This window comes from Anguilla rostrata, chromosome 1 (genome assembly GCF_018555375.3).
Source record: "Anguilla rostrata isolate EN2019 chromosome 1, ASM1855537v3, whole genome shotgun sequence".
Classification (NCBI taxonomy): Eukaryota; Metazoa; Chordata; class Actinopteri; order Anguilliformes; family Anguillidae; genus Anguilla; species Anguilla rostrata.
In genome coordinates, this window is record NC_057933.1 from 18,007,342 (window position 1) to 18,584,057 (window position 576,716).

Consider the following 576,716-nt stretch of genomic DNA (forward strand, 5'->3'; position numbering starts at 1 on the left):
GGACAGGCATTTCTGAGTGGAATTCCAGCCTCTAACTCTTGAGCCTCTTTGCAGAGATCTCCTGAGATCTGCTTGTTGGTACTGGTCACTGCTTCACTTTAGGTCAATTTATAGCCTTTTTAGTGAGGGTCACTCCAGTCCAACTTCTGACCCAGTTGTGTCATGTCAGTAATTGACTGGCCTGTTAAAATCCAGGCCAGTCAACATGTTTCCTTTTGTTTGGACCAGAGGTGTCCAGTCTTATCTGAAAAGGGCCAGCGTGAATGCAGGTTTTCGTTTTAGCTCAGGGCTAAGACACCTGATTGTATTTATCACTTCATTGTTGACCATGATTTGTTAATTAGCTGGATCAGGTCTCATAGTGCTGCACTAAAATAAAAGCCTGTCTCAGATTAACCCTTTTCAGGTAAGATTGGGCACCCCTGAGTTAGACATTTGAATACAAGACAAATGACCAATGCTGCGAGATAAATAATAAAACTGTTTTATTATTTTTTCCGATTTTATTGGTGTTTCACACAGACATGTTTTTGATTGCTCAAATGCCCAAAAACTTGAGTCAAGAATTAGAGATAATGAGAGAGGAAACGTTGTTAGGAACAAAATTTATAAAAAATAAATAAACAAACAGGCAAGGAAGTAAATATGCAATAGATAAATGAATACTTGGAGAATGTAATAATAAAGTTATTTTTAAAAGAAAGAGGAAGTCATTAGTTAATCTGCAGCATGTGTCACATGTCTACAGTCCCCCCCTCTCCAGCCCAAAGTGTAAACAGTGTTGCTGGGCTGTTTCTGCTTCTACTGCGTGGTACACATCATAAAATAGCATGTTCACCACATTCTCACTCAAGTCCCCTCCCGCTCGCCCACATTGGAAAGGAACGTCGGCACACTGTTCAGACACACCTTGTATCTGTTTCATGTACACCATCCCCAGTGAGTGTTCTTCCTTTACCTTTCACTCAAACAGTTTTCAAATGTGACAGCTTCCAACCGTCATATAAATTTAGTGTTGTGTACCTGGATTTTGCATGTTACCATATCTGCAGAATTTCTAGCATGTTGCAGTTATGGTGGTGGAAAGCAAAACAATTCACTCCACAATTGTATATATCAAGGATTAATTTGGGGATCAGTGTTATATTAAAAATCACAATATAACTGATTTTGGCATGGATAGTATATTTTATGAAGGAAAGGATCAGCTATTGCATTTCATCTTCATTGATGTTGTATGAATAACAAATTAAACACAAGGACTCTAGAACATCACAACAACATTGTTAATCTTCTACAAACTGGACTCTTAATTACCAGAGTCCAATTATTTAAAACTTCTTTTCTGCTCGGCTGCATTTTTCACAGTAGACTGAATTTCTTAGCTTGTCCCCCTGGAATATTTGCTAAATTTAGGCAAGGAAAAAATTGTTGTGGTCAGACTATCACTGGAAGCTTAGGGCATGAGTCATGTACATTTCATAACTTTCACTTGGTTATATACATTCTGAAAACACCTTACATTATATAAGAGAACATAAAAGATTTCATTATTTACTTATTTACCATAGTAAAATCTATTGTGAAAATGTGTATTCTTCGTAAAATTTCTCAGTTGGTAAATATTTCAGTAAGTGTGAATAAAAATCATTAATAGCCTATGGATCTTACATTATATGATAAGTCTCATTAATATAAACATGGAAATTAAATAGGACAATGTTTTTAATTCACAGAATACCTGTTAATATTAGAAATTATATGTCTATTTGGTATTTGTCTTTTTATATATTTTTTCCCACTCATTCTTTGACTTATCAATTTAGATTCACAATAACAGATGATGGATTATGTTAAAAATTCTGCAGAACTGGGCAAACAATTTTCTATGTGTCGGTTAAAAATAATTTCATATAAAATGCATACAAATAGTCTACTTTATAATAGGCTATTATATGAGGCTAGAGCTCAGTGTACAAGCGCAAAGTGTAGCCTAAAAGCTGGTCCATTCATGACGCACGTGAACAGATAACGGCTCCTAGTGATCAAACTGGGAATAACAATACATTCAATGCCCATGCTTTCAAATAAAGAAGTTCTCCCGAAGTGTGTATTCGAGCAATATGGTCACTAAATGTCGCATTACTTTTTAAATACTAACTTCCATGTATATGTATTGCGATAGTGGTCTAACAAACTTTGTTCATGACGGGCTTTTAAATTATAGACCTATTAGAAATCGTCTTTAAATAAACTTGTTGAGTAATAACTGAAGTTCATTGTAATAAGTTGCGAGAACGGACAAAAATGACAGTAAAAAAATATTTCAGGAAATTTCGGACAGATGATGTACTTTTAACAGGAAGTGGTGGTCTGGCACACGTACGTCTATGAAAATATTAATCTGGTTATGGAATTTCAAGTCTGGAATGCGCTTTTTTTTTCTTTGACTTTTTTTTTTCTTATGCGTAGCCTATGTCTCAGATATTTCTCTGCGCGTTGTGAGGTAAGTGGATAAGCTCGTCCCTTTTTCCTGCCCGTCTCTGATTGGGCGAGACAAGACTTAGGAATGTAATGAAACTATTTAAATAGCACTTTGTCCTGGGTGGTTATAGTTAAGTCTGAGCATCTCTGAAAGATAGGACAAAGAAGAAAAGTAATTAATTTATAGTAGACCATAAGAAAGACTGCACTGTTACTGGGAGTTTTCAAACGCACAGAAGAAAAGGAGCCAGTTACGAATCTTAAGGATTTTTCTTCTGATTTCTCTGTATTTTTGGATTTAGCACTTCTAATAACTTTTTGCGGCACAGGTAGGGAGATAATGACTGTAGTTTTATTTTATTTTTTTCTTTTCACCATTACAATATATTAGCGAGATTCATTTGATTAAAATGTAGGATATATGCTAAATTCTACTTGTTTTCTCATATTTGTTCTATTAATTTTAACTTACGAGGAATTTCTGAATGTAGTTGATTTCATTTACTAATTGTAGGATTATGATGTTTTATTTTTCAGAAGTTAAAAGAACGGAAGTATCGTAATGAAACTGCCGGGAGTATTATTGCTGCTGATGCTGTTGAACTGTGAGGGCAGCAGAGTTGCAGGTAAGAATATGCATGAAGAACTTGTTCGTAATTCTCTTACACTTAGGATGTAGGCTACTGCAACAATTCCAGAGCACATGTCTGTTTTTTTTTTTTTTTTAACTTGTTTTTATTACTTTGGACCGTGGCATTGAAGTAGCCTAAGCCTAAATTATTTCTGCTATGAATACACTGTCATCACTTTTTCCACAGAAAGCGGAGACGACAATAGTGTATATGACCTGTTTGAAATAGTGAAGGTCCCCAAGAGGAACCACGGGGTGAGTCTGGTTAAAGGCGCAGACCCCTACAGCCCCGCTTATAAAATTCTGAATCCGGACCTGATCCCCCCAGTTCCCGAGAACACCTTCAGGGACCTAATTGATTCCATCCATGCAGAGAAGGGATTTCTTCTCTTAGTGAACTTCAAGCAGTTCAAGCGAACCAGGGGCAGTATCTTGACCGTTGAGAAGAATGACGGCTCCGGACCCATATTTGAAATAGTTTCCAATGGCAAGGCTAAAACATTGGACGTGGTTTACTCCACTGAAAACAAGCAACAGTTGGGGTCCTTCGAAGAGGCGGATCTGGCGACGGGCCACTGGAAGAACATTACCCTTTTCGTACAAGAGGACCGCGCTCAGTTATTTGTTGGTTGCGAAGAGATCGATAACAGGGAAATGGACTTGCCCATCAACAAGATCTTGACCCAGGAGGTTCCGGACATTGCTCGTCTGAGAATTGGAAAGGGAGCTGTGAAAGACAGATTCATGGTAAGCTCATGATAATGAAACTGAATTATTATCTGTTCTGAACTGAAATTGATTAAATTATCTGTTATCAAAATGTTATATATGCGTGTAAATGCATTTAAGATTACGCATTCAAGTCTACGGATATTCAGTCATGAGTATAGTCTGCTGTCACATTTCTTATGTTCGTTTCTCGTTTGTGATTTGTAGCCAAGGCGAATTTGTATTTTGAGGTGTGTGTGTGTGTGTGTGTTACCGTATAAGAGGAGAGCATTATCCAGATTATGGCTAAATGTTGATTGACCTTTACAGGGGGTGCTCCAGAATGTGCGCTTTGTTTTTGGAACTACTTTGCAAGATATTATGCGAAACAAAGGATGTCAGAGTGGTAAGTGAAAATAAACTGATAAAACTGTTATTGACAATTTAGTTGCTAAACTATTTTATCATGCTAGTTCATCCAGGAATGGCAAGGGAACAATTAAGTGGCATTTGGCAGATAATCTTGACCACCCAAATCACCTTTAGATTCTTTGCACAAATATCGAAAGATATAATTGTGTACCAGCATCTTATTATAACACCATGCAATCAATCAGTCAAACCAAAGATGACTAAATAATCTTAATATTACTGTAAGTCTGAAACTAAGATGAAAAAAAATCTATTTTTCTAGGGTGTGTCATGCATGCTTAAAAATATTCTGGCAAAGTGCAAACTGTATGGTTCAGAATTTATTGGAGCCATTCAAATGAGTAATAAGGTAAATATACTGTGCTACTCAAGGGGGTGCCTTGTTCTCTTTTCTCCATGAATTATTAGTATAAATGGACATGTCACTTCTTATTGCCACAGCTGTGTTTTTTGAAGTGCATTTTAAAACATCTGTATGCTTTGTCCTCCCCAGCAATGTCGACTGATACCATTACCCTAGACAATCCAGTGAATGGGTCCAGCCCTGCAATCAGGACTAATTTTGTTGGCCACAAAACAAAAGGTAAGCATTTATACTCAGTTGAAATAATTCAGCTGCTTTTGCTAATATATTGCAGTGTTGTATAAATGTATATGTATTGAGCGTACAGCTGTTAAACTTGGAGTACTTTTTTCTCCACAGATCTGCAAGCCGTTTGTGGGTTTACTTGTGATGATTTAGCAGGAATGTTCAAAGAACTAAAGGGACTTGGTTCTGTTGTTACCAAGCTGTCACACGAACTCGAAAAAGTGGTAAGAACACAGCCCTGTTCTTGCTCTAATTGTTGTCTCTAATTGTCATCAGTAAAAAGGGAATATTGAAAACTCAGATTAAAATGTTACATCAATAAACAACTCTGATAAAGTACCATTAACTCTCATAGAGAACATTTGTTCTGAATTGAACTCATATAAACTTTGTTAGAGAATATATCTGAGCAGGCTACAGTTGTTTAAACACTGCCTCTCTGGAGTGATCCTGCCAGGCTACTGTAGCTCAGCTCTCTGAGATCTGACACATAACGGGATGTATATTCATTTATAAATCCAGTTTGGTGTAACTTTCTTTCAGATACTAGTTTCACTTTATTCAAACAACTACTCCTGTTACTTGGCAATTTCTATCAAAGACATCTGAATAGTTTTAAACTGGCTAAATGATACCTCTACAGTAGTTTCCTAAGATGTTCCTTGTTCTCTTCATCTTTAAGACTAAAGATAAAGATGTGCTCATGACCTACCTTGACTTGACCCGAGGAGTCTGTATCCACAATGGAATTAGACACGAGAATAATGATGAATGGACGGTGGATGGCTGCACTGAGTGCACTTGTCAGGTAAGGCCCCAATTGAATATACAGGCATGTACTCATCACACTTGAGGGGTGTGGGCTTTTTAATCTAGCAATTGCTATGGCAGACATATGGCAGTAATTTAACAATGCCTGAAATAATTAACCTTTATATGTAAATTTAAATGGTCTGTGACCGTGGATGAGTCGGTTCTGCAGCACATTACCAGAATATTTAATGAGGAATTCTCACAAAGGTCCACTAAATTAACCAAGTTAATTACTCATATACTCTGTATATGTAAGGGGATATGGAGGCTACCCAAATTGGTACAATGTCAAGAATTTTACCATTTAATTGGAAAGGGTTTTTGGAGCATTACCTGCCGCTTTTGTGCCCCCAAAAGGATAGAGCTGAACAATGCTGCTGGCAAATCTTGGTGTGGTTCATTGGGGCTTTCAGCCCAGTCATAGCCTCTTCCTGCTCACTCTGAGACTACTTGCTGTAACCTTTGAGCAGGTCCACAGAGCATGGCTGTTGCTCTGCAGGACACCCTTCCACTAGCCAAAGATCACTTCTTTGTTCCCAAACACAGCAGTCAGTTCTGGTGGAGCAGAGGCCTTTTTGCTCAGTAATAAGTTAACGATCCAGCTTTGCTGCATGCCTGCTATTGCCATCATATCTATACACTGGGGCCCTGCTAATCCCAGCATTCCTCTTCACAGAACTCTGCTACTGTGTGTCGCAAGAAATCATGCCCATTGATCCCCTGCACCAATGCCACTGTTCCAGATGGAGAATGCTGCCCACGGTGTGGAACCCGTAAGTACAGTTCTATGGCAAATGTAGCAAGAAATCACTGAAACTTCCGTAAAACAGAATGATCAAAAATAAATGTAACATCACAATTTGAAGATTTTTTAAAGATGATAAAATTGAGTAAACTAAAAAGAGTATTGCATTTGTAAATACAAAGGGCCCAACTTTGTCACATGTCGTTTGCTGTGCTGTGCATGAATTCATTTTCACATGACAATCCAAAGGGCATCCGTATGTGCCAAACCTATGCCACTTGACTTTCCATTTTCGACTCAGTACATCACATTCTGCCGTCCGTGGAGTGGCTTGTCTCAAGTTGCCCGGGCTAAAGGGAGCCCATTAGGGCTTTCCTTTAAAAGCTTTTCTTTTGGGCTCTGGAAAGGAGGAATAGCTCTCCCATTGTCTTCCCCCAGAGAGTGACTATGCTGATGACAGCTGGTCCCCCTGGTCTGAATGGACCCATTGTTCAGTGTCCTGTGGAAGAGGCATTCAGCAGCGCGGCCGCTCCTGCGATCGTATCAACAACAACTGTGAGGGCACCTCTGTGCAGACGCGGGACTGCTATCCTCAGGAATGCGACAAGCGATGTGAGTACTGTGCACTTGCCGGACCTCTTTTACCCCTCTCTTCCTGGATTAATTCTCTCTTATGTAAGTTCTGAAATGTGATATCTGGTCTTTTATCATCAGTCAAACAGGATGGTGGCTGGAGCCACTGGTCTCCCTGGTCCACCTGCTCGGTTACCTGCGGTGATGGCGTCATCACCCGTATTCGCCTCTGCAACTCGCCAACACCCCAGTTGGGTGGCAGGGACTGTCAGGGAGAAGGAAGACAGACTGAGCCGTGCCAGAAATCTCCATGTCCAAGTAAGTTAAATTTCAGTACAAAGCATGCAACAAACCCCTTATTGATATTATGTATGCACATGTGCTCATATCTTTTTCTTTCACTCCTTCAGTAAATGGAAAATGGGGACCCTGGTCCCTGTGGGATACTTGTACTGTCACCTGTGGTGGAGGCGTCCAGACTCGCAAACGTATCTGCAATGATCCGTCTCCCAAATATGGTGGAAAGGATTGTGTGGGTGACGAAAAGGCAACCCAGCTCTGCAACAAGCAGGACTGTCCCATTGGTAAGCATAAATTTCTATATTCTCCATTTACACCTTTCAGAATTCTTTTAGTGCCATGTGTGCAGTATCAGAGCAGTCCAGTCTTAATAATCTCTGTGCTCATCCACAGATGGGTGTCTCTCCAACCCTTGCTTTGCGGGATCTAAATGCACAAGCTTCCCAGATGGGTCCTGGAAATGCGGTGATTGCCCAGCAGGCTACTCTGGAGATGGAGTCACCTGCCAGGATATTGATGAGGTAGCAACCAAGGCGATATATATAGAGTGATCTATACTAAGTGCAAGGGATCTCCTACTAACAAGGGCTCTGAAATTAAAATACTCTCTTGCTCCTCATTAACAGTGTAAAGAAGTTCCAGATGCTTGCTTTGAGCTCAATGGAGTACACAGGTGTGAGAACACAGACCCCGGGTACAACTGCCTACCCTGTCCTCCTCGTTTCACTGGACCACAGCCTTTTGGCAGGGGTGTGGAAGAGGCCACTGCTAAGAAACAGGCAAGTAAAAACACCCTTCTGCACAGTGTCTAATACAATTCACAGTGTATGCAGCCCAGTCTTCTAATACGTGAAAACCAGTTAACAGTGAGTGTGTATCTCTCCTCCAGGTCTGCGAACCCCGTAACCCTTGTCTTGATGGGAGTCACGACTGCAACAAGAATGCCCGCTGCATCTACTTGGGCCACTTCTCAGAAATCATGTTCCGTTGTGAATGCAAACCTGGCTATGCTGGAAATGGACACATTTGTGGGGAGGACAGTGACTTGGACGGCTGGCCTAATGCTGACCTCATCTGCGTTGAGAATGCCACATACCACTGCAAGAAGGTAGCTATGCATTGCTGCAGATGAACACTATTAAACCATAATTTTGATTGTAGAATATGCACGGTCACTTCCTTAATGCTCACAGATCTGATGACTAACAAGGATTCTTCACTTTACAGGACAACTGTCCAAACCTTCCCAATTCTGGCCAGGAAGACTATGACAAGGATGGACTTGGTGACGCTTGTGATAATGATGATGACAATGATAGCATCCCTGATGATAGGGTAAGAAAGTGTGTTTGTGAACAAGGTCTGTGGGGCTTTGGATATGTGTATGGTTTTACATTTAAAATGAATTCTGAGGGAAAGGTTAGGTGGGGTGGGAGGAGGGGCTAAAGCAGCTAGCAAACAAAACTTCCTCAAAGAATTCCACAAATTCCACAATGGCAACAAAACTCTGAAGTACCACATTCTTAACTTGTTGAATAAACATTACATTTTGTAACTATTTGACCTAAAATAGTTACCTTTTCTCTATACCTCCCTGTAAATCGAAATGTACAGGACCTGAATGTTACATTCCTAAAATGTACGTTCCATGATTTTCAGAGAGTAGAATTTGCAGTAAATTTTTTGCAACCTAAAGGTGTTTTCTCTGAAACTAGGACAACTGCCAGTTCATCTACAACCCAACGCAATACGATTATGACCGTGATGATGTTGGAGATATCTGTGATAACTGCCCATATGACAGCAACACTGACCAGATTGACACAGACAACAATGGGGAGGGTGATGCTTGTGCTGTGGACATCGATGGAGATGGTAAGTTGCTGTTCTGTTTCCTAGCTACATACTACATAATGCTGAAAAACGTTCTTTCGCAATCCCTTTGGTATGTGGTGGGTAGACTGACTGAATCACGGTCATTTTACAGGTATTCTAAATGAGAAGGACAACTGCCCCTACGTCTACAATGTTGACCAGAGAGACACTGACCGAGATGGGGTTGGAGACCAGTGTGACAACTGCCCACTTGAACATAATCCTGACCAGGTGAGTGCCCTAAGAAATGATAACAGCAAAACACAGCATCTCAATAAAGAGAATTTCTCTTCATTGTCCTTCCTAGAATCCATTTAATTTATGGCTCAAAATGGCTTGACTCCTACCCTTGGAGAAATCAGAAACAGTAGTTGTGGGATTGGTCAGGTCATATAAAGGTAGTATGTTATCCTCACCCGTAGGGCAGATCTGTTCAATGAGTCATAAGGTCTGTCAGCAAGATATTGGAGCTTATGAAACTAATTAGAAAGGTATGGGCACACTTGCAGGGTCATGCCCGTCTGCCTGCATACGATCCCCACAGATTGCACCTGTGCCATGGTTTAATGGAGTCAAGGAATGTGGCTGTTCTGGACTACCCTGGAGAGGAAAATCAGCAAAACGTGCACCCCTCCCTCTGCTTTGTGCAGCTATAAATCAGTGTGTAGTCCCACCCTACTGTGATGGCACAGGTTTATTTGCTGTAGGGGCACTACTTCCACAACTGTTCAAAAGGGCTTAGTTGGTGACACTCAGACAAAAGGGTCACTAGATTGGATAAGATGAACTAGGCAGGGTAACAGAGGTAATAGTCATTTATGCATCTGTAATGTGAGTGATGAAAGAATCAGGAAGCAGGCAATGACAGAAATGCACTGTTTTACGATAGCAAATTCTTGGACTGAAAATAAATATCTTTGTCCTCCTACAGATTGATTCAGATTCAGACCGAGTTGGTGACAAATGTGACAGCAACCAAGACATTGATGAAGATGGTCATCAGAACAACTTGGACAACTGTCCATACATCCCCAATGCCAACCAAGCTGATCATGATAAAGATGGCAAGGGAGATGCCTGTGACCACGATGATGACAATGACGGCATTCCTGATGAAAAAGATAATTGCAGGCTGGCCTTTAACCCAGACCAGCTGGACTCTGATGGTGAGTAAAGTAGACAGCAGTTAAACATAGACATTTGAGGAACAATCTACCTTTATATACTGACCTTACAACAGCAAACATACCCTGTGTGTAAAACAGCAGATAAATGTAATCTTTGCCTTTTTTGAACACCAGGTGATGGTCGTGGTGACATCTGCAAAGATGACTTTGACCAGGACAACGTGCCTGACATCTACGATGTGTGTCCTGAGAATTTCGATATTAGTGAAACCGACTTCCGCAGATTCCAGATGGTGCCTCTAGACCCCAAGGGCACATCCCAGATTGATCCTAACTGGGTGGTACGTCACCAGGGCAAAGAGCTGGTGCAGACCGTCAACTGTGACCCTGGCATTGCTGTTGGTATGTACCTTGAATACAAAACCTTACAGAAATAAGAAACAAAGCTGCTTTTTGCAGCCGACCCCTGTTGCCCTAGGACAAATCATCACCTTTTTGTGTTTTCTTCAGGTTTTGATGAGTTCAATGCGGTGGACTTCAGCGGTACCTTCTTCATCAACACCGAAAGAGATGATGACTATGCTGGGTTCGTATTTGGCTACCAGTCTAGTGCCCGCTTCTATGTGGTGATGTGGAAACAGATAACGCAAACCTACTGGTCAAACATACCCACAAGAGCTCAGGGATATTCCGGGCTGTCCATTAAGGTTGTCAACTCTACCACTGGACCAGGAGAACATCTGAGGAATGCTCTGTGGCATACAGGAGACACTGCTGGACAGGTAAAAAAAATGATCTTGACTAAAATGGAGGATGTACTAATGTCAAATTCTGAAAGTAGATGAAAACACTGGAAACAATTTACTGATGTTGTGCAACATTTTCTTGATAGGTGCGCACTTTGTGGCATGACCCTAAGAACATTGGCTGGAAAGACTTTACTGCCTACAGATGGCACCTGACTCACAGGCCAAAGACAGGACATATCAGGTAAGCACTATTCAGCTGAGTCAGGCCCTCATTTCAGCTTAGTCTTTCATACTGAAAGACTGAAAAGTTCTCAAAATCTCATGATCTCATGTAATTTTCCTTATGATTTCAGAGTTGTTATGTATGAAGGCAAGAAAATCATGGCAGATTCTGGAAGCATCTATGACAAGACATATGCAGGTGGAAGATTAGGACTCTTTGTCTTCTCACAAGAGATGGTTTACTTCTCAGATCTCAAATATGAATGCAGAGGTAAGACCTTTTCTGTCTCGTTTTGCTTTTTGTTAACAACATAATACTGGACGGATCATCTAAAAAAATTCAACCACACTAATATCTACATTATCCCTTCTTTTTTTCTTTCAGATACATAATTGTACCAGGGAGAGGCTTTCTAAAGAATGTACCATTGAGTATAAATAGAAATATGTATTTTAAAGTCAAGTCATGGGATCTTATCTTCATCTTTCTTCTGCAACACGCACATTGGTGGAACAAGAGCAAGTGAATAACTTCAAGGTAAATTGACACTGGGACAGAAACCATCTTACTACCAGTTGAAGATTAGATCCCTCCACTAAAAGCAGGTTGAGCAGAAAATTTGCTTTGCTGAACTGGGAGACCATTCTCTCTCTTGAAGGTTCTGTCTCTTCTCTGCTTGGAAATGGCTTCCACCAATGCACTTCAGAATTTACCCTTTTTTCTGGATGGAGGTCCCATGGACAGACAGAGTATTTCCTTTTAAAAAACATAACCTCAGATCTGCTGTGGACTAAATTTGAAAATGGACAAACTTTTTTGAGGATGAAGAAAGCAATAAAAGACTTTTTATCTTATTTTTCTGAGGATGGGTCAGAGACCCTTTGGAAGTGATTGTTGAAGGACAACATGGAGTGACTGTTACTATGGAAAAGTATGAATGTTGTCTGCGTGCCTGTTTTATGTTTCTAAGAAGAGCCAGCTTACCCTATATAAAAATATATATATTATTCAATATAAAAATGTAGCTGAACGTGCTAGCTTTTCAAATATCTGTAATCTTTCACCTCCCCATTTTACCTTCAGAGCCCCAGCAGTCCTTGCAGAATCAAAGAAAACAAAGAGGAACTCTTTGAGCCAAATGAATTTTTTTTTAAATGGGCATTACAGAGCCTAGACCTAGATGTTTTTGGCCATCGCTGCTGTGGTAATGTGGCTGGCACTAGATAGAACAGGTTCAGTTTAGTGAACATAGTTTCCTCAGGGTCAGACTGAATTTCCGAAGTAGCTTCTTGAGACGGGGCACTAGATAAGAAAGGAAGGGTCCACGAACTAGGGCAAGGGTGGGCCATTAATAGCAGAGCATGTCTGTCCAGGTCCAGGTGTTGGTCTATGTCATCATTTAGTGCAGTTTTCAGGTTAGGTTTGATTAGCTTTTTTCTCCAGTAGAAAAAAAACAAGCACAGAAAACTTGGCATTATTATTCATTTGAATAAAGCAAAAAGCAAAAATCAGATTTGAAATGGAAAAAAGACAATCAAACTTAGTGAAGTACACTGGACCAGGAGCCATTTTGCCTACCTCTGCAAAAGTTCCTGTCATAAGAGTGTTGGAAAAAACAAAAACACTTGTGGGAAGTGTGTTTATAGATGCCAGATGCATCTAAAAATGAAAAGATTTAGATATTTATTGCTTGGTGAGGGTTAGAAAGAGGCTTGGAGTGGAGCACTTGGTTCAGACTATCAAAGCAGTTATCAAATTAGTCTAGAAAGTAATGCAGTTTATAATTTTGTAAATAACTCCTTATTTATTAAGTTAGTTCTCTATTGGTTGAAATGGCACAGAATTATGGCATTTCCAAGTTCTTTTTAGGCACAGAATTTTGGTGTTCCGAGTTGTCAGTTAGTGATAAAAACAAGTATTCCCCACCAGCCCAAGTGAAACTGGAAACAAGGACAAACTTTAGTCCTCTCTGCTGAAATTGCAGTGTTATGCCCTTTGCCTCCTCCATTCCAAAAATTCATATAGCTGTAAAACATATCTTGAAGCAGCATTCTTCCATGCAGTATGTATGACTTGTGTGCCTGTACATTTCTTTACATTTCTGAAAGGAAAATAACAGCAAAGGAAACTTTGATGTACAAATATTACCTCATTACTGTTGTATAATTGAAACCAACAAAACATAAGTACGTACATTTTAGCAGCAGAATACAAATTGGTTAACATTGTTTTTTTTTTTTGTTTTTTTTTTTAGAGTTACTGTAGTACAAATATTTTTTCATGCTGTACATATTATAAAATATTTTTTGTAGCAGAGAAATCCCCAGCAGTAAAGAAAATGAATGGGAGACAGTTTTTTATGAATATGTCATGCTTTATATATGTCCAGTGCTTTTTTAATGGATAAATTATTGTTAAGTTTCTATTTGCTATTTTAAGAGATAATTTCATGTGTGTAGATATATGCTATTTAAATAATTTATCAGGAAATGCAACCAGAGATGGGAGTGTTTCTGTCTGTATAAACTGTTTGCACACTGACGTGAGGATGTTTTGTTCTTTATTGTTTTGTTTTATTGTTCAAATTTTCTTTTCTTTTTTTTTCTTTTTTTTTTACAATTAGTGATGCTTGTCTGTAAACATTTCTACTAGTGTTGCCATACAGAAAATGCTGTTTTTATCCATACCAATTATTTTGTAACATACAACAAAACAATAAACAAGAATTGAAAAATGAAAAGCCTCTTAAAAGTATTTTCTTCTCAGCTACCATGTATTACCTGATCTTTTGCCAAATGAATTATACAATAAGTTGCAGCTTGAACATTATCACTGTATCCAGGAGCGCCATTTATAATAATGTTTTTGAATTTCAACTTAAGCATAATCTTAAAATCATTTCCCAAGCACTTACACTTGATTTATAAAATAATAATACCGAAAAGGTTTACATTTACAGCTTACATTGCTTTAAACCGAAATATGACTTATACACCAGTGATACAGTATATAAATTTCAAATGACTGTCAATTTGAACTCACATGAACATGCCCTACAATTACCGTCTTGTAAAAGCAGCCAATAACATTTCAATAATCCTTGAACTCTTTGTGCTATTTTTTAAAGTGTGAAAACAGCGTACCTTGGAGATTTGTGTGCAGCCATCAAACGTGCAGTAGCAGAATCTCCACAAAACCAGCAGGTATAACTGCAACTTAGTCATGGTTTTCTGTGTAAGGCACTATTTAAATTTGATCATAAGACCATTTTATAAATGAGACCCCAGATCCCTGTGTGGCATTCTTGAGCTTCTTCTTTATGATGGAGGTGATGCATAGAGTCAAATGCATGCAGCCCACATGTAAACCAATCTGGCTTTTATGGAATTTAATAGCATTACAGGGTGAAAATGTCTCTTCCCTCTACACAAACACAAATACTGACAAGCAGGGCTTGATATTAACATTTTGGCTCACCAGTCATGATGGCTTGTGGTTTTCCAAAGTCCCTAGCCACACAGCATTTTCACAAGCACTAACACACCGCATGCCACCGGTTAACCAAACATTGTGACAACCTACTTTTGTTTTTGTACAGTGCTTAATAATAATGATAATAATAATTGGGCAGCACGGTGGTGCAGTTGGTAGCACTGTCGCCTCACAGCAAGAAGGTCCTGGGCCTGGGCCTTTCTGTGTGGAGTTCTGTGTCAAGCCCTACTGACAAGTGGAAAAAAGAACATTTCCACCAGAGACTACAGCAGAACTGAATCCCCTGTCCTTTCTTAACATTACTGCATTGTCATTTGAGTCCAGATGATTAATCTACTTACATCCATGACCCAGATTTAAATGTGCAGAAACATACTGAAGCAATCCACGCATACATGAACACTTTAACAGCCACTGGACCCAGCATCTGCTGTAAGCTCGGTCATATGCTGACCACTTTGTGGTTTTCATGACTCAGCCATTAATCTGTCATTAACTGATAATGGATCCGTGTGCATCGCTTACTCTACCTGAAGGACAGCAGACAGGGATTGCTCTTTAAAATTATCCTTGGTTTCTGTAAATGCAAATATTCATCTTTTCTCTCACAAACACCGTATGTCCTCCGAAATACTTACAGTGTACAATAAAAAACACACAATACTAGACACCACAATTTATTGTTTGATTAAGTTACATCTTTCTACAAGAGAGCATAGTCCAAAAAATGTAACTGGTTTCACTCATATGTGTCTCTGGATTTTTCCCTGTTGGAAAAGTATTGCTGCTCATTCTTTTGTATCCATTTAATGTTATACTGAACTTGCAGTTATTATATGTAATGAAGTCTGTGAATTACACTTTGAAAATGTTATATGTTAACCATTATGAAAATCTTTGAATAAATGGACTGATTTTAATTAAAATAATTTATTATTTAAATGCAAGACAGAATGACAGGATGTTATAAATCCAACTAATGTCAATAAACAACAGACCATCATGCATCGCTTACAGAGAACGCAATGTGTTTAAATATCCAACAATCACCTGAACTTGGCTCTTCTCCTGGCAAACAAAAGGAAGTCAAACTATAATAGATTTTAGACTATAGACTGCCTTTCGTTCACATTTAACGAACTGTTGTAAACACCCTGTTGAGTATATGCGCAATTCAGCAACCATATTTCTTAAAATGTCTGGAGAATAAGCTGTCAAACAACTAACAAAGTGAAGTCCCACTTATCCGAGACATTCTTGTGATTGGCATCCTCTGCTCTTTGGCTTCCCATTACCAGTTCAGAGGCACGGTGCTCGTATACAGTCTGAGAATAGAACCGGGCTGTTGACTCAGTCACTTTACAGGCCCCGCTCAACCCATCAGAGGCTCGGCTAAAGCAGTCTGCGCAAACACGCTCGCACATTCGGGGCACCTTAAAAAACGTAACGCCTTTCTCTGTGACCGCCCAACAGCCCTGAGCTGCTGGAGGCTGTTTATCACGGCGCACGCGAACATTCAGTTCTAACATACGGTGGCCCCAGGTTTCACTCAGAGGCTTGCATGAGTAAACGCAACAAGATGTTACAAATCCAAGCCACCGGAGAGAAGGATGGAAGAGCAGACGTATTTGAAACGGCACCTCCAGGCAGTGGTTTCCTACAGGCTGTCAAAACAGCGCAATCATTTTTTTTTTAATTGAGGGTCAGAGCCCCCCCCATTAAATAATTACACTCCTCCAGCAGCGTGCACTGAAATGCAGCTCTGGGCACAGTGGGGGAAAGCTACGCCACATCCCGTGCATAACAAACATTGAGGTGGCTGAGGAGCGAGGGGCCGTGAGTTTATGGTGGGAATTAAGGAGAGTCTGCTTTCTCAGATCCTCACACACGTCTCTGGATGACAAGGCCAGTCCAGGGCCATAAAAAAGTCAGATCTGCTGTCTGCCAGTCATGTCTGAAATCTGAAAACTGACCTTGAGGAAAAATCAGTGCACTTATTAGTACACTTAAGTCCTTGACTTAAGAACCAGGATAGTATCAGTGCACCGTATGACATCAGAAAACATAACTGTGATCAGTCCTGTTTTTTTTTAGCCCCTTTCCCATCACAATCAGAAAATAACTTCATCCAGAGAATTTCTGGTTCTGTTTTCTGTTGGCTGGAACGTTCAGTAAAACCTGGTTTAGTGTTTGCTAAAAGGAGCCACTGTGATCCTCTGGCTTCCCTGAATGTGCAAGGTATTGCCCTCCGGGGGAACAGAAAAGCGAATCTTCATTCCAAGAAAACAAAACTTTCCCCTCAAGATGTCCAGGTGCACTTTCCTATTAAGGAATCCTTCCCAGATCGTTGCAGAAACGTAATGCCGTGCCTCTACTACCGTTACAGCCTGAAGATGCCTGATCACAACTGCAGACTCACAGTTTAATACTCAACATAAACAGCTAATTAATTATGACACAAAATGATGTACTGCCGGAACATGACTGTGGACCGTGACCCTTCTACGCTCACAAGCACTGAATTCGTTCTGCAAATTAGAGCATTACCAAATAAGGACAAATTAGAAAAAAAGAAAAGAAAATAGCCTGAAGTTAAATTAGCAGGATTGGTAGGATGGAACAAAAGCATTTCACCCTAGAGTTACCCCATTGAGGACTCCTCCGGGAGCGGCGGGCTCACCTGTGGAGGTTGGCATGCGTGGAATTTCTTCCCCACCGGAGCCAGCGCCATAATGGGACGGCCCGGCCGTTAGGAGTCCTGCACGGTCCCTTTGTCCCCCCGAAGCAGCTATGCATGACCCCTCATTAATACACAAGGTAACTTCCCCCACTGCATCCAATCTGATCCCTTCCTCTGACTACATCTCCAGGAAAAAATGTGCACATTGTGACCAAAGGGTACATAAAGTCCTGATCCAACTTAAGCTTCATTCAAACTAATAAAACATTGCATGATTAATTTCTAAATATCAAGAGTTAGTAATTCAGCATCTTAAAAAGACTGGTCTGGTCCGGTCATTTCCTCACTGATAGCTTTTCTGTCCCACAAACAGCAGATACTTGAAACGGCAGTGTGGAAAAACTAGCAAATGGTCCGCCAGTGGTCCCCCAACGCTGTAGGATCACATTTTCTAAGTACTAGCGCTTCTCCTACAAGTGGATTAGTTTTTAAAAATGCATATGCACTTGATGCAAAAATAAAAAGCACAAATTCAGAAAACAGTTTCATACAGTTTAATTTAAAAGTAATTAAACATGCATGTGTGTTTGCATTTGTGTGTCTGTTTGTCCGTGCATGCACTGCATGTGTGTGTACGTGCACACGCATCTGCATGTGTTTCCATGTATGTATATGTGTGTGTGTGTGAGAGAGACAGAGAAGTGTGCTTCGTTGGCTTGCAGGTCATGTGACCTGATCACCCACACGGCGTGCCGTCTCCCAGCAGCGGCGTCTCCAGACTGCGGGCGCTTCTCAGCAGCTCGGAGAGCACGGAGTCTGAGAGCCGAGGCATGCTGTCCAGGAGTGAGCAGGGGCTGCTGGGACAGTTCAGCGAAGCCCCAGGGGACCGGTCCCCAGATCCGGCCCCAGACGGGGTCAGCGAGGAAGGCAGCCTGCTCAAGGCCACCACACAGTCCTCCAACAGGCTGCTCAGCTGCACCTCCGACAGAACGGGTCTTCCACACTGCAAAGCATGAAACACAGCAATGTTGCTGTACCAGTGTAACAATGCATAGCTCACATCTTACCGCATGATACCGTTTTCTCTCTCCCTCATTTCCTGAGAGCCAGATAAAAAGTACAGTACCTATCCAGTAAACACAATTTTTAGACAACATCTGGCATGATCCAGATTCAAACCAGACCGCGTGGGCCCATCCAGGAAAACACTACAACACAGTAGAATCACTTTTTTTTGCTGGTGCTTAACTTTTTCATTCATATCATAACATTGTATCATTCATAACACCGTGACAGCACTGAATTAATTTAATTTTGTACAGAAAGGATCAGTTGCAGACTAATCATGCAGAAAATATGGCAACCCTGGATATGGTTACACTGTCAATGTGACTTCTATGCGACTTTTAACATCTGTTGATGTTAGGCTGCATTAAGTGGCCTGTGGTTCCACCAGTGCTGGCAACATTCACTGACTCATACCCGCCACTCCACCCTAACAGCTGAAGCATCCAGAAATGCAATATTTGCATTAATAGCACGCCTCCACTGCAGCCTCCTCATCAGTGCATGCCTTGTGCAGATCCTACCTCTACTACACAAGCTAAATTTAATGAAAAGAAGCACAACCTCACCGAAAGCCATTTTCCAGGAATGTGCTTTCCTGTTGCTTTATTTAATATTGAACTATTCTGCGGGATCGTGAAATCCGAACTGCGATCTGATCACAGAGCTTGCATTGAACTGTCAAATGTGGATGAAACTCAAATTTGGCCTGATGTGATTGGACGTTGGAATTCTGATTCCAGAAGCTGCATGAAGTGACTACAGTAACCGTGGCCCTTGAGCCCCATAAATCCATCCAATGGTCCAGAAAGGCTGAAATTCATAAGACACTTTCAAGCCGAAGCAAGTTTTCATCATGACTTCATCATTACAGCCAGGGTGCAGGAGAAAACAAAACAGCACTTGTTACTGGGCAGACATTTCTTTCATCTAATGAAGTCTAATGAAGTCTATATCACAGCCTAATTCACTTTTTCATTGCATTAATTCGATGTAAAGTTTTGGTTGTGATACTGTGATACTGCATTGTTACCGAACCATGCAATATTTTACTTCCAGTATACTTTTGATTACATGCCATGGTTCATCATAAAATATTAAACATATTTGATATTTTCCAAGATATTAATATTGAAAAAAATCAATATTGCTGGATCCTCGGGGACTATGTATAGAAAGGGCTGTAATTCCTACATAGATCACCCAGTAAGGACACTCAGTAAATAAATACACACACGAATGCTGACAGTCTGCATTTTAACCTCATATTACACATAACCTCAAATAACCTCATATTGTTTTATTTCAAATCCAATGTGCTAGAGTGCAGAGACAAAACAACATGAATGCAAATACTTTTGCATTTAACTGTATATACACATAACTACAGACTATTTCAAAGTCAATGGTTGTCAAAATCTAGTGTTCTTTAAACATCATTCCTTACATTGTCATTCAAATGTTTTCTATAGTCAGCCCTATTAAAGCATAACTTGGTAAATAACAGGCATATGAGTTTCTGCGGCAGCATGAAATGCTTTAGCAAACAGTGGGACACAGATGAATTCCTATGAATTTCTGGTAATCGTAACATTGACGTCACAATCAGAGAAGCACAGCACATCACTGGATATAAACCATCACATATTTTTGCATGAATTTCACAGAGAAGATTGGTGACACGGTTCTGTGGAACCTTGGCTATTAGGAGCATCGCAAAAACACAGAGCATCACGTTATTTCCCCGCCTGTTTACAACTGCAGTGACAGAACACGTCTTGGTATTTCAAAACAATAAATTATTCTGTCTGTTACAAAGTTCCCCCGCATTAGACTTGGCCGTTTCACATAACTGCTTGGACAAAGCTCACATGGCCTAAATACACTTCCAGTTGGAAGGAAGATTGTTTTTCCACAGATATGAAGGAGCCCCTTTGCTGGGTCATCTGGCATCTGGGATGGCGGGAAGTTCAACGAGGAAGAGTCAATCAATCAAGTGCTGAAAAGACGCCGGCAGACCCTGCTGATGACATGCATAGAAGATACGGTTGAATGCCTTTACCGATATTTGGCAAAAGCAGGGATTAATCTCAAAACCAGAATGATTTTTCCATCTTGAATCTCAAACAACTGGGCTCCTTCTCTTTGTTTTTGTGTTTTTTCCTCTTTTCCTTTACAGACAAGAAAATTAAATTAGAAACCGTTTTTGAATGGTGCTCATGAAATCCTCAGAAGTACATACACAAAGAAATATCAAAATAAAAACAAAAACAATAAGCAATGGTTTATTGTATTTTCATGGCAAGACACCCATGACAGAGAGTACGGAAAAACCTCTGTATTTTAATCAGTGTGTACTCCAATCAACATATTATGCATATTATAAAATATCATCACTCTCAGTGGGCTGCATTTAATGTTAGTCTTGTACACATAACAGTTTAGTTTTGCATATGCTAAAGGTCTTAGTAAGTCAGGCCCTAAATCCCCTGTATAATGCATAATAGCACTAACTGACATCACAATTTGCCCTTCAGGGAAGCAGTAGAAAACTGAACATTAACTCAATATTCAATGATGAGGTGCAACCTTTTAAAGTTTGAGAACATCTTCTGGCAACATCGTTTGGCACATCGAATACTTTTTTCTGACTCAAACCTTGTCATATTATATGAGGTGAACTACGAGCCGTGTCACCTTGGCTACAGAGTGCTTTATTTGGTCAAACAGGAGAATCTTTGTGAACAAAATAGTCATGCTTTAACTTTTTTTTTTTTTACTTTTTAACTGTCTGCTCTGGTCCCAGCAGATCTACCATTAACACTGGTCATTCCTGGTCACATAAGGTGATGCTCAACAGGAGTCTAAAGTAGTCTAGAGGAGTACCTTTAATTGCCCTCGGCTTCCTGCAGGGAAGCTTAAGAAACATCAGCGTTCCTCATTCTGGCCTTAAATACCCTTTCAGCTGGAGTTACAACATCAGGTCACATCCTGACCCTTCTGCAACCCTTCACTGTCTCTTGCTTTGTTGCAATTAGCTATGCTTAGCCAGACATAAACCATCCCTTGTCAGGTCAGTGCAATTTAATACGGCCGGTTGAATATCAATCATTCTTCAAACTACATTTCACCCACGGAATGAATATCTTGGTTAAATGGTCTCTCTACTTACTGATCTTATAGAGGCCTGTACAAGCTGGTGAAGGTGCATAAGAAACACACTCTTCCACCCAATACCCTATGGCAAAACTGAGTAACTGTTTCACAACTAAACATAGTGCAGCCTGAAGAAACAGTTCTTCAACCATATCCAGTTCCTTATACATGGCTCCCCTACTGCCTGTGCCCAAAATGATTTGAAAGGGATACAACTCATAATATGACCCATTCAGGTAACTGGGGTGAGTGGGGGAGTTGAAGTTTTTTACTCATTCACAGACTCTAAATTCACAATTGCCGGAAAGGGAGCTTGTCGTTCTCCAGCAGGAGATAAAGGTCCCATGGGGAGGCAGGATAAGCACCACTAACTTCTTCCAGGCCCCTACCAATTGACTTCAAGCACACCGCACTCCTTAGCTGTCCCAACCTTTGCCGATGGACTTGACTCCACCCCCAGGACCTCCAGACCCCATGTCACAAAGGCACAGTGACCAACCACTGTGTCTTTGGTTGTTTGCAGCGGAGCCAGGTGATTTAGGTTATTAGGTCCAGGATTTAAAGGTATTTTCGTTTATTCATATTGAATAGGCCCCTTGTATTAATTTGTCAATGTGGTTATATGTATTAAGAGGCCACTTTAAAGTGATTTAGATGTTCTGAAATCCATTAAAAAGCAATGTTTCCTTCTGGAACCGCTTCTGGATCCCGGCTCAAAGTACACAGCATTTCATTTAAGTAGCATCCCAAAACAAAAGTAGGCTATGTGACCAGAAGTCCACGTACTTATACGCTAACTACAAAACCAACAGTTTTTGTAAAGAAGATAACATTTCCTTATACTGTATCTCAACATAGTATTGCTCTAATTCAATAAATCTATCAGTGCTTAGAAAAAATGAGAACATAAAAATGATAACTTGCATAATCCCAAAGAAAGCAATAAAATATGCTTAATACATTGTACAAAGGGACTGGTTAAAGGGTGAACATAAATTAGTCTATCAGAGAAAAGGAAGAAAAGTACACATTCTTTGTTATTCACCCACTGGCACTTGGGAGAGGCAATTAAAAGTTGTATCTTTTCATTTCCTAAAGCAAGCATGCTGTGCATCTACTATACTAGTAATGTTGACTAAATCTGGCCAGTAATTGGCCCAACTCCAGCACTGTGCATTACAGTTCCACCATTTTATATGCTTTAAAGCAGCATTAAGTACCAAAACAGGAGGTAGTGAATCATTCTTAAATAATAAGAATACAGAGTGCAAATGTAGTACCATAGTGTAGCTGCAAAGCATCATTAAATACTGAAAAAAACTTCAAGCAACAAATAAATCTTACATTTAGAATGTGTCAATAGTGCTTTGTAAATTACCCCTCCAAAACCAATCATCTATCAAATAAAAAGGAAATTATTTAGTCTTTTTGGTTTGCAATTTATCTGTGCATATTTAACCAGAGTATAGTACACTGTAATTACTTATCCTTTCTTTCTTATCAACTGAAGATTACTTGTACAAGAGACTGACCAAATGGAAATCTGGAGTAGACAAAGATAAATAAAAGGGTAAGTAGTGTACAATATGATGATGTTCTTATGATTTTAAATTTACTTCAATGAAAAATACTGAAAGAGAAAATTATTAGGTATGAAATCACAGCATGAATGTGGAATTTCACAAACAAAACTATGAACTTATTTCTTTTGTAAAGTGTATATAAATTAAGATACAAAATTGATTCATCTGGACCCACGGTATCTTTTAGGATAAACTTCCTAAATTAACCTTTTTTCACTCTCTGTGAGAGATAAACTGAGATTTGGTAGTAAGAGCTCTAATGATAAAGAAATTATGATTTGCTGATGCTATCAAATTTCACAAATCAATGCCCAATGCCATAAATTACTCATTCAAAGGTCTCATGCACAAAGGTCATCAGGAATAAAGGGAAACTTTAGTGTGAAATTATCTGCAATAAACAAATTTTATCTCTAACAGTAGCTATACAAAGTGTCCCAACTGGACTAAAATGAACACTGTTACAATTCATACTGCAAATGTTTCTATAACTGAAAAGCATGAGTGGATGAGGCTTAGCAATGGATGCTTCGCACAGCCCTGTCAGTTAAATCTCAAATACACATCATACCCAACATCTACCACCACATCCCTAATCATCCAAGGTGAGGTCCCACGCAATTGGCCACAGTGCTAAAGACACCTTGGTTTAACTAGTGCAGAAAAACCATACATCTCAGGCTTGCCACAACCAATCACCATCCCCTCCACTACTAATATGGCTATTTGCAGCTGTGTCTTATCTTTTCAATTATGTCAACATCAGAAAATGTCACAGTAAAAAAGTTAACACTGACAAGTATGTGAGGCTGAGCACTGAAATTAAAGAAATTACAGCATTTGTCAACAGTGTATTTAGTAGGATTTGTTTTCACCCATCACAGCTGGTCAGGACAGGTTCAATTCTCGATCAGAGTTCTGCAGACCTGCCAAAGTAAACCTAATGAATATATGATCCTTTCCCAAAGAAAATGGCCGCCAGATTGCAATCACAAAGTGCACCAACGAGAGGGATCAAACCTTTTCCATAGTCTTGTTGCCAGGGTCAGCAGTGAAGTGAAATGCTCGCTAATGCTCGCCAGGCTGAACTCCTCTGTGCTCGATTTAGTGCTGTGCTACTTCGGGCTCTAGGAATCAGTCCAGCCACCAAGATACTGGATTTCAGCTAACGGCATAAAAACACTGTGTTAACAGAATACCTTTCCAAGGAAATTAAACTGATTTGTTTCAAAGAAGTGGTTTGTTTCACCCTGTAAGTAATTAACGCTGAGGGGAGATGAGGTGATCAAGCCCAGCTGGACACTATGAGTGCATATGCACGCCATTTTACAGTTGTTCTGTGAGAAAACAGATTGGTCAGAGAATGCATGCCTTTGTGAAAATATCCGTTTGAACACGTTGGCTGTGAAACATGCCTCTTTATGGCCTGCGCCAAGTCAAAGGAAGTCTGCAGCTGCAGGTCCACTGCGGTCCACTCTCTGACAAGCACGCAACGTCCTCGAGGACATGTGAAATATTAGGAGGCTGTGTGAAATCAACAGATCCCACCACGGACTGCAGTTTTGCCCATGGCATAATGAATGTTGGTTGCATGGATGACAGCAAAGTATCACCCGATGTTGTTGTTGCCTGTAAAAAAATGAGGCTAATTAGCCAGAGGCTAATCCAAAACCACTTATTTCCCTATTGCAGCCACAGAAATTACTTCACTTGGCATTATGACAAAATAATTATAACTGAAACGCACTGCATGGCTTCAATCCAGCAATGTAAACAGTCCATGCAAAATGCTGGCTGACATACGAAATAAAGGCTCTTAATTTGGAATGCGCATTTGAGCGAAAGACTGCCTTGTCTCTTGATCATGAGCTGGGAATTTTTATGGTCTGTGATAACAGGGCTGGGAAACTGTCTTTCTGGGCGAGAACACGTGGGCTACCCTTTTGTCCCAGCGCCACAGTCATGGAACACAAGCCCCAGTAGGTATGAGAGAGGAGACCCAGCAGGAGCCATCCATCACCGCCGATCCTTCAGAAGAACACAGCTTAACTGCTGGCATGCCCATGCCACTGAAGTAAGACAGTGGATCACTACCCGTCTAACTCATCTACTGCCGCAGAAGGGCACTACTGGAGCATGGAAGACATCTCTATCATCAGACAGGAAACCAGATTTTTAAGGCCTTGGGAGAGATTTTTCCCTCAGTTCGCATCATCACATGGACAGGAGTTCCTATGAGTACTGAGACAACGGGCCCAAGAGACGCAGGCTGCATTCAATCACAACTCTATTTCCGCACAGCATTCTGGGAGGTCACAGTGGGTGCACTGGGCTGGGAAGGGGTGCCTGAGGCCCGAGGTTCTCTGAGTCAGAGAAATATGTAGAAGCAAACATTTGTCTGGTTGACACTTCCCAAGGAGGCACGTCTGCAGTGCACAGAGTGCATGGTAATGAACCCAGTCCACAGCAGACATTTCTCATAACCTTCAACACTGCACCGCATGCCAAACTAGCCATGTCAGACTACGTCATCAAATCCTCTGAGTCATTTCTACTCCGTTTGTATATCCTGCAACATTGTTTAGAGCTTAGAAGTCTTAGACGATACGGAAAACAGACAAAATCCGTAAAACTCACAGACGATGACTACATTCATCAGAAATCTGTATTGAATTCTTGGGAAAAATACATTTTCCATTCTTTCAGCATTTTAAGATTCAAGGAAGGACCAAATGGGCCCCAGGCCTGCTTTCGCAGCCAGGATTCAGCAAGGGCTTCTAAGGGATGACATCACCTGCTCTCTGTCTGAGTTCTCTACCACCATTTGTCAAGCTGACTGCAAACCATTACAAAGTGCTACATAGCGAAACACCATTTGCCCAAGGGCTCATAGTGGTCAGATATCCATAGTCAAGAGATGAAGTCATTCACACAGCTAAAAATCATACCAATATACAGCACCACTTTTCTCCTCCATACTAATTACAGAACTGGCCAATTTTACCATGGCCAGGAAATAAAGTGTGAAAGTGTCTTGCTTTAACTAGTTTGCGTAAATGGATTTTATATGAGTTTGCCATGAAAAAGACTCCAATCATAAAAACACTGATAACTCTCAAACTACAAATCATGTTATGAAATGCCTAAATGGCAACAGAAATGCACTGCTATTTATCATGTTGAAAAATGGTTTAAGATCCCAACGTGAAATTTTTCCCTGGGTAGTAATACCAACAGTTGCAATGTGTATGCAGTGCCCTTTCAAGAAAATCTGAGAGGTTCATGTTAAAAAGGGAATTATTTCATATGCTACCCCCACCCCTCATTCCCACTGTTATACACACAAAGTAAAACTACAGTTCCCACACCCCCCACATTCCTCCCAATGTCCATTTTTGTACGTTTCTCACATTTCCTTTTCTGGCTGACACACGTACAATTTTCCGATAAGCTTCTTGTGCTTTTAGAGTTTGACGCCCCCATGCAGTGAGTCAATAAAACAGAAGCACTTGTGGGATTCTCGGCAGTAAGATAATCGCGGACCTCCCTTCACACAGGTTGGGGGTTTAGTCCATCGGCTCACTGCTCTGAGGGCTCACTGTTCCTCTCGCAAAGTTAAACAATTCAGGGCTACCGCAGCAGAAAGCACGCTGCTCATATTACGAGGTCTATGACTTCGGTCACATACTTTGCTTTTTTTCCCCTGCCCAAGTCACCTGGGGCGTAGCTCTCCTAATAAAGCCAGGAATTCTTCTCAACACTCTTCCATTCAGGTGTTTCTATCATGCCAAGGTCTCCACATTTAAAAGCTTCTGCTAATAAATCAAAAGAGCTAGCATTTAGTGATTCTTCTGAAAGTCTGAAAATTGACCTGTTTTTTGAGTGCCACAGTATACAGTATACCTGTTATTTATGTGTCATTAAAGATATGGTGAATATATGAATATACTGGAGCAAAAATATAAGTTTGTATTTGACAGAATAAAATAAAAATATTTATTAGTGCTAGATTATTCTGTTACTGCCTGCTGCCCCAACCAGCCGACAGATTAGTGCATTATCCAAAAGTCAAAGATAAATAGCATCCATTCATTCTTAAACTCAATGTGCTTCGTAGAAAACCTTACAAATAACAGTTTTACACTTTAATATGTGCTCACTAATACGACTAAGAACTAATGTCAGTCAAAAGGTTTGTCAGAACATGTAAAGCCATAAAACCACAAAGTGACAACGTTTCTTCACTCTGTCCACATTTGAATAGCATATCATGTAACGCAAGATTGTGAAAAACACAATCCCACAAAGGCATAGCCCAACACCACATCTATGAGGCAAAGCAATATCTTCTCCACCACAGATGGACTGTACTTCAACAGTGAAGCTGCCTGCAGCTCAGTGGCAGAAAAAATGAGTTATAGTTCACAGATTCACACAGAGCCCTCTTCTGGCCTATCCACACAGGACAAGCAGACAACGCACAGAAGGGATATTTTCTCTAATGACAGGGTGCTTCCCTAAGCAAGCAGTACAGCTGAGCTGCCTTACAGTGGCACGTTATTACTTAGAACTGCACTGTGGTGGAATTTCCCAGCAGAACAAATGGTTTACTGCTTTCATACTGCACCTGCTTCATATGATCCCCAACTCCTCTGTAGTCGCATGTGATTTTCAGGTGTTACCAGGCGAGAGGGATGCGCTTTTATGCTACTTCTTGCCGCAGACAACAACCAAGGAATAGCATTCAAAGAAAATAAGCTGGCTATTCTCACAATCTGGTACATGGAAAATAAAAGAAGCGCCTGTAGCTTGATTTGCGACCTATGTTCACAAGAAAACTAAGCAAAATTTCAACATTCAGAGGTTAATATGCTGAGGAGAATATACTGACAGGTTTACAGTCTATTTAGCTTAGTTAGTCTTGTCTCTTTAAGGTTCTCAATAAAGGCCTCATCTAAAAAAGCAATGCTCCTACACATTTTTATCATGAATCTTCAATGTGAGACGCTAGGAGTAGGATCACATAAAATTGAAAACTGCCAGAAATAATACTTTCCCTCTTGCCAGGAACAAGAAGGGAGAAGAGACACTGGCTCCTGTTGATAAACCCAAACCTAAACAGTTTCAATATATCATATTGGCTGGAATTTTATTTTGTTTTTAAGAGTTTTTTGCAGGTCTGGGCAAGATGCCATTCAGGAAAATTATTAATGGGAGATTCAACCCTCAACCCTGGCAGGATGGAAGCTTTTTTTAAAATGTTTTTTTCATGTGGTGTACATAAAAATCAGCAACAAGAACTGTCACAACGTAATTGCATTTTTGTGAGTGAAACAGCTCAACAAAATTCAGCTGTAATTACAAATAAAGTGATTCTTTTAAAGTTCAGACAGTATTAACTGCCATCCTAGGATGAATGAGAGCACTCAGAAGCACAGACAGGTTCAGATAAGCATACATTTTTCTGAGGATGAATACGTTCAAGAGTGTTTCAGCTAATGCAGGTTATGAACAGGTACTGATAAGACTCATGCATCACATGATCCACTGCCTAATTCCTTCTTCATTTCAGTGAAATTGATAGTGGTGAACCCTTGTGAAACGTGCAGATGTTCTCTTTACACATTTCAGAAAATGCCGCACATTGTCCAAAACTGGAAGGTAACCATGCTGGATGGGTTTCTAATAAACAAAAAGACAAAAAAGGCGATCTCTCCGGAAAAGTTAATAAGATGCGTAAGAACACATTTTATACAATTTAGAATTACATTTTTTGTGTCTTCAACTTCACAGACCTTGTACTTAATCTACACATGCCTTAATTTACATGAGAAGCCTGTTAATCTCTATCATGCAAAATAAATACATTTGGACAACCTGCATTTTGATTATTTCAAATCTGTTATAGTGCGACAAAGGTGGTCTTCCCTACTGTAAGATACAGTTGGCGACATGTGTATGGTATTATCCGCACCCAAGAGGAACAGCTGAAAGCACATGTCCTTCGCTGACTTTGTGATAACAGCCATACAATAAATAATCTGTAGTCACTCACTTGAGTTATATTACAAAAGGAAATATTTTATGGGGTCCCACATGTGTGTGCTTTGAATGTTGATATATTTACTGCCATTCTCTTCAACCCAAGCTGCTCGGCTGTCACTAAATTAGAAGCCCAACAGCAATATCTCTGTCTCAGCAGATGCTTAATAAGCACGCGGATATCAAGGAGCCAGAGAATTCGGTTAGGGGTAGAAAGAGTCTTTTAATTACCTTTACGTCTGTCTACCAGAAGCTATTAATTGAGGCCTAAGAGGATGGTATCATATTCGGGCATTCTTGCCTCTCTCAGGGGCAGTAGACACCTGGACGGCCCCCAAACGAAACCTAGCCAGGCCTGATCTTAATCAAAGGGATCCCCGTCCAGACCAAGCGCTTGCATAATCTCCCACCTTTATCAAACACATCTGCGCTGCCCCCCCCCATCACATTCCTCGACGAAGACTTGAAAGGGAGAGGTGCTAAAGTATTCGCTCTTTCTTTTATTATTTGGAAAACTTATGAAAATATGGAGTTGGCAGAACAAAGAGGCCCATATGTTACAGGACCCGAATGCTTAACATTACAGATTTTCTACATCAGACAAGATGCATGCGCTGCATTGGGAGCGAATGCCAGTCATGCCTCAGGACCAAATATAGCGCGCCTCTTGTGCGTCCGCCTGTTTTTTTTTTTTTTTGTCCAAACACATCTGCAGCGTAATGGGATGTCCATTGCTGCAGCCTGGGTGCAGAAGCGACTCCACGAAGACCCAGGATTTAATCCATGACGCCCGGCCTAATTCGACACCCGCTGGCTAATCCATGTTGAAATGACTCGACAGTATTGTGTGCCCACATGAGGATACCAGCTGGGTCCCTCAGGCCTTATGCTTCTTATGCATACTTCTTATGCATTTTATTCTAGTCTTTCACCTTGGGGGAGCTGAATTCTCACTCTCATTGGCCAGGTGTTCAACGTGATATTTTTTTCGATGTTTACTAATGTCTTCACTCCATCAGCGATCCCAATGAATGTCAGGTAACCTCTCTTAGTCGAGTCCAGGCACTTCGGTTATCAGTTACGCAATCAGGACCGATCTGGCTTCGCGCCACAGCTTGAGTTAATAAACCTTATGTCAACCTGAAAGCTCAATTAGTCAAACGTTGTTTTTATCAACAGATCCTTGCATAACGGCAGGACATGTGAACTGTCACATTTTGCTGTGGTGTGTCAGGGAGGTGTGCTTCCCTGTCCTGTTTGTTCAGTCTTGGTACCAGGGCAGGAGCTGGTGAAAGGGTCACAGTGTATCTGGCAGGATCTCACGACCCTTCAGTTGCAGAGTACAGCCATTATTCCCTTAAGGTTATTGTTTTTGCTATGGTACAGCAGAGGGAAGGAAAGGTTTTATGGCCATTCCTGTGTGCTTTTTCAACGATTTCCTAAAGCCTGTGATCAGAGAGCTAATTATTTACATTCCACAAAGATCTTAACAGCTATGGTTCAGGGGAAAAGAACGATCAACATAGTCTACCAACTTTATTCTACTGAAAGTGGTATTACTTGCATTTCATACAAGCGCTCATTTCTTGTTATTGGAAAACTGTTACTGAATCGTGCAGAATATAAAAAAACACGGATGCCAACAGAACACTGTATGTGTGCCTCTTATGGCAGAAAGAACAGTGGTACTTCAAATGAACTTTTGAAACCTCAGAAGTATTAATCAAAGTTAGCGAGACATATTAGCACACGGAAGGTGAAAAAATAAAGTGAGACTGACTCAAGGGCTTAGAAGACCACGTCAGGAATGTCAATTTGGAACGCCTTCAAACTATATGTGAAGTCTAAATATTTTTCTTAGTAGTAAATTGTACTGAAGGTGTAACAAACCAGATCAACTGACCAGGGTAAGGAAATGTACAGAAAGAGAGAACCGTTGATTTACAAGTTCAAGTAATAAGCTTTTTATAAATGTTTGAATAGTTCAATTGCCTTTACAACTAGAGATTAACTGCAATTTATGGATACTTCAAGGCACTAAGTTTAAATAAACTGAATATCAAGCGCCCGTGTTTGGATATTTAAGGTAAACAATGACATAAATCTATCATAAATGTGTGCAACAATTTGAACAATTTAAAAGTGTAACAAGAAACATCCCATATGCGTGCTTCTCGTTGGTAATATAAAGGACATTTTATACCATTTATAGATAAATAGTAGCACAGCAAATCATCACTATGTGGGGATTCTACTGTTTTTACAGCCTCCAAAATCCCACAAGCCCTGCCTTTCTTGTAAGACAAGCAAGAGTTTGAACCTAATTTACTCTGACTTCCTCAGATGTGGCACATTCACATAAATCCAGACTAGAAGGCACCGATAAAATGACCGGTGCCTAAAATATAAGTCCTCCTTGTGTTCTTTCCTCAGTCGCATGAACTCCATGATTACTCCTTTGACCCACATGCCTGTGTAGGGCTATGTGTGATGACACGTTCAGCTCACTGAGGGTAAAAACACTGCAAGCTCGCAGAATGTAGGTCAAAACACCTTGAGGGACTGATGTGATGTACAAACTTGGTTCTGCCCTGACACCAGTTAATGCACAGCATACCAAACTTACGTCATTACATTTAACAAGATGTTCTGAGTAGAAGGCAAGACAACATCTATAAATTAAAGGAATTTTCTGCTTGCCACCTTAACAGTGGGGTGTGGGACAGCAAATAAAACACTAAACATTTAAGGAAAAAATCATGATGGGCATCAACCCAGCCTGGCTGAAATGAAATAGTTTTATGCAACAGTTGATATCTTGATAACATCAAAAGTTTGTCAATGTCTTTGAACTTTATTAAGTGGGATTCCTTGCAAAGGTTTTGATACTACTCCAGTGGCTCTGACTAAACAAACCTTTCAGGCAAAAATTAGCTTATATTGATATTGATTATTGGTTTATTCACAGCTAACATAGAACAACAGATATAAACAAAATCATGCTTATTTTCAAGAGATGCAGGAGAAATGGAGGAGGGGCCAATGGCAATGGAGGAGACTGCATAGGGAACATGGGAATGAAAAGAGAGCCGTCTACAGCTCACCTGAGTGTGAGACTAATCCATCTTCACGAGTCACAGCTGGCAGCCCTGCCAGCAGCTGAAAGGGTACAATGTCCCTCCTCTCTTACCCCTCCCTCCCTCGCAGACACACACAGGAATGCTCCCCTTCACACCGCCACAGTCTTACCAACGCTGCAGCTGGCGATTAAGCATATAGCTTCAGGGAGGGGGATATGAATGATCCTTTTGGAGCACCGGGCTCAGTTAAGGCAAAGAAAAATATGCCAGTGTTTCACAAGAAGTGCTAAGAGCGTGCTCAGACTAATTTCCGTTCGATTCCATCACAGAGGTGGTATGTATTCGCCTGTGGTGGATTTCTGCCATTAGTGACTGTGCTAGGAAGATGGCCATTCTCAAATACAACATCTACAGGGACCCTCTTTCAGTAGAAGGTCTGATGACTGGCCAAGGCAGCAGTATGGGCAGACTTGGGGGTCTACAACACAGGGACACGTTCTCCCTCATACTCTCTCCCTCTTACACTATGGCCAGCTGTTGGCTTTGACAGAACACCAAGGTTGCTATGCATCATCACTCACCAAGATTTCCACAGTGTCTTGATAAGAGTAACTGCTTATGTTTCTGCTTAAAGATATTTTGAATCATTGAGTGGAAGTCATGTGAAACCCCACTGGATTTCTTTGAGCTAAATTAAAGGTCTTAAACAAGGTTTTCATAATAGGTTTTCTTCTCCTGCAGTCCACTCAGGTCCAGTGCTTTTTGCTGTGCTTTCCCCCTACAGTAGCCTGTACCCTTGCATCAATAAAGAAGCAAAAGTATGGGTTACTGTACTTCTGTAGGCTAATTGTGGCTCCAGAGATCAAACAATTTGTAATGAGAAAGTAGGGTGACTTTAGAAGATTACAGAGTCTGATGATGTAGTACTGATGTCTGATATAGTATGTTTCAAGTGCACCTTAAACTAATTGGAGGGAGGGACGTGCCTTTCATCTGCCTGTTGCTACAGTAAATGTGTATCTATTGCTAATAAAATGCTAATTTTAAGTTCCTGTCATCTGTTTTCACAGGCCTAGATAATACAGTTAAGACTTCGCTCGGTGGAGGGATCAATAATTGGGCAAATAAAGTCTTAAGTGAGCTGAAAATGAAAAGTTTTAAACTTCTCTCTCTTACCCTCTTCTCTCTCATTACCCCTCTTAATGCGATCATACGGTGCAACAGGTCTGAATGCTTCTCTTACTGGGAAATTAGTCTGAAGTGGAGCCATTATTCAATAATTATAACAGACTGCTGACTTCTGACAAACGTCAATAGTGAAAATTGGCCAAGATTTCCTCAATGACACCAAGCCAGCTGTCATACCTGATGGAAAATGCATGCCACTGAACATGGTCATTTCAATACCACGCAAGTACTCTGAACCCAGAAAATGTACATGTGTGCAAAATAAAAAGTGGATGTGCATTTGGCGACAGGAGGATGCCAAATATATATTATTTAAAAAAATATTATTGGATAATAGAGACAATTCTCGACCCAAACTTTCAACATAAAAAAAAATTATGTTCCAGGTGTCTTCGACTGACATCGATTAACAGGACTGACAGCAGCTAAAACAGGAGACAAGAGTTTATTTTGGATTTAGTCACAAGGAATAACAACTGAAGGAATGCTGTGAAAATTAGCCTACATTTCTGTTCTGAGATCCTGGCAAATAACATGCAAACATTTGAAAATGTTTCTATAATAAGCCTATCACTGTGGACTGACGATAGACTGATGACAGGCTGAAAGATCTGCACTGTTTTTGACCTCCGAGTACAAATATTTGGCATTATGCCATCTTGTCGTATCTTTGTTACTAAATCCAAAGTGCAAGAATTTCCGTTAATTTTACAAAACTGCTAAGTGGACATAAAAAAAAATATTATACAATTCAGCATACAAAAGGTTACTCTAATGATATAGCACTTCAGCACTTTGGAGATTTGGAAATCAAGAGTTTTTATAGTAAATCATAAATATTACATTCATTTATCTCAAATTTTCCACATCTACTTTTGATTTGTAACATCGAAGACATGTCATGACTAGACCAGAACATTGCAGGAACATTATATGCATACTTGTGAAATGGCATGAATGAAAACATTAAAGTATTTACTGCATGACATGTTGAAGCTGCGTATTTAACATTTCTATGTATTTATTTAATGACTGCATAAATTATAAAATAGAGCATGGGCAAAACTAGTACTTTGCGCCTGTAGGGTTGAGACTCATGGTTTTATGCGTATTGGTGAAGAGGCTTAAGATGAGGCCTATACAGACTAAGAGCTGATAAACAGACACAGCAGGTCCAGCTGCAGGAGCTATGCCGGGTCAACATGAAGAGGCGTATTGTGGCGGCGTACGGGACGCTGGCCCCAGCGAGCGCAGAAGCCGTGATCCAGGCGAGAACTGCTAAGAGGATTAGTAACATTTCCTAGGCGGGGTGCCCCGAGACCGACACCCGCCTGCCAGAGCTGCTGCTGGTGAATCAACAGCTCCTGAGACTGAGGTAATGCAAGATTGGATTTCAGGAGGTCCCCCTCACCGACGATATGAACAAACGTTTCACCGCAGCAGACCATCTTCTACTTATTAAAGCTCTAATCAACCCAGGGCAGTCGGGTTCAACGATGTGGCCCGCTGTGTGTTACAGCATATTAGTGACATCCACTTGTGTTTTTACAGTCCTAATTACGTTTCTTTCCCAGCGGGACTTCACTGGAAGAAAAAATATTCAGCATTGAAGATGAGCTGCAGACCAAGCGCTGTTCATTGGCTCTTGGGTCAGAAATGTTTCTGGAGGTGCCATATCATGATAGTGCTCCTCAGTCCTCCCCAGGCCAGGGTTTTATTGGTTTTCTTGTCATGGATGCAAAATCCAGGAGAATTTTTTCCTTTCTCCTTTTCTCTCTTACTTTGCAGGCTTTTGGTTTCCAGGCGGGCCGGGTAAATTGAGATAATCTTGACTAAATTAAATTTGAAAGTGAAGCCATGCCACCCCCAGGGCCCACGAGTGATATAGCAACAGCTTTTCTCCTGGGGTTTTTCAGGGAGGCGTTATGGACATTTGCCTCTGACCGGAGCAGTGTTCCGTCCAAGAATTTCGGAAGTTTAACAGCACAGTGGTCAGGCAGTTAATCTTAAATTAGATCAGCATTCCAGTTGATGTCTGGCTTAAAAGTTATAAAAAGCGTGGGGTACATTACACTTTTATAAATTAAAAAAAAAACTAAAAGTGAATTCAGGACAAACTTTTAGAAAAATGTTCACCATGTAACTCATCAACATCAACAATGACTTCTGTCACCATATAAATGCAACCAGAAGTCACGGCTGATGTACGACATGATGCCATTACTTTTACACTACAGCTTCAGGGTAGTACATTGCAAAGCACTTACTGGTGGCTGTTCTGTATTACGAAATAAAGTTATGGGTTTATTTGTAGATAGCTCTACTCAAGCCTAGAATGAAGAATAAAACTGGCATAAAGTACATAATATAATTCATCACTCCGCTGGTGGCTTGCCATGACTCAACATAAGTGTTTTATCAAGGTGAAGGCTATGCCAACAGCTAATGTCATTTGCTGTTGGAATCTGCATACAATCTACGCATCAAGAGTCCATCTATGAAAACATATGAGCATAAATATGATGGGTAAACTAAACCATATTTCAACTCTCAAATGGCGTCCAAGTCTGCAACGTCCAAAAATGTCTTGAATGTGTTCAGACTCAAAAAGTCAAACTCAAGACTGGCCAATTAACATAAGCATACAAGGACCCCTCACAGCAGCTCAATGAACTTTATAGCTGCCTTGGCTAGGGATGACCTGGCACAGCTGAACTCCAAAGTTTTCCCCTGTAATGTTAATAAGGTGGGGGCATTCAAACAGGCCAGACAAGGCTTTTAAGCTCCTTAGTAGTCATCACCATTCCCGACCAGCACCGTCCCAGAGGAAAGATGAACCTACTAGAGCAGAAAATCTAGAGCTGGAGAGCTACAGGGAACAGCCTATAAGATATTTTGAATCTTTATTGTGACTATTTTGCCAGACTTGTTTTGTTTATAATTGCTTTGCAAGCTCTCATTCTAATGGTGAATAGGTTAAGTAACCACTGTCAGCCTATGTGGGGGTTGTTACAACCCTTCCTTTCACTAGCAGAAATGTCACTTCACAGCTTTAGGGAAAAGAAAACAGAGGTGAAGCAATCCTCAAACTCAAGACTTCAGATCACAATCCCTGTCAGTGTCATCCTTACAGAGAGGCCTGCTGCTGGCAGCACTGGGCTATTATACCCTCAGCCGTGGCAATTAGCATGCAAATTTGACAGCGAGAGGAGCCAGGCTTAGCCTCGCACGGTGTTGCCGTAACCAGGCTGCAGGGAAATCGTTGTGAAGCAGGCACAAGTCAGGCCATAACTGGCTGTTTTCTCCAGCTTCTCCAACTGATTTAGCATCAAATGAAGCTGCTGTGTGAACCAGGGCTCGCTGTCCAGAGGCAAGGCATAATTACAAAGAGTGGCCAGACTAAATCATCATCGCCAGCTTTCCTGTCCCATTGCAAACGCGCACTTCAAACAATATTCCTGAGAGATGACTCAACTTTCTCAGCTGTCAATGTTCATCTGCTGTGTAGGTCATCATTATTGGGCTTTTGCACCAAAATGGATAAAAGTCTATTGTTTTGATCTATTTTTGAGACTTTCGAGCCAAAATGGCTGTCAGCCTGTAGTAATGGGATGAGTTCTTCTTTTTCCTTCTGTTTTCCTTTCACATGTACTGCTGTCATCATCACATGACTGCACTGATTTGACACAATTATTTATAGTATACGTGTATGGAATTTTGCTCGTGGTCCAAGGTCAAACCGTATTTTCTACAAACATCATAAGTCTTCTGACCACTCACCCACGCATCTCTTACACCCTTATTATTGATTAAACATGTTTATTAGGTAAAGTTTCTGCATAAATTGACATATTTATACCTTTATGAATTTTGTCACAGCTCTTGGTGACTGGTCACAGAAATGCTTAAAATACTTCTTTCTGCATAATATAACAGGCATGGGCATTTTATCGGCACTCAATTACTCAATAAATATTTGCCACACCCAACAAGAATTACCTCTGAATATACTTTTTTTATAATAGTCATCAAGTCAAAAAAAACTATCTCGCTATCTGGTTTTGTGATATGGCCACAGTTGACTAATAGGTGACACCAAAATTTAAAATTATTGTTATAAACATTGCAGCACTAAAGTAAAACGACAAATACACTAAGTATTTATATTTCAAAACAAAGGGACATTGAACGTACAGGTGCAGGCATTCAAAGCCTGTTAAGTATTTTACATCTGTATCAAACTTTTAACTGATGGCACAGAGGAATTCCTTAATTCCCACAAACCACTGAGACCTGTTACATAAGAACTTCTGCTTCTCTCCCATTCAGTAAAATCTCCATAATACTATAGACTGGAAGGGTATTCAACAGCGTGAAAAGACTGAGTAGGAGGAATTAGAGGACTCAATGCTGTCAATCTCTGCCTTAAACGATGCACATTAACATACCACAAAGTTGAGAACAGTAAAAAAAAAAAACTTGGCAACTGAAATCAAACCCTGTAAAGTGAAGTAAGGCAATCAAAGAATATATAATGCATATATTTGGGAAAGTAATGAAGCAAACATTTCCTTCTTCCATTTCCTACAAGCGAGTAGGAATGTGAAATACCGCGTGTAGAAGCACCCTAAATGCATTTTCTTATTCAGTGATGAGGTAAAATTGAGAGGCAGACATTCTGACTTAAATTTGTTTTTCCCTAGTCACAGCTTAGTTTCAAGTCTCTGTTCCTTTATTTAAAAGCATACTTAATTTACTAGTAGACATGGATCATTTCAAAGATGCTGAATTGATTTGACCCTGTAGTGGGTTCATACAACTCACTGGGACTGAAACCATAACAGAAGAATAGTGACATCAAAGCACAGTGCAGCTCTAAGACATCAGTGCATTATAGGTTCCTTTCCTAAACACACTGCCGGAACAGGCAGAAAAGGGTATTTTCGTGCTGAAGTTAAACATGCAGATCAAGTACTCCACATCAATGTTTTGGCTGCCGCACAGTAATTGTTACGTGTTTGTCACGCGGCCTCAAATTACCCTGCATGTTTAGAGTTGCGTTTGTCATCTGATTTTCACAACAAATAGCAAAAAGGTCAAAGGCACACTCGCGTGAGTTTAGTTTGGAGAGGGCTCTTTATTTTCCCAGTAGTTTAGTGAGACGGCCGTGAGAAGAATCCTAGCCCGGTGCTAAGCGGGTCTGCCTGTGGAAACCCCAGGGGCTTCAATAAAGCGCGGAGAGGCTGGAGGGCCCGGGTTCAAAGCCTCAGCACCCAAGCCTGATCCCGGGGGGGGGGGGTATACAAAGTGCCGCTGGTGTCGAAAGGCTGCCACCGCACCTCTGAAAAGCCCCCCCCGTAGACAGCAGCCAAAGCCATCAAAACTCACCGCTGAGGGCTTCACACGTTGGACCCTGAATGGGACACAATAACTTCGATACACGCGTCACAATGAGCCGCAGTAAGCTACGAAGAGGACAGCATGCGCTCGTACCGCACCAAAACCGCAGGGAATACCCAGATGCCAGCCGGGCACTCAAAGGACTTGTACTCATTAACATGTACACAATCACGAGACAATTCAAAATGACCCTGATACCTTATTTTTGTGAGTTTAAGATTCAGTCATTGTGAACCGCAATTCAGAGTTTCCATGGCCGCATGAGAGCACAGTTAATGGCAAAGCCGGGCCGGTGAGTGTCGTGGGACACGTGGGAGGTCAGGACCGCAGGCAGCTCCGCTGACAGCTGCGGTTAACAGACGCCCGGCTGACGGTGTGAAGGAATGCTCATCAGCGGCTCCTAACATCATCAGTGCTAGACTACATAAATAAGCCCTTTCAGCATGCTGTCCACTCCTCCTCTCCAATCATGCCCTGTCCCTCACTGACATGCTCCATCACTGTCCTGCCGACCAGCCACCCCCGCAAGGCAGAAAATAAAACTAAAGCCCACGATCTCCAGCTACCTCTTGACAGACATCTCAAAGGCTCCATACAGTCCCATGTGCTTTAAACCATTATTTAAGCAACTACTGGGATTTAAGGCACCCAGATGAAAAGTCTACCTCATGCTTGAAACACTTGATGAACAGGATGTTCAAGATGTACTCGAGGTTATGCTCGCATTTAGCTCCCTGTTCAGAAATTTCATGCTGTTCCCCAGCATTTGGAATGAGGCATAATGGGGATTTGGACAAAACAATCCCATCTACAAGGCAGTGGTCTGCATTCAATAAAAAAAAATACCTCTATAATGACGCATTGGCAAAAAGCAAACAGTACAAAGTTGTCAGCACCTAGAATTCAAAGTTGGTTTTTAAATGTCAGTGGGCTGATTTGCTTAACCTACATAGTACTTTTTATTGGAAAAGTGCTGCTTTCATTCATTCACATTATCCTTGGTATATGGTTCAATGTTAAGATTTGTTCACGCTTTCCCTGTGAGGTATCTAAGAAATCTACTTCTTCAAAATAAATTTATGCTTTTTAATGGGATAGAAATATATGGTAATTACAATCCTGACCTGTGACACATAGTCCATTAAATATTAAATGCCTGTAACAACATATAACATATTCAGTATCTGGTATCATCTCATATTGGGGAAAAAAATCTAAATAAAGCATTAGATGAACATTGACCTTAGATTAAGCATTAGATTTTGTAACTAAATCTAGCACAAGTAATAATTATTTATGCAAGATAGCTAGCCATGAAATAACCTGTGAAGTCAACATGGCTTCTTCATTGCACTTGCAGTCACTACATTCACTAAGGAAGGCAGAATATGTTTTATTTTATGTTTTATTCATACGTTACTTTATGCAATTCATTCAAAGGGAATGATGTGCATTGATCAAGATTTCAGCTTTAACATTTGAGACAATTCTCATCTGTAGTGCCGGGGCAGGTCAAAACAGAAAGTACGATCTAACATTACCATGTACCAACTAGCCAGATAATTAGCTAGATAAAAGACATTATTTTGCAACCACGCAGCCCACTAAAATTATGCTAACATTTGCTCAGTTAATGGAGAGCAAAAAAAATCAATAGCACTGCCTGTGCTGTATGTCAGTTAACTATCCTTTATTTAGTTCAGCCTCATCCTTAAAATGTGATGTTTGTCTCCAGTCAGTGTACATTACTGTCTGGAATGGTGTGCTTTCATGGCATGGTCAATAGTCTACTGTTGTAACATTCCGATTCTATGGCTGGTCAGTGGTTTCAGAATCCAACGTGACCCTGTGGCTTGTAATTGAAATGTAAAATAACTGCATTGTAAATTAGCTCCAAATCATCACTTGCCTAATTTGGCAAGTGGCCAAGCAGTTTAATTTGCCTGGTTTTATTTGCCCCAGGAAAGCAGGCAGGCATTATTGCTGAATTTTCCATGTGCGACATTTTGACAATGACCCAATTTAAACAAATGACAAATGTACAATAGACCTTTGACAACCCTGTCAAGCAATTACATTTTAGAACCAAACCCAAAACTGACTGTACTAACAAAAATCTACATTCATGATAGAATGAATGAAATGTAAATAAGGTACTGAACGGAGAACAGGACGCGTCTTCCCGCAGGAGCATTAGAGAACGGCATTTAGTAGGGAGTGGAGGAAAGGAGCTTTCGCCAAAACACTGTAGGCTCATCATGATGAGCCCATTTGTGGAACACTTGTTGTTTTCTTGCTTTTGTGCTGAACTTAATCGCTGCAATTCAAAGCAAATACGGGCCTTAGACACCACAGTAAATTTACAAGTGAGCACAAGACAAAGGCAATGGCAGCACCACAGCACAGCGGTCATCTTTAAACACAAATTGGAGGGTTGTTTACACAGATTCTGTTTAGTTAGAGGTGATTTGGACTGAATCACAAACACTGCTCTGTGCTTGGTATTAAAGAGAGGTTTCAGTCCAAATGTCAGCTCAATGCTGGTTAATTTACACAGCGTGCCAGGATGAATCAATTCCACGGAATTGTCTCCATCAGTATTATACAACATGCTATCAGGGAAAAAAACAATGAAAACTGCTTTCAGGCATTAAGGTCAAACAGATTGTATCCTGCTAATAAAGTATACAGTTGGGTGGTATTTTTGATTAAAATGAAATGTTATTTTAAAAAAGACTTGAACCAGTATACGGCTACAACAGAGGACCAAAACACACAAAAGTACTGGGAAAAATAGTCAGGCTATTGTGGTGAACTCCGGAGTGAGATTTCTCTTTCTAAAGGAGGTACCCATTGTGAAAACATGCATATAAGTAGGTGGTGATGAAGCAGGTATTTCTTTGGGTGCATTGTTCAGGATTTGTAAGGGAATGCCCTTTGAACAATGACACGGCGAAATTGAGGAATTCAATGCCACTGCTTTCTCGCCGCACACTAAATGAAAGTCACAAATGTCAGCGTACGCAGAAAACAAATCCATCACCCTTTGTCCGAAGAACATTCCTCCATCTGACGCTTAGCAACGGGGGCTTTGGGAAGCGCGGCAGTTGTGTGTCGGCAACGCCACGGAGGCTCTGCACAACGAGACAGCGCTGAATGGTTTCCAGGGAACCTGGAGGTGGAGGAATTTGAGAAGGTATCTCAGCAAGCTTTTAACTGCTGCTGAGGATCCCCACGCATGGGGTCAGCAATGGGATGAAACGGCATAGAAATGAGACCGTTAAGTCTGTTCGGGTGTGTAACTGCCCTCCAATTGAAGGCATTCTGGAGCCAAAAAAGGTCCACCAAAACAAAGGAGGGTATTGTTTTTTTTATTGTCTTAGGGCTTTTGTTATTTTACAGTGTGCCATTTTTAAACATAACACTGAAAAAATAAACAAAAACGCTTGACTGTAAATGACACAATGCATTACTAGTACATTATTAAAAATCCCCACAAATGTTACTTATGATTGCATCACAATCAATTAAAAAAATTATTCTTAACCATGTACAAGAAACGCCTGCAAATCTGACCTCGATGGGATGAGAGGAGAGATGGACAGCACAAGGTCGCTTATGCAAGCATGTACTATATTTCCAATTCAAAAATACAGTAAAATTGCACTAAAACTGCTGACTATGTTTCTTCTTTTGTACAAAGTTCTCTCCTCAAAGATACAGTTCAACTCTGACCAGACTTGCCATTCCACTGAGACAGGGAGGAAGATGATGAAAATGTTGGACAGGCCTTTGCATTTTAAAAGTACATTGCACGCAAATGACAAATGGACTGACTAAGCAGTGGCCGCAGCCAAGGGTTTATTTAACTGAAAATGCAGGTCACTCTAATGTTAGTGCAGCTGTTGAATTTGGTTGAACCTTCGGTCATTTCTCAAGGTCCAATATCATAAAATCAACACCGTACCTGAGAACTGACCTCAAATGATGGGCTTTTCTTTATCGGACACAGGGGACAAAAGTACAGTAACTGCACGCAGGAAACATGAGCATGAGCACACACATACATGCACATAGCCTTTGGAGTTGCATTTTAGCGAGATAATATTTATATACCATCTGCACATTAATGGCAGTGCTCTCTGTAGAAAAGAAAACAAAAATTAAAAAGTCAAAAGAAAGTTCACTGGAGGGAAACTGACAGTCCTATGCCCTGGCAACACACACACCAAGTGCTCATATGATAAGGACCACATGTTCCTTAAAGCTTTTGACCAGAACAGTGCACATGCAGTGGAAAGGCAGTGAATGTGGTTCATTGGAGGTGGGCCCTCGAGGCCCATGTGGCTGTTCGGAACTCACCGTGCCGACCTGGTCCTGCTCCAGCTGCTGCTCTATCTCCCTCAGCCGCGTCTCCTGCTCTCGAGTCACCCTCAGGTCCTGGAGAACCTTCTCTCCTGGCAGTCTGTCACCTTCGCTATCCCAGCCAGCCCTGGGGCCCTGACGCAGAACAGACACCGTCGTTTCTCACGTGTACCGGACCACTAATCAGACACGTGTGTGCAGGGATTTATTCATTAGAACAGGAAAAAGTTGACATTCAAAAGATATGAATCACTTGCACTCTGTGACTGGCTGAAGTGCTTAGATTTACCGATTCAATACATGAAATTTTGCCCAAATCCGTTCAAATGAAAAAAGGCAGATCTTCTCAGCAGTGTGTGCAGCGTATATGCCCAAGCGTTACGTCTGGTGGTGGCACATGTTCCCATGATGGTCCCTGGAAGGCCCTTCTACCAGGTACCAATTGGCTGCTGTAACATTCTCCATCAATCAAGGAGAACACAGATGAACACCTGCTCTTCTTGGAAAAGCGTGCTAGTAGCCACTGCTGAATAAAATGTTTAATAGGACTTTTGTAATACATGTTGAAAACACTGTTAATATGTGCCTATGCTAAATTTAAATCATTCTGAAAAGCTTGAAAAATGTGCACAGACATTGTCTCACCCGTATGGAAAAACAGTAAAATGAAAAACACCCAAGAACATTTGGCGAGTGAAATTGCACACTTTCTGGATGGCTCAACTTTACTCCTCAAGGGGCCTGGATATAAATCACACATATATGTCACGTGCATGTAAATGAAGGGCCCCCATTCTGCATCCAAACACAGTGGAGAAAATGGGTCAGAAGAAACCTGCGCAACACATCTCTGCAACTCCCCGGCGGTGAGAAACTAGAGGAAGCCTGAGCTATAAATTGTGGCACTGTGACCTGGAGCTCTGAAGAGTGGGGGAAAGGACAGGCACTCCTGTACAGGCATGAGCTCGGATTCCAGACAACGGCCTCTCCCTCCCAACCCAAACATGCCACTGCGACAGTGAAGGCTTCCATCACAAATTACTGCAGGTCACAGACTATCTTGCAAACAACCAATTAAATGTGCCAGGTCCCATCTGCAGCTGCAGTATGGGAAAAGTATTTCATTTATTTCCAGGAACCAAAACTTAAAAAAAAAAAACATACATTAGACACCAAGATCATTATCACATTCCACAAAAGACATACTTGTGACATTGAGTACTAATGAAATGTTAATGGTGGTGTCAGCCAAGAATTTTCTTTTTAAACGGATTGAGACTGAAATCGTTTTGCCTTTATTTACATCACAATCTAGGCCTACAAACATTTTAAAACTGTGTTGAACATTATTGAGCAAGATCTAGTATCATACTTGGCCAGCATCATTACTGTTTTTGAAAACAGGACCACTGAAAGGTTCACTCCTACACTGACTAATGATTCTCAGGTTCTCAGAAATAAAAGCGTACAACAAATTGTTTTGATGCATACCATAGTTTGTTTAGATCAAAGAAAAAGTGCTTGTGATACTGGTCCATTTGGAAGATCACTACGGTTATTAATCTATTTCTGATGAACTGTTGCAATCACTTCATAGCATCTGCTTGGACACCAAATATTCAGAGTAATTCTGAGACCAATTTCACAAAGAACATTGGTTGCAAATTTATGCAAACTAAATGAAGACAGAAGGGTAAAATGGGGATTGTTTTTATTTTTTCAAGTTGTGAAAAAATAAGCATGCTGAAAGAAAGGTGTGGAAAATTTTACAAAACAATTTTACATAATGTTACATTAATCCGGATCATATACAGCAATATAAATTTCAAAATTGATTTCGGTACACTCTTCAAATGCCACCACTTCCTTCTCTGTAAGGCAATGTTGGCAAGCTAAATTTGAAGCTTCGGAAAATGTTGCTGTTAGATTAGCTTTTCAAACTCACTCAGCATGATTTTTGTGAAGCACTGCAACCCAATGTACGGTTCTGCTGTACTGGTACGTTTAACAGGCTCAAATAATAGATCAGAAAAACCAGGAAGTCTACTTTTAAAACCTTCATCATGCCACTAAATACAGTCTAGAAGAGAGTGAAAAGAAATGAAATATTGGTTAATTTAATTTTTTATAATTAGCACTGCTGCCTACAGCTGTGGCAACTAATCCTGAAAAAGAGTAGCATCCATTTAGGTTAGATGCGATGTTGTCACTGCTTTATTTTTAATTTAATTGAAGATTTTGCATTTGCTGTTCAGGGATTTTCAGCTTTCATCCATGAATATTCAGGCTGGAGAGACCGACTATAGAACCCTTAACCTCAAAATAGCTGAGCCAAAGCAGGGGATATCCTGCTGTAACATTATTTCATATAATTTTGCAGATCACTATTCTTATCCACTGCTATGGAGTTTAGGTAAACAGTTCAGTTCTCAGTGCAAAGTACACACTTAAGTGACCACAATTACAGCTTGGGCCCAAGCATTTGAAATAAACATCTGACTATGGTAGGAGGCTCCAAGCTATCCGTTGGATTTTTCATGACCCTTCATGACTTACACTGATTTTCCCCTCTGTCTACTGCAGTTCTGCATGTTTCCTCACTGACATTTTACACAGTGACCCAACGCACGCACTTGATGCAAAAGGGTGTTTCCCATTTGTTCTATTAGTTATCCCTAGCCCCAGAAACCTTCAGATCACTTTTAAAAGCACTTTTGGCATTAGTACTCTCGATCAGCTCGGGGAGAGACAGTGTCACAGTTAATTTAGCACAACTGGAACGAAACATCTAATCATGAATTAGGCACAATGGTTTACATAAAGTTGTTAATCTACATAGGATCTGTAGATGCACCATGTCGTTGCACTGACATCCATCAACACCAATCAGCTATACATCTTTTGTTAATCTATTATTTGGAAGATTAAGAAATGCTGTTCACTGACCTTAATGGACTCCAAATTTTTTGTTATTCCAGCCCTCTGGCTGGACTCAATGCAATCTGATTCTCATTAACTTGGAATGTGAAATGTCTGAAACTTAATACATATTAAAATGAATTACTCACAATCACGTGGTGAGGCTCCTGTCAGGGTCATCACAAAATAAGCCACATCCTAATAATTCACCATTTCTCTGTGTAACAACTCAAAATCCTGTTAAATACTAAAATCCACTACTTCATATACATATCTGATATTGGTCTGTACATACATATGTATGTCAGCTATTTCAGGGGGTGGGGTACAACTTTGTCCAGTTTTCATAAATTTTACAGATTTATAGTTTAACTTTTTTTTTTAAATAGGGAGAACACAGAATAGGCTGGGACAAGTGGCTCATTCATAATACTCCAGCCATTAAAACCACAAACAATGCAGTCTGCTTTCTGTTACTGGCCACTGCACAAACTTTGACAATGCTAACCTTATACCAGCCATCTGCCTGCGTAATTACTATACTCCGCGCATCTGTGTGACCAGCATATCGGGGCAAATTGCACTGTACGGAAGTACAGGGTTTTCCGTCAAAGTAGTAGTGGTTTACTTTCGTGGTAGGTTTTAACAGCAGCTGATAAATCTCAAGACTTTTCTCCCTCGCTGAATATGGCCCTTCTGTTTGTATTATAAAGAACACTTTCTCTGTCAGATGCCAGCTGGTTTGCTTGTTTTTCAGTCAAGGCAGTCAAACAAGCATATAATTTTAGGCATTATTTTCATCTAAATGGTGCCTGTATAACTCCCCACACCAGTGGGATGATGGCTTGTTTAAAACACGGGTGTCACTAACCTTCACATATCCCGTTTTGGGACACCCTTGTCTGAAATATGATTTCTGCCCCAGTTATGACTAATTTTTTTCCCCCAAAGTGAGAAATCATATCTAAGACCAGGGTATCCCATGGATCATCACTTTCAGAAAACATTACCGATAACAGGAGCATGTGGATACATTAGCTAATATAATTTCCACCGTTAATAAGATTACATTACAATCCACAGTAAAAAAAATTGGCTGAGTGACACACCACAGGAAAGAGAACAACCACAGGAAGCTGGAGAGCTTGTTGCAACATTGTACACACAGACGAATGCTGGCCAGCCACACCACACAGCAGCTCCCCTGACAGCGCTGCATTTTTCTCTTACAATGTGGGGGCTCTCTGTCCACCCCCCCATCCCCCATCCCCCCTGCCAGAATCATCTGTGGCATTAGAGACACCGCTGCAAATATCATCCGCTGCAGAAACAACATCTAATTGGGTCATGTGTGCATTGACTATGTATCAGGGTGCACTGTCTATTGATCAGGGAGGACAGTCATGTGTATCCTTTATTTAACTAGTCAATATCATTTTCAAGCAGTGCAACTGCTGGCCTGAATTCAGATTGACTTCAGTCTCAGGGAGGTCTTGAGCGGTGGAGGGATTTAGATTTAGGCTGCAATAACAGTTTCCGCCAGACTTGGCAATCCAAGCAGAACCACTTTTGCCCACCACAACTTGATCCCCACCATATATCTTTAACTGTACTGGCATTGCATTCCCAAAACCCCGTTATAGTTTATGACGACAAACTCCCCTCTTGAATATTACAGACTAAAACTACAACAAATCCTTGTCCACGGCTTCGAGAACAGATGTGTGACACAGTAGCAGTGCACCAGGGAGAGAAGATTGATGGGAATGGTAGGAGGAATTAAGTTAATTTATTGCAAATGTAGTAAACATCTATGCTAGGTTACAATAATGATGAACAGATCGGCGCTAGTGGACCCCCCAGCCGGTAAGGCAGCAGTATTCTCCTGTGGCTTTATTGGCCAAGTGTACCCATAACCTAACGTGCTTCAAGGGCAATAAATAGCAGACAAATTGCACAGCAAACATAACACATAACACATAACAGCCCGTAATGGATGCAGACAAAAAATAGCAGAGTTTTGCATTATCTCAACCAGATACATAATTGTGCAATGTTCATGGTGTTAATATTATAATGTATAAACAGCAAAGAGCATACACAGGACCATACTTACAACCTCCTGCTATAAATGTTGGTGTTTAAAATAGGGGGGCAAGACATATATATGCATTGCCAATGTATTTAAGGTGTTCTTTGACCCAAATTATCTATTTGTTGCAACTGTATTATTTCATATTAAAAAATATAATGAAACAGCATAGATGCATAGCTGTATATATAACATTCGCTTCAAAATTAATGTCAGGTATCCAACCGGCAAGCAAACAATCAGACTAAATATTTAGTTAAACCTGCTTGTATGAGCATACATTAGCATGGATATTTACTCTCAATCCATCCAATGCTTGTACTGTGTGCATAATGCACAAATGTACTGTAAAGTACAGCTGATAAAAAACCAAATCATTTAGTCTATTCATTATTGAGACTTGTTAAACATGTGTACAGCTCTCCTCTCGTCACGATAACAAACTCCCGTGTATCATATCTTTTGGGGGATGACAGTTAGCTGGAAATTATTTATATCCTAAAAAGCAAAATACCAAAGCTATTTCTAATTGGATCCCTAGAAATGGATTTTAGTAAAGCTGATTGCAATATCTTGTATCAAGAGAGTCACTTTCCCTAAAACATGTTATATTACTGTGATGTGTAGAAGCACCCTGGCAGAGCATTTACAGCACTATCAATCAGGAAGGTTGGTGTGCAGCTCTGGTAGGGAGTTAATTATGAGTGTTAGCTTTTGTGGGAATTATGTGCACACTCAGGCTACATAGACTAGTAAACACCAGTTATCTGTGGGAATCATCTGCACAGTCATATAAGCTACATAGACTGGCTTGCACCAATCACCAAGCATGAGCACATTATTTTTTAAACTTACTTGACAATCTGGAGACATGTTATGTAGATATGCGGAGTAGTGATACCATCTGGTCTGTGCACTATGAAGAGCTACTGAACTGTTCTATTTTCTACCTGCAACTCTGGCTTTTTGCTTCTTGCTACAGTCACATGGTCACACCGCTGTCCTGAAGCAGACAGTGGCAGAACTCACTCTGGAGTTTAGGGAATGAATGCATGAATGGGGGAAAAGTGTGGGAGGGAGTTTAGGTTGTATGAGGATTTGTTGCTAAGCAACCTGCTAGGAGACCCAAAGGGTTTTAGGGCAGCGAAGCTGATGGTGCTATTTGCAGTTCAACGCAGCTGAGCAGGTGTTCGAGAATTCTATCAAAGGTGAATTCCATATATTTTCTGACAATGTGCTAATGCGCCAACAGAACGTTATTACTTCCTTTACCATTCCTGTTTTTGTTAAATTGGAAATTTACTTTGTTTTGACTTTCAGTTCAGTACTTCTGTTACTTGAACTACTTATCTTCCCTGGTGACAATACAGATAATTAACTCTCTACAGTGATCAAAGTTACACATTTCAAGTCAATATTCCAAGTTAAACAAGCAAAAAATGTAATATACAAGACAGACAAAATATAATATAGGAAGCTTAATTTAAAATGTAATCATTGTTTGCAACAACAAAAAAAGTTGAGCTTTCTTCATTGATTCAACAAATATTTTACTTGTTAAAATGTGTAAATAAAAAGGATGCTCAAAAAGTAATGAATGTAAAGTGCAGAATGTACTCCAAAGGAGACGACTATTTAAATTGTTTACTAAAAAGTGGTACTTTTTAATATCATACATTGTACATGGAAGCAGTTATCTATCCTCAGTTTGAGGTGATACCATATAAACAAACCAGCGAACAACATGACTGGGGTCATGACAACAATGCACACTTCTCTCTCTTTGCATCTCCAGCATTCAGAACCACTGCAGAAAGTACAGAAACCATTATATATAACTTACCCCAGAGCTTCACTAAATCAGGGTGTCTGAAGCCCTGAGAACAAAACATCAAGAGAGAACGTCTGGTATTTCCTCCGCTCAAAGTGCAGCACGGAAAAAAAAAAAACCTTTCATGTCTCCAACCAGATTTGCCAAGTGAGAGGAATGATAGCACGATAGTGAGACTTCAGCTTTTTAGCAGGGACAGAATGTGAAAATGAAAGCCATGTATGCACAGATAATGGCCTGTCCTACTGAGCGGCAAGGGTTCACTGGAGCTGAAAGAACATAAAAGTCTTGTCAAAAACAAATTAAGGGGACTTGGGAATAGGCGATAAGCCCGTTGAATTTGGACATAAGCGGACTATAATCGTTCCAAGATCAGAAGCATGCCAAAAACGCCCAATATTTAATGACCGAACAATCTATAATTTGGTGAGCCTTCCACACGCTCTCATGTCACGCAGCGTAGATTGCCACTGCTGTTTCCTGTGCTCCCTTTGAAAGCAGCCATGGCTTATGAGGGGAAACAATCACACGATAACATCTCAACCTAAAACAGTTCCTTGCTCTCTTTCATGCCAATGGCTTTCGCTGATATCCGCAGATAGGGTCGCAGACGGCTTTTGTGAAGAACTCCACGGAGCGGTGATGCACTTAACCTAGTGCTATTCTCAGCTGCACAGCTGGCAGCTGCAAAGGGCAGGCGGATGTGCGCCAGTGCTGGTCCTCCAGGGTCTGTAGGCTCTCTGGCTCTCCCGTCAGCTCACAGAGATCAGCGATACAGGCTGCGATCAAACTCATTCACACGTCTGCACATGTGAGACAGAATTAACCATGGCTCAGGCTAGGAGTCATACTTCCAGGACAGGAGTTCTGGAGAGCTGCTAACCAGGATGAAGTTCTGTAAGAATGAATTATGTATTGGAGGTGGTTCTGTTTGGACTGAATGAGTTGTGATCGTATTCCCTGGTACCAACTCAGGAATATGAATCCCCTTGATTCAATTTGAGATTACCTTCTCTAGGAAAATGATTTGCCATTCAGCTGAGACAGTTAAAACATAAATTTGCCCAATGATCAGTTTCAAATCTGAACCACACCAGTGCTGAATGTGGCTGGGAGTCCCACAAACTGACACACAAGTGATTATAGCATTATCTCCCAGAGAGTGACGGTTTTAAATGGTTCTAATGTTAAGAAATGTTTTAATAGTGACTACTGTAAATGAGATTACCTGAAAATGCATGTGTAAAGAATTTATAGCACTTGATCGGACAGAATTTTAACCGTGGGTGGCTTTAAGCATTTTCTCAGTCTGTGATATTGTACACTATAATGACTACATTCAAATACATGGTGTTCTTTATTTAATATAACCCAGAGTTCTCCAAAATTCTCAAATCCAACCTCTCAGGGCTGGATATGGTGCAAGGAAAACAGGAGCTGAGAGACTTGACTCACTCAACATTAGTCTTATAAAAAAGGGGGAAAAAAACAGTGTGGAACTCTGGCAAGCTGCAATATGGCGGTTCTTTTTGGATCGTGCCACGTCGACTGAGGCCACCGGCCAAGGAGAGGAGCCCATTTTGCGAGTTCGGCCGTGCGGTCCGCCCTGTGGTGATGCTCGGCCATTCTGACCACCGGACCACCACACAGCCATTGCAGGTCCCCTGAGACACCCGGACAACCTCCCAAAAGCCAGCCAGAGCTCACGCAGTCCATCTGCTGGGTGCTACAGAGCAAACTCATCAAAGAGATCCACCACAACATCGCCTCCTAGCAACAAAATGAACAAATAAACCGGCGAGTGTCCTCACTCTAATTGAGGACCATCGCACAAAACATTGCTGAACTGGCCTAATATGAACATGGTGGAAGACACTGAAAACGTGCTTAAATGGTCCCCATCAGGATGTTATTATCCCAGGGAGAAAATACAATGAATATGTTTTCTTTCTGAACTCTCCATCCACAAAGCTTTTGCATGCTCACAAATGACATCACACGTCCTGAAAATTCCTGAGGAATTAGAAGATAAACCTGTAGGTCATCTGGATTGTACTGCCCCACTATCAGCAGAGAGGGTGGTCTGGAGTTCAGTGTTCACTGAGATTAAAACATTCAGACTGAACTGTTTCCCAACAAACATTACAAAAGAACACAAAAATGCTCATATTCTTATTTATTCCATTAAAAAATATTTCCACAGCCATTGCATACCATGCCTTCATTAAAGACAGGACACAAAATACGACACGTGATGTTTTTATGTTCTGATTATAATTCAAAACAAGGATTTCAGCAAAACAGAGCAAAAACAAATTTCTGCACCACTCAAACTAATGTCTCCTAAGATGACCTAGGACAGGGGTGTCAAACTCCAGTCCTGGAGGGCCACAGTGTCTGCAGGTATTTGTGGTTTCCTTTTAATCCGCAGGTAATTAAGCCTTAGAGTACAAGGTGCGTGAACTTTTTAACCAATCAATGACTTGAATTACTGACTTGCGCTGAAACACACGAAAAACCAGCAGACACTGCGGCCCTCCATGACTGTTTGACACCCCTAACCTAGTATTTTATGGCCCATCATGGCAACTTGTTCTTCATGTAATATGAGAAAGTAAATGAAACTGGCAGCACTACATAATCACATTCCATAACAATGGACAAATAGTATTATGACATTTGCTTTTGAGGATTTCGCATCTCATAATCTCCTAAGAGATCCTAGAACTTGTTTTACTTCCAGGAATAGACAACTATCCTATAACAACAGACAGATCATATCATTCGTATTTTGCACCAAAAAAGAATGTCCTAATTTAACAATACAGCACAACACAGTATCAAATAATAAAAAGCATGTAAAAAAATGCTGAGAGTGGAATTTCCATATCTTGATCAATCTGGCTACTCACACTGAGAGTGCAACATTCTCCAATAAAGATTTCTTTCAGCTTTCCCTCTCTGGGACCCTAACCATTATTAAGTAGGCCTAGGCCGTGCCAAAAAGTGATGCATCACAGATAACTTGCGAGGGAACTGAATGTATACTGCTCTTTAATACGCTTCCAAAGCATCTGGGTCAAACTTGAAGCTAAACCCCCCATCTACATGAGTGACAAATTCTGTTAGAACACAATATTTGACCTACATTCTCAGCTGCTAACAATCAAATACAATGGCGTTGCTCTGCATTATTGATTAGATACAGCTTGCACAGCGGAAATGAAACCGGAGAAGAGTGATGGAAGTTTATGTAGTGTCAGCCAGGCCATACATCTAGCCATGCAAATAGACACAAGGGGATAAAATCACTTACATTCTAGCCATTAAAGTCAGGGTAATACTAATGAAAATTAAAGCACATTTAAGGAGAGCAGACCTTGGTGCTTTTATTCATACTTAACCCATAGAGGTATATGTTTAACATGAACATACGCACGCATGTACGCATGCACGAATGCGCACACACAGCCAAATGCAATATCCTTTCATCGGTAATAATAGGAACATTAGTGGGTCAGAAGCATCAAAAACAGAGAATCTGGTTTTTCTCTAAGCTAGTTTTGCTACATAAAATATATGTGGTGCACTTTAAGTGTCCTAAATCTCACTTGACCAAACCCTGATCAAAAAAATAACATCACTGTCTTGGAGGAAGTAACACATTTCCCAATGGAGCAATGTATTCTGATTCTAATTCCATGGGGTTAGCTTATATTCTCAGATTAGTGAAATACTTAGCTACTACAACAATATTAAGATTATCCTTTCGGGTAAGTTCCTCTTGGTTGTACACTCTAAAGAGTGCATGCTATGAAAAGGGCATGATTAGAACTACACAATAAAAATGAGTGTTGACTCCTGTCTCAATAAAGTCACGTACACTACTCCACCCACCTCCCAAGTAGCCAAAATTTCTACCTTGCAATGGAGTAGGACCTCACAGGAGGACCCCGTCCAGAATCAGCCCAATGGGGCTCGTACACAACACACTCCAGTAAAGATATCAAGCTGCTGAAGCATCAAAGGAGCCCTCTCAAAGGCATCGAGACGTCACTTAAAAATGCCAGGGTGATGCATTTTTTCTAGCCCAATACAAAATGTAACAGTACTGCTAACATTCCGTGAGACATAGCACAGTTATATCCTACTGATGCAGATGCTCAAGCAAAAGAAAGCAATGGACAGCTACAGACAGATTTGGACAAGCACACATACCAGGAAGAACAGGAAGTCACTTTTGGTTTTGTTATTTAAAAAAAACATCCTCTGACCTCAAAGTTCCTTAGACATGAGCTTTTAAAGCCAGAATAGCACTCTATGTTCAGTCTAGGCATATACGTTTCAGTAATGGAAGGAAGAACTTACTATTATTTTACAAATAGTTGCCATAAATCATATGTTTGGTGCAGAAATATCAAGGTATGTGAAGAGACTAGTCATTAGAGTGCGGCCACACTTTGGGTCATATTTTTAAACCCGGGATGCACAGTCTGTTTCAGCCAGATAATCTCAACTCTTACTAGAGCACAAATGATTGCTTACTCTAAATGTAGTAATGTGCATGCAGTTCCGCCAATATTTCTAGTGAAAACAGATTGCAGTAATTATCACATTAGCAAAATTACGCACCAGAGCTGAAAGAAGATAGGGCAAATACTTTTTCCCTGTGCGCATAATGTCTTTCACATGCAGCAGATCATTGTGGCTTACATCAAAGTTTGACTGCACCAGATCAGAGAATTGACATAGTACACGTAATTATGATCTTTTATGTTCTCATTTGCAAAGTTAAACTCAAATGAACAGATTAAAAAATACTAAAGACAGGTCCATCCATCCTCAATGCACACTTTTAAAATGGTGACCGAATAAGATCAGTTGTTTAAGCCCTGTCAGTAGATACCCCAGCAAGGTTTCACTATTTATCTGATATGTACATATAAAAAACAGGTTATAAAAATAACTGAGATAATATTCAATGCACCTGTGTACACTGCATTCGCCATCTATTTCTCTGCAACAGAGGTAAGCAGTCTGAAAAAATACTAAAGAGAATACACAACATATAGTCCTAAAAAGGGCCTCAGGGTCTGCCAAGCCACCACTGAAAATGGTGTAATCATTTTCGTTTTCAATCACCACTGAAAGCTATAATCCCTAAATTACAGTCTTACAAGGACAAAAAAGACTGTGGATATGTCAAGAAATGTCATATTAGCCAGCCAAAGACATTCATTATAAACTCATCAATGTCAGCACTTCCACAGTGTAAAATTAGGGCCTACTAACGAGCTTGTAAACATGCAATACTGCTCTGCTTCGCATTACCTCATACACCTATAGTTTATTCCACCAGCTGAAATGTTAAGGGAAATCTGTACCTAAATATTTCTGTAAAGTACCTGATACAGCTGAGGGTTAATTAGAATTTCCTTAATAAATATAATAAAAATAAAAACTATTCAGTTACACAGAACAAGCCCTCCTGGACATAAATAAGAAAAGAATGGAGGATTATGTGGGAGTCCAAGAAGATTGTAAAAAGCAGAAATCAAACTTTATGACAATGAACGATCACATTAAATTTGCTTCTATTAAACCAGAAATACATTTAGCATACAGAAGGAAGACCCTCCCATCTGCTTCACCAGGAAGTGAATCAATGTAGTGGAAAGTCACTGTCCTTCGCACAATCAGCAGACACACCTCTTAGCAATGCTATGTTCCTGTAAGTAAATCCACATGAAAAGAACCTTATTTGAGATTTCTAGCACAACTTTCCATCTGCTCGTCTTGTAGACCACATGTAGGTGCAGAGTGGAGAGCCAATAAAGACGCATTGCCCTCTACATCAAAGCAATTCTGCAGACAGGATCAGGGCAAAGTAAGCACCTTTGGGATCGGTGATTCACTTCAATTTCTCAGAAACTGTACTGGACATGTAAGTGGAGGGATGAGGAATGTTAAAATCACAGCATGAACTCAAACAATGAATGAGGACCAAGAGAGACATTCATTTGTCATGGTCGGGTGTTGGCCTCACTACCTTGCACATTGTGGAAAAGCCAATTTCTAAGCAAATTCATCCCAATATCTTTCAAGCTCATGCTGAAGACTGCCAATTTCACAGAGCAGGAGGTTTTCTTCATCCACAACATTTACAAAACAAATGCCTCTTTTCCTTTCTACCGAGTTGGCATAAATAATATAAATATAACAGTTTGTGGTGTAGTCTAATCAAAACATTAATGCAACAAGAAACATCTGCTAAACATGGTGGCTAAACTTCTGACTGATCCTGGATAAAAGTCATATTAAACACAAGGTCATAATTTATGGCTTTTCACAGTTCAACTTGTGCTTTGGTTTCTAATGATAAACAAAACCCATGATTGCCGTTCGGCTAAAGCTGGAGCCAGAGGCGGAACGGACCTGTGCTGTTGGCCAAAGCAAAGCAGAATCCATACCAGGAACAGGTCAGGCCTTCACCGCTTCCCTGCGAGGCAACCATCAATGTAAATCACCCTGCCAGCAGCTGTTTTTTCACATGATGGACAACAATACAGGCTTTTCATGACAGGTCACGTTTGCAGCAACCTGGTTATTAAGGACTTGGGAAGACCTGCATGTGACCTAAATTTACTGCTCCAGCGCAAGAGCGGCACGTGTTTCAGTGAAGATTTAGGGCAAGGTCCCAACCTCAATAAGGCGAAGATGCAGCTGCTAGCGCCTTTCATCCCACTGCAAGTAGCAAATCTGCCCCTAACCTTTCGCCCAGCCACTTAAGGGCAGTCACCGCGGGACAGGACGAACATCTATGATTACCAAATATGATCGGTTTTAAAAGAACATGTGCAACCTTAAATACAGTCCCGGAGACAAAGATAATTTACAGCACCGCAATTACACGGCATACTGCACATTTGCCAACAGCAGATGAGCTAAAATTATACTGTTTACACTAGGTAGTCAGAGTGACTGAAGAAGGATAAAAGTTATGGCTAAAATTTATAACCTACCAAAATGCGAATAATACACTACTCATTTCTACATTAAAAATATTCGATAATACTCTAAATTACGTGAACCTAAACACATTTGAAACAAAAATGAAAAACATAATGGCCTGGTAGTGGTGCCTCATTGGGTTAAATCCTTTATCATTCCCCAATTCACGAAAAAGACATAATGCGCCAGCAGTAATTAACATACCAGAAGCTTAGCAAATGAACTATTAGTTTTGTAAAACAGTATTTGTTGGGCCCAAGAGACTGTAAATTCCCAATACGCACAGCACAACAGTTGTATTGTGAAAATGTTCCTCTAGCCTACATGATATGGTTTCACACCTGTTAACTTATTCCTTAACTTTTCAAAGTGATGTTCCGTTTATTGATGAATAGAAAAGCAAGGCAATGCATGTTTGCGATGCACTAGGAACTGGAATATGCGTCAAACTCTGTCTGGCAGAGGTATTTTGGCAGTTGCCCTGATAGAAAATCTCTTAAAATTTTAAAGATGTGTATCATGCAATTTAAACTTTAAACTCCAAGCTTTCGTCCTAATTTTTCCATGAGAACAAATTTTCCTCAATATAGAGCCAATGTGCTTCAGATTTATCTTTCTGTTGGCAGAACATAAGGGACAGTGACATCACAGCAACTGTTAGAAATTAAAACAAACACATAGTCTTATCTATGACTCCTTTTTCAATCACAATTAAGCCAAGGAACAACATCTATGATGCTGGACAGGATCAAACCCAGGGGTCAAAATTAATTTCAGTGTTTATCAAAAGCAAAGAAATAAAATTTCAATTTTACCCACCATAAGAACAACATGAGCAAGAACAACATGAACAAGACTCCTACAATACAATAAGAAAACATTGGTCAAAGGTATTGACTTGTTGACACATAAATGGTACAGCAACACAGCAAGCAGTTAGTTCAATACGGAAGTAATCCTCAAACTAAAAATTGATTTTTTTGGTGGTAGAATATCTTTGATGCACAAGATTAGTGAAAGTGCTTCCACAAGCAAATCAGACAGCTTCTGCAGGTACTTCCTAAGGCTCTGACAGTCAGTGGTTGTTTCCCAGGTCTCCACACAGCAAAAGAACAGGATGGATTTTTACAAGCTCAGCACCAGACATAAGAGGAGCAAATTCTTTCTGGAGGAAACAAGTGTAGCACAGTGGGAGAGAGAAACATTTATAGAACTACTCCTCAATATAGAGAAAAGGCACTGCTATGGAGACGTTCATAGATTTCCTCCTACTGTAGATAGAAGATTTAAGATGGACGCAAAAAGCTTTGACATAGGAGCACTCTGAAGAGGTGAGTCATCACAAGACAAACGCACGGCCGTGCAGGTTTATTTCCAGCACATTTTAAACTGGAGCACGATACAAGCCAGGCTACTACAGGGCACAGAGTACAGCAACACGGAGCCATGTGGTGACCATATTGCGGGCCTAAGAAAGATGCCTGCTGTGCCCGGCTCTGACTCATCAGAGCTGGACCACTGTGCGTTGCCGTGTGGTGGGGCCCACAGCATTTTCACTGCGCCAGCACAGTGTGACCGAGCGACATCACAGCCTCGCTGCAAAAATAGCCAGCCAGGCTACCACCAACAATAATAAAAACAGCAATAAACAGGCAAAAGTGTACACAAGGACTGTGGGAGTGCTGTTTACATGTGGGGACTCAGGAGGTCAGTCAATATGATGGAACAGTTCACCAAAGTCATCTAAAATGGGAAGTGGCATTTTTGGGTCACAAAGCAACCAGAATTCTGTATACTGAGTTTGCAAAGTACTTTCAATTACTTGAAGTGGACAGTTCAAGGTATTAGACATGTTTAATTTTGTTGGTGTCAATTTGTAGTTATATGATATTAAATGCTAAACTGTGCTCATAAAACTTTCGCACACTTTAATTTTTTACAGTTAATACACCGTGGTATAGAAATAAGTGGCATAATGAAAGCTTAGCCAAAGTCATTTATGATGTAAATAAAAAAGAAAATCCACCTGTAAACTTCAAGGCTTATAATTACGTAATGAGTAAGAACGTCTTTTCCAAAGAAAGAAACCCCACTCATCCCTGCCTTGTTATAAATGGCTTTTCCCTGAGCCAGCAAACTTGCGGCTCTACCAACCGCACGCACTCACTCACGTGAGAAGGTCAACCCCGGGAGACTGCAGACGGTCATCGACAGGAAACTCCAGTGTGACTTAATGAATGGTATATCTGCCACTACAGAGCACTCCACCACAGAAGATATTTTTTCCCTGCCAGTGGCCCACGAGGTCGACCTCTGTAATTGCGTCTGTAAAGCAACGCGACCCAACACCAGACACCAGCGAGCACCCTCTGTATGACGCTACCTCCCCGCCCTTGGGTTTGACAGTCGGGCGGTACAGCTTTCCCACATGCGTGGTTTACCATCAGAGCAGAGGTCCGCTGTTTTTAGTTGGGAGGGAGAGGAGCTTGGTGCCAGCACATCTCCGTCCGCCAGGCCCATGAGCCCCTCTGGCTGCAGCGTTGGAAACATCAGCCTTTTCTCGCTCTTTTCTTTTTTTACTGAACCTCATCTCTGACATGTCTTGCGAAGTGTTTTTTTTTTTAACTGCTTTTATTTTTTTTGTGGGAGATTTGTTTTTACATTGTGCACTGGAATACACTATTTCATACCACAGAAGAGAGAAAGTGATGTCAACGGGGTATCGATGGACAAAACCAAAACTAAAAAGGCAGCAGATGTCGTTCCATATGATAGGGGTTTCAAACTGAGCGCTTACAAAGGCAGACACTGGAACCATATACAAAATATCACGTCACTACATTAAAATGTGATCACACAAAGAAAAGAAGGTTACTAGGCAACAGGAATTGAAAAGGTGATAGTAAACCTGTTCTTGAGGCCTACATCAAAGAGTCTGATCTTCTCAGTCATACTTTTTTTATGATACTGGGATGAGCAGCATGCACATAAATACTTCACATTTTTTATCAAAAACATGCTGGTGAGTGACTTCTCAATGTTGTTTTCGTAAAAAAAATACTTAACATTTTCTGCAGGTATTTCGATAAAAAAGACTGAACAGGAAAACATGTTTCTATGAAATAAATGAACAATAAATCAACAACAGGAATGTGAAGGCTTCAAAGAAAGATTAAATACAAACATTAAAAAACATCACCAATGGTACAAGTATAAAGCAGCTGACAAACAGCATATTGTATATGAGGGAACTGAGAGTGCAGTCCACAGGCACTTCCAAGCAGAAAACGGGCAATTAAATATCAAGCCAGCTTCACTTTCCTAAAGCCCTCCATCTACTAAACATCTTAACCCTGAAATGATGTGATTTTCTCCATATTGGTTAATACCTGGTCTGGAGGTTGATTGGGCTATTTCATAACATGAGCCTTTTAAGAATACATCAATCATTCATTTAATCAGTACAATATCCATTCAACTTCAGATATGTGTGGTTAATGTAGTAGTATATGTACTATGTTATTTGATGAGCATGTGAGGAACAAGGCTTTACGAGAGGCCTTCCTGTGGTTTACTCAAGAAACTGTCCGAGGAGACAGCAAGGAGTATTCAAGACCACCCCCAAAGAATCTTGAAGGCCTTACCGACTTGAAAAGAACAAGAACTTGGCTGGAGGTAGGTCTTGTAAAATGCAGGAAATGCTATCAAATTACTATTGAATCATCAAAAGAAAGTTCTCTCCGGGGGCCATGGATAAAAACATGAGACATCACAGCCATCGTAAAGAAAATGTGTTACTCTGGTGCATTAGAATCTCTCATTCATCCTTCTCCTCTGCCTCGAGTAAACATGTAAGGTGGCACGACATCTTTCTCCACAGATGTTTTTTATGCGCACTCATGGTCTGGTGATTGGATACATGTGAAAAGCCAAAGCTCATGTTGTTCGTCATATCTTTACAATGTACTGTGCGCGGCTCACCGCCTCCCAGGTAACAGGGGATCCATTAGCATTAGGCGCTCTCAAGAGCTACCGAGCACAGCAGTGAAAATGATATGGGGGACAGCAGACATCTGAAACAGATCACCGAGCGTCAACATAGCAGCCCTCGGCTCATCTGTTTCCTGTTCAGAGCGGATAAGGTCCACACTGGCCACCTAATCCCAGCCAGTGCATGGCTTTACATATTTTATTTTGATTTTTAGGCATTTTCCCTTGAAGTGGGAGCCTCTCTGAGCCCACTGATCCATGCTGGCTTGTCCGAAGGGAACCCCCACCTCCCCGAGCGCTGCCTGGGCCCTCGAAGCGACATGCGAAAGGCCCTGCCACTTCTGCGGCTGGCAGCCGTCCACCGGCGGCCTTGTAATTACGCCCGGGGTCTGACGGGGAGAAAAGACTTTCCGCGGCGGTGGCGCAGAGGGGCAGTACAAGCCTCCCAGAGAATGAATATAATAGACTGGAAAACCACCCTGCCAAATAACATCCTGCTGGGAATAGTGGGGAGGAATGTGTTGTTACCGCAGTTGGACGGAGAAGTTTCCTCTGCAAATTTCATTCGAGGTCTGGCCACACGTGCGGCTTAAAAAAAAAAAAAAAGTCAGTTGGACTCGAAGCCTCACGTTTACACCGCAGTCCCCTTTCTGCACTCGCTGGGGAAAAAAATTGCTATTTATGTTACATACTCTGTAACATAGAGGTTTCCATATTAAACATGACCGGTCAGAGAAAGCGACTGGCTGCGCCTGTTAGTATAGGCAATTCTCTGAATAAATAGTAAGCTAAAACCAGCTTTAAACATCTGCTGGATGCTTGCAGTGTGACATACAGAATGTCGGTATTCACTGATCCATGACCCGAGGCTCTGGCTGCCTGACGGGGTTTTAAAGAACACGTTCACGAGCTGCGCTTGGGCTGCGGCTACCGCTAACCCCACATCCCTGGAGTCGCGACACCTTCAGGTTCACCACAAGAGTGATGAAAAGAGGGCTGGGTTCGCACGTGAAGGACTTCCACGCTGTAAATCCGTCCTTGTCTGACTGAGACGTAGACCTTTTTTTGCTTTAAGCCAATGAGGGTGAGAGGTGAAGGGTGTAAGGTCAGCACATCCATGGCAATCAGAGCCTCCGGGCAGCTTTGAAATTTACTACTATCTCTGCTCGGTAGACGGAGATCAGAAGATCCTCGGTACAAATGAATGGCTTTAATTAAGTGTTTAACTGGCACAAGCTAGCGCGGAGAAGAAAGGCAACCAGGAAAACAAAGCATATTTACTTATATAGCCACTCATGAATTTGCCAGTGGTGAAGAGAAATGAATGGCGGGTTATGAAACGGACTTGCTAACAGAGCAGCCAAATGTTTAACGTGTTCGAAGTCGGTGCAAAATGTGTTTTTATTTAAGCTGGGAGGGCGGAGGGAAAAAAAAACAATTTATTACTGTCTGTGCGGCCCAGTATTGATAGCTATTTGGTGATCTGTCTGACCTTAGCTACAGGCCCTGCCTTGCCTCTTCCAGTGCTTCTGAACAGCCCTGCAGAACCCTCAAAGCCAAACATATCTGGATCATATCATACATTACTCACTCTAAACTTTAAAAGGAATGCTTGAAAGAATGAAAGACAGCTATAGGAATGACTGAGACAGAGATAAAGAGGCAGACAGAGAGAGAGAGACTGTTTATGGTCTACTTCTATATCACTCCCATGCACTGTACCCGTTTTATTTTTCAATAAAACTGCAATGTTGCTGGATCAATTTCAGGATAAGGCTATTTTCTTTGGGCCATTCCTGTTCCACATGAGCAAAAAGCATTCTGTTTTTATGGTCGCCAAGGTGCGCAAAGCACACAGTTCATCCATCAAACATTTGTAAAATATCCTCCTCATCAACGCAGTGACCACAAATGAAATTCCTGTGTGAGACAAAAGAAACCGAAAAAGATTTAAAGGGCTGGTTTACTTTCAGGAGTTTATTTTATATTATTTTAGTTTTAGTGTATGTTTTAGCCACTGTACAAGCTGCGTTGTTGAAACCTCACGGGTGTTTTCTTGCCATTTTAAACCATCAATCCGCTGATGCCCCCACACCAGCCATTGTGCAGCCAGCAGGTCATCAGAAACTTCATCACACACAATATCCTTCATCACACACAAAAACTAGGGCCAATTGAAAACATACAAAAACCAAAACTATGATTTAAAAATCCAGAAACTGAACTGCCCCCATAATTCAGGTCACTTGCATTAAATGGTTCCAGTATTTTATACCAGCTGTGGCCGTAGTTCACCATTGTTTTTGCTCAACTTTTCCAGTCATACATCATTTCCATTAATTGAAAATAGCCCTTTGCCCATTCACGAAAGAGCCATTTAAATGTGGGCAGAAGCTCATTTGGATGCCCCGGTGCCAAGGAGCTAATGCTCAGCAGCACCGGGGCACATATTTTTTTGACCAACAGCTCCGCCAAAATGATCACACATTTCAAAATTTACAGCTCTCCTGAGAGCAATATTCAGCCAGATACACAAAGTGAAAAAATTTGACTACCTTTGAAAACTGTTTATACTGGCATTAAAGCTTTACCTCCCTCCTTCCAAAGGCAGAGGTATTTTCCTAACTCCCTAAATAAACAGTAGTTTTTTTTTTTGCTCATTTGCCCCCCAAAACAAACAGCAGTCTGCAAGCTTTAAGTTCGCCCTCTCACGCGCACACGTGCACCTGAGCAGTTCTTGATTTTGATTTTCTTAAGCTGAATTGTAAAGTACATATTACACAGCTAAATGACTGAGCCAATCATATTTTACCAATTTTAGGTACTTATACAGGCGTAGTCTTTGAACAAAGTTGGATACATTAACTGACTGGAATGTCTACAAAATGTCTGCTGGCAAATAAATTGGATTTTGGAGGATTTCCTGGTGCTTTTGAAATTTTAAGGAGTGGAGATATGTTATTTATAAGGTCGATGAAATCTAGTCCTGGTCTATTCCAAAAATGAAGCTTCAGCTGTTTTATCACAGATGTTTAGTTTCACAATGATGCCCATGTATGGAGAAACAATGGCAGGTGATTATCGTCCTATAGGTCCGGTTGCACTTTGAAAAAGCTCCCTCAATATGCAACCATTTATTTTCAAGAAAAAGTGTGAAAAAATGTTTGGAAAAAAAATGAAAATTTCTTAAATTTCAGAGGCTACTAAAATAATGGTACACTTTAAAGTTATATTTTAATAAATAAAACTGTTTTTGCACAAAAATCATAAAGGATTCATTTATTATTATTATTATTATTATTATTATTATCATTATTATTATATCTTGCCAAAAATCTAAATGTAAAACTTTAAATTTTAACAACATCCCATCAAAATTTTTGTGAATATGAAATAATATTCTGTGGAAATGTTACAGAATAATGTTCGCCTAATTTGTTTCACTGCACAAATCAAGTAAAGATGTAGGCTTCCAAAATGGGTCGCTACAATAAAATGAACTGAGAGGAAACCGCCTTGGCAAGACGCTGGTGTTTCTCATGGGCTGGAAATCAGTCCTGACAGGGAGACGCGCATAGCGGTGGGCTTTAGCGTGCCGTCACTCTTTAAGCCCTTTCGTGATTGCAGCGTGTGCATTAAGGCAATTCAGATGCCATAAGCCATAACGAACCAGCGAAAATCTGAGGTGGAGGGTAAACACAAGCGCCATGGCAAACACATCTCATATCCAATCTGACGGAGAATAGCCAGGCTTGCACAGAGTTCACAGGCCGTCTACCCGAATGTTCCCCTCAGTCACGTCTTGGAAAGAAGAATTGAAAGATAAAGGAGAACTTTCGTTTGTAGCTGCACACAGGCTCCACAGAGGGTTTCAATGAGCAGATAAATGACCAGATGGCTAAAGAACAATCTGTTACAAAACAAAGCACATATAGCATTGTAAAAGTAATCGATGAAGCATGCAGCGATGTACAAGATGTCCTTGTTCTCCTTTAATTGTCTTATAATGCTGCATCTCTGACACCTTGTTCCAATGTATTCTGACATACAGTACTGGCATGGTGCAGTTTCCGTTTCTATTCTGATAATCCTGATACACTGCTTCACTGCACAGGTTCAGTTCCTCATTGATTTTCTTTTTTTCCTGAACTAATGTGACTGCACACAGCTTTACACCTACAAGGGAAGGTATATAATATGTTACTTAATGACATAATATATGAGATGCAGCCGGTTGACAGACATGGAAAAATCTGGATTGAATGTGATAGGGTACACATTCTAACACCAGAGCAGTGGGTGTAAGTGAAGATCTTTCCCAGAAGGAGCAGACAATGGCGTGAGGCTGAACAAATCACCCCAGCTGAGTGTTCCACTTCGCTCCTCCACCTGAGCCTCTAGGTCGGCAGGTTCATATGCACTGTGTCCTCCCGGCAGGACAGATGCACTTTCTGCCCCAGATCAACCAATGAGCACGGCCCCAGAAGTGTGTTTCTCCTGTGACACCAGTTAGCCAACAGCAGGTCCCCAGAACCTGCCATACTGGCTGAATGTTATATCTAATATGTGTAATGCTAACGTGAATAAAACAAGAACATTACGTCGAATGAAAGATGTCTCACAGTAAATATATGCTTTTACTTAGACCTTTACAGTATAAAATAACCTAAACAGAGCTGAGCGAAGCAGTGCCAGGTTCAGTCCTGAGCACCATCAGCACAGGAATGAAAACAGATCTTGTAAATTAACTGACCTCACCAAAAGTAGCAAAGGGCCCAGTACAGTTTCCTCTTCAGTTTCCTCCCAAGTTATCTAGACAGCAACTGCCAGCTTTCCAGGAACAACTCTGTAAATATTCAACTGCCTTACTGGGTGATAAACCTAAATTATGAAGAGGTAAGTTTGAGTAACAAAGTGTGCACATATTATCAAATCATGTTCAAGTTTAGAGTATCACAGAATCATGTTAGAGGATGGATTATGAATCCATTATCGACTGGATTTATGTAAATTATTCAAAAATAATAGATTCTTGAATAAGAAGTATAAACAGAGTACCATAATTGTACTAGCCCTTGAAAAATAATGACAACCATTATCATGTTCAGGTTTAGAGTACCTCAGAATCATGTTAGAGGATGGATTATGAATCCATTATTAGATAACGGATGCAGATTCTACAGACATTAATCCAGTATACCGACATACAGTCAGGACCTGAGGACACTACCAAGAACTGATTGTTGCATTTATCAAGGAATAATGCAATTATGATACTCCAATTATACTTCCTATTCAAGAATAAATTGTTGACAACAAAAGGAACTTATTAGGATGGCATTCCCTCCACAGTCACTGGACCTGCAACCAATAAAACATCTGTGGAAGCCATTGAAGAGGGAAAGGGCCAAACATCAAGTAACATCAACAGATCTTCTATGAGAAGTGTTGAGAAAGTGCTGGGATGAAATGGAAGATGAACTGTTGTAAAAACTGGTGGAATCAATACCACCAGTTAGAGTGAAGGCAGTAATCAAGGCGAATGGTGAATAAATCAAGTTTTAACAATGTTTGAACTTATATATATATATATATATATAACAAAAACCAAGCAGCAGAACAATCAGAATAACTAGCACCAACAACAGAACAGAGAGAAGCAAGACTGAGGAGGAAAACTGAGAAAGGTTTAGTCCAGTAAGCTACCATTTCAGATCGCAGACCACAGAAGGAAGAAGTAGAAATTTGTTCCATTTTCTCAGGTCACAGAGAAGACACAACCCCACCAGCAAATGGTAAACACGCAGTACAGCACCAGCCAAGTCTAGTATTAATAGACTAACATATAAAGGGAGACTGGATTTCACCCCAAGTTGCAATATTTCAAACAGGTGAATTGCCCATTCGTTATTCCATTCAGGTCAACAAATCAATGAATCAGTCAGTCTTTATTTTGTAAGCATCGCTCACAAACATGTTGTCACACACTTGCATAATGGAAAGTTTGGCTGGGAATTGAAAAATCATTACCTGACCCCTTAAAAGGCGATCAAGCTGTAATCCTGGAAAACGATGGGGTGAATATCAGTTTTTAGGAGAACTGGGAGATTTCAAGTATTGTTTTTTTTACTTTTTACTACTGTGGCGTAAAATTCCTGGGACACTCGGTTATTTTTAAAAAGGAGCTGAAATCCTCAAATGAACCTGAGATAGTAATTACGGCACAGCTGGATAGCTCGTCCTGCAGAAGCATTGGTTGGGATACCGCCGGTGAGTTGACCACAAGTCGAACTCCTCTGATACTATGACCGCACAGTGCAAAGTTTAACGGGGCAGTGGATGGCAGAAGACAATTTGGAGGAAAATGTGCTATTGACTGTCACACTCATAACTTACCATTAGTTCTGCTCATGGCCTAAATCTTATGTTCTTACATAAGTCACTCTGGATAAGAGTACCTACAATGTAATGTAATGTAATGTACTGTAATGTAATGCTTGTTTGAGCTCTCCCAAACTGATGGTGATGGAGGCCAGTGCAGTGATGACAGGCCCATGAGTACCTTTGCTCATTCTGTATCCAGAAAAACAAAAACTGCAGATGAAAGAAGAGCCAAAAAAGTCATATAACAATACTTGTCTGCGTGCAAATGTTTGCAGATGCTCTTGGTAGATAATTACAGGGGACATTTGGTAGAGGTATAGATGTAAACCCAGGAACGTCGATGTCACTAGACCTAAAAATAGAAGGAATTTCAGAATGTCCAAGAACAAATAGAACGCTATTTAATAAACAGCTAATCGCTAAACGGGAGGTGATTATGGCAAAGCACCCCTAATGCTTGAAGCAGTAAAGTGAAAGTGTGCAATTCAAGCGTCTGGGCACGTTTTACGAGCGGCTCATGTGGTGATGGCTACTGTGTGATTGGACAGCATGGGAGAACGCCTGTTTGGAAATTGTGACTCAACCCTTTAGTTACAATGAAGAGACAGGAACACCAAAACACCAACAGAGCAGGCCCTTTATGGCAAACAAAAATGTGAAGTCATTGAGAGGTTCTAGGCGGAAACCAGGAAGACTATTTATGACTCCTTAATGGGGACGGCCTACTGTTTTGTCCACTGGAATGAGGCATAATGACCTTGACTTGTTGTGGTAGTGTTCTGGATTTAATGGGACCTTTGTGAACCTAGCACTGCCAGTACCTGGACTGCAGAAAGGCACAATACACACCTCAGGCAAGCTGTGGCCGGGGTATTTGCTGCGCAGGGACAGGAAGTCCTCCACAGGAAGGAGAAGCTGCAGTCTGGAGTCAATATGACGGAGCTGGTCCAGTTCAGCGGGCTCAGGGGTGTAGCCCTCGCCTGTAGATGTCAGCACAGCCAACAGATTGGGGTCTGCCTAAAAAGAAACAATGGAAAGGCTAGTATATCACAATACTACCGTCTCCACCTTATCATGCTGCTTTCTTCTAGCAGTATACAAAGAAAATAACCACTACTGAATTTTTGCGTGTGCTTTTAAATATGTATTCCATTTTGAGTAACTTGCCAATGACCTTAAAACACACCATTTAAAAATCTTGACCCAATACAATTTCCAACACATTTGTGAGTAATTATGTACACAAGTCAAGAATGAATTTTCCTTTCTTTCCATAAAGGGCTTAACACCTGTTAGGATTCATGAAAATTTGGAGAGGGCAAGAGATTTGTACGAGAGCGTTGCCAAAGCTCTGAAAGGTTCACAGGACTGAAGTGTATCATTTCAGTACTTTTAAAATATTACTTTTAAATTAGCCATGGCCTAGTTTGTAAAATTCAACTCTGGGGTATTATTTGATAAATAATGGGATAAAACTACTGTTACACAATACACGCTCACTTTGTGAGGTATTCCAAGGCCATCTTTTTTTTCTTTCACCCGGTTTTTGTTCTTGGAAAGGGGACAGTGCCGTGCAGGTCTAGCCAAGGCTTCTCCAATATGTCAAAACATCTCGCAATGAAACAGTCCCAACAGAGATGCCTCTCTCCCCCCTTCAAGACAAATAAATATCTCATCAGCCTAACACAGTGTCTTATAAAGCAGCCGATGGCCGGTGACATCACTCCGTCTGAGCCCAACGGTGAGGTGAGCTTTGTCAGCCTGCCGGGCCGTAAAGATCAGCAGCTCTTATTGGGACTGCAGTGGCTGCTTGAAGCTCCAGGCTTCTTTTTTTTTTTGTTGCCGGTGACCTCAGCAGTGCACGAGTGCCAGTTCTAAACCGAAAAACAGAGCCCTGAATCACCCTCTCTCCGCCACACACCTCTGAAAGCCCTGGCGTCAGTCACGCGTTACTGAAAGAAATATCGCTCTTTCTGAATGAATGAATATAGCAGAGAAAGCACATAAAACCAAGCATGTAACGAGTAGCGAGTAGGATGTGCATGTAACTTGCTTTTTCTTTTTATCAGCCTGTTCATTCAAGTATGTCCATTATCACCCTTTCAATTCCAGTTCTACTGGGCTGGAAGGCATGTTGGCTTTGTTCTGAAGCTTCTTTTAATTTCAAGCTACACCAGAAATTATATGGACATGAAATCCATATAATTATTATATGGGTCGGATTACTACATAATCAAACAACAACAAAAAGAGAAGCACAGCTTGGACAGTTGACAGATGTTCGTTGGTAAAACAGGTAGACTAAAAAAGGACTAGACAAAAATACTTGGAGAAAAAACACCTCTGATATGTGGATAAACAATCAATAGGAAAAGAAAAAAGTCAAGGCACTCAGTCTCAGGGTGAAAAAATAGATGAAAAAGGACTAGTACAAGGCAAAAAATAGAAAAAACACATATTGACACTAGATCTCAATCAGCGTCACTATGCATTGCAGGCGTAAATGAGTTTCTGAAATGCAAAAATTAATAACAGGAATTACCTTCAACTCTGTTTGAATCGCTACCCTGTTCTTTAACCAGCAGATGGGGGTAGAGTCAAATTAAAAACCAATATAAAAGGAGATTTGAATATGATTTTATATGAATGAAACCAACCATTTGACAATGATTTCAAATGATAAATCCAAATAACTAAGTTTCACTATATATCCGAAATAACTTGGCATGTTACTAAAACTAATTTGCCATTATGGATGACAAATGACCCTGATGAAATATTCAGGATAAGAAAAATATTTTAAACTAGCTACTTTCCATGAAAATGCAAAATAACGAGCATATAGCCAGCTGGCATTTTACCAGGAACATTTTACTCAAATATTCATTCAGGAAAGCAGGTAAAATGATGCATAAGGCCATATTAGGCAGCACAAAAACAATCTCTCTGAAGTACATTAATAATATCATCCTAATTGTACTAATTAATGTGCTGGACAGCTGGCTCTATCACACGTGTAAAAGGAATTATTCTATAACAAAAATAATTGTCATTGTTAAAAATTATTGTTAAAAATAAGTCAGTTGCTGAGGACATACTCTTCCAAATCATTCAAAATAATGCTTTCAAACGGCATTCTACTAAGAAAGTAACATGTTGTGAAGCCTTCACTGATAATTCCTTTCCAAAACAGAAAGGCAAAAATAGCATCTCTCCAGGGCAATACCTTGCTGAACTCTGGGTCACTCGGATAAGCAGTCACCAGCATGCAGATTTATGCTTCCTTGTCTATACTGCGTCAGAACAGCAGTATATCCTGCTTTATTGGGCGAGACATAAACAGCTCAATGCTGCAGCACACAGCCCACAGTTTCTCAATAGCGGAAGGTTAAATCTGTCCTTGGCACGCATTGAGCCCCCTTTCACAAACTCAATGAGCCCTTTCAGCCTGTGCTTCTGTCTAGCTTTTCTTATACCACATCCATCTGTTCAGAGATCGCTGCTCGCGCGACAATGAGATGAGATCAACAATAAGATCGAAGAGATGAGAACTAGAGACACAGAGATCTCGGGATCTAAATGATCAATGCAGCCATTCCCTAGAAAAGCAAGAATGTAGCCATAAACAGTGTTCCTCATGGGAATGGAAAGGCACTTTCCATAGCAGTCCCAGCTCTGTATGTCTTTTAGTTGTGCTGCTAGCTAGCCACTGTAATAGTCAGGTACCCAGCTGTCTGAGCCTTGATTGTTGAGCTCAGTCACGCACACACACGCGCGCACACACACACGCAAACACACACACATACACACACATATATATATAATTTTTTAGAATGAAAGTAAACCATTGCCACTGTAACCTTGCAAATACCATTACTTAAAATGTATTCTCCAGTTAAAGGCTAATTACCGTATTTCTAGCACAGTGATCTATCCATGATTAAAATAATCTAATCATGATGGAATTGCATACAGACGTTAGGGAACAAGAACCAGGAGCCTTCATTCAGAGCCACGACTTTTCAGAAGCTACCAGTAATAAATCTAGCTACTCATCTATCAGTGTCAGACGATCAGACATGTTGTAACCGTTGATATATCCAATGCACTTTGTGATTATTGGTGCCGTGAATGAAAGGGGGGGGGTTGGCAATGTTACCATTATTTCTCCAAGATGGCTCATAAAAAATGTCCACTGAAGGGGACATTACGGCACAGAGAATAACCCTCTCAGCTGAGATGATGGACATTCTCCCTTTTCTCATACCCACAAATGTGTGGTTATGAACTGAATACATTGACAAACTGCTATTTCTGTGAGGCCTCAATGAGGATTTTTTTTTGTTTTATTGGTTAGTTAAGAACTATTTATTTGTACCCGAGTTATAAAAAAAAGTATACATTCCATACGCATATTCTATATCCACGTATATTCCAAGAATGACAGAAACGTAGTCACAATAAGTCTGCTGAAAGTGTTGAAGCGCAGTCTGTAGTTGATTATGGGTCGTGCAGAATGCTTCTAGCTTCTTTGCTTGGATGGACACTCGTGCAGACTCACTGTCATATCGCCTAAGTCGGTCCAAAAGACATCAAAGAGGAGCTCGCTGTCCAGCAGCCATTCATAACAGCAGACCTGACAATAACAGGAAGTCTTACCTAACCCTATAAAAGCCCTGACCATGTGCGCTCCACGCTCTAAGTCCTCCGCAGCACAATTACTGCAGAATTTCTCTCAAAGAAGGATACAAAATTAAAAATTAATTTCACTCGCAGACTTAAAAACTTCAGGAACACCTTCGAGAGAAGCAGCGTAGTGAAGCCAAATACTAGCTTATGAGAAAGGTAAGCACCATATCCTCGCGTTAACAGAGCAGAGTTCATCACATCTGCCCCACAAATGAGTTTCAGCTGCGACTGCAACATTAGGCCATTAGGAGTAAGTGTCATTGGGGAAACGAGGTCAAATAAACATCTCTATAGATCAACTGAGTGGCGCATTTCATGAAAGGCTAGCTAACGAGCCACTCGTTTGCCACATGGTAATGGGCACAGGATGACATCTGAACGCAGCACGGCTCCATTAAGCAATAGTTTTATCAAACCCTTTGCCACGTATTTTAATGGCCCTGCTAGATCAACTAGACAACTGCTCACTGAAACAGCATCCTTGCTGTAACTATCAAAACCTTCAAGATTACTGAAGTACATTGAACCTTTATTTCATTTTTGTATTTTTGGCAGGGAATCGAACCCGCAGCCATACAGGAGGATGCGCATATGGGTTGAGAGGTGGGCCGCCCCACAGGCTATGTCACACGGCCGCCAAAATTATTCCATTTACAAAAAAGAAAGAAAGAAAGAAAAAGTTGGAAGAAGTTCACATTTAAAACTACATTCACTTTGTACAAAGGGCCACTTATTCACATTTCTTTACAAAAGAAAAAACATAATGACCACAAAAGTATCCAGATTTCTATACTGAATATCTTTCTCTTGCACTACAGGTAATGACCAAGTATCCCTTCTCCCATATCCACCCTCCATGCACACTTCACTGCATGAACAAAAGAAACCACTTTGTTTGAAATCATTTTCATCTCAAAATGACCTCACCTGTCTTGAGTGCAACTGCAGGCTAAATCACAAAACATAACTCCTTTGAAGTCAATTTTAATGATTTTCGCCTGAAACTTTGTTCAATAACAAACATACATAACCGCGCAGAACTCCTGGAGGGAACACGTTTTTCTCATGACGGGATGTGAAAAAGCAATTACAGCTTTTACAGTACACATCAGTAACTTGGTGTAGTGTAACAGTAAGTGAAATGTGTGAGATTGAAAGTCAACTTAACAAGTGAAAAAACATTCCATTCCCTCAACACTCCAGACTATGAAGCAATGTTACCTTGAATTATGCTACGGAAACACTGTGTACTACCTAGGAAAGCAACTAGAGACGTCAGAAATCTATAAAGGTGCCAGGTGCTAGGGACAAATGTCCATAGTTTATTTCACTCGATGCATAGCAAGAGAGGGTCCAAAACAGAGCTCCCAACGGCTTTGACTGAGGAAAACAGGCCTACTGATTCCTGGCTCTTGCCAGATGTGTAAAATCACCAAGGGCATTACTCTTACATGTTGGGGCTTTAAGTAAATCCAGCCTTCAGGAAACAGGAGTAGATCTCATAAATCTACTTAAGGAATACCAAAGAGCTCCATCCAGGGGAACACAAAATTCCAAAAATGCAATATCTGACAAACACCCGCAACCCCGTTACAGGTACTCATAAAACAAGTGAACGGAAATACTGGAGTTTCCCTTTCCTGAGGAAGAGACCATTTAGTTTCTTTGCACCTTTTTATCCCCCATGTTGCTTTTCCATCACACTTTAAACTGTCAAATCATAATGTAGATGTTTTCTGTGCAGCTATAACCCAAAAATATTTAGAAGGAGCCTCATCAGTCAGGGGGATCACTACTGAGTGAGGAAGCAGAGAATTATGTGCCAAATAAAAACGCTCCCACCCTGGGCAATGTTACAAACAAGTGTGTGTCGACCCACAGCACATCTTGCGGCCATGTTCCAGCCAAAGCAAGACCGGCTGTGTTCCGCTTTACTGTACCAAGGATAAGTGCAGTATCTGAACAGGCACCACCATGAACACAGGCACTACCTATGGCCCACAATGCCCTGCCCAAAAATAGGAGGCATTTACATCAAGGGTAGACGACCTGAAAGATCTCCATTGAGGCTTTTAGATTTTTATTACAAGTGTTATGCTCATTCTGAAGATGTCACATTTGGCTTGGAGCATCTATACGGCTGTGTTCACATCAAAGTGCTACAAATACAATGTCCCGTCCACCATTTTGGAATCATCAGCTAGTGTCTGTTCTGCGCACTCCAAGCCACTTGTGGACAGACAGGTGGACCTCTTCGGAGAAATTGTGGCCAATGTAAGCCCAAAAGCAATGGGACGAAGCCAGCTGTTTACTCCAGCTGTGGACTGGTCAAAGCAGCTTCTGACATGTGGTAGCACAAACTCAAAACAACATTTTTTAGGCTATGGGGCTCAACCTGTACTCATGGTAAGCATAAATTCTAGGGAAAGAGCTAATTAGCTAAGGGAAGGGGTTTAATGCTTGACAGTGGGCCAGCCAGTCCCTCCCCCTTTTTAAGAGCTCCTCTGCTATTTGTATGGCATGTTTACTTTTTCTGTATGAGTCAATGACTTGTTAAAATCAACATGTCATTTTTCTGCATAGCAGATACTCTACATCTATTATTGTCATGCAAACAGGAAAGCACAATATAAATGTAAAATATAATCTATACTTTCTCTCAAATCCATCTGAAAATTTCTATTGAATTTTTTGCCTCATCATGCATCTTCTACAGTCATGCGGACATGTATGAAACATGTAACCATTATTAGCTGTATATAAATATACCTAGGGCACACAGTATGGTATTTTAAAATGCAGACTACAAGCACATAAATGCCCATCAGGTAGATCAAAGATTACAAGATTGCATATGCATTTGCCCAAGTAATAGCATATATCAATGAAAACAGATTTCATATTTGGCATCTTATATCTTCTGTATCCTGTTTGTTAATTAACTTTCACAAGCTTATGTACTTATTTGACCCAACCATAAAGTCTGACCTAATTTTCGAGCCAAGAAAAAGGAATGCGTGAGAAAAGGAGTAAAACTCCACTGGAGAGGATTCAACATATGGATGCCATGAAAAAAAAGGTTTGAAAATGAAATATCACATAGTCATTGTGATTGAAAGAGGGAGTAAATAATGTGCTTTCTGTTTAACCTGCTCACCTTAACCAGACACATTCTTTACACAGAATTTATGACAAACAATGCCACGCATTTCTGTCATATTCAAGAAACGTGCAGGAACCCCTGTGAACTGTAAATAGTGCCTGACGTCTGCTTAATAATAGCTTTAAAATGGCCGCCCTGAGGCTCACTCCCCTGCAAGGATGTGATCAGTCTGGTGAGGTGAAGACATGACCTAGATTAGCACGTCGGCTTGGCTGCTGTGTGGCTTCCTAGGCGTAATGTCCTGAGAGAGACATTGCGCTTTACTGCGGGCTGTACATTAAAATCACTGGCGACCATATCTGGATACATCACCACGGCAGCAGCTGGTGTAATCTGAGCGTTCGTGTGGAGTTCAAATGAACTGAACGCAAGACTATAAAACCTACAGAACACAGAGGATAATTCTGTGGAATCCATCTGTTTCACTTCAGCCATTTCCTCAGAGGCAAACCCACACGTTGACATCAATGAAGAAACCATATATATTACACCAAAACAAGGTCACTTCTTGATGACTGCAACTTCCTGTTCCTGCAGAGTGCACACTGCTGATCCTGATGCCTCAAGGAAGTAATACAGGGTTTAAGAAACAGGAAATCCAGATAATGAGGCCACAAAATTAAGAGAATCAAGATAACCAGATGACCAGATAACCTGTTGCTTACTGTGCTTTTACAGGGGCAGTAGGAAAAGAGTTATAGCAATTACCTTTCCTATATACTTGCCATTTACTACTGATTTTGTATGCTGTCCTGGACAGCAATTTTGATGCGTGAATTCAGTGTTCTATCGCAGATATAAAGATTACATATATCCTATACATTCATTACAGACCCTTGTGCTTTTACCTTTTTACCAATACATTCTATAATATATCAGTGAAGTATTCTCACCACTGGATAAATCATGTTTGTATGGATTAGAGCAGAGAGCTCTTTGACCCTCAGATGAACTCTCTTAGGTGGGGTGTCTGTAGGTCCTATAACAGCAACCATAGGACCCTGAATGTGACATGTTAATCCGACCCGCGTTCTACCAATCAGAATGTACCTGGTCCCCCTCGTCCCCACTGTCCAGATCCTGGAGGAGCTCCGCCAGCCGCGTCTTCTCCGCGTCCGTCATTAGCACCTGGCTCCCAGCATCCCTCGCCAGCTGCCATTTTCCATACAGTCACATCAGGCCGGTGCCACTGGCTAATCGTACCAATGTTCTGTTCAATCATGCTTTTTTGAACTGAAGACGTACTTTTAATTTCAACCCCAGGATGATTTATACAGTTGAAAATAAATTGACTATAGCTGTTAGACTTATAGATTTAAATCAGCTGCCATATTTCTGCGTAGAGTGCCTGGCGGTGCCCGGCATACCTCAATGTTTTTCTTCACAAAGTCTTGTTTCTTCTTGCCCCTGTCGACTCCGCACGGTCTGCCCTCTGACTGATCTGTCACACTCTCCTCGAGTGCCACTTTGGAGGAATCTGCCATTTTACTACGGTCCGTTTCACCTGAAAACCAGTCACGCGTATGTATGAGCATGAACACATTAGACTGCATGGAAGTTGGCCATTTGTAAAAGCCACGAATTACACACAATATATGATTTGTGCAGCTCTTGATTAACAACTTGTTTTTTGGTAAATGTTTGTAACCGCTTTGCATACATACATAATTTTGTGGATGCCAGACGTTTACAGATACATTCTAATGTGCATGCACTTTATTGTTTAATATGATGAATGTAGAACAATGACTATAACTAACCTGGCAATAGACAGATTCAAATACATAATAATAGCAGTTTGATTTAAATAAGTATACTGTCACATGCTAATACAGTTTGTGTCACTTTCTATTTAGAATAGAAAAATTACTGAACAGAAGGTATGGCCTCATATAAGATTACACTTTGCATCCAAAAGTATTGAGAACAGTAGTTTGAAAAACCTATGATTTTCAAGTGGCCTATGGTTTCCTATACGGATATCTGTCGCCATCTAGTGCAAGTGACTAAAAACAGCATGGTAATGGGTAAAGCACAAATCTGATCTGGATTTAGGTAACATGCTTACAAACCTATACCCTCTTGCTGCACCCCCTAAAAGCACTATTTGAAGCAATGACCTACTGAATCACCCTTGCTCTCAGCGCCCAACTGTTGCCTAGTTGAGTTATATTCAGTTATTTTCATCCCATATATTTAAGCCATTCAAGCATTTACCACAATGACCCAGTTAATGGTGTACGTAGTGGACATGTTGATTTTACAGGAGACGATTCACCCTTGAGCCATTGCATTGCTTACTTTCTCTCCTGTAACTGCCATCCCTGTCGCACTGATCGTCTGGAATCTGGGTCTCGAACACCGGGGGATAATCCACCTCATCACTGGAGCTAAAAGCTAACATGAACAGAACAAAGACACCTGACATTTCTGTCCCAATCCAGAGCAAATGGGGAAGGATCTGGAATCTTAATAAACACCATTAACTGAGCCTAGTTTTCAGTACTAAGAGACAGGCCCAGTTTACATCTAACTGCAATGAATTAGAAACCTATTAGGGGAAAAAAGAGGTATATTCACATGGCTTCAATCCGCCCCATACATTGTGAAGTCAGGGAATCAAACATGGACGTGAGGAAAGTGTAGCCCTAGGGAAAATAGTTGCTACCAGCCATGGCATTCATCTACAAATTGTACTAACCCTCATAAAACAAACATTGCTCCCATGCTCCCATGCAGTTTGGGCATTACAGACAGTAAGCATGGATTACGTGCACAAAAGAGGTTATACTGAAGTTGAGTTCTTCTGACACAAATACTGCACACTCTGGCAAATAGGCCTGTATTCTGACAAAGGCACTGAAGCACTTACTGCTGGAAGACAGAGCCAAAAACAGTCTTGTATTTTCAGCTTCGTCAGAACGTTCCGGTGCCTCCTTAGGCTTCAATTCCTGCGAGTGACAGTGCTCTTAAAATTGTCAATCCATACAGTACTCCATTCACATGAATCAATACATTCTGGAATTGTAATGAAAATGTTCTCACCTGTAATTCTTCCCATAGTTTTTGATGGAGTTCCTTCCCTTGCCTTTTGATGTCTATTTCCTTAGAGATCCTCAGAGCCAGGATTTTGTCCAACTTCCTCATTTTATGGATGGCTTTCTGAACCTCTGGATCTTTGTTTTCCTCATCAGATTCTTTTGCACAAGGGGATCCACATAAGTTTCAGTCAATTACAGAAATGTGACATGTATCATCAAAAATGCACTGTTGGATCCAGGTTCAAGATATTAAAAAATTAGCAAGGGTCAATGTTTAATTTGTGAATACAAAGCATAAGTAATATGTGACCTTATCTAAATCTGCTGGGCTTGCAGATGCTGCCTGCACTGATCAGGCAGGTGTAAAAGAAACTATTGTGAACTACCCACCAGTATCAGGGGAGGCATTGTCAGGCAGAGCTGACTCCACAATGTCCTCTGCTTGGGCAGTGGTTGCTTCAGTCAGTTCAACATCCAACAGCCCTTGGGGCAGGTCTTCAGAAGACTTTGAGGAACAGACATTTTCTGGCGTGCTCATTCGGTCCTACATGAAGTAAAATGCTATATTATTTTCTGATATAGGCCTACCTGGAGCATGAACAGCATTTTCTTCATGCAATGTTACATAAACGCGTTTAACGTAACTTACAAAACTAATCTAGATATCACACTCCATCAATCGAATATTGTCGCTAATTATTATCTCATTTGAATGGAAAGTTAATGAAACTAGATCATTAAATCCATAGAAAACACGTTACCTGCATTTCTGGGATATCTGGGCTTAGAACAACCAAGGACCCAGGGATGGCGTGGTTGACTCTTCTTTCTAGCAGCGATGCACTAGAAACTCGGCTACCAGGGCGAGAACGCTCGCTGGATGCAGGACGTGAGATACTATCGAGACTGCCCTTCGTGATGTCCATTGTAATCTAGTCTAAACCAAAAAAAAAAACATAGTGTCGTTAAGGAACATGCACTCTTTGTTGTGAGTTTATGTGTATAAACGTTGCGTTTATGTGACGGTCCTTAAACCGAGACAGGCTTTCATTGTCACAAGGAAGTCCGCTAACTTTACGTAGAGTTTACCAATCGTGGCTAGGCTAGTTAGTTCACAAGCAACATATTGTTGCTACATAATGTGGCTGGACATGGATGACATTTTCTTGGGTTCTTTGTTTTATCCCCATCGATTCTCTAGCTGACAGAACAAGTTTCGTTTTGACATGACACCAGCTTTCTCAGTTTAAACAGAGAAGAGAACGAATATTGGAACTGTAAACACGCTGGTCGCAAGTTTGTCAAAACATATTAAAACTATTGTGAAGACAAAGTAACGTTGGCTGGTCATAGTGTTTAAACGATACGCACCTTTTTAGTCAACTTGCTGCTTTGTTTAGTTTTAGCCGGTCCCGAAACACATTTTTCCCTGGATGTGTCAAACTGGTATCTAGGAACATGGAAATGCCCGGATTTGGTTGCTATACAAACACAACCCCAGCTTTATTGGTTACTGAAGCGTTCAACAGTCCATTCTGTATAGTTTCTGTATATCTCTGTATGAATGTGTGTGTTTATATATAGGCCTATTAATTAATACACAATCTATTGCCTATTAATTCAGGGGGATTAACTGCAAATAACTGCACTAAACTTCATACAACTTTGTTCCATGTAACTGAGTTAACTGTTCTCATGATTCTAGTCAACCTATCCATAGGCTCACAGACCCTATTGATCCCTTATTCTACAGGCAATAGCCAGTAGAACTCAGTTTCTCAGCTCTAACGTGAAGCATCTTCTGCTCCCCTGTTGTGAAGAGCAATCGTTAAGCAAAAAGAGAGAGAGAGAGAACACCTCAGAGTAGCCTACTTCTTCAAACCCTCTCTGTCTTCTTTTAACAGCACAGCGGGCCCATAGTAAAGTAATAATCAGAACACTTTTCTAGCCACAGAACAACTAGATCTGGACTGGGACCTTAATTTCATTTGAAGAAAAAAAAATTAATACACTGCACTGCTCCCTCCAAAATGGCTGGTACTGCATCCAGGAATTATTGCTGAATGAGCTGAAGGGTATGTGAATGTTGTTGCCATGGTGATTTTTTTCCATCGAACAGCTAAGGAGTACCCTCACTCCCCTCCTCCCCCCTTTTCCTGTCAGTCCTTCTCACATACTATATCTTTCATTTTTTTATTTTAAGTTTTCCATTAGAATTCTAAAGGGCTCTTGCTGCAATTGAAATATAGTTCACATTTTCAAAAAAGCCAGTTCTCACTGATAATTACCATAATTATTCAATTTTTCTTCTCAACGCCCCTGGACTTCACATTGATAATGTGGATTTCATTTCACAGGCTTGGAAATTTGGTTCTTTCACATCCTTCTGAAAGAGACTGATACTGTTCATTACCTTCTATATATGAATGCATGAAAACATAAGCAATATACTTTAGGCAATATAATTACATGTTTTGGTGAACATATTAAAACAATGAAATAGAATGTTATCATTGTAGCTTGTCATGTGAACTTTGACTTGATTGTGGTATTACCTCATGGTACCCTTTAGATGAATGATTAGTTTAATTTATCTTAACAAGGCATCCTGTCAATCCTTCAGGCTGGCACAGTATGCAATATCGTAATGCTTTTCAAATTTGTCTGCATTGTCCCACTAGACACAAGTTATTCCAAATGATTTAAAGGATATATACATATTAAGAACAGCCTGCACACATCAGTCTCATGGCTTAAATGCATACTTCACTAGATATCTCTGTGATCATCCGCATTTAAAAAAATATCTTATCCAAAATACACATTGATTTTTTACATTGAAATGTGTCATTATGCAAAAATACCATTTTTAATACCATATTTAATATGGTATTAAATACAGAAAATAGCTCAAATGATCAAAGGTGTGTACAAATTTCTTGTGAACTGTACTTAAAAATACATCCTTCCACACCTTTTCTTGAACTGTATGCAAACTCAAGAGGATCAAGGACAGAGAGATGGTTTATTGCAAATGAAGCAACAGCATTACAGCAACAGAGGAAGAACAATGCTTGGAATGGACAGCTATAGTTGCACGGCTTTTCTTGAGTGGTTGAAGCGAGAGGAAACAGTTAGCGATCGTGTAAAGGCTGCCATTTAACTGTGTGCCAAAATGGAATGTAATGAAACGTAAATATGGAGTCAAATTGTTTGTCCTTTTATAAGTAGGCAGCAGAGTCTGCTGGCTGACATGCATGTGTCAATGCTCAACTCTAATCATGGGTCTCTGCACTCCTGCTAATGCTGGGGTTATGAAGCACAGTGGTGGAGACACTGACGAGGCCACTTCTATGCTTTCAATTACACTTTGAATTTTTTTGCATCTCAATTTAGTGTAAGGGTAAAGCTGAGTGCCTTTCCTATCAGCTCTCTTGAGTGAGCATCTTTAAAAAAGTAGGCTCACTGGATTGGGCCAGCCGATTAGAGTTGGGCTGGCCTAGTTAATGGGCATATGCTGATCTCTTGGTGTAGTTTAACAGATTGAGTAGGTTCTCTATGGCACAGGTCATTAGATACGGGTTCAGTCTCAGGATGTCCAATGAACAAAATGTTTCTGGTTCACCAGTGGGTCTGTGAATTCTCTTGTTTTCTACAGGATGAAGTATCTGCTGCCTCATTAGTGTTGAATTTCAGCGAATTCTTGAACAAAACATAGTCACTGGGCGGTCTCATTATGACAAATTGGTATACTCAAAAAAAGTATGAAATATTTGGTTCAGTGTTTTGTTGATGTATGATGTATGGCTGCACGTATGCCCACACATGCATGTTAGCAGAAATCATTGCCACCTTATTTTACACACCTAGCAGCTGTCAATTGCTTAAAGAAAGAGGGGTACTTTGCAAACTTTACATGTATTTTGCAATGAAATACAAATAAAAAAAGCTGACATATTTGACTACATTTTCAATATTGTTTAAAATAATAACATTACATAATAAATCCATGTATTGCAGCTTGTATACAGTTGAAAAACTGGTTGGCCACAGGGTGGTTTTGAGCATACAAAATGAAGTGGGTAAAATAAAATTGTGTAGCAGGAACTAAGGCACACTGGATACCCTATTACCGCTCATGGATTCAACTATGAACCATCCTGACTGGAAACTGGGCTAAACTCCTTTTTCTCTGTTACCATATTTTGATTCAGTCAGAATTTATTCAATGCTGCATGACTGAACTGTTGCATCCTGGCGGGATTTCTCCTGTCAGGCCAGAGGCACAGATGCTTTGAGGAGTGGGCCATCGGGAGCACTGCAGTCACCACATGTCCACTCAGAGCTGCGAAATTTGATAAGCTCATTCCCTGACACTTACCCCCCTCTCTATAAAGGACCAAACAGATTGAACAGAAAGTCATCAATTAAATGGACCGTAATTCTTCCTGTTCATTGAGTGAGATCCGTACAGAGAGAATGAAAGAAAGTGGGTCACTTGGAGAGGCGGTACTCCTGTGGGAAAGTGTGGCTGTGAGAGTCCATCTGATGAGGCTGATACTCCCAGGCCAATGAGCTGTTTGCCCTGCACAGAGGGAGCTAGTCATATCTCACAGGATTCCATACTATACAAACCCCTTTCACAGGTCCAGCAGCACATCTGTAATGTCTGTGGCAGTGCTTGCATAACAGATGACATGATCCACATCACATTGTATCAAATTTTCACAGCTGTGGTGTGAGATAGTAGCAATGTGATAACCTCACTGTTATCATCACTGATATTTAGTGAGAAAGAGGGGTGTTAGCACCCCTAATTTTTCCAGATAGTAGTCTGATGACTAAAAAGGTGTCAGAGGTGGAAAGTCTGAAGCATCACAAGGAACTGCAAAAGTAACACTCAGAAGCACAAGACAAATAGTAATGCTATAAAAGCAGTCATGTTATCTCTAAGCACGGTCTGTTAATTGACAAATTCACTGGCTGTACAGGTGAAATGAGGCATGCAGGCCATCAGCTGACATCACACTTTTCTCTCATAAATGGCCCTGTGAAAATTACATATTTGCAATGCCGTCTACCATCAAACAGAGACCGACCAATAGGAACACAGGATTAATAATGCAACTGACTACCAAGTAAAGACCAAGGTTTGGAGAGGGCTGGATCCTGCGTTGCCGAGCAACCCACTAACCACAAGCGGTTTTGCAGGCGCTTGACAACATGAATAAAGAAAGGCAAATATACAATACGCCTATCTCAGAACATAGGAAATTTACCCTACAAGTTGAGTCTCTCTATTGCTTTCTAGGGGGGGTATTTTGGTTAAATATGGGAGAAAAAATCCATGGTAAAATAATTAAATTAAATGTAACATTTGGCCCTTCATACCATTGTTTCCATAGAATTGTTGAACATTTTAAATGTGCTTCTTAAAATAATAAGTAATATCTTTCTAATTATATAAGTGTAATAAAAGGACCAGAAATGAAATGTTCCTGTTGCTGGATGAAGGGACTGCTCCTGTTTATGAACACGACTGTTTGCTGACCAAAAAAAAGGCATGTGATTGGATAGAGAGAACCCTGAAAATTTCAGTGAAAAGAAAATTCTTGTACCCTCCTTTGTAGGCTAATCATAAGTCATTTGTCTTTTAGGGTAGGGAGAGACTGAAGATAAAACATGTCAGGACAGAAAGGAAAGGTCACTAAGACTGACAAAAAAAATAAAAACTTCAGCAAAGATGATGCGCAGCCTCAAGTGCAAGTAAAAAATATATAGTTTAATAAATGATGCATTCGATACTTCAAACTGCTTCTACTGCTGTGCTTATTTCTCACTGTATTTGATTAACTTTTTATGTATGTGGCAGTCACAGCAGAATCAAATATGTAGGATTACACTGGCCATGCATTGGAAATTCAGCTGATATCCATTATTTGATCATATTCCCTATCTCTAAAACAACTTGAGTGAACTCATTTTAATCCCATTGTAGTCTGAAAAGTGGTCATGTGACACATCTACCACAAACCTTTCAATGATTAAAGGCCATTGTGTCTGTTCCAGAAACACATAAGCCCTTTGGATAGAGGAAATATAAAATACCCTAAACCCTTCTAATAAGGAAGTGTGGGAAGAAATGAATTTCAATGAGCTTTTCAAGGAATGCAAATCCAGATTAAAAGCACTGTTTTTCAGGTCTTTCATGGTGTTCACGTCAGCTCTGTGTATCTCACTGCTTACAGTACATTGGAACAACATTGGTCTGCTAAGCCAAAAGCTACCAAAGCTCTTACCTTGTTGCCTCAGGCGTAATCTGCTCCAATTTACAGGTTCGGCCAACATACAAGAAACAACCACTGTATCCCACTCAAAGTTCTTGACTGACTGTTTTTCATGTAAGTGCTCACACCCCAGACTGATATTTTCAGTCCAGTGATTCAGAGCTGTGAGTCTGTTCTGCTTTGTATCTCTAACCCATGCACAGACATCATGTGCTACGGACTGAAGTTGCCCCTAGCTGATCATGTAATTTCCTCAGGCTTCCATGTGAAAATCACCACACCACTATTCCTCATGAAACATCTGCAAGTTCAGCAGTCTTCATCAGTGAAGCTCTTGACAAACATGCCCCAATAACCATACCTCTTTCAAAGTCACTGAGATCTCTTCTTATAACTATAGTGGGCCTAATTGGGCCTCTCCAGCATTTTTGCAAGCGTGATGAGATGTTAATTTGCTGAGGAACCACATCTGTGTGGAAGCATCTGCCTTCAATACACTTACTGTATTTATGTGTATGTGCATCCCTTATTTATGTACGTGTTTTCTTTATTTTGGTAGTTATCCATATATGTACACATTTCAAGTTATTCATTATTATACTTGTCAAAATATTTGTTTACAGTTATGTCTGAACATTAAAATGCATCTCACAGTGCATTGCATTACTTTTATGGTCATGTTATCAGCAATGTAAACCAATTATGACCCACCAATTATTCATAAACTCTCCATTTTCACCTAGCCACTTGAGTGAATAAGAAAAGAGCTGACAGAACATTAAACATTCATGTCATTTTAAACATTCATGATTACAGTGATTTAAAAAAACAAAGCCAAACTGAAACCTTCAGTGTGGCAGTAAAACCACACTACCAATGACAGCAATGATGGTAGCACTGTTAATGGGGGAGATGTCAAAGGATTTGATTGAGGAAGATAAAGAGAATGGTGATGATGAAAGGTGGAATCAATTTATGACAATGGCAATTTCATCTCACTTCTGTGACCACTGTAAGAACAGCGACTCTGTTCACAGAAACACCAGCACGTCATGTGCCACAGCTCAGGCTGAAACACACAATTGTGCTGTATTGCCAAAGACGATTACTACTAATTAATTCCCTTTCTCAAAGGGTTTAAAATAATCTAGGCCACATCATGATACGCACACTGATTATTAGTACAATAAAGGCATCTACTGTTAATGATAGGCCACATAAAGCTCTTCTGAAGAAGGTTGTCTGATTTAAAAATCATACTATCAGGAATATATGCACATAAAATGTAAATCATAAATATATGTTATTAAAGATGACATTGCTGTATTCCTTCCCATCAACTATCAGTCTATTGCATGCTGCAAATAACAGCAACTGTTCTCTCAATGTAGCACATAAACTACATAATCTACAGTGGCTGATCTCAACAAACACATGACACAGTCTTTTATCACGTTTACCCTGTGCATAAAATGTCAATAATATTCTGCAGTATAGTACATTTCAGACAAAAGGCCCACTGATGTGTTCAATGAAGTTGACAGTCTAGCACTTTTAAACACAGAACACAACTTGTACAGTCAACAAACTTCTGGAATGGACACCCAGATAAAATCTTGGGGGGGGGAAAACATGAAAATGAAATAGCAATAAAATGCCATTACTGCAGTAGCCCCTTTGGTCAGTCAATAAATGTGGGTCTACTGATGTGCTTCTTCCATCGCACGCCACAAATGTGAGTTGAGCATATGAACCCCATTGAAAGCAGGGTCTTTAATGCACCTTGGTTGTTCTTCAAAGATGAAGAAAAGAGAACTTAGCAGAAGGAAGAGAGTCCATTTTCAAACAGTCACAAATGTCAGTCATACCACTCTATACTGTCACAGCCCACATAATGTACCTTGAACCTCTCACAACCAGAGCGCAAGGTTACCATGGTCACCCTACCATGACCATCCTACAATTTCTTCTATTTATTTATTTATTTATTTTTGAAAGAGTTCAATAAACCTGTCACAGTTCTGGCAACCTAGGTGGAACAAGATCAGTTTATTTCCTCTTCTTCACGATAACCATGTGAAATGTCAAAACCAAGAAACACTGCACAATTGACTGGGCCGAGGGTACCATAGTGCCTCAGGAGTGGACTTAGGTGGCTGAAGATTCAACTTCATTCTCAGCAACACCTGGTAACATGATCATTCTGACTGAAAACCATTCCAAGAAGACAAGGCATTGTTTGCATGTTTGTCTTTGCCAGTGAACCAGGATACATGTGAGAAATTTTAATTTGCGACATAAAGCATTGCAGGCTTAACCATGCACGTAATTTTTACAGTAAATATTCCTGACTCATCTTTCCATTTTGCAGTCAGCACTGATAGGCATGTGAAAGCTGACATGCAGATCCTGGTGCAAGGAAAATTATGGTGTACTTTCGGCAAAGAAATTACACCAGGTAGGGCAACAGGACTCACTGAGGACTTGCCACTAGAGGATGCTTGAAATGTGTAAGTGTTAACTACTCTGAGCATGCTCTCTCCCTGTTAGTGGCTCTTGAGAGAACATACAAAGTTGCAATATGACGTCAAGTACTTTCTGAGAGAAATGTATAAGACTGGTATAAACTGTAATTATATGAAATCACAAAGCAACAAAGCTACATACAACAAATCACATTCATTATCAGAACATACCAGAATTATTGTAATTGCAGAAGGCCTTTCAAGCTTTCAGGTAAACTCAGTGCTAGTCTCTTGGTTGCTCTTGTGTTTACTGATAGTGAATTGCACCTTTCAGCTTCTGATAAGAGCTTCAGTCATTATTTACACTGGTTGTCCACACAAAAACTGGTACATTAAAGCATACAGTGGAAGATTTATTGATCCAGGTTTTGCTGTGGGTATATCACAGTGGCTTCGTCGGCAAATGGCTGTTTGGATATTGTACTTTGCATGAATAAGCATCTATGTTCATGTGTGAGTGTGTGGATGGGGGGGAGGGGGGGTGCAAGTTTCATTATACAGTTTAGTGGTGCCTATGGCCAGAAAAGGAAGCTAAATTATTCACAATTCATAAATTATATATGGACAAAAACCACATTAAAATTTCATGTCACCATTACAATAAATGTATCATTTTGCGGAGGATAAAATTAATTTATTGGGAACTAGAAAACTACATAATTTACTACATTCACTGCATTTACTGCTGTATTTCCTTTGTGGTGCATGACTAAGAACTTAAAAAGACAAAATTCTATTTTCAACCTAGACATGGTAATGAGCAAAGGCTCTATTTTAAGCCTATTTTATTTAGTAATCTTTCTCATTGGTGTTATTTGGTGTATTTGACCCCCTTGCTGTTCTTGTTGTTCTGGTCGTACACATAGTCTGTAACTTCGTAACAATTAATGTAAAATGTTCTTAAAATAAAAGAAACAATGTGATGGAAGATTTACTGCATATTAAGTCATCTTTGTTGCTGGCACTTCAGAAAGAACTAACAGTGGTTAAATTTAGCTCTGCAATACCAATGCAAATGGTCAATTCACAGCATTACTATGATGAAAAGATCAATCTTACTTTTCTTGCCTTTTCAAAATAGTACAGAAGAATATGCAACTAAATTTGAAAAATATTTAGTACCTCAATGAAAATGGGGTGCATTCAGAAAAGGCTGTTTTCACCACTGAGAGGTAAATCAGATTATGTTTAATAAGAGAATTTATGGGGTCTAAAATGCTATTTGGTTTCCCTTGTTTTGTCACAATTTGTTTCGTCACACATTTTAAAATCACAATAGCATTGAAAACATGACCTGGTGGTTGGTCAAAACCATAAACCACCCATTCTATGCTGTGAGTAGCAATGACAGAACACGCTATGAGCTTTGAAAATAACAGAACATAAACACATGTAAGCCTAGAAAACAGTATAATTCTGGGCAAGCTTGTGCTTTGCACATTGTTTTGTTCGTGTCCAATTCCAAGCACCTAATTTCTGTTGAACAATACGAAATATTGAAATCTAAATGAGAAAACTGTAACATAATTATTTGGTTCCCCGCTGCTCTTTATACATACATTTAATACATACATTTAACATTATGTCTTACAAGTATACTTATGACTGTTATGCATTTTCAGCAATGTTAGAAATAATTAAAAACCTCACTGAATTATTGAGGAGTTCATAGTGTCTAAAGAACAGTACCACGATAAAAAAAAACAGATTTGATCAGTGTGTTTCAAGGGTCAAATTTAATGACTTCTCCTGAATCAAAAAAAATATTGCCTTTTAAATGTTTTTTTTTAATGAAGTAGGTCTGTATCGTTAGAGAATTATTACACAGTGAATTAAATATATATTGCTACCAATGAAGTCATCAAAATTACAGCAATGTAATTACAGGAGTTGTGATTATGATTAAATTTTACAGAGCACTGTTCAACAAAGCCTTTAATATGTATTGCTTTGAAAGTACACAGCCAGAACAGAACCCAATTTTATCATTTAAATATTCTCTGAATAATACATTTTGGCAACTGTAAAATGAGTGTTGTAATTCTATACTTACTTGAATAAACTGCCTCATTTAGTGCCTGCCTGCTACAGAAAAACAGCTGAATGATCAAATTATTTTATTACAAACAATTATCTGACTCATGGAAAACACTCGCCACGTTTGCTGGAATAATGTTACATAAAGAAAAAAGGTTTGCCTTCTGATACATCATTAGCGAAAATGTTGTTTTTTTGTTTTTTTTAAAGAAAACATCCCAAATTGACTCATTAAAATGGGGAAATCATAAGGAAACTGCCAGCTCATGGTGGGTCACATGATCCTGCTTTGGGAGCCTGATTTGGAAAGAAGAGTATTTCCATTCACAATGATCACAGAGCTGAATCCAGTCCCATTAGTATGCAAGAGTGAAATGTTGTTTAAAAAAATATGAAAATTGGTTATATAACACTGTCGTTGTGGAAGCGTAAAATGAAAATATGCCGTACATTAAACTTTGATTATAAATTTGTAGAAGTCCTGCAATAATGCAATAATCTGTCCTAAATAAGATCTACTGTTCAAATATTCTCCTGCCAAAAAAAGAGCAGTCTGATGAAGCTGAAAAGGGAATATTGTGTGCTCCACAGCAGAAATGAAAGAGTGTGGGAAAAAGTTGCGTGTAAATCTCATGGGTCCACTATGGGGAATATACTGACTTTGTTGTTTCTGCTGATACGTCTCTCTGTGGTGCGGATCTTGGGCTGCTTGGTCTGGATGAGCTCCTCGGGAGTGTTCCCCAGCGGGGGAAGGAGCCTCTTCTTGCTGTTCCTGGTCTCTGAGAGCCACTGCGGGGGCAGCTCAAAGGGCCCGAAGCCCATCTGCGTGGTGTACTTGTCGCCGCCCTCTTCCCCTTCCAAGGGCATGGCTGGAGCCACCTGGGAGGAGGATTCTGCGCAGCCGTGCAGCGGGGAGCACTTGGGGACCGCGCCCCCGGCACCCGGCCCACCGGCGCCCGCCTGCGGCTGCGAAGACCTGAGCCCGAGGCCCGAGGGGGGAGGGGCTTGCTCCAGCTCACTGTGCTGAAAGTCCCCGGACGCCACGGAGCGCACCTCATTCTCCTCGTCCTCTTCGGTGGCCTGGAAGATCTGCTGCTGCCCGATGTTGAACATCTCCAGGAGCTGGCTGCCCGAGCGCACGCCCGGCTCGCCCACCACCTCCACCAGGCCGCCGGCCCTCACCGCGTTGCGCCGGCTGTAGCGCCGGTGCAGTTGGGCCAGGGTGCCCAGCAGGCACTTGCGCACCGACCTGTTGACGGTGAGGAAGAGCAGCGGGTTGGCAAGCAGAGAGACTTTGGGCAGCCAGACTGCAGTGAGCAAAAGGAACGTCGAGAGCTCGGGGGCGTCCATCGCCAATCGGTAGACCACCAGCGTGGCGTAGGGCACGCTGCAGACCAGGAAAGTCAGCACCATGGACAGCAGCATGGCATGCAGCTCCGCCTCGCGCTGAGAAACGTAGGGGATGGAGATGCTGTTCTGGGGCGTGCGCAGGGCGGCGATGATCACCTTCTTCTTCTGACTGGCGCTCAGGGCCCTGCGGATCAGCACCATGAGGACAAAGACCACACTCAGCGGCAGGACCACTGTGCTGGCGTTGTAGGCCACCACATAGACCAGGTGGCCCAGAGAAGGGCTCTGGGGCTCCGTACACAGGGCTGTGGCGTAGATGTCTGTCACGTTGGTCACGGCAAACACGGGCACACTGGCCACAACAGCATGGACCCAGATGTAGATGAGCAAGTCTCGGGATTTGGAGTCCGAGATTTTCCTCTCTAGTGGATACAAAACTGAGTAGTACCTGAAAATGAGATATTAAAAAGTCAAAACATATTGTTAAGGTTAACAGAAAAACCTCAAGAATAATAAAATAAAAAAGACACTGTTACTGTGGTAAGACTTAAGTATTAAATGCAAGTGTTTTTACCACATGATACAGACACAATGACCCAGAGCTTACAGATGATAAAATGATACTGTGTATCATGTAATGTTGGACATCACTGTAACACATGACCACACAAATATACTTCAAGGAGGTGGAGCTGATTCAAAAGCATGCATTGTTTTTCAGCAGGACTGCACTGTAGGTGCACTGAAGTTCTTTTCTTTTCATATTTTTTTCTGAATACAAAAATTATTTTTCTGCTGTATCTCCTAAAATGTACTTATCTCCATGGTAGCAGTTTGAAGGTGCAGTTAGGGAACTGACTTTTGACTGTACCTGCCCGATTGTGGTTTATATCAGGCACAGTATCCTTAAACAAACTGCTTAACCTAATCTGCTTCAGAACATAACTTGATGTGTAAACATACAATGTTTGGTGACAAAAACCAGCCTGCATAAGGGCACCAGCTAAGCAAATAGTAAATATGACTTAGACCAGCACCACATGGGGGAGTGGGAGGCTTGGTCTACTCTGAGATTCCCCTGAGGTTGGCCTGCTTGATTTGATGATTTGTAAGACGAAAATATTTATAAAATGAAGTTGCTTAAATTTATAGTCAAATAAATCTTACTTTAACTATAGAATGTGGACCTACAGCAGTGCCCGTGGCAGGCTGTTAGTGGGCCTTTCTGTTTGTTAGCTGGGGAGGACCTGTACGCCCACTCTGCCATACAATCACTGGTGAGACACAAAGCCCATACTGTTACTATGCAGCTTATGCTGCGGCTTAGTCACTCTCACTTTATTCACTGTTCAGGCATGGCCGTTTTAACTGAATGGATGAAGGGGACCTTTATACACTGCAAGGCCACCAGTATGCACGGGCCAGACTTACGCTTATCCCTCCTTGTCTCGTCCAAGGCTTCAAGTCTCCATAATTTATTGTGGCACACAAAAAATCATACGGTCTAAACAGGTAGAAGCACACAGGGCACGTGCCAAGTTTCCAAAAATAAAAAAATAAGTCAATCTCAACAAGTATTTTTCATTTTATTTTTAGACTTAAAAACTCTATTACTAAAATTATTATCACTTCATTTGATGAACAAGAGAAAAGTATTATCAATGAGGTAAAACAGTTTGACTCATTTCAAGATTTGCCAATGAGGTCAGAAAATTTAACTTGTCAGGCAATCAGTAACTTAAAACAGGCTAATATTTTCTACTTGAGAGAAAAAAATAAGATTTTAAGTCTCCTAGAAGACTGAAAGCCTTGTTACAACAGACGTTTTTGTGGTGAGGGAAGAGTGGGCCTCTTATCTCTTCCTTTGTGTGTGCTTGCATATACAGTGCTATCAAAAAGTATGGGAACATCAGAGCTGAAAATGGAGGGAATCATACACATAAACAACTGCTTCTGTAAAATAGTGAATCATACATGCATGTAAATATTATGAAATAGAAGCTAATTTTCTCTACTTTTGTCTCATATTCATCTTTTGATCTAAAATCCAAATGTATACAGCAATAATAACTCATTTCATTCTACAGTTCCCATGCTTTTGAAGGAGGAAGTGCCTTAGCTGAGCCTTGTACTCTTTCATGCAATAAAATTCTATTTTTGGAAATTTGTGGAAAAAAGTGGAATTTCCCAAGGATAGTGGTAGAAGAGGAATGAATCACAGACTAAGTCACAAAAGGACTGAACCATAAAAATACCCTTAGGGATCCTCCTATGGCCTGATATTGTGTATGACAAGTATAACACGGAGCCAAATATTTCAGAATTAACAGAAACCCTAGAAGCAAGATGCTGATGTCAAACAAATTCTGGAAATCCCTGAAGGAACTCCACAACACAGAAAAAGGAGGATCACTCATGAGGAAGCATCACTTAGCTGTTATATAAGACTATCACAATTTCAGTGCAATACTGAAACAAATATGACAAATATGCTACATCATCATGATAAAAATGATGAATGAACATGTTTCCACAGATGTGCTCATCTTTTTAGTAGCCTGCCTGGAGGCTTCTGGTAAACTGCGACCCATCTACAGTACCTGTCCAGGGCTATGGCCGTGAAGCTGAGGATGATGACGGAGCTGAACAGCTTATGGAGGAACTTGATGACCTTGCAGAAGAGCAAGGTGTAGGCCCACCAGCAGCAGTGTGGGCTGGCATTCAGCACAATGTCAAAGGGCACACACACCAGGCTGGCACAGATGCCAGAGCAAGCTAAGTTCCTGATGAAGCAGTTGGTCACAGACTTGAAGACAGAAGTGCGGCATGTGGACCACAGCACCATGGTGTTACCTACAAGAGTGGCACAGAAATAGCATACAAAGGTTGAGTCACATTGGGTAGAGTTGCCAGAAGAGGAACGTGCGTGTGTGTGCATGACTGTAAACTGTGCAGATTGTATTATGGTACATACAAAACTCCATACACATGATGAATTAATTATATTTGCTAGAAATTTTCGCTAATTAATGTCTCACAATTCAACTAAACTTGGCCCATTTGAAAAGGTTTAATGAGATTACTAGGGGGAAGTCTGTTAGCCATGAGTAAATCTATGCTTGATACAAGTGCTCATGAATGATACACCCTATTTCACCAACAAGAAAAAACATGAGTATATACTGTGAGCTTGAAGAACCTAAACTCAGAAGCTCATTTCCACTCCGTGAGCCTCTCTTGCAACTATAGTGCTATTTATAGCAGTACATCTGGTACCAAAGCAAATTATAAAGGGAGCTATATTTAGTCTTCCATAAAAACATATGCCTGATTAAACACAATTGCTGAATTCCCAATCATAAGTCTGTAGCTACTGAAGTAAAACAAATTCAGTTCCGAAATCTGAAATATGACCTGCAGACCTGGCTGCAAAAAGCATTTGGAGAGACTGAAACAGAAACAAGCCATTGCAGATATCAAATACACACTAAATATATACTTCAAAAGACTGAACAGAATGTTGGGTGAAAAGAAGCAACTACCACCATCACTTGAGATATTGTTGAACACAACCTAGGGTTGCAATGGCAGTCCATAGGGTTATCCAAATATCACTTCATCATCCTTCTACTCCCTCAATTATAAAGGGCCTCTTTATAATTTAGATGAAAATGGCAATGAACCAAGCTGACAAAACTGACTTAATAGGGTTAAACTACAAGAAAAGAGAGCATGGAAAATACAGCAAGGAAAGCCGTGCAATCTCCATCTTTTTCCTCACTGCCACCGTCTTTTCATTCTCCTGTCACAGTGACAATGGGCTCAACACAAGGAAATAAATGAGTGTTCCTGCAATTTGTTTCCTTGTGGTGCAGATCGACAGCAGCCAAATTGAATCTGAAAATGATCACGGTTTTTCCAGACCTCTTTTTTTGCAGTTAACCAGTTTGCCTCCATCTCTTAGCACTCACAGGCATTCATTGTGGCTCTGCTCTTTTGTCTGTTCTAAAACCTGGGATTCAGAGCATATAATAGATGAACAGGTTCCGTAAATTATCCAAATGTATAAGTGATCGGGGCATCTGCTGGGCAAAGAGGATAATAATGTAATCTTATGTAACAGGGCATCTGCTGTCCAAGAGACTCAATTCAAATGGATAACCTTTCATAGGGCTGGAGGTCAACTGAGCGGTGATTCCACAATTACAGGGACACCGTTGACTAGTTTCTTTCTGGCAATTTCCTTTCCCGATGGTTCATCTATTTGAGTTTAAATTCAAGTCTTCCACAGACACCAAATCCAGGTCCTCAGCTGGACAGCACCTAATCTAATCCTGGTAAATATGTATGGCATTTTCAGCATTAGCAGAGACAAATATCATTCATTTAAATGCAGGTTATTACAAATCATTAATTTTTGTCTAATATGGAAAGCACGCAGACTGGCATGGTAATTATTTGATGACTACTGTGTGAGATCTACTTAATCAGGAAAGAACATGATTACTTCAGCAGTTTATGCAGCGACCTTCATCAGCATCTGCTTCTGTGACATCACATTACTGTGATTTACATTATATCCCAATCAAACCTATTAAAGGGGACTGCTCAACACCGCTGACAGCCGTACTTCTCACAACAAAACAGGTCCAGAGTACAGTGACCAGCATCAAGTGTGTTTGGTCATTATTCAGTACAGCACATTTCACTGATGAACACACACGCACACACACACAAACACAAACTGCCAACTGCTGATGAGACCACCAGAACCAAATGTTTTCAGGTTGTCTTTGTACAAAATGTGTAAATTTGTACAAAACGAAGGATAACACAATGCAATGACATGAGACATTTGGTTTAAGCATTGTTAAGCAAATGAAGGAGACAATGGCTATTCACCTTCCTGTACACCTGTACATTCCGATGACTTGAGAAATGTTCCGTTTTGCATATCAGCTAGGCACATGTGCTTTTGTTGGATGTTCCAAGTTTGTTTCACAGATGTGATGTGCCAGCTGGGACAATTTACATTTTACAGGTTTGCCTGTGTTGCTTTCTTCAAAAGCTCCACATCCCAAAAGCAGATTTGATTTGGTATACGGTCCCATGTCATAAAGGTACTGTCAATAAAAACAATAAAAACACTTGTTCTATAAAGCCACAAGCCCAATACTAAAGCATGTCCTGAGGTGAGCCACCATATATTTGAATGGTCACTTTCTTAATCCCATTTGGAATATAATAAATCTTATGTTGTGAGATCCTATGGTATATTTTTGTCTGATAAAAACAGGGGCATGTTTGACATATATCAGGGCTGCACAAAGACATTGGGCAAGTCAAAGTGAAAGATTTTATTTATTTATTTTTTGATTTGAATGGTAAACAAAATGTGTATGTCAAGGATACTGTGTAATATAGTTGATTTTACAAATAAAATGACGCCTGAACCACTTTTAACTAATTAACCATTTATGATTTAAATATAGGGTTTTGTTGAGATGAAAGGGTCAGGAATGGTCCATCACAGTATGTAGGAACCTTCAGAAAAACATGAGAGTTGCCTCTGGTCACAACTGCTGTGCCCTGAAATGGATTTGAACCTGCAATCGTATTATTAGGAGGCCAGTTCTTAATTGCTATGACATAGGCTACTGTAATAAAAACAGTGATTCATGTGGTACACTTACCCAATAGAGAGCCGATAAAGATAAGCACCTGAATGGCGGTGGTGAAGTCCCTGTACGTTCTGTCCTGGCTGTAGAAGTGTCTCTCCAAAGGGAAGATCTCCTTTACACTTATGTTATCCCAGTGGGTCAAGGGAGTTGACATGTTTCGGAGCGCAAGGATATGGTTTTCTGGTGTGACTACTCCACTTGCATGAGCAGTGATGAAGGCCTCAGTTACAACATTATCTTCTTCCATTTTAATTGGATTTTAATTGGTCACAAGATTATATCACCACAATTAAGTCATCAAGGCACCTGGCGCCTCCATACCTCTCTAATATTCCACAGTAAGAAGTTTACAAAAACGTTACACCCGAATGGAATACCACTGCATTTAGCATTTGACGTAATCATCGTTAAGGCCTATTAAAAACATGATGTGAAAATAAAAAGATTGTTGTGCATGTAAGTGTCATTGCTTTAGAAGAAAGAATGCATATCGCTCTTATTTTGCCCAGAATTTGAGTCTTCTAATTCAATTCAATTCGAATTTATATGTACATAGCTTTTCACAGAGACACTGTCACAAAGACGCTTTACAGAGGAAACAGAAACAAAGTATTCGAGTTTGTGAAGACCAACGACAATTAATCTGAATGCATGCCATTCATACCGAAACTTAACAGTACAGACATAAAACTGCGAAAGTGACAAGACATCATGTCTTACAGTGGTGCACTGACTTGAACTTAATTCCAAATTTATTCCTTCCAGTCTTCTCTTTCCTTCACAATCCCTTTCCATCTCCTCATCTGTCTGTTGCCAGGAGATACTGAAATAAGGCACTTTAATGAAGAAAAAGGAACATATGCCAGGATCATCATTTCGATGTAGCGTCCCATATTTCTCAAAGCTTTCAAATACGGGATATTAAATGACCTGTAAATCAAGTGACTGAACGGAAGTAAGGCGTCTCATCTTTTCTTATTGACCAACTTGATTAGCTCGAAGTAGCATACAAGTTCAGTCCTGGCTGCGTCTACGTGGAATATTACGGAACGTCACAGAGTGTAGTACGTCGTAAAAAATTTTAAATTATAAAGGGCGGACAAATAATTAAGCCCCGCTTCAATTTGAAAAGCATTGGGTTAAGTAGTGTTCCGCACCAGAATGAAATATGCCGCGTATAATTCACAGAAGTAGCATTTATCTGACTGTCCCCCTGTAGGCATTATCACTGATCTTCGTGTTTAAAAACACGACGGTCTTGTTCAGGCTACATGTCAGAAATTGCCTTCTGTGCCGAGACGACCATGTACTCACCGCGAGCGCCCCTGAACTGTATACGCATTGCTGATTGTTTGCTGTCGTTCGTTTGAAATGGTAAATCGGGTGTAATTCCTTTTTAGTCATAGACTACGCTACAATTCGCATAAACAGGCGACTGTCTGTTTACTCGGGATGTCGGAATATGAATTTCCTTTTCCCGAAATCGGCGCTGGAACTGAGTGGAAGCGAGCCCCTCCTCTTAATCCCTTGGATCCAAGCAGGTGCGGGATTGGGTCTCGAACTGTCGTGTTTATGTATATTTTAACATAAAATTCAAAACGTGATTATAGTAACGTGTCTTACCACTACATGTGCTGCGCCAGACGGTTTATTCAGCAACAGCAATTGTATTGTACTAAATATTGTGAGTTAAATTGGTTATTTAAAATACCTGGATTCTGGCCATGTAAATCCATTCTAAAAAATTAATTTTCATCCCACTCACGGGTCGATTGGCTATGTCTTTTTTTTATCTAGCTTTTTACTTTGTCCAAAAAGTCAAATTAAATAATAAGGGCATAACTTGAATAACATATAAAATAGGCTATATAGTACCAGAAAGTTTGAAACCCATAAGGGATATGAATAACAGCATGACAGAAAGAAACGCTGGCAGCAAGACGTTGTTGAGAAAGAAAAAATGTACGATTTCAATTTTGTCTGTTCAGTTTATGCATATGTATGTATAACCAAAAGCATTTAATGGTGTACGAAAGCAAGAGATTGAAGAAAAAATTATAGTTGAAAAAACGTAAGGTTGTTAGACTATTTATGAGTTTATTATTTACACTTGTTCGTCATTTCATTTAATAATGGCCATAACATAATTTTCATAAGATTCTACAGTTTGTGGACACATTTTGAAAATAAAAAGCAAGGGGTGGGTTAAAAATCCAGTTCTATTCAAAGACCCCAGAGAGCTCAGAAATTCAGGAGTCAGGTGCAACCTGAAGCATTCTCTTTCACTTCACCAAGAAGGATTCCAGGCCCTTTTGTGGGAAAAGTTATGGATGCGCTATTCAGAATAGAGAAGCTGACAAACAAAGACTAATTGGGGGAAAACAGACTGATGATCAAATGGTAACAGAGTGAGAGCTGGTAGAGCTCATTGAATAAGCCAGCTAATTTGAATAAGCCAGCTAACTTTCTTAAAACCTTAATGCTAATTGTAAATGAAATATAGCAATACAGGTTCTGGTCATTTTGATAACTTCATTCTAAGATGATATCTTTGGATTATCATCAGATCCAAACACTGAGCTTAACATTAATAGTGCTTAAATTAATAGTTAAGTAACATGCATGTAAGAATTCTAGAGGTGACTCACAGTGTTGGGTAGAATAATTCACACATTACATTTCACAAAAAGCAAGTATCATCAAGAAGACAAGGACTGTTATTCCAAGGCCAAAGCCAGATTAGAAGCAGATGAAGAGGGAGGCAGGACAGAGAAGACAGAGACAAGAAGAAAACATAAAGAAGGCCTTGTATGTTCTAGCACACTTAACCAATTTTCCCATGCTGCACTTATTGGCGCTTTTTCAATCCTTAAATCCCTTCACGCACTGAAATAATCATATATTGTATAAAATAATACTAGCAGTGAATAGATTGCCAAATACTGTCATTTGCTCAGTAAAAAAAATAAAATATATAGCCACTGCCCATGTTTACTGAGCCTGAATTCCAAATAGAAATGGAAGGTCTGCACTCTTGTATGCACTATGGACCTCCATCACCTGTCTGAACAGCTGTTTTCATTTTTCCAGATGTTTTCTAACCGAAAACAAAAACAAAGAAAAATTGGAGAGAAAAAAATCCTGTTATTGGAAGACACATGGTCCACACAGTGTCAAGAACTGGGCATATGCAACACTGCCGTTCTTCATAAGTGGGTGGGATATTACTGAACACATTTGGGTTCCCACAGCTTAGTATGTAGCCTAGAGACATTGCCAAGATGATAGTGTTTGATCTAAAGATAGTCAGGTGAAATGTGGAAGAAGATCAAACTGCATCCACTGCTCATAGCAGGAGGTGTCAGGTGGAACACAGGTAACAGGAAAGGCCCTATTCATAACACCCCGTGGTAGGACCCTGTGGCAGCCCACAGTGTCTGAAAGCATATGGAATACAGTCACTCTTCTGACAGGAGAGATAACAAAAAAGCAATCCTTTGGCCAAGGTGCTTAACACTTGAGTCTGACAGAGACTCAAAGGGGAAGGCTACAAAATAAGCCCCAGTGTATTGAGTGAAAGTCAAGCGAATACAGTCAATAATTCATCCGTGCAGCTGTCAGTATTCTCCCAAAGGGGTGAAATAACAATCCATAGAAAGAGAGGTACTAGTGTTGCATTGGTGCATCTGTTTATGTCAGCACAGATTTCCTCCCATCTAGACATCTAGATTTGGGCTTGTGCTCACTGGGTCACATCTAATGATATTTGTCCACTTTTTTTCCTCCTCAATGGCTGTGTCTTTTTGCTCAGCAGGACATGAAACATCAGTGTTCTTGGCTTTATTTGTCCAGGCCACCACACCACAACTTTTTGCCATTTTTATAATCTTGTAAATCTTCTTACTGCTAATACTAACTCTATGGTGTGCAGCGGATTTTTCCCCCCATCGTGGAGGTATGGCCTATTCTTTCACTCTCTATGATCATAGCTGACCCCACCCCTTCCATGTTGACTGACAGGTGAACATTAAATAATTAATAGACGTTCATTTATTTCATTATCACTTTGTTTCATTTTTTCAATACTAGCCACTAGGTGGCGGCTATAATCCATAGTTTGCTGAGTGCATAGATTACAATAGTTTGAGAGCACATATGTGCATTGCATTGCTCGTTACGAGGCGAGTTCAAGTTCTTCTTTATTTTCATATTAATAATCCCAAGACATAAGAGTTAGGGTAAATAAATGATCCATGTCATAGTTATTTACAGATTAAAACTACATTTGTTTGGCAACTCGAGTCTGGATGTTATTTGAGAGACTGCAGCCAACAAGACCAACCATTGCTCATTTCGCTGAAAGTGGTGCAGTAAACCTAAAACTGTGGTTTTGTTGACTTAGAAAATCCATGTCATCAATGGCCATGCCACATACATACTGTCTCTCAATGTGCCAAGCATTGTCGACTGAACTGTCAAATAACCGATGACAGACCTGACATTGCTAATGCCCGTCCTGCGCCCACTTCACTCACGGGCCTGTGTTAGTTGTCATGGAGACAGAGCCAGAGCGAGGCAACCCGTAGAGTTGGACAAATGCGAGGGTGTTTATTTCCGCTATTGCCGTTTGCCTGTGAATCGAGGCAGCGACAGAACTCGTCACTCTTTGTTAACGGATAACAATCTCAAATACCGTCCTGGGTTATTATCTTGGGGTAGCTACATGTCGCGACAGTGAGTGACGAGCGGGGGGACCCCGAAGCAGGTCGTTGTGTTGGTAAGATTTTGCCTTTTCAGTTAGCTAGTGCTAACTATTCCTGTTTGTGTCGGTGTGTGTTTGTGTTCGCCAGTATCTCAGTCGGTCTTCTGTGTTTGCTGAATGTTTTGTTGGTACAGACCGTTCACATTTCGCGTGTTACACTCACTATTGTTCGGTAGCAAGCAAAGCAATCTAGAAATCCAAATTTAACCGACCATCTATCTAGTTAAAATGATATAATCCCGATTATTTCCTTGGCACGATCAAGATATCTGTAGCTACAATTATTGGTTTTTAGCGAGCTCCTTTGGTTTTCTTTGCTTTTAGCTAACGCTGCTAGTTGGCTAATTCCCGATAAACCTAATTTTTGTCCTGATGGCTTAGCTGCCTAACCTGTCAGCTAGCTAATTTACTCTTCTTTTGTTCGTTGTAGACTATAACTTTTCAAAATGGCCATAACGTGGCTAACTGGTAGCTAATTTAGCGTCGACTGTTTTAGTTAGCTATAAATTGTTAGCTATCTCCAAATAGCTGTGATGACAGTAGATAGCTAGCGTTTCATTTACAAACCACTGACATTATATTAATTAATGTTAACCAGCAAGTTATAGAGCGACACTCAACTGTGAGATATATCCAGCTGTCATTTGATATTTAAGTTGGTATAACATAGAACATGCTAAGGTTAGCAAGCTGTGTTTTCACAAGGTATTTGCTATTTGAGAGTAGCTAACAGTTTCGAGTTCGTTCAAAATCCTAGAAACAACGTACCACTGCCTACGCGTTATCTAGGTAACATATTAACAAGTTCAGACTGCCTGTTTTGGAACCTAAGGCTAGCATTTTTGAATGTCTGACAAAATGAATGTCTGCCTGTAGTGGGGTGCGTCGTGGCACGCAAGTTAAGACAGCAAAAATCTTAATTCAATACGTTAAAAAGAACTTGAATAAAAAATATCCGAAGAAAAGCCAGTGGGAGCTGAAAGCTTTCCAGATGAAGTTGGTTTCACGATAAGTCTAATTTCGTTCACATTGTGGTAGCACCTAAAAGTTCTAATTTTGGTAAATCGATGAGGTACACAGTGGGGGTCTAATGTACCTTAATGCAGTGCTACAAAGAACCTTTCTTCAGCCCTCTACCTCATGATACTTACGGGCAGAGCTAGCTCCACACGAACATAAAAGGCATTAGCTCGGGCCTATCAGATAGCAAACTGTCCCCTGCCAAAATCTAGTTGCCCAGAGCATAGGGTTCTTTTTCAGTTTGAGATCTGGGAATGCCGAAGCAGCTTGCTTTCTGATAATCAGGGACAAGCTTTTACTTTTTGGTTATCCTGGCGCCACGTTTTCAGAAAGCAAACCTCGTGAGTGTTTCTCGTCTCCAGACAAAGTTGTTGGAACACTGGTAGGCTTATGAGAAAATGTGATTGCATTTCGGGTTTGTATCGTTGTGTCGTTTACTCAGCTGGTCATATTTTGTCAAGTTGTCAGCGAATGGTTAATCGTCTTTGAAGTGTCATGTGGGCACATGGTGTTCTTTCCGAGAAGCAAAACAAGGAAGTGAGTTTGACTGTCTCTTGTGTCATTCCAATGTAGGGTGTGGAACAAATCTGCAGAGAATGATAGTGTGGAGTTCAACAATATATGTATACAGCAGTGACAATTGGAACAAAACTTATTATTGACATTATTTTTTGTTTGGTTTACACAGTGCAGTGTGTATAGGTGTTTTTCTGATCCACATGGGAAAATGAACATTTTTACCTAAAAATATTCTTAGGTGACTTCAAGATTTGGTATTTATGGTATGAAACTACACACTGTAGTTGTTTATGTTAATATCACCACATACTCTTTTGATGAGTTTGATGTGGAAAAAACGAATGTGGTCATATAAAGCCATTCCTGCATGTTTAAAGTGTGTAAATAATGCACTCAGGAAACGCACTGCATTTTTTCTTCCATATACTGAGTTAGCTTGTTCATTACTGGTCACATCTGACTTGCTACCTTTTGGCAACTTGTTTGTTAGCAGTAATATCCAATCAATATATCTGGATCTCTGTCCACTGCCTCCCACTGAACTGCCAGACTGCACTGTTCTGTTCAAATGTGAGTGCAGATGTGACCACTTAGCGCTGATTCAGGGAGCAGCCCTCACTGCCTTATTGTCCATGGCAGCAGCCACTTGGCAAAACTAAGGTTGCTCGACCCCAAAACCTCCCCTGGCACCCTTCCCACCCTTCATAGCTGGCTGAAGGTGAGCGAGGCGGCTCTCGCTCCAGCGGCCCCTGCTCCTCGTCCGGTCTCTCTGAAGGCAGCGTTCGCTTTGAAGCCGAAACCAGATTAATTTCCCGAAGCATCCTGTTATTTTCCGAGTTAATGGAACGGATTAGCGCCATTGGAGTGATTCAGAAGAATTTAAATCGCTTACTTTGTAGGCAAGCAACTGCACCTGGATCTCATTATCATGCAATTACCCGGCGCTGCGGTTTCTGATGCGAGATTGGCACAACGTGTGAGTCTGTGGAGAAAACGGGCAGACACAGACACGCATGCCCCTCCACGAATTATAAAGGGCTAAAAAGGAGCTGCAAGCGAAAGAATGTTTTAATGTCAGCTAATTCTGCCTTTTCTCACCATCTGGATGCGGTTTAAATTTATCATCAAATTTATCTTGTGACAGGAGCACAAAAGCTTTTCTGCTGGTGCAGTCTGATTACTTGTATGTGTGATTAGTCACTCCATTTAAGGGGTCATATAAAAATCATGTAGTCATATCCTGATGCCAAGTACAGTAAGCAGTCTTAATCAGAGGTGGAAAATCCAGGTTCAGAAACAAAAAGTCCTGCCATGCGTTTCTTCCACCCCACAAACTCTGCCAGCTGATTCTTTAATTAGTTTCACCCACTGACTGAAAAATTGTGCTAATTAGCAAACCCAGGTGTTTGGGACAAAAAGGGAGGACTTTTAATTTCTGAAACTGGATGTTCCTCCTCTGGTCTAAATTCGGCATTTAGAACAACAAAGAGAAGCGTATGCCGGGATGGTAATGATTGATTTTCGGGCGGGCTCTGGTGCAGGCAGTGGTGAATGTGAGAGACCGCGGGAGCCAGCGCGAGCGTCACACGCTCACTGACGTCCTCTTCCTCGCAGGTTCAGCCCCGGAGGACTCCCTCCCTGCAGCCGCAGTGAAAGATGTGCGATGGAATGGTAGCGGCCGAAACGAGAGCCTCGGTCCCCGCCTCTCCTGCCGACAGACTGCTTCTCTCCCTGCTCTTCTTCCTGGCCGTCGTCTCCCCAGGACAGGCGTCAGGTAAGAGAGCCGGCTTCCTCCCGGGGGGTGGCTTTTCACACAGCCCTACTTGGAGGCACACACAGCTCAGAGAACCACGTTTCGAATTTCGCTCTGGTGTACAGTTGGAGCTCGGGGAGCGGCACCTTAACGAGCGTCCTCAGCTTCTCATAACGCGCCTGCGAAATGCTATTCGTTCAGTCCTCTCAGTTGAAAATCCTTCCTGGCTGTTTTCTTGCGCGGGAAGGTTTTGATAACCCTCCAAAAACCAAGAAGCCGCCCCCCCTACGCGGCAGGCATATGGCTTGGTTTTGGGCCGAGATTCTCAGCGTCGAAGCTGGATCAGAATGGTGGGCGGGGGGGTAGCGTGGCTCAGCGTCTCCAGCTGCTCAAATTGGCCCCGCCCGGCCCCTCCCCAGCGTGCGTCCGGAGGCGGGGCCACGGCTCCCCCCTCGGACACCCACACTTTAACCGTCTGCCCCGGTGGCAGGGCAGTATCTCCAGCTTTTGCCGCCTGTGAAACTACGTGGCTGGAAATGGCTCTGGTTCTCTCCGTGCCGGAGTAAAGAACTGCAGTCGGTCCTTGCGGCTGGTGAGTTGCCACGGCTAATGCTAGCAGAGAGGCAGCAGGTCCCGGAGCTGTCGTTTTAGCCCCGCACGCAAGCGCGACTCCGCGGGTCTGACCGGAGCGCATACAGACGACGCAGGCAGAGAACAGGCATGAACACGCATTGTGCTGCAGCCCCGGCCGGCTGTCAGGCCTGCCGCAGCTTCCACTTAGCATCGCTGCAGTCTGCATTTGCATTTTCTGCACGAGTGTGAACCGACTTCCACCTGTGCCCGTTTTAATTGTTTGAGAGCTAAGCGTCTCATTTGCCGGCAATTTGATTGGCTCGAACTGACGGTCTGCTGTCTTAATATCTGCGTACACAGGAAGTGAATGAATAAAGATGGTGATGGTAACACGGCATGGGTTGTAGTCTCTGACGAGCCAGTGTAACACACCAGGGGCTTTACTCATGATGTCATCACCCCAATTTCAATGGCTGATTTTGGAGGTGATAATAACCCAGGGATATTCACAGTTAAGCTTATGCTGAGTTCTACAGTAAGGTCAAAATCATTTTCTTTTTTTTTCCTTTCATTCAGTTAAGATATTTTTAGAATTGCACATTTTGGCCTGGCTCCTTTTCTTATGTCTAATAATTAATAGAAATATAAATTGAAGATAAAAACAGTTTCAGATGCATGCATTAGGCTATGTGTTTGCATACATGCATTTTGCATGTCATATGGCCGTGTTTTGTTTCTTTTTGTTGTGTGGTAATACCATTGTGCCATTTGCAAAGGAACCGACGCCTCCATTTTTAAACTGGAGTTTACATGTAGGCTGCATTTCTTTGGGAGGTATCTTGTGTTTTGTGATGCATTTTAGCTTATTCTTGGCCATTCCGTTCAAAGGCAATACGGGCGCCTGGAAGTTTGATGGACTGGCTTCTGACTAAGTAGTCCAAAATGAATGACGACTTAAATACATGTTTTCCCTTAAGGATGTGGATTAATTGAATCTGCTGTGTCCAGATGGATGAATCGGTGCGTGTTTAGCATATGGACAGCTTGTGACTCATCAGTCCATTTCCTCATTGACGGCCGTTTGACCCATCGCCAACGGCTGCTCATCTTCAAAAACATCTGTCAGCTCGTGCTAGCATTTCCACCGGTCTGAGCCAACTCATAATACAGGCTTTTACTGCCTCCAGGACTTCTGAGACACACACTTAATTGCACTAAAATCTAACGGACATTAAAATTTTTGTGAGCGCCCGAAGGTAGGATTCTGCTTTGCAATTAATTTAATATTTTTTGGGGAAACTTTACTTTCAGTCCATTTGGCAGCTCATTTGTAGCCGCACAAGGGTCTCTTTTTCTTGTTTGTGCCTTCAGTGTCTTTGGTGAGGTATGATCCCTGTCGGCTGGCCCACAGTCGCCTCTTATTGGACGGCCACTAGTTCCCAGCTAACTCAAAACATACTCAGAATGTTGCTGCCATGTATTGGCAGTGTTATAACGTTGACAGAACATTCCAGTAACGTTGTGAGCACATTTTATGCTAGCTGGGTTAACACTGCCGCCTCTGGCTGAGATTTTGCCTTTCTAGCATTTAAAGAAGTTTAGATATTTGCATTTTGAAGAATGTGCCTTCTTTGAACAGTTTCACTATTGACATATCTACAGTATATCTGTAGGGTTTTGGTCTTCAAGCAAAAACAAACTGCGCTGTGCAATAACAGCAGCAGGAAGTGGTGTTTGTCGGCGTTTTATTTCCTGAGTGCATTTCTGAAACCGCAATATTTCTGTGTTTGGTTTGAGATTTCTAAATTATGCAGACGTGAGCTAGTTGTCTCTGCGTTCAGTCCCGCTGTATTGCCCAAAGCGTGTCAGTGCCGGTGAAAGTGTTATGTCATTTTTATGAGTTGTCAACATCTGTCACTGTGTTCGACTTGCAGGGGCATTTGTGCTGTGGGGTTTTTCTTCTTTAAAGGCAGTGGATCTCGTCTCCAGCCTATGTTCAATCAGCAGTTGTCCTTAACTTTCACTTGCAAGTAAACAGAAGAGCTATGTTTTGTTTCACACACCCTGTTTGGCGAGTTTTCTGAACTTGTTAAACGGCATTTGTAAAGGAAATGAACTCTCGCTGTTAGTCAAAATTTAGGACAGTTGTTGATTGAATCCCAGCTTCCATCTCTCAGGAAAATTCCAGAAATTGGTTTATGTAGTTCTGAAATAAACTCTTGGTTGTTTATGAAGCCTTTGTTGTGTGATTGTTTTGTTCCGTTGGGCGTTTATGTGCTGTTTTGTTGAGGTCTTGGTGTCTGCTTTGAAACTTGTTGACGCTTTTTTATTGAAGTACGCCGATTGAACTGGACTACTGTTTGTGGGTCATTCTCCTGAAACAAAGGACCTCAGCCCTAATGGGTTTTCAAGTTCTTTTCTGTGGTCTCTTTCACCAGCCCCAAAGCCCTCCAATCTAAAAGCGAAACTAAGAATAGGGCGGCCATGTGGTGCTTAACTAAGAATAGGCAAGCCGCATTGAGCTTGTGAGGTAAGTACTGTTTAACTCTGCACTGCTGCGTTCTGCGCCGTTCATTCCAGGCTTAAGCTAAAGTAGTCTTATTTCTGGACTGGGGGGGGTGTTGTCTCTTAGTGCCTGGAACTTGGGAAAGGTGTCTCTAACGGGCTCTAACTCTCTCTCTCCCTCCCCAGAATGCGTGAGGCCCCCCAGCGTTCAGCACAGCTGGGTGAACCTGACAGAGACCAACCGGGGCTCCTTCCCTCTGGGCACGCTGCTGCAGTACAGCTGTGACTCGGGCTACATGCTGGACGGGCCCAGCACCATCTCCTGCACCGCATCAGGCCGCTGGTCCGCCGACCCGCCCCACTGCGTACGCACCAACGGTGAGCCAATCAGCACGCTCGCGTCTGTGATTGACAGCGCTGCTGCTGTCTGTGGGAACCACAGTGTAGCCCTGGCATAGGGAACACTAAGTGTTTTATTAACCTTATAGATAAATTAGTTTTGCTATTCTCCATTGGTTTTGCTTGATTTATTTACGTTGACTTTTGGGGAAAAACTGAATTTCAGTTTTTATCTCACCTGTGTATGATATCCTCAGTCTTTTTGAGCTAAATGAAATTACTGCTAGATTTATCAGGTTATGTAATGTGATAGGTGTTGTTATTAGCTCAGCGAGCAGTGTGATAATGATGACACTGACAGTACAGCTGTAATTTGACAGCACTGCTGCCCAATCATAGGCCTCCAGAACTGTCGGTGCTGCCTGGGGGTAGACATCCCCTGGTCCTGGAGTGGCAAAAATCAAAAATATATTTCTCTAATACAATTAACAGCGATGCTTTGATATCACCATTGCATTATACGCTGACTGCTACATTTGTAAGGAATGCACATTATTTCCTCAATGTGAACAGCCTGGTGCTGTGGGAAATTTGCCTGCATGTGCATGCATATGAATGAAAGCAGGTTCACTGGCACCGTGCGCTCATCAAAGCGCTCGTATTTGACTGGCAGTCTGTCGGCCGCCCTTTGAGCCCGAGAACGGAGGGTACACCTGCCACCCGTCCCCCTGCCACCGGCTCACCCCGGGCACCGTGATCGAGTACTTCTGCGACGAGGGCTACGTGCTCAAGGGGGACTACAAGTACCTCACCTGTCAGAATGGGGAGTGGGACTCCCCCATGCAGATCAGCTGTGTCCTGGACACAGAGCGAGGTCAGTCACTCATGCAGATTGATCACATGACCAGTGTCATGATGTTGTGCATTTTCACATTTTTGTACAGGCTCCCTAGTGCTTAACTTCAACTTTACACCTTAATATGAATGCTAGTTTGCCAATAAAATGGCGGCACTGCACTAGTTAATTCTGCAATTCTGCAATTCTGACTTTTGCCATCTGAAAACCTAAATCCTCTTTTTCATTCATTCGTATATAATGCAAGGCTGTGATGCTAAATCTTAGGAATGATCTCATTTCTGAAAGCAAATACTGGCAAGGTCAAAGGAGGAAAATGCTGGATGGGGGTTTATCTTTTTGCCGCCCTCTCTGCCGGAATCATAACGCGCTCCGTTGCATAAAGCTGTGGCTTCCGGGACCCCAGTGTGCGCTCGCACGCAGACCCTCAGCAGACGGGCGAGGGGTGAATCACAGAGAGCGGCGCCGCGTCGGTCCGGTAACGATGGCCGCTCTACACGAGTGAGTCAGGGCTGCAGCTGCAGGCCGTGTGTCTGAGTTACGCAAGCGTCCCTATCGCTGCCGGCTGGTCTCGCCATTTGAGAAGGGTTTCTTGAGTTCTGAGAGGAAAAAGGAAACATGGCGCCCTCCCTTTAGAAAAGGCAGAGCATTCTTTGCGGTGCTGTAGGAAAAACGGGTGCAGCGTTCCAGAATGAGCTGCAACAGAATTCAGCCGGAAAATCGTTCACTTGCGAAATGAACTATTGAGACGCGTGGAAAATCTGAAGGATGCTTTGTTACTTCCCTTCGTACTGAGTTAATTTAAAGACCCCGTGTAATCAAAATAACTATTTTTTCAAATAGTTATATGTTAAGTACCACAGAAAATGATACTATGATATTAAGCAATAGTATTCTGACACTTGGAAAATGTTTTCCTTGAAAGCAAAGAAGTTCTTTCCGGAGGATTCGGTCTTCTGACATCATTCACAAGGAGATTTGCATAAAATGTACGTGTTTCACCAAACAGTACTGATTGTCACTTTACCAGTATGGCCTGTACCACAGGTACTGGACTGCACAGGCGTCATAACTTGTATAATCAGCTCTGTTGGCATGTCGGAATGTAAAAGTAAAATAAAACTGAGCAGGGAGGAACACTTGGCTGCTTCGGCAGAATAATTGGCTACGTTAGCTGGCTAATGCTAAGCTGTGTCTATTCACGGTGGGCAGTGAAAGAACGTCAGCAAGGTTCAAAAAGATGATGTGATATGGCTTCATTATCTGATAGGGGGAAATTAAATTAGCTCGCTAGCGAGTTATCCGACTTGGCTTTTGACATTAGAAGTCAGGTTGAAAGCTTGATGACAAATCGCGTTGCCAGATATCAACAGCTTTCTAGATGGCTAGCTACCCAGACAGCGAGCGTTAGTCACTGCTCTGATTCACCCGACCGATAGCTTCAGATCCCACTCTGAAGGAGGCGGCAGCAGCGTTCCTGTTACAGTCACTGGCTAGTATTGGCTTGTACATGTACACATGAATCTTGCCGCTGATATCTTTGGCTTTTGGTGTCATGAGAGTTAGAATTTCTTTCCATTTTGCATGTAATGCTAGCCTGCCAACGAAACACTAGTGTAAATGTATCTAGCGGTCTGTCTGTCAAAAATGAACTTGTGAGTATTTGTTACAGAAGGAACTCTAACCCTTAACCCTGAAGCTTTTTAGAAATGGTTTACGTCAGAAAGTAATGTAATTATTTTCCTGTTTATACATTTGATGTAGGTAAGTCTTTTGTATGGCTTAATGAACGTTTGCTTTGAAAGCAAAAATGTGATTGCAGGGGGTCTTCAATTACAGTAATTAATGGGAATGGATGTGTTTAATATAAGCAATGCACTAGTGCACTATCCCATACATACGCAGGTTTTCCGAGGCGGTGCAGAAGGCTTGATGTGCAGAAGCAGTGCATGCTCTGTCATTGCTGAAACAGTGAATCCATACCGCGCTCCGTGATTGATGGGCTGTGTTTTAATGAGCGTGTGTGCGTGCTCGGCGTGCGTTCGTCACTGAGAGAGACGGCGCTTCGCGGTCTTTCCGTGCCTCGGGGGGGCCGATAATGAACGAGCGGCGTTAAAACGGCGGTCCGGGGCCGCGTAGTTACCGCGCCGGGCTGTCAGGCTCCCTTCCCCCGAAAAACCCGCGCGGCAAACGCCGAGGGACCGCGCCGCGTCGATTCCCCGCTCGCAGGCGAGCGCGCGAACGCCCGCCTTTCCCCTCGTTAGGAATTCCGCTCCAGTTCAGCCTCGTGTCAGCGCAAATATTGAGCTGCAGCGGGAGCCCAGAGGAATGGTGGAGGGAATGGTGGAAGCACAGCGGTGGGCTTTTACAGAGAACCCTGTGCCTGTGTGTTACTGGCTTTTACACAGATCCCTGTGCCTGTGTGTTACTGGCTTTTACACAGATCCCTGTGCCTGTGTGTTACTGGCTTTTACACAGAACCCTGTGCCTGTGTGTTACTGGCTTTTGCACAGATCCCTGTGCCTGTGTGTTACTGGCTTTTACACAGATCCCTGTGCCTGTGTGTTACTGGCTTTTACACAGATCCCTGTGCCTGTGTGTTACTGGCTTTTACACAGATCCCTGTGCCTGTGTGTTACTGGCTTTTACACAGATCCCTGTGCCTGTGTGTTACTGGCTTTTACACAGATCCCTGTGCCTGTGTGTTACTGGCTTTTACACAGATCCCTGTGCCTGTGTGTTACTGGCTTTTACACAGATCCCTGTGCCTGTGTGTTACTGGCTTTACACAGATCCCTGTGCCGGTGTGTAGCTGGCTTTTACACAGATCCCTGTGCCTGTGTGTTACTGGCTTTTACACAGATCCCTGTGCCTGTGTGTTACTGGCTTTTACACAGATCCCTGTGCCTGTGTGTTACTGGCTTTCACACAGATCCCTGTGCCTGTCCATTATGAAACCCAGGCCGCTGTGAACGCATGAGGTGATGAATATGAAGAGGTAACATCAGAGAGATCAGACGGATCTGGCCCTGATGCAACTCTCCAGCAACGGCGCGCTAATTCGCACTTCAAAGCGAAAACCGCCGCGCGCCGCAGTCGCCACGCGTTTAAATATAGCGCCTCGGTGCCACAGGGGGCACTCGCAAAACCCGGCGAAGGCCGCCGTTCGTAGCGTGCCTGTCCGTCCGCCCGCCCTGTCGTCTTTGTTACCTTCCGTAAAGAATGCGCACCCCAGGGGGAGTTTCCCCACACCGCCATTCCGTGCCCAGCAGGACACACATGCTCTTTTTCCCTGCTGTATTTCCATCACAGGCATACATTTTGAGGCATTAATATCCTGCGGGTCACGGGTGCGCCAGCGTGCGTTTTGTTCAGGAGGCCAGGGGGACCGGGGCGGGCACTGGGGTGGGGGGTCTCATTACGCTCTGACCCTTTGTCCCGACCGAAGCTGAAAGAAAGGTATTTATGCATCACAGCTGTGTGAGGCGGAGGGGGGGAGGGGGTGCGCTGCCCGCGGTGCGAGTTTGGGAAGGGGGGGTGTTGGGATTTAGGAGGGAGCTCAGCACATGCCCATCTGCTCCTCTGAAAGAGGGGGGGGGGGGCGGGGGTGACAAAGGAGACACCTCGAGTGTTGCCCCACCCCACCCTGCTCTGCTTTCAGCCCCGCGGACGAGCCTCGGCTTTGAAAGCTGAGACGGACACCTGTTATTTACTGCTGGGGGGGGCGGGGGTGAAGTCGGCCCAAAGGATCCGCACACCAAAGGATCCGCACTCCGGCTCAGTTACGAGGCTTGGGTTATCATTTTGGGTGAAAGGGCCAGTGAGCTAAGGCTAGCTGATCCGTACTGGTAGGCCTGAGGAAACCGGTAGCGCTGTGTCCCCACTGTCAGGACCGTATCCCCAAACAGAGGACGAGGCGGTCTGTTTTGGCGGCTGGGAAGGGGCCCCGCAGCTGCAGGGAAACCCGAGCTGCCTAGTCCGTCCGAAAGCAGCGGTGTTCTGCCAGGACTCGTCCCGCTTCAGCAGGGAGGCTTTTAGTCCCGGCTCCTCACAGGGCCTGCTGCCTCACACGGCATTCCCCTGGTGAAGGGCTCACTAATACCTCTACCGCTCCCAAACTGTGTGAGTGTGTGTGTCTGTCTGTGTGTGTGTGTGTCTAAAGATGCACTTTTGACAAAGAGCAGGGCACAGATAAGCTGCTGGGCCATGCCTTGTGTGAAGAGTTAGTATGAACACTGATGGAGAATTGATGAGACTGCATTTTGCACTCAGGGTCATGCCAACAGGCCAGATCTGCAGCGGTATGTACTGAGAAGCACCCCGTGAGGTTTTATCCAGCTAGTCGGGTGCATCTGGGACCACGCTTTTCTTTCCCCAGAGATCGTTTGTAACCTGCCTGTGAACAGAGGGAAAGTGGCAGTCGGGGTTTTAGATTACAGGGTTGCTGAAAAATGCGGTGTGTGTTTCAGTTTTCTTGGCTGCTTCAAGAAGGGAGTTAAAACAGAAAAGCCCTAATACGCCTTTTTGAATGCGTGCATGTTGTGGCATCTCACTGGGGATAGAGACTTAACATACGCTGGATTACAGTGATTCTTTTCAGTGGGTGGTTTTGCTTTTTGCAACATCCATTACCCGAGCAATTACTTATTGCGAAGACACAGTGGCACTGCGAGCCATTGAAACTAGAAGGCTCTTTGGTTTTAAAGTCCAGACAGCAGTGTTGCATTGAATTTATTACACCGGTGTTTTTTTTTTTATCTCCTTAACTTCCCTGTTTAAGATTGCGATGGGTGTTGGATCAGTGCTTTTATCAGAGTGTGAACCGGCTGACTGGCAGACCCAAGTTCCCATGTTCTGCTTGCCGTGGGTTTGTTTGTGTTCTCCCAGCTGCCCTGTATTTAGGGCCTCCGGTCGTGCTCCCAGCTGTTTGTTCACAGAGGCCGTCTCGCATGGGAATGTTGACTTTCTCCTGTGGAAAACCCAGTCGCACAGTAACAGCCAGAATTTAAGGATTAGGGCGGGCTGAGACGACAATCTGCTATTACCAAAACTAATCTAAGTAATGGTGTGGTTTTTAAACCCCCAGATTCCATTCAACAGATACTGCATTGTTCGTGCCCTAAGGCAATGTATACACACACACACACACACACACACACACTACCCCTGGTCCTCGCCTACTTATAATCGTCACGTTGTTGTCCTCAATCTCCCAACAAAGTCAGATGACCTCATTTCCACGTACAGAATATTGGCTTCATGGAGAGCCCCTTTCAGACGCCCCCCCAGATCATAAAGCCTTGAACAGAAAGTGTGATTGTAGTTAAGATAATGGCCTTTATGGGTTTTCAGCAAGCAACTGTTGTTGAAACTGTGTGGTAGTGTACATTGAGATGTACATTGTATGTAAGTATTGTACATTGTCTTATGGGCACAGTCGCTGTATTATTTGTGTGGTTACAAGGTACTGTAATAGCTTGTGCGAGCGCTGTTAATGTCAGGTGTAGCGAGTGAATTGCAGGAGGTCCACTAATATCCAATAACAAACATTCATTCGCCGATATGATGTTTCAGATTTTTCCTGTAATTTATTTCCCCCACAAACAACCCGCAACATCAAAACAAGCAGCAGGAGATTTGGGAGGAAGAAAAACATGTCGGCAAAAAAAAAAAAAAAAAAAACCAACATTTGAAAGAACCAGAAGATAAAGAGCTTATTGACCCGTGGTGAGACCACGAGGGGTTATTTTATCCGCTGAGTTATTTATTTATTTATTTATTTATTTTATTTTCCGCGGCGCCGTATGGCTGGGAAACCGTAGCCATCGTGCGGCGGCGGCGGCGCGCGGTACGTCGGCCTCCGCTCCCAGCTCCGCGGAGAGGGCGCCGTAGCCAGCGCTCGCGGTGTGAAAAGCACACTCGCCGCACGTTGGCCCGCCGTTCCGTACGGCGTGTCCTAGGCTCAAGTCCCAGAGCCCCGGCCACCGGCCACACTCAGCGCCTTTCACCGTCAGAGCGACAGCTTGGCTCCCGAACCCCGCGGGTCAGGGAGGACGGGAGCCAAAAACACGGGGTGATCAACGACACAAGTGTAAAATAAAAAACAAGGAAGAAAAAACACCTTTCAAAGGGACGCGGTTATACCCTTACAGTTTCCCCCCTGTCCTAGTACGGTTGTGTAGCGATGAGAATAACTGATATCGACGCCATTTCTAGTGAATATGTGACCTGTGAAATATGAGGTTACCCACGCGTTATTGAACCATGCCACTTATGAATAATCCATCTTGGTCTGAACTTGGCTAAGCATGTTTTCTCAAATGTTATATTGACAAGAGTAACTAAATTCACTCATATTTATTATTTTATTTTTTCATGAAGCAGAACTTTATCATCTCATGCCGTTACTGGTATGGTATAAATCAGATTTTTTTTAGTTTTCTGGCAAACACACACGCACGCACGCACACACATACACAAACACATACATACACACAGACACACACACTGACGCACATACACGCGTACGCACAGGCAGGCACGCACACATACACACACACACACTCATGGTACTGTGCTTTGTCTTTTTTATTGTTTCTGTTGAGGAACTCTTCTTTCGAGTGGAAGATTATAAACCTCATTTCAGTTAGCCTTGGAGCGTTATTGGTTATTCTTTTGAAAAACATTAGTCCTCCATTACACTGCAGGTACACTCTGGGGGGGGGGGAGTTTTCTCAGTCAGCCAGAATATTAATATTAATGACTCACAGAATTGCACATCTCTGGAGATGCTATTCCTCATGCAGAATATGTCCAAATACCAGGTGGTAGGTGTACCAGTTCTGTAGTTAATAGCTGTTGAAATTGGTTCTCTTTTTATCCTCAAGGAGAAATACTGAAATATTTATCTTCCAGTCGAATTTTGTTAAAAGTCATTTTTTTCAAATGTTTGTCAGTCAGAATCCAAGTTGCTTTCTGTGAATATTGCTTAAAGGAAATGCCTTGTGATCTAAAGATATGTTTTCACTTACGGCTCCCAAGGCATCTTATACTGGCCGACTCCACCTCTTTGAGCAGAACCCACAGTGGGTTCAGAGTCCAGCTCCCCTGCATCACAGCACTGGCATCTATGTTCTTCGGTGACTTGGGTTCTGGTTGGTGTAGCTTGGTCATCCAGCAGTCTGCAGGGTTTTCCCTTTTCCCCTAAAAAAGCCCTCAGTCAGATTTTCGAAAGAGCCTCTAATTAAATTTAAAGGCCCGCTGTTTCCTCGAAACCACCACATCGTTTTGATGGCGTTCCATGGACTGAGCTCCGTAAATCCCCCCCTCCTCTTGTCTCCTTTATGCCTTCATTATCGGGGGCATTAAAACTCTGGCCTCTTGCTTGACCCCAGATGATGGCTGATTAGCACTGCCTGGCTGTAGCGTTCGGCTCTGGCCAGCAGCCAAGGCCTTTGAGACAGTTTACACCCCCCAGAAGTGTTCCAGCGAAGCACGCGCTTAATATCCTTTTTGTGATACAAAGCACTCGATCAGAGTCTAAGATTAGATCTGCAAAAGAGATTACTTGGTACAAAGGGCACATCCCTCAAAACATAGTCTGTTTTCCTGTTGACAATGAAGGCAGAAGCTGACTCTCGGCTACAAAGTTGTAAAGAACAGTAATTAATATAGAAATCTGAGAATAGCACCATATCATTTTGAGCTGTGAGCGTATATACTCCACTGCATTGTTGACATGACAAATGCAGCATTACTTAGTGATAAAAGTGTTGGGGCATAGACTAGAGCATAATAACAGTTCTCTTCCTGATACATTAGTTAACATAATATATGAACATATTGTAACAGGACTGAAAAACTGATACCTTGAGCTGTAGTTTGTGACCAATGGCTTACAGCTCTATGAATTTCCCAGGTAAGCACAGGTTTTAAGATGACTGCTGAAACCTTGGTTTACAGGGACACATGACATCTTTGAATGTCTTTTAATGTTTATTGAATGATTAAAACTGCTCACATCGCCGTCAGGGAAGCAGTGTAATAATATGTGTGTAAAATGAAGAATGAATAAAATATGAACCTATATTATTTTTCCCTGGACTATTATCTTCCATTTCACTATGTATTAATGCTGCTTCCACTTCAGCTGCAATACAGTTAATTTACTGATTTAGATTAATTTCCCCAGAGAACGGAACATTAGTTTGAGAGTATTGCAGCACGACAGAGAATTTCAGAGTATTCCCATTTGCTTTTCCTACCTCTAATGCATTGTTGTTCTGTTGGTGATATCCTCTTGGGAAAATGCATTGCTCCGTTTTGGGCTCTCTCATGCACTTTGCTGGGGGGCGACAGTGCCCCCTGCTGTGGGAACAGGCTTGACCGTGCCCCCCCCCCCACCCCCCTCTCTCCTTCCCCAGGATGCGCGAGGCCCCCCAGCGTTCAGCACAGCTGGGTGAACCTGACAGAGACCAACCGGGGCTCCTTCCCTCTGGGCACGCTTCTGCAGTACAGCTGTGACTCGGGCTACATGCTGGACGGGCCCAGCACCATCTCCTGCACCGCATCAGGCCGCTGGTCCGCCGACCCGCCCCACTGCGTACGCACCAACGGTGAGCCAATCAGCACGCTGGCGTCTGTGATTGACAGCACTGCTGCAGTCTGTGGGAACCACAGTGTAGCCCCGGTAGTTTGACCTTAGATGAATGTTTTAATAACCCTTCAAGATAAATTAGTTTTGTTATACTCTGTTGGTTTTTGCTTTATTTCAGTTTACTTTTGGGAAAAACTGAATTCTGATGGTTCTGATTATCTCACCAGTGTCTGATTTTCTCAGTCTTCTTGGGCTGAATGATACTTTGTCTGATAAATTTATCACATTACAGTCAGGCAATCTGCATGATTAACTGCTGATCCCCATTAACATCACCAACTAGCTAACATGATGGTTCACAATGGCTTTTCATTGTAGCCTTAACAAGGCTTGATTGACCGAGCAGCAGAGCCGCAGACAGTTGTAAGGTGCAGGTTCATACGTTCATACACTCACCGGAGCACTCGTGTGTAATTGGCAGTCTGTCGGCCGCCCTTTGAGCCCGAGAACGGAGGGTACACCTGCCACCCGTCCCCCTGCCACCGCCTCACCCAGGGCACCGTGATCGAGTACTTCTGCGACGAGGGCTACGCGCTCAAGGGGGACTACAAGTACCTCACCTGTCAGAATGGGGAGTGGGACTCCCCCATGCAGATCAGCTGCCACCCTGTCCAAGGTTTGTCACCTCCACCGGCACTGAACCTCTGACCTGTGTCACCGCCTGATGCTTAACAGTCAAGTGAGGCTTCACCAGATCATATAATACCGTAGCAGACTGCACGCTTAACGTTTTTACGGAGAGGCTGCACTGATTTCAAACGCAGATTATCAGAAGTGTACCCGCTGAATGGCAGCTGCACCGAAGAGGTAGTATCAGAGCAAATTTATGATTGACACTACTGTCCACCAATCCTTGCTTGGAAATGGTTGCTATGTATGACTTTCTCCGACATCTAGCTGTCCGACACATTGTAGCAGCGGAAAAAAGCTTTAGCGACAAGTTACAAAGCTTCTTCTGGAGTGGTTAAAAGTAAAAGGTGTTGTTGAGGAACTTGTAAAACAGACACGCGCTATCCTGAAGTCTTGAGTGGGAGGGTGTTATTTTTATTCCATTCTCCAAACCGAAGACAAACTTGGAAAAGTGTCTGTTGTGAATAAAACTTAACGACCACACTCACAGCTTAATGTCGATACCTTAGACAGACACATACATTTTCTCGAAGAAACAATAGACCAAAAAACCATTTCCCAATCTTTCTTGATCCAGTGTTTATGGTACTTGGCCCACTGGAGTCTATTCCTCTTGTTAGCAAGACATAGCAGGATCTTTTTTGCAGATGCACATCTTTTTAGACCAGCAGATCATGGTCACCATTCCACTGTAGTCAGGGAAACTGTTTCTCTGTAGTTGCATTGAGTTATTCCTGTAGTTACGTTGCAGTTTTACGATGGTTTCTTTTGCGAGACACCACAGGATATTTGTCTTCTGCTCTCCCCCTCTCAGAGCGGGACCTGCCCTCGCCTTTGGGAATGCCCACGCTGCCCATCGTGGCCTCCACTGCCAGCTCGGTGGCCCTCATCCTCCTCCTCGTAGTCCTCTTTGTGCTGCTGCAGCCCAAACTCAAGTCCTTCCAGACCAGCAGGTAAGACTCATTCTTTAAAGGCTCGCAGAGCTTCGGCCACGCCCACAAAGCAGAAGCCACACCCCCAGAGCTACATCATTGTCTGAAGTACACGAACACACTGCATTGTGTGTGAAAGGCCTCCTTTGTGTCCCGTTCAGTGTTAGAGGCTGACTGCTTTGTTCCTGTGTTGTGAGTGAGGATTATGAGCGATGAACTGAACTGTCTGGTGTGCCTCTAATGCGTTCTCTGACTGGTCTCCCCCCCCCCATGCAGACGGGAGCAGGGCGTGCCCGGCCAGCCCGTGTCCATCGTGGTGGAGGGCGTCCAGGTGTCCCTGCCCTCCTACGAGGAGGCGGTGTACGGCAGCGGGACCGCCGCCACCCCTGCCCCGCCCTCGGAGTCCCGCGTGCAGATCGTGCTGTCGGAGGGGGCGCAGGGGGAGGGGACTCAGGCCCAGGCCGAGAGCAGTCTCCCCTCCACCTCCTCCGGTCAGTCCGAAATGGTGCTGGTTCACCAGGTGCCCTCCTCTTCCTCCTGCTCCTCCTCCTCCTCCTCGTCCTGGGCCCCCGAGCAGGCTGGCGCCTCGGGCCCCCGCCCCCAAAGGCGGGATTCGTACAGCGGCGACGAGCACTGCCTCCTGTCCCTGGCCTCTGTGGAAGACCTGGCTGATGGTATGGCCCCTCCCCTCTCCCGCACCGCACCAGCGTGTGCTCGTGTCCGTGTCCGCATGTCTGTGTCTGTGTCTGTGTATGTGTGTCCATGTCCATGTGCGTGTGTCACGGTTCTGCCCACTTCTGCCACGTTTTAAATGTATATATGTATTTATTCCATATATTCAGTTAACCCTTTGAAGATGAGGTTTCTGGGAATTATTTTGCAGTGTGTTCTAGAACTCCATTGCTTTCAGTTTTCAGTAGTGATTGTTACGTCAGCATTATAATGTTCAGTTAAGAACACTCTAATCACATTTTTATAATTTGTGATCTTACATCTCAAAGGGTTAAATGCACTTGTAAAAAAAGTAACAAAGTTTGAATTATTCAGTGTGGATTGCTGGCATTTTATACACAGATGGGTGTATGCCTTTGAAATATAAATTGGATGTGCAGTTTGGCTTTAAATATAAATTGGACCTGTAGTTTTCATATGCCTTCCTTATGCCCGTCTGTGTGAAAGCGGTGAACATTCCATGTCCAATCTGTATCACACATGTTCACATACGTGCTCAGAGATTAATGTGCTGTTTCCTGTCCTCATTCCCTCTTGCAGATATTCCCTTATTAAAGGAAGCCTGAAGTCTTCTGCCGCCGCTGAATCGCACTGGACCCTCCCTGCTGCTGCCTCCTCTGTCTTTGTTCTGAAATATTGGAAGCTAAGCTCTTCTCTTAACCCCCCCCTCCCAAATCAAAGTAGCCACAAACACACAGATGTCCCCCTTCACAGTTTCTGCAGTTTCCCCCCCCCCTTTAGAGGCGTTACATGTGCAAGCAGCTCACTGAAGTACCAGACGTCGAGTGGCTTCACATCAGACGTGTATATACATGTATGCGCACACTTAATGATTTTCTATGTTTTCTTATAGTGCGTCTCACACCCAACGGTGTGGGCACTTTTAACCTGCATCATGAACAAGACAAGAGCCCTTTAGAAAACTCAGCTCGCGGAGGTTCGTCCGATACATTGGCCACGGAGTTTTCAGATCGTTATTCCGCGACCAATCAGAAATTTTCTGGGTTTTTTTTTTCGAGCCGAGGCCGTTTCGCCATCCGTGAAGTGATCGTTTGATTGATAATGCCTCGATTTGCCAGGCGCTATCCCCGGCGGCGCCATCCAGCCACCTCTTGCTGCATGTTCTGTGTATTTTCACAGTGGAGCGCTCTGAACTCGCAGAGCTGTACGCTATCAAAGATGCATGAAGGCCTGCAGCCCTCCATGCCTACTGGAGGCGCTAGTCATGCTAACGCGCCGCGGCGCACTGTCGCAGTGGGGAATTCAGTGATCAGTACGGAAGGCATTTCTGTGGTATTTGACTCAGCTTTTCCTAGGTTAGCGATTGTGTCGTGCTGCCCATTGTTCTGGTTGTTTTTCGGTGAATATAGTCTGCTCGTCTGTGTGTTTGTTAGTGGTGGCACCCCATGCCTTTTCTGCAACGAAGAGCACTGTGTACGGCGTGGGCTTCAGGCTTGTAAAATGCCCAAAACGGCTGAGAGCAGAATCATTTGGTGTGTTTAACTTGAACTGTATACGCACCATTAGTTTCATGTGTCACACTTTGTTTTGTTTTGGTTTTTTTAAATCGGTGATGCTTGTCACTGTGTCAGGCTGCTGTCTGTCTCGAGCCAGAGAGAAAGGCAGTGCCTTAAGAGAGGCTGAGGGAACTCTGTACCCCCTCATCTACAAAAAAAAAACATAAACTGTGGCCCAAGTATGGGGACTTTCTCAGTGGTGTTACTTCGTCATCTTAAATGGCTCATCTTACAAGCCTGTTCACTAAGCATGTCTAAGGTGTGTTCCTCCACTTAATTTCCAGTTCGATTATTTGAAAACTTAACTGTGAGCTTGATGTGCATTCGTTCTTAAGATAAAATGTAATTCGTCCTTGTTAAAAAATTGAAGGTGATTGAACGTCACCACGTCCTGAACAGGGCGATGTCGTCTTGCGGCACTGTAACCAAGAGCGTTTATACAGCCACTAATGGAAACTGGAGTTTGTTGCAAGAAAGATTATCGGTTTTTGTTTTCCATTTGCTGCACTTCTTGGAGGCAGATGTCAGAAAGAATGCACATGCCTAAAATAATCCATACTCTGCTTTCCCCCAGTAATTTGTCATTTTTGTCACACTTGTTTTTTTTAAAAAAGCTACTCCAGCTTCTTGGTTTCAAATTTGCCGAGAAGGTAAGGATGTCCAGGAGGGTATTTATTTGACCTCTTGCTGGCGCAGAACTCTGCTTCCTGTTGCATGCCTGCTCAGACGGGGGCAAAGCAAAGGGCGCTTTGGCCGGATGGTTCCATTTCCCATTAGTCATTAATCCTTTTATGAGGCAGGCTTAAGATATTGCCTTAAGGTTTGCTTTTGCTTTGTTTATTTTACGACAGTATGATGTGCACAAACACGTTTCTGATGTCTGTATTGTCTTACAGAGGACGAGAAGAGGATGTAATTCCACTGTCTCAGCATCGCCTTACATTTCTATGCACAAGCATGGTCTGTGGGATAAATATTTTTATTTTCAGTTTACCGTATTACATTACATTTTTTGTGACGTCGGTAACAAGTCTCTTCAGAGATTTTGATTAATCGCATAAAGACGTTTTTTTATTTTTTTGTTACGTTTTAAAATAATTAAATCTTAATTTACAGGAAAATCACAGAAAGAAAATCTGTTCGTTTTTCTGCTATTGTGTCGACTATTCTTGCGTCCAGAATGCTGTTGTACGGCAGTGCTTCCTGCAGTTCTTTAATAGGAGAGAACAGGGCTTTTTAAAACTGCTTTCTTTGAATTAAATTTTCTTTGCACCTTTGCGTGTCGAAAACATGGTACTTTGAACTGCTAAAATGGATTGAATGACAACAATGGAACCAAAAGAAATCGTGCAAGTCCTTAAAGATTGTTTATCATTTATTTTTCTGTTTTTGCTGTCCTTTGGAAATCTGTACATTGCAATGGGTGTGAAGATAGTATTTTAATATTTGTATAAAGTTTAATTTAATTGTACACTGTACATAACTATTTCTAATTAAAGTTTTCTTTGGAAGTGTGCAACGTCGTGTTTCATCTGTCATAGTTCATCTTTGTCAAGTTGTAAAATTTTTGTCTCTCTGCGGCAGCATCTAGGATTAAGTCCTGTGCAGCATCGATTGACAAAAGCGACCATTTTGCTTGTCTAATAAGGTTGAGGCATGAGGTTTCTAAGATTATTTTGGAAAGGCCACTTTTCAAGTGGGCTTTTTTCATTCATGTGTAGCTAAATAATTATTTGTTGCTGACCCTCCCAACAGCTCTTTTTGCTCCACAAGCCATGAAATATGCATCTGTGCTGTGTGTGCTCTATAATGTATGACTGACCTATATTGAGTTTGTTGCTCAGCAACTGACTGCCAATCAATACAGTATATTAAAGATATACATTTTAGTAAGCGTGATGAAAAGTTTATATTTTTATTAGCATTGTTGTATCTAGACAGTGATCAATAATGAGACAATGAGTATGGAGTCTTGTCTCAGATTCAGGTGTGGCCAAACGGGATATAAACATGGGGCTCAAGAAAGTGTCCGTCATTTTAAGTACATTGTGCAGAATTAATTTAAGTTTTACCTGGTTTGACTAATGGGCTTGTGGGAAAAGATTCTTGGTTTAGACAAAGTTTCTCAAGTCTTGAGTCTTTTTGCTTTGTTTTGTAAATTGCACATTTTGCGGGAGAGACGATTTATATACAAGTGTCTTCTTGTCACTCTCTGCCAATCTGACATACTGTAAGGATCACAGGCCAGAGTGATGAGGTGCCCAAGATTAAACAGGCTTTCTTTTCCTAAACTTTTGATGCTATACACTGCATACAGCAGGGATCATCAACTCTGGCCCTCGAATCCAAATCCAGCCCTGGTTTTCTTTTCTCCTGGGTAATTAGTGCTACTTATTGGCCAAACTGTCTTCACATCTGACTCCCAGGCAAAGGAAGGGTGGAAAACCAGCAGTTCTCGGCCCTTGAGGACCGTGAGTTGCTGATCCCTGGCATAGTGTTATAGATGCTGTTTTTGAGCGTCGTATGCACTGTTTTTGAGCGTCGTATGCACTGTGGTCTTTTTCAGAGAGTTGTACTGTCAGTGTTGTCAGTGATCACATTTGATTTTGGGGCAATTTATGTTATGGTGGAGCTCAAATTCTTGCCGTGGCACAGCACCAGAAACAATTATTACCAGCGGAAATCCTGAAGCCTATGTAATTATAGCCTAATAATAGCATATAATAAAAAGGACTAACTTGACTGACAAAACTCACCTGTTCATGAGAAACCCCACGCCCCGCAATACATTTGCCGATCGCCGATCCCTGAGGGTCCTTTTTGGCTGATATAAACATATAGATGATTGCCCACCTAGGCTTTGCAATTAACATGGAATGACACAGTGAGGAACCTGAAAAGGGTCATTTTGGCTGGATAGGTCAATTTTATATAATATTATGATGTTTAGCTTTTTCGACTACTGTAGTTTCATAAAGCATCCAAAACAATGATCAGAAACAGCCTTAAATAGTTAATTTAGGCATTAGATGCTTTAATACCTGCCGTGGCAAGTATAACCAAGCACGAAATTATCTGAATCTTGGCTGAATGGATTTATGCAACATCCAGATAATGTTAATGTGACAGATAAGAGTGACAACAAATTTTAGGTATTAATTTAAGATTTATTACAAGTAAATACAGTAAATAAACAATCTAGAAGCACAAATAGCACATAAATGATTCAATATGTTCTGCAAAACATTGGATTAATAAATGAGAAGTCTGAAAATGCAGATTGATCCATGGGGACAAAGTAGCTGCAGTCACCCTGGGACATCTTAGGTGTCTGATTCAGGAACACCTCGTCAAAATACCTGCAATCATTGCGATTCACCTGTGATTGGCAGAAAAGAAAAATCTGTCAGGAAATATAGTGAAAGTGATGCATAGTGGGAAAACAAGCTCAGGACACCCTGTCTGCAACAGTTTTATCCATTTCAGGTTTTATCAGATGGAAGAGCGGTAGGACACATGCACTGATATACATTTTCAATTTTCACTACTTGTACATTCACAGTTTAACACAGGAGTGTCTTTAAGAGCTCTCATCCAAATCCTAATTAAAATCCTGGACTGACTCAAAGACTAATTTTGCTGTACTGTGTGTTATATGAGTCGACATTCTATGAACTTAATATACTGTTTTGTAGTCTCTTCTGTACAAGTCTTAAAAGCACTGCTGCTTTTAAGCACAAGTAAAGTTGTTCTCACATAAGCTTCACTTTAAATGTACAAGGCATGTATATTGATATATATGATCAGCACATAAACCAATGACCAAGCAGACAGTACCAGTTTAGGCTTGAATGGGGGCTCCACCTCTCTCCTTTCAAGCCTAGGCCAATCGATGGACTCAAAGAAGGGGTGTTCCCTAATGTTCCCGAATGTGCCCAGCCTGCGGTTGGGGTCTTTCTCCAATAGCTGTGGGTGCAAAGCACATGGGAACATTCACATTAAGCCGTGCAGATTTGGAAGGTGATCAATGACACAATGTACACTTCAGGGTCCCTCTGTGAAGCTGATACAAACTAATTCACTTGTCCACCCAGTCAAATTCACTCTTTCACTAAGTGACTAACAGATTTATATACTCACTCACTCACTCATTGAAAGACTCAAACATAAATATTTGATTGATAGAGAGATGGTCAGAATGGTGCAGTAAAGTTGTAAAAGTACAGACAAAGACATATATGGATGGTAGATCGAGCCTCTACTGATTACTCTACTGCTCTCATTGGTTGATAGACCCCACGTTGACTTTGAAGGAAAGATGGGTTGACACACATACAGACCTTTTCCAGAATGTCCTTTGACTCCTGGTTGATCCAGCTGGGATACGGAGGAATATCCATGCAGACAGAAATGTGGACCTCAACTCTATCAGCTCCTTGAAAGGGACTCTCACCAGTCAACATTTCAAAGAGAAGGACTCCAAATGACCACCAGTCAGCAGGGGAAAAGTACTGTTGTTCCTGAAATATCTGCATGAGATGAATACATTTAGGGACTGTATCACTGACATCATCATAATGACATTCACTGCTGACAGTTATAATCGTAAACAGTACTGACACGTTCAGCTGAACATTTTTTATGGTTTGTCGAGTAGGATCCTATTGTAACGATCAGCCCAGAAGCCCAAAATATGATCAACAATCTCAAATAAACTTCTTCATGTCCTGTTGTATACTCCCTTGCAAATACACACATGCTCCAACACACTGCACTCATATAGTGCTATGTTATTGAAATGACATAGCTAATATCTTGTTCAGCCAAAGGTTTCATAATAAATCCTCAGAATTCAGTAACAAATTCAAAACCTCCGTAGTCTGAGAAATCAGCCCCCATTCTCCACCACCTGGTCCCATACCTCTGGTGCAATATAATTGTCTGTTCCACAGAAGCTTTTGGTACGCTCATCCCCAAACATGTTGTCTTTACAAAGCCCAAAGTCCACAATTTTGATGTGCCCATCTCTATCCAACATGACATTTTCCAGTTTCAGATCACTGAGAGGAGAGGATAATAAAGAGAAACGGAGGTAAGAATTTTGGGGGTCATTGACAATCATGGAATACATTCACGTTTACAACATCGATGACAGAAATGCTCATTATAAAGTTAGAAGTAAATTTTTCTGGCGATACATTTAAATGTAACAACATCACCAAAGCAACATGTTGCCGATGAAGGAACAATAGTGTTTTACCGATATATGATTCCATTTCTGTGGAGGAACTGAAGTCCACATGTCATCTCTGCAGCATAAAATCTAAGCGAGAGCAAGAAAAGGGATATGAGTAGTCAACCAAGGAAAAGAAAGTCAAGAGCATTTTTAAGCTTCTGCCTGCGTGATTTGGTCAGAGAGACCTGGACAACACTATCAGAATAACACTATCCATAAACCAACCTTATGTATGTAACCCCAAACCCTACTCTGCAACCATATGAACCACAGCACTGAATGACACTGAATGACCCTCCCTTCATCCTAAACAATCCCCTGGAATTGTGGCAAGGGCAAAACTGCTTGGTACTCACTGTGTGCTGACTAGGTCAAACTGTCCCTTCTCTAGTATGTGGAAGAACAGGTCTCCCCCATTTATATACTCCATCACAAAGAATAAGTTAGCCTAAGGACACAAATAGCACTTGTCACTCATGATAGGAAAAGACTTCCCTGCACTTGGGGCGGTACTGTGGTCTAGACAGAACAGACAGCATGTGAAGAGGAAGGATGTTATCTGTGTTCATAATGTGGAGTATAAATATGTGGATGGAGAGCTGCTCTGCTCTGGGAAACGGACATACAGGTGCATAAAAGGAATGGAGATTTTACTTAGTCTGGAAGGTGTGGCACATGCATGTGATTTTTATTGAGTGGTGGAGTACAACTCTTGTAGAGGGAGGTGGTATTACCTTTGTTTGGAATGTAAAATACAAATGGGCGAGGAAAGGGCAATCTGCGGTTAATTTCAGCACTCTCTTTTCAGCCATGAGGAAATGTATGTGACTATTAGCCAGGATGTTGTCCTTTTTCAGGGCTTTGATTGCAAAGTACTCTCCACTTCCTTTCAATTCTGCCAGCATGACCTGAACAAAGGGAGAACATCGAAAAGAAGAGAAGCCAAGAGATGAAAAAGGAGAAGAGGGAGGGAGAGATATATGCTTAATGAGTGCTGTAAGTATCATTCATTGTAACTTTTTGAGATTTCACATAGAGACACAGAACCATTAGATGATCAGGTCCCACCTTTCCAAATGAGCCCTTGCCCAACACTTTGTGTAACACGAAGTTCTCCAGGGACATCCCATTGTGGAATCTGATGTTTTCCAACAGCTCAAAGTGGGGTCTGGTGAGCTCCATTCCCAGTTCACTTTGGATCAGCGCTGCCTTTTCTTTCAACTCTAGTTGGTACTCTTCATCCAGGTTACATTTATTCTGTTCAGCCATTTTAAATTCCTGGTCCCTTTCGATCTGGATTAAAATTTCATCCAACTCAGGTTCAGATTGGTCAGCTGGTACATTCAGGTCATACAGAATATGAGCCACAGTTGTTTCTACTTCTGTCTGAATCCAGGTTGCTGTTCGAAGTTGTACCTGCTTATCCTTTTTTTCCAGCTTTGGTTTGATCTGCTCAGTCTTTTCTACCAGGCTAGAAGCAACCAAGTCCTGTAGGTCCCATTGGACCTGGATTGAAGTTTCTTCCAGGTCATGTTGAATCTTGTCAACTGGTACTTCCAGGTCATGCTGAATATGGGACTCCAGTTTTTCCAGGTCAAGTCGGATCCAGGCTGCTGTTTCGTTGAGGTCATGTCGAATCCAGGCCACCATTTCATCTAGGTCACGCTTAATCTTGGCAGCTGTTTCCTCAAGGTCACGCCGGATCCAGGTTGCTAGTTCATCAAGGTCACGTCGGGTGCAGGTTGCTAGTTTATCAAGGTCCCTTTGGATCTGTTCATCCTTTCCATCCAACATAGGTCGGATCTTTTCAGCTTTTCCTGCCAGGCTATGCTGCCTTTTGTCCTCCAGGTCCCTTTTGATCTTTGTGGAAATTTCTTCCAGGTCATGCTGAACCTCGTAGACTGGAATTTTAAAGTCATCCTGAATAATGGGCTCCATTTTTTTCAGGTCAATGACTGACCCCGTTTTTCCGAGTCGAACCTGCAGGTCAGAATGTTTCCTGTGTACTCTGCGCTGTTTCTTTTTTGACAGACAGGCTAGAGACTTAAGGAAGGAAAGCAAAAATAAAGCACTGGCACCAAACATCACCAAAAAGTTTGTACATAACACCACTGTGGGGAAAAAAAGTGTGTACTTTACACGCCAGTAAGCTTAGTCCCAGTCTAATTATTAAACAAGGTCAATGGCAATTTAAGAGATAAGACATTGATTCACACTTTGCACCATCAAAGACCAAAGAGTGTAAATTCTGATTGTCCAGGATTTTTAATAATCTGTGCCAGGAATATTGTTTTTTCTTTCATCAGTATGTTCAAAATACACAATTCCCCAAGATGAATCAATATTTGCATAAATAGTACTTTTATGACTTTCATATTAATATTTTATTGTTATCTAATATTTGATTGGTTAATAAGATTGGTTGGGTCCATATCCCAGTTTCAGTTCCAGTGACTCAACCAAATTTTAAACCATGTTCATGAAAGCTTACATTACATTTTCTAGTTTAGTTATTCCTGCCCCTGACTAAATACCATTTTGAGATACTGTTATTAATATATCTGCTTTAGATGCAATATTTCAGATTTATTATTACCAAATAGCCTAAATAAACCATACACTTCTTAACATATTCTTCAATTTAAATCATCTAACAATCATAAATAGAAATTCACTTACCAGAAATCGTCTGAAAAAATTCATCGTTATTATACTGAATTTAACTACTCAAAATGACACTGTGGAAAGTTTCAGGTGAAGCACTATGGAGTTCTGATACATAGCCTTGAGTTTTTATCTTTAAATATGTATGCAATGTTTGGTGATGTCACAAAAGCAGCACCATAATGTCAAAGTTCTGAACACGTGTGATGTCATAGTGTTTTGGGGCTTTATTACATTTTAATTGTTAATTCGTGAAACTGCAGTAATTCTCCGGGTCCATACTATTTTTCTCCAGAAAGTCATCGTGAGGTGTACTCTAGTGTCATGGAATTTTCATAGCAACAGTATGGTGAAGGGTAACCAGTTCCATTCACTTTATTGGGCAAAATCGAATTTTACCAAATAATCGAAATAGTTCTCCGTAAACGTTACATTTTGCCAGGATGTCACACGAGTATGTTGACAATCTATTGAGAGCTTAAAAAATAGTGGGGTTTCTAAATGACTTTATACCTACAGACCGTAGGCCTACACAGAAAGTGGATCGGCAATGGCTTCAATATCCACGTCGTTGAAGTTGGCTACCGAATTGCGCGCAGCTCCCAACATGAAATTTCAGTTCCACCTTAAATCAGTTGCGTTATTTTATACCTATGCTTTCGCTGCCTTCCTTGCGCGTTTGCAAGGGCTTTTATGTGGCTGAAGAACTGTGCTACTGCTCAAAAGGAGAAATAGAACAATGGTGGGGATATGACGATATATATATATATATATATATATATATATATATATATACGGTTCACTCCGCATGTACTATAGGCTTAGGCTATTTTATTTTAAAGGCTGTATGCTTCAATGGACACATTTTCCAAGCGTCATATACATCATTTTTTAAACCAAAAGTTCAATTTTCCATGTTGAACATTTTTTCAACTGCATGTGAGACACCAGGCAAGGGACAGTCGGTACAAATATAACGCATCAGAAGTGCAATGCGGTCAGTAGCTTATTGTACATTGCCGCTACAGTAGCCATTTCAGGATTGTACACGCGCAATTCAGTTCTCCCGTAGGGTGGCGTGCAATTGCCTACCTCATTGCCCAGGGTATGGGAGGGTTTCACATTTCATCTCTTTCCCAGTGGTCAATCAGGGTGACCGTAGACTGCATGCCAAGCTGCATATGTAGGTCTTCCTCTGACTTCACCCCCCGAAAGCTTAGCTGCAGTCTGTGTTGCTGTATGATTAAAAGAACACCAATCAGTAATGAGTGCACAGCCTAGCTAATTTAAGAAGTTTTGACCAATGGTATACATTATTGTATATTATGCCATTTTGATTGCTTCAGGCAGCTTTATTCTGTTCTCTGGTTCTGTATCCTCACTTTGTTTAAGATAAAATGCTTATTTTCTGATTTACATTGCAGCGGATATTATATTTAATTTCAATAATGGAATTCTGTACCTTTGCCCTTTCATCTCGGATCTCGGAGATAATTACCTTGATGTCCGACTTCTTCCATTTTCCTTCTCATCTCCTGGAGAAAGCAATGCTCCCTAGCATTTTATAGAAATGTATTTATTGGTCAGAACTATATGAAAAACTAGGACACCATCTAATGAATTACTTCAACTGGCCCTTCTGGTGAAGGAGAGAGGCACATGAGATTCTAACAAGCGACCGCTCTTTAATTGACATAAAACCACCCTAAATGTACATTGTAAACATGTCACAAATACCTTTTATGTGGTTTTATTTTTTCAAATGCAATAGGTAGCAAAGTATGTACAAGTATGTACCCTGAGTGGATCTATGCAATTTTAAGTGCCTCACATGGGAATGGTTTTTGCCCATCTTTCCCTTATGATCAAATATGGAATTCTATTCATAATTTTGTATTCATAATGTAAGTCAACATAAGTTGCACCACAGTGTTTAATGTCATGACCCAAGGCCTTTAGAAGTCCAGCACAGTATAATGGTGGGGGGTGTCAGAGAACCAGAAGCGACTAATACAGGGGAACAAAAAGCTAACGCTACAGGAAGTGTTAACCAAAGTCCCGAGGGACAAAAGAAAGGGAACACGAGAAACTAAAACACAAAAGATCCTTGGGAGAGCAACTCCCGCACACACAGGATCATAAACCAAAAAAGAACAGAGTAAAAAACAACTCCGAAGGACAACCTTGTCCAGCCGTAAAACTGGCTTGAGAAACCAAAAACTACCCGTACAAACCAGGGCGAAAAAGAAAGGGACCAGTGATACAGAGGCGAAGCTCTGGTACCAAACCCAAAACTGGTCTTTAAAAATAAAGAAAACTGAGTAGAAAAAATACTCAGCAAAAAGAAAAAACCTGAGACGCAGCCCAGAAAGAGACAAACAAAATACAATACCAGGGACAACGTCCCAGTACCCAACAGCTCACACGAGCTCAAAATAAAAGTATAAATACCCTAAGGCGTCAGAATGCGCTCACTGTGCTAAGAGACTGAACGCCTTTAACAGAGGACACAGTATCACCCACAAACACAATTCTGTATGGAGTCCACCGAGCACCTATACCTTACCGGCTTAGTGAAAAAGGGGTTTAACACAGAAGCGCTGATTGCTGTTCTGTCAGCGCTTATAAAGGCACATCCCCAGGTGAAAATAATAGGGAATCAAACACCTGAAACAAATTAAGAAATTCCCAGACGCCGGGTGCCTTCTAGTGGCAGCACAAGGCCACTGCACCCCAGACCCATGACACACAGGCCATTTCATGAAAGTACTGTCTAACTGAACATTGCCTAGGATTATGCTGCCCTCTCGTGACAAGATATTATTCTCAACTAATATGGGTAATCCGCAGCAGATACAGACGGGTTATGGGCTTGGTGGTGGGATTAACTATTTTAAGGGGAACATAACTATCTCCCCAAAGAGAAGTAACGAATTCCCTACCAAAATTTATGTGGGTCTTAACCTGAACATTGTGGACTCTCCTATTACTGTACACACCACGTACATGACAGGAGGAACTAGGGATGTGAACGACATGTTTTTGGAATGAGATGTTCAACAGGTACATATGGGTGTTATGTTCAGTTATCCACATACTTAAGGAAGTGAGGTGTAGGATACTGCTAATAAAAAACATGCTACTACTTGAATCAGTGCAGGCAATGGGATTAAAATAAGTTTTTAAAAAATTAAAAAATAAGCATTGCTATATTTTTTTAAAGAATGATTGTATGCTCCTTTGCTGACTGCACAGGTTAACACATGGATCAATCTTCAATGAAGTGTCAAGTTATAGTCATGTAAGATCCAGTAGGTAGTGCTGTATGTACATAGATGGTTATCACAACATTGTCAGACTTGGATAGAATGATACAGAGAGAGGCAGCTGTTTCACTACATTCAAGTCAAGCTGTGATGTATTTCGCACAACAGTACATCACAACAGTAGGCTACATTCAGGCTCAACAAACGCCCATGGGTCCAAAAAGCCTTTGCCCTCCTCCATGCTTATGGGGAGCATGTCTTCAATTAATATTTTAGTAATTAAATCTATTGTGGACTCAGCTGGACAGCTGTCACTGATGAGATCTCACTATGGACTTGGATGCTTGTTTGCTGTGATCCCTTGGCCTCAATGTTTGGGAAGCTTATATTTTTTTGAACAGTGTTTTCATTGAGCTTTTCAGAGTCATGGTCATGGCATTCATTTGCAAGCTGGCCATCTTTTCAACTGATGATAATGTGAATGACAAGCCCCACCTGCCAATTCTTTTCCTATTTAGAGCAGTTGCCTTGGTAACATTTAGTGATTTTTTTATTTTGAATAGTTTTAGAATTTAAAAAGCAACTAAAAAAATGATTTTCGATTATTTAATATTCGACATGCGTGCTCACGACTGACAATCAACGACTCAACAAATTGTTCACATCCAATGGGTCACTTTTAAAAGAAATTATAAGCAGGAGGACAAAAAAATCAGATGCAGGGGAAAAAAATTTGAACTGGGCATCAAGACCTGCGGTGTAAACGTAGCCTAATTGAAACTTATCTGAATAATCAGACTCGGTTTAAGAATGTTTTTACTGCAACGAAAGACTCCTTGAGAGTCATGTCAGAAAGGAATTTGTCACCCTAACACATAAAGTAAGGCCATGAGTTGAACCCTTGCACCAGAGAGAGGCATACAGAATTTGTTGAGGCATTTTGGTGAAACTGATGCATTGACCTGGATTCATGGTGTGTCATTCTGTTTCATCATGTGAGTTTCATCAGGTACTCCTGTTTCACTACACCTCCCACTGATTTACTATCCCCACTGTGAGAGGAAATGTATAAGTGTTTGTGCAGTACTAAGGGGCCAACCTCACTTAAGCAGTTAAGTTTTCGAGAAGGTTGTCTATGCAGTAATATGCCTCTTACTTCCTGTATTGGAAGTAAGAGGCATATTGCTCTTTTGTAAGAATTGATGATTTAGACTTGCAGAGGTTGCTGTTTATGAGGAAGAGTTTGAGAGGCAATACATGGTATTCTATGTACAGGAGGGTACAGCACTGTTGTCTGTACTTGAATTGTTACTTTACAATGGTCAGGTCGAGCAGACAGTCACAGAATGTCAGTGTCGTGGTTTGTTTTTGGTTTCAGAGTGATCACTGAGCTTGCCTATGAGTATTTGTGTGGGAGATGTGGGTAGGGGGTAAGAAGATGCTTTCCTGATTGCTATGCGTGGTGATCTGGGGAACGCAGTCCCAAAATCTGTCATCTCCTCCTAACAGTCATTTCGATATACTAGCACTTAGTATAAGCCCTGCTGTTAGCAGGCTACACAAGCTCCTCTCTTCTCTGTGCCATGCCTCTGGATAGTCTATTTGAGATTGCTCATGCCTCATTTCCATATTTTCTTGAAAAACCCCCAACCCATTTTTGTTGAAAACCCCCAACCCACGCCCCCTACTGATCCAAATTTCAGCCTTCAAGGCTGAATGCATGAACTCAGTGGTGTAGTGTGTTTCTCAGCTCCACAGAGACCCCTGCTGGCCATACAGGCCTATAGACAGAAAGGTGTGTGTTTTAAGTGGGACCCCTCAAAGAATCTCCCTTTTTGGACAGGAGTCCTCCACTCTGCACAGGGAACTGTCTCATTGTGGAAAACATATTCTCGCAGTTCACTTGGCAGATGAGCCCCCATCTCAACTCCATTATCAGGTAATTGACTGTGGCTTTCATGGCAGAGAACCAGTATTTCATAATAATTACTTAATTACTTATTAGTGATTAAGAACAATTTTTTTCAGTAAAAGGCTGCAGCATTTTAAATTTACTGTTGTTTAACCTGACTTTGTCTTACAAGTGTAATCCTGTTGAAAGTCAGATGTATAATAAGCATAATTTGTCCAGAAAACTTGACCTTGGTCCAAACATTATCCAAATGGCAAGCTGCAATGAAATTTCTATGAAAATATTAATAGTTCATTTTAACAGTCTAATTGATGCATGAGAAAACCAAAGCTATTTGCTTATTTGTTTTAACCAAGTTTTGACACCTTTATTTCCCAGACTTATAAAAGTGCTTTGAATTTCAGTACACGATAGTAGCTTCATATCCATCAATGAATTTAGCAAGAAAATATCTCAAGAAAGATAACCACTGTCCACACAATTTTCTCTAAGTTTAAGCTCTATGTAAAAGGGTTAGTGAAGTTTTCATTTACTGTAAGTGCTGGGTAAGTAGGTGCTTAGTCCAAGTGCTGTCTGAAGAGAAGAATCTTCAGTGTGTGGCAAGTCACTGTTCTGGCAGCAGTGTAGAGGTCATGATCTTGAATACCCACTAGATTCCCTCAGAGATTACCTGCATTGGCTGACTAGAGTGGCTGAGCCAGGGTGTAGGGCTTGATCATAGCCTGCATGTAGGAGGGAGACGATTAGTACTAGAGTCTTCAATCTAATGCAAGCTGCAGCAGGGAGCCAGTGGAGGATGCGGAGCAGAGGTATGGAAAGGTGGGGAGGTTGAACATCAGCCTGCATGAGATGCAGGGGTCTTTATGGCAGAGGCATAGTCGATGGTCTATTGACCAGTGTCTTAATCTGAGAATCTCCCCTCCCACTGCAAAAGAACTGCTTCCAGGTGCGCACAGGGAAAAAAAAGATAAGGTGCAGATTTTAATTTAGGATATGCTGTGCCCACATCCAAAGGGCATGCTGTTGGTTAACACTTCTTCAGCTCACTCCCACCATTGAAGGCAGATAGTGCATTTTATTAGCGGTGGAACAGAGGCCATTGGGCCCACAAAACATGCAGCATGTTCCTTAATCAACTTAGGGAAAGTTAATTAGGAAAATATTGCAGCACTTTAAAAACAGCAGTGGTTTTTGTCCAATACCATAACAATCAACTGCCTTTTCTCAGCTGAGAATCAATACTTACAATAGGGTGTCTTAAGAGCTACTATTATGTTGGTGTTGTTGTGTTCTATATTTACATTATATATATATATATTTATATATTTACATCCGACATTGTACCGGTTTGGCTGGCTGGCAGGCGGTCCAAACACACATTTCTATACACTGGTGTTTCTGAGAGCTTGTATATCCCTTACTGAAATCCTTTTAAGAATCATGACCAGTTGTTGTTTAATGTTAGATATTCAGTGTTAATGTATGCATGTACACCAACCTAACATATATTTTAAAGTTAAATAAGAGAATGACATAAAAATGTATATTAAGGGTAGGCTGGTCATTAAAATTCTATCCCAATATGAACACTACATTTGTATTGATTAGATATTCATGCAGCCAATGTTGAACCAAAATTAGATTTAATTGAAGATCAAAATGGAACTCAATTTGAGCCTGTCACTGAAATACATTACTTGAGCACAGGTTTCTCCTCCTCACCAATGCTGAAGTTGGCAAGACTTGGAATTTCATGTCTCCGGTATCCCAGTAATCTATTTATCAAGTGATTTATGGTTCTGAAGGCTGTCTCGTTTCCCTTGTAATATGGAGTTATCCACAGTCAACGTAGTAAATCACCTTCTACTTACAATTCTGGTTTTGAGTGATTGGGTGTGATTGCAATCAACTCCCAGTGGGTGTAAAATCAGATCCCTGCTCTCATAATCTCTCTCTCTGCTCCCACATGATTATTGAGTTTTCCTGGCACCGTGATTTGAGAAATTCTCTTGATAAGCCACCTGTGAAAGGAATCCGTGAGATGAAAATTAAACTTTCAGAAGCAGCGAAAAGAAGGTTAGTTGCTCAGTCTCACTGTCTGTCTTCATTTGTTTCAATCAATACTTTCCTTGAGATAACTATAACCTATTGTCAGAGAGGCCTGTTGAATAAAATCCCCATGGCTGTTGTTCTTGGCCTCGGATAATGACAGTGTTGTTTTGGAATGTGGGGGGTTTTATTCATGGCACTATTGCAGTAGACAGGAAACATTATTCAGTGCCCACAGTTGACTCTTCCCGTTACACCGAACATACATATTCTACATGTCAAGAGCAGTCTCATTCAGATAGCTCCTGTTTTTCCCACTCGTACTCCCAATCTGTTTCTGAGAGTCACTCAAGGTCCTGTCGCGACAAGTCTGTCAGTCACTCTCACTCAGCTGTAGCTCCTCAGCTGTGTCCAGGTGGTCCTCTCAGCCTCTCACCCCCAGAAACACTCCTCCTCAGAGAGTCATGACAGAACTTTTCACAATGATGGTGGTTTTTCAGAGCACGGAACTGCATTACCCAGCAGCTCTATCTACCCCCACATATGTAAAGTTATCCTGCCTCCTATTCATTTTTTAAATATTTTTCTTTTGTTATGTTGGTGCTACCCAGCTATTATTTCCTTCTGGTTATAGCAACCCGTATAACTATATATACTGTAGTTTTATGGATTAATGAACATTATATATAAATTAATAAACACCATATATAAAAGCCATAATTGTGTAGATTGCCACAAAGTTGAAATGTATACATGATAAATCATACTCATATACTTTTGTGTTCTCTTTTGCTTTCTAAAGTAAAAATATTATGTAGGGTTGTTGTTTTTTTTGCACAAATCTCTCAATAAAAGAGGCATACTACACAAGGTGCACTATCCAGCATTTAATATTTAATTATCTGTACATTAAAATCCATAAGCAAAATAACTCCCATTACCATCCTTTTATGCATTCAGCATATAAAAGAGAATGCTACAACCAATTTAGCTATCTTAAACATATGACTAAAATAAAGGGGTTGAAACAAGTGATGGCTATATAATCTGCATATTTAACTTCTAAAATGTACTAGTTTGACTCAAACAAATCAGCTCTAAGTCAAAATAAACTAAAATATATGGGTGCTAATACAATCGGGTGAAAGTCCTTGGACACCTGTTTTAATCAACATATACATAATCTTACATCCAAAAAACTTGTTACAAATACTTAGGTAGGATAACGGTTCAATATATAAAACAGCATTAATTTGTGCAATCAGCTAGCACCTACTGATTAAATATGGACTCACAAGCATATCATGTGTACCATTTACTGTTTATGAATATGAGCCTACACAGTAGCAGATAACCATCACTGGTGTGTGCTTCATGGCACAAGTGAATGTAATAAATTAAGGCATGTTGTCCTGCAACCATTGATCAAAAGAGTAACTAAGAAAAATATTAATTGTGAGAGATCTTTTCAGTTTCTTTAATGCATGTGGAAGAAATTGTTGACTGTTAAGCAACCACTGTGAATTACTGAAAGGCACATACAAAGGAAGCCCAATCTAAAAATGGAATGTAATAGTATTTTTATATTATGAGTCCAATAGCTGCTAGCCAGAGGGAAAGCCCAGGGAGAATGCTAAGTGAACTACACACATTGTTGCATGACTTTAATGCCGCATTTTAACAATTTGTCTGCCTAACAGATGCCAAAGAACTGTGTTTTTGCTTTCACAGTACATACATTATCTCTCACAGTATACGTAGTAGTTCATAAGTAAAAAATGCAATGGTTTTATTTTATCTCAAACCATTACATGTCAAAACACATTATAACAAGTTCAGAAAATAAATGGATTACAGGAACATTTGAATACTGAGTAATGGCGGTTTGAATGTTTGCTAATGGATTATGTTATGAAGATAGCAGTAAATCTTGAGTTCTCTCTCAGCAAATCTCATTGAGGTAGACATTTAATATTAGGTCCAGATGCACCTTTTGGGAAGAAAGCCCATCTTTGTCTTACCATCCACCATGCTGACCAATGCCTCAGAGTTATGTCCCAGGCTTGTTAATGGCAATATAAAGTGAAGCAATCTACAGTGGCATGTGACATAAAGTTGCATGTTACACACTGGAAATAGGACTGACACACTGTGCTCTTGTACCTAACAAAACTACCAAGCTGGACAAGCTGAGTGTCACAGACAACAAAAAAAATCTTTACGACAGTCCTCTGGTCTTCACACCTGGTGGAATATCGAGAGGGGCCAAATCAGAAGTCCTTATGGGCCTCAGCCACATCTATGGTGCCTTCACTTCTTGTACTTTACCTTCCACTACCAGATATGGAGGTTTCTCTGTAAGAGATTTAAAATAAGAAGATAAATAAGTCAAGTTTGCCTTCTGATGATGTATTTGGACATACATTTGGAACTCTTCTGAAAAGGTGGTCAAATCAGACAAATATTGATATATTTCGTCTACACCACCCATACTCCATGTAAGCATTCTTCAGCAGCACAAAGGAGTGTGTGGAGTACATACAGCACAACACAGAGTCTGAAGATACGAACCCTCAGCTGCTGGCTTGAACCTCTTGTAACACCTGAAGATAATGATTAAGAGCAGAGACTCGAGGCCCTGAAAAAAGATGTAGACAACTGGGAACAGGAACAGGGCTCCAATGCCCTCTGGTGGAAAGGTGACTTTCAAGATGGTGGAACACAGTTGGATGTTCTGACAGCCGGTCTCCACTGCAATGGTCCTCCTGCATCTGTGAAAGGAGATTGAATGTTTTGTACCTCACTGGACGTTACAGCGGTAGCCAGAATAAATCTGAGCACATTCTGGTCTCAGTCAATTCAAATATATGAATTTTGTATAAATTGTCAGTCATAACATAGTGACATGTGAAATATGTCAAAAGAATAGTATTTTCATTATGAATAGGCCTATAATAATAGGTGCTATTTTGTTGTCAAACATGACAATATTCACTATGAATTTAGTCACCGTTCATGCTAAATGTAATTAAGTTTTACACCTACAGTGACACTGTAAAAACTTACTATGATAGAACAAACCATCCCAAGACATGTTCAGTCTATTTAATACATGGGGCACTAATTATCTGCCTGTTTTACTCCAGAAATAGAGCCTGAATAGACAGCTTGACACGTGTTCACATATACAAGAATCATACCACTTATTTGCACTTATATGAACAGAATTTTTGGATAAAAAGGACCCTTGTGGGACTAACATACTTAAGTATGCGTTTGTAAACATGATCATTTATTAGGTTTATTTATCTGTAACATTATTTTTTGTTTGCAATTTAATTTGAATTAGATGTTTGTTGGACCACTGCATTTCCTTTTAAACAATTATGTGTTTTATTGTGGACATTCACAGTAGTATTTTATGAACATTTTTAAATATTAAAATATTCTGTTCACTTACCTCTCTTTGACCCTAAAGACACAAGACATGATATACCCAAGTAGAAAACCGATCAGTGGCATCAAGGATGCCATGGCAATCATCTTGGGTGATATGACCACCCAAATTGTATCCCCAACTATGATGCCTGCTATGATACCAATCACCACAGCTGCAATCAATAAGAGGCTGAGTCCAACCTGTGGAACATGTGTAAATACAAATATAATAATGAAAAAGTAAGCGCAACATTCTGAGGCCCTGTCCACACGTAGGCTATACGGATTTTTCTGAAAACGTAGTTTTTTCTCTCCGTTTTGGCCTCTCGTCCACACGAAAACGGCGTTTTAGGTCACTGAAAACGAAGCTTTTTGAAAACGCCTTCCAAGGTGGAGATTTTTCTAAACTCCGGTTTCTGCCTTCGTGTGGACAAGAAAAACGGAACTTAATGAAAACGCTGACGTCATGACGTCAACTCGCGCATGAGTTACCATGGCAATTGGTGTATTGCGCATGCGGCAATCGTTCCAGCGTTCTCCTGTTCGACTGAGATATTTTCAAAACGCCGGTCGTGTGGATAGGATTCTTTTTTAAGGGGGAAAAAACTACGTTTTCAGAAAAATCCGTATACGTGTGGACAGGGCCTTAGATTAATCAAAAATAAATATCACCTGATGATCATAATGCATTTGAAAACACAATTACACTGTTCTTTAAGCTGCTTACACTAAACTTTAGTTGTAACACCAAATCCAATGTATATTGCTTTTTGGTTCAATCTGTCAATAAACTGTGTAGCTCTGAAATTATTAAACTAAAGTATATTGGAACAAATGGCAGTCATATAACTTGTTACCCACAAAAAGAATACAAAAGAAAAATTTGCATTGCCTATTCACGTGAACAGTTGTTATTAAGCATTTGATAGCCAGCTAATGCAACTATCCTTCAACATCATGATCTGTATGGCTATGTAACAGAGAATGTCTTGAAGAAATTTCTTTTTTTTAAATACCCTTACAAGCTTCAAAAAACTTCTGTATAGTGATTAAATGGGAATTATATGGGACACATTAAAACACATATACTGCAATAGTACTGCATTACTAGGAATTATTAGTAGTAATTACTTGTCATTATTGGTGTGTTATGCTACTAGTAATTACTAATCCTACACTACATTCATTTGGCACCCTTTTATCCAGAGCCTACAAAGAAACTCTTAAGTGGCACATTACCTAACTTAACCACAAGCTCCTCACTTAAAGGGGAAAGAATAGGTGCACGTGGAACTGATTCTGTACCTTCTTAACAACTGGGGAGTAGCGTGGTACCCAGTGATTGATGGCGATACCAATGAGACAGGGCAATATGGACATGATCAGGGCAATTACAATGCCAAAATAAGGCACATTATACAGCATGTTGGGTATGCCCTTGCAGTACAAAAAAAGGAGAAGTGGCATAATTCCCAATGCCATTATAGTTGAGAATGTGGTCATCACAATGCTAAGAAAGAGAAAGAAAAACAGAGGTTAGCACCTATGAATATTATAGCTGTAAGCACACAAGGGCATCATATTTTTCAATTTCAAGCACAATTACATTGAGTTGGTTTGTTAGACTTCTACAGTCATCTGCATTGAATCCAGGATTTAAGTGATTTTTAATACCGTGCAACAAGGCTGTTTTAAAATCTTTAGGCCAGAATTGTCTAACTATATTCCCAAGCAGCCACAGTGTCTGCAGGTTTTTGTGGTTTTCTTTCTTAATGCCTATGGTTTTGGAATCATCAACTTAGGGACCTGTCTGATACAGCAATGAATTTCTGAATGTTTCTTCACATTTTCATCTTTATCATGCTGCCACTATGTGGTTGGATTGGCCTAAGCCTTCATCATTCAGCCATATTTTGACATAACCACTAGAAAAGCAATGCATGTATAAGGGTATGTGGGGTGAGGTAAATTACCAAAGTTTGTCCTAATTGGTCAATTTCAAAATTCTAAATGGCAGAAAATCTAATATGTTGATCTTATGGTTCTTTCAGGCAAATTAGTTCTTTGTGAGAAGGGACATCGACCTCCATTGTTTTCAAGTCTCCAGGTCAAACAGTGCAGGAGTAATGAATTCATAGTACCTGCAATTTCAACTGCCTATCGTAGCACTACCAAGGGCCTAATCGCCACCAAATCGCAAGGGAAACAAAGTTTGTGTGGAGCAAGACATTATTGGCTTTGTATAAGGATTAAATAACTTAATAATGGATGGATGGGTGGATTTGTTTGTGTTCTTAGTCATGGAATCAAAGGCAGATATTTTCATATGGATACCTATTACAGCAAAGAGAAGCAATATCCTAAATTTATGTTTGAAGTAAAGTTACCAGGTCACAGACTTTAAAATTGTGCATACCCTTTTATTGAATCGATAACTGACAGAACCACAAATAAAATTTCCATTCCAAAAATGCATTTTAAGAATACATATTAGGGCTGGCAATTGTATTTGTATTTGTTTAATAAAATGCTATGATACTATTTAATATAATACTATGAACACTATGTGGGAAGATTATCTCAAAATGTGCACTAGTGTTGTTTTTGGGCTGTTATATTGAAGTCCGATGAAGGCTTTCACAGAAGTGTTTAAGTAGTTTCAAACAAACAAGCTATTTCTCAAATAAAAAGTACTAAAAAAGAATAAAAAATTAAAAAGTACTAATATCAAATATGTTGGAGAGTGAGGGGAGGAGCTGCTGTTTTCTGGAAGAATGTAAGGGATTAATATGTCAGCATGCTTACCTAAGGTTCATATCACCCTCAAGAGCCAGAGCGACAAGATTGGACAGGTTACCTCCTGGACAACATCCACAGATGAGTATGGTTACTGCTTCCATAGGGCCCACCTGGAAGATTTTGGTTAAAGTGAAGGCAGTGAGGGGCATGATGCCAAACTGAGCTACCAGAGCTATGGCCACCCCTTTGGGCTTAACGACATAGGCCTTGATCTTTGCAACTTCCATGGTGCAGCCCAGGGAAACCATGGTTGTGCAGAGGATGATGATAGTGAGGCCACTGACAATCTTGTCTGTGACCGGATCAAAGACAAGGCTCATGTTGCCAGTGGGGTTGTGAGGTGTGACATTGTAGAGGTTGCCATTGTCCCAAAGGTCATTGCTTCCACTGTATTGCAACGCTGTCTGGTTCCTGGTGGCATCCATTCTAGAGTTGATCCTTTAACCTCTGTTTTTGCCCTGGGACTGGAGAAGGAAAATTAAGAAAATATCAAGAAAATGTATCAAGTTCAAGTTGACCTAATTGTCTGCAGCTGAAAGAATTATATGCCTAATGCTCAAAGTTCAGTTTCAGCTTGACTTGACCAAAGGGAATATGTGCTCCAGGCAACTTTGTATATTGATGCCTGATAAAAAAATTTTTAAAATCAAGCATTTTGTTTTTAATGGATTTTTTCTTTTTTTGCAGACGGATAATTGGGCCATGGGTCAGCCACAGTCAGCCATTGCCTCGGGTGTTTTTCATTAATGAGCCTGTTACGCAGCTGAAAGATATCTTCCTTGTGATTTTCAGCTGCTATAACTCTGTGGGGCCCTCAAGCCTTTCCACACAAAGCACATGCAATATGAATTCTAAGCAGGAATTAATATTATCTGAGCAGATATGGTATCTGTTTAGTTCTATGATTAGGATATTAATGTCTGTTAGTTCTATGATTATGATATTAATACTGTATGCAAGTTTGTTGTACTCCTGTTTCCACGTTACTGAAGCATGTCTGGCTCCTTTAAATTAATTCAGCAATGCTCCATCTCTTCCTCTACAATTTGGCGGTAGCAGGCCATCTACAAAGCTAACCACACACCATAGTAAAGAAATATAAAATAATTTTTAAAAAGCATTCATGTCATGTCAGAGCAGAAACACTGTCAATGGCTGAACAGAATTAAGAGGCCTAACATCACCCAATTAGTTAAAAGAAACTATCCATGGGCTTATTCATGGATTTGAAGGCTAAAATGTTAAACAACAAGGGGAAGCCAATATTAAAAGCAACACATCTGTGGATTACTAGAATCAAACAGAAAGGATGTGACATCATTTTGACTGCCACATTGTAGCTGAGCCTTTATGTCTCAAAGAGTGTTTCAGCTAGGTTACAGAAATTTTGTTGAAGTTTGTGTTAACATATCTCGTACCAGCCCGCACCGATCTGCCATTCTATAAATATACTATCATTTTACCCACACCAACAGAGAGGTAGATAAATAGATACCTAGCTACAAACAACAAACTCCATAATGTGTGGGACCATTTTTTTTCTTGATTAGGCTCTGCGCTCCACAATTTTAGATTAATAATCAAATCATTCACAAAGTGCACATTCTCTGCTTTTATTTAAGGGTATTTTTATACACTTTGGTTTCACCATGTAGAAATGACAGCACTTTTCAAACATAGCTGCCCATGTCAGGGCACCATAATGTTTGGGATATATTAATGTTATGTAAATGAAAATAGTCATTTTTAGTACTTCATCGCATATCCTTTGCATGCAATGACTGTTTGAATTGTACCACAGACAGTGACAGACTGGGATCAAAAAATGGCCCTAACATTTGCAAAGACTGTTGGAGGTGTAAAGCCTGCATCATTTCACTTCCGGTCTGGAACTGGTGTCACTTGGACATATTGACCCCTTATTGGAGACAATGTGTAACTATGTGGTTGTTCATGTAAGTTTTTTTAAGGAGATATCAATGAAATACAATGACATTTATTGAAAATGAAAACTTACTTGTTTACTTGCTAGCTAGTGCGACTAAACAAAAAGGACATATTGCTAAATTCAGCTGGTTATCACGAAATTAGCTACTTATATTAGCACGTTAACCAGATAACATTGGCTAGTTAACAACTCTGAAGAACCTATTGCTTGCTAGCGTTCAACAAGACACACTAACAGTTCCTGGCTAGCAGGGTTGTTGAACAGTCTACTTAGCTGTATCCAGGAATTAACGTTAAGCTATTGAAAATGCTCTTATTTTGCTCCATTATCCAAACGTTTGCTTAACTTTTTATTTATTATTCAGCTGGTGACATTAGTCATTTAGAATGCTGACTCGCTACCTATTTAAGAACACCTTTGATTAAGAACCTATTGCTTGCAAGCTAGCAGAGGTAATGCCATTAGCCTTCCCACTCGCAATTACACCACTACATTGGGTTTTAGTTGCTGTATTGTAAAATAATCATGGTGGATCTTCCAAAAAGACGACAGCATGCCCTCACATTCCCAAGCCCTGACCAATCAGAACAATATATGTTATTTGCACCAAGCCCTGACAAATTTTTATTACCTGCGACCGCAGCTATATAGCTCTGTCTGTCGATTGGCCGGTTGGTTGGTCGGTTGGTCCACAAAAGTGTCCCATCCCATAGCGGTCACAGTTTTCACCCCAAGAGGCTGAAATTTGGCATGGAAGTTGGTCATGACCGAAGGTAGAGCTGAGTAACTTTCAGGCCGATTGACCAAGGGGGGGGGGGGGGGCGCAGCTATTGCGGATTCGCGCTTGTTTTAAATAAAATCAGATGAAAACAAATAGGCCTACATTAGCTTGAGACAGACAGATCATGGAAGTCAAGACATTAAAATAGTTGCTATGTATGACTGGTGTAAAACCAGTGTTGCCAATTTAGCGACTTTGTCGCTAGATTTAGCGACTTTTTGACCTTCCCTAGTGACTAAAAATCTTATCTAGCAACTAGCGACAAATTTGGCGACTTCTGGCAACTTTGGCAACCTCCATTCTCGTTGTCGAGCAACAGAAAAAATCACGTTTCACCGATTTGTGAATTACATCACGTCTGCCTTTCCTAGTGCTCTAGCGTTGCCACAAAATGTTTGTATTGTGCAGAAAAGTTAGTTAGATAGCTACAATACAACTGCTATACTGTCTAGCTAGCTGGCTAGTTATAGCTAGCCAGTTTGACAGCTCAACTGCTAGCTAGCTTACCAGCTAGCTCTTAATTAGCCAACTGAAGGCTATGCTTCTATAAAATATTGACTGCTTATTTATGACTTTGAAACCACATCAGAAATGTCCTTGTCACAATGAGTCACTTGTTTTTTTCCCATAAAATCATGGAGCCTGCCAGCTACCAGATGTTTGTAAGACAACTTAAAAGCTTTCTTGTAGCGCGGCCTTGTCGGTTCATGTCATTTACATCTGCATTTACTGGTTTACCATGATCCTTCAAGTTTAGGTACCCATACCTGTATAAAACCCCTGCGAAGCCATTTGTCCCAAACTTTATGGAGCTCAATGTATTTCTGTTTATTCTGACTTATGTTGTTATTTACTATTTAGTTTATACTAGACATAGAAGAAAGTATAGCACCAAGATGGATGGCTAACTCAAGCACCCATTCCATTTAACTAGCTAGTTGGTTTACTACCTACCTATTTGCACAGTCTTTTTGCACATACAATTGTAAATACATCTGTAAATATTCTCAGACTGTACAAAGCCAGATGTACATTACAGTATGTGCTACAGCAATGCAAATGACTTTTCATGAAAAATTATATGCTACCTAAGAAATTTTGACATACACCAGCCTATCTAGCTGATATATGTTCATTAAAAAAAAAATCAAGAATATTTTAATATGTTTAATCATTTAGCTAATAATAAAAAAATACCCAGCTATCCCAATTTTTTTCCTTTTTTTTTGTACAACTGGTACAAACTTATCATTTGGGTGGGAATTGAACTGGTATAGATGGGAAGAAAAGACAAATACAACTTCTGGTTTGAGATGATACTCTCTTCAGAACTTCTGAAAATGAAGTGTCCACCCCAGGTCCCAATCACAAAACCTATGTCCTGGGCACTGTTGCTGTTACAGTTGTGAGTTTATCTGCTACTTTTTTCCAGTTTAAACATAGATTTTCAACGAAACTTGTAAACCCTATGCCAAATGCACCCCCATCTTCAGTTCACAAAGATATGTCCCAAGGTGTATTTTTTTATTTTAAAAATAAAACGAGTAGATTGAGCGGACTACCACACAAGGAGTGGCTGGAGACGAGTAGGTTCAAAAAGAAGTACAACTTCTGCACCGTTTCTCCATTATGAATTTCATATTCAATGTTTATTGAAAGCACAAGCACTTAAATAAAACTACAGAAGATAACATTTTTTGAACGGTTGATAAAACATTTATACATTCTTCAAAAAAATTCTACCTTACAGTTCTTCATTTTCCTAATCCTTTATCCTTGCTGGTAAAATGATGAGGACCCATTCAAGATTGTACTGGAGAAAGAATAGCTATTTCTTGCTTACCTTCATTGTGTGTGGCTTTGCAGGAATTGACACTGTGTTGCTGCTATGAATTCAGATTGAGGGCTAATTTCCCCATTCCACATTATTGGGTTTTACTCCACTCCTTACCTCCTAGCCAAGCTGCATCCCCTCCCTCCCAGCCTATCACATGGCATGACAGTCACATGGGAAGGGCATACAGTGGTCCTATCCGATAGGCTGCAATCTTGCTCTCTTCCAGAAAACAACCATGTACATTATTTTGGTTGAAAACCCCTAGTTCTTAAAAGCAAGAAACTGTCTTACATCTCAATGTATCGTAAATTATCTGTTGTGTATCACAGAACTTGCAAAATCTAACTATTGAATAACTGAATTGTTTATTGATTGCTGCTGAACAGTGTGGGTTTGGTGGAGTGAAGTTAATTAATGTTACTGGCATTCTGCAATTACTATTTCAGCCCTCCTCTTGGCATTACTGATCAGATATGGCATCTCTCTCCATGTTATATATTTGAAAGATAGGGTTTTTAAGTAAAACAGGTTTTGGTATTCTTACTCCAAAAACCTCTAACCAGATATAAGTTGTGTTTTCTATATGATGTGTTGACATCAGTAGCAAGTTGAGATCCACCAATGTCAATAGCATCTGGAATCAGGCAGGCAAAGGAAGCTATGTTACACTAAGAGTCTCCCTGTTTGCCTGTTTGTTGGGATGTTCTAACTGCACTGCTTAGTGTTGTCTATCTGTTTTTAGGAGCGTGGGAAAGCTTCCTTGGCATTAATCAGCTTGATTGTGAGGACAGAGTGCTATTGTTGCCATGGGGCTGCGGAGGGCTTTTCTACTTGCCATTCATGCACTGGCACTGGACGACCAATAACTGTTGTGCAATCAGCCTAGCTTTCAATAGCTCTGCCTGGCAGTCTGACCGTATCACTTTGTGGGGCACCTCTCTCGATTGTCCCTTTCACTTTTGAAACCCAGGGACATTGGCAGCCAGCTTCCAGTAGCTACTTGTAATTTATTCCCATCTTGACACAGTAAACCAAGAGCAAGATGTGTGAAATAAACACTGGCTGGATTGGGTGCCACAATACAAATTGGTGGTGAAGGTGCACTGGGAAAACTCAGTTAATTTTAAAAAGAATTACCAAGGCACTTTTCATATTTCATGAAATTATAAATGTTTTTTTAGCATTGCATATCCTCTGAAGAAATATTTTAAAAAGTCATGGTGACACATTTTGGCTTACTAGCATTCCAGCATGGGTGTGACATAACATGTGAGACCAGTTCTTATTCAAACTAGCCTAAAAGTATGACAATCAAAAGGTGTGAAGCAATTGGGATTTAACACAGGATGCTCCTGGCTTAAAAATTGGGGGTATCAGGGCATTTAGGGATTTGTGGTCTAAAGTAAGAAATTAAACTTAGAGTAACTCTAAAGCAGCTTGTACAGTAATATTTCCTGGGGGCACAGTAATGAACACGTCAATTTTATAACATTATTTCAGTTATATACACAAAGATCAGTTATTATATTGTGCCATACTTCTTTTCTTTCTTAATTCACAAGTGACACAAGCTTATTATTATTATCATTATTATTATTATTATTATTATTATTACAACCCTTTCTTCTCCAGTGTGTTGGCCAGACTGCTGCCTCAGAGCTACATTCCAGAATTAGTAATGGCCAGTAATCCCTCTCCCAGTAGCTGTTGTTGGAAGTCATCTCCTTCCAGCAAATTTGTAGGTTCACTCTGTGATGTGTGTCTCTGCTCTGCTCAGCCAGTCAGCTGATGGTCATAGGTTGGCTGCCCACGAGACATATCTGTAGGCCTCAAACATAACATGTGTGGTTTTAAGAGGCTTTGGATTGTTTAAACAATATATGAAATATGTGTAAATATTCCCAGAATATTTTATTCTTTCTTGAGCCCGAACTAAAGATTTATGCTTAACACATCATACTGTAGGAGCAATAATTGGTATATTGTCAAATATGTATTAGAGAGAAAAATCATATCTGAACATCTAATAATAATAAAAATAATATAGTAAAATAATTTACTATAAAACACTCATACTGAAATGTGTATATTTATGCATGATTTACTAAATTAAACATTCTACTGAACATTGTTTGATATGTCCTGCCTTAATATAGCAGAATTACATACAATTTTTTTTGTTTTTTACTATATTATACATTTTACAATATTATTAAAAATTATTTAAAAAAAACAAAAAAAAAACAAGGCAAGGCCAGCACCCCTGAAGAACTATTACAATTACAGCTGCAAGCAGCGATGTTGGGGGCCAAGCACCAAAGAGCATTTAGTGCAATTTGTATCTTTCTGAAATGTCTGCAAAAATATTAATTAAGTTGTGCAACAAGTTAGTTGCCTTCATACCACAGTTGTGTTGCTGGGGTGCACTGCATGCTTCAATGGGAGATGGAGACAAGCATTGTGAAAGGTTCAGTCCTTTCTTCTGACAGAGATAGAATGCAGTCTGTGTATTTGAACTAAGTTCTATCAGAAAAGCTGTTGTTGTTCAGCCAAAATTTATTGTAACTTATACTTGGATTGCATGTATTACAAACCTTATCCAGATATCACCCATACCAAATTTGTTGTTTATTGGATGTTAGGGCGTATCTGCAATGATTTGAATATAGCTATTTTGAGGTTCTGTAAGGCCACCTTGGTGGTATGGTTCACAAAATAAGATACACATGATCTACATGAGTCCCTTTTCAGTTTGTATTTCCAAAATTTGAACAGTGGCTGGATTTAAAGGAGGTGTGGTCAGATATCTTTTCCACAATTTTTACATATTCATATTTGGTTATCTTTAAGGAGAAGATGCACTTTTTAGGACTGTTAGAGGGAAGCTGTTTGAGGGTTCCTGTGGAATTTCATACGATTTGGCTTAATGGCGCTTATGCAAATTAGTATTTTGCAAAAAAAAAAAAAAAAAAAAGGCCTACAGGCCATTGTACCATAAAACTGCAAACCTGTGTATGCTCATCCACAATATGGCTGTATATCATCCACAGAAGTATCATCATATTCTGCAACTTGGTGTATGTAAACTTTTGACCCACTGAAAATCTGATATAGTACTTAAAAGCTGAAATAAATGTCTCTTAGCTATTATTTTGAAATGACCTCTTATGGAAATAAAGTAGATACCCTAATTGACTTAACACAGGAAATGTATGGTAACATGAAATGTGTGGAGTTGTGAAAAATTGAGTTTGAATGTCTTTAGCCTAGGTGTATGTAAACTTTTGGCCTCAACTGTATCTCTGGACTGAAGAAAGGGAATCGAAACTTGAAGGACTCCCTGGCTGTGGTTGTGGTCAGAGTTAGAGGCACACTTGTTTCGACCCAAATTGATGTTCTAGGGTGAGGTTAAAGCAGGTGAGTAGCTTTTGTTGAATATCCTCACATTAATTTTTGTGAACTAATGACTGTTCCAGTAAACCCAGAAGGGGTTTCCATTCACAGTCTCCAAAATGAACACGAAGTTTTTTTGGCTCAGGGAAGATCCTGTTGGGTCGCTCGCAATGTAGGCCTATTCTCTGTTATTGTCAGACCTGTCTTGTGTGTGGTCCTCAGAGGCTTGTTTGCCTGGTTGGAAACCTCCTCTTGACATTCTGTCTTTTTTCCCTATGATCACTTTACTAAAGTTTCTAATCAGTACTTATATCAAAACTACGGCTAAGTGCCACTGAATGGCGGTAGACGAATTAAGAGCTCTTTGGTCAAGCAGCCATCTTGTATCAGGCCCCTCTCATTGGTTTGCTTTTTTTATTCCATGAGAAGATTTTATGTAAAAATTTTGGCAACCAGAGGATATTTCATCGAAAATAATGTTGCAATAGACTGAATAAAGCGTGGCCATCATTTTTTAGATAAATAATTGAAATGGTACATTTAATTGCTGCCTTAAAAATGTCATTCATTATAAATTAATTGTAATTTATGGCAACACATAATTCATCCATGTGTTAACACACTATATTCTTAAAACAGATCATAAAACTCAAATTCCTAACCTAAAACACGCAAAAACAAAAGCACCCTCTAGTGCAGTGGTGTCAAACTCGTTGCCATGGAGGGCCGTGTGTATGCAGGTTTTCATTCCAGCCTCAGATCTTGATTATATAATTAGTTAAATTATTTGCTGAATTAGGGATGCAGGTATGTGCACAATGGTGACCCGACGTCTCTGGTGACCCGCATTGTCTAAATAAACATTTTCTTATATTCTGTGCTTCAATGCAGTTAAACGCATATGGCTGAATGAGTAATTGGACTCAATTAAGGCAGCATTAATTGGTTGAAATGAAAACCTGCATACACACGGCCTTCCATGGCAACGAGTTTGACACCACTGCTCTAGTGTATATTATCAGAGTCATTAAACTGCAAACAGGTCATCAGAGCAATGCAAGCCAATCAAGAGCATAGTGTTACTACCATATAGCATAACCACTGCATGTAACTCATCATGAGATATTAGCTCACATGTAATTCACACGCAAATAATCCAGACCATTTTAATCACAGAAGACTGCTTACATGTAATCTTTTTAGTTCTTGTGTTCAGTGCATTATTTGGTTAATGCTTTGCTTTCATTTAAGGAACATATCAAGAACCCCTTTCCCAGGTTTATTTTTATTTGTTAAATGTATTGAGGACCATGTTACTGGTGCATATTCATATTTTTCTGTCAAAACTTAAAACGCCAATGAAAAGTCAGTTATTCAGTTCCACAAAGTTGGAAATTGTTAATGACAGTGGTAAACATATATATATGTGTGTGTGTGTGTGTGTGTGTGTGTGACAAAAAAAAAATTGTATTAGTCCACCTGTATATTTGTATTAGTCCACCTGTGGTTTAAAAAAAACTTTAGGTAGAGAAGACGTTTATAGGCCTTTCAGTTTATAAGCCTATTTATTGAATAGTAAGCCTACGCACAAACATCTTTATTCAGTGTCTACCCACAATAACACAGATAGATGAATTTTACTTAAATAATAATCTTAGACACGTCTGTGGTAGGGTGGGCGTGGTTTTGCGTTGGCTGCAGAGAGAGAGTGGACGGGGCGGCTTTCGGAACTCTGCGCCACAGCTGTTGGGGATTACTAATCAGCACCGATGTTTAATTGTTTGATTGATTGACAATGTGCTGATTACCTCGACAGTGAGCCTGGGCGCTTAAAAGGCGGTCTACGGAGGCAGAAGGGAGACTGACTGGAGACGGAGGAAGTGCTGACCGAGAGTCAGCAGCAACCATTGTGTTTTGTACGAAACCGAAAGCCGCGCGGCGGCCGTTAAATAAAAAGACGCATTCTCGTCCTGAAACAACTCTCGTCTATTAACCGAGCGGTGGCACTCAGCTTGCTACAACGACTTTCCTCCAAATAGTCTCCTTTAGCTTTAAATCACTGCTCATTTTGTGAAGTGGGATGTAGAGGAATGGGAGGGAGGCAGAGGAGTATTTAAATTTATTGAAATGTATATATATATGTGTGTGTGTGTATATATATATATATATAAACACCCACAATTCCACAAGTACCATTGGCCTCTACTGAACAAGTCAATCAAGACAATGAAGAGGTTCAAAGAGACAAAACAGACATCCATTAAGGTCAATAGCAAGCCTGACCCTAAACTTGGCTCAGTATGGGGTCTGTGGCTGTTGGGGGGGAAATAGTAGGTTTTACAGGCCTTTCTAAAGGACCATGCAAGAGCTGGATTGTAGTGGGGGAGGGGACTGAATGTTGCGATGCCATCTGGCCTCATAATGACAGGCTGCAGAGTGACAGTGCTGATCATTACCATCCCCTCAACTCTTCATATCGGTCTATAATAAGCAATAGGTCTGGTCAAATTAGGAATACATTTTAGGAATGCTTGATTGAAGAAATATTGATGATAAATCATCCACTATTTGTAAGGTGTCAGGATTAACAAGGGTGGAGATTGGAGCTTTGAATTCATCTCAGTGCTTAAGTATGTCCATGCATGAGAACTGTACTGAATCTATATGGTGCATCGGCAGGGAAGGTAACATTGAACAAGCACAATCTCTGCAATTATGTATGGGAATGTTGTTGAGAAACAAGTCTATCCAAAAAAATATCATCAGATAAAAGCTTTGATTCGAATATGCTTTTTCTACCAAGGGTTAATTACTTATCTATTTCTTTTTTCCAGTCATACATCTTTCATATTCATTGTCACATCTGTTTCTGTAGGAAGAATATTAATTTAGTGTGTGTGTTTGTGTGTGTGTGTGGTAGGAGTACTTTACTTTGTAGGTTTGCACACACTGTCTGGTAAAAGCAACGTCCATCCTGAAGAGATGCAATTTTACGCTGGCCGGGTCCCAGATTTTCTTTTTGGCATATGAAGTGAGACTGAACATCCATGCAAAGGAAAATAAGCAGTGCACACACTAACACTGACTTCAATGAAATAAACTAGTGTACTCATTGCTGCATGATCCTGTTCAGTGCATATCCTGGATGATCTGAGGATGGATTAGCAAGGGGAAAGCTATGCTAGAAGAAATCTGGGATTGCTTGTCTCTGGGGGATCAACTGAGAAAAACAGAACAGGCCCTGCTACATCTTGTAGATTTTATCATCCCATAATTCCAAATCCCTCCAGTAAAAACACATGGAATCCATTGCATGAATACCTGGCGAGGTATTTGCCTTAATAGCCATTTTGGAGTATTGCGTTTCAATGTATTTATTTATTGGTTTATTCATTTATTAGAGTATTGAAGTTTTTTCTTCCAACTTTATTGAATTTTAACAAATTACATTTTCAACAAGTACAGCATATATTTCAAAACAGTAGCCTATGAAGTAGAGAAAGGAAACATCATCAGAAGTAAAAAAAAAAAAAAAAAAGAAAAAAAGAAAAAACAAAAGTAATTTTTTTTTAATGAAGTAAAAAGAAAAAAACATACTTTGTCTCAATTTCCATACATTTTTCATTCAAATGAAAGTTGGATGCTCAGGGCAGAAAGTTGGAATTTAGGCAACATTTTTCAGATGTTTTTCGTTTTGATAGCTTGTTGTTTTGGCTTTTTTCCAAGGTTATCCAAGTATAATTTAAACGTGGCTTTGAATTGAATGCGCAATTAGTAACTTTATCTGCAGTGCATTTGCGTCACTACCGGGTTACTGCAAACAGTAATGTAGACTGCGCACTAAAAATTTTAGTGCGGATATCTTGACCGATATTTTTGCAGATGGCGTGACCGCAGTGAAGTAGAGGTGCAAACTAAGGGCGCATAATCAATGAAAATCAGAAAGTCGCACACTCAGGTTCCTCCACATCTTTTCCCGAAATGTTGGTAATACAGCAAGAAACTTCCGGACTTGATTTTTCATAATGTACCAGCTCACAATAATAGCACAATCTATCGTTCATATTTTATGATGAAACTTGCAACAGAAGCGGAATGGAATAAGCAAATGTTTTAGCGCTCTGATCAAACTCATTTTCACGCAGGCAAATGATAAATTTAGGTAGCCTATTATTTCCTCATGCTGTGTAAGATACAGTGAGGATGAAACAATTTTTTTGGCAGGCCTAGTGAAAAAAACTTTTTACATGACAGTGCTTGGAGCAAAGTGGCAGTGTTGCCAGATCTGAAAACGATGAACCAGCCAATTTTTTTGTAAAATACAAAAAAGCATCACGTATATATTACATGAGAGCTGCGATTGAGATTGCCGACGGCGGGACGTGCTATTCACGTTGTTTCATTTGGAATGAGATTCGTCCGGATGTGCGTGAGCGCATGAAACAGCATGAAGCGTGCACTGCACCAACAGATATAAATGATTAGTGTGACGATATGGCAGTAAATAAATCAACAGCCCAAAGTATATGACAAACCGCCCAAAGCTTTTTCCCTATTGCTCATAAACATATCAGGTTTCCTATCTCCGCCCAATCTGGCAACACTGCAAGTAGTCATCATCTTAACTATTGCAACTCTACTAACTTATGGTGGTATAGAAAACACAATTATGTATGTAGGTTTTTCTTTTTAAAATCAATATTACAGGACCAGCGCACAACAAGGAGAGAACAGGCTTCACATAAACCCAAACCAACAATGCAACACCGCTTTCTCAGAAATAAAGATACACTGGAGGTATATTTTTGTTCTTTAAGGAACACATTTCCCAAATGCAGCCTGCCCTCAACTAAAGCAAAATGATGTTTGGGGGCTTATAAGTACCAGCAAAAAAGTACAGATTAATTATATACCGCTGGCTAAGGGTACAATTTTATGTACCTACATGGTACCACCCCAGTGACAAACGTTTGTACATTTTTAGGCACTTTTCCATATCTTTTTTTCCAGACTAGAATGTAAAGCGTGCGTTCGCTTATGACAGGCACAACTTATTAGCCATAATTAGGGATGAAATAACTGAATTAAAATCGGACGGCTGAGATGTAGCTACACAACAAAGTCGAGAGGAAAAACAAGACCCGCAAACTTAAAAACCCATAACATCCAGCATCCTACAATACACTGTACTCTCGCACAGAGAACCATCAGCTATACGACTTTAAAATTGCAACTATTTTTATTAACCTGATTTTTTCTTTTTTTTTTTACTTAGGACGCCCTCCAGTGACAGACATTAAAAACCTGCTAACGTACAAGACAGCGATCACATTATAGTAACATTTCCACGGCGGACATGGAAAATGTGGCTATATAAATCTATCTTACCACTGACGGCTTTCTGCAGAAAAAGTAGGTAACGTAGGGTGGATTCAGGTAATTTGGGACATCAGGACAACTAAGCTTTGGACTGATGAGCTGTGTGAAAAATCAACCGCCAATCACTGAAAAAGTTTTAGAATTGTTGCTACAACCAGAGGTGGGTAACCCGGCTTCAAAGAGTAAAAAGACTGCCCATGTATTTGCTCCACCACCATGCACTAAATCAGCTGACTCTAATTAGCATAACTCTTCAGCATGATAGGAGACCTAATTATTGTAATCAGCTGGTTTAATGCATGGTGGTGGAGCAAATACATGGTCAGTCTTTTTACTCTTTGAAGCCGGGTTACCCACCTCTGGCTACAACACCTTTTTTTATCATGAAACAATGGATTTGATTGGTCTGATATAATCAGACGGATCGTGGTCTAGCCTATCCTTACAGGAATCAGTGTAAGAATGATCAGTGTAAGAATGTGGTAAATTCACAAATGTTGCTTTAAATAAAGTTACAACCTGCACTACAAGATCATAATGAAGTGATTTAATCATAGGTTAAAACACATTAACAATATCTGTAAAATACTATTTTGTGTCTGTGAAATATTACCTGAGCATTTAAGATAAAATGGGACAGCACTGTTCAGGTAAAGTGAGACAGCATTAATGCTTTATTTAGCCTATAAAACTATAATATGGTCAACCTTTATGCATTTACATGTTAAGTTACAATGCTTTAAATTATTTGCAAATATGCACTTGGCATGCCTATTAACCCATGCCATGCCGTACCGTGTAACCAAGATCAGATTTGCGCAATGTAGGACGGAGTGTAGCACAGTGGGTAAGGAACTGGGCTTGTAACGGAAAGGTCGCAGGTTCGATTCCCAGGTAAAGACACTGCCGTTGTACCATTGAGCAAGGTACTTAACCTGCATTGCTTCAGTATATATCCAGCTGTAAAATGCTATGTAAAAACGTTTTGTAAGTCGCTCTGGATAAGAGTGTCTGCTAAATGCCTGTAATCACCAGATTAATCTGTTACCTATATAACCAGTAAGTCAATAAATAAGTAAGATTACAATTATTGACAGACAACTTCATAACAGGTGGTGGATTGCCAGGGTTTCTTTCTTGGGGTGGCAAGGGGGTCACAGACTCAGTAAGGGCGGACCACACTATCACCAACATATACATTAGCCAATGATAATGATCTTCGGGGAGAAGAATAAGTGTGGCACTTGAGATGGCCAATAAAATTCCAGAGATGGCCAGTGCCACACAGCCACCCAACTGGACATGCCCTTGCTTCATAAATACATTAAAGGCTGTGTACATTATGCTAAACAAAGATTTGCACAGTGTTTTAAACTTTGTGAAACTACTTAGCTTATTACAGACAATGGCTTTTTATAGTGAACATAAAATCATTCTGATAAAATTTTAACACGGCTGAAACAAAATATTGAAACAAAATATTAATTTATAATTACATCTGTTATTGCTGTGTAGTTATTATTACATTATTGTGTTATTATGTAGATTTTGGTCATAACCCAATCTGGACTTGGACCCAGATCGAATAGGAATTTGCAGTGGTAGCAGCACCCCTCTAAAACTAACGAAAAGATTTCAATTATTTCTCACACACATGTACGCATGCACATGCCAAACACACATCAAAAAAACTTGGATAAATTGCTATTGAAATTGATTGTTCATAGTTGTTGTTCAGTAAAAGGTCTGAATCCACTAAAAAAAGGTCTGTTTTTAATTCATCCCAACCAAAAAAAGAAAGAAGGAAAAACTGTCACACAATACCTGAACAAACCGCCTGACTGAGATAGGGGGTGATGTTATATTTGAAGGAGTGTAGCTTGAAAACAGTTATGTATTTCAATTTAATTTCAACATAAAAATGGTAATAAGGCTGTAAAATATTTATAGAATATCTATTGTGTGTTCCAGAGTGTTCATTGGATATAATACAAAGAGGAAGTTCACAGAAAACAAATCAAGTGCATTATCTTAAAAAAAGAAGCTTTCTAGATCCTATTTTTGACTAATATAATGTGATCACATATCTTGTATTTTTATACTGACTGCAGGAACACCTTTATCAAGAACAGGGATTCCAGTCATCTTTTTGGATTAATATTTAATTTGATAAACTATTGTTTTCATTTGGAAATGGACACACTTAAAAGTTCAGACAGAGGCAGGTTGTGAAACTAAATAAGTGACATTTTGAATTGATAAGTTTACATGAATACTCTGCTTTTCTTAATATTTTCTGTCCATACATAGGAGACGTTTGGATACTTTATGCTGTGGTAACTGCCCTGCTGTGATGTGGTCCTTCATGGAGTCATTTAGAGGTATAGCACGAAGGCTTAGAACCTACTTTGTACACATTTTTGTGTTTAAAATTTGGTGGTTTGTCGCCATACTAATATGCCTATAATGTACTAATATGGCATACAGCTGGATACAAAACATTTCCACTTAGAACAGTATATATGACGGAAATGGAAACAGCTAAACAGTTTGTGCCAACCGTTTTCTATAAATAATTATTTATACCCTAATGTATCTAGTTGGCTAATTGGCCAGTATTGACAACCATAGTCGCAGTTGGCTTCTTGGTACCACTGCCCAATCCACGTGTCCCTATCATGGCCCTGTTGATAAAATGCGTTGCTTTACTACATATCCTGATTTATTAATACAAGGCGGTACTTTTGCGTCGCCAGGATGCATCCACCAGATAGGATTTCTAGGAAACGTAGTCCGGTGAATTGTTAGTACATGAAGGATTTTTACAACTAGAAAACTACAATTCCCATATAAACGGTTAATTTCGCACAAGCGTGTCATGGTTAGAGAAACTCCCTGTAAATGATCACGTGTGAGCACGTTGATCTCGTTGCATCCCACAGCGAGAGGTAGCTTACTAGCTTATTTGTTCATTTCGTTTTGGTTTTTATTCCATTTTTGTTTTTAGCTGTTCTTTTACTCGATCAAATATTTCACCGAAGAATGAGCGATAACGATGACATCGAGGTTGATAGTGACGTAAGTACTGACTCGTTTTCCATTTTGGACTTTCTCTAGTACATACTAGCTAGGTAGCTAAATCTTGAGAATAAAAACGCCTTGTGTTGTGTGTTTTTGAGCCTTTACTACTGGGTGGTTGTTGGCTAGCTAACCATAGCTAGGTTAAGGAGATGAGCGATCCGCCGCACCATAGATTCTTAGCTAACCTGGGTTATGTAGTCAAATGTTGTGATTGGGACGTTCAGTGTGATTTGGAATAATAATATCTACTGCTAGTAACTGGCTAGCTAGACGATTTAATTAACGCATAGTATTGCTAGCTTGTAATTGGTTAGCTTTGCATACTTAATTACGCTGTCGACATCGATGTGCTTGCTATCTGTCTATTGCTAATATAACACATTGCTACGTAGCTAGATAGATAGCAAGGCAAAATGTATTTGCTAACTTGGTGGGTGATGAGCTACAGATTGATAAAATTTTAACGTAACTTAATTATTTTTATTTTACAGACACAATGACTAAGTAACGTCTTCACATGTAGCTATACAATTGTTTATCTTGACAACTACCCAGCACCATGTAAGGCCAGCTGTAAATTAGATCCCCACTGAAAATTATATTGGGTAGCCTCTTATCATAGTAAGCTAACACAGGGTAAAACTCCTGTGCATGTAGCTAAGGGGCGCCGCAGTGACAAGGGCAGAACAGCACGGATGAGCTAGCTCCTTAGCTAGCTTGTATTGTGATTGATAGCATGGCAGCTAATCGTAACGATACATTGGCATGTTGTTGAAGAATGTTGAAAAGCCAGATCTGTCACCTCATGCGCTTCAGTGTTTTTTTCTTTTTTTAATTCCAGCTAACGCTTATTCTAGGTATGGGCAGACTACCATTCATTGAGCTTGGAGTACTTGAAAGCGTAATCCAACCCACAAGTCTACGCGTGTCCTATATTTAGGAGAGAATACCATTTCCTGTAGCGGTTACGATTCCTACAGATTGTTCAATGACGTGTGTTGTTTGATTAAGTTTATGTTGTTGTGATAGCTAGTGGCGCAACTGTGTAACTCAACTGAAGAACCAGATCGTAACGAAGAGAATTTGCCAAGTGGAAGCGACAACATGAACCTAGCTAATGTTGACTGTAATACAATGTGTAACAAGCCAATGTTGATGAATTTCAGCAGCCTATATGGTTTCGTAATCAAAACAGTGGACTATATAGGTAATAACACCTCGATGGGTAGATGGGGAACTAGTTATTTCGCGGAGCATTTTCTGAACAATAACAACTCTATATTCTAAAATAACCTCGACATAGAAAGCGAACCAGATACCAACAGTGTTAAGAATAAGACTGATGCTTTTGGTGCAAGGGTTCCGACGATAGCTAACATTAGGTAACAAACGGCGTAAATAACGGTGCCTGTCAGTTTTCATTCATAAAGGATTGCACGCAATCATCGGACTGGCAGTTTTCATGCTCGTGAAATTAATTTGCACGACCAGTTAACCAAGTTACCTAACACTAACACATGATCAACTTGAACAAGCTAGCCCGTGTAGATTAGTTTTGTGCTGATGGAACATGGATTCATGACGTTAGCTGCCCAACGTTTTCTGGATGTCACGGTGGAAAATACGTTGGACGAGAGGACAGCGTGCACATAATCTGACAAAAAAAAAAAAAAAAACATCCAGACGTGTGCTCTAGTCTCATCGAGGCGTGTGAAAAAAATGTAAGCATTGTGTGATGTTGCGAGTTACTGACGTTAGGTGTGTGATTATCCTTGTCCGGCGATTGGCATGCCAATGCTGCATCCATCAGAACCGATATCAGGGGCACCTTCAATATGAAAACGGTGTGCACCGTTTTGCTACGGTTTCCGGGTTGAACGACATGTTTCCTCGAAACGGTGTGCAACAGGCTTTGAGGTATTTAAACTGATTTCATCAGGCTCCAAAAATTATTCGAAAAGAACGCAAAGAGTGGCCTTCTCAGCTGCCATAGTTGCATTGCTTGCGTAACACAACAGGGTGTTCAACGCACCACCGTTTCCGTTTAAATAAACGTTTTGCTACGTTTTGTCGGGGCTGAACGCCCCCCAGGCTACAAGGCAGCGCTGAAGCCGCTAAGCCGGCTGGGCCTTTGCCTTTAGGCCTCAAGCCAAATCGGCGGTCTTGAGTGTTTTCTTCCCAACATCTTTTCTTACTTTTTAGCTTTATAATGTTTTGTTTGTTAAAAAGAGACGAATTGTTTAACAACAAAGTGATCATGGTTTTAAAATGTTGGTTGTGGTTTAACATTTTTGAAAATATTGCCGAACAAGGGAAGGGTCATGATGACGTCCATACTCTTGTTTTTTTCGATGCGAAGGTCTTGAAAGTCGAAATTGCAATGGAGGAATCATTAAGGAAAATGCCATCAAAAACAAAGTGCGTTTAATTCACTATTAACTATCAAATTAACATAACCACTGTAGATTGAGCAAATATATTTAATTGTTTTGCTAAATTAACTTTTAAGTTTAAGAATACTATTAGAATGAAATATAGAAACCCAACAGCCCTGGTTACATAATGCAGCTCCTCAATGTGCAGGTGATGGCAAAATATTATCTGATTGTGCTGAAGAGTGCAGGGTTCTTGTGACCACCGTGGGACTGGCAAGCTGTACATTGTCCGAGGAATGTTTTCACATTACAATGATACGACTGTACATATCCATATCATAAACCACAATTTTAGACTATATGTCATGTTTATTGAACCAAAACTGAATATGTACCACCTAGTGTGAATTATGTGAAAAAATGCCTATATATAGCTAGCCTGTGCACGCCAATAGTAGTTTATACACACACACACACGTGTTTGTGATGGATATGACACACTTTATATTTCTTTTTTTTCCTAGCCTTTTGCAGAAAAATATACAGAAGTATATTCATATATCCAAATACGGTGTCTGATTAAGTGAGAAGAATATTGTTTTATGGGTAACCTATTATATGAACAACTGAATATGAGAGAAATCATTTTAGAAGGTTGTTTTTACCTCCGCAACTGTCACTGCATTTTGATGCTAGAATTTTAGATCGCCTCACAAAAACCTAATAGTACATTATACTTCAAGGATAATTAAACTTTTTTTTAGTCACCCCTAGCAATGTAACCAATTGTGTCCTTAGGATTTTATATGGTAGAAACTGAGCCTTGAAGTTTGGTTGTTTTGACTTTTTGCTATTGGTATTTGAGAGTCTGATAACTGTCCCTTTGAAAGAATTGTTTACATTCCCCGTTTATATCTTTAGTCTAGCAAATGTTAGGTTGGTTGGAAGACTTCAAGAAGCAAATTTATGCTCTGATTGGTACAGTCATGGGTCAGTGCCCTTTTCATCTTTGGAGTACAGCTAGTTCCGGCTCATTATATCCATGCTATGAAATTGTGACAAAGCATCTGCCTGCATTGAACATTGTTGGGCCACTATTGAGCATTCAAACTGGTGCAGTCTTTCTAATTCCATTCAAAGAAAGTGGCTCAAGTGTGTAGTTGTTGAAGATTGTATTGACCAAATGAGAGATCCTTCAATAAATCGTAGCTCACTTGTGCCCTAAAGCCACACATTACACAGAAGGAATTGCCTCTATTAAAATAAATGTGCTGTGGCTGTACAGCTTTTTGTGAGAAATGAAGTGGGGGTTTTTTTTTTGTGTCAGGGTTTTTTTATTTGTCTTTCATTTGCATTGTATTGACTGTTATCTTTTCCAATCTGTTAAGGTAATGTCACAGTGATTCCCTCTAGGGCTGATGTTTTTTGTGAGCGCAGTATTCTATTCTGGACAGACTGGCAGAGCCCTTGAAAGCATAATTTGACATTTCAAGATGTAATTAAAATTTTGAAGTTGCAACAGGCATGTCATATCACCGGAGTTGACCAGGCCGCAGAACTTTCCAGAATGTCTTTCAGGCATCCCCATAGTAATGGAACTATGCTCCTGTTTCTGATTGTGAATATAAATAGAGGCAGGTTTAGGGCTTCAGCTAGTACATTAATTCTTTTGCAGAAGACCTTATTGTGCTCAACTGACAAGCACTTGGTAATAGAGTTTTTAAAAGCACTTCTACCAAGATTTCCATATTGTGATTTTTGTACTGCTGTCCATTCACACACTCCCCATATTGTGATTTTTTTTTATCCTTTTAACTGTGGTGCTTCTCATGCTCTTGCCATTTTGCAAACAGACCCACTGACTGGTGCTTCAGCTGTATGCTCCACTTATAAATGAAAGCCGCTCTAGTTAACTGGTCTTGCATATTCCTTATTTTCAGTGTTATTTGACATAAAATAGAAATAGCCAATATAACCTTCACATGACAAATTTAAGAAAGCACAAATTTGTGAGTGCCCATTTCAGAAAGCTAGACATAAGAGGAATTTTGAAGCAAGCGAACCAAACGGAGCACTGTTCCTAGGTGCAGGGACCTAAGCCACATTTTTGTCTGCATTATTTATCTTATAATTTTGAACAAGTAGTACAGTAGAACCTCACACCCAAATCCCAGAGTTACAGACTGACCAGTCAAGGACTTACGAGACCGGAAATAGCATGCACAATTGTGCCTTATCCGTATCAAGTTTTGTATTCCATATCAGTAAGTCAGGTAGTCTAGATGGTGTCATTTGAGTGATCATACAGCATAGGCATGTTCATGATTCTGTATATTAGTAAAAATTTAGTGGCTTTGGGTTATTTGTACTGCATCTAATGTCACATTTAGAGATCTGGTGGTTTCATTCATACTGTGCACAAATAGTATCACTGGATTGGCTGATGGGCCCATCTGTTTAATATCTTTTATAGATGAGCATCCTAAGAAGTTATTCCAAGTTGCATGTAAAGTCAATCTGCTTATGAGATTGTATTATCAGAATGGTTTAATATTAGTGCGTAGAGATGGCCCACCAAAATTCATATCACAATTATTTCAGCTGTTTGGGACGGGTCATATGCTATGTTTCACCTGAAGCTCACAAGGATTTAGAATGTGATTTAGAATTTAATATTGCTGAAAATAGGCTCATTAAAAAAATTCTGATGAAAAAATAAGGTAAAATGAGTCCAGGCAATGCATTGCGGTTTTGTAAAATGATTTGTCTTGTATTCAGTTGTTCATATAATAGGTTACCCATAAAAGAGGGGAAATTGCTAATAATTTGCTCATCAAAATATTGTACTATAGTAACTTTGTCATTTAGCATAACATAGGCTGTTGAAAGATTAGGAAACATGTTTACACACAGGAGACTTATTACTGTCTCAGTATTGGAGGTAGTTCACATCATATGCAAACAAATACAAATGCAAATGATGCTTTGTCATAAAGTTATATGCAAAAAAAAAAAAAAAAAAGCCCATCCCGACTGTAGTTTAGAGTCACTTCATCAAGATGGCACTTTTCCATTATGGTGAGCCTGAGGATTGAAAGATGTCTGTTTACTTGTTAGCAAAGAAATAAAAAATAAAAAAAGACTGTGTTGATGGAAAGTGGGCATATTTATGGAAACATTTAGGAGCATTCTCCTTTAGCATTTGAAAGTGCACATCGACATTGTCTGCAGTGAATAGTGAATTAAATTGGAAAAACTAGCTAATGACTGTAGGGTAGTGGGCTTTCAAATCCGTAGGCCTATTTGGGTTCAGAAACAAATTACACTAATATAACGATAGACCTAAATAAGCTTCCCATTTTAAGCTGGTTGTAATAAATTTAACAATTGCAAGACAGTGCATTGAATGATGCAAGGTTCAATAATTTGTAAAAAATGGATTGACCAAAATATTTTTTTTAAATGGTGATATAAATCGGGAAGGGTGAAGAGTAATTATAATGGAAAATGCATGACCAAACTGATGATGTCATTGAATTATACAGCAGTTGCCATAAATTTGAATTTAAGCATCAAATAAAATGTGCACGGTCATATATTTTAAATTCCACCATTTTATATTGCAGTATGTTTTGCTGCAGGTTTGACATTAGCTGGTCTTAATATCTCACACGGTGATTTTTGAGAGTAAAAAAAAATAGACACAATATAGTCTGTAAGGGCAACAGTGAATTTGCTTTCAAAGGCTCTGTAGCGGGACAGTACATTGTGTGTTTTCACATATAATATTATTGGTGAGTGTTGATCTGACTGCACTCTCTCCTTTCAGGCAGACAAACGGGCACATCACAATGCGCTGGAGCGCAAACGTAGGGACCACATCAAAGACAGCTTCCACAGTTTACGGGATTCGGTGCCTGCGCTGCAAGGGGAAAAGGTCAGTGCTTACCCAGAACTAGCAATCTGGTGATTATAAGTCCCTCCCCTCCCTCTGTCATATAATCTGGGCTGTTGGGCTCTAGCGAGAGTGGGGCTTGAGTGTTATAGGTCTGCTCTTTGTAATAACGATATGGTATGTTGAATTTCATATATCTAGTTATCTAATGTGACACACAATTTGGCATTTCTCACAGTTGTGGTTTTCAAGCCATAAGCTGTGACACATTTACTGTAGGGCTGCCCAATCCTGTTCCTGGAGCTCTACCGTCCTGCAGGCTTTCACTCCAAACTTAACAAAGCACACCTCATTCAACAGCTAGTGATCTCATTGAGCTGCTAATTGCTAGTATATCAGGTGTGTCAAATCAGAGTTGAAATGAAAACCTACAGGGAGGTAGATCTTCAGGAAGAGGATCGGGCAGCTGGTTTGCTGCATGTGCTAAGCAAGGTGTTAAAAATGCATGTGCAACACTGGACAATTTTAAATATTTGTATGTTTAATTAATGTTTGTTTTTAAATGTGTATAGTAAAAATATTTCATCATGTAATATTCATTGCCATTGATGAGGCGGTGTCATGAATAAGTATGATACAACAATTTTGAGCCAATTTCTGGGTGGCTAATATTTATTTTAGCTGACTGAAGTGTGTTGCTGTGGTGAAAAAAATGTATCATTTTTGGTTAGAATAAGTAAGTCTGTATATTGGCTTCAGCTGGCAGAAACTATTACATGTGGATTTAGTGTTTTAGGCACGCACTGATAATTGAGGATGTGCCTAGAACCAAACAGGCCAACTGTTTCTCATAAGCAGATATAGGAAGCCCTCTTCTGACGTGTGGCTCAAGTATACATCAAAGCTCGTCTCTTGTAGTCCCTACCTGTACATTTATTCCCCATATACTTCAGCCCTCGACGTATGAGCTTTTATGTTTTAAATTGTTTGGTGGCGGTGTCCCTCTTTCCTCACTCCTCAGTGGAGAGACAGGGAGAAGTACCATCTGGACACGCGGCGCGCTTGAAGGGCTTATCACCATCTACCAGCAATGTGGGGGTGATGAGGATGGGTAGAGCATATGTGACCAGTCCCAAAATATGGCCGGAATCTCAGGGCAGAACCAGACCTGCCAACCTGCACGCATTTTGTGTACCAACCACGCAATTCTTGGTCAAATTATACAATTTTGCCTGATCACTTCAACAGTCAAAACTAGAATTATGAAGAAAGGCTTGTGTGTGCGTGTGTGCGTGCAAAGCGAAGTGGTGCGAAAGCATGCAAACTAAGCGTCACACTGACTATTGTGGTACTCAAAATATTTTCCTAAGGTTGGCAGGTCTGCAGAACTGATAGGGGGCGTGACAGAAAATGGCTTTTCAGTTATCGTGTTGGTTTCTTACTGCTTTTTTGTGTTTTCATCTTCTTTACACAATATTGCCACCCTGGCCCTCAAGCTCAGACATTGCAACCTCTTTCAACCCATAATGTCTCCCAGAAAAGTCAAGCAGATCTTCCACTATGACCTCAGTGGTCTGAGATGCATGTTTAGATGAACAAGTTCTCCCTAATGCCTATTCGTAACACGCGATCGCTGTTAGTTTATGCAGGAATAAGCAGTTTCTGCCAGTCGCAACTCAGGTCTGTTATTAGAATAAGCAAGTCAGGAATAGTGTATTTTAATGGTAAAATGAAATGTGCTTTTAGCTAATTTCAGTTTGTTTTACTTTTTCATCTTGCTAAAAATGCATGCAAAAGAAAAAGAAACAGTACACTTGCATTGCAGAATTTTTATATTTTCTCTCTCTGGGGGGGGGGGGAACTCTCAGAACACTGTAATGCTCAAAAGTATATGATGGGTCTAGGCATAACTGGATTGGACACTATAATGTATGGATGCTGTTGCAGGTTTTTTTGGGATTAAGTACTGGAGCACTGATGTTCCCTGAAAACTATATATTGAAGGCATATTGTGGCTGATACTGCCTTAAAATGTGATTTGTCCAATTGTTTTACTTTTTGCATGAATATGGAGATTCTCAGGATGTTGTAAAGCTCTTTTAACTGCAGTAACTCCCCTGACCACTCCGAAGATTCATTTTGTTGTATAGGTGTGTAGTATAGGCTATACATCTTACAGTTGATTACAGACTGTAGTGTAACTATGGAGTAGCATATACAATACAAAATACAATTTGATGTAAATTAAAGGAGCCTCTTCAGTTTGAATTAGGTTTTACATATATGTATGAACCTATATTTTGGTGCTTTTTAACTGGATTTTTGACTTTAATTAAAACGTTTAATTTGTTACAGCCAAAATGAAATGAGTCCCACATGCAGTTTGTACATAGCTAAAGATCATGGCTGTATTTGACTGTCATTCCACATCATGACCATTTTAAAATGGCAGAAGTCCATTTTCAGAGTACCATAAAGCATGCAGAGTGATATTGCTCTTGTTGGGGTCAGTGATGTAACAGCTGTGTAGTATGTTGTAAGGACAATGTAACATGTAACCATGCGTCATATTTTAGTTTATCATTTGTCGCTGACAGCAATCTATCAAACAGGCCTCCCGAGCTCAAATCCTAGACAAAGCCACAGAGTACATCCAATACATGCGGCGGAAAAACCACACGCACCAGCAGGACATCGACGACCTGAAAAGGCAGAACGCTCTGCTGGAGCAGCAAGGTCAGTGGGGTGGGCGTTTGATCACAGATGGCCTCATTAATGCACCAACTGCACCCTGAATCTTGTGTGCAAATGTTCAGGCAAAGCGCGGGATTCGTCACAGGTGAAATTTCCATTGGAGTGTTTGTAAATGAAGGCGTGCGTAAAAGCCTGCCAGCGGGCATTATTTTCCAATACGTGATTAACGGCGCTGCAGCCGGAGAGAAGAGTCGGCCTTGCTTCCTATAGCAAGCGTAGTGTCTGCACTGAATGAGTCATCACCTGGAACATGCACGTAAAACCATCCACATGGTGCATAATTTCTATCTGAAAGAAATGTCTCCCTATTAATGCACCAAAGTGACCAATTTGTAAATGTGTAAAAATTAGACATTTTCAGAAAAATTATATTAGAAAAATAACTGTTAGTTATTTAAAAAATAGAAACCAGAAAACTAGTTTCAAATGTGCGTCACCATCAAGATCATTGGTGGTACTCTTGAACTCTTAAAAATGTTTTATACTAAGTACTGGATGGAGATAGGCCTCTTTGTCAGCACATAGAGGGATAATATCTAGGGCATGGAAGAGAGATAATCCCCAGCAACACTCTACAAATTTATATATGACTGCCACATCAGACATCTGTTTAATGTTACTATGCAACAAAACTGTCAGTTAGACTTGAACAGAATGTGTCATAGGTTATTTGAGGTGATGTTTTCCAAATGTCATGAAAAATTCAAAGTATTGTGACGTGGAAGTTTCAATATCAGAGACCGGAGAGAGACTAATTGCTACCCCGCACCAAATATTATCTTGGAAGTATTTCAGATGGGTCCGCTTGGCATTGGAAACGCAGGCTCTTTTCCACAGACGGCTCTCTCTCTCTCTCGCTCTCTCTCTCTATCTATCTCTCTCTATCTCTCTCTCTCTCTCTCTCTCTCTCTCTCTCTCTTTCTCGCTTCTCCCTTTGCTTTCCCCGTCCCCCCCCTCCTCTTAGTCCGTGCACTGGAGAAGGCCAAGGGCCACACCCAGCTCCAGGCCAGCTACCCCTCGTCCGACAGCAGCTTGTACACCAACCCCAAGGGCAGCGCCGTGTCGGCCTTCGACGGGGGGTCGGACTCCAGCTCCGAGTCCGAGCCGGAGGAGCCGCCCAACAGAAAGAAGCTACGCCTGGAGGCCAGTTAGACCCGCCCCCGGGAACGCCCCTGCGCCGTCCCGGGGCATCCGGACCACAGACTCTCCCGTCCCTCCTGCTCTCCGCCTCTTCCCAGCCCTTTCACACCAGTCCAGGAGAGGGGGGGCAGACTGCAAGGAAGATTGTAAGGACGAGAAGAAATCTATCGCTTCCGCCTTTCTTTCACCTCTCCATCATCCCAGCGTTATTTTCTCAGCAACGGCAACAATCCAAGTCTGTGCAAGGCAGCTTTTTGCAGTTGAAGGACTCAATGCTTTTGTAACCTCAGAGCAATCCTTATTGTCAAATCTGGACAATAGAAAGTCATATAGCTAAAAGTAATGCAAAAAAAAAAAGAAAAAAGAAAAAACTTTTTTGGGGGAATCACTTGTATGAACCTGTTCAAAACATTTTGAAAATTTACACAAATCCTTAAAAGAATTGCCCTTAAGAGCAGTTGGCTTTTTAATGTTTGTACTTTTCCACAAAAGAATGTGAAGTTAAAAAATATGTATGTATAAGCAACCCACCTCAGGCCCTATAAATGGCTGAAGCTTTCCATTTTGAATATTTTTAATTCCCTATATTGAAAGTGATGTATTGAAAGAAATTGTATTGTACTTTGTCCTTTCGCTTGAAATAGTGAATGAAGTTAGTTGGCTGAATTTAGGCTTCAAAGTTTAAAAAATAAAATAAATGGGATAATTCTTTTTCAGGTTCATCAAGGTATGTTTAGTATTTTGCATTGTTCTCATGGAAATGAGAAAATGAACTGCTACATGTAGTTTTCCCAAGTTATAAAATAGATATTGAATGTTCTACCAATGCAGTTAAAGGTAGTTACCTTTATTTTTATTAAAGGAAAAAATGTCCATATCAGTGTGTTGTGCATTACACTGTAAACTCTTATAAATGTTGCTGATTTAAATTTTACAAAAATAACTTCCCTGGAGGCATTTGTCTGTCTAGGGTATGTGTGTATGTATGTCATTTTCCTTTTTTCATTATTAGGACATAATTAGTGTGTGCTATAGATCTTTGTTTGATTCCATTCCATGGAAATTACAGGTATGTTGTACATACTGCCAACAATTGTCTTGCAAGTTGAGGCCTACCTTTACTATGAGACTATAAATAAAGCTATTTTATCCTTTAGTGGCGTCCTCAATTTGTGGTCCTTCCTGTCAAGTTGGGTGTGATTGTTATTCTGAAAACAGATCTACAGTGGTAATTTTTTTCTTCTTTATATTGTTTTGTATATTGCAGTAACTGAGAAATAGATGCGTATAGTACAACAATATCTATTCAAATGGCATCCTTGATGTTTATGAACCACAGTATGAGCATCCACCTCCTGTTACACTGTGGCATTGCAGGCACAGAAGAAAATAAGCATATGAGGATTTATTGCCCAATAGACCAAAGAAATGGCAGCGTTGCACTGCAGTCTGTTGGTAATGCGCTTATCGTTATTTTGTTATATTGGCGTGTTGGCTGCAGATGTACAGGAAGGTATACCGATGCAGTTTTGAAATTGTGGTTTATTGTATCTAGCTGTCTGGCTGCCTTGCTTGATAACATGAGGAAATATCCCCGTGGTGGGAATTTGTGGTAAGAAGACACAACGGGAAGCTCTCGCCCCTCCCTCAGCCTAGTAAACTTGAGCGACCCATCCAATGAATTCAGTGAACCCGTCAACCGAGTTGCTCGCCATGTGAATGCAGGGTAACAGTTTGCAGATGCAGTGTATTTTTGTATATTTCCATTTTTGGCCACCATCTTTGTATTCAACAGTAGCAGCAGCACTTGGAAGGCTGACAGTGCCTGTGGTTACAACTGTGTAAAGTACTGCCATAATTTTAGTGTTATCAGTATGTAAGGGGCTGTGCAAAGCCCTACTTTTACAGTAGTGCAAATAGCACTGGAGCATCAGAACCATCTCTTGTACAGTATTAGTTGCAGTATGCAACTGACGTCAAGCCACTGTAGTTTACATTTTGGTTTTATCCAGCAGTGGCACATGGACTCTTCATTAGCAGTCGTACGCAGTGGAGTGAGAATAAGTTACATCAGCTTTGCACAGACACACACGATTAGTACACAACTGAAATTAAGTTCCACATCTCAAAAATTGTGAGGGATCGATTCAAAACACACTGACACAGGTGAACTGATTCAAAAAGTTTACTTGGTAAGATGTTACTCAAGCTGTTAATTGCATAATCTGTTTTGCCAAAGAAGGACTTCTTGTGCCAGTGAATCTAGAGTCTTTGAGTGCATCCGGAGTTGCATCCGAAATATTGGGACACACAGAGTTTGGAGAAAATGGAGAACAACGCCTTTCCTTCAAAATCTATGACACACTGGTGGCTACTTCGCTTTGCAGTGGGACTGGCAACTGATTGAAGTGTACAAGCGCTTGAGTTATTTTCTCCGGGCAGATGTTGTAGACTGGGTTTGTAGGTGCCTGATAACACAGAGAAAAAAAATATGTATTTGACATAAGAAATGTTTCAATGGTGAAACATGCAAGCCTGCTCTGCAATCAGCAGCAAAGCCACAACCATTAAGAGAATAATTTTCATGACTTAATACTATTCTCTGCCACTAGATGCCAGTGTTGAATATCAAGCGGTCTCTCCACAAGCACAGCAGGTCTGAAAATGGAACAGTATAGCCTTACACCCTTGCACATGTTGGCATATGAACACAGCTGCATTGCATTACTGGATTTCTGGTGCACTGGTCTCTTTCACACCACACCTTGTAAAGTGATGTATTATCTGGGTGCTTGTTTGTGTGTCATGGTCATTTGTCCTGTGACATACCAGTCTGTTCTCTTCTTTGCCAAGGATGAGTTCATGGTGGACATCCCCGTTTTTAAAGTGCTGCGCTATGGAAAGCCCGCTCAGGCAGTAACAGGTATGATAGAAGTCTCTCGATCTGAAATGGTAAGCCACAGACAGTGCGATGACTTGTATGCAGCTTAATCTTTACCAAAAACCAGTGCTATTCAAACCACCAGTTACACCTAAGATATCACACCATCCTTCACTCTCTCCAAAACACCTATCTGACAGTACAGTTCCAAGATGGCATCCTGACTCCCAACTGGGTGTTTAATGAAGTGCTGTCTTTCATTCAGGCCTGCCAAACAAATGTAATAAGACCAGGTTAAAACCTAGTATATGGCTGGACCTAACACACGCGATCTGGCCGACCAACGGTGTAACTTCATCACTCACTCACTCAGTCACAGACATTCGCGTTTGTAGGGCTAGCCCCGCTGTTGCGGTCCAGCCAAAAACAATAGAACCTGTGCTTTGTGCACTGGACTGTGACAACGTGAATACAGTTTGGCATCGTATGAGGATTGAAAATCAGTTGTGCGTATACATGTGTTTGTATGTAGATGGCTAACCCTTTAAGCAGTCACTTACTTGCCAGGTTTATCCAGTAGGCCCCCGTCGGGGTTCTGGCAGCACAGCAGTATGTATTCTTGCAGGGCCTGCTGCTCAAACATCCAGCTGCTTGTGCTAAGAGTGCGGTCCCCTGAAACGACAGTACCTCTGAGGGTCCAGATGGGTACTGTGACAGTTGGATGGGTCCTGTTCCTATGGCAACGCTTGTTTGCACTATTACAGGGCGGTCTTACAAGTTTACTGAAGGGAGCTCCCTGTGCGGTTTACATTTTAGAGGAAGTCACAGGAAAGTACATGTTTACAAGGGGATCTCACAGTGGAGTTTACATCAAGAAGGGGCTCTCACAGAGGAGGTCAGATCAAGAAGGGGTCTCACAGAGGAGGTTACATGTTTGTGGGAAGGGGCTCTCATAGGGGAGTGTATGTGTCTGTTGGCAGGTCATGTGACAGTAGCTGGCAGACTCAGGGAAACGGTTGTGTGCCAGACTAGTGAGGTAGTCTCTCAGGGAAGCAGCTGTGTGCCAGACTAGTGAGGTAGTCTCTCAGGGAAGCGGTTGTGTGCCAGACTAGTGAGGTAGTCTCTCAGGAAGCTCACCTTCTCTGAAGAGTGCGAGGTGCAGTAGTGGGAGCAGTCCAGCCTGCCAGAAGGAGTAGCACCCATCCACCAACTTATTGCAGCGCCCCTGGAACCCACCTTCAAACCTCATCTGCCTGTAGGCCACCCAGCGCTGAAGGACGAGAGCGGCCATGAGTTACTGAATGCAGGCAGGCAGAGCTGGACGAAACATTACCGTTTTAGTAACCACACGCATGGAAAAAGGCCTAACATTATGGGGCAAGATCTTGGTTTCAAAACCTTGAACTTGAATATATCTAAGCTGATGATTGTAGGGCAGCACACGGTGAAGGTCGTGGGTTCGAATCTCGGCTTGGGGCCTTTCTGTGTGGAGTTTGCATGTTCTCCCCGTGTCCGCGTGGGTTTCCTCCAGGTACATGCTGATAGGCTAATTGGAGACTCTAAATTGCCCATAGGTATGAGCGTGTGAGTTCCCTACGATAGATTGGCGGCCTGTCCAGGCTGGGATAGGCTCCAGCATCCCCCGTGACCCTGCTCAGGATAAGCGGGTATAGATAATGGATGGATGGATGGATAGTGGTGATTGTATATTTTGCATATGTGAACAGCCTGTGCTTTTGCGATTGGCCGGTTGACTTACTAACAAGGATTTGAGGTTCAGCATGTGCTCCTTCCTGAGGATGACCATGGCTGCCGTCCCACAGAAGGTGTATCCCCCGTGGGCCTCCAGCCCCGGCACTCCCCCCAGACCCCCCTCCCAGTTCTGACAGCTACGAGGAGAGAGGAGAGCGCCGTATGGATCACATGCTCGTGTACAAGGGAGTCTACAGGTGATTTAGACACAGTAACATGTGAGTGGGTAAAGGAACTGAGACAGGCACTGAAAAGTATACTGTTCAGCAGAAACCAGACCACACGCTTTGCAAATAAATACCCCGAGTCAAATATTAGACAGAATACCTGAATACTGCTGATTATTTTGTAGGTTGTCTTTTTGGATAGTTTTTTTCCTTTTTCCAGCACAACAAGAGATAAAACACTCGCTCTGCACAGTTATTTTTTACACTGTAAACACACTCCTGCATTAGCTTAGCATTTTTTACACAAAGTGAAGCACTTCCATTTCCACGTTTAGCGTAATTAGTTATGAAGAATGGAGGCTCAATACAGCACCCTCTTGTGTTTCTGCCTCCCTCACCTGACAATCCAGTTGGGGGTTCGATCGAACAGCTTGGGCGTGATGATGTTGGTCAGAGACGCCACAGACACAGCACAGTACGCACTCCTGCAAGACAGCAGAGAGACTTCGAACGGATACGAACAACAGCAGAACCACGCTGCGGGGAACGGCTCTTTAAGGCCATGCGCCCATTTTACTGATGCAAGACATTTATAGATGTTCAAAATGTTGAGGTATTTTTAGACAGAACAGCAGTGGTACATTAATACTGCCGATGGGTTGTTCATCGCTTTGGTGTCTAAGGACCTGTCATTTTTCTTTCTAAATATAGGAATATACCATGGCTATGAAATACAGATCAGTGGGGCATGGGCTGGGTGAGACTGTGAATGACTGTGTAAGTTGGAGAGGCCCAGACATTTTGGCATCTGCTTGAGATCAGATGACGGCCGGGGACAATGGCCGATTCTCCTGCTCCACTTCTGATGGAGGAGTCCCTCTGTGCCCAGTGCCGACCGGCGCCTGGTACACGTTGTCCTCAGGGACACCTTCTGGATTCAACCGGCAGGCCTCGAAAACTTTAAAGTACCACTGAGAGAGGTGACCGTTCTCTTGTCACGGTTTTGTCTGCCTGTCACTCAGTGTAAGGGCTATTGAGACTCCAAAATCAGATGATGAGACTTATCTGTGACTGACACACACCTGATGTCCACCTCCCCGCCTACGTGCATCACAAAGGAGCCGTCTGACTGCTTCACAGAGAACAGGAAGTCAAGAAGTTTCTCTCTGCGAGAGGACAAACAGACCCAGATTAGTATGAAGTTGAACTAAGAGCTGGTTCGTGTGAAATCTTGTAGACCAGGGGTGTCCAATCTTAACCAAAAAGGGCGGGTGTGGATACAGGTTTAGTTTTAATCCAGCACTACGGCACCTGATTCCACTAATTAAATAATATTCTTCAATCAACACCATGATAAGCAGAATCAGGTGTCTTAGTGCTGGGCTAAAGCAAAAGTCTGCAACCGCCCCTTTTCGGATGGAACTGGACACCCGTGCTGTAGACATTTAATCTGAGTGTCTAATATAAGGAAAACTTGAAGTTAAAGTAATAATATCAAGAATTAGGTATACACATGCAAAGAAACACCATTCATTAGATATAAATTTAATCATTTTTAAAATGTCTTCTTACAAATAAACAAGTAGTTCTTATTCTAAGATGTGAGGCTGTAACGACCCAATACATTTTTTTTGTTAAAGCTTAATGCATTAACAACCATTGCTGCTGGCTTAGAAGAGTGAATGCTATCCGTGGTTTTCCTACAAAACATGTGCCGGCCAGCCAACTGCTTCTTTTCACACCGCAGCTGCAAGCTGCACATGAGCAGACCAGGGGCAGAGAAGACACATTTATATGCGTGCGCAGAGTGCTAGCCAAGGTCGCTCGGACATCCAGCAGGAGTTGCTTGAGCAATGAAAAATGCTGGCTATGCCTACCCACTGTATCCCTGCCATATCCCTGAGCAGCACGAAGCCAATTATGCATCACCCCTGTGGGGCTGCTGGCCAGTCGGCACTGACATGGGTCTAATTCGAATATTATGATGACAGACATTTTTGTTATGAGTATGTACGTACATGTGGAAACTGTAATCTGGAGTCCATCTGTGGCCATAGTCAGTCCCTTTACAAATTCTGTGGGGCTGCACGCTACCTGTCAATGACGTTGTATGCCTCCTGTGTGCCGATGATGCAGAGAGCACTGACAGCAGCATATGTGGGTGCCAGGTGGGCTTGCTGACCCGGACCTCCGGCAAACCCTCCCGTTGGGCTCTGACACCTGGCTAGAAACTTGCAGATACTGGAACACAATGGGGAGGAACAGTCAAGTCTCAGGAGCACTCCCAGCCAAAACCCCACCCACCACCCCACACTACATGCACAAGACCACCCCCTCCCCCACCCCTCACCACACACTGTTCTCTGCCCATAGGCCCTGCAAAATTCATTCACAGCACCCCCTCAAAACACTTCAGACATAGGACCAACCCTGAATATCTTCTTGTGTGGAAACTCTGCCATTTAGATTTGTAGCCACTGTAAACACAGACCCAACTGATCCATGTTTCAGGTAGTGCCTGCATGGTTTACCACACAGCCAAGTGTGTGCTGAGGGTCCCAGCAGTACCACCCAATCACAGCCTGCGAGTGGCGCTGGACATGGCGGGTTGTCAAAAGTCTATGCCCCCTGATGAATGAAAACACTGTTCTTGCCATGCGCTGATCCGAGCTCTAATCTTTCATAGGACGGCCAGTTGGCAGCTTTTACTCACTCTGAGCATATGGAGGCGGACACAGGCTCGTCCAGCAGCTCCAGGCTGTGTAGGATCCAATAGCAGAGCCAGGGGCGGCTGGCATCAAGACACTAGACAGGAAAACACAGACTCAGCTCTTACACTCATACACAGTAGCACATACACGCTCCAACAAAACCCATACAGGGGAAACCAGACAAAAGATCAACTGGGACTTTTTTTAATGAATCACAAAGTTTCTTCTGTATGGAAATGGAAATGGTGTCTTGTGAGAATGCCCACTGGAATTTTTCTCCCTCTTAGCTTTTTCTCTTTTCTGTACTTGGATAGAGTTTGCAACCCGTCTCCCAGGTCTAAATCGGCTGCTGATTGAAAGGAAATCAAGAAAACCAGCAGAGACCGCGGCCCTCCAGGATTGGAGTTTGAAACCCCTGCTCTAAATGCAATTGAAGCCGTCAAATAAAATATAGACGACTATGTTTGCTTAGCCTATATCTTCCAACATTGGTAGAGCATACCTCATAAGCACCAGAAATATTTTTTAAGCCTTTCTTCAAATAAACGCAGTGCTGCTCCCTGAGCAATGTAGGCCTGGAGAAGACAAGCATAGAGACAGAAAGTCAGAGTCAGCCCAGGCGCAGGGGTGTAGGCAGACACAAAACTGAGGAGGGGACACATCTTCCAACACAATCCCTTGGGTTCCAAGCCAGTCTGTGTCACAAGATAAATGCTGGAGAACCTGGCTTCCTGTGCCCCAGTCTCAGCTGCCAGAATGCGCCTGGGTTAGATGATGAGGGCATGTCAAACAAAGATGATCCGGTTGCTGCGATTAGCTGCCGAAATTATGAAAAATCAGAAAGGGTGGCCTGACGATGGCATCTTTTGCCAAAGGCGGTGGTTAATTATCACAGCAAGGAGGAACCAGGGTGTGCGATTTCCTGTTTTTTCATTATTTACGCTCCGTTAGTCTGCACCTCTGCACACGTGAGTGCCATTTTGGTGCGATTAGTTGCCCTTAAAAGAACCTGAAACAGAAGGTCTGAGGGTTACTTAGCATCACCAGGGCATTGCCTCTCCACACATAATCACAGGCTACCAACCATAATACAACTATACAGTCACTGTGTACGCTGGAGCACAAATTATTTATTCTCGCTGATCCATATTAAGAACAAGCCTAACATTTAAACAAAATGTTTCTTTAACATTGTGAAAATACATGCTTAAGTCATTTTTAATAATATAAACATGTTTACACACGTACTGTATAATGTGGCACCTGCATCAAAGTGTAGGATCCAAGGTTTGTGTGGCAGTTCATCTGTCAATCAAACAGGTGTCCAAGGAAATTGTACCTCATGATCTATAATAACGTGCATGAGTCAGTCTTCCCCCACTGCCCCCACTCTGCAGTTCAGAAAGCAAGCTACTGCCCTCTCCCTCTGCGGTAATAACCTAGCTTGTCATGTGACACTGTGAGATGCCTGGATTGGTTAAGTGCATGGGCCTTAGATGAGGTGAAGCTGGACAGGCTGCATTTAGTCATGGATCAATTGACCATGTCAAGGGTGCTTCTTAAACACTCTGCTTTCCAATACATTCACCCCTGGAGGATTAGGATTAGTAGAGATGGGGTGAAGGAAGCTACTTGGTGACATCTCTCTCAATCTCTTGCTTTTCAAATAAGTAAAGGTGGTTATCCTATGACACATTAATTAATACAGTATTCCCACAAGTGTTGGTGTCATATAGACAGAATACTTCCACTTGTTTGGCGTTTTTAAAGGCTTGCCCCACACTTCCCAATAACACAGAGAGCCCACTGAGTCACACAATGTAGATATTATGAAAGTGGACAAAAAAGCCTTAACCACGTCAATGCACATTGTTACAAGGGAGAAACATCAATACTATGATGCAATAGCTTCCAATCTGTTCCAATGGATTAAAAGAAAAATAAACACAATCATTGCACCAGTCAAGCATGACTCACTGCAGCAAAAAATGTTCACCTGGCTCCCAACCTGTTTATTACCAGTGGTTGCCATGGATATCCCCAGTGTTAGCCCAGTATTGCATTGTAATTAAAAACATTACTTTCAGGACAAAGAACGGGACGGAAGGACACACCTAAGGAGATGAAGGTGATCTCATAATACAAGTCATATTGTCAGCTTTGTGATGTCACTACACCTAATTATGTCAGGTCATTGGTGAAAGATTGTTTACCTACTGAAATACAATATTACAATATTTGCTTTTCTGAAATGTTTTGCCTTTCACCCGCTTTGCTGCTAGAGTGGCGTACGAAGTTCCACTGCTGTGGGTTTGTGCCAATAATATCCAGATTTTAGGAATTACGATTCCAGACATTGATTGTATGATGTGAATGCACATTATATTCAAGACAATTGGATGGAAGGAAGGTTTTACTATTCTAAATTATACTAGTTATGCAGAATATTATGTTACTTACTGTGGTAAAATGTTGTTTTGCTGGTAAGCATTGATTATGTCTTGAATAGTTCCTTCAACTTTTTTCTGAATGACATAAAACACAATTAATTCAGATAGGCAAAACTACCAAGCAATGTTCAAGTGCATGCACACCAAATTAGTACTATGTAATTATGGCTGCATTTTTATAATTTTGGTCAGATCTCATAAAAATCACATTTTATGAAAATGTCTGTTGATGTAACTGATTAAATGACCGATGCTTACAGTACTTCTTCTGTATTCAGTTTCCTTAATTATTTCATACTTACTCACCTCTGGGTATGTAATCCCTAAACGTGTCTTGATTCTAACGGGGAAAGGGCGCAAGGCGGAAATATGTGAAAATGATCCCTTCATACCACTGACAAAACATTCACTGCAGTGTACCGTGGTCATACACAATGTCATACACTGTACAGTGTGCACAGCTTTAGATCTTTAGATCTTGGAGTGGCAGAAGAACCACCAAATGTGTGAACATACAGGATGGGTCATGCAACCCATGACCCACTGCATGTGTATTTTAAATAAGGAACATGTCACCTTTTTATCTAAAGTATATCTCTCACATATACATGATCATATAGTTTCCTCTGTTTGCAATGATGAAAACATTGCAACACTTGATCTTTACCATTGTTTGTCGCTGCTTTAAATAAATGCAGTTTCAATTTCAAATAAGTGAAAATGGTACAAGTGTAGCTCTGGTCCAAATGGTCCAAATTAATGAACTGAATTTACAAACATAATAAATTAATAACATATCAAAATAACTTTGGAAAGTTTTGATTAAATAATCTAATTCTCATATATGATTATTTGAGTGTGTTGAATATTGATTTTTGCTTGGGTCTCGTGGTAGTTGAAGCGAGTCACCCATCCCTTCTCTACAAAGCGGTTTGAGACATATGCAAATACAATCCATACATGCATTACTTTTCTAGATAACGTATTCTCTGGGTTCAGCATAATTGCATAGTAATTTATCACATTCTTCAATGTTCTAGAAAGTGCAAACTATCACAAAATTTACCACTGTTCCAGTAGCTGGAGCCCGTCATCCTTCCCAATTAAAGCAATTCAGTTAAACATAATAAGCATACACGTCGTTGGCTGGTAGTAGTCTGCGGTGGTTCTTCGGGTGACAGGTTAAGTAGCTAACTGGACAACTAGCTTGAAAGCCCATCTTGCTGTCTTGGGAATTAGTGCAATGGCTAATCGCTGGCTGAACTCTACATACAGTAATTACGTCAATGCACTCAGTTTTGCCTAACAGGACGGTTAGCTAGCAGTAACTTTTATTTATAACCAGTAACTTGATTAAAACGAGCGATTTAGCTTTCGCACGAAATTTTATTATCTAGTCAAATCAAATGTTATATCAGCGCTAGGCAATCGATGAAGTATGAACCTTAGCTCCAAGTTAACTCTAAATAGCAATCTTGGCAACCTAGTCAAACAACACACGAGTTTAGTGCATAATCCTACCCGGCTATCTAGCAGATGAGCTACCTGCTGAATTGATGTTACCGTCTTCACGTTGTCGTCTTTAAACGATTCCAATGTATGGTTTTCACGAAAACACCGTAACGTTTTGGACATTTCCTCCATAGCCATGAACACTAAAAAGTACACGCGAGCTAAAAGATTTTACTTCACTTACGACTTCCTGCAAAAAGGATGGTGACAAAATACTTTCTGCAGCGATGAGTCAGTCGGTGACTGATGAGCGTATTACAATGACGGCGAGTCAGACGGTACCGTGTCTAAATATCTAGAACCTATTCGGAAACATTGGCTGTTGAAGGATAATCGTCTCGTGGGTCAACAGACAGCAGCGTCTTTACGCTCCCTAGCGGTTTAAAAAATGAGCGTGCGCCGCGGTATACTTCAAAGTATCAGCGGAGAAGGCATCGCAAGAAACGTGCATACGGCAGGTGTATGGCAGGGCGTTTTAGCTTTAATTCATTTCTAGAGGATATCGCAAATACAATTCTAGCTAGTTAGAATGCAAATTCTTGATATCAGAAATTCGATTGTAACTAGTTATAATGCAAGCGTTTTCCCCATTCATTTCAATGGGACCTTTCATTTTTGATATCAAGAATTGAATTTTAACTAGTTAAAATAGGAATTCCTGATATCAAGAATTCCAATTTTAAGTAATTCATGATATCAGAAATAGGTATTTTAACTAGTTGAAATTATATTGCTGATATCAGTAATTGCCATTTTACCTAGGTCAAATTCCAACTCCCATTGAAATGAATGAGAAAAACGTTTTAAATCTGACTAGTTAAAATAGAATTTCCGATATCAAGAAACGGCATTTTAACTCGTTAAAATCGAATTTCTGATATCATAAATACACATTATAACTAGTTACAATTGAATTTCTGATATCAACAATTCACATTCCAACTAGTTAGAATTTGAATTTGCGATATCCTCTAGAAATGAATTAAAGCTAAAACGGCTTTCCATACAGGTGCTCTATTTCTTGATTTGACAACATGCTATGCTGTACTGTATATTTAACATGAGAAAATCAGTAAAGGTGGTTTAAAGAGAACAGTGTTTTTTTCCCATTGTAGAACAGCTTTGAAAATGGATTCAAATGTTGAATGAATGTTGAAATTAATGAATGGCTGAATGTCATTTGATATTTTCTGACTCCCTGTCCTATAATTTAAAAGACGATTGGAAACACACATAAATGTGATACAACACAAATGTACCTGATCCAACACTTCAAAGACAAGTGGAACATACACAGATTGCACAGAAGTTTGCAGAAAGGTCCAGCCCTGCCCCTCCCCTGGTTGAAGCTCACACCTTCACACAAATGCATTGCCTCACCCCTCTGAACTGCATATTATACATCCCTTCATTTGGACTATATACATTACCTGATAGTTTTAAACCTCAACTGTAACCTGCTCAACCCACTTGATTATTTGCTGTGATTAATCCCTTATTACATTCCTGTTACAGGCATTCTACCTCTACTTCACACCAGGTGGGACAGCGGGGGTGGGCTCCCCCTCTACAGCTTGGCTCCTCCTGTTTTTTTTTTTTTTTACCTCACTGCTTGCTTTTTGGGGTTCAGTCCAGGTTTTTGCCCAATTCTCCTTCTGTTACTCTGTCTTTGTGACAGTTCTCTGTAAAAAGCGCTGTTGAGAGAAGTTGAGTTGTTGAGAGAAGACTTGACTTGAGACTCACCTGAGTGTCCCCTCTTACAGATGTTGACCTGCCTCACCTTCTGACATTACACTGACAATTCACCTGTACTCTGAAGCCCATTCCCCTATCTCCAGATTATCTCATGCAGAATAACCCCATTTTATCTATTACATTATGAACACGTCAATGTCCACAGGGACTGTATCCACAGCCTTCAAGGAAGTTTCTCCAGACTATTCTGCTTTCCAGAATTATCAGCCAGTCTCCCTACCCCCTTTACTCCAAAACCCTGGAATGCACTATGTTGACTGTCACACACTAACCTTTTCCAGTTCCAGTGGCTTCAGTGCTCATTAATGCACAGGGACTGCCTTTCTCTGTCTGTCCTTCTCTTTTTCTTTGTTAGAGATCTATATCTCTAACAAATCACTTCTGTAACCTTGAGCATCTTCCCTCTCTTCTGTTCTAACATTGCTTGACCTTTCTACAGTCTTTGACACTGTAGACTATATGCTCCTCCATTCTACCTTTACCTCGCTTGGGATCTCAGGTACTGCTCTTGGATCGAAACATTTATCTCTGGCAGTCTGGAATTAAGGGTCTTAAAATATGGTAGCTTGTGTGAGGTCCTTGCCCTCAGACCCTTCCTACAAGTGTCCTACAAGGCTCTATCCTTTTTTTCCCCTTTATATGGAATCTCTTGGGTCTGTCATTTCCACACATCTGTTCTCATGCCATTTCTAAGCTGGTGATGCTCAGTTTTTCCTCTTTCCCTCCATTTGACACTCAAGTCTCACTTTGCATTGCAGCCTGTCTGAATGAAGGACAAGTTGGTCCTTCATTCAGACTGTTATTTTAAGTTCAACCTGGCTAAGACTTAGGTGCTGCAAATTCCCTCCAAGTTCTCACCACTGCTAGACCTCTCTTTTAATTTAGGTGTCACAGGAAAGCTCATTCAGAGCTCTTCTGCTGCAAGAGTCCTAGGGGTAACCCAAAATGATCAACACTCTTTCTCTCTCCATACAGTAGCAGAGTCAGGCATGTAAATTGTTTCTATAAAACCACCAAAGAATCCACCCCTTCCTCACCAGATACTCTGCAAGGCTCCTAGTCCAGGCCCTGGTACTCACACACCTGGACTATTGCAGTTCCCTTTTTTCCATATTCCCTGCTGTTGCTAATAAAAATCCTGCAATACAGAACACAGCCGACTTGTCTTCAATCTTCCCATTTATCCTCATGGCACAACCCTCATCTCACTTCTCATGCTACGTGTTACAGCTGACATTAAGTCTAAAGCCTTGATGCTAGCCTACAGGGCAGTAAGAGAACAGCTCCACCAGCCTCCAGTCAGTCTGTTAATTCCAGAACATTGAAGCAACTGGCTCTCCCTTTCCTGCATGGTTGCTTCTCCCGGTTGTGATGCCTGACTGTACTGACCCCACAGTGGTGGAACAAACTTCCCAAAGTGATCAGCGCCACAGAATCATTGGCTAATTTCTAACACAGAGTCTCACCTTTTCAGATGTGCATCTTGGTTCCCATCCCATCCACACATCATAGCACTCCCTCCTTTGGTACTCATTTCATTTATGGTATTTTATGGTTCTACGCTATACTATTTATGGTGGTAATCCCTGCAACATCTGAAAACCAATTTTACTTTTAAATAACATATTTCTTATTTCTATTGGACAGAATTAATTCTAAGGAATAATTTTTGACATTACAGTGGTAGTACATCAATGAGACAGCATTCATGTCAAGGATCAAGGGGGGACCTCTATGATGGCAACCAAGGCAAGGCCAAGATGTATTTATTTATTGGTTTATTTATTCAGTTACTTACTTATGTCCAAGGAGAAAACCGCTGTGTGTTCCACAGAGGAGAAATAACATTAGAACCTATTTTTGTTTCCTTGCTCATATTCAAGCTTAGAATAAACCTTCCATGACATCTAAACTTGGAATACTGAAGGGAAAGATTCTTGCTGAGAGATGATTGTCCATGTTACATTTAGATGTCACAGATCTCATAAACCACTTCTAAAACAAAATCATTAGTACAAGTAGTAGCCTATAGCACATTACCTAGCATTCATTTTATATTTTAATTTTTTAAATTCTGGATAATATTAGTATTGCAGTTTTTTAAATTGGAATTGGAATGAAAAAAGAAAAATACATTCCCTCTGAATGGGACATTAAGTTGTTTGTTCAGGTAGTCTCTCGACCCATGTCTCCACCCATTTTATGCGTTCCTAGTGATGTAGAAGCGAGAACAGCTGCCGCTTGCAATCCTGCCTCTTGACTTGTAGTCCCCAGCTAACGGTGTGTTAGGATCTACATGAGACTACCCACCTGCTCCGGAAGAGGAGGCTAACTTAGCGAATAATTCCTTCTACTAAACGTCTAAACGTCTATTTATATGTCGAAATGCAAACGAGAGCCTTCTGTCTCCACGTTTGTTTCCGGAGCTGACTGCGAGTGTACGTTTCGCTGCTAGCTACTCACCAACCGCGGCGCTTTCCAGCGTAGCACACTATGGCCAAGCAGTACGATGTTCTGTTCAGGCTGCTGCTGCTTGGAGATTCTGGGGTTGGGAAAACCTGTTTGTTGTGCAGGTTCACAGACAATGAATTTCATTCTTCTCATATTTCAACAATTGGTAAGTCATACCCTATCCTCATATTTATGTTATCTACATTGATATTGATAACTGTTCTTCTCCAGAGGGTGCTATGCATCAACTCATCAGTAACAGCTACTGTGTGTTCCCTGGTGGGAAGACATCGCGTTTTGTTTTCATATTGTAGTCGGTTGCTTGTGTTGTATTTAGGGTGTATATGCAGAATACTTTTTCGTGTTCTTTAGCCTACCTCCATGTTCAACATTGTAGCCTTAATACGTGCTTTATGAAACTGCTTGGACGAGGGTTTACGAAGATTTATAGACGTTCTAAAAAAATGCAGTTCTATAATCGTCAGTAGGCTGCCAGTAGCTACTTTATTAAGATCTCAAGCAGCGAAATTCACCTTAACGGAAGACCGGTGGCTCACTCTTCACCCACCATGTGCCAGCAGTTATTGCAATTAGGTCCCCCCTTCCAGAACTGTTTTAGTCAGTGAATTGGAGGTTTCACTGGTTGTTTATTTATGTAATTATCAAAATATGAGATTGCACGTAATGTGGAAACTGAGCAAAGTTCGTAACTCGTCTTTGTCCTATTGTGAAATATTTGTTCATTCTAACTGGGGTGTGGGAATCGATCCAAATTATGTCTGCTGATGGAAATATGTCATCAGTAATTACCTGTCGGAAGAGAGGGTCTCGCTTTAGGTAGCTGTCATGTAAAATTAACAGATGGAGAAGATATAATATACTATACTAACATGGAAAGCAAGACCCTTTAAAACAATTGACATATATAAGATGTCACATTTTAATGTGCTATGCAAATCACAAGGCATGCACACCATTTTTCATAATCAATTAGTCTACTGAGTGAAGCATATGTGCAAATATAAAGTGAAATGCTGGTGGAGAATGTCTTTTGCAGGATAATGATGGAAATATTCATTTTCTGGGTTGACAAACAAGAGGAGCATTCAACCTGTATGAGATAGTGAGTAATGAGTTTCAGTCTGCACTCCACTCCAGTACTGTGGGTTATGCATGACATAATTGTTATGCATCGCATAATTCAAAATCTTTTAGGTGTCAAACGGGGGCTTGCAGGTTAGAAAAAAATCAGGTTCAGGTTTTATGAAAATCAGGTTTAAAAATCAGGTTTCATACATACAAATTGCATAAAAGAAAAGAAGAAATGTGGATGTTGTCTTCCATTCCTAAGATCTGAGCATGATGTTTTTTCAGGTCTCCCATGGAATGTTTCCCTAACGTGTGCGAAAGCTTTTGACAAAATTTGACCAAATAAAAAAAAAAAATGACCAGGAGCTGAGCGGTCTTAACATTACATGTTTGTCAGACCAGTGCTTTGGAAATTAGTTCTGATTGAACAAAGTCATGAAGCAAAAAAGACAGAGAAGCAAAAAAAAAAAAAGAACAGAAATGATTAACTTCTGTCCTCTGGCTATAGTCTTATGTTTTCTGAGACCATTTAACCTTTCAACATAAATATAAATAAATATTATATTATAAATATTGGGATAAATAATGTCTGGTTGAGCATGGGTTTGTACCTGAGAACTAAAGTCTGACCCCTCCATAAAGCTTCAATTCAAAACCAAGTCCTTGTTGCATGATTGTACATTTATTATGATGGATTCCGTAGTTGTTTATTTCATGTGGCATATTTATATATCCCTGTTGAGCTGTACATGAGCACAAAAGCTGAAATGTTCATCATTTACTGAAAGGCATTTGGCACCTCTACAGATACTGAAGAGACTGACTTTGCATGGTTAGAGTTTCCCAATGTAAAGTAATTTGGTAATTATTTCCTATAATGCTCTAAAATTCAGGGAGATTGTCAAGACCTGAAACTCACTGACCTTTTATCTCCTGGTGAAAGGCTGGCTTGCGCTAAGTGGCTTTGCTTCAGGACTGACCCTCTGAACAGGGGCTCTCCTTCTCTTTAGGGAAGGAAATGGAGACAGGAAACATATCAGTGCTAGCCTGTTCTTTATCGACTGGATTAGAGGGCGGACAAAAGCCAGACTGCAGTGGGTAATTAATGTGAGGTGCTTTAGAGGAGTGAGGGGGCAACAACCGAAATAATCTGTGGGTGGGATGTACTATCGGTTCTAGAGGAAATGCATTTCGATCTGGTTTATCATGTAACCACATGGGTGACATGTTTCTAGGTGGGGACAGTCCTCGGGAAAGTGAATTGTGGATGTGAGGTTAGTCATTTATCTTGCATCTTGATGATTTTTAAGCTACACATGTGAATCAGAACTAGCTTTAACTTAAAAATAGCTTTATTATAATTTTACGTATTGCCAGATCAGAAGGTGGGTTCACACACTGGACCGGATGGCTGTCAGTGCACACAAGGACACGATACATAGGAAACTGCACAGAATGTCTTTGGACTGTGGGAAACCAATTCATCTGGAGGAATCCCCCGTAGTGTTGGAGCAGAACGACTGCAGCTGGCGGAGTCAGCCTCATACCCTGATGCTATCAGGCATCAGTGCTACCTACTGTTCCACTCTCTACTCCGTATAGCTAATTTGATATCTAGTATCGACACATTCCAGTCATGTCTTTTGCTTGATTTCGAATACTTTTTTCTTGGTACATTTCTGCAGCAGTCATTCTAAAGCGATTTGCTTTTAAAATAAACTTTTGTGCGTTCAGCAGTACCAAGACATGGTCATGGTTAAAGTATGTTGCTACTTTAAAATGGCCTACTCCTGCTGAATATAGGCTATCTCTCAAAGTTGTCTTGAGTAGAAGATCTATTATAACGGTAATTTTTTGGCCAGGAAAATGTATTGTATTTTTAAGTTGTCAGCTGTGGCTTTGAAACAAATTTGCAAAAGAATTAAACCAAGAAGAAATATTTGATGGGCTTTAAGTAGGCTATAGTTATCCAGTTGCAGATGTTCCAGTAATTTTTTTTATTTTACCTGTACTTTAAGGCTTGATGTGTTGGCTTTACATCGCTCAGTCGAGATAATGTGTTGAGACTACAGGCTGGAGCCTTTGATTTCTTTGTTATTGCGCAGAGCCTCAGTTGAAGATTGCCAGTGTGACTCTGCTCTCATACGTGTGAGTGATAGTCATTTAATGGCGGAGCTTTTGGCGATGACAGGGACTGGTCAGAGTGACCAGAGCTGAGTGGCAGGGTGCAGCTTAGGTACAGCAGAAACACATTTCATGTAATCGCATTTTGTCCATTGTTTCACTGTGTCCTGAAGTTCTATGATGAAGTTGTTTGGCTGTATTAAGACATTGTTTCATTTTGTATTCTAAAGGAGGATGTCCAATTAATGCATAAATAGGCTCTAGTGAACTTCTTGCTCAATGATGAACTCCTGTACAAGTATAAAATTGATGGATTTACATGGTGTCACAGGAGATCCTTTAATTCTGTATGGTGAAATTCTTTGAGTGAGTCAGTTCTGACTTCCCACAGGACATCACCATGCATTGATCTGCCTCTTCTTAATGGCTGCCTGGAATGCCTGGACTGTCATCAGGCCTTTTCTGCCAGTAGGGACCAGCTGGATTTAAAGTTAGCAGCAAAAACGCGGTCTTTCCTGGGGCCCCAGCAGTTCCTACACGTCCTCAGTTGGGGACCACCCACTCATTGCTTGAGGCTTATTGGCTACAGTGTAAAGCCACAGTGGGGAATGGAGCCCATCGTTATGGTTGTGTCTCCACTTTGGCCATAATTCAAGCACCTTTGTGCCCCACACCACACATTGTGTCTCCCAGTAAACATTTTCCTGTGTTCTTGTTTCGGTTCATTCATATTGTGTAATGACACTGAAGATTTTATTCTGTCACATGAGAAAACAAGTGGTAAGTTACATTTCCTTAAATAGAGGTTTAATTAACTGTGACAGTTTTGGAGGAGTATCATGACTCCATGATAAACTGGGCAGCTGGTAGCTCTCTGAACCTCTTTCTGTCCCAACTGTGTCACAGTGCTTTTATATTAGTTGTTCTCAGTAACTGTTTTGAGATGAATAAATTCTTAATATTTTACGAACATCAAATTTGTACTTTTGCGTTGAACGATGGATGACCAAATATTTTTGGCAACAGATTTTGTACAGCAGACTCTGGATCAAATGTTATCCCACAGTGCAACAGTGGACTCCTAATAGCCTTTAGTCCTCTTCCTCTGCACTGCTGAAGACGTACAATATCCCTGCCAGCCCTGTTGTTGAGCCAAAGTATTTGGAATTGTGTGGGTGATGATTGATTGAATGATGAAAATGGGATTCCAGCCCCAGAGCCATATTCTGGTTTTCCGTTTGATGCCAGCGTTGGAATATGGTTGTTTGCAAACGCTCTGGGTTTAATGGGTTGCTTTGTTTCATTCTTACTTGAAAATCTGCCAGTGAAGAGGGTCTTGATGGCATTGCTAATAGCTGCCCTCTAAATCATATCAGCATTTCCCATGTTTATGCCCTCACAAGCTCTGGTTTATGGGCTATGCTTCCAGGGAGCTGATTACTAGAAATTGTGACACATAATGTAAAAACTGTTGTAATTGTACTCCATGTGCTAGGAACACTGAGAAGCTTTTGTAGGATGAAAGACCTTATAGTCGTGGGAACTAATGCTTGTGACTTAGCACCTTAATTAATGTATAGTATGACAAAATAATAGGAGCTTCGTTGGTGTATCCATGACAGCAAAAAAATTCCATACCAATGTGCACCTGCACATTGACAGCCTTGTAACACTGCCAGCTAATTATGTTCAGGCACTGTCAACCTGTCCAATGTAATCACTTTGACTAGTTTTGACACCTGGGTAAATTTTAATTGACAGTTTTGGGCATGCTGGAAAAGGCACCTTAATTCCCACAATTTAGGCCTGACTCCCAGTGCACTGAAAAGCAACCCCTTCCCTCCTGCCCACAGTCCTACATCTAGGTGATTCAGACAGTGTGGTTCATGAAGAAAAAGGCACAGTGAGAGCCAGTACAAGGCAGTGCCAAGAGGTACCACTTGCAACCCACAGGGACAGAACAAGGTAACCGTCTGGCGTTTCAAGTACGGACTTGTTCCTAACATCCTCTTTGTTTCTATGAAAATATAAATTGTATTACAATATAGCCTAAATGCAGGCTTGTTACTGTCTGTACTTATGTATATTTATATTTTATTAATCTATTGAATTTACTTGGATATGCCTTTTCTCAAAATTACAGCACTAGAGTTCTCGTAACTAGAAAGATTGTAGTTTCAAGTTCTTTGTGGATTTCTTTTTCGGGTTCCAGTAATTATTAGGGGTGTACTGAAACATTGCTGCATTGCGCTGCAAACGTCACGACACATCTGCTTCGACGTGACATGTATGAATCGATTTGTTCGAGATGAATCATTCATTTACATGGCAAACTTTTATTTAGGCAGATTGAGGCACTGAAGTTATTAAGCAAACTTGTTTTCTTTGAAAGTTATACTGTTTGTTATTTCAGTGATCCCTTGAGTTTTCTTGGGGTGGGGGAGTCTATCAAATATAATGGTCACGTTCACATTGCAGCTAATCGCATCATATTGTATCATGAAGAATCACTATTAATTGTTCAATATTGTTATAAATGAAGATAAATCGTTGTTGAGAGTATGACTGTCGTATTGTATCGTGATCAAGTTGTATCATTACCCCCCTAGGTATTATTTTGTAGATGGGCAGGTTGCCCAACCTGTGTTGGTTCAGTGAATAGCCCAGACCCACAGGTGTGTGTGTGTGTGTGTGTGTGAGAATGTGTGCTTGTGCACACACAGAGAGAGAGAGAGAGAGAGAGAGAAAGCCAGAGAGAGAGAGACACACATGCATGGTTTTCATTGCTACATGACTCATTGCTTTATATTATTCCAACAAAGCTTGAGGCTATAGCAGATATCTCTAAAAAGTGGACACTATACTGTGGAAATGGCATTCATTCTGCCTGCGGCATAGCTCAGGCCTTCATTCGCTACGTTCTCGGCTGACAAAGGAAGCAAATCAGAAAAAGCTCACTTGTGTTTAAGGCACTCGTGTGTAAGTGCCAAGACACTAATTATAATGACAGTCCGCTTCCCCACTAGAGATTACATGTCATTTCCTGATAATGTCTAACAGCCCAAAATGAACAGTAGTTTCTGATGTCATTAGAGAAAGAATTAGCTTCTGTGTTTTGTGTTTTTTATTTTATTAATTCATATATAGCCACCCTGTGCATACAGTAAAAATGAACAAAAACAAAAGTGCTCATGTTTAATTAATTCCAGTCAGTTCAAACAGATGTCTGGCACATTGTCATCAGAGGCTGACACCATGTTGTCTGTGCAACACCCTCATGCTCTGTGGCCATTTCATATAGTTTTCTCTTTTTGATGATACTGCTTGAGGCCTTTTTTGCCTTCATCCACTCATTCATCACATTTGTGCAGGTTTTCCTGAGGATGTCAGTGCATTTACTGTGATGGCACTGCCCGCTCTTTGGTGGTCCATACAGTCTTTAGCTTCTATGAATTTAGCAAAGTTCTATTAATTTAGTGAAGCCACAAGATGGCAGTGATCTTGTGTTTTCTAAATTTTTTTATATTTTGGTAAATATATTGAATTTTTGATTATATGAAAGCAATCATACATGAACAAGATGACCGGTTAGCATTTGATTAGTTTCTATTGTGCATTCAAGAAATTCATGCATGCGTGGTATTTTATAGTCACATGTTAATCTCCAATCTTTTTGTTGTATTAAAAATGATTTAATGTGCAGTGCACACAGGGACAACAGAGCTGTCACAAGTTGTCAGCATCAGGTGAAAGCTGTGTTTTAATGGTCACCCTTGCAAATACCGGCAAACATAACAGTTTTGAAACTTGTTTTGAAACTATTTCAGTTTAGTGTTCTTCAACCCTTTTGTAGCTGAGTGGTTGCCACTGACTGAATAGTTATTGCTCCACTATTGAAGACTTGCTGTTGAGCTCTGTTGTTCTGGGACTGCAGTGTCACTGTATATCTCTGTTTTGATACACCCTTGTTTGTATGCGTTCACATTCCACCCCGCTCCCAGACTGCTGGTATATAATGCTGATTTAAATTACTGTAGAAGCGGTCCATGATTTACGGTATAGCTACTGCGCGTTGAAAGAGCTAACTGCTGCATTTGGCTTGGGTCAGTGCGTATCCAGGCAACCCCCACCACTGACTAACAAAGGAAAAGTGGATTTTTCAGTTCTTTGTTGGTCTCAGCCCTTGGGCGATGATGCTACTGTATAGCCCATGATGGGTTTCCCACATGTCTGTTTGAATACACTCCTGTTAAAGAAAAGACTGGGTAATTGTTTGTAACCTCTTATTCTAGAAGAGTGAGCTATAACTCAGATGACCTTGTTTTCAGATGCAGCATCTCAAGTGTCTCGAATGTTTTTGAAGGCAGTGGAAATCCTATTAACTTTGCCGAGTCTTCTTGGGCTAGAAACTAGTATATTAAGTTATATATTAAGAAACTAGTATATTATTGCCAATGCTAAGTGAAAGGTGCCTCCCATGCGCACCGCAAGATGAATAAGCATAAGAGATCTTATATACTGAACCTTTTTGTATAGCTTTTCATGTTGACTCACTCGTGCTAGTTGGGCAGTAGTGTTTTTGGTGAGCATTCCTTTCTCCGTAGCCATCTTGCATGTTAACTAAACACATTAAACTTGGAGTTGAAGTCACACTTGGCCAAAAGATATATGCATATCTCCACTGCTCCAGCATACCACAACTTGCTCATGATTCACAGGAGGAAATCGTTTCCATGGAAACTGTTGAAGTAAAGCGTGAGAGTAGAGTGATGGCAGCCATCTTGTAACCCTTTCGTGGACAACCTAAATGAGGGGATTATGTGCTTGTGTCAGGGGCAAGTGGTATATATTCTGATCAGTGATGCGTGCTATTGATTTGGATAATGTGGCATGAAATTAAATGGTGAATGCTGAACTGTGGTTTTAATATGAGCAATTCAGGATGAGCACATGTATGGACAGAACAATTGTTTGCTAGCAATGCAAATGAGACATAATGAAAATGAGATGTGTTCATAATGAAAAGTGGAGTGTATTTTCACCCTTGTATCCCGTTAAGATCATTAAGGTGCAAGTTATGATTTTCTTGCAGGTGTCGATTTCAAAATGAAGACATTAGAAATAGATGGAATTAAAGTACGAATACAGATATGGTGAGTGAATGATGACTTCAGATGTAACCACTAATATCTTGCATTTGGATGCATTCTATACTTTTTGTGCTGCTTTTTGGTAGTATTTCTGTGTAGTTCTCACTTAAATCCCACAAGGTTTAGCTCTAATAATCTGTGCCAGGGAGTCCTGCAGACTCTAACCCTTTATGGATAACACTATTAGCACCTATGCATTACCCATAAGGCTTGCCTGCTATAGTCAGCACTGTCACAGTATGATTGAATTCCAGACTGTGGGGCATATCACCGCCCTGAGAACAGGGTCTATTGTCTGGATATGTCACCTGAGATCCCTAAATGCCACATCTTGTTGTCACAGATATACCACATATGTTGCAAGGTTATCATTAGTGACAATGGCAGTGTAGTCTATTCTAACTGAAGGTGAGTGAGTTCTTACTATGTGTTCATCTGTGCTAGGGATACAGCAGGCCAGGAGAGATACCAGACCATCACCAAGCAGTACTACAGACGAGCACAAGTGAGTTCTTTCAAGCTTACTCATAACCGTCACAACAGTTCTTATCTGTTCTGGAGACACAAGGATCCTGTCCTTCTGCCGACTATTTTGATTTTCTATGGCCTATTAATACACCCAAGGATGACAGAGGTATAGCCTAGTTTCTTGCTCACATGCAAAGACAAAAGATTCAATAGTTTGTCTGTGCTTGGAGAAAGCGCTATGAATTAATGATTAAGTTGTTTTCATCTTCCGTTTGAAACTACCTCAAAACAACAGTGTAAAATACTCAGTTCTGAAAAGCTACAGTTTTAAGAGATGTGACCAATCACAGGTCAGAGGAGCCTGTATGCCAAATGTTACATAAGCTGGTGTTTTCAGTGCTACATTTTCTTTTGTGTATTTTTAATGATGGCAGCAGGCTCAAAAGCAGAAATGGAAAAATAGTGACATTCTTTGACTAATCAGACAAATTTGACTACAGGAGGTATTTCATGTTAGGAACAAGAAACAAGCCAGATGTTGCCAGAAATATTTATTCACTCAATATTTTTTATGATTCAAATTCTCAAAACAATATGGTACAGTGCTGGGCCAGACATTTTTAAGGGCCATGAGAGGGGGGTTGAAGGATGGAAATCAGGGTTCATTTTTATGTGCTGTCACCAGTACAAGAGTTCAACAATAGTTCACCTCTGGAAATGTGAAATGTAATCCTCCTGTGCAGAGTCACTCTGTTGGCACATGTTCTCCAGTACTTCTATGTCAGGTCAGGCTGACTCCTCTCCCATGGCCATAGCCACAGCATGTGGCTCTCAAGAGCATTAACATTGATCCTGAAATCCTGTTTCTTTCCGTTTTCCACCAATCAGGGAATCTTCCTGGTGTATGACATCACCAGCGAGCGGTCTTTTCAGCACATCATGAAGTGGGCCAGCGATGTGGACGAGGTGAGGCCAGTCGTTATAATTCCACAAGCACATACCACAGAAGATAATTTTCCAGAGTGGCCCAGAAGTGGCTCACTAGTCCCCAGCAGCACAAGCTGACTTTCTGATAATCTGCGATGTGATGACTGGGGCTCCTCAGAGTTCCTCCTTCAGCAGCTGTGGCCTGCTTTCCTGACCAAGGATCTCTGACAACAGCATCCCTCCTGTGTCTCTGTTTCAGTACGCACCCGACAAGGTACAGAAGATCCTCATAGGGAACAAGTCTGACGAAGAGCAGAAGAGACAGGTGCCCAAGATGCACGGTGACAAGGTGGGATGGTCAATACATTTGCTGAGAGACACAAACACCATTCGTTTGTGGCCTAACGGTCACCCATGCAGCACTGCTTGATAATGGATTATCCCAGCCTGTATGCATGCAGGAGGCTTAGAGGTATTTCATATCACATACAGTACATTGCAGTTACGGTTTATTTTGGTCACTAACCAGCATTGAATAATGAGCTGGACTACAGTAGGTAATGATTGCCACTTGATCATATTGCAAGAGGCAGAGCATTAATCCGTGTCTGAAGGTGGTAATCAAAGGGAAATCATGGAAATCATGTAGCTAATTTTTCGCTGTACACAATATTACTGCTTTCTTGCAGCTTGCAAAAACCTATGGAATGGACTTCTTTGAGACAAGTGCCTGTACGAATTACAACATTAAAGAGGTGAGTCGATTTCTCACCATTAGTAATATGCTTCATTCTGGTTTCAAGTCATCCTTCAAAAGAGACTGTGTATTATCTTTGACAATTTACAAATTAATTATTTAGAGAAGCTTTAAACCAAAGCAGCTTACATAAGTGTATTTCACTTATTTACATCTGCTTTGACTGTCAGACTTCACAAATGCTGAACACAGCTTTTCAAGTTGACGCTAACTGATGACAGATTACTCCCCTGTGTCCGGCTCTCTTTCCCAGTCATTCACCCGGTTGACAGAACTGGTCTTACAGGCCAATAGGAAGGAGCTGGATGGTCTGCGGGTGTCCATCAACGAGGATCTGGGCATCGCTGACCTGGAAGACGAGGAGGACCAGTGCGAGAGTGCTGCTAACACACAGAAGGCGTGCTGGTGTTAAAGGAGAGGCACGCATACAGACCTTCAAACGTTCCAGCAAAGCGTGGTATTTTCACGAGGCTGACGCATGACGAAAAGATTCAAATGATGGAACCTGGGTATTTCTCCTGCCACAGGGGCTCACACCTCTCAGTACCCACATTCTCATGTTGTGTGACTGTTGCATTTTATCCACAATACTCGTTGTTTTCAGTTTCAGTTTATTTTCTTTTTGGCTTTGGTCTTCTTTATTTGAAAAACATCTGAAATACATCATTATCATAAGCTCCTTTCTCTTCTTGGCTTCTACCAAAATACCAAATCCCATTTTATGCTTAAAGTCAGGTTTTTCCATGTTTTTTCTGATTTTGCCAGAAGAGGGCAGCATTCTCTTAACGGCGCGTTTGTATATTTGTTGTACGTTTGATAACAAAGGTACCTGCAATTCAACTCTTGCTCTTGGTGAATTCTGATCCTCAGCCTCAATTCAGAATAAACCAGCTCCACATGCGTTCCCCTACCATTCCATGCAAAAAATGTGACACTGAGACAAGGCCAGTTATCCTCAGCACAGGAGTTCAGGAGTTGAAAGTTGGCATTACATAGCACAAAGGAGTGGTACACTGTGGAATGTATCATGCTTTTCCACCATTTCAATTTCTTTGCATTTTCCTTTTTTTTCTGAATCCTCTGTTAGTATTACAGCGGGTTGTTTTTTCCATGAAGTGTTCTTTGTCATTGCCTTTCAATTCAGCAAGAGTCTCTTTCTTCACTGCCTTTCTGTCTACTTGTTCTGTGTTTCTGTGCGATCTCAGATAAGTCATTCATTGCCATCTGTCTGGATATTTCCCCCAGATAAACTGCTCAAATGCATGATATAGAGATTCGCCCTCTTTGTCTCTTATGCCTGAGATTAACCGCTTTAAGTATCAGTGGTCATTTAAAACATGGTCAGGGGAGTTAAAATAAACACATGGATATAAGTGTATATATATAAATACAAAAATGTAATTAGTATTGATTTAGTCATTCCATTTTGATGCAAAGTATTCATGAGAAATGGTTCCAGGATTTCCTGTGTTACTCAGCATAAAAGCTAAAAACATTTATTTTTCAAGCATTTGTGAGTGACTCGTTTTAATGTATTTAATGGGACCGCAGGTGCTCCAGCAATGTTCTTAACTATTCTTGAGCTCTCGTGTGCTGGCATGGTAGAGTGCAGGCGAATCTTGTATCTGAGGTGCACTCACTGACGTAAGAGGAAACTACAGAACAGAGAGGGCAGGAGGCAAGGATGAATTATTGAGAGGATGAAAACTAAAACGACCAAGATTGCTCCTTTGTCTGAAGTAAGGCATCACAGAACCATTCCTTTTTCACTGCAGTTACTCGGCAAGTTTTTGATTATAATTAGTGAGTACCAAGACTTACTACTAAAACTTACTGCCTGTGTTGAATGTATCCGTGTTGTAATGCAAATTATTTGGGGCACATCAATCAAATTTGACAACTGCAGAGCTGTGGAACTTCAGTGTGTTTGTTGTAATTAACTCTGAATTATTCCATCCGTGGAGTCTCCAGTGAAGCTTGTGGTCTCTTGATGAATTGGGATAGTTGCAAATGTCCCACATTCTCAATTTTTGGCTCTTATATCAGGTTTTTAGTCTCTGCACATTTGGAGATGGCCAATGCAGTGCCTCTTGACCTTTGATGACCTCTGAGTTTAAACAATGTGCTTGCACACTGGTTATGTACATGTTAGCTGCTCACATTGCATATGACTGTGGTGCTGTATCTAAAACAGTAGGAAACTTACAGATGTCATCCTACTGTTCTCACCAACTTTATTGCAAAAGTATTCATGAGGTGACCCAAGCTAGTAAAAAGAAACGTTGTGTGTGCAAGGTCAGATTTTTATTTATTTTTTTCAGAAAAAAAGCATAAATGAAGTGTGGTCAGCAGCACCCCTCAATAAAATACAAGAATTGCAAAGCATTTACTCAGCCAGCCTGCATAATAGCAGTGCTGAAATGAACTGGTGTTGTGTTCTTCAAGGTATTTTCCATAAAAATTGAAAGTCCCCTTTTAACGTTTGGTAACTTATCAATAGTTTGTACATGTGTTATTGCACTTACTAGGTGATGAAAGATTATTTTCTGCCCTTGAAGTACAAACTGTGTTGAATTTACCTTGGCACTATACACCCCACTCCAAGATAGAAGTAATCTGTTGCATCTGAGGATGTGTTGTATTGAATGGAAACTTGATTACACTGTAGAAACAAAATGTATCTCTTTCTTGTTTCTGCTGTCTGCTGAAAAACAATTGTTTGGAACACTACTTGAATTCTGTCATGGTCTTAGTGGAAATATTTAGTGTGTTTCAGGATTGAGATTCTTTTGAATGAGTCAGAAAATGACAATGATTTTGAAAAATAAATAGTAGTGAGATATTTACTTACGGGTGTTCATTTAACAAATGGGTGTTTCTTGATTAATGTGAGAATGGCTATTGAACCTGTGAACTAAAAGAAGACATACTTGTTTGTCTCATCAGAGTAACTCAGTGGCTGCCTGCCCTTTTAATCTCTGGCACATAAAGTAATTAAGCAGTTTTAGGAGGTTTTAAGATGTTGCACAGCTGAACATGCCATAAGGAATCTGTGTGAGATGGAATGCAAAGAAACACTGGCAGTCATTCGAAACTGCATTATATCGTACACTGGTAATCAATACATTTCTGTACCTAAAGGATTTCCATTACTACTCTATTTAATTTTAGCAGTTGGTTTATAGCGACTACATTCAAAGCATTACTGTAAATACAGTGTGTAGCCACTCAGAGACTGAATACCATTTCAAATTTTGAAGGATTTCCCTTGTATTTACTCTTCAGGTCCTTTGTTTTTTAATGACAGCTACTAGAAGTTGAAACTCTACTAGAAGAAGGACACAGAGAAATGGATAAAAACAAGACTAACCTTTATGAGAACTTATGTGCAACATTAAAAACATTCCTTTCATTCAGCTTGTCTTTCTGAAGGGCAGTATTCACTGAAGACCCAATGAAGAAAAAAATGGGGCCTTAGCTTGGACCCAGTATGTAAGATAAAACAGTCATGCATTTTTAATCACCAGCTGAGAAACGCAGGTAATGAGTAGATACATTTTTCATGGCCCAGAAACTTATATGTGTCATAGAATTACCACAGTGCCTCTGCTGCCTGTATCACTGTGGCCCAACTTTCTATGCCCAGATCACTGTATCCTGTATGAACAGATGATAGAGCAGGGTTGTTCCTGAAAGAAAAAACATATTCACTGCTGCACACATTACTCTGCATGCTGGTACTCACGACAGAGGCTTTCACTCCATTCATCTTGATTATTTTTATTCATTAGTTGAACAACCAGCCAACCTCTAGTAAGAGATTAAATAATACTGCATGAATGCCTTCTCCAGCATTTTATGCTATACATTTGTGATGCATATAATCCAGATCATGGTTATCGTTCTTAGATACGCTACAATACCAAAGAGTTTGCTTATCAACCAAATGCAAGTGGATGTTTGGGGCTCTAGTCCTGTGCCCTCTCGACTCTGGAACTTCCAAGAGAAATTATTATTTTTACATTTACCATTATTAAACCAATAAGCATTATTTTGTTCATAACTGTAGGTCTGTTTTTGTATGTTTTTGGAAATATGTTAAATGGGAAAAAATGGCAAAACTAAAAAGAGTACCCAGCTCATAAATTGACCACATTAAATTGAAGCTATTTTCTGGTTCGCCACAAATCTATCAAAAACCCAATGAGATGAAATGTTAAAGACATTGTTCCGTTCTCTGACTATGGAAATTGCTGAATGGCAATTGATGCACTGGCCTTTTGGACCCTGGAATACCTGTTTGTTATATAGGCCTATAGCCTACTGTATATTCAGTCAGAGTGTATGTTTACTCGCGATTCTCTGTTTCACAACTGGTCAGTTTTAATTAATACAATACTGCTGCAGGGTGGTTAAACTATTTTCAGTCCATGTTGTCCATGGTTGATCAGTTATATCAAGAACAGATCGAGAACACATGACATTCCTAACCATTTGGATTTGCAAACTGAAATTGAAATAGGAGTAGGCCTTATTGCCATCGTCAAAGTATCAGTAACTGGCATGTATCGGCTTTCTGCTAGGTCATTTGACACGCAACACGGTTGCTTTATATCCTAAGTCAGGTGAGTGTTAGCCGTATGCCTACCTGTGCAGTTAAGGACAGACACATCCACCGATACATGCACTCCTCAGAGGTCAGGACACGTGCACAGTATGGCCTTCGTAGCAAAGACCTTCTACGATCTCCGTGCGACGACGCTGGAGGGAGAGTCCGTGGATTTTAATATATACAGAGGACGGGTGGTATTGATAGAGAATGTGGCCTCACTTTGAGGGACAACCACGAGGGACTACAGTCAGCTCAACCAGCTACAGGAAAAATATCCCCATCGATTGGTTGTCCTCGGTTTCCCCTGCAATCAGTTCGGCTACCAGGTCAGTATGGCGCTTTACCAAATGGGGCTTGTTCTGCGATTCAGCTGACTGGCTACTGAATGCATATTTAGATTATCATAGACCCAGTCTTTACGAGAATGTAAAAATGTAAAGCTCTATAGATTCTCTGGTTTGGTGCATCGGGATTATTTTTACGATTAAAAGAATTTAAAGAAACGCAAAAAAAGAGAGAAAAATAGCAGTTTTGTTGTGTCACACAACTGGCCGCATTCGGTTCTGTGGTCGCAACAAGCTACTCAGTTTAAGTTTAACTATTTAATTATAAGGACTATATGGAATCAAAGATGCGTGTTAATAGTCTACTAGAGAAAGTCATGTACGATCTGAAATTGAGACCCCTGTTCTCAAGTGAAAAAACCTGCACTGATATCTTGGCTGGGTTACAAAATTATGAATTGGACAATAGATTTCAAATGGCCTGACAAGCCGGGCATTTTTTAAAATCACTTCGGAGATGAATCTGTAGCCCTGCTATTTCTTCACATCTTAACTTTTTTTTTAACAGGAAAATTGTTCCAATGGAGAAATCCTGAAATCTCTGAAATACGTGCGCCCAGGAGAAGGGTTCCAGCCTATCTTCACCATGTTCGAAAAATGCGATGTGAACGGAGAGAACACACACCCAGTTTTCACCTACTTGAAAGATAAACTACCATATCCCTACGACGACCCGACCACTCTCATTCAAGATCCTAAATTCCTTGTCTGGAGCCCTATCAACCGGAACGACATCTCCTGGAATTTTGAAAAGTTTCTCATTGCGCCAGAGGGGGAACCTTTCAAACGGTACAGCAAAAAATTTCTAACTATTGACATTGAGCCCGATATCCAACGACTGCTGAAGCTAACTAAAACCTAAATTTGCTGAGAGAAGAAATATATTACTTTTTTCGTCAGTCACACAGAAGACAGGTGATTTGATGTTCCGAGGTTGAATTGTGGCATTTTCCATATACGTTTGAGTTTTACTAAATGAAGGTAATATTCTAAACCAGTAAGTGGAATAATACCCGAGGTCTTGTAAATATTCAATAGGTGTGGATCATGCTATTTCTGTATCATGTGTATTATCCCGTTAATTAAAAATGAATAAACCAAATACTGCTTTTTGATGCTGGAAGGACAAACCCTTAGACAAATATTAGTTCTGGCCTGTTTCTCCTTCTGCAGAATTACACTTGCTAAATGATGCAGACTTGATAACCGCTATTGTAACAAAGTTATCCTTTGCTGCCATTTATCACTGTCATAAAAAATAAAAAAAATGTTTTCAGCCGTATGGTCAGCATACAAAATATAGTCTTTTGGTATCTGTACTAGTAACTGTTATGTTTTGTCATGGTATACATCTTGTACTGAGTCATGAGCCCTATTTATTTTGTCAAGCGGACTGCACCTCTGGATAGTGTTTCCCCGTCTGTGTGTCATATGTGTCCAGCAGGTGGAGACACTTACACAATTTATAAATCCAAGTGACTCCTTCCTCTGCTAACATACTCCACAATGCCAGTAGTAAAGGTGGGCTACTGTGTGCGCTCAAGTCGGTTTACCGTGTTAGTAACAGTAAAGTGAAAAGTACTCAACCACTGGTGGGTGATTTCTGTTTAAATCAAACCCTTGCTACAGTCAATTATTTGTTCAAAAATGTTTATAACCCCCTATTTCAAGCTCACAATACCCATCATGTCCCTTAACCAACAGTTTATAATGATGTCAAGTGTCAGATGATTTCTTGTGTTGATATCCACTCTTTGACCAGCACATCAAGAAAAAACCCATGGAAACTATACGTCTAGGTTGGCTAGACCATTTTTGGGTTTATTTTTGGTGTTGCTAGGAAGGGTGTGGTCATTGGTGAAAGTTACCGCCTGAGAAAATCAGATTCAATATTTCGAGTAGATATCTTTGTACCAAGATATCTGTCGCATGCTTTCAGTTGGATCTGAGTATTGCTGCACAGCCTTGTTTGTTAAATTAAGAGTTTAACAAAATCAGATGGTTTTGGCCATCTTGTCATCTTTTTTAATATTCCCTACTGGCTGTGGCTCATATTCATATCAGCTGTGGCAGAATGAAAAATAGAATGAACTGCTACATTTTTCTTGGCGCCAAACAATTTAGTACTGTTTGAAAGTAATTTCCATTGAAGTCTTGCTGGAGACTGTGAGTCACAGAGGAGCAGTATTAACAAGTTTTAAGTATAAAGAATCATAGGTGCTGATCAAGTGACATCATCACAGTCAAGATATTTTTCCCAAGATTCTTTGCAGGATTTGGGCTGCTGACTGCAGCCTCAATGGGGAGTTAAACAGTCAGAGTTAATATGAGGAGATAGAGGGAGCGTGAGATATTTTGCTGGCCTCATGCTGTCGCCGTCTGCCTGAGATATGAGCAAAATGAAATACCTTCTGTCTGCCTGGATTTTCCTCTGCTTGGAAAAAACATTCTGTGTGAGTCTGTCATTAACTGGAAGTGGGAGACAGCATAGAAGACAGCGCACGCTTTCCATAAGAGCAGTTGATTAGTACATTAGGGCGTATTCCACTGTGTTGGTGTAGAAGGCAATTATTTACACCCAAAGGTATTTGTAAAGTAAGAGAAGTATGATGAAAAACCTGGAAAATCTAAAGAAAATATGCTGCAGCAGTTCTAAATAAAAAAATAGACAAGAATGGAGAAAGATCATGACAACTACTTTCAAATGCCTCCAATCACATTTAGAACTTGAGAAAGTTCTGAATTAATCAGGCATCTTTTATCACCACTGCCATCACGGCATCCCAGAAGCTGGAATCTACAATTTCGGAATGGGGGAAATGTGGTACTGAAAAGAATGCTGAAGTAATTTGTATAATCTATTTTACACTAATTCTCTGATGTTCTTTTGACTCTGAAAAGACAACAGAGCGTACCGTTGATTTAATGAGAGCCCAAATGGGTTGCTTTGCTGTGATCTGCATGTGACGGATGTGTAAGAAGGCTAAATGAGATGCTCTAAAAATTATTATGTCTCTTCCCACTTGATGCAATGTCATTCTTCACTCCTGCTTCTTCACAATGCTGTCACACTTGAGTGAGTGCTGCGTCTTCATTCAGCAGGTAAGCAGGGAGCATTTGTAATATGAGCCTTTGCAGAGTTTCAACATACATGGATTCAATTAATGGTATGGTACTTGAAGTGTACTAAAATGATCATCAGTTCTGCCACACTGCCTGACTTTAGTTTGCGTATAGTAGCAGCTCTTTATCTCATAAACACTGAAAAGAAGCAGACCATTAAGCTGTGAGTGTTTGGTATGGCTGAATGAATTTATGCAACATCCAAATACTGTTAATGTGACAGATAAGTGTAACACAACAGATTTTAGGTATTAATGCAATATCTATTGCAGAAATAAATACGGCCAATAAATAACCATTTTCCATGGCATAGAAGGTGTGGAACATGTATGTGGTAATCTTATATCACAGAGGAAGGTGGTATTATCTTTGTTTGGAATGTAAAATACAAATGGGCGAGGAAAGGGCAATCTGCGGTTAATTTCAGCACTCTCTTTTCACCCATGAGGAAATGTATGTGACTATTAGCCAGGATATTGTCTTTTGTCAGGGCTTTGATTGCAAAGTACTCTCCACGTCCTTTCAATTCTGCCAGCATGACCTGAACAAAGGGAGGACAAATAGAAGAGAAGCAAAGATGGAAAACGAGAGGGGGAAAATGGGTAAAAGTTTATATTGAGTGCATTAAGAATAAATATACCCTGCAGCCTTTTAATCCAGGGTATATGTATTCTGTTCAGCCATTTCTTCCAGGCTAAACTCCTGGTCCCAGTGGATCTGGATTAAAATAGCATCCAACCAAATTGGTCTTCTGGTACATTCAGGTCATACAGAATATGAGATAGTTCCACCTCTGTTTGGATCCAGGTTGCTTTTTGAATGTTAGAGCTGCTCACCCTCAGGTTTCATCGGCTCATTCTATCAGGCTAAACTGCCACTGAGCAACCAACTCCTGTAGGTCCCTTTGGACCTGAATGGAAGTTTCTTCCAGGTCATGTTGAATCTTTTCAACTGGTACTTCCAAGTCATGCTGAATATGGGACTCCAGTTTGTCCAGATCAATTCGGATCCAGGCTGCTGTTTCATTGAGGCCACGTTGAATCCAGACCACTGTGTCATCTAGGTCACGCTGGATCCAAGCTCCTGCTTCATCCAGCTCAGACTGGATCCTGGCAGCTGTTTCATCAAGGTCACGTCTGATCCAGGTTGCTGTTGCATCAAGGTCACTTTGGATATGCTCATACTTTCCATTAGGCTTTGGTAGGATCTTCATAGATTTTCCTGCCGGGCTATGCTGCCTTTCGACAACTAAGTCCTCCAGATCCCTTTGGATCTTGGCTGAAATTTCCTCCAGGTCACGCTGAACCATTTTCAAGCTACTCTCAATAGAGGGCTCCATTTTTTCCAGGTCAGTTTGTATCCAGGTTGCTGTTTCTTCCAGGTCATGTGGGATCCAGTCTGCCACTTCATCAAGGTCATGTTGTATCTGGGATGTCAGCATCTCCAGATCAGCATTGCGTTGCACATCTTTGTAAACAAGGTGAGGTTGTATGCCCCTCTTTTCTTGATCATGGTGAACAATCGCCCCCATTTTTCCAACCTGCAGGTTGTATAATCAAAAGTGGATGATGACACATGTACAGTACAGGCCAAAATTAGTAGTTCACCTGTGGTTTTTTGTTTTTATTTTTTTAAACCTTAGGTAGACAAGACTTTAGTTAATGTGCATTTATTGATTAACAAACCAAAGTATACTTTTTCCAGTTTCTACCTGCAATAACTACAGTGAAATGGTAACTATGATTTGCTGGTCTTAAAAAGATATGCATCTGCCTTTTCCCAATCTTTTTGGTTCAGCGTTGATGGTGCTTGGCCCACTTTTTCTTTTTGTTAAAATCACATAGCAAGGGCTTTTTCACAGATACACATCCCTTTACACTAGCAGATCAGGGTTGCCGGTTCACTGTAATCAGGGGAACTGGTTTCTCTCTAGATGCATTGAGTTCTTCCTGTAGTTGTGGTACCATTTTACAATTATATCTTTTGCTAGACATAAGACTTTCATATTAATATTTCATAATGTTATCCAATATTTTCTGGGACTTGTTGCCCAGTTCTGGTGAAACACAAAACACTTTTAACTGAACCAAATTTAAACCATGTTCGTGAAAACAACTTAAATGTTTAGTTTTTCAAGATTAAGGGCTGCTCCTCAGTTAATTTAACAAAACTTCACAAAAAAAACCCTACTGAGATACTTTTATCAATTTATTGGCTTTAGAAGCAAAGGGACTGAAACAACATTTCAGATTTCTCATTACCAAATTAGCCAAATAAACTACACATCCAAACATTTGTACCTGAATGGAAATTTCTTCCAGGTTACGTTGAATCTTGTCTACTGGTACTTTTTCCAGGTCAAGTTGGATCCAGGCCGCTGTTTCATTGAGGTTATGTTGGATCCAGGCCATCATTTCATCTTGGTCTTGCTGGATCCAAGCTGCTGCTTTATCAGAGTGAATCCCGGCAGCTGTTTCATCAAGGTCATGCTGAATCCAGGTTGCTAGTTCATCAAGGTCACCTTGGATCTGTTCATCCCTTCCATCCAGCTTAGGTAGAATCTTTATAGATTTTTCTTCCGGGCTGTGCTGCCTTTCGGCAATTAAGTCCTCCAGGTCCCTTTGGATCTTGGTTGAAATTTCCTCCAGGTCACACTGAACCTTGTAGTCTGGAATTTTCAAGCCACCCTGAATAGAGGGCTCCATTTTTTCCAGGTCAGTTTGTATCCAGGTTGCTGTTTCTTCAAGGTCATATGGGATCCAGTCAGCCACTTTATCGAGGTCATGTTGTATCTGTGATGTCAGCATCTCCAGATCAGCATTGCGTCGTACATGATTCCTGTGCATTCTGTGAGGTTTCTTTTTCGGCAGACAGCCTAGACCCTTAAGGTAGGTATGCAATAATAAAGCATTAGCACTTTAGTTTGTAAATATTACCACTTAACTAATTCAACAGGTGGAAACCTACAGGACTAACTCAGCTGCTGAAATGAGGTGGAAAAGAAGAAGCTGCATTGAAGTTTATGGCTTTAGGAAAAAATCATAATATCTATTCTCGTTACCTACTCTCGTGTTTACTACCAGTACTAGGCTGCTTTCTGACTAATTTAATGCAGCAATAATCCTATTTGCCCCCATTGGGAAATTTTGCCTGCTTGTCTTTTTATTTTGTTTTGTTAATGGATATTTTTGGTGTGGAAGTGGATGCACTTTTTTATGCATGCTTTTATTCTGGTAGTGGAAATCAAATCAGCGTTAAACTAAATACAGTGCATGGGCTTGATTTTTAAACAGATTTTTCTGCGGTCCTCACAAACACATAATCAAAAGTGGATGACGACACGTACAGTACAGTCAAAAAATATTAGGCCACATGTGTTTTTGTTTTTTGAACCTTTGCTAGAGAAGTATCTAGTTAATATATGTGCATTTATTGAATAACAAACTAAAGTATACTTTTTTCCAGTTTCTACCTACAATAACATTTTGATGGTCTTAAAAGGATATTCATCTGCCTTTTCCCAATCTTTTTGGCCCAGCATTGATGGTGCTTGGCCCGCTTCTTCTTGTTAAAAACACATAGCAAGGGCTTTTTTTCGCAGATACGCATCCTTTTAGACCACCAGATCTTTTTGTTTGTTGGCGTATTCAAAATACACCTTTTCCCAAGTTTAATAAATATTTGTTTCAATTTTATATTTATTTATATTATATTTATTTACTTTCATAATAATATTTTGTTATCCAATATTTTCTGAGATTTGTTGCCCCGTTCCAGTGAAACAACACTTGTTGCAAAGTAACTGAACCAAATTTAAGCCATGTTTGTGAAAACACACTTAAAAAATCATTATATCGGCTTTAGAAGCAAAGGGACTGAAACAACATTTCAGATTTATTATTACAAAATTAGCCAAAAAAAAACTACACATCCAAACATTCTTAAATCCTAACAATCCCATAAATATAAATTCACTTACCAGCAATTGTCTGGGAAAATTCATCGTAATTATACAATTAAACAACTCAAAATCGCACCGTGTAAAGTCTCAGGTGAAGCACTATGAAGTCCTGATACATAGCCTTGAGTATGTATCTTTAAATAAACAGGTAGGTGCAATGTTTAGTGATGTCACAATATCAGCAACATAATGTCAAAGTTCCGAACACATGTGATGTCATACGAGCTTTTGGACTTGGTTACATTTAGTTAATATGTGAAATTACAGTCTTTGTCTGTACTCATTTGTACCTGAACATCTAGACGTCTAGCGTCATGGAATTTCCATTGCGACGAAGACCAAGGGAAACCGTTCCATTTACTTCAGTGGGTAAAATCTATTTTGAAAAAAATAATCCGTTTGTTGTTAAGTAAACATTACATTTATTCAGGATATTAAGCGAGCATGTTGACAATCTTTTGGGAGGGTACAGTAAGTGGCGATGTTAAGTGTCACATAAATGAGTTGGCTTTCGAAATACCTGTAGGCGAACATGCTGTACGCAGAACGTGAATCGGCAGTGGCTTCAATATCGACAATGTTGAAGTTGGCTCCAAAGTCGCGGCTCCCTTCTCGAAATTGCCCGTCCACCGTAAATCGGTTGAGCTATGCGATTGTGGGCCTATTGCACGGTCTCTATCTTCTTTGCAAGTGATGTGCTTCGTGAAGTGAGCTATATAGCTCAAATGGAACGATGATGGGCCTACGATTTATTTAATGTAAAAAATAAAAAATTAAAAAAATTAAAAAAAAAGGTTCTAGTGGATATGCCAACATCAGAAATGATTTGGATAAAAATACCGTTTTTGCCATAATCCAACTTTATCTATAATTTCCCCCAAATTATCTATATAAACCAATACAGGAATAGAGTGCTGTGAAACAGTATTTGACCCCTTCCTGATTTCCTCTATTATTGCATGTTGTCACTGTTAAGGGGGCTCTAGGCTGGTGAACCCACGTGCAAGGCACAGAGGCTGGGAGACCGAATTAAGGTAAAGCAGAGTATTTATTAGGGTAGAGGGATGCTGTACCATTGGATGCACTACTGTCTGTCCAAGCCAGAATTTGTGCAGTTGGATGCTTCTGAGGAGGTCATGACCAGATGTCATTCCCCACTCGTAGATCTCTCTACTCGATGTTTCAGAGAACCAGGGTTATGACAGTAACCTAAAGTTTCCCTTTGCCTAATATTTCATCTTAAGATCTGAAACCATTCCGTGTTACAAGTGTGCAATAATAGAGTAAATCAGGAGGGGGATAATTGCTTTTTCACGGCAATGTATACAAAAGTGAAATGGCACTATTTTGCACCATGTTCAACTGAGAAATATTATTTGCTGTATATTTTGCAAGTAAAAAAAGCTCGTTTGGTCCGTAGTCTAATTTAGATAATAATATAAGACTTGGAACTGAATTGAATGATTAAATTTATGTGTTATTAATCATTGGCTGATTGGGCTGGTGTACGTTGAAAACCATGTGAGTTTACACTTACAGTATGACCATGGCTTCCGACTTAAAAACATGGTGTCTTGATCTGCTTGAGAAGGTTAAGTAGCTGTACTCTGAATCTTTATATTGATAATAAAATAGCCTACACAGCCAGAGTGATGAGGTACATAAAATTACATGGGCTTTTCCCCCCCAAACTTCAGATGATATACACTGCATATGTCATTATAGATATAGATATAGCAGGTTTTGAGTGTCTCATGCATTGTGGTGGTCAGATTATATTTCAGAAAGTTGTATTGGGTGTGTGTGTTTGTGTTAGGTGCGCTCACAATTTTTTGCTGGGATAGTATTATTACGGTGAGCGCTCAAAAATCTATATAATAGCTAGATATAATTACAGAAAACCACAAAAATGAAGAAAAAAAACCTATGCCTGACAAGTAGAATTTAATGTCATTTAACCTTTCAAACTAATGAAATATGTGTCCTCTTTCAAAAAATAGTATTCAGACTCAGGAACTTAGACTCAGTGCCTCAGTATTCAGACTATCAGTGCTGAGTGATACTAAAATGCTCATCAGTTCTGCCACAGTACAGTAACAGTCCATTATCTCATAAATATTGAAAATAGACAGTTTCATGGTGCAGAGTCAGACCACTGAGCTGTGAGTGTCTGGTATGGCTGAATGGATTTATGCAACTTCAGATAATGTTAATGTGACAAATAAGTGTGACGACAGATCTTAGGTATTAATTTAAGATTTATTACAAGTAAATACAGTAAATAAACAATCTAGTAGCACAAATAGCACAGAAATGATTCAATATGTGCTGCAAAACATTGGATTAATGAATGAGAAGTCTGCAAATGCAGACTGGTCCATGGGGCCCGTGTATCTGCTGTCGCCTCGGGACATCTTTGGTGTCTCATTCAGGAACTCCTTGTCAAAATAGCTGCAGTCATTGCGATTCACCTGTGATAGGCGAAAAGAGACATCTGTCAGGAACCAGAAATAGAGTGAAAGAAATTTTAGTGATGCATGGTGGGAAAACAGAAGCTCAGGACACGCTATCTGCAACAGTTTTATCCCTTTCAGGTTTTATTAGATGGAAGAGTGGTAGGTTTGCAAAGGACACACACGAGCTGATATAGAATTGCCATTTTTACTACTTGTACATTCACACTTTAGCACAGGAGTGTCCAAATCCTCATCCAAATCCTCGACTGACTTGAGACTCAGATCCTTCCTTTGTATTCTACGAGTTGACACTCTAGGGAAGTTATATATTTTTTTGTAGACTCTCCTGTACAAATATTAAAAGCGTTGCTGCTCTTAAGCACAAGTAAAGCTGTTCTCACATAAGCTTCACCTTAAAAGTGCTATCATATCTATTGCTATACGATCAGCATTTAAACCAGTGGCTAAGTGGATAGTACCAATTTAGGCTTGAATGGGGGTTCCACCTCTCTTCTTTCAAGCCTAGACCAATCTATGGACTCAAAGAAGGCGTGTTCCCTAATGTTCCCGAATGTGCCCAGCCTGCGGTTGGGGTCTTTCTCCAATAGCTGTGGGAGCAAAGCACATGGAAACATCGACATTAATCATTGCAGGTTTGGAAGATGGTCGATGACAGAATTTATACTTCAGGGTCCCACTGTGAAGCTGAATAAGATTGAAACAGACAAATTCACTCGTTTACCCTGTCAGAATCACTCCTTCACTAGCTGGCTAACAGATGTTTTTATTCACTGACACATTGACATATCTGATTGATGGAAAGATGGACGCAATGGTACAGTAAACTTGCAAAAAGACACACAGACAAAGACACTCAGGTATGGGAGGTTGGTCTGGCCTCTACCGATTTCTAACTGCAGAGTTAGATAGGGCCCACTGGTAGATAGGGCCCACATTGACTTTGAAGGACAGATGTGTTGACAAACATACAGACCTTTTCCATAATGTCCTTTGACTCCTGGTTGATCCAGGTGGGATATTGAGGAATGTCCATGCAGACAGACGTGTAGAGCTCCTCTTTATCAGCTCCATGAAAGGGACTCACACCACTCAACATTTCAAAAAGCAGGACGCCAAATGACCACCAGTCCACAGGGGAAAAGTATTGTTGTCCCTGGAATATCTGTGCATGACATGGATACATTTAGGGACTGTGTCATTGACATCATCATCTTATTTTTAAACAGACACATTCAACCTGAACATTTTCATGGTCTGCTCAATGGGATCCTCTTGATAGCAGAGAAGCCCAAAAATGAACAAAAATCTAAAATAAACCTTTTCATGTACTGTTGCACATTGCATTGAAAATACACACATGCTCAAAAACACTGCAATTCATACAGTTCAGAGACATACAAATGATATAGCTAAATCTTGTTCAGTCAAAGGTTTCATACAATGACAAATTCAAACCTCTGTAGTCTGAGAAATAGAGGGTTCTCCCAAGGTGAAGAACTGACTGACAGATATGCTGTTTTTCAGGCATGCAAGGGAAAATACTCCATTTACTCAGTCTGTTTTTTACCGCGCTTCCTTCTGCACGGCACTCTCAGCCCCCATTCTCCACCACCTGGTCCCATACCTCTGGTGCAACATAATGCTCCGACCCACAGAAGCTTTTGGTACGATCATTGCCAAACATGTTGTCTTTGCTTAGCCCAAAGTCCACAATTTTGATATGCCCATCTCGATCCAACATGACATTTTCCAGTTTCAGATCTCTGAGGGAAGAGCAAAGTAAGAGAAACAGATATAAGAATTTTGGATTTCATTGACAATCATTGAATACATTTACAACGATGACAAATGCTCATTATAAAGCTAGAAGGGAAATTTTCATAGATATGACACGGAAATTAAATAAACACACTGAGACTCTGAAACAAAATGTAACTTAGAGACTTCCTGAGTTGCTAACATCACCACAGTGAAACATATCTTATCCTTGACACCTTTCCAGACCTGAGCTTGAGTAAAATGGTACTTCTTGCAGGTGAAGGAACAAAAGTATCTTACCGGTATATGACTCCATTTCTGTGGAGAAATTGAAGCCCACATGTCATCTCTGCGGCATAAAATCTTAAGAGAGAGAGAGCAAAAAAAGGGAAAAGAGCAGTAAACTAAAGAAAAGAAAGTCAAAGGCACTTTTGAGCATCTGTCTCTGTCATTTGATCATAGAGACCTGAACAATTCATAGAGATAGGCTGGTTTCCTCTAAATAATGTGCTCACAGAAACAGAGAATAACACTATCCAAAAACCAACAGTACTAACCCCAGACCATACTTTGAACTAAATGAACTGCAGCATGGATTGGCCTAGGATGACCCTCCCTTCACCATAAACAATCTCTTGGAACAGTGGCAAGGGCAAACCTGCTTGATACTCACTGTGTGCTGACTAGGTCAAAGCGTCCCTTCTCTTCTACGTGGAAAAACAGGTCTCCCCCATTAATGTATTCCATCACAAAGAATAAGTTATCCTAAAGACACAAATAGCACTGTCATTCATGATAGGGAAATACTTCCCTGCACTTGGGGTGGCACTGTGGCCCAGACAGAATAGACAACCTGTGAAGAGGAAGGATGTTATGTGTATTTATAATGTGGAGTATAAATATGTGAGGGGAGAGCTAACTTAGTCTGAGAAATTGAATACAAGTACATAAAAGGAATGGAGATTTTCCATGGTCAAAAAGGTGTGGCACGTGCATGTGATAGTCTTCTATTTTGTATTGAGTGTTGGAGTACAACTGTTGGAGAGGGAGGTGGTATTACCTTTGTTTGGAATGTAAAATACAAATGGGCGAGGAAAGGGCAATCTGCGGTTAATTTCAGCACTCTCTTTTCAGCCATGAGGAAATGTATGTGATCATTAGCCAGGATATTGCCTTTTTTCAGGGATTTGATTGCAAAGTACTGTCCACTTTCTTTAAATTCTGCCAGCATGACCTGAACAAAGGAAGGACAGATGGAAGAGAGGATATGAGAGAAGGATAGGGGTATAAGTTTAAGCAAGTGCTTGAAGAATCATTCATTATTCCTCTGACATTTTACCTAGACAGAATCAGTAGATGATCAGGCCCTACCTTTCCAAATGAGCCCCTGCCCAACACTTTGTGCAACACAAAGTTCTCCAGGGACATGCCATTGTGGAATCTGGTGTTTTCCAACAGTTCACAGTGGAGTGTGGTGGGCTTCATTCCCAGCTCACTTGGGATCAGTGCTGGCTTTTCTTCCCACTCTATTTGGTAGCCTGCACCCTTGTCATCCAGGTTAAATTTATTCTGTTCAACTGTTTCTTCCAGGCTGAACTCCAGGTCCCTTTGGATCTGGATTAAAATTTCATCCAACTCATGTACAAACTGGTCTTCTGGCACATTGGTAATATGGGATATAGTTGTTTTCACTTTTGTTTGAATACAGGTTACTGTTTGAAGTTTATGTCGGACCTGCTTATCCTCCTCTTCCAGCTTAGGTTTGATCGGCTCAGTCTTTTCTTCCAGGCTAAGCTGCAACTGAGCAACCAACTCCTGTAGGTCCCTTTGAACCTGGATGGAAGTTTCCTCCAGGTCATGTTGAATCTTTTCAACTGGCACTTTCAGGTCATGCTGAATATGGGACTCCTGTTTTTCCAGGTCAAGTTGGATCCAGGTTGCTGCTTCATTGAGGTGACGTTGAATCCAGACCACTGTGTCATCTAGGTCACGCTGGATCCAAGCTGCTGCTTCATCCAGCTCAGACTGGATCCTGGCAGCTGTTTCATCAAGATCACGTCTGATCCAGGTTGCTGTTTCATCAAGGTCACTTTTGATATGCTCATTCTTTCCATGAAACTTAGGTAGGATCTTTTTAGCTTCACCTGCCAGGCCATGCAGCCTTTTGGCAACTAAGTCCTCCAGATCCCTTTGGATCTTGGCGGAAATTTCTTCCAGGTCACGCTGAACCTTGTAAACTGGAATTTTCAAGTCACTCTGAATAAATGGCTTCATTTTTTCCAGATCAGTTTGTATCCAGGTGGCTGTTTCTTCAAGGTCATGCGGTATCAAGTCTGCCACGGTATGTTGTATCTGGGCTGTCAGCACCTCCAGATCAGCATTGTGTCGCACATCCTTGTAAACAAGGTGAGGTTGTATGCCTCTGTTCTCTTGAACATGGTGAACAATCACCCCTGTTTTTCCGCGTCCTACCTGTAGGTTGTGTTTAATTGGGGTTCCAGAATGGTTCCTGTGTACTCTGCGAATCTTCCTTTTTGGCAGACAGCCTAGACACTTAAGGAAGATAAGCAAAAATAAAACGTTAGTGCTTTCATGTAAATATTAAGACTTAATTCAACAGGTGGAGACCTACAGGCCTCAGCTCTAGCTACTCAAATGAAGTGAAAAAGGAGAAGCTGCATGTGTATGAAGTTTATGGCTTCAGACTGGTCAACACCTTAATTATAATATCTATTCTCATTATCTATTCTCGCTTTTACTACCAATACTAGGCTGCTTTCTGGCTGTAATTTAATACTACAGTAGTCATCCTATTTAACCTCATTGTGAAATTTTGCCTGCTTGTCTTTTTATTGTTTCGTTAACGCCTATTTTTGCAGCATGCTTTTTTTCTGGAATTGGAAATCAAATCAACCTTGAACTTAATACAATGTGTTGTTGTGGGCTTGATTTTTCAAATAGCTTTTTCTGTGGTCATCATAAATGTATAATCAAAAGTAGGTGACAATGCATGTATATGACTTTCCCAGTGTTTCACTCACATAACAGTATCTTATATGCTAATGATCTTTGTGAAATAATGCTTTTTTATTATTATTATTATTATTATTATTTATTTATTTATTTTTCACAGTATTTACCTGTAATCATTGTGTATTCAGATTTTATATTTTGGTTTTTCAGCACAGGTGACTAACACTAGTGCTTTAGTGATGTCATATCTATATGCACTGGTCCGGGATTTAGCCAGGACTGGTACTATAAATTAAATTTTCCTCCTGGTCTTGATTATGAGTGTTTGTAGGGATCACTTCAAACATAGTTTATAACAAAAATGTTCCTCTTTCAACAGTAATTACACATTTATTGAGCAGATGCTGTTTTCCAGGATGACATACCTGTCATCATATGACAAAATCCATCTAGTTTATGTAGATTGAAGCAGTGAAACTTTCCTGAGCATCCAACTTTCCAGTGTAGGTCATGCTCCTGCATTATCAAAATTCCAGACTGCTATGATGTCATAATACAGCTGATTGTGATTTCACAATACTGGACTGTTCTAGTTCTATTATCTGATGTTTAAATTTAAATTTAGATATTTAGACTATTTGTTTCCAGAGCAACTTACTACTTGTAAGTGCATGAAAATGGCTACAAAAACAGTGCTAGTTAGTGTGACCAGGTATTAATAATAAGGCAACCAGCTTTTGGTTTTTCATGAACATATTTTATTATATTTAATTATCACACAATCCTGAAATAAAACTTGGTAAATACTTTTTTACAGCCTATCAATCAGAGATTTTACAAACAGCACCTTCTTGTGGTGAAAGAAGAGCAAGTGAATCTCAAATAAATGTATCTGTCTTACTTTTTTCTGTGAAATAATCAGGGTATGCCTGATTGCACTCTTTAAAAGGGTAATTGACGCCACTACAATGAGAGACTGAAACAGGATGCAGTGGCACTCAGTGATGGCTTTGGTGTTTTATAGTGTACAGTAAAGTATAATCTAATAGAAAAATTACACCCTACACCCTGAAACTACACCCTAAATCACTCTGTAGGTAACGGAAGGTCTCTTTATGAACAGAAACAAATACCGTACAATAATATCCATGTTTTTTTTATTGCGCCAGTAAACTCAAAATGCCCTTTAAAGCTGGACTTACTCTCTCACTTTCACATACATGGCTTTACATGGTCCAAGATTTAGCATCTCTTTCAGTCTCAAACTGGTTTAGCCTCCAATGATTCATGTTTTCAGTCAATGGCAATGTAGGAGACAGGACATTGATCAATACGCACCATCACAGGCCAAAGAGTGTAAATTCAGATCAGGCCAGGATTTAAAATAATCTGAGCCAGGAAAAGGTTTTTTAATTTTATTTTCATAGGTACATTCAAAATACACACTTCTCGAGTATAATCTATATATTTTTTTTCAAACTGGATTGAGATATAAAAATCAATATTCTCTGTGATTGGTTGCTTTTTATATCTCACCCCAGTTCCAGTGAAACATCACGAAGCACTTGTCGTGAACTAACAAATTTAGCAAAAGAATAACACCATTTTAAGATACTTTCATTGTATCTGCTAAAATAACCAACACATCCACACATCCTAAATCCTAGCAATCCTATAAATAGAAATCCACTTACCAGCAATCGACTGAAAGAATTCATCGTAATTATACTTAATTCAACAACTCAAAATCGCTCTATGTAATGTATCAGGTTAAGCACTATGAAGTTCTGATACATGGCCATGAGTATTTACCTTTAAATATGGGTGATGTCATAGAAGCAGTAACATGATGTTAAAAGTTCTGAACACGTGTGATGTCATAGTGCTTTTGGGCTTGATTACATTTGAATAGTTAATTTGTAGAACTACAGTCCTGACTATTTTTCTCCTGGAAGTCTAGCGTCATGGAATTTCCATAGCAACGGAAGACGAATGGGAAACCGCTCCATTGACTTCATTGGGCAAAAGCGAATTCGACAAATGAATCGAATTGTAGTTCTCCGTAAACATTACATTTTGTCAGGATGTTACATGAGTATGCCGACAATCTTTTGGGAGGGCAAGTGACAATGTTAAATGTTACTGGGGTTTCAAAATGCAAACAGATTATTCAAAAAGTGGATCGGCCATGGCTTCAATATCGATAAAACTGAAGTTGACTCCCAGTCGCAGCTCCCAACTCGAAATTTCCGGTCCACTTTAAATCGGTTGCGCTATTTTAGGCCTATCTTTAACGCTTTCACAAGGTCTTCCTTGTGCGTTTGCAAGGGCTATGATGTGGTTCTGAACTAAGCTACGGCTCAAAACGAGAAATGAAACAATGGTGGTAATACGACGAAATATTTTTTAATTTAGGCAAGTCTACGGTTCACTTGCATGCACTATGGGTTTAGGCCAACTAAAGGCTTTAGGCTTGCATGGCAACATTTATCCAAGCGTCATGCATATAATTTTTCCCGTTAAAATTGTCTCAACATTCTTTCAACTGCTCATGAAAGACCAGGTACTGAGGAATATGCCTACATCTGAATGTTTTGGATAGGAATTTCTCCCAACTTTTTTTGACACTTGTTTATGACAGACCATGTCTTGAAGTACCTCTGGGCTGAGTTGGGTGTACTATTAATTTTGCATGTTTAAATAATCCCATTACATTGGCTGGTGAATGGCTCATTTGGTTAAGGTACCGCACTTGTGCCTGGAGAAGCCTCCAGGCCTCAGACTGAATCCAGTTTGTCCCAGTTTGTGCTAACTGTGGCCAGTACCTCCATAGGGTGACTTGCAATTACCTATTGCATTGCCCAGGATATGGGAGACTAGGATAGGTTAGAGGTCCACGTTTAATTTCTCTCTAGTGACCCCCACTGGTCAAACAAGGCGCCCATAAACTGCATGCAAAGCTGTATATGTAAGCTAGTCTTCCTCCGACTTCACTCTGTGCAGGTTTGAAATGAAGTAGTAGTGACACCTCGTATTTTTGAGGAGAACCACACTGGTGTTGCTGTATGATTGAAAGGACATCAACCAGTAATGATTACACAGCCTAGTTAATTTTAGTTTAAATGTGCCGTGTTGATTGCTTCAAGAAGCTTCATTCTGTTTTCTGATTCTATAGCCTCACTTTGTTTCATATAAAAATGGTCATTCATTATTGCTACAATCCTCTAAGAAAAACTAGCATAACATAATTAATTATTTAAACTGGCCCTCAGGGTGAAAGACAGAGGGGTAGACCCTCACAAGTGACCGCTGTTTTATTGACATAAAACCACCCTTTACAAATGTATATCAGCAGTTTAAACATACGTTGTATACTGTAAACATGCCACAATACCTTTGATATGGTTTAATTGCCAATGCAATGGGCAGCAATACTGTGCTACAGAAGCACTATAACTCCTATGTACCCTGTGTGTGTGTGCGTGGATCAAATATGAGCATCTATTCATAATTTTGTATATATAATGGAAGTCAACATGAGTTGCACCACAGTGCTTTCATGACAAAAACCTACAGAAGTCCAGTTCAGGTAATTGCATGAAAGCGCTGTGTAACTGACCATTAATTACTAATTATTCACTTTAGTGGCACTGAAGGAGAACTGTCTATGTTTAATCTGTTCTCAAATTCTGTACTCCCCGGAATATATTTGTGACAAAATTTCAGAAATCCATTTAAAGAAGAATAATTCATGTATTTATGGAGAGAAAAACAACAACAATAAATCGCAATTAAAATGACAGGGCAGTATCATGCTTCCTCTTCATGAAACCAAACCAAAATGGGAGTGGGGAAGGATTTCCTACTGTACCGTAGCCCTGCTATGAAGGGTCCAGATGAGGTCAGATACAGTACCTCAGAAATGCAGTAGAGGGGGCCAAACACTATAATATAGTTTAGTCATTTTACACTTTTGGAAGCATCGGTGTCAAATGTAGAGGGAATAAGAATCGGAGAAAATGTGCATCTATAATTGCTAGCTTATGGTTACCTTTTTTTTAAGGGGGGGGGGGGGGGCAGTAGTAGCATTTTAGTTCCATATCACATAATTATGATGTACAGGCCAGTAAGTTATGCTATTAATACTCCTTGTCAAATCATTTGATTTAGCAGACATGTAAATGTAGTAGATAGGAAAATGAACATTTCCATCCACATTCGAAGAACATAATCCAAATTCTTCATTTCTCCAAAGTCATAAAAGGCACTATATGACTTATTTCATCACACCATTACAAAACTTAAACTTTTTATTTTGTTTTGAAAAAATACCCATTATGGATTTTTTAAAGAGTTCAGTTTATTCCTCTGTACTTTTGCAAGTAGAAAAATTAATGTAGACAGGTCTTTGTTTTAAAATAGGTTGTTTGATATAGGAACTAGTGGGTCTGTTCCCCAAGTACAGATAAACAAAAACCAATATGAGGGAAAATTTGACTGGAGGGTAGTCTAGACTACCTCACATTGGCCCACCTGGGGTAGAGGATGTAACAGACCATTGTGTATTTTTTTGAACACTACATCAGTTCCAGTGACTTTCTTCCTCCAACGGAGAAATAAGCTCAATTTCTCAGTTTATACCTTGATGACCAATTTCACAAAATATCATCATTCATGCAGTTCAGACAACGTGAACGTCATAGTTCGAGTAGCCTTATCGCAAGGATCCTTGAAAGACGTTTGAAAGGTTCAAATCTTAAACTGGCTGTTCGTTATTTTCCCAAATAACAGCCTATTTCCCCCTGTTTTGGAATTAGATGGTACGGCACTGATCATGGCGCTGAACATCAGTAAACACCGGTTGCACAGAGACTGTAGCTGCACAGTTGTACCGTTGTCAGGGCAACGCACGTCCCCTCACCACCTAAAATCTTCAAACTTCTCGCGAGAACTTAGGGGTGTGTGTATGATGTGGTGGGGTTTACAGTGACCTCATCCCTCCTGCAGCTGCATAGCTAGGCGGAGCTGCAACTTTGCGAAACTTCTGAGTTACAACTGAAACGGAGACTGGAATTAACAGGAGTTTTACAGGTGAGGGAGTAAAATATTTGGGAATTTTACTTGGTATTTGTGTTCAGAGGTTAAAGAAGACGGACTGCCATTCCTTTGTTTTACCCGACAGAACTACTCGTTTTAATAGAGGAAAGAAAAATACTTGGAATTTGTTCATGAAAGAAAAACGATTGAGGGAAAAGAAAGGTGAGTTGGAAACAGTCCCTAGCAATGCAGTGAGCGATGGATGAGAGTTTTAGCTACACATGTCTTCAGCCTGTGTAGGTAAAACGGTCTTTATCAGAACATGTTGTAAAGCCAATTCACATGCTAGACTGTTAATTATTTGTAGATTATGTTACTTTGTTCGATCGCCGTATTTCATATTTTAGTTTGGCCAGTAGTTGTGCTGTCTATGACAGTTAACGCTAGCTAGCTACCTAATTTACCTGCTAGATTGCTAGCAAAGTTACCTAGCGACGATAAAGTTATAAATTAACTTAACGGTAGCTGACCCCAAGACTAATCGCTCGAAATGGTTGGATCTCTCTCCTCGATAAATGGAATGGGACAATTAGCTAGATTAGATCTAGTAGACTAGCAAGTACGCTATCTAGCTAACTTTAGCTACGGAGAACAGGGGGAACTTGGCTAACAGATTGGTAAGGTAGCTAAGTACTGGAGAAGTTGTGATTTCTCTATTCGTATTGAGCACTGACGAAAATGGATGATCAGAGGAAAGAAATGTTCAAGTGATTCACGTTGCGATGAAGCTTTAACAGTTTACTCGTCAGTCTGTTTCAAGGTGTAACGTTGACTGATCCACCAAACAAGTTGTGCGCCCCTTATTAAACGACGTTACACATGACTTTATTACCATAACGCTAGGCAGCACGACTGCCGACATTCAATGTTCATAGCTAGATCTAGCTGGTTATCTGAACAGGCATCTTACGACTCTGTTAAACTGCTCCACTCATTTGTTAACTCGGTTAATAAAGGTTGATTGGCAAACTGTAACCAGTTAGACTAGACTATCGTGCGTACCTATCATAAGTATTGTCGATTTTGACCATGGCAAACCACGATTTTTCAGCTTTAAGCGTGAACTTATATTATTGTGATAATGTATTAAAGTCGCTTTCCGTAATCATTAATTGTTAGCTAGCTGCAGATAAAACTAAACTCCGAAGACAGTTTGCAGTGAGTAACCAGATATTTTCACAAGATACTAGCTAGCTACTAGCTTCATTATCTTGAGCTTGAAACCACCAAATTTAGGATAGTCGGAGTTACCTTGCGCAGTGAGACGACAACACAAATAAAAGGACACGTGTTTTAAAACAACATAGACCATGTCTACGTATTATACAATTGTATGCTCACAGCTCTCTAGCGAACTTAACGTAACCAAGTTCAGGTGAAAGTAGGCTACAGAATGAACTTTATACAGCTGTTTTTTCTTTACCGCGGACAGTCGGCTGGTTAATTTAGCAATCACGCGTAAATATCTATTTACCTGTATGCATTACTGAGGTCCAACCATGGAGGTATTATTGTCTCAAAAATAAAGAAAAGTTTCAACTTGACGCCAGGTTTTGCTCAGTAAGCCGTCAGTAATCAGTGAGTGAATTTCAGAAACTTTGTGGGTCACTTTTTAGAAAGATTAAACTCTGACGTGCGTCTTTTTCAGAACGTGAGATTGCATATCGCCATGTTTTCAGAGGTAACATCCTGGATAGATGACAGTAAATAAGGCAAAGTTTTTATCAATATCATGGAACCACTGAAATTTGAGTGGAAGTACATTTGAATTGGGGAGAAAGAAAATGACTTGCTGACTAAGTTATGTGCAGTATTAGGCCTACATAAAGGCATTGCTTTCAACTAAGTAGGATAGGAAAGTTTTGGCAGCGCAAGAAAGAGCTGACACTTGCGAAGCAGGGAACACTTAAAGAGGATTTTCATCTGTACTTCCCTGTCACTGTGCACCAGAGTGGTTTGGTTTCCAATAATTCGCAATAATTTTCCAATAAAGCGCATATTCCAAAAATTCTCTTTTTCATGCACATTGTGGTACTGCTGTGGTATATACTCTGTTTCTCTCCCCAGTTTTTTGTGTGGAATGCAAGCTCACTCCTGCAGTCAGAAATGACGAGGCTTCTTAGATGGGTTAAAGAAGACGGGAAAAGTAGAAGGCATACGTGGACTTAAATTCCACTGATAAAGGAATTAATGTAGGCTACTTGTATGCACCCTATATAGCACATGGGCTTTTAACCTGTCTTGTATTCAGTCTGGATGAAGCATTCATTTCTACCAGTGGTAATAGAGCTAGAAAGTTTGCCGGACAAGGAATAGCTGCAGAAAACAACAGGGAATAAAAGGAAACCCACATAATGGAAAATCCACAGAGCAAGACATTAAATGAGAGGAAATTAAAGATTGTGTGTGGTTGCTGCGGGACCGCGTCTTTTGTTTTTGTCTTCTTGTGTTGTATTCCAATGCAGTGATTCAGGTTTTTCTTGCCAAGTGAAACAGGCAAAGTCATTCTGAGGGAAAAAAAAAAAAATGTTCTTGAATTTGTTTCAGGAACACAAAGGTAGTGCGGAAAAGTTCTTTGGCTTACTTTTGTTTCTCAGCATATTGTTTTTCACCAGCCTTTCTTTTCTATTTGTGTTACCTAAATATGCCCTAAAACCATGTTTTATTTTACATCAAACAGGTGCCTCCCTGCAGCAAAAGCAAGCAGCAATCACTTTAAAAATCCATTTATCCATTTGCTAGCACCCTAGAAAAGAAATGGGATTAAGGGGGCATTTGTGCTATAGACATTTGGGAACATGAACAGGGCAAGTGCCCTACCCTGGGCTGCTCCAGTCTCTCATTAATGTTTAGTACTGCTCATTTAAATTCTCTACAGAAACCTTCCACTTCAGGTCGAATTTACCTTTGATTTTATTAGGAGTGATGGGCAAGTTACCTCTAATAGGTAGCCTAGATGTGGCCAAAATTACAAGGCAGAGTAAGAATTGAGGGTACTAATGCAAACTATAGCTTTGAAAGTAACTAAATAATTTGCTGACCCCAAATCCCAGGATTACTGTGTTTCATTGAGGTTGTAGCTTAACAACAAACAGGAGGAAGAACGAAAGGCTGGAAAGGAACATGATTTGTCTCATCAGTCAACCGTAGGCCATGCGTCTGTTGGACAGCAGAATGATGTGTAGTGATCAATCGCAGGCACTCGAGGACATCGTCTCTGCAAGTATTTAATCTGTGATTGAGAACTGTGTGTGATTGACAGATCCAGCACACTGATCTGCTACAAAAACAGGCTGAGGAAAGTGGCTGGTGGCAAGGAAATGGGGCGGGGGGGGGGGGGGGGGTTAAGAACGTTGGTCCTCTGCCAGTGAGACCAGCTGTCCCCCACCTGAACTCACCATCTCGGTGTGTCCTCCCAGCAAACTCCATCACTTGTTTCTGGCCTCCATTCTGGCAGTCTAAAAATATGTCTGAAAATTGCATTAGTAAACAAAGTAGTTTGACAGAAAAGGTGTACAGTTTTATTTCGAAAAATTGATTTGCTTAAACTGTACTGATGTGATTTTGGAAGATTTGGGGAGAGGGGTGCAGACAAGAAAAAAAATTGACATACTTTTATGGGAATCAATATGGTTAGCACAGATAATTTCCTTATTCAAGCAGAGTAGTTTTATTCTACTTGCTTGATTCATGCTGTTTAAAAAAAACAGCACCAGTGTTTCATTCTGGACGGATTTCGAAATAACAGCCAACTTCTGAAATTCTCGGTTGCCTAAGAAATTCACACTGGCTTGAGTAAGTGCAATCTGCTAATGAATCCAGACCTAAGTACCACCTTTTTCTAACTTAACTTATTGTCTTTTTTTAATCCTTTCAGGCTGTTATCATATTGTCATCCAAGAAAGTGAGATGTGTAGGTCTAATAGCTCGGGGGATCCAAATTTCACTCTCCATTCACTGCATATAGCTTACAGACTAAAAAACCTTGTGCTTTGGAAAAGGATGACTCTGTTGATGGCGTCAAGAGGAGCTCTGCCAAAACAAAACCTCACTTAATGGTCTGTTTCTCCTCAATTCCAGCAGAGGTACCATTGACTCAATGACAGATTGAGCCAATTCCTGCTTTTTATCCTTTGTGCCCGCTCTTTCAGAGTGTTTGAAAATTTTGTTGTAGCCTTTTTAGGAAACAGAATGTGCATTCTGTCAAACAACCTGGGAACAGTTTTAGAGTAGGATTTGTAAAATAAGAAGTGAGATTTTGACGAAAATGCTTGAATTTTCACTAAGGGTCGATGAGATTTTTACCCTGATCTGTGAAAAATAAATAAAAATGGCAAAACATAATGCAGCAATAGTGCCATTGTAACCCACTGGACTTAATGGTTCTCATCTCAAGCCCCTAAGTAGTTCTGTGCATTTATTTTAACATTTGAAGTTCATGGAAGGAAAAAAAAAACATTTAATCAAGGTCCCAGTTTTGACAGTTTATCACATTTGCTATGGAAAGTGAGACGATTTTGTGCTTACGGCTTAGCAGAGTAGGTTTTTGCACAGCTGCCAGAATCCAAAACATGCAACAAATTGACACTTAATAACTGGAACTGCCTGTCACGCTATTCTGGTTAAAATCTTTGCAAAAGCCGTGGCACAAATTTATGCAAACCACTGGCAGAATAAATGGAACTTACTGTGGAAATATAAAGATGTGAATCTGGCCCTTTCAGTACGGTAACAGCCTGTGTCAAAGATTATTGGTTTCCTAATTATTTCAGGCACAGTGCATGTAATATTGCTCCTACTCAGTTATATTTATTTAAGTTTTTCTGTTCAAGTGGTAGCCCACATTGCAGCTGTAGTTTTTCTTTTTAACTGAATTTCGATCTTGCTTAATCTAAATACCAGGCAGCAGGTTTTCTATAAAGATCTTCTGGCACATATTGACCACATCCAAGTGCATTATAGTCATGCTCTGCCCATTACTTCAGTAGATTTAAATACCCAGGCTGCCCCTCTGTGAAACGGAATGAGTTAGTGCTGACTCTGTTTGTTATGGTGCTGTCTGTGGGCACATGCTAAGGTTGGGCGGCTGCCTGGAGAGGAACACGCCTGTGGGTAATAAGCAACTTTTGTCCGACTCTTTCCCTGAATTGTTCTGGTGCACTTGCCTCACAACTGACCTCGGTTTTTTTTTTTTTACCAATCCAGAAATCATATTGTGCAAAACCCTTAGCCTCGGCAAAGGGCTTAGCGTATCTCAGATTTCTGAATAATTCAAAGGAAAAGCAATTGAAGTGCTGGCTCTATGGAGCAGATGGGAGGTCGCTGAACGCAGGCTGCCATGGTCAGGTGGCTAAATAAAGATTAAGTCTAAATCTAAGGACTTCATGTCCAGATGTAAAGACACTTGTTCCTCTGTAGACCGCAGTGGCACCCTGCTGAGCTCAGGCTCATTGTGAGTCTATTCTTCCATTCCTTATTTGAGATTTCTTTCTGTAGCTCATTTGAATTGAACTTGAGGTCACTGTGAACGTATTAGAATTTTCTCCCACCGCTTTTGCAACAGCCAATTAGTGGTATGTTCAGATGACTTCATTGATGTTCTCAGTTATGCAGTGCTTGGGGTCGCGCCACTTGTGACTGGGGTTCTACACGCAGTGTGGAGCAGAACACTCAAAATGACTCCTTTTCCAGAGTCTCCATTTACCTGAACAGACAGGCAGGGAGGCCTACGGGCGTGCTACCCGATTGGCAGAGAGGCGTGTGACCAAGGAGCAGAAAATTGCGAGCGATCCGTTTCATCGTTCCTTTGCTCGCGTGTGCATGACTGTGCAAATTGTGCAGAGCTGCCTCATTAAAGGGCCGATGAGGAGATGTTTCTTATCCAGTGCACTGGAGCTCGCCGCCGAAAATTAAATGAGCAAGATGTGGCGACAGACGAAGGTGAAGAGGATCAAAGAGGTGCGTTGGTGCCAACGCAGATGTATTGCTGTGCTGTGTGGGTCTGTTGCTTTAAGATGGTCAGCAGAAAGCAACTTTAATCGTCCAATCACAAGGCAGAGCTCTTGGCAACTGCCGTAAAATATGTGTAGTCTTCCCTTGTCTTGGTTTGGCTAAACATGTAGGCTATGCCTTCAGAGCATCTCGGAAATTTTAAATATCTTGTTTATAGATGTGTACCTGCGTGTTTTGTTTTGTCTGCAAGTAAAAAAATGCAAACACTGCATAGTTATTGTCTAAAGCATTCTTAGGCAGATTTGTTGGTCTTTATAGTACGCCACATTATGCCGTTCAATCAGTTATACCCCAACTGCCTGTTTAATGTGGAAAGATGCTTTTAAGTTGATGGGTTGCCAAATGGCAGTAATGGAAGGCCTTTTATGCTATTGGTTTGTCTGAATTACATTAAGAATAATTTCCCTGCGGGCAGAACTAAGGGAAGGCTGTGTTTTGACTGTCATTTGTGTGCTTGCTTGTGGAGACTGGGAAGCCTGTGCAACAAGTGGAAGACAAGGCAGGTTTTGTAAAGTGCATCGGCCTGGATCCACAGGCTGCAATTCTAGGCCTCCGTAATGAGGTGGGGCCTCTAATTCCTCACTTTGTTTTTGCCCATAAAGGCATTAATGGCTGCACTGTTGGCCTCCTTTTTTCGGAGACTGTATAACTGTCCAATTTGAGCGTTCTGTTGCAACAAAATTACATTCCCTTGTTGTGGTTTCTCTTTCCTGTGGGCAGATTTTTGAGGTTTAGCTCGCGTTTCTCTCAGCGGCCTTAAAGTTTGCGTCTTGAAGTCATTTCAGACCGCTGATGTGAAGAGCATTTTTGTTGGTGTGTCTGGAATGTGGTGAAAGATTGAGAATGGAAGCCTCGGAGTTTTCACTAGCATGCTAGAGTGCCGGGCGGCAGAACTGTGGCTGTGAAGTTTTCCATGTGCTAATTCACTCCGTCCTTTCCTTCCATCACAATGAAGTTTCCTATCCCTTCTTTGGCATCAGAAGGGGAATGACCGGTGTTGAAGTTTGCTTGTATCTAGGCTTGCCTTTCAAATCTGGCTTTTGAAGGAATTTGTGGAGGGCTGCGATAGCCACCCCGTGTGGTCTTTCAGCCAGGACCAGCCTCCAGAGGGGTGAAGTACCATATTAGAAATGGAATAATTCAACAGCACATGCTTCTCATCAGTCACATTTGAAGAAAATTAGTCATGTCTCAAACCTCGCTCAAAGCCCGGTAGGAAAATGGCTTAACTGGCGGTTCTTGCTAGCTACTTGTTCCTAAAACGGTCACTCTAAATTTGCATTCTTGTTATGTTTCCTAACGAGTGTAGTTTTGCTGCACGCTTCCAGATGCTTATGTGTGTTTTGGTGTGAGGCTTACCCCTTTAGGATCCATTTAGTTAATGTTTACCTGCAGAATATCTGGGCTGAAAATAGTGACAAAACACAGTACCCAGCTGCACAGATCTGATACTTAAAACGTGACTGACATGAAATAGGAACATGTTAACCCGAGAGGGAGAATCAAAGAAATACGCCTTGCAAGAGTTTTGCATCTCCTTTGCATCAAGGCAATTCAATACATGGTAATTCCTGTGAAATTACCCTTTTCATTTCATGACCTGGACAAAGCTGTATTCTTATGTAAAATAAATAAATGAGTGTAAGTGGCTAATTTCCCTGTCCGGCTTTGCCCTGCCCGGCTCTTTGGCCATGATGAGTAATTCCAAAAGTGGGAAGTATTACATCACCTATTGCGGTAGGTGTCTGGCTCTGTTGACTTCACAATTTGAGCGTCACTGCACAGAGTAATTCAGTTTTTTGTGTACACACACAAATCATATTAGTTGTTTTTTTAATGGTATTTATTTTTCTTTCAACACTTGTTTTGGAATCATTCCCATTCCTATCCCAAGACATCTGAAGGAGCTTTTTTTCTGAAACATCAGCTTTGAAATTTGGTTCATTTAATCATCCCGAAGCATCTCGAGTCATGCATGAAAGGCCCCAAAATGGATTTTCTGCATACTTATGTACTTGTGTCATATTCTAACAGGTGGAATTTGCCATTTGTGTGGATGGATGTTATCAATGCATTTTTCCAAGTAGAGCAAAATGACAGTTTTTTTAGATTTATTTTTTTTTTTTAAACCAACATTTGACTTTATTGGATCAAGCCGATAAAGTGGGTACTGGTGCATGTTATGGGATCATTTTGTTGGTAGGTCTTGTGCATCGTGGCACTTTGATTAAGCCTGGCACCTCAGGGCCTGTTCTTAGGCTGTCACTGGGGTACAGATGCTAATTGCAGTCTTTAACCTTATCTCCATCTGGAGTAGTGGTGTGTAGGAATTAGCTTTTCCTCCTCCAGTGATTTTTGATGAGAGATGTTTTGGCCCAAATAATGTATCTGCAAGTAAGCTGCCAATATTTTTCTCAGAGTTGCTAATATGCTATTTCATTTATGGTTTGCTGATGCCAGCAAATTGCATTTGGCTCAAGGCCACTTCAAGACTGCGGAAGGCTGTCTCCTTCAGTATCAGGAGAAAGTAATGACTGATATTTCCCAGGATTCATTCCTCAAACCTGTCCAGCTAAGAACGTCCTGACTTTAGTGGCTGGCTGAATTCATACACCCTCAACAGAGCAAACAATAACAGGCAGCCTGCTTGTTTACTGCTTAAGTGCTTCGTCAGTACAAGTCCGTGCTCTCAGGCCTTTAGAGCTTTTTTGGAAGTACAGTACTTAGACCTCTGAACTTGGCAGCAGTACCAGAGTGGTATTTTATTTTTTGTGAGATTAAATCAGAGGAGAACCTGGGCAAAATCCTTTACCTAGTGAGGTCCATGCATCGTGCCGTTGTTCTGGTTGCTTTAGGTGCAAGTACAGATGGAAGTAGTGAAAGAATGCTGAGTTGATGCGATTCAACTTTTTGAATGAAAAGCGTCAATCCTAACCATGCATCACAGTTTCACAATTCCATTGAGTTTGGGAATGAAGGAGCTGGCAGTACGTTGCATTGCCATCGTGCTGACATCATTTCCTCATCGACCTTTGGAATGGCAGGGCTTTGTTTGGGCGCGGTTGGTGGGCCGGTGCCAGCTGATGGAACGAGCGAGAGGGATCTGTGCGCACAATAGAGATGAGGTCATCTCTTTGAGCTCGGCGGCAGAGAGCAAAGCTGTGCAAACAGAGGAACAATGAAACTTGCCGGCCCACCATCCACCCCCCCTGCCCTCCCCCCACTGCCCCCTAACACCACCCGCCCCCCCCCTGCCACCACCGCCATGCTTTGGTCCCTCCCATTTTACAGAAACGCTACATAAACATTTACTCTTGGGGTTTAATGATTATTTAAACAGGCGAGGCTGAAAACATGTAGCCTATGTTTGAATTAAGTAGTCACGCCTCCATGCCTGTTCAACAGCCCCTCTGCGTGCTTCCTTCAGAACTGCTAGGAACATGCTTCTGCCTCAAAATAACTGTTTTATGCTCAGCAGCACAGTAGATCTTGCTCTCTCTGATCCCTGAAAGGCCAACTGATGAAAGCCATTTCCAGCCAGATGGGGGATTTTGCAAAAGATTCAAATTCTTTGTAATTATTCGGCTAAATGAGCAGATGTAGGTAGTGATTAAAGGGAAGCACCTCACTTCCTTTTGAGTAAAGAAAAAACAAAACATGATTTACTGTCGCATGGATCTCCTCAGCAAAATGGTCGGTGCTTGAAAGCCCTGACCGCTCAGTACTTCCTCTGTGCACCTTAGTCACGGCCCTAAAACAGCTCTGCTCCTCCCTTACTCTGCATGGCTGTCAACCCAAGTTAGATCAGCTTCTGAGGCTACTGGCGGCTTGTGAAAACAGCACATTGTTTGAGTCTGTGCAGCATCCACTGTCTTTCAGGGAGCATGTTTCGCTAATCCATTTCAAATTGGGCTGCCTAAAATGCAACTCATTTGTGGGCCCTTTGGTCAGGGACAATAAGCCACTTATGAAACTTGGAACAACTGACTATATCTGTTCCAGTGTAGAACTATACCCTTAATTTCATTTAATTTCAGTGCTTAGGCCTACATTTTGGACATTAGTAGAATTACTGCTGATTTTTGCTGTTTTGAAGCAGAATAATGGGTAGCAAAATCCAGAAAATTAAGTTACGTAAGGATTTTTAAAAGATTTTTTTGTCAGTTAAAGTGCAAAGCTATGTAAAGATTACATTGACGGAACACACGTTTGAATGCGAGTTCGCTTTCAGTGTTGCCAGAGGAAATGGCACCAGGTTCATTTTGCCTCGGTCACGGTCTGTTCTCGGAACTTGTGCCACAGGACAAAGTTCTCCGGGGGCGATGCTGCTCTCTGTCATCTGCGCCTCCTGTGGGTGTGGGTGGAGGGGGCTGGGGGGGGGGGCTGCACTGGGTCCATCACATCAGCCCCCCGGGGCGGCCGCCAGTCCGTACCTGCTCGTCGGCAGGCCGCCCGTGAGTAGTTTCCGTTTGCGGTCGAGCAGCTGTGCGGCACTCGGGGCGGAACACGACTGCCGCCAGCGTAGCCCCCCCCCCCCACGTCGTGACCCAGCCGTGATCCGTGCAGAGCGGAAACCTGCTTGCATCAGCAGTCGCTCTCATGCTGCTCTCGGTACGTCAAACAAGGTGAATCGCTCCGGGTGCCTCATGGAGCCATTATACAGTTTGTGTGACTGAGCGCTTTCAGAGTAGACACTGCTTTGAGCAGAGTCCGCTGCTCTGCTTCGATGGTGCTGGTGGCTATGAGAAGGCATCATAGCCTCACTAGCCATCCCCTATGTAAGGATTCAGCTGGTGCTTTATCATGTCTGTATCATGCGTGCCTGGTGGCATCATGTGTAGACTTTGTAATTGCATTTCCTTGTGAAACATTTTTTTCTTGGGGCAATTTCTGGAGCACTGTTTTTAATTAAGTCTTGTATTTTAATGAAGTAGCTGCTTGGAAAGTTTCCTGGCCTACTGAGAACAATTCTGCAGGGAATGTGGGACTCTTTTAAGCCACTGTTGATTAAATAAGAAGCAGAAAGACATTTTCGTAGCCTGATTTCTGCTTGCTCCTTTGACAGTGTCTCTGACAGGTCTGAAATCGTCCTTTGACGTGCATTGTTTGAGAAAATTGCCAGATTTGTTTTGTCTTTTGGGATTTCATGGAAGTAGTCAGTTTCTTCTAACGAATGTTTGCACCACAAGTGTGCTTCGTTTATTTATTTTAGGTTGTATGTTGTTAGTAACCACATGGAAGCTAAAATAGATAAACAAATGACGCACTGCACTCCTGAACACTAGTGCAATACTTTTTTGTCCATCAGCCAGTCAAAGACACACAGAGCTGACTGCAGGGAATTGCCTATTTTGTGAACAAAATAAACAAAAATATAGCCCTAGTAATGTGATGTATGAATGGATTTAGCCTAACTCGATTACACTAAAGCTGTATAAGTGCCTGAAAAAGTCCTACATGGTGTTCAGCATACCTGCCTAATAGCACTCGAGCATGTATGCTTGCAGATGCTGTTAAGGGTTACTTTAAAGTTAGCCTTTAATTTTGATCAAAGGAAAATATGAGCCCCTTGCATCCTCTTGAATCTTTCATTTTGACAACTGAATTTTAAGTATTTTTAAAAATGAACTTAACATAAAATATTTTTATATGTATGGATGCATCATTTCAGCACTATGTTTATTCTCTTTCAGAAGGTTCAGTTAAACCAATTTTCGGCAGTTTTTTCATCGTAAATCATACATGTTATTTATGTTCTTTACTTATTTTTCTGTTTGGGTGTTTGATGCATTCTCCCACAATGGGTGGATTTTTAGAATGCACAAAGCTTAGCTTAGTGTTGCTGACTAATCCGTGAACAGTTAACAGATCCTGTTAAAGGAAAAATGTCCTGTCGAGGTCAGACGCACTTCATCCCATGGGGATGCACTGGGGGCATGCATGTGGGAGGGGATATTCTATGGGGATGCTTGCAGGAGGGGATGAACTTGGGGATACATTCAGGAAGGGATGTACTAGTGGATGCCTGTGCGAGGGGATGCTTGGAGGAGGCATTGCCTGTGGGAGGGGATGCATGCAAGAGGGGATGTATGCAGATGGGGATGCACTAGTGGGATGCATGCAGAAAGGCATACACAAGGGAGATTCATGCAGGAAGGGATACACTAGGGGAATGCATACGGGAGGGGATACCTGGGGGAGGGCATGCATGCAGATGGGGATGCACTAGTGGGATACATGCAGGAAGGGATGCACTAGGGGTGTACATGCAGGAAGGGATGCACTAGGGGTGTACATGCAGGAAGGGATGCATGCGGGAGGAAATGCTGCACTAGGGCTGTTTGGGGCCTTTGCTGAATGCCCCTCAGGGCTAAGCCTCCGGAACAGCCTGCATGCGACTGATACGGATGTGGCTGTGGGCAAAACCGCACGGCTGCTGAGCAGAATGAAACCTGGCAGGCCCACGCGCCATCCTGCAGTATCAGGAGGGGGGCAGGCGGGCTCTCATATCCGGCCTGTGGCATATCCCCCTCCTGGACAGAGTGTGTCAGAGAGCAGCTACTCCCAGCGTGTTTTACTCCTGGATCCTCCTCCTGGATCACTGGAACGCTGTTCTGCTGTGAGCGCACCTCAGTTTTGTCCAGGTGTTTTTGGAAATTAGTCATGTAAAATCGCACACATCTTAAGAAGTGCTAGTGAGCTGTTCAGCAGCTTAATTTTAACTGGCTCTTGTGTTCAGTATTGTACAAGTGCCCCCCCTGAACCACCACTGTAAGTCATAAATCAAAAGTGCCGTTGCTCTCCAAGCCTGAGTTGCCTTCAGAAAACAGAAAGGGTAATGGTAATACTTTTAACAGAGTGAGCACAAGGTGCACGTGGCTGCCTAGACACCCACACATTAAAGAACAGTTTATGAAAAAGCCAATGGGCTGTAGAGTGTGCAATTTCAAAATGCGTTTTTGCTGCCTCTAGGATGAGAGCAGTTTATGTAGTATGTTCACACATTCAGGTGTGCATACAGAGCCTGTATTGCACACCCTGTTAAGAACAGTGAACACACTGGTAGTAATTGTTTCTGTTGTAGAATGGGTCAGTTGTTCTGTATCCTCTGTCTACAAAAGGTGTTGGAAAATGGTGATAGGGTCCCGTTTGAGGCACTGGCTTTAGCACCCATGAGGATCTCATTTTGCCAGTCCTCCCATAAGTCATTACAATGACCTGAATTAAATTAGTTTTCAAGTTGTGGATTCTTGTAGCAGAGCTAGAGGCCACCCCTCGGGGGTATCTTCCTGCCTCAGGCCATAGTCCTGTCTGTGGCAGAAGTTATGTTCACTCTGTGAGCTCTGTCTTGGCAGCCTCTAGGTCCTCTGCCATGCTGTTAAATACCATAAAAATGTGCCTACCGTAGACTATATTCACTGGTGTCTTAGTCGTTTTCATTTAATATTAGTTTATTTCAGAAATGGTAGCTAGCTAGCTAACCGTTCACCTGCCTCTACAAATAGCTGTATTTATGTTAGCTAACTATAATTTCTGCAACACTCCTCAACATAACAATTTATGAATGATTCTGTAATTATTATTTACTAACAAGTTTATTCTCAAACATGAATGCCTCTTCTTGGTCACGTTCCTCTTTGTCATATTAACCTATAGTACGGTTTGCGAATGTGCCGAACTTGTGCGTGTGGCCTGGTTAACAAAATCACATCTGCAGTCTGCAGTCACTGTACAATTAAAAGGATGTCGCTCTTTGAGTCTTTGTTTGCAAATACACAGTACACTCCCATGTGCACGATTGCTATAACAACCCCAGGGTCCGCATATTTCTGAATCAGGAACTGTCAAAAAGACACCTGGGCGTCTCTTTGGCCAGGCAATCTTCAGCACGGTCTGGCGGCTGCCCCAGATTTTCAGAGTGCGCTGCATGACTCGGTGCTGAACAAAGCGCATTAGGCCGCTCATAATAGCCTGGCAAAAGATATTCCACCGGGGACTGTTTAAATATGAAGCAGTCCAGCGCTGGGTGAAGTGCTCTGTACAGTGTTCCAGGTTCTGTTGACAAGTCAACAGGCCACCATGAAAGCCCGGCTGTCCTCAGAGGCTGGGGCCACTGAAGCCCCGCCTCTGCCTGTTCAGTACATGCAGCAGAGTCTGTGGCAGCAGGCTTACGTGGGCTGCCCGATTGGACTCGTACCAGCTGCATCACAGGTAACTCCGTGCCGGTCGCTGTTGTGAGTTCCTCTTCTTGGCCTGGACCCTCGAAAGGCAAGCTACACATTTGTTCAATAGGATGTCTGGACCCTGTGTGCTGGCTACGTCGCGAGCAGCTCTTCCTGCATCGTGAGCACCTCTTCCTGCTTCACAAGCGGCCCTTCCTGAGGGGTATTATAGATGCCTCTCTGTCTGGCTGCTGTGTTTGGTAACCAGAGATAGCCATGATTGACCTCCCTCGCTTTGTCATGTACTGGTGCTAAAGACCATCCATCTGTCTGTATAGCATTTAATAACAGCACTGCAAGGCTAACATGTTTTCTATGAAAAATAGCCTGCCTGCGTGTAAGGGCAATTCAGGTCTTTGCCATGACCAGGTCTATAGCCTGTAATTCAGTTCTCCCGCTAGAGGATGCCAATACAGGATCCTCATAAAGCCGTCTGTTCATCAGCTAGGCTATTATAAATAATCACATTTTATTACCTGAATTATTGCAATTAGACACTTAATTATTACTGATTATGAGCACTTGCATGTTAAATCGGAGCCATATTTATTGCATAGATTTCCCAATTCAATCAGCAGTATTCATGTCAATGAATTACAAATTTAGAGAAAACAAATGTAAATCAGATGCCCGTTGTTGAAAATGTATGAACAGTTGGTCTGTATCCTATTGATAACATAACAACAATGGCATTGTATTTCAAATAAAATGGTATCTCATGTTGTTTAGCAACCATGAAATAATATTTTTGTTGTATATGACACATACAATTAAACATTCACTTAATCAAATGTAATCGGATTAAAATATAATGAAATCAATGGAATGAATGAAAAATTGCAGAAACATTTTTGCTCGCCTCATTACAAAATTCAGTTCTCATAATTCCCATAAGCTACGTTTAATATTTCTTATGACACTCAAACTTATTAGTAATGTAATATAAAGAGGAAAAAAAGAAGTAAAAATTCACTTTGAAGGAGCAAGCATCATGGTGGAAAAAAAGTGCTCCTGTTTCAAACTGAATATTTGGACAAATCTGTTTTTTCCATAAGGTAGTAGCTTTGGCTTGTAGTTGTTTTAATCAGGTCCATATTGTCTGTAACACTTTATAGACTTATCCAGTTGGACTTGTGCGACTCTGGCAGAGGCTTGTGAACAGTCTCGTCCTTGTGACTCAGTGTTTCCTCTGGATTAGTGAGTCTGTACTCCATGAGTGTTGTGGTCCAGGAGACTGCTGTCCCCAGAAGTCAGCTTGCATATGGTTTACCCATAAACCCATAAATGCACTGTCTGTTTTACCACGTGTGTGCTGCTTGGTGGGAGGGTTCTGTTCTCTAGACCCAAAACACATTCATTTGTCACTGTATGGTGTCCAATTTAACACTCACATGTTAAGTTGGCTGTTTTTAGGGTATTGTAAGCATCAGCCTATATAGTCAGATGGAATAGTTCCTTCAAGGGCTGCTTGAAGCAATTGAAGATGATGCTACTGTGATCCTTTGTCATAGCTATGGTATCCTGTCGTAGTCCCTACTTTTTGGGAAACTTGTTGATTACCACAGGAATGCCATCCAGTCCTCCTGGTTGGTAGTCTGTTTGGAGAAAATGTTTTTTTGAAAACATCTTTGAAATTTGTGCTTTACTTATACATGCTACTGACCATGCAATTTCTTATGAATCCATCTTCTCCACTTCTTTGTATACTTTCTCCACTTGTAATGCTTAACAAATTGGACTGGAAAGCTGGAAAGTGAGGTTTTTTCTGCATAGTGTGCGCCACACAGAAAACAGGAAACATGCGTGCACAGACCTGCTGTTTTCGGGCGAAATATTTATAACACGAAATTGCACTGTCGAAAGCCTGTACGGATTCTGACATCTGACAGTTTTAACTTGACATGACTAGAAAATGATATTAATCCGTTTTGATTGGACATGACTAGAGAACGATATTGAAAGGTCTAGTGAATGTCCTTTTGTGTATGATTATATGAAATGCAGCCGTTTGACGTGAGCTGGATGTGAATGGGGGGGGGGCGTCAGCGGAGGCGAGTGGGCTGACCGCTGACCTCCTGTGTCAGCTGACCTGTGGAGAAAGGGAAGGCTCCGGAACAGAGGTGGGGTGCTGGGGCTGCCCTGGGTGTGTGGTGGTCCACTGGAATGTGACCGTGGGTGTGGGGGAGGTGCCCCCAGAGCTCGCCTGGCCTGCAGGGTCGTGGCATGAGTCTTTCTCTGACCTGAGGTAGCTACAATCTGCAGTTGCCAAAGATGTTGGATTGCCGTTTGCTTTCTTATTTGTCTTAAATAAGATGCAGTTGCACTCCTGACCGACCCTCAGGTTTGCTCTCAAGGCCATGTTTACATTACATACCTCTTAATGTGTCGTCTGGCTGTATAACAACTTGCCATTGTTTTACTAATAAAGATCTGTAATACATCCTGTCTTGCTCCCAAATGCCATCTGTAGGACAGAATGATACTTTTTAGCCATTATGATCATAGATCTCTGGTCTGGTATTAAGTATTGGCTTCTTGTGTTCTCTGTTGACCAATGCCTCTGGAAAGTCTGCAGTGTGTTCTGAAGCCATTGGGGCCAGCGCAATGTCATCAACTGGCAGCTGTCCTCTGACAACCTTGAGCTGGAAAGGATAAAGAAGGAGAGATTCACTGGAGGCCCACGGAGACACCAGACAGGCTGTGATAACTCTTCTCTCTCTTTCTCCCTGGCCAAACAGCCTCTGTAAATAAAGCTTACTTGGCAGGGACAGGGGAAAGCAGATAATCATGGAAAAACAACATTCATAAAAAAAACTGCCATTTTGAAATCCTGGTCCCAGACGAGTTGTTGCTGCTTCGCCTGACACCACGGGGATCTGGCAGGTGCTGTCTGGGCAAGCTCACTGCTGGGACAGGGCTGGGCCTGGCTGTTTATTTTCTGGCACTCAACCCGGGTGGGATTTGACTGGACCACCGAGAGGGATTGTCAAAATTTTAAAGCCCCAGTAGCAGTGCTGTGTCTCCCATCTTCAGTCAGATGGATGTGTGCAGGTAGCCGCCTGGCTCCTGCACAAACCCAGACCGGGAGGAGTGTGTGGAAATGACAGGCAGATGTGGAACAGTGAGTTCAGTGTTTATGAGAGTGAAGCATAGGAAATACGCACCGTTTCCATGTGTCCGTACGTCTTAGATTTTTTATTTTGAAAGCCAGGTAATTGAGTTACTGCAAATGTTGGTCATGCGCAGCAGAGTCTGTTCAACCAGTCCCTGCTCTTGTGGTGTAACGACTCGAGCATTCCTCTGATAGCTCATTGTTAGAGCGAATTCCACAAGTGTTACATAAACCGCCTCAGACAGGTCGCATCTCTTTTCCTGGCCTTTTTGGAGTAGTTCTGTTGCACCTGCTGTGGACCCAAAATACTGAGATGAAAACCGCATGCCGTCCTCTGTATTTGAGTCAGAAGAGTGTTTTCATAGGAGCAGGAATGCACTGGAGCTACTCTGCATTGTCTTGCTCTGTAATGGTAGTGCTTAAAGGTGGTTGGCTTAAAAGGATTTCAGTTATCCTCACACCCATCCCAGAGAATGCAAGCACACAACACAAGAGAATGAATCAGCTAGCGTTGAAGAACAGGTGGAACGGGAGCGCTAAGAAAATTGGTTTCTAAATTGACAACCAAGTGGTGAGTCACTGCAGTGTCCAGCATGTTCCATAATTGCTGTTTTGGTCTCTGATCAATGTCCTCACATTGTATGTCATTTCCTCTGGAAGGGAGAACAGCAACCTGTTGTGGAAGGCATTTGTACCGGTAGTGAGGCAGGACTATTTTGATCCAGGACCCAAGGCACTGGAGTATTAACGATTAAACAGGCTTCTGTAAATCTTTTTGCGAATGCCACAAATGCGTCTTTATTGAGCAAAATTATCTTTAGCTAGATCCGAATCTTTGATAAGTCCCATCTGGAAGTGTTTAGGAAGATATGCACTAAATGAGGATTAATCTGCTCTGTGTAAGTGATTATATGAAGTTTGGAGGAGCAGCTTCTGTATAGCCTATATGTAGCTTTTGAGCAATATAGTGTTATCTGAAAAAAAAAATGAAGAAAAGTGATTGTATATTTAATAGGTAATTAAACACCAGGCATGCATAGTGTTATCTCCACCCATTGAAGTACCTGTCTTGAGTCTGTTTATTCACTAACTGACAAGGGTAAGCTGAATCTTTTACCTAAAAGCTTGTTTTTGAATAAATTAATTATACCTCTAAAAAAACCACTCCCAACTGTTGGGTGGGTGTGGTTTCACTGATTGGCTTTCCAAGCCGTGTTCTATTGCCAAAAAAATGGAATTGTGAAGTACTAGAACATGGCGTTCCCCACCCTCATGTGATGAGCGAGCCCAGTGAAATATGAAGACCGGCGTGTCTCTTGCATGTGGGTCTGTTTGTTGTGAAGTCAGTTCTAAGCAGGGCAGTACGATTCTGGGAGGAAATGCCCAGGTATCTGTGATCCCATGCACGAGGCCTGGCATCTCTCTGACCTCTTCATCAGAGGGCAGTTGTGGGGTCGAAGGCCCCCGGGGAAAAGCCGGGTCTCAGGATTTGAATTTAAGGCCTGCTTTGTTTGCCCTGCACAGGGCAAGGCCTCGCATCCATCAGTGTCACATGGCTTGTGGCTAATTCCTCTCACTTGCCCAAGCACAGAGAAGGGCAAGAGCCATAGCAGGGTTTCCATCACCGGAGTTAGACACCAACCTTTCTCTCTGGCTTTCAAGGCATCTCTAGCCTTTGTGCTGCGAGATGTGCAACTCCAGTCTATACTACTGTTGTCTATACTTTTGCTGCATGACAGCCTATTTTCAGTGTGCAGTATTTGCCAGGAGTGCTAAAATGCTAACCTTCAAGACATAAATATTTACTGTGGAATGGAAGAAATGTGTTATTTCTATAGTTACCATGGGGTCTTGTGCATGATTGCCAAACCTGAAATAACATGCATGTGCATTATGGCTCCGAGGCTTCAAAAGCCCCCACAGCCATTTTGAACCATTGCTGGGGAACGTGTCCCACTTGAGTTTGGATTGGAGGAAAAATGACCCTCCTTTAGTCACCATGTGAAGAGAGGCTTGTGTTTAAAGATGATGAGTATAATAATTTAATTCTTGAAAGGATTGTGCTTACTCTGATTGTTTTTGTCTGCTGCATCTGTGCCAGCAAAAAATTCTCTCCTGCACGTGTGCATCCTGCTCAAAGATTCCATGTCCTCTCCAATAAATCTCAATATCGTGGACTCCTTCACCAGCTAAGAGCGAGGTAATGGAAACGAGAAACGAGATTGCTTTGCTCCGATGTTTTCTGCGACCTCTGTGCCCCCTTTTTCACAGTTTGGAATTTTGGATACTGGAAGGCTGCGCTACCAATCTTTGCATATGAAATTCCGTGAGGACAAGCACTTCCCTCTTCCCACTTGGCTCTCGGATGTCCTGGCTAAAACTATTTACTTTGCAGACGGTGGAGAGGCGAGGCTGGGGATGTTGCAGGGGGCCATCCTGGATGATGGCCAAATGGGCTCCATCCTGCATGAGGCCAAACTGGCTCCATCTTGCATGCTGTAGACGCTCTTTCTGAGAGGCGAGGCCTGGTCTGCGGGGGACGACGGTGGAGAGCTCAGCGCTCGCTGCACTTGCTGTTTACTCATGCAGTTCTTGTTGAGGAAAAAAAATGAGGAAGAGAATGAGAAAACAGAAAAATGTGAAGGAGGGGCAGCCTTGGGGCCCCTGACTGAGGTGAGGGGGCAGCTTTTATAAGGCTGCTCACTCCCAGCATCCCGAGCCGCATTAAACATTTACCGGCAGGATTGATCAGGTGCAGTCATTACCCTTAATCTCTGTTGCCGGGGTTTCCGGAGGCCAGGAGGGGTCAGGCTGGGGGGGTTCAGAGGGAGGGGAAGACTGCTGTGAGCGACAGCTGCATGTCCCATAGGACACGACCGCTCCTTGATCTCTACCTTCAGGAGCGAGTGCGTAAATGGCATGCTTGATCAAGACGCTTATGTAGTTCTGTAATTTTCTTTCTTCATGTGCAAATTTTCCATCCCTCTACCTTTGAAGCAGACTGTGGTGTGGAGGATGATGGGGCTTCTGGGAGATTTCTGTCAAGCTTGTGACCCCAGGTGAGATCTGTGGCTGCTGTTGTTAGGGAGGCGTACACTCCCTGGGTCCTCGGCGTGGTCCCCGGGGCCTTATGGGAAATCCCACTTCCTTCTCCTCCGCCTGAGTTCCTCCATGCGCTGAGACCCATCCCACAAAACGAGACGGGACGCCATGCCACGGTGCAGCCGGGCGGTAAAGCCACGGCTCTAAATTTAGTCCGATGGGCTCTGTTGATTTGCAGACGTCCAATTAAAATGAATCAAGCAAACAAAACCGAGCTCGGCCCTTTTAGATTCCTTTATGCGGTTATTTATGCCTTTGTCTGTGCAGGGAAAATTCCCAGCCTTCCCCAGGTGGAGGGAATGAATCAAGCTAACAAATGACTGGGGGGTTCTTTTCCAGGCTGCTTCTTCCTGGCTGGTTTCCTGTGTATTGAATGATTTATTCCTGGCTGCCTGGGCCGCAGTTTTACTGCCTGTGTCAGATATAATAGTTCCCAGTTCCCAGGCATGTGATGTTCAATGGAGCAACTGCCCATCTCCTTGACGACAATGGCATAATAATGAGACACTGTTATCAAAGTATTTTTTTGGTATCTAAAGTATAGGTTGGTATAAGTTGTCAGACTTTTTGTTTGGGGTTTGAGCTCACCGATGGCAATCCCTCGACTAAATCGTACGCAGTAGAAAAGCAAGGCTAAACTCGCAGGTAAAAATGGTACTCATTTTATTAAATGAAATTTGTGCTTGTTCCACTGTTTTGATTTGGGGGGGTGTGCGGCTCATTACCATATTAAAGGCTATTTTAATGTCCATTCATTTCAACTCATGACTGACTAATAGCAGTTTGATGGGACTGGCTGTAGGCTATCTGTTGATTAAGCATGTGGCGAGGTATAATTTTGTTGGGTGTTGAGTCCGATGAGCCTGAACTATGGCCACAGTCACTCGGTGTGACAAATTAAATTGAAGCCTCACCATCTGATGTCATGGGGTGGACAGGTGGAGCAGGTGTCTGTGTGGCTTTAGCCTTTAATGCTAATGACTGGGAAACCAGAGGGGAACAGAGGATTGAATAACAGGCTGGTAGGAAACATCTGTGCCTGCAAAATGCTGGCTCTGCTCCCGGCGCGACTTGGTTCACCGCAGAAAAAAACTCCATAATTAATCCGCTTTAGGGTGTACTCATAAAGCACATGCACCTTGCTGAGTCAACACTAACTCTGCAGTAAGCCATGATGAGGCATCAGCTACTGGAACTGTTGAACTAGACACAGAACCTCGCTTTGTCAGGCTATTCTCTGTGACATAGCCTATTTGTATTTTTTCCTGTAATTCGATAGCTTTCTGTTTTTCCAAATGGAGCGTGGTAAGGAATGTTAGCCCTGTCTTGTCTTATTTATTATGCTGGAGTGTAGTTTCGCAAGACCCCTATGAATTTGAGCTGCAATTTTTATGTCGGTGTTTTAAAAAATGTGTTAACTGCGCAAAATTGAGGCGCAGTGTGTACAACAGCTGATTCTCAATCTATAGTCCCCAGTTGCCGGGACGGGGACAGGGACGCGGGGGTTGTTTTTGGCTATAGCACTTTCTGTGCTGTGATTTCATTTCTGTCTTGTACCCTCTCCTGCTTAACCCCTGTATGTATAAAGTGAGGAAAAAACATAAGGAAGGTGGATAGTCTACTTTCCTTTAAAACTAAATAAATAAATAAAGGGGTTAATTGTGCTCTACTGTTCTGGCCCTCTGAAGCAGAAGTGGGAAATGGTGCCAGCTTCTCTATTCATTCACATCTATTCAGGCCTCTAGTTCTTTAATTGGTGCCACCATTGGTACTTTTTAACATCTAAACTTTAATAGGGAGTATTATTAGGGGTACAAAAAAAATCCACAATGTGTTTGGTCCTGTTGAGCATTAACTTCTTGGCTTCTGAATTTAGCAAAATGGCTTCTTTATAAATGGCCTCTTGTGTTTTTAATTCTGGAGCTGTTGCCTCACACTCTGTCCCCATCAGTGTACCTGCTTTCTCATCTGAGGCTGGAGTGCGTTGAAGGTCACCTCAGTGCATTTCCTGTTCCTAGGGTGGGGAAGATTGTGCTGTTGCTGTTGGGGAATATCAATTTCCTCCTCATCTGGATTAAGATCACGGCTGCCACCCCAGACCTCTCTGTGCCCTTGAATTTGACGTTCTTCAGTGAATAGGCTAAATGGAACAAGGACATAGACACCAAAGAGGCACGTGGAGGACAGCCACCTAGTTACATATGACGTCTGTGTCATTTATCAGACGCTGCGACTCCTTAACTTGGCCTTCAGATAGACTAATGTCTTAAACAACCTGTCAAACAGTAAATGTTAAATGTGTTCCATCTGAACATAAACCTTTTCTGGAAAGTAGTATGTCATTGCTTTGTTTTAAAAACGAAGAAAACAAAATCTTCTAAAATAATCATTGCACAGAATATCTGGCAGTCAGTGTTGGTCATTGGTATCACGGTATTTTTCTGTGATTCAGTGTAGTTGCATAATGGGTAGCAGTGGAAACAATGATAAACTCGGTTGCCTTTTCTGCCTGTTGTGGCCTATGGTTTCTGTGATGCAGAAAACTTGGACAAAATCAGTTTTTCCCCTAACCGTAGAGCAGAATTAGGCAATTGTGGAATGAAAAAATAAATGTGTGTCAGTACAAAGAGGATAGATAACGCAGACCTACAGTCAATGAATGCTCTACTGTTAAAGCAGTCAGCGAGGATGCATGTGGCCTTCACTCAGCTAGCTGTCAAGGCCCTTGACAACCCTGCCAGAAGAAATTCCATCTGTAGCACCATGCTATTGAGTTTTGCGTCAGCTGAAAACAGCTAGCTAAGATGGTAACAGTTACAGAAAATATTCATTTGTAGCCTCTTCTGAAAATAATAATAATTTCTGTTTCTAATTTTAAAAAATATATTGTCCATTTATTACAAAGGTTATGTCCGATTATGTATGTTTCTGTGGTTAATTAAATTTAATTGATTGATTGGTGGATGGAATTAGAAAAATAAAAATATCTCCCAGCTGAGTGTACTGTATGTAAAGGTGATACAAAGAGCACAATTTTCTTCTCTTCAGATTCAAAATTTTAAAACTTGGTTGGATATCATGAAAAACACATTTCACAACTTAGGAAGAGCCTTTTAAAACAACAAAATGGCTTTGATGGCTTTAATTATACTGCATTGAGTGATTTCAGACCTGCTGTAAAATGGATGAGCTCCTTGGGCTTAGGTGTCTGACAGTCCAGTTGGACTCTTCATCTTTAATATGTAGCCTACAGTATCAGTGTTAGAGAACAGTGTATCTAGTGTGTAGAGTAGAGGTACATGGTCTGATGGGGGTTGATGGGTTACAGTGTGGCTTGGAGAGTCTAGGAGGTTGTGGGGAGACCTGAAATGCATCGGACTGTGTGTGGGACTAGGTGTCTTTGTCCCTACTCTTCAATATGTTAAATTATGATCAATATGTTAAATTACAGGCATTTGGCAGCTCTTATCCAGAGCTGTATGTTGCAGGACTGAAACCTGGATGGTGGTAAAGAGCATTATGTACACTATTTAAGGTAATATTGGGAGTGAATTTTTAGACCCTTTGGATTACAGATGAAATTCAATGCACAGAAAATCAGTCAGTGGCCAACAATCCCTATTATGGTAGGCTACTGTCAACAGTAGAGGGTGCTTAGAATTCACTGGCTTGTCTGTAGACATCTGCTTTCCCGGTCTGTGTCCTGAAAGTAGGCTACATGATTGTTAAATTATTCATGTGACTCATACAGACTAATGTTTTGACTACCATTTTAATTTCACAGCGTGGTCTGGAATCCCGAATTTAAACCACATGTTGGGCTTCGCTATAGTTGGTAGTGTTCCTTTATTTGGGGGAAAATTTGCTGCAGCCACAAGCTGTCCAATTTAGCTTTCATTGAGTCCTCGTCATCCTTTTGTCTGGGACATCAAGTTTGATCACGATATAATCCCTGCGGTAGACTGTAATTGTAACAGTAAGCATGCATTGCAAATAACAGATGGAAAGGACCAGAAGTTTCAGGGAAGGAAACCCAGCCTCAGAGAAAATGCACAGAACACATAGTGCCTGATTTATTGAGACCTTTAGCATGTGCAAAACCTTTTATCATGCGCAAAACTAATAACGAAACCAATGATCGGTGCAAAACAAATACCATGACCAATCATTGATCATGTTGGTTCTGTGCATGCTGAAAAGTTTTGCACATGCTGAAGGCTTTAGTAAATTAGGTCCATAACCTTTTCTCTTTGTGTAGTATGCTAATTGTATGCTATTCTTAATTTAGAATGGTCACCCCAGTGCTGTGCAGGAATCACCCAGTGGAGGGGAAAAGCGATGTAAAAAAACATGATAAATATCATGTGTCATTTCGCCATATGTTTAAATACCAGTATAGACTCTCACTTCAGACCTGTCCTCTCTGTCCTTGGCGCCTCTGATATTACAACCTTGAAAGAAATCGACCTGGGAATGCAGAGATTGTACTGTAGCAGTAGGCCTATAAAGTGCTATTCGGTTTAGGGTATAGGGTATGGGGTGTTTGCTGGAATGCTTAAATTTCCATACGTTGAATGTTTCCATAAAATAAAAAAAAGATCTAGTAGGCACATATCCAATGAGTAATCAATAAATCCATTACTCATACCATCCCTATTTTTAATCATGATGTTTTATTTACCCTGTAAATCATACAACTGGGATGGAGTGGATAGAAAAATAATGATAATAAGGATGTTCGATGTAAGAAGATGTTGGCTGTTCAGATAAGATTTAGCCTACGTTATTGTTTCTGTAATCTAGGATTCTCACTTTCATTGGAAAACATTGCAAAGATAGCCAATGCTCAAGATTGGATTTTTAGGCCTAAGGTGCTGCTTTGGCTTCTCATGATAGGCTTGTAGGCTATATATTGCTGATTAGGACACGTATTGCATGCATAACTAGGGACTATGATTTTGTAGCCTTGTGCATGGCATTCCCAAGCCGTTAAAAGCTATAGATACGTGACTTGTGAAATGGATGAGGGCTCATAAAAGGACACCTCCTTAGCAGACAGGCAGTGTAGTAAACTGAGACCTAAATGTGAAAAGGTTCTGTGCCCACAAACCTGTTCAACTAAGAGAGAAAAGTCCATCATTTAGAAATCAAAACCCGCAGTCCATCTGATTAAGAATGCATTAAGCAAATTGTGTAACTTTTGTTAATATGTCGAGGTGCTACCTAAGGTTGCCTGTTTGCAACACTACTGAATCCTAACACTGCAAGTGCTGCACCCTTAACCTGGAGTTTCACAAGCTTAAGCATTCTTGCCCTGCCATCACATCCTGGGGTTTTTGTTGTGGGTAAGATAACAGAGAGGGTACAGCTTTCCCGGTGCCGTAAAGGATACTCCTGGAAACCTGCGACGGGCGGCGGGAAGGTGCGGGTTTGCGCGGGGGTGGCGGATGCTCGTTGGAGTGCTCGCGGCGCCACGCGGTGTCAAGGAAGCGCCCGGACCTGACGCGTGCTGCAAGTTTTCACTCGCTCCTCTCTCCACCCCGTTTCCACACGCGTTGTTTTTCGTACGTTTTCGCCGCATTAATCTTCTTCGGTGGCTCAAGCCAGGAAGGGTTTTTGTCACGGTGTGCCTCCATATGTCAGGGATGCGCGTAAAGGCCAAGTGTTGCAGAAGAAATCTGGCGCCGCAAGATGCTTCGCGGAAGTATCGGAATTTATTATTTATTTGTTTTGGCTGGGCACCAAAATGCGACAGCCTGTTTACACAGTTTGTTTTGTCTGATTTTGGTTGATTATTTTCAGTGGTCTGCTTCTTTTTTCTTTCAGGTCCAAGGAGCCAGAAACAAGGCAGAGAAATCCTTGTAAGTGCCACAAGCCTTTATAGCTCCTGACGGGTTTATGCTTATCTGGAAAGCAGTGATGAAACTGAGGATTTCATTATTAGAAAATTAAAGCATGAGGACTCTGATTATATGGGTGAAGTTTTATTCTCTCTAGAATTTGATACTTCACTTTAAAAGTATGGTTTCATTTTTCAACTGTTCAGAATTCTGTGGAATTTGTAGTACTGTGTATGTTTGCATGTACCTGTAATACAGCTCTGATACAACCTAATTACTATTTATTTTGGTCTTTGTTTTTGAATAATAGAAAGTTTCTGGGGAAGTTCAGGTAATTCCAGCTTAACAATGCAGGGTTGCCAGACAATTGTTTTCTTATTATCCATTCTTCCTGACCTGTGAAGTGGAAGTGGAGCTTGGGTTAAATTTGATATGTTTTAAGGGCACAGGCTGTGCTCATGTCCTTTCTCTCTTTGGGATGGTTGGCGCCATATAAAGTGAAATGTATCCAAATAAGGTATCCAGAGCTGTCGTGTTGTGTTGCTTGCCAGGAGCATGGCTATCGCCCCGCTTTGACCCTCCAAGGCATGGATAATCAAATGCTTCTGATTAGTCAGACTGTATTCACGCCTGACTCCTAGGTAAAGGGAGGGTGTAAAACCAGCTGTTCTTGGACCTCGAGGACCGTGATTTGAGTAACAGGGTCCCGGGGAGTTTTAAAGTTGTATCTCACAATTCTTTGAGGCTTTAACTACGCAATTTGCAAAGCTTTCTTCCTCATTTGCATCGTCTTTGTCTTAGTGACCTGAAATGGCAGCGCTGTTTTGCTGCATTTCCTGTAGGCAGCACCTGCACTTTTGCAACGCTGAGGACTGGGGGCTGGTTTTCCAATAACGTTCAAGCTTAGGGGAAAAAAGAGGAGGTGACCCTCATTTATCAAAGTGAGCTGCGCAACCCACGGTGAGCTAACCAAGGAGGCTTATTGCATCCTTCCTCCGCATCACTGCTGCGGCCATAAAAAGCCTGCTTATTGTCCTCTCTCCCTCAACTTGCACCTTTTTAATCAACACTTCTGTTGTCAATTGAGCTGGCAGAGCTCCCCACAGCCCAGTGCAGTCTATAGTCCAGGGGGGAGGGTGCGCAGAGATGCCATGGTAACGCATTCAGATTTCAAGTGTTTGTCCAAACAGAAGGGGTGTTGAAAAGAATTTGTGCAGGCTTGCCCACTGGCCACTAAGAGCTAGAACCTCTACAATGGACTTGAGACCCCCTGGGTCCAGTGAATCCCAGCTTGAAAATTGAGAATTAGGTGGGAGTTGTGGGATTGCTTTTTTCTGAAACTAATCGATGCGAATAACATGAAGGTAGTATATGATTCTTGTCGAGCCTCCTTTCACGTCAAGTAATCAGGATATTAGGATGATATAGGCCTACTTTGTGCGCTGTAGTCTCAGAAATATATATGAAAGAAAATGTATGCCTTGTATGCCTCAGCGTAAGTTCAAAGTTTATTTTTTAATGGCTTTTCCATAATGTGGCAAACCTAGTTAATGGTTAAATTAGGCCGAGATCGCAGTACTGCTTCTCGTGTAGCCTATATGGATAGAATAGTAAAAATGCTTTGATATTTTTAGCTTAGCTAACTAGCTTATCTTTAGCTGCAGGCAGGCGGAAGGCGGGCCGGAACATTGCGGGTGCAGGCAGGAGTGGGACGAAGTGTCACGGAAGTGAGTGGGAGCACGGCAGAGAAAAAAACAAGCCCATTCAGGGCGCTGCTACAAGGTGGTGGAGGCGACCTTTCTGTATAACCAGAGGTCTCACCGGCATTGACGTAGCTAAGAGGGACGAGGCCATCCACCCTCGCCTCTCGTGGCTCGTGTCTCTCCCCCTCCGCCTCTCCTATGCCTGCCATCTCCAGCGTTACGGTGGGACACTCGCGTCAAAGCCACTCAGTAAATATGCCAGTTAAATTCCTTTAATGACCTCATTACCCGGTTTTTAGGATTAGTTTATTGATACCCACTATTTCAAAGCTGGCGCAGAAACAAAGCCGTTGTTGACTTTTTGAGATTGCAGGCACACAGATGCATGTTGCATAATATTTCGAGCCCCAGTCACGTCTGTGAATGGCAGTAGTGCATTTCCTTGTTTCCCCCCCCCCCCTTCCTGTCTCAGTGGCTAATTCCACCAGAGCTGGGATCAGCAGGTTGCTTTAGGGTGGCATAATTCCCATAAAGCCTGTGTGTGTAAGTTGGGCGCGTTAGGTGGGTGTAAGAGAAATGTTACTGTTGTCCAGCTGATAAAACAATGAGCAGAATTTCTTGAATTACAAGAAAGGCCACCCTTTTATTTTCTTTACCCACAGTGCCTTGGAGCTAATCTGACTGGTGTGGTTTTGACAGTTTGTAATAAATGATCCATTTGCCGTTCTGATTGGAAGATCAGATATTGATAGTGATACCGGCAAGAATGTGGGTGACAAAAGATACAAACCAAATAGCCTACTTAGTAAATTTGATGAATCATTTTTAAGAGAAATCATAAGCAAGCAGTCCTTTATTTTTTTTCTTTATTGTTTTTGCTTTTTTCTACCGGTTTGGAGTGCCCAATCATATATCAGTGCTCATAACTGGAGCCCTGGCTATTGATTCGGGAGAGAGCACAGATAAGCACGTTCTCTTCCGAAGCATGTGATGTCAAACGCTAGGCTACTTCTTCACACTGCGGATTACGAGTCAGGCAAGGGTACGCCATGTGCAGCTTAATGGACAGACATGCATGGGAAGGGTTCCTTAACCAGATGAGCCTCCCAGCAACCCTTCACTGCCCCCCCCCCCCCCCAAAGAAAAACGTCATTAATGAAATTTCAATGGTTGAGACTCCCCGCATAATTATCAGCGTTGTTTGAGAATAATTAAAAAGGATTCCTTTTCCAGCGTGCACATGTTTGTTCAGCAGAGAGGCAATTAGCGTCTCTTGGAAGCAGAGCAGCTATTTGACGAGTTTGAAGTTGTTCGTTAATTAATGAATCTCCTCCTATTTATTGTAAGGGTTCGCCTGTCTCTGGTGTGTTGCATTGGCTACCACCTGTACATCCGAATGGCACAATTATGACTGCAGTGTAGGCCATTTCCTCTTGTGCTGCAGAAAGTCTCTTAGGGGAAAATGTTTGCATGAATGGATGCATTTTTGTAGGAGTGCAAAACAGTCCTTTGTATGCTCTGCATACGGAGAACCACACGTGAACGTCCTTATCTTTTCACGCTAGGGTGTGTGTGCTTGTGCATGTGCGTGTGTGTGTTGGGGGGGAGTCCAGATGCCTCGGTGGGGAATTTACCCAGGTTACCCCCAGCTCTTTTTGTGTCAGGTCATCAAAGCAACACTGGAGTTCCTCTTCTTTTATTGGTCCTCAACAAATCTTCCGTGACAGGTCCTGTCAGACTGTCAGAATGGGCCACATTACCGCTCCTTTCCTGGACGGCTGAGGATTTGTGGAAGTGAGCTGTAAAGGAGCAGCACCACCGCCGATGCAAAACGCAGGCTTAAGTCTGAGGTTATGGTAAACAGAGCATTAGGCAAAATGCGATGTAATCACTGCGATCATGGAGAATAATGGGCTTCTTATCCTCAGCCTCGGGGAGCGAACATAATCGGCTTATTTCTTATTTTTCTGATAAACTGTAGACAATCTGTTCGTTTTGATTGTGGGTACATGGCAGGGTTCCAGGAATGCTTGATCAGCAGACAAAGATTTATGAATACTTCCTTCACTGTAAATGTGCTATTCTGTCCTACATTAAGAGGTTTAGTGAGCCACTAGGGTGGCCGTGTTTTTAAAAGCTGGGTTGACGGGTATTTGTGTCAAAATGTAGGCTATATAATCATTAGCCAGTATGCCCTTGGCTTGTTTAAGTGCCTCTGTTAACACGTGATCGTTGTTGGTACACATACTACAGCTGTCAAAATGGTTAGCTACTTGTTTCACCCGCAATTTGTACGCTACAGTTAAGCTCAATAGAGTGGAGTCAGAGGAAGACCTTTCATATGCAGTCTACCTGCACCCAATCGACCAGCGGCGCCCCTAGTCGACTGAACCCTCCTGTACACTCCTGTATCCTGGGCGACAGAACTGCCTGTTGCACATTTGCCCTGTGGAGCTTCCGACCCACAGTCCGAACTGGCACTGTCTGGATTTGAACTGAAGCCATGCAGTTCACCCCTGCATCACAGCGTCGTGCCTTAATCGAATGAGCCACCCAGCAGCCTCAATGGCTGGTTTTGTTTTGTGTTCAGTAACTACTAGCTACCGTTTATCATGTACCAATTAGCTAGCTGCATTCTATTTATTTAGCCAAGGACTAACATTATAGATCCTCCACGTGATGGAAATGGCAAGAACTAACTTGTCTAACTGGATAGTGAAGTTAACAAAACAACATGTATATTGTGGCCTGTGAGTGTACGCCCCATAGCCATGATATTAGTGCTATCCATTTTTCACAAATGCAAGTACTGTCCCCAAAATCCTTTCGATGCCATCACTGCATAATGTATTTTGTATTTTTTTTATTGATTTATTCATGTAGAATATTGAAAATGAAGCCATGAAAAATTTACTGCAAGCTTTTGGAAGTGGCCCAGTGAGATGTGAAAGTGGCAGTTTGGGGAAAAATGGGTCTGCAGCCCAAAGTGACGGGCATCCTCGGACAACTGGGCCTCCCAGTGGAAAAGAGAAATACCGGATTTGCTCTGGAAGTGAACTGGTTTAGCACGAGCGTTTACCCCGCCGCGCGTCTCCAGATGTGCGCCGATCCTCAGGGCTGGCCGCTTCAAGCCTCATTAGTCGTACTGTTCTGCTATTGACATTTTTGCTGTGAGAATCTGTGGGGGGTGGGGGGGGGGGGGGGGTGCGCAGTCATATGGCCTTGCTGCCACATTACGGTTCGTCACGGCGACCAAATCGAGTCCATTTCTCACTCCGTCAGCCTCCCCGCTACGGGCGTCTGCTGCAGTGGCGTATTTATGCCCTGTCTAGCGCTCCTGGAATTCATCAGTTTGAGTGTTTAGACGTGCCAATTGCGTTTCCCTCCAAACACCATTACGCCTCACGCGCGTCATTTGGAACAGGACGCAAGGGCTGACAGATGCTGTTGTCTGCTACTGAATGCTGACCAATAGCACATCGTTGCGTAGATGTTCTGCTTGGATTACCATGTCCAGTGCCGTCAGGGATATAGGCCTATTACAGAAATATCTGTACCAGCACGTATTCCACCAATTAAACTATTATGGTAATACAGTAATACAGAAGTGTCTGTGGTTGTTTTGAGAATGTGTCAGTCTAGTGCATAGTTTTCTAAGCAGAGCACATTTGCCCCTGGACTCTGTGTACTTTAGTCACCTCACTGAAGTTGTTGAAGCAGTGTAAAATGTTTTCATTTTGACCTTCCATGAGAAGTTTACATGATGCCATCACAGCATTGGCTGTTCCTTCAGTAAATGTGGTAAGAATATTTAGGACAACAGTTAGAGTGATGACTCTTCGCACAATGAGCGAACAGACTGAGGCTAAAATGGAAATGATGTTCCAGGGACCGTACGTGCTGTTGGGAAGAGGGGACGGCACTTCAATTTTGAGTGACTGTGCAAGTGGCTTGCTAATTCAATTTACATAGCAAGGTAGCTAGACAACTAACCAGTGTTGGCTAATGGGACAGTTATTGTAGTGGATTAAGCACATTTAGCCTATACCCTACATGGCTCAGATAACTAAATTACATACTTTCAGTGTGTAATGTATTTAATCTGATTTTTGTAGTAATGATCTGAAATGTCTTATTCTGTTTGTATGTGTTCCACAGTGCAGATTCAATAGGACCCTTCTATTCACACTGGAAATCTGGGGATGATACTGGATCCGATCTCATAAGTCACCAGAAATTGCCTAGCTTAATACGGGCTTGAGCCAGCTGAACTGCAGTGGCCAGTCTACAGTCCTGACCTCCACCGCACTATTGCTTTTGGTGTATATTTAGTAACTGCCGAGCCAGAATGGATTATAGGAATGTTTTCACTTTTCTCCCTCCAATGATAATATGAACTGCCTTTCCTAAACATGCAGGCTACCTGTAGCTTCCTTTTCTGGACATCCCAAGAGGAAGTGGTGTGATGCGCTTCCTGTGGGGGGATGAGAGTGTGTGGCCTTCATGCTGGCCCATGCTAGGCTGGAAGGAAGAGCCAGGGCTAAGCCAGCGTCCAGACAGTTGGCTGGCCTGCTGTAGCCTGAATGTTTAAACAGCTGTCAGACACTGACAGTATTCTCATATTCCAGCTATGCAGGAGTATGGCAGAAGCAGGGGGCTAAGGAGGAAGGTCAGGCCATGGATTCTTTTATGTCCAGTACAGTGCATAGCGCTTCAGTGCAGGCCAGTTTTCCCACTGACCCCTCGCAATGCAGGCCGCTGGTTTCTGACTGTGGCGCAGTATCTCAGAGAATTACAGCAGCTTATGCAGCAGTCACTCTGCGCTCTGGGCAACAAGGTTTCCAGTAATCCAGCCGCCTTTTAAAGTCTTAAAGAATATGCAGCCCACCCATAACGCGTTCTAATACGCTGCTGCGGGCTATTTTTACGAGCGGATTAAATATTTTAAGATTGCACGGCATAACCTCTCGGTCCTCCCTGCCCTGGTGCGACTGCTGCTGGTCCGGGGTCCTCTGTTGGGTGGGGAGAGGTGGGGTGGGGCGGGGTGGATTGGGTTGGAGGGGATTCGATGGAGCGCGTCTTTGTACCCCCTGTCGCGGCTGGACCCGTTGAGCCCTGATGGGGTGGACGTGCTCGGCCAAGGTTCATTACGGGATCCCCACAGACCAGACCAAGTGGAAACATGCTTGGAATTCTTCTGCCGCACTCAGTCCAGTCTTAACCCTTAAAGCACTCCATGCATGGAATTCACCATCAGTCATAATGCAATTTATAGCATAGCAGATGCTCTCAACCAAGGCATAATTCACAGCTCATAGTTTGCATGTGTTGTGAAGTCATGTAGTGGAATAATTCCTGAAACTATGTAAGAACAATACTCATTTTCACAAGGTGCGACACACTTGAGATTCAATCCTGCAGCCCCTCTGGCTCTCTGCCCCCCCGATGCACCTTGCCTCTGTCTGTGTCTCGGCAGGGCCAAGCTGGTTATAATTGCTTTCATGTGTTCTGAAAGGGCACAGTTCATGTCTGGGTTGTTTGGGAGCAGGTTGGTCTGTGAAGAGGAGCGGGGACGGGTTGATGAGTAGCTTTCCGAGGCTGCCGGCAGCTGTGCCTGCAAAGCATGTAATCTCAGTGTCTCAGGGGTGGGGGGACGGAGACAGAGTTAATGAGGGACTTAATGGGAGGCTGAGCCGGTTTGAGTCGGCCTGCGGATGTTTGCCTCTTAGCGGGCCGCCTGCTTGTTCCGAGGCGCACGCACTCTGAGGAATGGATTGTGATTCGGGTCCAGATTAATAAACCGACCCACCTGCAGCTGGCTAATTGAACTCCAGGATGAAATCAACTGCCGTGATGTAATGTACCCCCCCTCACAAAAAAAGAAAACACTCTGCTGTAAAAAAAATAATAATAATTTTGCTGAGAAGGTGGGGGAAGCTTTTCATATTTACGTATCTCCATTTGACCTTTCCATCTCTTATTTTGAGGCTGTGGGAGGGTAGGGTGTCTGAAAGTGAGCCAAGAACCTTCCATCTGCTTCTGTCTGCATGCTCAACCTAGTATCTACCTTGTGCATGAGTTGATGCCGATTTCACATCGGCCTGTTGTTTTGTGTACAGCTCCCCTGTGCCACTTCTAACAAAGCCAGTTCTTAATACTGCACTCAGGGCTGGTTGTTACCTTCCCTGCGGTTTGCTGGTTCTGCTACCCCCTGTGCGGTTATGCCATGGCAGTTTGGTGCAAATGAGGATGGGTCAACAGGAGGGTCTGTGGCTGTTACTCCTCATTATTATTTTAGTATCCCCGCAACCCAGCAAAAAACAGGTCTAACCAATTGTTCCACAAGGGAGCCCTCCGCCACTGTTGCTGCTTATGATGATTAAGAAGCTGGCCATTTCCCGGTACTGCATCATTTCCTGCTTTCAAATTTCACATTTTCAAGAGGAGGACATGCCCGTCAGTCGCTATTGGTCCGGGTTCTGGAGCCGCGGCGTGAGCCCCCGCGGGCAGCCGGGGCCGTTTCCTGGACGGAGCTGAAACCCTGTTGGAGCAGGCTGTCCGTCGGCCTGCTCGCCAGGAGGAAGGGGAGGCTGACCACGCTGCTCGCTCACGCAGCCCCGCCCCGCCCCCCTGCGGCTCTGCTTTTCCGTTCGTTCCGGCCCCCCTCACTTCTGCAGCTCGAAGGAAACCGAAACGGTGAGAGGGAAAAGGGGGGGGGTGTGTTTGTCCTGGCTCTCGGCCCTGTCGTCCCCGGCGCAGTGCATTCTGGGACAGGGAAGATGAGAGGTGAATGGGCCAAGACTCACCGGGCAGGGCTTGTTGTTTTACTTGGAGGACTGGGGGCTTTGTTTGCTTGTCTTTTTTTCACTCAGAAATTTGGGTTCTGCCTGACTCATCGCTGCTCTCCTCCCACCCCCCACCCCCTCTCCCCAGCACCCTCCCCTCCCTCGTCCTGTGTTTCACAGAAAAAAACAGGTGCAGTTAAACTGTAACCAAGTCTGCACTGCCTGAATTCAGGTCATTTTTCCAACACACTGCCTTTTTTCTTCCAACAAACTCATTCTTCTTCCAACAAACTCTCATTCTTCCACACACTTTCCTTTTTGTACTTCCTTTAAAGTATATTTTCTTAATCCAGCAAATACTTTGATAATGTAAATTAAAGGTTTTGTTCATAAATGTGAGCTGCAGCTGTCAGCTTAAAAAAGTCTCAGAGTTTGTAGCACACTATTGGTCTTTTTGGAGATGTAATTCAAAGTATCTCGGAATTGGCAATGTTTCTGTCAGAATTACATGTGTCTGTGTCAAGTGGGGGTCTGATGTGCAGATTAGTGCTGTACGGCAGATCGCCAGTTGCTTTTCTGATTGCCGAGCCATAAAATGATCACAAACTACCTATAGTAGCCCACATCCCATTGGTGTGGTTATGAAATGCAGCACCATTATCCCAATTTAGCTGCTATTTAGCAATCTCTGATTTTAGCTTCATAACAAATTTTAAGCAATCCCTAAGCAATTTGTATTTTATGCTCTGATAGTTTTAATTATAACTGTTTTAGTAAGCAAATTAATGTGTGCTCAGAACCATAGTCGTCACATCAGGTTAGCATTCTCCAGCACATATGAGCCTAACGAAAAGTCATCATTTAAAAAAATCTTAATAACCATAAATCTATTGTGTCTAGGCCCATTTGGATGAAAATAAGAGTGTGATTTTGTTCTTTTTTTGTAGTTATAGGAATTGGTTAATCTGTGTCTTGTTCCATAGTGGAATATTCCAGACTATATTCCAGACTGGCAGTATTAAAAGGATGATGTTAGCATAATAAACAAAGAGCTGACAGAGACACTTTTAACACAATTTAAAAACCTGAAGACCGTAAAGGTCAGCTCTGTCTCAGTGCAGTGCTGTGAACTCCAAGCTAAGCTTGTGATGTGAAAAGGGTTTGACATGCAGGCACGCTAAAGTTTGACACAAAAAAGGGTTAGACACTGGCAGAGATTCGCGCATCACACACACGTTCTCCCTCATGCGTATGCACACTCTCTCTCTCTCACACACACACACACACACACACACACACACTGCAGTCTTGCCCTTGCTGTGCTTGGGTCTGTGGACTGGGTTGGGAGGTCTGGCAGAGTCCCAGGGTAGATCGGTACAGCAGCCCCAGCAGAGCCAGTCGGCGATTGTGCCCAGCTTGACCTTGTGGCTCAGGAACAGCCTGTCTCTGTTTAAAACAGAATAACACAATGCTTTACAGAACTCGCCACTTTGCCCAGTAAACAAGCTAATAAAACAGGAACATGGCTCAGGACATCAAATGTGCAATCCCCATCACGCACAGGCAGAACTGCCTCACACTTCAAGCCCCTTTTAGGCCGTAAGAAAGCAGTGGTTTAAAAAATAAAAATGATGATTGGACTGGACCGCTCCTCAGCATTTGATACAGTATGTTTGTCGTGCGCACACACACACACACACTCTCTCTCTCTCACGGCCTTGGCAGGAATTCAGTGCACTTGTCAAGCGGCTCTGTACGCAAGTTGTCTAAAACGAGCTCCCTTTTGTTTGGTTTGCGAATTACTGTCATCTTAAAGAGATTTGATAGCAGCGTGCGGAAAAGCCTCATCTTTGGCTCTCCACCAGGTTTACGTACGCGGAAAAGCCTGGAATTGCATGGTGCGCGGAGCCTTCTGAGCCCCCCCCCCGTCACTGCGTTAATTACACAGCGGGGCTATCGCGGCTATTTCGGTCTCCCCTTCCCTCCCCTCGCGCTCCCTACCCCATCGCCGTTGCCAGGACCGCGGGTGGAAACGAGGATGTGCTTGTTGACCGGGCGCAACACGATGACAAGTCCCGTTTTAGCATCTTAGCGACTTGAAGAGACCTGTCTCCCCGGTTGTTTGTGTGGATGCGGGTGACGGCTCACAAAAGGGCTGTAAGGGCCTTATAATTAGGACCCCCTGCATTCCCGTAACTCGCACCAGGGACAGCTGAAGCAAATTGGATGGTTGGTTTAGCCACAACATTGACACCTGTTGAGCTTGTTTAAGTTTTGTCATGGTCACGTTGGCCAGCGGTGTGCAACAGATCTCATTGGTTCCTGTGATAAGGTTGGGGTTTAAAATGATAAGGTTGAATTCTAAAAATAATATATATATATATATTTTTCCCAACCTTGGTGCTAATAGCCATTATTGTTAGAGATGAAGACAAAAAATCCTTTACAGTTCAGGCCCAAATGAGTGCAAATTTAGACCTGAACATAAATTCCCTGAAGCCTCTTTTCATATGACAAATCCGAATCAACGGAGTGTGGAGGTGGTAAGCCTGAAAGTGTGTGTACTGAATTATGCTAATAAGTTTTCCCCTTCACAAATATATAGATTGTAGCAAATAACACTTGTCACTGTTAATTCCTGTTTATTCCTTTAAAACCCTAATGAGTTATGGCTTTAACCCTAATGACTTTAAACTGCAGCCACATCTTTCCAGAGATTATGTCCCGAGGACAATTTCAGTTGAACATGCACGGAAAATTGATATGGTACAGAGAAATAAAATTAATCCGGTGTGTGGCACAGAAAGAGTCTCTGGGGTGGCAGTCTCAAGAAAATAAAACATCAGTAAATTCTCCACCCCACCCTTTCTAATGAAAGAAACTGGTGAGAAGGCAGCACTTCTGCAAATTAGTTCTTGGACAGACAAAGGCCTAGTTTCACATCCTTGCCAAAAATAGGCTTATTAAATAAAACTCATTTCTGATGGCAGAAAGTCCTTCCTTTAAGGGGATGTTTAAAATATTTGTTCTGTTATTGTACTAAGCGCTTCTGCCACTATTATAATTACCTTTGGAGGTCAGCCAGTTGGTATTCTGAAATGTAGTATTGGACAAATGGACTGCTGTCTGATTGTTGAGGTTTGGAAATAAGAGGCTTTGTTGTCTGTTCTGTTTTCAGAATTTCCCAGTGCCTGTGGAAAATGTCTTCATTCTGGCAGAGCACTGATGGAAAAAGTCAGAAGACAGGCTTTTCAGAGTTTTGTTTTGTGCTTAAGAAGATAAAATTCCCCAGTTTCTTCCATTTTGATATTTTTGTGCAGCTTTCTTTTTTGTTGATATTTTTCTTACAGATACGAGGGTCTGTCTGATGGAAAATATTGGGATCTCTTAGAGATGGATGGATTTTTCTTTCTTTTTATTTATTTATGACTGAAGGAGCCACTGGAGAGAGGGGTATGTGCTGGAACTAGCTGTCAGGGTTTTTCTTGCTGAACTTGAGGGAGACGTGTCCTACTTAACACTTCCACGGCTCTTCTGAAGTCACAGTCGCAGTTTATTTTTTTCCCTGCTTCTTTCTCCATTGTTTCCCCCCCCCCCCTACACAAGGTAAAAAGCTTACTGATGCGAGAAGCTCTGCGAGCACGGTTTCTCAATGAGACCGTTTTCGAACGCCAGCCTGCGAAAACGTGAATATTTCCCATCCACCACGCGCCATCGTTTTTTGAAGGAAGGGGGTATAAATAAGCCGTCGCACAGCAAGCGAAGCCGGTGCACTGACCCAGTAATTTGAAATGATGCTTCCTTCATTACCTCCATCGGCAGCGGTATGGATTTTATTAGACCCAGCTGAAGTGACCCAGTTGCTGTTGCACTTAGGCCAGGACCCTGGAGTTGCACGCTGTGAGCGATGATGGCACCCGGGCACTCTCTGTGGCACTTTGTCGGTTTTGCGGGAGTGGAAAGCACTCGGTCACGGAGAGGAGGAGAGTGCAGCCCCAAGCCGCCCAGACTGCTGGAGAGACTGCCGGTGTCAGTCCTCACTTGGTTTCGGCACTTAGTTTGGAGCTCCGCACTGAACTCTTCACGTCCTCCTTTGGGCGGTATGGCTGGGTGCCGACGTGCTTTTACAGGCAAAGCTTCCTGTCTGAAAGTTTTTGGGTCTGATCGTGTGAAATTGGATCTCCGCTAGGAAATTTTTTTAGAGTTTCGTATTTGGGAAGAACTTTTTGCCATTTCGTGGGGTCCTGATTTCTGCTTGGAGCTTAGGTCGGTCCTGTTCGCGGAGTGAGGTTGCGCGAGGGGCTGAGGGCAGGGCGGCTGTCTGGGGCACGAGGGGTCGTTGAGGGACGGCTGCCTGATCCAGTACCCCTCCAGCCTTCAGCTTAAGCCTCCACCACACACTAGTGCACCAGCGCACCAACACACCCGGTCACAGGCAGTGAAGCCCACCTGCACGACCGAACGGAAGCCCTCGGGAGTTTGCGTCATCGGCTCGAGGTCTGCCACCCTCGGACCACCCAACAATTCTCAGAATCGTCATCCTCCCACAGAACCTTCCGCCCGTGCTGACTGGCTCTGATTGCTCTGGGTTAATCAGTGTCCGAGCACACGGTCCTTCTGGCTGGTGTTAGCAAGGCCCCCGGAGGAGGAATCGAGAGTTGGCGGTATGGACGATCGCAGCGAGGAAAGACCGTTAACCGCACCGCGTCTGCCGTCACCCCGCGGCCCTCGCCCAGTCCGTTCTCCAGTCGCTCTCTTCTGAAGGAATCAAAGCCTCTTCCCCTGCGACTCATTTACCACCATGCCTTTAAGAGCGAGCAACTGGCTTTGCTTAGTTCCGATACGATCATGTTTTAATGGCTGAATCCATCAGTTTGACTTACCTCCCCCACTTATTTTCCCCGCAGAACTTAACCAGATTAGGTGCTCCCTGTTTTTTCTCCATCGTAATGCTGGCTTATGTTATCACGCGAGCGAGCGTGCCGTCGTGGGCTTGTAAATGTCTTTCTCCACTATCCGTCTGACCCCACCTTTACTTCCCAGATCTGCGTAAGTCTGAGGCTGCTGTGCCGTGAGAGCTGGCCAATCTGGCGTACACATGTGACACGGTAAAGGCACATGTGGTGTGGTATCCGTGGCAGCGGCGGCGCGGCATCGGATTTCCTTCCTCTTTTCCCCGCGGGGCCCCTTTGGTCATGCAGATGCCTCGGGGGAGCGCGAGCGAGACCACGGAAACCGCAGCCAGGCCCCGCTTCCTTTCCAGTGGCGTAAGCCTGGTGTTCCGCAAGAATAATACAGCTTTTCATCCCCAGACCGCTGGGCAACCCCGAGCCAAGCCTCCAGGGGCTGAGGCGGGTTATCTCCGAGGCCGGGCGATCCCGTATTTTCGGTGAGTCGCGTCTCCACCTCTTGTCAGGCCTGGAGCCAAATTCCTCCAGCGAAATACACCGTGTATACAGGTGAGAAAAGCAGGAGGGGCAAGAGAGGAGTCTCATTGGGCAAAGGCCCCAGTGAAAGCCTTTACTCCCCCGGTAAAGCTCAGCGAGGTGCTGTGTCAACGTTAGCTGTGATCACTGAACTGTGCCTCGCACGTGGTGCCGAGCTGTGCCGACCAGTCGGCCTTAGCCGTGCTGCAGGTCGCTCTGCCGACCAGTCGGCCTTAGCCGTGCTGCAGGTCGCTCCGGCGAGCGGTCGGCCTTAGCCGTGCTGCAGGTCGCTCCGGCGAGCGGTCGGCCTTAGCCGTGCTGCAGGTCGCTCCGGCGAGCGGTCGGCCTTAGCCGTGCTGCAGGTCGCTCCGGGCCGCGTCCGGTCCTTAGGCCGTGTGCGGCGGTACGCTCTCGCCCGGGGACGGTCGGCCTTAGCCGTGCTGCAGGTCGCTCCGGCGAGCGGTCGGCTCTCACGTACTCATGTGCGTGTTTCATTACTGTGAGAGAGCGGTTGTTTACTGAGGCATGATATTTCCTCCGACCTGTTAAGGCAAGCATGATCGCGAGAAGGGATCTAAACTGATCTGAAATTCCACTCCGCGCTGTGGTGGGCTAGCGCTTCTTTTGAGAACAAAATAACAAAAGCATGGCTGTGTCAGAACTGCTGCGAGGATGTCTTAAATTTCTGCTACAGCCTTTTTAAGCAGGCAGTGCAGTAGACGCCCTGACCTTTTCACCTGCAGCGTCCCTGCATTTGCCTGGGCTTGCCCCCACCCCACTTTCTACAGGGATGGAGCCTCACCCTTCAGTACAAACTTGCATCCCGGTATCATTCGCTTGCCAAGAGGCCTGTGTGTTTTAGGCTGGAGGTGTTAAGTTTCCAGTTTGCTGTAAAATAACAGGTTCATGCTCTGTTTGGGGCTGGCTGCTTACAGACAGTGGATGAGGGCGGTGCCTTGTTGTCTGAGGTAAAACTGCAGATGTGCATCAGTGTACTTCAGAAACATCCCCTTATTTAAACTCTCGTGTTGTCCAGCTTTTCCCAGCAGTCACAGTGGCGCTTTTATTCAGACTCCTTACTGAGCGGCTCTGCTGTATTTTTCACCTTAATCCAGGAGTATGAGATTTCTCCTGGGCTTTTTTGTATTAACCCCCAACCAGCTGCTGCTGGGAATGGCCTCTGCCCTTCCATTACTTCCATTACTGAACTGAGCTTATGCCCTGGGTAGCACTCCAGAGGTGTCTTGCTGTGGGCCACGTGAAGACCATCTCAGGGTACGATCCGCTCCAGTGCTGATCGGAGGCGGTCCGCTTCTTCAGGAGGAACAAGTCACGTCTTGTTCGAAACTCAATATTTTGTTTCCCTGCATCCTAGTCAATGCTTATGTGTTTGTTTTTTTTTTTTTGTGTGCGAATTGTCTTTCAGATATTGACATGGAGTACACTAGATGGACAGCTTAAGCCATTGTGAGATCTCAAACAGTAATGTTCTGTGTTCAGCTTAATGATGCCCCCACAGCATTCTGGGAGGTGCGGTATCTCCTGGGGTCTCTCTGGCCTAATCTGTCATTTTAGCCTCAATATTAAGAGGTTAGGGACTCAGTGTCCCAATTGCCCTCGGAAAAGGATAGGGCGTGGAGCACTGAGCGTCTTTTCAATTTCACACTCCACGGGAGAGAGAGTGATAAACTAAAAACGCCGAGAGGTCTTCTAACATCAAAACAGATCTCTTAGGTTTTTCTCCAGCTTGAAAGAGGGAAAAAAGCATACTTTTCTTTCCAAGTGAATAGAGTAGGTATTTCTTATGAAAGCTTTTAATTGCTGTTATCATAACAGTGCAGGTGTTCATAGTGCCTTATCAGCCAGATGAGTTGCTGTTGCAGGAAGAGGCGGGGATCTCTCGGCGGAATGCCTGCATGACTGGTAATCTAGCCAATCACATGCCTCCTTTGCTTACTCTTGAAGTAACAGTCCAGATTTGATCCCAGATCATGGGGTGATCTCTGTTCTGAGAACGAATGCGGAACAGGACACTCTGACATTCCTTATGTAGCCAAGGAACAAAATAGTAACATGCATTTTGATGTGCTAAACTAACTTTGTGGTGGTGACATTAGGCTAAATGTTACAAATAATCCAAAATGAAATGCATGGGTAACTTACAGTGCAAGTTTCAGAAATGTAAAAAAATGTAAGTTTCGGCCTCTACAGTTTACTGAATGTTTAATAGGAAGATGACAATCTTTGAACACAAATCCTTTGTTTTTGTACCACCATGAGGGAAAATTGATGGAGTAAAACTGAGGCCAGTTCCCATAGCCTCTCTGAATATGTCAGATTTTGTGATTTTTTGAATGCCACCTGTATTTTATAGCCATTTTTTTCTGAGAACTGGTGGAAAAGAACAAGAGCAATAACAATGTGTCAACAAGGCAAAGATTTTCTTTTAAAGATGTATCGATGGAAGTTTACTCTGAATACAAGTGCATGGAGCCGTCTGTGTTTGTGTTTATGTTGCAGCTTGCATGGGTATCTGCGGCGCTGCTTTCTGAGGCAGCAGCCATGACAGCGCCGTGTCCGCTGACTCACTCATGTGTTTCCGTGAAAACGCCTCAGCGAGCCGCTTTAACATGTCTGAACATTGCAGGCGCTGACGTAATAGAAACGGGCTTGTTTTGCGTCAGGCTCAGTTATGTTGAGTGTTCAGATAGGAAAAAAAAACTGTTCTGGCTGACCCCCCCTAGCCACCGTTTGACCAAACATGAAAACTACTGCTGTGTACAGTCTATGTAATTAATCCTATTCTAACAGATGGTTTTGCAAGCAGTGAGGTAAATAGAGTCATAGGCTCACAGCTAGGTACGGTTTAACCATCCTCCCCTCTGACTGAGACAGAAAATGACTCAGTCCAGTACAGCAGTTGAGGACACAGTAATTTCACAATATTCTTCAGACCTGTGTTCGAGCCTATGCCAGTAGTGCTTATTGCAGGTGTTAGTGTGCATTCACTCAATATATGTATCCAGTATTCATTGAGCACATGTAATCACGTCTGGCTGGAATAGTGAGTGGGTGTCTGAGCTGGTGTGTGTCACTGTCGACAGGTGAGTTTGTTTGTCTGAGTCAATATATCTCTGAGTCTGTTTGCACCTGTGTCTGAGTAAACGTCTCTGTGATGATGTTTTTATGACCCAAATGCAGTACTGTCACAGGTGTGCTTTCAGGACATTCTTTACAATGGACATACAGAGCTTTCTGGTAACATCTCTTCTCACTGTGTGCGCATATACTATACTATCATAAACTATTGTTTATTCTTGGCCTGAACCGTAATAGTAAAGACATCGGCATACACTGAATAATAACAATAATCAGATCAAAGAGAATTCCTGTGTCAGAAATTGTAATGTTGAATAATGATGCAGCTTCAGGAATGAAGATTAGTCTTCTGTTTGATGTGCGCTTGATGTGCAGTGGAAGCAGCACCCCTGGAGAACATGTGCACTCTAAATAGTGCAAAATGCAGCCTGCCTTCTACAATGTTTGCTGTTTTTGGAGGTTGGAATTCCTTGTGGTTTGCCAATGATCTTCAGTAAATAATTAAATTTGTTCTAGGAGCTTGTTTTTTTCCTGAGCTTTAAAGGCGTTGATAGATAAAAATGAAGCCTTTCTCAATGAGTGCTTGGTAAAATGTGTTTGAACTATTCTTAGCCCAAATGAGCTTAGTAATCGTCCTTGAGCCTTTTGTTAGAACGGTTTCCCGTTGAATCGTACGTTTTTGCCTAAATGCCGCTGGGGCTCAGTGCACAGACTCCAGCTCTCCCATACCCTCATGCTCTCCCTGTCCCAGCTCAGAGAGCCTTTTGACCCTCTCCTGTGGGCTGGAATGCCAGGCATTCCCCTCCTGGTCCGCGCGGCCGCAGAGCAGGCTCACACACAACAGTCAGCCTCTGTCTGGTTTGTTTTTCACGGGCTGCCTTCCCTGTTCCCCAGACTGACTTGGCTGCATCTCCCGCTACATCCTCTTCATTGAGCTTGCTTATCTGCGGTTTGAAGCGCGGCAGCGGCGGCGCTATCTGTTCACACAAGGCCTCCGCGTCTCTCCGTGGCAGCCCCGGTGGCCACCCCCTCCTCTTAAGGGACAGGATCAGGGGTTTCTCAGGGGTAGAAATGCAGCCTAATGAGCTGTCTTTTACTCCCTGGCGACTCACGGAATGGTCTAATATCAGTCCAATCTCCTGTATAAATGTACGGTAATGCTTCCCCCTGACTGTTGGAGGCTGGACACTACTGCGGTTTTCAGAGTGTGTACGGCAGAGTAGATGGGCATTCCCCTCCGTACTGAGGGGTCTCAGCGGCGGTCGATAAGGGGACTGTACGTAGCAGCGCACAAGTGTGTTAAGGCCCAGCAGTCCTCTGGGTCACGCTCCACGTGCCGCACCAGCCCGAAAGCACTCTTATCTGAGAGAGAGAGAGAGAGAGAGAGAGAGAGAACAGGAGCAATAAAGCCTGCTCTTTTTTCCCCCTCACTCCCTCCATGGTGAGACAGGCAGTGGCAGTTGATCTAAATCTCTCCGGGTGGGCCTGGTTTCTGTGAGAAACTCCGTCGCCCTCATCGCTCAAAGGGACCGAGGGTCTCTCAGCCCTCATTACCCATGACCCTTCTTCCAGAGCCTCCCCTCACTCCCCCCGGCCGACTCTGCGGCGCGGCGTTTCAGCAGAGCGGAGTTTCGAGCGGTCGTGAGACTTTTAAAAAAGCAAGGACATCTCCTGAAAGGCTCTATATAAATCACGTAAGCTCTTGTCACCGCCCCTGACAGTAAAGAAAGTTATAGCGCTCCAGGGGGTGCGACGAGCGAGCCCTCAGCCGTGGGGCCACGTCCTCGCGTGCGCTCGCCGGCAGACCGCAGTGCGGACTGAAGCGTACGTCCCCCGGATTTATCACTCCACCTGACCTTGCGATGCAGGACTTTATAGCGGCGGAGCGTGTGATTAGGGGTGTTCTGTCCTTTGTCTCCGATCAGGACTGTCCGTTGTACGTCTTTATTGCTAAAGTCAGATCATTTAATTAATGAGCGAGTGAGTCTCGTATTTAACAGGGAAAGAAACTAGCAGCCTAGCAAGCCAGTTGTGATGAGGATAGCGGTCCAGTCGGTCAACTGGCAGTTAATAATACAATATACCACTGACTGTATATTCCTTAGTGTGCCTTACACTTTACCAGTATGGTTGATGCTCGAGAACCTTTTTCTATTTGCTTTTCCCTCATATTGGGAATGCCCAATCGTTTTTGCGCTGCTACGCCCATTGCAAACTCTGCTGTCCATCCTGAAGATGCCAGACGAATGTTGGTGTCCTCTGAAGCACGTGATGTCACAGCTGCTTCTTTTCACGCCGCGGTCGATAAGTTGGGCTCATGCAAACCTGAGTCAGAGGAAGGCACTGCAGATGCAGCTGGACAGGTCACCTGTAAGTGCCAGACTGACTGGCGGGGGTTGCTGGCGCAAGGTATGACATGACTCCCGCTGGCTGAAACTGCCCTTCCCTGGGCTACGCAGCTATGCTAAGGCTAATCGAGTGCTGTCGGCACCGGCACAGCCTGGATTCGGTACCGGCCTTTGGAGCTCGTACCGGAACAGTCGCTTACTAGGATGGCCCACCCAGCAGCCCATGAGTGATCATCTCGCGCTGTTCATTGTACGTTTAGCTGATCTGTACGTGACATGGCTTTGTATGGGGTCAGGAACACCATGGAGTGTGGTGGCCATCTACGTGCGAGTTAGCACACAGAAGGGCTAGCAGTCGCACTGGAGGCTGACATGTACATCCAAGAGAAGCGGCACGTTCGCCCTTTCATTTGGATAATGAAGCACCCTCTCCTAAAGTTTTAACATCCCCACATCGCTTTTACCGTCAAATAATGCGGTGATGTGCCAAATGCCAAGGGAATTGTGGGTAGATTGTTACAGAACCAAGATCCTGACCTACATGCAGGGTATTATGTATTGGCTTTTGTTGAAATATTTAATCACATCCTGAAACTGACCCTCATGAATCTCCGCAATTGTTTGTTGACTGAGCTTTATTAGGGAAGTTTATTAGCATTCCCTGCGGAAAGAAAATGTAACATTTTCCAGATTTGTTAGTTTGCCAACGGTTTGGACGCCTAGTTAAACTTGTATGGCACCATTGAGCACCGCAGAGGGAGGTCAGACAAGGCAGTCCATTTGATTCACAGCAATGACCCTGGAGCTGGGACACAGGCATAATGCGGGGCTCTTTCTCTTTCTTTCACTTATTTTATTTTCTCTCTCTTTCTACCTCTGTTTTCCCTCTTCATCTTCCTGACCCTTCTCTCTATCCTGCTGTCTGCTCTTCTGTTTCTTTGCTTGGCTCTCCATGTTGCTGTTTTCCAACTACTCTCTCTCGCTTGCTCTCTCTCTCGCTGTCTGTCTCTGTCTCTGTCTCTCTCTCTCTCTCTCCCTCAGCGGTTCATTAACTCCTTTCAGCAGACTACACATGCTTAGAGCCAGGATGCTATCAATGGCGCCTCTGTTCTCAAAGGGAGTCCTCGCTACCCAAAGCCGAGCCCCTCGCAGGCCGGGACAGAGTGGACTTTGTACTTCCGTGAGCCGGGCGAGAAGAGGGAGCGCGATTGAGAGAAGGGGGAAGAGAGAGAGAGAGAGAGAAAGAAAGAGGGAGGGAGAGCGCTCCCCAAGTGCCTCGGCGCTCGCCAGCCCCACTCATCTGGCAAACAGCGGACAAGTAATTAGAGCTTGTAGAGCGGAGGCCCCGGCCCATTGTCCGGCCCTTGGGAACATGGCACGGGACGGCGAGGAACGACGGAGCCTCTGTTCGGGGGGACGGCAATCGGCCTGGGCTGAATGGCCCGGGCGTGCGATTCGTGTCCCCGCGGGGTGCGACCCCCACCCCCTCGCCCGTACCCCTGCCGCTGCGCCGGCTGGGAACGGGAGCGTGCCCCCGCCACATGCCAGGAAGCGTGGATACCGCTCCCACCAGTGGCCCCCGGTGCCCTTCACTACTCCCGCTGCCATTGGAGAACCCTCACATACCTTTCAGTTACACTTCAGGGCTCATACATAGAGGTTGCTTATGCTGTCTAAGTACACCTGAGATTTGTAGCATTGTGTTGTACCATTGTGCCCACTGTGGAAACAGTGTAGTACAACGGTTGGGGAACTAGGCTTGTAACTCAACTGGGTTGATTCCCATCTGGTGTGCCGCTATTAAATGCTTGAACAAGGCGCTTCTCCTTAATTGCTTCAGTGGATATGCAGCTATGTAAATGGATCATATGTAAAATACTGGTCTGTTTAAAGTCACACTGGATATGTATGAGGATGAGTATTCCAAAATGTAAATGTTACATACGGTTTTTGGAGTTAGCCCTCTCTGTGTAATTCTGTCTCCACCCCCGCACCCCATTCGCACGATCATGTTAGTCTTGGGTACCTGGCAATTGTGCCTGTCCATGACTCATTCCGAGCGTCCTGGACTCCTGGGAAGCTGCGTTTGGAGGCTCATACTAGCAGTACGTCACCCTGTCTTTGTGACAGGTTTGATTAGAAAGCACGCCCCCTTCCTTCCCTTAGAATACGCCCACGACATCACCCGCCGGGCCCCAGCTGAGCTGTGGAATGTTCCACCCTCTCCTCGGGCCAGAGGAAGCAGCTGGGAGGTCAGCTGCCCAGTTACAGGAAGTAAACCCTGTGTTACCATGGAGATGGGCACAGTGCCTTTCATGGCATGCAGTTAAGCACAGATCACAACCTGAGCCACTTGGGCTTACGGGAGGAAACATGAGCATCTCTGCACACTGCTCCCTGGCTTCCTCTCCGGGTGCCTTCAGACCTAGTGATGGACACGCACATGCACACACACACACACACACACACACACACAGAGTCAGACATAATTGCACACACACATACTTGTCCTTCCATGACCCCACCCTCTGACACACACACATGCAGTCAGGCATATAGGCATGTGCAAGTACATCTCTCAACCCCCCTTACAAATACGCATGCACTTGCACACACACACACACACACACACACAGACCCCTCCCCCCGTACGACAGTGCTGGTACCCGCTCTGTTCCCGGTGTCTGGGCACACACAGAACCCATCCTGATTCTGTTCCAGTCCCTTTAGGAGCCTCTCTCCTCCCAGCAGACTTTGGGGCAGAACCACATTCATGTAGCGATAATGCTGTGGATGTATTCTCCGGGCGAGAGCTCTTAAGCTTCCCCGCGCGTCGGGCTGGGCGAGCAGGACGGTTTCAGACGCCACGGATAAGCGCCGGTCGGCCCGCGCGCACAATGCCGGGTCTGCATGCCGACGTTTCCCGTGCGGTGCGCTGTAAGCATTCCTGACCTCCTGTGAAAAGTCCGTGCGCCGCGGCGGACAATGGCAGCCGGACTGGAATAGGCCGCTCGGGCCGCCGCAGTCCGTAAGGATTACTGCCTACAAAGAGCTTTCAGGCGGCCATTAGGGACCGCATTCCAGGGAGACCGCACAATGCTCCCCGCACAAAGGCGTCCCGCTCCTCAGCTTATGCTGTCGTGCGAAAGGTCGGCGACGGAATGCGGCCCTTTCTGTCGCGCGGGGCGGTCTACGCGACCTCCTCGCTGCCGAAAAGGGGGGCGATACAGTTTCAGCTCCCTTTCGTTTCCTCGTTCGCAAATTCAGTCCGGGATTTTAGCGGCCTGCCGGTCGGTTGCCGGGATACGGAACAGAGCGGAGCTTCAGTCCAGTCCAGCCCGCCCATTTTAAGCGGCGCTTCACCTCTGCCCCCGACCCGGCCTGCCCGTTCGTCCCGGGGCTGCCCTATTGCCAGGGCCACCAAAAGACAAATAATCGCCTTTCTTTTGGCGGGAGAACACAGCAGCTCTTCTCTCTGTATCTGTGGGCCTGGAATTCAAAGAAAGTGAAGCTGTGTGCTTCTTCCATCTTCCAGAGAGGCGAGGCCGTGCCTTTTCCTGGCTCAGAAACAGAGCAGGCCGAGTGCTCGCGAGCCACTGAGGTTTAGGGATATTCGCTGTGATTTAAAAAAGAAATGACAGGAAAAACAGTCGGAAGCCAATTCCCGGTCTTTTTGAATGGAACTCATTTCTCGTGATCGCTTGAAGTCGTGCCACTGTTTAGATTGGCAGATCAGATGGGATTTGAAGCACTTAAGGAGATTCTGTGCAGAAGCTTCTGGAAGATCAATCGCTTCTGCTTTAGCCCTTCGGTCTAATATGATAGCGCTGTGTAAGTGATGCGTGGAGGTGGCTGGCGAGTGATTTGCAGCTTGCGTGCGCGCGCCAGGACCCAGATGAGCACCCAGGCTTTTCTTTGCTTTTCTGCCTTTGTCATTTCTGGGACTACGCACACGTTGACCGCACATGTCATATAGGCTGCCTGGGAATTCTGGGATTGATGTGGACTGACCCCCCCCGCTGCATGTGCCCACCTGCCGTGTGCTCAGAGCCTCATCCGATTTCGTCCAGGCCACAGGCCCTCACGCCTCGGCCTCGGAGCTACACGGCTGCCGGCTGATTGGGCCACGTGATCTCCCGTCGTCTGCGGCGTTTTGTGACTCTGTCCACCCTACCGCTCAAACCGGTGTCCTTACGTACCCCTGGCGGTGTGATGCTTAGTGCTAATTCTGCAGTAGCTTCCCTCTTTAAGGGTCCCATCCTGACCCTCCTTTGATTTGGGTCCCGATAGCGCACCTCATCGCGGCGCGGGGGCATTACCGCCACGGTCCCGCTGGCTTGAATTGCGTTTGATGCGGGCTTCAGAGATGCAAGCGCTTTAATATTTGACGTGGCTGTTTTATTCGGCTCCATGGGGTGTTCCTTTAATGGGAGACAGCCTGTGATGTCGGGTTAACCCGGGTGCCCGCTCGACCCGCGGGGTTTGGATGTCGGTCGGCGGCGCGTTCGCTCGCTCGGCTCGGCTCAGCTGGCAGCGATCGCACGGAACGTCGCCGGTTTCTCAGCTTCCGTGTCTCAAGAAGAGCGAAACGCGGCGACGTCTGTGAACGTGCGTCCCCGCCAAACGCAGGGAATGCGCCGAGGAAACATCAAGGACCTCTTCATCTGCCCACCAGCTTTGACTGAGCGTTTGTTCATGTGTGCACAAGCAGTTCGGCTTCGTTCGGTGACTGGTGTCTCAGAATACTGACGAGGGTAGCCAGCGACCTGGGGCATTGTCGTCTGGCCAGGGACTGTGGAGAGACAGACTCCTAGAGACGGTCACGGTTAGAGAAGTGACAGCGCTACAACCTGGAGCCTAACACGTGTGATGGGCACGGTTGTTAACGGGGAAGCCAAAGCCTTCATTTTAAAATGATGTTTTCTCACGCTCGTTACCCTAAACCGATTCTTGAAATCGGCGCATTTCCGTTTTTGAGCGTCAGCTCGGCCGTGTTGTCAGATTGCGTTCGGAGTGTTTGGGTAATTGGGTTTTGCGAAGTTCAGGGCCACGTTTCTAAGTCACCGCTGTGCGCACGTTTTCTTACATGGCGGAGGTTTTCTGCACCTCGGTTGCTTGTGTCCGTTTCCCTGGCGATAGCGGCTGCATTACCTGGAATCAAGCACGTGGGTGGCTTTTTACCCCATCGAATGGTGTTGGGCCCTCCGCTGGGTCAGTGAAGTCGTGCAGACTTGAGTTCCTGTCTGTCTGAGGTACAGCTGAAAAACACCAGGCTCGCTGTTTATAACCGGCACAGATAGCCTAGGAGCACGCCATAGCTTGTGAAAGTGCGGCCAAAAATCTCAGAAATTCAGAGAGAGATGGGGAATATCTCGTTGAGGTCTGCCTCCTAGAAAAAAGACACATTATATTATCTAGAAGTTCGGATGGAAAAGAATTTAATGTTTTATGACCGTCTGCCTCTCCCACGCGGTGCTGTACGGTGAAGCAGAAAGAGGGGTCTCTTGCTTTCAGGTCTGAAAGAAGTTATTTATTAAACTCCAGAATTTCCCAGTGTGGAATCGCATCGCAGATGAGGGAGCCAAACAGTGCAAATTAGAACAGGTTTCCAGCTTGGAGCTGTCCTACTCCAAGGATGCCATACTCGGCTGTGCCAAGAATTTCGTTTCCTGTTTGGAATTCCATGTGCAATGTTTATTGGAGCCTTCAGAGGTGTATGGGCTAGTGTGGAGCAGCGTGGTCCTACGTAAGCTAGTGTGAAGAGTTCTTGTGCTGTATTACCCAGTGTGGAGCAGTGTGGTCCTGTATAGGCTAATGTAAAAAGTTCTGGTGTTGTGTGGCCCTGTGTGGAGCAGAGTATGATGCCTGTTCTCTTGTGACCTGCACTGAAGCTGTTCAGCCAGAAATGGAGTGATGCTGTGCTGTCCAATAGGAGTCAATCCGTCCATGCAGAAAATCTGCCGTTGTTGAATAGTTAGCTGTTCGGAGCGAATAAGTCACTGGGCCTCGGATTTCTACCCCAGGCTGTTCATGCTCAGTTGAGCTTCTTAGGCTGTAAGACAGTAACTATCATTGTTTTTTAAATATTTTTATTTATTTTTATTTTTACTTTGAGGACTAGCTGTAAGAGGATGTTTTATTCAGCAGTGTTCCTTAAATGTTAAGTGTTGCGGTTAAGGGATGACACAGACGAGGTCTGTGAAATATATCTGATCTTGTGTGTTGTGCAGTTTTCTGTAAAGGCAGGCTTTCACAGTGCTTCATTATTTCAGGCCTTTCTGCCTGCTCTGAGTAGCAGGCTGTGCCTGTGCTTCAGTGATAGATAGGGGTTGGTGCTCAGTGATGGTCTAATGCAGCACTGTCTAACTGTCTAACTTTCTCTCCCCTGTCCCCAGGCTCCAGGTGTCCAGGTGAGATGAGAGTGCAGCGGGCGTGTCCGGGTCAGTGAGAGGTCAGACAGCGTCTGGAGGGACAGCATGCAGGCCTGAGTGCCGCGGGAAGCACAGCACGGCGGCCCCGCCCTCGGTCCCCGCGGAGGCGGGCCACGCCCACGCGGCCGGCATGCCCCGCTGCTGATCGCCGCGGCGACGAGGGACCATGACGAGCCTGAAGCGCTCGCAGACCGAGCGCAGCGTCGGGGGGTCGGTCCCGGCCACCGACGAGTTCTACACCCGCCGCCTGCCCAACGGCGGGGCCCCGCCCCCCCGCAGCGAGAGCGCCCACCTGTCCGGCTGCACGCCGGGCGTGCCCAAAATGGGCGTGCGGGCCAGGGTGGCCGACTGGCCCCCCAGGAAGGACAGCGGCGGGGCGGTGTGGCACGTGGCCTTGGACATGGACGCCCCGGGCCCCGCCCCCGGCTCCGCCCCCGGCAACGGGCAGACCAACCTGTCTAACAGACTGGGCCACCTGATGAGCCCGCAGGACTCCAACATGCTGCGCAACATCCACAACACGCTCAAGAGCAAGACGCAGGCCGCCGCCGCCGCCGCCGGCCACGACGGCCGCTTCCTGTCCCCCGACGACCAGCGGGGCTCCTCCCGCCGGGGCCCGCGGCGCATCCGGCAGCGCAGCAACAGCGACATCACCATCAGCGAGCTGGACGCCGGCAGCGACGGCGCGGAGGACTGGGGCTCGCCCGGGGCCAAGTGGTCCCCCGTCCACCGGGAGTACGGCAGCACGTCCTCCATCGACAAGCACGGCCCCTCCGGCGAGAGCTTCTTCGACATGCTCAAAGGTTACCAGGGCGACAAGCCCGACCAGCGCAGCCCTGCCCCCGACAGGCTGGGCGACCTGCTGACCATCAGCCACAAGCAGGCGGGGTTCGACCTGCCGGACGGGCCGGTTGCGGGCCGCCGGGGCAGCCCCTCCGCCCGGCTGAAGGAGCGCGAGAAGCCCCTCAAGAGGCGGTCCAAGTCGGAGACGGGGGGCGACTCCATATTCCGGAAGCTGCGGACGGCGAGGACGGAGGGCGACTCCTCCCGGGCGGGCTCGGACGCGGAGGACGGGCGGTCCGAAGACGGGGGGCCCCCCCCGAAGCCGTGGGCCTGCCAGAAGGGCTTCGCCCACTACGACGTCCAGAGCGTCCTGTTCGACCTGAACGAGGCCGCCCACAGCCGGCAGACCTCGGCCAAGCTGAGGAACACCACCACGGGGGCCTCGGCCGCCGCCGCCGCCTCCGCCTCCTCCTCGCTCTCCTCCACCCACAGCGCCCCCTACAGCTCGCCCTGCGGCAGCCAGGAGGAGCTGAGCGCCAAGGACGGCGTGGGCCTGGACGCCGGCGACGACAAGAGCAACGAGCTGGTGCTCAGCTGCCCCTGCTTCCGCAACGAGGTCGGGGGCGAGGGCGAGCGCAAGATCAGCCTGTCCAAGCTGGGCAGCATCGGCAGCGGGGGCCCCGCCGCGGCGGCGGCGGCGGCCGACGGGAACCCCTTCGAGTCGTCGCTCAGCACCCACTGCACCAACAACGGCGTGGCCGTGCTGGAGGTGCCCAAGGACAGCCAGGGCGTGCACATGGACCGGGGCAAGCGCTACATCGTGGAGCACGTCGACTTGGGCTCCTATTACTACAGGAAGTACTTCTACCTAAGAGGTGAGTCCTTCCCGCCATCGCGGGTGACCAATGAACACGTCTTATTGATGTGAATAAGACTGGAAAAAGGTGTACAAATGTCCTCTATGGCACTTGGGTAGACATTATGAGGGTACTACAGGAAGTACTTGGGTAGAAATTGTAGGTGTTTTAAGTGAACGTTTTGAGCTGTGTTGGTTCTTCATCTGTGAGTACAGATGCATTTTCAGTTCTTTAGAAGTTTGTTTCAGTGTGCAGCAGTTTCCTGCTGTGTAACTGATGTCAGGGTCGGGATATATCAACGTGCTCCAGTATGAACCCGTTTTCAGGTCTGAAACCTGAGACCTGTGGAAAGACCGCAGCCCTGTATTCAAGTCATGGCTGGTAGACCCTCGTCTGTCCATCCCCCGCCCCTTCCCCGTCACTCTGTCCCCGTCTCCCCTGACGATTACTCTGACTCCTGCGCTGGGCGGGGCCGGCGGTCCTGTCAGGCCCCTCCTCCTGACCGAGCGCCTCTCTCTCTCTCTCCCCCGGTCTCAGAGCACTGGAACTACTTTGGGGTGGACGAGACGCTGGGGCCCGTGGCGGTCAGCCTGCGCAGGGAGAAGCTGGAGGACCACAAGGATCACGGGCCACAGTACAACTACCGGGTCATCTTCCGCACCAGCGAGGTGAGGCCGCTCACGGGCAGGGGGGGAGGTGCTTATAACAGGGGTGCCTGATATCGGGGGCCTGTACCACAAAGCAGGATTACTGACTTAGCTGAATGACTGCACTGAGCGAATTCCAGAACCCTCCATAATCTGAAACATGGACTGAAGAAAGGTGAGCTGTTCTGGGTTTTACTCGATGCGGTTATCCTGCAAACTCAGTGATCCTGCTTTATGATACAGGCTTCTGGGGCTGTATCAGTACCGGCCAATAATAACTTGCCGTTATCGGCCCGATGCTGAGGTTATGTCAGAGAGCCCGGCGCGTTTCATGCACCGCTGATGCTGTGAATGAAATGTGGAGAACGGAAACGTCTGTTCATTCCACGACCGCAAGCCGTTTTTATTTAATTTTCTAAAAATAACTTCATACTAAAGTATGCAGAATTGGAATATTCTGTTATACAACAGTTTGTTACTTTTTTCTTTTCATAACTTGTTTGACGTCTGTGTTCACCTCTGTGAAAACTTGCACGAACGCACAAACTTGTTTTCAGTTTGCATTTGTGCTATGATGCTAAACAAGTTGGCACAAGTCCTTTGCTGGCCAGCTTGTGCTGAAAAAATACCTGTTATTGATTTTGGCCCAGAGTGTACATCTTATGTATCACCACTTTACGCTGTTTCTCCTGGAGAAATGCCCCCGCCCCAGAGCCAGAAGAGGTGTCACAAAATGGAGGGGGGGTAGTCGTGTTCTTTCTCTGCACTTAAGGAATCTCTGAACTCGCAGTGGACAGTCGACCCTGTTCAGTGTTGTCTGTAGACATCGGCATCTACATTTCCCCTAGCTACCGTTCGTGAAGAGCGAGCTGAAGGCGGTGTCCGGCTCTGACACCCGCTGCAGTGTTACGTAAGGAACACTGAAGCTCGCGGTTGAACACTGCGGTAATCTCCTGTGTGTCGCACAGGGGCTGGCGTGCAGACTGGCGTGCTCTCGCCTGCTGTCTGAGCTTCGGCTTTCAGTGTGCCGTTTCTCACCCTCTAGCTTGTCGTTATTTGTGTAACCACGTGCGTCCGTTTGCCCGTCCATCTCTGACAGACATGTCTGGAGCAGTAATTGCCAGATTGCCGTAAAATTTTCTGTGCGCAGTCGTGTTCCCTAGAGGAAGAAGCCAACTAACTTTGATGACCCCATGACCTTTCCTCTAGCACCACCATCAGGCCAAACATACCTTAAAAAGTAACAGCAGGATCGCCAAGACATTTGCTGTGCGCATTCGTGTGAGATTTGTTGTGCCTTGATGGAGGTCTGCACTCTGCATTCTTTCTAATTATAAAGGCTATTTTTATTTCATGCTTCATAGTGACATTAATATCACATTAATTACATAAATGTCATTTATGACATGAGTCTCAAACTGGGAAGTTACATAATGCTTTAAGTGCAAGAAAGATGGATTTAGATCCTTGGAGCAGGACTGTGAGAAGCTTTGTGCTTCCTTCCTCACTGTAATTTTGCCAACATTTGAAATCGAGCCAACTGCCCCACACCACCAGTTAAAGGGGAGGAGAACCTGAAAATTCTATGGTAGAATAGAGTGGATTTGTTGGTGTTCTGTCCAAATATGAAACTGAACTATGAATGTTCAAAATGAAACATTTTGCTGTGATACAGAGCCATACAGCATGGTGTGTGTGTGTGTTGTCTTCATAGTTGTGACATTTGCCATTGACTGTTCAAGTGACAACAACATGCAAATGTTCATGAATATAAACTGAATTTTAACAGATGTTTACTGATGTGAATTGAATCCTGCATATCCTACTTATCTAATGTAGTTAACCTTGAGCAAACATATTCATATATAATTGGATATTGGCTAGCTGTACTGTCATACATCAGTGAACTGCAGCTAGCCTTAACATAAGGAGAGATATGCCTGTGGACATACACTTATCTACAGTCTGCAGGAAGCAGGCCTTAATTAACTAAACTGTCACTCCTGCGGTGTTCTGTGTGTTGTAACCATCCTTGACTCATTCAGCCCTGATGCAATCGCCGTGTTTCATGAAAACTTGCATGCAGAATTTACTTGTCTTTAAATGTGCACATGACTGGTGAGGTAAGAGCCAGCTGTTAGGCTTGTGTGTCTCCATCGCCTTAAAAGAATGACACATGCACTTTACAGTTTGTGCCCTGAAGAAGTTGTCATGTGCTCATCACAAATTAATTAACTGCTGTTCAATATTATGCTGAATGTGTTGGGAAGAAAGCTGATTGTTTTAATTCACTTGCTTAATGTGTTATTTATTGCAGATCTTGTTTCTGCATGGATTCTGTTGTCTGTACATTAATTTTGAGGTTAGAGGATGAGGTTAGAGGAGGGAAATGTTTTAGGAAAGAAATGCATTTTAACATGAAATTACAAATATCTAACTTTTAAAAATGACATTTTGTAAGCATTGTAATCTGAACTGAAATTATCCCCGGAGGCAGATTTATATTTATATCTTGCCATCAGATATGATTTAAGACGCCTGGCTGAAGGAGTCTTGGTGTCCAGAGACGGTGAAATGCCACATTCTTACTGCTCTTATCTCCCCTTGGGAAATGGGTGTGGGTGGGGTGGTGCTGCTCTCCCACCCCACCCACAAGGCCCAGTCATTCACCGTAAGAATAAGAGATCACTGCTCTGCCTCCCAGCAACATATGATAGCGGAGTGATTGAGTTCAATCTGAGTTCAGTACACAATGAGCCCACTGTTGTCACATTACATTTGGATAAATCCCCTCTCTTATATTGTGTTTCATTCTCTCTCAGCCGATATGTACCTAATGGTGGCTACAGCACTAGCAGCGAACGTCACTCGCTTAAATTGACGGGGTTGTGCCCCAGTGTTTTTGGTCAGTTAGATGTGGGGGTTGTCCTTTGAGCTGTATCCCCCCAGTGGATGAGTGGAGATTTGGGAGGGTCACTCGGTCCTGTACTAATGGCGCTCTGCCCCTCCCAGCTGACCACGCTGCGGGGCTCCATCCTGGAGGACGGCGTGCCCTCCACCTCCAAGCACGGCACGGCCCGCGGGCTCCCCCTCAAGGAGGTGCTGGAGTACCTGGTGCCCGAGCTCAACGCCCACTGCCTGCGGCTCGCCCTCAACACGCCCAAGGTCACCGAGCAGCTGATGAAGCTGGACGAGCAGGGGGTAGGCCACGCCCGCCGCGGCCCCTCGGCCACACCAGTCACGCTCTCGAGCTCTTTCAGGCAGCGCGGATCCTAAACCCTCCCCCCCATGTGTCTCCCCTCCTCTACTCTCCACAGCTGAGCTTCCAGCTGAAGGTGGGGGTGATGTACTGCCAGGCGGGCCAGAGCAGCGAGGAGGAGATGTACAACAACGAGGCGGCCGGCCCCGCCATGGAGGAGTTCCTGCAGCTGCTGGGCGAGCGCGTGCGCCTGAAGGGCTTCACCAAGTACCGCGCCCAGCTGGACACCAAGAGTGCGTCCCGCCCTCTCTCGAATCACCTAGGAGACGGGCTGGGAGGGCGTGGGGTGGGATTTGCAGCAGGGAAGGGGGCTGAGGTTTTTTTGTGGGGTGGGTGGGAGGGGCAGGGTAGTTTAACTCAGCCCTGTAGCACATGAAATATAGTGGCTCAGTTCCAATCATATCTGTTGTACTCTTCCAAAACGCATATAACTATCCCCTCCTGTGTCCCTCAGGGGTACTTGAATCATGATATCAGTTAAAAGTCCTTGTCTTTATAAATCGCATAAGCTGCTATCTTTCCTTAATTTGCTTCTTCCCCCCCCCCCCCGCCCCGCCGCAGTAATTCTGGCCTCAGGTTTTCTTGGCGTTATGATCATTAGTTCCCGTTAATCTCTGTAATCCTGTAAACGGCTTTACCGAACAGCTGGCCTCAGTCTCGCCCGTTGCCTCTCTCCTGTTCTTTTCCTGTTTCTCTCATTTTCTCACATTCCCTTTTAATCTGTCTCGCCCTTGCTCTGTCTCTCTCTCTCTCGCTGTTTCCCATCCAGTCTCTCTCTGTTTTGTTCTCTCTCTCTCTCTGTTTTTCTCTCTCTCTGTTTTTCTCTCTCTCTCTCTGTTTCTCTCTCTCTCACTCACTCTCTCTCCCTGTTTTTCTCTCTCTGTCTCTGTTTTCTCTCTGTTTTTCTCTCTCTCTCTCACTCTCTCTCTCTGTTTTTCTCTCTCTCTCTCTCTCTGTTTTTCTCTCTCCCTGCCCGCTCCCCGGGGCGTGCGAGGCTCAGTCGCCCACGTCGCGGCTGGCACACACGCTCCACTACGCCCTTTATGGCCGTAACGAGACCAGGAAATGGCTCCCGATCCCAATCACGGGCATAATCACATTTGTCTATTTTTGCAATTTCCCCTCTCTCCCCCCAACCTGAATTTCTCCTAATCCGCTAAATTGCTTAATGTTTTTAAATCAAACTGGCAGAGGCAGTGAAGCACAGTGAGCCTTAACCAGCTGATTAGATTATTCCGGGGGCAGGGTGTTGACTGCTTATAGGACCGCGCAGGGCAGTAATGCTCTGTGTTTGTAGTCCTAATATTAATCTGCAGTGATAAACGGTGCTTCGGAATGGCACTGTGAGTGAGCCTTTTACGCTGTTGTTGTTCAAAAGGGAGTGTAAATTGAATGGATCCCTTTGGGTTAGACCTCATTGTTATGTCTTTGTGAGCTAATTTAATTAGCTGTAATTGCTTTCAGTGCTTTTACTTGTTCTGAGATTTTTTGTGAGAATTTTCTTCGCCTTTTCACTGTGAGGAAAGGCCCCTGGTGCTGTCTCAGAAATGCCTGCCTTGTGTTCTAATCGGTGCGATCCTGAGAAGTTCTGCAGAGCTGGACAGCAGATCGGAATGATTTTTAAAATAACTTTTCATCCCTTTAAATTCTGTAATTTTGACTGCCTGTTCTCAGTTCAAAGTGCATCCCATTAATGCAGCGTCCTCCAAGATTTTGTGTGGTTCTTGCGTAGTTGGGAGCATGCACAGTCAGACCACAGGGCTCAGTTAATTGATCTGCTATCGCCTGGTGTGGCTGACAATGGCCTGCTGATGGCTACATTCTACTGCACAGTACTGCATGGGAGCCCTGACAACAGCCAGCACTGCTGTGTTGAAGACCCCATTCTGGACTGCTGAGCACATCACTGTGCTGTTAGCAAGTTCTTTAACTGGATACACCGCACAAGAGCCTCAAGAGCGGAAGCTTATTAACCAAAACACAGCTTGTGGTGACAGTCTTTAATCATGGCTGACATTTCCTCCCCTCCAGATATGAAAAATTTAAGGAAGTCTGCCACCTGGGCTGTGTGTGAGATGTCGCGATAAAGATTAGAGATAAATGACTGCCTTCAAGGTTTTGCCATGAGAAAGACATCTGTCGATTTGGGCGATGTCATGAGATACCCGAGGGTGGTTGAAATAGGAGCCTCATGCAGCACCTCTAGCCAATGAGAAGTGCACATGCAGAATGCAGCTGCAGTAGAACAATGGGACTTATGGGTAACTTGAGTTGTCCTTGTTTTACAGCGGATTCCACGGGCACCCACTCACTGTACACCACCTACAAGGACTATGAGATCATGTTCCATGTGTCCACCATGCTACCCTACACTCCCAACAACAAACAGCAGGTGAGGCCTCAGTCTTATCGGCCTGCACTGATTACAAAGAGCAGGTAAGGCCTCAGTCTCGTTAGCCTGTTCTCCTGATTACAAACAGCAGGTAAGGCCTCAGTCTTGTCGGCCTGCACTCCTGATTACAAAGAGCAGGTAAGGCCTCAGTCTTATCAGCCTGCACTGATTACAAACAGCAGGTAAGGCCTCAGTCTTGTTAGCCTGTACTCCTGATTACAAACAGCAGGTAAGGCCTCAGTCTTGTTAGCCTGCACTCCTGATTACAAACAGCAGGTAAGGCCTCAGTCTTGTTAGCCTGTTCTCCTGATTACAAACAGCAGGTAAGGCCTCAGTCTTGTTAGCCTGCACTCCTGATTACAAACAGCAGGTAAGGCCTCAGTCTTGTTAGCCTGCACTCCTGATTACAAACAGCAGATAAGGCCTCAGTCTTGTTAGCCTGTTCTGATTACAAACAGCAGGTAAGGCCTCAGTCTTATCGGCCTGCACTGATTACAAACAGCAGGTAAGGCCTCAGTCTCGTTAGCCTGCACTCCTGATTACAAACAGCAGGTAAGGCCTCAGTCTTATCGGCCTGCACTCCTGATTACAAACAGCAGGAGACCTTTAATACTTTACATAAGGGGCAGCAACCCAGAAATTAAGTTATGCAACTGAAATAGCAACTGGATTAAATGACTGAAATTGCTTGCATCCCGCATTTTGAAAACTGATGTTACTCCTGCAGTTCAAGTTAAGCACCAAGATATTGAGCTACTGAACTGGTGTTTGGCTAAAAATTTGTTAGCCTAAACAGGTTTTGACTATGCTTCTGTTTCCTGCAGTTGCTAAGGAAACGGCACATTGGGAACGACATCGTGACCATTGTTTTCCAGGAGCCAGGAGCCCAACCATTCACGCCCAAAAATATTCGCTCACATTTCCAGCACGTCTTCGTCATAGTGCGTGCTCACAGCCCCTGCTCCGACAGCACCTGCTACAGGTGAGTCCCTTCTCACCCGCTCTCCGACTGCTGATGCACACTCCTCTGGACGGTACAGTGGTTTGTTTGATTGTTGAAGATTGGTCAGACCAGGGTCACCCCCCCCCCCCCCCCCCGTCACCATCGTTCGTCTAACCGTTCCCCAAGCCTGCTCTTCGAGCTTGCTAATAACGCGACCGCTGGACGCTTCAGCCTAAATCAGTCACGCGTGCTGCTCCAGCCTCAGCCAATCGCGCGCGCCGTCCCCCTGGCCCCCGGGCGGCGGGGCGACGGAGCGGTCTGAAGCGGTTAGCGCTGCTCGCTTGAAGGATCCTCCCCGGAGCGGAGCGGACGAGGCTTCTTGAGCCGCCGCGCTGCGCTCCTCCCGCTCAGAGCTCGCCAGCGCCTCGTCACGCGGACGCGCTCCGCGCCCCAGCGCTAACGACGCCGCCGTGAGCCGAGTCGCTCGTTCTGAGGGACGCTCCTGGTTTTCCCCGAGCCTGACGGACCGGAAGGGTCGGGAGGAGGAAACGTTCACCCGCCTGCTTTTCCTCTCTCTTCTCAAGTGTTGGAGCTAATGGACGTGCTAATGGACGTGCTAACGGCAGATAAGGCTTTTTCCTTGCTGTTTTGATAGTTCGCTCGGTTGGCTTCCTTGCTGCCCTCGTCAGTGTATTCTGGGGATTGAGAAGTTCGACCAGTGGCGAAATAGGCTTGGGCGTCCATGGGCTCCCGCCAAACGTCTCTCCTTGTCGATGTCCTAGTGTGAACCTAGCGGGCACCGCCTCCCCTCCCTCTCCCAAACCTCAGACGGGATTCTGCTCCTCCGCGTCATTTTCTGGCTGTCCCGCCAATTCGACCCGCGACGCTCCGCCGTCTAATTGCTTTGCCCACTGCGTGAGGAACAGGGCGACAGGGCGCATCTCAGACAGCTGGTAAGGGTTCACTTCGGCATTTAGAACAAGGCTGTGGTTTGTAGGCTGAGTGTGTTTATTGGAGCCTCCCTAAGCTAATGCATGTTTCCCTGTGGTGTTTTGGACCGCGGTTAGCACTAATCGCACGTGGCTTGGTCTCGTAGTCAGTTTGGACTACAAGGTTGTTCTCATTCCTCTTAATTTGAGATTCTCACCTTTTTGGCTAATTGTTTAAATGCAGGACAGTATTTGTGCTCGGTTATTGTTGATAGTGCTGTTCTGAAGTTCTCACTGTAGTCCCTTGCTGAGCATCAGTTCAGATTAATCAGAATGTTAGATGGACCCCTTGGTAGTAATGTTGTTAGTCTCAACCCTAGTTAGAGCTGCTTTCTTTTGCATGATGCATGAAAGGAAATGGAGGATCAACTGCCTCCAAGACCGTTTGGGGGGTGGTTATCCTAGGGGCTGGTGCACTCTTGTTCTCACAAGGGGGTGTATCACCCAAGACAAACAGATTCCAGGCATGTCCAGTTGTCTTACCATTTTCATGGGCTGAAAGTGGGTTTGTCTTGGCAACTAGTGCTCTGAAATCAGCCTACACAATGTATGTTTATTTTTCTCTAACACAGCACAGCCTTTTGTGTCCAAAGAGAGTGGGGCCAGGGTTTTACCAGATTTCTCTTCGTTTTCATAAGACCCTTTATATTTGCCACGCTGAGCATTTTATTAAACGTTCTGGACAGTGTCTATTTTTGAAGGCTTTTCGAAATGCATCTTGGCTGACTTTGCTGCCTGAGCCTTCATTCATTGGAACAGGCAGCTGAATGCAGGGTTCTTTAATTGTGATATGTACACTCTTTGCCGTCTTATCTCTATTTGGCCAACAACATTATACTTGGAAGAAAATCCGGACACTAGCAAGCTGTCAGTTTGTTTATGGGAAATGAGGTGTTGAACAATAGTGGCAGAGACAGAGTTGCAGGTCAGTGTCTAGCTCATGACTAATTGATGGTAATTCTACTCTGGGGTTTATTGTAGTACAATAATTTGGCTTGAATAGGAGGAATATATATGTCACCCAGGGGGAGTTCTGCCTATAGGATGACTTACACCCTTCTTTATGCTGTGAAGTGAAAGGGCTAATGTGGAACAATAGCTGGAGGAAGACTGTATTTAAGACAAAGGTCTGTCTGTTTTCATATCCCAGACCTCATCTTCTTTCTCCTACTCACTCACTCGCTCATTCGCTTACTCACTCATTCACCCACACTGTCTCAGGAAGTTTGCGGCTTTCCGCCTTGTCCAAGAAATGTTATCCGAGTCGTAACTGGAGGCTGCTAGGAGTCAGGAGCGGTCAGGAGCCCACTCCCCCGTAACTACGCCCCCCCCCCCCCTTCCTTCGGGCCCACAGGGGCCCTCCCCACCCCATTCCAGCGATCCTCTGTTCTGGACGGCTTCCCCCGCGTGGGTTCCTCGTGTCTGGGGCGGGGGGTACTTTCCAAACAAACCCAGAGCTCTCCGCTCCTCACTCCAGCGAGCAGCCCGAGTTCCACACATACCAGACAGCGCAGGAAGCTTTACTTGTCCGTTGCGGGAGATGGAAACAAATGAAAGGAAGGGGGTGGGGGTGGGGGTCGGGGTGGGGGTGTGGGTGGAGAGCTCGGCTCTGTCCGTGCTCTCGCACACAGCTGCTGTTAGGGAGGAGCCTCTGTAGAGATGGGAAGCTGTTTGAAGCCGGAGAACAAGATTGTGAACAACTTCGTCCAAACCCTCCCTCGACACCCTCCCTGTGAATAGAGCAGTAACATAGAGTTAGTTATTTTTTAAAACTTTTTTTGTTTTAAGTGATTATTTATTTTATGTGAAAGCATACTGTAACAATTGGAAAAGTTTCCAAGTTGCCCTGAAGTAGTGGCTTTCATTCGTTGCTCTTCTTGGCCAATTAGGTTTTTTCTCATTGTGAGCTTGCCGGTCGTGAAGAAGCTCTCAGACAAACAAAAAAATGCTTTAAAGAGTTATCTGTGAGTTTCAGCCAGCCGACAGCTGAGTGCTCGGTGCGAGCGGCCTTGATCAGTTTGCGAGCGGCGCGTGTGATCAGAGATGAAAGTGGCAGAGCTGGGGAGCTTTGATCCGTGAGCCACCGCAGTGTAGCCCGAGCGAGAGAAACGCGAGGCTGGGGAACAGCGCTCTCCACGCCGTTCAGCAGCACAGATCAACTGCAGTCGTTTGGCACCCCGGCGCGTGCCGTCTTTTGTCTGGAGCTGTTGACTGTGATAACCGAGCTCGGCAGGAGAAAGGGCTGGCGCTGCGGCGAGCCGTCTGCTGACGCTGAAGTTTGACGCCGGCTCGGGAAGCAGTGCTGTGAAAGCACCGTTCAAAAAAGACGTGGCTTTTGAACGCTGCCCTGTAATTTCACCAGACTTCCACAGGGGGGCGTTTAAAGGGGACTGGTCTTTCACTGGCCAGTGCAGCCTCTTGCTCACGTCCCCTGTCCTTGTCCTCTGTCCCCCCCCCCAGCGTGGCCGTCGCTCGTTCCAGGGACGTCCCGTCTTTCGGGCCCCCCATCCCCAAGGGCGTGACCTTCCCCAAGTCCACGGTCTTCCGGGACTTCCTGCTGGCCAAGGTGATCAACGCCGAGAACGCCGCCCACAAGTCGGAGAAGTTCCGCGCCATGGCGACGCGCACGCGCCAGGAGTACCTGCGCGACCTGGCGGAGCGTCACGTGACCAGCACGCCCATCGACCCGTCGGGCAAGTTCCCCTTCATCTCGCTGGCGCACAAGCGCAAGGAGAAGAGCCGGCCCTACGGGGGGGCGGAGCTCCGCAGCCTGGGCGCGGTCACCTGGCCCGTGCACGTGGAGGACCACGGCGCCGGGGCGGAGCTGGAGGGCCTGCTGGCCGTCTCCAACGAGCTCCTGGTGCTCATCGACCGGGAGGCCAAGGCCGTGGTCTTCAACTGCTCCGTCCGCGACGTCATCGGCTGGACCCTGGGCAGCCCCGCCTCCATGAAGATCTTCTACGAGCGCGGCGAGTGCGTCTCCCTGCGCTCCGTCAACAACAACACCGAGGACTTCCGCGACATCGTCAAGCGGCTGGAGGTGAGGGGGCTGCGGGGCTTGGGTAGTTATGGTTACGTGACTGTGATACGAGCGTATCTCACTCCCAGCGGTGTGCACGTTTCCTGATTAACGCACGGGCCGGTGACCTGGCTCCCCCTCCAGTCTTTAATACAATCTTTTAATGATTTAATTAGAGAGAAAGCCAAAAATGATTGTGATGATGTCTTAAAAAATTAAAATGTAAATGGTCCCTGTTGCAAGCTCAGGTGCAATAAACGCATAATGTCAGCGGTACAGATAACAGACAATAAAGTTCAGCACCCGTGGGAAATTTATATATAGAGCCATTTTTTTATTAATTTCAATCACAGAGGTGACCTTTGTGCTGCCTGACATTTTGGTGCAGTCTTTTTCCAAAGGTTTGTATCTCTGAATGAAATTATTTTGAATTTAATGTTTTCCTCAGCGCATTCAATTCTATTCTATATATTCCTCGTTTACATGTCACATTTAAAAAGTTCAGTCTGAAGTAATTACTTAATGAAGTATTTCATTCAGTGGTTAATCCAACAGTATTCATTTATCTTATACATGTGTACAAGCCAGGTCAGATGGGAAACATACGTTAAGTAAATGAAAAGTCATTAAAGTAATAAAAATCCAGTTGGCATTTTCCGTTTCAGTAGCAGCATGCTCACCATCGACGCGTACACACATCTGGTGCGCTCCAGCGGTCGCCATGACGAGCGGAGCTACACCGCAAGGCTGCGATCGCCTTCGCGTGACTCTCTCTGACGACAGATGCGCCTTTGTGCGTCAGCCTCTGACGCCGTCTGTCCTCGAAAAGCATCAGTTAGAGTCACTTTTTCCCGTCTCTCTGTCTGGATGTGGTTGCCTGAAGTAGGGCGCTGCGATAAACGCTCACGCTCCCGTTAAACGCACACGCTCCCGTTAAACGCACACACTCCCGTTAAACGCACACGCTCCCGTTAAACGCACGCGCTCCCGTTAAACGCACACGCTCCCGTTAAACGCACACGCTCCCGTTAAACGCACACTCTCCCGTTAAACGCTCACGCTCCCGTTAAACGCTCACACTCCCGTTAAACGCACACGCTCCCGTTAAACGCACGCGCTCCCGTTAAACGCACACTCCCGTTAAACGCTCACGCTCCCGTTAAACGCTCACGCTCCCGTTAAACGCACACGCTCCCGTTAAACGCACACGCTCCTGTTAAACGCACACTCTCCCGTTAAACGCTCACGCTCCCGTTAAACGCACGCGCTCCCGTTAAACGCACACGCTCCCGTTAAACGCACACGCTCCCGTTAAACGCACACGCTCCCGTTAAACGCACACTCCCGTTAAACGCTCCCGCTCCCGTTAAACGCACACGCTCCCGTTAAACGCACACGCTCCCGTTAAACGCACACGCTCCCGTTAAACGCTCACGCTCCCGTTAAACGCACACGCTCCCGTTAAACGCACACGCTCCCGTTAAACGCACACGCTCCCGTTAAACGCACACTCCCGTTAAACGCTCCCGCTCCCGTTAAACGCACACGCTCCCGTTAAACGCTCACGCTCCCGTTAAACGCTCACGCTCCCGTTAAACACACACGCTCCCGTTAAACACACACACTCCCGTTAAACGCACACGCTCCCGTTAAACGCTCACGCTCCCGTTAAACACACACACTCCCGTTAAACGCTCACGCTCCCGTTAAACGCTCACGCTCCCGTTAAACACACACACTCCCGTTAAACACACACGCTCCCGTTAAACGCACACGCTCCCGTTAAACGCTCACGCTCCCGTTAAACGCTCACACTCCCGTTAAACACACACACTCCCGTTAAACACACACGCTCCCGTTAAACGCTCACGCTCCCATTAAACGGACACGCTCCCGTTAAACGCACATGCTCCCGTTAAACGCTCACACTCCCGTTAAACGCTCACACTCCCGTTAAACGCTCACGCTCCCGTTAAACGCTCACACTCCCGTTAAACACACACACTCCCGTTAAACACACACGCTCCCGTTAAACGCTCACGCTCCCATTAAACGGACACGCTCCCGTTAAACGCACATGCTCCCGTTAAACGCTCACGCTCCCGTTAAACGCTCACGCTCCCGTTAAACACACACGCTCCCGTTAAACACACACACTCCCGTTAAACGCACGCGCTCCCGTTAAACGCTCACGCTCCCGTTAAACGCACACGCTCCCGTTAAACGCACACGCTCCCGTTAAACGCACACGCTCCCGTTAAACGCACACGCTCCCGTTAAACGCACACGCTCCCGTTAAACGCACACGCTCCCGTTAAACGCTCACGCTCCCGTTAAACTCACACGCTCCCGTTAAACGCACACTCTCCCGTTAAACTCACACGCTCCCGTTAAACGCACACGCTCCCGTTAAACACTCACACTCCCGTTAAACACACTCTCCCGTTAAACGCTCACGCTCCCGTTAAACGCACACGCTCCCGTTAAACGCACACGCTCCCCTTAAACGCTCACACTCCCGTTAAACACACTCTCCCGTTAAACGCTCACGCTCCCGTTAAACGCACACGCTCCCGTTAAACGCTCACGCTCCCGTTAAACGCACGCGCTCCCGTTAAACGCTCACGCTCCCGTTAAACGCACGCGCTCCCGTTAAACGCACACACTCCCGTTAAACGCACACGCTCCCGTTAAACGCACACGCTCCCGTTAAACGCTCACGCTCCCGTTAAACGCTCACGCTCCCGTTAAACGCTCACGCTCCCGTTAAACGCTCACACTCCCGTTAAACGCACACGCTCCCGTTAAACGCACACGCTCCCGTTAAACGCACACGCTCCCGTTAAACGCTCACGCTCCCGTTAAACGCTCACGCTCCCGTTAAACGCTCACGCTCCCGTTAAACGCTCACGCTCCCATTAAACGCACACGCTCCAGTTAAACGCACACGCTCCCGTTAAACGCACACGCTCCCGTTAAACGCTCACGCTCCCGTTAAACGCTCACACTCCCGTTAAACACACACACTCCCGTTAAACACACACGCTCCCGTTAAACGCTCACGCTCCCATTAAACGCACACGCTCCAGTTAAACGCACACGCTCCCGTTAAACGCTCACGCTCCCGTTAAACGCACACGCTCCCGAAAACCCCGAAACTCGGCCAGGATGTTCATAATCGCGTTTCCTCTCGCTCGTCACTGGAGGGCGATGCATCCGGTGCTCATTACCTCTGACAGGGCCCACCTGTACTGTGGGTATCAGATCTCTGCCCGGGGCGGATTGATTTCGCGGCCGAGCCCCTTCCAGCTCCGAACCAGGAGGGTTCCCGTGGATGAGCAGGCAGGGGTAGGAAACATCCCCGCGAAAAAGAAAAAGTAATTAAATAAAAAGTCATCTTTTATCCCTTGGGTGTTGCACATCCAGAGCAGGCAAGAGAAGAGGTTCTTCCCTGTGCGTCTGTGTTTATTCTCTGCCGTGTGTGTAATGCTTCTGTGGGCGGACAGTGGGGGGGGGGGGGGTGTTTATTTAACTGCTCCGCCCCACTCGATTAACCTGTCCGCCACACTTGGCATTCGCAGCGCCTCCTCGGCCCTGCGGGGCGGGTTTAGGAAGCCCCTGACGGACGCGGCTCTGTTCTGGCATTCCGTTCTGCTCCGCCCACCCAGAAACTCCGCCCCTCTGTTTACGCTCGCCCGGAGTGGCTCTCAGGGGCTCTCAGATCAAGTGCTCTCCTTCCTGCTTCTCTCCTTTGTCCCCCCCCCCCCCCCCCTCTCCCCACCCCCTCAAGATGTTTCCCCTGCCTGCTGTGGGCCCATGGAACTGAGCGATTACAAAGACGCTCCCCTCCTCAGGCTAACTCGCTACAGATTAGGCCTTGTACTCAAACGCATTTGCACACGTGTCATTTCTGCTGTTTCTTACAGCGTTATCGAAATTAGCAGTGAATGTACGAGACATGGGGGGAAGAAGAAATGAAACCTGTTGTGTATTACCTTGTTTCACCTGGTTCGTTAAGTATGAGCAACACTTTTCATTATTTTTCTGTAGAGCTTTCAGTGTTCTGTAACTGCAAAAATGCATTTTTACTTGCCGCTTTTTTAAGTGGCTGCTTTCCATTGGAACAACTTAGTGGATATTACGTTTGTCCTCAGATTGTCATCACTAACATCCCAGTCCTTGTATTGCTTGTATTACAAGTTTTATAACGCGCACGCACACAGACACACACACAGACCCACACACACAGACCCATGCACACATACACACACATGAATGAACATGCGGGCGCGCGCACACACAGATGCACGCAGACACACTCACAGACACGCATACACACACACACGCACACACACACACACACACATGAATGGACATGCGGGCGCGTGCACACAGATGCACGCAGACACACTCACAGACACGCATACACATGCACACGTGCACGCACACACGCACACACACACACACACAGAATGAAACACACTCATTTCCTTTGGCGTCTCCGCCGGCAGCTCCTGACGAAGGGCTGCGAGACCACGGAGATGACGCTGCGGCGGAACGGCCTGGGCCAGCTGGGCTTCCACGTCAACTACGAGGGCATCGTGGCGGAGGTGGAGCCGTACGGCTACGCCTGGCAGGCGGGGCTGCGCCAGGGCAGCCGGCTGGTGGAGATCTGCAAGGTGGCCGTGGCAACGCTCTCCCACGAGCAGATGATCGACCTGCTGCGCACCTCCGTCACCGTCAGGGTGGTGATCATCCCCCCGCACGAGGACTCCACGCCCCGCAGGTGCGCCTGATTACGACCCTCTCCACCGTGGGGTCTGTCCTTTCCGCAGTTTGACATACTTTTTAAAGCGGAGGTCCTCAGTCCTGGGCCTAGAGAGCCACAGGGTTCGTTGGCTTTTGCTGTAACTCTAGCGCTTGAGTAGCAAAGCAACTGATCAGTTAAAGGAGTTGATTACACAGCTAACTCAGGGCTCCTGGTTTCTTGGGTCTGAATTGGTTGCTGATCTTAAGGCGAAAACAAATCCTGTAGACTGCTTCTCTCCAGGAGCCAGACTGAGGATCACTGGTATAGAGTAAAAGTTAAAAGATTAAAGCTTTAAAGTTAAAAGTTTAATGCTTTAAAGGTGAAGATTTAAGTTGAATTCTCACGAGTACATCCATTAAAAGAAAGGAGTGAACTGTGGCGAGTTAATCCTGGATTGGACGTAAACGTGTGTGCGTGACTCCTCCCCCTGCAGGGGCTGCTCGGAGCTCTTCCGCCTGCCGGTGGTGGAGTACAAGGGCGCCGCGGACGGCGTGCCCTTCGAGTACAAGTTCCCCTTCCGCAGCAACAACAACAAGTGGCAGCGAAGCTCCGCCTCCCCCCAGCAGTCCCTCTCCGCCTCCCCGCAGGGCCACGGGGGCGGGCCCGGCCGCGCCGTCAGCCTGGGGGCCAGCGTCGGCAAGGCCCCGCCCTCCGAGCGCGCCGCCGCCATCCCCCGCAGCGTGTCCAGCGACGGGCGCCCCCTGGACAACAGAAGGTGGGGAGACCCCAGGGCGCTGCGCTTGCCTCTCCTCTCCTCCTCTCTCTCTGCTCTTCTCCTCTCCCCTTCCCTCCTCTCCCGTTCTCTCCTCTCCTCTCATCTCTTCTCCTCTATCTCCGCTCCTCTCCCCTTCCCTTCTCTTCCCTCCTCTCCCCTTCTCTCCTCTCCTCTCATCTCTTCTCCTCTATCTCCGCTCCTCTCCCCTTCCCTTCTCTTCCCTCTTCTCCTGTCTCTCCTCTCCTCTTCCCACCTCTCCTCTCCTTTCCTTCCCCCGTGTCTCTCTCGGACCCTCGCTAACTCCTCCTCTCTCTCTCTCTCTCTCCCTCGTTCTCCCCCTCCTCCTCAGGTTCTCCCCCGGCTCGGACAACTACGCGCTGGCCTCGTCCGTCGTGATGGGCCGCTCGGCGCACAACCGCAACTCTCCCAGCATGCTCTCCTACAGCGACGTGGGCCCCGCCGGCCCCGCCCACTGGAGGCAGAAGTCCGTGCCGGAGGGGTGAGATCCGCTCGGGGCCCAGCCCAACACAGGCCAGACGGCCGCCAGACCATAATCCACAGCTCTGCCGGCGCGTGCTCCTCATCCTCTTAGCGGCTGTAAAGCTCGCGGGATCAGGACCTCCGCAGCCTGGTTTTTCATTTTTCCTTCTTTCTTTTAAAGCTTCTCATAGTGTGTTTTTTCCCCCCATTTGGTTTAATCTTGTTTTTTGAAATTACATCGCATCTCAGTATTAAGCAAATGACAAAAACAAATTTTATGAAGAAGACATGTTGAATATATGAACATGGAAAATGTAGTATTTTTGGTATAGAATATAACTAAATTGTCAAATGTTGAAACCTGAGAAATGCTAAATACTGCATGTTTGTTGTGGCCTCATGCTTCACAGTTGTTCAGTAAATAAATCGCTGGTCTCTGTGATTGTGTGGTCTTGAAGCCCAGGCTAATGAGCTGGGAATTTTCTTACTCACGGTAGCTTGAACAGCATTGCTATTTATGAAGCATTATTAATTAATCCAGTTTTTATTCAGCGAGGAACATTGTCTAATTAAATTTGCCTCTCTAATGAAATCTCTAATGACATTCAGCGAGGGGGTTTCAGAGACTTAGGGACAGCTAAATGTGAAGAAGCCCGAGGCCTTAGCAAAGGGCTCGTAAATGCCAGTATGTGAGCACTGACATCTCCCGACTCCTCTTTTCCAGATTCGGGGTAAACAGGAACTCCCCGCTGCCCGTGGACAGGCAGAGCGCTGGGGAAGGGGGCGGCAGCAGCAGCGGGAAGTCGACGCCCAATCGGCCGAGGGCTGAGGAAGGGGGCGGGGCCGGAGGCGGACCTGACAGAACTCCTGCGGGTAAGGAGGGAGGGAGGGAGGGGCGTGGCTGTAAGACTGCGCTGAGTTCCTGTGCCGGGAAGATTAGGATGTGATATGGAGCTTCACGGCGGGACAGATGCCAGTGTCACATGACTCCTGCCAGGCATACGATTGGTGTGGACAGTGGATGCACTCCAAGGACTCCCAGGTCAAGGGTCAGAGCTGGAACCCCTGCTGCGGGTCCCTTAAGCCAGGCGCATACCCCCAAACCGCTCCAGCGAAAACACAGCTGTGCTTCTCAGAAGAGGCTTTGGAATTTGGTGCAGATTAAAAGTATCGTTCTGGGTCAGCGTAAACACGGCGAATCCCCCCCTCCTGGGATAACTTTCCGCAGAGCCAGACAGAGCTGCGACACAGCAGCTGGAGGGGGGGATCAGATAAGCCCGTCTGTGAAAGATTCCGCTCCGTCGTGTTCTCCTTCACAGAGCCGTCGGGCACAGACGACGGGAAAGCCTCGTGGTTTCTGTGAACGCTCGCTGACATTCGCAGCGTTCACAGAAGCCCCCGCCCTCCTGCCGGCTGCAGCCTCAGAGCAGGAAGCGGCGGGGGCGGAAACCCCCGCCGTGACACTCATAACTCCACCGGCTGCGTTCTAATGAGGGTTTACTCACCGCCGGTTTGTTCCGTTTAACGTCGCTGGATTGCTAAATTTTACGCTCTTCGTGTGAAGATAGGCCCGAATGTACATCTTTTTCAGAAATGTGAAGGAAAAAGTGTTGATGACATGTTCAGCTTTGAAAACGGAGAGGGTGGAGGCGGGCCTCCCCTGGGTGCTGACTGGGAGGAGCCCGTGTGGGAGTAAAGGAGTCTTCTCAGGTTAACATTGCAGGGATTTAGCAGACGCTCTCATCCAGAGCGACTTACACAACTTTTTTTTTTTACATAGCATTTACATTGCATCCATTTATACAGCTGGATATACACTGAAGGTACAACAGCGGGGTCCTATCTGAGAATTGAACCTGTGACCTTCAGGTTACAAGACCAGGTCCTTACCCCGTACTACACTGCCGTTAAGCGGCTCCACAGGCCTGTCTTGCGTCAGCGTGCTCCCATGTCGCTGTGCGTCACCGGTGCTTCAGTGACTCAGTGGAACAGGCGCTGCACAAGTCCGATCGTTACATCGCTCATCGGAGCGGTGCTGGTTCTGCCTCAGCCTATCGCAGCGTCCGAGCTCCCTGCCGCACCCACGCGCGCTGAGGCACCGCAGACCTCTCTCTCCGGTCCACCGTGTCTGGCATTGAGAAGCCTCCTAAAGCTCACAGGAAATACTTTCCCGTGGGCTTCTCATAAGGCTGTGTAACACGAACTACCGTGTAGAATACTGTACGGCTTTTAGTATGTATAGAACGCTGTGTAGCTTTTCCTGGCTTTATTTCTCTTCTCGGTATAAGGAATGCTGCGTGTACTGACCTCGCCTGGCTTTCCTCTGTGTTTCAGAGCCCCAAGTGGCTAAGCCTGCCGTGGCCCAGCCCAACGTACCCCGCATTCAGAGGCAAGAGCAGGTTATCCATCTGTCCCCCAACAAGAACAGCCAGGTGAGTCTACACCCAGGCCTTCGAAAAGCGAAGACGAGATGAAGCATCATTTTGCATTAGTGTTGTATTTTGATATTAGTTATCAAATTATAATTAGATGCGTATGTATTAATGTTGTGATTTGTACTGTAATTTTTTTCCTGCCCGGGGACTGTAGATGAAAGTTAGCTATGCGCAACGGTTGTGATGGGTGTGGTCCCTGTTAAATAAAATAATAAAGTCAAGCTCCTGATTGGTGTACTTTTCACATTAGAGGCAGGGTTTGCTTCCACTGCCATTCTCTAAACAGGAAGTGACACGTTAATTTCTTCCTGTCACATGGTCAGACGGAGACGCCCTACTCCAGCCACTCCAGCAGCAACACGCTGTCCAGCAACGCCTCCAGCGGCGCCCACAGCGACGAGAAGTGGTACGAGATCGGGGGCGGGACGGGCGAGCGGCCCGACTCGGAGGTCAACGGGTTCGGGGGCGGCAGTGGCTACCTGCAGGGGGCGTCGGCGGACAGCGGCATCGATGCCACCTCGTACGGCGCGGCTCACGGCAGCTCGGGCTCTCTGCCGGCGGCGGCGGGCGGGGCGGGCCCCCGGGACAAGGCCGCCTCCCCCTGGCACAGCCCCGCGGAGAGGTCGCCCCTGGCGCCCGACTCCTCCCCCGTCCCGCCAGGAAGCGCCGAGGGGCCCGCCAGGAGCCCTCCCACGTACCCCCTGCCGCGGGACGGCAGCTCCTACAGCCTGAGTGACGCGGCGTCCCACACCAGGTAACGCACCCAATCAGAGCTCTCGACACTACCGCTCACAGAGACGCTGGCCAATCAGGGCAGTGCATCACTTATACATCAGCACTTCATACACCAGACAGTGATGCACTGCAGTCTGTTTATATTCTGCTTTCCCTGGCAGAATGGTTTTGATCAGTTATGGTTTAGAGCAGGGTAGTCCAGTCTTATCCGAAAATGCCTGATAAAAGGTGCAGGCGTTTGTTTTAGCCCAGCACTAAGACACCTGATTCAGCTAATCAGCTAATCATGATCATCAATCAAGACCTTGATTACTTCTCAGTGTTTTCATTGAAGACCATGAATTAGTTCATTAGTTGATTCGGGTGCCTTTGTGCTGGGCTGAAACAACCTGCCACCACACCGACCGTTTTCGGATGAAATTGGACACTCCTGGATTTGAGGCTAGAAGAGAGCAAATGAGAGCAGCTGCATCATTCTGCTCCTCACTGAGAAAGGCATATTTGTGTGCAGCCACACAACTTCTGAAGTTTCTGGATAAGGAAGGAGTCTGAAACGCTTACAAATGCTATCCGCACGCTGCCTGCCCAGTAAACACCCTTATACAATGTTGCCTATGCGTTTAGACAGTGTTTCTGCCTGTCTTTCGCGGTGTTAATACAGCACATGCTCTGTAGGAGGTGGGCTTAGCACACAGAGCGATGGCTTGAAAGGAGCAAAGCTTCTATGTCAAACTGAGTGAGGAGTCTTGGAGGGGAAGAAAAAGGCTCAAGGACGCTGTGTCCCTCAGTGGTTTCTCCCCCTTCCTTCACTCTGATGTTCCATTGTTATTTGCTTTTATTTTGTTTTGAGCAGAGCAGTCCAACAAATGTTTTATTGTATCAGTTTTACTGAGTTACTGTGAAACGCATTCATGTTTACAGTCAGAGTTCATGGCACTCCTAGATTAGTCAGCCGTACTAAAAATGTTTCAAAATTGGTCCCAAAAAAGTGTTGCACTGCTTAGCGCATAATATATTAAACATGAAACAGGAACCATTAAAAATTTGGTTCACAATTCCCTGTTTTGTATCCTTTACAATTTAATGTTTAGCCCAGTAGTACCAATGGAATTTTAGAAATGAGTGGAGCTGAGTGGCTTTGTTTCATTAATCATTACTTGTCTCAAGTCTTGGCAGGAGGGCTCTTTTTGAAAGTCTGCCGTCGGTGGCTGGTAGGGTCGTTCATTCCGCTGCATTACCGGGAGTTACTTTACGCAGCGTCCTGAGCCTCGGAAGGAACGGCCAGGTGCCCTCTGGCCCGGAAAGCACGAAAGCCTGTAATTTAGTGTGCCGTCCTCATGGCGGTCCCAGCCCTGCCAGAACTTTCTGGAACCATAAAAAAAAGCGGTTCCATTTAAAGCCCTGCGCTCCAATCCACTCAGAAGCAAGGAAAAGAAAACAGCCCTCGCCCTGGAAGCGCAGAGTTCAGCCGAGAGTCAGACCTCGCGGTGCTGGACGCGCCGAGGCTGCATCAAAGGAACTGCGGCGGTAAATTTAGAACGCAGAAGCAGCCCGGGGAGACGCTGCTTAATTATGATCCTGATGGTAGCGATGAGCGCTGCCATAATGGCGTTGGCTCGCTTCTGTCTGCTAGCGTAGCCAGCAGACTTCACTCTCCGCAGCGAAGCCTATGATTTGTTCCTTTTTTAAGGGTTCGTGGGGACTCTGTGTCCTGATTGGTGGGACTACATAATTTGCCCAATCCTGTGGCTAGTTGACCGGGGCATTCTCCGATGCCCTGTGTTGATCTTACTCCTCCCTTCCCTGAATTCCACACTGCCGCAGACCAGCGCACATCAGATATATCGGCCTATCAGAGCACGTGCCGTCTCACAGTGTCTGTACACGTCTGTGAGTACAGCGAGCCTTCCCTGCCCTTAAGGCCTGTCTTACTGTCCTGCACCTACAGACACGCAGAGTGAGTCACACAGACGCGCAGATCTGCAAAGAAAACGCAGCATTCTCACAAACACACACATACACGCGTACACACTCATACGCATGTACACACAGACGCACACACACACACACGTGCACGCATGCACGAACATGCACACGTACACACACACATGCACACGTATCCAGAGCGCTGTCACTTTCCCAGCGTCAGTGCGACTGCTGCCTCCTCCCCGCGCCGTCTGACTATTGCAATGTACTCCGCGGAGCGTGCGATTGGTCCGCGGGCCCTCTCTCTCTCCCACTCTCCCACACTGGCAGCTGCCGGTTCCTGAGAGCCGCTAAGGGGCTCTCTCCCAGGTGCGGGCTAACAGGCCGGCAGGGGCTCTCTGCCAGGCAGGCACAGACAGCACCGCTCTGATGCAGCGCCCCCTGGGCCCGCGCCGTCCCCTTTTAGGGTACACTGCTACCACGGAGCATGTTAGCATTAGCTCTCCGGAGCTCACGCGGCGCGTTTGGATAACCATCCAGGCTGCGACCGAAACACCGCGTTTCAGCTTTGAATTGTGAGTGGCCGTGGGGGTTCCCGCCCACAAACCAAACAAACCTCGTTTGTCTCGATATCCTCCTGTAGGCCACGGACCTCAAAGGCTGATGTGCTGCAGCTGATTCGCAAATCTTATAAATAGCGCCTAAGCCTGGGGTTTAATCACGCCATTGTTATCAGGAGCTTTTTATTGCTCCTGCGGTCACATGTTTCCAGCTGCAGGATGCTATCACAGCATCAGCTAATGCGGGTTGTGTGCTTGTTTTATAACGCTGACAGAGGAGCAAAGATGCACTGCTGTTTTTAGCAGCTGCTTAACGCTCACCTGCAAAACACACACCTGTGCGGCTAACCTGATTGTGACTGGTGCTATTTTTGGTGGCTCTATTGCACAATCTGTTCTGTGTATTGATGTTGGGGGTGTGCACTTAGCCTGAGGTCTTTACAGGGTTATGTGTATTACCACGAGGTAATATTGTATATATAATGTACTGGCCTGAGAGTTTCATACTGACCTAGGTTCTGTGGTCGTGTAATGACCGTTGCCTGTGTTCTGTGTGGTTGTGTAGTCACCCTAGTGAACATGGCCTGCGTTTGTGTGGTTGTGCAGTGACCGTAGTGACCGTGGTCCTGTCTTCCCTTCTCAGCACCCTCAGCTCCAGGCACTCTGGGAGTCCGGTGGTCCTGGGCTCCAGCCGAAACTCCCCTCGGGAGGAGTCGCCCTCCGCCACCTCGCCCACCTCCCAGACCTCCCTCTCGCCCGGGCCCAAGTCCTTCTACCCCCGCCAGGGCGCCACCAGCAAATACCTGATTGGCTGGAGGAAGCCGGGGAGCACCATCAACTCAGTGGGCTTTGGAGAGACGCGCAAGTGAGCAGGCGGCAGTGGGGAGGGCTTCCTTTCATGTGTGAACGTGCTTCACAGCTTTCAATGGGATCTTATTCAGATTAGAAGTGGATTGCAGGTGTGCAATTCTGCAATTTTTGCAAGTACATCAGCACCACCTTGTGGACAGATTGAGCATTGCTGCTGACCACCGTCCTGTAAATACTGTGGATAGCTCAACACAAGTGGGTAGCATTTATGGCCCTCCTTCACTGTAAAGGACCCATTCTCAGCACATGTCCGTTGGGAGCATGTGCACAAAAAGAGTTTAAATGCTTCACCGATAGCTAAAAATAAGCAGCTGTCGCAGTGTTGCAGGTGTTGATCTGGGATGTATTTGCTAAACCCAATCCACTCACATTGAGTGCCACTGCTTCAGTTCTCGTTACACCTCTCTGGCATGATTATCAGAATAATATTAAATATCTCTGCTAAACGTTTGTGTTGCTAATGGTCAAGTACCATCTCTTTTGTGTAAAATTGACACATAGAACTCATTAACTTGTATACATGAGTTTATTTAAAGTGCTCAGGGTAGTGACAGTGACAGTGGTAATGGTAGTAGTAGTAAGTTGTAGTACTAGTTGTAGTACTAGTAGTCAAAAGCCGCGTTTCCACCGCAGGAACTATACCCCGGAACTAGGAACCTTTTGAGGAACTCAGTGCGTTTCCACCGCAGGAACTAGGGTCTAAATTTAGTTCTGGGGGCTTTGTTTTACCCCCCAAAAGGTTCCTGCTCGGGGGGTAGTACTTTCCGAAAGTACAGGAACCTTTTGGGTTGAGCTTGCAGCGCTGAACATTTCTGATTGGTCGAGTACTCACGGGATTTTTTTGTGTCTATTTTCAGGCGCCATGTTTGAAAATATGCAGGCGCAAACCAATTTATTTTCATAATAACTTCAAATCAAACTTGTATGTTATGCGGCGCAGTAGCCTACTTTTGGTTATAGCCTGCCAACGTCTTGGAATTATAACGTGTGCTCTTCTGTTCTTTTCTTGCTTTAGTATTCGTTTTATAAAATGCTAAGCATTCGTGCTGGGACAGCATATTACGTACTAAAACATTCAAACGGATTAATTCGGTTGCTGAATATTTTCTTCCGGATTTTCTTAGCCCGTTGTAATTGACTCAAAACGTTTGATACAGTTATGTGAGGTATGCGGTAGTTCTGCGTAATTCACATTGGTGATACATTAAAAGCAAACTGGAAATCACCTTCCGCACTTTTTGTCAGGGTAAAATAACAGGTTAATTCTAGTAATCGTACCTTTAGCTTTTTCAGACTGCCGTAATTTTACTCTGCCATTCTTCAATTCCACAAAAAGACCAGGAAGACTATGGACTAATTTATGGTGCATGGTTCGCATCTGGAGGGCACACTTCGCTGCTCGGCTAGCAGTAACTTCGAAGGAAAACAAACGGTGGCTGTACCACTACTAATTTAAATTTTCACGCAAGTCCGAGTTTTCGTTCTATTCTTGTCATTTTGCGATTAGCCTATATGGAATTGACGATGAGAAAGTAATCAAACAGCAAATTGTTTACAACGTGTGCATGTTTTCTGCTGTTGTTGCCAGTTAGCCTATATTGGAAATGTGAATGCATTCTGTCGCTTCGGATGTCAAGACATGAAAGCGAATGTTCTCATAAAAACATAATGAATGTGTTTGAGAGGATATATAAAACCGTTACAATCTGACTATTGGTCTGTTATATCCTATTTGTTGCATAACGGTCCAAGTTCAACTACCAACGACAGTTTTGCTTGACAGCGGCAAAATTTGAAGCGGCAGAATAATATTTCAATTCCATGTGATTAAATCGATAAAAATCAATAAATACAAAAGTAACCATATATAGTCATTGTTGGTAACCCGTTGTATATACGTGGAATAAACCCCTCCGGGATGTCCCGGTTATTAGAAAATAATGTAGGCTACTTCGGTGATAGTATGGGGTTACAGAAGAAATCATATGACAGATGGACCGACGACAACGTCGCTTTTTCATACGTCAGTGGGCTAATTTGCCTAATCTTCGCGGGACTTTAGACCCCGGTGGAAACGCAGACAACCATTGGCTGAAGGAACCTTTTAGTTCCTGGTAAAGTAGTTCCTGGGACTGAAAGTTCCGGGTAATTTTGGTGGAAACGCGGCTATAGTATTAGTTGTAGTAGTAGTAGTAAGTTCTACTTGTACTACTAGTAGTAGTTGTAGTTGTAGTAGTAGTAGTGGTGGTAGGAGTAGTGATAGTAGTACTAGTAGTAGTAGTAGTAAGTAACGGGCTGCTGGGTGGCTCATCCTGTTAAGGCACTGTTCATAAACGTGCTCTCACACCACTCCATGGTGGGAAGGGTTCAGTCAGCCTGGAAAATGGCGTCATCCAGTCCACCGGGCGCCTGAAGGTCTGCCTGTCGAGCAGCATGTGAAGCGCCTCCTCCGCCTCTGTGCCACACTTTCAAACTGCAGAGATAAGAAGTGACACCTGACACCACGCTCTTCAGAGGAGAGCACATGCTTGTCTGGGCTCTCCCAAATAGATAGCTTGTACCAGCGAGTGCTGATAAAGTAAGGCAGAGGTGCTGGGTAAAAATAGAAGTGGGGAATAATAATAAAATTATTATAATGATAATAATAAATATTGGTGTAAAATGGTGATTTGAAATTTTAAATAAAACAAAACAGTCAATTAGGTCTTCCTCGCAGTGTTTGAGATGTGTGTTATTCATCGGAAAAGTAGACAGACGTGTTTGTTGCTACTCTGTCTCGGTGAGCCCTGTTGTGTGAAAGGCGCACTGACGGGCTTCGTCCTGCAGGAGGCACCAGAGCGACGGGCCGGAGGTGAGGCAGCCGCAGCTCAAAGCCACCATGAGGGACCTGCAGTCTCCACAGCGCCTCACCAAGTCCACCGTGGAGGAGGACCTGAAGAAACTCATCGCCCTGGACAGTCCCCCTCCCACCAGCAAGGAGCACAAGGTACCCCCCCCCCAACCTAACCAACATGTCTCTTTGGACTGGAAACCGGAGTGCCTGGAGGAAACCCACGCGGACATGTGGAGAACATGCAGACTCCGCTCACTAACTTCACGCATTGTATTAAAATGGCTGAAGTCAGCTAATGAAATACTGGCTAAGTACTGTTGTTATTTTGCATTTGCAGACAGCTAAGAATAATTGCCATCAGAACCAAATTAACTTTATTTAAAAAGTATTTCTCTACATTGAGCTTTTGCTTGGGGGTCATTTCGGAAGGTTCCGAAACTAACAGTTTGTTAGGGTTTGAGTGCTGAGGTGGCTGACTGTCACGGCGTGATCCTGTGTGACGTTGCCCTTCTCCCTCCCTCAGCCCTCCTTCTCTGGCTCCGCCCCCGGCCGGCGCTCGCTGCACCGCACCCTATCGGACGAGAGCATCTACAGCGGGCAGCGGGACCCGTCCTTCAGGGTGGAGCCGGCCCTGCCCAGCGAGGCGCTCTTCACCTGCTCCACGGTGCCGCGCTCGCCCACGGTCCGCGGCGTGGCCCTCCGCCGGCCCCCTTACGCGCTGGGGGCCAAGCTGCACGGTGGGGGCCTAGCGCTAACACCGCTTACACCACACTCACTCACAGCGGCGCAGCACTGTGGCTACAGATAGCCAGGATATGTGTGCTATACTGTGTGTACTAGTGTACTTATGTGTATATTTATAGCAGACATATATGACTGTAGTATACTGTCAGAATTTTCTAGGATGTGTTACATTACTGTGAAGAAACGGTGTGTTTTACCCTTAGTGGCTTTAACAGTGAACAACGTCCGTCCTCTGCTGGCAGTAACTGGGAACTGCACAGACTGCCACTATGTGGGTTTGGAATATGTGAGACAGTAAATGTTACTCCATTTCACCCGTGGACAGTGGGGAAAAAATTATCTCCCTCAAAAGGAGTGTGAAAATGAGCTAACACAACAACAAAAAAACAATCACAAAATACTGTGTGATCGCAGAACATTTTAACCCTGCTTGTCAGCTTGGTTGATGAGGAACCCTAAGCTCACCCCCTTGCTTCCTGACCCCCAGGTGACCTCTCGGCCTCGGAGACGTCCCTCTCGGAGCTGCAGGACCGGCAGAGGCAGCCGCAGCAGGACCCAGGCCTCATGCCCCTCCCGGACACCGACGCCGACTCCGGCCTGGACTGGTGCCACCTGGTGGACGCCGCCAAGGCCTTCGAGGGTGAGGAGACGGCCAGGGCAGCGCGTGGGGCGTCGCCGTGTCCGCAGCCTGTGTGACCCATGAGGAGCGCCAGAAGAAGCAACACTTATTCTCTTTCTCTCTTTCTGCCTGCACAGACCAGAGAGCCTCCCTCTTAGCTGCTAAAGATGTGAACCACAGGCCAGAGAGCACAGACTCCAACTCCCAGCATGCTGAGCCTCAGGCCACCCCGCAGCCTCGCCCCTCCCTTGGGTATGCTCCTCTGTACAATGTGCTTGCAAGTTCCACAGAGATTCTGTCAGGCACTGATCTATATATACGTAAATCTTGTTTAACTCATCAAAGGCTTAAGGTGGTCCACATTTAACTCTTTGAAGAGCAAATTTTTTTGGAATGCTTTTTCTGAATTATGTGTGTTCTCAAACTCCATTGCTTTCAATTTCCAGTAGTGGCTGTTACATCAGCAATAGAATGTTCAGAAAAGAACATTGCAATCACATATTGTGATCTTACACCTTAAGGCAGTGGTGTCAAACTCGTTGCCATGGAGGGCCGTGTGTATGCAGGTTTTCATTCCAACCAATTAATGCTGCCTTAATTGAGTCCAATTACTCATTCAGCCATATGCGTTTAACTGCATTGAAGCACAGATATAAGAAATTTTTTAGACAATGCTCACATAGCTCTGTCACCAGTGACAAACCTGCATCCTATTCACAAATTTAACATTATCAGATGAGGTGAATGGAACTGCATACCACGCCTCCAGCAACGTTTGGACCAGCCTTAGGATTAAGTAGCAGTTTGATTGTATGTGTATGTGTATTCCCCATTCAGGAATGAAGGGATCCCTGTGTGTTTAGAAAGCCAATCCTCTGTAGAGGAAAGGCTCCATTACCAGGGTAACAGGAGAGCTCACACGTCAGCTTTCATTATTTATTTACGGGATGGGCCTTTATTATTTACACTCTCAGCAGACGTGCTTAGCTGTGTGTGTGTCTGTGTGTGTGTGTGTGTGTGTGTGTTTGTCCGTTTGTCCCCCCCCACAGTGAGGTCCCTGCCGGTCTGCTGGGGAAGGTCAGTCAGCTGGAGTCCATGGTCAGGCTGCTGCAGGAGGACCTGCAGAAGGTGAGAGAGAGAGCGCCCCGCCGCCCCCCCCCTCCACCGCTCGGCCCTGCGGTCACGCCCCATGCCAGGCGCCCCGCTCCCGTTCCCTGCGTTAGCGTTCCGGCACGCTCAGCCCGGCCCCTCTAATCTCAGCTCCGCTGCGAACAGTGCGAGACCATCACCCTCCCACTGCTGGAGCGAGACTGCGCTCTACAAGCCGCTTTTGTTGTTTGGGATACAGCAAAATTGAATCCCGTAGCATGCTGGGATTTTTCTGCGACCCCCCCCAACCCCCCCCCCCCCACACACACACACAGACACACACGCACTGACTCTCACACACACACATGTTCATTCCTCCACACAGCTGCTATTCTAGAGCACAGAAGGAGAGTTGTTAACACAGTGGCGAGCGGCGTAGTCGTGTGTGACAGCTCTTTGAATTGCGGCGGTGACAATGTGCGGTTGGGTCCATAAATCCAGACCCGCCTGTATTGCGTAGCACTGTGTTAAGATTTGCTGTCACTCTTCGGTATCTCTTTTACTTTGGGTTATACGAATATACTGATCTTTCTCCTTCAGTGTGACACTGTGCAACATGTTTGTACCTTTACAACAAAGCCATGCTTTTACTGTATTCCAATACATTTCTGTACCTATAAGGATGTTCATCTGTACATGTAGCAATGTTGAGAGAGAGTGTGCTGGATGCACAGGTGTACTGTCAAAGAGGTGGGTTCACCGCTGCCTTTGTGTCTGTCCCTCAGGAGAAGGAGGACAAGGCTGTGCTGCAGGCCCAGATCCAGTCCCTGCGGGAGGACAACCAGCGGCTGCAGGAGGAGTCCCAGAACGCCTCGGCCAAGCTGAAGAAGTTCACCGAGTGGGTGTTCAACACCATCGACATGAACTGAGCCGGCTCCGGCCACCTCTTCCTCCTCCTCTTCCTCCTCCTCCGGAGGCCACGCCCCTTAGGGACCAGCGCACGCCTGAAGACATTCCAGTCGTACCCTGTTTGCCGGGCCTGTGTACAGCTCAATCAGCACCCCCCCCCCCCCTTCCTTTCTGACGAGGAGCCCGCCGGTCGCGCAAAACCGACCCTGACCCCCCCCCCCCCAGTCCCCCCCCTCCACCCACCCACCCGCCGCCCGTGGCAGGACGTGACCGCTGTAACAGTTCCTTAATTTCCTGTTGTTGCCGCAGGAGCGCTCTGCGCGCGACCTCCTCGCTTGGTCATTCCGTGCACGTCCAGTTCGCTCCCGAGCCGATCCTATCGGCGGTGTGCACGCCGTGCCCGCTCTCTCCGTTCCGCCGCCCGCACGGCGGGCACAGCGGTCGGCCCGCTCGCTCTCCCCCGGGGCGCAGCGGGGCGTGCGGGGGCGTCGGCGCGGCGCGGCCTGCTCCCGGTCTGTCCTTGCCGCTTCCTGAACCGCGCGCTCGTAGATAAAGACCGTCAGGACCTCGCGCTGACAGATGTCAGGAACGTCTAATTCAAGGTTTAGAAACGACAGCACGCCTTTCTCTCTCGCCCAGACTGGCTTTCTCTCCGATAAAACGGTCAGTTGACGTCGGTTGCTTGTCCGTTCGTACCCAGACCCCTCCCCACAGGTCCGCAGGTCCTCTGGCTTCCACCAACATTTTAAATATGGTTTATTAATGTATATTTGTTTTAGTAATCGATCCGCATTAACGTGAAAAGTACGGTTTGAGACGTGTGTAAAGGGGACTGGATGGGAGAGATGTTTCGGCGAACCCCAGCGCATTTCTGTGGGGTGACGTGGCCGGCGCCACGCTGGCCGAAATGTCAGGTGACAGCGTATAATGGATCATCTTTCCCAGAATGCCCTTGGCATGTTAATATTTCAGTTGGCTTATTTGATTTTGAAGTGTGGGAGAAAAAAAAATACATTGTATTGGGGTGCCATAACATGTTAATAAGCAAGTGTATGTAAGTAATTGAATAGTACAAATCTTCCAGAGCAATAGAAATGAGCTTCTAGTTTTTGTATTTGTTTTTTTGTTCAGTAAAAAAGGAAAGTTAGATTCCTTTGTTAAATACTTAAGTTGTGCTCGTTTCTAATAAAACCGTTGACCACTTCAAATAAAGTGATCGGACATCTTGAGTTTGTGAAATCATGTACTGAAGTGAACGAGGCTAGCCGTTCTTTGTCCTAACAACTTTTGGAATGTGCATTTCAAATATATGGGAAATTGATTGATTTGAAATTGTGGAATTTAGTTTGGTTAATTTATTTTTTTTAATAATAGAAAATATGCACACAGCATAACGGTGTAAAGTTACGGTGTGTACAGTAGGTTATTTAGGAGGACCATTCCTATGATTTAAGTAACCCTTTCTGGTGTTATTTCATCGCTGTTATTGTGGTGATGCTTTGTATGTTTTTATTGTCTTAAAAGATTGCACTCTGTGCCATTTTATAGCTTTCTTTATCTACAGTGCCACCTATTGGTTTTAAGGGGTATAAGACAGGAAAGAGGAAATCAGTCCTTCTCACACATGCTTCATATTCGTAAACCACAGGTGGTCGTATATCTTCATGAATTAGCCTTTAATTTAGCGGGCCGGCTCAGAACTGTCTGTTCTGACACCGAGGGAACAACGTGCTCGTGTTTATGACCGCGCATTAGGGGTATTCACTCTGAAGGGGTCGCACTCTCTGTGCTAGCCGCAGGGGAGCTACATGTATCGCCACTACTTTATAGCAGCAGGGAGAGAGAAAATAGCCTTTTGAAGGATGACCCCTCCCCTCTGGGGTTAAAGTGGAAATGATGTCGTACGTCACGTGCAGTAAAGCCAGCGCTGACCAGCGCCTCGTTCTACCCAGAACCAGGGTGGATCGGCGCGCCATTTTTGCTGTTTTTTTTTTTTTTTTTCCAAGAAAAAAAGGGCCATTACATGACGTGCTGGTGCAGAGAGCAGCCGGGTGGGACAGGGGAAGGAGAGAAGGAAGGAAGGAAGGAAGGACGGAAGGAGAGAGGGAGAGACGGTGTACACAGGGGGCAGAGGGACGGATGACTCATCACACAAGCCAGCAATACCGCGTCCGGCGATATATCTTCGAGACAAACAAGTCATCTGCTGAGTGAAGACGTTCCTGCTCCCGCCTCACCTGACTATAATGAAATTTTTTTTGAGCGAGTCGGTAGTCGTAGACCAAACGTCGCTTTCCATGTGAGCCTGTCATTTCAGAAAGTAAATGCTGTAGTCGGTAGGTGATTGATTCTCAGTTGGTTCTAATGATCTACACTTTGGCAACTGCTTTGTAGGCGAAACGAATGCTAAACGAGTGCATTTCTGCACTTTCAGCATGTGCCTGTGGCCGCGTGGACTGCAGCTTTGAATGGCAGCTTAAGGGAACCCTACGGAACAGTGAAAAGGCCCGGCTGCTGTAAGAGAAGCTGCGGTTATTGGTTCTATTCTAGGAATCGTTGGAAATTTGAAGGCCTCACGGCAGTTTCTTTCATATCGGCACGCAACGTGTCACTGGGCCTCGTCAGCTCTTCGTCAGGACCCGGGAACGTGATTGGTCTACAGCCGCGATGACAAAACGAGCGCACGTTACGTCACGTTCTCTTTCCAGGAAGAGAAAGGAAGGCCCATTGAATGAGTGATCTCTGTGAGTGTGGGCGCATGTCCATCGAGTGAGCTTGAAACGGTTTGGGGATCTTCAAATTTAATAATTAATAATTCGCCGCCAGGCTGTTTCACCATGTTCTTGCTGTCCCAGTGCGCTTGACAGAATTCTGGATTTTATTTTTGTTTCATTGAAATGACAATTGAGGGGGAAAAACAGCTGATGAAATGTGAATGTTTAATTGCTTCTGTTTCCTTTGCACATCAACGGTTTTGTACAAACGATTGAATCGGTTATTCCCAGAGCATTATTGTGCTGAACCACTTGTGCTGTTGTAGTTTTTAAAATGAGTTTTCCTCCTTTTCTGAAGAGTTGTAGTGGCCGCAGTGGTTTCTGGGTCTTTGGCTTTCCTCTCGTTATGTCTGTGCTGCCTTTCTCTAGACTTTCCCCCGAGTGAAAATGTCTTATGAAAATCTTACGAATTATATGCACATTTAAAAGAATATAATTAACAAAGTACTGTTTACATATTCTATGATTTTATTTTGTAAAATGTAGAGATTAAAAACCAGTAAATTTGCAGTGATCACAGTATTAAAGTTTCTTAAAAAAATGAAAACAAAGTGCTGACCTTTTTTGACGTGTGGTTGACATGAAAGGTCTTGCTTGCAGCCTGCAAAGAGACTTTTTTTTTGTTGCAATTTTCGCCGAAGACGATACATGAATTGGCAAATACGGCATTTTTTTCTGTTAATGAGTTACTACACACATTCATGGTATTTTATCCTTTTTCTTATCCTCTGGCACTTTCTCCAAAGCGGCTTCTTAAAAATGACACCATGCTGTGAGTAATCAGTTGAACTCAGCGAAGATCTGGTATTTTCAAAGGCTCCCAATGCTCTCCACCGGAGGGGGGGAGTGGGGGGGGTCTTGATTAGGGGATTAACACATTCGCCACCAACACTGTTCATGCACTTTTTATGTAGAGACTTTTTCTACAGATCTTAAATAAGTGGTCTCAAACTCAGTGCCATGGAGGGCAGTGTGTATGCTGGTTTTTATTCCAGTCTCAAATCTTGATTGTATAATTAGGGATGCAGGTTTGCGCATAATGGTGCCCCGACGTCTATGGTGACCCGCATTGTCTAAATAAAAACTTGCTTATTTTCTGTGCTTCAATGCAGTTAAATGCATATGACTGAATGAGTAATTGGACTCAATTAAGGCAGCATTAATTGGTTGGAAGGAAAACCTGCATACACACGGCCCTCCATGGCAACGAGTTTGAGAGCACTGTCTTAAAGGTTCCTATCTTGGGAGGTCTGACACATTGTGAACATAGTGTGTGGCGTTTTGGTACTTGGGAGTGTGTAGGTCAGACAATATCCAATGTTGCAGACTGTACATTGATCTACAGTTTGACCTTGATACTAACGCACGCCACAGTTCGTCTTATTTTCAGGTTCAAAATTACGTTTAAGTCACTATTTCTTCTGTATTACCTCTTCTTAAGGACTTTGTGATACCTTCTCTCATAATTACCATAGTTACAGGATTTATAAAGCTTGCTGAAGTAGGTCTCAAAAGGCCAAATTACCATTCTGTAATTCACCACATGTAGTGCTCCTCATATTGGTGCACAGACAGACTATAGCTTCAGGGGCCCCCATTTGCTCTGTACAATACTACATCCATCATTAAACCATGCTTTGTACATGTGGACCACAGGATCTGAGGTCATGTCTCCAAAAATATTGTACTCATCACCAGGGGATCTCAAGCAAGAAAGGCCACAGCATGTAGTGACAAGGATGGCAAAGTTGTGGTCCTCTATGGATGCTGATGTGGTTCCCTAGCAACATCTTCCCCATCCGAGTGCCATGGCGACCCTTTCTGATGAGCCTGAGAATCTGTTGGTGTGGTAATGAGGACGACCTGGCCCCCGATCGTGTCATCTGTGCCTTGCATATCAAGGCCCGTATGCATACATGACGTCAATGCAGGAGCGTTTCTACAACAGCCACGCTGTCATTAGATTCCCTCCATTGAGGCACTGAAAAGGCTGACTCACAGCTATTAAATAGGACATCTTAGAGCTTAAAAGCCAGTTAATCTTCTGAGACCCAAGGGTGGGCATGCAGCAGCACATACAAAAAGAAAATTGTGAGATTGTACTTGGCAGATACAGATAAATACTCTCATGAAAACCTTTTGAATTCCAAATATTTCACAATATTTCAGAAGTTATTTTAAGAAAATGTGCAGAGGTACTGTAGAGTAACACCCCACAATGTTTTACCTACCATCATTACCATCGTAATGCATATTGTACCACGTTCTCCCATGGGACTCCTAAGGAATTTGTATTCATGGGGGAACTCAATCTCTGTTGTTCATGCATTCCAGTAGAAGCCTCTTTCTGCATTAATCAATGTGGTGGATTTATAAATATAGCAGAGGGGTGAGAGTGAAGAGCCATAATCTTCTGTTCTCCTTCCAGGATTACTGCAAGAGATAAATGCCTGAAAAGAATCCCAGGGCCCAAGATGCCAAGGCACTTCTTACAGAAGGGAGTAAATATGTATTGATCACTTGTAAGCAAACATGAAAGAAGAGCTTATGTTGTGAGAAAAAGTGCTGGATGGACTATGAATACAGTGAATCTATTGATTTTAAAACACGCAAGCATTGCACAGAACACAGTACCATTTAAAGCCAAAGGAAATGGAAACATTCAAATGGGAAAAATAAAGAAATGAGAACAGCTCCAGAAAAGATCTGATGACCGGGCTCTACAATGCTCCCATTTTAGGAGAATTTGCTCCTGAAAATTTATGTATGCTAACTGCAAAATAATTTAAGAGCACATCTACTAATTAAGATGCATTAGTGTGCTCCTTGGGGGAAAAAAGTTATCGTAGAGCCCTGGATTATCAGACGTTTCTATAGTTGTGTTGTTACTGTTTGTAGTTCTGAAAGTTCCTGAAGGACTTTTTAAATGTCCGGTCATGTGTATGATGATAATTCAGACAGCGATCGGTAAGGTTAAAAAGGGGCCAAATACATATCTTTTCATTCAGATGAGCACACAGGCCACCTCTTCACGATTTAATTCCGTCTACTTCAAATGGTCACCAGGTGGCACCACGTGGATTTTCCCCACTGATTAAGGCGGAAGGCTGTAATTTTAGTAATGCAGCCACTGCACGTGCAAGTTTAAGCAGACACACTTTTAATCAACCTAATATGAACTATCTAAGTCCAGGCAAAACTGCCATACTGGACTGGCGCGCACAGGAGGCCAGGAGCCTTAAATTTGCTCGGATGTATCGTAAATTCCCATTCACACTACAAGATTGCGACCGGTTCAAACCGGAAAATCTCAGCGGTAATCTCAATTGCTAGTAAGTCTCCAGTTGTTGCAAAATGGGTGGATTCATGGTAAACGGTTTTGACTAAATGCATCGTGTCCAAACAATAAGCGATCTGCTGTCCAGTTTAGAGTGAGAGACGGATGGGGAGATAAGCCTCCAAGCCTTCTGTTTACAGAGCATGCTGCAGTATTGTAATACCTAGCCTACCGTAATTTCGCATGTAATATAAAGACACATTTACTTTTAACTAATATTTCTGCTACAAAACATTTATTTGCGGTAGGATTGGGCTATTTTGTTCGATGGAATGTGCTTAGGTGGACATCAAACTGCAAACACAATGTGCAGGATTTCTGCAACATTTGACGGTGCCTCATACTCAGACCTGGTCAATCCTAGTTTTAGTGTGATTTATCGACAAACGGAGTGCATCGAAGTATGATATCAAATATTTATTTCCTCATAGGATTTTATCTCTCAATCGTATTTCCCTATGCACAAAACACAGCTCAGTCATATAGCCTACATAAGAGTTAGGTGTGTGTTTTCTTTGTTTTTCGTTGTTTCTCTCCTATGTGCCCGAAAAGTGACAACAATATTTTACAGTGAGGCATTTAATCTACAGCCCCTCTGACTCCCTCTGTCTCCGTATGGCTACGTAGCGCATTCTGCTGACCATACAGTTACTGTAGCATAAATAAACACATTTAATTGCATTGGAGCATTGCGGACTTATTTTGGCACCCTGTCTAAACAGTTGGTTTTTTCATCTATTAAAAAAAAAATTAAAAATTGGTAGGTACATCCTCCATTGTTTTATACACATTTATACACGTTCTGGTAATTTGGCCAGTGAATCATTGCAATTTGAACATCAATTAGCTGTTGTAGTACTATTGACGCTCGATCACTGAGTTTAACTGATTTTATTTAACTCGACCTGTTGGTTTTTGGTCCAAGCACAGTTGCAATCCCAGATACCTAGGTGTTAAATTTTCTTAATTGGGTGCTTTTCATGTTTAGAGGGATTACATAACCACATAAACCATGTTATGAAAAAGCTATGCATGCCATAAATAATAAAAGTCCTATGTTTTCATTGTGTGTATTCTGCCTTATAGCAAAGAATTACATAAAAAGAGGTAATTGATTTAAACTAAATTAAAGCCTGAGGTGACTCAGTAGCCTCTTCCTTAGGTTGCTGAACACATGTTTAAATTATTTTATAATTTCTTTTCTGAAACTTATTAACACTACAGGTTTGGTCATTATCATTTGCTTTGCTTCGAAATCTTCATTATCTGCGAAATGCATATTTTTTATGGCCATGTGTCATAGTTTCATCAATTTGGAGCCTATTTATTCAAGTCTTTAATATGATCAATTAAAATATATATTTATCTCTTCATATAATGGTCTGCAGTATAGCATAATGTAAATATGGGACATTTATTCTTCAGGACATGCATTGCTCTTTCTGGTATAATGTGGCATAAGAGTGTAAATAAACCCTCTAAACATAAAAAAAAAAAATTCTTAAATAAAATTAACAGCTTGTTAAAATTCTGGGTTTGCAATTGTGGTTGGAACGAAAACCAGCATACAGAGTGGTGCCCCAGGATCGAGTTTGAGACCCACTGACCTAGACAACTGATAAATAGTTTGAATGTAATTTTTTAAAAATGGTAGCCGTTTAAAATCTAAAATGCTCATTCCCGCATTTTTGTTCACATCAATTAATAATACTCACACATGCTCAGATGATTATGGGCATTGAATGCTGTAGGAATGAAGAGATCAGGACTACGGTTTTTGGTTTGTACTCTGTCTGCTGTCTTTTCCACCCATATAACCTGAGTCTTTAGTGATGCACTGGGTCTGCAAATGTCTATTTTTATCTGTTCCTGCCATTGTAAAAGTCAAACGTTAATGCCAACTGTTTTCATTTAAAACATTTCTCGCAAGTGGAGAGCAATGCCTGAGCTATTTGCCAGCAGTACTCTCTGCACAGCTTGCTGTAACTTGAAAGATGTCGGGTCGTGGCAGGCAAACTGTTGACTTGGGACATGAATGACAAAAATAAAAAAATGCCTCTTTCTATGCAACCGGAGAACAAATGTGCTTTGGTGGATTAGAAAACCCAATATTTTTGTAGTTGGGACTGGGGAGTTGTTCTAATGCAATAAAATAACACTCATGCATGTTGACACTTCGATTAAAGCGGGGAATAGATTAGCTGATAGTTGTGCACAGCAGTCAATATAATTTCTCCTACCCTCCCTTGTCCCCCTTTCTCACACAGGCATGCATATTCACAGGAAAGCGTGCCCCCTAAATCCAAAGCAATGCCCCCAAATGCCTGTCGTATGCTGTCACCCCCTCAGTTCACTATAGTTTAAATCACATTATAATTCTGATGACTGTTTATGTTGCAACTGTATGGAAAAACAAAGACTTTTTTAAAATCAAATTTTCTCATTTGTAGTGCACTCTGAAATATGTTCTTTCTGAATTATATGGTCAGATGCTTACATGAAAAAACAGCCGCTTTTTTGCCGTGTGATTTACTGTGATTGTAAAAATATAGATTTTTATTCTAAATGGTTTCCCTGCTGTTCCACAAGTAGGATACATGTATATCTCCCTGGTGTGCCCATTTTGTTGAAAGCAGCTTTGATCCGGTTGCCATTTCAAGGCAATCTTTTAGCAGCTACTGTGTTTAAGCACTCACTCTCTTAAGCTTCTAAATGGCATACCCTGCCTCCCACAAGTGGTTTCAACTATACATCTGATTATCTTATTTGGCATTTTAAAGCTTTTATGGGCAGGACAACTGCTGGTAATACAGACGGTTTAAAACTCAGCTGTCAGTGTGTAGTGGATCCCCTAGATAGCCTTGCTAGCTTTCCTTACTAGCCTCTGACAGAAGACGTATACACGCGATCTCCCTTCTTTGTACTCATTTTATTTCATGTGAGGGGATGTTATGAATACCCATTGGCGGAGATCAGAGTTTCATCTTTTGCTCTGTTTTACCATTGCACGGACTGCATGCATATTTGTGCTCGACAAGCCCTGGGCAGTGAGACTCTAGTGTATAGGAGTTAGCTGGAAAGCACTTTAATCTTCAATTGTTCCTTTTGTTAGGGTGAAAAGGGGGCTCATGGGTAGCCTCTGGGATTGTGTCTGGAGGATGCTGGAGGCCATGTTATCTGGACACAAGGGATCACTCTTAGAAGTGAACTAGGATGGTGGACCTCCGCAACAGCACATGCACGCATAGCTCAATGGGAAATGGGTCGGTATGTTGCTCAGGGGCACCACCTTTTCCGAAAGTGCTATCCATGCACTGCAGTTAGCCATTTTTGACAACATCATTTCCGTACAATAAACTCTAGGATTATTTGGGCGGTATTTTCTTTCTCATATTTTAAGGAGTGCTCCATTAACCTCATCATTGCTGTTTATGTTGGAGGAGAATATGTGACATCTGTAATGTTTATGCTTGTGAAATGTCATGAAACGTTATTTTTTTTGCAGGCCCTGTATCGTACTAGTGCTATAGAGAGTTAAGTTGCATACTCTGAACTCATTATTACACTGTATTATTGATAGCTGTTGCCTTAAATCAGTCAATAAACCCATGGTCATGACTGGGTTATTAATTTTTATAGGAAAAGATTTCAAAAATTGTCTGAAACATTGGGGACATTATCTTCAACTGCAAACTTCATAGTATTTCATAAGAGTGGAGTCTGAGCTGCCATTTGTAATCAAACATTTGCTAGTGAGTTCATCAGTTTTCAAGAAGAACAGGCTGTGATATTTGCTAGCATAGCAGGGGCTTCATGTGGTCTTTGCATTAAATTAAAAATGCATCCTTCTACATCATCATGGCTTTTGTTTTCATAAACAATGGTTTCTATGAATGGAGTGATTCATCTGTGGATGAGTGTCTTCATTGGGAGAGTTTTTGAATACTTATCCTCCTTTGGGCTATCTTCTCCAGTATGTTATCCTCATTGAACGTTGTATATGGTATAGCTGACCACTCTTCTACATTGGGATCTCATGGCTGTCAGTTACAGGATTAAAGTAAGGTTCTACAGGGCAATGGATCAGTCAATCATAATCCGAATTTCCAAGCTCATCACCCTTGGGTGAAGAGGATATGGTAAAACTTCGATTCTGTTGCAGAATATTGTAAGTCAGGCTCAACCACTCCAGGATGAGCTCCCCCTCCTCCACCCAACCCCTATGATTAAAACCCATTTAACAGATAAGACTGGGTGGAAATTGACAGGAAGTGATGGGAGCTCATCAATAAGTTGTTGAATCTGGTGCTGAAGTGCTGTCCGTGATCACAGGATGTTTCATGTCAAATGTGGTGACCCCGGGATAGATTAATATTTCACCACCAAAGAGCCACAGTGAATAGGGGCCTTTCAATAATTCAGCATTAATGCATATTACGCCTGCCTTGTTTAATGCTGATTAGATTTGCTTTTGCACTTAAGTAACGTACAGGAAGCTGTAATGGTGCATTTGCCAGATGTCATACGCGTGAGGAGGTGTTAACTGCTCTGTGGGTCATTGCTTTGCAAGCAGCTGCAGGAGTACAAAGGGTTGGGGGCTTGTCTCTACCTTTTTTTCAAACTATGGTTAGGGCTGAATGAAAGGGATGCTTGAAACAGCCAGTTATAAGCACTCGATGGTATAGGCTGTGTGCCTGGTTTTCAGCAGGGGGTAGTATAGGTTGTATGCCCTGGTCTTGAGCATTGATGGCATGAGTTGCATGCCCTAGTCTTCAGCATTGATGGTATAGGTTACAATCCCTGGTCTTGCGCATTGATGGTCTTGGTTCCCGGCCCTGGTCTTTAGCATTGATGGTATAGGTTGCAGACCCTGGTCTTGGGCATTGATGGTATGGGTTACATGCGCTGGTTGGCCCAATGAATACATAAAGGTGTACTCTGCTATAAAAGCAAAAGCATTTTAAGCAATTCCAACTGTCCAAATTTATGATACAGAATCATCTCAGTGACATTGAAATTTCCCTTTCGCTTCTTGTTTTTTCTCTCTCTGTCTGAATACGAAAATTCCTCTCACCAGCGGATTATTGAGAGTAACTTGATCTGGACTGGGCGTCAGTAACAACAGCAACAAAGCTTGTTCAGGTTGTTGTCTTTAATTAATTAATCATTCATTTCTATGGAGAGGTTATTTAATTGAATTTTGGAAGAGGGAACAATCACTTTGGCACTGCTTCTCTTTGTCCCTGGTCCCCAGCAAGCTCAGTCATTTTGTTCAATCAGCAGAGAGTAGGAATAAAGAAGGGAAAATGCATTTGGGGGTTTGTGTCAGATTTAATTTCTGCATAGTTGGGTATTTGAACTGAGATAATGAAAGAGTTCCTGGGGATGCTCAGCCAAATGAAAAACATATTTTCCCTTTAAGAATATTTTGTTTACATTTTCATGCATCCTTTATTACATATTTTCGACTTTCAGATTAAATAAATATTGCAAAGTTTACACACCCCTGGTAATATTATCATTAGTGTAATCGGTGAAGGTTCAAATTGTATTAAATAACTTAATGTTTATGTAAATCTATGAAATATAATGAAGTCATAATTTGGACATTGGTTTCTTATAACCATGGTGGGCCTTAAAGTAAGTTATGGAACCTTTTTTTAAAGCTTTTATAAAAAGCTAAGGTCACTGACACCTGTTTCATTAGTGGGGTCTCTCTTGTACAGTCAGGTGGGGATATATTGCTGAATGAGCCTCTCCATCCCCAGCTAATACTACTGATCCTTTTGCATCACCATTAATTATTTCTTTGTTATGAAAAATAGACTCTCAGACTTTCATTTAAGAAAATTTACATAAAAGTTTAGTAAATACAAGGAACAGCACCTGCATTCATGGAATTCTAGTTGAATCATAAAATTTGAATTCAATTATTTTTATAACTTCAATGCATATAGTTTGACATTTTGGTCTGAGTGTTGATTCACGTCTGATAAAACACTGTTCTGTGTTTATTGGAGAGAGAATATTTGACCCACATTGCAGAAAAAATTGGTGTGCAGTTTGGGGACTTTGGGGGAGCAGGAGCTTTAATTTAGAATTGAAAACTGGTTGAAGCCTGCTTATGCGCTGTGTAAAGGTGCCTCTCCACCACTTACTTTAACTGGCTTGTCAGCCCCGCTCTGATTCGGTATTCCGTCCTCTGTGTCAGGGCAAGGCGGGGTCCAGGGAAAGCCTCGGTGAGATGACAGCTGTTTTGCCACAGCAGTGGACCTCTGCCCTCCAGTTCTTTCTACATTGCATTTGTTACTTTTAAAGATACTTTAGCCGAGGACACGCCAAGTGGGAATGGAATAAAGGCCATCAATTCTGACAGGAGAGAGACTATATTGCTGTGTTTCTGCCAGCCTGTCAAAATAAGGATTCTGGTGGAGGATCTGAAGGCTGCCGACAATAAGAAGAGTCTGGCCCTGAACTGTAAAGGAATAATAACGTGAGGACATGATCCAAATGAGTGTGTCAGCCACGATTGTGACATCATGTAATGGAGGGACAATGGAGGGAGTTGACTGGGAGGCTCATTATCTGTTCTTCCAGTGCTCAGAGATTCCGTAGGCTAGAAGTTTATATATTGACTGATAATGTATCTTCTCTGGGGAGGCATCAAGCAGTATTGATCAGGACACTCAAATGTTCACTCTCTTCCTGAAGTAATCAGTCTCTGTTAGTGATACAGTTGCCACTCATATTCCACTTCCTGTTCTAGCGTTTGCATAGGGAATGAGCTGCTGCTTTGAATGGCTAATTGAGATGCATTAGACATGACTAATTGAAGCAGGAGGATGACTCGAATGATGGTGAGGGAGAAGATGAGACCACATGGGGTGGGACAGGAAAGGCTTAAGGACAGTCTAGGATGGGATGGCTTCACTGACCATGTGAACAGAAGAAGAATGAATGATGCTTTTGCTCCCTGATAAGAGAACTGAATATGAGTCTTGATACTTGGATACTTTGCCTTTGATACTTCCCACTAGACCCTCTCTTTAAGATTACAGTTCTGCTCTCAAAAGTACTATAATCCTGTTTGGCTCTCAGTCTCCATGTTCCACACTGGAGAGAGAGAGAGAGAGAGAGAGAGAGAGAGAGCATTGCCTCTGGCCTTGCAGTCACCATGCCAAGAGATGCCCTCACTTGCCATTCTCCAATAGGCACAGCAGTCTGGTGATGCCAATAATAGAGGCAATTTTGGAACACCAGTGGCTTGTTAAAAGAAACTGGAAGAGATACGCGGAGAATCTGTGCTTAATGACTGTGTTTTATTTTAGGAAAAATGGGATGAGAATTCTCATCAGTCTTCCCCCCTCAGCTAATGTGTTGCACAGTCTGAAGCGTGACAGAATTGTTTGTGATGGATCACCCTGTCAGATGAGTCCCTTTACCCCAGATTTGGCTTCGTTTTTCTCTGTCTTAGCTCTTCTATTTGGGTCCGTTTCAAAAATTTTACGAGACACTGGTGTCCAAGTGTGGGTTGTGGAATGGGGGAATTCTTTTTTTTCCTCTCAATTCTCCCTCTCTCGTATTACACAGCACAGTGCAGGTGTGGTTTTTATATAGACACTACAACTGTATTTTATATTAAAACATACTGTAACTGTTTTCCTCAGTATTTGGCTCTGTTACCTATACAAAGCATGTAAACAGTTTGGCTGTTGGTAATATTTTGCATTAAACTAGAGTGCTCAAGGAAATGGGAACATTTTCAGGCCATCCTCCACTTGCAGAAAGGACAACAATAGAAGAATAACAACTTTGATGACTCCCAGAAAAACCGATCACAAATGAATCACTCCCAAAAAGCTGGAGTTTTGCTCTCTAATTCGTATGTCTTTCACTGGATTAGCAAAGCACAACTAAAGCTCTTTTTTTGATTGCATGGTGCATTGATGGCAGCCACACAGTCCAGCGATTTTGCAGTTCCGTTAAAGACAAGGGCGACAGCTCCCATTGTGCTCAGAGACATTGAAAGATCTTAGGTTCACAGGGCTATGATGTTGTTACTTGTTATTAGTAGGATTTCCAGCCACAACAGTACTGTTGCAGTGCTGAGTGAAGATGTATGGTGGCGTGGTCCCGGGTTAAAATAGTGTGGGGGGAAAAACTAATGGGATTTCTTTGCAAGATTTGTATTTCCCAGTGAGATTTCTACATTGTGTGCCTTGGCTGCAATGAGCAGTATTTTATCTTTCATCTGCCTCCCCATCCTGGTTTCCATGTATCTCTGGAGACTTTAATCAATTATATGGCTGTTCTCTGTGGGCTTGAATCAATTAAACATTCTCATGCAATCTCATCAATTTCAGCTGTTTTGGTGTAGTTTGGCCTCAAATTTTCTCTGGACTAGCGCACCTTTAACTAGCATGCCAAGGGAAAAAAAAGAAACTATGAAATGTATGTGTAAAATGTGGTTGAGCTAACCATCAAAGGGTTAAAAAATAAAGGGTAAAAAAACTGTTTTCTTGTATTTCAATGAGGATGCCGCCCCTTTGATCAGGAAGTTCCATGTGATTCCAGCTACCGTGGTGAGCGAGACCGCGTCAGAGCTAGGAGCATGATAATGCTAAATAAATTGGCCTCTTCGCCTGTAGATTTGAGAGGGAGGTCTGCTGCTGTCTCAGCCTCTTGGCGTGTTACACTTGGGATGATGTGTCAACCTCCTCCCGGGTAGAAACTTTGAGTTTCTATTCATATTGCTGTGTTTGCTCCAGGATTTGTGTAGCGAGCTCTTATAAATAGACATTTTTTTGTATAAATTATAACTGAGTTTTTAAAAGTTTCAATGGGAAATGAACACAGAAACACAACTACTGAATATACTATGTACTTTGTAGTATGTACTTTCATACATGAGCCAAATATGTGTAATGTTTTCTGTTTACTGAAGCTGCTTTCTTCCTCTCATCAGTGTAGGATTAATGAAGAAGCTTTGGCTGAGCTTCGCACACTACCAACTTATCTCAGCCAACAACAGATGTAATAGTTATTGATGCAGTGGATGTAGACACTGTTAGCTGGCATGTTTTAACATTACAATTCAATATATAATTTCATGAATAATTTAAATAAATAAAAAAATGATATTGAAAATAGTCAATTAGGTGCAATACTTTAATGGGCATTTATTTCTGACAAATTGTCTGATTTACTTAATCAGAATTTAATTTACCTATGTTTTAAAAAACAATATTGTGATATTTGAGAACTAATAACTATGTATTTATGATTAAAAAAAAAAAAAAAACATTAGCTAATTACAACAGGCACCATAGAAATTACACATTGATTTCTTTCATGTTTGTTTCAGGGTTTTTATAAACAATAATGATGTGTACCCGGACGAAGTGCAAATTCATTGTTATTTTATGACATTTACTGTGTACCCTTTCATAATGCAGTACAGTAGTATAACATTTTACAGATCGGTGTGTGGCTGTTCTCTTAATAGCACTGTGGCTGGGGTTCAGACTGGCTCCACTTGGTGCCCCCAACTTCCTGGCTCCTGTGATGGCCCCCACAGCCCCCCCACTGGACAGTAATGAGGTCCGCCACGGGAGCCCAATCCACAGTGGATCCCCACTGGTGGGAGTCTGACAGCTGTCACATGTCCTCAGTGACCATCTCTGACAGCGCTGTATTTACAACAAATGCCGCATGGTACGATGTACAGTTTAAGGTTTGTCAGTGACAAGTTATTGTATTAGTCATGTTACTTACAGAAAACTAGTGTTCTTGGTTACAGCACCATCCTGGGTAAACAATAGAAATTAATTTGTGAAATAGGAAACTATATGGTGTTCATTTGAAGTTGTCGACCAACTATGAATAGTTTTTCTAGTTGACTGTAGCTTTCCGACTGGTGGTTGATTTTTTGCTTTTATCACAAGGTTCTCTTTAGAAAAATCAAGGTTGCTAGCTAGAAATACTGGAATTTCAAAAAGGAACTTGTGTGTAAGTGCAATGCTTTGGAAAAAAAGGAATGGATAACCTCAAAGGTGCAGTTTAGACAAAGTATGTGCTGTCCAGGGTGCTGAAGGGGAAAAACAGCTGCAGCAGGATAACAGTTTATTTCACCATTTTGTGTTCTACATGAGCAGTGAAATATAGCCATTTGTAGAAGAGCATTCTGATGCAAACTTGCTCTGTGTGTGTGTCTATGCGCGCACGTGCGTGTGTGTGTGCGTGTGTGTACGTGTGTGTGTATGTGCGTGTGTGCTCATGTGTATGTGCCAGAGAAGAAATTTCTCTGGGGAATTTGAGAACTCATTTTTAGAAATACAGAAATAACAAATTACTTCAGCCATTTTGGTTTGCCATTTCAGCTTCAGTGGTCCTGGATCATCTCCTTAGCAAAACGCACGCATGCACCACACAGCATACAGCACACACACACACACACACACACACACTAATAGACAGGAGGAAAGACGGAGTACATTTCATTAGCTCTAATGCCCATACTAACTGCAGTGTCTGAATATAACTAACAATATAATACTAAATTAAGAGAAATTAACTCCATTATTCAGTGACAAAACCGGTGATATATCCATGTAGTCCTGTCAGTGTGTGTGCATGTTAATTTGCAAGCGTGGCAATCTAACACTAATGCTATGTGTTGTGCTACTGATAGTACAAACACAGTAGTACTGTACAATAGCATTGGCTGATGTTTTTTGAACAGCCTGTAGTACTGGCACGCAGATCTGATGTTTTGTGGATAACTGTGGGGCTCTATTTTTACAGCATGCTCTAGCTCAGTGTACACGTGCCATGTGTGAGACACAATGTTTGAGCGTCAGGGTTTTTGTATTCACTATCTTAATTATCAGAATGTTTTTTTATTCTTCCCCCAGGCGATTATGCAGATTTAAAATTTTTTTTTTTTTTTTTACATCATAAGTCTCTGTTATTTGTCTCATGTTTTATCCTGCTGTGCTGCTGTCCAGGATGTAAAACTTGGCCTGAATCGTCATTTTCATTTTCCTATGAAAAAAAATATTCTTTCTTTCAGCATCAGTGGGCGCTGCTGTAATATGTTCAGGAACCCCTGCCCTCTTTTCTTTCTCCCTGAGCGTCCCAGTATCTCTCTCTCTCTCTCTTTCTCTGTCTTGCTCTCTCTCTGTCTCCCTCTCCTCTCCCCCAATCCCCTCCTCTCTCTCCCTTTCTTGCTCTCTCTGTCTCCCTCTCTCTCTCACTCACTCTCTCTTTCTTGCTGTCTCCCTCTCCTCTCCTCCTCCCTCTCTCCCCCCCTCTCTCCCCCCTCTCTCCCCTCTTCTTCCTCACTCTCACTCTCTCTGCCTGTCTGCCTGTATAAAATCCCTGCTCTCTTCCCTCAGAGGGCTTTGTGACTGCGCAGAGACAGTGAAAGAGACATACTCCAACCACCTCTCTCTCTCTTCTTGCACACGCTCATACGCGCGCGCGCGCACACACACAGACAGGCACATGCAAGGATCTTCCTGCCTGACCACTCCGCTCCACACCACCCACCCACCCTGGGCAAACCGGACTGGTGAAGAGGAGTACTGCAGCGACCAAACCCCTGTGCCAGCTTTCGCCTCTTCATAGCTTTTACCTATTTTTTTTTCTCCTCAAGCCAATTAAATTATGAACCTGTCTTTTGCTTGTTGCTAAGGGAAGTAAAATAAAGAGGAGTGGACAAGCGTTATTTTGTTGCTAAGGTAATGAAAGCTTTATTAAGCAATTCTTGGACGTGTCAAAAATGTTGAATGACAAAGCTGGGTTGTGTGGCGAGGACGTTTGCGTTAGAATTGCACGCTCATTTTGCTTGCGGTCCTGCATGGATTATTCGCCTCTTCAGTGAGCTTCTAGACACTTTGGCTGAAGTAATTCACTTTGGTGCTAACTGTAAGAGCAAGAAAAGCTAAGTGATGTTGTAGTGTATGCATGTGGAAAATTGCTGATTATTTGACTGGGTTTGGTGCTGCAAGTGTGTGTTTCCACTAGCTGGTTCACTCCTACAGATAAGACTTTTGAATTGAAAACATTTGTGGTGTCAGCCTGGAAAGTGAGATTTGCATGCTTTGGTAGAATGGCTCCATATTCTCAAAAGGCAGCACGTTGTTTTGCAGAGAAAATGTTTGCTGTTAAATTGTAGTTTATTGTTTATTGTATTGTATATTGTATTAATGTAGTACTATAAATTGTAGAGTAGTATTCCATTACTGAATGCTTGTGCCATACTGTGCCATATTGTACTTAACAGGGTTGCTTCATAGCCGGTATTGGGGTTGGGGGTGGTAATAGCAAGGCTGTAGTTCTTAAGCTCAGGAAGTACTCAGTGACTATGTGCAGGGATGAGTTTGTATCGGAGGGACCGCTTGAGACTGGTCTCCTCGTATCTCCTCTGCGCCTGGTGGAGGCGTTAAAACACTAACTTGCATAGGCTCATGCATAGATGCAGATGTACATGTACACCCACACGCGCACACACATTCATCCACGTGTGCACACGCGTACACACGAACACGTTAACGCGCGCACGTGCCCATGTGTGCACGCCAGCCTCGGTGTACTCCCAGACGCTCACACGGGCACGCACGTACGGACGCACTTCCTCACAGCGCTGCACGGGGACAGATGCGCAGAGGCGGGTCGCGGCGAATCCCCCCTCAGCCGGCCCGCCACGCTCCACTTTCCCTCCCGCACAGAAACCCTCAGCCCGCACAGCGTCGCCGAAGCACTTACAAACCCATCATTAACTCCTAATAAATGCCTCCAGATCTATGATGCCTCATATATCGCACATTATATCCGACCATCTGTTTGGTAGCTATTAATCTCGCTGCATTTGACAGTCTGCTGCCATTAGGACGAGGAAAAAAAAGACCTGTGAAGGAATCCCAGTTGTGTACGTTTTCGCCACTCTCGTCTGCCTGCTCGTCGCTCTCAGGCGAAAGACTTCTGTCTGTCTGATGTGGATTTGAAAGAGGCACATACAAACACAGCCCTCGGCTGCTTAATTTATGTACTACGGCTTGCCTCATAAGTGGACTCACTTTGTGGCAGCACGCTGCATGTTGGAAGTCCTTACTGGAGCTCAGGGAAATTGTATTAGCAACACAGCTCTTTTTTTTTTTTTTTGCAGGCAACTGATTATTTCAGTAAGTCCCCTAAATGTGACCTAATGAGGTTCTACATAAATAAGTGTTGTCATCACTGTGTGTCGGGATCAAGTTTATGACCTGGTAATTTCCTTAGCAACAGTTTACACAGGTCTCTCTCTGCCCTTCTTATGATGTGTACATTACAATAATGGAATGGTTTATTGTGTGCAAAACAACATAAATCATTAATTCAAATCAGCATGATGCTAACATGAACGAGTGTATTATACAGGAGGGAGAGAAAAGAGGAAACTAGCCTGTCCCTCTTATTCCAAAAATGTTTTTGGGTTTTTTGAGCCCAACGCAACAGAGCCCAAAGACAAGGTTGAGCCATGTGGACATAATGCAGAAGGAGGCATGCTAACGCTCAGGGTAAATTACAGCCTCTAGCTGTGGTGAGTCCCACTAACTTTTTCACAGCATTCATATAATACTACTAATATAACGGATATGTTGTGAGAATTCTGCTTTCGTCTGTACGCCTCTCCATTATTGTGTAGAGATGCTTCTCTCTCTCATTCACATGCACACACACACTCACACACACAGTTCGACCCGTTTCATTCATCTTACTTCCACCTTCAGGCAATAACAGTCAGCTGAGATATTGCAAACAATAATGCGCCTGGGCTGGAGGAGTTGCTCTGTTGACCAAGAACATCACAATGGTCTCACACCTTAGTTCTGTTCTCAGATAAGATGGTTCAGAGAAGCTGAAAAGAGAGATTTCTGTCGAGGTTGTATATTATTGAAATGAAGACCATGTAGAAGAATTCCCTGTCCTTGGGTCATCTGTGCTTTTCTTTCCGCACTGGTGGTTCATGCATTTGCTATTTTCTCGGATGTTTTTATTTTCTAGAATTTTCAATCCTATAGCCAGTGTTGAAATGCGATGACTCACACCTTAAGTGAGTTCATTGTTGACTTTGCAGATGGGGTCAATATTAAAGCTCTCTCCTTGTGGCAGGTGGTCTGCCATAATTCACAATATGAACCAGAGCATTTAAATGGCCTTCATTTTGGCAAATAAAATACCAATGTTTCTTTAAATTGATTATAATTATTTATGATAATTCTGTGTATAGGCAGTGTTTCCATGAATGGATGAACCCTGGAAAGTGTTCAGGCAGGTGTTGGAGGCAAAGTAGCGGAGGGACTTTGAAACGGGCTTGTAGTCAAAAGGCTTGATTTGAAGCTGGTATTGCTGTTTTACCCTTGAGAAAGATACAATACATTACCTGAATGGCTTCTGTAAATATCCAAGCGGAAAAAAATGAATAAGGTGTCAAGTGTAACCTAGAGTATGTACGACAGTCTGGATAAATGGTGTCTACCAGGCAAATTGCTTGTGGTTCTTGCTGTAGCAGCAAAGCTGTCATTTAGAAATAATCTCACGGGGTATCTTGCAGGTTTATTGGAAGCCCAATGTATCGGCACCCGTTTCCTACATGAATTTACGTGTACGGGTTCAACTGCGTCATCTTCGCTTAGCTACGCACATGTCATTAACACCAGTGGAGTGTGGGTAGTCAGGGCAGAGTGTGGTTCGAGACATAGCCTAATAGCTTATCTGGCCGTAGACCAGAAGGGAACTTTACTTATCAGTGGTGTTGGGTTGTTGCACTTGAATTTCTCTGTTTGCTAACAAGACACAAGTGAATTCATGGCAGGGCCTGACCAGGCCAAAGGGGGAAAAGGGACTCCTTTCAAGGAGAGAGAGAGATCCACATGTTCCCTGCTTTGTGGGGGAAAAACTGAAGAGCTTTATTGCTGAAGCTGCGGTTTTATTCGCGCGCTTGAATGAATGAAGATCACTTTCACTTGCAGCCTTGACGTTTTTCTCGGCATGTTTAACTAGTTGGTATTCACCTCGCCCTGGGTGCATTATCATACCAAGGCATTGTTATCAATGTTGTGACAGGTGTCAGCCCTTCAAAGTAGAAATGCAGTCCATGAATGCATAATGCTGAAATGTCAACTGATATGGCTAAATGGGGGAGAGAGAGTATGATTCAGCTTGTTGTGAATGTTGCTATTCAGTACGATGCATTTGAGCATTTGCGTGTGATGTGTTAAAATTGTGTTTGCTAGTCTCATGATATGAGCGGCAGCTTTACCCTGCTTTAGAGGAAACATTTCCACGCTTGGCCTTTGCAGAAATGAAACTTTGATTATGTTTTTAAGGTCTTGCATTTCTGCCATACCCGAGTCATTGTTTTTATTTCCATGTGGGAAAAACCATTGCTGCTCTCCAGTTGAATAGCACAACTGGGTATAGCATATTGTAAGTGATTGGTAGCTCTTGTTACTGTAACTGTGGCAAGAAGTGTTTTGCTAAATTGACCTCCTCCTTTTCTGTGGTGTAGTTGTGTAGATGTGGCCTTATGAAAAACACCGTAGGGGCGTGGGGGAGGTGGGCTGGGTTGTGAGGTATGTTTTCTCACGCATTGCCTGACAGCTTGACAGCACTTGGCAGCCAGGCGCTGTGACACAGCCAGAGCTCGTAAAACAGCGAACTGAACTGTTCCATTGCGAACCCATTAGGGGGTGAGCAGGGTGGATATTTCTGTGGCTTGCCTCGATATAAATGTTGGGTCTCAGTCCTGGTTTCTTTTCTGACCGAAACCCAGGACAGGACACGCCTGGCATGGCACAGGGGCCCCGGGACCAGGGGGCCGTGGGGACGGCCGACCCGGACGAGGATTCTCCCAACATGATTGTCTACAGAAAGGTAGGGCGACGTTTGTTCTCAAAAGGGGACCTTTCTCCTGTGCTTGTTGGGTATGTCTCTGAGCCCTCAAACATGGCTGCACCATGGCAGACACTGTTAAGTTTTAATAAGCCCTCCATCGCTGTGAGTTTGTGGGGGAGAAATAGCCTATTGTGTGTTGAGGGTAATTTCACAATCCATGTTCCACTTTGATTTCAATGCCTGTCCTTTGATTGGAGAGGGTGAACTACACTACGAGTCGGAGTGGACAGTAATTACTGGGCTGGGCTCGCACAGGAAGTGGGCTGGCCCTCCCGCACCGGGCTCATACAGAACTGAAGATAAAGAGCTCGTTAGCTCTCGTTCAGAGTGGCGCACACAGCCACTTCAGAACCCGGTTTTGATGTTTCGCTCGCTGCCATTTTCCCCAACTGTTCCTCACTGTGCTGTTAAAAAAAGATATACGGGTCAATGCTGCCGAATGTCACCGGGCTCTGATGGCCAACCATGAACTGCCCCCAACCCGTAGAGCCAGTCGTGTTCAGTTTTGTTTTAGATGGTGGTAATTACAACATATGACCATCTGTTCAAGAATTCAGTTGTAATGAGAAGTGGTCAGTGATATTTGTGGAAAAGTAGTGCATCTTATTTTTAAGATCTTCTCCCGATGAGACAATGCAGCTTTAAAGTAAAAGACACTCTGTACGCTGAATAATACATATAAAACAGGGATGGGCAGTTTCAGTCCTGGAGGGCTGGTGTGTATGCAGGGTTTTATTTCCACCAATTACGCTGCCTAAATGAGCTAACTGGCTGTATACAGCAACACCGATTCACTTCACAGATTACATCACCGTAATGCATTTCATATAGGGACTAATGCACTTATCAAGAAATATAGCTAAACTGTCAAATGGTGTAAATATTTGGCCTAATTCAGTAATTAAGGCCAGAAGTCGGCACAAAAACCAGAAACCGATATGGCCCTCGTTGCCTACCTCTCAAATATAATGTATGAAAAAGATCATAAATGTCATCTGTTGATAACTTGGTTCAAGTTCGCAGACTTGATGTTTGGATGATAATGTTGATAATGTTGATAAAACGTATCTGCATTTCCACAGTGCTCTGCTGGCATGCCATCAGTGTGTCTGTGTGTATTTAAGAAGTCGGAAATAATTAGCTGATAAAGTTTTTAATGGTCTGTAATGAGAGAAAACGGATTTCCTTTGAATCTGGCAACATGCTTGGGCTCACGATCCACGATCCTCCTGTAAATGATATGAAACTGCAATGGGGAGTCTAAAATCTGTACAGTACTGTGCATACATTCACTTCAGGTCTCTATTTTAAGAACCTTCAGTGTGTTGCTGTACCTTTACCACTGATCTACAATTTACGTGATGCTTAAATAATTCTACTTTTACATTGATCTCTGAAGTTCAGAAGAGCACCAGTCTTTAATGCAGTTTGAAGTTAAAATTCCGGCGATGTGTGCTACTGCTTGATTTCAGAGCTCGTAAGCGTAAGTGCACTCTGTGCTCCTTGAACAGGCAAGAACGGGGAATAAAATCAGCTTTAATTTAGCTATTGGCCCGAGCAAGCGATAGACAGATATTGCAGCTTGTTAGACATGAAGCAATCAAATCAAACTTTAAGCAAATGTAAATGTGATTACAAGAAGGCATTAGCCTGTGTGTGGTCACAGGCACTCCAATCATAAATATTAAACTTGCTCTGATCACAGTCCGCTTTCCAGCCAAGTGATTATGCATTTTATTTGTTCCTCAGTGAGGAAATTACAGGATTTGACCAGTAATTAATTTCATAGCTCTGCTGTTATTTCTGCATTAAGGGATCTGAAATCACATTAGAGAGATATTTTGGCTGTTATGGAATCCTCAATGAGCGTATTTCTCATCGAGTGAGAAATGTGCTTTTTTTAAAAAGACGTGATGAAGTGTAGGATTTCAGCCGGCAACATATGCGGCCTTTGGCAGGTGAAATATAGTGAACGTGTGCTGGGAAGGAAAAAATCTTTAAAATGCTTTCAATTCCAGGTGCCCTAGGGTCTGGTTAAAATGTTTATCATGCTACAGGCAAGCCTCTGTCTCCAGGATTGATTATAGCTGTGAATCTGCACGCCTGTTAATTCTCTGTTGTCCCTCAAACACACTGCTCTTTTATTCGGCCTTGGACAGAATATCTGTCTCTTCCATTCTCATGAAATCAGCAACACTTGCTAAATTGACCATTGGAAAGGAAATTTCCATTTTTAAAAGGAATAAATCATTTTAAAAGCACAAGAAAGTAACTTGCGTGGCTGCATACAGTAATTAAATACAGTACAATAGCCAAAAATAGGCATCTTTCCCTCACACATATTTATTGACTGTGATCTAGGCTATAAAAAAGCACAGCATGATCAGTTGTAACTTGACGGCCATTCTTACAGGCCTTGGTCTTGCGAACAAGAATTTTGAAGCAAACCACACCCTCTCACAGTCACCCTACTGCCTCTTGGGAAATAGATTTTTTAAACTTTCAGTTGCTTCTCATAACAATACACAACCATAAGCGCATCAGTTCTCTCGATCATTGTTATTTTCGCGAAGAACTGCTGGTGATGTCTTGCTGGTAATGTTGCCATAGAAACAATTGGACACACCCCTGAGCAACTGCGTCTCTGCCTCTGACAAATAGCTAACAACCTTTGGAAGCAGGTGACTTCAACCTGTGAGAAATTACTACAGTTACGTTACGTTACAATCACTTAGTATCCAAAGCAACTTACAACTGTGAAAAACGTCAAGTGTTTGTCTCAAATATGCAGAAGTGCAATATCACCAAGAAGGCGCAGTCAGCTCATCTGTACAGTAGTCATTAAGAGTAAAGTTACCTGAACAAACCAACACTTAGTATTGCAAACAAAAACAAATGCCACTTTATAGCTAATCTGTCTGTACACAGTTATACTGTATCTGTAGCATTATTCTACCAATGGAAATCCATAAAGAAAGAGGATAGCTAAAGAGGGTCAAGGGGGCCATGGAGCAGTCTAAAGAGGAAGGTCATCAGTCTGTGTCAGAATGTTGCCTAGCTAGGGTTTCTGCTGTACTGACCACAGTGAAAAACCCATTCTAGCATTGGGGTCAGAACAGACACGTGACCAGGAAGTGATTTGATATCTGTCGCCAGTGGAGGGAGATAATTATCATTACCAAATATGCATGTCAAGTGTTTTATTTAATTCAGTTGTCATCTTTATTTAAAATACATTCTTATTTTTATAGGAATTGTATATTGGAAAAAGCAGGACAGTAAATGAGGTGAAAACTAAATTCAATGAAAAAGTTGAAAAATATATGAACCTTATGTGTGGTATGAACAGCAGCCTCTAAAACAAAGAAAACCAATGGTCCTAATTAATTGCCATTTTTTTCAAAATAAAAATGTAATCTTAAGAATGCATTCATCCATGTGATAACTGTAAAGTAAATGACTTTTATATGGACCAAGCCATTTTTTATGTGAAGACATGTCATTAGACGGGTAAGTTACACAGTTACTCATGACTGATCGCCGCTTTGGTGCAAAGACTAACAGCTCAGCCAGATGGCTTTAAAGGAGAATTTTTTAATGCAGAATAATGCAGCACATGACATTATTCCTGTGATGTGTAGGAAAAGGAATCTGGAAAATCTGCAGCAATCTCCTCTAGTAGCCTGGCAGTAATATCTCATATCTGTCCTCCCTCATCAAACCGTGAGCCTGTCAGTGGGTGTAATTGAACTGTGTACTATGCAAATCAGCAATTAAGCCGCTAATTGGTTTGACCCACGGGTGGCCCGTCGTTCGGCGTGGGCCGAGGCGCAGAAGACCTCGCGTCGGTCTGAGGGACCCCGCGTCAGGCGGCGGTCTCTCCGTCAGCTTCGCCTGTTAGGCCTCTCTATGTCCCACCGCGGGGCGGGGCGCTTGTTAAAATGACACCCGTTTGACCCGCGGTCATCCCGCCGCGCAGAACCACGGGGAGGCCTTAAAATGAGATGCAGGATCTAAGGAGGAGTGACACGGAGTGTAATTGTGGCAGGTAAGCGGGGGCGGCGGACGGGACTGAGGCGTGCGTGGGAGGGGAGGGGGGAGCTGACGGGTTTCAGCGAACGTGCAGGGGGACGGCAGGCATTGCAGGGGAGCGGCTGCCCGCCAGGAGGACGGGCGGCGGCGAGCGGCGCGAGGGCGCTGGGCGAGGACCAGATGGCGCACAATATGCCTGTCGCCTGGGAGTGAGGCAGCGACGGCCTCCAGGGAGCCCGCACGCGAACTGGAAAAAATGGAATTATCCCGTATCAATTTGCCTACGGCCAGGGTGGACGGTGGGAGGGGGAGGCGGGGGGGGCGGGGGGGGGGGGGTCAAACACTGCGACCGAAATGTTGAAAGTTTCGTTTGCATCCTCCTTGAACTCTGCAAGATGCGTGGGTGTTGTGTCTCACTGCACTTTCAATTTGCTTGGAGAACAAAGAAACAGTACTGCAATTAACCTGGATGTGCAATAAGACAAAACTGACTTTGATAAATTTGTCCATTATGGAGCGTACGTGAGTGCACAGAACAAGGAGGATGACTTGCCTCTCTTCATTCTGTCTTATACGGCTGAACAGGTTTAGTGTCACACTTTTGTCCTCACAATCCACCGGTATTCAGCCACCCCAGAGAAAGCAAGCTGTCTTTCCTATGTGGTGGGACCAAAACAAAAGGATGCATTTCCCATGGTGCCACATTTACTTAAAACCTCTGTCCCAGACTTTCTCAGCTCTGTCTGTGTCTGCTTCTTTTGGGTCTTGGACTGTTTGTGTCGACGTTACTGTAGGTTGCGTCCTGTGATGGTGCAGCACAATGCCATAGATGACCGTCGGCCATCTCACACGCTCCATCCTCACACTGGCAGAAACCCTTAAGATCCCCTGGATGTTGATCTTGCCTTGTCTTTACATTTTTATTGTGCCAGCAGGGTAGCTTTGCAACTCTTGCCTGTGGCGGGGGAGCCAGGCCATGCAGGAAAAAGCAATTAGACTGTGGAGTGGGGCAGCAGCTCCTTCACAGGGTGAAGCTCATGAACTATTAGGAGACAAATGGGAGTCTGTTTTCTATGATTATTTTTTGCATCTGCACATTGATTCAACTTTCTCTCAGGTGTGCCTTTTCTTTGAAGAAAGACAAGGTGTTGCTGGGAGACTAACTGTCAGCTTTCAAGCAATCTGCTTTTCCTGGGTTTCAAGGATCACAAAGATTGACGCACTTGAGTTGTCATTTCCCTGTTTCTCTCCCTTTCATACCTTTTTTAATGTACTGCTCAAGGCTTTTTTCCATTCACTGTTTTGAAGTTCTGAATAATTTGTATTAGATGGACATGTATAAACTGAATGAAAATCAAAGTGTTTTTTGGGGTTGGTTTTCAGTAAAGGCATTTTCCCAGCCTGAACCTACAAGCTTAGCGAATAGCACAGGAAAGCCGGGTTGGAGATGTCTGTTTTTATAGAACTGGGAGATGACATTCCTTTCCATTTAGTGATCCCAGTTTTGCTACCGCGTTGTTAGAATATACATACCGACCAAGAAATTATGCTATCGTTAGTCAGCTCTCATATGTGCTGCTTCAAAAGCAGTTTAAATTCATTTTCACAGGAGGATTACATGGGCTCACCAAATACTGCTTTTGCTAATGTTGATGTCATTACTGTGTTGTGGACACTCCCTAAATATTAGCATAAAAATTAAGACTTTCTGCACAAACATAAGTCAGATTAAATCAAACTGATCCTGACACAAAAACCTCTCAATCTGTTGGTAATTTTGAGATATGCCTGCTTTTTATACAGTACATGGCTGTAGGCTTTATTACATTTGCATGAGACCTCAGAATTCTGAAATTCTGTTGATGAATTGTCCATAGACTTAACATGGGAGAGACAAAATGGTCTTAAAGTTTGAATAATTCCATCCTTCTACATAAACATGAGAACAATGGAAGACCTTCGTGTCTAGTGACTGATTGGTTGAAATACAGAGCATCTGGAGCTATGAGCTATGAGAAAATTCAAAGATTTGTATCCTTAAGAGATCTTAGCGATATACACTTTACACTCTATAATATGCACTCAAATGCAAGATCTATCAATTGATCACACCAGTTTAAAAATAGTATGCTACATACCAACACCGTTTGGGGACAAGCTCTGCAGAAAGAGTGATATAACACATGTGGTCCCAAATAGGACACATGGGCCTGTTGGAAATGATGCTTTATAAAAGTGAAAATATGTAGGTCTATTGCCAATGTACTGTACGGACCACTAAGGGAATGAATTTGGCTTGTTGAGGGAAAGGTTGAATCTTAAGCAATCTGCCCAGTGGTGAATAGCTTAAATGTTGTTTTTATTACAGTAGATATATGCTATACGAGTACAGCAGTTGTCAAAGCTCTGTGCTGACATACTTTTGTGGAGAGCAGGCTGATGTTAGTGTTAGGGCTCATCCATTTCATTTTCTGTCTTTTGAGGCTTTTGACAAATGCAAACATTTCACATTTCATTCTGTGATTAATATGGGCATGTTGTATGCTAGCTGTTGAATGTGGTAGTATTGTGCTGTAGTGAAAAGAAATGGAGCAACACTGTATATAGGAGGGGCAGGTACATTGATGGCACTGAGTTTGAAAACATGGCCAATATCTAAGGAAAAGACTGAACAGTATTTACTGTCCAGGCAGGGATTCAACTCCAGCCACAGAGAACTGCCCTCAGTTTAACACGTCAAGCCAACAGGGACAGTAAAGATGTCAAACAAGACTGTCAACTTGTCAGCTTACCCAATGAGATGGCCATTGTGTTGAGTGTACACCTGGGTACAACAGTACAGTTTAAGCCCTCTCACATATTCCCTGCCAAACTCAAAACTGGTTGTACCAAACCAGCAATTCTGCACCCGATTATTAGCCTTGAATGTGTTAACCTTGCCACTCAATCTGCATAAAGTTGTGCGACAGGCTATTGGGGTATGGCTGTTTGGTGTCCTATCATACCTGTATTCGGACAGTGATTATAAACTAGGCCTTGGCGGAAGCCGTTGGTACTTTGTGATTAATTAGGCGTACGACCGTCCAAGGCCTTTACCCCTCTCAGAAAAGTTTCCAGTTTGAGTGAGGGTGGAGAAAGACCATTTTTTCTGAGTCATTGAAGATGTAGATATTGAGCGTAGCATGGCTTCCCTGTGGGAACTCTTTTAAGAAAGATAGATGATGTGTCTCTCCTCATGTCCTGAGGGACAGAGTCCGTTAGCAGCAGACTGGCCTTATCGCCTTCGTCACATTTCCTCTGCCCTCTATCAGTCCCACTTGCCTCTCTCTCTCTCTCTCACTATTTCTCTCTCTCTCTCTCTCTATCTCTCTCTCTGTTTCTCTCTCTCTCTCTCTCCCTCCCTCTCTCTCTGTCTCTCTCTTTCTCTCTCTCTCTCTCTCTGGTTATTGCACTTTAATAATTAAAGCTCATTTTCAGCCTGCCGCTCTATGAAGAATCCCTCATCCACAGGGACTGTCCCTCTTTGCTAGTTTTTTATTCATGGTGAGCACATTTATTCTCATCGGCCGCTATTTTTATCTCTCTGCTCAGCTGTTAATGTGGTGCGTTGAAAGAGGGGAAAAAAGAGGACGAAAGAGAGATGAGTTTTTTAAATTTCTGTCTTATAACTGCCAAGGACTGTCAGTGATTATAAGAGTCCTACACAGTGCGTGCACTGCTTTGTGTAAATGCCAGACTTCTAATTACTAACGGTATTTGTTATTTATGTTTAACGCGATTGTGCTATCCGTGACTTTCTCTCTATCTCGCTCCTTAATTTCAATAAATTAGAGGTAATACATGCGTAATGCACAGATAATGACAGCTGTACCTATAGTTTCTGTATGCTGTTTAAAAAAAAAAAACTAATCAGTGTCTTAATTTAATGTATAACTTTACGATTCAAGCGCTGCTGGATAATGAACATGAATTACTTCTGTAAATGTTCAGCTGCATAATTGGATTGTATATAAGGAAATATATGCTGTGTGAATCCCTCTTGATAACAACTTGTGATAATTTCCGAAATGTTAAATATTCAGTTCAGTTTTATTTGTATAGCGCTTTTTACGGTGGCAGTGTACCAACAAGATGTGAAGAAACGGGGCACACAAAACCATGTGTAACAGTATGCTAGTATATCACTCTGTTTCAGAATGAAATGAGAGTGAGAGAGATGCCGGCCACTGTACATCCCAAAGATAGGATCTTTGAAACTTTACCTTTTGGCTGATACTGAATGGTGGTATCATCCAAAGTTAAAGAGATTTCCAGTAGTGATTCTGCATTGTTAGCATTCTAATGTTTTTTGCATTTTATTATGACTAGCGTGAGAGATGACTGGTGAGTCACACCTGGTTTGAAAAGGGGGGAACTTTAGTTAAAAATGAACAATGTCCTTTGAACTGCACTCGAAATGAAGCGCAAATTACAGGAACCTCTCAAATTCACGAAGACCCACACAGTTCATGTTAACCTGCCATCAAACCTCAGTTGCGACATTAGCTCTGTGCTAGCCCTGTGTGTGAACTGTCGTTGCTGAACAATGCACTGTGCTCCCATGGTCACTCCTGAATCCCTTGTGGAAATAAGGGGGAGAATAAGGAAATCACAATCAATAGCCCCATCTGGAAGCATTTTTCTCATTTATGTTATTGACTACATTAAAATATCCCCTCAGGCTAGTACATGCCCTCAGGCTGATGAAAACTTGATACAGAAACACAGGTCTGTTGTTGGAGAAGGATGGGTGGACCAAGGTGTAAAATATGATGGTTGCAGGTCAGAATTTCATGTACAGAGGGACACTCTTGTAACCTTGAGTATTTCTACTGAACATATTATATTACTTGGATATGGGGTATAATTGCAGAATTATATGTTATATGTGCTGTATAATAAATTAAACCTTGAATATGTGCATCTGCTTAATGTAATGTCAAAAGGCATCACTGATAAATAGGTAAATTACATTTTCATTTATATATTTTACTCATTCAATTTGGCTACCATAGAAACCTTGAAGATGAGAACTTGAGTTACAGGTTGAGTTGAGTTAAAATTACACCTTACAAAGCTCCTCATTGTCATTGATCACTGCAACAAAAGTTAGCATTAAATGGAAACAAGGCAAACTTTCTATTGAAAAAACTCAAGAGTGAGTCAATGGCGAGAAGAGCCAAACCACTCCAGTTTGTTAGAGACTGAAGATTGGGGGGTCACTGAGAAGGGTGAATATCAATATGTACTGCTGATTTGTCCCGCCATTCCTCCATTTGGAATGCTCTGTCTCAGAGATAATCTTACTCACTTGCCTGTAGCCAGCTGCTTCTTCTTTTTGCTCTGCTGTTTCCCAGCTGAGCTGCACAGCCATTGTGCAGGGGGTGCTGCTCATCATACACAGCTGGTGCAGGCAGGCTGCAGACATCCCACCAATCAGAGTCACCGTTCTGTGGTGTGGCAGAGGACACCCTGCTGAATGGAATCATGACATGGCCGATCATTCTTAACGCCTGTGGGACACCCAATCACAATGGGCACTAGAACCACATCAAGAAGCGTATCAAAAACATGGACCAAGAACCACTGCTTTAGCTAGATACTTCGCTCAAGAGTCAGTTGGCACTGACCATTAAAACGATTATAAGATGAACACACATGTGAGCACGTGCACACGTAAGCAAACACACACACACGTAAACACACTGACATGCACACACAAAGCCCTCCCTAACCCACTAGGCATCTCTTTATCCAGTTAACATGACAGTAGAGTTACACCTCAGAGAAACATATTGGGCTGAGAACGGTGAAGATCCCGCTTGTCGCTGCGCCTCTGAGCTCCGCATCCTGGAATGGACTGGATCTGTCGCCCCCTGCAGAAGCTCGTCCAGCACTGCCGCTCCAGAGTCACGCCTCACAGGTGAGCTGGAGAGGCGCGTCTGTTCTCTCCCCCCGTCCAGGCCTGTCACCTGCGTAACTCGGCCGTAAATCACAGAGGCGGCGTGAGCGCCCTGGCGAGCCCCTCGCCAGTCAACATCCATGTCCTGCAAGAAGCGCGCTCGCGCCCCGTGCCTCCGATGATTTATATTTCACCTTCAAAAGCGTCGGAATGGCGACTCCAAAATCCGTCTGGACACGGGCGTTTGTGGTCCGCTGGACACGGGTAATGAGTCATTCTGCTCTTTGAGTACAGCGCCACTGGAACGCTACAGGATGTCTGACATCTGGAACAACAGGGAGCCTTCCATCTGGGCGTCTGCAGGCTCTTTTGTGTTCCCCTGTGCACTTTAGGCACACATTTAGAGAGGACTCAATGTTCATACCACTTCACAGCGTCGGGTACAAAGCATCCTCCCACTGCATCATCCATTTAATTGTATTACGATTCATCCGCTGGCATTGAGTCAGCCTTCTCTGAGGAGCTTGGGTAATGTTAAGGCCTGGCTACATGAACATTTCTTAGATAATTAAAGGTCAAGTGTGTGTGCGTGCGTGCGTCTATATGCGTTTGTTTGTGTGTCCATACTGTATGGTGTATACCTGATGAATGTTTCAAATGTGAGTTGATGTGAGTGAATGATGTCGAAAGCTACTGACAAGTGTGGAGAATGTATTTCACAGCCATATTGGCCATGGATTTTATGATTTAGGGTGACTCCAAGCGTTTCACAAAAATTTACTGGACAATAATTTAACAACAGGACAGTATGAACCCACTCTGACTTGAGAGCATGACAAGAAATAGTATTTCATACAGTTAATCTAGATCTCTGCATTCTCACATTAAGTGACCCCTGTTGGTGGGGTATAACTTTTACCTACACAGCACTGAAAATGTGGCTATTTTCAGGCATTTCTGCAGAAAACTACAATGACCACAAAATCTCACTCCTAACAAATTTGCTTTATTTTGTTTCTTCTTTAGCATCATCTTCATGATCATGTTTAAATTTTCCTGCCAAATTGCATCATCAATAATTACATCACCACTCATGCAATTATTAGTTCTCCACATTGAACAACTATCTACTTCAACCAAAACAATGCCTCCAATAGTACTGTATCTCTTCACAGCAGCCAATTACAGAACACACACACACAGACACATACTTTCTATGAGAAAAAATACATTTATAAAATGTATTTTCTTATCATTTAATGGGTAAACCCTGCATCATATTGTTTCAGAGCTCAGATAGGTGTGACTGCGAGGTAGGCTGTAAAACTGCAGATTAAATGTGTGCTCTTGAATGGGAAAGACGTCGCTCTAGCCTGCTGGAAAGCCATGTGAGAGGACCAACCACCTAGCTACAAAGCATTTCATTAAAATGTTAACTGGATGGCTTGCTAGCTTCTGGTACTTCCTCTCCCAGCCAATGAAGGTTAGCAAAGACAGACCTTGCTACGTATTAACGAATGCAGCTTACTGTAAAACTGCATATTTATTTGAATTAACCTTAACATAGTATACAAATACAACATGTAATAACATGCATGGAATTGGCAGCTAAATTATTCAACAATCACCTTTGGTGAATTATCCAACAATCATCTTCACATAAGCATAATCGTTAAATTAATGCTGGAGGATCTGGGCCAATGTTTCCTGTATTACCACTTGCCAACAATGCACAGCAGATGTGCTCACCATTCATCCAAAGAACACAATTCCTAAAAATCTGTTCGTTTGCCAAATTATTTATATCAAAATGATATGACAAGTTAAAACTTGCAGTATGCCCTATACACTGAAATTGTATTTAAAAAATTTGCATTAGCTTTCACGATTCACCTCACCATGACACCAGTATTTTCCTCTCTGCCATCCAAGCTCCTTTTTCTGGGTCTCTGCATGCTCTCATTAGGAGAGAGGGCTCCCTGGAGCATAAGTTAAATTAGGAAATTGAGGGAGGTATGTCAGCTTGTTCTTTGTAATGGATTGCTTGCTGCCATAGTTGAATATTGACTGGTGCTCTGTGGTACTGAGCTACCGCGGCTGCGTTGTGTGCCTCTCCAGAGAAGATGCTCCACTGTCTCTCTGCGGCACTATTCATCATTTGCGCTGTGCGTTTTATGGAGCCCGCTAAATAATGCAACGAATCTGCATTTTCCCCATATGCTGGGTTGTACGAGGGATGCGCAGTACACATGCGCCAGCGCTAGCTGTAGCTCCCTGGCAACGTCCTAATGGGAGCCTGGCAGCTAGGCACGAAGACCCTGCTGCGATGCCCCCCCTCTTGATGATCCTTCGTTGAGCGAGAACAGCGGGAGATCAGTTTATATCTTTCTACATCTCTTTGACTGTTTGGAGAAGTGATGCGTTAATGGGCCAGGAACCGTGAATGAGATGCAAAGAACAGCAGACTTGTCAGTGTTCTCTGCCTGGGTAAGAAATGGCATAGGGCCACAGTGGCAGGTATGTGTCAATCAGTTTGTACAGCAGTACATGTGATGATCATTTGTCACCTTTTCATTAAATCTCAGTATTTAGCTTTTCTTTCCCGGGTCCATATCTGTGGTAGGTCCAAAATGTCTTCAGTGTAAATATAATGAAATCATTAGCAACATCAGAGAAAAAACACAGCATTTAATGATGTGCTTTTTTTTGCCAATATTAGCCCTCAGAAATGATTGTCTTGGCTTTGTCTGAGGCCAGTAACATTGGTTCACATGAGGTGATGGCAGGTTTGTGTGGATGATCCCTGTCCTTGACAGGTTCTGAGAGGAATTTAACACTCACAGCAGTGACGGACAGGCCCTGTGTGTGCCCAGCAGTGCTAATGACAGACAAAGTCAAAAGCCCCGCGGCAGAGGCAGAAAATATGCATGGGTCATGCCATGGGCATACCTTTCCACGGCTTAGTGGGGAATGGCCTAATGCTCAGGCTGATTCTACACATTTCAATAGTGGATTTAAAGAGGCTGCATTGGCGGTGTCCATACCTTCCATGAACCTCTCCTAGTATTTGCTATGTTTTGAGATATCAGCCCTTATCTGTTTTAGAATAAAACACAGCTTGGTTCCAATATCTCACATTTCCTTATCCCTTCTGACATCATGAATTTAAAATGTATTTTTTTATACCGGAGCGTGGCTTGAGCATTGTTAATGCCTGAGTAGAAAAAAGCGCATACTACATCGTGTGAGTCAAAACCACTCAGAGAGGGAAATTACAGAGGGAGGTTAGCATACTGCATAAGGCTGATGCCCAGCTATAGCCTGATGTGAGGGAAGGATTATGAACTCCTGATTCCAATGACGATCACAGGCAATGAAAAACACTCTCACACCATCGCTGTGATGTAGAGCAGTGGGATCGTTTTAGAATGTTACAGGCTAGCGCTACTGCTGTTTCATACCTGGGGGTGTTCATTGTTTTCGAGTCACAGATGGATGTGTAAAAGTTCAGTTTTGGAAGAGGGCCATCTCTTCTGTGAGCTATCTTCCACCCCTTGACCTCTCCTTCACCCATACTGTATATCGGGAGGCATGGATCTACTGACAGTCAAACGGATGGTCCTGCATCACTCAATATTCCTGGTTCATTGACTCTGCTGCCACAAAGCCTGCCATTGCCTGAATTTGCTTATTTTCCATCAAACAAAAAACCTCTCCCTTGGGTTCCTTGTCATTAAAGTCTTTTTCAAAGGCTTAATTCAGTCAGGACAATGTTTCTGTTGGCACAGTTTGCCGTATTGTTTTTGCAGTTTCACAAGTAACGTGCAAAGCAGTTGCACACAATGTTGCATGCAACATTTGTATTCAGTAGGAAATTAAAATTCTGAATGTATATTGGCGCCTGCACCTCGATGTTAACAGATAATGGGTGACTGGAGAAATTCTCCCCTGCTCTGAATGGGAGGATGGAATCTGACATTATTGTCCATTTGGGATTTGTGTCCTGGCTTAGGGCAGATGTTTGAAATTAATATAAAATGAATCCACATAGAGAAATACTAGGATGGCACCAGATCAAAGCTTCCCATCTTTATGTGGAGGGGTGAGAGGAAGCTAGTGCTGGGGGGCAGAGAATGAGCAGGAATATTTAACAAGCAGATCACTTTGCTGATATCAAGCTGCCCTTAGTACATCTTATGAAACATGTTTGTTTCAATCATCTGAGTGATGTCAGTGTTGTGCAACGATGTCACAAAGCCATTTAATTTCATTGTGGGTCCCTGTTGGTTGTTAATGTGAAGCTAACCTCAGCCAATCCCTTCACGGTTTGGTCATGAATAAAGACTTGCACCTCTACCCGTGGTTCTATGATCATCGCCTTGCCTTAGAAATGAGATCAGGCAGAGTAAATCAGGTGCAGGCGTGATCTGTGGGTGCTTCACTCTGACGACCTGAATATGGATGAGATGAGGCTGCTAGTATGTAGTGCAAGCACTCAGAGGGTCCCGTGAGAGTCAGGTTGTAAACATTAAGAGCACAGGATGTCCAGGATGTTCTTCCAAGCCAGAAGAACTCCCAGCATTTCTTCTCTGTGTTTGTGATTGGCAGAAGGGCATGGATAAAGTCCTTCCTACCTCTTGGAACCTGCAGTTCAGTAATCAAGTGGTGGCTGGTGATGATTGTGTTGGCGTGGTGGATTGAGTCATATAAAAGCTTGTGATGGCTGTGTGTTTTCAGAATGCATATATGCCCTGCCCTGGCCTTGTGGTGTCACTGACATCCTTGAAGGCACAATAAGTGGCGCTCTCAAGAGTGTAATTGAAAAAGCAACAGGTGCACATGTCAGGGACAAGACAGTTTGCATTTTTTCATTCATTTTGGTGATTGCTGAACTTGCCAATCTGTCTTTTGTGAAGAAAAGAAAATTATACTCACAAGGACAAAAGTTGATTGAATCCGAGCCACAGTTGTGGAGGTGGTGTAGCCTGTGCATTTTGTGGAAACGTGGTCCTTTGTGTCTAGATAAGAGCTCTGGGTCCCTCTGACAAAAATACGAAATACTAACATACTTTTTAAACCCCTGGCTGACTGCCACCTCTGGCAGTCTGATGAGGACAACTGTGTAGTCATTAAATTTCAGTGCTGAATTGGTGGTTCTTTGTAATATTAAATAAGTCCTTGATGTTCTCAGATTAAAATTATGTAACATTTCATACATTGATGAGAAGGGTAATGTTTTTCCGTGTGATATTAGCACAGCACTTTTTTCCCTGAAAGAATATAAAAAGTAGCCCTTTCCAATAGCAGGGAAATCACAACATTATTCTAGTGGAAATGCTGCAGGTCATGGCTGCCACAGTGAATAGTCAGTGAAACACAGTCTAAGCATTTGGGTGAAAAAATTTGGTTGAAAAGTGAAAGTTTTCTACCTGACTAGGACGTTGCCAGGCTATATCCGGGTAAAACCTGAGCTACATTGGGGCTAACCTAGTCCTTTTATGTCAAAATGTCTCTCAACCTAGATTTCTACCCCTCTAGACATCTAGATCCACGCTTTTGCTCACTGGGGAGTGTGCTGTTGCTGTGTAAATTACAAAATTACAAGTGTTATTTGGTGCCGCTTATGTCATCATTACAGGCATACTACGCAGGAGTTTGACCTCAAAAATTTTATAAAACAACCGTGCTCATTCATTACTATGATGTGCTGGCAATTTGTGTCCGTGTGTGCTTCTGCCTAGTCCTTGCTTGTCTGCATGTGTTTTTTTATTTAAGTACTTGGGTGGTTTCTGGGTGTGACCCTTTTTTGTATGAGCTGTATCTGAAAAGTGGGTGACCAGTAGAAGAAAAAAGAGAAGATGAAGAGGAAATGTGTACAAATTGGCTGCTGTGGTGCATTCTCAGTTACTGGGTTAGTGCTGCAGAGATAGGGTCGCCTTGGCGGCTAACCTATTGCTAACCAAGTGGCTGGACAGCGTTTCGCTAACATTAGGTAGCTGCCATTATTAAGGAACTATTCAGTTTGTTACATTCAAGTTTGCCAGTGTTAGCTGGCTGGCCGTAATGGTCCCAGAATTTGCTGTGGGTCTGATATTTTACAAATTAACAACATAAGGCTAGAGAATAAGATTCCAATCTGTGTCAGCTCATATGGGCTAGGATAGCTACCATTAGCTAAGTAATAAGTGTGAGTGCTACACTTTTCTGCATATCACAGCAAAGTGTTAGTCTTTGCTATCGGAATTGTCAGTCAAGCATTCTGGCATACTTGTGACTGCCTGTCTGGTTTGCATGCAGCTGTTGCTGTATTATTGAAAGAGACATGATTCTGCCAGTTTGCAATATGATGTCATAAAGGTACTGACATAGCTAGCCAGAGCAAAATATCTAGTTTTTTATTGCTGCTTTGTCATCTTGGGATGAGGAGACATTTTTTTATTTTAAATACAGGAGCAAGGCAAGGAAGGAAATCCTGCATAGTATGCCTTTAACATGATTGTTGAGTTTGAAAAGTCAGTCTTTAGGAACCTTTTACATTACTGACTTATAATTTTGGACATTTAAGCTATGAAGTGGGATATATCGAATATCTGGCAAAATATTTTTGCTACATTTTCGGAATTCTTACAGCAGCCAACTGCCAGAAATCAACTTGTTAAATCATTCACAAACAGCCATAGTTGAGCTGCATGTTGACAAACGTTCCACAACTCGATATGTATAAAATGGAATACTCAGTCAAGGCCGTCAGGCTCCTATTGTTACTTTTTATGAAATGTCAAGGAAATGGTGAAGTCACAAAAATAGTCTGTACACCACATAAGGATGATTTCTGTCCACAATTTGTATGTTCATTTTAATAACAATATTTGTATTGATTTTGGGTGTACTGTTTCCTAGGGATGATGCTGAATACCATATGACACCAAATACCTAAATAATTTTATTGTTTGAACTAATACAGATACAAATACAAATTGTGGCATCTCCCTCCACCCCTTCTGTCCACCACTGAGCCCCTGTTTCAGCTTCACCCATAATAAAACAGGTTGACTATTAAGTAATGTATTTCTGAATGTCATTTCCTGTGGCTGAATGATTTTCCTGCGAGTTGCAGGCAACTTTTTGTATTTTCTTGAAATCGAAGTTGAATTTGCTTTAACAGGAACATGATGGACAGACCTTCAATTTTGTGCAGGTGCGGTGTTACTAAATTTAGTCACTTTTGAAGAGCCCTTTTCTATAAAAGTGATCAAAATATGGGCCGCTCAGTTGAATGCCCTGGCATCTCCATATTACAGCTGATATGCAGGGAGCACTTCATAGCCAGAATTACGTCTCAAGAGGAATAAAACCTTCGGTGTTCTAGGCAGCTTTTGTGAAAGAAATGAAACATGATTTGAAATGTGTCTAATCAAATAAAAAGAGACTGAAAGCATATCTTTTTATATTTATAAGTTTGCAGCATGTAATGGAGATTCGTTGGAGGTTTCCATTGAAACATCTTTTTCAGATGATGTGGTTTACATTATGCATGTTACAGCAGCTTCATAGAGTGATTAGCATACCAGTGTAATAATGAAATGTTCACAATGTCCAGTTGCACCCACGGTTAAAGCTGAGAGGCTTGTTTGTCATCCAATTTGGCAGAAATTACAAAGCCTTATACTTCAAAGGGTTTATTCACACCATTTCATGTAATAATACTATATAAAACAGCATTCAAATCTGAACAAAATTAACACTGTAATCCAAGATGTGTGTATGAACACATGAACATATAACTGTGTTGGCCACACTACTAACGCTACTGCCTGTAATGTAAATGCCTGTAATGTTCTGAATTGTGTTATTTAAGCTGTCATGTAGTAGCAGTGTGAAACAGTGGTAAAGAAATGTTTGAATTGAAGGTATAGGTTCATAGCTGACACTGCATCTTTTGCCTGTGTCTAAAAATCATTTGCAACAGAGGAAGAAATTGCTCTTTGGTATATAAATCAATCTACCAGTCTGGACCGCGAAAGCCAGTCACGGAGATCCCGCCAGATACCCGCAGGTCAAAGCACCTCCTCAGTAGGGCCATGAAAGAGAGGCTGTCACGATATGATTGATCCTGCTATGATTAATGAATGTGAACTTTACCCAAACACGGCCTAGAAGGCTGTCGCTTGCATAAGCGCAATGTTCCTCTTTTGCCATCCTTAGTGTTTGCTGACTGTGGCTGTGGCTACGATTTCACCAAGGATCTTACACTCACCCTGATAAGGTCAGCATGGAGGGTGACCAATCAGGAAAGGCATCTGCTCAGAATATATCCAAACTAAGCTCTCTCTGAAAACACACCTGCTCTCTTTGTAGTGAGGCATTTCAACAGCTTTGTCTCCTACAGGCAATCCAATTTTATGGGAGTGCAGGGATTCACTGCTTAGACATTTGTATGAATTGAGTATTATCTTCTCCACCTCAGCATGCTACATCAGTCTCCTCAAAATATCCAATGACACAACTTGTCAAAAGGATTTTTGTTATCTCAAAGACATGTACAGTAGCATTTAAAACTTCTGGGAGATTCACAAACACAAACAATGCTGTAAATTCCTTGGTCATATCAACTAGACAGAGTAAGCTGCCAATTTCCTTTAACGTTAGTGATGGCTAGTTAACCCAAGTTTTAAAAATACACATTAGGGAGTGTGTTTTATTTTTGTTAAAATAATTTTTGGAAGCAGCTCACCCATCTTGTCTTTATTGAATGTAATTGTGAATTCTGCAATACTGAAAATATCTGATACTAGGAACTTCCAAATTGTCAGAAGTGGTTTTATGCTTTGTGGCTAAAAGTTAAAATTGAATCAGCCCCCTCTAAAACATATCATGAGCAGCCACAGTGTTTCCTCAGGACTCTACTTTCACATATAATTGAAGGTTTATTTCATGGCCCAGAGGAGCGGATCCACGGATGGGTCGAACACATTGATGATCTTGATGAGTTGTGTGTGGTCGCGTTTGACTCCCTCAACAGACAGCTGACCATGCTCCCATACATAGTCTCTGGCTATCAACCTCACGCATCTGTACTGTCGATACCAAGCTTGGGTGTGCCCCTTAATCATCTGTCACTTACATTATAGCCCATAGGACCACACTGAGTTCAATGCCACCCGCAATAGCTTGACTCCAGAAACACCTCTTGTATAGATGCAGTGGGGTGGGAAGGATTGAAACTCAAACTTGCGTGTCATAAATTGCCTGATGACAGGTAGTTACAGTACATTATGGTATGCTTCACTCGTGCACAGCTGTGTGAATGTACCATGGACAAAACTGTGTTGATATTAAACATACAGAGATGAATCCAAAACTCTTTTTGGAGAATTGCTGCATATTCCAAAGTTCTATCTCAGAAATCTAGGTTAAAATAGTCTTTATGTCAGATTCCAAGGCTTTTGCATGATGAGCATGATGGGTTGTTTGCAATGTATGCAAGAGATGTAGGACAGCAAGGAAAGCCGAGGTGACATCCCCTGAAGTGCTCCAACTTGGACGCCTGGGCTTGTTTACGTTAGTGCTTCTGTCCCCAGTCCTTTCCCGTAACTCTTCCGTATGTGGCCTGTGTTCCTGGTGGGATGGCCTCAGCGAATGCAGTCCCCCTCTATGAGGACACCCTCAAATGTGAGATGTAGGTTGGCGAGCCATAACAAGATGTGGATACTCATCGCTATGGCGACCGTGTTGAGAAACCGGATAGGGAGAGGATTAAAAAAGGATGCAGAAGCTGAGGAGGCTACCTGAAATATATACATTAAATGCATCCCAGTCTGCGTTCTGGGAACACATTGCCCATGTTGCTGTAGAGCATACATGATGACTTCCTCTTCATGAGGATGTGCCTTTGTCTTCCAGCTCCCTGTGTGTACTGTTCTCCTTCTGCCTGGTTGCTGCCTCGTGAGATCTGACTGGCTGTGACAGGTGACTCAGGTCAGGCCTCTCCAAAGGGGAAGATGGCTCTAGTTACATTCGCAGTCTCTCCAGGTTTGTTCTCATCGTGCTCAAACCTGGAATGAATTTGCCTTTGACCGGCAGAAAGGTACTGTGGATGGATCTGTTTCAAAATGCACTCTGACATTCATTAAGCACATTTTTATAATTTAAGGGGGAGATTTGTAACCAACCATAAAACATTTTCACTGTTGATTAAAAAAACAACACTGAATAGAAAATATTGCTTATGGTCCTGAAGAGAGCACCTGTAAATGCATGCTGTTTTTAAGAAAAGGTGGCTTCCATTTCCTTGTTTGGGGGGGTAACTTCCCTGGTGTCTCTTGGTACAGGAACAGCTGCATCATGTACTTATTATCACTCTAAGGAATAATTGAAATCATTATTTTTTAATGTAATCCCAAGAGCCCCATTCAAAAGCAGAGGGCACTTTGAATATAGATGTGTATTCTCTTCTACGGTTTTCTATGTTGCTTTGTTCCACTCACTAGTCACTGGGATGCTCAGTATATTGCTTTCAAACCAACCACAACAACTGTCTTGTAATGGTCTGACATTTTATTCATCCTCAGATTGTCAAAGGGTCTTTGCTTTCATCAATATAAGTACACTTTCTCATTATGAATAGATTACACCACATGTGCCACGGAGATGGGGCATCTCCGTAGAATTACTATCTTGACTTCCATCTGTGGTAAAACTGCGACTTGGGAAGAACAAAATCTGTGTGCCTGAAATCTGTCTCTGGGTGAATCACCAAGCTGAAATGTTAATCACCGAAGCTTACTGATCCTGGAGTGGCACAGGTCGCCTGAGACCCTTGGGGAGGGGGGTCTGGAAGAAAATGAGCTGGCATTTTAATGATTAATATGAGTTCATACCTCAGTAATTACAAAATCTCACTCAGGATCTGTTTCCTTGCTTCACCCATTTACTCATTTGGTTCCAATGATTGGAATGTTCTTAGAGGAACGTGCACATACGAACACGTCACATGGAATGTTGCATGTTGAATTCTTTAGACCGTGGCAATAACATTTACCACCAAAGATGTTTCTTTGAGCAGGCACAGCTCATATGAATGATATGAAGTATTCACAGTCATTTATTTTAGAGAAAACAAAAAGGATTATATAAATGAAAAATGGCTATTAAAGGTATTTTGAATGCTTCACAAATCCTACTTCAAGTAGTGTTATTGGACTAAGTAAGCAGATTTCTGCCCTTTCCAATATAAGAGAGAGAATCATTGGGCAGAGAATTCTGTGAAATCACCCAGCTGTGAGTCCCCAAATGACCCAGGTGAAATACACTTTACCGCTCTACACTGGTGGCAGGCAGAGGAATTAAAGTGGGATTATCAAAGTGACAGTGCCACGCCACACAGCAGGTATAAATTCTGTACGATGGCAAGAGGGTGCAAAAGTGCAACAAGGGCGAGAATGACGTCCTGGTGTGGATCACTCAGTGAAATCAGGAAAAAACCTGTTCAGAAAGGAGTGGAACCTTTTACAAGCTTTCATATCAAGAGTATGAGATTTCCTCTAGGGACTGTTTCACATACGTATAAAAAGCATATAAAAAATACACAGGGCAGAAAGTCTGCTCCTGGAAAATGGCCAGCGCTGGTCATTTGTTGAGGGCTATTTATTTATTAAATATGCTACATACAGAAAAGATTCATGACCTATTTCATGGTTTCTATAGGTAAGTGCAGAAATACAGAGGTTGACCATACTTAAATAAAAAAAAAATTCTGTTTAACACAATTACATGTCTGTTCTGTGCTGTGTAACAGCTTTTTAATTGTGTGCAGTGTTGCACCCAATTTACTGAGTAATGTCATATGCCCTATCTGTAGTTTGGTGTAGTGTTACACCTACTAGTTAGTAGGTTGCAGATATGCAACATTCTCTAATTGTGTTACACACCTTCTTTATGACAGTGTGCAGTGTAAAACCACCTTTATGTTTGTGTACTGTGTTATACAACTTTCATGACTGTGTACTGTGTTACACCTTTTTTATGGTTATGTGTACTGTTACACCGCCTGTGTATGATTATGTGCAGTGTTATATCGCCTTTATCATGGTGTACACTGCTGCTAAAGCCCCTGTAATGTTGTGTGCTGTCTCCTTTTCCCTCTCTGCTCTACATTCTCTGTAGCTGTGCGCCATGTGATATGCATTCTGCGTTTGTTCACCCTGCAGAATGAAGATGTGTCTAAATGAGTCACCATCTGGAGCACTGCACCCAAGCTCAAGTTCACTAATGCAAAAACCGCACAGAGAGGGGGCACTTTTTTAGGACGGCTTCAAAGCTGCTCATTGCCGATATGTGGGACTGAGGTCATTGAAAAAGCACTGAACAACTTTTACATTGTGGGAGCGAAATATGTTCACATATGTCTCGTCTAAAAATATTGAGTTATTCAGTAAAAGTAAATTGGAGCAGCATAATAAATTATATATGGGTTCCTTTAACCTGGGTGAAATTGTTTATTTTTAAATCAAGCCTTCATTTTCGCTACTGAGTGTTTTGATTGAGGGCACAGTGCACCAGGGATAGAAACTCATAAAAACTCTTCCGTCTTTTACATAAATTATTTATCCCGTCCCATCCACTGAGACGTTCTCGTGTTGTGAACGCTAAACTTAATTGTGTGGCAGTTAATTTGATCCCGGCAACAGAGAAGAGGCAGCTTGGTCTGGTCTTTTGGTATGTAAATGCATGTGAATTCTCAGTGGGAGACCCTGCCAAGCAATCCCATACACCCCTTCAGGATTGACTTGAAAGCCTTCAGCTCTTATCCGAAGGACTACAGACAGAACTTTATCTTGGGTACCCATTGAAGCTATATTTGACCCAACATTGACTACAGAAATACCCACTGATCTCATTACTATTCTCCCCAGAACCTATACAGCTCCACCCAGGATGTGCAGTACACCGCCCCTTTTTCAACGCTAAATACTCCACCTTATTAGTTAGTAGCTCACATTTTGGATCTCCTTTGACTTAACATTCCAGAAAAGAGTTTGTGGTTCATCACATTCATCTCAAAGCTCTGATCTTTTAATTGCAGAATTGTTTTAATTGTTTCTGCACAACCTGGCTAGTTATCGCACCATATTGAGGAAACTGAAATTGAAGCAGGGCGATACTGTTTATCTTTAAGGTCTGTCCATCAGAGCCCCATTACTGGAGTGTCCCACTATGTGAACCTATCTGTTGTTGGCATGTTGCATGCGGGAAAGTAATCTTTTCCAAAGGCAGCCCTGTGTATTACTATCAAATCTGTCCGCTCCTCTTAGCTGGGCACAATACACTCAGAGGCTGCCGTTAATAAGCCTGTCATTTTCACTCAGCCTAGGTAGCCTTGCAAAGCCAACCTGTGTCTGACCTAATAAGAACACTTGTTTCATTCCACTCATGTTTCTGCACAAATGAGGCCTGGGGACACAGTTGTTAAAAGGCTTCTGCTCTCACATTTGTGCTAAAGGACAAAGGCATTTCCAGTCAAAAGATTTCAACACGATGTGACAAATGCAGTACCGTTACTTTTAATGTTCAATTCACACTGACATGTTTAACATGTCATGGCAATGAGATGGGCATAATGTAAATTATATTACATAACTGTCATTATCAGCAAGAAAGTAGAGATCGGCATTAACGCAGTAACTGTATTTTGTTATAATGGCCATTTTCATGTGGAGTGTAAAATGGTGGCAGTGGCAGCAGTTGATGGGTACCTTAGGTAGGCAAACTTTATGATCACAAAAACATATAAAAAAGCAGGTTCAGGATAATTATCAATTTTACTATATTTTTTAAATAAAAAAATGTTAGTAGCAGTAGTAGTTAAATGTTTCATATGTCTTAAACACAAAATGAAAATTTTTGAAAATGAATGTGGACTTCACACTCTTTAAGAGTTTGATACTTTGGAATTGTTGCCTGATATATAACTGATATTGAAACTTGGGAGTAAGAATTGGTATCACATCTCAGGATGCAGTTGGTGTTATTATTATGTAGATAGTGTTCTGTCTGAGATATTTGCCTCTCTGCTGTAAGCCTGGTGAAAGCAGTGCAGCTCAGAGGGATAAACCTGTGCCCGTTTTGGGACAGAATCAGAGCCAGCCCTCGGCTTTGGGAGACGGTAAGCAGGATTTGATTTGGGGGCTTCCCTCTCTGTGGCCTGCTCCACTTGGAAACCAGCCCAACACAGGCTTAAACCTACTGTCTGGCACGCACTTCTGTAAACACATATACAATGTACAAATAAGCATGTTTAGCAGCAATGGTAAAGTTTTTTTTAACCAAAAGCCAGTGAAAACGAAGTGTTGAACTAAAAAGAAAAACATAGACCTTTGACAGTTGTCCAAATGGATAAATTAATAATAGCAAACTTTCACGTTGAACTAATGACTTTAATATTCCCCCGTAATCAGGTAAAACTGTTCAGTTGGTAGGCCAATATATTTAAATTTAGAAATGTAGACAATATATAATATATAATATACACAAATATTTCTTAAGAAAAAATACTATTCAGTGGGCCCTCTAGTGGCCGCGGGCCCCAAAGCAGCCACATACAGTATGTAGCTTGTAAACTGGGTCGGCTCAGTTTCCTAACCAATTGTGGCTAGACACTTTTAGCAAAAGTGACGTATAGATTTTCATGGCAGGCAAACACCACTCATGCTAGAGATAAGCAAGGATACAATCAAAGAAGTGCCACTGTCAAGGTTCGTGCCTGAAGACCTGCAAGATAAATAACTCTTGACAGATCTAAGGTGAACGCAACCAGAAAACACTCCCACAAACCACCCTCTGGCTATCTGACCAATGTCTAAAGTGGCACACCCATGAAAGGCTAAGTTATGCTAAGGTGAGTGCTGTTCCCAGTACTCTCTCAAGATCTGACCATCTTGGTTCCCAGACTACTATTCACATGACCAAGTTTACAATTATGTTGCTTGCAAGCTTCGAGAGTTTAAAGGAGGGAGTGTAACTGGGACCGACTAGATCACATACTGTTACCATATGAAGCCTTGCAGCTATTTTTCCCACTTATTGTGGTTCTGTTACTGTGGATGGCAAGTCTCAAAGTATCAAATAAACACTTGTCTTCTCTCCAAGACTCAGAAAACTCCTAATGTTCTCCTTTTATCCAGTGTATTACTTTTCCCCTGGTGGTTGGGTCTTGATGCCCTTGCATCAGAATTCTCACTGCTTCTTACAAACAGCAATCTGCTTGAACATCATGCTGTTGAGTGGTAATGTTAAACCAGTTTTTTTATTTTTTTTATTTTTGAATACTGGCAGACAATGTCACATTGAACCACAGAGCACAATACTGGCATAACAGTATAACGTGATGATTCACAGCTTGTAATTACATGCAAGGGTAATTATTCTTGGTTGAAAGCACGTGGCTAGGTGACTTTGGTGAATTTCTACAAGAATTGCAGCAAAATTGTAATGTCTATTATCAGGGCTTAGTAAAGGCAAAAAAAATTACTGTGCATTTCGAAAAGTAATGCAGGCCTTGGGCTACTAGTTATAAATGGGTAGGAAAGATAAAATGCTCAAAGGTGCACACCATGCCACTAAAACATCCTGATTTGACATTTTAGGTTATCCAGTCATGGTGCCCCCAGGTCCACGCATCTGCTCAAGGTGTTCTGCTTCACTCACAGCCAAGCATCGCAGTCTATATCAGGAGAAGTTTTGTAACTTGTGAATTTGCAGATTAAATCCTGAAATGCTTGGCTTGCCTATACATATACATCATTTTAGTGAGATATTTTCACATTTTTTATGATGTAGTCCACCAGAGTTTTCCTGTTCTCTGAAACAGGAAACACAGAAGTCTGTAGTTAGGTCAGCTTAAGCTGAGGGTAGGTGGAGACGTTTCCATAAAAAACTGACCCAGAGGGCCGTCTGGGTAGTGTGGAGGTATAAGCACTCGCTTATACACTTATACAGCACTCTCTTACACACTCGCACCACCGGGTTCAATCCCCGGCAGCGGTACTTCTGGCTTGGTCAGACATTCCTACGAACACAATTGGCAGTGTTTCGTGGGTGGGAAGCCGATGAGGGTATGAGTCCTGATCGTTGCATTAGCGACTCCTGCTGGTTGGTCGGGGCGCCTGTCCAGCAGGGAGGGGATCTGGGGGAGATAGCGAGAACCTCCGTGCACGTTACGCTCTCCCAGTGAAACTCCTCGCTGTCAGGTGAAAAGTATTGGAGGAGGATAGACTGCCACATGTATCGGAGGAGACATGTGGCAGTCTACACCCTCCCCAGACCGACAGAGGATAGCGCATCAACCAGGACTGTGGCTGGTCCACATGGGGAATTGGTATAACGACTAAATTGGGGAGAAAATGGGGGTAAAATGGAAAAATAAACTGACCCAGACTGATAGAATATTGGCGTGTCTTATAGGCCTGACGGTACTGTAGATTTGATGTGAGTTATAGCAAGTCCAGCTAAAGAAGGTATATTAAATCCATTTTAAATACCTTTGCCTGAAAGTGATATCAGTGTCAGTTTAGAATCCAACCACAAAGTAAGTTATTAAGGGAATATTTTATTTTGTTATTCATATTTACATTAAGAAGTAGCCTTGTTTTTGTGTTTATTGGGTTAAAGTCATGATAAGTTCCAGACAATCTGTGCTTTTCTAGTTATTGTTCTACATCAGTGAATCTGTAGCTGTCTGAATGAAATGCCATTTTTCACTCACCACTAGTTCTTTGTTTCTGAATATTGGGATATAATCATTTTGGCTGATGTTGTTAATCCATCTCAGTTTTTCTTTTCATAGTAGAATTGCCTTGTCAAAGGTAAAAAAAAAAAATCATATTCACAAAAATACTAGCTTAAATACAAAATTAGTGTCAAGACAGATAGTAGAAGGCAGTCTCCTGTTTCAGAAAATTAGCATATACAGGTCAAAATTAACATATTTCCAATTAATTATGCAATTAAAAAAGAGGAAAATACTCTTGAGTCTGCATATACATACCTGAATTATTTTAAGATTTTCCTTTGATTGCTTAGTGAATAACTTCATATCTGACGGTTGTACATTGTTCCTTGTTCTAACACAAAATTGATATGCTCTGTTCAAAAGAGATTAATCAGCTCATATCTCCGTGTGTGGTATTATTTGTGTGGACTAAATTGAATAAATCCTGATTAAATTCTTGACACATAGCCAGTATCATGTTTTTGTATCAGAAAGTCTTTTTAATTAAGTGCCAATAAAAAGGAACAATGTCCATTGGTTGTTCATGCCACTCTTTCAGGAAGCAATTTGAACAATTTTCATAAGTCATAATTCTGCATGCATACAATGAGTTCTAAAATTGTCATCTATACCAACACTGATGCTGTTCTAAATAAACAAGTTCTTTTATTGAAAAGATAAAAAGCATACACATTAATTTTCATATGGAGTATAAACGTAAATAGCCGAAATATCTTTTTGAATATATGCAACAGTAATGATGGCACTTTATCACATTTTTGTGATGAATATGAAATGCTGTCAAAAATATCTTTTCAGTAAAGTAATAGTGTGGAATAATGTTCTAGTGTAAGAAAAATAATCTTTCAGAAATTACCAAACAGAACATTAACAGATAACAAACAGCCAAAGATATTTTGGAGAAGACATTGACATTTCAGATTTTACTGTCAAAACACTGACTTTTCTTCCTTCCATGTTCTGAGAGTTTTAATCCGTCAAACATTAAAAGCTTATCCATGTTGGCTCAGATTGTGCAGAGTTTGCCAGATTGAAATAAATAGCCTTAATTTACTTTGCAAGTACTTATCATTTGAAAGTAACATGTTCGTCTCATTACAAAAAGGACTTAACCGCTCAAGAAAAATCAAACATCCTGATTCAAAAGATTAAAACCAGGACATTATTTGGTTGGATGAACATTCATGGCTGTTAATTTTCATACAGCTGATTTTTTTCATGAAAGAAGACCAGTGCATTGTGGGATAGAAGCTCTCTATGGAGCATGAACCATTTTTATTTTTGTTGGTAGAGACAACTGACATATATTGCAGCAAACTGTCATAATACTACGACGGTGAATTCAATAACTTGGACTTAGGTTGTGCCAGCGGATGAGTGCCATAGTGCTTATTTTCACAGGCATGCGCAAAAACAGTACTCAAGTTTATGAATTCTCACTGACCTTTTTTCATAGCTTTTCATTTTAATTTTGGCTATACTATGTTAAACAGCACATAATGGTCAGGTCAAGTATTGATGTTTCAGAGAAGAACTGTTCTGTTTATCTGTAATAAGGCTATTCTTTCCTCAACAGTAATTAGATTGCAGCACACTTGCTGGGGTCAATATTTCAGACATATTCTGTACAATGCACATGCCTATCAGATAGAGTATTTCAGTTGCTGTGGAGATGGGAACACAAACAGTACCTTTTTATTTTATCTAGAAATACAGTGGTGGGATATTGGATCTTGCAGAATTGCTTACCCTTCCCTGGACAGCCCCTTCAATAATGCAGGAGGGTTTTGCTTGGGTAGCAGATTCAACCACTATAGACATGAATCTTTGTTGGTTTTGGGTTCCTTAGAAGTAAAACAATAAAAGATTTATCGCTGGAGATAAATTTTAATGTGTGGCTACAGCATATATATATAGTTTAAAGGAGGACACCTTTGTAAAGAGATGTCTAGTGATGGCAGACTCCCAGTGAATGGGGACAAATGCACTTTCTATTAGATTGAAAATGGAAATATGGAGCTTACTAAAGGGTTGTCAGATATAAACATGAAACTTTATTCTATTGAGTAGGCTTCTTCAGCTCTATGAACTACCTAAATAATAAAATGAAAATATGAATTGTTCTTCCCCTGATATCCTTGTTGCAGAGCAATATCAGATTTTACATTTTCTTCTGCCATTATTAAATTAATGAAGAGAATGTTGTATTGCGTCTTTATTTACTCTTTAGGCTGGGAGTGCAGAGGGAATAGTGGGTGTGTCGTGCAACAGAAAATAACCCAGCCTTCACAACCCTTATGTAATGTTCAGATGAGAGAACCAGGCATAAGCTGCTTAATGGAAACAAATGCATAAATGCGTATAACACACACACAAACACACACACATATCTGAAAACATACATGCTTACACAGACTTTCTAACATGGACACACACAGACTGTACTGAGATGAGAGAACCCTAACCCTGTGGTGTCTCCACGCAGCAGAACAGCATAGTGTACTGAGGCGAGTACTGCATTCCAGCGTGAGATGAAACACATTATAAAACACTTTTTTTTTTTACCCCCTGATCTAATCTCGGTGCTGTCCATAAAACACCTTTGTAGTAATTTACCCTAATTAAAAGCCCATAACGGCGGTAATGAAAGAGATGGGAAGTGGAGCAGGGAGAAAGCGGAATGATGCTGGCTCGCCCTGCTATCACAAATAGTGACTGTTGGACAGGAAGCATCGCATCTCTGAAGCTATTAGTCAAACCTCCGAATGCATAGTCTGTCAGAAACTGTTATAAATGGAGGTATCAATCACTCCCTCCGTTTTCTCCTTCGCTTGAGCTGCAGCGCTGCATGGTAGCTCACCGTCCAAGATTTTAGAGGAATAACGGACAGAAACTGGTTGGAAAGGAGGAAAATAAATGTAATGAATGTGTGGTACTATATGCTTCTTTGCGTTTTGTGACCTGACCATATTGCTGCGGCTATTTAATGCCAGACTAATTGCTGTTGCTGTTCATTTATCTGTTAAGGTTTATGCTGTGTGGCATTTTATTTGATCTTTTAGGCAAAATGTCCTATTGCAACAAAACTGACCCTTGCATCACATTTGCATGATTATGAATACTGGCTAGTCCCTCCATTTTCTTGAGTAAGCCATATATGTTTGCATAAATGACGCTTGTGAGCTCCATAGTTTGGGACAAATACTTTTTTTTATTGATTTGGGTCTGTACTATTTTTTATTTGTAATCAAACGATTCACATGTGAGACTGTCTCTATGACATTTTTTAAAAATTTATTTTCCAGCCACATAATAGCTTGCTTGACTTTCACTGGCACAACTCTGGCCCTCATGTTGACAAATGCCAATAACAGACTCCAAAGGCAATCAAAACCCTAGAATAAAGACTAGATACTGAAAGCTCTCTTATAGCTGCACTAAGGAAGCAATTGAAAACACCTGACTAATCAGAAAATGTATTATCTACACGGTGAAACCCAAATGTATAAAAATACCCTGTAATAAAAGCTGAGAATTTGCTATTTAACCACATTGCTCATTATTTGATTACGAATAAAAAAACTATGGGGTAGAGAGCCAAATCAAGAAAAAAAAAAGTCTTTGTACCAAACATTATGGAGCTTGCTGTATGTGTATACTGTCAGTTTTCTTTTCCACCTTTACTTGAGAACTGCAAATTCAACAGAATATCTTACAATGTATACAATTTGAATAACTATTTATTCACCGCTGGCCTTCTTTCCTCTAATGAGCTGCATTTCCATTACACTGCAGCAGAAAATGTACCCTGGTACTGACAAATAATTTATTTTAGTAGTGCACAGAAGAGGCATCAAGAAAGGCCAAAACAGTTTTTGTCTGGAAATGAGGTATCATGTAATCTGACAACTCTCATCTTGCTTCAGTGGTGACTTAATTGTTAGCATTTAAGAATGGTTGAGAAAACAAAATATACAAACCAAATAGAAATCGCACATCTGTGACATGCAGAAAGGAATTGGGGTCATGTTTAAGAGGTAATTGCATCCTGTGAGTATGATCTACTGGAATGTGTGGATATTTGTGTGTGTGTGCATGTCTGCATATCTGCCCTGGAAGATATGTACGTTTTTATCTGTGTGTCTGTCCTTCACTGATAGAAAAGGCTTGCTTGCATGTTTGAGTCTTTGTAATAATCATGATAGAATGTTGTTTATTTGGTCAGAGTAGCCTTGAATGGGATGTTGGAGATTCCTTGTGGAATTTATTATTGCATATTTTGAATGTTTGAGAGGGGAATTTTTTTTACCAGTTAATATTAATTAACAGATAGCAGCTTGGTTTACATAGAGAATATGTGTAACATAAAATTGTATAGACCTTTTCAAAATGACAAAATGAACATATGCATGACCTGTTGAGGCTAAGACCCTGGTTTGCATTATTAAGTAGCAGTTTCTACACATAGAATTGTGAGAAAAGGCATCTAACTTGTATCACTACAAAATGAAACCTCATTTTAAAAGGAGGTTCATTTGAGTTGATTATCTTTGTACTTCATACAATTCATGAACATGACCAGAATGTCAGTTAGACTAAGAGAGAAGAATTGCATGATTTCTTTATCTTATCAGGGTCCTACAGTGCCACTCTTCTGCCAAAGGTACCCACTTCAAGGTGTGCTCTCAATGGAAGCTGTTTATGTTCCCTTTTCCACTTAACCCCTCCTCTCTGCAAAGGGTGCACTCTTCTTTAGATCCCTAAAGTTTTGTACTAGTTGTAAACTTTCTTAGAACCTAAAATAGTCTTTGAACCAAGCATTCCCTCAGGATAAAATCATTCATAAGGCCATTAGCCCCACTTCTGTCCCTTATGAATATTAATTTAAAAAGGGGACAGAGATCTGGGTAACTTAGCTCTGAGACCCATTAACCTCTCTAGGGAAATAGACATGATGAATACTGGATCTGTTGTCAGTTGCGATATAAGAAAACTTATAGAAATGCACCTTAGTGAGTCTACAGAGCCAGGGAGGATATAGAAGTGACTGGAACAGGTTGTGCCTGATTGTTATGGCAGCAGCTGAGCGCAATGTATTGTTATGTTGTATTAATGTTGTGTCTGTGCTGTTGTGTGGGAAAACCTATACAGTTATAGATACAATTATAAATAGCCTATTCATTTTATATAGCTGCCTTTTCCAGTTGGGCAGTTTGTAATTTTGTCTAGTCAAGTTGCTATAATTATAGCTTATATTTGTTTTTAAAATTAAAGTATTGCTTCTGCTAACGACTCTGTGGTTTATTTTTCAATTACAAACCAATAACTTGTAGAATTAACCTGATAGAATGATGGTTATCACAAAATAATAGTTTAATAACTACTATACATGCTAAATATACAGTCCCTAACTTACAGTACATGGGAATGTAAGGAGGTCATGAGAAATATCAGGATATTGAAGATTTTTTGGGGTAGGCTACTGAGCTACACATCTACTTATAGTCTGTAGCCAGTGGACATTTTGAAAGCCAGAGCAAAATCCCAGCTTTTATCTGAGTGCATGTTGGCCATGGTTCCTTGTGTTTAAGAAAGACGTGGACAAAGAGCTTGGCCCATGACCCATGACCTTCCATTTGAACACAGCCCTGCGTTCAAACACCTTTTACCAAAACAATCCAATTTACCTCTTCAAAAGAAATATATTGTCTAGTCAGTTGTTGTATTTTCTAACAAGATGCATCATTCAGTACTCTCTTGGATGCAGAATAGACTAGTGGCCTTGAACAGTTGACCTTGGATAAGACATCTTTGGTCCAATTACCTGTAAACTACCATTTTATTCCAATTTGAAGATGGGTTTATATTGTTCACCCTCAAACATTTAATTCATGTCAATATCGTTGCTTGCCAGCCCTCAATCTCCTCCATCCTCTTCTGCCCTCTTTGCAAATGACTTTTTGGAACACTTCGACTAGAAGATGAAGACATCCGCGTCTTCCTCCAGCTCTCAGATTTGCAGCTTTGGGGCAACTGACTATCTCCTACCTCAGTAGTCACTCCTCCCAGTCACAATGCTGTCTGTACTAGCCTCCCAATGGGACAAGGAACCTCCCAAGAGGGTCAGGACAGCAGAATCGTTCTCCATCTTCAGATGCAGGCTTAAGATCCACCTCTTTACATTTGTCTGGATTCCCCTCCCTTCCCTACCCCCTAACTCCCCATTTTGTTCTAGTTCAGGGTATGGTATTTATTTATATATATATATATATATATATATTATATTTTTTTTTTTTTTTCCAGATTTTTCTTGGGGCTCGTTATGGATATAATTTGTATGTATTCAAGATTCGTTTTTTCGTTCTTACGACAGCTAATTTGAAATAGTGCTTTATAATGTTACATATATACTTGCTGATCCGGGACTGTTGTTTACCAGGTCTGGCACTAATACTAATATAAATCAGATGAATGCATTTATGTTCTCCTAAATTGTTGTAGCAAGTAGCTCTGGATAACACCATCTGCTAAATGAACATAATGTATTTTTTTTTTTCGGTGTATCATCTATCTTGAATTAAAATGGCTACATATTAGTACTATATAATTTGTGACTAAAGCTATGTAAGCAGATTATTAAGCCTCTACATGAATCATCAGACCCATTATTAATCATCAGACCCATTATGGTTCCTATTTTTTAAATGAAATGTTTTATCTTTTAACGGCAGACAGCCTGCATGGCTTAATATATTTCTGGCAGACATAGAGGGGTATTTTACAAAATGTTTGGGGAAAAACATTTTGGTGGAACAGAGGTCAGGAGAGGGGGCAGGAGAAGTGCTGTCGGGGTGAGGATGTGAGCAGAAATGGGTGAATCAAATATTTTCACCTGTGTTATATAGACATCTTTCGTAAGAACAAATCATTCCTGGGAGGTTTGATAAGATTTACAGGGACCTGGCTTGAATTCAAGACTCTTCTAAAACTTTGGGAGACTTGAGCTGTCTGTAAATATCTATTTTATTTTCAATCTCCCCTGCCTGCCATAAAGTTTATATCTGTCTGTTTCTGCCTGTAGGTCAGAGGTGTCCAATCCTATCTGGAAAGGGACACTGTGGGTGCAAGTTTTTGTTTGGACCCAGAACTAAATCAACTGATTCAGCTCGTTAACTAGCCTAATCGTAGTCTTCAAACAAGTCCTTGTTAAGTAGAATCAGGTGTCCTAGTCCTGGGCTAAAACAAAAACTTACACCCACGTCGGCCCTTTTTGGATAAGATTGGACATCCCTGCTTAAGATCATTAAAATCTATTGATCTTGTTTATACTGCATTGGGTACTGTTCACAACTTGTGGAATTGGCTGTTTTCTGCTATCTTGTTTCTTGTTCCCATTATGATTATTACCCTGTACAGTTCATAGGCCTCCACAACCATCCTCATACCTAGTTAAAATAGCCTTGGACTTCATTTTAAGAACAAGCACATCAATTTTGGGGATGAACCATGGAGATTTTCTGAAGTGGACATATTTATCATTTTCGATTAGCTCAGTATCTGACATTCAGTCTCATTTTGGTCATTAAAACTACAAGTGAATGCAACATAGATGGGTAGAATTATCCTGTACACTACGTGACACTGTTGTCCATTGTTCACTCTGCATTATGAGTTATTAAGGTGCCTGGGAATTATAACTAGTCCCCAGCTATCAGCAGTGATTGCTTTTTGTTACTTTTTGAAGGTAGGGGTAAATTAACCCTCTATTTGGGCAAAAATTGTTGAATGATCTAAAACCATTACCTGTGCAAATTGCGTGCAAGACATTAAAAATGTGCTGGTTTACTTGATCATACCTAGCTAAGATGCAGAATGGTTTCAAAATGTGTGTATCTACAGCATATTCTAATATAATTTATATTCTAACATTGTATGTATTTTGTCAAATTACATGTAAAATCTTGGAAATGGCTTGTGTGCCATGGTTTCAATTATGTCGCACTAACAATATCAAGGCTTTTATAGCTGAGGAAATGCTGACGATAAAGATAAAGGTATAATTTTGTATGTGCAGTGATTTCTGAATGTGGAACTGATTTTTTTTAGGAACAAAAATGCACCTATGGATTGTAGTGTTACTGGTCGATGTTCTGCATGAAATTTTTGTTTTTCAGAATTCTGAGACAGTGCTGTGTAAATAAATGGAAATCACATGACTCAGAAGTAGCCTTCCAGACCAGCACTGCATGTCACAATCTATAAATCGTCATCTCTCACTCTAATTGAGCTTTGTCTCTGTATTCGGATCTCTGGTATTACCTTCTGACTGGGTTGCCTTCCAGTGTGTGTGTGTGTGTGTGTGTGTGCGTGCGTGGGTTTCATGGGGGAGAGATGCTTGGATAGGATGTTGCTTCTCTGTGTAGCTGGGGGCTGGTCTGCCCATGTGAATGGCCCTCTGCTGTGGTAACCCCCCACCCAGATCACACTACCTGTCAGGTTATCTGAGGTGGTTGATCTACACAAACAGGAAGTGGGACAACGGACATAAGCTCACTTTTATAACTGAAATGGTGTGCCTCTTTCTTTGCTGTTGTCTAGACTTCAGTTGTGACCCTCTACCTTTTGGGACCCCAGGGGGCAGCACTCATTATGAAAGTGAATACCTCATATCTGAACACCATTTTCTTTCCACCATCTCACAGGTGCAAGGCAAAATTGTTGTTGTGTTCATACTTTTTATCTTCCCAGGCTTCAAACTGCAATAACTGTCAGCATCCCAAGCCTTGGAACCTTTGTGATCTTACACGTCCATGTTCATATCCATATAGTGCGGTATTTCTCATTGCAGGTGTGTTTGGCCTCAGTCTGTCTAAAGAGCAGTTCATAAATTGCAGTGTGCTTTGACAGTTTACAATGAGTTCTTCTCTGTAAACCTAAAGTTAGTCCTTGAACTTCTTGGGTTCTGTAGAAAAGAAGGCAACATTTAAAAGGGAGCATTATAGCAATCAATACTGTGGTGGATATTAATTTATTTTGGATTCTTGTGCTGTCTGATCTTGGATTTATGAATGTATTTTTCTGTAATGTGCAATATTGTTCTGATTTCTTAAAATCAGCAAGCTGTGGTATTTGAGAAAGGAAAATGAACCAAACTACCTGATGAATCTGGAAAGGAGGTAGCAGTTATTTGAAGCAAAACCTTCTATACTGTCACAAGTCTGTCTTTAGGGCTGACTATTTAATGGCGACTGCCCTCCTTGCAGTCTGTGAGGTGTCCCATGCTGCAAAGGCAGATTCTTCATCCTCTGTTCTTATCATCCTTGTCCTCTCTACAGGATTTGATACTGTTGACCATCACTTCAGTTGTCTTCCGTGACTACATTGGGGATTTATGGCATAGTTCTCAACTGGTTTGCCTCATACCACGACTGTTGCTCCTTCCAGGCTGCATGGGGGGTGTAGTTTTGATACCTCATAAACTATTGACAGGTGTCCCCCAGCGCTCAGTTCTTGGTCCTCTCCTCTTTACCAAGTCTTTTGGATCTGTCATCTCCTGCCATGGCCTGTGTATGCAGATTCTTCCTGTACAACATTTGGAGAATCCACCCCTTCCTCACCACCTACTTAATTAACTCAGCTCTTAGTCCAGGCACTAATTATCTCCTGCCTGGACTACTTCAACACCCTCCTTGTTGGCATTCCTGCTTCTGCCATCAGACCTCCGCAGTTCATCCAGAATGCTATTGCTCATCTAATCTACAGCCACTTACCAGACCCTCTGTTCTACACCTTTCCCCTGCGTACCTGCACATCCAGGTCAAGTTGTCTGTCTGTTCTGGCCCTTCTGAACCACAGAAACCCTGCCCCCATTCCAACACAGACTGAAGACTTACCTCCAAAGAATGCACCGTGGCCCCCCGTCCCCTGTAGATAATCTTTTTTTCCTCTTTTTTTTGGATTTTTCCCCTTCCCCTTCTTTCTTTGGATTTTCCTTCAAATAATGTTATAGTTGTGTAAAGATAGGTTATCTGTCCAAATTGTTGTTTGTTTGGTTAACATTATACTTATTTGATTCTTAATGGGCCTTCATAGCAATATTGCATTTTTGAATCGCTAAGTTACACTGATGTTCTCCATTTTAGCAGATGCTCTGGATAAAAGTATCTGCTAAAAATTGTAATCCTGTTACAGTCACATCTTTGCAGTTCTACGAAAATCATGTTGCACATGACATGATTTCTGCTGGCTGTCTAGATGCTTTTGCACAATAAAAGTGACTGAAGGAGTCCATTTGCAATATATATAGGACACACCACAGGGATAGCATGCAGTTTTAAGAAGTGAATAAATAAACGTGAATTTGTTGTACACCTTAACGGCACAGCTACACTCTTAAATTTCATAGGCAGTTATCTGTATGCTAGACCTGGGACAGAAAATCTTTGTCTACTTCTTACATCATGTGATATTCTACTGAAAGGTCAAGGGGCTTTTCTTGTATTTTGATCCCAGCATAACCTTCCACCAAATTTTGATTCGAAGAGGGGAAATGAAAGCCTCAGATGAATTCCAATTATTGTTAGATTATGTGCGAAGGTTCTTGGGGTGTTTTGCTCTGACTAGAGGAGAAGCAGATGGCTCCATAACAATTGTATGGGTTGAAAAACATGCTAGAACATTTGGAAGCTGCTTAAAATTCCACATAGAGTTGGGTAACAAAGTGATCCCTTTGGCAGAACATCTCTTCAACAGATTGCTAATGACAAGATAAAGAAGCATCTGTCAGAGCATGTATGTGCAATAGAATAGAAGAGAAGAAGCTTTGAAGGTGATTTAACCCATAACCAGATTAATTTCACAGAGCTGTGGAGACGTCACTTTGTTTCAAAAAGGCAATGTGCCTCTGAGAGGAATTATTTAAACTTAACCTTTGCATCCTCTGTGGTACATGCTTCATTAACCCATCCACGGCCTGCTTTAATGCGCGGTAGCTCCAAATCCAGGCCTGTGAGGAAACTGACTTTGCCTTTTAGTGGATTTATTGTGTGTTGTGTGCATGTTCGTGGCCCCAGGCTTGATGTGGAGCTCTGGGACTTCCAGGTTGATCTATGGCCAGGTTCAGAAGTCATATGCGTGCACTCCGGCAGTGAGCTCCCATGCTTGACAGTCATTCTTTGCGCTGAAGCCTGTGAGATGGATCACATTGCCGAAGGAACGAGAGCTGGAATAACTTGAAAGGGAAGAGGTGGGGGGGTGATAGGGTAGGGTTGGGGGAGGGGGGGGGGGGGGAGTAGCTGGGGCGATAGGGGAGAAATATCCTTTCAACCTTTATTTTTGAGAAATTAGCAACAGCCCTGGTTAATGGAGTCTTGTTCAACCACTCAACTGCATGTTTGCATTCATGCCTGCATGAGCCATAGAGATCTCATAGACTCCCCGGCTTAACATTATTTTATCTGCATCTTTCACTCACAAAGTTCTCCTCTCTGTAATGGGACCACACTGTCTGACTCCACAGGCAAAATACCTAGACAGAAGATGACTGTCTGAAGGAGAGGGTCACGTGTAGTTATTGTCCTCAATAGCCAGTCCTGTAATTATTGAAGATCCTACACTCATGACTAACTGTTATTCATTACTCTATTCACACTGTCCTCTGAGCCTCTCTCTCTTACAACCATTGCTGTTAATAGGCCCAGTTCTGTGGTGATCATTTCCTCCTGTGGTTCCCCTGATTTCTCAGTTTCTCATATTCTCTGGTCAGATTAACTCATATTTAACATTCATTTTCCCAAGAGCATTTGAAGGAACATTTGCATATGCTCCTACATTATCCCTTAGGTTAGAATGCTACACAAGAGCACCCTGGTGAAGTGATCATCCTTGATCTATTATTCTCTTGCACAGTCTTTCCTTGAAGTGAGCCTCTCATAGCAAGAGATGATGAGAAGTGACCTTTTTGCGTCAAAGCTATGGTCCTGGAAACCATGCTTTAGGGGATGGGTCTACCACTTAAAGGAATAGTGCCAGGAGGTCACATGGTCTTCACAGCAATGGGGCTTTTAATGTCGCATGTCAACAGAACAGTGTCAGTATATCCATTACTATGGTTTTAATTAAATATATCCATGCTAAGAGCCATCCTGCTGAGAGCGATTGTGAGAGACAATGAAATTGAGCAGCGGTGTCTTTCTAATTGGGCTTTCTAACCTGAGAGGCCCCGTTTAACTGCCACTGATTAGTCTGCCACTGGCAGACTCATTTTCAACATTTACAATCCATATTCTGCTCCCTTTTTTTCCTCGTTTTTTCCAATTTTCTCCCCAATTTAGTCGTTATACCAATTCCCTGTGTGTATCACACAGTCCTGTTCCATGCACTATCCTCTGTCGGTCTGGGGAGGGTGTAGACTACCACATGCCTCTTCTGATACATGTGGAGTTGCCAGCCGCTTCTTTTCACCTGACAGCGAGGAGTTTCACTGGGAGAGCATAACGCACGCGGAGGTTCACGCTACCTCCCCCAGATCCCCTCCCCGCTGAACAGGTGCCCCGACCAACCAGTAGGAGTCGCTAATGCAAAGATCAGGACTCATACCCTCACCGGCTTCCCACCCGCAAACACTGCCAATTGTGTTCGTAGGAACGTCTGACCAAGCCGGAAGTACCGCTGCCGGGGATTGAACCCGGGTCTCTTCGGTGGTAGGCGAGTGCTTATACCTATACACTACCCAGACGGCCCTGCTCCCTGTTTTGTGCCAAGCTTTGTTGCAATATGTGCCCATTCACAGCCCATTCTGTCCTCTGTGATAATGACATTTAACTTGATGGGAGTCTTTCTTAGTCCTTTGAATGCTAATTTTCATGGAGCAAAAGTAACCTTTGAAGGCTCTTGTGATGACATTGCATTTTATTACCATTACAGTCATCATATCCCTGTGAATGTGGTGAAGTGCGGTTTTACACAAAAAAGTGTAAGGCTCCCTCAACTACAAAATTGTTAGTAACTGATTACATATTAAGTTGGCTCAATTTAGGTTCTTTGGATTACAAATTCTAAGCTCTGATGACAAGCATTTTATGTTGGCACAGCAACCATTAATAAGTTGTACTTAACTCATATTGTGATTTTCACTAACAAGACAAATAGGTCCAGTAAAATATTTATAGTTTTGTGAACTACATTTTATTAATCCATTCAAATACAAAACCAAAATGGCCAAGTTCTTGTAACTAAGAATTTTACACTGGGTCAACATACAAACTAAAGGTGTTTGTAGAGTAAAAATAAACAAGGCATGGCAAAATTCCATCAGTCCATTTATCCATCCATCCATTTTCTATACCACTTATTCCTTGTCAGGGTTTCATCATCAGTTTCTTATGAACATACTGCTGGTGAGTAATTACTAGCCGTTTGGCATGGGAACATTCCTTACAGAAAAATGCTTTTTGAGGCATTTGTTGCCCCAGTCTTTTTCTTCCCCCCCCTTTATCACAATAAATTTGTTTCCTACCTCTGTCATGTCACTTCTAACACCTGTGCCAACACAGTGCAGAGAAGCGAATTGGAAACGTACTCCATTCTGGTCATGGTCTTAGGTTTATGAGATTTATAGAACGCACCTCTTTTTGATGCTTCTCTGCTTTTCTCGTTGATTGAAAAGAGCTCTCTCTCTCTCTCTCACTCACTCCTCCTCGCCCTCGGGCGCCCTTCGCCGTTGGTCTCATCGGTCACTGCAAGTGGCACATCAAGTGTAGCCTGGGACACTCATCTCCTTTGTGCTCTTGGCTGTACACGGTGCTCCTTTCGCCATCACGGCTCTATTTGCTATTTATCCAGCCCTCCATCCCAATGGGGGCCAAAGCGTTCTCAGAAAAGGAGCAGTGTTGCCGGTGAAAGGGGACACTAATGAACAAATCTATTTTTCCAGCCCCGACAAGCTGAGGAAGGCTGCGAGCGCTGTGTGGATGAACGCACAGCCAGCCCACTCCGCAGGGACGCGGTCTCCTAAGAACCAGTTAATGAAAACCCGGAATGGATGGAGAAGCCCATGATGCAAAGTTTTCAGACCTAGTCCAAAGGGGGAAAATGTGCTGACTCCATATAGAGAGATAAGAGACTCCAGGCTATTTATCGCACATGTAGTTTAAGTTATGCCATCTGCCCAATCCCTGTTGTAATTGACAATTCAAGGGTGTTCCGTGCTCATGAGAGATTTTAACTCTTGGGCTTCATGAAACTGTTGTGCAGTTGGGATCGTGAAATCTTTTCAAACTAAGTGGCAGTGAAAGGTTGACATAATTTAAACTTTGAACGATCACTTATATCCATGGGAACAAAACAAATACAGATAACGTGCACATATGCCACCAAATTATTTGCCTTGATTTGATCGAGTCTGACTGTAACTCCTGAAAGAATGTGTTTCAAACTTCACATTCTTCTTACTGCAGTCACCCATGTGCGAGAGCTATTTCTGCCAGCGATGTCATTAAGAACATTTTATCTTCTTAGCGCTTGACAGGTCCACTTTTCAACCCGGCAACAGAACAAGGCCTATAAATAACTGCTGGGCCATTTTTAGCATGTAAAGCATAATTATGGATAGGCATCTAAAAAAGGAAGGTCCAGGCCATTCAGCACACAGATTGGACAGTGTTGTTGGTTGAACAGCCCTCCTAGGCTTTGGAAATTGGGAGGAATAAAAAATCGTTGAGATCAATTTCGAGCCACCATGGCTAAGGCTGTGGTCCTTTGCTTTCTGCACATTCTAAAAATAACCCTGTGATTTAGTGCCAACTAACCTGCACTGTGGCTGCACACTGTTTGTTGTTTTGTTTTGTTTTGTATTTTTGCTTCATTAACAGTAAAAAAAATCCCTGAAATTCTGAGACAAATAACTATGACAGGCACTGTAATTTTTCCTCAGGGGTAGCAGTCCAAACAAAGTAATGAATTTTATTGGCTTTCAGTGATAGATGGTCTAACTTTCGGTCATTTGGAAAGTGTGAGGGAATGGAACTTAAACTTCAGAAGTGCCATGCAAGCACAAATGAAATGGCCCTCCACACCAGTAATGTGCTTAACTTAGTAAATGGCTCTCTATATAATCATATCAGATAAGCTTTCTGTCCTGCTCTCCATTCATCTCGCACTGTACTGCATGCTAACAGTGTCTGCCCTTACGTAATTATATTAGCAGTGCTGCATTAGGCTTGGTCTCCTCCTAGAATCCTCGCAGTTGCATAAATGCAAGAATTAGTGATGCACCGATGGGCTGCACTTTCTCTGGGTAAAAGCAGGCAATCTGTCGGGGTGCAGATGCATCCGACCACACAAATCGTGGGTGTTTATAAGAAGAATGATGGTGGAGGGATGATGATGGCGGCAGGGTAGGCCCGGTGATCAGAGTTTGTGACCAAAGGCTGTGCCTTCGAATCTCAAATGAGATAAAGCTGTTTTACCCCATTTTAGGAAAACCCTACACAACTATTATATTGCTAGGCTGCCATTTTAACATCAGCTCTTGGCCATGCTGCAATAAGTTTTGCAGAGTAAGTCAAAGTGGGCAGGCTCTTCCTCTGATTAAAGAAAGAAAATTGCAGCGAAAGAAGCTCCACAATACAACCTGAAAATCACAACTCTGACACAAGTTCTTTCTTTACATTTCCTTATTAAAACAGTTATAAAGAAATGTTATCGTATATCAGGAAGCTACAAGCTGATCCTGTCCATAACAAATCCCTGAGCTTTCAGCTTCTCTCTCCTTGACAATAGAATCATTCCTGCCAGGACCCCCCAAGCCAAATCATAATGCCATTGTGCTTTCAGTGTGTTACATCCTTCAGCTAATTGTTTTGCATGATGTCCATTGAAATTCAAAATGCAGTAGAGCTGAAATGACTTGATTATGAATGTGAACTGTATGGTAAGGGACCCCGGACAGAGACATCTCATGTTATGACATGCATAATGGAGGCATTCCAGTTGAATTGTTTAAATTATGGAATATTTTCTAGACTATATAGTGAATTTAGAGTGGTACATTGTGATGCCCATGGTTCAACGCAGCATGCTTTTCTTAGGGTGACAGGTTCCCCTATCAGCATTTTTTCACCTGCTTCAATTGGCCAGTTCATCTCACACATTGTCCTGCAGTGGGCACGTTATCAACTGACAACGGTGCTTTTATGGGCTAAACGAGACGCCGCTGCATATGCACAAGGCGAATGGTTCAGAGGCGCTGCTGCAATCCTGCCGTGATTGAGGACCTTCACAAACGCACATGCCGGTAATGGAGGGGCGATTCCAGAAAAGGAGATGCTGTGTGGCAACAGTTTGTGAGGAGCAGCGCTCGATTATCCACGCTGCACCTCCTCTAACCCGCGGCAGCGGAGATCTGAATACTTAATGCCAATTGACTTGCATGCGACTGCAAACATGGGGACCGTTGTTATTTGTTTGCATTACATTATTTATATCCTTGCATATGCGTTTATCCAGGGTTAAATTAGACGTTTCACATTTTTACATGTTATACATTGGATTGGTATAGCTCGATATTTACTTACTCTGGTTCAAGGTTACAACAACCGTGCTGTGATTGTGGTTTGAACTCGCAATGGAAGCAGCCGATTAGTGAACGTTGCCGCATTCGCTGAACCCTGTGGAGTAGAGGTATTCGACAGGAGAATACAACCTTATCCCCGGCACTGACGTTCCATGTTCCTGCATCTGTTCTACCTGACATGTGAAAAGTGTCTGACCATTTGCATGTTCACTAGCAAGTGAATCCTTTTACGGTTTTACAGCAAGCTTTTGTTTCATAATAATATAGTTATTTTGAGTCAATGGTGACATTAGCTTTACTGTATGGTGCTTGGGCATGCTTAGGCCTACATATATACTGTATATTTGTATGTATAGACAAATGATGGCTTTTATTTTGTATTCGTTTCAGCCCAGTTAAATTAAAGCTAGATATCTAGTGACAAGTTAACCACCCAAGATACTATATGAATAAAAAGGCATTCCAAAAGCATCCGACTGTCTGTTTTTTTTTTTTTCTACGGATGCACCCTGTAAATCGCCTGTATATAAAATTTCTAATGCACCGTGCAGGAGTGCTGCTATACTTGTCCGTTCTTGGCGCTGTGTTTTAAAAGAGCTGGAAGAGTAGTTGGCTAGCAGACACTGATAACCAATCACCGGCAATGTTCCACGTGAACCTGGCGAATACGCATCCGCAGTGTTTTACATGAAGAGGCCACATGAACTGTCTTTTCATTCTCAATCTTGTCATTGCAGATGGAGGAGCTTGCACACAACGGTGCTTGCCAACTTCCACAAGAAAAATGAATGGGCCTGCAGGTCATTGATTTTGTGAATATTTTACTGTAACTGAAATTAAAACCAAAATGAAAAGAAAAAAAAAAGTTCATTGAGTATCTAAAAGTTAGTGATGCCATTCACCGTCTACTCACAAGACCGTCTCTTCGGTTTACGGACTAATTGAGCATCAGAGTCAGTTGCTCTTTTGAGGTCTTTTGTTCTCCAAACAGAAATGTTTTTCAACATTGTATCTACGTGGTGCGGTGCCTGTCTTCCTTAATTAGTGGTTTTTAGCCTTCACTACCAACTGCCTGACGATGAGTCTGACATTGTGCCAAAGGCCTTGCCAGGTAGCTGTCCATTGTGAGCTGTAATCTGAAAATGGAATAGTGGTGGATGTGTGAGTATGAGCGTGGGTGGAGGAAGGGGGTGGGATTATGGGGTGTGATACCTGGGGTGTCTGGGGAATGGAGGTAGACCCTTTGAAGTCTCTGACACCTTATATATCCATGTACTGTAAAGGTCTGCTTTAAACATTGATTGAGTTCATAGTCTGTTTTATCAGAAGGTGCAGGGCTTGCTGTTACCCCAAAAATGCTTGTCAGATGGTGGATTTTAAAAAAAAATCATCGTGTGAATTCGGGAAATCTCCATTTTTTTGATGTAGAAATAGAACCAGCTAAACCTGAGCTCGCAATGTGAATTCTTTATAGCTGCTTCTGTGGAGCCCCCACAGAACACCCACTTGGCAGGTTTTATTTGAGTTTGCTGTACTTATTCTGCACACACTTCTGTGAAATGCAGTGGTGTCTACTAAAACAAACCAAACTTTAATGGGGGGAACGAGGAGCGAAATGCCATGCGAAATTCTTTCCTCTCGTTCCCAGATTTTTATGATGTAAGAAAGAGAAAAAGAAACATGTGCAAGCCAAATAATTGTGTTTGCCAAATCATAGTGCATTGAGTTTCTGTCACTATTGATATTGTTTGGACACCTGGTTGTTTGGACACAATGGATGTCCCGGGTTTCATCATTCCATTATGACTGCAGAGAGTAATGTGTACCGAATCGATGCTGCCCATGGCCGCATTTACAAAAATAGAAAAAGAAATATAAATAAAATAATGTGACTTGAGGAGAATACAATGCCATTTTAGAGATGCAGGCAAACAAACCATTATATTCTGAGTGAAGCCATCTTGCTGTCTCTCCCACCTGACAGAACAAGGTACAGGGGTGTGGTCCTGTGGACCCAGAACTTCTTTTTAAATGTTATGTTTTATCTCGCTTGCGAGTAGAATATGCATATGCAGAGATGCATCTCTCTCTCTCTCTCTCTCTCTCTGTTGCTATTTACTTGCTGTTTTAGACTTAAGTTCGTAGCTTTTTATAGCCCGCATGAGTGTTTGTTTTAAAATCAAGAGGCATTTTTTTCTGTGTTCCCGACAGACAAAAAAAAAATGTTCAAATGGGAGTACACTTGCTACTTTCGGAGCTGTCCTTTAGGTTACCTAAATGTCATCATATCCTTTTAAGCCACTTTTTTGCTGTGGTGTTTTTAAGTGCTACATGGTGTAGGTATGAATCAGGCAATCAAAATGAAAATAATTAGGAACTCCCACTCTGTTGCTCTTTGTGCTGAATGTCACAGGCACACAGCTACAGTCTGTTCTGACTTTGACCAAGTGCACACACATTACCTGCTTCTCCTGTCACTAAGCTGCGAATGAAGAAAGTGGATGGTACAGCATGTGAGCTTTCTTGATGGGAATTCTCTGAAGATAAAGTCTGCATATTTGCTTATTTAACTCTTTACATTTAATGTTCAGTGGCCAGTTATATAATTGGTTACTATGATCCACTCCTTTTTGGCCAAATAGCTGGGCTCAGAGTGAAAATTCAACATTTCCAAATATGTTAATGGTAGATAGATTGAGGTTTAACATGGCTGATTAATGGAACAATCCAATAAATTGTAAAATAATATTTCATATTTACATGTAAATGAATTGAAGGAATGAACTTTACAAAACATTGTGATGATGGCAGACAATTGTCCTCTTAGTGTAGATCATCTTCCACGATGTTCAACTACTTCTGTGCTCCTTAAATGTTATTTCAACAGAATTTTGCAAAGCTGGCAGGAATATCAAAACAAACGTAATCCCTGTTAAATAAGAAAACACATCCAGCCATCATAGAGCAGTTCTTTTTCTGGCTTTTAGCATCAGGCTCTTCTGCTTTCCCTGTTCCTATAGTGGGATGTAGCAAGCTCTGTTTGTGTGTGATTTCCGAGCTCTCTGGTTTACATGTAGTGTGACTTTAAAGTCAAGCAGCATAAATCAATGAGAGAGACTACTGTATAGGTATGGAGTGGTCTCTCTTTCTTTCTCTGTCCCTTCCTCTCCCCCTCTCAGTGATTAAAGAGGACTGGATTGGCTTACCTCTTCGTACCCCTGATTTGTATTCAGAAGTTTTCAAAAAGTGCTGTTTTTCAGCCTTTGGCTCCAAAAAAAAAACAACTTTTAATTGCCTGATTCTCTTCTCAGTTTGTTGCCTGGGAAACCTAGCACCCATTCCCCTCCCCCATGGCTCCCCCATCCCCAGGTTGGATCTGGGCAAACCTCCCGAGTCAAGTCCAAATAGGGAACTCCCTTCCACATCATTAACACCTCTTAGAATTGGTCCCAGAACAATCCCCTCGGTTCTCTGAGCTGGAATGGCTCCTAAAGGAGGCTCTGTGGATGAATCAGCGCTGGTTCCCTCCCGGTACTGAGTGAGTCCTCACAGCGGGCTCCTAGGCGCGATTGTCCGAACACGCTCAAGATTCAACCCTCCCTAAAGATCTCCTGCTGGAACATTGACAATAGAAACTGCTGAGGTACAGGGGTGTGCGCATGTACCACAGACCTCAGGCTGCGTGACTCTACTGCACAGCCTTTGCTCTGAATGTACTTTAAAGAGGATATAAACAGTCCGGTCCCTTTGTACTTCACAGCATGAAATATCAAGTGCTGAACTCAAGAACCAGAGATCCTGTGCAGCCAAAACCAGTATTTTGCATTTACATGCCAGGGGGACAGAAGGTCACCTTGTGCATTCTAAAAGTGTTAATCTTGAGTGTGCTTTTTGAAAGGCCTCAATTATCTTTATTCAGACCAGAGTACCACAAACTATTTTATTTTTTGCTGCAACTAGACAACAGTGTCTTTTCAAAGGACAGTTACAGATAGAGAGGGTACTTGTAAGAACTTTTTCATCTACAGTTTGCATGATCATAAGGCAGCTCAATGCAAATTTAATTCATTGTTGCAACTACTTTGCAATACCAGGGATACATATCAGACAAATTATTAATGCTATTATTATTAGCCATTACCTATCAGCCACTTTTTAGACATTTTATAACATATTATTGAAATCCACTGCTCAAATCACAAATGTATATTGCTGCCAATATGCCTGGTATTAAGATAGCTTGTAAGCATTCTTTGTTATTACGGTTTGACAGGTGTTGTTAAATGTGAAATTCAAAATTTAAATAACATTACTGCAGTCCAGATAACAGTATTTCAGAAATGTTTAGGATCACTTCACGGGAACTCATTTAATTTAGGTATTATTAATAATTTCAGGTGGGCACTGTGAGAATGGAGTGTTAAATCTAAATCTAGGGATTAATTTTCTACATTTTTAGCTGCATGACCTCTTCGTGATTCACTCCTCATAGAATATGCATCGATGAAAAAAAATCAAAAGTTTTCAAGGAACCGTGCCTATTCTTAGCCTTTTACTGACCTATGTTAGTCTTTTGTTCTTGATGTCCTAATTCTGAGCCTAGGCATGTCATCTGTACCCTGTATAATAACCACATGATGCGATTCACTGTTCTCAAACATGCCCTAAATGAACAATCTTACCACGGATTCGTAAACCATTTTCAGGCACAGATGCTTATCATTCATTTTGAAATCCCCAGCACCGGGGAGTATAATTTCTTGCAATGCAATAATGACATGTTTTTCACCAGATTCCATGGGCAATGTCTACTGAATCAAAGAAACTGAACTGCTGTTGAACTTTACAGCTAATAATATCTCAGAGGGAAGTCTCCCGGTTGCCCAAGAATATTGATTTACTGAACAGGGTTTTCTTAACAGAAACATTTTTTTCCTTACTTAATCTTTTCTAGACAGCTAAGCAGTCTTTGTGCTGTTTTGAGAGTTGACTGTTTGCTCGTGGTGGAGGTACATGTATGCCTACAAACCTTTTTTAAAGATGTTTCTCATCGCATATCTATCATCTAAAAGTGAGAGGACAAATTCTATGTTATTGAGGTCCACCTGTCCAGCGTTGCTTCATAAGAACGCTGTAAACTTGCTACATGTTGATGGTGCTTGGGGTCAGATTAGTTAACTATGTAAGTATTTCTTTAAAACAATCACTAGGCATTTGCAAATATTAAACATTTGTTATGCGGTATAGTATAATGAATTATGCTTTAGTGAGCCTAAATTAAAATGCAGGCTCAATGCCTCCTAGCCTTAGCGACTGGTATTACAGCTGCTATTTATTATCATTTGTGTCAAGGTATAACCTTTCATGCTGCTAATATTGAGTTATTTTTGTATTGTCTGTAACTAGAGTATTTCATGATCTGTTCCTTGGATCATTTAAGATATCACATTTCATGTATAAATGCTGATGTATTTTTTGATTCATTAATTCATTCATCTGCTCATTTAAATGTATTTAGCAAATGACCTTATCCATGATTAATGGCTGAGGATTGGAAGTTTTAATGCCGGAAACACGTAGGAAATAAGTGGCTCCTTAGTGGTTTAGTCAGTAAAGGCACTTGTCATTAATGGAGGATGAGCCCAGTAAGCCTGCACACCATAGGCTCAAGGTCTGTGCTGAATCATTGGTCAGTTATGAGTCTGCAGTGACAAAACATATTTGCCTTCAGCCTTCCGGGTGTAGCATAGGTTACAATCCGCTGTGCTTCCTCTGTTTCCCCTACACCAGTAACTTACAATGATATGCCTCATAGGCTTCCAGTCATATACAAATTAAATGAAATAAAAGACAGAAAATTAGCAAGTTCAATGTACACCTTAACAAAAAACTTCAATGACCGAAAAATACATCCATGTACACGAAAGTCCAGTTGTCTGTATTTTGTCTGTATTTCAAAAACCATGTATTGCAACTGTGGATGGTACCAGTGACAGATTGCAGTCAGTTAGCTGCCGACCTTTCTTTTGCAAGAGGAAATTGGAGTGCCAGGGGGGTTTTCTCTGAGGGGGAAAAGCAGTGGCGCGTGTTCAACTGGTTTGTGGGCAGAGCTATTTCATCTCTCCCTTGTAAGGTACAACTGATATTATTACATATAGGCCTGTACTGTTAAGCTAAACTTCTGATGCTGTATTAATATTTTGGACTTTTATGACCTTGAAGGATGAGATCATATTTTCTCTGTCAATTATTGGTTGGCAAAATGAAGAGACAGTTATCAGCAGTTTGGGATAAGGGATTCTAAGTCCTCAGAATGTCTAGATCACTATGAGTCACTTCACAATGCCTGCTAATAAAATGCATCAAAAATATCACGATCTGCTGGAGTGAAGACCAATTAATTGTCATCACAAATAGCAACATTGCTTTCTAATGAGGGAATGGTTTTAACAGTCCATGCTGGCTAAGGGTAATAACTGCTAATAGGACTAAAATCCCCCAACATATTTAAGATTTGGGAAATGGCATCAGAAATGTTTTGATGTTGAGAATCGTGTGTCAAGCATGCTATTCCATTTCCTTTGCTGACTGCAGTGCTATGCCTGTAGTATTAACCAATGCACTATCCATCAAAAGTTTTGCTAATGTACGGAAACGAAAAAAAATATCAACCAGTACAGTTTAACATGTACTGCATAAATGACGTACTGTATATATCAAAAAGTATTGCTCATTTCTATGTATGATAAGTAATTATTTTACCTTTTGTAGGCAAGGATGAAAGAACTTGTACTAGCAGTGTCAATACATTATTTAAGCGGGAAATTGAGGTAAAGGGTTCATTGCAATCATCTCCATTGAGAGCCTTTGGGACCGAGCAGCAGCCAGGGTGTACGGGCAGAGCCCCGGAAACCTCCGGCAAGCTCTGGATTGTTGTAAGCACAGCATGGGATGTACCGCCACGCAAATCGCCTCTAGCCAATGTTAAGCAGCATACTCATTATTCAAGGAAGTGTAAAACATTCATAGAGCTGAAGGGGCATTTACAAGATATTAAACAAATTTATTATATGTATGGTATCATGTGTGGTATCATAATCAGGTTTCCTGTCATCAAGTCATCATTTCTCATATTTGCTAGTGTTTCACACATCAGTATAGGTCATCTTGCCTCCGTAACTCTCATCAGGGTATTTCTGTAGACACAAAGGTCATTGATTATCATAAGGCTTTTCAGATAGACGGGGAAATTATGTTTAAAACATGTGTGAAGGGAGGATCGCACGAAACTTAATATGATCTGCGCTGACAAAATAGATTGGGGTCACATCTTCTCTTTGATAGCACGGCTCTCCAGTTACCGCTTGTTAGGCTTGAATGCAGATCTGTCACAGTTTCTCTCTGTGGTGTAGCAAATAATAAAAAAAACATTCAATCAAAGATCTTCACTTTCTGCTCATGATCAGACCTGCTTCAGGCCACTTGTGGTTTCTTCTTGTAGATCTGAAACAGAGACCACCCCCGCCCCCCCCCCCCAAACCCTTTTAACACCCTTAGTACATGAGAGAAATTTCTGCTTTGCTTTTTAGGCCCAGGCTTGACATGAAATTGTTTAATTATCAGAGCCCTGATACATGTAACAGGCCTGGGTTTAAGATATCTGAATCATTTCAGCCTCCCACCTCTTTCATTCCAGGTAATGCATTAATCTACCTTCTTGCAGTCTAGCCAGGTCTGCCCATTCTTTTACTGGCTATTAGTTAAAAAAAAAAGCATAAGGAGCTGTGGAAATTATATATCTAAATTTGAGTTACCATGGAGTAACAAATGTTAAGATGCTGTGTTGCACATACATGGCAAAATAATTATTTTTTTTAATCCTCTTCTATAATTGTATAATTTTGTCTTCTTAACATTTGAGTACAGTGTTTTACCCACAGTGCCTCCTATGCTACTTAAAGACATTACATTACATTACATTACAGGCATTTGGCAGACGCTCTTATCCAGAGCGACGTACAACAAAGTGTATAACCATAACCAGGAACAAGTATGACGAAACCCCTAGAGAGAAGTACCGGTCCAAGTGCAGGGAACAACCGCATAGTTCAACTTGGACCCTGAAGGTTAAACTGATTAACACTAACACAACGAGAACGGCAACAACGCAATCTATGGAAAAAATACAAGCAGTAGTTAAGACAGTTAATGCACCTAAGTCACCTACGAAACAGCTGCCTAGTTACAACCCTAAGCTTACGGTCATTTACAGGGGGGTAGGGAGGGATGGGGAGAGGTGCAGCCTGAAGAGGTGAGTCTTCAGTCATCGTTTGAAATGGGTCAGTGTCTCAGCTGTTCTGACCTCCACAGGGAGGTCATTCCACCATCGTGGGGCCAGAACAGACAGGAGACGTGTTCTGGAAGTGCAGGTGCGAAGAGGGGGAGGTGCTAGGCATCCTGAGGTAGCAGAACGGAGGGATCTGGCTGGCATGTAGGGTTTGAATATCTTGTGGAGGTATGCTGGGGCTGATCCCTTGACTGCCTGGCATGCTAGGACCAATGTTTTAAATTGATGCAGCTATAACAGGCAGCCAGTGGAGGGTAGTGAGCAGGGGCGGAGTGTCTGGAGGTTGAAGACCAGACAGCTGCAGCAATTTGAATGAGTTGCAGGGGTCTGGTGGCAGATGCTGGTAGTCCAGCCAGAAGAGAGTTGCAGTAGTCCAGGCGGGATAGAACCATTGCTTGGACCAGGAGCTGGGTTGAGTAGGTGGTGAGAAAGGGGCGGATTCTGCGGATGTTATACAGGAAAAATCTGCATGCCCGGCTTACTGCTGCGATGTTCTTGGAGAGGGACAGCCTGTTGTCCATCACCACTCCGAGATTCTTGGCACAGGGTGATGATGTCACTAAGGTGTCCCCTAGGGAAATGGAAAAGTCGAGGAGGGGAGAGGATAGAGCAGGAATAAAGATTAGCTCCGTCTTTCCCGGGTTGAGCTTCAGGTGGTGATTGTCCATCCAGCTCTGTATGTCCCTCAGGCAAGCGGAGATGCAGACAGGGACCTGTGTGTCCGATGGGGAGAAGGAGAGAAAGAGTTGCGTGTCGTCGGCATAGGAGTGATAGGACAATCCATGGCCAAGGGATCTGGTGTACAAGGAGAAGAGAAGGGGACCGAGGACTGAGCCCTGGGGAACTTCGGTGGCGAGGGGACGGGGTGGTGATACCTTACCCGCCCAGGCAACCTGGAAGGAACGGTCAGAGAGGTAAGACTCAATCCAGTCAAGGACTGTGCCGCAGATCCCTGTTGCTGCCAGGGAGGACAGGAGGATAGATTGCTCCACAGTGTCAAATGCAGCGGAGAGGTCTAGAAGAATCAGGACAGAGGAGAGGGAGGCTGCTATGATACACTGGCAATCTCTGTCTTTATGAACTTTCGCTGAATTTGTTCGCCTTTACATTCATTTGTTAACCTAAAATGTGGTTTGCATGTTTCTGGGCATGGCGCTGTTTTCTGTGTGGGGAGGGGTGGTTGTGGCTAGAGAGCCTGTGGTTTGGGATCGGATTTAAGTTGAGTGGTTGTTGCTAGCTAGCTGACTAGCTGCTGCAATGGTGGAAACGAAGAAGCCCGATAGAGCACAGCAAAAAGACAAGCCAACAGCGCTTGTTCAAGAAATAGACCTAACCTTGGAATTGATTTCCTTGGTGGCATCAGCTGAAGTTTGTCATGGGGATGAAAAGCAAGTTGGCTTGTTTTCTGTTGGACGTGTCAGTAACGTTACTTCTAGCTATCGAGCTAACTATGTTAGGTAGCTAGATGGCCGAAGTCGGGTGCTTTGGGTGAGTGGGCAGGGTTAACAAGAGAGGAGGAGACTTCTTTGATTGTAAACACATGACCATAGCAAGGCAAAAAAATCCTGCATAGTATGCTTTTAATATATTTATTAAAAGCATTGATTTACAATCGCCCAGTCTGTCATGACAATTGATTCATACTCCCATAGTTAATTAAAATTATTTCCAGTTTTAGGAAGAATCCGGTAGTACTGTTCTAAAGCTTTAAAGTTTATTTTGTCTCGATTTCTCTCCACACATAAACCAAATGAATACCAATTAGAGAAAAGTAATTGCGTAAAACTGTGGTTTTGGGGACTGTAAAACATCATGAACACTCATTTCCTTCATTTTTGGTTGTGATTACAAGGTAAGAAGTAAACTGATTTCAAAGAAGACCCAAGGTGCTCAAAGGGCATCTCCTTTAGAACCTAATTTTTCTGGAAAATTCTTCCTACGTTTTTTGCCAAAGGGCTTTGAATTCACTCAGCCTTGAAGTCCCAGGTGGAGTTTCCACGCAGTGCAGCAGTGACAGATGTTTGAAAGGGAAAGGTGGACTTTGATTAAATTTGTCGATCTCAGAAGAAGGGATCCTACTGCCTGCCCTGCACTCCATTCATTTTATCTCCCACCTGCAAGAGTCCAGGTGTAATGAACAAAGCATGTGTCCTTGCTGAGATTCACGTCCAAACCGCAGCACTTCTCCTCATTGTTCATGTTCATAGGGAATTTAACCTGGAGAGAAATTAGTACATTTTTATGGCAGACTTTCTGTGTACTTGGATTTTATCCTGTTTACGCTTAATTTGAGTATTGAATTCTTTTCTGTGCCATTACTATGTAGATTATACCGTAATATCACTACAGCACATCAACCAACCTGATACCGATAAACCCTCATTATTTATCCGGGTGGTAAAATGCATTTTGTAAAATGATGCTTTTTTTCCCGAGCGCTTTTTTACCACACAAAAAAAAAATTACCTGACAGTTGATAGTGGTAGATAGTGAAACTGTATTGGAGCTCTTGATAAAATAACACCCAAAGGGAAATATGTTATTTTAGCCTTGAATACCAAATTAGATGATCATTATTATTTATTTATATTCCAGAAAAACCCAACTACAAAGAACATTAGAAATGACTGTACAGAATATAAATAACAATGGAAAAGTGCTGTATGTGCAGCATACAACCATGCACCGTTTAATTCAAATGACAAGTTAAATATGAATTATGGTCATTGCTAGGCTAATTGTCTACAGTATATATGAGTGTTGTGTTATTGTACTGTACAAGTATTTTTAAAGAAGATGTAACATTTTTCCTTCTGGACCTTATTGTAAATATGGTCACGGTGCGATACCATGCAATAACGGCCTGTAATCAGGTTAGCCTAATTCGTCTTTCCAGAGATAATTATTGCTATTAAATTTTAGCGTTTTGTCTTGTTTTGCTGTAATATTTCATTTATTTTTATGACTACTGTACCTTACAACAGATTCCCAGTTGAATGAATATAAGGCAAGGCTTTTTAATACATTTTTGAGTGACTATTTATTGCAGGGAGCTACATTATTATGTTGCCTTTGGTTACAAACCCACTTCAGCTTCTCAGAATCTGGCTTGCCGGAGACTAGTTAAAACAGCCTATCGGGCACACAATGGCTTTGTCTGATGTGTAGTGCTCCTGCATCGTGCTGTTATGAAAGGGCTCTCTTGTCAGCTGACCTTAAAGTTCAGGAACGTGTTGTCTGGGCCACAGCGCTCTGCTGGCTGCAGCCTGCGCTTTTGAAACGATTCCCGCGCGTGACCAGCCAAAATGGCTGATGCTCATTCTGCTCTTTTATTTTCCTTTACACAAACATGGCGAGTAAAACCAGTAAGTAAAACCATAGTTGTGCTCACGTCAGTTCTTTCATTATTTACTTAGGAATCGTTTTTTTTTTCTGTCTCAGACGCTTTGAATAACAGTGTACCTACAAATACAATCCACTGCAGGCAATGATAATTAGTTGTTGAGTCTGTTGAACCTGATTAATTTTTCGTTCCTATAAAGGGCCTTTTTTTTGTACCCATTTCAGTAAGAATGCGTTATGAACCATCAAGAGATGTGGCTACACAGCTGCAGTCGCGTAGCATGCTGTTACCGTGGTTTAATAATTGTTTCATTTTCAAATAATGAATCTACGGAAGTATGGACAAATAATTATTTTCTAATAATAGCAGCACATGAAATACCACTCAGGTCACTTGCGAGTGCATTTTATGTGGATTATCACTCACCACCTGATCTTGCATTCCGATTGCCTTGGAGTCATTTCAAATGAGTGATGAGGAGAAACGTTCCTTCACATCAAGCTCAGCAGTGAACCCCCGTCTACCTCTGACCCTTGAGAACTGTACATTGATCCATTAGAGGCTATGTCTCTCACTCTTAATAGCTTCCATTTAATTAACACTGCAAAGTGCAACAAGCATTGCACCTGCACTAGCACGCTGTATAGCAGCAGTTACCCTGGATGTAATTAGAATGGAAACAGTTCTGTCACATAAACAGTTGTATCTCAGTTTGTTTGGAAATAATAAAGAAAATGAGAAAACCAATACTTTATAGTACCTATAAACGTAATTATATGATATATATATATATATATATGTTGCAAAAACCCATGAAGTGAAAAATAAAATTGATTAACTTGGACTGTGCAGATGGAAACTTTTGTATTTATAAAGACATTCATTTAAATGGAAGAAAAGTAAAATGTCATGCATTTTTTGATTTGGAATCTTGTATTATGCCACTTAACTCACCGTGTTGCCATCTACACCTGCATACAAGGGGCACTGCCACGTGTGCACTCCTGATGCACTTGTCTGTGGCCGTTTCTCCTCCCCGCAGCCCACGCAGTGATACAGATGAGAGTTGGCGCCAGTTGGAGGGGAGGTGTATTGTGTCTCTCACAGCTGACAGCCTGCGTACTTTAGACAAGAACTAGCGGTGACCTGAGTAACACTAGCCAACACAGACTGTCATAAAAGTATGAAGTCATAAAATCACTTCATAGTCATGCTAAAACTATTTCCATGCTATTCTTACATGCAGCTTACGTGCAGCCCAGGTTTTTATCCCACGCTGCTGAGGATTGTGAAAGTGGTTGTAGAATTTGGTCTGCAGGGTAAGTGGATTGGTCTTGGCAACGCCAACTGGTGGAGTCCTTTTTGTCCTGGGACAAACAAAACTCAAAAACTTGCTCTCTCGGTGTGTACTCCCAGTCTTGGCCCCGAACTGTTGAGAGGAACACATCTTTAAGCACCTGGGCTTAATTAATGCAACCCAGGTGCGTGTGCTCTCTCCACCAATCGGCGTTGCCGAGACCTATCAGCTTTCCCAGCGGACCGACTGCTCCGGTGATCATGTTCACCAGTGCTATTTCCTGAATATGACAGGTCTCATAGAGTGCACATGTACTAAGTATTCAGATATGCTACTCTGCTAGCATGTGCATCAGAGTATCTAAAACTGTGTAAGCACATGTCAGCTCAGTGAATATCATTAATTACACTTTTCTACTGAAGCGCTTGTTTTCATTAGTGTTTCCTTGTTCGGGTTTCCGTGCATCTGCAGTATGAGCAGGCATTGCAGTCACTGGGCTGAGATTCACAGGTCCTGCATATATCACTCCGAGTGAAAGCTGGGCCTTTCCCCCTGCATTGCCTCGTGCTCCGATAAATTAGCCTTGATTAAAGAGGTAAATGTCACGCCGATGTGTCTGGGACAATAGGCCGGGTAAATTAAAGCACCGTTCATCTTGTCGCCTTGGCCTTGTTGCATATTGAGCGGCGCTGAATCGCGGCATCGATCGAGCCGGGGCCCCCGGGGTCCCTATGCGCCAGCCCTCTGCTGCTCTTTGCGTGGTGGCAAAGCTCCTCCTACCCCGTTCTCTGCACGCCTGCCATGTCCGACACAGTCACGGCTTTAGCCGCCCGTCAGCTGCCTCCAGCGTCAGCCACGACTGCCAAATCTCGCCCTTCCCCCTTTCATCCGTCCACTTTGTGGGCATGCCATGTTATACACAAAATCCCCTAACAGATGTCCACATCAACAGAGCTTACAGTTACAGGCATTGGCCCCTAACACAGAGTGTTTTACCTGTAATAATGTAGCGTAGGCTCAGCGAGCGTGCAGAAATGCTGTCACTGTCACTTTACCTCATTTCGGCTGGAATGGTGTGACTATCTGCATGTCATTGCTGGATCGTCCTCATCACAGGCACACATGGTGCACTACAGAAAGGCTGTGGCCCCAGAGCAGAGCTGGAGGGGGTGGAAGTTTGCGGCGGGAGGGGCCACCTCTTCTCCTTCTCTCCACGCTCTGTCGTAATGTTGCTCCATTACACAGTACCTGACAAGTGCCTCCTGTCATCTCCTCTGTCTCCATCATGCGCATCCTCGGCCCCGCCCCCCTCTGCCCTGCACTGGGCAAGGATGTGCAGAGCTACCCTGTCAGTGTGTGTCCCTCGGGTGCCTCTCCCGATAAGGGGGCCGAGTGTCCGAGGGCCAAAAGCCCCTCACCGCTTACAGATCTGCAGCTCAGGGAGAGGGGGCTGTTATCAGGGCCTTGCAGGAATGCTCAGCCCTGCGAGGGAAACACTATTAGCCTCCACCTTAAGTAACCAGGAGCTCTTGTCAGGGGTGCCGAGTACTTCTAGTGCATTCCCCTCTGCAGGGAGATAATGGGTTATTTTTATGCTGTGACGGAGTTAAGGGTACATTATTATGTCCAAAAGGAGGAGCAAACTCTTCTCTTGTCAAGATCACAGGCTATTCTTTATGGCTATTGACGAAGTGTATTGGCCATATCAAATTTTACAATACTTTACGGTATTATTGTAATAATAATAATAATAATAATACTAATAATGTTTATTTGTATAGCACATTATCATATATAAAACACACCAAAGTCCCTCAAACATAGAAAAGAACAAAAGTAAAAATGATAAACTGTAATAATAATGTGAAATAAGTCAATTATGAAATAAAATGAAATAAGTAATGATAAACACAGGATACATCAAAACAGATCTAAGACCAAGGCTTTTTAAAATTGAGAGATAATTTATTGATAAAATAATTTGAGCCTGGAAATGAAGAAGACAAAAGACAAAAAAGAAAACAGCCAAGCAATCAAATGCTAAAATAGAATATAATCACCCAAAAGCCAATATAAAAAAGGTTTTCAGCTTTCTTTAAAATTTTTATTGTTGGTGTGTGCCTAATATATAATGACAGTATATTCCAATGAGGCTTATCCACATTATTATTATTTTTTCTCCTTCATTAGGCAAGTGTCTTTGGTGGTTTCAGAAGGTGGTGAGTTTTATGTTCTGACGCATAGCCATGCATTTTTAAATAGAAAGAATGGTCTTGAAAAGATAATGCCTGTATTTTTCAATTTTTCCCCTATACTTTCTTTACAGCCTTATATGTGCAAAAGCAGTGGCGCTGGGCAAAGCATTCAGCTATTCACAGAAATAATCAAAATTGCCTTTTTCCATTTTACCAACTGCATCTCTCTCTCTCTCTCTCTCTCTATTGCTGCTTTACTCGCTGTCTTAGACAGGGAGTGTGACTTAAATTGGTAGCCTTTTTATAGTCACCATGAGCATTATTTGTTTGAAGATCAAGAGCCGTTGTTCAGATGGTTTTATTATTAATATAGGATAGTATTAAATCTTAAGTCCATAAAAGTTTAATATCATTCCAGCGGCGTTTCGCATGTGTGGCTTAAGTACATGAGTCATCTCTCGACTTTCTTAGAAAGTGCACGCGCAGAAGTGTTTCTGGGGAGTGTGAATAAGGCTCTCCTTAAGGTTCCCCCACACTGCTGACTTGGGTTGCTGGAGTGGCTTTCACAGGCTGTGATTTTCACTCTCGAGCAGCGGTACCACAGTACCAGCCCTCGCGTCGCATCGCAATCAGGTTTTCACAGAAGAGGCTTGATTGGAGCGGAGAATGGGGGAGCGAGGCCATCAAAGACAATAAGCCCCCGCGTGAAAAACATCTGGCAGTCATCACCGTCAACTTGCCTGTGAGTCACAATCATGGTGATGTTGTCCCCTGCTTTGGAAATTAGTCTTATGGCTGGCTGTGTTTAAGGCTGCTGATTGCAGTTTTATAAGAGACCTCTCGATGACTTCGGCGAAACAAAAAACAAAGCGTGTTTCCTTTGTGGTTGTTTCCTAAAGTACCTCATGTTATCTACCATTTACAAGCATTAGGTGTTCTGCACTGGTCCATTGTAGTATAAATGAGACCAATTTTGTCCATTATAATTGAATACTTTGCTATTTTCTCAGTCTATTATATTCTTATTGTAGTGGTGACTGCAACTCTAAATTGAAGTCTTTGGCAGACAATTTAGGAACTATCCACAGTGGAGATACTTGAAAAGGCTTCATAACTGAGTCATAAATACAAAGACTTCTTCGAGGGCCTTATTTCACAGCTCTTGGGTCGAAGCCATTCTGATTGGTGCCTGACTGAGCAGCCACTTTGCATTTCTCCTCAGGATACATCTTTGAAAAACTCACCCCTGTGCACCACCTCTGTATTTATCCTGTTTTAGCTTTTACTGTGTCCTATGAAGTACAATGGTAGACGGAATTGTGTGTGAAATTGCTTTAACCCTTACTACTTTCAATTTGCACCATCAGAAAACCCTTACCCTAGACACACTGGGCAATTTAGCAAAGATAATGAGAAAGGCTTTTGTCTGTCCCACCTAGGTTATTTGTTCAAACAGTGGCTAATCCACAGGTGCCCTGTAAACCCTTAATTTTACACAAATGGATTTGGTCTGTTCACCTTCTTTTGTGTGTGCTCCCCAAACTACACATCCACATTTGCACCTCGTCTTCAGCCATTTCCATATAATTGACTTTTTGTTCATCTACTCTTCATTTTCACTCTGATGAAGACGCATGGGTCGAATGGAGTGAACAAATTAGATTGAGGCACGATTGCCCGCATCGCTCAGATGCCTCTGAAAAGACCTGATTTTCCTGAGAATTTGTGTTATCGATCCACTGAACGTGTTCCTGGTTTTCCTCCAAAACAGGAAGGACTCGAAACCCCTAGACTAATGAATGGAGGATGATGGCTGTATCACATCCCTCCTCCCCCCCCCCCCCCTCCACTGCAATAGCTCCCCTCTTCCCTCCCCTGTAACCCCCAGGCTTTAGGCCTGATAGGGCGCTGCTGAGATTGTGTATGGAGGGTGGAGGACCGCGCCGTCGATGGTTATTGAGAGGGCAGGTGCGCGAGGCAGGGGCCGCAGTGCCTACGCGAGCTCGGCGAACGGCCCGAGCTGTGCTGTGGGGAACATCCCCTCCCAGCGCGCTGGACAACATTTAATTCCTTGCCCTGGATGAATTATTGAATGACTCTCGCAATCTTTTTTATTTATTTATTTTTTTTCACCCGCGCTGGTTTCCTGAGAGGCGGGCCATTCATTATTCAGAGCACCAGCTTGCTGGTCGCCGTGGTGAGGCGTGCATTTTTTTCACTCGGATACGGGGGGACGCGCGGCGTTCGCCGTGTCGCCATGGGGACACCTGTACAGTGGGTGGAAGCGGACCGGCGCTGTCTGCTGATTGCTTTGCACCTGAGTCGCTAATAGATATGGATGCTCATCCTGTGCTTTGTTTCTGAACACCTGTGTGTGAGTCGTTTGATCCAAATGCGATTTCATATCCATGGATGTCGTTATTTTTACTGTGATTATATTTGCCTGGAATCACAATCTCAATCTCAATCTCAGTTCTACTTTAAACTATTCGACTTGCTGCTAGTTTTTTGGGTGCGTGGGGCTGTGTGCCTTGTGGACTGGTCATGAAATGTATAAACAGTGTATCACGCACAGTGGCAGGTTTGCGGCCGTGCATTGTACATACGTCCTCCACAGTGATCTCTGCGTAGAGCCTTATGGGAAGGATTGCACACATACAAAAAGAGAGAGTGTGAGAGAGGAGGAGAGGAGAAAGAGAGATCGAGTCGCGGTAGCAGAGCTGTTGAATAATAACACGGAAAAACACCTTGCGTGACACCCACGCTGCTTTCTCTACCTGTCATTTAAAAGCAGTCCTTATTTACCGCTGATGTTTCAGGAAACCACAAAGCAATTGAATCATTTTTTTTTTCTTGTGGGGAAATGGAATCTAGTGCTCTGAAACTGGCCCGTCATTTTCGTTTCATTCATAAGACAAAACAAATAGAAATTGCTCTTCTGAGATGTGTGGAGAGGACGTGGGGCCATGTTTCAGTGGAAATAACATTTCTATGAGATCTCAGACATCACCACTAATACAATCTGGAATGAGAACATTACAAATTTAAATATATATATGTATTCATATATACGTGTTTTTAAAAGGTCAATAAGGGCTTAATTACGAGAATGTCATCTATTGTGAAATATTTGAAAAATGTTTACGCTGGTTGTGAAGCACAATATAAAGTCAGTTGGTGAAATCAATGTCATGAGAGTGGGGAATTAGCTCCCCTTCATTAAGTGTCCTTCTCACTAAGGATACCAGCATGGAAGTTCAATCAATGGAGAGATGATATGAAACTGTTTTGCAACATAAGCCTTCTTCTGTACTTCACTACATACTTGTTTGCTTTTCATCTGTATTGATTTTGGTTTTTAAGCCAGGCCCCTGGGAGCTTGTTGTTCCACCTGCACGGAGTGACAGGGGCGTAATGATCACAGATGCTCCAATTCTGTGCTGACCAACATCCCCCCCCCGGTGCTCCCTCGAAATGCTGGGTTTACTCCAGCCCTGCTGCACCCCCTCCCCTTCTCAAGAACTCAGTATTATGCTCTGCTGCATCGACTGTAGTCCTGGGAGACAATTACGTGTGTGTGTGTAGGTGTGTATGTGTGTGTGAGTGTGTGTGAATGTGTGTGTTTGCGTGTGTATGTGAACGTATGTGTGTGTGTGTGTGTGTGTGTGTGTGTGCGTGAGTTTAGGTGTGTGTCTGTCTGTTGTGTGCTATATTGTGCATGTAGGGTCTTTCATACCTATCCTGCCCTCACTTGCGGACCTAATTTTAGGCGGTTGTTTGCTGAAGCTGGAGGCGGACAGACCCCTCACTTGAGGTGTGATGTTTATCGCCGCGTTTGGGGAATCGCTCTGACAAGCGCTCTGATTTGTCTGGGCCTCCCTGTTGTTGGGCCCTGTTACTGTGGCAACTGGAGTGCTTGATAAATGGCAGTCAAATATGCAGGCCAGAGCACCAACCACATAAGACGCCTCTGACCTTTATTGTATTGAGGCATCTTCCCCGGCTTACATTTGAGCAGTTGCAGCTAGCAGATGGGAGCTGCTAACATTTGCAATGTTCCACAAAAATGTTGGTTGAGCACAATGAATGCCTACATTCCTGTTCTCATTAATCACCTTCCATGTGCACTGAACTGAACTGAACTGGATTCCTGACACATTGCCACTCTGGAGCAAGGCAGCAGGACACTATTATGCCTGGGCTGCCTGTACATTTCTGCCTACTGCCTACTGCCTACTACGACTGTGTATCATCAAGACTACTGTCAGAAATCCAGACAGGGTGAGGACAGCATCGAAGGTCCGTGTCATTTTGAAATAGCGGGAAGGAAAACAAATCAATAAAAGATCAATAAAATGTTGAACTCTCTGCCAACAGAACTGGCATCTTGACAGTTCTTTTTAGCGTCCTAAAGAGTTCTGATGAAGTGGCATTTCAGAATCGAAAGGGTATTTTAACATCAGCAAGATGGAGGAGGCCATGCAGATTCACGCTAGTGAAAATATGTTAATGTTGTCCAGTAATTTTTACCAATATGTGCAAAATTTTGCTTTCAAAGACAGGCTAGATCAGGTTGCTGTTATGGTTGCCATAAGGATCATTGTCAGAAATGTATTTATAAGCACATTAAAAGTGTTCCCCCAAGCAGCATGCCTCTTGGTGTTACTACGAATATATATATATATATATGTGTATATATATATATATATATATATATATATATATATAACAAATGTATGTGATATTGCTTTTCCGTGGACCTATTCGGCTTAAGTATGTGGGATTAACAGAAAAAAATAAAAAACATTGTGTTAAACCTGTATTATCAGGAAGCAAGGTTCTTATCAGGGGTGACCTTATGTTACATTTTGCAGCTGATTTACCGTTAGCAATTTAGTTAGCCAGCTTAGCTAACTTATGAGAGCAAGAAATGCGGAGTTTGCTTTAAGGAGGCAGTTAAATAAAAAGCTGCAATCAGAGACACGGCAGCTGTAGAAAATACCTGGGCTACAATTGCTGAGGGTCCACACAGACATGATATTGGAAGCTAACAACAGCATTCCACCCAGGTGAATTCAAAATGGCTGACTCTGTACTTGCAGTAAACCCCCTCAGAGGTAGTATTAAAGGTGCTGAGGGAGGACACATTTCATGCTAAAAATGAAGGAAGCTCCAATAGTGCAACGAGGCAGCAAAAAGGAATCCTTGCTTGTTGTGTGTCAAAGATTTCTCTTAATAGGTTTGTGTTATTGTAATAATTGTAAAGCTTATTTTGAGATATACTGCCTTTTAAGATCCATTTACAGCAAATTATTTACACTAAAAATGTTTAACACCTACACTGCTTTTAATACTTCTTGTGTCATTTTTCATTGAACTGTGTTACTGTGTTTAGTGTAAATAATACCACACAATCTGAACAGGATCCAAAACAAGTGTCAGTCTGTTCCTTGGATTGTTGACTTCTGTATTTGTACACACTTTAGGGGTTGCAGGGTCATCATGCCTCCTCTGTACTCTTCCTGATCCCGTGATTTCCTCTTCTTGCAGATAGAAGATGTCGTCAGCAAGATGCAGGACGAGAAAATCGGCGGCGTTCCCGTCCGGACGGTCAAGAGCTTCCTGTCCAAGATCCCCAGTGTAGTCACAGGTGGGCTGTTATCCAAAGAGGGAACTTACAATGGCTCAAGTCTCACCTTTAGCAGCTCATAGCATATCCCCCCACAAGGAGAACGATACAGTACGTCCCTTGCCATACCTGGGAATGGGCTGCTCTGTTTTTTATAATGGAAGAGGGCTGTTTTGTGAAGTGAAGTATGCGACTTAGACCCAAATACCTGTCACTGCACAGAGGGCATGTAGAGGATTTGAGCTGATTGTGCAGTGATATAGATTGTGCAATATACTCCTGTAATCCATCATTACCTACCACTTTCCATTCCACTGTATCACAGAAAAATTGGGTAATCCATTTTAATTAGATACAGCCGAGTTCAAACAAATCACTGCTCTGCATCACAAGCAGGATTTTTTTGATGAAAACAATTGCTATGCCACAAAGCATTTTGGGCCCTAAGGCAAGAAAAAAATAAATGGTGTAGTTTTAATCACTGCTTTGTAGACACCACACCAAGCTGAGCAAATTTCATCCCCACTGCTTCCAACAGTATAATGGCAGAGAGTTAAGGCAACACAGAGTGACATTCAAATTGGGTCAAAAGAATTAGCTCTTTAGTAGCAAAGAGATGTTTTTTCAGTGCTCTAAATACAACTTGGTTGGAGTTGCACCTTACTAAAACAAACAAAGTGTAATGAGCAGAAAGACAAGAACTGGGAAGGCTTGCTCGTGTGAAAAGTGACTTACACGAACAGTATGTGTTTTAGCATCTCATTACTTTGCATCAGAAAATACTTGTGTATGGTTGTGTGTGCATGTGCATGTGTGTGTGTGTATATATGTGTGTGTCTGTGTGTGAATGTGTGTGTGTCTGTGTAGTGTGTGTGTGACAGAGGGGGAGAGAAAGAGAGAGGGGGAGGGACGGAGAGAGGAAAAGGGTTTTGTCATGAATTACTCTAGAGGTGGAGAGGAGGGCAGTTAAAGGGCTAGTCAGCCCAGGGCCCAGCATGCTGCTGCCCTGTGTGTCACAGTGCACACTGCATCATGGGTAATTGTGTGTATGGTGCCGTGGTCAAAAGGAGCAGCATGACTAAGACCTATGTGACATGAGTCAGCAGGAGCAGCAGGGGGGCCACTGCCCCTTCATTCCTTCTGAGCTTGCCTCTGCCCGGTGTGCTGGTAAATGTAGTTTTTTAAAACTAAATTTACTAGACATGACACAGTGTACCAGCTGTGACCCAAAAGACACATTGTCTGATTGTCTACCATCTTGAAATACATGGTCAACCTGATGTGGTGTAACAGGATTTTTTACCCAGGACAACTCTAGTGGATGTCATGTTCCTTTAAGTACCCATTCCAAGAACCAGTTCATGTCATCAATGCTGATGTTATGGGGTTTCACATAGATAATGAAGCGAATAATGAGATCATTATAGTACATTTGCAGAGCATTACAGCTAATTATAGGCTTACAACTGTAGCAGGCTATAAAATTATTTATTTTAATGAAGTAATTTCTGTGAAAAATGATGCTCTGAAACTTGTAAAATTATGTTACATTGTATAGTGAGTTGTTAGTATATTATATTGTGATATATGGTTGATAACCTTTAATCAGTTGTTAGTTTTAATTGTAGGAGTAAACTCTGCATTCATATTCATTTAATTAATTGTGCAATACAGACTATGTACTGGAAGCATTTTATTATTTGAATCATTTCATATTATCAAGTTATACTCTGATTACATCCAACGTCTACAATGCAATTTCTTGGCCTGGTCTCACTTGGCTGACATTATAAAAGGCAAAAACAATTCAGCTGGTTTGCAATTCAGCATGAAGATTAATCATGTGTCTCTTGTCATTAACAGGCACAGAAATTGTTCAGTGGCTGATGAAAAACCTTTCCATTGAGGATCCAGGTAAAATATTCTCTACTCAAAAAGTACTACCCATTAGTACATATCGAATGCGAAAAAGGCATAACTCACCATTAACTGAGTATATATTAACTCTGTGGAATAGATGAATAGTGAATTGATTATTACAGCATGATTTATTCCTTTAAACCACTGGTTTTCAAACTCGGTCCTGGGGACCCGTGTGTATGCTGGTTTGTGTTACAACTGCAACTGCAATCCCATAGTTTTAACAAGCTGTTTTATTTGTCTTAATGACACTTTTCCTGTTTTGAGGGATTATTTACCCTCTTAAACCATATTATGACAGAAATAGCTATGCATGCCATAAAGAATATAAGTCCCATATTCACATTATACTACTTTGCAAATGATTACATGAAGAGAGGTCATTTTTTAAACTGGTCGAAGTAAAGACTGAACGAATCAACAGGCTCCTAATTGGTGAAAGTGTGGACACGTGGCCACTAAATGTAGCCATTTTGTTGGTAATAATGAATTCAAAGACAAAGAAAATTATAACAAGTCAAACCTGCATTGTGTTAACACAATGCCAGTTTGGCTCATTATCATTTGCAAAGCAATTAGGAGCCAGTTGATTCACCTCACTCTTTAATTTGATCACTTAAATTTTAGTTTTACTTCTCTGTATGTAATCATTTGCAATATAGCACTGTGAAAGATGGGACTTTTCATTAAGACAAATTAACAGCTTGTTAAAACAATGGGATTGTTGTGGTTGGTACAAAAATGAGCATACACATGGGTCCCCAGGACAGAGTTTGAAGACCACTGTTTTAAACAGTTCAAGCTGGTTTCAGACTCTTGAGTTAATGTTGTTCTCACTTAAGTACCAGAGGAAATATTGGCCTTAGACATGTGCATCTCATTTTGCAGTCGAAGCCATTCATTTAGGAGGCCTCATTGCTGCCCAAGGCTACGTCTTTCCCATTTCTGATCACGTCCTCACACTGAAGGATGATGGGACATTTTATCGCTTCCAGGTGAGCAGCTACCGCGATGACTGAAAGGACCCTACAGGATACAGTAGTGCCTTTTGTGCTATTAATTACCTCTAAGAAAACTCATATTCTGTAATTGCATTTCATATACTCCAATCTGTAGATCAGTGCTGCCTGGGAATTGAACCTTATGGCTTTTGATTACAATTCTATTTCAATCAAAAGACAGGCTTCAGCAGTGATTTATGTACCTCTTTGGCAAGACATTGCTGTGTGCCCTTCCAGAACAGAAACAATTCGCCTCTCTGAATTTCCGTGTTTTAGACCAGTGGTGGCTGGTATCTTCATAAACTGAAGAGGTAATTCACAGGTTTTTGAAGATAAAAATATTTTACAAAGACAAAAGACAAAAACATTGACACATTGTAAAACTATAGTAATATTATTTTTTTTAACTCATCAAAAAAGAGCTCTAAATTAGCTCTAAATTAATGTAATTAATAAGTGTAGATGACTTATTCAAATTAAATGGAAAATAAGGACTTATTCAGAAGATGTTCAGGTCATATTGTATAGTGCTATATTCTAATACATGTCCAACACATCAACAGTAATTCCTCTCACAGTTTGTGTCATTGTCAGTTCAGAACCTGCTGCATCCTGTTGCACGTTTTCTGATTTTACACAGCCGAGAGGGGCTAAAACCTCTGAAAAATGCAAGCTATCAGCTGATATCTAAACGGAGGAATGGCAGAATCCTTGGTCTGGCTTCACACATCACCCTTATCTGCCATAGAAATCTACCTATCCACATTTCTTCCCCTTGAATTTGAACGCAATGTGCTCTCACTCTACAGACGGGGGAGGTGGCGAGTACGTCACAGTCTACTCAATGGTGCTAAAAATAGACCGATGTTATTACAACAGACAGACGTCAACAGTTGCCATATAAAGGTACCAAGACGCAATCCCCTTTAAATTTAGGCATTTGTCTTAGGCTTGGCTGTTGTTAGGAAAATTGCTGAAAAGAGACTTTGCCCGCATGCCATACTAAAAATAAGCTTTGCATCTTAGGAAGACTGCATTAATGACTATATCCAGCTGAGCACAGAGTTTAATAGGCAACAAGGACACAAAATCTCTGTTGCTGTTTATCCTCTCTCTTGTTTGATAGTAATGCAATTTGGATCACACATTAAGTAGCTGATCTCTCCTTTCAAAATTAAACGGGAGAAATGAGTAGCAATAAGTCAGAGTGATACTTGCTTCTACCCAAAATAAACACATTTGTTTAAAAGGTTAACATTTTATTATCATCTGTGGTCTATGAATAAACTCTGAAATATAGCATCCCCACTTCAATATCATGCCTGGCTCCATGACATTAAATATGTGTGACAGATACGAATTGTTTATTGATTCTGAACCGTGGCACATCAGTGACACATCAGCGATACAACAATAGGCTGCAAAACCTCAAAACTAATAATGATGAAGCATTAACTTTGCTCCTACTTTAATATTCTTCTTGTGCTTTGGCATTCTGCACACAAATGTTTTGGACACACTGAGTCAATATGTCATGCTGCAGGAATTGATCCCAGTTGCTTTTATCGCAGATTGTTAATTAAAACTGAATGGAGTCGGTGTTTCGCACCGCTCTTCGGAATATGGCAGCCTGTGGAATAGGAATGAATTTAATGGAGTATCACTTTGTATTGTCCTATTCAAATAAGGGATGGCGTGAATGGCCATCTTTTCCCCTACTGCTACATCATTCCCCAAAAGCTCCTATCCTTTGCCGTATGTTAGGATGGAGGTAGGAGAGTCCCCTTATTGTTCTTGTATCCCAGAAGTCCTTGCGCTACAGTGTGGGAATTGATTAGGGAGAAAACCAATCACACTTAATTGGTGTAGAGAGAACAAATTATCCTCAGGGAAGAGGATAGGATTCTCCCCACTGTACAGGCAAGCTATTAATTTACAGCTGGAAAAGTGCTGCTTAAAAGCAATGACGGGCAAAATCTGTCAGCTAGACACACTCAACGATCTGCTTCGTGGGGCCTGTATCCCGCTGCTAAATATGGTCTGACCTCACCAATCAGACTGGCTCTTATAAACCTGGACGAGCAGATACACAGAAAGCAATGGAGAACCAGAATTTTGGCACACCTGATAATGCTTTGAGTCATATAAAATTTCCAATGCTGGTCTTGTATTTGTAAGTGGTCCAATACAGCAAGTCCACAACTAGCACTGTGGTTGATAAAAGCAAATGTTTTAATATAAAATTTAATAAGAGTCTACAGAATATTGACTAAATAAACCATGCATGGTGTGATTGTGTTGGAGCAGAGAGCATTCCTCCTTCACCATAGCTGTTGTTGAACGTTCCTGTCGTTCTCCAAAGTCTGTTGAGCCTTCAGTACCTTGGACAGCTTCTGTTTCACCGCAGCAAATCTGAGGTTGGTTAATAATCAGAACAGGTATTTTTCTCATAGTCCCCATACTGGCTAACTGGCTGCTTCATGGATCATGGATTCAGCCTTTGTTGTGTCTGCAAATGCAAAATTCTGTCTTAAGCAAGAATAAAAGTACAAATCCTGAGTATGTACAGATTGAATCTATAACAAGCACATAGAAATAAGATCTAAAGCTATTAAAAATAGCAAGCCTGAATAAGTGTGAATCAACCAAATAGACAATTGTTGTTGTAACAAAACGTAAATACCACTATACAGCAAATGTATCTTTATACAGCTGTACCAATAACATTATTCCAAAAGGAAATCTAAAAAAAAGGAAGAGTATAGCCAATGAGGGTCGGGGGAGCCATGGTGCAGTCTGCATCAGAAGATGGGCAAGGTTTCTGCTGTATTGACAGCAGTGGGAAGCTCATTCCACCACTGAGGGGCTAAACAGACAGAAAACATGGAAGTGCAGGCACATAGAGGTGGGGTGGGTGGGTATTCAAAAAATATAATAAAGAGGCCCTCAGAAATAAAGGGCTCTGCCTGGTGTATAGTATTGGACCAGATGATCCTTTGAAAATAATGTAATAGTCCCGTTAGCTGCCTCATCGGCTAGCCCCAAGGTTTTCAATTTGATGCAAGCAGATATGGGTAGCCAGTGGAGGGAGATTAGAAGGGGAATGACATAGCTAAGCCTGAGGTGGTTGTAGATAAGGCAAGCAGCAGCATCCTGGATAAGCTGTAGATTGCAGGAGACCAGAGGAGGAAGTGGAAGTAGTCCAGATGGGAAATGACCAGTGTTTGGACTAAGAGCTTGTTTGGATGGTTGTCCAGTACCACTCTGAAAGCCCTAGCAGATGAAGAGGATACATTGTGGTGCCATCCCAGGATAGTGAAAGCCCAAACAGGGGGAGGATTTAGTTTGTATGTGAGCAAAGTATATCAGATGGGAGAACAATAAAAAGTTGTGTCCTCAGTATAGCAGTAATAAGGCTAAAGACGAAGATGACAGAACCAAGAGGCTTAGTATAGGGTGAGAAAAGGAGACAACCAAAGACTGTTCCCTGGGGAACACCTTTTAAGAGCTTATGAGATTTCAAAACTGCACCCCCGATGCAGGCGTTTGTCAATAAAAGCCTGCACCCAACACTGGCCCTTTCTGGATAAGAATGAGGTTCCCTGGCCTAGGAGGTTGTTCTGGAAGAGAAAATAAGAAGGTTGATTGAAAGTAGCACATTCAAAACTTTTGGAAAGAAGGAAGAAGAGAGATGGGACGGTGGTTCTGGGATGACAGAGAGGTCAGGAGTGGGTTGCAGGGGCAAGGAGTTGATGGGGAGGCACAAACCTGTTTGAGGACTGTGTGGACACATCCAGTAGACTGGGATGAGTTCACCATGTGGGGTGAGATGGACAAGAGGAAGGTTGTAGGCAGTTGGATATTTTGATAGCAGAGTGGAATGGGTAACGAGTGGGGAGTGGGGGGATGGTTGCCTGGGTGGAGGCCAAACTGATGTGTTGGAGGAATCCATCATCTCATAGGAGTTCCAGATGTCACCTTCCCATCAAAGAAGGTGACAATGTCATCTGCAGGAATTGTTGAAGGAGACATGGGGAGGGGGGTTGAGGATTTAGGAGTGAGGAGAAAGTACAGTGAAGTTTGTGTGCATTAGAGGATGTGTTTTCAATTCCAGTCTGGTAAAAATTACCCTTAGCAGCTCTGACAGAGGAAATAAATGTGGAGGGGAGGAAGTGGTTGCTGGAGTGGTCAGCAAGGCCTCTAGATACATGTGCCATTTCTCTCTGTTGTATAATGAGGTCCTGTTGTCATGGGGAATATCAGATAGCTATGGGCTATGAAAGGGGGTGAGATTTGGAGTAACATAGTGTTCTGACATCAAAGTGTAATATGCATAGGCGGTGTAATTTACTGATGACCAAGAAAATGACTACAGAAAGTTCCAGTTTATCTGTCTTTTACAGCTCTTTGCTTTACTTTGCTTCTGTTTACCATCCAGGCTCCATACTTTTGGCCGTCAAACTGCTGGGAGCCAGAGAACACAGATTACGGTAAGAGCAGCACTGGCCCCATGCCCCACACCTTCCTTCGGTGGTCACGGGGAACCTGGAGCCTCAGTGCTCCCTCCTAGCATTCACCCTCCAGAAGGGTTTTCTCTGAGCTGTGGGAACTAGTGATAGGGGATGTGCCTGCTTCAGTCCAACCTCTCTCTTACGCGCTCTCTCTCTCTCTCTCTTGCTCTCTCCCCCCCTCCCTCTCCCCCTCTCTCTCTCTCCCTCCCCCTTCTCTCTCTCTCTCCTCTCTCTGTCTTTCCTGCAGCCATTTACCTGTGCAAACGGACCATGCAGAACAAGGCCCGGTTGGAGCTGGCAGATTATGAGGCAGTGAGTGGCTTGGTGACGTTCTTGGTGCCCATTAGTCATACCTGTGTCATGGGTGATGGGGGCACATTTGGTGGCTGCTGTCCTCATCTCCAGGATCTCAAACTGCAGCTGTGCCCTCAAGCAGCTTGCTCGACCAATTTCTGTGCAGTCACTCTCCGTCCTTTCACAGAACGAGGTTGCAGGGGCTGGACATCGCACAAATGTGTCGGTTTCATGTATACATTATTTATTCCTCAAATAGATGCCCTTATCCGGGGTGACTTTAAATTTTATATGCTATGCTCAAGGAGCAGTTTAATTACAGTACCTTGCTCAAGGGTACATCGACACAGGTCTACACAAGATAGGACCCCCTCCTCTCTCTCTCTCTCTCTCTCTCTCTGTCTCTCTCTCCCTATCTCTCGCTTGCTCTCACACACACACACACACACACACACACACACTCATCCTAACTCTCTCTCTGGGCCTGCAGGAAAACCTGGCCCGGCTGCAGAGGGCGTTTGCCAGGAAGTGGGAGTTCATTTTCATGCAGGCAGAGGCGCAGGTCAAGTAAGTGTAGTCGCTCTGGCAACAATGTAAACAAGAGCCTCACCACAGGAAAGGTGAGTGGATTAACAATGGGCTGCCTGAACAGGCATTGAGCTGATCTTTTGGGTGCAATCCCATTCAACTAAGACAGCTGTGGAAGCATTTCTGTCAGTTTGTCCAAGGTTCTTCTTTGTCCAAGGCCCTTACAAACTGCATAAGGCAGTCTTCTCAACACATATAGTGCTGTTCTTGTTTGTTCCATGTCTAACTGTCCTGTGTAGTGTATAGCATTACATTACAGTGCAAATTATCCAGAGTGACTCACAATTTTGAAATATCACTGTTATCACCAGGAAACCTAAAGTGCAGTAGTGCCATAGAACATTTGTAGTGATACATTCAAAATAGTAACTGTGTGAAGACGTTGATAAACTGGATATTTAGCACTCTAAAATAATACTATAATCTTAATTTAATCATGGAAGATGCCAAGATTTAACTCCAAGTCTCTGGGAGTTGTGTATTTCACACTGTGAGTTACAGTGCTGGAGTTGAAAGTACTGTTGTATCTTCTTGCCAACTGTGCAACACTTACCCTGGAGCAGCTGGGGTGCAGGTACTACAAACCTAAAATTGCAGACAGTTCATTAATCATCATCTATCTGGTGCTGTGATTGAACAGCCCCATCTGGTGGTGGACAGGTTCAAGTGCATTGAATTCCAGAATGAATTCAATAAGGCGTCAATGCATTCAAGTATTACAGGTGGAATGTAATTTTAAAAATATCAGGGTGAGCACCACAATATATTTACTTTGAAGCAGTGCAAATAGCTCATTGTGAAATGGAAAATGGCAAGACTGTCAAAAGATGCTTTTGGCCGATGAAAAACAGGTTACGAAATCAGACTGCAGAAAGGATTTGTAAGTCGGTAAATGTCAGTTACGTAAGACACAGGTTTTCCCTGCACCAGAAATCAGCATGCACTAAAGTATACTCTGTTATTAATCAGAGTGGCAGATCACGATCTAAGCTCATCAAATGTCTGTTATCGTACTTCTGCAGGATTGATCGGAAAAAGGACAAGACAGATCGCAAGATCCTGGACAGTCAGGAGAGGGCATTCTGGGATGTCCACCGGCCTGTGGTACGTGCTTGAGGAGCTGTTGGGAATGAGGATTGCACATGAATGAGGTTGCCTTGCGGTCCTTGAGATGCAGTGTGAAATGGTTGAAAGAAGTCAGTATCTCACAATGGCAATCCACCAGGCTTCAGCCATAGGCCAGCCATGCCAAGGAACATGTGTTTCATTTGAATACAAACCGGACAGCAGTGTTGCTGAGTCACTAGGACTCGCAATCCAGGTTTCAGGTTTGAATTTCAGGAAAACTGCTCCTCTTCTAAACTTGTGTTCCGACTCTGTAAATTCTACCCTGGTAGGGAATAAGGCATTTTTTTACTAGTTCAAATTCATGGTGCATTGGCCATAGTTACCTATGTGTATAATAGATGTAAATGTGGGCCAGGCCTGCCAAACCCTGTTCCTGGAAATCCACTGGCTTACAGGTTTTCATTTCGACCCTTATTTGGCCCACCTAATTCCACGAATTAGCTGCTCAACAAGATCTCTAGCTGGTTAATGAGTTGTGCTTTGTTTAGGATGGAGTGAAAATCTACAGGATGGTTGATCTCCAGAATCAGGGTTGGGCAGCTCAGATGCAGCCTTTTTGAGTGTCTCTGGATGAAGGTGTCTGCTGAGCTTGTGGGTTACCAACTGTGACTGTGAAAGCTGCTGCAGCATAGCCCCTCCCCCAGTGCCTCACCATGTGACTCGCTTACAGCCAGGCTGTGTGAACACCACGGAGATGGACATCCGCAAGTGCCGGCGTGAAAAAAACCCACAGAAGGTGAAGAAGGTAGGCAGGACGCAGCGAGAGGAGTAACAGACCAAACACGCTCTTATGGTCATCACTTACAGTCATCGCAAATCCTGTGCAATCAATGTTGCACAGGAATGTCAGTTGTGAACGAGTCCTTCCCATCCCCAGCCCTTACAGCCCTCTTCCTCCCTGTCCCTGCACTCCTCTGTTCAGCTCTGTTGTTCTGCAGTCATCTGTTAGAGCAGTAATAAGGTCAATGTTATTTCATAAGTTCTGAGACGTGCTGCTGACTCGTCTGTCCCCTCCCCTGTGTGCAGTCGGTGTACGGGGTGACGGAGGAGGCACAGTCCCAGAGTCCTGTCCACACGCCCTCACAACCAGCGAGGAAGACCACCAAAGAGGACGTGCAGAAGGAGGTGCTGTAGCACGCACGCACACACGCACATACTCACACGCACGTACACACAAGCATACACTCATGCACACACACTCACACACAAACCCACACACACGCACATGCACACGCACACGCACACATGCACATGCACATGCACGCACACTCACACACACACACAAGCACATGCACGCACACACACAGACAGGGACACACACACAAGCATACACACACGCACGCACACGCACACACACATGCATGCACACCCACGCACACATACACATGCATGCACTCATGCACATACACACAAATGCACTCACACACGCCCCTGCAGACATGCACATTACCTATGATGTACTGATTCCCATGCATCAGCCGTTTGCTGTTTTATATTCATGACATATTGTTTGCAAGTTAATCAAATGACTCATTTCGTTTGTTCCGTTTTTCCGCACAGATCTCATTTTTAAACACCCAGCTGGACAGGCACTGTATGAAAGTGTCCAAAGTAGCTGACAGGTGAGCGTAGACTGATATACATTCTCGTTTCTGGAGAAGATTGTCCTTCTGACTACTGATTTGTTGTTGTTCCTCTGCGAGTTCAATTCACATCATTTACCACCCTGTCAGTTATAGCTCCTAAGCCCTTTTTAAATGTGAAAATAAAATCCTGTTTATAAACAAAGGCAGCTGTCCTTATTTGATAGCTTTGTGTTTGTGTCATCGGCGTAATTTTCTTGAATAAAATAGCTGCTTTTATCCAAGGCTGAGTGCCGTGCAAAGTCTGTTCGCCAGAAAGATGTTTTGCGCTTCGACAGAAGGCACTGTCACTTTGCTGGTGACCGATATTCATTTCAACTCTGAGTTGTTTCCAGTGCTAAAGAAGCTGTAACAGTGCGTGTGTGGCATCTCATGTTTAGCATTTCCAAGTCACTGGTGTATGGCCGATGTAGAGGTGGCCGAAATATAACCCCTGCAGTCCTACCCCCACCCCAAGTGCAAACATGTCCGACTCTTGCTCTCACCCCAAGCCGATTTGTATGGTCCCTGCGGCCCTGACCGCAGCTTTCTAAAACCCGAGCCTGTTTTTTCGGAGAGCTCAAGGCCTTCCCCGGTGACCGTTTCCCTCTCCGCGGGCCCCCCGGATCTAAGCACGAATCCCCGGGCTCCCCCGGCAGGGAAGCGAGATTGATTAAAACGTTCTTTCCGGTGCCGGTGGTGGGAATGGTTTGCCCCGCTCGAGGGAGGCAGGGGTCCGCTCGATTTGATATGCCAGTTGGGCTTCGAGCTGTTTGCGGCGGGAGTTATCGGCAGACCGTCCGATGCCGGGCGCTCCAGGGCGCGGTGGGGGGTTGGTATTGCCGTCTGAAAAGCCGCCGCGTTGCATCCTAGGTAGCGGTCTCAGGAGTTCTGTTTCTGTGTTAGCTTACAGTCGTTTAGGATTCTGTGTCTCAGACTGCATTTTTATCATTCCAGTGACCCAGTTTACATTTTCTGCAGTCAAACTGCTTTTTCTGAGACAAAAACAAAACTCCCTGCGTGCCCACAAGAAATGACAAGAGCAGTGATAAGGTTCGCACTCAGTCGATAATATGGACCAATCATTTATGCCATCAGAACGCTAGCGTTTTGTTTGTGAAACCCACGGGAGATTAAATTAAGGTGAGGTATCTTATTGGTGCCAAAGGTTTGAGTCAGCGAGTTTTGATATGGATTTTCCAGAAGCCCTAAAATCAATACATGGCTCAAACTCTGATGCTTTGTTGTCTTAAAGTGACAAAGTACTAAATGTGCAATTTGGCATTGAAGTGTTTCTGTATTCATGTCCTGGATTCGTACGTGTTGGCTATATTAGCTGTATGATGACCTTGCAGATATGGTGCAAATTGACACTAATTCAGTGGTGATCCTGGTAATGCCTCGCTCTAGTGTAATTGGACTGTGGTGTACGGTGCAATGAGAGGGTTGGTGGCTCAATTTTGTGTAACGGGAGCCCTGCCTCTTGCCTTTGCTGCAGCCTGATGAGTTTCACAGAGCAGTTCATGGACTACGACCCATTTGTGACCATACCAGAGCCTTCCAACCCCTGGATAAGTGACGACACCACCTTCTGGGACCTGGAGACCAGGTGAGATTCACTTTATCTGTCCCATGAGGGTGTCCCAGTTGCCCCCCTCCCCCACAGCTCATCAGCAGCTGAAGGACCCTCTAAAAACCTGCCATAAAGTCCCACCCCAGGGAGGGTGGGTGAGCTTCTGCAGTATCTGAAATATTAATACACACCTCTAGGGTGCAGCATTTCTCAATTTCAACCTCCATTTTGAATTTAAAATACAAACTATCCAAAGTAGACACTTCTGAGGGTGTCATGTTCTGGCCAATTTTCCAGGTCCCTCTGAGGCATAGTATCACAGGATGAATATGTCTACTATGGCTAATTGGACTGGTTGCCCTTGGTAATAAGGTCCTGTTAAATCATTAAGACTGGCTGAAACTGAAGAGTCCCATCCAGGAGGGTGGGGTCCTGTCAGACTGAAGGGACTAAGTGTGCGGCTTCTCTCTCGTCCCGCCCCCATGCAGCAAAGAGCCTAGCCAGCAGCGCGTCAAGAGGTGGGGCTTCTCGCTGGACGAGGCCCTCAAGGACCCCGCGGGGCGAGATCAGTTCTTCAAGTTCCTGGAGTCGGAGTTCAGCTCGGAGAACCTACGGTAAGAGTGAGACCCTGCTTATCAGTTCGCCAACTGCGGGCCCCCTGTTATCAGCACAGAGGCCACTCTCCCCTTTGTTCAGTCCGACTGGTCGTAGCCGCGAGGCCCTCCTACGCCAATCTAAGTAACTTAGCAGCACTGCCACAGATAACCAACTGGGCCCTGCTGCATCGCAAAACCACAGACTCGCCATCACAGGCGGTTAGATCGGCTCTTTGAATGAGAGAAGCCCCATTAGGGGCATTAAGTGGAGAGAGGGCCATTCAGAGCAGGGATTCGGAGAGCAGCAAATGAGGGGAGAGTCAGGGAGATAATACACAGCCTCCTTATCCTTAGCAGTGTCTTCTTACTTGCTCTACACTTTATTCTATCTTCATTCGTTTTATAGACACAGTTCAACGGAGTGTCTTTAAACTGGTAATAACAGCTGTGGGAAGATTCCACAGTATCGCAATGCAAGAAAGTCTCAGCTTGCTGGGCTACCACTGAGACTCAGTATAATGCGTGTGGTATGCATTATGCTTTGCACAGGTTCTGGTTGGCAGTGCAGGACCTAAAACGGCGCCCCCTACAGGATGTACCCAATAGAGCCCAGGAGATCTGGCATGAGTTCTTGGCAGAGGGAGCCCAAAGCTCTATCAACCTGGATTCCCACAGTTATGAGCGAACCAGCCAGAACCTCAAAGATCCAGGCCGCTACAGCTTTGAAGACGCCCAGGTACGGCAGCCGCCCCTCCCCCGTCCCCTCCCCCCCTTCCCCAAAGCGCATGCAAAACATGTCTGTCTTGCTCATTGAACCAGAAGAATATGAAGTGAAAGTGAAGCAAGCAGAAATGGAGATCATGTTTTCAAGGGGTTAATGACCCGTGTAATGCCGCAGCGTCTTTCCCCCTCCCCAGATTCCCCCAGTTCAGGCTGAATTACTGTAGCTTTGTTCGAAGGCGTCCATTTCACAGTGCATTAGTGCGCTGGCTCTGTGCTCGGTTTAGCGCTGGATCCAAGACTCCGTCCTGTGGGAATTCTCCCCCTCTTGCTTTAATGTGCCTGGTTTACAGGCTCCCAGCACTCTGTGTTACATCATTACCCAATTCCCCTGGGCCTTTCACACACCTGCAGCCTCACACACTCACAGTGACACACACACACACTCACACAGTGTACACACAGTGTTCCACGTGCCACTGCACAAACATGGACAACTGTCCTACTTAAACACAGTTGCAGTTACATGCAAACACATAGTCCCCAGACGTTTGAGTCTCCCAGACTACAGTGTACACACAGACTATCTCTATGTTTATGGTGTATGTATTTCTGTAATTTTTTCACACAAACAAGGAAGCTATATAAATATGGTTCTTTAAGTATGCCAACTTATTCGCAAAGGCTTGTGCTAATTAAGTGGAGCTATTAACAAAAAGAAAACCACTTCAATGTACAAAAAATAAAACAACTTCAAAAGACTGTCATACCTTTGACTGACTACAGCTGCTCTAATTGGTGCAAAACAGAGGCATAGTCGACAAATGAGAGAAGGTATTTTGAACAATAGTTTTGCAAATGATTAAATGTTACGGACATGTCTGCTCTGCCTGCAGTGACTGCTACATTTACTGTAGTGAAACTGGCCACTATCCATTTGTTATTTTTGGACAGCATTAGAGGATCTTTTTGTGCATCTGTATTGTGCCACATTTCTTCTTGTTTTCTTTTGATAGTTTTGTCATTCCCGAAGCCATATATATATATTATTGATTGAATTTCACATGTATTTCATTGCCCTAGGTAAGGTGTGATATGTATTAACAATTCCAGTTCCCTCTTGCTGAATTTATTTGGTCTTATGTTCAATTTATTCATTTTACATTTGCACTATCATGATTTTTTTTCTATTTTGGTGTTTGGACTTTGGAACAAATTATACTGTTCCAAGCTTCATCTCTAACTGCAACCAGCACTAATAATTTTGTTTCACAGTGAATTTAGCTACTTAACCTTTCAAGGTGATTTAAAAAATTGGTTGCAGCCTTTTTTTCAATTATCAAAAAAAAAAAAAAATGAATAGCGCACGCAATCGCAAATCATCAGAACCTCACACGTATGCAGTTGCGCACGCGAACAAACGCTCCCACCCCTGCGGTTTCTCTTTTAGGAGCACATCTTCAAGCTGATGAAGAGCGACAGCTATGCTCGATTTCTGCGCTCCAATGCCTATCAGGACCTCCTGCTGGCCAGAAAGAAGGTGGGCTCCTGTGACTTCCAGCCGCAGTAATCTCCCCATGGAGACGGTTGAGTGAGGGCCGCTATTTGGGCCTGCTGAAGCTCATATGTGTCATCATAGTGTGTCCTTGATGAATTCCTTGAGCACAACTGCTGGTGGCTTGTGTTTTTGTCTGAACTAGGACAATAGAAAGGAAATGCATTTCCCTGGTGCAGTATTGCTAGCTGTTATGAGCAAAGAAACTATATCTTTGGTTTCTTGCCGGGTAACACACCCTCAAGCTACATACAGGACTCATAACCAAACCACCAGGATGAATTATTTTATCTTCATTCCAAAACAATCTTGGTCCGTTTAAGCCTGCAACAGTGATACTAACATTAATGTGAATTGTGAGATCAAACTTGTATACTTTAACTTCCTATGGTTTGTATGTTCTTTGGGCTAAATACCCAATTTCCCTGTTAAATACGTCAGAGAAGGACAAACCAACAGAAACCTCACCATCTGTTACATGACTGCATATTAACATGATCATATAACATCATATTACATCATATATTAATACTACTATATTAACCCTGATAGCCATGTGCACAGTGTTCTGCAGTATGTCCATTATTCTTATTAATGATGTCCTTACTTACTAACTGCTATGGCTGGCTTGAGAGCCCTCTGCTGGTGCATGTAGCCACTGCAGGCTACCTTTTTCTCACCGTTAGCCGCTGCGCTAGGCCGCACGTCCAAGCTGACTTACGCTTTGCTTTGTTTGTTCCTCCTCTAACCTCCACCGCCTCCATTTCCCCCTCTTGCCGCACTGCTTTGCCCCTTCCAGCAGCCTGAGAGTGAGCAGGGGCGCCGCACCTCCCTGGAGAAGTTCACGCGCAGTGTGGTGAGTATGGAGCCAAGAGTACTGCAGCCAAGGCCCCAGCTGCACCGCTCTCAGCATGCTTCCGTGTGCTCTGAATGGGGGATACTTCAACAAACAAACTAATTACACTCCAGTAAAACCCCAGTGATGCTGTCCGTTTGGGTCCTAAAAGCCCATCAGCCTTATTAATGTACTCATCAGCTTTTTAAAGGTTTTGCACAGGTGTACCTGAAGAGTAATGAGATATTAGAAAAATGGACAAAGCTGTCCCCGTGTCTGAAACTAAAAACCAAGATATCACCTTTCCCTAATTGACCCAGACCTTAATCTTTTGCTATGAAATGTTGTAAACCTTTGCAACTTCCTTCTTGGTCACTGAAAATGTTTAATATGGATGATGGAAATGTTTATTTATCTCCACTGGTTTTATAATGCTGTTATGTTAGCTGTATTGCCACACTCCAAGATATATTACACCCAGTTTGTAGCCTATGTAATACCATCGTGTTAACATGAACATCTGTGAAGTCCCCTGAACTACAGCAACATTAATATTCAAAGATTTGTCTTTAATATGCATGAAGTGCTATAGACATGGTTCCAGGGGGGTTAAATGACTATTAGTGAAGGTGCTTACCTCCCTACTCTCTCTCTCTCCTTTCAGCACAGAGTTTAAAATTCAGTTATTAATTTACTTCAATCAGTTTATGCTTATTCTTAATGCCAGACTCCCACGCTGCCTCCCTATGGAGCACAAGAACATTGTTTTACATGATGGGACACAAAACCAATATATATTCCATGCAAATACCACGCTAGCACTTTAGCTTATGATGCTGTTACAGCTAAATGTTTAATGAATTATTAATAACCCACAAAACACTATTTAAAAAGTGCCAGCTGAAATTTTGTAAATATTAGTAAATGTGTTATTAAGAAGGAGGCCGTGGTGGTCAGATTGAGAGAACTCCACAAATGGCTAAAATATACATTGTTGGGATGTGAGCATATGTGACAGCACATCTTAACATTTTATGAATGTTTCAGTCTGAAACCCAAATATATTATCTAATATTTGTTAAATATTCAATGATGAATGAATATCAGTTATTAATGTAAAAGTGTAAAAAGGGTTCATACAGTATTTGCTCTTCAAATGACTTTTTTTGGTTACATAATGTTCAGAGATATGACATAAGCATATGCCATCTCTCTAAGGTGTTCCTGCTGAATGAAAGACTAGCATTGCAGTTTCACTCTCCATCTGCTCATGCTAAAAGGCTAAACAGAAGCTCTTAGAGCTGTCAGGTGTCTTTCCTGGGCTCTCTTTGTCGTCAGATTTGTACATTGTACAATTGTACATTCCTTTTTTCCCCTCCACTCTCTCGTTTTTCAGGGAAAGTCGCTGACGGGGAAGCGGCTGACAGGCCTCATGCAGTCCTCCTGACAAGGCCTGGGACCGGACTAGCGCGGAGAGCCCAGAGTCGTCACTGTCGCGCGGGGAGAGGGACGCCAGCGAGACTGGAGTTTAAGGGCCTGCGGAGGGGTGCACTGTGACAGTTGAGACAAACCAGACTCCTCCCTCACCACCTCGCACAGTCCCTGCACTTGCAAGATAGCGAGCAATAAGTTGTCAATAAAACGAACAGGACACTGCTGTCTCTGTAATTTATGAACAAAAAAGTGACTTTTGCATTTAAATCTATAAACATATTTAAATCAAAATGACTATAGAACTTGCCTCTAAGATAGTTCATACTACAAGCTAACTGAAGGACATATACATAGATTTTATTTTAGATTCAGAGTAATTGGTTTATCATGAGTTTATCATAACTTCTTTGTAATCTGGCTGCAGGCATTATTGGTTGTTTTATTTGTTTTTTGGAGGCTGCTTCAAATTGACAGTTGGAGGGAGACTCTGAGGAAAAGTCTGTTTGCTTCAGAACATTCCAAGGGCAGAACGCCAAAAGGGCTCGACAGAGATTACAATGTATAGCTGCATGCCACCTAAAATGTGTCTGTCTGTATTCTAGCTAAGACTGTATAGAGTAAACGGAAATCGATATAATCATGTTGTGTGCAATGGTACAAAGACAACAGTGGATGCTGGGTTAATTAATACAAAAGCATGTCAGCAGAAGGTTTTATCCACTATTAAAAAAGAAAAGAAAAAACTAAACATAATACCCTGCACTGTTGTATCCAACAGAAAATCAAGCTGTAGTGTACTACGAAGTATGCAGGAATGAGGGATATTTTCTTCTAACATCCAACATGGAGCTTGTAAGCTAATGTCATTTTATAAGGACATTAATTGACGATGTACAAAAGTAACATATCCATGGAGGTGAACTGATGATGTCAGAGCTGATGAAACTTGACGCCCAACAAAAGTGTTCCACACCAAAGCAAGGTGGTATTTCAGTGATTGCTTGCCATGCCAGCCAGGATTCATAAGGGATCGTGTCAAATTGGTGTCATCGTCTTGAGTGTCATCTTGTCTTTAGATTCGACTGTTTGTCACAGGATTACAGAATTATGATTTTGAGGTCGATTAGCTTATCTCAAAAAGCAGTGGGGAAAAAAATCTGTGTAGCTGGCAATCTGAGGCATTCGATGAAATATACCAGTCTGTATATAACACCCCAGTAGGAATATTAGCAATACAGAGGCAGGAATCTTGCTGAACTGCATCATCACTGAACAAAGTAGTTTATTGAAGTTCAAAGTGATTTGTGCTGCACCCACACTAAAGTGAAAAAGTATCTTGCCAATGTGGAAAGTCTGTTTGTTCATGCTGTGATCCAGATCCAAGTTCATACCCAGCAGTAAAGCATATCCAATATGTAAAAAAAAAAAAAAAAAAGATTGTTTAGCTGCGTTCAACTATGAATGCTTTATGATCCAGCCCGGAAAAGCGGGGCCTCGGTCGACTGCTGTTTAGAAAACAGAAGAGTTACTGCGTCGTCTGTGCTTTAATTTTAAAACTGTTAACACAAGCTGAATGTACCGGCCGATTCCACAGGTTTTAAACCCTATAAGGACGCTGACGCTGTGCGATCCAGAGACAAATGTCCTGGGACTGGAGTGCGTGCCCATAGCCTTTTCCTGGCACTTCTGGTGCCGTGGGACTCACTGTCTGCTGTTGCACTGTATGTTGCATGAGAGAAATGTTCTGAGAGGTAGGCATTATGTACTTTTACACAACACAACAAATGTACCAAAATCTGTGCGGTTTGAGAGTCGGACATGTGTACAGCTTTTGAGTGTCCATTCACCGAATGGACAGTCCCTGTATTTGTGCATGCTAGTTGACAAAGAACTTGCTGTTACGCTAGAGTCTGGTACAGGTAACGGGGCCCCCAGGCCTCTGAGAAAGAAGAGTGATGCACGAGACAGCCCAGCCCAACCTTTTTTTTTTCCAAAGACAACCAAGCTGTCAGCATTGCATTGCCCCAGCACATCACCTGCCACCCGCCGAGTCAGTTTCTCTGGATTCAAAACCGTAGACTGTGGAGCTGCAGCTGGATGCATGGACAGATATTTCATATCAATCCACTTATTGGACTGGAACGTTCCATCCTCATTCCTCCTAATTGGACTGGGAGTTCATACCCGGGTGAAGAGGATATAAATATCAGAGGGCCAATATATAATACCCTCATATGAACACAACTACTCCCCTCCCCGAACAGCATGCACCAGCTTATCCTTTACACAAGGCCCAAAATGACTAAGGGCAGCTTCCATAAACTACAGCTCCCTCTAGTGGACAGCCTTGGGAGGAAGGACGTCGCCAGCATAACCACTGCCAGAGACCATTCAGAATTATACTGACTGTGACTGGAGGACTGCTTTGGTGACTTTTGTTTTTAAAATCTTTTTTATTTTTATGGTTCAACTGCACTGTACAGATTCATATTGTAATTCTAATTATCATCAGCTGCTGTTGACCTCCTGGTCATGAGATAGATATGCTTAATTTATTCATACAGACTCCAGTTAAATGTAATATTTCCAACAAATGTACAGTAAAACTGCATATAGAAAGTGTGCTGTATAAATTCAACACATAAAAGCACAAAAACTGGTATGGGCACACAACTATGCATGTGATATTTCTGGGCGATTCCTGCTTTTAGTTACTCAATCAAAAAGATGACTATTCGTGGGTTAAAAGACCCAAGAGCCTGATATCTTGTAGCCACCAAATAAACTTTTGGACTTATGTCTACCTGACTGAATTTCCCTCTCTGTTTTTATTTCCTCAATCACTAATGCATTTTGATCAAAATGAATGAAAACAGACCATTAAAATTATGTGCAATTTGTTTTTTCCACTGGGTTGGGTGCTCTTTATGTTATTGATTTTCCCAACACAACTAATAATGTGCTTTATGAAATACTGTAATCGTCTTCCACCTAGTGGCCACTGTGAGAACTACAGGAATAGAATTATTTAAATATAAATTGTGGTAGGACAATAAGACACAAAAGGTCAGTGAAACTTTTATTGCATACTGCAGATGAAGTGGTAGGACCATCAAAAAAGCTTTTCAAATATAAAAACTAAGTGTAACAAAGAAAAATCCATTATATGTATGACTATATTTCACCACACCCTAACCCTTTGAAAGTACATCAAGAGCAATAGTTATTGTCAGCAAACTATAGGATGTGCACTCTGTTGACAGGTGAAAGCAGTATGTTCATTCTGTAAAATTCTTTGCATGTTATTCTATTGTAAAATATTTACCCTCTAAAACAATACTATCACTTTTCTCTACATTATAGTACAAGTTTGGGAATGGAAGCTCACACTTATCAGGACTGAGGGTTTCAGTGTGAAATTGCCTTTCACCAAATACCATCACTTCTGGGTTGGTGTTCTGGGGTTGAAGAAAAGTTGTGATAACCATATCTTCTATCTGAATAACAGTAGTTGTAAGGGTTCACTTGGCTATGATTCCAGAAGTCTTTTACGCCATTGTATGGCCATGGAAAATAATTTCTTTGGAAAATCTGCTAAAAGCTTCTGCTAAATACCTGAAAACGTGCATGTAATATAATTGTAACCTATATACATATGTGGATTGCAATATAATAATGTTACTGATCTAGTATGTCCCTAACCTGAATGTATTTATGCATGGGAATAGATTGGTGGAAGCTGGCCCAGGCATTCTGAAAAATAGAAATATAGAAATATTGGCACTTGATCTTAAATCTACATAAAATTAGATTAGGGATCCTATATCCAGGTCTGATTTTATTTTTAAATGTTCTGTAAAATACTAAAACAATGTTGGATCCCAATGAAAGGGTTATTTATGCATTTAAATATATGCATTTAACTTACATTCACTATTTACCATCAGATATTTTCACCCAGCTTTGTGTCGACTTTTATTAATATTTTTTTAAATTCTGCTTCTTCAAACATGAGAATGGTTTGCCTCTAGCTAGTTTTATAAAATAACAGTAACAGTTATAATGTTGTTATATTATTTAAAATGAACTTCACCTATGGAGTACAGCTGATTATTATTCTTTCTTTGTATTTATATTTTCTCCAAAATGACTATGGTAGTCCCTTTCTTCCCATACAGACCACTGCTGATGGAATTCTGAAGCTGCTTTCTGGTGCCAGAGTAATCCTTCATGAGCTGACAGAGAATAGGGGGTCAAAGGTCATAGAGAGGTTAACAGAGAATATGGTATAAACCAAGGCTGAGAGAAGCTGTGAGGTTCACCCTTGACCTCTTCCACTTGGGTATACAGATAGCCCTCAGAGCGTCCCTTTTGCTTTCTGCTGACCTGCTCGAACTGTAGCTGAATCCCTCCATCAACATTGCATTACAAAGGAGGGTCCTGATTAAGCTTTTGTTAAAAAATTGTTGTAATAAATAATTAAAGTCTTTAGTCCATGGATTATGGCATTAGACATTCTTGAAAAATTAGTGAGGGGGGTGGGGTGGTGGGGTGTGGGACAAAAACGGAAACGGCCACTGAAAATAGAGCCTTCCATTCATTATTCAGACAAGCAGAACAAACAGAAATGAGAGAATGACCAGATGGAAAATGCTCATGTAATAAGTCAGAGAAAAACGGAAAGTATGAAAGTAGGGCTAGGATGTTACAGGCAATGTGTTAGAACTTGATTGGTGTGTTGGTTTCATAACAGTGCGAGACCTTGTTTCTAGACACTACCGAGAACAGAAATTGCATAGCAGATTTTCAACAGTAACAAGGTATACTGCACCTTAAAAGGTGCTTTTACATTGATAAACACTTCTACTCAAATATTATCCAAAACAATATATTTTTTAAACAAAGGAAAATCTTAAAAGATCCATGATGCAAATACACCATAAACACATATTTGAGCTCAGGGGGTGGTAGTTCAATGAAAGGGGAAACAGCCCTGAATAACCGAATATATCTACCACATGACTCATCTATTTCATGATTGTCTGAGGAAGACAAATATAAAAGTAACCATACATGAATGTATATCCCCTTCCAGTTATGTTGCCACACTTCAAACAATTCCGTTATGCTGCATTAAATATTATAAAAACCGTTACAGAAAAGGAGAGAAACTTTTGGTGTTACAACACATTTCACCAAGTATTAGTTTATATTAAAAACTTGACTGTAAACAAAGATCCTAAAAATACAATGGCTCCAATCTACTATGAAATATATATCACACCCAAACCAGAATGTTGCACAACTTAAATACAACAAAATATAAAAAGCAACTAAAATATATATAAAACAAAGTTTTAGAAAACACAGTACCTAAATTGGTACTACACACCAAAAAAAAAGGTTTGTTAATTATCATGGTGTATGTATATATGAAATTTTACTATAATGGTTCATTTGATGACACCTGATCAGATAGCTGTGTGGAATGCATGATTTCTAGCAGTCCTACTGGATTAGTGTTACTATAAGGTGGAAATATTTGGACTACACAGTTGTGTTCACAAGTGATCAGTTTATAAGTGTTCCAAAGCAGACAAGCCTGTGTCCCACCCACACGCCACTGTGCTAAGGATTTATCTCACTGTCTCCCATATAAATACAAACCCATAAACAGAAGAGAAGAGCTTAGTGTCCTGTTCTTATGCTGCCCCGACTAATAATATTCTGGATGTATGTATTTTACTTTTACCAAAAATACAAATTTTAATTTAGCATGAAGATCTCACTAAGAATCTGTAAAAACGAAATGGTAAATGGTAAAAAAGAGTACAATTAAGTACAAAAGTAAAAATAAAAAATAATTTTGGAGAATACAAAAACCAAAGCTTGCTGTTTCTAATGGAGAGCTAAGCAAACCAGAGCCTTTTAATAATTTGAGTTTGTTAGATCATTTGATCGACCCCATACAGACAAATTTACTCTGGTATGTTTCTTAACTGAAAATCAAATATGCTTTCCAATAAAACTCAATAATCACAGTGATTTCAGGCTGGCATTGTCATCTGTGTTTTTCCACATGCTGCACAGAATGTAAAAGTCAAAAAGGACATTTTGGTTTTTCACGTTATTGCTAGAACTTGAAAGCCTGTCAGATGCTATCGCACTGAATAGCACGGAGCTGTCTCAGCTTTGCTCTTTGGAATACAGGCAGTACATTTTATGTCTCTTTAGAATTCTCTGTACACCAGCTTTGCAGTGATAGTTTCAGAATTTGCCTCCAAAGACAGTAGCTGTACACAATGACACCTCTGCTACCTAAACTGCCCAGTTCTTGAATTCCACTGAGGTCAATTCACAAAAAACCTTATGTGTGAATTCTAATATGGTTCTTTTAGCAAGACACGGAAGGGCAACATAAGAATTCTAGGGACTGCGAAGGCGTGGAAAAATTATTTGAAGTGGTTGGAAAAGTATCTATATTTAACTGGCATAAAACATGGCAATTATAGTAGTAACATTAACACAGAGTTATTACTTAGTCTTAGCCTTGGCTTTTCAAGGAAATGAATAGTTTAAGGTATCAGCATGGCATCTGCTTCAAATTCCCTTTTCGTGTTAAATATGAATACAAATTTGTAAAAATGATATTTATTCTGAATATAAAATCATGTTTGTTAGAAAACAGCCTTACATAATCCTCACTATAATGGGAGCAAAATCACTGGTTTTAACTCCAAACAATAAATCTAGTTTATTCTTTGTTCTTAGAGAGCACGCCTCTCTACTAGCATTACATCACTTGCACACCTCACTAGATCACGCCATTAATTACGTTTTAATTTAGTACATAAATCAGAACATCTGAAGATTTTCTGCATTTTGAAGCATTCCAGCCATGTGAAGTCTCGCCTTCTCACAAAGCTTCTCTAACACTGTATCACAGTGACACTTTAGTGACAATGCTAAAGATGTATGGAGGTTATGTGGCAGTGAAGACGTTTCTACTTTGTGTTTGGAGAATTTTTTACATGTGCATAGCATTGCTTTTATGATTTCTCCTACACTCAAATTCAACATGCAGATAATTGTGACTGCACTCTACATTTCTTTGGATTCAGTGGCTAATGAATGAAATGTGAGGTAGAGCATTACTGCTATATCTAATAAATTATGGAATGACCTATAATGAGAGATTATACAGAATGACGATGCTTCACCAAGTTTTTGCAGCTATAGTTATCTTTGCCTTACCGACTAATAAAAGTGGCGACCGTATTTTGTAACAGTATTTTTTCGGTGCATTAAGGTTCGAATGAAAGAAGATACCACAATGTGTCACACTGTGCCCACACAGTGAATGGGTGGTGTATTTGTCAGAAGGAATTTACCAGTGCGTGTTTTGATAGGAATGTTGCTGTGATGGGTGTCCTGTGTGTGTACGTGCGCGTGTGCTTGTGCATACTGTATATGTGTGTGTGTGTGTGTGTGTGAGTGTCTGTGTTCCAGTAGGAATGTGGTTGTGTTGACGTTGGGTAGATGCTGGGTGTCTCTTCCCTCTATTGCTCAGTAAAGGCTGAGGCCTTGTCCTTCAAGAGTTCCAGACACAGATGACAACTCCAGCTCCCTGAGGATAGAGAGACAGAAAGAGAGAGATTTTCTAACATCTGTCATAATGACGGTGCTTCCCTGTAATAACACTGAACTGAATATAGGAGGTGAGAACAGCTTGCTAATAATTTATCTTTATTAAGATTATTTTGGGGTTTTTATGTAGGTTGTGCATACCTTCAGGAGGCTGAGTCATGGGAGGTTTCAGGCAGTACATGTGGTATCCCCGATCACAGTCATCACAAAACAAGAGCTGGTCCTGTTAAGGAGGAGACAAGATTGACTGGACAGAAGAGGGAAACAGAGCAGCAGAGGCTGTATTTGCATAACCAATACAAGACTTTAGCTCAGTGAGCCACTCATTGCAATATTATTGGTTGGAGAGACCTCATTTTCCCATGGGGAGACATAGCAGATAAAGTGTGGCGAGCAGCTGTAATGTGATTGGCTTAAATCTCTGCCCATCTCCTGACATAGAAAGCGGGCGTGCTGTGTGTTCGTGTGTAATGAGGGGAGGGTCTTACATCATTCTCCGAGGTGCCGCACAAGCTGCAGGACTTGCACTCGATGCACTGCCACTGGTAGGTGTGCACCGCCTGCATCATGTTGTCTGTGAACTGCAGGCAAGTGGGATGGCCTAGGAGGAGGAGGAGGAGGAGGAGGAGCAGGAGGAAGAGCAAGAAGATCACAGTCTGAAATGAACAGATGTGGCGCTGAGAGATCTGCCTCACTACATTACATTAGAGGCATTTAGCAGACGCTCTTATCCAGAGCGACTTACACAACTTTTTTTACATAGCATCTTACATTGTATCCATTTATACAGCTGGATATATACTGAAGCAATGCAGGTAAAATACCTTGCTCAAGGGTACAACGGCAGTGTCCTTACCCGGGAATCAAACCTGCGACCTTTCGGTTACAAGCCCAGTTCCTTACCCACTGTGCTACACTCCGTCCATACACTACTAAGTAGTTTGGGCTTAACTGCATACAGTATAGCGGGTTTGGTAGAAACCAGTCAATCAGTTGTACCAGTGTTTTAAAAGTTTCAAGGGCACATACTTTTGAGGCTGCTCAGTGTGTACTCACATGTAAGAGTGCAGTGCCCTGGTGGCCTTTTCATTTTTGAAGCCACACAGGATTCGCAGGCTTTCTTTTCTTTCCTTGCACTGTCAGCCTGCGATTGGCCTGCTAAACCAGTTAAGTCTGCAGACTTCAGTGCCAGAAGGCTTGGCAGGAGGCAAGTGTTAGCATGCTCCATTTTCAGATGTAATATGAAGATGGTGTAATGAAACCGATCCAGGGATACTGTACTTCTATTATTGCACCACATTCCAAGCTCATTATCAGTGCCCAGCCCCACTGAAAAACATCAGTTTGGAATCATAAACAGTCCAAAATGCTCAATGCAATATTTCTGTCACACGGTTGCTTCAAAGCTCATTTTTCAGTTTTCAGCTCTATGTAGAAATGGTAAATGCACTCACCTGGCTCTGAGCGTACATTACTGAGTGGCGCAGAGCTGCTACAGATGTTTCCAGTGTATAAAATGGTCATAACTTAATCTGGTTAAATTAAGATTTCCAGGGTGCAGAGCGCATATGTCAGATCTGTATGTGTGTGTGTGTGTGTGTGTGTGTGTGTGTCTGTTTTTGCGTTCAGCTATGAGGCATACGATAGCTGATGACATGATGTGAGTCTTTTGCACAAGTCAAAGTCCAGCTCTCTTCTTAACAATGTCTTTTATGGGTCCACACAGAGAATACTCTGCCTGCAAGTCTATCACATCTGTCCAGCCATAAACCAATCATTTAATTTCTCAGTTAAGCAAGGGATGCAGCAGCTTTGAATATCGACACAACCACACAGAAAGACTGACTCCGTGTTGTGAAATGGAGAGACCAAGATTCTGCTTCCGTTCCCAGCATGCGCCATTCGCTAATTGTTCAGGAAGTGAAGGAAACAAGGCTAAAAATTGCCTTGTAATTAGTGTTATCTGAGAGATCCAGGCACACTGTGGCCGCCTCTGATGAGCTCAGGGAACTGGAAGCATTTCTCAGGATGCCGTGCAACCATGAGCTGCGTTAGAACAGGAGCGTGCTGCATTGTGCTCAGAAACGCTTCACAATGTAATAATGACCTGAGGCCTCTGAACTACACCCAGCAGACTTATCTATGTCCATGCATGGAGATGCATGTCTTTACAACTTTACAACAGCAAAGAGCAACTCCTTTATGTATTTTTCCATTTGACTTTATAATGCATGCAAGTCATGCGTCGACAGCAAGGTCAAAATCATGGTCACATAGAAAGCACAATTTGGTCACAATACACATAAATGTGGACATGTAGACATTCCACTACTTTGTATGAGCTACTAATGCATGTCCCAGGAATGCGGAATATCCAAAATGTCAAAATGGTGAAACTAAATGAAAATGAAAGCGAATCAAATACAAGGTACAGTGAATTACACTAGCATTTACAAACACATCAACTTGAGTCCTAAACTGTTAGAAATCCACCATAAGTCTAGTTACCAAATATAGACAAAGGCTCTGTAGTGAAGTATAATCAAGACATTGTATGTTCATAACTACCATGAAGCTGTTCCATGATATCATTATGCCCATTCATACCTATGCAAACAAATGATATGCAAACACTGGTAAATGTGTCAGTGAGATAACTAACAGTCTGCTGTACATAACAGTACAAGCCTGCCTAGTGCTGATATGGAAATGCAGGGATTCGTGTGACAGGTTTTGATGGCAGTTAACGAACTACGATAAATGACAGTGATATGGTTACAGTACTTCTGTTGTAGTGGTTATATACAGCAACTGTAATTATTGAACTACATGAGGCCCAAGATCAACTAACTGCTTATGCAATCTTTCCGGTATGAGTTCAGTTAAAAGGGTTTTGAGTCAGAGGTAAGAGCTAGAGTAGACATTCTTTAAGGGGTGGGATTAAAAATAACGAAACCATTTGAACATCCCTTTCGCTCATGTTATCATTAGCATTTAGAAACATTATATGAACACAAACCTTAAATATAAACTCATATTTAGTTTTTCCTTCTGGTTCTAGCCTTTGTTTTCTTCTTTATATTTTAACAATGCACCAGTATGAAGACATACCCCTATGTTTTAGAGTTAATGTAGCTTCTAATTGGACCTCTTCAGCCTGGTCACGGTTTAGACTCCGGTCATGGTCTCCAGGTGCATCTGGTTGACCACTCACGCTCACTTGCACACCACTGACCCATTAAAACACCAATAATCCAGGCAAGAATAGGAGTCTCATTCTTTATTTCCTTCTGGAACAATAAAAATAGTTTCACTAACAAAGACTTTTTACCATTTTGGTTATTTACAATTGAAAATAAAATCAGTTTACAACAGTCATTCTGAACTCAAGTCAGCTCCACTACAACTTGGAGCGGAACCACTGAGATGCAGCTTTCATTGACTCCTTTAAGAGGTATAAGGACTGTACAAGACTTCAGTGAAAACCATCTGCTACCTTTAACACAGACTCCGTGGCCTCATTCAGTGAGGACAACTGTTGCTCACAAGTGCGCTAAACCCATTTGTTTGAGGTTCATTGACATTGCTAAGAACTCACAAGTAACAAGCAAACATGGAGTTCCCGAGGCTGCTACTGAAGTTTCTCCATGTGTGGTTAAATATTTGTGGGGTTCTAGCAAATAAACACAATTTGCATCTGTGGAGGCTGGGATTACCCCATTTTCTTCTCAGCCAACAGGAGTGGCTGAAACACTGAACAAGTTCCTGAGGAAACTCAGGGAACAAGAGAATAAGAAACTTGGACTTGAGTTCAGTGAGGAAGGCCATGCAGCGTGTGCTTCATTGGTGTATTTGAGTAAACAGTCTCTGACAGCTTTTTATGTGTGTATATGTTTGTGTGTGTGTGTGTGTGTGTGTGTGTGTGTTTGTGGCAGTACCTGTATTTCGATCATCTGCATGGCCTTAACCTTTATCTCTCTGCTTTACACAAGAGCACACACAGTCCAGTGGCTTACATTCTTTACATGCCACATAGATAAATTGACCAACGGTTAAATGCAATTCTGATGACAATTCAACTGGAAAACATACTCGGAAAATGATCAAGTAGTTTAGTGAGTGGTCATTTTCCCCTTGTTTATATCACAACACATGTTACTGTGAACAAAGTAGGGTCATGTCAAGGGCTATCACTGATCTCCCCTCCCCTTCCTTCACCGCCGACAACTTCAGGGCAGTTTACAACGTAGCCTGGTTTTGCTGAAGATAACAGGCCTGATATAAAACCAGACTGGAATATTTCTATGCACACAGACAGCTTTCCAATGCCATGCAAGAGGCCTTGAGCGAGTAATAGTGAGAGAGAGAGAGACACACAGAGAGAGAACAAGCAAACAGCTACACACCTAAAAAGAGGCGAGCATGACCACTTCCTGGTGCGTTTGATGTGAAAAGCAGCCGTGCTGTGCTGTGCTTTAGCTTGGCAGCAGATCAACTCGGCCAAGCGCCACGGTGATGTACAGTCCTGACAATGCCTTGCAGACGTGAAGGCAACGGTTTCCAATGTGGGTTCACAAGTCAGTTCCTGGTGCACGCTTCGACTAACACGAGTTTTACAAACAACACAGTTCACAGGGAAACTCGCACAGTGCCTTGATGATTTTAAAGACAATCACAGAAAGACAGCCCCCTATCAAACTCAAACTGCCACTTTCATTCACCTCTGCCTGACTTCATACATGAGTGATTGGGGATTCCAAATAACAAAGCTGTACAATGACTGGGAATTAATAAATAGGTCTGTTTGTTACTGCCGCTAGTATAACTATATAACTATTTTATTTGCCCTGACAGCAATTATGGAGCTCAGTATAGTCAATGTCCTCTATTGAAGGTGGTCCCCCATCATGGAACCTTGGTCTTTAGCTTACCATGCTAATCAGATCTCTTGTTAGGAAAATGTGGACATCAAGGGGCATTTCAGAGATGCCTCCTTCACATTAGCATTGTGCAAGTGCAAAGGCAGTGGACTGCAGATTTTATTTGGCCCACCGGTACGTCCAATGATTGCCTGGGGCAATCTAATAACAGAGTGAAACTATGGACCTTCCAAAGGGCTAGACTCCTGTTACAAGGCTGCACTCTAACTACGGCTGGGGATTGAATGCTACTGACACAAAAAAATCTGCCAAGTGAATCAACTCCTGCACTGTTGAAGCTCTAGATGAGATGTTCTTAACCTGCTCACAGATACAGAGAACAATTTTCCAGTCCTCAGCACTTCCTATTATTCATCCGTAAACTGTTTTGAGTCACCTTTTGTAATGTACTGCATAAAGGTTGCTGACTTATGCAAAGGTTGTATTACTTTTTTTACGCAATGCTTCCACCACTCAACTCTTACATGTCAGGCTTTTCCCCTTCGTGGCACGTCAAATGGACCATGGCCAAGCTGACTGGAGCACGCAGGCCCCAGGGATGGCTGCTCTGGAACCTGCTGACCTTTTTTCCCAGTGAATTAACAAGAGAACGTATCCTGACAAGCGGGCTGCAGCCTATCGCAATCTTACTGATCTTTTGTGGTGTGCCGTCTCTGCATTTCCCATGACTCTTCAAAGGCCAGATGTCAAACCAAGGTGATGCCGCTGGTTTCATCACCTGTTCCTGCACCGTTTGGCCACAAGCTTGCATGTGTTTAGCTGAAGTGCAGTTGGCGTTCTCCACTGAAAGAAAACTTTGGGCCTTTCCACCAGATTTGTGACCTCTAGCTTACATCAAGACAGAATGTGACATCTGTTACACTTTAGTTAGCTTTTCATAAGACCATCAGCTGAGAAACATCTAGAATCTGTAAGAAACTGCCAACCTTCCTGCACTGGAATCCAACCTAAGTCACAGGGCTCAGTCTTTTCACTATAATTAAAGACAGTACATAGCAAAAGTAAGAATGTAATGTTTCTGATCAAATAAAGACAGCAGTGTAGTATAGTGGTTAAAGAAATGCTCTTGTAAACAATGGGCTTAAACTTAATTTCTCAGCTACCCTTTAACAGGGTACTTACTCTATGCAAATCACTTCAGTGTCTTATAATAGCCAATACAGAATTAACAAATAAAATGAAATATGCTGTTAGTACAGCTACAGATTCACCTCTTTCCTTCACTGTCTGTGGAATACAATCAGAGGAACACAAGTTGAAAGCCTACAGAAGCTTCCCCACAGGACGATACACAATAAGTCTATTACACCAGTCATCTTCCACAAACCAATGATGCATGGATTATTTCTGTCTGAAAATGCAACCTTCTCCCTCACCCACCAGAGACCTCAGAGCATACTGAATCTTAATTAGACAGGACACCATGTGACCTGTTTTAGGACAGAACAAAATAATCAATTTATTTCAAGTCAAGAAATTGGGATTTACTGGGGTGAGGAATGCGATATCAGAAATTCCATGCCTCAGCTTGATGCCAAAAGAACTGTCCTGTTTATGCTAGGCCATTTACTTTCAATGAGCTGATATTTTACAGAGCTGAGAACCCAGGGAAACTACACTTTACTGATCCTGAGAAAACCCAAAACCAACATGGACAGATAAGACTGCAGCAAATAAAGGTATTATATAAACATACTATGGCTCATGTTGCAATTGCAAGTATGAATGCAAACCTCTCAGTGACACTAAGTCTGTCAGCCTGTGACTCTAAACCAGTAGTGGTCTTAACACAAATGTCCATATGTTTGCTTAATCAGGAAAAACAATACTTATTAGCAGGCGTTTAACAGCTACATTGTAGTCTCATTACAAGTCCATCATTGTATGTGATTAGGATTTCATTCCATGTCATTATTATAAGCACCAAAAAGAATGAAACAGTCCAGTGTTTTGACAGCAGTGGTAACGGATCCTTACAGTGCTGAGTTTCCTCAGTTGATTTGTCTTGCAGTTTGTCCCAATGGTGGCTTTGTTTACAAGCTGTCGTATTTAATCATTCAGATTGCAATATATGCATTTCCTGAGAGGAATACTCCTTGGTATTGAAATTATTTTCTTTTGCATTCACTCTCAGGGTTTACAATTCGCTGACTTTAATTCATTAAGAACATTATCCATCATATTTTTAAATCTAACAAACTGCCTGCCGCTTTCAAGTGGATGGCATACATCCTTCTCTTTCCCATAATAATGGCTTATTTTAAAGAGGGTTCAAAGGTGAGTAAGCTATGCAACATTGTCAGGACTAGGAGTAAATGTAAAATAGCTAAGGAGAAAGAGAGAAAATCCTCATTCACATAACATTGCAACTGTACCTCTGGTCAGTCTAGCGAGAGACAAAAGGAAGTCCTGATGAAGTCCTATTTTACTTTTGAACACACAAGAAAACACAAGATTGAAACAATACACTGAAATCAAACAGTCCTAATGGGAAACATGTTAAGAGTTTTGGAAGACCCATTTGCTTTTCCTTCTCAAAAGATTTCCTTGTGGGACAACTGATTACATTGAAATTTGAGCATATTTAGATACGGCACAGTTTACAGAACTTCAGTAAGTCCAAAATGCCTGAGCATCTACTGAGGTCAAGAAACAAAGGAAGGTACTGGAAAAACATAAACGAATGTGAAACAACGTGCTAAACAGAGTCAGCAGATCCAGCCACAAATGTTGTAAGACATCACCAACAAGAAAACAACTGTGGATTCTTCAAAAGAGGTCTGGATACATTTCAGAAGGTTCAAGTTCCAGAATACAGGGTGAAAGACAAAGTGGGTTTGATGCTATCTTCCAGAACACTTCAAATTTCTGGTACTTCTATTGCGAGAAGACTTATATGTACCCCCCCTCCCCACGCCCCACCAGCAAAAACAAATATTTCGGCTAAGCATTACCATGTTTCACAGTGGCTTGGCTATTGTCCACATTTACCCGCTCACAGTTATATTAGAAATATGAACTACAACCCCTATGTTTGGAGACAGGAGCCACTTTCAGCAGGTTCCCAGTTCCCTCTCTCCGCCAGTCAGCTCAGTGACACTGCAACTGCACAACTTCGTAAAGGGGAGCAGGGGCAGGTCCGGGTGTCAAGGCTTGACTTCTTGTCCAAGTCAAGGCCGAGCTCAGCGCCAAACCTTTTGACTCTGATATGTCAGAGAAGATGGTGCGGGCCCAGAGGAATGGGTGACAGCATACAATGCTGGGGGCACACGGTCAGGCAGTGACATTTACGAACCACGTCCTGAGCTGTAACCTTTCCTGATCAGGGGGCAGCCTAAGCAAACTGCCGGCATTTATACTGTGCAGTGTCGGTTTGCATTTCCCATCTAGTTGGCATTTTCAATTCGGATGAGACAGGGTGACATACTGTCTCAGTGGATTTTTTTTTTTGTAACTCTGAGCTGGTCCATTGCTTGCCTTAAGGAACCGGAGATTGGCTCCACTTCTCAGAACTGCCTTAAATAAGCCATTACTGGGAATCCTCACAGATTTTCAAAGCAAAGTTATTTCTCAAAGCTCCTTCCCTCTCTTCTGAGAAGCTTCCGCTCACTGACACAATTCTACAAGCATGCCGTCCCTCTCTCCCCTGACATCGCCTTCTTTCCTCCTGGAAAAAAAATATTCTGGTAAGAATTTATGAGCAGGCCGATTCTCTGGAGGCGATGGCAAAAAGTCAAGCAGTTCGCAAGAGGAGATCACAATATCGCATGGAATCTTCCACTTCTACCCCCTTTAAACTGAGTTTTTAGAGCAGTTGTCAGACAAAGGTTTGCTTCTCTTGCATAATGCTGGACAAAACGTCTTCTGACTGGCTGTGTTATTATTCTGTGTAGCAAATAAGGATGTGGGCAAACAATGCAGATGCCTACTGATGTTCTTACTATGGCCAGTGATGTTACAAAATGCTCTTTAGTGCCTCTTATTTTGACTTAAAACTTTTTACAGAGGATGTCGAGACCAGATAACTGAAACAACCAAAAGTAAAAGTGTTTCAAACTGGGCTGTGGGCAATGGTGCCTGAAACATGTTAAGATTTATTTTCATAATTTCTCTTTCTTTTTGTCATAATTGCTTTTGTCATCTTCAAAGTTCGAGTCCCAGCTCAGCCTGGGAGGGGGAGGGGGTATTCTTCTTCTAAATTCCAGGGTGTCTGGGACTTTATTGCACGTGCTCGGGACAGCGTCTATCTGTCTGTCTGCCTGCCTGTCTGTCTGCATATCTGCAGGGGCAGAGCAAGACAGTGGGAGAGCTGGTCAGTGCTGGGGTTCCTGTGGTCCATGGAAGGGGGTGTGGGGGTGCGAGGGGGCCAGGGAGTGGAGGCTGTGGCTGATTCCTGTTGACTGCTGTCCTGTTGGCTGATCACTCAGGATCCGCTTGACTCAGCGTTCCTGGGAAGGGAATGGGCAGGACTTGTCTTTGAATGGGCAACATGACAATGGTAAAACAATTAGAAAAGGTGAGAGAGCAACCAGTCTGGTAAAGTCAAGGGGCAGTTTACACTAGATAAGTGGTAGACTACTGTGTGAAGAGTAGTGCATCTGATCAAACATATGAATAAACTGGTCCCTAAAAGGTCTACAACAGGAAAGTCTTAGTCAAAACTAACCTGTCTTAGTCAAAACTAACCTGTCATGACTAAGTAGCCCACATTTCATTAGAGTTTATTATCTTGATATCTTTCATTATCATTATTATCTTGTTATGATAGACATTTGAGATGCACTGTGAGTCTGTGTGACTAACTCTTTGGCAAATAGCAAAACTCCATTCTGTCCTATCAACAATCCCCCGGTCTGCTCTGAATGAGTCAAAGTGGGTTTCAGGTGAACTGGCAGATTTGGGCACCCTTTCGCCAGCTAAATCACCCTTTAATCTGCCGAAAAATAGGACTTGAAAATATGCTTTGTTTGTCTGGACATTCCTTGAGCACTATTTCTAGTATGGACCGGATCTCTGTTGTGTATGAGAAAAATCAATAGCCAGTTTTTTACATTTTCTCATAAATTGCATAAATTTTAATGTCTGAACCTAAAATGTTCAGGCAAACTATATATAGGAGGCATTCTAATCCTTTTTAAACTGTCTGTGAAATGCTATGCAACCTGTAACAGGAGGGCTGCAGGTTCAAAGCTCAACAGTATCCAACTGTATCCACAATGTCCAGTTTAAGATGCCCTGAATAAGGGCTCTTTCAACAAAATCCTAAAATATTATGTCTATCTATAGGTATATACTTTCCTGTTTTAAAATCATTGTACTTTTCAAATCCTACGTTACATGTGGCATGTTTTAAGGCTTTAATTTCTGCACGGAAAGCTTTTTTTGTCTGACTGAGTCGGCATTCCTCCCAAATGGAATGGCGATTATTTCTATTTGGCAGTCAGCTGATGGCTGTGTGACAGTGATCCACTTACTCAGCCTCATTCTGGCACAATGGCCACTGAAAGGGCTTTTTCAGCAGAGGGCTAAGCCCAGCTAATTAGATTGGTCAATTATATCGCACAGTAACCTTATCACCCATGGAGAAACCCACAGGGAAAGGTACACATTGCAGTGTTAACATAATGCAGTAATGCAAAAGGCTTTCCGGCTGATTCATAAATGCCGTCTGTATCTCGAGCGGCATCACTCTGAAGAGAAACGCTCCAGCTGCTGATGGGCTAGCCATTGTGCATAGTGTACGTCTCTCGCTTACAAGAGAAGTATGCTGCAAATGTGCAAAAAAGAGCCTGCTGGTAAGGAGGTTCCATGAGCTATCTTCTCACATACAACTTAGATGTGTGAATGGGATTTTGCCACTCTTAAGATACATTTCAGACTCAGGCAGAGAACAAACAGCTTCAGCTGTCAGGCAGACCAGGGGGGATTGAGAGCAGAGAGCCATCAGCTGTTTCTATAAAGCTACTCTCTGAACTTCACTGAAGAGCACACGGTGCTGGGTTGAGAGATTGATTTGTGGTTTGGGAATATGCCCAAATCCAATATTCTTAGTTGTCATATTAAGTTCCCCTATTAGACAAATGAAGACATGTACATTCTTCAGTCAGTTCAAGAGAAGGCAATGTGATTTTCAATGAAACAAGATCATGAAAGCTCATGCCTGGTTAAGACACTGGATTCCCATGTATAAGTCTGTCACATGTGAGCTATGGGAACTCTGATAGGTAGTCACTGTGTGCCATACTGGTATGTGGTTATATCCAATTAGTTGGCTTTATCTAATTTCAGTCACCTTGAACAGGACTAGCCAGCACTTAATTACAGTGTTAACATCCATGTCCACCATCTCATGGGCACTGCTGTCCCCAATGTTCCTATAAGCAGAGCCCAGAAGAGCTGGCCCACACAGAAAGCATGAGAAGGAAACGCCAATAGGCTCTTACCTTTCAGCTAACTGCCCCCAGCCAGGCACGCCTTCCCTCTCTCCCTCCACCAGGACCCCCACTGCGGTTTCCCCCTCTCTCCATGGTAACAGCAAGCCAAACTCTCTCCCCCAGAAGTCACTTATTCCTTCACTTTCACATTATTGCAATCCAGAGGTAAAGACAGCGGGAGCCCTTTTCTTCACCAAGGCAGGGGCCGCTGTTGAAAATGGTTCCATTAAGCCTCGTTTCCTCTGCCCAGACTTCTCTGTCGCACAAAACAAGCTGGTTTCGTTTGACATTAATTGCGTTTCTCCCAATAGTCTTTTTATTCATTGTTTTAAATCAAATCCCACTTTGCTGGCAGGTCTGTCCTACACCACACTGTACAGTTAAATCCAAATGTTCCATAGTTTTTTTTTTTTTGTAAAATAACTGCATTTCCCCTCCAGGGAAAAAAAAAATCCAAAGAAGAGATTCTTCTGTTTTACACACAGTCAGCACATAATTCAGGCAGACACTGTCCATTGCTCTTTGCTTTTCAAAGTTTACATAAAAATAATAATATTCCTAACTTATTAAAAAGCAGAAGTTTTCCACTAAAGATAAAAATAACAATTGCTTTCCTCTTCTGAAGAGAACAGTTGTGCTTTCCACTAAAAACAAAAATCAATTAAAAAAGAAGCAGCAGACTTTTGTCAGAGGTTTCTGTCTTTTTTTCTGTCATTTTTTAAAGTTTGTTTCTGTTCTCTATCTGCACCGAGGCGACGCCACGCTGCCGTTCGACAAGGGCTCATCGAATTCATCGTCGTCGAAGCCGTGAAACGTGGACGCGTCGCTTTCGGACGTGGCACCAAACAATTCCTCGGCCCCGCCCATCTTCCTCTCGTCTCTCCCTCCAATGCGTCCAGCTGACATGTATGATGAATATATCAGCACCGCAGTATGGCAACACACAGCAACAACTACAAAGCAGTCAACTAGGCCTCAAGCTTTGTCACAGGCCTATGCGTCTTAATTTCCTTCATTTCTGAGTGGCGATAGCAGAAAGCAGGTAAGAGGTAAGGAGTAGGGGAAAGGGGCGGGAGGGAGCGAGGGCAGGGGCGCTGGTGTACCTCATGGACCACTTCGCTAAACTGCAGTTTAGATCTCAGGAGATACCAGAGCGCCAACTACTGTGTGTCATAAAGATTTGAAAGATGGCCGTCCCTTTAATTCACCACAAACTTGTGGAAGAGGGGCAACAAAGCAATACGTTTAATGGCCATGACATATCAGTCAGCCAAGTCACGCAATGGCTATTGTGTACTGTGGAGCACAGCGTGTTATTTCCTCTTTCAGTTGAACAGCCTGGAATGGGGACTGCCAGAAAACATGGTTTCCTGCAAGATGTTCCCTCCATACATTTGCTTATAACTATGAGCCACCAAACAGTTTATCAGAAAAAAGTGCAGGGAACTGATTCCAGGTTCAACATTTCAAAAACCACTACTCTGATAGCAATAGTACAACACGAATAATGAATAACAGTATGTCTCATGGAGAAATAATTGATAATGGATGCAAACAATGAAAACATGAAATGAAACATAGAATGCCATTTCTACCCATCCTATAAGCAATGAGCAAGGACACAGAGATAAACATTCCAAATTTCTAATCTTAATTATTCAAGCCAACACTAAATTGATAGAAAACTCACACTAAATCAACATGAATTGTGGGATACACTGAATGCAGGTAAAACATATTCTCTAGAAGGTTACCAAAAGCTACCAAAGAACAGCATGCCTTTATTCCCAATTTAACCCAATTAATGTGTGACCTATATCAAAATGAACTCTGAGAAGCTAAAATGTCAGTAAATAACTAATCAGATCAGAAAACATACGGTTTTCAAAAACACTGCATTAAATGGCTCACCTCAGATTAGGTACAAGCAATAAGGGGATATTAATTTTCCTTTTAATGGATTACACTATGTAATATAAAAAATGAAAGTTAATCCCACAGAAGAGAGAATTATGAAATGTTTAGCATTTCCATAAGGGCCTGACTGCAAACACAGCTGAGCTGATTACATTTCAGTCATTGATTAGCTAAAGAATCCACAAACCTTGCTCTCAGGGCCTTAATTGGCAGCTGATTGAAAGGAAACTACAAAAATCAGCACTGCGGCCCCCTGGGAATTGTTTGACACAGTCTAATAACTTATGCAAAGCCGTGCAGTTTCCATTTCTGTATTTGGTCTGCAGCACACACAAGCACATCTACGGCTTGCTGTTAGCGGTGGTTTCCAATGCACCACACACAGATAGCACATCGTCTTTGACTGAGCAGACATGCAAGACAAGATGCATTCCACATGAAGTATAAATTGTATAAATCTGCATAGAATAGGTTTTATAACCAAAAGGATACAGGCTAAAATTCTCAGACCACTGCTTTTTGTTAGTTATTTAACCTAAATCAAGTCATTTCAGTAAACATTTGGCATTACATGGATAATGGGTCCAAATGTAAGCAATTTCAGACATGATTGTCTGATACAGAAATCAGCATTCACTCAGTCAGGCGTTTTCCAGCAATGGTTTTAAAACTGGATTTTATTTATCTTGAACAACAAGCCATCAAAAAGAAGTTAACCTGCATGGAAGCCAGGGAAGTCTCCTAAACAAGCTCCTCCCTTATCTGTGAGAACACGCGTGGTCCTTAAATCCAGTCTACACTCAAATAGGAAACCTCAGGAAGACACTACTAAGAGAGAATTATTTAAGACTGGCCAACTTGAACCATCCCACATGATTATAAATAAAATGCTATAATAACCATTCTGCTATAAAACATTTCCACTGCCTTCCCAGAGCTGTTTTTTAAAACCACTAATTCACTGATCACTGAGTTTACAACAGTTTCCAAGATAACAAATGAGCCTTTTGCTGATGTTGCAGTATTTATTGACTGTGTGAGTCACGGTAGGAGCAGTTACTGATTAAAAACACATCTAGTGCCCTCCATGACAGCAATAGCAACTGATACTGAACTGACAGTAGTCATTACTGTACTTCTGGGCCAAATACAATTAAGCGAAAACTTCCCAGCAGCATCCCCAGAAAACGAGAACTTTTCCTAAATTGCTTCAATGAGTACAGGGTGTTTGTTCTGTCTATGGTACTTTGTAAACAGTCTAGCGCTTAAAGCAATCCAATCCGCCAATTAGTTCTCTCACCATCAAAGACACACCCAGCCAAGCAGCTCTAGTCAATGCTGAAGAAGAAAAACGGTGTTGTAAGCCGACAGCATCATTGTCACTACAAGAATAGTGACATTCGACCTGTTGAAAAACCAGTGAACCTCCTGTAACTTCAAAGTGGTCTGGACTGAACTACAATGGAAAAATACAACAACAAAAAAATGACAGTGAGGGAAAATGTTTCTCTTCAAAAGGAAATATGGCCTTGATTAACAATTTTAACGTCAATGCAATTTTGATGAATATGACCTCACACAGACTTTCAAACTCTATCCTACAGAGGAGATCTACGGCGTACAGACAGACAGAAGCTGAGTCGTACTTCAGATGTACAGTGTGAACACAAACCAAAGGTTGGAACATGAAAGCGAAGAAACTTTGTGACACTTGGAAACGAAGCTGCCAACAAGGAAGCCCGTAAAAGAAAAAAAAAAACGTGACATGGCTCCCGGATTAGTCTAGCCCACCCAAGGCCCATAAAAAACCTGCAGCATCTTTCAGCAGCTAATTTAACGTGCCTCATTAAAAAAGATTGCAGACTTGCCTTCAGTGCATGAAAAAAGGGAAATGAGGTCACTATCAAGGTTTATATTTTCCTTGTTCATGATACATCTTCTCTGGGTTAGAGAAAATGAGGTTATAAAAAGACACCACTTGCATGTGTACATTAAAATGTATCTTAAATGTTGAATTGATTCATTTAGTGCAGCAACTACAGAGCTGTATATCATTTAAACACGGTGGGGTTCAGTGGGTATTATTATTCCAGGTAAAACAGGTCCAGCATGTGACAAAACTGCAGAGGCCAGAATACTCAGTCAGTGGGCAGCAGTCCACACCAACAGCAATACTGAAGAGCCTACAATACATGCAACACACAACACTCCTCCATACAACAGAAACAAAACAGCCACTGAAGCTAAATTCACAACCACTATCATGCTGAACAAAACAGGCTAAGCTTTGGAAGGACAATCCTTACAGCTGCAACCAACTGCTTTTGTAAGGATGGTGCATGAATGAATGCAATTTTTCACAAATAGAACTGCACACCATTTCATATTAGAAACATGTGGTCATGTCAGATACTTTTGTGACTTCATGTCAGAGAGCTGTGTAAAGCTATTTTTTATGTTTGTTTTCCAGTTGGATCACGTGAGATGCGCTCTTCTCTGTCTTGTTGGATGTATGGGTGATTTCCATCTGGTGTTTTATTACTGAATATTGAAGGCAGTAGTGAGTACACTTAACTGAATTTTATCTCGGTATGAGTATTTATCGGATGCCAGGTTAAAGAAAGTGTGTGGGCAACAACTTGAAATAAAAAGGCCTTTAAAGCAACTGTGAGAGAAAGCCAATGCACCGGCCTTTCAGTCTGACACACTGCCACGCATCAGCGTAGATCTGACTTGCATCTGGATTGCAGAGCTTGGACCCCTGAAGTGGTTCTACTGGGTTCTTTTGACTTTCTTTAGACCTAAGGCAGTGATTTATAAACATCCAGTCAGAAGAGAAAAGTGCTCCTCTGTTTGCCTCTTTATTACCACACATTCATTACACCTGTGCGAAGACTCCAGTGATAAAACTGGGTCAGTGTGCCACAGGGCAGTGGTGCATAGTTTGTTTGACATACCAGCTGCAATACTCTCCAGTATTATTGGTTGTTTGTTTCCTTGAACATTTAAAAGCCAAATAAAACTAGGTTGTGCAAAAGTGGCTCTGGGCAAACAGGAAGTGGAGCTCTCTGCCTTCCTAATGGAAATCTCCCCCTAGCCAAGCGAGGAGTGCTGTGGGGCGATGGAGCAAAAAACAAAAAGCACTGGTGAGCTGCTGGCCACGGCGAAGCTGTAATGAAAGCGGGGAGGCAGAGCTTGGGATGCTGGGATAGCGGAACGAGAGGAAAGAACTCACCGGAGCGGCCGCAGTCAGAGCAGGACACCAGCTCCTCCGCCTGGCCTGTTTTCCTGTTGCTGCCTGAGTCACCCAGGCAGAAGTCACAGTAGTTATTGGGAATAACTGTGCCATCAGGGCCCTTCTGAGCTGTGAGGAGCAGAGAGAACAGGACCACTGCATCAGCTGGCAGAAACTGATCGACTGATCGACACCAGGGCTCTGAACAGGCCCTAAAATATCTCAGTATAAAACTGCAATAAAGACATTTACATTACAGGCATTTAGCAGACGCTCTTATCCAGAGCGACTTACACAACTTTTTTTTTACATAGCACTTTACATTGTATCCATTTATACAGCTGGATATATACTGAAGCAATGCAGGTTAAGTACCTTGCTCAAGGGTACAACGGCAGTGTCCTTACCCGGGAATCGAACCTGCGACCTTTCGGTTACAAGCGCAGTTCCTTACCCACTGTGCCACACTCCGTCCTAGACGTTTTCAGGTTATTTATTACTGTTTAAGGGTTACAACCATATCAAAGGTGAATAAAAGATCCTTTTCACTGGCATGTATTCCTTATGGAATATTCCTTATCTAATGATTTGACCCAGTGTAGAGTCAGTAACATTATGATCCAAGGAAATACACATTTTTTGACAAACACAACAAATATAATAAATGTTTTTCTGTCCATTGTCTGACACTGACTGGACTAATAATTTACATACACATTCATTTGTTCAGAGGTTTGTTCTGTATGCGCAGTTAAGCCTGTATGTATTGATCAATGATTTAGCATAACAGGTGAGGCCTGGCTTAGTCCTCAGGGACCTAGGTTGTAGGTTGTAAATTGCGTGGCCGGAGAGGGGATAGGTCCCTGCCTTCACTGAGCGAAGATATCAGGCAAGACCAATAGCTTGTAATGTTGATTAACAAAACATATGTAATTCTGGAACAGTTACTGCAGGCCCTTGCAGATAACATGGACATGTCAAGGCCTCTGAGGGTACTTAAGCCAACCCAAATGAACAGTATGTTGAAGGTTGCTGTGCTACAAACATGTTTTGTGTTTCAGTGACCTTCCCGCTGGCCTGCATGATGTTCAACAATCTTTTACTATTCTCTAGTAAAGTGTTTGCCAAAAGTGGTGAATTCCAACATTATCCTGACTGACCACAAAGAGAAGCAGGGTCCTAACAACATTCACATGTATATTTACAAAAGGCCATTTCAAACAAAGTGTGGGCCTAAATCTGTGAGGGTCATTGACACTACCGGTGAATGGCAACAGTAGAGGGACACACCTCATGAACACACTGTCAGTCACCCTGAATACAGATGTCTTAACGACATCATGACTAGTACGTTAATTAATCACTGTGATCTCTGTAATATCAGCAGGGGAGCAGGCAGATGTGGAGCCTTCCTTACGTTTGTGGTTGTCAGAGCAGTGAGCAGGTGGAGACTGGGCTGGCTCTGAGTCTCTCTCGTCCTCACCCTCCTCTTCCGCCAGGTGGGTGTGGGCGTAGTGGTAGCTCAGGCCCGGACGGTTCTTGTAGCGCTTCCCACAGACTGAGAGAGGTAAAAACACACAGGAACTCTTAAGCACCACCTCTAGAAGCTTCAACACTTTACCGGACCAGTACCAGTCCTCAAGACCTAAGATCTAGAGCTTTCACCTGGACAATATATAAATATAATATGGTAATAAAAGCATATGGCTATTAATTCAGGTTTCCCAGAAATCCCCTGGGCAAACAGTTTCATGGGATAGCCAAATCTTTTGGACAGACTTCCTTAGATGTTGCCTGATATTAGATTATGTTTGGCATAGTTCTGTGTTCAAAGGTGTTAATAGAGTAAAGTATAAACAGACCATTAGTACTAATAAAAGTATACTGAAACTTAATATGGAGTAAGTAGTTCCAGGAACATTTGTTTAAATATTGTATGGAACCTTAAAATGTTATTTGAGGGATGTCCTTAAAATGAATGGTAGAAGATGATGTTATAACATTCTCAGTGTTATTTTAGAGAAGGTCCTTCTTGAGTTAAAAGTATTAGATTGTCTCAACATCATGCACAGATTACGATCATTTATGTTTCTTTGTATTTTCTGGGACCTTTTCCCCCATTTTACAACGCAGCAAACGTCCACTGAACTGGCCACGCAGCTTTATTTAACCAATGCTCATTTTGGACCAAGCGGACAGCCTTTTTGTTTTCACCTTGGAAAAGTAATATTTCACCAAAGCCTGGTCGCCCTAAAAGCAGGTGAAGGCCCTGGAATGTCAGCAACAACATTTCACAACTCATTTTTCTAAGACAACACAGCACTATACACCTAAATCACTAGTTTTGTAGCCATACTTATTCTACACTTCACAGCATAGTGGAATAAGGGGATCTAAATATAGACCTTAATGCTTTCAATAAGTCAACAGGAGAAGGGGAACACGGAAAATAAAGTTTATATTTATGAAGACAACAAATTGCCATTTTAAAATGAATGTATACTATTCATGACTGATAACTATCACATTAGGCATCATATTTATGATAATGTTATCTACTGCAATACTGACCAAAAGGCACAAAATGTGTATTTTGGTACACATATTTCTAAAATTCAATATAATTCAAGATTAATCTAGTTTAGCTGAGTTTCACTTCAATACAGTGCAACTGCAATGTCAACTCAACATTCTAACAGTTCTCCTCTACCCCATCATTCTGACCTACAGACTAATCCTGAAGACTTAGCCCAGAATAAGAGGAACTGGTTTACTGATTGGGTCGAGAGATTAGGGCCAACAGGAAGACATTAGTGAGCAGCAGAGGAGAGCGCAGATGACAATAACATCCCACAGGACTTCGGACCAAACATGTTTGTCTCCACAGTGGAATTTGATCTTCTCTGCTGCAATGACCAGTTAATCTGCTTCAGAAAAAGTATGGCAGTAGCTGAGAAACAATTCCAAAAGATCACTCTGTAGATTTGAATGGTCCAATGGAAGTATTCAAGAATAGAATCATGTTAAAGGCAACCATGCTGATTCCACGGTTTAAAGAAGAGTAACTATGGCAGTCTGTGATCGTATCCTTAATCAAGCCCAAATTTCCCCATAGAAGAAAGGAAGGCGACAAGGCCAGATACCTGAGGCCGTCGTTTTTGAGTTATGCTTTTGTTTGTATCTGTCTGAAACAAAGAAGACACAAGCAAAAAAAGAAAAGAAGAAAACAAACAAGAGTAAGTTTCACTCAGAAAGAATTAGCATTACATGAAAGAGCCCAACCCCTCAACCCCCTCCCCCTCCTGTTTTTCAAATGTAAATTGCATAATGACAGGATCATTTGAGCCCAGAGTGACTACAGTCAGTTACACTAGATCCTTTACGATGTAGGAAATTATGCAAATCATCCACACATCCACTCCCTCAAAGTTTAAGTACCCTTCTTCTCTAATAAAGAGTGCAAATGGTGTAAATGTGTTCAAGAGTCGGCAATCTTATACAGCCTGCTTTTTTATCAGCACAATGACAAACTATCAATCTCCAGAGACCAAGCCATAAATCAGATTTTTATAAATGTGTTTTTTCTATCACAGGGTAGTTTCACAGTTCTGGAAAAAGTTGTCCAGTAAGCGAGATTCAATTGAAAATAGTTATTTTGGCTGATTTCTTGCTGACTTCCTCAACACCTCCACATTATTAACTGGATGTTAAATTGAAAATAAAACGTTTGACAGAAGCTAAAGAAAAAAAAATCAATAAATGCTTTACAAGTCAGGATACTCCAAACAAACCAATCCAAAATACTGTCATGTGAAAAGGGAATTCAAACCCAAAGAGATTTTTTTTGGTATAAGACCAAAAGATTTTAATGAAATCTGATAATTAAAAATCTGCGCTGATAATTAAATCCTGTCTGATCAAGAACTTTTATCTGAAGTAATACAACCAGATACAAAACACACCAGAGATAAATGTACTAAATAAAACATTAAAACTTAAGGGATTAAAGGAATCCTTGAGTGGTGAAACATTAACTTTTCATTCCATAGTATTGTCTGTTTTGTCTGAGAAGCACCGTCTCCCTAGTTTCTCACCAAGAATAAAAGGCAGAAGAAGAATTTATTTGACAAATTAAGCCTCATTGCCAACTGGAGTACTGAGAGGAAACAGAATAAAAAACACTTAAGCAGGTGATTCCCTGTGTTGGGCTGCCTTTTACAATGCTTTGTCCCAAATTAAAACAGTAAAAATGTCAGCTTTTTTAAATGCAAGTGCTTTATAGTATGTGAATGTTCAACAAGCACACCAGTGCGGTGTAATATAGACTGGGAAATTATGTGACTTAGAGATAGCACCAAGGCTCGATGCAGCCCTCTATATAATGGATTTCAACTGGCAGGACAGGACAGTGTGCAGACAGCAGCAGCAACTTAATTAAGGGAAGACTGCAGCGCTCTTAATTGGTGCGTTCAGAATACTGATGGCAGCATAAATTGTACCCAGGGACAGAGAAAACCAAAGCGAAGGAATACCACAATGTGTTAGGCTAGTAAAACTATTCTGTTCTGAGAGGAAGCCATAATTAACCATAATCGATAACAAACATTGACTGGCCTGTTAATTTACTGATCATATTTCAGCAGTGCTTCTTAGAGTACAAATCTAATGGATTTTGGAGAGTGTCTGAATTTTTTCATGTCTAAACCAATAAAACGGATTTGAAAATGTTAAGAAAACCTTACAATGATATCCTGGAAGGCAAGCTATAAAGCAATAATATTTAGCAAAATTGCCCCAGGATTCTAGAGCAGAGTAGTCTCCCCAACAGAGGCATTCTATGGTATTATCAGAGTTGAAGGTTTATTATGCACTTTGACAATGAAATCCTACATAATGTATTGTTTCTGTCAGTTGACCTAACTAGGTCTAACTGTAGCTGCCGGTGTGTTTTCCGAGAGCATGTGTTGTCCACCGCATGTGGCAGACACTTACTGTCACAGACATATGGCTTGTCCTGGTCATCCACAGCCGCTGCCTCCGCCTTCCTGCGTCCTGAGCCTCGCCCCTGCAGGCAGAGCAACTGCACCGTGAAGACAGCGCCCCCACTTGGGACACGCAGGCTACAGCATTCACAATGTCCAGTCAAAACCACAGCGACATTAAGCGCACACTGTGTGACACTGTTTGTCAAAGAACAAATTATACAGTAATTTGCTGTAATGGTGCATCTCAGAAACCTATTTCTTCAGACACAGCTTTGTGAAACCTCAGCCAGGTTTCCTTCAGACCGAGGCAGTGTACCAACCCTTCTTCAATGACTTCTGTCGAAAGGAAAGCACTTTCAATTTCTCCAGGTGAAAACAAACGGTCGCCAATTTCAATGTGACACATCGAAGAAAAAGTGCCAACGTTAAAAACAATGGCGCACATGACACACAACACACAATCTTGACAAGACCCAAATTCTACTTGCTGGGTAACAAACTGCAGGACTAAGTGGCCTGTATCCAGGTGAATGAAGGCTTACAGAAGGAATGCAAAAATTTTGTCACTTTTGATTAATCCTTGTTTGCCACAAATCTGGTCAGAGCAGGGAACTCTACGCTGGTAAATCTTCTCCTGCACACATCTGGGCATATATCGTATCTGCCCCTCTCATCTCACTCAGCTTGCTGGCAGTTTTTCCCCATCTTTTGTGAGGGCTGTTTAAAAGTGACATATAATCAAGCGATTGAGGTCACTGTGATGACTGAACATTAGCCCGGTCACCAATTCCTGCCAAAGCAGGCCTGGGCAGAGATTCAGAACTGCAAGAATCACTTATAGTACAACAGCACAGAGACCGTAGAGTCTGGATGGGGTGTTAATCACACAAACAGGCATAATTCTTCATTTGAGTCAGTGACAAAGGGCATTTTCCAGTTATGACACTGAAATTTGACTTGTTAATCATATACTGTTTAAGCATTTAAACAATAACAATGTTAACAAACATTTTCAGTTTTCCCTAAATATTTAGGCATTACACAAACTAGTATTTTCCTTGCATTTTCTTCTTTTTATATTCACAGATACTTCCAAGGTATTTCACTGTACTGTACTAAAGTACCACTAAAAGTTATTGCCGCACAGTGAACAACCCTTCCATTATGAGCAATGTAGACTTCTATACCATCCCTGCCATTGTCATATAGTTATACCACTTCTGTATGATTATCCAACCAAGAATCCCAGTGCATGGCCTGGTGATTTCTACCTTCCCAACACAGGAGGACAGCAAACAACCCATGAACTGTCCCCTAAATCAACTGAGCTGTGATGGATCCAAAGGGTATGGGATGGAGGGGGCAATTGATTTTTCGCAATTAATGGGGACAATAAAAATAGTCTTTAGTCTGAAAAATTTACCCGGCCTTTGTTTCTATGCTTCCTTTTCGGAGCATCCACTTCAAAGTCTTCATCGTCATGGAAACCATCCCCGTTTTCTTCAGCCTCCAGAACCCTCTGCAAGATATCAGAAAGGAAGACAGGAAGAAAGTGAGGTTGTATTACACACTTTAGACCAATACAAATACACCACCTCAAGTTCAGTGAGCCACTGAACAGAAGGAAAGATGGCACCAAAGCTAGCTGGCTAGCCTGTTCTGATCATTATAGACAGTGGCAAACATCTTAAAGCTAGCTGGCTAGCCTGTTCTGATCATTATAGACAGTGCTCCCCCCATTCCGCAATCACAAGCACCTTCACTAGCAGCTTTCCTGTGGGAAACACTGAATTATTTTCTACCGTGCAGTATGGTGTCGTTAGTGTTATTCTTTCTGCTATTGGGCTCAATTGGGTTCGGACTTAAAGTCTAGCTTGAGTTTGTTAGGCTGGTTTGGGTCATAAAGACATATGGTTTAGGCAGAACCGGACCTCAATTCTAACCAGATGCAGACCTCTAATTGATATCTAATGTGTTTTTTAGGGAGGGATCCTCTGCCTTTACTGCTTTCCACTGTCACTGGAGCCTGTGACATTTTAACAGGAGCTGCTTCAGAGGAGCTGCTGCACCTTTAAACTGGTCTTTGAAGTAGCATTTTGAACAAAATGGCGTGTACTTTTGAATTTGTCCTTTTACCATTCTGCATAGTCTGCAGGAGGTTCAGTATACACCATACAGAGTGATGGGGAATTATAGTTCTAAAGGGCCAAACCCAAAAGTGCCCAATTCAGGATTTTCTAACTCACACCTGAAGGATCAGATGAATTGATTTCAAATCCAAATAATGGTTAAATCAGAAAATTTCAGCACATTCTGTAGCCCTCCAGGACAGAAATGGTTCACCCCTCCAGCTATGAGGATATGACAGGTCAATGGGAGCCCCCAACCCCTCCCTGAGTGATCCCGTGCCCCCACCTGGATCTCCAGCAGACTCTCCTCCTCCTTGGAGTTGTTGCTGCTGCTCTTCCTCTCCAGGCTCTCGCCTCTCAGCAGTGCCTCTAAGGTGGTGCCTTCCATGGGCAGGGGCTCTTTCTTGGGTGCCAGCTCCCCCTCTGTGGGCACAGACAGCAGAGACATGGTCAAAATCACTGTGGCAGAAATACAGGATACAGACAAAATGGGGACAATCCAGCCCTCAGTGCCCTCGTTGAGACAGGCAGTCGTGTTCCCTTTAAAGGATACCTTTGGGGTTTTTTTCTAATTGGACCCATTTTTCCAAACTAATTCCACCATGGTCATTGGCACTGATAATAATTTTGTTACATCTTTCTTTGTGGTGTGGGCTGTGCACGGGCCTTGAAATTCCTTTTGAATGCAGTTTTCCAACCAATAAAAGCTTGATTAGCATATACAAATGTATTTAATAGATAACTGTGAGAGGTTATCACTCAAAACTTTGGAGTTACTATGCGGTTATTATTTTGAGGGAGGTTATTTTATAGCCATTTCAAGACTTGTTTGCGTGGCCCCATTAGACTGCACTGCAAAGCAGAGTGGAGCGGTTCTCGAGGTGACCAAAGCTCGACAAAGAAGGACGTGGCAAATTTATTACCATTACCGATCAGCATGGTGGAAATAGTTTGGAAAAATGAGTCAAAGTCAGAAAAAAAATGAAGCTGTCCTTTTCAGTGAGAAATGAGCAGCAATTGATGGACTCAAACAAGTCAGGAAATTTGTTCCATAAGTCTCTCCTGTCAGGCTGACATGGATGTCAGAGAGAATAAAAAATGAAACACACCAGGTGCATGAGATGAAAGGATGGAGAGGGAGGGGAGGAGAGAGACACGGCAGGGTTGGCAGGCTGCCCTTATGGTTCTTTTTTCTCTAGTCACAGGGGTCAATTCCCAAACTGAAAAAGGGGGTATCAATTTCTACACAGAGGTGCGTGCTGTATTTTTCCCATTCTTTAACTTTCAGATGTTTGCACAGAGCTGAAACGGCTGGGAGGGAAAGGTATATGAATGACCTTTCTTGGGCTTGATGTAAGGGAAGCCCTTATACCTCAGCAGTGTTTCTAATGAAAGGAGGGGCGGCTTCCTCCTGTGATCTCTCATAACAGCAGGGACGAGAGCGGGACGCGGGATGAAAAAGATATGAGGTTCCTAGGTGAAGTCTGCAGATGCAGTAAGCTGTGTTTATTGAGTGCAGAGCCCCACTGCCCCCCCCCCCTCCCTCCACCTCTCAGCCCCCTCATCCCCCCCCCATTGTGTCTGTGCAGGTTGACTTTCAGCTGTCAGCGACGAGACAGCATCCCCCCACCCCCACCCCACCCCACCTCCCCAACGCTGAGGACGAAAATAGAGCAGGCTGTCTGCAAGCAGGTGATTGTGCATGCAGGCTGAGTCCGTGGCTGTGAGCACCTCCACCTCCAGGAGTGCACTGACTCCCATACCAAAGAGGGGGACCTGTCATGAACAAGACGTCCTTTTTCTCACAATAAAACAGCCGGCAAGCCTCCCAGCCATAATATAGCATTCTGCTTCCGAAGGGGTTCTGCCCTTCCACGCTGGCTGCACTAGGGTGTGGAGGTTAGGGTTCTAGATTCAGGACCTGATGGTTGTGGAATTGAATGACAAGTAGTGGGGCTCCCAAGCTGCACACTTAAAGCAACTTTTACACGCACTCCTCAAGTGTGCAAAATGTAAAGCTTTCATAGCACTGCAAGTCCGCCTGGATGAAGAACAATAGCATCAACAGCAATAAGGATAAATACATGACTTCCCCTCTGTGATATAGTGTGGGACTGCTCATCTCTTTTTTCATTCCCTGTCCCCTGGGAGGACAGTGTGGGGGAACAGCATCTCATGGAACGGCAGACGATAGGATCGACTACATGGCTTTCATTAATTGAGTGGGAAATGAAATAAAAATAAATGAAAGACATGACACTGATCCTATCGGGAGCAGTTCCACAAGACTGCTCTCCCACACTCTACCCTCTATGATAGGGAATACAGCGCGATAACTGCTACCCTATAATCTATAGCAGAACTGCACAGCTCCTTGATTCGGTCCCAAAGATCTATGGAACTAAATAACTGAGAGTTTGTGCAATATAGAGTAAAATCACGTGGCTCAGAGGTCAGTAAAATTTCTAAGTTCACTGTCAAAATCTGTTCTAATCTGTGAACCTGATGTTTTGGTTGAGGATAATGGAGGTCATTCAAAGTAAATTGGAGCCACAATTTCAACTTAAAATTTGTAGGTTACCACAATAACATCTTGAACAAGCCTGTGCGTTACACTGACTATTTCTTTTGACTGACTTTTGATGATATGTAACCACTGCAAATGTGAAAATTAAGTAAAAATGATTTTACTGGGTTCTCTAAATCATTGCTTATTGAGCCAAATATAGTAGTTATGATACAAATGAAAAAAAAGGAATGAATGCATATAAAGGTTTTATAAAAAGTTACAGAACTGCAACCTATAATAAAGTGCTATGTGCACCACTGTGGATTGGGTGGTTTAACACTCTATTACCCTTCAGGCCATAGCACTTGTATTAGGGACAAGCCTACATCAGCATTTGGTCAGAACCTAAATGTGCAAGTACACTACACTGTACCAACCTACACTGTTAAAAACTCGTAGTATATCCCAAATTAATTGCATTTTCCAAGCACGTACAAAATGGCTGTGTGCAGTACGTGTGGCTGAGTGGACACCAGCCTACTATAGAGGATCTCATTTCACAGAGCAGGGAACAGTGACTTCTTAGTTGCGTTATTTATTTATTTATTTATTACAATTTTTAAATGTATTTTCTAAACAGAAGCTTGTATCTAGGGTAACTAACACTCTGGCATTTACTCAGCTGGATACACTTAACTGAACACACAAGGCAACAGCAGCACCTCCCTCAACACTTGAAACTGCAATCTTCCAGCCACCAGTCCACTTCCTTAACCATCACACCACAATGGAAACCCACTCTGCCCACCAAACAGCTTCAGTTTCAGCTCCATTTTGTAACCTTCTGTTGAAGCTCCATTTTATTTCCTGACTATAGGCATGAGGAAATTATAAAAATAGCAATGATACTAAGTGGCACATTAAAACCGCCAAGTAAGGAGCCGGGTCTTCCTTCGGCCTTGTCTGAGTGCCTGCCAGTGCTAAGCTTACACCCCTTTCCCTCTCGGGTTTGAGCTGGGGTCTGGAGCTGGTTTTTCTCCTGGTGACGTGCCTACCGAGTGAAGTTTGTCGCTAACAGGCAGAGGGCTGTGGTGCTCTGAGGATAAAGTACTGAAGGAAGTGTGAGACAAAGACTGGTCTTAAGTCTTTCCTCTTATCAAGCTCCTCACACACTCCCCCTTAAAACCCCTTCTCACGACAGATCTCCACTCCCATGCAGTGAGAAAGCTATCGGATGAAGAGTGTCGGAGAAGGACAAAAACACCATTCTTCTAAATGAGACAATGCTTACATACCAGATAACTTCAGCTTGGCGCTCCAGTATCCTCTTTGAGGGATAAATTGTGTCCTACATGACAAGAAGGCTTGACTTCAGAAAAGTCCTTTTTGTCAGGACTGAATTTTAAATATGTGTAAAACTTTCCTTAAAAAAAAACTGGCAGGCCTTTTGACTTGAGGTCAGAGCAGTTATCTGACCTCTGCTGGGGCCAGATAGGAGGCACTGTTGCCATGCCAACAGAGAAAAGGGACATTGATGAGAAGGGGGTGAAACTGGAGAGGTGGTAATCAGAGGCAGATGGGGCCCAGGCTGTGGCCTCGAGCTGGCCTTGACTGAACAGACTGAAGGAATGTGCAGGTTACACTGCACTGTACAGGACAGGGGCGGGGGGGGGAGAGAGAGAGAGAGAGAGAGAGAGAGAGAGAAAGAAACAAAGAGAGGGAGAGAGAGAGGAAAAGAGTGATAGAGACAGAGAGAGAGGGGTTGAGAGAGAGAGGGGGGAAAGAAACAGAGAGAAAGAGGGAGAGAGAGTGTGAGAGAGAGAGTAAGTGAGAGAGAGAGCCTGAGTGAGTGAGTGCGCGAGCAAGCGAGAGAGGAAATTAAACAAGAAAAAGACTGAGAGGAAGGCTGGCAGGAGAGGGAGTGAACGAACAAACAAGTCAATGAATCACAAAAAGAAGAGAGGGAGAGATAGAGAAAGAGTGGCAACACAGTAACTGTGGGAGTGAGAGAGGCAAGAAGAGAGTGGGAGCGTGGGTCACAGCTCAGCAGAGAGACTAGCAGAGAGTAATTAAGCTCTGTACAGACACACAGGGAATATTCTTCAGTTATTACGCAGGTTACTACATTACTTTGTGCTTTTTCTTCTTATGACACAACAACAATTACCAACAACTTACCAGTCCTAAGGTCACAAGCTGGGTGACAACAGCCACTCTCTGCACAGCAGGATTACATAACAGGGCATGGTAACTTCATTTCCTTACAGCACATATGAGTGAATGTGTAGGTGAAGTGAAGAATGTGTTTTTTCTTCAGATCTCCTCCACAGAACACACAAAGTAAAAAAGCGGTGTAAGAAGAGCGGGTGAAATTGAGGTGGGAGTGACTCTGTAAGGGGGTGTGGGGGGGCGAGGTGTCTTACCAAGCCTGAGCTCACACAGCCGCAGCTGGGGGTCCACGGGGGTGTGCAACCGCCTCTTCTTCCTCCAGCAGCGGGCCGGGTAGGTGTACATCTGTCCCGCCGCCATGCCTGCACACGGTCACACGGACGGGAGGCAACTTTGAGGACCACCCTGACGCTCCGCGCACCCAAAAACCCCCATCCCTCATTTCAGCCATTCAGCTTCAATGTGACTCACTCCTTCCCCCAGCTTTGTGTTCGCCTCACACCATGTAAGGGCCGACGTGTGTGTACATTACTCCGCTGCAGCCGGTGGCACATCTAGACAGCGCGGAGCTACGCGGCCCGAGTTCGCCTGCACTTCTCTGGCGTCCTTCCACCCTTTGTTTCAGATCCACATTTTTCATATTTTCTGTTTACAGCTTCCAAGTAGGCCTGATACAATGCGATCGCAAAAGTTATTACGCCTTCAGTGGAAGCAGATGGTTAAAACGAGGGGACGAACCAGCTGCGAATGTGTTCAAACAAGAGTCTGTCGGCCGCAAAGTATAGGGTGGAACCGAAGGACTTCGCAGGCTGGATGCAAAGTCTATTTGCATCTGAGTTTTGGTATGCACACTGTTGCTCCCTTGAGCGGCTGAAATTGAATTACTATCCAGCCATATCTCAAAGCCCTTCAAAAAGTAAACACGTTCAGGGTGTAGTCCGATTGGTAACGCGACACAGTCATTTGCAACCTGGGCACTCACAATGCTGAGAGGGAAAGTTTGTGCAGGGTGTAGAATGCGCTGCCAAACCTCTCAGCCTCTCAGCCTTCAGGAACCACCCCTCTAACCCTTATCCATGGAGGGTGTCGGGTTTCAGCTATTTTTTTTAAATGAAGGGAGGACATCAGGTTATTTATATAACCTGAAAAAGGAAATTGGAGTTGAGAGCCCATGCATGGTCTATAGCTGCATACCTCTCCCAGAAAACTTCACTGAAAACTAATTACGGGCGTAGTAGGACGTTCAGGGTCCAGATTCAGGAAAACAGATGAGGCCCTTTCCTTCGGGAACAGATTTAAACAAGAGCTTGACACACACAGTCAGGGATTGGACAAACACCAAAACCGACAAGAAATCTGAGAGAATAATGCTTGCTTAAATCTGTCCCTCAAAATTAGGCACAGTACCAGTAGATAGATTCTTTGACTGAATGCTTCAGTATTCAACTGAAAGTGTGCCTATTTTATCAGATAGGAGAAAAGTTTTACTGCTACACTGCATGTAGCTGTTGAAAAGCTGGAGGTGTCTCACAATCATGACAGCTTCCAATGGCTTGGCCATTGTGTTCAGCCCAGCGGAAGACAAGGCAGTTGATTTCCACCCACACCCTTTTGATCGCAAGCACTGAGATTCTGACAACTCCATAATGGGGCGGAGCTGAAGCGAACCGTCAGTTTGCTCTCCAAAAATAAATAAAGGCTGAGTCACCAAGTCACCGTGTACGGACGGCTCGCCACCGCCCCTGGCCCCGCCCCCAGCTCTCCGGCGCCACCCACCTGGCCCCCGGTGGCGGCGCTCCATCCAGATGTAGCAGTTGTTCTGCGCCACGCCGGTCTGGGAGTCCAGGAAGGGCAGGCGGACGCTGCGCTCGGCGCACAGGCGGGCATTGTAGCTGCGACAGTGCTCAATGGCCTCCTTGTAGAACTGGTCGCCCAGCCTGCGGGGACACAATGTGGGCCAGTGTCAGACTCGGTAAACACAGCGCTAAAATAAAACCTTCAGCCTCATCATCATTCACAGTCCCGAAGGACAGACGTTTTCCGACACTGCAGTTCAACGCATGATTTCCCTCTGGGCAATGTATCGTGTCCAAGCACAGTGCACTTGGTACGCAATGTCTGTACATATTATGAACAGTGACGTTGAACATATTGTTCATACTTACTGCCATACAGCTGAAGAATGCTTTATTATTTTAATGCAGTCACCATATATTATTCAGAGATACGGCAAATCACACAATTAATACTGAAACTAAGAGCACACTGTGGGAAAACCTGACTAATTGTGAGAATGATTACATATGTTACATATGTGCAGTTGTTATTTGAAAGTGCTTGCAGATAGACCCTGAAACACTGAAGGTATGGCCATGTCTACTCGGAGCTGTTATTCTCCCCGCTGCTCCCCCCAGCTTCCAGTGACAGAAACGAGACAGACTGTGTCCTCAGCTGATCCTTCTCCTGGACTCCCGCGCGCCCATATTTATCAGGCTTAGAGCAGCTGCCACTCACGGCTGCAGTTTCCAGTCCGCAGGAGAGAAGCGGTTCTCTGCAGTCAATCGGCAATCCCAGAATGCTCTGCTTTCCGCAGCCGCATTGCTGTTTTTTTCCCCCCAGTCTGCGGTGAAACGTCGGGCTGTCGAACCAGAAGGGAAACGCGCAGACCGGATTCGACGCGGTCAGCTTGACCGCGGACGCGGCTTTGGGAGAGGGAGGTCGCGAACGGTGGCGTGGCCCGCCTGACCGCGGTTTACGCGCCGATGCATGTCTCCGGAAGATTCTGCCGCACCCCGCTGACCGCGGTGCCTCCTCAGGTCTCCATGTCCCGAACACAATGTGCGGGTGAATTTATGGCTTTTAATCACTCAGACGCAGTGAATGCAGATCCGCCACGGCGGTTTATCTTGGCTGGCATGTGGAAGAGTGGGTATTAAAAGCGGTGGGAAACCAGACGGGACAGGGGGGGCGGGTACGAGTGGCTACCGGGCAGGATCCCGGGGGAACCGGGGTTTGGGCCAGCGCCAGCACACCGCAGAGAGAGCGGCGAAGGAGGCGGACGCCCTTTGCGAGCGTCGCCGCCCGTGCTCCGCAACCCAATCAAATTGTCTCACCTCATTTCATCCAGACCCTATCAGACATCAGCAGAGACTGATAAAGGGGGCTGGGTGAGCTGTCGCTCCAGAGAATTTGCACACGGCGGGAACAGCACGCACGCCATTTCGGAGGCAGTCAGTCAATCGCCGTCCTACCGCAGAAGCTCTAAGGCTGCGGCTTTAAGGCTGTAGCGGCCGATGAACTCGAATGACCTTTCTTTGTTTGGTTTATCTCCTTGGAGCAGCTCAAGCTGAAGCTCCGCAGACAGTGGGCTTCTTCAGGGTTTCTCCTGGCGTTTCTCTGAGCGTTGACTCTGGGCCAGTCTGCGCTACTTCAACAGTGTGAGCCGAGGGGCCGGGGACTTATCCTCGGTGCCAGATACCACCCTGCCCAGCAACAGCTCTACCCAAGGCCGCGCCTGGCCGGAGAAGACTGCTCCGGCTATAGCTCTGACCAGCGTGATTTACCGCCACCGAGAATGTCCCTAAACCAGCTTGCCCCTGCATCTAGTGGCAAAGCAGGAAGAAAATGTCTGCCATTGTGTTACCCTTCGCGACGCCCTCCCCCACCTGATTCTGCTGCACAGACAGCGGAGCCCAGGCATCTTATTATTCACAGTGAAGTCGAGAAATCACACCTCTCTCGCTGATTGGGGCAAGCAGAACGACTCACATGCCAATCAGTCTGTTGCGTTAATTGGAGCGAGGCTGTCGAACAGACGGGTCTTCCGCAGGCGCTAATAAACCTGGACTCGTGACAGTGAAGTACGAACTAAGCATAAAAAAGCACAAAACTATGACACCCCACATTTACCCTGTGCTCTTGCACTGGTGACCCGTGACAGAAAAGCAGACTGTGCTCACCGCCTCCGCCAACAACAGTGAGGTTTGTGGAGCTAATCAATTGCGCCACATGTTTTCAATTATAATCCCCACCCCCCCAGAGCAGCAGGCGGCCATTTTGAACAAACGCTGCCCTATGTTCTGCTATAACCACAGGTCTCAGGGTCTCTGTGTCTGAACCCACATTCCTCCCCCCACCAACAACAGGCAATGGTGTCAGGGGGCTAAGGGTGATTCTGGCAAACAGAGACCTTTCTCTCTCTCTCTCTCGCACTCTCTCTCTGTCTCATCCCTCTGTCTATCTCTCATTCTCAGTCTCCATTTCTCCCCCCCCCCAACCTCCCTTGATTAGATCTGCACTCCCTCGCCCCACAGATACACAGAAATGTTTGGAATGTGGTGTCGGACAAAGGGAAAATCACTGGCAGGCCGGGGGCACAATGGGACCCAGTGTTCTGTGTTCTGCACCTTGAGAGAGACTCATTGTTACCTGAGTGAGCAAGTGCTGGCCCAGGTACACCATGCAGAGAGGGGAGAGGGCAGAAAGACAGTGAGAGAGAGAGAGAGAGAGAGAGCGAGAGAGAGCCAGAGAAAGAGAGAGAGACAGAAAGACAGATAGACAGGCTCAGGTACACTATGCAGATAAAGTGAGAGAGCGTGAGAGGTGTGAGAGATGAGTGGGGGAGGTGGGAAGACTGTAAGTGTGATCTCTAAGGGCAAACACAGACCCAGGACTATAAGGCAGACAAACAGCATGACAGCGAGAGACAGAGAGAGAGAGAGAGAGAGAGAGAGAGAGAGAGAGAAAGAGTGCAAGAGGCAAAGAGGAGAGGGTATAAAACGTGTGATCTCTAAGGGCAAACACAGGCCCGGGCACACCATGCAGAGAGAGAGAGAAAAAACTGCCAAAGACCACAGAACTGAGAGGTCTGAGCAGAGTAACAAAGATGTTTTTTAATGTCTGGAGTCGGTGGTTAAACCACGTTATGGTTTCCAGCAATAGACAGTAAAATGTTTTCACAAACCCCTGACAGACTGCAAACCCTTATAACAAGTGCCCTGGTAAAACTGAAAAAAAGAAAACATAAAAAAAACATCTTGCATCTCTGGCGAAAAAATGTAAATACATGTGAAATTCCAAGACAAAACAATAAACCTATCCAGGATTACATACCAGCAATATAAATTGTCACAGAAGCTTCAATTACTGATAGAAACTCTCTTCAAAAAGCCAAGAGCAGGTGCATTTTTAGCAGCTTTGTCTTGCTCAGAATGTTTACTGCTATCTTCCCCAAAACAACAATCAATTGTGAGAATGATTAACTGCAGTTTCATACTAAAAGTCTTCTAAAAGCCACAGTTGACCATTTGAAGTGAATCAACACGTGATCTCCATCGAATGCCATTTTGTAGCACATTACTGTAATGAACTTTTAAGTGCCTTGCAAAGAGGCTTTTATCAGCACAAGGACATCAAATATGAAGAGGCTGCTTATGCGTGGAGTGCGGGCGTTTGAAGCCGCTTCAGACGCCCCTGCGGAGCGCGTCACACTTGGCAAGAAGACTCGGCTCGAAGCTGTCCCAGCGTTCCTCACACACGCGAGCCGTGAAGACTAAGCAGAGCCGACGACGGCTCCCCGGACGGCTCTGTCTGTCAGACTGCCCCGCCGGTATAATGAGATAAGCGGGCTTCTAGCCGCGTCAGGTAGCTTAGTCTCCCGTGGGACGCGTTGCCACGGCTTCAGCGCGCGTTGCGCTCGGCAACGGGCTCCGCACGCCGCGCGCCGCGTGGGGAATCTCCCCGGCTGGCCCGCGGGCGAAACCGCGGTGACGGTGGCGGAACATACGGGAGACGACCGGAACGACGGTACCCTAGCTCTGCGTCTGCGCGCGGGTTCCCACTGGACAGGGAGCCCTGCTGTCTCTAGGGCTCTGCACTGGGACTGCAGTGGGACTGCAGTGTGGCTGCTGTGTGCCTTATTGACTACGTCTTTCTTTTGCAAATATTTCACCCGAAGAGAAAGGAAAGAAGTCCCTCTTCATGAAAAACAAGCCAAATGCAAACTTTTTAATGTACAGACAGCATTTCCACGAGGCAGCACCGGAGCTATTCTCAATCACATCACACCTGCAAGAAAGAAGCAATGAGCCCAAAGAAGATAGCACCGCCATGATAGATTCCACACGCCACCCAAATCAAATAGCAAATGCAGCCAACTAGCAGAGCAAATTTGTTTCCATTGATTACTATGGAAGTACACAATGGTCTGGTATAAGTATTGAATAAAAATTCTACTTCATGACTATGCTTAGTTACTTTTTACAGTGTTTTACTTGATACAGTAAGTTACCAGCCCACAGAAGCTTAATATAATATGGATCACACATCAGCTGAGGAACGTTGTTTATTATTCAAAGCATGATAAATTAACTCTGAATTTTAATAATCAAACAACCTCTAGCAGTTAACCGATAAGAACTGGCCCAACTTGCCGATAAACACACTTGAGCCAAAAGCACACTAAAAACAAGAATGAAGTGGTGGGTGGGCAGCAAATAGAATCTCACAAGGTGGTGGGGACAGGCCTAAGTCTCTCACAGGTCAAGCAGCTGACCCTGGCCCTCAACTAAGCAAACAGAAACAACAAAAAGGAAAGCTCTGCATTCTGGGAAATGCTCTCCCAACCAACAGCTTCCAGCAGGACAATGAACCTGAATTTGTTGCCTCTCAAGAGCAAAATTATGAGAGGGTGACTTGCAAAAGCCAATGCTACTCTGACCCACGGTAGCTAACTGGTTTGGGACAGGGTGAGTTCAGATAGTAATCTAATCAGCTTCAGTTAGACATTAACAGAGCTTTATCACTGGCATGGTGGTTCACTACAGAAAACCCCACACATGTGGCACCGCGCCTCAAACCACTAGCTTGTAGCAGTACTAGAAGGCCACGACACCTGCTCTGTTTCCTTCATTGATAAAACATTATTTAATAATATAAATAATCGTTGGGCTTCAATTGCAGTCCAAGTTCATATTCCAACAACCTACACAAGCCATGCTGCAAAACTTAGCAGCTTGGGGTGGTTAAGTTGCCTATTAGCACACAAGTAGCCTTAAAGCCCTCCGTTGCCCAGAGACAGAGGTGCGGTCCAGTGACCGTGAAAAGCCCAGAAAACCAACTCTTCCAAGGAAGCAGGCTACAGCTGGAGGAATTTTTCCACATAAACAACCGTGACGTGAAAAAGCGCTGGACGTGTCCAAAAGAGCTTCTCAGGCGACCGCGCATGGAGACCGACCCCGGCCATTCCTCTCCGTATCCTCGGGCCGGAGTTTATACAGAAAGAAGGCCGTGTCGACGGACGGAGACGGTCGAGCGTGAGCTGCTCCATGTTTACACTCCCAATAAAGGGGAATTCAAAACAGCGAGGCAGCGAAAGGCACTTATCAGCGAAGCGGAGGCGCTATCTCTCCAAATGCAGAGCCGGTCAGGTCAGAGTACCGAGCGCACAGTGCACACTTCAAAAAAAGGCACTATTTAGGTTGCATCTTTACGCCGTATCTGTGACTTCGGTGGGCAACACCTGGTTAAAAGTTGCCTGTGTGACGCCACGTAAATTCCTAAGCGCTTTTTAGCTCTAAAACAGAAACTACGCTTCCAGTCCCATCATTAGCGCTGGAGCCTAGCTCCTGTAAACAGACCGGGTCCTCCACCCAACTGGGATTTAATGCGCTTCGCTGTACTGAAAACGCTGTCATTGAGTTTGCAGCAACATGGCCGCTGCGTGCCAAGGTCAGAGCAGTGTTACGGGATCCGCGCTCATCAGCTTGCACAACACTTCTCAGCGCACTCTCCGTGACCTTACCCTTCTGCGCCACCCCATCACCCACCTTCCCGCATCCAAAATTCCTTTCTTCCTGAATAAATCACGCTTTTCCCCTAGATCTTTCCCTCCCTCCCATCATACTATACTGTTTTTCCTCTCTTTCTACCTGGGTCTCTTTCACTCTATCTCCCGCTCTTTACATCCCTCTCCTTTTTCCATTTCCCTGTCTCCCCTCTCTCACTCTGTTTTACTCTCTCCTTGAGCCTCTCTCGACCACTCCCTGTTCCGTTCCCTGTGTCCCCCTCCCTCTCTACCTCTGTGTCTCTGGGGAATGGTACACACAGTGCCCATGCTACCTTCCCCCCGTGTGCCTGCTGAGTTTCACAGACAGCCTGGCTCTCCACACAGTCAATCTCTCAGGCAATGGGATCGTATCCATCACTGATGGTACTTCTAATTTGCATATGCACGTATAGTGTATGTTCATTATACATGCAAATTGTCTGAGTATAGTGCATGCAAATATTTCAGCTTAAGCTTTCATCAGCACAATGTTGTTTTATGTGAATAAAATACAAAGAGACACACACACACAGTTTCCTCAAAAAGGAATCCTCCAAATCAAATGCTCTTTCCTCGGTGTTATGAAACAAAAGCAAAAACAGCTGTGGCGAGACTGAAACCCTGACAGACTCCCCCAGAGTCCTCCTTCCTTCCTTCCTCAGCCGAGAGGGGTGCTCCTTATATGCCACCTCTCAGGGCCCCACCTTTCCAGAACTCAAGAACGGCCGAGAGTTTCGTTTGCCGTTAACGCCGCCTCTTCTCAGGCGACGGGTGCAGAAAGCTAGCGTGCACCGCCCGCAAAGCTGGTAAAATCATTTCAGGTTTTGGAGGAGTGCGCGGTCACCCGCGGAAGAACGGGGGGGGGGGGGTCGCCCTCGCGGCCCCTCATACGTTTCTGCGGAGTTGGAAGTGTGGGGGAGAGAGGGAAAAGAGCGGCCATCCATCACGGTCCGGCCCTTTTTTGTGCACCGGCATGAAAAAAAAAATCAAAGAGGGGTTGGGGGAGAGGGACACGGAGGGGAGGGGAGGGGGGAGGGAGAGAGAGAGAGAGAGGGAGAGCGAGGAAGGGACTGGGAAGAGGAGCTTTCTCCCCTCTCAGCACATTCAGGACAAGCAGGGAACCGCACAAACTCATTACACGCCCATTAATCCAATTGACAATTAATTATTTAGGGCCGGTACTGCAGGCAGGAGATGAGGTAAGCTGGGCCCTTGAAACAGGCACCGCCCTCCTTCTGTGCATTCGGCATATCGATAAGGGGAAATATTAAATGGCGGTTAGAATTCGTAACTGGCCACTGAAAGGCATGGCTTACCATTCTGCACCCTTCTGCTTGAGTTTAAACTTCTAAGACAATTTAATCAAGAATTTAAAAATGGAACACGCATAAATACATTAATAGAAAGGACAAAAAACGAATCGCTATCATAAGTCAGAAACACCAACTCTCAAGCCGCATCTCAAAAAATAGTGACTAGGTCTGACTGTTGGTTGCCTGTGTGATAGCCAGCAGATATCCGATCTTTTACTTGACCCACTCTTCATTATGTTAATCCAATAACAGACAGCTTCTGAACAGCATAGTTAATGCTTACCCAAAAACAAAAAAAAAACAGCTAACCTTGAACCACAAGAACTTTAGATGCCACAATTGCAATGCAACCAGTAATATTAAACGATCTTATCCTACTAAATCAGTATGGTAGAGATATAATACAGACCATGAACGGCAGAAGGAAAAGCACCTTAGCAAAGGTAACTGCTATTTCAATAGACTGCTTCAGAAACTCGGGTCTTGCAAGGCATGATGGGACTGCAGCATGTCAATAAAATCCTGTCCCATTAATCTCCCCTCCATTAAGAAATGGCAACAGTATTGATTTGCTTTTTTCCAATTTTTCAAATGGAATTTGAATAGGAAGGCAAGTGAGGGTTTTCACAGAGATGGGGGGGACGTGTTTGTTTCGTTCTACTTCTGTTTCTTTTTTCCTCTGCTACGACTGTGGACAACACTGCCCCTGTCCAAAATAACAGAAGGATGACTGGCATGAAGGTACTGTATCTCTCAACAGCTCCACTCTTCATCGTGACATTCCAGAAAGGCCCGGCTGTGCGTTACTGTTTACATATCATTTCAACGAGCGTTTGACAAGTCAGCTGCTATTCTCCTGTGACTGACAGGATTTCAAGAAGGCACCTGACAGACAGACTGCTCGTCAGTGCTCTTTAGCGCTTTTATCGCCCGTCATACAAGTGAATTATATCCTTCCTCACATGACACAGGGTTACAGAAGCGCCAATATACTTGCCCTACAATAGACTGAGAAGGAAAATATGTACTTTGCCTGAAAGTCTTCCTCCTTCGGGCTCGCAGTCTTATCCTCGGGAATCACCGGCCGTTTTAAACCGAATGCGCTTTCCACAATGTCTGTCACTCTGTCAATGAGCCTTGACAGCACACGGTAATCAGATTACTGCATCCCTTATGATATCAAGAGCCCTGCGTGAGACGCCCCGCAGAAAGGCATAAAGGGGTATAAAGACGACCAGGCAAGGGGTCAGCCCTAACATGTGTGAACCATGAATCCAGACCCTGGGGGGGGGGGGGGGGGTGACGGGTGTATCAGCAGAAAGGAGTTCAGTCTTTTGTGTGCAGGTCTTTTCTCTAGGACCCTTCAGACCCCCACACACTTCCCTCGTAGACTAACAAATGAGCTAAACAGAGGGAGGAGGTGTAGGCTATGTGCATTTGGTGGTGCTTTCGGTATTTTTAAAAATCTTTTTTTTCATTTTTCACACGTCGCTGCGCTAATATTTGCATCATTAAAAAGAGTCATTGTTGTTTTGTTGCTTTAATTTATTTACTGTTATCACTGTGTTATGCACTCTGCATCTGCATCCCTGCTATGGTAATAGTGTTCATTGGGAAGCAGGCTACTGGCAATAAAGAATCATTTAAATTTTAATTGAATGTAACTTAATTGTGTGTGTGTGAGAGAGAGAGAGAGAGAAGTGCAAGAGGGAGAGAGACCAGTACAGAAGAGAGCAAATGTGTATTTCTCTAGACTTTCCTCTGCTGGTGGTGCTGTGCAGAGATCCACACGTCTGTCCAGGTGTCAGTGCATGAAAGTGAAGGTGGGTGGGGGGTGGAGGGTGTCTCTGGTCTCTCTCACTGCCTCTAGCTGCATCACAGGAAGCCAATGTGTTGGCATGGCAACATGCTGGCTTGTGAGGCTACTGACCCCATCCTGACAGCACCCTCTCACTGCCAAAAGCCCAACAGTGCCTCATAGTCTGAGCTCCATATAAGACAGTAGCCTGAGAAAATGCATCACAAGCATGGCTCAGCAGCCACAGGTCACTCCAGCAGGTGGCAAACAATGTAGATCACAGTCACATAACTGAAAGCTTTACGGAAAAAACCCCATCAAACCCCCTTCCACAGGAAGAGACATGTCTCTGCTGCTCTCATCTGAACAAGGGAAACAGGGACTGCAGGCTCCTCAGCTGGGAAACATTGTTCCACTGTGAGCTCATCTCTGCAAATAACACACTAACCCTGAATGAATGCAAGCATGCATACAGTACATGCACACACACCTGCCTGAACATGCACATACAACACACACAAACAAATAAACTTGTGTCAATGAACAAACACATACAGATAAAAGACACATGCCTGTGTGCGTGTTCATACACACACAAGAGCACTTCTGCACAAACATGTACACAAAGACAAATACACACTTGCACTATCAATCCATCCATTCATTCCATTTTCTAAGCCTCATAGTCAGGGTCGTGACACATGCTTTACTGAAAAAACATAAACATACAAATAAAAACATATGCCAGTGCATGAACACGGCTACACACACACGCACACGAGGAAGCGCATCACGTATGTGCACGCTTGCACACACACACACACACACACACACACGACACCTGAGAGACACTGCACTCGACAGGAGAGAGCCGGCACAAACCGACGGACTGCACCTCTCACCTTCATCTTAATGCCTCTGATGCAAAAACCATCAAAGTGGTCCACACGAGCAGGCAACATCCAATTAGTGTCAAGTGTGACTAATTAGGATCTAAGAAATGCATGAAATTAAGTCTGAAACGAAAGACTGTGGCTAATTATAGCCGATTGATATAGTTCATTAGTCAAAGCTTTTCATGGGGGCACTTTCTCCTCCCGCGCACTCCAGCGTCTCTGATGAAAGAGCACCCTGAGACTCCCCGTAATGAACAGGGAGGTCTCGTTCAATCCTGAAAGATGGGCCCACGCTTAAGGTGGAATCAGTGACAGAACGCGAGATCAGCCCTCCCACTCACGGAAACCACAGCCAGACAGACGGTGGACAGTCATGTGACTAAAAGTGGGAAATTAACACCAGCCTCCAGCCATCCAGCATCCATTATCTATACACGCTTATCCTGGTCAGAGTCAAAGGAGGTACTGGAGCCTATCCCAGCGTGTATAGGGCAAGAGGCAGGAATACACCCTGGATAGGTCGCCAATCTAGTGCAGGGCAGCCACCAGCCAAAAGCTAGTATATTTTTTCAGTGGCTAGGAAGTTTGTCTACTCTTCCAGCCACTTTGGCAGGTAACCATAATTTGGTGATCATGTTATATTCTAAATATGCAGTTGTCTCGTAAAATAGTAAATTTAGGGATTTTGGGATGCACCATCCACTGTGGCCAGTGAACAAAAAAATCAGTTTCCTGCCCTGCATGCTCTCAATGGAAGCATAGCATTGCTTGAGCACGGTCGCACGAGTGCCCAGGATACCAATGGCTCCCTGGTTCTAGTGACACGTACGCAGCGAGGAGCACGTGACTAGGAAATAATAATAACGGCACCAGCAGCGGCGCGGGGGCGGATCTGGATGCGCGCCGCGGCTGTGGGCGGAAGGATTCTCAGTAAGCCCCTCGGTGGCGCTGGGGCGGCTCTGCCTCGCGTCGGGAGCAGATGGGGCTCCCGCTCGCGCCCAGCGCCTCCGCTCCGCCGCCGCGTCTCCCGACAGATGGAGCCCAGGATCCCGGGATTCGGCTAATCTGCATCTCTCCCCCGCTTAAAGGCCCAGCGGTCCCGCTCCGCTCCCGTCCCAAACGGTACGAAAGCGCCGCGACGCCGCCCGTCTCCCTCCTGCCCTCCGCCCGCCCCCCCACCACGTGGGGGGCATGGTCACCAGAAACAAGGCCGATGGCCACCTCTTACCAACCTTGTGATCGTGTAGGTGCTAAGAGAATGCGTGCAGTCATCCCACCATGCACATCAGGCTGGGCGAGCTACACTCATCTGACTCATCAGAAAACACGCGTCTTAACGACACCTGCAGAAACCACTTCCCCTGCAGTACCGAACTTACGCCATCCGGCTCTTTGCGAGCCAAAATGGACGCTGCGGTGGTTTGCTCTGCAAGGCTCTTTGTCCAGGTCGCGTCAGACGGTGAGCGAGAGCGAGAGCCAGGCGCGCTGCCTTCACCAGGAACAGCAACAGCGCCATCTCGTCACGTAGGCCCCCCCCTCCACAGGAGGTCCCTGTTCCAGGAAGCGCCTTATGTAGGAGAGCCCCCCGTCTGGGGCTGGAAAACAGCTTGGGCGAAAATCGGGAAAACAGGAGATTGAATTCTCTGCCGCAAGAGCTGCCTTCCAACACCGGCTGGGCTTTTAAAACCCTTTTGGTGGAGGCTTTTTTTGCCAGATGGAAGATACTCAGCAGAGGCTCCTATAGATGCCAGATCTCATTCTCTAGGGCAAAGAGCCCTGACAGTGTGCTCTGATAAGGAGCATGAAACTCTCTTTCTTTCTCTTCCTCTCTCTCTCTCTTTCTCTCTCTCTCTCCCTCCTTCGCTCGCTCTGGTTCAGCATGAGGTTCTGGAATTCTGTAGCAGTAAAAAGAAAAACTCTCTTTTGTCATGGCCCTGAGAAAAGCCCTATCAGTCTGGTGGTAGTGGACACAGCTATGGAATGCTTGCCAACACACACAGTTCCCACAATGGAAACGCTTCTTCACCAAAGATGGCGTGAGCTAACACCATAAATTCCACAGGCTTGGATGGTGACAGGAACTTGGAGTGAGAAAATAAATATCAAACTCATCTGCCGATCTTTGCTCACTGAAATGAGGTTAGCTAAACAATTAACAGCACATGACATGCCATTTCACCAGTATAGTGGACACCACTGCACAATAACAAAAAACACCGTCAAAGCAACTGTAAAAGTAACTGTATTCTAACAAAATCAATCATCATTGTAGAATTTATTTCTTTATTCTTTCAAATGGACCCCAGAGTGAAATCCCTGGAAAGAGCACACAGGCCTTGATGGAAAAACCAGCATTGGTGTGCCATTTGAAGCACAGAACCCTGTGCACACACACAGGCTGGGGGCTATCTTAGAACATTCTCACACACCCTAATCGGCAGACACACACCGCAGGATCGTCTCTGATCTCAATCTATAATCCACAGACTGTCTCTTCCTGGTATTTGCCTTCCTGCAGCATGAACAAAAGCAACTTTCTTCATGAAATAGGTTAAGAGCAGGGCTCTGTTCTCAATTATAATCCTTGCTTCTTTACAGTATACAACATTAGCTGTACTACACCCATGTGTATTTTTAAAACACATCTCTTCATCCTGTCTCAACAACAGAAATAACATTCTGGAAAAATACAGGAACCAGTACATGAATGGAAACAGAACTAGGGTTTCTTTATTTTATTTTTAAAAGGGGGGCATGTATTTATTTCATAAGATAATGTAAAGGTTTTCAACCATGGTTAGGTATTTCAAAGGATTATGGGGGGGCCTTGGGATCAAGGCAAATAATCACAGAAAATAACTGAAGAGTAGGGACAGACAGAATAAAGGGGTGCTGTAGTTTAATGGTTTGTAAAAAGGGCTACATTCCACAACAAGGTAGAAAATATTTGAGTTAGTTCACTTCTCTGATTAAAGTGTTCATATGTGAATCTGACAGTAAAAGAGATGTCGCTGTTTTTTCCTTTTTAGACGATCTTGTGACAACTTATTTTGCGACTTTACAGCTCTTTACAGATTTAACGTCTTGTTAGTCACATGCACAGCAACCGTCTATAATATCCTGTACGTCCTCACTTGGTTTTAAATATATGACGCCGACAATGAGCACACTAAAGCAGACTGTGCTAAAAATATAAGATCGAAAGAAAAGGAAGAGCTCGCACAGCGTCAAGCAGAACACTGAGAGTACAGGTCTTGGCGCAACAGCCTATTCTTTATGAGTCTCCCTGTTTGTTTTTCCCCCCATTTCAATTTAAATGAAGAGGTTGAAACAAGTGACAAATATTTTCAAGAAATAGGCCTACTCCATAAGTATTGATTTAGTCTGAAAAGATAATGGATGCATTTAGGTATTGTACAATCACGAGTCCCGGTTATTTGACAAACTGTAATGTAATAAATCCAACCACCTGTCTTTCTCTCTTGGTAATCGCTTCATTAATTCATCTTCTGTGTTGACACTACAGAATTATTTTGCATGGTAGCCTCTCGTCGCACAAAGTATGTCATGAAATAAATATTTGTTTAAACTGCTTAAAACTAAATAAATAAAATATAATGTTAGAATCTGATTAACTAACATCATAAATATATACGCTCAATATGCTACTGGCTACTCTATACGAAAAGGAATCGAAGGTACTCAGTTGCGGACGTTTTACCTTTATTCTCGTGAAGTTGTCCCATAACAATAAAAATCGAGTACTGGGATCAAAATTTCCAAATCTCCCGACTAGTTTCCTTCTAATGGGCAACCGCCTTTGTTACTGACACCAATAAACCGTCATTTTAATGTCACGTTTTTCCTAATGAATGCAACGAACACCAAACTCATTCGACAGTAGCAAATTCTTTTACGTTCACTTCACGCATTAAACTGTCTACTAGCCTTATAATTACACAGGCTTGCCTACGAATCGCGCTACCGTTTTTTTCACGAAATGCTGACAGTAAGCAAGCCACTGTTAATCGCTGTGCAGACAGCAACCTAAACAACACTTTTCTTGTTTGACTGCATGAGTTGCATTTAATATAGCTAGCTTGCCAACTTTAACCAAACGTTCCTGAGATTAATTTATTAGAAAAATGTTAGGCTATGAAGAACTGCAATAGAGGCGAATTCGACGAAGGAGCTGGAGCTTGCAATAACGTTAAAGATTAATTAAAATGTAGCCTACGTAGTGCGAGTTACTCTCTGTTACAATATAGAATTAGAAATGAAACAATGCATTCATGCGGCTAGCGTTAGATAAAAGCAATCGGTACCGACAACAAGAAACAGCTCCTAGTGCGAGGACACATTATTGCATTTGAAAAAATATTTCAATATGGGACCGTCCTGAACACTGCGCACTGTGTGGAATATACTTTTAATTTATTTCCAAGTCCCGTAATATTCAAACATGGTTTCCACTATTACTGCAGTGTAATCGAGAATAAATTCATGCAAAGAACACAAACATGGTTTCTTCTGAACCCAGTGCATAAATCGCACTGTACATGTATTGCATTTAAAAATAAAAACTATCTGTGCATTAGATAGCCAGCTAGCTAGACAGCTAGCTACCTATTTGTCCAGATGCATGTGGAAGAACATTATGCATGAAAGAATATCCAAAAAGATAAAACAACTGTAATCGTCTGTTATACTCGTTTCACATGGGCCCTCTCCGAAGACTGATCACAAGCACAAACACAAAACTCCATATATTAAAAGTGTACTCAATTTTGTAAATTACTTACGCTTTGAGTGGATTCTGAATGACAGCCGCCATTTTGCCACACTGTAACCCAATATAGAGCAACTCCAAGTACTGAGGGGACCCTACTAAAAAAACAGCCAATCAAGTCTGAGGTGCCCGGCTTACTGGCCAATATAATTCCGGTATTAAGAAACGAGGCGTGGCTTGTTTAGTAAACTGTCAAAACCATTTTAAATGCTATCTCCTTTGTACAGTACAGGGTGGCTGCTGTGTGCCCACAGTTCTTAAAGAAGTAGTTAACTGTTTTGCTTCGTTTTGGGTTATTATTATCCACAAGTAGCCTATGTAAACCCGACATTTATAAGATAACAGGTACCGCACGACCAGTGTACTTCGGAACAGTCGGGGACGGGTCTCTGTTGGCCCATGCGTTGTCTGAAGAAGTTCAGTTCTTTTCATAGCTAATAATGTCACCAGTAGTAATTCCATTGTCTTCAAGTATATCATGGTCTTTTTTCGTAGCCTAGCCTAGGCTACATTAACAATGCCAGTTTCCAATTCATCATGTTACAATAAACTGAAAGAACAAAACAGAGATAATTTGGTTTGTGATGGTGATGTTATTTGTTTGTTTGTTTGTTTGTTTAGCTTATTTCCTGGGGAATCCATAAGCCAGGTATACACGGAGATCACTTTAGAAACATGTTCCCAGGGTCTTTCCTGTACTCCAGTGACAAGTGTATAAAGTGAAGTGTTAATTTATGTATACAGATTCCCTTGGAAACCCACCACAATCACACTGGAAAAATAAATGATTATATAAAATATATTTATTCATAAAATATTATTATTTATAAAAAATAAATATGACAATGCAGTTGAACTGACAGTTGTACAGACTAATTAAAGTACAGAGCAATCAAATGGATGTACATGAACCACAGAATGAATGGACTGTCTTATAGATAATGTAATGTGGTGACATTTTCTGGTCAATTCCTGGATTGAAACACAGTTTATGTATTACTTGCTATCAAAGGCCCTGTAACATTTTGAAATCAAATGGCACAGAAATGACAAGCTAGACTCTCTACTTAAAGGTGAATAGTTAAGACTTGCTTGAATTGGTGATATTGAACTACACTGTTGCTAAGCCCAGCCACATATTGCTGGTGAGCAGGCTACTTTCAAGAATGAATGACTAAAATGTTGTGCAATTTTTCAAACTGATTGCTTAGTTTTATTCAACCACGCATCAGTAGTATTGCTGACCTTTTGAAAACTTGCAACATTCAGTGAAGAACTTGGCATATGCCCCAGGAGTCTTTTGAACTGATACAAAATATTTAATCATACCCAGTGTCTTGTATTTTACCTCCTTAAGGATTAATCTACTACTTAAATGAAGACAGAAAACTGATAGAATACAAGCTGTGATGCCATTTTCTCAGACTACCAGAGGTGCAACTTAGTCCGCAGGCCTGGGACAGATTCTATCTTTGCAATTATCACCCCCACAGATCTGACCTTGCACCTTGTCTGCATGGCATACACATACTGCGGTCAAATAAAACCTGCTAAGGCACCAAGTCAAATACCCGAGGAGCAGGGATACATGAAAAATGATGCAAATCAACTGCAAAACAGAACATTAAAGGCAGGCAGGTTTCCAACTGGTACTGTTAATGTGAAATACTGAATGATCACAAATAGGTAGTACCTGCATTAAAGTTGGTATGTGAGGTGAGGACTGAGACAAAAAAAATCAATAAAAATGTAACGTCTACCCTGAATGTTTTATGAGCTGGTCTCTGTATGCCTCTGCAATGGGATGACACTTCCTGTATGGTTTGCAGCATGTGTGTGCACCAACTTCAACGGCTAAATTTAGTTTGTGGTTTCTCTCTGTGAGCACCCCAGGAGGTGTGTTTCTTAAAATAAAAGTTATACAGAAGATTCACTAGATAAATACCCACAAAGTAATCTGCAGTGCTTGTAATTGTAGCTGACAGATCAACCTGAGCCAGGGATGTTTAATTCAAGACTGATCACACAGCTCCCCCTAGGTGCTTGTTTTTTCCCCCAACTTTATTTAATCCACTCAATGGGGGAAATACCGCCTCTTGGTGATTGCAGGCAATGCAGTATTCCTGAAAGAATTAAAATGTTGCCATGCGAGTTTCCTCTAAAAACATATACATTTGGCAGCTCATTGGTCAGGGCCCCAGCTCCTATTCCAGAACACTCTTTAGTCATGCCAGGAATGACGAAGGAGCTTCACTTGATTTATCAGTATATTATAAGCACCCATTGTGTCTGGCACAGTGGTTTCCATCCATTCACCAACACATGCATGTACGTGTGACAAATCTTTGCTTCACCCACTCCCCTTATTGCACAATAATAAAAAGCTTTTGTTATTGTTACTGGTAACGAAGGGCTTGAAGTTTGCTTACTGCAGTTTTGCACAGGGCCTCTCATTCTGTAAACATTTTTCCTACCACTTATCAACTCCATAATAAGGCAGACATTTTCATGACTTTTTTGTGGGATGTTGAACAGGCCAGTTGGCTTATGCATTGAAATCATGCCTGGTAATGTACGTGTGAGCACTGTCATGTAAAAATTCCTCAGTAAAAAGATACTCTATGTCAAGGCCAAGATTCAATCAAAGTTCAATGTGTTTTTCTCTCAGCTTTGGGCAACACATTTAAGCAGCTGTAACTTCAGGTCTTACATTTAATTAATTTCAGTGACTATCAAGTTGATATGGAAGCATTGAAAAATAACTCACTTAAATGTGTCACAAGTTAACATTTTCACAAAATAGTGAGTACAATCAAGGTATCAGCCTCCTTCTACCAAAGGAAGTAGAAACAAGGCAAGAGAAGCTCCATTGACAGTTTGAGTACTCAATCTGTCTGGACCTTGTGACCATTTTGGACTCCCACATACTGTATACTTTCCCTCTGACAATGCAGGGGTATTGACCATTTCTAGGACAATCCTTATCACCCTGACAAAACGTGGTTTATGTTGCAAGTAGGTATTTTGAAATGGTGAACCCAAAATTTCCCTTTTCGATTGCACAATATGGTATAGTAGATAAAGGCATTCAGCTGCTGGAATGTTCCGAGTCGTGAAAGAGTGTTTGTTCTCCTTACTGGTCGCGCAGACTGCTTCTGGTGAGTGTCGCCAAGGCGTCTGGCTGTGTCGGCCTGCCCTTAGCCCAACACCTCCACCTGCCAGCCCCATTCATCCGGTCCAACCCAGGCAAAAGCAGCCATTCAGATGAATCAGCCATTTCTATGTTGATTTGGTCGCCAACTCTTTACACGCTGTAGTGTAGCCTGTCTTTTCTTGACCTCATTTTAATATACCAGTGACTTGTTTGTATCAAGAAACGGCTTGCCTTTTTATTCATTTTTGCCAATCAAACATAGCATGTGCAACTAAAATTACCAACACTATGTATTTAAAGATTTTCAACCTTTGACTTCCACTTTCCTAAAAATAGTTGTGGGTGGGACTGGGAATGAGCAAAGGTTTAGGCTGATCAATGAATGCTGACTGGATTTCAACCCTGGCAGAGAAAAAATAAACACAGAATACACAAAATAATACATGGGAAATCAAACCAAGCCGGACGCTCCTGTAGCAGGAAGAGTCATGCGGCGGCTAACGGTGCACTGGTGCTGTGGGGAAGTGCTATGCCCATGGTGTGGAAGGCAGGTTAGGTCTTTTTCAGGACATCACCCCTCAATGTGCACATACCTGTAGGATCAGAACTACCCGTTCACCACTGACATATTGAGAACGCATTTGCCACATCATGTGAAATGTGGAATCCTCATGTAACCCCCCAAAACATCCACAGATGTGCATCTGCTCAGTTATTAGGGGGCACTCAAGTTCATAGTTGTAGCAGTAGTTCACCCATTATGAAATAAAAAGTAGATAAAAATGTTCTTCATCAGCAGTTAGAAATATGCAATATCTCATATTATCGTGAATAGTATGTATCTCTAATAAATGCATTTCTGGCACTGAAATAAACTCGAGCGAGTTTAAGAAATAAAACTGTGAACAGGCCTGACTTGCAGTACACAACCCACAGACAAACGGTATTGAAATGTTCAGGAGTTTAATATATCAGCATACATGATACAGAAATGATAAAAGTGTCCTATGCTCTGTGAATCATCCCTTCTCGTTTCTCAGTCTTTTCACAAAATCAGTCCGTGTGTAAATTCATTTTTCGTTTGGTATAACATCTGCACCGTGAGTACAGGCACAACGTCTCCTTAACACCTGCGAACTCACAAACCTATCGAGGCAAACAAAACTCAAACAGGGTGCACGTGGTGACCAGGGTGCACTGTGCCAGGTTGGATGTTAAACAGCTACCTTGAAGGACGGTACATAGGTTTCATAAAATCGCGTGCAATCCGAAGCCAGTGGAAGGTTAACCCGTTGAATAAGGACGGACAGTCCACAGCAATCCTGGCACGAGTCAGATAATATGCTTCGACTGCACTATCCGTAGTGACCACATCACTCTTCGTTCAAAGTAACCCATACACTGACTGCCGTTTAAAAAAGAAAAAAAAAAGACTAGCTTGAATGAAACTCCCAGTTTCTGTACCATTCCCACTAAAATACACAATAATACAGACTATATGAAAGCAGCGTCCTCGGCTGCTCTTGCGATTCACTCACTTCATGAATTACATGCTTGATCACTCGGGATCACAGCTTAGTAATGAGAACGATCATGGCAATGGAATGAATCTATAGGCTAACAGCAAGGGAGTACCCTCCCTTCTCCAGTTCCAGAGGATTGGAAATGAATGCACAACTAATGCAGTCTGATGGAAGGGCATGAGAGACTCTTGAGCATACTGGCATTCACATGGGACTAGTTCTCCCGCAGTCACCTGCATTCCACCTTTATTTTACCAGGTATCGTAATCTAGGTAGCCGCCTACCCTTCAATTCCTTTTTGCCTATAAGATAATTATTTGAGGGAAAAGAGACAAGGGTTTCAACCTGCAACTTTCATTATGTGAGATTCCCGAAGTAGTTCTCTGGGACAATGTCAGGAAACTTTCTTGACTGGGACATTCACACAGCATTAACATTTTCGAGGTGGGCTAAAAAGTCGATACATAATTCAGGGACTTCACTTAAACTCAAGTGGTTCTTCTGTGACCCCTGGAGCCCGGTTCCACCAAATAAAATGAGTCTGTGGTGCTGAGGCATGGGGTCCCACTTAAGCTGTTTTTTACATGCTACTTTTCAATGCCACTGAAAAGATTAGTTGTTACTGCTGCTCTCGTCAAGGTTACTGGAAACTGGGCCCCTTTGACAATGGAATTGCAAGGGAAATACTTTGTGAGTCATATTACTTTAAAATATTTTGGAGATGTTCTTGGCAGTGAACTGCACACACCAAAGAGTTTTGAAAGTAGGCTTACAATGTAAGTCAGTGATCAGGCCAGACACTGCCATGAAAAGACTTTAAAGTAACTTACATCAAACAAGTGAGCTGGACAGAAAGATAGTAATCTAAATGGAACAGTCAATTCACTATTCATTTGAAAAGTACTTTTAAAAATGTAGCAATTTTCCACAAATTGGTGGATACTTTCAAGGATTTCCAAGGACCATGGGAACAGTACAATTCTAGAATATTTGGTGAAGATATTGTGTATATCCCATTAGGTATCATATTGGCCAAAGCAATTGTAAAATAACCAAGAGATATTTGGCCAGTCTAGTAATTCTATATCTGCACATACATGTTCACTGGATCTCATTGCATCCCCACAATCCATTAACAACTGTCTCAGCAGCTCACTGGAGTGACTTGAATATACTGCACTAATCCTGTACTGACACTTCCCAGTTCCTATACATGACATCAATACAGAGCACAAACAACTTGTTTCAATGGTTGGTGGTAATCACAAACCATATGGCAAAATCCCTGCGTGGTGTGGACTAACCAAGTATATGCCTGACTTACTAGTTTTTATGAAAACGTCAGGTTCCACAATAAAAATTCATAAAAACTCCTTCAATAAAAAAATGGCAGTAAGGAAAGCTTACAGGTGGAAAAAGGACTATGAATAGGGGTGGGAAAGGTGGAGATCTCTTAACCACTCACTCAGTTATGCTACTTTCTTTTTCTCTGTGCTGGAGCAGGCAGACAGACAAATGGGGCGGGGCTTCTTCTCACTCTACAGAGCCCACAGCCTAAAAGTGGTGAACAGTGAAATTCTATGTGTACAGAGGACCGCCTCCGCTACACACTGGGCTTAACCATTCTAGCTACGGGGATGGGGGGAGGGACAGGGATCACTCCAGTGTTCCACGTGGAGAAATAAGGGGCCAGCCCTGCTAGAGGTCCCCTGGTTTCTGGTTGCAGCTAGCACAGACACGCACGGGGTGGTCCCAGCCTCTGGAGGGGACGGGACGGCGCTCGGGGGAGCATTCGTCGCACACGCCCTGTCCGCAGGCACGGCAGTGGTGTTTAGACAGCTTGGCAGTGAACTCGCGCTGGCAGTGGTGGCAGGACAGGATGTCCTGGTCGGGCACCCAGTAGGCGGGGCGGGCAGCGTCCTTAACCAGGCCTAAAGGGCACATGCAGTGAGTGATCGAGTGAGTGACAGCCCAACCAACCTATTACTAGCTTACTAGCTGTCACTGCACAGCCCACCTACAGGTGATATAATATTGTATTGCCTTTCATTAAATTCAAATCCACTTTAAAGTAATATTAAAAGTACAGTTAACCTTGTTCTTCAAGATTTTACAAAGCGATAAACCAGGATAATCAGAAAATGTTCTGTGGATCTGTAAACAAATCAATATCTCATACAAACCCCAGAATATTAATATTGTTTGTTCAATAAATATTGTTCTGAATTTATATTACCACCAGGGGGGAGTATTTTTAAAAACCTGTATAAACCTACCTTAGCCAACAGGTGGCAGTATTTCTTTGCCTCTAAAAGCTTTGTAGGTAATCAACCAATCCACCACAGCAGCTGTGTACCTAATGGGTCAGGGACATAAGGACTCACCAAATGGGATGTCTATGGCTGTGGCCACAGCTCCCAGCGTGTTCTGCACAGCCTCTCCAACCTTCCTGGCTATCAGCGTCCCACCTTCCTCATCCTCCAAATCCGCATCCAGCAGCTCTGTATAGAAAAACCACAGTGAAACGCGCTGTGCGGACGCGGTGAGAAAGCGCTGGCAGGCCCGCCGCTGTTGACCAGAGGGGTCATACCTGGCCTGAGGCCCCTCTGCTCGAAGCAGACGTCGCACACCCGCACGGGGGCCAGGCCCCAGCCTCTCTCCGGGACGGGCCGGGTCTTGGAGGAGCAGTTGTCGCAGAAGCCCTCCCCGCAGGCGCGGCAGTGGTGCTTGGTATCGTTGTCCTGGAAGATCTCGGAGCACCTGTGGCACGCCTGATGGGTGCAAGGCAGACAGGAAGTGGTCGTTAAGCCCCACCCCTGGGAGCACTTCCAGGACCGAGCCTTATCAGTTGTTACGAGCCGCGAGGCTACGCCGCGAGAGACTCAGCCGCTGAACCCGAGCAAAGGGCAGTAAACAACCCGCAGAAGTGTCGACTCGGCTGTTCCCGCTCACCAGGATGAGGGAGTTGGGTTTCCAGTAGGCCGGTGCGATCTGGTCCGTGAGCCAGGAGGTGACAGCTTTAGCGGGCTTGACGCTGAGCTCGGAGACGGACTGCGCCATGAAGCTGACCCCGTCCAGCAGCCGCTGCGCCGCGTTGCTGTTGTCCTTCAGGAAGCCGTCCGACTGCAGGAGAGATTGCAGACCTTAAGGTGACACTTATGACCCTCAGCGTTTAGGGCTAAATACATAAACTGAATCTACTGGGACTAGACTTTACGCATTCTTTTAACAGACACCTCTGAAAATAGAAAATAACACTGTAGGTTCCTGTAACTGCCTGCAGTCATGTCAGCCACTGTAACACGCATAGTTAGATATCAGCCTTGGTTACACTGAACTGGTGGTGTTAAGTCTTTCTTCAAAACAAGAAATACAACAACTACATTGCAAAGAATGAGCACATAAACCTTCGCAACAGTTTATGTGCAGAACCTATTACTCGATGAAAAGAAAATATATTTATATTTATTAGATCATGGAAGTTATCAGCTGACATTCATATTTTACAAATACTTTGCCTTCATGCAAATGGATTTGAATGAAGTAAATTGAAATAAATCAAGTAAAAATTCACAAGAATTTTTGCAAGAAAGAGTACCCACATTCACACTCACTCTGGGTCCATTCCAACACAAACAAAATAAAGCAGATTTTGGCAGTGAAGCTTATTTTTATTTACTCAATTGACAGACTTCATCAGACCCTTTATAGCACAAATTCAATGAATATAAACAGGAAACTCAATGATAGTGAAGGGATACACCTTAGGCAGAACTATTAGCCATTTTCAAACTTCACCTCCAATAATTCCATATCTAACTCTCTCCCTCCCTCTCTAAGTAATCACACACACATGCTGACACATACCACACACACACACACACAGACACACGCACGCACACACACATGCACGCTTGCACATACACACACACCCCCACACACACACACACACACATTGAATGCAAAAGTACCTTACCTACCTTACGTAACTATATCACAATATAACAGAAATGGGGCAGGACTGGGAGTGTGTAGCACAGCCTCTCTTACCCCTGGCCATATGTGCTGGATCTCGGTGCGGACCACGGTGTCTACAGGGTCCTGGTTCCCGTACCAGTACTGCCGGCTCCGGTAAATCACGCCGCAGTTAGGACACTCGATCACATACCTGCACACACACACCTGGATTCAGTTACAGAACTGACGGGCTCACGACTCTCAAACTCAACATTTTATGCTTTTGCAGCTTGTACTTAAAAGAGTAACTTCATTACACAATTTCAGAAATGGTTTTCTGCATGTTTAGGATACCAGGAGGAATCTGAACTGAAATGGTATCCCCTTGTTTTAATAACAAACAAAATGTGCTATAATTCTAAATGACTTCTTTGAAAACGTCTAAATTATTTCTTTGAAAAAGCATACCAAGGCAAATAATCACACCCTTCCTTAAAAGATGCTACTGAGCAACTGATGTAAATGCATAGGTAGACACTCCTCACTCTTGGCTATCTTGTGGTCACAATCTCTTCTTGGTAATCTAAACTAGTTTGCGTCTCACTGTGTGACATTTGAATTTATTATTACTTGATTAAAAAACTAGCCTTGAAGCACCGTTGCAGTATAGTGGTTAGGGAACAGGGTTTGTAACCCAGAGGGTCCATGTTGAATTCCTTGATAGGGCCCTGGTGCTGTACCCTTAAACATGTACAGTGCCCTCCATAGTGTTTGGGACAAAGACATATTTTTCCAGATTTGGCTCTGTACACTACAATTTTACATTTGTAATCAAACAATTCACATTTGGTTAAATTGCAGAATCTCACCTTTATTAAAGGGTGTTTTTTATACATTCTGGTTTCACCATGTGCAATGTATAAAAAGTGTTCTGATTTTTACACAGTGAAACCAAAACGTATAAAAATGCTGAGAATCTGCACTATGTTACAAATGTAAATGTAAAATGCCGTAACAGGCAGAAACGATGCAGTCAGGTCACTTATTCTAATAAGCACCGACAGAAATCATGTAAGGAATACCCTTAGTTTCATTTAAAAATTGAAATTAAATTTAATTGATAAAATGTTTATGGCAGCCATCTATCCTGCATTTCAACTAAGATTATAGAAGTATCAATTCATTAGTAATGAATACATCAGGGAGAAGATCGTGGTTTGCTGTCAGTACACGATCTTTATGTGAAAAGAAGAGAAATCCCAACTTTCAATACTTAGGGCTATTTAACTATACTATAAGGAACAACACATTAAATGTTAGATCTCCATTAAAGTTGAATTGAATCTGAATTTAAATTTCATTCATTTGTGAGGGTAGAATTGAGCACAAATCTGTACGGCATATGAGGGTTAAAATTAGAGGCAAGGGTCATATTCCAACCCTGACCTCTGCCAACTCCTGTGTGTCAGTGCTACTCACCCGGACCAGGCATATCTGGCCAGGCCTAGCCACGGCGAGTCAGAGGAAGCGGACGTCTTGGGCACCACGATCACCTCCTTCCCTCCCTCATAGCACGCCTGTGGGACCAGCAGGGACACTCAGTTCTGAGCTTGTGACACAAGTACCTCCTGCACCACTTTCATATTACATGTACCTCCATCCAGCACTTACATAGCAATTTGTTATCTTGGTGTTGTAGCTTGTTGTCATGCCTCCTAATTTGACTTAACATTACTCTCTGACCTAGCCTATGCTTACTGTGTGAACTGGACTTAATGTGTTCATGGCCATGAATAACTAGTAGTCCCAATGACCTTCGGTATGCACTTATAGTACGTCGCTTTGGATAAAAGCGTATGTCAAATAAATGTAATGTAATGCAAGGCAATGATCACAGAGCAGGGGGAGGGTCAGATGGCTCCGCTCAGCTGACTGAGGGGCAGCCGCCCACGCAGCTCACCTTGCAGGTGTAGACGCGGTTGTCGTAGTGGACCGAGTAGCGGCAGCGGTGCTTGGCCTCATGGCACACGTCCTCCCGCAGGTGGTTCATGCTGTTCCGGCAGCCGGAGCTGGGTTTCCAAAAAAAAAAAGGACGCCGAACGTGAGAACCGAGGTCCGCGAGGCGAGGGCCGAGCGCTCGGGGGAAACGCCCTAGCGTCGGGCGCGCCGCGGAGGACGCTCCTCACGAGCGGGACACCTACCCGCAGCTGAGGCAGAGGCTGGAACAGGTGAAGTACTCGTCCGGGAAGAAGGAGCTGTGGGCCAGGTGCTCGTCCGGGATGTCCCCGCTGAAGCGATCGCTCAGGGCCTGAACAGAGCAGCGTCAAAACACCCGGCACTGCGTTACTACCCGAGTACAGGAGAGCCCCCAATCCACAGAGACACAGCTGCAGCAGCGGGGTTGCTAACATCAAAACAAAGAGCTACTGCTATAGGTCTGCCTACACAACAGTATTGCATAACCAGCACAAAATAAAAAAAATGTGATATAAGGTAAGGATTGTAGACACACTTTGCATGTGACAAAATGGACAATATACCATACATTTTCAAGTTACAATTATTACAGTCCAGTGCAACCTGCTTTAAAGAATAGAATATTTCATGCATGATTTTAATCATATGTGTAGTGTATTCACAGAAGTGGAGAAAATTCAAATGAGGAAAGAGTGGAATTGTGTAAAGAAAACCTTAATAAATCACAGAAATGCTTTATGCTGCATCTGAACTGACTAAATTTGCATCCATTCAACTGAAATATAAATTTAACTGAATTGAGATAAAATTAACAATTGAGGTCTTATTTTCTCCTTAATTGTTTTAAAGAATGAAGGTAATTAGGTAGAATAAAAGAAGAGGATACACATATCAGATTTCAAACTAAAGGGCCTTTAATGAGCTAATTTATTGTGCTAAATAGAAAAGGAAAAAGACACACACGCAGGCAGACAGACGCACACACCTATACACACACACACACACAGACAAACAGGCAGACAGACAGACGCACACACACACACAGGCAGGCAGACAGACGCGCACACACACGCACACACACACACACAGACAGACAGACAGACAGACAGATGCATACACCTATACACACACTTATACACACACACACACACACACACACACACACACAGACAGACAGATGCACACACTTATACACACACACACACACACACAGACGCACACACCTATACACACACTTATGCACACACCCACACAGACAGACAGACGCACACATCTATACACACACACACACACACACACAGATGCACACACCTATACACACACTTATGCACACACACACACAGACAGACAGACGCACACACCTATACACACACACACACACACACACACACCTATACACACACTTATGCACACACACACACAGACAGACAGACACACACACCTATACACACACTTAAACACACACTCACACACAGTCTCATGCATGCATCTACCTGCAGGGCTTTGAAGATGACTCGAGAGGAACGTGGCGAGCGCGTGGTGTTGTTGTCCAGCTGTTGCTCCACGCTGCGCAGCAGGCCACTGAAGTCCGTTGGCGGGTTGTAGGTGCGTGTGCCGCGGTACTGAATGGAACTGAAGGCCTCTGGGAACCGGCCCAGCTTCCGGAAGCGTTCCTGCAGCAGCCGTTCCACCGGCTCAGAGGGCTTGTCTACGGTAAGGAGTGGCGTTAAGTGAAGATGAGTGTTAGTCATATTATACCATTGAGGTATAATGAATTGTAGCACTGGTGACACTTTGCTTTGAGGGTCAGGATAGTCCTTGGTTTTGTGTTTCAATCTTACATGCGTGAAGTCTTTAACTGGATGAGACATCAGATCACCAAGGATACAATGCCTAATCTAGCTTAGTGTTAGCTTAAAACAGGATTGTTTAAAATCCTGACCCTGGAGGTCCGCAATCCAGCAGGCTAAATTAGTTAGACAGCCGGTTAAAAAGAAAAGCCTCTGTTCACACTAAGCAAAGCCCAAGTGCACATATCCAGTGTATCCGAACGTAGCTAGGCTTTTCCATGAGTTGCAACCGTCTGAAAACATTTTCATGCCACACAGAGCCCGTCCCACTGACCTGAGCCGAGAAGCTTGGTGTGGACGGTCTCGTGGAAGATGATAACGGCCGGTCCCAGAGAGGACAGAGGCACGTCCAGTCCACAGCGGGCGGTGGTGGCCTTCAGCTCCTTGGTGAAGTGCTTCAGGTAAGCCTCTGAGGCGTCCCCGAGGAACTTGAAGAGGTCATCGTGCAGACGGTCAGCATGGGTGCGGTAGATTACCAGGTCAGAGATGGCCAGCACCTTCAGCAGCAGCCGGGTGCGTTGGCCCTGGTTGGAGCTTGCCCCCAGCAGCCCCTCCGTGTCGATGACCACCACCATGTGGACGGGGTCCAAAGCCGCCCACACCCCCACTGTGCAAGACTCCTGAGTAGGGGAAGTCTTGAACACCTCCCTGCCCAGGAAGAATGTGTGGTTGAGAGTGTGGGACTTACCCTCCCCCGTGTTCCCAAAAATGGACACCACCTTGAGGAGCTGTTCAGGATTGCAGTCCAATTTCTTGACAAATATTTCTTCGTCCTTCACCTAAGCAGGGATCACAAGAACACACTATTGTGAAAGTCGTCTATTTAAGAAGTCATCAGAGTAGTACATGATTAGAAAGCCAAACAAGTTCAAATTTAAAGCTTGGGGGACGCCATGAGGTGTAGACTACAGAATGCCTGACTCTCAACCCATATACCACTTCCCCCTTGTGGCTGGGGGATCAATTCCACACCACAGCACTGTCTGTCATGGGATACCATCCCTAACAATAACCCTCTCTGCTTAACTCTTCCTGAATAAAGTGTAAAAAATATATATAAAGATACTGTCTGCTTTTCTTTCAGAAAAAAGTTTAAAGCTTGGTCAGGAAAATATTTAATAAATCATGCATATTATATTACTATTCTGCACATTACATGGTGACAAGAAAAGAGAACACCTGAATTGGAAAATCTATATTACCGAACAGATGACTAACCATACCCAGACCATACCCACACACCTGCATCTCTTCATTCTCGTCCACAAGGAGAAAACTGCAGACCTTCTCCAGAACTCTGGCCTTCCACGCCTCGGCTTCATCCACACCAGCACCAGAACTTGCCTCTACAGGTTTGGGTGGCGGGTAGTTGGTGAGAGGGTGCTTTCTTTTGTTCACTCCACTGTGGGTGCGTTTCTGACAGTCTAAGCAGAGGTTTATCTTGCAGCCCTGGCAGCGCACCACCGCCCGTTGCCGACCACCAATCACAGGGCTACCGTTAGCTCCCTTACAGGAGTCACAAAAGGGCACGTGCCCCGGTCCAATTCGAATACGCTCGTGGTTTGCCAAGCGCTCCTGGCGATGGAGTTCCAACTCACAGCGAACGCACTGCAAGCTTCCGCACTCATCACATTCAAATACGGCCTCCTCGGAGCCCCCACAGGCATAGCTCTCTTGACAAACTAAATTGGTGTTAACTCCCTTTTCTGAAGACGGACCCTGGCCACTCATGTTTCGCACTTTATGATTCTGTACAGACAGTATTTTAATACTAAGATATTATGTATCCGCTATATTTACGCTTATATTCAATATTAGGCTACTATATATAGGAGTTAATGTACATGCGATATACTACGGTATACATATAAATATATGATTTATATATTTAGATGATCGCATGCATGATCCCTTTCCTCTGACTTATCAGTAAGGTAGAATGGTGTTGTGCATTTAGAACTTAGCAGTTCTTAACTATTTACTGTAACATTTACACTGTACTTACCCCCACCGTTTGTTTACAAATAAAATAATAACAAATGTACATCTATTTTTTAAATTATGGCACAGTGCAAAATGCTGTTCTTTCAATCACTAAGTGCAATTGAGTTGAACGGATAATATCAATGTCCAAGTTTTGTACCTAAACATAGAAAATTACAGCTAACGTAAAACAGTTTCTGAAATGTCAAAATAAAGAACGAAGTAACATTGCTTTGCTAAACCTCTTGGTTGCTTAACTACCCATCGTTTTTAATGCAACCGAATGTGCTATGTTCTTACAGAAATACATATGAAATATTATCGCTGTGACATACCCATCAGAATTTCCCTGAAACATTTAGGTTAGCTACTCGATGCGACGAAACGCATACAAATGACAATTAAAATATTTAATATTCAAAACCTGTGTTATTTACATGCAGCAAAACAACTGAATCGTGTCTATTTGCCACAACCCGGTTAACGTTGAAGACAGAATCGTTGTTTTTTCAAGTATTATCTGTAAAAGACACGAGAAAATCAGATGTTTACCCAACAACAAAAACACAGTCGCCTGGTACAAGATAGTGACTCAGTAATCCTAGCTTGTTAGCTAGCTAGCAGTTTCTTCTCAAAATATAACCACGGTTTTTTCCTACCAATAAACTGTATCACCCGTTTTAAGAGTTAAAAAATTAGAGCGTTGTATTAAAGTGCTTTCTTAAATATTAAAGGCATTGTTTTGTTAAAGGTTCCCCTCCCTGTTAGAGCTCTCTGAATGTTGTTGCCAGGTCAGATCAGCTGATCAGATTATTTTCAGTCACAGGCCATAGGTCATGGAGGAGTGATCATGTACTCTTGCATTCTGGGAATTGAAGTATTCCATATTGTTTCGTTTTTCGTTTTCAACGTGGTCTGCTAGGGCTGTTTTCGTGTACAACGGTATCTGGCACATGAGTAGGTATTCTTCGGTAGTGTAATACGTTCACAAATTAATTCGAAAAAAATCGCCTTTACGTTAAGGATGTTGTATTGTAGCCAGCTAACGTGCTAATTCGCATAGTTAGGCCTAGGTCAGTAGACTAGGCTTAGTTCTTAGTTGAGGATGTAATTACACATTGAATAGAATGCTTAAAACGTATGAATGCAAAATGACTTTGGATATTTATGTTTTTTTTTTATGAGAAGTTCCAAAAGTTTTTTTTTTTTTTTTTTTTGACGACCCACTTAAGTGGTATGGACGATGGACCACAATTCTCGGTATTTGATGCAATAGCATAGGCTACGTGAAAAATCTATCTCTTTAAAAACAACGTTATTGACACGCATTCCTGAAATCCACGTGATGCCCTGGACATTGAAGGGTATTTTGTTTGACAGTTATATCGTGTAGTTTTTGTAGCTATTTTTATAAAGATTTTTTGTTGTTGTTGCCAAATAAGTGATAGACACCGTGTTCAAAAAGGTCAGCAAATATTTACTTGTGAATAATTCTCGATAAATAGGCTAAAACAATACCCATATGTGGGTATTTTCGTCTGAAACGATATCACCATAGTTATGGGGTTGTGTACATTGTAAATACATTTAAATCCACTAAATTAAAAATCTAATATATATATATATATATATATATATATATATATATATATATATATAACAAATGTATGAATTAATACAGTTTAATAATTATCACTTTTCAGATTTTTTTCTTATGACATATATTTTATACATTTTTGTTTGTTTTCAGTATCCTTCACGTCTTTTAACAGAATGTTTATGTTTATACACTTTGTTGTACGTCGCTCTGGATAAGAGCGTCTGCCAAATGCCTGTAATGTAATGTAATGTAATGTTGGCTTCGACCTTTCTAGCAGGAAATATTTATTTTAACCAACAGAGGGCATCATACACCAGAAGTGTCATTGGTTTTGGAACTGCAAGCCCTTTTCAAGCAATATAAACCTTTTTTTTTTAGCAAGTTGCCAACATTCTGCCTTAGCTGAAAAAAACATCATTATCTTGACCACTTCCAGAGGTTTTAAGCATTACGTCATATTTCAGTGCTTCCCATGATAGTGCATATCACCTGTGTTATAGTATATTTTGAATCCCCAAAAGTATTTCTGCGCAATTAGCTAAATGTATGTTCTTGCAATAAGACGTGATCTACAGTTATTTCAGGTATACCATAGAAGTTTCTGAATGAATTTGTGCTAATGAATGATAAATATTAATCCACATTATTTAGTTTTGTTCACTGTTATCAACTGTTATCTGCCAAGAAAGATTCTGGCTACGATTTACTGTATTTGCCTTTGTTAGCAGTGCTAGTCATCCTTATATATAAAAAGAAATTCACTGTTAATATTCTCTATTAATGAGTCTCTATTAATTATATCCCTAATGTCATATGACTTCACAAGAAAAACTGATAGCCACTGATTATGGTTACATTTTTTTTAAATGTCAAAAAGGACAATAGAAAAACCAATGTGTTTCGACCAGCAGGTAGTGAAAAGATGACAGTCAAATTATTGAGGGTTCATGAGGAAAACCTTGTTTTATGAGTCAGAGGTTACCTTTTACCTGAGTGGCTACTTTAGAGAAGTTAGGACGTGATCGCTTTGAGACTTTGCTTGAGTCATGGTGTGAGAGTACTGCCTGCATGAGTAATGTATGGGTCTTAGGCAATCTGTTCACGGCTGTTTTGTAGTGAAAAGCCTATATGATAACAGTCCTTACACATTTAGTAGACATGATTGTATTTTGTAATAAAACCTCTCATTAAGTCAAATGTGTCATGGACTGAGTTTCACAGCAGTGTTGATTGAAGACAAAATGAATTTACTGAGCAGCCCTTAGTTTATTTAAATATGAATCTTGGACCTTTCTGAACAATGCACTTATTTCTATGATGCATAAATAATGTTGTACATTATAAAAAGTGGCAATGAGAGAATACAAAGCATCTATACGTTTGCTTTCAATGTCGTTTGCATTAAAATAACCAATTTTTTATATCTGTCTGATTAATATTTCCTCACACCTGGAAAACGTGCTTACCTTCAGTTTATTTTTATCCTGCCTTAAGCAGTAAATGCATAAGCAGTTCTGTTGCAGTTGCTTCCTCATTTATTATCAAAGCACTTCCTTGTTATTGTATTTTCAGATTGACAGCACAGTCTGTTTATCTTATTCAGATCTGCAATGCTAATTTAAAGAAGTATATGTATAAGCATGCTTTGATTTTATATATTCTACTGTTAAGTGTGATATAGAGAATGAGACTAGGCCTAAGAAAAGCCTTAATCGTAGGTCAGAACTCATAAACCCCATAATTTCCCAGTTTCTGTGTCTTGGCGACCATTTGCATCTCCCAGCATGTGAAGCTCTGCTCTGAAGGCTTATCAAAACACCAGAGGGGTGAAATTTCACAGGGCAGTTTTGAGCTGCCCATCAGGGCGGTGCGAAAAGTCCCCCAGCGGGATAATGATTCCACCCCGGGGTGTGAAACGGCCAGGAACTGGGCCAGAGGCGCCAGCACGGGAGTGTCCTGCTCCACACCTCGTCCCCTCTGAACAATCGCAGTAAACCCCCTCTCCTCATCCTGCTAAATAACGGACACTGAATTGTTTTTCTCTGGAACGTGTTCGTTTATAGTGCTAATTCATTCTTGTTTGTTCCTTTTCATATAAAAAGGTTCAGTATGATTACACCATCCTTACCTGTTTTTTTACCCACTTTAATGCTTACTACTAATCAGACCCCTCTGTGCCATCTATGATGTTGATCCTCATGAGTAACACAAAACACTAGTTTAATATGTCATGTTTAATATAAAATAATAATAATAATAATAATGTGAATTGTTTTTACTATATTTCCATCACCATATTTTGCTTTTGCATGAGTTTTTCATGACTATTCTTACTTAGTTCTTATTTTTCAGGTGACTTGGTGGTTTTTTGTGTGTATGTGAGTGATGCTTTCTTATGTTAAATAGCCCTGATTTGGGTGGATTGATGGACTGGGGTGCTCTGTCTCCTCAGGTGGGGGTGGGGGCATCCTGCTGAGCCTCTTCATCAGAAACACACCCTCCACTCTGTTTCTCAGCTCCAGGGGAAGGAGGGAAGAGGAGGTTTGCCTACAGTGCACAGGCATCCATGGGCAGTGTGATTTGTTGTGACATTCACAAGTCTTGCAAACATGAAGCAAGCACATGCTGGAGACAACATGGGGACCCAAGTAACTCTCAAATGCAACTTAATGAAATTGGTGCACCAATGGCACTAGACACTGTACATGAAGATCTCATAGTATTGTAGTGTCCTAGCTAATTCAAGAAAAAGCATGGATGGCATGAAAAAAGTAATTATGCATTTTCAATACCTTCTGTTGTTCTAACAAAAGTTCATTTTCTTTATTTTTTGAACTAATTTTATTTAGTATCAAAATAATACATTGATCACATACAATACAAGCTCATTTTCATTTAAATGTGTAATAATGATTTGATTTAGGAGGCTCCCTGATTTGACTGACAGTCATTCACGTTGACTGTCATTTGAATGAAAAGTGGACTGCATTTGAATTGCCCCAACTACGCCTGCAGCAGAACTCTTGAAACGGAGTCCTGAAATGCCTTGAAATAGTGAAGCAATACTGAAGCTCCTGTTATAGGCGGTTGCATTTCGGTTAGCGCTCTGGCACGAGGATTGTCTTCCTCACAACGGCACATGCAGTGTTTAGAGGAAAGCATTGTTTCACACTGACAGCTGCTCTTTCTCTTTCTCTCTGCTTCGGAAGTCACCTGAGCCAACCTTTGGCAGCTGCTCTCTTTCTCCTTTCTCTTTATTTGCCATTGAAAACATGCGCCGGCCCTGGCTGGTTTGTTATTCCCAACGCCTCTCTTTGTCTATTGTGAGTGCGAACTCGGTCCTGGCTTGGCTGTGGCTTCACTATTGTCCCCCGCAGTGTGGCAGAAGCTTACCGCGGCGTGGAGTGCGATATCTTGTGACCATGCACTTGTGAAATCTCACCCAAAAGAGATCATTTTTCATTCTATTCAAATGCCATACCTGTTGGTTTATGCACCTGTGACTGCGGGGAGGTGTATTCAGTACAGGAAGCAGAAGTGTCCTGGGTTCTGAAAATTTTTGAATGGCCTTCCATTTTACATCAGTGGTGTGACCATTGAAAGCAGAAAATGGATGTTATATGAGCCCCTATAGTATTAGAAATATTGATACCATCATTATTTGACACCCTTTGACTTTGTAAGAATTGTGTTTCTTGGTGACATTAACAGGTTACTAGCTGTGTCTTTGGTAACATAGCAAAAGGCAGCAAATGCAGTTTTGCGCTAAAATGCTTCTGCATTAGGATTTGTACCTTTCCGAGCACATGTGTAAAGACCAGAAGAGGAAGTAAGAAAGTTCAAGCTGAATTGGCTCTGTGTTAACCTCTTCACCAGGTAATGATAGCCTTTGCATGTTTAACTAGATTTTAAATCAGCCATAATAGTTACCAAAGGGGCAGCAGTAGTAAAGGATAGAGGACGAGTATTACTTTTAATCTGCCCTTTTGTGTCTGGACCCCAAAGGCCAGATTAGCTGGAGGTCATTTTCGATGTATCTTGTGCCCTAGCAGGAGCTCTCTGTGGTGACCAATGGGGTAATTCCTGTTGAAAAGATCTGCTCATCACAGAGCTGATTTCTCATTAAGGTTAAACTGTGATTGATGACATCACCGCTAATGGAAGCGTTTTCCATGTTGACCGTGCATCCTTTTATGGAACGTGTCCGTTTTTAAAAATCATCCTTCCACTGACCCACACTGATCTTCTGGTGACAATTAACATCCGTGTCTTTCACAAACAAGACAAGAGACAAGTCACCCTCACTGTCACATTTACCTTTTGTTCCTGCTTGAATAGACATTAGCAGGCTGTTAGTTAGAAGCCAGAGACACTGGTTTGAGACAGCACATCACAGTGAAGTCCTGTAATCATTTGCATTAGGACCTGTCTTGCCACTGTGGAAAGAGGACCTTTACTCAACCGGCTTTAAAAATGTTAATGCTTTTCTTTGAGTGAGGGAGAACTTTGACAAGTGATCCAGGGACACTCCATTTAAAAGCAGCTCAGGTGATCAGCTTCTTTACAGATCTCACTGATGAGGCTTAGCAGGAAAGTGTCCGTCCAGTCAGACTGGCTCTTGTGACTCACTGAACTGAAGGCTCTGCTCTTGTCAAGCCGGTTGGATGAGAAATAATCTAGGACATGAGCTAAGATATTTTAAGCACTGTGTACATTTCTCAGACTTTAATTATATATAGTACCCAATCCCAAAAGCTCTCATGCCACCAAATACTGTTCACTAATAACTGATTGAGATTACAACAATTTTCTAAAAAGGGCAAAGCTGTGGCAAAGTTTAGAGAATGTTAGGCACCCTTACTTTGTTTTATGTGATCACTGTCCGCCATGTTGTTGGTTTGAATACAGCAAAGAATAAGGTATTTTGGTTGATTCTACTTGGTTCAGTTTGGAACAGCTTAATCTTTTAGTTTTGCCTTGGTGAAAATAAAAATGCTATTTTTTTCAATTTGAAAAGAATTCATTCAAAAATATAATATTTGTCATTGTAAAATAAAGTCCAGCTGGTTTTTAGGGAACATGTTGAACTGCTATTTAAGTCTGTGCCTACTGTTTCCAGCTAAATAACCTAATTTGATTTCCTTTTAATTCTGAAATTAAAACATTTTCATATGTAATACATGCTTGTGTTTGGCTATGCCACACAATCAGCTTTAGAAAAGCCATTGATGGTGGGTTTTTGTATATTCAAATAAATCCTGATGCTGGATGGTATATTTATTGGCTTGACCGATAAATCAAAATTAATTTTAAGTTAAAATGAAATTGTATGTGTGTGTCCTGAATGTTACTGATACATTTTTGCTGATAAGCCCTAGGTGTCTTCATTTGTTATACATGCAAGCAAATGAACGAAACCAGCCATTTTTTGTGTGGAGAGCTGCTTTAATTCAATTAAGCTTTTATGGTGTAGGAACTCATTTAAATGGCTCTTATCTTGTAAATAGCTCCCTCAATACAACAGTAGGTGACCAACTAAAATCTCTCTGTGTGTAGAATGACAGAATCCTGGGGTGCAGCTATTGTGTGACCACTGTGTTTTCCCTCCGTTCTGTCTTTGTATGAGGGCTTCCTATCTTTGCTTCCTCTCTCTCTCTCTCTCTCTCTCTCTCACTTCTGTGGCTCCTGCAGGAAACCTCCCTTCATATCTGGGTTCTCTTTGACAAATGTTCATTTCCCACTTCCCCATCGATCAATACAGGGATGGCAAATGTATATCTCTACACTCCTCTATGCTTCTCTTTCTGTAATGTTTTTTTTCCATTCAGTTGCAACATATGTAAATGTCCTGCCTGTAGTTTTGGTTAAGCTTTTTTATGAATGAATTTTTCTCTACGACTCATCTGATAATGAAGGAGCTAACGACATCACTGGGGCAGATCTCACCCACGTGGCATTAGTCTGTAGTTGAACATGTTATACGTGTGACAAGCATGCACTGATAACTCAGCCCGAATGGAAAATCCCCGAATGCCCTCCTCAAGAGGTGTGGATTCTCCTGCTGCTCTGCATTCTTACCTTACTCAAACTTCCATTGGCATGATGTCATGGTCTAGGCAATGCATAGCAGAGTTTCTGACCCCTTAGCGAATTACTGTTCTGTGAAAAGTATTTCAAGGCTGTGTCATCATTCCATCATATAGCACGTGTTCTTGAACTTTCAAGCTCACTAGGTACTTGAGTGAATACATTCAACTACAAAACACAAGTTCAATAAGGTACAATACTCATTTTGTACTATTTCAAGAACACAGTTCAGTTCATGCAGTGAACACTATTCTGAACTTACAAGCTACAATATTAGGACAAATAAAAATTACAAAAAGTGCTGGAATGGGGGTACATGTAACATGAGTGTCATGAAAGTGTGATGGCAGTTAGTCCAGGTATTTACAAATGTGCATATATATCAAAATAACACCATGTACAATTACCAGTGGATTTTGTTTGAGGTTCATGGTAGGGGTATGCTGTGTAGGCGTTTGTTTTTTATATGTCCCAGGTCACACCTTCGATAATTTCACGACCAACCACTGGGTCCAGACCCACAGTTTGGGAACTATTGATCCACAGGGTCAGGTCAAATTGTTATGGAATATGACAAAACAGTAGTAGTACTCACATATGACTGTGGTCCAATCACTCCACTCTTAACTTTCCTTTCATTTTCATACAAGCACACAGCCCATCATAGTTAGTTTCTTATATTGTATGTTCCTGTTTTACATGGCATTTTGACCTAACTGAGGTCCCAGATACCTTTGTGTAAGTATAATGCTGCGCTTTGCTTTATTGGCTGTTTTTGTGGTCACCAATGTTGCAATGTGTACTATTGTGTTTTATTATTATATTATTTTCCCTCTGTGTTGTAATTTGGATTTAAAACTGTCTTGGGAAACCAACTGCTTATATTCTGTCTCGTTAGAGGTTTTATGACTCATGCTTTTTAAGAGGCAATAATTAATACAACTTAAGAAGAAAATTATTGTTTTTACTGCAATGTTGCCACTGACAAATGCATTGTACACTATATATTTCTCAAGGCAATCTAAAATAAAGCCCAGATTTAATTGAGCTATAAATTTTCTATTCCAACATTTTGGGGTGTCTTGCTCACACCATATATATTTGAAGAAAAAAACCTGACAGATGATTAGAGGGTATGTTTCACTGTGAGTAAAAGTCTAGTCACTGAACCGATCATTCTAAACGCAACTAAAAGCTGTGTACATTGCAAGTTATGCTCATCAGTTTGTTGCTGGGGAAAACCTCACCACACTGTTGAGTTGTACCTCATGTAAACTGAGTAATTGTTGTTGACCTGAATATTTCCTCTAATATTAGCAATATTGTGAAACACAGACCCAGGAACAAACTCTAAACACAATTAAACATTGCACTTTATTCATTGGTCACTGTGCTCCCATTCCTTTCACTGGGGCGGAGTCTGACGAGGATGGTGGCGACTGGTAGTTCCTTGCCCCTACTTGCCGTTGCACTGTTGTACTGGAATCATCTCATGTCACAACAACCCCCCCTCCCCCCACCCCTCTACATACAGTGTGAGAACACAACACCCCCTGGATTCCCAGACCAGCTCATCCCCACACCATTGCTCCCAGCCAATCGTAATTTATCCCTTAATGCAAATTTGAGTACGGAGTTGTTAGCAAGCTGTCTTGCCCTGTAGTCTAGTTCCCTGACCACGATAGAAAAGAGGATAATAACAATAAAACTGAAATATAGATAAGTCATTAGTCTGCCCAACAACTCAAAACTGAAATGTTACGTTTACATTGTAGGCATTTAGCAGACGCTCTTATTTACATCCTATTTACAGCTGGAAATATACGGCAGTAGTACAGGTTCAGTAACTTTGATGAAGGGTAAAAAGCAGTGTCTCACCTGTGCTGGGAAACAAACCTGCGACCGTTAGGTTACAAGACTAGTTTCAAAAACATGCTTCTCTGCTGCCCAAAATGTTTTTGTGCTGAGTGAGCAAATGCTCTACCATGTGCATGATGATGAAGAGGCTAATTCACAGACTTGACAGTTTTTTTCTGGTTGATAATCTACAGTCCTTTGGCTGTACAAACAGATCGGAAGCATATTTTTAACTGATTAAGTGGTGCTTTTGGTAAAATTTGTAGCTGAAAAGATTATCTTTCCACTAATCCTGCATCCACGTTATCACCTTTTTCAGTTGTAGTGGCTTAAAGGACATATACGTCGCAATGGCTGATAATAACATTTTTGCTACAACACAACAGGACTTGCATTTCTCACCGCATGTGACAATTAAAGGGAAGCTACATTAATCTAATCACGTGAAATAGCGAATGCACATGGTGTGGATTTAGGTGTGAATCCATAGTCTCCCGTTGGATGAATGTTTCAGGTGATAATTGTTCAGTCTTTTCCCTTTGTAAGTCCTTAAAGTGAAATCTCAGCATTTAGCCACTTTACTACAATTGTCGGAGCTTGATTTTCCAAACAAAATTTAAATACTGTTTCTGGGCGTGGAGTTTTCCAGCTGCTAAAGAAGGTTTCATTCTTACTTCTCTCCTATCTTTCTTCTTTACTCAGAGCATAAACTGTATTTTTGAAGTGAATGAATATGTTGCTAAAATCGTTCTCTAATCACATAAACATTGCATCACTTCAGCGGTGTGGGCCTTCAAACAAATTATTAAGCAGAAAATAATGTGAAAAATAAAAGAGTAATCATTAATTGGCAGCTATTTTGCATATACAGTCTACTGTAACATGCAATAAAAAAAAATACATAGAACTGTAAGTGCCAGTTAAACTATTTGTGATTCTCTGCTAAGGAGGCAGTTGCATTCACAGATTTTTACCAACAAAGTGGCTTCCTTATCAAATATCTGCTTACAACAATAAAATCACTTGGTAGTGATGTGCAACCAGTCAGGATGATGCACAGAATACCCAAAGGGGTTCAACAGGTGTTTCATTTCTGTGTTTCTGGACGGTATGCGGTAATTAACATGCTATTTTTGTGGGTTTTCAAAATATAATTTAATTCACTACTGGACTGGCAATTTACCTAGGGCTGAAGCACCAGGCAATCAACATGCATGCTTGAGGTTCAACCACTCCAAAGCTCTGGAATTAGGAGGAAAACAAATGACCCATTTACTCAGTGGTGGCGAAAAATTAGTAGTATCAGCTGCACTTCTTAAATAATTAGCTTATAGGGACAGGCTTTAAACATTATATCCATAAAAACCGTTTATTTAATGCTAAATTAAAAACTGAATATGAGCATGACAGCCAAAAGCCTCTGGCAATAGCTGTAGCAGTTGGTGACCAGGGCTAGGCTCCACTGCAAACAATAAACCCTGAGGTAAGAATAGACCTGTCGGTTCTCATGTACCCTGCCAATAAATTACATCAGTGAAACTCCGAAACTCCGAAACTGGCAAAGTTCCAGAAACAGCACCCAGTAATTTCTCCAGAGGCCTGGGAAAAAAGAAGAGTCCTCCTCCTAAGAGAGAACGAAGACAAAAGATGACTAACCAAACCCCAAACCACAGAGCGAGAGAGACACTTCACTGCTCATAGGAAGTCCAACCTGTCCGGTGGGGCTTCTATTGCTCAACATATGCCTTGTTCTGCACTGCACCCGCACTCTGTCCTTTTGCCGGAAAAAAAGCATCTCAAAGGAGAAACTTCCTGTTCTGTGTAAGAGAGTGAGTGAGTGGGTGAGTGGGCGGGAGAGTGAGTGACTGAGAGAGTGAGTAGGCAGGTGACTGTGTATTGAATGAGTGGGTTGTAATAAATTGTCAGAGCCTGCTGTTCTCTAGTCATTTTTGCAAAGTGGCTTTCTTTCATTACTGACAGACCATGGCTGAAAATATTGCTGTGTATGAAGGGTGTAGGCGCATGTAGATTTACTTTTCACTTGTTTCAATACTCGTTCCTCCTGTCTCCCGAATGCTATGATTTGTCACCAGTAGATTGCAGTTTCAATACCCAGGTGTGGCATTGCCTCAGTACAGTTGAACAAGATACCCGGCAAGGCAAATACCTCCCCTTCCAAGGCAAAATATTACTACAGTACATATCCAGTAATGTAAATAGACAATATATAATATCTGACAGCTAGGAACCATGAAAAAGGATAACTAGGTGACTTAGTTGATGCGCCAGTCTTAACGACTACTTGTATTTTTATTTATTTTTATTTATTTATTTATTTTTTCCATAGATTGCGTTGTTGCCGTTCTCGTTGTTAGTGTTAATCAGTTTAACCACCAGGGCCCAAGTTGAACTATGCGGTTGTTCCCTGTACTTGGACCGGTACTTCTCTCTAGGGGTTTCGTCATACTTGTTCCTGGTTATGGTTATACACTTTGTTGTACGTCGCTCTGGATAAGAGCGTCTGCCAAATGCCTGTAATGTAATGTAATGTAACTGCATTTCAAGGACGTTCTGTGTGCATTTCTGTTCTGGGTGCTAAAATTGGGCACATGAAATGCCTACATCATTGATTAGAGTAAATCTTTATAGTGACACTTGCAGGTTATCTTCATAGCTGGGCCATTTCTGATTGGGGCAAGTCTTGTGAACAAAATGAGGGGTTGCATGAGGGGTTATCGACTGGATATATGTTATCTGCTTAATCTGCAAAACACTATGGGTTGTTAACAAACATCAAAATCACCTTAAAGTTCAAAGAGATATCTACTGTATTTTTGAGCCCAAAGAGTTGTATCAAACTGTAGTAAAGCAATGCATTTCACTATATTATCAATTCTCTGAACTAATATGTCACCCCCAAAATCATAAGTCAACTTATGCAAATATACACAGTGCATCACTACAAAGCAAAAGTATCCCCCCCACGTGTCAACACAGTTTGATCAGTGTCTGAGCCTGAGATAAAATGCTATTATCAGACTGGTTCACTGTGCCTGTATTTCCCAGCTGTCTCAGGGACTACATCTAAATTCAATTACGATAGCTCCTTTCAGCTGTGTGACTTCACCATTTTATTTAATCTTCATTTTATCACATTTATCTGATAATCTTATGGGACTTCTTGAAGTTATAATGTCATCAACCAGACATATCTCAATAGGATGTTCAAAGTGCACTGGAGCTATTTGAATGCTATTGCCACCCCTCTGACCATAAAGCTAATTTTGACATTGTGTCTCTCCTATAGCTTATGAGTACTTAAACATCAATTTCATGAAAAATGTGACAGCAATATGTAAAAACATAACAAGACTGCCAACAGTTTGTCATTTTATTTCATAATTTATTTGTTTGCATTTCATATAAACACACACCAAAAATGATGCTCCAAAAAAAAAAAAAAAAAAACATGAAAAAGTAAGAGAAAATCATTTGTGCTGGAAAATTGTGTGTGTAGAAAATGCTATAAAAAGGAATGCATTAGCAAAAAAGACAGTTGGGAATGTCATTCTTTATAAATTTCCATTAAAAAGCTACATTTATCCCTGTTAAACAAATATTATTGCTTACAAAAAATACTGAAGACGCTTCTACAAGAAGCATAAATAGCGTTTTCATTCAAACAGGTAGGCCTAAACGTCTGGCTGCCAAAAGTGTGCACAGATTTTCCTATTGTAGTGCAAATCCTGCCAGAATCAAGGTTGTGATAAGTGACTAAAAATAACGTATAGACAGGGCTTGCATAGTGTTTGAATGGTGCTTTCTTAGCTACCACTTAATGTGTTTTATTCTCAACAAATGCGCTAAAAAGGCACCTTCTGTAAGATCTTTACTAAAGATGTGTACCACTGCATGTTAAGCTAAGGTATTGAAAACAACACTGTTCTGGGGACATTTAATTTGGAACAGCAGAAACTGCACATTGCAGATAAGGACAAATGTGACTGACAGACAGTCTCTGATCGAATACAATGCCTGCAGGTCAATGTGTGGCCACTTCAGGGTAGTCATTCACACATACACAAAAAATGACATCTACCACAATCCTGTGTCTCTAGCTTGTACTTTTGCTTAATAAAAACTTGGTGCAACTACACAAGACAGAACCCTGTGAAATGGCTAATAGTTCTGGCACGAATTGCTTCTTCTTTTGGAGAATGGACAAACGGGCAGTGAATTTTCACATGCCATTCTAAAGTGGGATACGTTTAGTATTGGCAGACTCATGTTATTTTAACAAGGAGTTTAAATTTTTTATGCCCTTTACAAGTTACCCTTCAGAAAGTTAAGATTCAAAATCAGATTCACAGAGGAAACGCCTGTCAATTTTAAAATGAAGACCCTGATTTTGTTTTTGATGTAATATTCCCAGGAGCTCTCATTAAAATTTGCCAATCGCCAAACCCAAAATTCATAATCCACTTCAATCTTAAATAACATCACAATCAAACTGCAAGGAAGTACACTTGGCCCCCTTCATTCAGAAATTCCCTGATTAACTGAATCCATTCAGCAAGAAACCACAGAATGTCTCCAGCCATTAATTCTGTCCTTCACCAAGAACCCTCTTCAGGAGGGCAGCATATCCATCAGGGAGGCTCAAATGTTCAAGTAAGAATAAATTAATAAATATAGTTTTTAGTAATTGCCTGCCTGGTCAGACAAAGCAGAAAAACTTCTTCCAGCCACACTTGGAAAGAGTCCTTGCACGGTCTGAAAACTTCAGCTTCCTTGACTTTCGGGCCTTGTGCTTGATGCCAGCAAAGATAGCCATGTCAAATGCCTCTTTCAGGTTCTTTTGTGTTAGCGCAGAGCACTCCACGTAATCCTGTGCACGGATCTTCTCTGCCAGTCCACGGGCTCGCGAATTCAGGATTGGCTTGACCTTGAAATTGTCCAGGTTGATGAGTACGTTGACATCATGCCGGAGGTCAGACTGTGTCCCAACAAGGATTATGGGAGAGTTTGGATTGTGTGCCCGAATTTCTGGGATCCATTTCTTTGTGATGTTCTGGAAGGATGTGGGGTCGACAACACTGAAGCAGAGGAGGAAGACGTCTGTCTGTGCGTAACACAGGGAGCGGAATTCATCAAACACCTCCTGAAAAAGTACAAAATCCAGTTTATTCACTTCTGGTTGCACAAGTTTACAAAGTCTTTGAAACTACAATGAACAAGACTAAACCCAGAAATAGCCTATTGAATGACAGTTTTTGATTACAGGGCCCAAACTCAGAGTTAGTCATTGGAATATAATACTTCCGTGGGCTTGTAATACAACACTTCTTAAAGTACGACAATTGTTGCTTTTATACGATATCGCTAATATATTTACATAAGCCATCTTTGTCATACAATTTCAGGAATTTTGTCATACATTTTGAGCTGTTTGACACTTAATTTTTTGTTAAACCATTTGGAAGAGTTCCAAACAGAGACTAGGCTATAGCATGCATTAAATCTCTATTCAAAGTACTTTTATTCAAAGCATAGGTTACTTATGTGCACACAAAGAGATCTATCGCAGTAGAAAACTAGTTTAATCATACAAAAGGTCTATGCAAATTATACTTTCAATGATCATTTTAGGCATTCGGTTTGTACTATAGGATGATTTGTAAGTGAATATAAATAAAGTGCTCAAACCTGTCCTGCAGTGTCCATCAACTGGATGCGTACTGGTGTCCCATCCACTTGAACCAGCCCTGAAAAATGAAACAATTATTTTAGTATTTTTTTAAGCTTAGCACACACTCAGGAGGGATGATATTTCTGTGAATATCTCCACGTCTAAGCCAATGATCACTGCAAATGTTCACAGGTGGCACCCTGACATTTATTTATTTAAAACGAAGACTTAATTTTAATTTAGTCAATAAAAGTCATACTGTGAAATAACAAATTAAAATTATAATTAAAGCAATTAATTGGAATTGTCAACAGGAATTGAATTTCATGAGCTGTGTTCTTGTTTGTCATCTGCTCTCAATAATTGTTAAACCACAGAACTCCAGAACTCGGCTAACTTACCAGAGAATACGTCAAAGGCAGTCTGTTTATACTCCGCGGGATATCCATTGGTAGTATAGCTAACAATCATACTGGTCTTTCCCACAGCGCCATCTCCTACCAACATACAGTTGATAGCCGGCTCCTGAGTTTTCTCATGGGTAATGCACACGGACGGAATCCTGGTCTCTTCGTAATTGTACTCCATTTGAGGTGGCATTTCTCCAAATTAGATGACCAGATTTCAACTGCCGCAAAACGTCCACTGCGGATAGCAAAAGTAAAGATGGAATTAACACATAACGCAGGTTTACGTGGCGGACTGAAACTGACGATGGACTGATGCGATCTCATCACCACAAAGGCCAAGTGAAATCTGCCACACCCCTCCCTCTGTTCTCACATTAGTATCAACTTCCCAAGCCAACAGGTTGTATTTGCATGGCCACTCCCTCTGGACCAATAGGCACGTTCGTATTTTTACCGTGATGATGTAAACGCATTTGAAAGTTTATACGAATAGGCTATAGGTAGCTTTGCTACATTAATCAAATGTATCTATGGCTCTGTGATTGAGATAAAGTATAGAAAAATTAACCCAAAATAAAATAGAGTATTGATACTTTTATAAATTAATTCATCGAGTAATGTATGAAGTAATCCGGAAAGGTCACTTTGGACAAATACAGTACATTCTTACCAATTAGCTAATTCTAGGCTATCTACATAAATAACAGATTGAATAAATTTTTTATTTTTTGTAGCAGGTCCCCATGAAAAAGCTATGGCACCATCAACGGGACTCGCTCGTGGATAGATAAATAAATAGAAAAACAAAAACTATGACCAAACTCCGCCACCTGGTGGAATAGTGAAGTTAGCGCTCCATCTGTGTCATGTGACGATGAGTCACCTGACCAATCTCTTGCTTCGCTTTGTTCCGCTCCAGGTTCTTCAAATTCCGGAATAGCAGTACATTTTTAAACTAAAGCGCGGTGTTCATGGATAATAATTTATTTTCCACGAAATGGCTAGCATCATCTAATAACCATCAAGTAAATCGCCATTTGAAAGAAGTAAACTATGAATTAATCAAAGCCATAGGCACACACAGCGTGTAAATTGACTAGAAAGCGTGAGTGCCGACTCGTTATTTTAATAGGAAATACAAGGAGCGACGGGTAGGTTTGATTTGTTCCTCTGTCCAAAAACGTGGCAACATAGCTGTTATAATGGCGTCTATACTTGATGAATATGAGGATTCGCAGAGCTCCCGGCACCCTGCTCAACGACACACCCGCCTCTCTGGCTGTAATATTGGGATTACACATTCAGGTAAAAATGGGGCCCAAAACTGCAACAAGGAAACTGGGGAGTGACTGCCATACATTAACATATGGCTTGTACTTTATAGAAGTCGATACTAACGTGGAAATATTGGAAGACAGTGTATAGGGGGATTATCATGACTTTGCGATTTTAAGATATGCATTAGCGCATCATTATTCTTAATGTGCCGTTTGCACATTATTTAGAATAACCGATGATGAAATCCCAGCATCGCCTAATACTTCAGCTACTCAATTGGTATTAGAACAGAAATTTCTGCTCTTGAGGAGCATTTAGTCATTGTCTTTATCCTGCTTTAGGATTTGTAAACGTAAGACTGGAAGAAGAAAAGCCAATATTCAACAAGCAAAGGATCGATTTCTCGCCTCCTGAAAAAATAAACCACTTTGCCATCTGCAATAATCAACTATGCATGAGTTTGGGGAAGGACATCATATTAAGGTATGGGTGCTAATATTCAATAACCTCATTGGGCCCAAGGCGTAAGTGAACAGAATATGCGTTAATATTGTTATAGAGTGGCCAACAGTTATTTTTCCTGTGAAAATATTGCTGTTTATGGAACGTGAGACATAATGCAACATTTCTGTGATAAGATTATACATTCGTATTTATGACTGACTTGACATTGCTCTCTTGAGATATGTGCATTTCTTAAGTCAGAAGCTGTGCATGTTTGCTTGCATACATTTCTGAGATCCGAAATTTTCCTAGTGTAGGGCTTCATTGACATGCTTGCTACTAGCTGTATGTGAAATATTCTTCTTTGTGTGTTTTATAAAAACCACCATAAAGTTGTTTCTTCGAGTGTCTATATTTAATTTATGATTTGAGGATCCATAGTTGAAATCAAAATATGTCAAGTAAACAATTTTGAGTGTAATGCACTTTCCCCTTTTTTAGGATAGATCTAGGAAAGCCTGACCAACCAAATCAAATTGAACTAGGCCGGAAAGATGACAGTCGCGTGCACAAGCTGTTCCTTGATCCCACAGGTAATGTAACAGAGGTGTTGATGATGCTGAATTGCTCCTATTGATAGAGGATTATGTTATGGGTGGGTTCTGCCTGAGTGTGCATTTAGTCAGCATCTATTGTTGCTGTCACTAATAGCTCCTCTGATCAGTTTTTCACAGGAAGTTTACAGCAACGTGATCACTTTTGTCTCTGACTTGTGAATTTTTGCACTGAATTTCAGGAGCTAGAGACATACTGTCTGTACTGACCAATAAATGTGTTGTTAATTTCGTGTTAGATGCAATGTAAATTAACAGAGCAAGATGCACTGGGATACGGCCTATGCAAAAACAGATATCAAGTTAGATGGAAATGAGTATGAATTGAAACAATTGACTTAACATAACTTTCTAACCTATTCTATGCTTACTGTATGAACTGGACTTAATGCATTCATGGCTATGCATAACTGTTAAATGGACTGCATTTATATAGTGCTTTTATCCAAAGCACTTTACAATTGATGCCTCTCATTCACCCATTCACACAACGGTGAAAGGCTGCCATGCAAGGTACCAATCAGCTCGTTGGGAGCAGTTAGGGGTTAGGTGTCTTGCTCAGGGACACTTCGACACACCCAGGGCGGGGGATCGAACCGGCAACCCTCCGACTGCCAGACAAACGCTCTTACCTCCTGAGCTATGCCGCCCCTGTTACAGAATGAGTATTGTACCTTGTCGGACCTGTATTTTGTAGTTGTTCCAATGACCTTCGGTATGCACTTATTGTATGTCACTTGGGATAAAAGTGTCTGCCAAATATATGTAGTGTAATAAATATACTCTTCTGTAACAGTGATGCAGAAAGGCACATGCATATTTTAGAAGGATTCGTTTGTGAATAAAGTGATGCATGGAAAGTTATAGCCACAGTATTTCTGTGAGGAAACAGCAGATCATATCTGTTTTAAGCATTTGAATAGCAGTGAGCAATTTGTTTTCATGGCACAAGTAATATGACGAGTTATTGATTATTGTTGTTTCAGATAAGTTCAAGTGATCATTTCGATAATTGGTTATTTATTGTTGCAGTTCATTCCCTATTTTTGAATTGAGCCATAATTAATAACGATTTTGGTGTTTCAATTATACATATGCCCCACTAACTACATTGAAGTAATGGGTGCTTTTCACAATGTTGGCTTACTAGTAGCAGGGTCTGAATGACAGTTAATGAGAAACCCAGTCTATCTTCCATTTGTATGAAATTAGCTATATGATAGGATGCTGATATTTTGTCATTTTCCCTGCAGGGTCTCATTTGGTGATCTGCTTGAGCACAAATGAGTGTCTCTACCTGAACAGGAACACACAGAAAGTACGAGGCTTGTCTCGATGGAAGAGTCACCTGATTGAGAGCATAGGCTGGAACAAACTGCTGGGCACAGAGGCTAACACCGGCCCGATCCTGGTGGGCACCAGTCAGGGGCTCATTTTTGAGGCTGAGATTTCCACCTCAGAGGGTAGCCTTTTCAGCACCAACCCCGACCAGTACTTCAGGCAGGTGCATGCACTGGAAGAGGACGGCCAGCCAGCACCGGTCTGCTGCCTGGAAGTTGAGCGTGGAATGGAGTCCAAGTACTTCATCATTGCCACCACACGCAAACGCCTGTTTCAGTTTGTGGGGAAGGTACCTGAGGGCTCAGAACAGCAGGGGTTCAGCTCCATCTTCAGCCAGAACCAGGACCTCCTCCCCAGCTTCCAGGAGTTCCCTGTCAATATGGGATACAGTGAGATTGCCTTCTACACCTCCAAGTTGCGCTCCAGCCCCAAAGCCTTTGCATGGATGATGGGTAATGGTGTCTTGTATGGCCAAATGGACTACGTTCGCCCAGATTCACTCTTCAGCAATGTGCAGGTCTGGGAGTACACGTCGGACATTGACTTAAGCTTCAATAAGCCGATATCCATCGTTCTGACGCAGTTCCATTTTCTGCTCCTAATGCCAGACCGGGTCAAAGCAGTGTGTACCTTGAATGGTCAGGTGGTCTATGAAGACGTGTTCCCAGAAAAATATGGTCCCCTGAAGAAGATGGTCAAAGATCCCATTGGTGGCCTGGTGTGGATCTACACTGAGAAGGCTGTCTTCCGTTACCACATCCAGCGGGAGTCCCGGGATGTGTGGCAGATGTACATGAGCATGAACAAGTTTGATCTAGCTAAAGAGTACTGCCGAGATCGGCCAGAGTGCATGGACATCGTACTGGCTATGGAAGCTGAGCACTGCTTCCAGAACAAGAGGTACTTGGAGAGCGCCAAATGCTATGCCCTCACCCAGAACTACTTTGAGGAGATTGCACTCAAGTTCATCGAGGCAAAACAGGAGGAAGCCCTCAAAGAGTTTCTTATGAAGAAGCTGAGTAACCTCAAGCCCAGCGAGAAGACGCAGACTACCCTGCTGGTCACTTGGCTGGCAGAGCTCTATCTGAACCGTTTGGGCCTCCTGGAGTTTGACTACTCCAAGAATGCCCTTTTCCAGGAAACTCGCGAGGAGTTCCGCCACTTTCTCAGCAGCGCCAAGCATAAGGAGTGCCTCTTCAACAACCGCAACACCATCTACGACCTGCTGGCTAGCCACGGCAACGTGGAAGACATGGTCTACTTCTCTGTCATCATGCAAGACTACGAGAGGGTCATCTCCCACCACTGCCAGCATGATGACTTTGGTGCCGCCCTGGAGGTTCTCTCCAAGCACTGCGATGAGAAGTTGTTTTACAAATTCTCCCCAGTTCTCATGCAGCACATCCCAAAGAAAGTTGTGGATGCCTGGATCCAGATGGGGAACAGACTAGATGCCAAAAAACTTATTCCGGCTCTGGTGAACTACAGCCAGATTGGCAGCACCCAGCAGATAAATGAGACGATCCGGTATATGGAGTTTTGTGTGTATGAGCTGACTGTGAAGGAGGAGGCTATTCACAATTATCTACTGTCGCTCTATGCCAAGTACAAGCCAGATTCCCTGCTGTGGTACCTTGAGCAAGCAGGAACCCATTCTTCAGACATCCACTATGACCTGAAGTATGCTCTGCGGCTCTGTGCTGAGCATGGGCATCGCCAAGCCTGTGTCCTAGTCTACAAGATAATGGAGCTCTACGAGGAAGCAGTGGATCTGGCACTACAAGTAAGTTTGGTGCTGTCTCAATTTCATTTTAAGTAATGTTTTCAGGGAATGCTGTGCTTCTGTAATGTTATGTACAAGTACACTGTTCATTTACTATTTATTGATATGCATGTTGGTACCTTGAGAATTACTTCTGATTTACTGAAATTAATGTGAAAGATCTATCATACCATTACAGTACAATACTATATGTTGATGTACATGTTCAGTGATGTCACAAATGTCCTTGAAATGTCTACTTTTGATTGTATTGAAAGTGCTCACTAACATAACCGCTTGTGTGCTGATGTTCAGGTAGATGTCGATCTGGCCAAGTCATGCGCCGACCTCCCTGAAGACGATGAGGAGCTGCGCAAGAAACTGTGGCTCAAGATTGCCCGTCACGTGGTGCAGGAGGAGAAGGATGTGAAAAAAGCCATGAACTGCCTCTCTAGCTGCAACCTGCTGAAGATCGAAGACATCCTGCCCTTCTTCCCTGACTTTGTCACCATTGACCACTTTAAGGAGGCCATCTGCAGCTCCCTGGAGGAGTACAACAAGCACATCGAGGAGCTGAAGCAGGAGATGGAGGAGGCCACGGAGAGCGCCAAGCGCATCCGGGAGGACATCCAGGAGATGAGGAACAAATACGGGGTGGTGGAGTCCCAGGAGAAATGCGCCTCTTGTGACTTCCCTCTGCTCAATCGCCCCTTCTACCTCTTCCTGTGTGGACACATGTTCCACTACGACTGCTTGTTTCAGGAGGTCAGCCCTCACCTTTCCACCTACAAGCAGGCCAAGCTGGAGGAGCTACAGAAGAAGCTAGCAGCTGCCAGTCAGCCCACCAAAGCCCGGCACCGGCTGAAGGAAGACGAGGCTGGGAACCTTGGCAAGGGCCAGCTGAGCCGCGAACAGATCAAAGCGGACATTGACGATATTGTCGCCGGAGAGTGTGTGTACTGCGGAGAACTGATGATTAAGTCCATTGACAAGCCCTTCATCGACCCACAGAAATATGAAGAGGAAAAGTCCAGTTGGCTATAATTTTAATCTGTGTGATATACTGTGGTGTGCTTTAAAACGGCATTCAAAATACAGCTGAATCTGGTCCCTGAAAATCTGACATGCATAACATTTCCATACCAATTAATAGCTGTCCACATTAGACTGATTATATAAGCTAGAATTCAGGATTCTGTAGATTTTAATTAGGCTATATGACATGAGTGATGATGGTACTATTATGTCTAAGGAACAGTCCTTAAATCACATTTCAGACAATAACCAGAACTGTACTGATTTGTTGTTGTACTAATGTGTGATTTGTGCCTGGCTTCTTGTTCAGTCACTTGTGGTGAACTTGTTCTTAAACACAGGTTCGAAGATGCAGTCTGTTCTGTTGCTAATAAGCAGTAACATTAAACTTGTTTTAGCTCAATTAGAGCTACACATACATCTCAGATACTGACAGGCTTGTTATTCTGCAGTTGTTTTTGTCATTTATCAGAGGTTTTTATCCAGAACCACTTTGAAATGCCATTAAAAACATTAGGCAAAGATCAGAGACAATATAAAGCATTTTCTGAAAATGTATTTATACCTGGAATACCTAAGTTCAGCCTCCTGAATAAGGTGAAACCTTTTTTCTTTAGCTAAGCAGTCAGCTCATTGTACCGTGTCACCTAAGTCATTTGCTATGAAACGTCTAGTATACACGTGTTCACATATGTAAGTTACTGCTTTTTCCACAACTAAGTGGCACTAACAAACATTATCGTTACCTTGCTTCCAGTGGGACTCCACTTCAACTTTATTTGGCCATTGGGCATAAATGTATGTTCTTAAGAGGGCTGCCACTAGTTTTGAATAGTTAATCAAAACTAAACATTTTTAAATGGCTGTCTATTACATTTTTTAATAATGCTAAATGTGTTTTGTACCATTCTGATGCAATGTATACCTAAATTGATTTTATTGTATTTTAGGTCTGTTGTGGCCTAATTATTATTATTTTTTGATTATTTAAAAAAATTGTTTTGCTATTGTTATATCAAACCTTATTTTTAAAATATTTTTATATGCATTGCTTGTGGCACCTTTTAAATTATCAGTGTGAATCTTGTTTAATTATTGAAGTTGGCAAATTGATTTTAATTGTTCAATGTACGCTGGTTACACTGGTACACATTGCTTGCAATTGCAAACCTGAAACAAGTCAACAAAAGTCTTTCTTTAATGTATAACAAAATGCAAATGAAAAGCTTAATAAAATGTCATATTGCAGTTTGACAAATAGCTTTTTATTTGTGATATCTTGTAGTTTAATGACAAATATAATTAACTCTAAATATTATTTAGTGGAGCCTGGCTGACATGGCATTTCTGAGACTGATACTGATTTTAGAGTGGAAAAATTCACCAATTGCTGATATGGAGGTCAATATAGTGAACTTTAGAGCTGGAATGAAAATGAAAATCAGCAAGAGGATTTGCATAAAGTGTTCACCAATAAGCTGTGATGGAAAGCCAGATGATAATATAAAGATGTTCATGTGCCTGCCTGTTGCTTTTTCAGTACTGACTGTACCACAGCGACCGAGCAGTAGGGGCGTCATGGGTTGTATAAGCGGCTCCTTAGTCATTCTCACAGATTATGACCGTCCTGTTCTGTGGACAGCCGCAGGACGTTCTGTGACTGCACAGATTCACTAAGCTGCAGCAGGGCAAGTTAGACTTGGACTGCGAGGTGGGGCTCAGACCGCACCTTTTAACCCAACCTGTGCTGGGACCTTCGCTGAATGGAAAAGGTGTGCCTGCCGGTCTGGCCGTGGGCACGTCACTTAACCAGAGCTTCTCTTGTGAATCACAAAACCGACCTGACCATCATGCAGTTCAATGCCAGTCTGTCTTACCCTGGCCAAATAGGGCAACCCCAATGCATGATGGGCACTTTCAGCAGATAGAGTTTTGCTTCGTACTTCTTTGTTCACTGAAGACACATTTATTGCACTGTATTTTCCTCCTCTTTATAACAATTCAAACAGGAAGCTTCTGCACAGAACTGTGTCCTGACCAGTGCCAAGAAGGTAGCTTGTTTTCCCTCTTGGTAATTTGTCCCTTTGGAAACATACCGCACAAATAATTTAAAATAACATTAATCAAAAACTTTGGAATCCCATTTTTTTCTAAATTAAACACGAATAAATGCAAATATATGTAAATGAGTATATTAATTATGGAATACATAACATAAAATATTTAATCATATTTATTTTTGCAATAACGTTGCATTTCATTTTAATTTCATAACAGGTTTTATTTCAAGTGGCTTTTTTCAAAAGACTACTTTTATTCCATAATTTTTTATTTTTTCAAACAACACATTTCAGAGTAGCTTTTATTTCGGTTCATGGCAACACTTTTTTCATTTCATATTTAATTGGTCTCTTCAGATTCAGGTGTAAGCAGAGAAACACATTTTAATATCAGTTTCTCAATGAGCTCTTTGTTTATTGATTGCATAAATTCTCCTGGGTATAAGTAAGCTGTTAGAAAGTGTGGTGAGGATGTACATGGTACATTATCTGTATATAGTATAAGCAAGTGTCCATGCACATGCTTGCTTCCTGATACTTTCGCTGTCTGTTCCTGTACAGCAGGGGTAGGCAACCCCAGTCCTTGAGTGCCCGGCATGGTCCTGGTTTTTGCTGCATCCAAAGCTGTAACTGCATAGCTGGATGGATTCATCGTGGCTCAGATGGAACGAAAACCAGAAATGTCACCAGCACTCCAGGACCAGGGTCGCCTACCCTTGCTGTACAGGCTCCGCCTTTCACCTCAGTTCCTATAGAGGGCAGCGTTGCTCCAGGGCCAGACCCCAGGCTCCCTCGGTGCTCTGAGTGCATATGTGCAGGCCTGCCTGCTGTTTCCTCTCCTCAGGCCCGATTGTGAGATGTAAATAGCTGCAGTGTTGAGTGGGGCATTGTGGGTCTGTCAGCAGCTGGCCAGGGACTCCCAGCTCGGCTGTCAGGTGCAGGGAATCGCTACTCCGCTCCCCCGGCCCACACGGCAAACCTCCAATCTGCTGCGTTGGAATTATTTTATGCAGTGTGGCTTCCTAATCGGACAGACACAGCGCACCTGCTTGTGTGTGTGTGTGTTTGGGGGGTTCTGCTTTTGGTCCTCAAGGTTTTTTTTCAAGGTTTTTGTTTTCGCATGAGTTGTAATGAATAAACAAGCAAACCTTTAGTTATGTATTCCATGGTTCATAGGTGTCAATGTATTGGGAGATACTGAGATTTTGTGATACAGGCCCATGTGGTACTGCAACGGTTTAATGTTCTTTTCTGTGACAAGGAGCACTACAAATCTCTGAGAAAGAGCCTGAGAAATGCGGAGGAGGCCTACCAGATTTACCAGGCTAGAGTAAGTATCACTCCCCAGATGATGCCTCTCAGCTTCCTTACATGCTGGACTTGCTGACCTGATGAGATGCACATGTATCTATGATGTTCAGAATCTGGTGGATGTAGGCCCCACTGGTAGCAAATCTAAAAGTGAACTCTTATTTCCATGGTGGTATGTATAAAAGACAAAGAGAGCTTTGTGTTCGTGGTAGTACATGGGAGAAACTGTGATGTCAAGCCTTAGAAGGGTTTGTAGAATTTATATAGGGTCAAAAATGGATGCAGGCACCTCCCCTTAATCGTTCAAGAGATATTAAACTAATTAAATGAACTAATTAAAAATGTTGAAAGGCCAGACAACACAGGCATTTCTTCAGCTGTGAAAAATTAAGCCAACAGATGTGACATTTGTGATGGTAATTCAGTTTTTAATCAACTGAAATACCTTGCGGTCGCCATCATAATCCAGGTCGGTTATCACAGATAATCCAATCAAAAGTCAAGAGAGGCACAGAGGGGGATCAATGGCTGCATTATGTGCCTCACAAATAAACAGAGTAATTAATGAAATCCTGTGGGATAAGCGAGACAAACTAATGAGTAAATGGGTACCATACAGTGTGCAGTTCGTATGAGAAGAATTCGCTCTTGTAGAATATCCTATATGTGCAGTATGCACTTTTACACATTTTTATAAGTTAAATTCTACTCGGTTTTACCACCATCAATGATTTGAATTTGAATGTCTTTGGAAGTGTTTGGGTGGTCTTAGAAATGGAACATATAATTTGGGTCAGTGACTGAACTGTGTGTTTATGGCAGAGTTGGCTGCATGCCAACATATCTTATGTTTTCAGAATTAACGTATCAGTAAAATGTGTTCTATTATTGAGACTGCTGAAACGGTAATGGGGTTTCAGGTGCCCCACCTTCCTTTACCTCAGCAGGACGGCCTAGTTCAAATCATTAGGATTGGTATGTGTTGTTTACACAGGACCACAATAAAAATAAGATCAGGGCTTCCATTTGGCCTGAGACCCCAGAGTCGTAGTGCATGGTGCTAATTTAATTGCGCGGGGAAATGAGCTTTGACTGCAGACCGATCCGATGGCAGATCAGCGGGGCTTTCCGCAAGTCTTTTCTGTCCTGTCAGATGGCGACCGTTGATCTGACTGGATTCCAATTAGGGACCTGTCGAGACCCAGGATGTCCTGGATGAAATGAAATTAACGGAGAGTGAGGAAAACTGTCAGAGCAGCCTGTGGGAATACCACGTGCAGAAATTGTGCTCTTGTGTTTGTGCCTCATTTTGGTCTTGCATGTACATCGAATCACATTAAATTGCCTGTGATTCAGTAATCATGCCTAATCACTGACAGAGATAATGTGCTATGCAGGGAGGAAAGCTGATTTTTTCTTTGGTTAAAGAGCAATTTTGCTAGTTGAGATGAAGAAAAGAAATGATGTATTCCTGATGCATTCTGGGAATGCAAAGAACCCTTGTCACATAGGTATCTCTCTTTGGACCTCCTGGAAAAGTTTGATGCTCCCAAAAGTCACTCCATGCAAATGCTGATGTGTTAAATCTTGCATTTTGTTGCATCCTTAAACTTTCCAGCAAATAGCAACTGAGAAGAATATCTATGAAGCTGTGTAGAAGTGCCAGGGTGGAAATGGCTTCTTTTAACCTGGGAGAGAGTGTGTCTTCCCTGTATGCTTGCTCTTTCCTGATACGAGGTTGTTTGAAGAAGAGGCCAAGGACAGCTGCACTGCTTCTCTGTGTGTGGCCAAGGATTTATGTTGGCACTTTGGCAACAACTACAAGCCTTTCCCTCAGTGCTCGAGAGTACATCCCTCAGCCCACTCTCTTTAACAGCGAACTCAAGGGCTACCACCTGAAGGGCATGAACTGGCTGGCCTTTACAAGCAGGCCGCCAAAGCGGCTGCCTTGGCCAGAGGAAATGGGCGTGTGCCGTCTGTTGTAACCGCACCTCTTCTTATCATCTCTAAGGGCATCAGTGGGAGATGGGACTGGGGAAGATGATGCAGTGCATCTATGGACCACCGGTCCACCTGCCTGAGGTGTGTGACCACCATGGCAGTGGAGATGAGACTACCTAAGGGAAAAATTGAGATGGTAGTGAGTGGGCGGTATGTGATTGCTGCTATCAAGGTTTAATGGTCTGTCTAAAGTATAAGCAGAGGAACATTCTGATCCTCAGCAGATTATCCCTAGAAGAACTCAAAAACCTTTACAGTAAGGCCAATTTAAAAGGAATTTATTTTTCTTTTTAATTTATTTTTCGAAGAAAAGACTGGAATTCAATCACTGCCTCATCAATATTAACTGTGTGCTTTTAACAGTTGTTTTTTCCCACACAATAAAATGTCCAGTGTTAACTGAACTCTGAGTACATATGAGTCCAGTGGGGACCGTATGCAGTCTGTACAAATTGATTTAACACTGAACATTTGACTGTGCAAAGAGAACACTTGACTCAGTATTTGCTTTGGTTAGATTTCAGATGAGTCATTTCATGTTTGTTCAGTCGCTTTGTTGGAATCTCTCTACAGTTTTTTTTCTGTGTGTCTTTGCAGGAAGAATTGAAAAGTCTTTCCTCGATCCTTGGTTACAGAGCTATTTCTAAGGACAGAGGAAATGCATTTAGGGAAAATGTAAAATTAGACAACTTTATCTGTGAGGAGCTGCAGGAAACATGGTGGACTCTGAGTGGTAAGGTCAGGGCTTCCTGTTTTCCTTTGTTCCTCTTTTCTCCTCTTTCCCACCTGCTGTGTGATTAATTGGGGATATATTCCCCCTTCCACAGCAGGACAACATCTGGGGCCCCTTCTTGATCATATCCCCTATGTCCACGCTCAGCAACTGACACCAGGAATTCACCCGATTTGTCCCAAATTCAAGGTAACTGTGGTGCAAAGGAAGCAGCCTACTCCCTTTCAGAGAGCTATTGTTTCCACTTCATTTTTACTTTTTGTTGTACTGTTATATTGCTTTTAGTAATCCTCTTCCACTCTGACCAGTTGACGAGGAGGCAGATGAACGCATTTCTGAGTTTTTAATATTATTTGTGCATTAACCATTATTTAAATATGTTGGCTTAATGTTTGGAGTATGTGGAAAAATGTTAACAGGACATATGCAATATGATTTACTTAGCTGCAGTATTTGCATCACTGTGTTTTTGCAACTTGTGTGTTACTAGTGTAGGATCGCTTGTTCTTCTAAATTTCTCTTTCCACCATTTTTGCTTTATGAGAAAGGGTAATTAAATAGAAGATTACAATTGATATCAACTGGAATCTGTGTGGTAAGTGATACAAACAATACTGACGTAGGTGGATCTGAGTTTTGAGGGCCAGCAATCCCCAGTCTAACCTGCAGGGGGAAACAGTGCTCTGCTCTATCCTGCCAATGACTGAAGGCTTTACCACTGTTTTTGTGCCCATGAGCTGAGCAGTGTTCTAACTGCATGATCTATGGCTTGTCCAGGCTGCTTGTAGGACCACTTCCTTTCTGTCTGTGTGCATGTGCACACGTGTGTGTGTTTGTGCGCATGCTTACACGCTCCAGATACTCCACCATTTTGTGCCCCACCCTCCTCAGAAGAGTTGTTAGCAGCCACTAGGAGTGGACAGCTCTTAAATCCTCAGACACAGAGAGCTGTATCCTGACATGGATTTGAAGGATAATCTGCTTAACTGACCCATGTAATGGCCTTCCAGCAGATTTCTACAGACTACTAGGCCAGTGCTAAAGAAGCCTGCAGTACATTCCACAAAACCAACTGGCATGCATGCATCTTATCTGGATACACATTTGTAACATCTTCTTGGCCGATTTGGTAGCTTCTGTGCACTACAGCTGACAGTCTAGATCTAAAGTAAATTTTCAGCACAATAGAAAATCTGTTACTGAGATGTTAAAAGATTACATGTCTTAAGATGAAATGGTTAAAGTATAAGTAAGAGAATGGGTCAGAAAATATAGTTGAAAAGACCATTAAGAAAGATGGCATAAGCAGTGGTTGATGACTAACAAGATATAATAGCTGTGCCAGGAAATGCATTTCTGTGTCATACGTGCTTGAAAACGATTGCTCTACTCCCGCTGCAGCAAGACTGGCTGGTTCTCACGGCCATTCACTTCATCCTAGAATCCTGCGGGATTTGCACAGTGTGGACTAACAAATCAGATAGGTTACAGCCTCCTGTTGGACCCCCCCCCTCCCCCTCCCCCTCACCATTGTGCCTCAGGGGCCTGTGACCTGCTTGCTTCTGGGGACGTGCAGCAGGATTTGGGCTTTCTGTGCAAATCCTCTTTCCTCCAGGGGGACTCATGCGTAGTACTCCCCCGCGGCTGCAGGTGTCGCCCCCGCGTCCCACACCCAAACTCAGGGCTTTGTGTCTCCTCTCTCCCACCTCTCGCTGTTATCCCCCAGCAGAAAGGATTATATAATGCTAATCCGGGAGCAACTGCCGTTGTAGAACCATGACTGTAAACAGCACCTCCCTGGAGGCAGGCCCATCCAAGAACGCTCTGTGAAAGGTGATTGCCCATATCGACGAAGACTGCAGTGTCACTATAGCTTTAACCACTCCCCTCAAATGAGGTCCGCTTAATTAAAAAGGACTAAAAGGCATCACCAGCTATTATATTAACTCTTAAATGGTCATCCATGAGGTATAATAACTGGACCTTTCTATATGGTTCTGTTTTCTGGAGAGAATGGAGCATGTTACAGAATGTGTTGTAGAGGTCAGATCATTGGACTGACTGTTATTTATTCAGTTCACCTGTGGCATTCTATTACAACCTTAAATAAGCACTTTCACTTTTTAATCCCTGGTTACAGAATTTATAAAAAGGCACTGTCTCATTTTGATGAAACTCATTTTCAGGGTGAGTGGTCTTTTTTGGCATTATCGTTTATTTGTACAGCTGGATATTTCTCACTGATGCAACCTAGGAAAGTTCCCAAAGATTTGACGTTGCATTCAAAATCATCATGTATTCAAAGATGCACTCACACAAGCACACACACACACACACACACACATGCACATGCACATACATGTATTGCATCACTTGTACAGAATGGCAACACATAAGTGATGGTGTCAGAATCTGGAAAAAAACAGCACCGTGTATAAGGTAACATAAATCATACAATCCATCCAATCCATCCAATGCATGTAGTACAGTACACAAACACATACGTAGTGTTTAAAATGGTTACAAAGAATGCCTTTCCTAATCTCAAAGTACTTAACAGAAGTACCTAACAAAGAATCACTGGCACAAAATAAGAGCTTCATAACAATAACACAACATCAGGCTTCATTCTGGCTTTGATTTGATGTGTCAGGGTCTTGACTGGGATTTGAAGGGGGTTGTTGTGCCAGCACAGAGTGGAGAACTGGATGTTGGAAAACTGCAGATCCATCACAGTGTGTGTTTTTTGATTGCGGTTTTCCCAGCAGTGGGCCCTGCTGCGCTTCACCATACACACCTTATTCGACTCCCATATGGAGTTCAACGAGTGGTTCTCCAAAGTTATTGAGAGCCACGCTGAAAACAAGTCTGCCCTTGAAAAGAGTGTTTCCAGGTTCCGTCCCATCAAGGTCTGATGCAGTGCTATATTCCATAGTGTTAGTCCTGAAAAGTTATAATAACAACAAATGTGGGAATAAAATTGATAAACTTCTCTAGAAACACAAATTTGTCATTCTTAGCTGAAGGAGAAAAAAGTTCTGGGCCTTCTTCATAATGAAAGAGCTAAACTAAATGTGCTTTTCGGTTTTTTTTTGGCAACCTAATAGTAAGTTATGAAATTACTTGTGTTGTGCTGCCCGTACCAGAATAGCCATTTTCTTAGAATGACAGGGAAAACCAGGAAATGAGAACTCGGGTAGGCTTTGAGATAGGAATGTGTGCGATTCTTATTCAGTCTTCTGGAATCAGGCTGGCCTGTGGGATTGCAATGTAATCCAGTTCTGTTGATTCTTATTAGGCTGTTTAGTTGCCTCCCAGACAAACTGTCCCAGTTGCACATGAAACTGAAGGCCCTCATGCTGTGGCTAATCAAGAAAAACATAAAGAATGAACTCTCTGATACGGTGCTGTTGTCAGCATGTTGGAGCATTTGGAGCATGTGCAGTGAGTGTGCTTTTGACTCTGAAGGCTCTGTAATGATGAGTACAGAGAGCTCTAAAACTTATGCACACATTACCTGTTTTTGTGTGAAATGTGACCAGTATAGCACTAAAGTGATGAAGAAAAATACCTCAGATGAGCTATAAAACTAGTACCTTTGTACCTCTCTGAAATATTTATTGAGATCACATCACATTTGTGAAAGTGGAGAGGGAAACACTGCAGCACAGTGATGCCAGGCTTTGACAGGTCCGGAATGGCGTGGGCAGCCCAGCACTGCATTTCTTGGGCAACCCCTGGTGCTCCCTGCCCCCCGAAGCCAGGATACAGCCCTTTCCCAGGTTACCACTTCTGTTGCCCTGGGTGGGTGGCCTCCAGGTGCCCCCCGCCCCCGGTCTGTTGGCTCATGCCTACGCACATTCCCTCGTCAGCTTGAGATTCTAACATGCTGCCGTCTGACGGGCCAGCAGAGGCTGTTACACTAGGCCTTGAAGAACACAATCTTCATCCAGGATCTGGAGCAGTCCTCCATAGGATTTGCAGGCTATGCAGTTCAAGAAGGTAGGGGGTACTCTGCTATACCTTTAAGGGACATACAATATGAGTGCGCTGGCCAATTTCCCTCCAAAGCTTGGACCCCTGATCAGAGAGCAATGATTACTGAGGGGTAGGAAGTAGCTTCACGTACAGGCTCTGAAAGTTCTGATTCAAATCGAGTTAAGGAATGGCTGTAGGGTACAACTTCCCTGAGAATGGTATTTCTGGTGCCTGAAGCAGCTCCAAAGTGTACTAGTCTAGCTCCAAAGGAGAGTGGCCTACCTCCAAATGGGTGGAGTCTAGTGTAATCCTAACCTTACCCCTAACCCTAACCATCGGCCACAACCCTTTGGTGCTAGACCCCTCCCATTTGGAGCAGCTCCAGGTGCCAGAAACACATACTTGACTTCCCTTCAGGAAGCTTTTTGGATAAATGCTTTTAAACCCAAGTTTAAATGTTACTGTTGCTAGGTTTAAATATGCCCCTGATGCTTTGCATGATAACCTACTTCTTCATCGATGAGGGCCTTTTCTTAGCCTTCAGCCAGTAATGCACCAGGTGAGTGTGCCTCCCTTGGTTGGTACCCCCTGTAATGGTTACATTGGATTGCCCCAACATTATAGCAACATCGAGGGATCCTTGCATGATAACTGGGGCCAGAAGAGCATTTCAGAAATTTTGTCTAAATCTCCTCAGCAATCAACAGGTTCAGATCCTGAGCTGTTCCGTGTTGGATGTTTGAGTATTCTGTAAGGGGACTGAGAAGAGTTGAATGTACCATAGGCCAACATCCTCCTTTGGCTGCCAATTAAGAGATTAGAGAATTCTGGTGGCCATCTGCCTGCCTTCCTTTCCCTTTCAGGGTGGGACTCAAACCGCATGAATGAACATCTACTGAACCGTCGACAGCTATTGGCCCCATAAGCGGTGCAGGTGCTTTGCCTCCACATGTAAAAAATAACTGGGAATGTGTTCATTGTAAATATTTATGCAAATATGGAATTCCAAATTCAGCAACATTTGATACGAACGGATTAATTGATCTGAATAGCGCACCATCATACGAAAAAGGTAAACGTATGACAGACGCGTCGGTCACATGTTGTTTTCAAAGTTAAGGAGAGGCCTGGCCTTGGCACACAGATGTTGGTGGAGATGAGGTGGAGGTCTCCAGGTTTCTGGCGTGATGTCAGGGTCAGGTCTCCTGCTCCCTCCCTCTCTGCTGTTCTGCTCCATTAAGCTCTGGCTCAGGTCCACTTGGTTCTGGGTAAGCAGTTCCAATCCTGCCCTGGCCTTGCTGGGAATGGGAGGGGTAGAGGGGGCTCCTGCTGGGCCACTGCTGGACTCATGTAGAGCCCTGATTCCTGATTCTGTTGAGGTGTGATGTGCCCCAAGCACCCCCCCCCCCTCTGGGGAATGACTAAGCCCAGAACACACTATAGTCAAGGCAGAGCACAGAATGTATGTCTGTCTGTATGTGTTCCTGAAGGATGGTGGTGACATCTAAGAGTGACTATCCTAGGCTTTCTGCTTTTACGCTCATACCAGGGCCTTTCTTTCATGCATAATAGCTATAGGCACAGCCATTGTGCATCAAAGATGTCTATAATGGCTTTGGATACCGTACAGTTGTCAGATATCTTATTTGTCCTTCTTGCCCATTTGATTGACAGTCTCATCCAGGTCACGCTGTCCCCATTCTCCCCCCCCCCCAACCCCCAACTATCAATTCGTCCCTTTTCCGCAGGACAGGTGATTCACCCCCCTTAAGTCCTCACAGTGAGAAACTCCAAAAACCACATCCTTACCGGCTCCCTCACGTCATTAGAACGGCAGCTGCTTCTCCTTCCAGAAGATGTCCTGTGTCATGAGCACAGGGTTAGTCCACCTGTGTCTGTGTGTGAGCTTCTCCCCTGACGTCCCCCTGTCTGCTCTGCTAGAATCATTGCTTATGGGCATGGGCCACTATGTCTGTCCCTCTGGGACATGGTCCTGTGGTTGGACTTGCTTTCCTCCTATCTCGGTACCCAGAGTAGTTCTACAGATAAGTCAGCTCCATCCCTTCATCCCTCCAATAGTCAACAATCACTACATTAATGTTACGTGTTAACTACTTTGTGACATCACTACATTGACATTATTAGAAAGTTCTTTAGTAAGGTCGCAACTGTGCTGCAAAGCTGCGTTCTTCCATCCAGCAGTTATCCTTTAATTGGCTTTGTTAACCAATTATACTTGTCTTCACTCTTTGACCTTGTTTTGTGTCCTGAAGAGCCCTTAGATCGACTTTCCGTGTCACATTTGGAAAGGATGCTGATAAATTTTTTTAACAACAGCTCATATTTTTAAAAAACCCTAAATTAGCAAGAACATTTAAACCATTTTAGCTTAGAAACGTTTGGAAGTTGGCATAGACAGAGTTTTGAGTGGCTTATGTCTCCAGAGCTATTTGAATCTCTTTGTGGTATGGCTAAGGGTACAGTCTCTACAGAATTTTTAGCTCCTAGTTTGTTATGGCAGTGTGTCCAATAATATAGGACTTAATCATTAATCGTCGTTAATGTATATTGCTTGGAAAAGCAATGTTTCAGAGTGGCGAGGTTTGACTGACCTGCAGTGTTCCCATAAGGCATCTGGAACAGGATCCTTACCAAGTGTTAACAAGGGTGTCTTCACCTTGAAGCTTCGTATAGAGTTTATGTTGACCATGGCTGAAAATCAAGGGAGAAACCACAAGGGCTATGAGTGTGCCACAGTCCTCGCTCTGCGCTCAGAAGATGGACTGGGCCTCGGGCTGCGGTGAAACTCTACCCTGACAACCCATCATTTCACACCAGCCACCCCACCACCCCTCCCTGCCCCCGGTGGGAGCGTCTCCGAGCTCCAGCCTGCCGTGTCCTGCTGGGAACCCGACACCCCTCATATGCGACTCCCTTGGCAGTTGGCAAGCCCGCTGGTCGACCGGTTCTGCAGAAACACGTTTCGGACAGCGAAGCTGAAACCTTACCCGGCCAAAGCTTCCCGCACGTCCCCAAAACCAAACAAACAATGGAGGTGGAGCTGCATGCTTCCAACCATTCCAGGATCCCTAACTGTGCCAGTATTCGTCAAGCAGCTGCAGAAGCAAAGGTGAAGGAAGGTTAACGGGATAGTGATGACAAATTTACCTATCTGGACAAAAATGTTAATGTATCGATGTGGACAAAAAATTGAATCCAAAATGGTGCTGCTATGGCCATAACCCAACAGCAAGGTCATTTAACCTTGGCCTTTGCTGGTTTTATTTTTGGTAGAAAGTGTTGAGAAAGAAAGAAAAAAGAAACAAACAAACAAGGAGGCAAATGATGGAAAGTGTTGTTTGCTTTTTCTGTAAGGAATTTAAATCCCAGGGTCCCACCCTAACGGCGTCCACCAGTAACCATCTCAGTCCTCAGCCATCCCCATCATGTTCATGTCTGAAAATGAACAACCGCCGCTAGTTTTCTCCCCTTGGAAAAAATGTTGGCCAGAGGTGGACCCAGGCCTGGCCCCAAACTCTGCGGCAGCGCGGTGTGGTTTTCCACCCAACTCGGAGCGCTCCAGACTGTCGGGCTCTCGCTGAGATCCTTCGCGTCTCCAGCATCCCTCAGCCCCCAATCCCATCTCCCCACAGCTCATCCGTCACTTCGCCGCTGCCTCCCTCTCGATGGCAGGAGGCGTCCGCAGGATCCAGCAGGATGAGCCGAGAGGGGAGTTCATCCCAGTTCAGCCTCCCTTAAACAGTCAATGAGCTCTTGTTGGGAGTGAGCAGGATTATTACAGCTCAGTGTTAGTGATTTAGCTCTAAAGCCCTATGGCGTGGGAATGGTTGGGTCCTGTGGGGGTCAGTGGCGCTGCACTGTGGCCCCTCCCTGTAAACCATATCCTGTCCCTCCAATACTTTTGGGAAAGGGGTTTGTCTACCAATTTGCCACTAGGTGGAAGTGTACCTCCATGTGGATGTCAGACTGTATTTTTCTCCCTTGTGAATTTCACTCAAAGGTTTGAGTCTGTTCTGTCGTGAGGCGAAACTGCACACATACACACACGTTCAAAACAAACACATTAGGGTTGCGTCGGTTTTCAGTAGTGCTGAACGGTATGGTGAAAAGGTACTCCAGCCTCCAGTACTGGCAGCACAGACTCTTCTGTGGTCATAAGTGAATTGCACATGAGTATCGAATAGAGCTAGTATGCTATGTCAGTATTTTTGTAATTCATTGGCTCTTATATTTATGTTTTTTTTAGTTGAGACTGCTTTTTCTTGCAATAAATGGCAGCAGTTTCTCCATTGCTGCACAGTGTTTTTTTTTTTTACCAAGAATCTTTTTTCCCCCTTTTTTCAAATTTCAATAAAAGAGATTTTGAAACTGTGATTTATTGTTATTTAATGATTGTAAAGTCAAGAATCAAATAGCCTAGAAACACTGTGAATTCTTCCAATGAGCTTAGTGCCAACAGGCTTTGGGGGCTTAGGCTCCACGTTGTATTGACTCTGATCAATTCTTTGTGTTCTATAGCCTGCCAAGCACATTTTAACCGCATGTGCGTGTTCGCCATCTTGTACTGAGAAAATAGTGGTAGAGGTTATGGCTTATGTATTCTGAAAAAATTGGTAAGCCCTGAATAAACTGAGATTGGCTGTATTTAGGCTCCTCATTTGGCCCTAACAATTGGTACCAGAACTACCCTAATACACATACAACCATACATGCACACATATGCACATTCACATACCTATATGCACAGACACAGACACACACATTGGAGTCCTGTGATTGCAGTTTTATAAGACGTTCACCACACTGATGGCCTTGTGCACTGCAGAAGGTCAGCCACCTCAGCCTGCCTGGGCACTGCCAACACCCTCCCCCACCAAAGTTCCTCCTGCATCTCTGACCCCAGGGTAAGACTCACTCTATCAGCAATCACAAGATACCTTCTCCTCTTTAATTATGCTGCCCCTGTGTCCCTGCACAAAACATCTTACTCTAGTCTAATCTAAGAGCAAATTAGCATCGGTGCATGCAGCTAATTAGGCCAGGGCAATTGGTGAAAACAAAAACCTGCGTACACATGGACCTCCTTTGCCATAGACATCTTTGGGCCACGCTCATCTGTGCTGAGGGTCTCTCATTAGATTCCCTGGCCACCTCCCGTGTCCCTAATGCAAAAACGGTGAAGTACTCAACAGTCCTGTGGGTAATGCTGTCTCTGTTTGCATGTCCTGCCTGAGGATTTAGTGTTATTGTGAAGGTAATCCCTGTTTAATATATGCCACATTGCGGGTCTGCAGCAGACGCAGATGGTGTTATTCACCTATGTATGTTTCAAGCCCACACCTGGCAGAAGGAACGGGCATCTCGTACGATCTCCACAGACGGCTCGTCTATCTAGACCGGGACCTTATCATCCCCGCTGCACTGATTACATGTTAAGAAGAAAACAGCATAATGTGCCTCGAAGCTCTGCGGCTGCGGTGAAGGTTAGCGCCCGGCCCATCTGTTCTCCCTTCAATTGCTGTAATCAGGTGCTAGATGAGACTCCATAGACGGGGGCGTTATGAAGCAGTCAAGCCCAGATCAGGTTTGCTTAGCGCCGCATGCTGTTTGCCAGTGGGGGAAATGATACCCTATAATCACGGGCGGCGTGTGGCGGCTCGGGCCATAAAAGCGAAGATTGCAGGTTTCCATTGTTTGTCGTTTGCCGGGTTGCTACGAGCTGATGGTGGCCGCAGGTGAGTTTTATAGCCTCCCAATAGCCCTGATTTGACTGTTGCGTGCAGGAGGACACCATCAACCCAGTCACTCTGGCTGGGTCCCGCTCCCCGAGATGCAGGACTGTGGCGTTCTTATCGGGTGAGCATGTGGTGTTTGTTTGTTGAACGGGCTGCTGGATTTGCACGGAGCTATGTGGGGCACCACTGCAGCGAGTCCCCACTGCACCGAAACAAAAACTTGTGCGCAAAGCTGAAAAAAGCCCTCCTTATCTTTGGTCCCATGTACACCCTGTTTATTTAGTTTCCTTCCCCCCCCCTACCATTTTCCTGATTTTACTGATTGCCGTTCTTCCATAGACAAATGTAACCGGCCTATAAGGCCATATTTCAAAAGGGATTACTGCCTTCATGGTTATCAGATCTCTAGTCCTTTTTATGATTAAGCTAATTATTTCAACTACATGATGAGTTTGGTTATTAGAAAGTCAGGAGAATCCTTGCCAATCTGTCGTAAAGATTATGATGATACTTGTATCATATTTCATTTTATATCGTTTGGCTTTCCTTTCCTTTGAGCTCGGCTTTAAAGTTTGTGATTTCTGCTTTCCACTGCTAAGAATGTATTCTGTCTAAAGTGGTACAACATCTCACGTGCATCAGTGCACTGGGATTTGGATAAGAAGGACCAGAAAATAGAGAATGCTCTGACTCCGAGGATAGAGCCACGTGAATTTGTTTAACAGCAGCCTGTGCAAGGCGAAACATCCAAGCACAAGCTTGCACTGCTTTTAGAAGTGTGGTTGAAATCAATAAAAATGCACAGGAAATCTCCCAAGATCGCTGATCGCTCCCAAATCATAAAAACCCCTCTTTTTTACAGGAGAACAAAGAAGTTAAAACAAAAATGGCTGGTGTGTAATTTATTCCTCCGGTGAAGTGGTGTCTGAGTTTATTAATTATTGCGGGAAATAGCCAGCTGTAATTCACAGGGAACGAGTCAGTTATGAGGAGGCTGTGTTTCTCTTGGCAAGCTCCCTGTTGGAAAGTGGATTTTGAGGCGAAACTTCTGGCCTGGGACGCAGGAAATGTGGAGGGGAGCGTGACATTGACAGATCAGGCTGGCTCTGCCCATCCAAAACAAGTGCAAGTCAGCTGGAACCATCTAGGGATAATAACGCTGGTCTGTAGAGGGCTGAGTGAAGGGGTGGGGGAGTGGGGGCAGTGGCTGACTCTGAAACCTTCTTTCTTCAAAGCCTTCCATTTCCAGTTTTCTACATTTTTGTTTATTCTTCCTCAGAAAAAAAGCTGTACCACTAGCACGACTGTTTTGTGGTACTAATGATTTTAATGGTGCCCCACAGAACCTCCTTGGTCACCTGTATGTTTCACACTCGTCTATTCAATGAGCCTATTCATTTTGTTTGCTGTGAAAGTGCGAAGATCCATTAGAAATTGTCCTCACAGTAGCATCATTTTCTTGGTATTAATTGATGGCCGAAGGCACAGGGATGAGTTCAGGGGGGCATGGGGCGGCTGACAGTAGATGAACCACTGAGAGAAAAGGGAGCGGGTCAGCGAAGTGGTTTGGCCCCAATCAGGTACTATCAGCATGACATGGGATGGACTAGAGCTGCAGACACGCGAGGACTATCCCTTTGACTTTTAGCACCTTGACTCCGGACATGGGGGCTTTCATTTCAAAGCACGAGGGGAAAAGCGCTGTCCTCCTGGTGTCCAGCAGGTCCCCGTGGTTTGTTTGAAGTGGGATTTGTTTGAGCAGCGTTATCTAGAAGAGCTCATGTGACCTGTGCGAGAGCGAGATAGCAGTAAACCAAAGCCATCAGTCCTCTCCTTACCTCTCCTCCCCCAACACCCTTATCACAGGCAGGACAGACTGTACAGGCCCTGCCAGGGCTGAAGACTCATAAAGGCAAAAAACAAGCCGCTCAAAGCTGACAAACAATGCATCATGTGCCCTCTTGCTATCTGGGTTTTGTCAGTTAAAATGAGGTGTAAAAACTGCAAATTTTATTTGTTGACATGTTTCACTTATGGCAACGTGCAATCCAATTCACGCTGTTTGCCGAGACAGTCACAATCCCACGATGCAGCTCTTTCTCTCTCTCCCGAGACTTCCGCCAACTGCAGCCCCCGGCGACTATCTGTCAGGCTGCTGCAGACAACGCTGCTGCCGTTCCCATTATTGTATGTGGAAGACAATGCCTCCAGTGCTGTCTGTGCGCATAGGTGTCCCCTTGACCCCCAGGGTCGGCTCCTTGTCAAGTGAGCTCAATTCCAGGAAGTTTGCGCTCCAGGGCGGGTGGGGGGGGGGGGGATGCAGGGGGAGAGAGCGGGTGGAGGGGAATGCTAGGCAAGGGGGAGAGGTAAACGCAGGCTTTCCAGGTGACCAGACCCATCCCCAGAGCGGTTTCTTCCTGAGCAAGGCCCCCACTTGAGCCGCCGCGGTTGTTTTCCTCCGAGCCCTTGATCCTTCGCCACCCGACAGGCCCCTGCGAGTACCTGGGCGTGCACGCTTCAGAGCGAGGGGTATCTGGTGCCAAAGGCAATCTCCAGGGTCATCTGCCCCGTCTCATCGGTCGGCAATCCGTCATCGTGGTCCGCTCAAGTGTTCAAGTGGAGATAATGCAGCGTGCCGCTGTTTCGGGCCCAACTCTCATGAGTCATGCAGAAGTCGAGGAGCATACACAGCGAGTGATGGATGCTTCTGGAACAAACTGCTTACTACTGGACAGAAAGAAGGAAAATTAATGATGATGTGGCTGCATCAGCATATTAATCACAGCAAACACACACTAAGCTAACAAGAACCGACACCTCCAGAGAAGTACAGATGTACATTTTGGTTTGTTGTTTTATTTTGATGTATACTATGTATACACTATGTATGCTATGTCTCTGAAAATATCCTCATACACATAAAGGCCATTTCCTGTTCTGTGTAACACAGTAGTCCTTGTGAGAGGGCCACAGTTTGACAACCCCCACCTTATTGTTCTTGTCCTTCCCAAGGTGACAGTGGTCTTTACTAGAAAGTTCCACAGGTGGAGTATGTGTGCATAGAGTTTTGGGACAGTTTTGCCAAGAAATTTGTCTTCTATGCAAAACTCAAGCTTTATGGGCCGCCCGCTGTCAGGTCTTCACCTGATAACCAGTGGAATTGTGACACTAAACGGCTAGTCCTTCTTTCGTACCTGCTCACGTCCGGTGATGCAACTTTAGTAACTGTGTCCAGGTCTCATCTGAGTGCACTGATGACCTTTGACTGCTTCACAGCTTCAAGGTTGAGGCCATGCCTACTGCTAGCATGTGATGATATTTGGAATGCTTCTGTAAAACCACCTGGGTCTGGCCAAAAAACCTGTTGAGAGCATTTTTTTGCATTCTGGATATTGACGTCATTATATAAAATAAGAGTCAATATACACTATAGGACCAAAAGTATCTGGACACCCCTTGGTCTGGGGCTGTTTTTCATGGGTTGTGCTAGGCCCCTTAGTTCCAGTGAAGGCAAATCTTCACCATCTAGATGATTCTATGCTTCCCCAACAGTTTGGTGATGGCTCGTTTCTGTTTCAGCATGACAAAGCCCCTGGGAACACTGCAAGGTTCATAGAGAAATGGTTTTGTCGAGAACGGTGTAAAAGAACTTGACTAGCCTGCACATAGACCTGACCTCAACCACATCCAACACCTTTGGGATCAATTGGAAAGCCAGCTGCGAGCCAGGCATAATCGCCAAATCAGTGCCCGACCTCACTAATGTTCTTCTGGCTGAATGGAAGCAAATCTCTGCAGCAGTGCTCCAACATCTAGTATAAAGCCTTCTCTGAAGAAAGGAGGTTGTTATAGCAGCAAAGGGTGGACCAACTCGATATTAATGGCCATAATATTGGATGAGATATATCACGTGTCCACATACTTTTTGCCATGTAGTGTATGTTGTGGGTTATACATCACACCGCAATTCAGGCCTGGAGGCTCAACATTTGTATACAGATCTCTAACTGGGATATACTGGTTGCAGATAAAGTGCCTCTTTACATCAATCAAGGGGATGGAATGGTTTATCAGTGCTACGTTTTGCTATGTTTAATGTAAACTGTGTGTATTTGGAATCACCTTGAATCTTATGTTGATATTGATTGGGAAAGGTAACCGTATTTAACTTGTACCTTCTTATATCCTGATCTTTTCCCACCTCTTTCCCACCCTGGTCCAAGGGCAGGCTGTGGCACATCTTTTAGATTCATCTTTGCTATACCCAGCTTTATAAAGAGAGTCTGTAGAAATTCAAGCTTGGCTAGCTGCTCTGGATATGCTCTTGTATAAAAAAAATGGAATCATTCACAAGTGCCAGTGGAGGCTGAACAAAAACAGAGCCCTCCTAGCCTGAGGTCATCATGCCAGGCTTATCTGACTGAATCCCTGTCCCCTGTCCAACCCAGCCCAGGAAATTCTGTAATGCTTTTAGAGGATTTCTGCTGATGTTTTTGCATAGAATTGTTTGCAAGGCTAGTGAAGTAAGGCAGGAAAAAGCACGGACGTTGGCCCTACCATTGGTGATTGTTTTAAAAGCAGCATTAGCTGAGACCATACACCCTGAGTCACACACTAGGCTGAAATCACATGAACTGGGGTGTCCTTTTCCGCCTCTCCCAGAACTGGTGTGCTTGGGAAGGAAAACGTATGATGCAATACTACTTGAGCTTGTTATCAAACCACATCTTTATTCACAAGCAATGTAATAATTCACAAGCCAGCTAAAACACTGCTAATACATTGTTCTGGCCCGTAATCATTCTCGGTAGCCTTCTCATGGTGTATCTGTAAACATTTATTTCAGTGCGATCATACGATAAGACGGATTGTGTTTGTGGTAAGTCGGTCTTATCAGTCGGATCATGATGACTCAGATACAGAATTCTGGCCAAAATCAATTGCCCTGGTTGGCTGGTGTGGTTTGACTTCTCCAAACTTCTCATGATGAAAACCTTTATGTTAGATAAAAGAAAAATGCCTTGTTGATTAAGCAAAAACTGCAGTATGCATAAAACAAAAGCACAGTTAGGCTTTTGTTTCCCAAACAGTAATGAGGGGGCTGGGTGACCCGGCATAAAGGCCCCCTCACAATGGATCAGGCTTTTAGTTTATTGTGCGCTCCAAATAAGACATAGAAATTCCCTGGAAAGGCATTGAGATCTGCTCTCCGCAAGTCTGTGGGAAACATTCGCTTCTCTTCCTGTTCTTTGAAAGAAAAATGTGCTCCAGCAAAATAGCAGGAAATATCCGCAGCCTTTTGATATTAGCCAAACAAGTTGGGTACATAATTGTTTACAGTTTGCGTCTGTTGTGACCATCTTTATGGAAAAACACAGCCCGTCATTTAACTCCAGCTCTGTAAAGGCCCAAGCTCTGACCGACTGACTTCAAGCCATTACAGAGACCGCCAAAACACATGTTACGGATACTTTGGAAAAATGCTAGCCTGAGACAGAATTAGTCTGAGACAGAATACTCTGACACAAGGGTTACCTACTGTACTCACCTAGTTTAATCTCTGAATAATAATAATTAGAATTAGAATTATGATAATATCAGGGGTTTGTTCAGGTGTTTGGTTGTGTTTGTGCTTTCATGATGTGTGTCCATCCAACAAAAAATAATAACTATTTTTTGTACAACTTGCAGTTTTAGCTCTGTCTTTTTTTTGGGGGGGGGGGGGGGGTATTCCATTCCTCATTCCAGGGAGCAGAAAATACGTTCTACTGGCCGATGTTTTCCATTTCCCAGCATGCAGAGTTAGGTTGGAAAAGATTTCACTCTGACAGCCCACTCAAAATGGACCAGACCAGAGGTCTGTGGAGGTAATCCCCTCTCACTGCATCTCCCTCACCTCTCTTTATCTCCCCCTCCCTCCCCTCTCTCCTTCTCTCTCTCTCTCTCTCTCTCTCTCTCTCTCTTTCTGCCATGGACTCCACGTACACTGTGCAGAGACAATGCACCATTGACCCAACAGGGAAAAACTTTCTTGCAGTTCTTGTTCTCAAGCCCCTCTCCCCATTGTGTGCTGGACTTCCTCTGCCTGCTGCTTTTCCCAGGTCTTGCCAACGGGGGGAGCTGTTGACACTCTAATCCGGCCACCCTCTCCACCGTTGTCTTGCTGGAGATCAATCCACTGTGTGAGATTTCTAATAAAAATATGGGTACACCTCTCTCCTCATTTCCATGTCAGCATTCTTTTGTATATGTTAAAGAACCCAGACTGGTCCTACACCAACCATAATCTCTCTAAATAACAACGTACCCAATCCTAGAGCATATGTTGTGCTGGGGCTTCTTTGCTTCCCAGAAATTAAATGCTGTCCTGCAGACTCAACACATATTTGGGTAGCCTGCACTGTGCAGCAGTAGTGTTGAGGGCAGTGGTAGGGAGCATATGGTTCTGAGCCTGAGTGGTTATAGGTTCAAATCCCAGGGTTTTACCTCAGCTGTGGCAGTTACTGCCAAGCTGTCAAAATCGTGTGCAGAAAAGCGTTATACAAAATAGGTGAGAGATTAAAGGCTGTCTCTTAATTGCCTTCAAGGAGGATATTCTTCCCAGAGCACTTGGGAGTGGGAGTAACGTGGCATAATGTGGTGATTACTGCAAACCTCCCTGGGGTTTCTGATGTGCAGATGGGATACAGTAGTGAAGAGGAGGATTGAAGTGTGAATAAAGGGTTAAATCCCGTGAGCCCGGTCACAGGAAGTCACACATCCTGTGCTGCCCTGGCATTGGGAGAAGGGGGCTTCCACGGTGACCTGCCAGCAGGACCTGGCAGCAGAGCCCTCTCACTGTTGGAGAGTAACAGTGCGGAAATGTGTTTCAAGCAGAGCTTCATCAAATGTCCTCTGACATGCCCCAGCACATGGGCTAGCCAAAGTGATCATTCACAATCTCAACACGGTGGCATACCTGTCAACCCTTTCAGATAAGTCTCTTTTCAAAGCTTCCAAACACTTTAAAATTCATAATAAATCTTATAATGATATTGAGTACACGGTAGGATTTTACCTCAGAATATTCAAGAATGCCAGACCTCAACTACTCAAGGCTAAGATGCTCATCATGTCATAAATGTCCAGGAATAAGCTCTCTGACTGGTAATATTGGATGAACATGGCTTGACTGACAATTAAACAGGAATGGCAGTGGTTGTGCTTGAGAGCGCCATGCTACTCAAAACTAAGCAGAAATTGACCAGTCTTTGCATCATTGGCTTCACTGTGCCCAGTCAGCAGACCGTAAATGGCAGTGAATTTGTACAGCATCTGCGTAGCGTGACACCATCGAATCACGCCCATTGTACCACAGAGCGACTCTCCCCCTCTGACAGCAGCAACGCTCTCTGGCACGCGCCACACATAGCAAACAATGATGCCTGCGGTTTTACGCGCACCCTTGATCCACGATCCTCCCGGTAGGGGTGTGGGGGGGGGCACCCAATCTTTACAAATCGGTTTGATATCTGCACACACCCCCCCCCCCTCCTCCTTTTCCCTCCGGGTGAGCAAAGCCCTCAGAGAGATGATCTCAAGAGCCGTTTCCCTGAAGGGCCCGGTTCCTCGCCTCGTGCTCCAGACCGCGTCCGACTCGTTGCGCTTTAAACCCAAAACGAGATTATTTTAATGGAATTAGGCGCAATGAAAGCGCCATTCCGCAGCGGTCAGCCGGGGCAATTATCAGGCGACGGCTCTCTAGCGGGCCCTTTAATTGGGTCAGCCGCGGGTCAGGCCCCAGCTCTGGCTGTGAGAGATTGGATTACGTGATCCGGGGTGGGGCGGGGGGGTGGCTGTTTGTTGTGCAGGAGTGGTGCAGGTGGTCCAGGTTTTTGGACCGCTGTGCACCATGGGCAGGGCCTGCCGCTCCCCCCTGCTCAATCCGGTCTGTAATAGTATGAACTGCCCCTGGCAGCACTTTAGCCTGCCTCGTGTGCGTAAAATTTATCATTGACAATACAATGAAGTGGCTTCTGAAAAAAAAAAAAATTAATTCAGTGAACTGACTTCCATATATTCCTCTATGCATGTGGAGATGTTTTAAAAGTGTGTATCCTTGGTTAGTATTGGAGCTGGTTTATGTTTGTGTAGTAGCTGCTTGTACAACATCTAAGTGCTGAGTCCCAGCTGAATCCTGGACAAAGCGGAAGCCATATGAAAGTGATGACTTAAACTCCCACTGCTTGCCATAAATAGTGGCGTGGTGGTGAAACACAGACTCCGTCTGCCCCAAACCACACAGTCACACTACACACCCAACAAAATCCTCTCTGGAACCACTGGCGCATCCTGCAGCCTCCACTGATGCCAGTTATACGTCTTTGATGGTAAAACATGATCTTTGTCATACAGGCCCACTATAAGTAGTTCTTTCCCTTCACATTAAGCCCCATTCAGTTTCAAGGGTATACACACAGAACACAGTCTGGAAACAATATCTTCACTCTGCTGTGTCTGTAGTATGCAGAGAAACCTTAGCAGTATGGGAGAATATTCCCACTATTTGTGAATGTGGGTCACTCATCACGTGAGTGGAGTGTGCCGCTGGTATTCAGGGTCAGTCATTCCTCAGTGGACATTCCAAGTGACCTTGCAGCCACCCTGGCAGTGAGAAGCAGGGTTCTTATGTGCTTAGTGTTCATTAGTGCCCAAATTAGTTTCTTTTTAACTCACTGAGGGAGTGACCTCCACTCTTTGGCCTGACCTGTCGGGGTCAAATGTTGGGGTTCAGCCTGAGTGCACATTAGCATGCAGGTGGATGTGGGGTACAGAGCGGGAGCCATGGCGTTTCTGTGGAGCTCTGCTGAAGCCGTTTGACTCATAAATTCGTTTTGACCCATAAATGAAATGACTGGCAGAGTGATCCTCTATCCCAGCCCTTCTGACAGTGCAGCTGCCCTACGCTCACAGGAGAGCTGCTGTCAGCACCAGAGCCAGCACTGGCATGAAGCACAGCCTGGGCTGCCTGGGTTCTGGAAAACACAAACAAGGGCATCCATTGTGTATCAGCGTAAAATAGCCATGATGGTTACCTCACCCCAGAGCTCAGAGGGACCTGATTGGATGTCAAAGATCCCCTCAACCGGGCAGTAACTGGAATGGTCAATATCTGATCACACCACCAACCCCCATCCCCCTTTTATTAAATAATCAATCCCATCACTTCTATTCAGAGGACTGCCCTGAATTGCTGTATCATTATAACAGGGCAGCATGGTTAAAGAACACTGCAGTCTGTGGGCTTTCATTGGACACAGAGTTGGGGGTTTGGTCCTGGGGTGGGTGGGATTACTCTTTCCTGAGGGGGCCTACACAGCTGATCACCACTGACCACTCTTCCAGCGCCCCTGTCCAGGGCCAGCTGGCTTCTCCTAATGATGAAGTTCCTCCCTGACCTTGTGACCCTGACCCCCGAGTGAGGGCACCATAGTGTCACCCCTGCACCCCACACTGATCCCACAGAGCAGTTGATCCCTTAACATTGTACTGTTATTTTTTGGGGGGAGGAGGGGGTAATACCTCATTAGTGGCATTACTGACTATGTGTTGTCAGCTAAATTATTCACACAATGACCTGCTATCCCTTCTAATTCTCTCATCCCCTCCTAAGACTTGAAATTCTTGTTTTTCTACTGTTGACATAATCCAGTTCTGTAGTATAAAGTGACACAAATCTGTGGTGGTTTGCGATTATCATGTTTAATGCTAATTAACATTGATTGAACAGTTTTTGCTTTTCTGACAGCGCTAACTCTCTAGTAACTGTCAAGGCCACTGTCTAGTTGGATACTCTCAAGTAGAACAGTGATGAGCAAGCCCTGCTCCCTCATGTAACAATGTAATAGGTAGCTGTGGTTGGGTGGCAACAATGTAGTCTATCCTCTGGTTGGACAGTGGTAAGAAAAATGTTCTTTCATGGTTCTGTTTCAGGCAAGGAGAAGCTGATCACACAAAACAACACATTGCACCTGGACCTGCTGCTGACATGGATCAAGGCCCAGGGATACTATACCCTCATCTGCTCTCAGATGACCCATAAGATTAACCTGCTGGAGGTAAAAGCACATGCCCATCCTAATGTCAAACACTATGTGCACCAGCTGGTTAGACTGGTGGTATACAGCTAGTATTATGGAACCACCTCTACTGTCCAACCCAGTAAGGATCACCAGGCCATTCCTGTAAATAAGCCAGTATATATGCCAGTATATGGCCTCTTTGACAGTGGAATTGTACTTCACTCCCTCTTGGCCAAGTCTGACTGAGAGAAGAGATTCCTTATCTCAATGGGACTTCCTGGTAATTTAAGGTTAAATAAAAAATAAAATAAAAATAAAATCACCCACCTTTTCTTTTGCTTTATCTGATCCCTGTGCTGTTCTGTTTTGTTGAACAGTGCATGAAACCTGAACTTGATTGTCGTATGGTTTCCTACTAGGTCACACCACTAGATGTCACTCTGTATTTCTGTTTCATATGGGAAAATATCGCCCTATGCATCATCCACATTGCCCAGGAGACAAGCAGTGGTCATTGCCACTTAATGGTGAATTGTGTGCAGTCTCAACTAGAGTAATTGTGTATGTTTGTTCTGTAATCACTGCTATCATTATAATTTATTTTATATTTTATTAGAATGGGCCAGATTGCAGTTTACACTGTCTGATGACAGACTGCAAAGCCTGGAATTTATAAGCAACTCAGTTTTAATCAAACACAAATATCTTACTGCTCACAAACTAATCCATTCGTTCACTGTACTCCTCACCAATCAGTCCTACAATATATAAAATAAAATAAAATAAAAAAACATTCAATGAGTCAATGATTCAATTAAAACCTTTCCTTGATCAAAAGCTCTTTGTTGCTTCAACTCAGCTGTGTCAAGCATGGGCAGATTTGAATGTAAATATCTCGAGGTAATTGGTCGGAGAAGTTTAGTTTGTTGATAATTGGATGTCCTTAAACAATGGCCTGATTGGTGATGTCTTGACTGGTGTTTGAACAGACCAGGATGATATTATACTGTGTTGGGCAGAGTGCAGGAGGTGAGCTATCCAGCCATCTTCAAAGGTGAAACAATCAATTTCTTTGTCCCATTTAGCATTATTCATGGCACACATTGATGATCAAGCTTTGTATGTTTATATGTTTCTCTGTTGTTTCCGTGTGCAATAAATTATTACTCCTGCTACTTCTGTGTCAATAGTAGTATTTCTGGTGTAACAAGAGAATCTAAGTAGGAAATATTACTGAACTGAATCTATTTTTTGTGTATCATTATTACGATTCATTTTCTTAAATCTTCTGTAAGTTGACATGCTGATGCCTTTTGTGGATTCATCTCAGTGCGATGTTTGTGCCAGTGAGGTTTGGTTTTACATTGTCTTTTGTGGGCAGTGTATTGTGTGGCCGTGTGTGTGTTTGCTGGCTCCAGATTGGCAAGGGGCCAAAGCCGGACTGGCACTGCCACACTGTAAAGAGGGTGCAGTGGGGGTCGGGCTCATGGCGGGTAATTAGACATTTCAGCGGCAGGGGGAAGGAAAATTGTTTGAGAGAGGAAGAGGAAGAGATAGATTATTCAAAACGTCTTTCATCCATGTAATCCCAAACATTAAATACTGGTAATTCTGTGGTGTTTACAATATGACTTTTAGCTGTGCAATGTGTCCTGCCTCTAAGAAAAGGGTATACTAAGTAATGCAGCCTTATTTGCCTGAAGTTGATTGCCATTCCACATTAATTATGGAAAGAAATTATCTAAAACTCTGAACATTATGGTTATCTAGTGTAAATACCCAATCACTGTGCATTGGGGTAGCATTACAGGAAGCATTGTTGCATGCTCTAGTTTATTTGTAGCAACACGTATGGCTGTCTATGCCTGTCTGTGTGTGTGCATTCTGGTTTGTCAGTGTAGGCCTGCATGGATGTGCATGTTTGTGTTTGCCTGAGTGTGTACAGTGCTCAGAAAAGTGCTCAGTAAATATCAACCCCCCTTGACCTTTTCAAATTTTATCTTGTCATACACACAGCATAATGCTGCCACTGCCTTGAGGGCAGGAAGTATGTTACCCAGGTTATGGACTTCTGTTTGTGGAGTACAGCAATTGCATAGAAGCAAGACTACTTCATTATGTCTCCCTTCATCTGAAGACACTTCTGTTGTATGTTCCAATGTTGCACAATTTCAGGATTTCTCCATGTGGTAAAGCATGAATCACTGGAGCTTCATCCACCCATGGCAGATACAAACGGTTTATTGGCTCTTTTGTGAGAACCACGGTTCCCTCAGATTACATTCTAGATTTTCTTTACCATATTGGAGGAGAATGCAAATCTCTACTTCCTGTTCATTGTGCTGGCAACAAAGACCTCATAGGTTAGTTTGGCACTGTCACCGAAGCAATTGCAACTGGACCTGAGAGTCACAGGAAACAGACGGGGTGTAGGCCTAGTCTGTGACTAAACAGTGTCGGCGTGGGAAGATTGCTTTCTGTCACATAATTCATAAATACAGTCTGTTCAGTAAGTGCCTGAAAATAATTTTTTAAATTTAAGGCCTTGAATAGATTTGCAAATCTGTTTTTAGGTGTCACGAGAGTAAGCCGGACCAATATCAGATGTAAATTTGGTAATATATTTATAAAATGCAACATTTGCTTTTGCTGAAGAATATCCACAAATATCCACAAGTTTTGATTCTACACGGCAGAAGAAGATACGCCTGACATTGCCACAAGACCTAAAATGAATGAAAAAAATTAATCAATGCTGTTCGTAATGTATTCAATACTGTTTGTTTGGAACTATACCTCCTTGTTTTTGACTAGAACAATTCATTACCATTATTTATTATGTATGTGAAATGTAAATAACAAACCTACATTACATTACAGGCATTAGCTGACGCTTTTATCCAGAGCGACTTACACAACATTCTACACAGCATTTACATTGCATCCATTTATACAGCTAAATACATACTGAAGCAATGCAGGTTAAGTACCTTGCCCAAGGGTACAACGGCAGTGTCCTACCCGAAAATCAAACTTGTGGCCTTCAGGTTACAAGACCAGTTCCTTACCCATGATACTACACTGCCAACCTTTTGACCTTTTTCTTGATTTGTTCATCAAAAATTATTGGGCTTTGTGTGCTCATTAAAATGCTCTTGTATTTGGTTTGCAGTGTGAATATATTCTGCCAACGTCTGACCAAGTCAAGGCCAGAGCTTAATACTGCTCAATGTGAGGGAACTTTCAACTGGTATGATCTCTGTAGTAGTTTGACTATTTCACCACATATACACCTAATGTAGTTTATTAGGTGGCTGATATTAGGACTGAGGAGGAACCCAGTGTTGCCAACTTTAGTCAGCTGGCAAGAGTGAATTTATTTAATTAACTGGGTTGGATTGGGTTGGGGTGTTGATTAAGATTGTGGACCTGGAGGGGAAGGTGTGCTGTCGAAGGCAAACAGCCAATTGACAGTTTCTACAATATTCATGAGCCATTCCCATTTTCTCCAGTGAGCTGATTTATAATTTCTATCAACCAGGAGGTCACTACGCATTGGCCAGCTAAAAGGCTAATCTCGTGTTTCTCAGATGAAGGATGATGATACGATAGTTTACAGAAGGAAAAGATCTGGAGAACACAGATAAAACATTAGCAGTTTAATGGTGCAAAATAAAAATTAACGTGTTTTTGGCACTACTGTGTTTTCATCAGAATCATCTCTGATGAAGACACAGTGGTGTGGAAACAATTTGTTTTGTCAGGGAGTGGCTTTGCTTTAAGCTGTTGTGTTTGTATTTGGTGTGAGATGTCCTAGGGTAGCACGAAAGCATGAGACAGCCTGAAAGCATGTGTCTCGTGCCAAAGCATGAGAGTTGGCAACAAGCGAGCATGCAAACTTAGACACATCAGCATAAACTTCAAATGGAACACCTCCTGCTTCAGGCCTCGAGAAAGCTACAGACCTGGGAGTTAACCTTAGTAGACCTGCAGACAAAGCGTAGGGACTACACAGTGTTGCCCCGTTGGCTGCAAGATGAGAGCTGTTTGTTTTATTCTCACTGTTTGTGAAAGTCCTAACAGTTCCATTCATTCAGAGCATATGTGCATTTTACTAGTCCAAGGTATAATGGAGTTTTCTCGGAATCAGAAGGGAACACCTTGCCCTCAGTGCTGAATACTCTTGCCAGCAGTGTGGAGAGAAACCGGTTTGACTTGCTGGCGGAGCTGATTGGGAACATATGGGGATAAAGACCGTGGTGAAAGACTTGTGCCATACTTTTTTAGCAGAAGCAGAGGAAAATGAGGTGTAGTGTATACAAAACACACATGCTGTCATTAAAGGTCTTCATCCCCTTTAGATTTAGATGTTTTTATTGACTTTATATTTTAAACATAAAAAGAAACCCATAACTATATGTGCACTTTTGAAATTGGGATGTATGTAATCAATTGAAATAATTATACAATATGTTATACCACAGGTTGATTCATGCCACAGGTTGATTCATTTTTAGTCTTTTCTGACTTACTATGATACACTCAAGTCCCTGAAACTAATTTATCAGAGAGTGTTTATAAGGTGATTTCCCGGGTTCGTATCCCGACCAATGCCCCAAAACCCAGCCACTGGGGATGCACAAGTCAGTGCATTCGTAGTGCCAGTCCTAAGCCTGGATAAAATGGGAGGGTTGAGTCAGGAAGGGCCTTCGGCGTAAAACATATACCAAATCAAATATGCGGATCAGGGTGATCCGCTGTGGCGACCCCGAATGGAAACAGCCGAAAGAAGAAAAAAAAAAAGTTTATAAGGTGATTTAATCTGTTGATCATCGTGGCTGAACTGAAGTCAGGAAAGAAAAACAGAAAGGAGCCAACAGGATCAACAGGAAGGCACCATCCTGCACCAAACCGTTGTTTGTATTCTAGAGACCAATGCAGTCCGCACACATGCAAAACCGGCTTACAACATAGATGACAAAATCATACATGTCCTGCCATTTTTGAAATTGCTGTTATGCCACTTTGTGAATGATGACATGGCAGACGATAAACAGCACTAGGATAAGCACTAGGGAAAATGTTAAATTGGATTTGCAGTCAAATAACCAGAAAAATAAACACTTTCGACGACACTTGCAGGGAAGCAGGAACTGTTGCGGGTCCAGCTATCCGGATCAAGGGAGAGATGGGAGAACAGTTTGTTAAGGCATGAAGGACAGAAAAGGCTGTAATAAAGGGTCAGATATAACAAGCAAATATACCATCCTTAAAATAAAATGTTTGAAGTGTGACGAACTGTGATTGCATTCAAGGGCCCAATTATGTACATACAAACACAGCTACACACATACATATACTGTATATGGTCTTAATTTTACTTGACGTGTATGGAAAGAACATGAGCACTCTAATGACGTCTGTGTCTCACTGGAACTGCATGAAAGGTCATACCTGTTGGATTACGGCTCTCTTCCTCATCTCTCTGTCTCTACCTCTCCAACAATACATAGTTTACTGGAAGCACAGGTACATAAGACTGGGTGCGTCATCCAAGATTTTGGAGCAAAGAGACATGGCGGCAGACTTCCAAAGCCGGTGAGCAGCAAAGCCAGGGTGGACAGAACCAGAGTGGGACTTCAGGAGGAACTGGGTTATGAACCCTCTGGAGTCCTCAGTAAACTGGACTGAACAGATGCATACACAAATCTGTTGAGGATTTGTAAATCTGCTCCTATGGTTTTCCATTAACATTGTGAATTATTTAGCCCTCCGCATCCACCTGAACTACAATGTTTGCTTCATATCACTGCTGTATTTTGCAGGTGAGGTCTCCTGTTTTTCATTAGCTCCAGTTTCCATAGCCTGGCTGGAAAGAGTACCATTTCAAACCCGGCCTGCCACGCACAGCTGAGCTCTCTTTCACATGCAGGGCCTACATCTTTGTTTTCCCTCTGTGCATGAAGCCTGGAGGGCTGGACATCAACCTCACCTTGGGCGATAGCGCAAGCTACATACAGTATATGCGTTTGTTTCCATATCTGTGCATGCATGAATGTCTGCATGTGCATTCGTGCATGTATACGTGTGTGTGTAAGTGTGTATGCGTGTCCCTAGAAGCCCTTCATCAAACAGTAGTGACATGAGAGAGACTGAGAGTACCATGAAAACTAGAAAAAAGGAAGGAAACTGACTGTAATTTCAGTCATGTGATATCGGCAACTTTTATAAATGAAGCTGCCCCTGAGCAAGGCTTTCTAACATCAATCAGGCAGAGGGAAACAGGATAGGGCCCATGCTACGAAGTGACAGCCAGGCCTTGAGTAATGTGATCCCAGCAGCCGTTTTTGCTGTGGGCTGCGCTGACCCCTGGGGCAGAAACTATAGCTATGCTATGGCCATGTTCTCCTCTGAGAGAGACAGGCTCTTCCCCATGCGGGCGGTCTGGACAGCCTAAGGAGTCAACTGTTGATACTTACAAGGCTGTTTATGTTCCTGAAAATTCAGCTGAGGGAGGAGAAAAAGGGACAGTAAGAAGAGGAAGGATGAACAGACCACCAAGAGGAGGAGGGAGGAGAGACAGAGAGAGGGTAAGGTATGGAGAGGCAGAAGGCAGGTGGAAAGGAGACAGTAAAGAAGAAACGGTGGACAGTAGTGAAGAGGAAGACATGATGAGCAAAAGGCAGGCAAGGGAGGCAAGCAGGGACTGTGTGGGGATAGAGAAATTGGGACAGAGACCATTTTCTAGGAGCAAAAGAGCTGTCTAAAAGGACTCTAACTCCTGCTCCTCCTTTTACTCCCTCTCATTGTGAAGCAACATGTTCACTCAAGACAATGTTTTTTTTCCCAGCAACTGATTCTAACAGCAGCTGAATTTTAATCCTATACTTGAGCTCGGTTCTGTAACCATGGCTCTTATAGCCAGTCAGTGACAGCCAGTCAGTAACCTTGCTGTTTCCCCTTGTCTCCCTGCTTAAGATATCCCAGTGATCACCCCCTAGCAGCTCTCTGCAGTCCACTCCTTCGCTGTGTGTGTTTCACGCTTGGCAGTACCCACACCCAACTCAACACTCCGGGCAAGGCTGGAGGCTAACTCGCTAAGCCATAATGCTCCACCCAGCCTCCATTTGTTTGTCTGAAGATTGTACACATGTTGTGGCACTGACTGGTATCTTAGAAGATGACGCAATTCACTACCTGATGACAACTATATTGTTTTTGCAAATGCAGAGCAGGGACATGAAGTGATAATTGTGTAACACTGAAACCAGAATTCAACCATACATGCAAAAAAACAATCAGAAATTCAATTGATGCATTTATACAACCCATGAAAAACAAAAATTGAGAGTAGCTTCCTTGAAATCTCTCGTTCAGAGGTGGCTTTACTGTTTGTGAAAGATTCATTCAGACACGACTCACTCGTTCAGTGGAGTGGAGACAGTTGTTCTTTGGTGTGATAAATAAAATTGGCCCATGAATGCTACACTATTGCAATGCATCGTTCTGATACACAAACACAATTAGATAATGTACCCAATTAGAAGAATTCAAAAGAGTTGTTATTCTCAAGCCCCAAAAGAGCTGTGATTTTGTTCCGTAGCCTAGAGTAATGCCCATTTGTTCACTCATGAAAATGAACGACTCAACTGAGAAAACAAATCATTTCCCCTGAGTCAGTAAAAAGAGTCATTCAAGTCGAATCATTCTCAAACTGCACACCACTAGTTCAGACCATCGTGTTAAAGAACAGTCTGCTATTTGGTTACTTAATGGTCTCATATGAAAACAATTGTTTTTCTAAATGTAATTCTGTTGATGTTATCCCCAAAATAGCATGCGTAGATAAGGTTCAAGAATGGGAAATTTGCTCTCCGTATCCAATATAGAAGTCCCCTTGTGTGGGCAGAGGATGGCACCTTCTCTGCTGTGATCACTTCTCTGTTACCTTCTCTACTTTCTACCTGTCTGAACAAAGCAAACAATATGAAAGGTGGGCAGTCTGTCTGCTTTCCGGTCAGGAAAAAAGAAGGCATGAGGCATATCATGGCTCTAAATTTTCTATTTAAAACAAATTGTTGAATATAAATTGCTCATGCAAATGACTGTTGAAATGTCAAAATTTAAAGAAAGGAAATATGTAATTATGTAAACAAAATGCTGATCTTTGGGGTGCCTTGCAGTTTGATTTCTGACATCTGTGTTTAGTCCATTTCATTTAATCTGAGAAAAAAATTCCTATCTTCAAGTGACATTTTTAAGTACAGTGAAATGCATTTTCATATTGATTGTGTACTAATTTTTACTATTAGAAGTACACTATTCCCAAGTCACCCAGTATTAATGTTTTGTTCCTGGTATACCTTTTTAATACCATGAACCATGATCTAATTTTTTCATCTGATGTTATTTCATTAATTCTTTCATTAAAGCTACTCATTTTCCAGAAGTAATTTCACCCAAATACTCTTGTAATTTTCGGGACATTCACATTTTTTGTACGTGGACAACTGCTCTCCACTAGTTCAGTCCTGCCTAACCAGTTTGTAGCCAGCTACATGTTACTCTTCCAAATAATCTATATTTAGCAAAGAAGTCCCTGTACTACCAGATTATTTCACAACCCTTATTTACTACAGCACAGTTCTGAAACTGTATGCCTTGTGTCCCCCCCGTCCCCCTCTCCCAACTCCTGTATGCACTATATCAACCCTTTCAAAGTTGTAGCCTACAAGGTCATTTACATGGAAATGTATACATGCCAAATGTATGGCCAACATGAGAGAGCTGGCCAATGCAAACATACACATTATCTTGGCTACATTACATGTCAGAATCACAACCACATTTAAACAACAGAAAAGAATACCTAGTCCTAGTCATTAAATGTAACAGGTAAAAACAAAACAGAATATTTGGTACAGTACAATATCTCCCAGCAATCCAGAAATTGGCAGATAGTCATCCTGTGTGATTAGTCATATTCAGAAAGAGTAGGGCTGTATTGTAGATTTACATGGATGTATTTTGTTACTTGATTGGTCATTTGAAAATACTGTGCCCTGAGTTTTTGAGGAGAAGAAACATTAAGGACCTCTAAAAAATGTGGGTAGCCATGCAAATAATAACCTTTTCTGAAATAGGTGGAGCAACCCAAGGAGATGACTGTGGGCTTGACATCATGCATATTGCTCAGGAAGTGGTTCTAACAGTAGCTGAAACGCTTGTTTCATGGGTAGTGAGAAAGACAAGGGATGACAAGAATCATCTATGCAATAGTATATTTGCGGTTGTTTAAAGTTGTTTCTCATTGTACATGCAGAACACGGAGTTATTTTAATGGGTAATTAAAATACGGGTAGTATGACAGAATTCACTTGTCTCAAATGACAGAGATATTCTAGAGAAGACGAATAATACATTCCAGTGCCAGTAAATTGATTGTGTTGATTGTTTAGTTGTTTAATTTCTTCAGTTAACAGGGCACCACAGGTTCTTTATGCTGTCTCTTTTTTTTTCTCCCCAGTGCCTCTGCTAAATGCTTTTTTTAACATCTGTGAACCTTCACCCAGTTCAGAACGGTTTTCTTGGAATCCTGAATGCGTTTTTCTCAAGCGCATGGCCCCTGTGAGGTATGCACGTTATCACATGGGAGACCACTACGGCTGGCCATGCGTGTGCTCGAGCAACGTGACCAAAGTTCCCTCTGAGGGGGACTGCCTCTGCCCATCCATGTTACGCACAACACTCATGACATAAAAGCAGTGTGCTCTTCAGGACAGTACGTTCAGCAGCTGAGGTCTCCTGCAAGTTTGTGCACTGGTGCCTTAACATTCTCTTATCAATACAGAAATGTCAAGGGCAGTTCTCATGTGTCAACAGGCCCAATTATCCTATATTCCCTCATTTTCAGGGTAATGTTGTGAAAGTCATAAACATTGATATTATTCAGACAAAAGAAAAATGGAAAGCTCTCCTGCTATGAGTTCTCATCAAAGAGAAAAAATTGTATCTTTTTAATGCTTGAGACAAAATTAGTACATGGCTCAGTAGATGGTATCAGTTTACAACAACACACTAATTAAACCATTCTAGACTCATGTTCTGTGCATCTTGACAGTCCTAACATTATACTATATATTTTGACCTAGTGCACTTAGTTGGGCCTGACAGTGGTACAGGGGACATGCTGCCTCTCCCCACAAATACGATTAGGTTAGTTTGCTATGAACATTAGTGGTTCGAATAAATGATTGACTTTCAATATACTTACTTCAAAAATTAAAAATTTAAATGGCAGTTTTAGAATTTGCATTGCATTGGCTGCAAAATGAAGCTGTGGTTGAGTAGGATTTGCTTTACAGAATACACCAAATACATGACAACTATAAGTTAATGCAAATGATTTATGCATAGTGTTCCACAAAGCTTTGCATTCTTTATACAACCAAATTAGTACTATGTTGAGTCTTCTTGTAAATGAATGTACTGGGAATTTTTATATCCTATTTCTAATTTAATTTTCTATTTTTTTTATTTTCAATTAATCACATCAACGGGTGGGAATCATCAGCAACATTATCTCAAGAATATTTTACAAGTTTCAAGTTGGTCATCTTTATGGTAATATTTCCTCCTCACTTCCAAGTAAATGCAGGAGCCTCTATACCACCCTGAAAAAATCATAGACAAAAAACCCCTTGTCTTTTAAGCAGCTTTCAACACGTGCAGAGATATGAAAGAGGCCTTAATTAAAATGTATACTTTATTGAAGCATGTTGTGCATGAAAAAATAGAGATTAAATAAGAAATAAATATTTTCTTTTCCAACAAAGGACAAATATCCACAAAGATAATATAGGACAAAGGACAGCTGTCGAACAGCATCACTATGTATACCATCATACATACAAACATACATGCTAGAGGTATTACCACTGCCCATTCATTCATGTGTACTCTGCACCAAGATAAGGAATGAAGAGATTACCATTCACCACACAGTATTGATAATTCATGTAAACATAAATCCATATAGCAACCTGCAGTTGGCACCACGTCAATTCCAGGACCTGCATATAACACGTCTAACTAATTTGATGGGAAAAGGATGTAATTACTATTGCACAATTCGGGTAAACATAGAACACTGTTGTGTCTACAGTTGTGTACCTAATTAGTTCTGTATTACTATTACATGCATAAGGACACAAAATGTGGCTAATAACAGAAACACAATACAGTGACTTATATGACTGTTTATGTTTTGGAGTAATGTGTCATTTAAATTTAGTGTACATTCAGGCTGATGCAAAAGCAGACATGGCCTGCTTGGATCCCAACAGGTAAGGCATCAGTGATAGGGTGGCAGCCTCAATGGCAAACAGGTGTTCATCCTCAACTTCAGGACAGTATGACCTCATGAACTCTACCAGGCGGAGCAGGTACTCAATGTTATGGCCGGTCTTGCCCCTGCAGATGGCGATCTGGGCCGCGATCTCCTCCGGACTGGCGGGCCCCAGGTAGATGGGGTTGTCACAGGTGGCGATGTAGACCAGGGCCAGGTGTGGCAGGTGGCACTCCTCCCGGGGGAAGAACTCTACAGCCCGGGTGATGTACCCACCCAACACGGCCTCCCTCATGTTCAGGTACTTTAGGCACTCTTCAATCTCGGAGCCATTAACTTCGTAAGCCACACCCCAAGTACACGCCTACAAATTGTACAGAGGAGTCAGTCTGTGTGAATTTAACCCAAGAAATAGCATTTTTTGCAATAAAAATGACAAAAGCCATTATCAACAAAAATGCAGACATAAAAGTCCAAATAAACACTTCCAGTTGCTGCTGTGTTTAAATGGTTTTATTACGAAACATTTCTAAATGGCTCGAGTGAAATATGAAGCTAGGCTATAAAGGGTACTTTTCGCTACCATTTTACTCCTAGGTTATATAGCAAGATGTAAAACATGCCACTGAAAAAAGGCAGAGCCACTTATTGAGGTGCCTAAACCTGTCAGCTCAGTTATTTATATATTTACAGGAAGCATAAATAGGACTTACGTCTTTATCTTCCACAAGAGTCACCACTCTGCCAGGCTAAATAAAGGAAAGAAAACCGGTGAAGTTTATTAGGCAATGCAGTCAATACAATACACGTTGGAAAGCTAGGAGATTGATTTGTTGCTTCCCTTGTCTGTAATCCCATTGATAGCCTACGCAATAAAATTCATAATACTCATGTCGTCAACAGCAGGAAAGTCAACATTTACTAGCTATGAAATACATGAGTGCATACATCGTACATTTTCGCAGGCTTGCTACCTAAGATGCACCAAATGACAAGCGCCATGAGTCTTACCATATCCTTATTTCCCCTGTGGAAATTGTCGCCGTGCCAGAACCGTCTCTTGTAACCCTGGATGTACCCAATTTCGCTCATTTTGAATTTGAAATCCGGTTTCCAGACCAAGGAACCGTAGCCAAATATCCATAAACTGGTTTTCTCAGCCATTATGTCTTGAGTTGTTGTTTTGTTCATACTTATGAACGAAGATTACGGTCATTTAAAGTGCTATAGGTTGATTCCTACTGTCAAGGAGCAGGTTTTTCCAGAATAGTTATATTCTATGGTATTTAAGCGAAACCGCAATGCAGTTTTTCCGCTGTAATTTCGCGTTCTCTTTTGTCCTGTATCATGCATACCGATACGTGGTATTGTCGCATTTTCTGTCTTTAAAACATTTTCTATCCAAGTTTCTTTAATACAACAATCTTACCATTTGTATTCTCGTTTGTCTTTTGGTTTTTTCTTATTGAAAAAAATTGGGTAGCCTAAATAACTATTATCTGACTGTAAAAACATTAGTACGTCGACTTTGAAGTAGTATGTTCGATTAACCTCAAAGGATGGGTGCCGTACTTCGCACGAACCATAAGCAAAATTAAGCAAAATGTGAAAGCTGTAACGACCTGACCGTGAACGTATTTATAGTCCAAATGCAGAGGCACGTGTTTTTGTTGTGGTAAGCAAATCAGGCCAGCTTGTTGTAGACCAATGGCATCACCGAAAAAAATAGGATTGAGACGCAATATGTCCAATGAGAGACTTGTCCGTTACCGTTATTAAAAAAAATAAAAAAAATAATAACGTTCTTATTTGTGTAGACAGCTAGCTAAATACGCCTCTTTTCGTAGTGATTGGAAAACAGAGATGTAAATCAAAAGAATTCGAGTTCTGAATGGCTTTGAATCCTATCATTAGCTCCATAAGGGCGATACATCTTTTTAGGGAGGTGCATCCATTTGCCTCACGGCGCGGTTAGCTGTCTTCTACTGTGTTATGTTCTGAGGTAGGCTAATTGGTCTGTGTTTTCAGCATTGGAATAGGCCGACCAAAATGAATACGATTCATAATTAAGCGATGTGAAAGTGACAACAACAAAATACGGATTTTGCCAGGCACTTGGAAATATATAGCCTATTATTTCGTCGGGTTCTTTACTGAGTATTATGTCCATCGATTACGTGACATATTAAACTACAAATGTAAATACATGTTGGGCGACCTGTCTAGGTTGTATTTCTGCCTCTCGCCCAATGCATGCAGGGATCGGCTCCAGCCCCCCCTGCGACCCTGACCAGGATAAGCGGGTATAGATAATGGGTAGTGGATAGATAGAAATACATGCCTGTATCCAGAGCAACAATTGTGTTTACATATCAGGGAGTCCTATTTATGTTTCTTCCAAGGCACTCGATTCCAGCAATGCTTCAGCATTATCGTCGCTCTGGATAAGAGCGTCTGCCAAATGCCTGTAATGTAATGTAATGTAATTATCAAGTAAACTTTCTTCACTAAGACCTGCAGTCGGGTTGATCCCTGAACTTTTCCTCATGACCGCTGATTAATAAAATGCGCAAATTATGGACCGTATTCAGTCCTGATGTTTTTAATTTTTAACAGAATCAACTTCCTGATATTATCTGCCAGAAGAATGTTTGTCACATCAGCTGAAGACAACTGTTTCTATTTTGCCCGTGTATGCTGCAAGAACAAGGGAATGCCCACTCATGTGCTGTTGAAACACGCTGTGTCGTCCCATATAGATTGGCCATGACGTCAAGAGATGCTGCTCTAGTGTCCAATGTGAGTGTTTGTAGTAGTCCTGGCATGCAGCAGACTGTTAATCCATTTACTCCACAAGGGAGCCTAGAGTGTATTCCTGATGTACAGACCCTTGTGATCAGCCTCAACGGTCTGATTTTATATACCTGTGCTAGCATGTTTGGTTCAGCACGTCAAGCCATTCCACATCCACCATAATATTTCGGGATTTTGTAGATGGGGGAAAAAAAAACAATAACAGTATTGTTTTCTAGCGCATTTTGAAAAGAGCATCAACACTGTCAGTATATCCTTGAGTTTTAACAGCGCTTCTCCTGCAGTTAATACTAGATTATCTATAAATAGAGGCATTAGCTGGAATCATGAGATACAGGCACTCGTAAGCTCCTTAAATGTCTGTACCTTGCACAGGTATACCTTTAGCACTGCTCTGTAAGCTGCTATCATGCCTGGTCATCAAGGAGTGACAGTTTGAGAAGCCTATTTACCTCCTTCCTTCTGTGACCTTCGGCAAGAACAATCATGTTATGGTTTTGACCAAGCATGCACTGCATCTGACGAATGCACCCTGGAGCAAGGCTGATGAATCGTTCCCTTGAAAAAACAAACTGTATTTTACATTGCTTTCGCTTTGAAACTCAGCACTGTCCTTCATGCTCAGGCAGATTTTCCCGTTTAGATGCACACGTTTGACCAGCACCAACGAGAGGAGCATTATCAGTATTGTCTCAGCACGGTTGACCTGCAACAACAACATGCAAGGCACTCCACTTGAAAGCCACAGCCACCTGATCCAAAAACAACCTGTCAAACGGGACTCCTTTGCTGTGCATTTAAGTAAGGGAATGTGACCGATGCAGAACAAAAGCTATACAGGTTCTGGGGCTGGAAATACCTGGAAACGTGTTTAGATCTCAGTAAAATACACACACCACTATAGCAGAGCCTATTTCCTGTGACCCGCATGCCTTGCGTATTGATTCTACGGCTATCCTTTCCAAACTTTGACTTTTTCATACCCTATCCCACTGTCATTCTTGATTTATTCATTTCTGCAAAATTTGATATGATCTTATAAGAAACGTATGAACAAACATACCTATTTCTGGCTTTAAAACAAATTTCTGATATCTTTTGTGACACTTCTATCTGAAAGACATCAGCTATAATTGATAATTTTAATGGGTTTTTGCATGAAATACTAAATTACTTAATAGTTTAGTACTTTTGTGAATTGAAGATTTATATAAATTCTATATAGAAAATAAGAAATTGGAGTTTTCTAAAATGAATGAGGGAAATGACAGTAAATATATCTGTCCCTTTTATTACAGATCGATCATAACATGAAAGTAATTTACAAATGTATATTAGCATATTCTGTGGTAAACAATGTTATTTACTGCCACCTGGTGTTAATTAATTGTATTACTACAAAGGGAAAGAATTTTCTAAATCCTGGACTGTCACTGAATATTCTGCTGGCATCTATGATGTTGTTTTGTATTCTGTATTGTCTGTCAGCCCTCATAAATTACTATTCCATTCACAAAGTGCTGTTTCATTTCCTCAGAAAAATGTGAAAATGAGAAGGGTTTTAAAATGTGTAAACATAAATCACAGGCATTTGTTGAATCCCCATAGAATAATGTAATTTCCAATTTTTGCTGAGTGTTTCATTGGAGTTTGATGATTAACATTCTCCCATCTGTTTGTAATTTGTCCTGAAAATATTGAGATTAGCAGTGTTTATATTCATGTACTTGTACATTTTATCTTTCCCAAGGGAGGATATACCATAATTTGCAGGTTTTAAAAAAGAAGAGAAGGATTCATATTAAGAAAATTTACTCCTTGTTTGTTGTGTGTGAATTTCCTTTATGTGAAGCATCTACAAGAACACAGTTTGTAACAGAGATGCGTGAGAAACAGTTGGCCAGTGCCCTGTGCATTTTAATCAGACAGGAAGTAGGAAATGATGTCACTTGGTAACAAACAGGATGCTGTGATTATAATACAATGAAATGCTTGGCTGTATGATTGAAACCCAAAGGCCAGAGAATGGGCCAGAATGCAGATGACCCACTGCTGTGGTAGCAGTGCAGGTTGCAACTCAAAGGTTTTTACCAGATGACTGATTGTAACATAACAGTGTTTTAGCCTGGTGCTGGATGAAACACAAAATATGTTTATACTGTTTGTCTTTTTTTTCTCTCCAACTGTGACTGGTAAAAAAAAAACTTGGATTCCCTTGGTTAGCACATTTGATGGTGATCAGCTCCAAGTGTTAGATTCGCTCATTAATTAATTTCAGTTTTAATTTTTAAAATAGCATGTTTATATGCGCAACATAATTTCTGAGGTTCCACCCTGCTGTCAGTTAACTGCTTAATGACCAGGACCTCATTAGGCTTGTTCTTACTGCACATTAGAGAAGTGCAGTGTTCCATATATTGTTACAGACTCTAAATTCAAAAGTCATTTTGAGTTAATTTGCATGTAAGTAGAAAACATCTTTACATATCTTATCTTTTATCTTCCTTTTGGTTGCGTGTATATATTTGGTGCACGTATGTATCCTCTGTCTGGGATGTAAAGGATATGGACATGGACACGATCATTATGCAACAATAAATTAAATACAAGAACAAGTAAAAAATTATGCACAATTAAGCACACAATTCATGGTCCCTGACTAGATAGACAATGACTTTGCATTCCAATCTGTGGAAAGCCTGCACAGCACAACATGAAGGGTATATCAATTCTAAAGGGTGTTCATTTTAAACCACAGCACGTGCATGGGTGCAGGTCTTTCTGGCAGTCTATTATATGCTCAGGGGTATTGTGCTGGTCGATTTTTTGTGTGTGTGCCAGTTGTTTTGTGATGAGCATTCACCGACTTTCAAAATGAAAATGGTTGTATATATGAGGGTAGTCAATGGTGCAATCAGGCCTTGATTTCTCTAGAATGTGTTCCAAAAGTACCAGAGATGTCTCTTTGTAGCACTGTACACACTGAGGTGGTATTTTTGGCAAGCTGGGTAGGCGATGCTAACCCGAGCTCCTTGGATCGTGTTGTTGTGAAGTTTTTAAACAAAGACCCCTGCGATATTTGTGAGCCTGTTATAGGTAACGCCCAATTTCAAGCATGTGTGAGGTAAACAATCCGGTAACCACCACATTACTTTTTGTATGAAGTGAGTTATTAGTTTTTTTTTTCTTAACTAAAGAAACATAACAAGAGCATTGAAGAAGTCTGGATCATAACGATAGTGGGAAATAAAAAAAAAAAGTCAATTTCAAGAATAAAAATCTGGATTGTGGGATAGATTCTTACAGTAAGCAGATGCCTTGAATTAACCTCAAAACCCCATCTGTGTCTGTCATTGGAGAGCTCCTAGTGTCTTTGTCGTATGCAGAGGGAGAGAGCGCTTGGCTGTGATGTTGACTCTAACCCTGAATGGTGTCTGGGGGCTTGGTGCTGGTCTCTCGGAGTGTTTTATTGGGGCCTTGTTCTCCAGTTCATGCTCACTTGGAGGGGAGGCATATGCTGGTTTTCATCGTACTGTGGGGTCACACCCCACAGCATCTGCTTGGCTTTGTTAAGTAGATGCTTTTTTCCATCATTTGCTCCTTGGTTGTTTTTGTTTCAGAATTCCAGCTTAAGGGGCCGGTATCCAAGGAAACGGATTAAAATTTCAAGCTAATTTAAAAGTACATGGACAGGAGGGGAGGTGGGAGGGGCTTGACAATGTAGGGGTGGGATATTGCCTCTCAGTAACCGAGCACTAACATTGACTGCCGTGGACAAGTGTTCGTTGACAGTGTTAAAAGCTTGGCATAGCTCAAGAAGCCATGATTTCTGTCATTTTGATTGATTCATGTTAGCATCCCCCATGCAACCTGGTTAGCAGGACTAGATTTTTGGCAGTTTGTTTTTAAATGGTCAATTATCGAATGCACTGAAGGTTATTTCTGTGTATGGTGCACAGTCTCAAATAACAGTGATCCCAATCCTTTTCCATTAATATTAAAAATGGATTATAATTCATACTAGTTTCAGTTGAATGTGTTATGCACTTTCAGTGTATCATAGCTGTTTTCTGTGGGCATTATTTAGTAAGATTACTTTGATTGATACAGATATTTAGGAAATATTATGTATTTCTACAAACCCTTATCTCTTCCCACAAAGACAAAAAACTGACCTCTGTATGATTGTGAGCACATGGTTTTGATAGAACAGCCACAGCATAGGTTGTGATTACTGTACTGTAAGTGACAAGTGAAAAATTGTATCCATGTATCCAGTAAGCCACTTCTCCAGAAAATAAGATTTAACTGAAGGAACCTTTACCATTTCCAAAAGCTAGATAAAGCGATCAGTCTCCAGTTATCTGATCATTCTCAACATTTAATAAGACCAACAAACAACAGTGTACCAGGAATGTTTTCATTGTTTAAAAAAATCAAAACAAAAAACAAAAATAAATTCATTTTTTTGCAGACATCAAATTAAAAACAGTTTGAAGGAATAACATGTACACTTCAGACATTTTTCCCTTATAAATATACATTATATACAAAATAATTTTATAAAACATAGAAAGATCAGTGCTTCATAATATTTAAATTAACTAGTGAAATGCTAATCTTAAAAAATAACATTATTGGTTCTGTAATTTCAGTACTAATTATAGGCAGTCCGTGGTATGATAGTCACTTTTAACTCTTCTTCTTTGTCTTTATTTATGGGCAGTGTTGCATAATAAGTAATTGTACTTAGTCTTGAATTCCACTGGCACTGCACTGTGTATTGTGGTCCCGTGGTTTTCTCTCGAAATCCCTTTTGAATAAAAAGAATCCCTTTCATTTCGGTTGTGCAAAGGATCCAAGACGAGTGGGGCACCAATTTAGCTCTTAAACCCATTTTTAAGGCTCTGTGATTTGGGCAGCATACAATCTTTATCAACGTTTGGAAAAAACAAAAGTCATTTTACACAGTCGACATGCATCTTAGACATTCTCCTAAAAATGAACCGTCTCCAGTATGTTTTTTTTTCTTCAAGAAATGTTTAGTTAGTTTTTTTTTTGTCCCAAATTGGAGAATTCAACTCATTTCCCTTTTATTCTTGCATAGCACTGGGAGGTGACTAGACTTGGTCAGATCCTCCCACAGTATTGTAAGCTGTCGCTTGCTCGGTGTTTCGCTGGTCGTCACGCCAAGGCGGGGCATCTTCTGAGGGAAACTCGTTTAGCTTTGCGGGGCATCTGCTCGCTGTCGTAGGTGCGCAGTTATCCTGTCGCTTCCCATCGCCGTGGGTCCGTCACATGACCACCCGAGGCGAAATGTCCAAGACGTCTTGCGTCTGACCCACGATTTAGTCACTCGTGAACATTCTAACTCCTGGTCAAAGGTCAAGTCCTATTGCATTCGCAGAGCAGATAACTGCTCCCTCCAGTTATCAAGTTTTAAAGAGCAGCATTTCCATTTAAATAAATCCCAGTCTCTTTTTATATTTGTAAACAGTCCAGAAGATATTCCTCCTTGGTAGTGTTTTTTTTTTTTCATATCTTCCACAGTTTATACCTAGAAAAGCGGAAAGGGAAATGTGTGAGATTCAAGATAACTGATAAGAATAAGGAAACCCTTGCATCCCATGATAACAAAAAATATACTGGTTATTATAGCTGGTTATTATAAATGTTATTTCTCTATACTGGCTATGCTTTCATATCCTTGTTTTTATTATTACAATCGTGACTTTATGAATTCCTTTCAGTACCACTGAGTTCAATCACAGGACAAAGACAAATTAAGAGAAATCAAAGGTTGCTAAGCTTACGTTATTCAGAAATGCACATGTCCATGAATACCTAGCCTACATAAAACATTGTTTTTTAAAATGTTTTCATTTCTATTTCTATTGTTACACATTATTACAACTAAGAAAAAAAGCCCTTAAGAATACAACTGCTTCAGAGTTTTTAAAAACTCATAGCATTTCTATTTAATTTATTAAATTGTCTGGTCTCATTTTTGAGTTGCCTGTAGATTTACATAAATAAATTATCATTATATCCATGAATATTCATTGTTCCACCAAAAATGCTGCAAGGACAGAATGCATGATTGCTGTTTCCTGTAAATGAGACAGTGTTAAATACCACAGGTTTAAGCATGCAGACAACAGGCAAAATGTAAAGAAAATCAGTGTTTACCTCAGTTGCTATGACACACTCATTCCTCTCCTCTGCTATTACAAACACAGACTGGTACATTGAATCTCTTGGGGAGCATATCGTTGATATCCTACACTCTGGCTTTTCACTGCAAACACAAATCACAAGGTTTTTAACATTAAAACACAGAAAAACACCACATGCAGTCCACCAATGCGAACAAAACAAGCTCATCCACACTTCAACAGTTGTCAAATTCACCACTCAAACAACTCAGGGGAATATGATATGCTTCCTAGAAAAGCTGACCATTTAAAAGAAAGGCCCAATCGGGAATGGCAAATGATCGGGCGAATCGGTATTTTGAAGAAAGTGAGACAATTAGAGAAGAAAACATTATGCATATAAGCATAAACACAGGTTAGAGTTTAAGGGGCTAAATGCCGTGTGGAAGATTTGGTTGGCTGATGATCCTACCAGCACCAGTGCTCTCTAAATCTGCGTCACTGAGGTCAAATGCGTAAGTGCGTGTGAGTCTGTGTCACAGCCAGCGCGGCACAGATAATATTACAAGGTAATTCCGCTCATTCAGTCATCATGATAAGTCACGGGAATGTAAGCTATATAATACAACGTATGCACCAAACATATTTCCCTTGTGAAGTCTAAGTTTTACATCCAGTAAGCAACCTGATTGAAAAATCTTGTAGAAAATTGTCCCCCTTACCTGTACATTCTACTCAGTGGTATTTTCTCTTCTAAACATTTTTCACAGTTGGGATTTTTGTCCTCTTGAGATGGATCATCTTTGAAGTCCTTGGAGGATTTGTAGTCCAAGTGGTAGTTGTTGTGTTTGTAGTTGGTTTTTTCTAGCGCACAATCCACCTCCAAGTCAACCTTCTTGTTGGTGTTCTTCAGCTGCGAGGCAGGTATCAGGTTGTCCTTCTGGAAGTCGGACAGGTTGTTCATGGTCTCCGAGTCCTGCTCCTCCTGACTCCTCTGCCGGTGCATGTAACGGAGGACGGTGGCCACCATGCAGAGGAGCATGATCAGGACCACCAGGCCCACGCCCAGGGACACGGCCGCCCAGTGGAAGGTGTCGCTGGGCTTGCCGCCGGAAGTGGGGCTGGGGGTGACGGGCAAAGGCACGTTGTAGAACTGGCAGAGGGGGCCGGTGTAGTGGGCGGGGCAGGCGCAGGTGAAGGACCGGTCCCCGCGGCCCCCGGCGGCGCAGGTCCCCCCGTGGAGGCAGGGCTGGGTGGCGCAGACGTCCAGGGGCGTGTCGCACTTGCGGCCGGTGAAGGCCGGGGGGCACACGCAGCTGAAGTCGTTGAAGCGGTCCACGCAGGTGGCGCCGTTGGCGCAGGGGTTCTGGGCGCACTCGTTGATGTTGATCTCGCAGTGCTGACCCGTGAAGCCGGTCCGACAGTGGCACATGCGCATGTTTCCATGGAGAATGCAGCGGCCGCCTAAGCAGGGGAAACCATAGATATCACACACACATAGATATGTTAGTCAGTCCATTGCATGACCAACACAACACAACCAACAGCATTAGAAATGCCAAGGGATCTCATTTAAAACAGAACAGAATGCTTATGCATTTGTTTCCGTAGAGACCCTAATTAGAAATTGTCGTGCATAAATATGGAGGAATAATGAACAGCAACAGTAACACAGAGAAGTAACACAAGTTGCCATTAGATAAAGAATGGTAAATAAAAACTAAACAAGTAAACAACAATGCCACATACTAGCATTTTTTGGATATTAATTCTAGGGTTAGTCATCAGGAATAATTGGTTCAGACCCATTTCTTGTTTTTGGGGAAAAACAGGTAGCAAATTTCAATAATGCTGCAGCTTTTAAGGCTGAGCACAGCTGAAATAGTCTTGTCTTCACTACAAGCAGAAGCAATTGTACAGCCTGGAAACCAGCAATTGTTTAAACTGTAGACAATGGGTCAGAGCTTCTATTTAATACCATTGTCAGAATGTCCTGGGAGAGGAATTTGTTGCGTACCATTGGCACATGGGAGAGACGTGCACTTGTCCACTTTCTTCTCACAGTTGAGCCCAGTGAATCCAGGGGGGCACTCACAGACGTATCTCCTCCCATTGTCCTTCTCATGGCACTTCCCATTGTGGAAGCAGGGTGAGTCGGCACAGGTCAGCAGGCTGTGCTCACAGTGCGGCCCCTCGAACCTTGGAGGGCACACGCACGCGTAGCCATTCTCTAGGTTCTGGAAAACAATCAGGCGGCCATTAAGAATAACCCCTTCCCCACGGTGAAACATCCTACGCAGGCTCACAGTTTATCAACTGTCATTGCCCTATTTGGGATATGCCCGTGAAATCGTGTTTAAATGAAGGGGCCGCATCACTTGACAGGGGCGCCTGTGCAGCGAGGCGATGCCGTGGCAGGAGGTCACTCGCTTACATTCTTTCACATCGGCGGAAAAAGGTTCGCGCAGATGAACGAAAAACAAAAACAGGAAATTCTGTTTGTGCTGTTGCCGTGGGAAACTGGAATCCTCCGGGGCTTACCATGCAACTCCCTCCATTCCGGCAGGGCTTGCTGTCACACTCCCTGACCTCCAGCTCGCAGTCCACCCCTGTGAACCCTGGCTGGCAGGCGCAGGTGTAGCTTCCCTGCCCCGTGTTCATGCAGGTAGCTCCGTTGCGACAGGGCTTGTGGTGGGTGCAGTAGTTCAGATCTGCTCGGACACACCAGCAGGGCACGTCAGAGGGCGTTTCACACAAGAGAAGCTAGACAGCTGTGGTGCTACTCTACTGTGGGTTTTCAAACACAACTACGATACACTACTAATCGTAACATCAGCATTCACTGGAAGTTGCGCACATGCATTACAGATCCCTCCTAAGTGTACAGTAGCATGCGGGTGCAGTGCTGCACACGTCCATGCTTTCCCCATGTGTTCCAGTGTGGTGGGGCATAGAGGCAAAGGGGACTGATACCTTACCCTGGTCACAGAGGAGTCCTCCCCAGCCTTCTTTGCAGTTGCACTGCCCGGGCTGCTCGCAGGTGCCATGTTGACAAGCCGAATGTTTCTCGCACTCATCACAGAAGGTTCCCTGCCAGCCCTTCCTGCACCTGCCAGAACAAACCACCACCCCATTACAGGCAATCAAAGGCACACTCTATTGCCCACATCCATAGCATCCCCAGTCCCTCCAATGCACTGATACAAGAGGGTTCAGTGCTTAAACTGCTAATTATAGTTCACTTTCTGTTGAATAATATATTTCAAGATCTTTACAGACGTTTCTGACAACTTGCTGCCTTTCACTTGCTGATATTTGGCCATTTGGTGTTTGTGGTCTAAAGCTTAAACACACGTTGACTCGCTCCAAAGTAGCTTTTAGTGACGTTATGCCTCCAGAGGGTGTACACGTGCAGATTATTCTACAAAGGTAGAATTTAATCCTATTGTGCATGCAACCTAAGAGGGAAATAAATGGCAGTACGATCGAAAACATTCATTTAAGTCTGTAATTGTTAATAAATGCAATAAAATGAATCAGTTCATAGGTACAATCCTTGGAAATATAACATTCCTGTGCAAACTGATTCTTGGAGTTACTTGAAACTTATTTTCTTGCTCTAGGCCACAATCCCTGAATTCCCCAACAGCAACCTTGGTAAAGCTGTCACATCCTCACAAATTTATGCAAATATCTAAAGTATCCTTCACTGTGCATAAAAACTGGCAATCAAAAATACGCAGTAAAACTTCAACAATATTTTTTTTAAACCCTGAAATTAAACTATCACTTGAAACCATTGCATTCCCAAAGTATGCAGAATGGTTCTCTAAAACATCTAGGGCTAGTTTCACAGTAGATTAAGCCTAGTCATAGACTAAATTCTATCTTGAATGGAGATTCTCCATACAAAACACAATTGAGTCCAGTACTAAGATTAATCTGTGTCAGTGAAATTAGCTCACAGTCTTTTAACATTGTTTCAATAAATCCTCAAATGCTTTTGAGTGAAGTTTCTATATATTCCCTGAGTGCTTTTTAAGAGACTTTCAAAGAAAGTGCACAGCTACAGACAGTATCTTGTATTTTACAGATTAAACAGAAAGAATCAAATGCAGATATAACAAGGTTGCATTTTAAGGGTTTATCCTCTAACTAGGTCAGCCCTTGTGGTGGACTGGAATGGTATTACAAGAATAATGCTGGTATATTGAAAAAGAAAATTCAAACCCAAGGAAAAGCAGACTATTGAACAAATAGATTGCCAAAGCAAGCAAAAAATTATTCAATGATCAAAAATGAATTTATGTGTTCATATTGACAGGACTCAACTACATTTGTTAATCCAGTGCTGAATTAACATTCACTTTATATACTTACACACACTCCCCTGGCTGGGAACAATTTCCATTTCCTTTGCTGCATCCTTCAAGACAGATTGCTATAATGTAAAAGACAACCAGACATTAGCTTCGCCTCCAAGCCACAAGTCATCCATACACATGCACTCAAAAAAAGGTTTGCTTACGTTTGGGTTATCATTACACTACTGAGCATACTAAACATTTATTTTTTAGAGGCTCTGGCTTTGCTGTCTTCGATTTATTTATTTGTATGACATCGTTATCCTTTTTCTATTTAAATGAAACGGAATCGAACCTGTTATCCAAGTATGCTAAGGAAGTCTGTTAATTTGCTACTGCCGTGTTGTGTTGTATGTGACATTGATTTTGCATGGTTACAAGGCTAGTGTTTAACGGCTGGTTAGCCCTGAGCAGATGCTTGCTCTCAAAAGCGGACAGCTGCTCCATTGTTGTTTGTAGGCTGTGCGAACCATATTTGCAGCTGCTGCGCTCCCACTCAACAATAGAGACCGCAATTTAGTGGCGCGTGGCGGATAATAATGCTGCGATTAACCCGGCGCGTGCTGCTCTTCTAATAGAACGCTAGCCTGGGATTAAGCAACCCCGCACGCGTTCAAAAAGGGAGGGAGAAACCTGAGAGATGGATGGAGGAGAGGGGAGGTTTCTCAAGCACTCATTTGCTAATTTATAGGTAAATAGTCCGGGTACTGAATAGCAAAAATGGGACGGCAGCGGCACAGCTTTTTTTGGTTTGCCCTGGCGCCACATTCAGAAACAACACATGGTAATTATAAATTAACCTGAAATTGAACATGTCTGCTGCAAGGACAAGGGCAGTACGTCGGTTTCCGGTTGTTTTCATTAAGGTAACAACAAGCATCGACTTAATTTCTGTACGACACAGTTTAACACAGCCAACATAAGCAATATATTTACAGTCCCAGAATTTGTGCCAAATATGATTTTAGTGTTACTCTAATCTATTAAGAATCTCTCGACCACGCAAATGTATGAAATTCTATGTACCTACCCAGCTACTCACATTGTACTAAAATCAAGGCTTTAAGATACATTACTGGACTCTCCGTAGCCCGAAGGAGACAGGTGGAACAATTTCACCACATCACTTCACCAGTGATAAACAGATATGCCGCGTGATATCTACGATTACTTTTGTAGCCTACGTTCTTGTGAATGAATAGTGGCCGCGTTATCACTGGCTTTCGTTTTACAACTCTGCATCTTGGATTAAGCGAGAAAAGCACAACTAAATGCTGCCATGCCCACGAAACCAGGACAGCTGTTGTAACGGTTTACGTCCAGTTTCCAGACATTGGAGGTGTCCACCACACTGTAACACGGCAGATATGTAAATAATCTAAATGCTGCACTGCCATCATGTTGAAATATATCAAACTTTTAAAGAAACGTAATGTTTTGAAGCAAACCCAAGTACTATTAGGCCAATAGATTGTTCTCTCCGGTTGCTTACGTTCTTGGCAGTATTCTCCCTTCCAGCCAGGAAGACAGGATATGTGCCCATCAGGGTTGCAGGTGTAGTGGCCAAAATGGTCGTCCCTGGGCGCGCACATGTTGGAACAACGTTCGCCGTAGTAATTTTCATTGCAGATGAACCGGTATGAATAGCTTAGCTCTGTCTGATTCCCGGTCTGAACATACCGAGACCACTCATCCCCTACTTCCAACTTTCTTTTGATGGCAAAATAGCTAATCAATAATTCGGTGTTGTTTCTTTCTGTAAAGAAGGGGACAAAATACAAACGAAATTAGAGGTGCATTTTCCAATGGCGTGCTGATTTTATTCCACTGGACATGGCTAACATATTTGTGGATGTCCATGAATGATTGGCATAAAGTGTTGAACAGCTTCTTAAACACATTTTCACTAGGATATTCGAATAACAGATGGTGAGCTGGTTGAATACCGGGTTTCATTTTGCTCCATATCAAAGCCCATAAGCCTTTCTTTCAAGTGCACAGTGTGCTGCGATTGAAATTTCCTCTTCCTTTATGTCAGCAAAACATTCTCAAACCATTATTCCCTTTCCAAAGGGCGGAACAGAAAAAGGTGTAAAATACAGGAAAGGCAGTCAGAAGGTTTTTGGCAAGGTTTAAATATTCTCACCAAAGACCAGCTCACTTTCCCACGCCAAAAATAAACTAGAGGAAGTGCAATTGTGTTGGAGTATAAGAATGAAAAAAGTGTTATGCAGCACATAACAACAAATAACGTGAATAGGTACTGATGAAATTCCAATTAATTTAACACTGAAGCTAAACTACTCAAAACGTAAATACACTTTGATGGTTGTATTAAGGCAATATAAGTAATTTATAACACTCCCCACGAACCTTGTTTATATGAACTATGGAGACATGTCACCCTCTGGTGGCGAAAAGTTTGCTGTACTTACCTACAGGTTGGTCTGCTGAGGGAGAATGCCAAGCTTCGATAATTAAAGAAAAAGAACCCTAAAAGAAGAGAAGTTAGAAATTACAAATTAATAAAAAAAATGTTTTTTTTTTTATTGTTTTTTTTTTAAAGTAACCCACAAAATAAACAAACGAATAAACATTCGAGTCTGTAAAACATAAATTGAAGCTCGGAATATGTAAAATATGATGTTTTGTAAAAAAAATAAAAAAAAATAATATATATATATATATATATATATATACACACATATATATATATACATATATATAAATATACATATTGTCGTTGTTTACTTTCAGACCTACCAATATAATTTCTGTGAACCGACTAGCTTTCCGTTGTTAACCAATTAAAAGCGCAGGCAACAATGTAACAATAAATAGACACGTATTTCAGAACAGATGCCAGTTATTCTTAAACTTAAAGTTATAGTTTGGCTTCATATTTAATTACTTATCGGTGAATTTAATCTCAAGCATCAGGTGTCTTACCGGCCATCCAAAGTTGATCGGCAGGCGAATAGGTTTGCTGAAACTGTCACCTTCCACAACACTGAACGAGTTCGTTCCCAGTACAGGAGTAATGACTGAGCCGAAGAGACAATCACCTGGTGATACCACAGCCTGGTAATTCTTCAGGCAAACTCGGAAAAAAGTCCTGCAGTCAGGTTTGCATGCATTGCCATTCTGCAGTAATCCTTTATTATTCTTAAAATCATGAAGATCCACCTCGAATACACCGGATCCCAAAACCTTAAGAAAAAATAAAGCATCGAGTAATACATCATTTTACATATAATGAAAACACAATCATAATGTATTTTTTGCCCAAACATTTCCCGGGATCCAGAATACAGAGGGCATTGCAATTTACCTGCGCTGATATCGTTATGCTAAATGCAATGCTAAAGGTGAACCAAGCTGCCATCCTTCCCGTTTCTCCTTGGCAGCTGTGCGTCGCCTTCAATATAACCTGTTCCGTTCAAGGCGCTCCTATTCCAAGTGGTCAAGATAAAATAAACGAAAAACTAAAAGTAAAAATATATCCTTCTTCGAGCTCGTTTGCAGAGCCCCTTCTCAGTAACTCCAAACCACGCGTAGGTTTTGAAAATCCTTGTTATCCAGCAATGCAGGTTGAAAATATATCAGGATCTGTATCCAGAGCTTGCTGCCCCCTTCGTTTCGTGCTTGTGCATACACTCCAATATGTTATTTCATTTGATGTGTCGATGCCACTCGTGTTTTTGCTCATTCAAAAACGCGCGTCTTTCCTTGTAGTGGCAATAGCTGCGCAGTGGAGATGCTGCTTGTCAGGCTTACTATTCGTAAATGGAGAATGTTTGTCGCCTCCCGCAGTTTATATACTTGCTTCGTGTCCGTGCTGCTCATTATATAAACTGTCCATCAGTAAACACCGCCCACTTTCCACCCCGCCTCCCCGACAACACAGTCATACCCAGATTTAATACCCCACCGCTATGCTGACCACCAAAGGAGAGAGACTGATTATTAACAAGCCGAGCATCTGTTGATATATTTGCAGCACACATGAGTGCATATATAAATGTATGTGTAGCTGTATGAACACACATATTCGCTAGCCATATTAATTCGATATTTCATTAAATTAATTTTAATAAAAATCACAGTCTTACTTTACGTCTCATTAATGTGTTTGGTCTTATCGCATTGCATTATTGATAGCTCACATGCACCGGGATCATATGAAAATTTCTGGTCCTTGAATTTATGAGTAACACTAGGTCTTTTTCAGGTATTGGCTTTTATTTCTTCCGATGAGGCAGGGAAGGAATATCAATATATATTAGAGCAAATTGCGCCATTTCTTATGTAATTCATTTACACATTATAATTTAGAAATTGCTATGGATAACTAATGCTCAATTTAGCTAATATTGCGAATACGTTTTGAAAGCAGGACAATTTTAAAACGTCCCCCCCCCCCCCTATTTTAATGTACTAAATTAAAATGAAAATAGCGCAATATTTCACACACATATCAAGCACGTGGGCTATGTGTACAAGACCTAAGGTTAACTTACTAAAAAGCAAACTAACACTGCTATTATGCATGTTTTGGCAGCGTGTCGGTGTAGGCTACTGGCCATGCTAATGTATTTCATATGCAGAGTGGATATCTTTCCAATTTGTAACATAGGTTTACAGCCAATTCTTGTTTGACTGGCTACACCGTGCGCCCCTGACGCTCACCCAAGCGATTGCCGCGTGCCTCTTATTGTTGGGTCGCGTGTCCCTCATTAAATCCAAGCACAGTGCCTCTTTCATGCGGCGTTTTACTTAAGATTGTAAAAGCGATGGGGGATAACTATTCAGCTGTATGATAATGAGGTCCAATCAGAATGATATGCTTCCGTAAAACTATAAACCCTAGAGTTAGCCTGTGGCTAACCGGGAATTTTAAGGACAGTGTGCAAAAACGCAACCGAAATGCGAAGTTGCTTTAGCTATTATACACACAATTTCCTTAATAACACAGCATAAAATGATTCTATGCTTATTTTATGTATTCAAGGTTAAAGCAGTTGTTACATTAAGGAGTTTTTACTGCTCTATTTAAGTAAAATACCTTAGGTAATACATGAATGATTAAATTACTAATCGCCTTCACAATTAGATCATTTTCAAGAAATGTAGGCTACTATTATTTACTGAACTATTTTTTATGTCGTATTTATATCAAAATTAACTATGTTATAATTTTGATTCCTTTTCATTGAGGTTTCATTTTTGTGGTCTGATGGGATTTTCTTTAATATAAATTTCCCAGATATAATTATTTAATCCACACACGTGTAAATATGTTATTGTATAACTATATCATTGCATACAATTCAGAATGAATGATTGTTGTTGAAGGTCATCTGTCAAAAAACAATCTGCATTAACCGATTATGTGGTTTACGGATTAAATGTTTTGAAATAATTCCGTTTGCTTTAAGGCAAGTAGATTGCGTTGAGTAGGCTAATTAGTCTCGTTTCAACAATGAGAACACAGGGATTCGTAGCATTTGACTTCTTGTTGATAAAAAACTACCTGGCAGCCTATTACCAGCGTTCAAGACCGAATCATTTGAAAACAAAAGCATCATTTCCAGGTTAAATTGGCGCGTGGTAAATAGTTAATTTAGCATAAAATTGTTTCTGCATTGAATCTGTGTTTTTCCTATTTTGGCCGTTTTATTTGTCTGCCTCCATCGCACGTGAATTTACCCCACCCACCACCTGGCGGAGGGTTGGGCTTCAGTGAGCTTTCTCCTGCCTTTCTTTAATTAAGAAGCAACCCATAAACGCCATTAACGTGTTACTTAAATGTCATGATAGTTATCTCATTTTATGAATAAGTGCAGCTGTTTATTAATTGTGTAAAAAATATTCTTTATGCAAATGTTTTATTCATATTTTCTTAAGACAGAAAAATCGTACGACAGGTTACAACACACTCAATATAGAATAAAAATAAATGTTACTGAATTGTTCCTCACCTGTTGCAGTCCAAGTTTTACTAACTCACAAAAGTGTGCTACTGCTATATAATAATTACACAAAGTTTTTGAGGTCAGCTGCTTGTGAATCAGTAGTAGAGGTGACTTCAGTTGCGAATTGTTTTGATTTCATTGGGGCGAAACCTGGATGAGAGGTCATGAAAGTAGCTTTTTCTATACGAAGCGCTGCCGTGTGGGTTATAATGTCTTTGTGCAAATTTTAAAATACACAGACATGAGCCTATACAGCAAATTATTTTAACGTATTTTATGCGATAGTAAGTGTAACACCAACATGATGAGCAATTTTGTGCTGGAATCAATTAAGAACGAATAGAATATTAACGGTAAAATATTTACGTCGATTCATATAATGTTGACCATTATGTCATGACGCTTCAGTGCCTATGTTTACCATTTTAACGACCGCGATGGTAAAAGAAGAGGCTAGCTTGCGCGCAGCTGTGCATCATGCCCGTGCTTATCGATGTGCGACCGACGCGTGCTGACATGCTGAATGGAGATGCCACGCGTCTGAGCCGTGGGGAGCCAAGGATAGATACTCCGATAAAATTGACAGGCCTTTTCTTTTCATCACACATTAAGCCTGAAATCGCAGAATCGTTTTGAATCCTCAGCACGGTCAATTCGTTTACGGATTAATCGAACGTATTTAAAAACAATTTTGAATTACAATACAGTGAACTGCCAAGCTTATCCTATGTTATTTAACAAATGACTCTCTCATTTCTTAGATCATCCAGTATACTGACAAGGGAAATATTTCGGGGAAATATTTGTCATTTTGTGCTCTGTCTGCCATAAGGTTATGCGTTTCAGCGGTTGTTCATGTTTCAAGTTTCGAGTATCAGATTACAAGTTTAAAAATATATCTTTATGTTATCAAAACTCTGAAACACTGAACCTGGATCTAGAAGAATCAGATAAGGAGCAGCATAGCAGATAAAATGAGAAATGCAGGGCACTAAGATAACAGAAGCATTGACAACAGAAGCATTGAATTGAATCCTAGATGACAGCCATAACTTTCACCAGATGCTGACTACACTTTATAGCACATGAAACCTTCATGCTTATGGGGTGGGAGATTATTCATAAACATTCTTTGTGTACATGGTTGCCAATAATGAATGTTGATGTGTTTTTATTGCTATGTCATTGCTGCAAGATTCAATGTTCTATTACATATTCAAAAACTGTATTTATGTGAGTTATAGGGTAAACCAATCGCCCCTTTGCTCACATGAAAGTGCAGGTGGTGTCAGTGAGAATGGAACTAAAATGAGGAAGCAGCAATGAGCCGGTACTGTCATGGCAGCCTGATTTACAGCGTATGTAAAAGAGGGAAAGGCATTGAGGACACGTCACCCCAGCAGATCGCAAGGTATTTGGAAACAGAACTATCCCAGATGACATCATCTGTAGCTCCCAGCCCCCCCCCCCCCCCCCCCCCTTCTAAATGTTGGGTCTGAGAGTGTCGCTGGATGGTGGTTCAGTTGTGCACTGAGACAATGGTCTATTTCCTTCAAACGGTCGTTGTGAGTAATATGGCGGTCCGGCCTCCCAGAGGCTCTTATCTAGACTCTTTCCCACCATTCACTCTGGCACTCAGGTCGTCCAATGGGAAGTGCCAGTGAAAGCCCTTAAACTGAGACCCTGTGCTGGGGCACAGAGGGAAGGGAACGCCATGACCGTCTCCCAGCCTCGTGCACTCGCACACATCAGCTGAGGGAATGGAAACATGCAGGTCGCATTGGTGCTCCTGCTGACTTCCCTGCCATGTGCGCTATCCTGCAGCAATAACAGTCATTATAGTCATCACCATCATCATCATTATCACAGTAAAAATAGTCACAATTATGTTAATGGCTGGAATATGGGGGTTTGGGGGGGAGGAGGGGCTTCAGTCAAAATTATGTGAAATCTTTGTGAAAAGGACTGTGTGCTTACTTTGCATGCAGCTATCAGATAGCAGTGTAGGTGGCATATACAACTAAAATTCATAAATCTTACATACTTACATATTGCCCTTACCAGGTGGCATCTGTGTCAAGCAACTGTCTGACAGTTGGTCAGTCTCAGTATCTTTAAGCTGTACATCCATAACTTTTTGCATACTGTTAGCAGAACTGGCCTCACAACAGCTGCTAAATTATTTTCAGTGTATGCAGATAAGAACCACAGGTGTCTTCTATCTTATTATAAAGATATATTCATATAATTTGGTAGCCTAGCACAAGATTAGCATCTGCACCATGCTCATTTTTCGTTGCAGTAAATATAATTACAACATAAGGCATTCATTGCTGGTACATCTTTAAAGAGTAAGATTATTTCTGTTATTTTACTGTAAAAGATGCTGAAAAGTTATAGCCTCTTTCAATCATTGGAAAAGACAGTGTTGTTGTGGATCATTCTATAAGGAGCGTGTTCCTTGCAAGAGTAAAGACTCTTTGGTTTGTGGCAATATTTTGTGTAACCTGAGTAATCCAATTACTCATCATTGCAATTTGTCTTAAGTACTCATGAAAGCCTTTACCTGCCTTGTTGCAATGTTTTGCAGATTTGTATTACAGAAACAAAAATGAACCACTTACTGATGGCCACACGAACACAAACATGCATACACACACACACACACACACACACCCACAAACCTGTACACACATGTATAATTTATGGGGATGTAAATGAATACCTTCCTTTCACAACTGGCTTCAAAGGTGCTCCTCTGTAGTTACCTTAGCCCCACTACAACTTTTAAATCCCCCACGGACACCATTAGCCTTAAAATGTGTGCCATCCACCCATTGCTGGAACAGCATCCAAATGAAAAAGCATTGGCTCTTCATCATGCAGAATATTGGTACAGATATCCTGTTTTCCCATGATACACCACATTTACAAAATAGTAATTGAATATCATTGGATTTTAGTGCAGAAGACAACTCACTACCTGCTAAAATTATAATTAATTAAAAAAAATAATGGCATAGATACAAAAGAAAAACAACTATTGAGCTATTTACATTTGTGATTATTTGTCATGATTTTATTATAATTTGTTTTTGGTATGCTTCTGTTACAATAAAGATCTGATTTCAAGGCCCAAGGCCTGTGTTTTATTGAAAATGAGGAATGGAAGACAGGGATTGAGTCTTTGTGAGCCTGTGTTCCTTACACAGGATTTATTTTCTGAATCTCCTCTCCTCTATCTTTCAGAAAGAGGACTGCATGTTCTTCTGTTTGGCATTTGTTGTTCCAACTTCATATCTGGATGTGTTTAAGGAAATCAGTCTCGCACCTGCCCCAACAGTGAGACTAAGCTCATTGTGCCCTATCACTGCAGTCTCCCCATCATTTCCAGCTTATGACGTAGCCAGAGCTTACGCTAGTGATGTCTAAGCTGTTGTGCTTTGAATTACTATATCATGAAGGAGCCCTTGTGTCTTTATGCTAAAGGAAAAAAGTGTCTAATATGGAAGGGAATTAAGCAGAAAATTTACCATTTGACTTGACTTGGCTTCGGGATTGCTTGCACTTTGTCTTTGTGGATAAAGCAGAGTGCACTGATATTTATTCTCACTGCCAAAATTTTGCTACAACATCTGCCACTGGACACCCCAGCAGGAGGAAGTCAATGAAAATGATCAATGGTTTGGTCTCAACTCTCAAGAGATAATTTAGGGCAGTGTTTTGCTTAATTCCAGATCAAATTATTTGGACACTTTCATATGATCTAGAACTGGCCATTTGATTATTATAGAGGACATGGTAAACATATTGTGAATCATTGCATTTTGTCAGATTAACTTTATTTTGCTTATTGTTAATACAACTTTGTTATATCTGACAAGTGATCCAGTTTTGTGGCCATCTTTCATCTGAAAGAGCAGTTTGTGGGTATCCTCTCATGTGATCTATTGTTTTAGTTACGATATTGTCTTGAGTTGTCATCGTTGAATATATTGTTTTATATATACTGTAATATATTCCTGATTTGGCATATCTCATTGTCGTTGTAACTTTACATATTTATATTTACTTGCAGCTGTCTTTTACATATTTTCTCTTTCATGAATTTTTGCCTTTTAAAATTCAGAATCAAGCCTGAAATAATACGCCATAATAGCCACCACCCCGGGGACTATTTACCCTTGGCCAACGCAAACAATAGCCTAACTGCTTCTTTTCATATACAGGCCTTGTGTAAACATGCCCTTGGAAACTAGACATTGCCCCTCCATTATTCCATCTGCAGCCCTTTATTGCTTTTCATTACTCTTCGTGGCAGTGTTTTGTAAAGCGGCTTTATAATTGTTCTCCCATTTTTTAGGCTTGGATCTGAAATCCTTAAAAATAACATTTTGATTGGGAAATGAGGACTGAAGGGACTGTTGCAGAGACGGTGTTTGTATCAGGGTAGTCCGTATCCGTGTTGGATATAACACTGAGGCTTTCAAGCAGACCCACGGTATTATTATCACTAATGGTTACGGTGGCACAATATTATCTTTGCCTTGCTGTTGACATTGCTTTTCCTTGCAATATTACCCTCTTTGGCCCTTGAGATGATTTGGGTGCCATGCAGTTTTCCGACAGCAGATTTTCCTTCTGTTCGAACTCACAATTGCCTTTTAGGAAAACTGAAACATGGACCATAGTAAAGTGGTAATCTAATCACATGGTACTGTAGATTTCCCTGTCATCTAAGACACATTTGGAAGAGAGTAGTTTCAGCCAAACTAATTGCCTTGGTTTGCAATGAGGCTGCACTCCCACTTACCCTGACCCCTTAGGCTTCCCTTGTTACAGTTGTCTACATTCTCATTGGTAATGAATACGTACACCCATTGGACATGACTTTGTCTACCTGTCCATCTATCGTAGTCTGTGTGTTGATCTGCCTATCACATCTACGTGCTTTCACATGGCCTTCTTCAAAGTTGTTCTTGTTTCGTGGGGAAGACCAGGCAAAACCATGGAAAATCTCGTTTGGGGTCTGTGATGGCCTCAAAAATAATAGCTCAAAGTGCCATGAAAACAAATATAGTGGCACTGTCTGTACTATGCCAACAAAGTTCACTGTTGTTAAGAATTACGTTTGTTTCAGAACTCTCCTGTCACAAAGTTCATGTGCCCCGTCATTTAGTTGTCATGGAATCAGAAAATCTATCATTATGACAACCTGGGGTAGGTCGGACGTCACAGCTGTGTTGGAATAGATTTACTGATTTATTTACTGTAAATTAAGCCGTTGAAGTCCTACACTGAGTATTGTTTTTTTAACATGTTATTTGATCCTATTATTTTTATGGCATTGAAGAGAATCTTTTCATCGTTATATTATCATATACATCTTCTGTTAATTTAGTTATAGAAATTATTAACATTTATTTAGGGCAGTTTTATTTGAACAGGTTAAGGCTGATCCTTTGGTTTTTACTCAGTAGTACCAGTATATGTGTTTCTGGTTCCAAGTTTTGAATTTCTAATTTGTTTCAATACTGTCAATGTGCTTATCTGCTGTCTGTGCATGCTAGTGTACTAGTGTTGAGTACAGGTTGTTTGAAGTACAGTAGACATATACAGGGCTGTAGCAGCTCTATGGCTGCTCAGTTTAATTTATTTTGGCAAATGCAAACATCTTACTTAAAGCATAGTTTTTAAAATATGGTATATATGGAGCCTTCACCCTTGCCATACTACCACTGATGTTTAATAATATGATAAATGTGTATCTGTCCAAAAGCCTGGTTTTGTCTATATTCAACAAATATTTGTCATCCCTTATCACTGGGAATTGATAGCCCTCAATAATTAGCCAAAATTTTTTGTTCCGACTAAAAGTTTGGTTTCTATTAGACTGACAACTGTAACCAGGCGTGTTTGGATCTATGTCGCTTTGAGTCACGCACACCCTGTTAGACTGTCGGGACTTTTTTTCTGCATCAGTCCATTCTGCTTACTATATTTCCTGTATCCCTGGTTGGGGTCTTTGGTGTAGTGTGAGGACACAGGCAGTGGCCATTTCCCCTCTGGTGTCTACAGGTTTCCCATTGCTCCCTGTGTCCCACATGGCAATGTACTCCCAGATCAACGGGCAGCAGGTCACAGTTGGGCTACATGGCATTACGGTTGTTTGCAGTTGAATTCCTTGTTTCACTAAGCACCCTCTAAGTCTTTGTACTCATGGAAAACTATAATTCTTTAGTGAGAACAGTGTAAACACCCTTTTAGGACACCAAAGCATCTATTGTTGTGAGTGTTGTGTAAAATATGCCCTGGAGTCATAATGTTTGTACTGAAGCTCCAAATGGAACAGAAGAATCCTGTAGGCTTTTTAAAATGCATTCCTGTGTTTATCATTTTTATATGTTAAAAAAGAAATGTATTTGATACAATGTATTTTTTCAGTAGATATTTTTATCCAGAACAACTCTCAACGCTTATATATTGGAATGTACTGTATATCTTCCATATATACCACTGACTATTTACAGAAGCCTCAGTTCTCTCAGATCAAATATCTTCCTTAAGATTTCAGTACCAGTGTCCTGGTTGAGATTTGAACCTATAACCTTCTCTATATGGCCTGTTCCACACACTGCTGTGCTACCATTCATGTTTTTATTGAATTATTAAAATTGAATCAAAAGCGTGAATTTCTGAGGACAGGGCACCTTCAACGCCGTTTTTGTTCATGTAAATATTAACTGGAACTGATCTCTTTCTGATGACTTGAGCTCTCTGTTGTATCAACTGTTGCTGTGAATTGCCTCAGGGATGATGTAAGTGTGTCCTGGTTTCACAGTTGTGCTACTGGATCCATTGTAACTGGTATTTTGTACAATTTTCTGGGCTACAGTTCAAACATGTTATTTTCTTCCCTGCCATCCCCAATATGAACTAACTGGCTAATTCAACAACTATGATTGCTTTACCAGTATTTAAGCCAGGGCACGGTGAGTCTCACGCTTATATCTGGGCAACAGAAGAGACAAAGCATTATTACTGTATCAGTTAAATTTGATCGTGGAGGATAATATGTCTTATTTTCTACTGTACCACTGGAGTTAAATAACATACCAAAATATCATGAGTAATTTGAAATGGATCCACCAAGAACAAACAACTTGTTTGTTGTAATTGGACAGGTCACTTCATAGACCTAGGAAACAGAAGCTTACTCAAGAGTTTTCTGCAGGAATGGAAAACTGCTCCATGTATGCTTCTCCAGCTCCAGGATAAGGGATGGACCATGAGTGCTGGGCACTGGGCATGTGCAATGGGAAATTGGTTACTGTGGTAGCAGATGGCCTCTTTTTTTTGTAAAAAAAAAAAAAACCCGCCCCCATTTAGAGCCACATGAGTTTAGCACTTCTTAATGGTGTATTTGATCTCTGAGCCACAATCTGTCCCCGGGAATCAATAGCTTTTGATATGCGCTGCCAGCAGGTCTTAGGGAAGCATATTGCTCCATCCTGAGAGGGATCACCTGTTAGACGGGTTACAGGCCTGTGTTCTGTTTGCATTCGCCTGTGCACTTTATTACCCCCCAATCACGACTGTTTGATGTACAGCTGCTCTCTGTTGTAAAATTGTTGTAAATCTTGCTGCAGGTGAGAGTTCTCAGTATTTCTGCACCCGTTTCTTCTTTCAAGGACAGCAGGTTAAAGCAATAAATAGCATGCCAGTCTGCCATGCATTTTAGAGTTGGAAAAATATATTTTTGTCCTATCGAAAGTGAGTGATGGGGAATTCAATACTTTAATCTCTCCCATCTTTCCACTTGGTGCCAGGGATCTGCAGCCTTTATGGTGCTAGTCAAGACTGTGTACTGTACATTACTGCCACTATGGTTCCATCTTAGTCTCCCAGAGGAAAGGAACAAGTCCAGGTTACGGTACTGCCATAGCCCAGGGGCTAACTGACCATTGTTACAGTGGACTCATTATGTCACTTTCAGGTGAATGTGAGTACTGTAAACTGTCCCCTCAAGTAATTTTATCAAGCAGTTGCTTTTGTGTATATAGATCTCTAGCACTGACAAACAGCTGGTCCGTAAGAGTTTGGATCTGATAGCATAAGAGTCAACAGTGGGATATGAGGATGTGGCTGTCAGATGTTCTGGGATGGATCTGGAATGGTAGTCTGCCTGGGAGGCGTACCAAGCCAAACTTGGGCCGCGGCCATACTGATTTATATAAGCTGAAGTGATATTTATGTAAGTTATTAATCCATATGAAATGACTAATGACTATATCCTAAACTATGCCTCAGCCCACTGCTTAGTTGTTCTAAATATTGTTTATCATTTCTAATTTATTACGTTGCGAAAATTAAGTCCTACTTAAAATGGGATATCTGTGCCATCATCTGAGTGTGGGCAGGCCTTTGATCAATTTCAGAGTTTAAAGGGTTTTTTAAAAAGTGTCATCCTAGCTTTGTAATGCTCATGTCAAATATAAAAGAATGCTTCTGGAACTTTCCTACAGCCGTCTTCTTGCATGTTTACAAAACAGCGACATACCAGCAGCCTCCCACCCTTATGGCAGAGCACAGACAACATGAACTGCTTAACGTGTTTAAAGCTCTGTTCCAGATTGAGGTGACGTTGACCTGGAAGGGACCGGCCCGACGATGTAATAGAACTACACTCCCTTATTTTTTCAATCTTTCAGCTGCTGTAAGACCCTGCCGGGAATTAGTCATGAATCTGGATGAGCTTTTTCTACTTCTTTGTCCTCTCACTTTTTTGTCTTGTACTTGTTTAAATTAAAACTTTGTTTAGGTTTTTATGCAACTGAGAGTCTGATTGATACGTATTATGTAATTAACAATGTTAGATTACGTTTTTGACAGACAAGCAAAAGGAACTGACTGTGGGGACATGCATAGATTATTTACACCTTTTTTGCTTGTGAATTTAACTTTTACATTGCTTTTAAACTTTTATTTGTAGTCAAAGGCATTCTGTACATTATGATCTTTAAAAAAGGCACGTGACACTATACATTTCCACATGTCTTTGTCGCTTGGCACCTCTGGTCCACAGCCCCTCCATCCGGCGGTTATGGAGCATGCTCCTGGAACTAGGCCTAAAATTAGTCTGGGTAATCTGTTTTACAGATACACTGGATTTTCAGCCATCTGTAGGATGATGGTCAACAGCCAGTTCAACAAGTGAGAAATACATCCACGGAGCCATGTGAGAAAAGGCCTTGGCATTTCCTGCCCCCCCCCCCTCCCCATGTGCAGCTTGCTGTACAGACGCCTGTCCCATGCCTTTACGGCTTCTGAGGTTATGAAAACCCAGCCCCCTTTACACGTTGAAGAAGGAGTACTGCAACGCTGTAGATGTAATCAAACTGGAGTCATTGAATTGTGGCTCCTTAGTGTTTCACCTGATGATCTGATATGGCGTTAATTTTAAAGAGGATGTGCGTTTAATCATGCACTGAACCACATTTTTTTTTTGAAGGGGTAAAACAATACCAATATGACAGCTGAATTAACTTGATTTAGCCTGAACCAAACCTCTACAAGGAAATGGAAATGGTGTTGTTGCATATCCCCTCCCCCAGAAAGAAGAACTCTGCTTGAGGCTATTCAAATGCAAACTTGCACTAGTCATTCCTTGGTCTCTGATTATTGGCCAGGTGTGCTGATGAAGACTATTCTGGCAGATCATATTAAACAGATTACAAGTATCTGAGGGAAATGTCAAGAGCAAGTTCCCGCTTTGTTTGTTTAAAAACAGACTTTCCTCTGGCTTTAATAGGAAACATCAGACACTGGCTTATTTTCCCATTTTGACATTTTGATGGCAACTGCAGCACAATTAGAATGAAATATTAGTGTTGCTTTCAATAAAGATCTATTCACCACAATAGGTAAATACTGTACCTTATTTAAGTTTCTTGCAATGCTACAGAGAAGTTTGATTTTGCTCCTGTTCCAGCTCAGATGATGAATGTGTCTCTCTATACTGTATAGTCTGGGCTTGATACAGACACAGTCAAGATACAAACAGGCATTATTACTAATATTCGCAGCTGGTAAAGGTAGCGCTTTTCCCTGGATGGTAAAAAAGCAGCATGAGCTGAGAAAAGCGTCAATCACCCTCATGTGCTTGGGGATTGGGGGTGGGTACAGGGTGTGACAGCTGCCCCTGGAGCCGCTGTCCCGTGGTGGCGCTCCCCCCGAAACCCCAGCAGACAGATTCATCTGCGGAAACAACAGGGGCGTGGCACAGGATGTCACTCCTGTCACTCCGTGACAGATTGCGAGGGCCCGGCCTGTGCGATTCTGAAGGCGAAACATTGATCACGTGAGACGTGGCTGTCACTTGTAACATGCAGCGATTCCAGACTTTGGCACCTCTTCACCGCCCCCCCAAAAAGTCACTTTGTCACTTAGGGCATCTGTCACGTGTAGGCACTGTCACATCCCATTTACGCAAAAGTGCTTCTTTTTGTGTATCGCATGGGATTAAAATGTCCAATGTGTTTAGCCGGCCTTGCATCAACCTCCCCTCCCCGCCCAGCCCCCACTGCTGCCTGATGGGGCCAATAAACAGGTGTTCACCCAAGTTTTGGAAGTCTGCTCGCATCTGCTACTATTTGTGTGATACATGAAGGACAAGCAGATGAAAGCTGCACACATTTTATTTTTGTGTCGCTATATTTTTCTGCCTTTTTTATCTTTAACAACAAAGCTAATTGTGTGGGGAATCAGTGGATCGAGAGGAAATCCTTCCTCGCGGAGGTCAAGGCATCCCTTGAAACGATGAATTTGGTTAAAAAAAAAAGGAAAAAAACCTCCAGCAGGAAAAGGAAGAAGAAACACTGGACTTCCATCTGGAGCAGAAGAAAGGCTGTCAGTATGTGTAGAGGGACAATCAGGTCACTCCAGGCCCAGCCTGTCCCAGGCTCCAACATACAATTTCTCTTGCATTATTCATACAGTGTTCCAACAGATAAAAATTATGCATTTTTCATTTTAGCATGTCTGCTTTCATTAACGTTAAATCTTTACTTCAGAAAGTATGGCACATGCAAATGCTGTCTGACAATAGTAAAAAGGAATAGTAAAAAGCAATTCTGACTTTTGTTGTCATTTTGAACAGGGTTCAAATATGCATTAGCACGAAGATATCCTTTTCCTACATCGGGATGTGTGGCCATCAAAAGAAAGCATAAGGTGTTTTGTCAAAAATGACCGGTAATCTTCCACATCAAAATTTGAGTAGGCCAGTGGGGCCTGCCTAATAAGTTGGCACATTCAGAAACACAGAAGAACTGCCACTTGCAGAGCATGCTACTGGTGACACTCAGGGCCCCTGACAAGAGAAAGAAAATCATTTAGGAAGCAGAGGTCAGGGGAAACGGCCAAAGTGCAGCAACCTCCAATTACTCAGAGGAACGATCTGTCAGTCACCACGACATCCTTTGTCACTGAATTGTCCGTGTAATCATCGAGCTTCATGAAAGTGCGCTGCACAGTGGAGGTCCCTCAGCCGCCAAACTGGCAGAATGGGGCGTCAGTCAAAGCGCATGGAGACAATGTAGCCTGGGCTTCGCGGCGGCCTTGCACTTCATAACGAGATTCTAGCGATCAATGAATGCTGTGCGTCCTCACGACAGTCGTGAAGTTGTTCTTTAAGGGGACATTTGATGACTGAAGTTAATGCGCGGAAAAATGATGGAAGTGCATACTTTAATAAAATTAATCGAGGTTTGGCAAAAGGCGGAGGCGAAAATGTTCAAATTAAATGTGTAAAAACAGGCCAAAGCCTGAATGTCTTCACAAGTCCTCCTTGCGTGATTGGGAACCATAGAAAGGTGTAAATACACATGAGATTCTGGTCCGTGATTAGGGCCTGATTATTAAGGAAGCTAATGAGCCCTAATAAGCTGTCCTGCTTGAACTTCCTGGGAAATGGCCACGGGACGGCTGTGCTGTTGAGTAATACTATCACTGTTTATTTGCTGTGATGGGCCAGAGGTATTTTTGGAGGGCCATTGTTTTTTCCTCTGAAATTTCGAGTTCCGGGTTTTTCCTGTTCCCAGCCAGTGGATGCCGAGGCCACTTCCTCTCCCTGTTTCCTATTCGCAGAGTCTGGGGTTGAGGTGGGGGGCGGGAGGGGGGCTTTCAGAGAGTCTGAGTGGAGGACCCGGTCATGGGTTCAGAGTTATGTGAACAGTTCTTCAAGTCACGTATTTTTTTAGCTGTCAGAGAATGATGTGGTGCTACCCAAGGTCTTAATATCCCTCAGCTGCAATACAAAACTCCTGGATCAGTGCTATCAGTCTGAGTGACTTTGGCTGTGAATGGGGTCTGGGAGATCAGTTTTATCTGAGGATAGACTTGAAGGGCAGAGAAATGCTATCAACACTTATGCTTATGATTTACAGCTTACGTTTACTGTTCCGAGTGTGTTCTGGAAGATGTGCTTGGCACACAAAGCAGGGTTGTAATGGGGTCTGAGACAATATTTAACATATGCAGTCAAACAATCAGACAGATATGAGGTAATATAAATCCTTTAAGGGGATCATGCTTAAAACTGTGGTCTGGAGAGTATTAAACCTAAATTGGCACCGAGGGCTAATTTGGTGCATTTGGTCATGTAGGAAGTTAATGGCTGTGGCTCCGTCCATCTTGGAAAATCAAGCTGTGACCTCTATCCTGGTGGGTAACCACGTGCCCCCCAATGACAAATGGTCTTGTTAACATTTTAAAGGTGAAAATGCTTTGCTTGCAATGACAGGGACCAAGATTAATGGTTCGGCCCTTATTAATTACCTCCTTTCCTCACCCAGACGGCATCGTAGGAGTGAATAACCAATGCGCACAACACAACAGGACAAAAGTGGACCTCTTAAGATCAATGTGTGTTCCTCAGGGGAGCGAGTTATGATTAATGGCTTATGATCTGACCTGTTGGACAGCCCTGCTCCCACCTCCAGGACCCTTCGCCTTGGTCATGGGCCTGCGTCTCCGTCTCTGCCAGAACGTCAAGGGCTACGAAGGCAGGGACCGGCCCCCTCTTCCATGTCAGGAGATAGACGTCTCATCAGGAGCGCGCTGATTAAATCTCGTCTGACGGCCGGGGCCCCAGGGCGGAGCTGCACGTGTGCGTTGGGAGTCTAGTGTTGTTGTGAAAACAGCGAAGGGCGCGACCAGCGCTCCTAACCACAGGAGCAGCTCTGTGTTTGCTGTATAATCCCAGAGGCCGAACCTGTTTTCTCCCTGGTGCACTTCATGCACACTCATTAACGGGCATGTGTCTTTTGGTTGTAATGCTGAGCAAGATATGTGCTGAGAGCTGAGCAAGAAACAACAGAAGTTATTGAAAATTGTGATCAATAATGAGCTTGGCAATATATAGCGAGTGAGCTACTGCAGAATTAGGGAGGTAACTCACACCTATCCTGCTTCTGCTGTGTTTCACTGTAGCTGTTGGGGATGTTTAATAAACTTTTCTCTACCATCATAATCTCATCTCTGCTTGTGTCCAGAATGTATTTTCAGACTGGCACTTGTTCCTTTCACCTTGTGCCTTATTACATGGCATTCACACTACTTATTGCGCTTATACAGTAAACTCTAACAGAAAATAATAGTTAGTTTGCCATTATTAAGTTGTTATTTTTCATTGGCTGTTGGTATTCTCTCAAAAAAATTCTCTCACCCCTTAATGAACCTATCAATGAACAGGAATCTGTGAAAAAGATCAAACTAGAGTTCATTACATCTAGCAAGACCAATGTTTATATAAGCAGGTACGCACCATCATATTTTGCAAAGAATCATGGTACCAAACTTACAAAACAATATACCAAACTTGCAATAGAAATAAAAAGAGTGCTAAAGGCATTAGTATGTGAGATAAAGTTTCTTATAGAGGATGTTCAATATTTTTGTTCACTGTAAACTTAATCTGAGGATGTACTCAGTGACAAAGAGCAGTTATGGAAAAGTTATATACATAGCCTAAATAAAGAGCACTTATGCAGCTGTTGCAGCACTTAATGTAAAGTGTTGTTGATGGCTCTGTTCATATCTATTTCCTTATGATCAAGAAAATATTAAGCGACCTAGAATTTTTTTGGCATAACATGAGGTTATTAGTGAAAATTACTAAAGATATATCTAATTGGCTTTTAAGAGCACTAGACATGTAACCAGGAGCGATTCCCCACTTTTCGGTATTTTTCTGAACCATGTATGGTGATAATGCCAGACTATATTTGTGACGTTTTGTTTAATATTGTTTAGAAGGAGATACCATTGAATAACCTGAAATTGTTATATCCCATACTATGTTAGGGATAGAGAATAAGAATAAAGAATGTATGCGCTTGAAGGCAATATTAAACTACTTATTTATTTTGTAGAATAATTTTTCCCTGCGTATTCCCACAAAAGAATACCATCCTGGCAATATCATTGACTTTTATCACTGCCAACATGATGCACTGTAAATTTGTCAAAAAAAGCATCAATGTAGCAAATTGAAAACCAGAGCTTTGAGAATTCTTTGACACACTTTAGAGCCTGTTTGAGACTGGCGTAAATGCGACATTTTTTACTCTGCAGACATACAGCACGTGTGAGAGTACACATAGTCTTTTCACTTGTTCTTCTGTTTTGCACTTGGAATTTTCCCTTGAAGCTGCTGCCATGGGGGTGCTTTCGTGAGTGTTTTGAGTGTAAATGTTTATAAGGGATACGTTTCAGAGTGAGGCGATAACAGACAACGTGCGTCTGTGACTTCATGTCAAATGCTCATGGACTACTTCATCTCCTTAGAGAAAACTCTCTGCTTTTCTCACAGAGACATGGCAATACAAACGGTACTATGGTAAAATATAACATAAAAAATGGAATGTGTTAATGTGCAGAGTCTATCTGTTACTTTGACACTGTTTGATTTATCAAACATGAAGAACATGTTTATAGTTCCCAGACATTTATTTTATTCATCATTTTTCAGACACAATTACTACTTGTTTCATTGTCCCCTCTTGGGACATCTTGGTCTCAATTCAAGCATTTGAGTGAAATATTCAAGATAATATGATCCTTAAATAGCTGTCACATATTTAACCTTTGGGTTTTCAAGAACTTGGCCTTTCTTTCAGAATTTTCTCTTTGACCTCTTGCATACTCCTTCCTGTTCTTGCCTCCATCTTCAAAGGCCCAGATGCAAATGGCAAATTTCCATCTAAATCCTATTAAATTAAAAGCTTGTGTTTTTGCCAGTTCAATGTCCAGGAGCTGGCTGCTCTTCCTGACGTTATACAAAACAGCTCTAAATGCTTCATTTTGCTCACTGATTCCCACAAAATCAACCCTCTCAGCTCTCCCGCATTCATTCTAGTAATTCATGAAATATCAATTATATTTGGAATATGCGCTGAACATCAACCTGTGTTGGAATTAATACACTATATATATCCTCACATGATTTCAAATTGTTGTCTGAAGTATGTGTGTGTGTGTGTGCATTTGCGAGAGAGAGTGAGATGGTATATATAGATGTGTGCACAGTTACGTGTAATGTGTGAAATGAAGTTGTGACGGTGTGTCAGTGGATGAGTGTGTGTATGTAGTAGCATTCCTGGGAATGATTTTGCTCCATGCCTTTTCAAATACTGGAGAGCAGGTCTAGGACAGGTCCACGGACAAAGCTGATGCGTTGTGTGAGACGCCCTCCTCTGGTCTGTTTGCGCCATGTTTGCAACCTCTGTTTTACGTTGAAGATGGGGCAGGTGCCCTTTGTTTGAACAGCCTGTTTTTCAATGCCACTGCCCTCAAACATAGGTCGAAGAAACCCTGTGCGTTTGTATGTGCAACAAAACCAGTCAAATTTAGGGCTTACTGATTGATATACCTGATAAGATGATTTGTATGGTGAACTATGACTCAGCAAGGAGTCACCATACCATTTGGAGTACACTGCATTTCTACAAAATATGAAATGTCCAGCAGCAACTATTTTCCCTGAGCCATTTGGCCTGATGTAACATTTCTGCATGACCTCACTAACTGGGGCTTAGGTCCTTCAGGGCAGCCTCATGATACCCAGTTTGCGTGACAAAGTGAACTCATATTTGCCGCGATCATCACGCTTTTCGAATGTTTACATTCAGAGGTACACAATGTTATATTCTCTGCACTTTGGCATGATTTGTCCGTTTGAAAAAAAAAAAGGGAAAAAAAACGGGGGGAAAGAGCGGATGTCGGTGCTTGGCCGCTGCGAGATAATGGCAGATTTATGAAAGAGTCATCGCTGCCCACAGGAAACTGCAGAATTGCATTTTCCACGAGTGCGCTCGAAGCCCACCGCACTTGTCGCACATGAAAGGGAAAATGTCTCCAGTGCCCAGCGTCCCTTTCTTTGTCTCCGCTGCCAGGGCTGCGTGGCACCGCCCGCTGTCAGGTGGCCAAAAGCCGTCCGTGCCTTGGCACCCGGGCTACCAGGCGCTGCCCTGCACCTGCCTCGTGGCTGGGCACGCCCTTATCAACAGTCAGCTCCAGATACCGCCGGGGCCCTTTCCCGGCCTTCCAGGGGGGGCGCTTGCTTACAAGGGATGCCAGATGGACCGGCCCTGCACCTGGTTTAATTTATGGTTTGGTGATTGGGCTGCAGAACAGCTTGAGGCATTACAATTTTCTCCATAGGTGAGGAAGTCGTTTAGAGGTGGGGGGCGTGGGTGGGGGGGTCTGTGCTGATCCCATGATTTTGTCATATGTACTGTTTCCCAGACTGTTGCACACGCTCAGTTCATGACGGGCGTATCTCTCCATACCCACCTGGGAGAACAATGTGGACACAGCCGCCTTACTGCCGCTTTTTTTCCACACGGAAGAGGTCGGGGAAATGATACTCACTGCGTGTGTTCCATTCAGCTAACAATAATCTGACTCAGTGGAAAACGGGAAGGGAAGTCCTCTGAAAAGAGACAGTTCTGTATAAGCTGTGAATGACTGCAGCAGCCACAGCCTTACTGAATTATATCTCATTCATAAAAGAATATGTACACCGCAGAGTCTCCTGCAAAGATCCATAGTCACATAAACACATTTATATGTGTTTATATATTATCAGTGTGTTAAGCTGTGTAGTCATAGCTACTTCCTGAACAGGCATTCTATCCATGGAAGGCCCAGTTGCAGGGTGAAGTTTCTGATGAAGAGGTAAAACCCTGGCCTGAGATGATTGGGTGGTAGGACCAGTGGATTGAGCTGTTGCTGATAAAAGTAGGTTGGAAGATTGCTTGTCAGTGGGTGGGCTGGTGTTCTTGGGATCCTGGTGTTTGGGGTGATGTATGTAAGTGATGTATGAGGCCTGCTGTATATCTGTCTCAGAGTTTGCTTAGTTACTGAGGTGACTACTTCAGTTTGTTATTTTGAGATGATCTTGATCCCTCTTTCAGCTGTGCAGCACTCCACTGTGCTGTAAATATGAGCCCAATCAAATGGTTCCAAAAAATACCCTGCACTTTTTGTTTCTCAGCTGTACAACTGCTGGTGGTTTCTGGGTGACAACAGTGCCAATAACGGCTGTATTTGAGTAGCTTTCTAAAATATAGTCGGTTAAATTATTTTTCCAAGGTAAACATTCTCATACATTCCCAGCGATTTATAAGCCGGAGTGATGAATGACACAGATTCCATAAGTACCTACCCAGCACATTAATGCCCTGCCCTCCGGTAATTTATTTATCTTACCAAAGAGATCCAGCACTATTTAATTCCCACTTCCCTTTTCCTGACCTCTCATACAGAGGTGGGATTTATTAGGTAATGCAGTCATGTGTGTCTTATACCCAGAGAGGAAACGGTTTCTGCCCAGATAGGCCCTGCAATAGGATTTTAAGGGCTATATGCCCCCACCCCCCACCACACCCCAGAAGTGTCACTTTGTAAGTAGTCTGAGGTCACACAAAATAAAACAATCCATCAAGTTAAGCTTTCACGCTTTTTCTGACAACTTTATCATTGCTATGAAAGAAGGATTAACGTTCAGTTTATGTTTGTACTGCAAACATTTCTTTGGTCCAGAATAAATTTTTATTGTTTCCAAAATATATAAAATATATATAAATTAGGCTGGTCAAAAATATTGCATCCAGTTATTAAAGGACAAATACACAAAAAGGAATATAATTTTTCATCCAGTTCTCACCCTTGGTGAAGGAATTTGATGATGTCATTTCAGGCACTTTTTTTTTAAGAAGATCACCCGTTACAATTCTCAAATTATTTTGGAGCTTTAGAAATCATTTGGTCAAGTTAGGCATGCCTTTTTTCCCACAGCGCATGTTTTGAGGTCCTGGATTATAATAGCATGGCAACCATGTCCATTCAAATAAAAGGGATCATCACACACATCGCTCAGCGACTCATGAAAGTAAGTTGACAGAATGAAGGCAAGCGCAAAAGTAGAGAATACCATTACACAGAAACAATTAAAGGGACAAATAACTACGTATCCCAAAGGCAGTACAATCGCAAACATAATATTACTGCTGGAAAATACATAGCCAATGAAAATAGCAAAATAAAAAGTACAAGGAAATTAGGAATTTTGAAAATTTCTTGTTGAGATGTGAAACATTTTGGATGCATAAAATAAAGAAAATGTTACCATTTGATGGAAAAGAAGGACTTAATGGCAAACCAGTTTCAGAAATCAAATTCATCAGTAGGTATAATTTGTTCTCTTTACTGACAGGTTATGACAGGTGTTATGGTCGGCTTATAACAGTGTAATGACAGCTTTTTAGTATGTAGTTAAAGTGTAACCAAAAATTATTACAAAAAAAAAAATATATATATATATCATTATAAAACTGTTAAATAATTACTCTGGTCTGATACAGCAATATGGCTAAGATAATGTATATAAAAATCGTTTTCATTTCTGAAACCATTTTTGTCTGCATTTTTGAATTATTTCACTTAATTTTGTGTAACTGATGAGAAAGGTCTATTTTGATTCATATCATGTGATGATGCCCATGTTACAGGATGTGGTATGATAAAGGCCAATGTGAGGATGCTTCGATGATTCACGGTTGGTAGGTCTCTCTTAAATAGTTTAAAAGTTGGAATTTCAAGACCATTGTGTACTTCAGACAAAATCCTAGGTTATTCATTATGACCTCTGAAAATTGGCAAAAATGCTATAGTATTTTAAAATACTTCATTTAATGTAATTGTTTATTGTACACAACTGAATTCAAGACTTGACATAAGTGGCAAAACAATGGCTGTTAAATCTGTTTACATAAAAAGAGTCAGTCAGTGTAACCAAAACAATCATTCAACTTGTAACCAGAAAATCCTGTTACACAACGGTGCACAAGGTTAACAAACCTGTTTTGTTGTTTCAAGTGATCTTTTTAACTATTTATAGACAAAATGTATATTTTTATGTACATATATGTGCTGAACATGAGTTTTTGTAAAAGGATATTTTGAAAAGGGTAGTATGCCTGTCATTCTTATTTAAAAACCCATTATTGCTATTTTGCTCAGATTCAAACCAATATAAGGGCATGGGTATTACTCATGTCCACATAAAATATATTTTTACATGAATTAATATTATATATTTTATATAATCTTTTCATATTCTTGCCCATTTTAAAACCTTACTCATCATTGGCCCATTTATGGAAGTCATGTGTTTCCAGCTGAAAAGAATTCAAGTTAGTCCATCTGTATAATTAAACCAAGGAGTTAAAACAGTGTGCAGGCCTTACGGTTTTATATGTAAAGGAGAATCCTGCCAACGTTTTCATAGGCCTTAAGCCAGAGACCTCAATTACTTAAAATAATGAAAATATTTTCATGGGCAAAACATACAAGTTTTTATTCAGAATTGATTGTGGGTTGTTAGGTTATCACAAGGCCTCAGAATTTGTATTGGATCGCCTCCCTTTTGAGGAAGGACAAAATCTCCATTCACAGCCATGAACCACAGAGGGTGTCTCTGAGTGATGTTGGTAACTTGACTTCAACTTTACATTATTCTAAATATAGCCCAGAGATGTTTCAAGTGACAACATATTCCATGCGCCTTCAGCTAGACATGTGGTTGAACAGTAGGAGTGTGTACATGCATATATTTTGTTTAGTTAACAATATCAGAATAATCTGTTGGCAAGATTCCCTAAATAATCCCTAAATTCTCTCTCAGCTGTCTCCTGCTGTAGCATTCTGTTTCTTCTAATCTGTTTCCAGAATGTAGCATGCTGAAAAGTAATCATTTCCTAATAAAAACTGCTCTTAGCATTGTGCTCTGATTAATTGATCTCATTGAAGCCAATAAACTTTGAATTCTGGCAAGGAGTGTGCAACACAGTACAATAGAACCAATATATTTTCGTCCATTTGTACATATTGTTACATTAGCAATTTAATGATTGTCAGAAACTTGCAATTAATTATCACATGACTAAAAGTCAGATTGTCTTTAGAGAGCAATTTCTCTTTGCATTGTTGGTGGAAACCATACCCTTCAAGGTGTAAAATGATCCTAGATATATTGTACACTACCTCTGAATATGGCAGGCAAAGAGACAAATTAATTCACACAAGATCACTAAAATATTATGTGGAATGTGCCAAATTGATTCCAAGACCGATTTTTTCATCATCAAAATATGATGCATGAATGAAAGTCATCTCATATTTGCCACCGCACTGTCCCTCTTTATCTGTGGCTGGTGATCACTGCAGCATTTTCTGAGCAGAACTTCAAAATAAGGGATGCAGCTTGCTGCAGCGCAATATCCTGTTTATTGTTCCATTCATGGCCACAAGATCGTCACAGACTCGCATATTGTTTGCTGTTTAATTCAAGGTGAACTTTATCAGTCACACAGATAAAAGCTAAATCCCTAGTTTCAATAGCAAGGAAAGCACAGTAGTAGCTGTAGCTTACCTTAGAGGGCCACAATTGAAGCTCCTGTATATGTATGGGTCTCTTGAATTCTGAAACTTTACAGCAATTCCTTATTTGTTCTGAAGTTTCTCAGCTCCTAACGCATGGAAGTACTTTAACTGTCTTTGTGCCTCGTATGTACTTAACTGGTATGCTCCAACAGTAACTAACACTGATGCTTGATGTTGCTTATCATTACCAGCCAAGAATTATGCCATTTTTAATAAATAAATCCATGGTTGATATAAAAATTATTTTTATTAGCTTTTCATTAAAATGTTTTTTAGAATAGGTTTTATTTTGTGTTAGGATTTACCAGTAATAATGCAGCGCAGACCCAATCCCTATAGCTCTGTGATGTGCATTTGCTAGGGAGCTGTCCAAAAGCCACTGCCTATCTTTTCTGTCTGAATTAAATTTCCTTTTTGTGAGTGTACATCACTCAATATTTGCAATTATATTGCAATATTGCCACTTTTATTGATTGATTATTGTATTTTTAAATATAAACTACAAGCATAGTGCAAACAAGTATTAGAAACAATAAGCTTGCTAACTACATATTTTCTGTCATAAATTATGCATTAACTGCACTTAATATGCACCATTTGGTATGCAAGACTCTGGGAAGAGACACAATTCTGTTTCAGTTCACTAAATCCTTCATATGTATCCAGTCAAAAAATTGAAACTGTATTCTTCATTTGTTGGCTCCCTGGTATTCACTGTTGCTGAAGTATTAACCGAAACTGAAAAATGAACGTTCCAGCTTCCCTACAAATATTGCGCTCATTCTTCTCATCCATGCTTGTCTTTTACTTTCCACTGGAAAGTTGCATCTGTACAAAACAACGCATGAGAGGCCTTTCTGCATTTACTACAGGGGATTATAGAATTCAGCAGCACTAATATTTCACACGCTGTCTGTTTTTCTCTCAGCCTGCTTGTAGTGAGCATCGGCTTCCTCTCCGCCTTGCCTTCAGAACTCCAGCCTCTTTCCTGCTGTCTGCGGCTTTGTCGGGGAGACTTTCAAAACCTCAGACTGGGAACAGGAGACGGGGAATATTCTTTCTTTTTTCCTGTGATGTTTTGGTTTTTGAAATGACCACAGCAACAATAACGCAGCTGTTGTGAAAAAATAAAACACAAATCCGCGTTATTCCCATGTTATCTCGAAGAGGGTCTCATTGGTTACTATTGTCGTCAGCATTGTCGGACTAAAGCGCGTCCTTCAGCGGCCGAAGTGACCGCTGCTCGGTCTGTGGACCCCGTGCCCTCACCGTGCCCCGGCCCCATTTGCATCTGAGCGCGTGCCACCTTTGTGGCGGCACAGCACGGCGTCCCGCACGCGGGGCATTTCACAAACACATGACTCTCAGCCGCGAGTGAGATGTTGTTCCCATGTGCCATGGGCGGCAGTGTAGTATAGCGGTATACCTTGAGCAAGGTACTTAACCTGCATTGCTTCAGTACTGTATATATCCAACTGTATAATTTGATACAATGTAAATGTTATGTAAAAGTTGTGTAAGTCTCTCTGGATAAGGGCGTCTGCAAAATGGCTGTAATGTAATGTAATGTAACCTGAAAAACAGTGCCCGTCCTCAAAGACGAACGCGTGTTCATAATACGATGTTTGGGCATGCAGGCGATTCGCATCTGATCCGACGGCAGCGGTCCGCACTCTACATGCCAAGCTTCGTGACCATGTCACACGGCGGCTGTTGGAACGAGCAGGCATAAATGGGCAGTCTGTGAGCCTCAGAACAAACTTTGCATGATATGTTGGCGCTGATAAGGAGCTGGGAGCAGCGTGGTGCCGGCCCTCTCACGGTAATTACAAACACAGCGCCGAGAGAGGCTTACGTAATTTTGCGCGGGTTCCTTTCTGGCCGTACATGGCCTGCGCTCGGCCTGTGCTCAGCCTCGCGGTCCTCGCTTCGCCGCCCCGTGCTTTTCGCGAAGGTGCGCTGACAGGTGCTGTTCTATTTAAAAACGCGGCGCTGTGTGTTTCCACCTGCCCCCCTGTCTGCTCTTCAGGGCAAGCAGCTGGTACAAGGAGGGTAGCTTTGTTTCCTTGTGCGCTGTGTTTCCTGCTGTACGGACCCTGGAGAACTGAAGGAGACAGGACCAGAAGACACTTGTTTCTAAAAAGCGTGTGATTGCATCTCAGTGCACTGATTATCTGAAGTGTGCAGCACTGGGCTCTGTTTAGCATGTTTTTCAGAGTCAAGTCGTCGGGCAAGACGGTTGCTTTTGGAGCCCTGTTCTGATTGGCTGTGCTCTGCGGTGACAGCACTGATTTGAGTAATGCTCTATAATGATGCAGCTGCAATGGATGTGGTGGGCGCTCAAGGTCATCTTGGCCTCATTTGGGAGTCTAGCATTTAGACATTTTTTTGTTTTCATTTTTTCTCAACTGGCTACATGCCGCTGAAATATGAGTTGCTTTAATTCATAGTGAAGGGAAAAAAACACAAACCTGAGAGAGAATCAAAATGAGAACAGCTTGTTTTTCCTGAGTAGTACAAAAGTCACTTTATTGTGCTCTTTTATTTTTTATGAGAAAGTGACATCCTGTTTTACAGCTGTGAGATGAGATGAGATGAGATTGTAAGCATCATTAGCCCCAGCCCCCCATCCCTCAGTTACCCAAGCCCCCCCAAAACTAATTTGCTTTGGAGCACTTTAATGTTTCCATAGATACTGTGTTCGTGGCAACAAGTGTCTGTTGGATGAAATGACCCCCCGCACGCACACACACTTGCACAC

The 576,716-nt window shown here is 42.5% G+C and overlaps 19 protein-coding genes and 1 long non-coding RNA gene across 50 annotated transcripts; 9 read left to right on the plus strand and 11 right to left on the minus strand.

Moving 5' to 3' along the window:
* Positions 1-2,599: 2,599 nt before the first annotated feature.
* On the plus strand, positions 2,600-13,989 carry LOC135250509 (thrombospondin-1-like). The gene is made up of 23 exons (XM_064326846.1): positions 2,600-2,813; positions 3,022-3,110; positions 3,303-3,862; positions 4,154-4,229; positions 4,749-4,838; positions 4,959-5,068; positions 5,527-5,652; positions 6,334-6,430; positions 6,841-7,014; positions 7,117-7,293; positions 7,386-7,559; positions 7,669-7,796; positions 7,902-8,054; positions 8,165-8,383; positions 8,503-8,610; positions 8,991-9,150; positions 9,263-9,381; positions 10,082-10,316; positions 10,452-10,679; positions 10,788-11,059; positions 11,170-11,267; positions 11,380-11,519; positions 11,634-13,989. The coding sequence occupies exons 2-23, from the start codon at positions 3,047-3,049 to the stop codon at positions 11,639-11,641; spliced, it is 3,516 nt and encodes a 1,171-aa protein (XP_064182916.1). The 5' UTR covers positions 2,600-2,813; positions 3,022-3,046; the 3' UTR covers positions 11,642-13,989.
* A 548-nt stretch (positions 13,990-14,537) lies between these two features.
* fsip1 (fibrous sheath interacting protein 1) lies at positions 14,538-79,920 on the minus strand. Of its 4 annotated transcripts, XM_064326887.1 has the most exons (12): positions 79,792-79,920; positions 79,182-79,357; positions 78,811-78,964; positions 78,425-78,576; positions 78,252-78,330; positions 77,681-77,776; positions 76,747-76,883; positions 76,430-76,531; positions 68,377-68,544; positions 43,298-43,435; positions 41,979-42,107; positions 18,287-18,424 (listed from the first exon to the last, which is right to left on the minus strand). In XM_064326887.1, the coding sequence occupies exons 2-11, from the start codon at positions 79,344-79,346 to the stop codon at positions 42,012-42,014; spliced, it is 1,287 nt and encodes a 428-aa protein (XP_064182957.1). In that variant the 5' UTR covers positions 79,347-79,357; positions 79,792-79,920; the 3' UTR covers positions 18,287-18,424; positions 41,979-42,011. The 4 variants fall into 4 exon arrangements, with proteins under 4 accessions (XP_064182947.1, XP_064182930.1, XP_064182957.1 ...); XM_064326860.1 differs by lacking the exon at positions 41,979-42,107 and having other exon boundaries at positions 14,539-18,424; XM_064326868.1 differs by lacking the exons at positions 18,287-18,424; positions 41,979-42,107 and adding an exon at positions 42,185-43,077.
* Positions 79,921-87,630: 7,710 nt separating this feature from the next.
* LOC135250534 (G-protein coupled receptor 176-like) lies at positions 87,631-97,832 on the minus strand. 4 transcript variants are annotated; one of them, XM_064326908.1, is made up of 4 exons: positions 97,615-97,832; positions 96,313-97,136; positions 93,220-93,472; positions 87,631-91,067 (listed from the first exon to the last, which is right to left on the minus strand). In XM_064326908.1, exons 2-4 carry the CDS (start codon positions 96,545-96,547, stop codon positions 89,900-89,902), a joined length of 1,656 nt encoding a protein of 551 aa, XP_064182978.1. In that variant the 5' UTR covers positions 96,548-97,136; positions 97,615-97,832; the 3' UTR covers positions 87,631-89,899. The 4 variants fall into 4 exon arrangements, with proteins under 4 accessions (XP_064182978.1, XP_064182988.1, XP_064182999.1 ...); XM_064326918.1 differs by having other exon boundaries at positions 96,313-96,497; positions 97,021-97,832; XM_064326929.1 differs by having other exon boundaries at positions 96,341-97,832.
* Positions 97,833-100,860: 3,028 nt separating this feature from the next.
* On the plus strand, positions 100,861-122,613 carry LOC135250548 (sushi domain-containing protein 6-like). Of its 2 annotated transcripts, XM_064326960.1 has the most exons (9): positions 100,864-101,077; positions 104,216-104,375; positions 107,619-107,810; positions 108,445-108,645; positions 117,051-117,242; positions 117,705-117,899; positions 118,728-118,866; positions 119,122-119,519; positions 120,118-122,613. In XM_064326960.1, exons 2-9 carry the CDS (start codon positions 104,258-104,260, stop codon positions 120,141-120,143), a joined length of 1,461 nt encoding a protein of 486 aa, XP_064183030.1. In that variant the 5' UTR covers positions 100,864-101,077; positions 104,216-104,257; the 3' UTR covers positions 120,144-122,613. The 2 variants fall into 2 exon arrangements, with proteins under 2 accessions (XP_064183038.1, XP_064183030.1); XM_064326968.1 differs by lacking the exon at positions 108,445-108,645 and having other exon boundaries at positions 100,861-101,077.
* A 1,537-nt stretch (positions 122,614-124,150) lies between these two features.
* LOC135250546 (protein kinase C delta type-like) lies at positions 124,151-128,411 on the minus strand. Its single transcript, XM_064326944.1, has 8 exons — positions 127,399-128,411; positions 127,065-127,238; positions 126,687-126,778; positions 126,355-126,417; positions 126,016-126,154; positions 125,435-125,623; positions 124,932-125,060; positions 124,151-124,473 (listed from the first exon to the last, which is right to left on the minus strand). The coding sequence occupies exons 1-8, from the start codon at positions 128,266-128,268 to the stop codon at positions 124,321-124,323; spliced, it is 1,809 nt and encodes a 602-aa protein (XP_064183014.1). The 5' UTR covers positions 128,269-128,411; the 3' UTR covers positions 124,151-124,320.
* Positions 128,412-137,093: 8,682 nt separating this feature from the next.
* Positions 137,094-155,978, minus strand: LOC135250559 (hepatic sodium/bile acid cotransporter-like). 2 transcript variants are annotated; one of them, XM_064326979.1, is made up of 6 exons: positions 155,806-155,978; positions 142,465-142,922; positions 140,965-141,169; positions 139,682-139,860; positions 138,793-138,992; positions 137,094-138,576 (listed from the first exon to the last, which is right to left on the minus strand). In XM_064326979.1, the coding sequence occupies exons 2-6, from the start codon at positions 142,881-142,883 to the stop codon at positions 138,521-138,523; spliced, it is 1,059 nt and encodes a 352-aa protein (XP_064183049.1). In that variant the 5' UTR covers positions 142,884-142,922; positions 155,806-155,978; the 3' UTR covers positions 137,094-138,520. The 2 variants fall into 2 exon arrangements, with proteins under 2 accessions (XP_064183049.1, XP_064183058.1); XM_064326988.1 differs by lacking the exon at positions 155,806-155,978 and adding an exon at positions 147,031-147,169.
* A 2,708-nt stretch (positions 155,979-158,686) lies between these two features.
* Positions 158,687-170,197, plus strand: LOC135250593 (protein max-like). Of its 2 annotated transcripts, none has more exons than XM_064327076.1 (4): positions 158,687-158,874; positions 165,082-165,189; positions 167,760-167,883; positions 168,866-170,197. In XM_064327076.1, the coding sequence occupies exons 1-4, from the start codon at positions 158,839-158,841 to the stop codon at positions 169,051-169,053; spliced, it is 456 nt and encodes a 151-aa protein (XP_064183146.1). In that variant the 5' UTR covers positions 158,687-158,838; the 3' UTR covers positions 169,054-170,197. The 2 variants fall into 2 exon arrangements, with proteins under 2 accessions (XP_064183146.1, XP_064183137.1); XM_064327067.1 differs by having other exon boundaries at positions 158,688-158,874; positions 167,745-167,883.
* A 1,013-nt stretch (positions 170,198-171,210) lies between these two features.
* Positions 171,211-180,892, minus strand: LOC135250569 (protein farnesyltransferase subunit beta-like). Of its 7 annotated transcripts, none has more exons than XR_010328952.1 (12): positions 179,309-180,892; positions 179,013-179,077; positions 177,055-177,127; positions 176,555-176,646; positions 175,936-176,082; positions 174,924-175,007; positions 174,240-174,326; positions 173,682-173,811; positions 173,060-173,192; positions 172,483-172,611; positions 171,871-171,985; positions 171,211-171,509 (listed from the first exon to the last, which is right to left on the minus strand). XR_010328952.1 is itself a non-coding variant. In XM_064327011.1 (12 exons), the coding sequence occupies exons 1-12, from the start codon at positions 180,650-180,652 to the stop codon at positions 171,396-171,398; spliced, it is 1,317 nt and encodes a 438-aa protein (XP_064183081.1). In that variant the 5' UTR covers positions 180,653-180,891; the 3' UTR covers positions 171,211-171,395. The 7 variants fall into 7 exon arrangements, 6 of the variants coding, with proteins under 6 accessions (XP_064183081.1, XP_064183072.1, XP_064183091.1 ...); XM_064327011.1 differs by having other exon boundaries at positions 172,483-172,630; positions 180,524-180,891; XM_064327002.1 differs by having other exon boundaries at positions 172,483-172,630; positions 179,309-180,891.
* Positions 180,893-184,481: 3,589 nt separating this feature from the next.
* On the plus strand, positions 184,482-198,081 carry LOC135250600 (ras-related protein Rab-15-like). Its single transcript, XM_064327091.1, has 7 exons — positions 184,482-184,886; positions 193,026-193,086; positions 193,528-193,588; positions 194,440-194,517; positions 194,738-194,827; positions 195,168-195,233; positions 195,489-198,081. The coding sequence occupies exons 1-7, from the start codon at positions 184,763-184,765 to the stop codon at positions 195,645-195,647; spliced, it is 639 nt and encodes a 212-aa protein (XP_064183161.1). The 5' UTR covers positions 184,482-184,762; the 3' UTR covers positions 195,648-198,081.
* A 128-nt stretch (positions 198,082-198,209) lies between these two features.
* On the plus strand, positions 198,210-201,489 carry gpx2 (glutathione peroxidase 2). The gene is made up of 2 exons (XM_064327104.1): positions 198,210-200,173; positions 200,700-201,489. Exons 1-2 carry the CDS (start codon positions 199,952-199,954, stop codon positions 201,051-201,053), a joined length of 576 nt encoding a protein of 191 aa, XP_064183174.1. The 5' UTR covers positions 198,210-199,951; the 3' UTR covers positions 201,054-201,489.
* An 8,038-nt stretch (positions 201,490-209,527) lies between these two features.
* LOC135241758 (protein kinase C delta type-like) lies at positions 209,528-212,862 on the minus strand. 2 transcript variants are annotated; one of them, XM_064312424.1, is made up of 7 exons: positions 212,571-212,862; positions 212,184-212,275; positions 211,811-211,873; positions 211,377-211,515; positions 210,726-210,914; positions 210,211-210,339; positions 209,528-209,746 (listed from the first exon to the last, which is right to left on the minus strand). In XM_064312424.1, exons 1-7 carry the CDS (start codon positions 212,739-212,741, stop codon positions 209,594-209,596), a joined length of 936 nt encoding a protein of 311 aa, XP_064168494.1. In that variant the 5' UTR covers positions 212,742-212,862; the 3' UTR covers positions 209,528-209,593. The 2 variants fall into 2 exon arrangements, with proteins under 2 accessions (XP_064168494.1, XP_064168503.1); XM_064312433.1 differs by having other exon boundaries at positions 212,184-212,678.
* Positions 212,863-219,446: 6,584 nt separating this feature from the next.
* Positions 219,447-305,272, plus strand: LOC135250612 (signal-induced proliferation-associated 1-like protein 1). Of its 7 annotated transcripts, none has more exons than XM_064327133.1 (23): positions 219,450-219,574; positions 219,666-219,742; positions 245,855-245,889; positions 271,625-273,318; positions 273,838-273,968; positions 276,960-277,148; positions 277,265-277,439; positions 279,495-279,598; positions 280,423-280,580; positions 283,991-284,570; positions 289,061-289,335; positions 289,793-290,074; positions 290,424-290,573; positions 291,279-291,427; positions 292,889-292,986; positions 293,313-293,743; positions 296,854-297,075; positions 299,907-300,066; positions 300,437-300,650; positions 301,145-301,297; positions 301,414-301,528; positions 302,326-302,404; positions 303,151-305,272. In XM_064327133.1, exons 4-23 carry the CDS (start codon positions 271,827-271,829, stop codon positions 303,292-303,294), a joined length of 5,301 nt encoding a protein of 1,766 aa, XP_064183203.1. In that variant the 5' UTR covers positions 219,450-219,574; positions 219,666-219,742; positions 245,855-245,889; positions 271,625-271,826; the 3' UTR covers positions 303,295-305,272. The 7 variants fall into 7 exon arrangements, with proteins under 7 accessions (XP_064183221.1, XP_064183203.1, XP_064183225.1 ...); XM_064327126.1 differs by adding an exon at positions 246,670-246,828 and having other exon boundaries at positions 219,469-219,742; XM_064327151.1 differs by lacking the exon at positions 219,666-219,742 and having other exon boundaries at positions 219,447-219,574.
* A 3,712-nt stretch (positions 305,273-308,984) lies between these two features.
* On the plus strand, positions 308,985-410,055 carry LOC135250654 (regulator of G-protein signaling 6). Of its 5 annotated transcripts, none has more exons than XM_064327200.1 (18): positions 308,985-309,380; positions 325,203-325,303; positions 389,392-389,491; positions 391,334-391,384; positions 392,279-392,385; positions 396,830-396,881; positions 397,150-397,214; positions 397,687-397,763; positions 398,807-398,888; positions 399,583-399,657; positions 399,939-400,037; positions 400,473-400,534; positions 402,033-402,143; positions 402,596-402,721; positions 403,253-403,439; positions 404,874-404,963; positions 405,781-405,834; positions 407,210-410,055. In XM_064327200.1, the coding sequence occupies exons 2-18, from the start codon at positions 325,220-325,222 to the stop codon at positions 407,258-407,260; spliced, it is 1,473 nt and encodes a 490-aa protein (XP_064183270.1). In that variant the 5' UTR covers positions 308,985-309,380; positions 325,203-325,219; the 3' UTR covers positions 407,261-410,055. The 5 variants fall into 5 exon arrangements, with proteins under 5 accessions (XP_064183270.1, XP_064183279.1, XP_064183255.1 ...); XM_064327185.1 differs by having other exon boundaries at positions 308,987-309,380; positions 405,778-405,834; XM_064327192.1 differs by lacking the exon at positions 308,985-309,380 and adding an exon at positions 320,728-321,126 and having other exon boundaries at positions 405,778-405,834.
* Positions 410,056-410,313: 258 nt separating this feature from the next.
* On the minus strand, positions 410,314-459,959 carry LOC135250674 (zinc finger protein DPF3-like). 5 transcript variants are annotated; one of them, XM_064327230.1, is made up of 12 exons: positions 459,847-459,959; positions 444,989-445,149; positions 443,467-443,574; positions 438,821-438,957; positions 437,829-437,924; positions 436,413-436,485; positions 434,564-434,605; positions 432,838-432,978; positions 431,421-431,549; positions 415,383-415,495; positions 415,036-415,117; positions 410,314-414,874 (listed from the first exon to the last, which is right to left on the minus strand). In XM_064327230.1, the coding sequence occupies exons 1-12, from the start codon at positions 459,876-459,878 to the stop codon at positions 414,807-414,809; spliced, it is 1,182 nt and encodes a 393-aa protein (XP_064183300.1). In that variant the 5' UTR covers positions 459,879-459,959; the 3' UTR covers positions 410,314-414,806. The 5 variants fall into 5 exon arrangements, 3 of the variants coding, with proteins under 3 accessions (XP_064183300.1, XP_064183311.1, XP_064183329.1); XM_064327241.1 differs by lacking the exon at positions 434,564-434,605; XR_010328983.1 differs by lacking the exons at positions 410,314-414,874; positions 415,036-415,117; positions 415,383-415,495 and adding exons at positions 418,160-424,282; positions 426,278-427,167.
* A 3,974-nt stretch (positions 459,960-463,933) lies between these two features.
* zfyve1 (zinc finger, FYVE domain containing 1) lies at positions 463,934-475,089 on the minus strand. Its single transcript, XM_064327170.1, has 11 exons — positions 473,537-475,089; positions 472,569-473,073; positions 471,938-472,152; positions 470,669-470,775; positions 470,428-470,536; positions 469,947-470,044; positions 468,561-468,678; positions 467,463-467,633; positions 467,101-467,281; positions 466,895-467,011; positions 463,934-466,441 (listed from the first exon to the last, which is right to left on the minus strand). The coding sequence occupies exons 1-11, from the start codon at positions 474,023-474,025 to the stop codon at positions 466,209-466,211; spliced, it is 2,343 nt and encodes a 780-aa protein (XP_064183240.1). The 5' UTR covers positions 474,026-475,089; the 3' UTR covers positions 463,934-466,208.
* A 12,672-nt stretch (positions 475,090-487,761) lies between these two features.
* On the minus strand, positions 487,762-490,889 carry rhov (ras homolog family member V). Its single transcript, XM_064327283.1, has 4 exons — positions 490,751-490,889; positions 489,912-490,155; positions 489,528-489,586; positions 487,762-488,982 (listed from the first exon to the last, which is right to left on the minus strand). The coding sequence occupies exons 2-4, from the start codon at positions 490,108-490,110 to the stop codon at positions 488,539-488,541; spliced, it is 702 nt and encodes a 233-aa protein (XP_064183353.1). The 5' UTR covers positions 490,111-490,155; positions 490,751-490,889; the 3' UTR covers positions 487,762-488,538.
* Positions 490,890-491,091: 202 nt separating this feature from the next.
* On the plus strand, positions 491,092-497,652 carry LOC135250687 (vacuolar protein sorting-associated protein 18 homolog). The gene is made up of 5 exons (XM_064327272.1): positions 491,092-491,225; positions 491,540-491,681; positions 492,144-492,235; positions 493,510-495,380; positions 495,675-497,652. Exons 1-5 carry the CDS (start codon positions 491,123-491,125, stop codon positions 496,401-496,403), a joined length of 2,937 nt encoding a protein of 978 aa, XP_064183342.1. The 5' UTR covers positions 491,092-491,122; the 3' UTR covers positions 496,404-497,652.
* Positions 497,653-533,045: 35,393 nt separating this feature from the next.
* On the minus strand, positions 533,046-535,283 carry LOC135250704 (glutathione-specific gamma-glutamylcyclotransferase 1-like). Its single transcript, XM_064327296.1, has 3 exons — positions 534,653-535,283; positions 534,355-534,390; positions 533,046-534,005 (listed from the first exon to the last, which is right to left on the minus strand). The coding sequence occupies exons 1-3, from the start codon at positions 534,830-534,832 to the stop codon at positions 533,595-533,597; spliced, it is 627 nt and encodes a 208-aa protein (XP_064183366.1). The 5' UTR covers positions 534,833-535,283; the 3' UTR covers positions 533,046-533,594.
* Positions 535,284-535,499: 216 nt separating this feature from the next.
* On the plus strand, positions 535,500-538,604 carry LOC135241770 (uncharacterized). The gene is made up of 2 exons (XR_010326106.1): positions 535,500-535,643; positions 536,258-538,604. It is a non-coding gene; the product is annotated as an uncharacterized LOC135241770 (long non-coding RNA).
* Positions 538,605-540,815: 2,211 nt separating this feature from the next.
* On the minus strand, positions 540,816-550,795 carry LOC135250712 (delta-like protein 4). The gene is made up of 11 exons (XM_064327308.1): positions 550,306-550,795; positions 549,924-550,184; positions 549,410-549,467; positions 548,467-548,730; positions 546,991-547,051; positions 545,589-545,719; positions 545,152-545,321; positions 544,628-544,847; positions 543,333-544,074; positions 542,645-542,753; positions 540,816-542,012 (listed from the first exon to the last, which is right to left on the minus strand). Exons 1-11 carry the CDS (start codon positions 550,357-550,359, stop codon positions 542,007-542,009), a joined length of 2,076 nt encoding a protein of 691 aa, XP_064183378.1. The 5' UTR covers positions 550,360-550,795; the 3' UTR covers positions 540,816-542,006.
* Positions 550,796-576,716: the final 25,921 nt, after the last annotated feature.

What these genes read in the sequence shown, in the direction of transcription:
- LOC135250509 (XM_064326846.1), top strand. Translation starts at nt 3,047, where the DNA reads ATGAAACTGCCGGGAGTATTATTGCTGCTGATGCTGTTGAACTGTGAG. An exon ending in CTGTGAAAGACAGATTCATG is followed by an intron (nt 3,863 to 4,153) that starts GTAAGCTCATGA and finishes TGACCTTTACAG; the next exon opens with GGGGTGCTCCAGAATGTGCG. An exon ending in TGTTGGCCACAAAACAAAAG is followed by an intron (nt 4,839 to 4,958) that starts GTAAGCATTTAT and finishes TTTTCTCCACAG; the next exon opens with ATCTGCAAGCCGTTTGTGGG.
- fsip1 (XM_064326860.1), bottom strand. Translation starts at nt 79,346, where the DNA reads ATGGACATCACGAAGGGCAGTCTCGATAGTATCTCACGTCCTGCATCC. An exon ending in TTTGGCTCTGTCTTCCAGCA is followed by an intron (nt 77,777 to 78,251) that starts GTAAGTGCTTCA and finishes TGTTCATGTTAG; the next exon opens with CTTTTAGCTCCAGTGATGAG. An exon ending in GTGGGGACGAGGGGGACCAG is followed by an intron (nt 68,545 to 76,429) that starts GTACATTCTGAT and finishes GTTTCTTTTTAG; the next exon opens with GCAGACCCCAATCTGTTGGC.
- LOC135250534 (XM_064326908.1), bottom strand. Translation starts at nt 96,547, where the DNA reads ATGGAAGAAGATAATGTTGTAACTGAGGCCTTCATCACTGCTCATGCA. An exon ending in CTTTATCGGCTCTCTATTGG is followed by an intron (nt 93,473 to 96,312) that starts GTAAGTGTACCA and finishes CCACTCTTGTAG; the next exon opens with GTAACACCATGGTGCTGTGG. An exon ending in ACGGCCATAGCCCTGGACAG is followed by an intron (nt 91,068 to 93,219) that starts GTACTGTAGATG and finishes TCTCATTTTCAG; the next exon opens with GTACTACTCAGTTTTGTATC.
- LOC135250548 (XM_064326960.1), top strand. Translation starts at nt 104,258, where the DNA reads ATGTGCGATGGAATGGTAGCGGCCGAAACGAGAGCCTCGGTCCCCGCC. An exon ending in CTCCCCAGGACAGGCGTCAG is followed by an intron (nt 104,376 to 107,618) that starts GTAAGAGAGCCG and finishes CTCCCTCCCCAG; the next exon opens with AATGCGTGAGGCCCCCCAGC. An exon ending in TGTCCTGGACACAGAGCGAG is followed by an intron (nt 108,646 to 117,050) that starts GTCAGTCACTCA and finishes CTCCTTCCCCAG; the next exon opens with GATGCGCGAGGCCCCCCAGC.
- LOC135250546 (XM_064326944.1), bottom strand. Translation starts at nt 128,268, where the DNA reads ATGGAGCCCATTATTCAGGATGACTTTAAAATTCCAGTCTACGAGGTT. An exon ending in GCAAGGGCTCATTTGGAAAG is followed by an intron (nt 127,239 to 127,398) that starts GTGGGACCTGAT and finishes CCCTTTGTTCAG; the next exon opens with GTCATGCTGGCAGAATTGAA. An exon ending in ATTTTACATTCCAAACAAAG is followed by an intron (nt 126,779 to 127,064) that starts GTAATACCACCT and finishes TTGTGTCCTTAG; the next exon opens with GCTAACTTATTCTTTGTGAT.
- LOC135250559 (XM_064326979.1), bottom strand. Translation starts at nt 142,883, where the DNA reads ATGGATGCCACCAGGAACCAGACAGCGTTGCAATACAGTGGAAGCAAT. An exon ending in GAGGGTGATATGAACCTTAG is followed by an intron (nt 141,170 to 142,464) that starts GTAAGCATGCTG and finishes TCTCTTTCTTAG; the next exon opens with CATTGTGATGACCACATTCT. An exon ending in GTTCAAGCCAGCAGCTGAGG is followed by an intron (nt 138,577 to 138,792) that starts GTTCGTATCTTC and finishes AATCTCTTACAG; the next exon opens with AGAAACCTCCATATCTGGTA.
- LOC135250593 (XM_064327067.1), top strand. Translation starts at nt 158,839, where the DNA reads ATGAGCGATAACGATGACATCGAGGTTGATAGTGAC. An exon ending in ACATCGAGGTTGATAGTGAC is followed by an intron (nt 158,875 to 165,081) that starts GTAAGTACTGAC and finishes CTCTCCTTTCAG; the next exon opens with GCAGACAAACGGGCACATCA. An exon ending in CTGCGCTGCAAGGGGAAAAG is followed by an intron (nt 165,190 to 167,744) that starts GTCAGTGCTTAC and finishes TGTCGCTGACAG; the next exon opens with CAATCTATCAAACAGGCCTC.
- LOC135250569 (XM_064327002.1), bottom strand. Translation starts at nt 179,443, where the DNA reads ATGACATTGTGTATGACCACGGTACACTGCAGTGAATGTTTTGTCAGT. An exon ending in TAGGGATTACATACCCAGAG is followed by an intron (nt 179,078 to 179,308) that starts GTGAGTAAGTAT and finishes TATGTCATTCAG; the next exon opens with AAAAAAGTTGAAGGAACTAT. An exon ending in TGAACCTCAAATCCTTGTTA is followed by an intron (nt 173,193 to 173,681) that starts GTAAGTCAACCG and finishes CTCGTCCTTCAG; the next exon opens with CGCTGGGTGGCCTACAGGCA.
- LOC135250600 (XM_064327091.1), top strand. Translation starts at nt 184,763, where the DNA reads ATGGCCAAGCAGTACGATGTTCTGTTCAGGCTGCTGCTGCTTGGAGAT. An exon ending in GGGCCAGCGATGTGGACGAG is followed by an intron (nt 194,518 to 194,737) that starts GTGAGGCCAGTC and finishes TCTCTGTTTCAG; the next exon opens with TACGCACCCGACAAGGTACA. An exon ending in CCAAGATGCACGGTGACAAG is followed by an intron (nt 194,828 to 195,167) that starts GTGGGATGGTCA and finishes GCTTTCTTGCAG; the next exon opens with CTTGCAAAAACCTATGGAAT.
- LOC135241758 (XM_064312424.1), bottom strand. Translation starts at nt 212,741, where the DNA reads ATGCTGGCAGAATTTAAAGAAAGTGGACAGTACTTTGCAATCAAATCC. An exon ending in ATTTTACATTCCAAACAAAG is followed by an intron (nt 212,276 to 212,570) that starts GTAATACCACCT and finishes TTGTGTCTTTAG; the next exon opens with GATAACTTATTCTTTGTGAT. An exon ending in CAAAGGACATTATGGAAAAG is followed by an intron (nt 210,340 to 210,725) that starts GTCTGTATGTTT and finishes TTGCTCCCACAG; the next exon opens with CTATTGGAGAAAGACCCCAA.
- LOC135250612 (XM_064327151.1), top strand. Translation starts at nt 271,827, where the DNA reads ATGACGAGCCTGAAGCGCTCGCAGACCGAGCGCAGCGTCGGGGGGTCG. An exon ending in CCACCAGCAAGGAGCACAAG is followed by an intron (nt 300,067 to 300,436) that starts GTACCCCCCCCC and finishes TCCCTCCCTCAG; the next exon opens with CCCTCCTTCTCTGGCTCCGC. An exon ending in CAGCCTCGCCCCTCCCTTGG is followed by an intron (nt 301,529 to 302,325) that starts GTATGCTCCTCT and finishes CCCCCCCCACAG; the next exon opens with TGAGGTCCCTGCCGGTCTGC.
- LOC135250654 (XM_064327185.1), top strand. Translation starts at nt 325,220, where the DNA reads ATGGCACAGGGGCCCCGGGACCAGGGGGCCGTGGGGACGGCCGACCCG. An exon ending in AAGAGGACGTGCAGAAGGAG is followed by an intron (nt 400,038 to 400,472) that starts GTGCTGTAGCAC and finishes TTTTCCGCACAG; the next exon opens with ATCTCATTTTTAAACACCCA. An exon ending in TTCAGCTCGGAGAACCTACG is followed by an intron (nt 402,722 to 403,252) that starts GTAAGAGTGAGA and finishes TGCTTTGCACAG; the next exon opens with GTTCTGGTTGGCAGTGCAGG.
- LOC135250674 (XM_064327230.1), bottom strand. Translation starts at nt 459,878, where the DNA reads ATGGCGGCTGTCATTCAGAATCCACTCAAAGC. An exon ending in GCGCCGCCACCGGGGGCCAG is followed by an intron (nt 443,575 to 444,988) that starts GTGGGTGGCGCC and finishes GACCGTGTGCAG; the next exon opens with GCATGGCGGCGGGACAGATG. An exon ending in CTCTGACTGCGGCCGCTCCG is followed by an intron (nt 415,496 to 431,420) that starts GTGAGTTCTTTC and finishes TCCTCCTCCTAG; the next exon opens with GCCATCCCACTTGCCTGCAG.
- zfyve1 (XM_064327170.1), bottom strand. Translation starts at nt 474,025, where the DNA reads ATGAGTGGCCAGGGTCCGTCTTCAGAAAAGGGAGTTAACACCAATTTA. An exon ending in ACCGCGTCTACACCTGCAAG is followed by an intron (nt 470,045 to 470,427) that starts GTGAGCTGCGTG and finishes CTGGTCCCACAG; the next exon opens with GCGTGCTATGAGGGAGGGAA. An exon ending in AACCCAACTCCCTCATCCTG is followed by an intron (nt 467,282 to 467,462) that starts GTGAGCGGGAAC and finishes TGCACCCATCAG; the next exon opens with GCGTGCCACAGGTGCTCCGA.
- rhov (XM_064327283.1), bottom strand. Translation starts at nt 490,110, where the DNA reads ATGCCACCTCAAATGGAGTACAATTACGAAGAGACCAGGATTCCGTCC. An exon ending in TGCCTTTGACGTATTCTCTG is followed by an intron (nt 489,587 to 489,911) that starts GTAAGTTAGCCG and finishes TTCATTTTTCAG; the next exon opens with GGCTGGTTCAAGTGGATGGG. An exon ending in TGATGGACACTGCAGGACAG is followed by an intron (nt 488,983 to 489,527) that starts GTTTGAGCACTT and finishes GTACTTTTTCAG; the next exon opens with GAGGTGTTTGATGAATTCCG.
- LOC135250687 (XM_064327272.1), top strand. Translation starts at nt 491,123, where the DNA reads ATGGCGTCTATACTTGATGAATATGAGGATTCGCAGAGCTCCCGGCAC. An exon ending in TATTGGGATTACACATTCAG is followed by an intron (nt 491,226 to 491,539) that starts GTAAAAATGGGG and finishes ATCCTGCTTTAG; the next exon opens with GATTTGTAAACGTAAGACTG. An exon ending in CAGTGGATCTGGCACTACAA is followed by an intron (nt 495,381 to 495,674) that starts GTAAGTTTGGTG and finishes GCTGATGTTCAG; the next exon opens with GTAGATGTCGATCTGGCCAA.
- LOC135250704 (XM_064327296.1), bottom strand. Translation starts at nt 534,832, where the DNA reads ATGAACAAAACAACAACTCAAGACATAATGGCTGAGAAAACCAGTTTA. An exon ending in ACAGGGGAAATAAGGATATG is followed by an intron (nt 534,391 to 534,652) that starts GTAAGACTCATG and finishes TCCTTTATTTAG; the next exon opens with CCTGGCAGAGTGGTGACTCT. An exon ending in CTCTTGTGGAAGATAAAGAC is followed by an intron (nt 534,006 to 534,354) that starts GTAAGTCCTATT and finishes TACAATTTGTAG; the next exon opens with GCGTGTACTTGGGGTGTGGC.
- LOC135250712 (XM_064327308.1), bottom strand. Translation starts at nt 550,359, where the DNA reads ATGGCAGCTTGGTTCACCTTTAGCATTGCATTTAGCATAACGATATCA. An exon ending in GCATAACGATATCAGCGCAG is followed by an intron (nt 550,185 to 550,305) that starts GTAAATTGCAAT and finishes TTTTTTCTTAAG; the next exon opens with GTTTTGGGATCCGGTGTATT. An exon ending in CCACTGAGTAGAATGTACAG is followed by an intron (nt 542,754 to 543,332) that starts GTAAGGGGGACA and finishes TTGTGTTTGCAG; the next exon opens with TGAAAAGCCAGAGTGTAGGA.